The 486,734-nt window shown below is 44.2% G+C and overlaps 6 protein-coding genes, 1 non-coding gene and 1 pseudogene across 8 annotated transcripts in view; 7 read left to right on the top strand and 1 right to left on the bottom strand.

Annotated features, from left to right (window-relative positions):
• Positions 1-15,540: 15,540 nt before the first annotated feature.
• KCTD18 (potassium channel tetramerization domain containing 18) lies at positions 15,541-33,906 on the bottom strand. The gene is made up of 7 exons (XM_075529364.1): positions 33,779-33,906; positions 30,516-30,742; positions 27,751-27,962; positions 25,754-25,947; positions 24,373-24,467; positions 19,206-19,308; positions 15,541-17,183 (listed from the first exon to the last, which is right to left on the bottom strand). Exons 2-7 carry the CDS (start codon positions 30,673-30,675, stop codon positions 16,700-16,702), a joined length of 1,248 nt encoding a protein of 415 aa, XP_075385479.1. The 5' UTR covers positions 30,676-30,742; positions 33,779-33,906; the 3' UTR covers positions 15,541-16,699.
• A 16,318-nt stretch (positions 33,907-50,224) lies between these two features.
• SGO2 (shugoshin 2) lies at positions 50,225-78,866 on the top strand. Of its 2 annotated transcripts, none has more exons than XM_075529436.1 (9): positions 50,225-50,359; positions 56,691-56,828; positions 57,627-57,802; positions 59,783-59,860; positions 66,687-66,772; positions 69,488-69,702; positions 70,606-74,103; positions 75,907-76,057; positions 78,542-78,866. In XM_075529436.1, the coding sequence occupies exons 2-9, from the start codon at positions 56,693-56,695 to the stop codon at positions 78,555-78,557; spliced, it is 4,356 nt and encodes a 1,451-aa protein (XP_075385551.1). In that variant the 5' UTR covers positions 50,225-50,359; positions 56,691-56,692; the 3' UTR covers positions 78,558-78,866. The 2 variants fall into 2 exon arrangements, with proteins under 2 accessions (XP_075385551.1, XP_075385550.1); XM_075529435.1 differs by lacking the exon at positions 50,225-50,359 and adding an exon at positions 51,228-51,319.
• Positions 78,867-96,304: 17,438 nt separating this feature from the next.
• AOX1 (aldehyde oxidase 1) lies at positions 96,305-193,470 on the top strand. Its single transcript, XM_075529026.1, has 34 exons — positions 96,305-96,413; positions 98,173-98,269; positions 109,035-109,143; positions 110,084-110,210; positions 111,590-111,651; positions 114,551-114,640; positions 115,017-115,097; positions 115,789-115,933; positions 122,897-122,989; positions 124,679-124,830; positions 125,403-125,496; positions 126,775-126,884; positions 127,927-128,111; positions 129,195-129,357; positions 134,915-135,007; positions 144,945-145,114; positions 145,970-146,096; positions 148,787-148,909; positions 150,522-150,618; positions 153,344-153,468; positions 156,089-156,222; positions 156,743-156,830; positions 158,629-158,715; positions 159,699-159,890; positions 161,800-162,027; positions 168,019-168,114; positions 180,964-181,092; positions 182,394-182,468; positions 184,119-184,171; positions 186,129-186,243; positions 187,763-187,828; positions 190,891-191,079; positions 192,717-192,884; positions 193,420-193,470. The coding sequence occupies exons 1-34, from the start codon at positions 96,305-96,307 to the stop codon at positions 193,468-193,470; spliced, it is 4,023 nt and encodes a 1,340-aa protein (XP_075385141.1).
• Positions 193,471-200,424: 6,954 nt separating this feature from the next.
• On the top strand, positions 200,425-319,265 carry LOC142423839 (aldehyde oxidase 3-like). The gene is made up of 35 exons (XM_075528950.1): positions 200,425-200,586; positions 202,043-202,100; positions 207,098-207,194; positions 208,521-208,629; positions 209,816-209,942; positions 214,941-215,002; positions 217,083-217,163; positions 219,133-219,213; positions 226,086-226,230; positions 227,309-227,401; positions 231,298-231,449; positions 232,968-233,061; positions 234,671-234,780; positions 238,038-238,222; positions 238,542-238,704; positions 238,977-239,069; positions 253,819-253,988; positions 254,773-254,887; positions 255,625-255,747; positions 262,374-262,470; positions 264,485-264,609; positions 266,247-266,380; positions 268,808-268,895; positions 271,657-271,743; positions 274,953-275,144; positions 275,343-275,570; positions 282,832-282,927; positions 283,732-283,860; positions 287,581-287,655; positions 288,877-288,929; positions 300,320-300,434; positions 303,527-303,592; positions 304,224-304,412; positions 314,585-314,752; positions 318,689-319,265. Exons 1-35 carry the CDS (start codon positions 200,533-200,535, stop codon positions 318,740-318,742), a joined length of 4,008 nt encoding a protein of 1,335 aa, XP_075385065.1. The 5' UTR covers positions 200,425-200,532; the 3' UTR covers positions 318,743-319,265.
• Positions 319,266-338,343: 19,078 nt separating this feature from the next.
• LOC142423922 (aldehyde oxidase 4-like) lies at positions 338,344-429,778 on the top strand. The gene is made up of 35 exons (XM_075529070.1): positions 338,344-338,397; positions 346,558-346,615; positions 351,302-351,398; positions 353,025-353,133; positions 360,674-360,800; positions 362,850-362,911; positions 364,113-364,196; positions 364,753-364,833; positions 366,015-366,159; positions 366,460-366,552; positions 370,501-370,652; positions 372,138-372,231; positions 374,958-375,067; positions 378,783-378,967; positions 383,796-383,958; positions 387,006-387,098; positions 388,496-388,665; positions 390,292-390,406; positions 391,307-391,429; positions 393,455-393,551; positions 393,985-394,109; positions 394,895-395,028; positions 398,363-398,450; positions 398,759-398,845; positions 399,004-399,195; positions 401,390-401,617; positions 406,145-406,240; positions 408,842-408,970; positions 420,250-420,324; positions 421,994-422,046; positions 422,555-422,669; positions 422,850-422,915; positions 425,898-426,083; positions 428,259-428,426; positions 429,725-429,778. The coding sequence occupies exons 1-35, from the start codon at positions 338,344-338,346 to the stop codon at positions 429,776-429,778; spliced, it is 4,008 nt and encodes a 1,335-aa protein (XP_075385185.1).
• Positions 410,548-410,710, top strand: LOC142425062 (U4 spliceosomal RNA; annotated as a pseudogene).
• Positions 429,779-447,593: 17,815 nt separating the features above from the next.
• Positions 447,594-447,724, top strand: LOC142425250 (small nucleolar RNA SNORA18). The gene has a single exon (XR_012779599.1). It is a non-coding gene; the product is annotated as a small nucleolar RNA SNORA18 (small nucleolar RNA).
• Positions 447,725-448,332: 608 nt separating this feature from the next.
• Positions 448,333-486,734, top strand: part of LOC142423836 (aldehyde oxidase 2-like) — a 95,373-nt gene continuing 56,971 nt past the window's right edge. Inside the window, exons 1-13 of the mRNA XM_075528945.1 lie at positions 448,333-448,392; positions 450,671-450,725; positions 452,805-452,904; positions 457,537-457,645; positions 464,379-464,505; positions 467,029-467,090; positions 470,424-470,513; positions 472,187-472,267; positions 474,415-474,559; positions 478,076-478,168; positions 482,602-482,753; positions 484,346-484,439; positions 485,615-485,724. Of these exons, the coding sequence (XP_075385060.1) occupies positions 448,333-448,392; positions 450,671-450,725; positions 452,805-452,904; positions 457,537-457,645; positions 464,379-464,505; positions 467,029-467,090; positions 470,424-470,513; positions 472,187-472,267; positions 474,415-474,559; positions 478,076-478,168; positions 482,602-482,753; positions 484,346-484,439; positions 485,615-485,724 (1,278 nt within the window). The remainder of the gene's footprint in view (positions 448,393-450,670; positions 450,726-452,804; positions 452,905-457,536; positions 457,646-464,378; positions 464,506-467,028; positions 467,091-470,423; positions 470,514-472,186; positions 472,268-474,414; positions 474,560-478,075; positions 478,169-482,601; positions 482,754-484,345; positions 484,440-485,614; positions 485,725-486,734) is intronic.

Genomic DNA, 486,734 nt, shown 5'->3' with positions numbered 1-486,734 from the left:
AGAAAATCCTGGTGATTACTTCCCCCAGCTAGCCCAAGAGAGCCCTGTCCAGCACCATGCTCTAGTCGGCAGGGGAGTCTGGGCATGACCAGGACCAGATAGGGTTTGGTTTTGTTGATGAGTTATGGGTGGACAGGGCCAGGTATCAGTCAGTGCCCACCCTAAACAGGAGCTGTGGCCAGCTCCACAGACACAGATGGGCAGCATGGAGATGGGGCACTGTTGGCTCAGGAAAGGAGAATGGATGGTGACCCGAAAACTTGGATTTCTGGTTGTTGGACCATTCAGTTTGGACCCTGCGTCCACTGACCTTCAGATGTCCTTCAAATTTGTTAGGCTCTTTCAAATGCAAATACTTATCTTCAGCTCCACGTGAACATTTTTATTTTTTCTGGTTCCCAGGTCCCATTCCTTAGAGCAGCTGAGCCTGCACGCTTCCTGGATATCCCGTTTCTTCCTTTTTGCCCAGTGCCGGCTTGCTCTGGAGCGCTTCCTGGGGTCTCTGGGTGTACTGGGAGGTTTCGCAGGAATCCAAAACAGTAAGTTCTGTTCTGGGAAGGAAGAGTTGTTCATTCAAATGAGAAAGACAAACGTCCAGGCTGCGATCCCTGTGGCCAGGCCTGTGGTCCTGAGTTTATTAAAAAACAGAAGGGCTTGACCAAATCTTTGTGTTCCAAGGTTTGACTTGCCACTGAAAAAATATCAGGTTAAAGGTGACTGTTTAAAACACGGGCCCGAGAAGTCTGGAAATGGGACGTGTCACAAGTATGCCAGGTCTGGGGTACACCTGTCTTTGGCAGGGTTGGGCCCAGCTGTTAACCTTGACTCACTCCGGTGGCTCTTGGGCTCAAGGAAGCTCCAGCACATTCCTGAGCACATAGCAAACTCTATCAGGTCACTGAAAAGAAGGCCAAAGTATCTGCATTTTTTTTCCTCTAGATTTTGACCTTCTTTTAGTCTTTTTTTTTTTTTTTTAAGTAACTTCAACAGATTGGGGCAGTGGCATGTCAGTGGTGATGGTTCAGCCGACATATCTCAGCCACACCACCAGTCTGTCGGGGGCGGCATGTATGCGGCTGTGAGGTCGACCTGGTTTCCACAGAGCTTCTGGATGAAGATCAGGAGGTGTTGTAGGGGACAAAAGACATCCCAGAACTCAAAAATAATTATGGAGAACATGTATTAAGTTGTAAACAGGACAAAGATCATTCATCCAGCTGAAGGAGACCACCTGCCCAAGGCCATAATGGAGCCCAAGGATTTACAGAAAAGCAGCCTCTTAACGTGGACAGGCATCATAAAAGTGTAATTGGCAGCAGGGCAGTACCCCACAGTTTGGGGTGGAACTACAGAAGCAGGAACGGGACCGTGATTGTTAAGAGCTTACAAGATCGGTTCAGGGGCCTCTGACCAAAGCAGTCATGCAACCGGCGCTTGCTCACCACCATTCATTGAGTCCATTCAAACTTACAGGACCCTATCAGACAGGACAGAACTCTGAGGCTGTGAGTCTTCACCGGAGCAGAAAGCCTCTTCAGTCTCCCTCAGAGCAGCTGGTGGGTTCCAACAACTGAACTTGTGGCTATCAGACCAAAGTATACCCCACTCCTGCAACCCCAGTACCCCAAGCTCCATCAGTGCACACCCAGCTAAGTCCCCAAGGGCTAGGCTGCTCCCCGCTGGACTGGCCAGGGAGTGGTAGTAATCCACTTTGAAACACACTCAGTTGAGGGCAATGCCAGGCTGGCTACTGGTCGTAAAGAATTCAAGAGATTGAATCTATGTGAGACACAAAAATGGACTTAGGGCTTTCCCTGTAAACCACAGCCTTTGTTATAGTTAAGACCTTGGGGAGCAAGTGACTAGTTTTTCCTTTAGCTTTTTTTTTTTTTTTTTTTTTTTGTATCATGGGTTAGGCAATTTGGCATCAGGCTGAGTCAACCTCAGCTAACAACAATTTCAATATTCAGTGGCCATGTTACACCACTTAAACTACTATGTCCAGGCCTCTAAGCAAGATGAAATCCATAATCAATACTCATGGAAGCAGCAGTCAGTAAAGAGATCAAGCAACACTTTGCATTGTATAAATCGGCACAAGATCTCATTACAGTGTTGAAAAGGAAGGCTGTTATTTCAAGAACTAAAGTGTACCTGACCCAAGCCCCATTGGTATTGCCCATTACCTCATGGGCATGTGAAAGTTGGGACAAGGAATAAGGCAGAGCAAGGAATTAATGCATTTGAATTACAGTGATGGCGAGGAATATTGAAGGTACCACGGACTGCTAAAGAAAATTAAAATCTTCCCTGGAAGAAGTACAGCCAGTGCTCCTTAGAGGCCAGGGTGACAAGTCGTCATCTCACTTTCCAGGGATAAATCCCTCGAGAAGGTCGTCATGCTTGGTAAAGTAGACGACAGTGAAAAAGATGGCCCTCCGCGGAATGGAGCGACACAGTGGCTGCAGCAATGGACTCAAATAAAACAACTGGAATCATGGCACAGGATCAGGTTGCTATGGGTCAGGGCCTGCTGAAAACGACAGCATCCATGTCTCCCGTATGGGTAGAACTGTTGGTCCCGGAGATTCTGGGACATTTTCAACCTTTTAAATATTTTAGACTCCTTTGGAAAAAATATCTCAAGGCTATGAACAGCCTCATCTCTCTACTTAATACACCTTAGCCGGTTAAGAATGAATTCTTCGCTCTCAAGCATTTTTCTCGTAAAGGTGAAAATGTTTTCATGCTCCTGAAGACTGAGTCTATTCCAGACTCACCTACATGGTACTGCATAGGTCTTGCACCCAGGACTTCGTCTGTGGAACTCAAATGCCCCTGGGAGACGGCCAATTCAATTCCAAACGGATACTTAGAAAAGAAATGCTACATAACTCGACCTCCGTCTTGTTGAGCCTCTCCTAGGGGCCCTTCACCCAGTACAAACCAGTACAAAGTTCACCCTCAGCGACGATCATGTGATTGATAGCCTGAGGGAAGAAACTAGAAGCACATTATATCCAATTCAGAGCTCACATCACAAGCAGTTCAACTCAGTTGGCATCAGAAAGAGAGGTTCTAATTAAACATTCTCAAGGAAGCAACATCGAATGAGGTTAATGGGAAATGTTGCCAGGCCCAGAACTACCAACAGTTGTATGTGCCAAAGTAACAGACCTGGGGATTCTGACTCTGAACACCTCCAGTTGAACTTCAATCTGCATTTAACCGATTAGAAGTAGGATTTGAAACATGGATGATTCTTTCCTAGGCCAGTGGGGGTGGGGCAGCAACTAGATAGGAAGATTTCGGGGTGAGGGGGCGGATAGAGGGAGACTCAATACCACTTTCATGAAAGAACTGTCTCTTAACCACCTTCCTGGCCTTTGTGTTGTTGCTATAGCTGAGGAGCCCTTGTGGCACAGTGGCTAAGCATCTAGCTGCTAATGAGAAGGTGGGTGGTTCAAACCCACCAGCTGCACCTTGGGAGAAAGCTATGGCTGTTGGTTTCAAAAAGAGACCCTGTCCTACAGGGTTTCTATGAGCTGGCATCGACTCGATGGCTGTGATTTAGTGTTTGGTGAGAGCCTCTGGGCAGTTCTACTCTGACTTCTAGAGAGGGTTATCCAAGCTGTGTGTTTTAGTGCCCTCTTGTGATGAGAGATGGTAATGGTTCCATTTTTACACAGACACCTGGTGCACAGCATCCATGATGTATGTATACAAGGACAAGCGCTTCACATCAGGCAGTGACATTTCTCACCTCTCTTGCTTCAGAGGTCATCTTAGAATCCAGGTGCGGGTGAGCAAAACACTCCAGATAGCCTAACCCAAGACACCAAAAAAAAAAAAAAAAAGGAGTAGCTAAACAAGAAAAAAACAGACACTTGCTCCCAAAGTTCTTAAGCAGACTATCAACTAACAAAAGGTCAAACCGAATGCAAACAAAACAATGCTCCAGCATCATCTTAACTGTGTTCTAATGTTGTGAGAAAAAAAGTAAATCTGAAGAGGTGCTACACCCAGCAATGTCAAGCACAAGTTTAGCACTACGACTTAACAAACCAAACCACTACCGAGGTTCCTGTCTTGGTTTCCAAGGATGAGCTCACGACCTCCACCACCGCCTCAAAACCGAACCAAACTCAATGCTGACTCATAGCCACCCCCTGTGGGTTTCTGAGCCGGTAACTCTTCTCAGGAGTGGAAAGCCCAGTCTCTCTCCCTCGGAGGTGCTGGTGGTTTCTAGTGCCACGTGTAAGCCCTACAGCACCAGAGCCCCTCCCTCCACCAGCCCAAGGAGGAACTCCCGTGACAATAGACATCCCACCCCCATGCCCCCAGGCAAGGGTACAGGGTTGTAGATCCCACGCCCCCAGGCCAAGGTACCAGGTTCTAATTAAAAAGGCTTCACCTTTCTGGGCCCACAGTACAATTATCGCCAGGGGCTGAATCCATGATTAGGTACCCTTCGCAGTACTTCTTCCCACAGTCCTGAGGCGCTTCCAGTGATACCACCGAGTACATATGCCCCTGACTGCGCCCCGTTTCTGGGAATCACTAATGGCACCCGCTTCTGGGGAACAGTCAGTCCACATTCTCAAGCAAATGTGCTTATGTAAATCTCTGGACCACCCCCACCCCTACCAAATATGTATTTCTGAAGCATGAGTGGCACAATGACCAAATTGAGAACTTCTACAGAAAATAAGTGGGGAAAGTGCTTCTTGCCCAAAATAGAACACTACCCTATTTGTACTTCAGATATTTAAGTTTTTATTAAATGATTCCTCATCTTTTATGATGTAGTAAACAGCCCAGGGGTTGGGCATTTCCTCTGGCTTCCCTGTTGCTAGGAGACAGACAGGTCAGACATGCTCCCATGTTCCATCTTTTACCTGTTCTGAGAGTGTCCGTTCTCTCACGGCCCTCTGCTCCAATGCGGGACCCTATCATTCATTTCCGTAGCCACACAGAACTCTCCATACGCACAATTAGGAGGGTTATTAGGGGAGTTACTAGGTTAACACAAGGCAGGATCAGCCAGCAGGAAGGCTACCGTCACTGGTCCACAGCATCCCCTCACCTCAACCCGCAGCCAAGTCTCTCTCTGGTCCGCAGCCTCTCAGCCATGTGGTCCCTTGACTTTTGCTTCTGTGGGCCATGAAGGCAGCCTGTCACGTTGTCTCCTAGGCCCCTGGCCTCCTGCTGCTCACCTTGCTCTGGGGCCTCTGGCCTGGGCTCCGTCCACTTCAGACAAAGATCTGGAATGTGCTTCCTACTGGTCCAAGGCTGTCTTTCTCTCTCCTGATTCAAAGAGGGCTCATCCTTACAGCCAGGGTGTGGCCATAAAGAAAAGAGACCAATCGTCTCTTATCAGTGTCACCCATGCCCTGTTTGCATAGTTTCACCCAAACATTTGGTGAGAGTCAGAGATTTGGGTGTTTGGTTAGAGTCAGAGATTTGGGTCTCACCAGTTCACTGCCATCAGGTCAATTCAACTCCCAGTGACCCTATAGGACAGGGTAGCCCTGCCCCACGGGTGTGTGAGACTGCCAATGTTGACACGAGTAGAAAGCCTCCTCTCTCTCCTGCAGCCTAGCTAGTGGTTTAGAACTTCTGACCTTGCAATGAGCAGCCCAGGAAGTAACCCACTATGCCCCCAGGACTCCAGAGACTTGACTAGAAGCACCATATGAAGAAATTTCACTCCAGGGGGAGTTTGCTGGGAGACTGCTACTGCGCATGGTGTGGTTTTCTTTGTATGTGCTAGATCCACAGCTCAAAGGGGAAAATGAGCAAACATTTGAAAGACAGAGACAGAGAGAGAGAAACGTAGCAGCCTTACACACCAACTCCTCTCCCCAGACTCCTTACCCATCAGACGAAACACTGGCCAGGGTTGCTGCCAAGGGAAGTGAAGTAAGTTGGAAACTGGCTTGGGTTCTTGTGTAATATACAAGCTAGTTTCAAACAAAAGAAGAAGTAATTTTGCTCCACCACATACGAACATGCACTTAAAAAATCATTTTATTAGGGGCTCATATCACAATCCAAACATCATTTGTGTAAAGCACATTTGTACATTCGTTGCCCTCATCATTCTCAAAACATTTGCTCTCCACTTAAGCCCTTGGCATCTGCTCCTCATTCCCCCCCTCCCTTGTGGTTCCCCCTCCCTCATGAACCCTTGATAATTTGTAAATTATTATTTTGTCATATCTTACACTGTCCGACGTCTCCCTTCACCCACTATTCTGTTGTCCACCCCCAGGTAGGAGGTCATATGTAGATCCTTGTAATCGATGAACATGCACTTTTAAAAAATTGCCATTATCACATAACAAGTCAACCAATAACAATATTACCCAGCCGTCAATACCTGATACACAGTAAAGCTTTTTAAACAACAAAACTTGTTCTCACTGCGTCAGCGACCCCTGGGTGTCCCAGTAGGGCAGTGCTCCACAGGGTGTCCCTGCAGTAGGTCACCAGGCCTTCCAGTCAGGGTGCCTCTGCATGGATTCAATCTTCCAACCTTTGGGTTGGCAGGAGAGCAAAATAGCTATTTTTACCACCTATGGTATAGCGGTTATGCCTTGAGCTATGATCTGCAGGGTCGGCAGTTCGAAACCACCAGCAGCTCCTCGGGAGAACGAGTGGGGTTTCTACTCCGGTAAACAGTTACACAGGGAGCCACTGTGACGCAGCATCAACTCGCTGGCAGGGAGTTTGAGTTGAGGAGTGACCCAAGGAGCCCTGGTGGCATAGTGGGTTACGCCATGGGCTGCTAACCACCAGGTCAACAGTTTGAAACCACCCTCTGCTTGGCAGTTCTACCCCACCCTCTAGGGTCGTTATGAGTCCACGGCAACTTGATGGCAGCTGCTTTGGTTTGGGTGAGAAGTGACCCACCAAAAGAAAACACAAAGGCAAGCCTAGTGCTGTGGAATCGATCCTAACTCCTGCAGCCCCATAGGACAGACTAACACTACTCCTTGGGTCTCAAAGGCTCGCCATCCTTATGGGGACAGTCGTCTTTCTCCTGCAGAGTTGGCGACCTGACTGTTAGCCCATCACTTGACCGGCCACACGGCCCACAGACAATGAATACTGACTGGAAGAGACAAAAGAGTAGGCGACCTTACATACGCCCACCCCAACAACCGAAATCTGAAGTCTAAGTGACATGTAGAAACTAATCCGGGAAATTGCTTCTAGATCAAGCCGGAGGGCGGAACCTAGGAACTGAAGTGCAGACCCTTCTTTGGGGACAGACAGGCTGAATTCAATTTCTTGCTCCACCACTGTGTCAGTGTAGGCAAATTCCTAAACTCTCATTACCTCGGCTTCTCCATAGACAAATTAGGCTAGAAAAAGACCCACCTCACAGAACTGAGTGAATTCACATTTGCTAAGTGCTTAGAATAGCGTCTGGCACTTCGCATCAACCTGCTTCCCAGGAGCCAATAGCAACCACAGAGGAATCTGACTGGGACGCCCTAGAGAAAGAACGAACGGGGACAGGACTAGCTACCAAGGGGTAAGAACAGACGGAGACAATGACAGCTCTATGGAACAGTTCAACTAGAGTGGAGGCAGGGAACCCCGGGAAAGACAGTTTGGGGGAAAGCACCCCGGCCCAAGCCGGTGGCCCACTGGACCATAGAAACCACCCACTGGGGCACTGGTGGAACTGGCCAGGAAGCTGTCCTCAGAGGTGCTGCTGGCTGGGTCAGGCCCCCATGGCAGGGGTGCTGCTCAATTCACTAGGAATCCAGCTGGGGCGCCCACCACTGAAACTCCCCAGGAAGCTGCCCACGGGGGTGCTGTTGAATGATCTGGGAAGTCAGCCAGGGTGCCTACCGAACAGGGAGGCTACGTGGGGCAGCGGCGCTGAAATCCACCGTCACTGAGCATCAGGATCCAGCTGAATGCCACAGGAGAAGGAACAAAGACACACAGAGTGGGCGTGGGAGCCCCTGCCTCCTGCAGTGCCGCTCCCGCGACAAAGCCTAACTTCCTGCCCTAACCATAACCAGCTGGCAAAGGGAAGCAAAGCATTCACAGGGGCCAGCGCCGCTGTCACAAACAACGCAACGAAGAGTGGAATCGAAACTGTCATGCTCAGAGAACGTCATGTAAGCGTGTTTGATGAATGCGTACCCTAAATCGCTCTGCAGCCTACACGGGACTCTTGAGTCCCGCCTAGCTCATCTCTGGGGATGGGAGTGGCAAGTTCCCAATAAAAGGAGGCCTTCAGCACACGGACTTGGAAACAAACCTGATTTTGCCTAGTACGAGCTGCTGAGCAGCTAATCTGTGCTGCTCCTTCCCCCTCTAAAATGGATATCATGCATGAAGAGATTCTTGAAGCTACAGATGCTATCGTAAAGTATGTGGAGAAACCAGACGGTGCCAAGCTATCAGAAATGAATCATGTCTGCGGTCTTAAAGGCTCGTCTTAAAACAAGTAGCCATCTAAGTGAGGTGCCAACTAAGTCCACATGGAAGAAGCACACCAGCCCGTGTGATCCAAGGATTGTAAATAATAAAATCCAAATCCCAAGGAGGAAAGAGCTTAACTTCTGAGCACTCGGTTTGCAGAAGGCTGAGAATGAAAGTGGAATCCCAAAATCCATCTGCAAGGTCTCCACCTGCATTAAGCCTCGGTGACGGCCCTGTCATCACAGTGTAAGGATGTCAATAGACTTGCTAGCAGGGAGCATCGCAGGCGACTACAGCAGATGTAGCTAGGTGAAAATGTGATCGCATCATTTGATCTCCTTGTTGACTCATTATAAAGTTCAGTTTGTAATATTTTCTGCTTACTTTTTTGTTCAGGTTTCTGTTTTCTAGACATTGGTGTTGGGGTTTGTTTGCGTCCCCTCGAGTTTTGTATAGCCTGTCCTATACTGTCGCGAGGAGTCCATCGACCTCGACTTCACAGCAACAAACAGTAGAACAACAATGAGAAAAGAATTATTCTAAAATTGATTGTAGAAATCTTCTCAATATGATTGGATGATTAAATTGAAAGTGATGGGAAGTATATGCCAATCAAACATTTTTAAAGAAGAAAAAAATCATGAAATGGAGATAACAGTACACCTGTGCCTTCAGCTCACTGCCACGTAGTCCGTTCTGACTCACAGGGCCCCTAGCGGCCAGAGTAGAACTGTCCCTTTGGGTTTCCCGGCTGCAGATGCTACCAGAGCCCTCTGAACTGCTGACCTTTCAGTTAGTGCTCCAACCAGTGACGGAGTGGGGGGAGGGGAGCGGTTATTAAATAACTTCATAATGAAGTGCTTAGAAGAGTTATTTATATATTTTAGGGTTTTTTTTAAAAATTAGTTGTTTGTCAGATCAGCAGGTGAAAATGTTCCTAGCATTTCACCCAAACCAGAAGTGGAAATGCAAGCTAATAGGATAGAATCTTTTTTTCTCCTTTATTGACAGACCGGAGACAACCCTTCATCTCTTATCATTCTCCCGTCAACTCCCAAGGCTTCAGCTCGGCCTGGGGTTGTAAGAACCACGGTTCGCTCCCCAACCCACGGCCCCCAGTTAGAGAGGCAGCACCTCCCAGGGCAAGACACCCTACTAGATAAGCGCTCCTCAACTGAGACTGACCCAGGTTTCCCTGCAGAAGACGTTAGGGAACCAGAGAGGCATTTTGGATCCCACAGCTGGGAGGGATGGGGCTGCTCCTGGTCAAGGCCAGCTGACCAGCCTATAATGCACAGGGCAGGCTCCATATGAAAGAGCTGCCTGTCCAAGATATTCAGGAACTCCGATCTAGAGAGGACACGATATTTGGGGGAAGAACAGAGCGCAAGCAGACAAACAAGAGCATGCTGCCTTGATTCCTGGCTACCACGGTTGACGAGTCCAGCTTACATCACCAAATCTGGACAATCTGGCTTGCAACCCAAACCACCAAATGCACTGCCATCATGTTGATTCCAACTCATCGTGAGCCTGTACGACAGAGAACAACTGCCCCCGTGGCTTTCTGAGACTGTATGTTTGTCACAGGAGTAGACGGCTCCTCTTTCTCCCGTGGAGCAGCTGGTGGTTTCAAACCACTGACCTTATAGTTAGCACCTCACTGTGCAAGCCACATAGCACCCAAGCTCCTTACCTGATCTACAGCTGCGGTCTAAACGCCCGACTGTGGGTGTCCCTGAGCTGTTCCTACTGTCTACAAAGAAGTTGATTTCCCAAGTCTTCAAAACTGAGAAATGGGCCATCCCAATTCATGAAAGAGTTCCTAGAGGCAAAACATCCCCAAATTTAAGTCCTGCCAGAAGAAAGGGATATTCGCCTTTTACTGACTTTAGCGAATGCCCAGCCTCCTCCTGCTCTTCTGCCTTCCCCTCTATGAAAAGCTCTCTCCGTTTAAAGCAACCTTCTCTTCTGAGCCCCCGGTCCCCCAATTTATACCTGCAAAACAAGCAGAATTTTATTAAGGTAATGAGTAATGGAGGCAAGTGGAAAGTATGAGAAGCAACATTATGAAAGGACAAGTTGTTTACGTAAACAAGTAGAGCAGAAGGTTGAATGACGAGTTCCCATGAGAGTCCATTTGTCTCAACCCTACCCCATCGGAAACCAGCCAGGGTGCCACTATGCGATGTGCATGGCCTGTCTGAGGAGCACATGCGAACAAAGGGAAAGTAGGTTTCTTGGAACAGTGCAAACCATATGTCTTTCACGAGGCTGACAGGGCTCTCAGTGAAAATTGCCCCTTTGAGGCTGTACCACCACCAACTTCCATGAATAAGAAATTCTGGAAACAGCTGGAAACCAATTTTTTTCCCTTTTCCTTTTCTGTTAGCTATTCATGTTTCTTTTTTGGGCTTGAAATCCTGCATGGTAACTATAGCGCTCAACAAAGACTCACTCATCGCTATTCACTGGCTGAGGAACCGGCAACTTGTTGAGTTTTCAACAGAGAGTTTCAGCATGAGAAAATGACAGTATGGGCCTTAATTACAAAGTTCCTGGTTAACTTATGAATGCATGTATGCAAATTATCTGAGAGCACTTCTCATTTGCTACAGTAGGAGCTCTCTGCCTTCATGTTCTCAAGATCGCACTTGCTATGATAGTGTCTCACCATCACCCAACCAGAAGTAGATTGAAGCTGGCCAACTGGACTGCAGGTAGACTCCTTCATAAACCAGACAACCTCAGATTCATACGAAGGTGTGGCTTTTGCCCTCTGCATAACCTTATCTTAGTGTAGGCCTTGGTGCACCTCCTGTTTTAGGGTGCAAAGAGATCCCATCTGGAGTGTAAGGAAAACATTAGGTCTTAAAAGAGTCAAGACATTGACACCTCATGCAGGTGAGCGAGACTCCCAACACTAGGCTGAAACGGCGCCTGAGGGCTCACAATTGAAACTGGAGATAAAGAGGGTATTGGGGAGGAGGTGCAGCGGTGAGGAAACTCATAAAAGCGGGGTTGGTGTCAGATCAATACATCAGAGTTACATGTGGGGTGACAGGAGAAAGAACTGGACCATGTTTGGGACAGGTACACTGTTAGACAGAAGGGCTTACAAAATTGGTCCAGGGCTCTCACTGCCATTGAGTCGCTGCTGACCCAGAGTGACCCCCTGTGGGTTTACAGGACTGTAACTGTTTACGGGAGTAGAAAGTCCAGTCTTTCTCCCAAGGAACTGCTACTAGCTTTGAACTGCAGACCATTTGGATCAAAGCCCAATGCATAACCACTTCACCACAAGGGCTCACTCGGACTTAGGCAGGCAGGGCCAAACTGATAGGGCATGACTCAAGACTCAATTACCCCTTGTACCATCCCCAATACAGAGCCCTCCATCAGCGACACACCTAGACAAACCCCTAGTGACGGCCCCTCCCTGAGCTGGCCAGAGAGGGGTGGAAGCAATCCACTCTCCAATGCATTCTGCCCAAGGGCAAGATGAAAGTACATCCTTGGTTCATGATCAGAAAGCATCTACTGGGGGCTCTATCTATGTGTGGGCTCGGCAAATGGATTCCAGGCCGCCACTCTCATCCACACCCGTCTGCACACCAGGGTGCTCAGAATTTAATCAATCTGAAACACGATTTAAATGCAATTTCCTTCTATGAACATGTTTGTGGGTAAAGGCAAATATGCTTTATGCTTAATTCCTTCTTTAAAAAAATATCAAGATATAGCTGGGTAACAATTACACATTATTTAGCCATACACAGGGAATGGAGTCAACATTTTCAACGTTAGCACGCACTTGGACAGCAATTGGATTCAGTCTGTGAATGGAAAAGATATTGTATAGGAGGCGCACTAAAACATGGACGAGGCTAGACCTCTGCGTCCCTTCCCCGGAAGCCAGACCTCTTGGGGACCTGTGATTCGTGTCTAAGGACTAGATAACTTGAGGGACAACGAAAACAGCAAGCACGCTCCTTAGCGGCCATGACTGTAACGAGGAAGCCTCAAGCACCTCCTGTTCTCCCCACCAGAGACCAGCTTCTGCCTGCCCTCGTGATGATGGCAACAAGATACACTAATGGGGGCCAACTGTTCAGAAATCAACTAAAGGCCTACTATGTCCCAGGCACGCCGGGACAGAGGAGTCTGTTCCAGCCCAGCAAGAGACAGGCCCATGCTTTTTAAGTTTCCTCCTCAAACAACGTTAATAGTAAGCAAAATCTCAGACGTTGGTGACTGCTCCCTCCCTCCTTCAGTCAGAGTGGACTTGTCATGCTGCAGAAATCAGATTATGGAGGGGGGTGGGGCGGGGTGTATGACTACTGTGGTGTTAAATTTTCTGAACCGAGATGGTGAGACTTGGTCTCTTGTGCTCTGGACATGATCTCAGGAGGGACCAGTCCCTGAAGAAGGCCGTCATGTTTTGTCAAGTACAGGGTCAGTGAGAAACATGGAGGGACCCCCAACAAGACATAGCAACCATTGAGGATGGTGTAGGGCCAGGTGCTTTGAGGACGAAAGAAGACATCTTTATTGTGTTGTTTGTGGACGAAAAAGCAAAATGAGCACAATGGAACAAGATCCAGAAAAATATTTTGTAAAGTAAGACAATATTGAAATAAAAGCTTATAATTTAAAAATTTAAACAAAACAGATCCTTAGTGGGTCACCATCTCTACCTAGCTTTAGGCTGTCTTATAATCAGCCAGTTTCAACCAAGGCAAACCGGTTGTCCACACAGATATTACCTGGAAGGGCAGTCTTTTTATTTATTTTTTAACATGAATACCTACAAACACTATTCACCATTAAGGAATTTTACTATATCCTCTGATTTTAAAACCTATTTTAAAAAATAATGCTTACTCATTACTTATAAAGCATGCTTTTTTTTTTCTTTTTCAGGAAGAGCAATAGGCTATGTTAAGCTATCAACTTTTGTTTGTAGAGTGTCTGGGATTAGAAAAAAATTTTTCATGTAAACTTAACTCTTGGGGAACCACATCCATATAAAATAACATCTGGAACGTGACTTTACCTCCGGATACCTGAGACATGTGTCCCTTCCTTCAGTTCAGCTGTCCCACATTCCACACGTGATTCCAGACACACACTTGCTGTACACCTACCTGTGGCTAACGGACTTCCTTCCCATCAAATGTCTGATAAAAGAAACGGAGGCTGTTTGACTGAATCACCCTCATTCCTCAACAGATATCCTTTCCAGACACGTGTCTATGCATAAAGTATACCTTCTCCATGTTCACTAGTGTACCACTTTCTTGTACCTATTAGCGGTCCCCAAATACCCCATATCCAGCAATATCAATAGTAGCTTGGCTGCCGATCTGAACATTCATTACTTTGCTTTTTAAAATGTCTACAATCTCTCTACTAGTGTTTTTCATCAGCCACTGAATATTCACACCAGGTCTGTGGTTCACCAGCAACTCCACCGAAGAGAGAACTGCTTATCTGCTCACACAAAGATCGCCGCCTGGGAGCCCCAGTGAGCTAGTTGCACTCTGCACACTAGGTTGCTCGGAGCTGAAATCAGCTCAGTGGCATCTGACAACAACTGGTTATTTTGTAGATGAGGGATGTCAAACAGTATCGCTACTAGGGTCCCAGGTCACACAAGCAAACTACCTGCTTAAACTACCTGATCAGTGGATGGCTACAGGCAAGTTCTCTCCGAGCACTGTGCATAAATGAGTTACCTCATTAGAGTACTGTGCATAAAAAGATCCAATAGTCACGCGGGCTTTCAAGGTAGAGCTCCTGGGCCAGAGAAATTCCAGGCAGAGGGGTCAGCTCAGAAGGTTAATACAACTGTTTTCTTGGATGCCCAAGAGATAATCTTGAAAGATTTTTGTCAAAAGACAATGACAGGCGCTGATTAGAAGGAATGTTTTACAAAACTTGAACCCCGGCTTAATGAGAAAAGGTCAGGGAAGTTGTTGTGCTGAGGGACTTTTTCCATCGTGAAAATGCACCTGCTCATTCTTTGAGGGCCACAGGGCCTGTCCTATGAGAATGTCTTTAGGAGCCCTAACCCACCCATCCCACAGCCCTGCTTTTCTTCCTGGTCCCAGAAAACTCAACCAACAGTGTAAAGGAATGTACTCTGAGTCCCTCAGGAAGCCATAAGTGCCGCTGACGTGGGGTCCCTCAGACATGGTTCTTCAGGAGGATGAGCTGGAACCCTGCCTTTACAAGTGTGGAGTCCTACATGGAGGGAATGTCACCAAAAAATGGCTTCACGTTTTGTTGTCATGTAACAAAGGTCCATGAGATGGTATACTTTATTTTTAATTTACCCTTGTATTCCACAAGGAAAGCCATTCATTCATGCATCCCCAATGAAATCACCTCTCCCCCACCCCAATCCCCACCCAATAATCCACCCAATTTTAAATCTGCTCGTTATTTGGATTTCCTCCCCCACCCCCAAAAAAACAATTCACTGCCATCAAGTCGATGTCAGCTCACAACAACCCAACAGGACAGGGTGGAACTTCCCCTGGGGGTTTCTGAGACCAACCCTTTACAGGAGTAGCAAGCCTCAGCTGTCTCCCGAAGAGTGGCTGGTGGTTTCGAACTGCTGACCTGCGGTTAGTAGCCCAATGCATGTATACCACTTTACCACCAGGGCTCAGAATTTGGGTTATTTTTCAAAATTAGGTTAATTCTTCTATATATAATCTAAACAAGAAAGCAGTTTTGCAAGGAGAAAATAGATTTTGTAGCAACTGAATTAAAAACAGATGGCTCTTTAGGAGCAAGAATGGTGAGGTCAATCTTGCATGTCATCAGGAAAGAACTGGTCACTAGAAAAGGACATCCCATGTGGTAAAGCAGAGAGTGACCGAAAATAAGGGAAGTGCTCGTGAGGCGTGTCACCCACAAGGGGCTGGGACACGGGAGACGTGCTGGAGATGGTGCAGGATGGGGCCAGGCTTCCGTCTCGTGTCCACGACTCGGCAGCAGCCACTAGCAATGCCAGAGCATGGCACTGAAACACTCCCACCCAACGGAGCGGCGCCAAGTCAGTACATGCACAAGGAAGGCCACTTTTACGGAAGGTTTATTTTGTAAAAAGCAATGTTTTTGAGGTTCCTCTTTCAAAGTAATGCAAGGACAGTGAAACATTAGTGAAAAATACCCTGCTCTATAAGCTTCTTTCTAACACACTGAATGAAGGCCTACTGGTCACGGAAGGTAGAAATAAGCAGCCCACGTATAAAATGTAAAACATAAGCGTAAACACAATGAAACTGTCGTGAACAAAAAGACAGCGCATTACTCAAAATATCCTGCTTAAAAACCCTAAGTTCAAGTTAGGTGAAAACTGTACAAATACAAAACCATTTGTAGAATCAGAGTGCTCGTCCCCTGTTCACTTCTGAATAATGAATATTAACTTGGTTTTAAAAAGTTAAACATTTAACTTCTCTTTTTCAAAATACTTTCAAAATGCTTTGATGACTTACATGAAAATGTTTTTAACCAAAAAAAAGAGAAAATGTTTTTTAACAATTCATACTAAAGAAATTTTCTTGTAACATATAAATAAACCTACTAGCAGTAAATAGTATTAAAAAACAAATAAAGCGGCAAATCTAGAAAAGTCCAATCGTGAGTGCAAGAGTGATCTCAATTTACTGTCATTTCCCTCCTTATCATTCTTTTTCATACTGTCACTGGAGACTGAGCTAATCCGTGCATCTTGATCCCCACAGACCCTTCGGGCCCTTCCAGTGGCTGTGAGAGATACAGGGAGCGCTCAATCCCACAAGAGAGGAAAAGCGAAGCCCAACCTTCTCCCCTTCCTGGGACACAGCAATGACCTTATCACAGTGTCTAGGACCTCGTACTGTTATTTCAGCAGGCAAGTGGGCTGCTTCTCCAGGGATCAGCTCAACTGCACTGTAGGTTACCTTAAATTCAACCATTAAAAAGGAAAACATTCCTTAAAGACCTTAAAATTTCAACTGTCCCTTAACAGTTTAATAATTTAAACTTTGGGGGGATGGTTCGTAAATGCAGTCCCAGCTAGGTGCACTCCCCCTTCCTCCACTCCAACAGCCTGCACGTCATTTTCTCCACCAACCCCACCCCACTCCCACCCCATTCTCCCAAGTGGAAACCCAAGGTGCCCCTCGGCTGCATGGAGATACAGAGTCACGTCTTTGTTGTAAACTCATGTTAAAAGCTCCGGGAGCTCCGGCTGTCAATTACTTTCCTCTCTCCCATTTTCCGTCCACACCCTCTCCGTGCTGGAGGTCCCGGGGGTTGCAGGCTGCTCGGAGTGGGTTGGGTCCATGGCTGAGGAGGTGGGCTGAGGAGGCCCTGTAACGCACAGTGGAGTCCGCTTGAGTTTGATCACTCGGTTGGGTGTAGACTTCTTGTCAGAGAGTCCAGCCTGGGCTGGAGTGGGGTGTGTGGGCCCGTTTTCACTACTCCTGGTTCCCCAGGAAGTCGGGGGCACTCGACATACACTTGTGTCCAAGTTGGATGCAGCTTTCGAAGGGGCGCAGTGCTGGTTTGCAGTCACTCGCATCAAGGTCCGGGGAGCCTTGGCTGGAGACACCCTAACTGAAGCCGAGTTCTTCACTTTGATCTGGGTGCTAGTGGAAGGGCCCAAATACCTTACTGGCTTAGGACCAGCCTTCGAGCTCACACTTTCCTCCTCTTCGTTGAACGCCACCAGTCTCCTGTAAACATAACGCTTGTTATTTTCAGCATTCCAGCATGAGTGATAGAAACATCCACAGAGTTTCTCTCCAGAATTAACGAAAAGGGTTTTCTGGAGAATTGAAGAGTCAAAGGTGTCTAAATGTAGCCTACTTGATCTCCCCAACCATCATCCACACATACATTCATGTGTGCGAGAGGCTGTTTCAACTTGAACACATACTGATTAAGAGCCAATCTCCCATTTTAAACCACCTGCAACAATCATTCAGACAACAAGTTTGAATTTGGAGAAGATTGCGTAAGAATGATACAACCAAGAGCCCTAATGTAATCCACAGCATAGCCGGGGCCATCCCGTTATTCTTCCCAGAGCTGTGATTTCAAGAGACTTACCGAGGACAAAAAGGGCATTACAGGCACACACACACACGCACACACACACACGCGCACGCACACACACACACACACAAATTATAAAATGTTGTGGCCAAACCCTGTAACAAATGATAGGTTCTAAGAAGACCCATGTTTAAATTTGTTGGATCCATTACGTCCCAGTCATTCCGTAACTCAATTACCTTCCACAGCCAGTAAAAGCAGCATTCTGTAGAACGCATTTTAGAAACTGCTGGAATGACTAGACTCATGGTGTGGCCAGATGCCTTTAGGACAAACCTCAGCGTGTCCTGAACTGAGTTTACCATTCATCATGAGCCTAAAGGCGAACATTTACAACTTGAAACTGTCGAACTTGAGTGTTGAAAACCCCCTCGCTCCTTCTACTGTGTCTCCCAGTTTAACGTCAAGGAAAGCGCCTGCTGATGTGTGAACATAACGTCTGTCCTCCAGGTCTCCCTGCTCACACAGCATCGCTGCGTTTCAGAGGCAAATTATCTCCTGGCGTGAACTCTTGATTCTGGGCGATGGAGTCAAAATGGTCTCATTCTTTGAGGACTACAATAGGGGCAAAAGCAGGGACCTGGTGGCAATACTCTGGAGTAAGACTCTACTTGTTGCCACCTGGTTTGTTATTTTAAACTCTGCTGGTCAAAATGACATTTTCTCTGGTGAGTTAGAGGGGTCTTTGGCATCTCATAAGTGTTTCTGAGTCATGATAATCATTATCCTTTTGACACATCAAAAGTGATGAGAAACAGATTCCCAGAGAAAGGACAGCTAACACAGGTGTGAGTCTCCATGAAGCCACTTCTACTCGCGATCCGCCTCCCCCTTCCTCTGGACTTTAGGTCAGGTTTTCCATACTGGCACCAACACTGTTGGGGGCTGTCCTGTGCACTAAGCATGTTTGCCAGCATCTCGGGTCTCTACCCACTGGATCCTCTTGTCAGTTGTGATAACAAAAAACGTCTCCAGGCATCAGATATCTCCTGGGACACAAAACCACCACCAGTTGAGAATCACCAGTCTAGATCCAAATAACATTTGCTAAGTGTGGCTAGGAAAGGCAAAATGAATAATAAAATGATGGACTTTAAGTTAAAAGATATGTTTGCTAAGAGATGGCTAACTGAAAGCCTGGATACACCCTTTGTTTCTGTGACACAGTGATCTGAAATCCCACTGGGGCATTCGATGAATCACATTCGAGAGGAAGTGATCAAGAAATCCAAATATCTGAAGGCGACGACTACTCCTGGCACTAAAAACGAAATATTATTTTGAATGTACATGGAATTGGAGTAAATTTAATGTGAATAATTCCGAGTGGTAAATCTACACTGGTAAATGCTTTGACCAGTGCCAATAAAGGCACGAATGTCACCCTTTGGGTGAGAAAATTTCCTATCACAGAATAGCTAGTCTCCTGATAAGAACACTCCACAGCTTCGGAAAGCTACTCCACTCTTAATTTTGCAATTACCTAGATACGTATTTTGGTGCTAAGGCAGCATACTCATCGAGATGATTAAAAAGCTTAGGACCCATTAAAATGAGTACAAGGTCATTACTCATTTTCTCCTCATAAGGGGAGCCTTTAAGAACAAAAACCAAACACACAACCACAGAGCGCAGATAACCTTTTCCGAACTGGGGCCATGTGTGGCAGGCTTCCATGTAAAGGCTGCTCTTCCAGCGTCCAACATTCTATCAGCTCATGAGGCACCAGCCAGTAGCTCACACCTGAAGATAAAAAGGCCCAGTTTACTGACAGTGATGTAAAAAAAGCCCTTCATGTGATGTCAGTGTACTCCCTTTGAGACGACTGAACCAATTCTTCATCATAGCCACCTTCACTGGTTGCACATGCAGTTTTTAAACCATTGAAAAGGCTTCAAGTCTTCTTGCACTGAAACATAAACCAAAGCACACCAACTGCCATCCAGTTGATTGAGACTCTTAATGACCCTACAGGACAGAGCAGAACTACCCTTGCGGGTTTCCAAGGTTGTCACCCTTCATGGAAGCTGAAGGCCACCTCTTCCCGCCTCGGACCAGCTGGTGGGTTAAAGTGCTAACCTTCTGCTAACAGCCAGGGGCTGTAGCCATCAGGGCCCCTTTCTTACACTACGGTGAGAAGCTAAATAAGAACCACAGACACCCATCCCGCTGACCTAAAGCTCAACAAACGGAGCGTTAGGAACAGATCTGGTTTGTAACCCAGGTACTGCCTGTAGTTAAGAGCCATCACCAAAAATGTCATATTCAGGAAATCATGTAACAGGTAGCTTTTTATGTTTGGGTTCTTTAGCACCATGCTTTGGAAATGCATCCAAGTTTTATGCATCAAACACTCTTTTTCTTGGCTTGGTGGTTTGTAGTGAAGCCTTGTAGTAGGTTACCCACAGGTCAGTAGTTCGAAACCACCAGCCACTCCATGAGAGAAAGATGAGGCTTTCTATTCCTATAAAGAGTCTCAGAAAGCCACAGGGGCAGTTCGATCGTGCCCTGTAGGGTCAATATGAGTCAGAATCGACTTCATAGCAGTTAGTTAGGTTTCTGGAACATTTCATTTATGGATATATGACAATCTGCATCTAGAAACTTCATTTTCCCCTGCCCACAAGGTGCAAGTAGTCCCGTACGTATGAAAGGATCTGCTCCAATGACTCGGTCTTAGGTCAGTTCTGGGCTCAGTCTGATGGTGAGAATCGCCTCTCATTATCAGAAGCCTTCCAAATCCACAGTGTTTGATACAGGAAATCATGAAACTGAAGAACTGCAAATGAGTGTCTAAGAAGGACTGCCTCAGCAAATGACATGCTGTAACATATGCCGAGTTACAAATGGTCTAAGAAAACCCTCAAACGGGATAAGTGGAGCACCTCGTAGCTCAAAAACAGCATGAGTTGGGAAAGACCTGTATTTTATATTCATTTTGCAGTCTGTAGAACAGAGAAAAGGCTAATTAAGAAAATAAACCTCACTCCTAATCTTATCACCAAGAATCATGGTTTCATTCCAGTTGATTTTTCTTTTCTTCTCTTTTTCTATTTACACAATAAGCACAGAACGTAAGGTATGATGGAGCCCACACTGCATGGTGCTTCCTACTTTTAATCATAGCCACTCTTCTATGGACAAACTTATTTAAAAGTACTTTTGATGGCGATTCTATTCTATGTGTGGAATGTAGCAAATGTGTCTAATCTTAAATTAGATGGATTATTTTGGGGTTTTCCTATGAAGAATAGAATGGTATTGAACCTGTTAATAAGCCGCTGTCTGCATTTGACTATATCCTTGTAGTATTATTCTAAAAGTATAGTTAATTGGTTATTTGATGCTCCTGACAAGTTATTTTTCATAAAACATATATCAACTTTAACTTCTGCCAGGAATGCATAAGAAAACTTCATTAATTTGGCATGTAAAAAATAGTTCCCGCTTAATTTATATTTTCTTCATAAATAAGGTTGGATGTCCTGCCACATTCATTTCCTCTTCTCGGAATGTTCTGGACATAACTTTGCGCATTTTTTTGGTGCTTGATTTTCTAATCAAGTCAAATAAACTCATTCTATTAAGGATATTAATTTCTTATCCAGTTAGTGTTTTTTGTTACTCATAATTTGATTTATAGTTTTAAAAATCTCTTAAAGTTCTACACAGTATAAATATTATATAATCAAATTCACCAATTCATGTGATTTATTCTAGGCTTATTTATTTTCCATTTAAGCCATCTATTTGCTTGCTCAAATTTCTTTTTAGTTTATTAGCTTCTTTTTTCATTTCATAACTCCACCTGGAATCCTATTGATGAATGGGGTGTGGATAACACTGTTTTCCCCACATAGTTAGCATATTTCTCAATAATTTATTAAATGACTTACCCCCTTTACACTGATGTTTAAGTTTTATTACTTTGCATTTTTAGTCTCATGACTTTATTGTAGCCTACTCTTGGTCTTGTCACAGTAACAGTTTTTATTATTACATTAGTAAGTTTTACTATCAAGTAGCACTAGATTCATACTCTGAATTACTTTTATTTCCCAAAATGTTCTTTGCTATTTTATGTTTATTCTTTCAGAGGACTTTTAAAATTATTTGCTCAAGAATTTCAAAGAATCATCTATTTTAATATGCAGATTTCCTACTAAGAAGTCTTGGTGGCACTGCAGATTAGGCATTGAGTTGCTAACCACAAGGTCAATGGTTCAAACCCAGGAGCGACTGTGAATGCAAAAGATGAGACTATCATTTCCATAAAGATTTACCATCTCAAAAATCCTGTGTAGGTTGCTATGAGAAAGAATTGACTTGCTGGCAGTGGGTTTGGTTTGGGGAGTGTACTTAGGACTATGTCTCATCATTGTCTTCTTATACCCTTTCCTGAAAATGGACGGGTGGTTGCATGAATGGAAGGAAGAAAGAATTATGGACAAACATAAATGTAAAGGTAAGTCAAATAAGTATCGCTTCTATCCCAGTTCACACATACATGGATTTATTCCACACAAAACATGTTTAAGCTTGTCTCTGTGATCAGTGGACGGTGGCAGGAATGTGAGGTCTGTCTGAGAATCTGAAGACAAAAAACCTGGTCCGGTAAAAAACAGTGTCCTCACATGGAATGTTCTAGGTCAGTTAAATTCAAGGCAGAGAGGTCAGTAAGCTGAGGTAATGGTGCCTACTTTAGGGGGATTTCAAAAGGGTCACCTTGACAGACTTTCTGAAAAGAGCACAGGATGGTCGCAGGGGTTTGCCATGAGGAAAACTGCAGGGAAAGGCCAGGAAGGCTGTGCCAAGGAATTGTTTTCCATCACAGCAATCTACCTGCTCATGCTTCAAGGGCAGCACAGGGCTGTCCGCAGAGACTCGCAATGAGAAGCCTTACTGCTCCCCAAGCCCCATCCGGTCCACAGCCTTGTTCTGACCCCTTTAGAAGGATTTTTGTTCCCCAGACTCAAAGGACATTGAAAAGGAGCCCAATTTGTGTTCCTCAAGGGTACCGAAACTGCTCTTTGGGCCTGGTGCAAACCCACCAGCACACAGAATTCTTTGAGGAAACATTAGAGCGACGAAAACACATGAACCCAGATGAACCCAAGATAATAGCTTCACGTCATGTCTTTTGTTTGTTTGTTTAATACAGGTTTCTATGGTTTTGCAGAAATATTTTTTTTATTTAGAAAATACATTTTTCAGCTTTCTGCAAAAAAAGATCCTAACATTTTTTAGTAGGGCAGTCTAAGTTATTTTGCTATCACAAATGGGATTTTCATCTGTAATTTCTACTTGAATCACCCCGTGTGAGCTACTGATCTGTAAAAAGATATTGTATCCAGCTACTGCCCTGAACTCATCATTTTAAATCGCTTTAGGTGATCCGGAGGTTTCCTAAAGGACGGATTGTTCTGTAAGACAATGACTCCGTCTCCTCTCTTTTAAGAGTTCTTTCTCTTACTTCTGCTTCCCTGTAGGGCTTCCACAGACCTCCCAAAGCTCTGAGCAATGCCAACAGGGCTCTACTACATACAAAGTTAGGCCATTGTATGCTCTGCAAGCCGGTGATCCCACTTCTCCGTTTCAGCTTCTGAAGTCAGTGGAGGAAGAAGGCAAACGTGGGCCCTCCCAAGGGCACCTGGGCACCATGCCATCCAGAGGCACAAAAGGGGACACAGAAAACCACGCGGTTTGTTCCTCTCCTTAAGCGTAAGTATCTTAAAGTATTATATCCAAAACAACAAACTTAGAATACATTTCTTTATCATACTCCTTCCTGCCTGCTTGGGGGTTCGGCTTGGATAGGAAGAGATAGAGGAGGAAAAGTGAGGGGCAAGCTGAAGGAAGTCAGAAAAGCTGGTGCGGGCACCCCACCTGCAGAGGACCAGCCGGGGTAGCGTTTGTAAACTGCTTCTCCCTCTGAGCCCCGAGCTCCTCCTTTCTGTCATGCTGCTGTGGCGTGCGCTGTCTGTCTCTGTACGCTTGCCTTATAATCAGCTGTGAAGGTGGATGTGTCTCATTGTTTTAGGGCCCAATGCTGAGACACACAGAGCTTTCCAACTAACAGACACTCAAGAGACGCTGAGGAAGAGAGCTACTCGCTGAGGCTGACTTTCCATCTGTAAATGTGAACGGGAAGTCACGCAGGGTGTTTTAGGTCTAAGAGATACTGAATGTCAACTACTTGATCACATTGGCTATTAAAGGGCCTTATTCTCAACTCTGACACAAGCAGCTTGGTAGAAGAGGCCAGGTTTCAAAGAGGCATCTAAAGGCTATTTTAACTGCTTTATAAAGGCCTTTTAGGTATCTTCTCCAGCATGTTTGCATTTTCTCTCTCTTTTCCTGAGTATACATTTTATGCTTAATTTAAAAGTAACTTTCTAGAGCAATACTAAAGGTGCATTAGATGCTATGTTTGATTGAATTAAACTCAAGTTTAATTGTACCAAATACCTATCATTGACAGACATGTGAGGGGGCTTCAAAAATGCAATAGAAAATGGGATTTAAAAATAACGGATTTTTTTCCAAAAAAAATGTTTGACGCCACCTCATATTTCAGGTTATTGAATTGGAAACTACTAATAAACATCAGGCAACTCAGGGCATTTAAAGATCTGCAGGTAAAACTGCTTCAGGGCTCCTTACCATGAAGCCAAACATTTCTTGACCCATACACACATTCAAAATTACTTTTCCAAAAGAAGCAGCATAGCATTTGCACTTACCTGGTCTCGTTAAGAAAAAGGCTACCTGCACCTGTCTCCATGAAATAAAAGAGCCGCACCGTACCTTTTCCTTCCCAGGTGTCAAAGGCATCCATCATCTTCTTCAGTTCTGTCGCGGAATAATAGCTCCAGATGTACTGAACATTATTCCCAGCCTCTCTAGAAATATTGCAAAATAAAAATATGCTGGCTAGGTAAAAGTATGTAAGTACATGTATATGTACACAGCTAACAGACATGAAACAAATGCTTTTTAATTGAGAGAGAAAAAGATGGGCAGGCATTCAAGAGTTGCTCTTCCGTGACCCTTCAGCATATTTTACGTATTTATATATATATATATATATACATATGCATATGCATACATAGTATCTATAGTGCTCATTTACAAATCCACATGTTTTTACTGTTTCACACTAGTAAACTATGTTAATCCCACCTTGCAGAATGTGTAGACAAATCAATACATCTTCAAAATCAAGTTTTTAAAAAAAATCACCTAACTCCAGTCAAGCTTCAACTTTGACTCTACCTTTCTAACACGATGCCAGGCATTTACCTATCTTACCTATAGGATTCCTTGCCCATAAAGAATTCAGCAATTAATTTCATATTTAATCAACTAAAAGGTAGGATGAAGTGGCTATGAAGGAGCCCTGGTGGTACAGCTGTTAAAGCACTAGGCTACTAGTCAGAAAGTCAGTGGTTCAAATGCACCCACTGCTCTGTTGTAGAGCTGCAGCTGTCTGCTTCCATAAAGATTAATAGCCTTGAGGGTTCTACTCAGTCCTTTAAGGTCACTCTTCATCGGAACTGACCCAGTGGCAGCAAGGTTTTCTTAGGGGGAAGGCGGTGGTCCCGCATTGGTCACTAATATGTGACTCAATCCAACCTCCCAGACAATTGGAAATAAAAAAGTTCGCTCAATGAATTGACCAGTATAAATAAGAATAGAGGGAACACATTAAAAAGGTGACTCTCTAGAAGTTAACATGCTTTAAAGCGGGAAGGGACCAAGACAGTCCTGCATCTTCCCAGAAGTTCACGTCAGCCCGCTGGCTTTTAGGTCAGTGCTTCTGCCCCTGGCCTGAGGTCGCAGGAAGACACCCTCAGGTGGCTACCCTTTCCTTTCTTTTTCCCTCTCAAGTTGTGACCCACGACGTGCGACCCTGCAGATGACCTACAGCTCATGCACACGGGAGCTGCAGAAAGGTAGTGGGCAGGTTCCCTGATCTTTTCATTACAGTTCTCATGAGCTTCGTGAAGTGCCCTCCTAGATGGGAGAGGTCGTCATGAAACAGGACTCTCCCTCGCCGCCTAGGAACACAGTCTGCGGAAAGCAGGCGACGTCCTTTCTAGCCAGGTGCATATTCCATCCACCAACATCTCTCACACAAGACCAAGACTTGACCTGGTTCCTATTCCGTATTTCAAAGTGGACGTACCTTTTAAAAATGCTTTTACTATGAATTCTTCCTCCCAGCTGTTTATCAATCGCATCCATTCCATCCGTTTTCGTGGCGTACACACCAATAATTCTACTCTCACAGCTTGCCAGAGATGTGTTAAGATAGTGTAGAACCCACACTGTCGGCTTATTGCAAACCAGGCCATACGAATCACAGAAGTCTGTTAAAGCCTGGAGCAGAAAAACGCATAAAACTGGAATTTAATTCTAAAGTAAAAATGAATGTGCTGTTACTTTCACATATCGCTGAAATTTCAGCTGATCATAAGAGAAATAAAAAGATTATGAAATTCAGACTAATCCTATTGTCTTTAAAAGCTGAACAAGTATTTCTTGGATTTATGGACAGGGGGCGGGGTGGGGGCTGGTAATCACAAACCCCAAACCTTTTCACCTAGAGAATCCTATTCCACATGGAAATCTCACTTAACTTTCTCCACCTGTGGCCTCCCTGCCAATATCGTATTTTTTATAATGTTCATTTAATAATTAAAAGTTACACCTGTCTTCTCTCTCCACTAGAATATTGTCTCCAAATTTCCCCTTTGACTCACTCTTCTCTGGGCTCCTAGCACTGACAGCTACTAACACTGAGAGAGACTTTAAGTAAGGCATCACCACAGTGTGGTAAGTGCTACCAGGTGAGAGACTACCAGGGACAAACGGGCACAGGGCAGGCGTGCTTCCCCCAGTGGGAGACATGGCATTGCTCCATGCAGACAGCACTTGGTCTGCTTTGCTCACTAACGGATCCCAGGGGTCTGGTTTAACCAGGGAAGACACAAGAAAAATGCTTCACAATGACTAACTCAGTGCACATAAACAGCGCCGTAGTGTGCCTTGCATTTTCATTTTATCCAACTCCTGTATCGATTAGGTTGTTTACTTGCACAATGATCAATTGCTTAATGGCAAGGATCACATGTTGCTTTTCTTCGTTCCACAGAGTCCATAAGATAGTACAACCTGGGCACCAAGCACTTGAGCAAGTAAGTGTTGATGGAACAGAATGTGTGCATGCTACATCTTTTTTTTCCCATCCCCACTCGGGGAAAGAACGGAACAAGCTGGGACTCCCAGAGATGAAAGGTAACTTGTCTCAGCTTCCCAGTCAGGTTTGCTCTGCCCCGCCCCGCAGATACGGCAAGCCCTGCTGTAAGACTGTTGCTTAATAACCCGATTACAGATAACTGCAGTAGAAAAGCCACATGGACATGCAATTTGCCAACAGAGATTTTGACCCAAACTGACTTTCTCTTAAAGCCACACACCAAGGAGCCATACAGTCAGTTGGCTCTCCTGGACATCTACTTCAAAGTCATTCAAAGCAGATGCATATTATCACTATTAACAATTATATAGGAAGGAGATTTATTTATCTTAGAACCATAGATATTCACTAAGTTTAAAAAATAAACATTTACCAAAAAACAGGTAGTAAAGCTTTTTTAAGTTATGGAAAGGTCTGTGAAATGGGATTAAATAGAAGCATCTTTTTAATAAACAACTTAACTGATCTCAAAGAGAATTCATCTAAATCGCCTTTTAATGGAGTAACAAACAGTCACACTCGCTGAGTCAGGTAAGAGGTCGTATGCAATATTTTATGCCTCGGATCAATCCCCTCGATGAAGTCACTTTAGTAAACAAAGCAATACCCCAATATCCCCATATATTACAACCTTTCTCTTATTTTAAAAAGAACTTCAGGAGCAGAATGGTTCTATTTTTAAAAGCCAACACAAATGCTGAATTTTCAGTGAGGAATATAAACTCAAACCTTTGAGTAGACTCGAATTATGGCCTGGTATAACTAGCCAGTTATAATTAAGGAATGTGTCTACAAAAACCCTAACAAGTAAGACTTTCCTATTTGATTTAGGTGACATCACAGGCTAGGCAAAATAATATGCAATGCTTTGTGCATAATAAATATACATATCTATATTTTAAAACTTAAGAAAATGCCAAGACCTTTTTAAGTTCTATATTTGACCTTAAAGAATATGTCTCCATTTCATTGGCCAAGTGGTCGGACAGGCTGTATGGAAACGGGATGCCAAAGTAATCAGCTTCTTCCTGCAGGGCAACTCGGGTTTGCTCATCAGTGGGAATCTGAACTTCTCCATGAAGGTAATCCAAAAGGTATTTAAATAGATGCCCGTCACGGTCAATAACACATGCCCCTAGAAAACATTAGCATTTAAAAATGGTTGCACATAAACATTATGACTAACGATGAGAATTCAGTAAGTCTAAGTAAATCAGTCTGAGAACCTAAAGAATGCGATCGCTTTCCTCCTCCAACAGACCAACTGAACTGGACTGCGGAGTCTTCACTGGAGCTGCAAATAAGATGCACCTACAGCCCTCAACTTGCCAACAGGTGATATTCTGAAACTTAACTGGTGAATAGGTGTTGGCTGTTAGCTCTAAAACACGCTGGGTAAAATGGTAACACAAACATATGTGCCCAGGGTCGCCGTGTTTGGTTGTGCGGTGTTCTCTACACCATGGTGCCAAGGCATGGGAGGAAGTGGGGCTCACCAAGTTATGCACCCTGCCATGGGGCCATATCTTCCTGAACAGAGGTGTGACTTTTTCTCACTGCACATTGAGATATGTCTTCTCATTTCCCTTGAGCTGGTGGTGGCTCTCTGTATTCTTAACTACCAGAGAAGAAAATGGATTCAGGGGCCCATCTGAAATTTGGATGTAGGACCACATTCCTACACCCCCCAAAACTGAAGTCTTATTGGCAAGTCGAAACTTGACAGTAACCTGTACAACAGAGAACTGTCTCATAGGGTTTCTAAGGCTATAAACCTGTACAGAGGCAGACTCTTGCACCTTTCTCTGGCGGGTGGATTTGAACCGTTGGTCTTTCAGTTCACACGCAGAGTGCATAACAACTGCACCACCAGGGCCAAGAAGACCTCAGACTGTGGGCCCTAACCTCTGCCCGTCTGGGCAGGAAGGGCACAGAGAGCTCCTGTGTAAGGTGCTCTTCACGAGGTCAGGGTTTCCATGTTAGTAACACTAGCAGCCCGGTTTTGAGCTCCAGGCATACTGTGGGTTCAGAATGATTCGGTAGACAATTTTGTTAGGGCTGTTAGAATCTAAATTGTATAAAAAACAAAACAAACAAACAAAAACGATGCTGTGCTGACATCAATGCATGAAAAAGACTTTTCTTAGATAATGTAGCAAAAATAAAACTTACACTTACTGTGCAAGGCAATTTAGTGATTCCTTTCTTCCCTCAATTATCTTAGAAAACAAGAGATTAAGAAATCAAAACAGCAAAGAGGCGGAGAAGAACACTCAGTCCTGGCTTCCCATCTTTTAACCAGCAACCTGTCTGAAGCAGCTGGACATGATCAAGGTTTGCATACCAGTCAGTGATGACTTCTCCATTCTTTCAACTGTCATTCACCTGGCAACGTAATCTCCTAGGATCGTGGGCTACTACCATAGACCAGTACCTCAATCCTTTACCTCTGACACAGAACTAAGACTAGTAGGGATGGTGAAGTCATAGACCTTCACTCACTCTCATCCAGTCCATCCGTCTCATAGCAACCCTATCGGGCAGGATAGAACTCCCCTCCTTTGAGTTTCCGAGACTTTAAATCTTTACAGGAGTAGACGGTCTCACTTTTCTCCTTGGGAGTCACTGGTGAGTTCGAACTGCTGACCTACAGTTGACAGCTCAGTGGGTAGCCCACTACACCAGGGCTCCTTGCCTGACCCTAGAACTCCTTACATAGCACAGAAAGTCCCACTTGTGTTCAGGAAGTTTCTTTGGAATCCAGAGTATGCTTGGTGCACCCCATGGCACTCAAAGTGGTGACCAGTCCCAGAAATACCATGTGTTTTAAAGATTCTTTACAAACCCTCAATGTGCTGTCCTCTGCCACAGGGTGACTAAGGTAACCACCGTATTGTCACTTTCAGACACACACGGTCAGTTCATGTAATAAAACTAGAGCGCTAGACTCTGGGGCAAGCCCACATTAATTTTACAACAGAAAGAACGACTCTGTTGGCTCCAAGGACAACTGTTTTCCCATAGAGATAAGAACTCTAACTTGAAGAATCCAAGAAACTAAGGTAGTAACTCAATCTCACTATCTCTACCTATGAAGTTAGGTGAAAGTGCTAACTTTCAAGATATCACTAATCCCCATCATTGGGTCATGATTGGTCATTAGGGAAATCTTACTTTTTGACAACTTTTAGCAACAACACCTGATGTTTTAGCAACTGAAGTTTAATGTTTTCTACATGAACTTGATGAATTTCCACACCCTCTTAAAGATCTCTGTAATTTACATACTAACCTAATAGTATATCTATTTTTTAAACTCTACCTACCGTTGAGTCTATTCAGACTCACAGGACATAGTAGAACTGCCCCCGTGAGTTTCAGAGACTGTGTGTCTTTAAGGGAGCTCAGCCTCATCTTTCTCCCAAGTGGCTAGTGGCTTTGAATTCTGCCTTGACAGTTAGCAGCCCAATGCACAACCCACTACGCCAACCATCGGGGTTCCTTTTGTAATAAATTGCTACTATATGTTATAGTATATAATACATAATAACCTATGTACTAATCTGACATATACTCTCAGTTATATGCTAATCTAATATTTCCATTGTCATTAGGAAAAGCAAAGAAAGCTTAAAGTAGACTTCCAATTTAATAAATATTCATGCCCAGGCACAGAGACAGAACTTACCCAATTCATCCGTCTTTAGAGGGAAACGCCCACTGAACATGGAAGCCAGCATTGAGTCCTTAAAGCGGCACAAGGACTCCCGGCGGGCTGTGTAAATGCAGCCCCCCACATTCAGTCGTAGAATATCTAACACCTCTTCTTCTGCCTTCTGGCCTTCCATTGCTCCCAAGGGTGCCCCAAATCTCCTTCGGAAATTGCAAAACAATGGCCGTCCCAAGACTTCCCCTCTGAGAAAACCAAGGACAATCACAGGTGACATTTCAAATAATACAGGGAAACAAATGCTAAAATGAATACATCTTAATGTGATTTCAAAGAAATCCCCTGGTACTAGCAATATTGAAAAAAAATTACCACAAAATGCAAACTTTGAGATAGGTTGCACAGGTGGAAAACTTTGGCTCAGCGATCTGTAAAAGGTAACTACAACCCACCAAATCATAGCTGTTGTTAGAATTAAGAAATAAAGAAGATGATGTATGTGAAGGTGACCAGACATGATTTTCGGCAGTCACCCATCTTTTCAACTCTCACAAGTCTGAGGGGATTGTCTGGGTTACAGGGTGACCATGCTGCCACGTTCTATCACTCAGACTTTGAGCAAATACTTATGTTCTTGACCTTTCATTTCCTCACTGGAACACAGAGGCAGTGGTGGTGCCCACCTCCAAGCTGTCTGAGCAATAACTGATCTGACATAAAAAGCATCAGCCCAACCACTCAATACATGATCAAAAGTACTTGTGAGTAGTGCGATACGTGACAATGGTTTGAGGTGCATTGGTAGCCTAGTGGTTAAATATTTGGCTGCTAACTGCAAGGTCAAAGATTCAAATCCACCAGCTGCTCCCACAAAGACTACAGCCTTGGAAACCCTGTGGCGCGGTTCTGCTCTGTCGGATAGGGTTGCTGTGAGACTGAGTGAACTCAATGGCCATGGAGGGCTGGGTGGTTTTATTGGTTCTAGAGATATCAGAAAGCAGAAGAACAGATAGGATTAACAATAACCCCCCCCCACCCCCCTACCCCCCACCCCCCGTCATGGCATCAATGCCAACTTATTGTGGCTGTATAAGATTTCCAGGCTGTAAATCTTTATAGGAGCAGACCTCATCTTTTGTGGAGTGACTGGTGGGTTTGAACTTCCAATCCTGAGGTTAACAGTTCATTGATTACCAAACAGCACCACTAAAGCTTGTTATGCTTCAAGTTACATAAGCCATGAAGTTGAATCTGACTCAGCAACACTTTTGAGGCTGTAAAGCTTTATTAGAATCGATAGCCTCATCTTTTCCTAAGGAGAAGCTGCTGGTTTTGAACTGCAGACCTTGTGTTTAATAGTCCGGCCCTTACTCACAACGAATCCCACAACGAATCGATGCCAACCCATCGTGACCCTATAGGACAGGGAAGAACTGCCCCTGTGGGTTTCCAAGACTAACTCTTTAAGGGAGTAGAAAGCCCCATCTCTCTCCCTCAGACAACACCTAGGCATGTATATTTATCAAATGAGATTAGAATTTTATGTATACCAGAAGCCAGACTGGTCTAGAATAACAACAAAGTATGCCTTTAAGTCTTCTAGTTTCTACAGTCTAAAATGACTTAAAACTTGGGAGTTTAAGAGTTCAGTTTAACCCACTCTGGAAATAAACGGCCATGGATAACTGGGCCGAGTCAACAGAATCTCTGTGATGAAAAGGTATTTCTAAAATGGAGACTTGCGTTCTTTTCAGAGCAAGTTTCACACGGTCAGGAAGGGGTTCAAAGACAACGACCTGCCTTTCCTCTGTCAATAGCACTCATTTGTCTAAGTTAGTGGTTCTCAACCTTTCTCATGCTGCGGCCCTTTAATAGTTCCTCATGCTGTGGGGACCCCCAACCATAAAATTATTTTTGTTGCTCCTTCATAACTGTAATTTTGCTACTGTTATTAATTGGGTGACTCCTGTGAACACAGGTTGAGAACCACTGGTTTGGGGATCAAGTAAGATCCTTTCATAGATGGATGACCTGACCCTCAGAGCTGGGTAAGACCACTTCTGTTGAACACACCTACCAGACAACAGAAACCATTACGGATTGTGGTACAGATATCAAAAGCCAGTTGCCAATGTGATTTCTCATTCCGTCTAAAAGTCCTTGGAACAGCACCCCAATGATCTGTGTGAGAGAACCTGAGGCACGATGGGACAGTTCATGGAGCCTAAATTATATCCAACTCCCAGAATCCTGTGTGACACCCTAGGCCAGTCTCCCTCCCAAGCCTGGCCTGGTTGGAATCCTTACACAGTTCTCAGAATGTGCTTTGGCTGCGCCTTCATTGCACTTGTTTAATCCCCAGTCTTAAGGTCTATAGGGACCCAAAAGCTGGGACTGGGGTGCTCAACCAGGTCTCTGAATGTTTCCTATATACCAGCCACTCTAGCATTATCTGACAGGCATTACCTCACAGAAGTTCTGTCAGAAAGGGCCTACTGTCCCCACTGACAGATAAGGGATTGGGAGATAAACAGTGATGTGTGAGGGGTCCATACTGGCGCTGCCCTGCTTAGGAAGTAGTGGGGCCAACCCCAAGTTTCTCCTGCTGCACCCCGTGCTACTTTCCCCCTCCCTGGCCCCTACAGGGCCCTTCACTCACTAAACGGCCCACATATCTGAAGACTCTCGGCAGCAGGTCTAACTGAAGGGCTACCTCGGACCCCCACGTCTGTCCCTGAACACAGAGGGTTAGCAGGAGTCCAAGGCCCGGCCACCTAGGTCCAGTCCTTACTCGGGCTCCCCGCGGCGTTGGAAGGCCCAGTGTGTCCGAGCAGGGTCCCCACAGTGCAATCCTGACTGCCGCCATCAGCATCATCAGAGGCATTTGCTGGAAATGCAGATTCCCAGGCCACAGACCAGCCAGCGAGTCTAGTCCAGAAGCCCTGAGGAGAAGCCCGGCATCTGCATTGGTACCACCCCGGCGCCCTTATCCTTTGAGAAATATTGCTCAAGGCAGCCACGTTGCTTCCCTCAAGACAGTGGGATCGGGGTGTCCTAAAACAGTGAAAGAGCCCCGCCAGGGTCTCCCCGCGGCCCGGGCGCCCCAAACCGGCCCTCGCCCGGGTCTGCAGCGCCGGACGGCAGTAACAACAGCGCGGCCCGGCCCAGGCCCTCGCCCCGGGGGCGTCCCACCGCCTCCCGGGTCCACGCCCACCCGGCGCCCCGCTCCTGCGAACGGGCGGGGCCGGGCGGGCGGGCGGACGGCTGGCTCCCCGACTGACCTGCGGCCGACCCAACCCCTCAGCGCGGCCACCGGACACCGCGGGCCGGACGCGGAAGTGAGAGCCACCTTCGCTGCCGGCAACTTGTGGAACGGAGCGGCCCCAGCTGCGCCCCCTTGCGGCCCGGCGGCGGCGGCGGGAACGAAGCCCCGCCCCAGACCCGCCCCCGTCCTAGGCCCGCCCCCGTCGTAGGCCCGCCCCCGTCCTAGGCCCGCCCCCGTCCTAGGCCCGCCCCCGTCGTGGGCCCGCCCCCGTCGTAGGCCCGCCCCCGTCCGAGGCCCGCCCCGTCCGAGGCCCGCCCATCCGAGGCCCGCTCCAGGCGCCCGTCAGGGGGAGACACCGATGGAGGCCAGGGTGCTTCGTATCCCGCTGAAGGGACCCCTGTGGGGTGGCTTTGTACGTCCACAGGCTGGTTTCATAGAAAAAGAAAGGGGCCACGGGAAATCCTGGTGGTCCCCGCAAGGTCAGTTACAAAGCAGCGAGAGTTCCGAGGAGTCCCTCGCCTCACCCGGTTCTGAGCCTTTCCAGCGAAGGGGTTGCTCAGGGCCGGGAAATACTGAAGTCCTGATGTGGCCGCTTGGTCAGTGTTTATGGTCTACAAAGCTTTACTTGAAACTAGTATAACGTGATGCCATCCAATCCAAGTCCAATCCAAGGGTCCAATCCAAGTCCTGGCGACCCCAGGGGGTCCCCGGGGCCGAGCGGCAAACCTTGAGTAATCTCTGTGGGAGCACACGGCCAGGCCTTTCTTCAGCCGCACCGCTGAGCGAGCTCACCATGCCAACTTTTAGGTGACTAGTTAAGCTCTCCACTCTGACAACCCTGTAACCCAACACCCACTGCCGCCTTGGAGTCAATTCAGGCTCATTAACAATGCTATAGAACAGTTGGAACTGCCCCATTCAGGTAATTCGATGATATATAATATATTCTATATGATAATAGAATGTTATATAATTTCAACATTTTTATAATATTTTTTCCCTTTACTTTGAGTCTCTATTTTTCTTTCTTTTTTTTTTACATTTTATTAGGGGCTCATACAACTATTATCACAATCCACACATATACATACATCAATTGTATAAAGCACATTTGTACATTCTTTGCCCTAATCATTTTCAAAGCATTTGCTCTCCACTTAAGCCCTTTGCATCAGGTCCTCTTTTTTCCCCCTCCCTTCCCCCCCCCCCCCCCGCTCCCCCCTCCCTCCTGAGCCCTTGATAATTTATAGATTGTTATTTTGTCATATATTGCCCTATCCGGAGTCTCCCTTCCCCGCCTTCTCTGCCGTCCATCTCCCAGGGAGGAGGTCACATGTGGATCCTTGTAATCGGTTCCCCCTTTCCAACCCACTCACCCTCCACTCTCCCAGCATCGCCCCTCACACCCCTGGTCCTAAAGGTATCATCCACCCTGGATTCCCTGTGCCTCCAGCTCCCATATGCACCAGTGTACAACCTCTGCCCTATCCAGTCCTGCAAGGTAGAATTCGGATGATGGTAGTTGGGGGGAGGAAGCATCCAGGATCTGGGGGAAAGCTGTGTTCTTCATCGGTATGTTTTATAATATTAATGTTTATATATTATATAATATATCAAAAATTTTAACAAAGCATTATTTCATTCTTTAAAATGCTAATTTTATAAACAAATGCATGAATTGACAGAATTCTTTTTTTAAAAGAATTTAAACTTTTAATGATTGAAAAAGGAGAGAGAGCTGCCTCATAGGGTTTCCAAGACTAAATCTTTATGGAGAAATTACCGCATCTTTCTCCCACGGTGAGAGTAGTATATTCGAACCACCAGCCTTTTGGTTAGTAGTTGAGTACTTAACCACTGCCCCATCACAGCTCTGACTGCTTTAGGAAAGATTATATTGTTATTCCAATACAGCAAGGAAAATGGAGAGGCAGGACCTAACATTTACTGAATATCTGCTGTACGCCTGGCACTGTGTTAAGTTCTTTGCACGCAATATTTTCTCTTACAATAACCCCCAAAATAGTACTTTCTGTTTCCAGCTGCATCTTAACTTGTGCAATGGGGTGTGTTGGGCATTTGAAGATGAGCGAATACATTATTTTCAGTTACTTCCCCAGAGTCCCTAATTCCCCAGGCTGGGTTTCAGAAGGAAAGAAACCCAAGAAAGGTAAGCCCACCTACCCCTTCAGATATTACTACCCTGCGGAGGGAAGGGTGGATTATTCACCTATCATTACCTATAATCCTAGAGCAGTGGTTCTCAACCTTCCTAATGCCGCCCTTTAATACATTTCCTCATGTTGTAGTGACTCCCGAACCATAAAATTGGTTTTTTATTTTTATTTTTTTAGTTCAAGGACTGTTTGTTGGCCTTTAGGAGTGTTTTCTGGTTTTCTGGCCCCAAAGTTTATTTTTGGTATCGCCTGGGGACTTCGTTGCTCTGTTCCCCTTGCTGTTCTGTTGCACACCCTTGGTGTTTTTCCTCAGTGTGGTGGGGTCAGATCGGGTGGAATTCCCACACTGTGTATCCAGTGTTGTCCCATGTAGGGCTATAGGTCAGTGAGGGATGCATGTCTAGTAGTGGGGCCGGTCATGTGGTCTTCTCTGTGCGTTGGCTGCTCTGAGCAGGGATAGCATCCTCAAGGCTTGGTGGGCCAGGATGTCCTCCCTCTCTCTTCCTCCCCCTTCATTTGCTCCCGTGTGCTCTGATCAGACATGTCCCTCTCCCTGAGCTGCAGATTCAGTGCTGTCCTCTGCAGTAAATTATTTTTGTTGCTACTTCATAACTACTTTTGCTACTATTATAAATCAGACCACCCCTATGAAAGGGTCGTGTGACCCCCAAAGGGGTCGTGACTCACAGGTTGAGAACCGCTGTCCAGAGTATTAGCAATAGACCAGGCTCTGGGAGTGAACGAGTGTACAAGACAATGTCCCTGCTCCTATAGAGCTCACATTATGCTTCTGAAGTCAGAAAACTTTTTGCTGTCAGGAGCCTATAGTAAGTAAATGTATTCGGTTTCTCGGCTCTGCTGTTGTAACGTGGAAGCAGCTCTATAATACATAAGCCAATGAGCGTGGCTGTGCTCCAGCTTTACTTATAGATGCTGAAATTCAAATTCATAACCTAATCTTCACATGCCAGGAAATATTCTTGTTTTGCTTTTCCTGAGCATTTACAAGTGTTAAAAGCATTCTTAGATTGCAGACTGCGCAAAAGCCAAATGGCGGCCTGTAGTCCTTCGTTTGCCTATTCTTGTTCCAGTGTTTGAAACAGGCACTGAACAACATGGGACTACATAGTGGTGGTCAGCCGAGAGGAAATGGATAATGTGATAGATGACAGCCTGGGTGGGGGAAAGGCCACACCAACAAGGAGACATTTCAGTTGAGCGCTGAGAACAAGAAGGAGAAGAATATATTTTTTAATCATTTTGTTGGGGCTCGTCCAACTCATATCACAATCCATCCATCCAGCCATTGTGTCAAGCACATTTGTACATGTGTTGCCATCATCATTCTCAAAACATTTTATTTCTACTTGAGCCCTTGGTATCAGCTCCTCATTTTCCCCCTCCCTCCCTGCCCCTTGTAAACCCTTGATGATTTAACAATTATTATTTTGTCATGTCTTACACTGGCTAGTACAGGAGAAGAATACTTGAAGAAGAGGGTAGAGCAAGTGGAAAGGCCCAAAAATAGTAAAGGGTTTGGCAAGTTGTGAAAAGAGAAAGGACATTATCATGGGTGAAGGTTGATGGAGCATGGGACAAGGAAGAGAGTGATAAAAGATGAGGTTGGAGAAAGAGGCAGGCGCTAAATGGTAAGGCATCATGTGGTGTGTTAATGGTTGGGGGGTGAATTTTACTCTCAGCATAATAGGAAATCATTGGAAGGTTTTTTGGAAGCAATGTGATTGATCTGGCTCCAGTGAAGAGATTGGCTTGGAGAGGCATGCGATGTAACAGGCAGCCGTGGCAGCCATCCCAGAGAGAACTGTCAGTAGCTTCTACTAGAGTGGTGCTGGGATAGAGAGAATGGATGGATGCCAGAGAGAAGTCTAAGAGATAGGAATGGCAGGAAATGTGCTATTGAATCAATAATGATGTTTTCATCAGAAGTCTTCATCGTCAGAGAAGCAGACAACAAAATTGAATTAAATGTGCAAGAGACTTCTGACTTGCACTGAATACAAGCTTCATGGGACAGGGACATTGGAGGAAACATTTGTGTGGAATAAACAGGGTAGGATCAGAAGGAATCAGAGAGTAATTCGACTGATTGGGTGGAAAAAAGCCTTAGATATGATATGATTCTATGAAAGTGTTCGCAAAGCCAGTGAGTCTTCAAGGCAAAACTCCCCATCAGAAGATTCTTACATATCCCAGGAGAGGGCGTGCCTTCAAGCCAGTGTCTCTGTTCACTGTCGGGGAGCTGTCCATGGGCCCCCAGCCTGGAGCACAGTGATGGATTTCAGCACACAGCAGCAGGAGTCATTATGCTGCCTGCACTTGGAGATCTGGGAGTTGCCTTTTCAAGGTTACTCCGCAGGAAACGTAAGAGAAAAGGGGGATGTGGAAGTCCTCGTGAAATGTTGGCTTGAATCACTGGATGATATGCGATTTGCTGAGATGATTGACTATGGTAGAGAAACAAGTTTGAAAATAGAGATCAAACGCTGTAATAGCAGAAATCTGAGCTGTTAGAGTTGAAATGTTTTCCAGATATTCAAGTAAAGAAATCAGATAACAATTGAATCAGATGGAGCCGGAGAGTGAAGTGCTGTACTAGAGATATGAAACGGGAAAGCGTCAGCATTTGAAGTCATGGGACTAGATGAAACCTCCCACAGAAAGGGCAGATGGATAAGACAAAGCTTTGATCACTCCCATGCTTGGAGCTCAGCTATCATGGAAGCCAACAAAAGAAGCTAAGAAAGCGCCAAGGGCGGAGGGAAACAAGGAGAGTGTGGAATTACAGGAACCAAAGGAGGAAAGTGCACTTATGTCAAATGATCCTGAAACAGCAAAGCTCCCTTAGGTCCGGTGATGCGGAGGTTCTTGGGGACCTTGGCAAGAGCAGTATCCACACAGTGATAAGGATGGAAGCCCAGATAAAAGTGGGTTCAAGAATCAATGGGAAATGGAGAATTGGCTATAATCCTTTAGAAAAAAACTTATTTGTGCAGAAAAGTAGAGAGATGGGACCCTAGTTGCGTTGGGCTGAAGGGTCAACGAACGAATTTTAGGATGAGAGTTACTGAAGAAGGTTATGATGATGGAAACCGTCTAGTAAATAGCCCACATTGGAAAGTAGAAGCAACAAAGCAGAAGCAACGGAGCCTACATGGAAGAAGCACACCAGCTTATGCGATCATGAAGTGCTGACAGGATCAGGTATCAGGCATCAGAAGACCCCAAATAACCATATCGATGCAAATGAATGGGAGTGGAGTGGAGACCCAAATCTCATCTGTAGATAATTGGATATCCCCTCACAGAAGGGTCACAAGGAAGGGACAAGCTAGCCAGAGTGCAGTATAACACCAATTAAAATACAACATTCCTCTAGTTCTTAAATGCTTCTTTCCTCCCCCACTCCTCCCCCACTACCACAGCCCCAGTTCTACCTTACAAATCTGGCTGGACTAGAATATGTACACAGGTACATATAAGAGCTCTGAACACATGGAATCCAGGACAGAGAACCGCCTCAGGAACAATAATGGGAATAGCAAGGTGGGAACCAATCACAGTGATGAGCGACATTTAACCCCCACCCACCCAACTAGGGTGACGAACAGCAGAAATATGGGTGAAGGGAGACAGTGTATGGTGTAAAATATTAAAATGAGAATTTATAATTTATCACAGGTTCATGAGGGTGGGGGAGGGAAGAAAAAATGAGGCTCAAGTAGAAAGAAAATGTTTTCAAATGTTTTGAAAATAATGATGGTAACATTTGTATAATTTTACTTGACGTAATGTATTTATGGATTGTTATAAGAGCCCCCAATAAAATGATTTTAAAAAGAGTTAATGATACATACAGTATGAAGAAAATGTTCCACAACTGATTGTGGTAATGATTGTTCAACTCCTCTTGATGTGATTGAACTATTGAATTATTTTTTTTACCCCAGCCCCACCCTCTCGTTCCCCTGAATTATTTAATATGTGAATTATATCCCAATAAAACTATTGGAGAATAAAGAGAAAGGGAAAATTAAAAGAATTACAGTTGTGGTAGTTATATACATAATCTGGTGTCATTTTGGGACTTGAGAGGATTAAGAGTGAATGAGTGGAGTCTAGTCTGTCAATCAGATCATGGCCAATGAGGCCTATGTGTGACCATGACTTTCTCCTGAGAATTCTGAGAAATCTGGTTTTCCCTCCTTGGAGGTGGGAGAGACTCTCTGTTCACTCCCTTGGAGACATTGCCACTGACGAGACACATGGAGCTACTCTGGTGCCCTGAGCTGGAGAAGCCACGTGAACCTACCCTGATGCAGCCAGAATCCTGGACCTGGAGAAGCCACGTGGAGGCCCCTGCCAGCGCCGAGATGCTTACAATGCCACTGGATCTACAAGACTTCCACCCACTGGCCTGCGATCCTCCTGCATTCAGCATCATATTTCATGAGTCTGAAGAGGACTTTATAGATTAGTACCAGACATATGGGCTAATGTTGGACTGGACTGGGTTGGGATGCTTTCTTAATGTACTATTACCCTTTATATAAAACTCTCTCTTTCTCTCTTATACACATATGAGTTCCTATGGATTTGTTCCTCTAGTTTACCCGGACTAACACAGCAGTCTTGGAAACGCACTAGGGAAGTTCCACCCTGCTCTGTAGGGTCACTATGAGTTGGCATCAACTGATGGTAATGAGTTTGGTGTTTATCTGACTGTACACTTTATCACAGAAAGTACATGAAAGACAAAAGACAGTGTGCTTGTCTCTTACTCTCAAGCAGTTCAGAAAAAACATCATTCATCTCTGTAGCTATCTCTATTCATCCATCCATATCTATCCATCACTCTCTGAAAGTAGAACATACTTCTGAAAACTTTGCCAAGCCCAAATGATGTAAAGTGAAAAAGCAATTGCCATTAATTTATACAGGGAAAATGTTTGGGTGTTCCCAGGCCCCCCAAAAATAAATACATAGCATACCATAGAACATATGAAAGCAATTGTAAGACTGTCAGTCAGTGCTCACTGCACAGTTGAAAGCTGCGATGCTGAGAGCAGTTCCCAGGGAAGGAGCTTATAAGCCACGCCTGAAGTTTGGGGCTCATGCTACCTCTTTAACAGCTCACTGCAAAAGAAACGCTGAACTCTAGTTTCACTTTCTACTTGTTGGTTTTGTTGTTGTAAATAAAAATCATCGCGAGTTTCTTTCAGATAGCAAAGGCAGGTACGAGTGTAGTTCTTTCATAAAAGTGAAGTAGTATTAAGGATGTTTTTGAGAGCCAGGGAATCCGTATAGCGCTCGCTATGGAAAGAATTGATCCACGGGTTGCTGTACTGCCTGTAGGAGCTCTCCATGAAATGGAGGGAGGGGACTTAAAACAAAGAACTTTCTTCTAAATGTAACAAAATGGGGTTCTGGATAAGTGTAGAGGAGTTCTGTTCTTGTGACTTTTCTATAAGCATGGGACTGTCAAAATTAAAAAAGACAAGTGAATGAATGTCAAGATAAAAAGGTTAAAATTATAAATATGATCCTGTCAGGTAGCTAGCTAGAGTTTTCCACTCTCTGGGAATTATTCCAGCAAGAAAGACCAGAGCACGTTTCGCAAGCTGCACATTCTGCATAGCCCTGATTGTGCCCCTTTCTGCCTAAAGCACTTCCCTGTGTCCTCATTGCCGAACAGAATCCACATTGCTTTAACCTAGCATGTTACAGAATCCGCCTTTCCTAGCTCTCCATTATGAACATTTCCCAAGTTCATGTTTTATTGTCTTTATTCACATCTTTTTCTCAAAATAGGATGTTCCATATCAATTGGTCTCTTAATTCTTTGCCAACAAGGACTTTCCATCATTTTAGCCCCCATCAGTTACTACCGAGTAGCTGTTCATTGTTACTAAATACCGTCTACCCCTTCATATACAGTTCCTTACTTATACATTACAAATAGCTGCCTGATGGGATCTTTTGAAAACCATCCATGCCACCTGCCTTAATAAGATAATTATGATGGGGAAGATTAATAAGCTTTTGTGAATTAAAAAATAATTGCCCTGTTAGCAAGAAAATGACTACATATTTGCTTTAGGGTAAACAGCAGACTGTTCTGAAGCTGTCATGACAACTAGTTCACTCCTTCTGGTCTCTTGCCGTGGCTGAGAAAATTGGATTCGATGAGCCCATTTGTTTGAGTTTACTTATATTCATTGTCTAACTTTTGTTTTTCTTTAGGGGGAATCTGCACTCTAGTGTATTTATCTTTTCTCTCTCAAATCCTGCAGTGCTGTAGTCAGCGCACAAGCCACTCTGCCACCAGCTCCTGTGTCTTTCTATGTCTCTTGAGGTCCTGGCTGTGTGTAGGACTGAGGTAACAGCTGAGAGTTCAAACACGAATGACTCCCTTTCAGTTTGTTAGAGAAGAGGAAAATAGGAGATAAGGGAGTTTTGATCCATGTCTAAATAATGTCTCTCACCTGAAGTCCTATTCTAATATAAAATTCAAAATTGAGATGACTTTTTTTAAGGAAGAAATTTTACTGATAAAATAATTATAGCAACATAATGATAGTAAAGTAATGTTGTTAAGTACCATTGAGTCAGTTCTAACCCCTAGTGACCTTAAGTGCAACACAGCAAAACACACCATCTTTGCTTCAGCCCATTGTTGCAGCCACTGTGCCAATCCATCTCCTTAGGGGCCTCCTTCTTTTTCGATCCCCCTCCACTCTAGCAAACATGAAGCTCTCCAGGGCCTTCCATTGTCTGGATTTGAAGGCTCACTGAGCAGTGTTGTGTTCAGACTCATATCTGTCCACAAAATCTGGTCTTTTCTCTCTTTGCCCTGCCTCAGAGGACAAGGAGGCGTATGACCTATGGCTTAGCGCTTGTTCCAACCTTTGGATCCATTGGAGCCCTTCTCCATCACCACCTGCCTCCTCCAGATAGACCAAGTTTTCCCTGTTGACCCGCGACCTACTGCTCCCAGCCCACACAAACAGCACCCCTCCACTCTGGATCCTTCTGTTGTCATTGTCACTTCTCATTTTATCCTCAAAGAATGGTCTACATCCCTCTCCTCCTCCTCCTTTCTGTTGCCTTGGGAATGACTTCCTGTTAAACTCAAGAGCTTTCTCAGAGCCCCCCTGCCCTTTCTTCCACGTAAGATAATGTTGGTCATCTCTTTGCCTTCTTCTATCTCTGAATGTCTCTGTTGCTGCCTTTTTTTCTTTCCATCCTCTTTGTAGTTGGATATTTATCCAGGTTATCTACCCTTCCTGTGCTCCTACATGCTCTTCCTCTGTAACTTTAGTACCATTGGCTCCTGTAACTTCAGTACCATTGGCTGCTGCCTCAAATGCAGACATTGCTTTTGAGTGCCATATTCATATATCTGTCCCCTACTGGACATTTCCACCCAGATGTCCTAAAGATCCCTCACATAGAAGAATTCATTGTTTGCTGTGAGGAAAGGGAGGGAAGCAGGGTGCAGACATCCCTTGGGACTCTCCCACAGACAGGAGATTCTGGCTGCAGGGTCCTGGGCTGTTTGCCTGGTGCATGGATGTAGAAGCCCATTCACAAAGCTGTGAGCACAAGAGTAGACTTTTCAAGCTCTCTGTTCAAGGCTCCAATTTGTATGACTTATTTTATCACACAGATTATTGGGCAAGGAAATACTTGTGCCTTCTTGGAATTCTCTCTTGGGAAGAACAGAGATAGAAGTTGGGAAGGAAATCCCACCTCAACTCCCAGCATCTAAATCCTCCATAGTGTAGGTCACAGAACCACAATGAGAGCCACTGCTCAAGGTTGCTCAACCTCACAGTGGATGAGTCCCTTAATTGTTTTATTCTCCCCAGAGAAGATGCTCTAACCCACAACACACACTTAAGTCCTAGATTAGGTGGCTGGGGCTTGGTTACCTATTGTTTTCCATTGCTGAAACCAGAGGAACATTCTTGAATGACCTCAAACCTCATGACCCCCTCCTACCCATTCCCAACATTACTCCTGGATTTCACAGCTATGAGCTACATCTGATCATGTCACCTGAGCCTCTTCCCCTGAGCGTCTTCAGAGGTCTCCCAATGTCCCTACATGGTGGAATGGTTGCCAAGCACACAAGATCCTTCCATCGCCTGGCTTCTGTGTCCCATCATTGGAATACGAATTACATGCTTTCTGCCTCAAGTTTCTGCTGCACTTGGCTCCCTGCTGAGAATTTCTCTTCTCTTTCTTGAGAGCTGCTTCTTGTTCCATCAGTGTTTCTTGGTTTGTTGCTCTGTGCTGTCTAGTTAGTTTCAACTCACAGTGACGTTATGCACAACAGAGCAAGAGATTGCCTGCCCAGCACCATGCTCACAATCATGGTTGGGTTAGAGCCCATTGTTGGCAGCCACTGTGCCGATCCATTTCCTTAAAGCTCTTCCTCTTTCTGTGCTGACCCTCCACTTAGGAAGCTTCTTCGGCAAACCCCATTTGTGGCCTGTTTATCACAATGTCTGATAATGGCTTGCTTACTTGTCTGCCTTCACCATTAAGAAAAGAGAATTTACCTCCTCCAATAATAATGCCAGGTATAAAGTAAACTCCCAATAAATGTGTTGTGTAAAACTTTTTCCCCCTAAAGAGGAGGCTGGCAAATACAACTGGAAAATGCAAGCTGCCTGGCCAGCCTGCCTGGACCCACTGCTACATCACTTACGAAACATGTCCCTTCGCAGAAGTTATCTAGATGTTGTGTGCCTGTTTGCTCAACTGTGAAAAGGAATAATGGTACTGACTACACAGAATTGTTATGAGCATTAAAAGGTGTATCAAGGACTCAGCACAGTATGAGGAGATGGTAAACCCAAAGCCCCAATCACTGCCATTCAGTCAATATCGACTCATAGTAATCCTTCAGGACAGGGCAGGACTGACCTGTGAGCTTCTGAGACTGTGACTCTCTATGGGACTAGAAACCCTGACTCTCTCCCATGGAGGGGAGGGTGGTTAGCGCACAGTGCATGCCTCATGTGCTGCCAGGGCTCCCTGAAAATGGTAAGCACAGATAAATGTCTGTTGCTCTTACAGCTATCACCTGTCCATCCTTCAGCACAGCCTGGAGTCTTAAGAGAACTAGTAGAAACCACCACCACCAAACCCAGGGTAATTGAGTCAATTCCGACTCATAGTGAGCTGACATAGGGTTCCAAGTCTGTAAATCTTTACAGGAGCAGATAGATGGCCTCCTGTGTCTCTCACAAAGTGGCTGGTGGGTTTGAGTATTCCATCCCTTTCCCAAATAGTGCCACCAAGCAGAGGAATATAAAATACTGTCATGGAATTTTGCCATTCCTTTGGCTGCCCCATTCAAACAGCCCGTGCTAGATTTGGGCAAGATCTGATCTTGTGAGTCTATATGGGAAGCAGATACTGCCTCCCACTAAGAAGCCCAAAAGGATCCCTGGTGGTGCAACAGTTAAGCAATGGGCTGCTGATTGGGAGGTTAGTGGTTCAAACCCACCAGTTGCTCCATGGGAGAAAAGACTTGGCAGTCAACTCCTGTAAAGTCATAGAGGGGTCTCCACGCAGTGGAACGGACTCAGCAGCACACGGGACAATAAGCCACTCCATGATCCAGACAGCAGCTGGCCAGGATGCCCTGCAGCTTAGAGCATAAGACCTGTGTTCGACTGTCAGACATACCTGACCAGGTCTAGCAACGAGAGCTAGTGATGTCAGACAGCAGGGACAGGGGGGTTGCAGCCCAACCATGTCTCCTTTGTCCAGAAGCAGTGAGATCGGTGCTGTCAGTAGGGAGTGTCACTGCCGGTTATACACGATCTACTGTGTCCTCACAAAGCTCTTCTGGTAGCATGGCCGGATCTGTTACCAAGGGCCCCTCAGTCCTGCTTGTTTTTCAAGCCTGCATCCGGACATGTTTAAACCACCCCCCACTCCTTTTTGCCTCTCTCTGCCAGGGTCAATTTCTCTTAATTGCGATTCATAACCCTGTCTGGAACAGACAGCAGATCAGCCGGTTTAATAAAATGTTAAGTAGACTGTTCCTTTTATTGGTTTATTGATTTGCCTATGTATCTTTGACTTGGCTTCTGTTCAGAGATTGTTTTCTTGAGTGATTTTTGCTTTTGTAATGCTGGTGCATTAAAGGGGAATTTTATTTTTTGGCAATTGGCCTACCTCTCTTCCCTTCCCCCCTTCATCTTTTTCGGGTGTTGGTGGGTGGATTAACACAATTCAATTTTAATTGCCTGGGATGTAAGTAATGCACTTTAGGTAGAAATTAGGTAGCTGAGAATTGGAAGAGTGAAAGAAAGCAGAGAGAGGAGTGAAAGGGATGTTTTTGTGCTGAGAGTATTCCCAGAGAGCTGTGAGCTCGGTTAACTGTTTAGAGTTGAGGAACTTGCAACAAGGAATGCACAACTCATGGCTGAGCTATAACTAACTCCTACCTCCTGGGTTGTTAGCTGTTGTTCTGGCATTGGCCCCACATTCATGGCAAGCCCAAGCTCCCCAGAACAGAATGCTGCGCTCTTCTGAGTTCTCCCCGTGAACACTTAGGGGTCAGAGCATTGTGATGCAGATAGTTTACATTGGCTGGTTTTCAGAAATATGATTAGATTGCCTGACCTTTCTTCTTAGTCTTAGTCTACAAGCTCCACTGAAACCTCATAGCAACATATAAGCTTCCTCTGAAAGATGGGCAGTGGTTACACATGAGATGCACTGGTCAGGAATTGAACCAGTGCCGCCTACACAGAAGGTGAGAATTCTATCCCTGGACTACCAGTGCCTCCCAGTCTATGATACTGTGAGAACAATAACCAGAAATCAAGCTGAGATCGGGTTAAATTTAGCTCAGTTATTATACTTTCTAGAGGGAGTCCTGCTGGTGTAGTGGTTATGCATTGGGTTGCTATCAGGATGGTCAGCAGTTCAAAACCACTAGCAGTTCTGGGGGGAAGAAAAACTAGGCTTTCTACTCCCATAAACAGCTACAGTCTTGGAAACCCATGCCGGTCACTATGAGTCAGCACTGACTCAATGGCAGTGAGTTATTATACTTTTGAGGTTTATGGCTCTGTGTGATAAGGATTTATACTTTCAAGAGATTTTGTTTGTTTGTTTCTTTTTCTTTACAATTTACAAAGCACTCCATTCAAGTCTCTTAGCTGCCCCAAGAGATAAGCTCATCATCACCTAAGAGGAATAAAATACATGTGGAAATGTTCCCGTTCCTTAGCCCTCTGGGAAGTACAAGACAAACCAGCCAGGAGATACCACCTAACGCCCACAACTGTAGTCCAGATTTTAACAGATGGAGAACAACAAACACTGAAGGGAGTGCGGTGAGATCGGAGCTCTTATCCACTGCTGGTGGACTTGTAAATATGTACAGCCACTGTCAAAGGCAATATGGCAATGGAAATGCCTTATGATCCAGCAATATCATTACTGGGTATATATACCCAAAAGAAATAAAAAAACAGAGCATGGAGCTCGTTCCCCCATGTTCATTGCAGCAAAGTTCACAATGGCAAGAAGCTGGAAATAGAGCCTGAATCCCATCAGTAGAAGACTGAATAAAAAAATCTCCAATATATGCATCCCTATGAAAACATGAAACACCTCAAGATGTGGAGAGAGCTGGAAAACATTGTGCTGAGTGACGTTAGACAATCACACAAGGGCAAATACTGGGAGTCCCCTGCGGTACGAACGAGCAGCAGAACAGGCACACGCTCAGCCTTGTAAGGCATCCAGTGTGCTGTCTGGGGAGCGGACGGCCTGTTAGAGAACCTGACTGGTGTGAATGAACCATATACCATCCACTCTTGGTAAGTATTTTGAAGGTCACTTGGCTGGAGGGCACGTCATGACAGCTGGGATCAAAGGGTTAAGGGAGGAGACGGGATATTGTCTATAGAGTGATTGCCATTATAAATCTATGATGAGGTTCCCCCCGACAGGTAGGCAGCCCTATCAGAGGGATGAGGGATACTGATGGGAAAAACAACACAGGAGAGGATAAAGGGAGCAAACACGCCTGGGGGAAACACAAATGCGTGTCTCTTGGTAGGAAAACGGAGGACCGACCTTCAGTTGGGGGAAAGTGATTAAAAATGCTTTTGGGGATACTAAGGAGGAATGTTTTTGGTGGTATGCACTGAATGGGCCACATTGACCTGGGCTTCTGGGTGCATCCTGGGGACCCAGGCCGGGTGCCGTGGAATGCTGGGACACTGAATCCTGGATCTTCAAGGTGCACAGCATGCTCAGAGGCTGCATCAGTGAGATCCCATGCAGGAACTTCACTGCGTGAACGGGACTCTACCCCAGACACACTTGTCAGCTGAGGACTTAAGTTGGAACATACATGGTGTCTGAGGAAGCGGCAGACAGCTGTGCCAAGGCTGTTGAACTGTTGGTGGGCAGACAAGCATGGTCTCGCTACATCAGTGTCCTGTATACTGTATATGTTTGTTCAGGAAAACCCGTGACCGATGCTCTCTTTTATTTTGTTTTTCTTCATTCATATTAGGGTTTATCTCAGAAGTGTTATATCATTGGAGGTCACCTTCTTGAAGTTGTGTCATATATTTTTCTGTCTTCTGGTATATGAAACTCAGGATTGATGAACCTAGAAAGACAACTAGTAGGAAAAAGGTTTCAGGGTAGGGGTGGGGGTGGTAAAAGGGAGACCATGTCAAGGAGTACAGGAAGAAAAAATTTGGAAACTGACTATGGTCACAACTGTACAATTCTATTTGACATGATTGAGCTATAGAATTATATGTGTATTAACTCCCAATTAGTAATAATAATAAAAAAGATCACTTTAAAAAAAGCTGGTATTCACGTCTTGATAAATTTCTTAACATATCTCCTACTTCTGACTTGTCTAGTTTTTATATTTGCTTTGGTTTTGCAGTTATAGCCACAAAATGAGTCACTGGGAAGAAAGCAATATTAATATATTTTAACAAGATTATCAGTTGGTTTTGAGAACGATGAGGGCAACGGATGCATAACGGTGTTTTACTCAATTGATCTATGTATGGATTGTGATAAGAGTTGTATGAGCCCCAATAAAATGATTTATAAAAAAAGATTATCAGTTGGAGCCCTCCTAAAGCTTTATTGGATGTTGTTATTAATCTCCATTTTATAAAAGAAGGGAATGCTTACATAGATGAAGTGACTTAGTTAAGATAAAATGACTACTAAATATCAGAGCCACCATGTCTTGGTTAATTTTAAAATATATATATTAAATTACATATATGGAGTGTTCAATGTGTTAGGCTGAGTAAGCAAGAGTGTTAGTTCACCTATTAACTGCAAATTCTTGTAACCAGAGCTTTCCATTCTTAACCATTTTTATTGAAGTTTTTACTGTACTTTACCCAGTAATTTTAGTAGCTGGTAAACCAGTGAACAATTTTCTATTTTTCAGTAACCAGGTTTGAGACAGATTTTAAGACCTTGGGATGTATATCACATATGTCTTGCATACATTATTTTGTCTTTTCTCTGAAATAGAAAGCTGTCATCCTGGATGTCATCGTATGCATAAACATTTGACAAGATGAATTTGCATTATCAAAGATCGAGATCTAGAATTATTTTCATTATAATACTATACCAAGAGAACTTTTTCTGTTTTTTTCAAGTTATTTGTATAAATTATGAACATTATTTGTCGAAGGACGTTAAGCTAAAGACTCAACACAGTGACTTTTTTTCTAATTGGAAATAGAAAAATGTCATTTTCTGTGCATTCGGCTAAACCATTGTTAACAAAACCTAAATACTCATGTGATCTTGGCTTTTCAAATTCATTTGCCGTTGCTTTTTTCTCCAGAAAACTAAAAGGATGAAGGATTTTAACTAGAGAAAGGTGCTGGATCCATTTGGAATGCAAGGATGAAAGAGAAATAGACGTGGGCAGACATAAACCGCGCCACAAACCGCAAAAACCTTTCTACTGGCTTTAAGTGGCCGTTAAGCCTTTCTGACATTTGGCTGAAAAAGTATTTTTCTCACAGAAGCGTTTACTCTCGCCAAGGAACATTTCAGACAAAGCAGCCCCAGCCCGCTCGACTGCTCCGCCCCTCTGCGGCCGGCCCCGCCCCGACTACTCCGCGGCCGGCCCCGCCCCGACTTCCCCGCCCCCTCCGCGGCCGGCCCCGCCCCTACTGCTCCGCCCCCTCCGCGGCCGGCCCCGCCCCTTCCGGCTCTGCGCAATGGGCCGCCGGCGCCTCGGGCTCTGATTGGCTAATCTGACAACCGCCAACCGTTGCCCAGTTTAAACCGGAGCCCGAGCCGCGACCCGGGGTCGAACTCCGGGCCCCAGGTGGTGGTACCCCTACGCGGGAAGAGCGGTAAGTCAGTGACCTGTGGTTTGGACATTTTCCCTCCCTTTCTAAAAACTGGGAGTCGTTTTCTCCCCGAGTCAAACTTCCCACTGTCGGATCCCGGGCCGGCCTGCTTGGGGAAGTGCGGGATTGCGTCTGCGTCCGTGCCTCTGGCCCTGGCCTTCGAGCACCCGATTGACGGGCACCTGGCCGCCTCACAGAATGCCAGCTTTTAGAGGGAAGGGATTATTGTGTGTGTGTGTGTCTTTGTGACTGTCCTACTTCTAGAACGGTTTCTTGTGAGCGCCCCTTAGGTATCTGCTAATAAATGTTCAGGACAATTTACTCAAATTCGCAGCCCTTCTCCGACTCCTAGCGACCTGGTTGTGTGTACACGAGAAGCAAACACCGCCTCATGGTGGTCTGAAGCCACTGTATCAATCTGTCACATTGAGCATCTTCTTTCTCGCTGACCTATTGTGCCCATCACAGTGTCCTTCTCTAGGGACTGGTCCTTGCTGATAACATGTCCAAAGTTTGCGGGACAGGCACTCGCCATCCGTGCAGACCTTCCAAGACAGATTTTTCTGTTCTTCTGAGGGCTCATAGAACATTTAACATTCTTGGCCAACACTGTTATGCGAAGGCATCAGTTCTTCCTCCTTCTTGCATTGCCCAGCTGTGGCCCGTGCATGAGGTGAATGAAAATACCCTAGGCGGCAGGTGGCAAGTGGTGGCTTTGCTTTCTAATACTTTAAAAGAGGGATTTTGGAGGAGCTTTGCACAATGGAATAAGGCATCCTTTGATTTAGTCATCCCTGCTTCCGTGAATATTGTTTTTGGGATCCAAGTTAAATGCAAACCAGCCTACTTCAATCTTCTCTCCCATCTATCAGTTTGCCATCGGCCCAGTTGTGAGGATGTGTTTTTATCCTCAGGAAGAGGTGTAATCCATACTGAAGCCTGTGAAGTCTTGGATCTTCCGCAGTAAGTGCTTCAAATCCTCGCAGCTTTATTAAACAAATTGGGTTGTGTAATCTGCATGTCACAGATTATTAATGGTTTTCTTTATTCATATAATCCAATTCCTCAGATTATTTGCTGACACACTCCTTCTTGGTTATACACCACACAATATCCCTTCTGTTTGAACCACTGCCTCTTGCTCTATGTACAGGTTCTGCATGAGCACAATGAAGTATTCTGGGATTTCCATTCTTCATAGTATTATCCATAGATTGTTATGATCCATAAAACCTTTGCATAGTCAATGAAACACAGGAAACGTCTTTCTGATGTTTTCTGCTTTCATCTGATCTTAATCATATCTCTCGTTCCACGTCCTCTTCTCAGTGCCACTTGCATTTGTAGTAGTTCCTGTGGATGTACTGTTGGAGCCATTCAGAAATTATCTTTAGCAAAATTTACTTATGGGTGATATTACTAATATCATTTGATAATTTCTGAATTATTTCCTTTCATTTTTCTTTGGAATGGATTTTCAGTCCGCTGGTCGGTTAGCTATCTTCCAAATTTCTTGGTGCTTCCAGTCTTGCTTCTGTTGATTGAAGTACCTCTATTGGCACCCCATCATTTCCTGAAGCTGCATGTGTAGTACAGCTTGCTGCTGCTGTTGTTGTTGTTAGGAGCCATCTAGTAGGTCTGAATTATAGAGCCCTTAAGCACAACCCAACAAAACCCAGCCTTGTCATGCCCCGCTCGCACAATTGTCCCTGTGCCTGAACCCACGGCTATAGCCATTGTACCAGTCCATCTCATTGAGAGCCTTCTTTTCACTGCCCCATCCACATTAACAGGCCCGAGACCCTCCTGACAACCTGTCCAAATTATGTAAGATGAAGCCTTGCCATGCTTCTTCTAAGATATACTTGTTTGTCCTTTTAGCCGTCCATGGCACTTTGAATATGCTACTCCAGCAACCCAGTACAAGTGGATCGATTCTTATTTGGTCACCCTTATTCAATGTCTCACTTTCACACACCTATGAGGCAGTGGAAAATACTGTGGCTGGGTCAGGCACACCTTAGCCCTCAAAGTAACAGCCTTGCTTTCCAACATTCTAAAGAGGTCTTATGCAGCAGATTTACCTAATGCAACTTGTCTTTTGATCTTTTGACTGCTGCTTCCATGAGCACTGATTATAGATCCAAGCAAGACAAAAAAAGCCTTCAGAACTTCAACCTTTTCTCCGTTTATCATGGTGTTACCTATTGGTCAGGTTGTGGGAATGCTGGTCTTCTCTACATGGAGTGCTAATCCATACTGAAGGCATAGTCCTTGATCTTCACCAGCAAGGGCTCAAGTTCTCACTTTCAGTAAGCAAGGTTAGTACAGCTTAGCCTTCCTCTTTAATACCATCAATTCTTGATCATACACTGTCTTCTGAAATGGTTCACTTTTGACCCACTCTTTGTGGTACAGTGGCTGAACTCCTTCCATTTTCTTTTGATTTTTTTTCAATATTTTGACCATAGAATCCCTCATTGTAATTCGAAGCTTAATTTTTTTTCTTTACTTCTTTCAGGTAGAGAAATTCAAGTGTACTTCCCTTTGGTTTTCTAACTTACGGTCTTTACACATTTTATTATAATACTTTGTCTTTTTGTTTCACACTTTGAAATGTTCTGTTTAGCCCTTTTACTTCATCACTTTCAACTCATAGATACCCTATAGCAGTGGTTTCTCAACATTCCTAATGCTGTGATCCTTTCATGCAGTTTCTCATGTTGTGGTGACCGCTAAACCATAAAATTACTTTTGTTGCTACTTCATAACTATACTTTTGCTGCTGTTATGAATCAGGTGACCCCCTGTGAAAGGTTTGTTTGACCCCCAAAAGGGTCATAACCCACAGGTTGAGAACTGCTGCCCTATAGGTAAGGGGCCACTAAGTTCTAAGCCAGTAACTTTATGGGAATAGAAAGCCTCATCTTTGTCTTGCAAGGTCAGCACTTTGAGCCTAGCAATTGCTCCACGGGAGAAAGATGAGGCTCTTTACTCCCACACAGATTTATAGTCACAGAAACCCACAAGGACAGTTTTCTGTCTTATTAGGATTCTCTGTCTGTCCTTATTAGGACCCCAATGATTCAGAATTAACACCATGGTAGTGAGCTTGTTGTAATGGCAGTACTTTTTAAAATGAAATTACCTTTTAGTGCATGTATGTGTATATGTGTTTATCTGTGTGTATCTGTGTCTCTCTCAAATATGTATTTATTTGCTTGTTTTCAAACCCTACTTCACTTTTTTTACCCACTCTCTTTGACCTCCCCATAAACTTCAAAGTTTGTTTCTTTTGGTGTGAAATTAATTTTTTCTTGATGTTTATTTCTTGTATAATAGTGGTTTCATACAGTATTTGCCTTTATGAGTTCAGTTGTTGTTACCTTGTCCCTGGGCTGGTTGACCCTCCCCCTTCCTTTCTCCCACCGTCCCTTTTACTGTGTCCCCCTGGAACCATCAGTCCTGTTGCTTTCTTCCCTGAATTGTTTATCCCACCTATATTATCTAGATAGACATGCAGTGACATTAATAAGCGTAAAAACCAAGCAAAGCCAGCAAAACAAGAACAGCAACAACAAAAAACCCAAACAAAATAATAACAACAAAAAGAAAGCCAACGACAAAAAAGGAAAAGGCTTTTAAACAGTTCTAGGTCTGTTTTTGTTTTTACCTTTAGGAGTGTTTTCCAGTCGAGTCTGATGGGGTGCCACACTCTGTCTCCAAAGTCTATTTTTGCTATTCCCTGGGGACTGCATCGCTTTGCTCCCCTTGCTGCTCGGTTGCATGTCCTTAGTGTTTTGCCCCAGTGTGATAGGGTCAGATCGAACACTATTCCCGCACCGTGTCTCTAGTGTTGTCCCCCGTAGTGCTATGGTTCAGTGAGGGATGTCATGTCTGGTGGTGGGGCTGGCCCTATGGTCCTCTCTGCATTGTCTGCTCTGAGCAGGAATATTGTCCTCGGGGCTTGATGGGCCAGGATGTTCTCTCCTCCTGTCCATCCCTTATCGTTTCTCCTGTGTGCTCTAATCAGACAGGCCCCTCTCCCACACTGAGCTGTCCTCTGAAGCGAATTCTTCTGGGGGTGCTGAGGTGGGGTCCAGCTAGTTGAGATTGGGACTGCCCCTGCAGACCTCTCTATTGGCTCCCTGCTACATTCCGGTATGTTGTATTCACATCGTGGCTCATTGGGCTGAGGCCTGGTATTTCTTTGCCTCTCCTGTGGAGATATCAACAATAGCCTCCCCTTGGGTGAGTGGTTTCCATCTTTTTGCTGTTGTGGATAGTGCATATATCTGTTCGGGTTTTCCTGTTTGTTGTTTAGGGGGTAGATACCTCCTAAAAGAACGAATGCTTCTGATGGTTTTTAGGGTGGACTAGTTGTTTACATATAGGGCTCTATGGGAGAAAGAGTAGCTCTCTGCTCCCTTACAGATTTACAGCCTCCAAAACCCTAAGGCAGCGGTTCTCAACCTGTGGGTCCCAATTCCTCCGGTGGGGTTGAACGACCCTTTCACAGGGGTTGCTTAATTCATAACAGTAGCAAAATGACAGTGAAGAAATAGCAATGAAAATAATTTCATGGTGGGGGGAGGTCACCACCACATGAGGAACTGTCTGAAAGGGTTGTGGCTTGAGGAAGGCTGAGAACCACTGCCCTGAAGATAGCACTACTCTCCCCCAGCGTGCTGCTGTGCCTCAGGTTAGACTTGATGGCAGAGGGCTCAGTGACGAGGACAATCTCCTCATTAAAAGATTCGTAACATAATCACAACTGCAAAGCCCCTTTTTAAATAGATTCCAGAGATTAGGACCTGGTGTCTTGGGTGGGAGGGCCTCCACGGAGTGTGATGGGGGTGGGGGTGGGGTACTTGTCCAGGTAGCACAGCCTATCCTCTGCCTCCAAGATTAACATGTGCCCTACATGCAGTGGAAATTCCCTGCATCTCAACATCGCAAAAACATCTCAACAATGAGAAAGTCTCATTTTTCTGCCATGGAGCAGCGGGTAGTTTTGAACTGCTGTTCTTTTGGTTAACAGTCCAACCCAAAACCCACCACGCCACAAGTGCAAAGTATCATTTTAATATCATCAGCTCCATAATCCTAGATCTCATCATGTGTGCTAGTTATGTATGAGAACCGAGTATGATTTATCTTGGGGCAAACTTCTCTGTCTCTGTGTCTGGGAAACTAGAGAACAAGTTGTCTGTTCCCACAATGGGTCGTGGACCAGCAAAGGTACAGATCATCTCATTCCAGCAGGAGGTGGCACTCTCCTTTGTTCCGTGCATTATATCCACTGTTCTTGTCATACAGTAATTTAATGAGTTCTTCCTGTTTTCCCTATTAAATTGTAAGGGTCTAATAGACCATAAGTCTACAAAACAGTTAAAGCCTAAGATTTCTGCCTGCTTCCTTCACCCCACAGGGTTTAGTCACTGCCACAGTATCGATTCTGACTCATAGGACACTGTAGGACAGAGTCCAACTCCCAGGGCTTTCTGAGGCTATTAACCTTTATGAAAGCAGAGTGCCTTGCCTTTCTTCCTCAGAGAGACTGGGGGAATTGAACTGCTGACCTTGCAGTTAGTAGTCCAACACTTAACCCACAGTACCACCAAAGCTCCCCTCCTAACTCGCAGCCTTCAAGTAAGTGCCAACTCAGAGGGACCTTATAGGACAGTGTAGAACTGACCTGCTGTGTTTCTGAGACTAACTCTTCATGTGAGTAGAAAGCTTGTCTTTCTCCCACAGAGTAGCTGGTGGTTTTGAACTGATAACCCTATGGATCACAGCCCAGTGCATAACCTCTACACCACCAGGACTCCCCAAAGACCTTTCCATAGGGGTGGGCATATCTTTACTCTGCCTTCATTAAAGGGGTGCTTATCTCCACGGTTACACTTCGTAGTCATTATCATAACAGTGTGTCTTCTCACATCAGACTTCTCCATAAGAGCAAGGACCAGTGCCCATCCCTGGGCCAGGGCCTAGTCTCCTGCCAGCGTAGTCATTCTGTTTTCCTACTTGACTCTAAAACACTTTGATTACCTTTATACTTTCAGATTTCATATAAAGGGTTTTGAAAATGCTTATATATGCTGTATATACTTGATATAAGTATAAGCTGACCTGAATATCAGCCGAGGCACCTAATTTTACCACAAAAACTGCATTAAAATGTGCTGAAAAACTCGGCTTGTACATGAGTATATATGGTAAGTACATTATTTAAGCCACGATTGTTACTCTTTAGGTTACACTTATCGTTTTCTCTTTATCGGTATTATTAATCAATACTATGATTTCTTTTTGCTTTGTTTTATTTCAGTGATGGAGTCGTCCTCAGTTTTAGAAACTGGCCCACTCTTTACTTCAGGAATTAAGAGATATGTGAAAGACCGAAAAATTTCAAAAACTGCCAAGTTGAATGTTTCTCTGGCTTCAAAAATCAAAACAAAAATAATAAGTAAGTGCTATTAGCTTAGGTGTAAACTCACTTCTTTAGTTTTTCTTGCAGCGCATAGAGAGCACTGGGCTCCTGATTTTATCAAGTATAGAAATAGACAAAATGATTGCAGGTTGTCCCCGACTTAAGATCTTGTCCAGTCATGGGGAACCATGCTGAAAACAGTTTGTTTTCTAGTTTTTCAAGTACATCTTATCATTAGTAACATGTTACACACATTGTTGCAGTATATAACTTGGGGATGTTATCACTCTCGTGTCAACCACCAAAGATAAGGATCGGATGTATGAAGGTACAGATAATGGAAGGCAAGAATGAGAAGTGGGCAAGAACACGAAGTCCTAGGGTTGTATCAGAACGTAGTCACTGTGTAGTTGTTGGGAGGGAGCCCATCGTATTTGAGGACGACCCAGGTTTATTGTAGTCAAAGATATCTCGTTTACGTGATCTTTTCTGTGGTCGCCACCTCCTATTAGGTGGGGCGTTGACATGATTTATCCGCGTGGTGGAAGCTGAGTTGTCAGCAATGAATGTTGGCTGGCCCGAGTTCTCCCTCGGTTCATGGTCCTTCTGCACTCCTCAGGCCTATTCTTCGTCTTTCCTCACGCTTATTTTAATGTAGCTCCAGGCGCTGGAGGTTTAAAAAACTCAGCATGTCCCCACTTTTCTTTTTCAACCTTCAGCTGAAACACCAAGAGAGAGAAATATATTTTGTTTACAATAGTTTTAGTAATAAAGAATAAGACATTTTATTAAGATAAAAATTTAATATTAACTCTTTTAAAAATCTTTTTACAGACAATTCTTCTATTTTAAAGATCTCCTTAAAGCACAACAACAGGGCATTAGCTCAAGCTCTTAGTAGAGAGAAAGAGAATTCTCGAAGTCTTACCACCGAAAAGATGCTGTTGCAAAAAGAAGTGGAGAAACTGAATTTTGAGAACACATTTCTTCGCTTAAAGCTAAATAATTTGGTATGAAAGCTATACTGTGCTAACATTTTAAAGCATAACTAAAATCTCTTAACTACATTATTATAAAAGCTGTGCAAATGCTTTGCAAAGCTACAATTATTGTAAGAAACCTTGACAGTCTATGTGCCATGTCAACCTTATTACAAGGCAAACTGCTGCTAGAATAATAAAGTAGGGGTCAAATTTGCATTCCCGACGTGGGCTCTGTAAACCAATGTGTTACCTTGGTCATCATTTAATGGCATATGAGCAAAGCTAGGTGCATTAGTGGTTCTTTTTTTTTTAATTTATAGAAAATATCCTTTTTAACTTCTGATCAACATCTAATGAAAATTCCCTAAACCCTTGCAAATGTTTCTTAATCATATCCCAACCATGCAATGTTACATTATATAGGTAAGGAGTTACACAGAAATCAGTTACATTCTAATCACATTATAGCATTAATTAACAAATCCAAAATCTTGATCTTTCAGCACAACAGTCTGCAGTAATAGTTCAGTCACTATTGTATAAAATGTTCAGTTATGATAGAGTCCCAGAATTTCTCTTAGACAGTGCCAGCAATGGAAGAAATATCTCAGCAGTCAGCAATTGCCATTCTCAGGAATCTGTGAGGTCTTCGTGACGTTTTGGATAACTTCAGTAACAGGACAGCGGGGTCAGGTCACACACATCAGCTTCCCTGCTTTCTTCTGGGCCTTGCTGGCTGAAGAGAAATCCACCTATCTCCTTTGCCTGTGAAAATATAAACAAATAGCCCCTCTCTTCTGGGTGTCATTAACCTGAAAAAGGATTTATGATTAATATTAGGGTGGCATCTCCATCTCTTCCTTGTCCATCTTTCTCCAAACGTGGTTGCTTCCTTCTAAGGGGAGTCCATCAGCTTTATTCTGTAAAAACATAAATGCATAGCCCTTTCTCCAGGTGAATGGACCTGGGCATTAGTGGTTCTTCGTGAAAACTGTGTTAGTCCAGGTTGACTAGAGAACCAAATCTAGGGAGACTTATATGTGTCGAGAAAGAGGCTTATATACAAGAGCAATTGAATATTGAGAAAACATCCCAACCCAGCCCAGATCAAGTCCCTAAGTCCGATATTAGCCCATTTGCCCAATACCAATCCACAAATTCCTTTCAGACTCACGAAACACATGCAGTGATGCCAAATGCAGGGAGATCTCAGGCCAGTGAGTGGGAAGTCTTGTGGATCCAGTGGCAGTGGAAGCATCTCAGCGCCGGCAGGGGTCTCCACGTGGCTTCTCCAACTTCAGGGCTCTAGCTTTGCTCCATGTGTCTTGTTATCAGGAGTGTCTTGTAGGGAGAGAGTGTATCTGGCCTCCAGTGGGCTATTTATCTCTGCCAAGCCTCCAAATGAGGTCTTCAAGCTGTGACCTGATTGACAGGCTAGATCCTACCCCTTCGCAAGTTGACAGGAGATTATGTAACTACCACAAAACTTTAGCAAAAGTTCCCTGAGTGTTTCGATTGTCCCTTCATCCCAGCATTGCCTTGGCTGCAAGCAGACCAGAATAAAGGCTATGGCGGCCTTCCCTGCCAACTCCCAATCCCGCCCACAGACAGGACAGGAAGAGCCAGGGGTGAGCTGGGCTTTGGGATCGAACACAAGTTGAAATGAACTTAGAATGAGAAAATGACCATCATTCTTGAGGTTTGAGATCCTCCCTGTGACTGACAAACTATTTACTTGCCATGCAATATATTATTGTGTGTTATTGTGCAAAGATGGAGAAAATGTTCGCAGGAAAACTTATGGTTGATACATCGAAAGCATTCATAGTGTGCAGATAAGATAGCTATTTTGACTATTACAACGTAGAACCTTTTTAGCTTAATGTACACTAATTCCAAGTGTTACCTAAGTCTTCTTATACTGAGGGTATTCATAAATGTGTGACATGATAATAAACTCCAAATCTTAATTGACTAATAGGAGTCTTCTTTATTTTACGTATACAGAATAAGAAGCTTATAGAAATAGAAGCACTCATGAATAATAACTTGATAACTGCAATTGAAATGAGTAGTCTTTCTGAGGTAAGTAGAATTTATATGTAAGTAGTGTAATTTGTAAGCCTTACTGAAGATAATTGAATTGGCTAAATTGCATCAAAGTTAGAGATTCATAGTTTAAGCTTTTAGAAAAGAATGAAGATAATAACAATTTTAACTGACAGCACATTGTCATTTAGTATAATCGGTAATTGAAAATTATATAAATAGTAGGTTTTGAATAAAAGTAATAAATATTACCTTTAATCCCAACCTAATGTATATATATTCAATAATTAGATTGGGCAGCTTAGTGGAGCATAAACACATTGCCATTAAGTTGATTCTGATTCTTCTTGACCTTAAAGGACAGAGTTGGGGCTTCCATCATTGTAAGGGATCCCTGATGGCCTACTGTGCTATGTATTGGGCCACTAACCACAAGGTCAGTGGTTCAAAACCACCAGTGGCTCGTCAGGAGAAAAATAAGGCTATCTACTCCTAAAAAATTTAAAGTCTTAGAAACCCCAAAGGGCAGTTCTACTCTGCCCTCTAGGGACACAATGAGTAAGATGCGACTCAATGGCAGTGGGTTGGGTTTGGTTTGGTGTTTGAACCTTCATGGAAGCAGACTGCCTTACCTTCTCCAAAGCAGTTAGTGGGTTCACATTGTAAGCCTTTCTGTAGGCAGCCAGCTGCTTTAACCGTGCTGCCGGGGCTCTTATCGTGAAACAATGGTCTTGAACAGACTAAAGTTACATAAAAGAAATTAAGGATGGTAGCAGTCCAGCCAGCTGGGACTCACGGAAGAACTACTCAAGTCTCCAGATTGAGTCATGAGGGAAAGGAGAAGGACTCAAGAGGGAAGACCCTCCTGAGGTGCTCCGCTTGCCGGTTTTCACTTGCACGCCAAAGGAGAAAGTTTACAAAAGTCAAGCGCAGGGGCCATGCTAGGACACAGTGACTTCAGATAGAAGATGTTTCCTGATTCATAATTAGCAAACATTCTCATATAACTAACAGATATTCTCATATGAGGACCTTCTGTCTGACCTCCAGCAAGGAACCTCCTTATCACTCAGCGTTCGTGCCAAGTTCCTGGAACATGTAGTTACACGCTGAAGATTTATTCATAGTCTTTGCACCCAAACAATCTTCCCTGTTCCAAGGGGAACAGGACAGTGTTTCCTTACATCTCCCCCTTCTTTATTATTGAAAGCAGGTGGTAGTATTATCTCTGGGGCGACATACATGTCAATTATCTTTTGTGCCACAGAGAGCTGGACTGTACGGCTTATTAAACATTTCAGGATTAAGACTACAAGAAGAAACAAAAATATACAATTCCCCCACATTCGTAGATGAAGCCCATGAAACTAAGTGTTAAGATTTACCATTGAAAACTATCTTGCAAAGTTTAAAGGGTAGAAAGTAGAGTTCTTGCTGATTCATAAGTTGTTTTCTGAGGGCGGCCTCCAAGTGATTAATTTGGGAGCTGAACGTAGAAAAAAATTTTTTTAGATTTTTCGAGTGTAAAGTTGCTTTATAAGGCAAAGCATTAACACAAGCATGTTGATATTCCCAATCACACGTCCAGGTTTGTCTTCAAGCTTGTGTTCCTGGTTGGCCCAGTTTTTCAGTTTCCCCGGTGACCCCTGTTGCTTGTTGAGTTTGAGGACAGGAGCTTCAGCCTGTGTGTGTTTGAGAAATGTCTAACTCTTCAGTGTGCTCGTTTTACATAGGCCCGATTCTCACATAGTCTGTTTGTTCGTGACGTGTTTCACAGGGCTCTTTGTTCATTCTCTTAGCTAGCAGGACAGAAGCCCCTGTTCTGTCCCTGTTATTCCCCCCTGAAGACAGCCGCACCCCGAATTGTTTTGGGGAAATGGATGAAGCTCGGTCTGGCTGCTTCAAGCTGGGAGGGGTGTTGTTGCCGTATGAGTCTGCTCTCTTGCGTACCACCCCATTCTTTTCTCCTCTTGCTCCTGGGAGCAATGAGCCATCAAACAGTGGGCTGGTGTTCTTCCAGGACGGCAGTTGCAGCCCGATAGAGGCTTCCTTCCTCATGGAATCAGCTCATTCACTCATAACCATCATCTTTGTAAGGAACCATGGAAGCCTGGAAGAGACAAACTTTACTAGCGTGTCCCAGAGGCACGAGTTGAATGTTAGCAATGTGGATCTGTGTAGCCTGTTCCACTGACTGAATTGCCGAGACAGCTGCTTTTGTTCAGATTTGGGGACCTGAGAAAGTTGTAGGAAAGACTTTGATAAGCCGCCGTAACAGCTCATCTCGAGTGGTCAAGAATCGAAGAGGGGGTGAGGGTGGGGTGAACACGATGCGGGGCTGTGGTTACGTTTGGTGTAGGAGCAGAGCTGGGTTTCCCCTTGAAGTTCTTGAAGGTCTGTAATTGCACCCACTGGCACTTAGAAGTCATCTGGAAGGTCCAGGTGGTATGGCTTCACTAAGTTCATGAGAAAACGGCTTCCAGGATTTTTAGAGTCCACTGAGACTCTGAGGTTAATTTACTTCCCCCCTGGTCAGTTTTAAGAAAAGACAGGCTCTGGCAGTTCATGAGGATCAATTCTAATAGACATTCCGTATTTTCTTACAGTGTAATCTTTCCATCTAATGAACTCATTCACTGCTTATTAACTCTCTACAAGCAACTAACTTCGTACTTTCAAGTTTCTTTTATCATCGGCCACATTCTGGCACAGCCAGACACTTTAAGATGGAACTGCTGTCCAACAACTCTATCTGCAACTACTCTACCTTTCTGCCTCTTACTGTGTCCATCGAAATGGTTTTCTTTTGCTAACTATTACATCACAGACTAAGCACTTGCTGAATATGAACATTTTAATCACTTTTAACTAAGCATCAGCAGAGGCTTAGGTTGTCTCTCGAGGGAATTCATGCTTGTCTTTCTGGCTCAAGCAAGCACCAAGGTCCCAGGGTAAAGCAGTCACTTGTGAAGGAAGGGAGACAGATGCCTCCTTTAATGACAGGGGTCAAAGTCATTCAGCTTTTCTGTAGGTGTTTGCTTTTTTAAGAGGAGTTTTAAGCTTTAATTAGGGTTACTAAATAACCACTTGTTTAGGTCTTTCCTATATTGGTCGTAATTGCTTCAGTGGCCTTGCGTTTACCTTTGGGCATAGTCTAATAAGACTTGCTGCACTTTCCCAGGTTTATACTATGGTTTAGAAAATAGCTTTCCTCACTGGGTCTTTGGAAATGGTCTATGGAAACTTTGGTCTATGGAAAATGGGTGTGCTATACAGGAACTCAAATTGTTATACTTTTGAGATGGAATGAGGGGAGGCTTTATGTCTTATAAGAACAAGAGAAACAGGTGTGAAAGCCATCTGAACTCTTAATTTGAATTATAAAACCTCTTCCTAAAAGTGAAGCAGGGGACTTGGGAACAATTAAAACCTAATGTGAAAATAAACAGTCCTGCAAGGTACAGGACTGAAGAGGTGTGAGAAACTTCATGCTTGGCAGCCCGTTGATACCAACAACATGGAAACAGGTGGAAGTCAAAACACCACCAAAAATTTCTCATAACAAATATTCAGCTCCCGTGTCCAGCAAAAAACAGACGGACATCCTGGCAAGAACCCCACAGACCCATGGCTCCTTGAATTTAATGTTGATGGTGTTGCCAGCAGAGTTAGGGAGCAGGGCCCCTATCAGTCGACAGGTTCTGTTACCACCAACACTTGCTTACAGCACCCATGAGCTCAGTGTCGTGGAGTCTCACAAGAGAGAGCTTCCCTCCCACCCCCATGTCTTGGGGTGGTGGCAGGAGGAGACTTCTCTGTGACACCCATGCTGGACATGGCCAGCCTTCCCAGAGCCATAGCAGAGCACTCAGGGCCGGGCAGAGTCCTCATACTGTGGAGACTTACAGGCTGATAGAGACCGCAATAGCAGCTCGAATAATTTTAGCATTTTAATGTTCTTTGTTTACCTCCTTCAAATCCCAGTTGTTGTACATTAAGGTTGCTGCTATTAGGAGCTCATTTGGGTCAGTCTGGGTACGGAAGGGAACTAAAGCAGCTCAAATGGAACTCTTAAGTACTAAGAATTGGCACAAGAACCAATTCTTGATGTTTGCTCTAGACTTTACCAACGTGTTCCCAGAGTTCAACCTTTGCTGTTCCATCATCTTGGAACCACGCACAATGCTGCCAGTCAGAAGCAGCTGATAAAGTGCTTGGTCATCCATGAGTGTGTATCATGAGCAGCTTTAAGGAGCTGCTGGAGGGTCTTTAAATGAACCCATTGAGGCATTGTCATTCCTGCCCATGCTAGAAATCCCTTTGTGAACCTACCTACTAGCATGGACCTCTTTCCCAGCGAGTGGGGACTGTTCCTTACCGGGATTCTCGGGATGACTGGCCATTACTTTCGTTTTCTTCTCGGGGCTCATCACGTTGTAGCACTCCCGCCAGCTGGGAGCTGCTTGAAACCCACAAAGCACTACTCAAGACTCAAGATGGAGGCATGAGGGAAGAGGAAGGCGACTCAAGACCCTCCTGAGCTTCTCCACTTGCCGATTTTTATTTGCATGCCAAAGGAGGACATTCACAAAAGTTCAAATGCAGGGGCAATACTAGGGCACAATGACTTCAGGTGTAAGATGTTTTCATGATTCATAAGTACAAACATAATCATGCTAGCAGATATTCTCGTATGATAACAAAGATTCCTGTATGTGAGCCCATTTTGACCTGATGAAGTTCTTTAGTCCCCAGCAAGAATCTCCTTATCACCCAGTGTTTGTGTCAAGTTCCTGGCACATGCAAACTGTTACGCACTCAAAGTTAACTCATAGTTTTTGCACCCAGGCAATTCTCCCTGTACTAGGGGCAAAGGACAATGTTTCCCTCCAAGTGATTAAGTAGAAAGTAAAGATAACATTTCAAATTAGGAAATCTTTAAAAAATAGTTTTTAGGATAATCCTAACAAAGAAGACTTGGAGAAATAGAATCAAATTTAATTTTATGCCATCCTTGGAAATACATTTGAGATGGTAAAAATGCAAAGTGGAAATCGAGAACTGAATGTACATTAGGTAGCGTTTTCTATGCCTACATGTAAAGAAAGGTGGAAACCATAAGTAAAGCTACTGATGGATTGTTTTCAGAGGTAAAAAAAAATAAGTGGTTAAAACATTTTTTTAAAGTAGTAAACTGGGAAGTCATTTAAAAACACAGCCCCCCAAACTACTGCCATAGAGTTGATTCCACTCATGGTGACCCTGTTGTGTTTCTGAAATGATAACTCTTTACAGAAGCATCTTTCTCCTGAGGAGCGGCTGGTGGGCTTGAACCATGGACCTTGTAGATAGTAGTCCAACACTTACCTGATAGGTTATCTTTTTCAACACTATTATAAACTAGCACAAGGACAATCAGAAAAATCGGCTCGGAAGAGAAGGCCCGTCTTTCCCCCATGGAGTAGCTGGTGATTTGGAACCGCTGACCTCACAGTTAGCAGCCCAACACGGGCTCTTTAAAATCCAGTATGTAGGCCTGAATGCATTCCATCTAAGAGAGCTTTAAAAAGTTAATGGAACTATTTCATTATATTTTCATTCCATTTTCCATTAACTTTTTGAAGCCTCTTCATATATATGTAGAGATAGAGTAAGTATATGGGTATGCACATGTATATTTATTCCTAGGTACAGACTTAAAAAAAAAACTCTTCAAAAAAAGGTTGGAAGGTTATATTCCAAAATACTGATTATCACTGAGTTATATGATTAAGAATGGACTGTGTTGTAACCTTACCGGCCTATTAATTTTTTCACCTCTTAAAGTCTAATATAGTATTGGCGAAGGTACATATATTTATATGGCAGTACATTGAGGAAGTGGACAGACTTTGGGCCTCTGCTCAAGCCGTCCCTCAACGCAAGAGCACTTGGTTCTATCATGGTATTCTGTGATGCTCACCCTCCCTGCATGATCACTGAAGATATAATGGGTACACAAGCAAATGTGGTAAAGAAAGCTGGTGGTGCCTGGCTACTAAACGATATAGTGCCTGGGGTCTTGAAATTTAAAAAATGGCCATCTAGCAGAGAAGCAACAAGCCCACATGGAAGAAGCACACCAGTCTGCAATCATGAGGTATCAGGTAATAGGCATCAGAAAACCCAAAACAAACACACACAAAAACATTGTTGAGAACGAGGTGGGTCGGAGCAGAGACCCAAAATCCATCTGTAGACAGTGGGACCTCTCCTCACAAGGAAGGGATGAGTCAGCCAGGGTGAAGTATAGCTCTGATGAATCCTTGAGACTTCCTCACCCCCACCCTCATGACCACAATCCTACCTTTCACTGTGGTCTAGGCTGGAGCATTACACAGGTACAGATAAGAGCTCAGGACACATGGAATCCAGGTCAGATCACCCCCCTCAGGAACATAAATGGGAGTAGTAATGCCAGGAGGGTAAGGGGAGGGTGGGGAGAGGAGGATGGAAGAGACTGCGGGGGAAAGGAGACAGCAGTCAGTCAGTGTAAGATGAATATAATAATTTACAAATTATCAAGGGGTCACCAGGATGTGGGGGGAGGGGGGAAAAGGAGCTGATACCAAGGAGTCAAGTAGAATGTAAATGTTTAGAAGATGGCAACATATGTACAAATATGCTTGATAAAATTGATGTATGGATTGTTATAAAAGCTGTTAGAACCCCCAATAAAATGATCTTTAGAAGTAAAATAAAATATAAGAAGTGTTCTTTATTATTGCCATGCTTGCTTGACTTAGTACTTTAATAAAAGTGAATTAGTAGGATCGCAGTGTCATTTCTTTTCAGAAAGTATTCTTTTGTTCTTTCCAAACAGTTCCATCAGAGCCCCTTTGTGCTGCCAAGCAGCCAGAAGACACCAGTCAGTACGCAGCACAAGCTGGCACGCCTTCCATTTGCAAGGTAATGTCTTCAGAGGTTCGTGAAATATTGACTTGTAAACTTCTCTGTAAATTGAAGTTTGAGTAGTTTGATTTGGCCTGCTTCCTTGAAATATAGAAAACATTTAAAACTAAATAATGAACTACTTGTTAACAACAAGAACACTTTGTTCTAACAATCTGGCATTCTGTGATGCTCACCTTCCCAACACGATCGCTGAAGACTAAATGGGTGCATAAGCAAATGTGAAGAAAGCTGATGGTGCCCGGCTAACAAAAGAGATAGTGTCTGGGGTCTTAAAGGCTTAATGATAAACAAGCGGCCATGTAGCTGAGAAGCAACAAAGCCCACATGGAAGAAGCACACCAGCCTGTGTGATCAAAACCATGCCCAAGGTGAGTGGGGTGGAGATGAGCCAGGCAGGGTAAAATATAGCACCGATGAAACACACAAGTTATTTGATGCTTCCTCCCCCCACTATCATGACCTCAGTTCTACCTCACAAATCGGATTAGACCAGAGCATGCACACTGCCACAGATAAGAGCTCACAACACAGGAATCCAGGATAGATAAACCCCTCAGGGCCAACAATGAGAGTAGAGACACCAGGAGGATTAGGGGAGGGTGGGGGGAGAAACAGGGAAACGACCACAAGGAGCAACCTAGAGCCATCTCCCAGGAGGACGAATAAAGAAAAAGTGGGTGAGGAGCAACAGAGGGGGAATAAATGGGGAGCTGATGTCAAGGGCTTAAGTGGCAAGAGAATGCCAGATAGTAGCATCTGCAATGGGCTTGACATGCTGGATGAATGTATCGATTGTGATAAGAGATGTAAGAGCCCTCAATAGCAGTATTTAATAATAAGAAAAAGGAAAGACTTGTTAACATTGCACTGATAAAAGCAATTGCAGGCATAATCTAATAACATTTAGTTTTAAACTTTGAAATACTATTCAACTTTTCCATAAATAATAGAAAATGGGCATTTTTATGTTTTAATTTTCTTGTCTGTTAACATGTGGCAGAGTGATTACACATGGGGCTGCTAACCACCAGGGAAGCCTCTGGAAGCACCAGCTGCTGTGCAGCAGCACGCTCTCAGAGGCTTTGCTACTCTCTGAAAGGGCCACTCTGGGAGGCCCACTGGGCAGCGCTGCCTTGTCCTCTAGGGTCACTCGGAGTCCATATCGACTCGATGGCAGTGAGTTTGGTTTTGAGTTTATTAACTTGCTACCTTTTACTGTGCCTTTATTGTTCCCTTCACAATAGCAACATTCATCCTTGATTCATTACACTAATCCAAATGATCACATGCTACTCTTCAGTCATACGAAGGAATGCCTCTGGACAGTTTGAAAGCACCAGAGGCCCAGTCGTGCCTGGTTGTTAGGTCTTTTCGTTCTGCATGTGTTTTCATCGCATGGGCCATTACTTTGTTTTTGTGTAGCCTGTACTCTTTTGTGACGTACATATTTACCTTTCCTACTATTCACATCCGTTTCTGCACTTTCATATTCCTTTCTAAAAGAATTGTCCTTCTGCCTGAAGAAATCCTTTATTTCCTTTCTTGGAGATTGACAGGCTGTTGTTTCCTTCTGTTGTTTCTCAAGGCAACATCTTTGTTTCACCTTCCTTTTGAAGACTGGATTCAGAGTCGCTTTCTTTCAACAAATTAAAGATGACTACCAATTGGCTTCAGATTTTCATAAATATTTTTCAATGTTTTTTCATTATCAAGAATTTCTAAAAGTTTTTTTTTCTTTTTAGAGTATATAGAAAAATCTTTAGCATTGGGAAATGCTAAAGAATGTTTATACCAGAGTATTCCATAGAATTAAACGTTAGAAAAGTGTAAATATAGATGTTTGTTAAGTATGTTAGAATTTTGTTCGTATCTTTAGTATTGTTATCCTATATGTTAGACAGGGTTCTCTAGAGAGATAAAACCAGATTGCTGATAATTTTATATATATATATATTTATAAAGATAGATATATAACACAAGAAATGAACAGTTAAGTTATAAACAGATTGATATATAATATAAGAAATGAACAGTTAAATTATAAAGCAGTACATATGGCTCAGAGCGACTCACTCCCGTGAGAGAGTTGTGAGACACTGGCAGTCCTTTAAGTCTTGAGGGCCACCAGGTAGTCCTCTGTAGAGAGATTCAGGCTATCCCAGCACAGGCAGCAAACAGCAAAGCAGGTCACCAACTGTCAGTCCCCAGCTCCGGAGATGTAAATTTCATTCGTGTGATCTTAAAGGGACCTCAACTTACAGCGACAGTCCACAGGCTAGGCGTCCCACAAGTAGTGTGCCCTTTAAATTGAGGCACAGAACAAGCAAGGCAGCTGCCCACTGGCCCAATGATTAAAGAGCGAGAGACAAGAAAGGTGAGGCTCACCGAGCCATTTATCTCTCCACCCATCACTTAATCCCACTAGTGTTTATCGGCCAGGCTGGCACAATAAACTATCTCATCCTAATAGCCCAACTCACGCTTATGGGGATAGGAAGCATTCCTATTTCACTCCACGTTCTGTTTTACTAGCAGCTTCCCATTTTCCTACCAGTAATTGTGTTCAGTAAGCACGTAAAGATTCCTGGGGGTGGCTCTGAGGCCAGGTAGTAAATTGTTGGAACATAGAAAGCACTCTCCGTCCAATCTTAAAAATAATTTTTATGAGATATAAAATCCCTTATTCTAGAATTTCCCACTTGTCTCTAGGGTTCCATTAACGTCAAATGATGATGATGACAATGATGACGATCGAGAGAACATGCAGAAAGATAGCAACTTTATGTCACCGGCAACACCTGATCCTTACTCTTTGGTATCAACAAAGCAACCTTTATCAGCCCAATATCCCCTGGAAGTAACACTTCTTAAAGAAAAGAAGCAGAATTTGCAGGATTTAGAGGATGCAGATATACTTTCCAAAGGTAAAATTGTTTTGTTTTGTTTTTTTAAAAAACCTCTTTCTGAGTATCAGAATAAAATAGTTTTATCAGAATTTCTTTGAGGTCAGTGATGTACATTTAATAAGTTAGATCTCTTATAGATTTACTAACTTCTACCATTCTCACTGCTGATGAAAATTTTTTAAGTAAATTTCAGTAATTGTCAGATCTACAGTAGCCTTAAGAATGTTTTCTTGGAGTTCTGTTACATGAATCAAAAATATCCAAGGTACTCATTTAGTTTCCCCTTATTTTTGCGGTAAAAAACATTGGCTTCTACCTATGTGTAGTGACTTTTTCAAGATCATAACCTTTCCATGTTAAAACAAAAGCTTGAGTCGAGATAAAAGTTGAGCAGGAGAAAATGATGATGTTTTTACTCATATAGTGTTTCTAAATGATAATTCTAGCTTATAGATTCTCATGTTTATGTATTTTCAGATTGGAATAGGGAGTCATAATTATATTGACTTTGGAGTATGAGTTATTTTTTAACTTCTGCAAAGTTACATATATTCACATAAACTTTAGTGGCCGATTGGCAGGTTTTTGATAAGTATCTTTATTGGAGCGATTGCTACATTTTAGGTCCATTTGCTCTCCCCTTTAGAAATGTCTTAGTGCCCATACTGTTGACTATGCTCCGTCCTATATCGTTGAGGCTGGAACTCAGTGAATTTTCAGCATGTATTTTCCAGATATATGAATGTAATGTACCTTATGAATATTTTGATGACTTCGACTTTATCAGCATGAATTCTTAGTATAACCAGGATAACGGAACTCATGACAGAAATCCTATCTGTAAAAGTTTGCTTTCTAGTCTCATTTCTTTAACATCATAAATTCCTTTTCATGACTTCTTTGTTTCGCTTGTTTATCTAGAAAGCCATCCCCATTCAGAGCAAAGTTCTCAGAGTGCCCTGGCGAGTGAGGCACGCCCTGTGCAGTCTGTCAGCCACAGAAAGGGTCAGCGCTCTCCGAGTAAGGTGACGGAAAGAAAGAAGCCCGTGCCAGCGAGAGTGTCCAATGAGCCCACTGCAAACACCCCTTGTGTGGCAGCGTTAGATCCACAACTGCTTCCAAGTGCAGATGTCCCCTGGAGGGAGGAGATTCCTGACCAAACTCAGGAGGCCAATATGAAACTCCCAGGAGAGGTACAGTGCCTTCCTGCCTCGTCTTCCCAGTCTGCGGGTGAGCCTGCCACTGAGGGTGTTCACAGAGTCCAGGGGAACGATGACTTACAATTGCAGAAAACGGTGTATTACGATGCTGACATGGATTTAACTGCTGGTGAAGTAAGCAAGATTATTACAGTTTCAACACGCATCCAAACTAGAAGTAATAAAGACACAAATGGCTCTGAAATGAAAACTTTCAGAAGGGTGAAAGATTCAAACTCTAGAAAAAGGACAGAAAGATTAAAAGGACAAGTGAAGAGCGGTATAGATGTAGCGAGTGAGGAGAAGAATGAAAATAGGCCGGAAAGCTCTGTTGTTGCCAATGGCAACGGTGCTTCTGAAGATCCAGGTTTTATTTGCGATTCTGAACAGCTGACTCAAGTGACTGTGCTGCAGCAAGGAACCCTTCGTCATGACTTGGACGAAGATGACAGACAGAGCATACAGTATAACGAAAAGAAAAGAACACCGTTATTGAGTGAGCAGGAGGAGACATGTGCTTCCTCCCACAGCTCTGATAAATCCCAGCAGGAGACGCACCGTGATACAGGTCAGCTTTCCTCCACCTTCCCTAAAAGTAGAGCTTCAAGACAGACGTTTGTGATCAGTAAGTTTGAAAAGGGTAACTTACTCTTAAACCAAAAGGATAAAGAAACCATTTGTGAAAAACTAGAAATTCCGAATGAATTTCCAGCAGCTGATCTTTCCACCAAAGATCATGGAAATCTCCATGCGCATGAGACCCGGAATATGTGCGTTGTGAAAGAGCCTGTCGCCGACAAACCTTCTCAGCAAAATGCATCCAAAGCGAATAAGAAGCTTAGGCAGAAAGCAAATCGGAAAACAGAAATCATTTCTCACACAAAGCAGAGGTCTGAGAATTATGATGACAGTGGCCCCGAACTTGAACTAGAAGACGTTTTCTTCCAAACTCAGCAGACTAAAGAAACCGTCCCCGGCAATGTTGGCGTCTCAAGTGAGTTCCGTGCACCAGCGCCCTCCATCAGAGATGACCGAAACCTATGCCATTGGGGGGTGCAGAATGGGAACTTAGATGATTATGGGACCCAGAATATGTTGGGCTTGAAAAAGCGTGTCACCAATATGCAGCCTGATCAGCAAAACGAATTGAAAGTCAATAAGAAGGTTAGGCAGAAAACCAATCGGAAAACAGAAGTAATTTCTAAAATAAACCAAATACATAAGGGCAATGTTAATGGTACACATGACCCTGAAATAGAAGACTTTTTCTTCCACGCCCCAAAGAATAAAGAAACTATTGCTGGAAATACAAAGGTCTCAAGTGAGTTTCAAACACTGGCTCTCTCCCCCCAAGATAATGGGAACTTGTACAACTGGGAGATCCCAAATGTGCTGGGTTTGCAAAAGCAGATCATAGATATGTACCCTGTGGAGAAAAATGAGTCCAAAGTCAATAAGAAGCTTAGACAGAAAGTGAGTCGGAAGACAGAAATAATTTCTGAAACGAACCATGTAGATAACGACAAAGGTGTCCATTGCCCGGGAAATGACAGCTTTGTGTTCCTAAACCAAAAGGAGAAAGCGGCCCTCCTTGAAAACCTGGAGGACTCAAGTGGGTTTCACACACCTGCTCTTTCTACCAAAGACACTGGCAACCTCTGTGATGATGGGACTCAGACAGGTCTGGGGGTGGAAAAGCCTGCCCCTGATATGCAGACTGCTGGTCAGAATGAATCAAAAATACACAAGAAGCTTGGGAAGAAGGTAGGTAGGAAGACAGAAGTCATTTCTGAAATGAACCAAATAAATGAGAATAACCTAGAGAGGGGTAACTTATTTTCTGTAACCCAGAAGGAGGACAAAACCATCCCTGAAAAGCTGGAAGATGCAAATGAGTTTCAACGAGCTGATTCTGCCCCCAGCGGTAATCGGCCCATCTGCGAGTATGACACCCAGAGCGTGCTGGGCTTGAGAAAGCATGTCCCTGCTCAGCAAAAGGAACAAAAAGTCAGTAAGAAGCCCAGGCAGAAAGCAAACCGGAAAACAGAAGTCATTTCTGAAGTGAACCAAATAACTGACTATAATAACCAATACGCATGTGCCCCAGTAAAAGGCGACTCCTTCTCCCTTACCCCAAGAGAGAAAGAAGACTTTTTAGAAGACTTAGAAATCACAAACGAATTTCAAACAACTCATCTTGCCACCAAAGAGAATAGAAATGTATATGATTATGGAACCCAGAATATGTGGGGCTTGAAAAAGCGTGCCCCGGATAAGCAACCTGCTCAGCAACACGACTCAAAAGTAAATAAGAAATGTAGGCAGAGTCGGAAAACAGAAATAATTTCTGAAATAAACCAAATATATGAGGATAATGACAAAGACATGCATAGCCCAGACCGCCATACAAACCATCTCGATTTTAAAATAAGTAAGTCTAAACGGAGACGTGAAAGCCAGGACATTAACAATAGACCCTGTGTGGAAATCAACAGTAATGAAAAGGAAAACTGGGATCACATTTCAAATCCTTACCAACTAGTTAAAAAGCATAGAAAAGAGTCATGCAGCAAGGCAAAGACCATTGTAGCTAACTCTAAGCACAATCCCGCCTTGCCGATAACAGGTTCTTCACAGAATTCTCTCTCCGTAGAATTGGGCTTACAACAAGCTACCAGTGAGTCAGATTCTAATTCTAGAAAGGAACTTGAACTACCTAAGAACCCGAGGCAAAGCACTACAACTGTGAACAAGAAGAGAGAGTGCCCCTTTGTGGAAGTGAGAGAAGGAGGCTGCCAGGACCAAAAGGCAAATAAAATGACCTCCCGATCAAAGAAAAGGAAGACTGTGTGCAGCCCTTCTGGGAGTCTGGAGGTAATGGAGAGAAGGTCGTCCACTCTTCAGGGCAAGGCAGTCCAATTGGAACAAGTTGATAAGGACAAAAACTTGGACATTGAGAATATTATCAACACCAAGCTAGATTTTCACAGAAAGAAATCTAAGCCTTTGTCTCAGATACGTTTACCTCAAAGACAAGAGTCTTCCTTTAAAGCTGTTCTGGCGGATTCAGTACCATTGAGTTTTTCTCCTAGAAGATGTTCAATAACTGGAAGCTTTGACCTGGCAGACACATCAGTCCTTGAAGCCGGCAGTGATGTCCCTGTAAAGAAGGGAGAGGTGAGAGGGACCGTGAGCCGGAGGACACACCAGTCTGCAGCAGGTGGGTCCACACTCGCCGGGACCGGGCTTTAGAAGTTAGCTTTTAACCTTTTCCCTTGGCCAACAGGGCATTTCCTGCTTTCACTGATATATTTATGGAATTTAAAAACAGTATATACCTGTGTAAATTCAACTACTAAAACCACACAAAGGAAGGGATTTTCCTTTTTTTAAAGTTCAATTATTAGGGAAAATAGCAGCGAGTGGATTTGGGACATTTTCAGTCTACAAAGCAGACTTGTCCTGCATAAAAAATTTGCCTATTGATACCTTTACGCAGATAATTTCTTTTTTCATTTGTTGAAAGGAAATTGCACATTTTAAGTGAAAACAATGAATTGCACTTGTTTTATTATTTACCAAAGACAATGACATGTTTCCTAAGAGTGGGAACTTTTTCTCCATTCAGTAGCACTTCTATTTAATGTGATGAAAGGATTTGACTAAGTGTTTTAAAGGCTTAAAACAAATATCACTACCTTTCCTGTGCACACAGTTATGTAAATGTAATAAAGAGTGTGAAATGTGTCTGATGCTTTAATAAAGGCACAGACATGCTGAAAGATTAGGACGAAGAGTAGTTTGACCAGAGGGATTAACGAATACATCTTGAACCAAGTGCTATTTCAAGCCTTGAAGTAGGGTGGGTAGGAGTGTTTACCCTTAGTGTTCCCTTTTTGTTTCTCTATCGTTATTAAAATAATACTAACAGCAAAAAGTTGAAGACAAAGAATCAGGGGCTGGAGCTGGAAGTCACCAGCCACTAACTTTAACTTCCACTGATTGATCACTTAACATTTTGACATAAATTCAGACTTTAATGTGAAGATGTTAAAATAAATATTAGAGGTCATACTATATATAAATTTTGTGTCCTATTTATCCCCCCAACTTAAATTAGACATTTCCTTATCAAGACTTTCTACAGCAGTGGTTCTCAACTTTCCTAATGCCGTGACCCTTTAATACAGTTCCTCATGTTGTGGTGACCACCTAACACTTTTATTGCTACTTCATAACTGTAATATTGCTAGTTTTATGAATTGGGTGACCCTTGTGAAAGTCATTCAACCCCAAAAGGGTCGCGACCCGCAGGTTGAGAACTGTTGTTCTACAGGGAAGTTAACATTTCCATATATGTATATAGAACACTGGGATTTGGGATAGGACTGTTCCAGGTAAAAGATGCATTGAAGCAAAGGCAATACAGAGGACTGGGGTTGGAGGGGATGTTGGGGAGCTGAACCACCACCCCCTCCTCTCTCCGGGGCTCCTTTCCCAGAGTGAGCAGTCAGTGAACTCAGTGCAGAGTGACTGAGTGTCCAACTGTGTCACTCTTTGAATTGGACTGAATGATGATGAATTTTTGTCAGCCTATATGTGATATCAGAATAAATGTTGGAGGCCACTTTTGATGGCTTGATTTAAATTCTAAGTCTATTTTCCTCTCAAATTATTAGAAAACGATAAACTGATTTACAGCTATTTTTATGACTACCATTGTATATGAAGGAGCCCTGGTGGTGCTGGGGTTAGGCGTTGGACTGCTGACTGCAAGGTGGCGATTCAAATCCAGCAGCTGCTCCAAGGGTGGAAGGAGAAGCTCTCTGCTCCTACAAAGAGTGACTGTCCCAGAAGCCCGATAGAAGTTAGAATCAGGATTTGCGGGGTTTGTTTGTTGTAATATTTAAGATTCGGTCATTGTTAAGATAGAAATTGTGTTGCCTATGGTTTGGAGACTACTATATATTTCCATATCTTTAGGGTGTTTTACAAATATTAGTGAAAACATATTCTTTTTCAGGTTATAGGATGCTACAGGACTTGACCAACACCAGCTTTGTTTCAAATCACACTCCTACATCTGAACATGTAGCAGAAGATGTAGCTTCAGAACTTCCAGGCAGAAGAAGAAGATGTGTTCCTCTCTCTTTAAAAGAGCCAAGCCTCAAAGGGTCAGTATCGCTGTGACATCAAAGTGCTTTTCCTCTGTGATTATAAAATGCAGGAGCCCCGGTGGCACTGCCAGGTAAGTATGAGGTCACTAGTCGCAATGTCAGCAGTTCAAACTACCAGTCACTTCCCAGGGGAAAGACGAGGCTAGCTGCTCTCAGAAAGATTCACAGTCTTGGAAATCCTGTAAAGGGTTGCTATTATTTGACCCAAATGACTATCAGATTGTTCAATACACACCACTTTTTAAATCATCCAACCAGCATTAGTAGTTGACATTTCTGAATAGTAATGAACCATGCATTGCATGGTGACTGTTAAGTTGCTGTCTTTTCCTGTAGAATTTTGAACTGTGAGGAGAGATACTTGAGACTCCGCATCCTATTTCTCAGATTGTCGGCCACCGATTTTAATATCCACTGATAGGTCCTCCTGCAACAATTAGAATGATGCTTGCATAATATTTCCTCTTTTTCTTCTACAATTCAAATTCTTCTGTAAAGGAGAAGAGCCATTTTTTCTCATTTATTTATATCACTCCAGACTCGTGGGTATCTATTTGAAATTGAATTTATGTAAATCCAATTTACTCCAAGATTTACTATTTTGCCAAAATTATTCCTGTTTGACCATTAGGAATCCCATTTAGTTAGCTCTTCCGTCCTTTCAGCAAGACATCGTACTGTTTTGAACACTTCTCTATTTTATGATATAAAAGATGGTCCAGATGCATGTAACATTTTTACTCAGTAACCTGGGAGAATGAACTAATCTTCTTGAAGGAAAATGTAAGGTTACTGGGTAAAACAAACAAATCAACCAAGCTTGAATGCCCTTGCTAGCTAGTTAGTAGATAGAGAAGAAAGAAGCCTGATTGTGCTGTGGGCTCTCATTAGAATGCCAAGTAAGACCGGCAGTTCAAACCGCCATCTTGCTCCCTGGGAGAAGGATGAAGCTTTTCATCCACAGAAACCCTATCCAATGGCACTAAGTCGAAATAGACTCAATGGCAGTGGGCTGGGCTGGGTTAGGAACAGAAAAAACGCTCCTATCAGGAACCTAATGAGAGCAAGACCCAGAGAGGCAGGTGGAACCTGGGACTGGGTTTTTTAGCCTTAGGGAGCTGAGAAGCAAAATAAATCCACTGGAATGAAGAGCCTTTGTATTAGGTATCTTTTTAAAAAGCCGGGTCACTCCTTCAGTAGAAGCACAAACTAAAAATTATCTCCCCACCACCCTTCTCAGTCCAGGAAAGGAACCCTGGTGCTGAATGGAAGAAGAGAAGAAACTTCTCTGAGAATTCATAACCAGGACCCAGCTATCATGCAGACTGCAGCTGAGGGGAGTTAGTCTAGGTCTCCCTGACTGGTCCTGCGCATGGCAGTGGTTCTCAGCCTTCCTCATGCCACGACCCTTTAATACAGTTCATGTGGTGGTGACCCCCCAACCATAACATGATTTTTGTTGCTATTTCATAACTCATTTTGCTACTGTTATAAATCAGACGACCCCTGTGAAAGAGTCCTTCAACCCTCAAAGGGGTCATGACCCACAGGTTGAGAACCGCTTCTCCAGAGAAACCCCTTCATCTCAGGCCTCACCGTAGTTCCCTCCAATCAAGCCGCAGGGAAACGAGCAGCTCCCACAGAAAGACGAGTCAGCACACAGGCAGCAAGGCGCCAGCAGATAATAGACAGACAGGCTGCGTATGCTGACAAGGTTTCAAGAAGTAAATACAGAGAGGCTTTTTATTTTCTGTTAAATACTTTTATTGGGGGCTCTTACATCTCCCATCACAGTCCATACAGTCATCCATTGCATCAAGCACATATGCTGCCATCATCATTTTCAAAGTATTTTCTTTCTACTTGAGCCTTGATTTCAGCTCCTCATTTCCCCCCTACCCCACTCGTCCTCCCTTATGAACCCTCAATAAGTTATAGATTATTATCTTCATATCTGACATTGTCGTCAATTCAGTTTCGTAGATAAGAATGTTGAGTAAAGAAGCAGATTACAGATAAGCACATACAGTACGATTTCCAACAATATAAAAGTCTTAATAAGGAGTGCAATGCACAGGTAGGAAAAAAGTGTCCCGAAAAGCAAAGAAACAACACAATTGAGAGCGTTCCTTCCTCCAGAGGAGAAGGATGTACTGACTGCTGACAGGTGGTAGTGTATTTCTTGGCCTGACTAGTAGGTACGTGAGCATTCCATTTATTGTTTTTAAATTGTACGTGCTCATAGTTTCTGTATGCATGCTAAAAGTTCATAATAAAATGTGACATGTAATATAAAATTTAATATGTAAAATCCACGTTGACTAATTTTTCTGGTAAGGCCGATTTCTGTCTGAGTTTTTCAAACACATTGCCACGTTGGTGGTCTGGAGAACTGGTGTGACACAGCAGTGTTCTCTGTGCTCCCGGCAGAAGCGTTAGTTTAGGGTTGTTGTTATTGTTCATTCTTTTTCTGCTTCGCAGGAAGATGAGAAGATGAGGTGAATTTCGGGATACTGAATTCTTCAAGCATAAAGAGCCAAACAAATACAATTGAGATCCAGAGGATGAAACACATGCGCAGTCCTCCCCTCCATCATTTACCTTTCATTGGAATATTGGTTGGCTCATTCTTACGTTTAGACACATGTGTGTGTGTATATGTATATATATATATATATGTATATGGAATAGTTATTTTGTAATATTAATCTCTTAAAGTAGTTTTGGTTATCATATAGCTTATCTGTCTGTTCCTTTAAACCACTTTCTAACTAAGAGCTTTAAACCAAGTCATAACTGTGATCCTTTTAGCCAAATAAAATAAATCAATAAACATTACAGCTTTGGTTCCTTTGTCATGTACCGAACTATCTTTTCGGAACCATTCAATATATGATAAGATCCAGAAAGGTTTAAAAGTCTTCTCGTCATTTCCTCTGCTTGTAGGCGCCAGCTCCTTCCTGCTCTCATTCTATGATAGGGTACATGTGGTGATTTGGGTAGGGGCCGGGGAAAGGGGATGAACTCATCAGGCTTTAAAGATTGCTTACTATTTCCAGGCAAGAGCAACAAATCTTATTCATATCTGTGATCAGTGCATATACTATATTCACATTCTATTCTGCCTTAGAAGTAGAAGCTTTGGAAGTCTTTTTTTCAGCTGCAAGAACTCCTTTAGCCCCTGAGGGATTAATAGCTGATTTCACCTCCAAATTTCTGCTTTCTGATAATCCCAATCTCTTCCCCTCTCATCCCAGTTGGTTACTGTATACTGCTGGAGGGAATGCAAAATAATTGAACTCTTATAGATGTGATTTTGACAGTGTCTACCAAAATGGTGTCCTGACTTCTGTATGTTGAGAGCTCTTATCTGGACTAGCCAGATATGTAAGGTAGAACTGGGGTCATGATAGTGGGGAGAAAGAAGCATTAACTAGATGAATGTTATATGTTTTGTCACTCCTATAGTGCCCCCGGCTGCTCATCCCTTCCTTGTGATCCTCTGAGGGGATGTCCAATTGTCTACAAAGAGCTTTGGGTCTCCATTCTGACCCCCTCATTCACATCAAAATGGTTGGTTGGTTGGGGTCTTCTGATCCCTTATCCCGTCGACACCTTGTGATCACACAGGTTGGTGTCCTTCTTCTATGTGGGTTTTATTGCTTCCCTGATAGATGACCACTGTTTATCTTCAAGCCTTTAAGAGCCCAGATGCTATATGTGTTAGTCTGGGTACTTTGGAGAAATAAATCCACAGAAACTCATGTATCAGAGTTTTATATAAAGTATAAGTGCACATCAAGAAAACATCTCAACCCAGTGCTGCCCAAGTCCAACATTAACCCATATACCTTACACCAATCCACAAAGTCCTCTTCCATCTCATAATACACTTGCAATGATGCTGAATGCAAGAAGAAAGCTGAATCAGTGAACTTGTAAGCATCTCAGTGCTGGCAGGGGTCTCCACACAGCTGCTCCAGCACCCAGGGTTGCATTGGGGTAGGTCCATGCAGATTCTCCTTGGGGATGTCTTGCAGGAAGTGAGCCTTGCCAGCTGAAGCAGGGAACTGACTAAGGCAGCTGCACCCTGGTCTGACCATCACAAAGCAAGAGACCCGAGAATTAGAAAGGCGAGGCTCACTGAGCCATTTATCTCTCTGCCCTTCAATAAACCCCACGTGTTTATCGGCCAGGTTGGCACAATAAACTTTAACTATCTCACTATATCTTGCAATAGCCGGGCACCATCAGCTTTCTTCACATTTCCTTATGCACCCATTTGGTCTTCAGTGATCCGGTAAGGAAGGTGAGCTTCACAGAATGCCAGGTTATTAGAACAAAGTGTTCTTGTGTTGAGAAAGGACTTGAGTAGAGGCCCAATGTCCATCTGCTACCTTGATACTTAACCTATAAAGGTATGTATATAGACTTTTACCTCTATTGTTATATATTTATTTATATACATACTTGCCTATGTTGATACCTCTATAAATGTCTTTTGCCTCCTATTTCTTAGGAAATTAAGATTTTAGAAGCACGATTTCTGGCATAAATATAGAGTTAATTTCAAAACTCAAAATTTGGGAGAAAAATTTTTTTAGCCAAATTTGCCATCTTCGATTTTTAAAAAAATAATTGGAGGCTCTTACAGCTTTTATAACAATGCAAACATCATCTGTATCAAGTATATCTGTACATGTGTTGTCATAATTTCTAAACATTTACATTCTAATTGAGCTCTTGGTATTAACTCTTCTTTTTACCCTTCCTCCTTGCCTTGTGATCCCTTGATAAATTATAAATTATTATTTTAATATCTTATACCGATTGCTGCTCCCTTCCTCTGAAGTTTCTTCCCCTCTCCTCTCCCTACCTTCCCCTACCCCCCTGGTATTGCTACTCCCATTTCTGTTGCTGAGGTGTTTATATGACCTGGATTTTCTGTGTCCTGAGCTCTTATCTACCTGTGTAAATACTCCAGCCTAGCCCAAAGTGAGGCAGGATTAGGGTCATGATAGTAGGGGGTGAGGAAGCCTCAAGGAACCAAAGGAATATTGTGTGTTTCATCAGGGATATACTTCACTCTGGTTGACTCATCCCTTCCTTGAAACCCTTCTATAAGGTGATGTCCCATTGTCTACAGATAGATTGTGCTCTGACCTCCCTCCTTCTCAACAATATGGTTTTTTGTTTGTTTGTTTTGGGTCTTCTCATGCATGTTACCTGATCCCATCAACACCTCATGATGGCACAGGCTAGCATGCTTCTTCCATGCAGGCTTGTTGCTTCTCTGCTAGATGGGCGCTTGCTTAACTTCCAGCCTTTAAAACTCCAGGTGCTGTATCTTTTGATAGCCGGGCACCATCAGCTTTCTTCACATTTGCATGTGCACCCATTTTGCCTTCAGCGATCGTTCTGGGAGGGTGAGCATCACAGAATGCCAGGTTGTTAGATCAAAATGTTCTTGCATTGAAAGAAGGCTTGGGCAGAGTCCCAAAGTCTCTACTTCCTCAATGTATTGCCATATAAATATATGTACCTATGCCAATACCTCTATTTTTGAATTAATATACATAAGTGTACACCTATATTTATACCTCTATCCATAGCTTTGCTGCCTATATCTTTCCTCTGTTTCCTTTTACCGTCCTCCTTTCCCATCATCACACTTGCCATTCTTCTGCCTCTTAGTAATTCTCTCAGCTAGATTGCTGTTTCTCCAACAGCACCAGGATCTCTACGTCCTCCTCGTTGATTTTAATTCCCTAGTTGATGCCTTGTCTATGGCATTGTTTGCTCACCACCCCATGACCTGTCCTCCCCCTAAGACCCTCTGGAACCTTTGCTTTCTCTTTGGGCTTGCTTCCCATGCCTATCTTATATAGGTAGGCAAACCAACACTAATGTAGACAATACAAAAAGAAAATAAAAAATTGCATTAAAAGAGGGGAAAAGAAAGAAATAGAAATATATATGTGAAGAAAAATAATAACTAGCATAGATAACCTGAAAAAGCATATATAATTCCAGGTCTGTCCACTGACCTTTATGACTCTCCCCCACTGGTCCTGGGGGTTCTAAGAACTGCCCCTCCTAACCTGGAGTCTATTCTCAGACTCCTCGAGCTTTGTGGCTTGGTTTTGCTCCCGTTGCTGATCTGTTATGTTCCCTTTACATCTACTTCAAGTTAGGTATTTCCTAGCTGTGTCCATGGAAAATGTCTAGAAACAATATCAACTCATACCACTAAAGCATTCCCTCAATACTCTGAAAATATTTGACTTAAAGGAAAATATTAAGAATTTATCTTGCTTTTTTGTATGACTTTCTGTGTCTAAGTAATCTCTCAACAGGATTTCATTCCAATGATTAAGTGAAGTACCACCACCTTACCCCCATCCCCATTAATATGAGAGCTTTAAAACCTTTATGGAAAGATAGAATTAAAAGATAATGCAATTTCTCAAGGAACTTTTTCAAGCCCTCTATATTACTTTTCATGATCAATATTCAATCTTTGTCTTTGAGGGCTGGCATGAGAATGATAACATCAGCAAATCACATGCCGCAGCAATGTGTGCTGTACCTATAAGATGTACAAAAATAAAAATGAAATGCTTCTGTAACAGTAACTGGAACTTATCATAGATCAGGGAACCCCTGAGACAATATCTACTACAGGCAGCAGTCAACACTTAGGAGTACAACCATTTGATTAGATGTTCCTGGAGACAAAGGGATAGCTCACTGAACACCTCCAAGAGTGAGACAAGTAGACGTGGTCCTTCCTGGTACATGGCAATAGGAGGTACACACTACTATGAAATGTTCTCACCCTAACCTGCTCACTCCACCCCACCCCCATACCCACTCCAAAATCTTTTGAAGAGGAATTTAGCACCAGGAGGAGGCAACCACCATCAGCAATGACACATCAGACAAAGGCCTTATTACTAAAATCTGCAATACTCTTCAGGCTTCCAAAAAGAAAAAAAGCTAATTGCTCACTGAGGAGATGGGCAAAGGACCTGAAACAGAAGCTTCACAAGGACAGAAATCTAAATGGCCAATAAACATATGAGAAAATGTTCCTGATCATTAGCCATAGAGAAATGCAAATTCAAACAACTATGAGATACCACCTAACACCCTCAAAGATAGCCCAATTCAAAAAATCAAAAAGCACCAAGTGTTGGAGGGGCTGTGGAGAGATAGGAACTCTGGTCCACTGCTGGTGGACCTGTAGGTATGTACAGCCACTATGGAAATCGATTTGGCGATATCTAAAACAGTCAGACATCTGCTCCAATGTTCACAAATGTGCAGTTCACAATTACAAAGCATTGGAAACCACCCAAATTTCCATCAACGGGCAAATAGATTAAAAAACGGTAGTACATACAATGGAGTACTTCACATCCCTAAAAAGCAGTGATGGATGCATGAAACACATCCCCGCATGGGAAGAATTGGAAGAATTTATGCCAAGCCAAGCACAAAAGGACAAGTACAACATGAGTACACTGAGGTAAGCTTAAAAATGCAAAAGGGGCATAGGGGAAAAGCAACTATATACATACATTCCTGGGGTGCGGTCCAGGTACAATGGCAGGGGCCAAACCCAATCTAGGGATTCATATGACAGTGAACTAAAAAAGAGGGGGAAAGAAAGGGGGGGGGGAAGACATGGGTAGCAGAGGAACAGAACACTAACCCACCCAAGAGATGAGTATTGTTCACATCACAGGTGTGGGAGAGAGGGACCAGACTTCAACCCAGTGCGCCAAGACATCAGTGCAACATACCGGCATGAAGCAGGGAACCAATAGGTCTGCGGGGCTGGTTCCAATCCCAGCTACGTGGACACCCCCACCCCCAGCCCCCGCCCCAAAGAATGCACTTCAGAGGACAGCACTGAAACTACAGCTCAGGGAGAGGGGTGTATCTGATCAGAGCACACAGGAGCAAATGAAGAGGAAAGGAGAGAGAGTGGAACGCATCCTGGCCCACTAAGCTCCGATGACAATATTACTACTCAAAGCAGCCAATGCACAGAGAGGACCAGAGGGCAGGCCACACCAGGAGACATGATGTCCCACACTGAGCCATAGCATTATGTGGGACACCACTGGAGATAGGGCAGGAATTGTACCACACCACACTGGGTCAAAAGACAAAGGACATGCTGCGGAGCAGCAAGGGGTGCAAAGTAATGAAGTCCCCAGAGAATATCAGAAATAGACTTGGGGCCAGGGAATGTTACTCTACCAGACTTGACCAGAAAACACTCTTAAAGGTTAACTATTTATAGACCTTTCTTTTTTTGTCGTTGGTTTTTGTTGTTATTGTTTTATTTTTTGTTTTCTTTTGCTCTGTCCTGTTTTTGTGCTTATTGTCTCTGCATGTCTATCTACATAAGAAGGCAGGGTATACAATCCAGAGGAGAAAACAAAGGACTGACGGATTGGGGGAACATGGGAAAGGGGGAGGCGGGGGAAAAGAAGGGGGTTGTCAACAAACCCAGGCACAGGGAACAACAAGTGATCTGAAATTGATAGTATGCCTGGTGGGGCTTGTTCAAGGGCAATGTAGCCAAGAGGAATTACTGAAATCCGAATGAAGGCCGGACATGATAGTGGGACAAGAGGAAAGTGAGAGGAAATAGAGGAAAGAACTAGGAGGCAAAAGACATTTATAGAGGTCTAAATACAGGCCTGTACATATGTAAATAAGTTTATATATAACAATAGGGAAATAGATCTATGTGCATATACCTTTAAGTATAAGGCAGCACACAGACATTGGGTCTCTACTCAAGTACTCCCTCAACTCAAGAACACTTTGTTCTAATAACCTGACATTCTGTGATGCTCACCTTCCCTGACACAGTTCCTGAAGACAAAGTGGGTACACAGCAAATGTGGTGAAGAAAGCTGATGGTGCCCAGCTTTCAAAAGATATAGCATTTGGGGTCTTAAAGGCTTGAAGGTAAACAAGAGGCCATCTAGCTCAGAAGCAACAATGCCCACATGGAAGAAGCACACCAGCCTGTGTGATCATGAGGCGTCAATGGGATCAGGTATCAGGCATTAAAGACCCAGAACAAAAAAATCTTTGTGATTGAGGGGGAGGGTGGAGTGGAGACCCAAAGCTGATCTGTAGATAATTGGACATCCCCTTACAATGGGGTCACCAGGAGGAGACTAGTCAGTCAGGGTGCGTGGCAACGATGAAACATACAGCTTTCCTCTAGTTCTTTAATGTTTCCTCCCCCACCCCCACTATCATGACCCCACTTCTACCTTACAAATCCAGCTAGACCAGAGCATATACAATGGGTACAGATAAGAGCTAGAAACAGGGAATCCAGGACAGATAAACCCCTCAGGACCAATATTGTGAGTAGCAATACCAGGAGGAAGAGGGGAAGGTGGGGGGAGAAAGGAGGAACTGATCACAAAGATCAACATATAACCCCCCTCCAGTAGAAAGACACCATGTTTTGGAAATGTTGATGGCAACATCAGCACAAGTATGCTCAGTACTTACCACTGAATGAGGGATTGTTATAAGATTTGCTGGACCACCGCCCCCCCTCCCCATAAAATGATTAATTAAAAAAAAAGTACAGATTTAGAAGGACAGTTCACCATCAGGCATTGTGGAAGTTGGAACCCCGCAAATACCAGACCCGGGCCGCCCAGTCTCTTCTGCGTGTCCCCATAGGACAGAGTCGAACTGGGTCCATCCGAGCTGACTAGGGGTTCCGATCCCCGACCTATGGTTAGCGCAGCCCAGGGCTTTAAACGCTGCGCCACTGGAGCTTCTGGGAGCCGGAGGTCACTGGCACGATAGGCTAGATAGGCGGGTGGCACTGCGCGGCACGCAGCAGGCGTGGCGACCCAGGGGTCCTTGCCAAGTGAGGCCGCCCACAGGTGAAAAGCCCCGCGGCCAGCGGCGGGAGGGGCGCAGACCGGGGAGGCGGCACGGCACGGTCGGTGCGCTGGCACTCTGGGCTCCAGCGCGGCCTCTCTCGCGCACTCGCGGGGTCTGGTGGCCTGAGCCTCCGGGGCCCGGGATGGCGGCGAGCGGGGACGTGGCGGCGGAGCTGCTCTTCTACGTGAACGGCCGCAAGGTGAGCCACGGCGGGCCGCTGCTTGGAACTTTCTAGTTTGAACTCGGCGGGGAGGGGGTGGGGGTGGGGGGTTGGCGCCTAGACCCTCTGGGGCACAAAAAAGGGTGCGGTTTCAGGGATTGTGCAGGATGCTTGCCACCACCACCCCCCACTCCCCATTTTCCTCTCTTTACAAGATCCGCTACTCTTACCCGTGAAGTGGGCTGCCTTGTAATCAACCCACCTCCACTGGAGGCCACCCGGTCCATGCAGAATAGAAGTGCTTGATAGCATTTCCAGAAGGCAGCTCGCCAGGCCTGTCTTCCGAGGAACCTTGCGATCTGATGGTTAACCATTTACAGCCCGCAAGGACTCCCCCGCCCCTCCCCTTTAACTCCCCTCAAAGAAAGTCACTAATGCTGCCCCTCTGGTCAGCACCCTCAAATCCCCCACCCCACCGCAAACCTCGGCTGATAAAGGAACCCTTTCTTTGAACCCATAGAAGGCAACCTAAAGAGGGGCCAGGTCACCTCTCAGGGTGTGCGAGATGAGAGCTGAAGCCCTTTAAAGCCGGGACAGGACCCTTTAAAGCCGGGACAGGACCGCAGGGAGGAATGACTTCCACCTGCTCCATGGTCTCTGCAGGCAGAGCTGTGAGTTTCCAAAGCCAGAGCTAGTTCCTGGCAGAGCTGAGCCCAAACCAGCTCTGGCCACTCCAAGCCCACTGGGCACTGTCCTCAGCCCTCTGTGAAGCTGTGTTCACTGCCTGGTGTGCCTCAGGAACCCCCTAAGCCCTCCCATAGACAAAGCCTCTGTTGGGCGCACTGTGAGCCCTCAGTATATGGGAGTCACTTGGCACGAGGGAAACTGGGGCAGAAAGACTGAGACTTCCAAGCAAGGGCTATGACACCTGCCTTTACACAGAACTGGGGCCAGTGCCTTTGGAACTGCCACGCCCCCTGCTCCTGGGTGTGGGGCAGCCAGTGCGTTCTCTCTGAGGGACTTAGCTGGCCCACTAGGAAGCTAATGAAGTTCAAAGGTCGGTGCCCGCCCCCCCCCCACCCCCGCCCCCACCACCAGCCAGCCACAGTTACCATCCACTGGTACGGACCTGCAGTGAGTGACGACCTGAAGTAAAAGGATGGCCAGTGGGCTGATGATCCAAAGACAATTTTTATTTCCAAAGTGCAGCTTTCTATAAAATGAGGCAAGGGTACATAGCCCACATAATGTAACAGTAACATCGTGATAAAATTGCTGTAAGCACAAACAGTTCCTTGGGACTAATCTTAACAAGGGCAGCTGTGTTCTCGTTGTACTCAGGACTTCTCAGATATGGGAAAAGATATGACCATTGTCCCAGCGTTCTGGGTTACACAGTGTCTACAAGCACCCCTGAGAGTCCTAGTACCTTTAAAACTCAGCGACTCTCTGTCAACCCCAACCTCCCCAATCCCCACCCCATCACACTTAGAAAGTCTTGCACCTAATTTTGTATTTGGCGGGGGCAGGGGGGGTTACACTATTTTTCTCAAAGAACAGGTCTCCAAATTGTACATTTTCCAGGCTCCATAAAAACTCTGTGTGCCTCTGCTGACTGGGTTCCCCACCTGTAATGGGGACTCTGAGGATGGGGGTGCAGTGGTCAAGCTCTCTGCTGCTGAACCCAGGGGCAGCTCTGGGGAGAAAGGCCGGGCAGTGTGCCCAGCAGGCAGTTCTCCTCTGCAGACAGCAGAGACTGCAGGCCACCTAACAGCTGCAACAAGACCCCCTTCTGGGGCGGCGATGGAACAGGACAGTGGCATGCGTTAGCGTACACGGTCTCAGCTTTCTTTGTTGCTCTTCTGCAGAACCAAATGGCAAATCATCACCATTCTGGCTTTTTATTTCAACCAACCAAGCCCCTGACACGGAGTCAATTCAGACTCAGAGAGACTCAGAGGATGGAACAGAACTGCTCCCCAGGGTTTCTGGGGTTGTCATTCTTTACTGGAGCAGACAGCCATGTCCGTCTCCTGGGCTGGATTCAAACTTCTGACTTAGTGGTTAGCAGCCCGACGTGCAGGGCTCCTCATTTAGACAAGCAAGGCTTCAGCTCCAGGTGTCAGTCGTACGGAGAGCACCTAACCCAGCGGCTCTCAACCTGTGGGTCACGACCCCTTTGGGGGTCGAACGACCCTCTCACAGGGGTCGCTCGATTCATCACAGTAGCAAAGTGACAGTGATGAAGTAGCAACGAAAACAATGTTATGGTTGGTGTCACCACCACATGAGGAACTGTGTGAAAGGGTCGCGACATTAGGAAGGTTGAGAACCTAACCTCTCAGTTTCATGGACAGTCATTAGGAGCTTTCCCTCTCATAACCAGTGCCAGGCACTGGGGACGTGTGGAGCACAGACGTGACAGCAAGCATCTGGATCAAGATATAGTGTCAGGCAGTGCTACACACTAGGCTGGAAATGAAGCAGAGTGAGGGACAGAGTGACAGGATAGAGGCTTGGGCAAGGCCTCCCGGTGAGGGTGACCTTTAAATAGCACCTGGGATGAAGTGAGGAGTGACCTGTGTACGCCTCCCCTCCGGAATGGCAGGTACAAAGGTCCTGAGGCAGGAGGATTTCTTTGTTCTCAGAGGACAATAAGAGACTCAGTGGGGGGGGGCTGGTGAGGAGCCAGAAGACTAGGGCTTTGCTGGCCACAGGAAGGGTGTTGTTTGAGTCCAATTTCCCTCTCTGTCTCTACTTCCCCAACCTCATGCCAAATCTCAGCGCACTCCTTATGGTAAATGGCAGTTTGCGCACTATTGATGTTCCGAGTTTGATCATGTAAAACTAGACATGCCCTTTCTTAGCTATGGGCCTGTTTGATCCATGAGGCCAAGGTCGTGTGCTTGTCCAGAAGGCCCACCCTAGAGCAGTTGGTTTAGTTGGTGCAATTATATCCAATTAAAGGAACGCAGGTCCCCCTTTCTCTTCCCTGCCCCTCCCTTCTGATCGATGATTTGTGCTTCAATACTTCAATTCAGTGCATGGACAGTTGAAATAAAGCTTCTGGTGCAAGGGTGTGAGAAAAGTGAATGAGAGAACCCACCAAGGAAATGGGTTCTTGAAATCAAACGGGACTTCTGGAATCCAGAATCTGCTTTCAAACGCTGGGACACACCAGGCGACACGACTCACTTCTGGATGGTGCTTGTGGTAGCGTCCTCTCAGGTCACTGGCAGGTGTCATGGGCAGGACTAAGGTCCTCTGGAGGCAAGGCTGGGGAAGTTGGTGAGGGTCTTGGTTATCAAAAGATCTGTGGCATTTCTCTGAAGAACAGGCAAGCCTTTAGTGAGCAGATACACTACTCCCTGATGGGCAGAGAGGGACATTGCATGAGGCAGTGGCGGAGAGGCTAATGACGGGGTGGGCTCAGGGCCCATCAGGCAGGGTCCAAGCCCAGAGCTGCTTGCCCTGCCCCTCAGCATCTCTAGGGCCTTGGGAAAGCTTCTTTTTAAAATCTCTGAGCTTGTTTCCCCCTTCTGCAAAACGGAGCTAATCAACAATGCCATCTCTCATGGCTTTGGAGTGAAGATTACATTCCACCAGGAGTGCTTGGCAGGATAGGAATGCCCGGGAGGTACCTATGATGGCTGGTGAGTAGCAGGACTGGAAAACACTTGGCGGGGGGTCCGACCAAAGCCTACTTCCAAGGGAATGGGGCGGCTTGGAATCAGCCCCGAGGACCCCCTACTTAGCAGAAGCTACATGCTTCGTGTGAGTGCAGGAAGGTGGAAGAGGCCACTGGCTGGCATTTCCTGTGGCCCTGGGTTTACAGGGGAGAGACAGGAGGCTTCTGGGCTGCCGGAATGGCTCCAATGACTCAGGGGAAACAGGTTCGGCAGAAAGAATCAAAGATGAAAAAGGAGATGGGAGTCCTGGGAGGTCATCCGATGTGTTCTCATGGCTTCTCCTCCTGAGCCTCCTCTGCTGCGGGGCGGGCTCCAGTTCTTCTCTACTCGCCATTTCCCATGACAAGCACCTTTTCCTCCCTGCTCCCTTTACCTGTCTACCTCGCCCTTCATACCTCCCTCTCTCCTTTTATTTCTCTTCTTCCACTTCCTTGATCTCTCCTCCATTGCCACTCTGTGTCTCCTCTCTGCTCAGGCACAGCCACCCACACAGAGTGGTCTCTTAACTCGTACAACATGGGCTCGACAGCTCAAGGGCAGATGAGGGAAGGGATGGCAGTCCCTGGGGGCTACAAATGACTAGATGTTTGACTACTAACCCAAAGGTTGGCAGTTCAGGCATGCCTTGGAAGAAAGGCCTGACATGAAGTTGGCTACGCATCAGAATCAATAGAAATGTCAACAGGTTTGGTTTAGCTTTGATTCAAGGCTGGGGAGATACAGAGGGACGGCTTCTCTGCCCTTGCCCAAGGATGTCCCGTGACAGGTACCTGCAGTTTGAGAAATAGCATCAACTCTCTGAACTAGAGTCTGAGAGCATAACTCTGCTGCCCACCACAGTGCCCACCTTCGTCCTGACCTCTCGCTTTAACTCCTTCCACTATTCTCCCCCAAATGGGTCGCTCACCTGATCAAGAGAACCAGGCACATGCCCAACGGGGGGACTTTGAGCCAGATGCCAACCTCTTGAAGCACTTCCTGCAACAAAGAACCCTGCATCTTTCCATCGAGTTTTCTCAAAATGGGTCAATACCCCCGATGCCTACATGTTATCCTTTCCTGTGGAAGCCATCAGAGACTACATTTCCACTGAAGCGGAACTTCTCTGTTAATGAGGAGCAATTCCAGCTTCAAACGGAGAGTGGTCCAAATAAGATAAAAGTCATTGTCTCTTCTACATAGAGGATATTTGGGGATCGAATGGAAGTATCATGCATCATCTGGGACCCAGATTTCTCCCATCTTTTCCCTCTGCCTGGTGGCATAGTGGTTTAACCATTGCAATGCTAACTACAAGGTCTGCAGTTCAAACCCACGAACTAATCTGTGGAAGAAAGATGAGACTGTCTGCTTCTGTCCATATGTGTGAGTTTGTAACACCCACCGGGGAGTTCTACACTCGCTGCAAGTTGCTGTGAGGAAGAGCCACCCCGATGGCAGTGAACTTGGTTGGTTTGGGGCCATTCACATGTTGTCTCATGGTTGAAGATGACTACTGAGGCTCCTGGTGTTCTACCCACATTATAGGGTGGACAGCCTGCAGTTTCTATCCCTGATCACAGAGCAGATTTTCAGCCTTTTGCTCTGTTCAGCTGCCATCCTACCTGTGAGACACCACCCCTCCTCCCTCCTGGGTACTTTCTTAGTAAATTGTACAGAACCTGTACGAGCCATTCACTTAACGTACTGTTGTGTCCCAGTGATATTTCCCGAGTGCTTAGCTCAGTGCCTGACATACAACAGAATCCTAGACGGTGGCTTCTCTCAGGACCGGGAGAGGCTGGTGCACACAGCTTTGTTCTAAAAGCACTGTGGCAATGACCACGGGGAGCCCGAGCCATCACTGAGGGGCACTGGGGTTGTGTGAAACACACTTGTGAAATTGTCAAGAGTGAAGGCCAGATGATCTCATGGATGGTCACTGCAGGAGGGTGGGGCTGCCTGGGCAGTGGTCAGACCTGTCACTGAGTGTGGAAGCTCTCTCACACACTGCCCTACTTCCTCTCTCTTCCTCTCCCCTCCCCTCCCCACCAGTCACCCCTCAGTCAGGGAGAGGGCAGGCGAGTTGTGAATCCCTGTTTGGGAGAGGAGGGTCTATGTCTTGGCCACTGGGAGATTGGAGGAGCGACAGGGAGCCAGAGGGTGGTGGGGGGGCACTGGGAGGGGAGTGGGAATTCACCAGCCAGCCTGCTCATGGGGTGGAGGGTGGACAGGGGTGTGTGGCATCATGAGTTACCATACTGGGGTGGGGGGGCATGGTTTCTTGGTTCAGGGACCTGGGCAGGGAGCCGGCAGGGCAAATTAGAAGGCACATTCCCCAGAAGAGAGAACTTCTAAGATTAAGTTTGAAGGACAGACCAAATTCTGCCTCGTGGAGCAGAGGGGAGACTTCAGGGGCACATAGACCCTAGAAGGACATGTGGTTCATCTTGTGAGTTGTCAAGAATACCCATAGGGTATCCTAGGCCATGATCTTTAAGGGAGATCTCCACCCCTGCCCCCCACCCCGCTGCCCTGCCAACTTGTCAGCTGCATCCCCAGCGTGTGGGAAGTGAAGGCCGGTGAGCTGCCGGCACCTGCCAGGGTTCCCGTGTGGCTTCTGGGTGAGGGGCCAGGATATGGCTGAGCAGTTTGTTATAGAGGCTCTGCCACAAGTTGGCTCTGCTTCTCGGACTCCAGGCAACCTTGAACATGAATTTGCAGAAGGCTCACTCATGCATGACTCACATTTTCTGGCCCCTTTTCCTCCATATCCTGAGCCTACCAGGGCTTCATTTTAATGTGCTCTCCAGGTGACTCAGGGATTCCCAAGATGGCCGTTGGGATCCAAGAGCCGTGTTGAATATCCAGGCAGCTAGGTGAGGTGATCACACTTGGATTTTAGAGGTCACTCGGCAGTGGTGGGGAGCGTGTGACAGAGGTTCCTGAGAGTGGAGGGAGGGTGTTCAGACATTAGATCAGGCGTGAGGTGAGGAGCTGTCTTTCCAGGTAGTGGCAGTGGGAACAAAGGGCAGTTCCAGAAGCGTTTTGGAAGTGTAAGTGGCAGGACACGGTGACACCCTGATGGGTTGAAAGGAAAGTAAGTCAGGTGTGCACATTTGGATGACCTCACAGATGGGGAGGCTGGTCTACAGCTTAGTGAGAAGGGAAGGCATATGTTTGGGGCATAAAATAAAGGCTTACTTGTGAGGGCCAGTTGAGTTGGGGGACAACTGGAGGTCACTCCAGAGTTTTCCTTGTTTTCTAGTTCATATGTGTATGCACACACACACACAATCACAACTCTCTCCCCAACATCTAGCCTGCCCTGAGGCATAAGGTAAACCTTGGTAATTGGCATCTGCCTTCCTTTTCCTGGCAGGTGCCCACTTACAATTGAGCAAAGGGAGGGGAAATGATAATAACACCCTGAAATATGGATTCAGCTTTTGAAATTGTGAAGCAAACCATGCATCTATTTGTTCTAACTAAACAAAACCCCCACTCGTAACCCAAACCAAGAAGCACAATCCCTGGGGACAGTTCTGTCACGCCGCCCTCAGGGGCTGCTGTGCCACCGCTGTGCTGTGCTGCTCGAGCGACCTGGCATGAGTGTGTCGTGCGTGCACAGGGACCATGCAGTGTATATGGATGGTGCTTCCAATGTAAAGCCAGCCACACAAAGACACACTTTGGTTGATTTGAGGGCGATGGTTGGTTAGGACCCCTGGTGGCATAGTGGTTACATGCCGGGCTGCTAATTACAAAGTATGCAGTTTGAAACCACCAGCGGCTCCGTGGGAGAAAGACGAGGCTTTCGACTCATAAATAGTTAGCGTTTCTGAAACGCCCAAGGGCAGTTCGACCAGTGACCAGACATCCCACTTTGGGTGGGACAGTCCTGATTTTTAACAATTTTTCCTACATCCTGCGGCATTTTTAAAAAGTCTCGATATTTGGAAAGAATGCGCGACAAGCTAGGTATATGGTTTTTGGCTGCCATGTGGCTATTTTGCCAGGATATGAGTTTTCTCAATGGTGTCCCGCTTTACCAATGTTAACATCTGGTCGCCTATAGGATATAGGGCCCCTGTGATGGCAGGGTAGAATGCTGGTGGTTTCACAGTCCGGACCTTTGAGTTAGCAGCCCAATGCGTAGCTGGCATGCCACCAGGGCACATCCTCCAAGGGCGGTTCTACCCTGTCCCACAGGGTCCCTGCGAGTGCACGTGACTTGATGGCAGTGCGCTTCTTTTGAGTGTCTGTTCTTGGGAACTGATTATTTGAACATTGTAAACAAGTCTTTTTAAAAATCTATATCATTTTTCAGAGGTTTCCCCCCCCCACACACCTCCCTCCTCTCAGTTCCATGAATGCCTCCTCCTTCACCTGATCCAGTATTTCTAGAAGCTGGACAGGCTCACCAGTGTCCCCACTGCCTGGAGAACAGCGATGATTCAGGACCAAGGAGAGTGGCAAAGCGGTGGTGAGACTCAGGATCTTGACTTACACGGAATCCAGGAACAGGAGCGGGAGTGGCAATACCAGAAGGGTAGGGGGAAGGTGGAGAGAGGACAGTGCAGTGATCGACACATAACCACACACACCCCTCCAGGGGGACGAACAATAGCAACCACCGGGGAAGGGAGACAGCGGTCACTGTAAGATATGAAAATAATAATAATTTATCAAGGGGTCACAAGGGAGGGGAATAAAGAGGAGCTGAGATCAAGGGCTCAATAGAAAGTAAGTATCTAGAAAATAATGATGACAACATATGTACAAATATACGTGATTCAATTGATGTATGGATTGTTATAAGAGCTGTAAGAGCCCCCCAATAAAATGATCTTTTCATTAGAAATAAATAAAATATGCCCCCCCCCCCCAAATAAAATCCCAAAAAACAAAGGTCGGCAGACAGACTGGAATTTTGTATGTTTTTTGTTTTTAACTAGTTTTTTTTACCTCTTTTTATTCAATCTTTTGTTTTCTTTTTGCTTTGTCTCCATTATTGTTGTTTTTGTCTACCTATATGAGATAGGCATGGGAAGCAAGCCCAAGGAGAAAGCAACAGGTCCAATGGTTCCAGGGGGACTTGGGGAGAGGAGGAGGCGAAGGGAGGGAGCAGTGAGCAAACAATGGCATAGACAGGGCAACAACTAGGGAACTAAAAACAACAATGTGGAGGACGTAGAGATCCCAGGGGTGTTGGAGCAACAGCAATCTAGCTGAGAGGAATTACTAAGAGGCAAAAGAAGGGCCAGTGTGATGGCAGGGCAGGAAGAAGTAAAAGGAAACAGGAAAGATCTAGGCAGCAAAGCTGTGGACAGAGGTATAAATGTAGGTGTGTATTTATGTAAATATATTAATTAATAAAAGAGGAATTGGCATAGGTGCAAATGTTTATATGGCACTACATTGAGGAAGTAGGTGGACTTTGGGCCTCTGCTCGAGCCTTCCCTTAACACAGAATGCTTTGTTCTAACAACTTCGCCTTCTGTGAGCTCACCCTACTGACACAATATCTAAAGACAAAGTGAGTGTATAGGCAAATGTGGTGAAGAAAGCTGATGGTGCCCAGCTATCAAAAGATGTAGCATTTGGGTCTTAAACAAGCGGTTATCTAGCAGAGAAGCAATAAGTCCACATGGAATAAGCACACCAGCCTGTGTGATCATGAGGTGTCCATGGGATCAGGTAACAGGCATTAGAAGACCCCAAACAAGAAAATTCATATTGTTGAGAATGAAGAGGGTCAGAACAGAGACCCACAACCCTCTGTAGACAATAGGACAGCCCCTCACAGAAGGGTCACAAGAAAGGGATAAGTCAACCAGGGCGCAGTATAGCACGGATGAAACACACAATATCCCTCTGGTTCCTTGAGGCTTCCTCATTCCCCACTATCATGACCCCAGTCATGCCTTTCAGTTCTGGGTGAGATGGAGCATGCAAACTGGTACAGATCTCACAACACATGGAATTCAGGTCATATAAACCCCTCAGGAGTCAAAATGGGAGTAACGATATCATGAAGGGAGGGGCACGGTGGGGGTAGGATAGAGGAACTGATCCCAGTGATTGACACATGACCTCCCACCCCATCCCAGGGGGGTGAACAACAGAAACTGTGGGGGAAAGGAGACAGCAACAGTATAAGATATGAAAATAATAATTTATCACTCATAAAGAGGAGAGAGGGAGGGGAAAAAAGAAGAGCTGATACCAAGGCCTTAAATAGAAAATAAATGTTTAGAAAATGATAATGGCAACATATATACTAATATGCTTGATACAATTGATGTATGGATTGTTATAAGAGCTGTCAGATCCCCCAGTAAAATTATTTATACAAAAAGTGGAGATTTTTTAAAATTATAAGTCTTATGTAAATGCTAAGTCAAATTGCAAATATGAGTAGAAGAATCAGTTCATGTGCCCTTGTCTCACATTGGCACTCACCTATCAATGTGGATGTCACTTGCTCTCTCTCAACTTGGTCTTTTATTTTTCCTTTTTGAAAAGGTGGTAGAAAAGAATGCGGACCCTGAAACCATGCTGTTACCATATCTGAGGAAGAGCCGTATCCTTCTCTGTGCTCAGAGTGTGTAAGTTGTGTGTGTGTGTGTGTGTGTGTGTGTGTGTGTGTGTGTGTGTGTGTGGCTATAATGTGCAGATTTTACAGCTGGTACTTCAAAGATCTTTGTAGAGCCACATGACACACAGTCCCCACTATTAGAGAGTTTGGAGTGTGTCCTCCAGCTTAGTTTTGCAGGCAGGGTACCATCGTGGCTGTCGGAAGCAGCATATTTATAATCTCTGGCTTGGCACTAAATCGATTTTAATTATCAATGGGAATTAAAGCAATTGCTTCTAAAGGGGCTTAATTAAGCCTCTCTCAGAATAAAGAGTCACAATATGGCATTCCGCCTTCAAAGAACCATCATTGTGTCCATTTTACAAAAAGAGAGTAAAAATATCTCCTGGAATGAAAGAAAATGAAAAATGGAGAAATTAGCTCCAAAATGCTTTTCGTAGAAAAACTTTCAAAATAAATGTTATCTGAGAAATGGATTCTTAACCTGTTCTGCATGAACTCAGTGGGATTTCAGAGATTTGTTCATCCTATTAAGTCACATGTAAACAAATTTAACAACGGAAGTTTGTACATTATTTTTCTGCAAAGAGTGTAATTCCCCAAAGAGTACACAACTCTGAAATCATGAATAGCTACTTTTCTGGCATACGCATATGTTCTAGAAAGTCACTTAATATCTTTGGGTTTTAAACCAGTGAAGACTGACTTCTGGTCATCCATGTGTGATATTGAAGATTTGGTTCCCTTGTGGGTGAAGCATCCTAGGCTGCCGTCCAAAGTCGTTAGGGACAGGAGCAAACGTCTCCACAGCCTGGAGTTGTTGAGGGCAGAGCCGATGGGAGATGGGTCTTGAATGCAGACCCAGAAGATGGTTTTCACAGTGTCACAACTGAGTCGCTTGGGCAGTTTCCCTTCGTGTGCTAAGAGGTGTGTCCAACACATTCTCAAGCTGCCACTCTCATGGAAAGGAAGCCAGAGGTAGGTAGATCCGGGGGGCAATGCCAAGTTTATCAGAGAACCAAGCTCCTTGTGTCTTGCTGCTTCACCTGCCTCGGCATGTAGCTGCCTCCTGTAGTCAGAGGCGACTGATGGAACTAAACCATCACATCTGGATTCCAGGAAATAAGAAGAAGTAAGGAATGGAAAAGGGACATCATCCTGCTTTCTTAGGATGTGTTCTTTCTCGAAGCCAGATGAGGAACTCTCATGCCATTGGCCAGCCTGGCTGATGACACCCACCTACCTGTCGAGGAGTCTGAAAAATGTCTTTCTGATCCATGTGTGTGGATACGAAGTGGGGGAAGACTGAGCAAAACGATCCTGAGGACAACTAGCCGTTGTCGCCACTGAAAGGTAGAGAAATGATACCCTTTGATAGTCACTTGGTAGCGATGACATTTAACTTTGTGTATTGTCAAAGGCACCCAGAGAACTGAAAACAAATGGACAACATACTAGACCTTCAAGCACTTAAGCCTTCTTACTATCGATTTAGTTTTTGTTTGTTTGGCACTATGTCTTGGCAATCTGAAGTCTGGTTTTTGCAAAGGAAGAATCTGATGGAAATCAAGAATTCACAAGATTCTAAATAGTCACAGACATACAAATACAATTCGATAAATACATGTAGAACTCAAGGTGTGCAGCTTTGAGCCTCAGAATGTTCTCTTGCCTAAGGTCAGCGCTGTGCAAGAAGAGAACCAAATCACGAGAAACACATGGTCTTTAACTGTGCGCCTTGCAGTCCGATTCACAGGCACGAAGGACAGCTGTGGAGGAGGAGGCTGTGGCGCCTGCACGGTGATGATCTCACGGTACAACCCCATCACCAAGAAGATAAGGTACTTTGCAGCAAACGCTATCGTCTTAGGCTTCGCTTGAATCTTTGTAGTCTTAAACTTTGATTCAGTAACTATGTATCGGGCACATACAATATGGCAGGCACTGGGTTAGGTACTGAGAGTCCAAGATAAATTAGGCCCCAGGAATATTACTGGTGTAGGAAAAGCTGTTCTTTTGCAGGGGATGACATAGAATCAAAGTAGCCCCTGTTGAATGTTGGGAAACTGGTGTTGCTGCTGTCTGGGGAGGAAAGGTATGGCTGAAGGGATAGAAGGATAATGCCATGACCCCCTCTGTTAGCATTGCAGCCAACGAACTGAACTCCTTGCCCCATTCTCCAGACATACTTGCTCCAAGTGTAAGTTGGGGCACATCATTCTCCTTCATTAAAACCACCAGTGGCTTCTTCTGCATTTAAGATCTTTTCTGTATGTTTAGTTGATATGCCTCTTCGAGTTTGTTGAGCTCCTTGGTTCTAGGGAGAGTTGTCTTTTTATCAGCTTTGGAAGCTTCTCAAACCATTATTTCCTGAAATATGAATGCGTTGTCACATACTCTCTCTTTCATTTTCTGAAGGCACTCCAGGTATGCTCATGTTAGACCGCTTAACATAATCCCACAGATCGGAGGTGAGAGTTCAGGATCTGAGCACAGCAAAGCTACCTGCTTTCCGAACGTGGAGAGATCCCTTCCCACGCTGCACCGTGCCTTCCAGGTTTTCTCGCCAGTCTCCGGTCTCTCCCCTGTCTTCCTTATTAGAAAGGAAAAGTGTCAGGGAGCATTTCTTCTTGCCTTCTTCAGGCAATATGGGTAGGACAGCGTTTCATCTGATCTGTAGTCTAATCTGTCACACCAGCACACAGCTCACAGAAAGCAATAAAAACACGTGTCGTAAATTAATCTGTTTTTCCTGCCCTGAACACAGTTTTCCCCGCTCCCTCTGTTTAACTCAGGGGTGAGAGCAGTGGCATAGTTGTCCTCACTTAGGAAGACCTGTCACTTAAGGGAGGTTAATTGATTTAGGTTTCATTAGGTCCCCAATGTCTGATGGTCTTTTCTGAAACTATGAGCATGTAATGTATGGGACGATGTTAGAGTCAAATCTAGAATCAGACATGGGATTACAGGGTGAATGTGGAGAACATTTTAAAGACGTTTTTTTATCCTTTCATTGAAATCATGCCCAGAAGAGCTCTTTGCTGTTTTCTGAGACCTCTCTGCCCCTGCCTGTCTCTCTGACTGGAACCACCCCACTCGCTTGCTGCATCCACTGGGCTTCAGCTCTACAGGCCTGCGTTCTTTTCTTTTCTTTTATTATTGGGGGCTCATGCAGCTCGTATCAGAGTCCATACATACATCAATTGTGTAAAGCACATTTATACATTCATTGCCCTCATCATTCTCAAACATTTGCTCTCCACTTAAGCCCCTGGCATCAGGTCCTCATTTTTCCCCATGAACCCTTGATAATTTGTAAATTATTATTTTGTTATATCTTGCCCTGTCCGACGTCTCCCTTTACCCACATTTCTGTTGTCCATCCCCTAGGGAGGAGGTCACATGTAGATCCTTGTAATCAGTTCCCCCTCTCTATCCCACTCTCCCCCACCCTCCTGGTATCACTACTCACACCACTGGTCCTGCAGGGATCATCCTCCCTGGTTTACCTGTGTTTCCAGTTCCTATCTGTACCAGCGTACATCCTCTAGTCTAGCTGGATTTGTAAGGTAGAATTGGGACGACAGTGGGTGGGGAGCGGGTGGGGGAAGTATTTAAGAACTAGAGGGAAGTTGTGTGTTTCATCGTTGCTACACTGCACTCTGACTGGCTCATCTCCTCCCTATGACCCTTCTATAAGGGGATGTCCAGTTGCCTATAGAAGGGCTTTGGGTCTCCACTCTGCACCCTTCCTCATTCCCAATGATATGATTTTTTTGTTCTTTGATGCCTGATAACTGATCCAACAACACCTTGTGATCACACAGGCTGGTGTGCTTCTTCCATGTGGGCTTTGGTGCTTCTGAGCTAGATGGCCTCTTGTTTATCTTCAAGCCTTTAAGACCCCAGATGCTATATCTTTTGATAGCCGGGCACCATCAGCTTTCTTCACCACATTTGCTTATGTACCTGCTTTGTCTTCAGCGGTTGTTTCGGTAAGGTGAGCATCATGGAATGCCAGTTTAAAAGAACAAAGTGTTCTCGAGTTGAGGGAGTACTTGAGCCGAGGCCCAATGTCCATCTACTACCTTAATACTAAACTATAAATGTATGCACATAGATCTATTTCCCTATCATCCTATTTAAATATATTTACGTATGACCATGTCTGTATTTACACCTCTATAAATGCTCTTTGCTCTATTACCTTTTACTTTCCTCTTGTTCCACTGTAATGCTCAGCCTTCACTTTGAGTTTCAGTAATTCTTCTCAGTTACACTACCTTTGATCAAACCTTATCGTCCTCTTACAACCTCCTTGCCACTGATTTTGGATCACTTGTTGTTCCCTTGTCCCTAAGTTTGTAAACACCTCTTCCTTTCTGTCATCTCCCCCTCTCCCATGTCCTCCCAGAACCACCGGTCCAGTTGTTTTCTCCTCCAGATTGTTTATCCCGCCTATCTTATCTAGGTAGACCTGCAGAGATAATAATATGCACAAAAACAAAACAGAGCCAAACAAAGCAACAAAGAAAACAAGACAACAACACACACAAAAAACAAAACCCCAATGATATAAAAAAGAAAAGCCTGTAAATAGTTCAAGGTCTGTTTGTAGACCTTTAGGAGTGTTTTCCGATTGAGTCTGATGGGGTGCCACGCCCTGGCCCCAAAGTCTATTTTTGGTATTCTTTGGGGACTTCATTGCTCTTTTCCCCTTGCTGTTCTGTTGCACGCTCTTAGTGTTTTGCCTCAGTGTGGTGGCAATTCCCATACTGTGTCACCAGTCTTGTTCCCTGTAGGGCTTTGGGTCAGTGAAGGATGTTGTGTCTCATAGTGCAGCCAGCCATATGGTCCTCTCTGTGCATTGGCTGCTCTGAGCAGGGATAATGTCCTCAGGGCTTGGTGGGTCAGGATGTGCTCTACAATCTCTTCCTCTCCTTTCATTTGCTCCTGTGTGCTCTGATCAGACATGTCCATCTCCCTGAGCTATAGCTTCAGTGCTGTCCTCTGAATTAAATTCTTTTGAGGGGAGGGGCGGCTGTCCACATAGTTAGGATTGGGGCTGGCCCCTCAGACCTCTCTACTGGTTCCCTGCTTCATGCCAATATGTTGCATTCACATCTTGGAGCACTGGGCTGAACTCATGTCCCTCTTTCCCTGTGGAGATATAAACAATACCCTCCCCTTGGGTGGGTTAGTGCCCTGTTCCCCTGCCACCCATTTCTTTCTTTTTTTCTTTCATTTATTCCCCTCCTTCTTAGTTGGCTACCATATGTATCCCTGGATTTGGTCTGGCCCCTGCCATACTACCTGAACTTCACCCCAGGAATGTTTGTATACAGTAGCTTTTACCTTATGTCCCTTTTACATTTTTTTAAAGGTTACCTCAGCAGACTCATATTGTACTTGTCCTTTTGTGCTTGGCTTACTTCACTTAGCATAATTTCCTCCAGTTCATCCTATGCAGTGATATGCTTCATGCATTCATTACTACTTTTTCGTGATGTTTAGTACTCCACTGTATGCATGTACCACAGTTTTTTAATCCATTCGTCTGTTGATGGAAATTTGAGTGGTTTCCAACTCCTTGCAATTCTGAACTGTGCCACAATGAACACTGGAGCACAGATATCTGACCGTGGTTTCTTTCTCACCTCTTCTGGGTATATGCCCAGTAGGGGGATTGCTGGGTCATATGGTAGCTCAATTTCCATCTATTTTAGATCTCGCCAGATCGATTTCCATAGTGGCTGTACATACCCACAGGTCCACCAGCAGTGGATGAGAGTTCCTGTCTTCCCACAGCCCCTCCAACACTTGGTGCTTTCTGATTTTTTGAATTGAGCTACCTTTGAGGGTGTTAAGTGGTATCTCATAGTTGTTTGAATTTGCATTTCTATTATGGCTAATGATTGGAAATATTTTCTCATATGTTTATTGGCCATTTGGATTTCTGCCCTTGTGAAGCTTCTGTTCAGGTCTTTTGCCCAGTCCTCAGTGGTCAATTTTCTTTTTGGGTGGTAGCATATTATTGCAGATTTTAGTAATAAGGCCTTTGTCTGATGTGTCATTGCTAAAGGTGTTTTCTTGGTGAATTCTTTCTATGTACACAGGTGTTATATCTTCAGTATATCCCACGTGTCAATTTATGACTCATCTGTATTTGCATATTTGTGTCTTTCCCTATTTCTGATAGCCTATGTATTCCCTAGGCCAAAGTTATCAGGCTGATCCCAATTCTCTCATTGATGACCCTAATAGTTTGGAGTTTTACCTCAAGGTCTGTGATCCAACTTCTTTTAATTATTGTGCATGGAGTGAGATAAGGGTCTTGGCTTCATTTTTCTGCAGGTAGATATCCATTTTTTTCCAGCACCACTTGTTGAAGAGGGCATCTGCTTCCCATTTGATATTTTTGGGGCCCATTTTAAAGATCAGTTGTGTGTATTCTGATGATTTTACTTCTGGGCTTTCAGTTCTTTTCCTTTCCATTGGTCTGAGTATCTGTCATTATACCAATACCATGCGGTTTTGACTACTGTAACTGTATCATATGTGCTAAAGTCAGGTAAAGCAAGCCCTCCCACTGTGCCCGTCTTCTCGAGGAGTTCTCTGACAATTTGGGGTTTCTTACTTTTCCATATGAACTTGGTAATCAGTTTTTCCATGTCTTTGAAGAAAAATTAGGGTAATTGTATCGGGATTGCATTAAACTTATATAGTGCCTTGGGCAGAACTGCCATCTTTACTATATTGAGTCTTCCAATCCATGAGCATGGGGTATTCTTCCATTTGTTGAGGCCGCTCTTGGTTTCTTGTAATAGTGTTCAGTAGTTTTCCCCATATAGATATTTGTTCTTTTAGTCAGGTATATCCCTAGATATTTCAATTTGTGTTTGGCTATTGTGAAGGGTACCACCTTTTTGATCTCCTCATCTGTGATCTTATCTGATGTGTATAGCAGCCTGATAGACTTCTTTTTGTTGATCTTGTATCCTGCCACTCCAACATATTCCTCTATTGCTTCCAGTACTCCCCTCATGGAGCCTTTGGGATTTTCCATTTATGAAATCATATCATTTGCAAATAATGATAGTTTTACTTCTTGCTTCCCCAGGCAATTACCTTTGATGTCTTTTCTTTGCCTTGTGCTGTTAGCTAAAACCTCCATTATGATGATAAATTCGAGTGGGGACAAGGGGCATCCTTGTCTGGGGGCCCTTTTCTGTAGTATTGGTTTCATCTTTCCTCCACTGACTACCACATTGGCTGTTGGTTTTTCATATATGGCTTGTATTATACTGAGGAATTTTCCTTCCATTCATTTCTTCTTGAATGCCTTAAACAGGAATTGATTTTGGATGTTGTTGAATGCTTTTTCTGCATCTATCAATGTTATCATGTGCATCTCATCATTTTTCATGTCAGTGTGGCAAATGATACTAATGGTCGTTCTTATGTTGGACCATCCCTGCATCCCTGGTATGCATCCCATTTGGTCTTGGTGAATTATTTGTTTTATGTACTTTTGTATTCTATTGGCCTATATTTTGTTAAGAATTTTTGCATTGATGTTCATTAGGGATATTGGCCTGTAGTCCTCGATTCTTGCTGGATCCCTGCTCAGTTTCAGTATCAAAGTTATATTAGCTTCATAGAGGGACTTTGGAAGTTTACCGTCTTTTTCTATGTTCTGGAAGAGTTTGTGTAGGCTTGGTGTCATTTCTTCCCTAAATGCTTGGTAGAATTCTCTTGTGAAGTCATCTGGTCTGGGGGATTTCTTGTTGGTAATCCCTTGATAACTTTGTCTAGTTGTTCTATTGCTATGGAACTGTTGAGATCTTTGATGCTCATCAGGGATAGTCTAGGGAGGGATTGTTTTTCCAAGAATTTTTCCATGTCTTCCAAGTTGTTGAATTCATTGGAGTACAGTCCTTTGTAGTACTGTATAATTATTCTTTTGATTTCATTAGAGTCTGTTGTAATGTCCCCTCTTTCATCCCTCATCCTTGCTATTGAAATGTGTTCCCTCCTTTCTTTGATTAGATTTGCCAACAGTCTGTCAATTCTGTTTATCCTTTCAAAGAACCAACTTTTAGCTGCATTAATTTTTCCCAGAGTTTTCTTATTTTCCCTCTCTTGAATCTCAGCTCTGATTTTTACTATTTATTTTCTTTTGCTGTTAGTAGGATTGTCTTGTTGACTCTTCTCTAGTTGCTGTAAAATTTGTGCCAGCTTATCAATCATAAGTCTCACTTCACTTTTCCTGTGTGCATGTATTGCTATGAAACTTCCTTTATAACTTACCTTTGCTGTGTTCCTTAAGTTTTGATATATCTTGTTCTCATTCACATTGGTTTCTAGAAACTTTCTAATTTCATCTCTGATCTGGGCCAGTACACATTCCTTTTGCAACAGAGAGGTATTCATCCTCCAATTGTTTGTCTTTGTTTTCTTCATCTTCCTTTGGTTAATTTCCAGCCTTATGGCACAGTGGTCAGAGTGAGAGGTCTGTATGATATACATGTGCTTAAATTTATGCAGATTCGCCTTATGCCCAACATGTAGTCTATCTTTGAATATGTGCCACGTGGGCTTGAAAAAATTGTGAATAATTTTGTATTTGGATGAAAATCTCTGTAAAAACTTATCAGGTAATGTTGTCTAATTGTGGTGTTTAGATCTCTAGCCTCTTTGTTGAGTTTCTTTCCCTGTAATATATTTTTCTCAGAGAGCAACGTATTGAGGTCACCTACTATAATTGTTGAGGCTGTGATTTTTTTTTTTTCATCTTTTGGAGTATTTGGTTGACATTCAGTGGGTCTCTTGTTTGGGAATATATGTTTAAAATGCTTAGTGGTTCTTTGTCTATTATTCACTTGAGCATTATATAGTGTCCCTCCTTATCTTTTTTTTTTTTTATGGTTTGCACTTTGAGGTCAATTTTATCTGAGATTAGGATTGCAACCCCTGTTTTTTTTTTTTTTGAATTGCTGTTTTCTTGGTATGATTTTCTCCAGCCTTTAATTCTCAGCTTATTTTTGTCTATAGTCCTGAGATGTGTCTCCTGTAGGCAGCGGATTGGTGGGTTGTGTTTTCTAAGCCAGTCTGCTAGTCTCAGTCTTTTAATGCCTGAGTTCAGTCCACCGATATTCAGGGTTATTATTGCCATCTGTGGACTCTGTGATTTCAACATATACATTTTGTGTTGGGTGTTTTCTTACCTCCGTTTCTTATCAGTGTGCTTTGCATGTGTGTGGTTCATTCTTGACTTCTTTCCACCCTTAAGCAAATGCTATCTTGGGGTTTTTTTTTTGTTGCCCTCTGGGTGAGGTTGTTCTATGCCGTGGTCTCTTTTTTATGCATGGCGACTGCTGTTCTTCTGTCCATAGTGGGTTGGCAATGATATTTTATAGGGCTGTTTTCTTCTAACATATTCTTTGTTTTTCCGCGTCTGGGAAGACTCTTACTTCTCCATCTGTCTTGATAGATAATTTGACTGGGTAGAGTATTTTGGGGTTTGCATTATTTTCCTTCAATTTTTGGAATATGTTACTCCACTCTCTTGTCTTCTTCATTGTGTCCACTGAACGTTTTGATCATATTCTTATTTGAGAATCTTTATATGTGATTGCTTGTTTTTCCCTAGCTGCTCTCATAATTTTCTCCTTTTCCTCAAAGTTGGATAGTTTAACTATTATGTGCCATGGTGATTTCTTGGGATTTATTATAGCTGGTGTTCTTCCAGCCTCCTGAATGGTTGCCTGGTTTTCATTCATTACGCTGGGGAAGTTTTCATCCAATAATTCTCTCATTATTGTTGCAGATGACTTCTTTGTTGTATCTTCTTCCAGTAATCCAATTATTCTGATGTTGTTCCAGTTCACAGCATCAGACATAGCCCTTAGATTTTCTTTAGCTTCTCTGATAATCTTATTAGATTTTGTTCTCACTTGCTAACATCTGCTTGGCCATTCTCTAGGTCACTGGTGCGGTTCTCTGTATCCTCCAGTCAATTGGCAAAGTCCGAGTCTGCTATTGGATTTTGTTATCTTGTCCCTAAGCTCTTGTATTTCCCTTTGGTGCATGAACTTTATTTCCTCTATCATTTCATCCTTTTTCTGTTTGTTTTCCTCATGTCCTGTATGACTCCAAGCAGCATTCTGAAAATTTCTTTCTGTGCCAGATCAATGTCTGCTTCTTGTATGCACGTTTTTAGGTTCAGGGCATCTGTCAATGCCTTTTGTTTCTCCTGTATTTTTGTTGAGGTCTTTGGGGCTGATTGCTGTTTGCATTGCATTGTTTTAGAGGAGCCGGGTGCCATTTCCAGGGAGTCAGAGAGCACTGGCTCTGTCTGGGAGACTCATAGGAATAATTCTTCAAACAGCTAATTTCACTATGGAATTGGTCTACCACTTTATCCTCCTGTGGCTTCACTCTTTCCCTAGTCAACCAGAATTAAGTTATTTGGAGGGAAAGTTGGATGGTTCTCTCAGGGGACACTGGTTGGGTTGTTGTGGACCCACTAGGATGATGCTATACTGGGTGATCTCACAAAATACAATGATGGTGTGACCCATGGCAGTGTGGGGCACCACAAAGGGCATGCAGGGGTGCTTGCTGCAATAGGAGTGCCACAGAAGTCTAGTGGGTTGCTCACTTTGGTGTAGAGCACCGCAAATGGTGGGCAGAATTTCCCAGGTCAGTTAGATCACTGCAGAGGTTGAGCAGAGGTTCCCACAGCAGTATCAATTGTTGGCCAAGCTACCTTAGGCCATGTGAGGCACTACAATGGGGAGGAGGAAGTTCCCTAAGTTATGTGGGGCAACAGAGGATTAATAGGAACTCCTCCACCTATGCAGGCAAGATTTCCTGCAAAGAAGGTGGGTGGGATTTCCCAGCTAAGTGTTAAGCACTGCAGAAGGTATGTGGGTGGAATTTCCCTGTGAAGAAGCTGGACAGGACATCCCCTATTGGAGGGTGGGCGGGCTTTCCCTAGCTTCAGGTTACACTGCAGAGGCTGGAGCTCTCCCAGGTGGGTGGAGGGAAGGTATAAATGCCCTAGGTTAAGGGGAGTGGTCTGGAGGTTGGCAGTGGTGTGTGAGGGAAAAGAGAGGAGAACAAGAAAAAAAAAACTAGCCTGCTGAGACTGTGGGGGGATAGAGAGCGAAACAAAGTAACAATATAGCTGAGCTTCCATCCCTGATTGTGGGGCTGGAGGGGTTTAATCCCTGCTCTGAGGTGGCGGCAAACTGTGGCTGTGTTGAGATAAAGCCATTGTGCGGACTCCAAATGATCCTAGTTCTGGCTGAGACAGTGGCGGGCTAAGGTCAAATCTTAGCCAGCCTTCACTGTGGTAAGGCCAAAGCCCCCAGCTCCTCAAACCTAGTGGATCTGTGCCTACTTATTTTTATGATGCTGCAACCCGGCAGTGTGAAATTTCCCTCTTAGTAACTCTCCTACACTGATTTCTGTAGAGTCCCTCTGGTATGTGCTATTCAGTCGCCATCTTTCTGGAAGTCGCTATTTACATTCTTACCAGTAGCATAAATCTCATTTCTCTTGGGTGTCAAATGGCCCTTTCACAGGGGTTGCCTAATACATCCAGCATATCAGATATTTTCAGTTTGATTCATAACAGTAGCAAACTTACAGTTTATGAAGTAGCAAAGAAAAAATGTGTGGTTTGGAGTCACCACAACATGAGGAACTGTATTAAAGGATCGTGGCATTAGGAAGGTTGAGAACTGCTGCTCTAGGCTTTTTTTGGGGGGAGGGGTTGGTGGAGCTTATAATTGATATTACTATTTTAAAAATTCTTATATATTTTCCTTGATACTAGTAGTTGTTTTCATTGCTTGAGTTGAATCTCACTTGAGATGTACATGTGTTTTATGTATGCATTGGCCGTGGGCCTGGTGGATGAGAATGTTTTAGGAATATGTATAAGTTGAGCATTCTCTAGCAATGGGCTTGTGACATTGAGATGCCTTATTTCCCATACCCCATTTCGTACTCACAGGCACACTTCAAATTTGCTTCACTGTTCAGCCAACCCCTAGTCTTGCACCGACCTGCCTGGTCAAATATAACTAGGGAATGTTAGCCCTTCATTCCAAGGGAAAAACTGATTTGAGTTGAAGACTCTCTGGAATTAGAATTAAGGGACATAATTTGAATGACAGGAGCTCTGCTGGTGGAGTGGTTATGTGTTAGGCTGCGATCTGCAAGGTGGGAAGTTCAAAATAATCGCGCCCTTTGGGGTTTATACTCACCCAAACAATGACAGTCTCAGAAACTCACAGGGGCAGTTCTGCTCCATCCTATAGGGTTTGTATGGGTCTGCATTGACTCGATGGTGGTGAGTTTTGAATTTTAATCTGGCCTCTGTTACTCACCTACCTATAACTCTGAGCATGATGCTCTGACCATCAGATTCCCTTACTATGTTGGGTTTGGCAGGAGGATGAAATGCAAATGCAAATTCTAGAGTCATTATATAACACCTGCTGCATTGCAAGAGCTCAACCAGTGCTTGTTCTTAGGGCCAACTCAATGCAATTGTGTACAATATAATGTGTGCTTCTATTTTGTATCCTGAAGACATTATCCAGCCAATGCCTGCTTGACTCCCATCTGCTCTCTGTACGGAGCTGCTGTCACCACAGTAGAAGGCATAGGAAGCACCAGCACCAGGATTCATCCTGTTCAGGTAAGGTCTGTCTCTTCCTCAAAGGGTTTCTGGGCTTCAAAAACTACTAATGACCTTGAGAGTCCCTGAAGTCGGAATGCAGTAGTCTGGGCCCTGCAACTTGCTGAGTGAGCTGGGGCTGGGAGGGAAACCCAAGACTTGTGGATGTTTGTACCTGACTTCCTGGAAAGATGCTCTCGGGAGCCTGCTACTGTTCCCTGCTGTTGAGTTGACTCCTCATCGTGAACCCACGTGTACAGAGTGGAACTGCTCTATAGGATTTTTAAGGCCGATTGGCTGCCCTGTCTTCTGAGTGCCCCTGGGTGGATTTGCACTGCCAACTTTTCAACTAGTACTTAGTGCTTAATTGTTTACACCACCCAAGAGGGTTGAAGACTTTGTTTTTAATTTTTATTTTTTAAAGAAAACACTAGTAAAATAAAATGGAATAGTGTACATTTGTGGCTAGCATTTGTTTTTAAAAGGGAAAATAATATGATTTTTATGCTGAGTAAAAATCTCAGCACCCAGAAACATCTGTTACATTCATGACTTGTTCAGAAAACAGATGCTAGGAACTGGGGATGACATTTAAGACTCTTCTCGTAGGACGGCATCTTGTTAGAGCTTTTGTTTCAGTGAAAAGGCATCTCCAGATTTCTGTCTATTTATACAATGCCTATAAAGATGCAGTGTGGTCCTTGAACATTTTAAAGTTCCCCAGGTGATTCTAAAGACTGAGAACCACTGCCTTTGAAGGGGCCCCGAAGCTGATGAAGCCCACTTATCATGGCATCTAGTCTAACCATGGGGAGACCCTTTGGATGAGTTTTCCAAAGTTTCTTCTCAGATTGAAGCACTGTATAGATCACCTGGGGGTCTTCTTGAAATCCAGGCTTTGAAGCAGTAAGTCTGGGAAGAGACCCAGTATTGCACATTTTCAATGTTTCTATATTTCCAGGAGAGGATCGCCAAGTGTCATGGCACCCAATGTGGATTCTGCACCCCTGGCATGGTGATGTCTATCTATGCGCTGCTGAGAAACCACCCGGAGCCCTCCCTGGCTCAATGTATTGATGCTCTCAGCGGTAGGTTCTATGTGTGCTTTTACTTTGAAGTAATGATGATGATAGCAGCTAACATCAGACACCTACCACATATCACAGGGTCCCGGGTGGTATAAATTGTTCACGTGCCCAGCTGTCCATCCAGTGGCATCATGAAAGAAGAGCCTTGGGTTCTGTTTCAGGGGTGGTGGTGGTAATCAGTCATTGAAAGCCCCATGGACAACATTTAGAACTATGAATTGGAGTAAACCTGATTGCAAGCCCCTCCCACGCCCCCGACCCCAGTATTTAGTTTTGCTACTATTTCATGTCTTTGTTCTTTCTGTCAATTGAAACTAGTCTTTGAAGAACAGTTTCATTAACTTATAATTAACATATTATATAATGAAATGGTTTAAGCATATTAAGATTTGTGGAATCATTACCCCAATCAATTTTAGAACATTTTCTTCTTTCTTGTATTCATTATTCTTAACTCCTCATTTCTCCCCAACATCCCTGCCATAACCCTAAAAAAATTACAAATCCAGTATTGCTTCTATATATTTATCTATCCTGGATTTCATATGCAGAAAAATATACAAAGAACAAAACAAACATACAACAAGAACAAAGAAAACAGAGAAAATCCTCTATATAAAAGAAAGCAGAAAATAATGAAACTTGAACAGATTTAAAATGGGTGGAAACGGTGAAAAAATGATTAAGATGTTAAATTTTAACCTAACTGCATGCACATGGTTCACTTTCCAATACACGGTATCTGACAAGAGCAAGGTTATTCATGTCACGGGTCCTAGGGGATTCACCAGAGGCTTAATCCACATGGCAACGCTGCAGATAGGTTTGGGGCTTTCATTTTCATCCATAGCCTTCAGAGTTTAATCCCTAAACCCATTCGCTCTCTGATCTTGGGTTTTATTACTTACAATCCTTGAATAACACAGGCTGGTGGGATTCTTCTGTGTGGACTTAGTGAAGCTTTAACTCTTAAATATGACTATCGACAAAGAATGTCTTGAAATCATGTGTTTTTGAACATCTGTCACACACATAGGGCATAAAAGTTGTTCACATAGCAAAAGGGCAAATAGTTGAGTTGTTAGAACCAGTCCAAGACTTTTAACAAATAACCTAAGCACTGATGGAAAAATATGAATGTGGAGTTAAGGCGGACTGAAGCATCCAGCATGGCTGCCACCCAGGAGGACTCCATCTTCCCCTTCTGCCAGACTGCGCCTCTCTCAAGGTCAATGGAACTGGGTTTTCCTCCTCCAGGTAACTTGCACCATTGAACATCGAACAGGGCTCCCACCCAGGAGGGCTCCTTCTTCCCCTCCTGCCAGATTGTGCCTCTCTCTAGGTTACATGGTTAATGGAGTTGGGTTTTCCTCCCCCAGGTAACTTGTGTCGTTGCAATGGATACAGGCCCATTATCGATGCATGCAAGACCTTCTGTAAAGTAAGTAGCAAGGAATTCAGAAGGTTGTCAGGTGTGATTAGGGGAGCAGCTACTGGTACTAATACAGGTCTGCCATTGCTGTTTGTTCTCTGACCTCAGGTAGGGCACTTAGCCTCAGTCACTGAATTTACCCCTGTAGTCACAAAATAGTGCCCCTCAGCACATTGCCCTTGGTTAAAGTCATTGCTGTGAAGGGGATTTTCCCTGACCTGCCCACCTGGCTGGGCATCTTCCTTGGAGCTCTGGTGGCAACTCAATAGATATGCGTAAGATGAATGAACAAACAAACGACCTGGGAAATGAGAGACAGGATGGCCCTTTGGACCTTAGACTATGAGATCAGTACACGATGAATCAGAATAAGTCAGAGTATGCATAAGACTTGTTAATATCTATTTAAAATATGTTATACACAAAACATTAACTATCAATGCTGGAGATTAATAATTTTTCAATTTAAGTTTTCTTATAAGATTTTTAAATATTTGTCTTATTTAATAATTCTTGCAATTCTAAAATGAACCCTAGTGGCATAGTAGAAAGCTCAAGGTCATCCGTTTGAATCTGCCATTTGCTCTGGCAGGAAAAGATGGTTTGGGAAAAATTTACCGGCTCAGAGACAGAAAGGGCCCATTCTACTTTGCTCTAGAGCAGGGGTCCTCAAACTAAGGCCTGCGGGCCACGTGTGGCCCAACGAGGACATTTATCCGGCCCGCCGGGTGGTTTTGCCCACCCCATTTTTTACTTTAAAATAAGATATGTGCAGTATGCAGAGAAATTTGTTCATAGTTTTTTTGCGGGGAGCGGTGTTTGTTTGATTTCTTTTGCTTCTCCTACACCTCCCAACACTCGGACTATGGCCAGCGCTTCCAGCAGGGCACACAGACTCACGTGTAGAGCCTATGCGGGCTGGGCGTCTCCGCGGGGCAGAGAAGAAGGCTCCAGGGGCATTGCTGGCTTGTTGCTCCCGCCTCGGGTCAGCCTTCCACCTCCCGCTGTGGCAGGTGGGGAGCAGGTCTCCCAGAAACACCCTGTCCCGAGGATGGTGCTCTGAGCATGAGCCGCCTCCTGGGCCTGCCAACCCCTCTTCTTCTGGCGCTTGTCTCTCCCCTGACCAGCTCGCTTGCCTGGCCCCACCATGGGGACAGGGAAAATGGAGCTTGAGGAGAGTAGAGGGGGCACTTTCTACAACCCCTTTCTGTTCCACGCCCCTGGTCTTCCATAAGTGGAGTGGGTTAGGCCCCAGGGACAAGAAGTATGGGGTAGGTGACTGTGCCTCAGATAGAGAACAACAGGCTAGTCCAGCCAGCCCCTCGCTTCTCTTGCGTTCTTGCACGGGGCGCATCTCTCCCACGTCGGGAGATTGCAGAAGGCACTTGTTTTAGCTCTGTCTAAAAATCAGCTCTGGGACTGAGTTCAAATGCAGCCTTCATTCCGCTGGGATCAAAATGCCAGCCATGCTGGCTGCCCAGTGGGCATCGGCCTGCCATCCTGCAGAGGGATTCCAGTGTCCCCTAGAACAGGAAACCCACTGCCCTCCTCCTCCGGGCTGAGCCAGGCAGATCAGCGTGACTGATCTGGGGTGGAGAGGGGAAAGGTCAGGAACCCAATCCTGAGTCACCAGCAAGACTGCTGTGTGCCACAGAGCAGTTCCTAAAACCAGCACTAGAGGGAGTCCTCCCAGGCAGGCGCCCTGCGCGTCCATCTGCCCCATTTCGTGGCTTTCACCTTCTGAGCCAGCTGTCGGGTGCTATAGGCCATTTTTCAAAGATCGCTCCGCGCGAGCTCTCAATCACACACACGCACACAGCAATGGAAACCTCATTCGGAAAGAAAAGCTGCAGGGATTTTCCCACCTAAATCCAAGTCCCAGGAAAGAAAAGGGGCGGCACCCGTTCTCCTTTCCTCTCAGTCTCCAAGCACTTTGAGTCCATTGGTGTACATCCAGGCGGTGAGACCTGTCTTGAGGGAGGGAGCCCGGCTGCCGGAGCTGCCGGCCTCCTCTCCAGAGAGATCCTCCAGGACTGCAGCAAGGGCCCACGAGAGAACTCTCTTTCGGCAGGCAGGTTCTGTTCATTTGACGTGTCTCCCTCTCCCTGCTTCCTTTCTTGGACCAATCAGATTTCGTCTTCCACTTCCAGTGCCTTGAGTGTCCAGCTTTGGCTGACTGGCCAGAGCATTGGTTGACCTGTGTCGGAAGCGTGGACTTGGGAGCCCCTGACCCACCGTCTGGTTTCCAGGTGTTGGGTGAGGGGCCTGGAACTGGCCTCTGCTAGAGAGCTTGTGCTGACTTTGAGACACAGATGGCGCAGAAGGGCACTGCAGGCACCACCACACCCCCCTCCCCCCCCATGCTTTCTTCCCGCTCCAGCTTATGTCCATAGATTTTTTTAAAACTATAGTCCGGCCCTCCAATGGGTCTGAGGGACAGTGAACTGGCCCCCTGTTTAAAAAGTTTGAGGACCTCTGCTCTAGAGTGTTACTACGAGTCAGAATTGACTTGATGGCAGTGGGTGGGGTATTCAAACCTTCTTAAAAGTTCTTTTACTAGGGGTTAGTTTGGCTGTTTTTAAGTACAAATGCCTTTCTTTTATGATATCGAACAACATTGAGTCTATATTATTTTTCAATGGACAGTCATTCTATTTAGTACTTCCTAGAGTCAACAGGGAGTGCTGTTGGCTTAGTGGGCTATGCATTGTGCTGCTAACCACAAAGTCAGCAGTTCGAAACCTCCAGCAGTTCTGCAGGAGAAAGATCAGGCTTTCTACTTTGTAAAGAGCTGCAGTCTCAGAAACACATAGGGTTGCTGTGAGCTGGAGTCAGCTCACTGGCAGTGAGTTTGATGTCACAGTAAATGCTTGTTCATACCCCCCTCCACCTCTCTCCCCTCCCCTAGAATACTGGCTGCTGTCAACGTCAAGAAAACGCAGTCTGCTGTTTGGATCAAGCAATAAATGGGCTGCCAGGTTTTGAGGAAGGAAGGAAGGTCAGTGAAATGACACCCTTTGATCATGGTTTTTTAGGCCCCAAACAGCAGTCAGCTGACTCTCGGGAAGAGTAAGTGGTTGCTCAGTTTGACTCATTGGCGGGGTGTCAAGCGGTCCCAGCTTTCGTTTTCACACTTGCTCTGGGAGAGAATGGCGGTCGCGTTCTCTCCTGACAGCAAGCTCTTCATTCCTGTTTCACTGCAGCCAGACGCCAAAGAGAATGTGTGGGGAGTTAGTATAGGCTTTGGAGGCCCCCTGACGTCTTCACTGACCGGATCTGTGTCAGAGCCCTGGACTTAGAGCCTGGGGTGGCTGGATGGCTGAGTGTTTGATTGCTTATTTATTTATCTGTTTGGGATACTTTCTCTTTATAAGACACATCTAAAACTCTTCTCAGAAGAGGAGTTTCTGCCATTGGATCCATCCCAGGAACTGATATTTCCCCCTGAGCTCATGGTAAGTAAGGCTCCATTAGACTTTTCCCAGAGGGATCCATGGTGTTAGTTTGTGGGCACTTCCCTAAGCAATTTGGGAAACTAGGTCCTATCCATCCATCTTTTTAGTCCAAGGTCTAAAGAGTGTGGAATTGGGGTACCTGTGGAGGATAAGCGTGGGAGTACCACAAAGAGATGGTTGGTTGACAGTAAAAAGCAGATAGTATTTATTTTAAAAGTCATGAAATGACATCACAACATACATAGATGTAGACAAGTTTTCCAGCCCCAGTTTTGCTGAAATTTATTCTTCCATAGAATGATTCAACAAAATTAAGTGGAAATAAGTGAATTCTTTTGAAATCTAAAAGTTCCAAAGGGAGATTGATGGGAAGATTCCCTGAACTCTCTATTTTGGTAGATCATTTCCTTCCTTCCTCTGGTGGCTCAATGGTGAAAGGCTCGATTTCTGACTGAAAGGTTGGAGGTTCGAACTCACCAGCTGCTTTGCAGGAGAAAAGATTTGGTAATTTATGTCTGTAAAGATTATAGCCTAGGAAATTCCCTGGGGTCAGTTGCATAGAGTCACTAAGAGTTGTCAAGAGTTGGAGTCAACTCAATGGTACACAATAACACCAACAACAGCCTCTACCCAAGAGTTCAATAAATGAAAATGTCAGAGTGGTTGCGGGTCTCTATTTCTATTCCAATAGCTCTTAGCTGAGAAACAACCACAAAGGACCCGGGTTTATGGTGGAGAGCGAATGACATGGATTTCCCCAATGACTCTGAAGGAACTTCTGGAAGCCAAGGTCAAGAATCCTCAGGCTCCTATAGTGATGGGGAACACCTCTGTGGGTATGTAGGACCCCTAAATCTTCTATCGGGAAAATGAAACAGGTGTTCTCAGGAAAAGCAACCTAAAATAGCATTTTAATCTATGAGATACTTTCTAAGTCAAAGAACGAAATGAAACTTTTTTGTTTGTTTTTAATCATTTTATTAGGGACTCATACACCACCCATCTCGATCCATACACACATCAATTGTGTAAAGCACATTTGTATATTCGTTGCCCTCATCATTATCAAAATATTTGCTCTCCACCCAAGCCCCTGGCATCAGGTCCTCATTTTCCCCCTCTCTCCCCATTTCGCCCTCCCTCATGAACCCCTGATAATTTATAAATTATTATTTTGTCATATCTTGCTCTGTCCCACATCTCCCTTCCCCCACTTTTCTGTTGTATGTCCCTCAGAGAGGTCAAATGCAGGTCCCTGAAATAGGTTCCCCGTTTCCAACCCACCTTCCCTATGCCCTCCCAGTATCGCCACTCACTCCACTGGTCCTGAGGGTATCATCCGCCCTGGCTTCCCTGTGTTTCCAGTTCCTATCAGTACCAGTGTACCTCTTCTGGTTTAGTCAGACTTGCAAGGTAGGATTCGGATCATGACAGTGGGGGTGGGGGGAAGGAAGCATTTAGGAACTAGAGTAAAGTTGTATTTTTGATCGTTGCTACGTTGCACCCTGACTGTCTCGTCTCCTCCCCAAGACTCTTCTGTAAGGGGATGTCCAGTGGCCTACAAATGGGTTTTAGGTCTCTACTCCACACTCCCCCGCTCATTCACTATGGTAAGATTTTTGTTCTGATGATGCCTGATACCCGAGCCCTTGGCATCTTGTGATCACACAGGCTGGTGTGCTTCTTCCCTGTGGGCTTTGTTGCTTCTTATCTAGATGGCCGCTTGTTTACCTTCAAGCCTTTAAGACCCCAGATGCTATATCTTTTGATAGCCGGGCACCATCAGCTGTCTTCACCACATTTGCTTATGTACCCATTTGTCTTCAGCGATCATATCAGGGAGGTGAGCACAAAATGATACGATTTTTTTGTTCTTTGATACCTGATAACTGATCCCTTTAGCATCTCTTGGTCACACAGGCTGGTGTGCTTCTTCCATGTGGGCTATATTGCTTCTGAGCCAGATGGCCACTTGCTTACCTTCAAGTCTTTAAGACCCCAGATGCTATCTCTTTTGATAGCTGGACACCAGCAGCTTTCTTCACCACATTTAGTTGTTCACCCACTTTTTCTTCAGCAGTTGTGTTGGGAAGGTGAGCATAATAGAATGCCAATTGAATAGAAGAAAGTATTCTTGCATTGAGGGAGTACTTGAGTAGAGGTCCAATGTCCCTCTGCTGCCTTAATACTAACCTTATAAACATTTGCACATAGATCTATTTCCCCAGCCTCATGTATAAATATATTTGCATATGTATATGTCTTTATCTAGACCTCTATAAATGCCCTCTGCCTCCCATCTCTTTGCTCTATTTCCTTTGACTTCCCTCCTGTCCCACTATCATGCTCAGTCCCCACCAGGGTTTCAGCAATTCCTCTTAGTTACGTTACCCCTGATCATGCCCAACCAGGCCTCCCACACCCTTCTCACCACCGATTTGGATCACTTGTTGTTCCCTTGTCCCTGGGTTTATTAACACCACTACCTTTCCCCCCACCTCCCCATCTCCCATGTCCCCACGGAACTATCGGTCCTGTTGTTTTCTCCTCCAATTGTTCATCCAGCCTATCTTATTTAGACAGACCTGCGGAAATAGTAACATGCACAGAAACAAGACAGAGCACAACCAAGCAACAATATACAACAAAACAACAACAAACCAATGACAAAAACAGAACAAAACACATCAAGAAAGAAAAGCTTGTAGTTAATTCAAGGATTGTTTGTTGGCTTTTAGGAGTGTTTTCCAATCCGTCTGTTGGGGTACCATGCCCTGGCTCCAAAGTCCACCTTCAGCTTTCCCTGGGGACCTCGCTGCTCCATTCCCTTGCTGTTCTGTTGTACCCCCTTAATGTTTTGCCTCGGTGTGACGGATCCGATCGGGTGCAATTCCCTCACTGTGTCTCCAGTGTTGTCGCCAGTAGGGCTAGGGGTCTGTGAGGGACATCATGGGAGCAGTGTACAGATCTGCCCAGCTGCAATGAAAGGTCTCTTGTCTCTGCATTTGGGACTTGATCTTTGGCTTGTACTGCACATGACATGTGTTTCTTCTCTATGGTGTCCCGTGGGTATTAGATGTTTTCTGAACCAGTAGCCACAAAGTCTACCTGTTGTAACTAGTGTAGGCTGTTTGACTGGTCACCTCTTTGAAGAGCACCCCAAGTCTTCCCAAGAAGAATCTTGACTGTCCCATGTGGCCTGTGTTTTGAGGCTGACAGTTCCATAGAATCTTTAAAGCTTAGTGAAAATCCATCTAGTCATTCTGTGTGTGTATGTTTTGGCAACAAACAGAGATACATAAATGTCATGCATTTAAAAACATCAGTTTGAACCACATTTCCAAAAGGCAACAAGATAACAGAATGAAAAGACAAGTCCACAGGTTGAGAGAAAATATTTGGAAACCTCATATCTGATAAAGGATTTATATCCAAGATATTTGAAGACTTTTAAGATTCACCCATAAGAAAAGCAATCCAATTTTAAATGGCTAAAAAATCTGAATGGACATCTCACCAAAAAGATATGTAGATGCTGATAAGCAGCAGTCAAGAAATCTAATAACATTGGGTAAATCTGATGACATAGTGGGTAGATCTGGTGTAATATTGGGTAAATTCACCTTAAAGTCCTCTCTAAAGTGCTAATGAGTTAAGATGTCACTTTGAGGACTAAGGTGCGCCTGACCCAAGCAGTGGAACGTTCAGTTGCCTTATATGCATATGAGAGTTCATTAGTTGTGGGGAAAAGGCCAGCCCCCCACAACTAATCGCCGGTTCAATAAGAGCAACTATATGGTTAAGATATGTAAAGATTATAGTAAATTCATAGATAATAAGGAGAGATAGAAGAGAGATGGAAATAATGGAGTCAGACACATGTCATGGTAACATGCTCACCTTAGCCCCGCTTGGTGGCCCACATGAGATAGGAGACCAGAGGGCAGGAGACAGAGAGAGGGGAAGGAGGATAAGGGAAAAGGGAACAGGGAAGTGAGGAAGGGTGAGAAGACAGGGAGAGAGAGAGCTTGGGGAGAGGAAGGGGGAACAAGCAAGACTTTGTTGCTAATCAAGGTTTATATATCTTTGGGGGGGTGCAAGCCCCCTAATTACAAGTAAGGACATATGCCAGGAAGGGGTTATGCTAAAGATAATACAGTAATGGGACGGGACAATCTAGAGGTAAACATGCAATAGGAAGGGGAGGGATTGGGAGTACACATGTGACAAGATGGGCAGATCCTAGATTCAGGATGGCATCCTAACTTTGGATGTCATTGAGCAGGTTTGACCTGTTCTCTGGATCTCCATGGAAACCACTATCAGTAGGGTGTGAACCCCATGTACAGTGGACCAGATCCCTTCAGGGAGAATATCTCTTAAACATCTGACCTCCCACTATGTGCTGGCAAATAACCTCTAATGTTTGGCATAACTTTGGGGGAGACAAAGCTGGGGAAAGCCTTTTGTATCCCACAAATAGTGAATAAGGAAGATCACATCATTTATGCATTGGAACTATGGTGTTGGTGAAGAAGATTGAAAGTACCAGGATTGCCAGAACAACAACAAAAATCTGTCTTGGAAGGAGAATAGCCGGAATGCTTTTTGTAATCATGGACTGCAAGGCTTTGTCTCAAGTACTTTGGATATCCTATTAGAAGAAACCAAGGAAAACTTAGAAAAAGACATCCTGCTAGGTAAGGTAAAAGGTCAGAGAGAGGATAGGAAGACTCCCAACAAGATGGAGTTATGCAGTGACTGGAACAATGGGCTCAAATACAAGAGCCATGGTGAGGATGACACAGGGTTTCATCCTGTTGGACTCCCGCTTGTTATGACTTGGAACCAACTCAACAGCACCTAACAACAACATGAAATATATTAAAAGATGCTCAGCATCATATGCCATTAGAGAATGAAAAATGAAAACAATAATGAGATACCATTAAACTAAAACCCACTGCCATCCAGTAGGGGTTCTGAGACAGTAAATCTCATCTTTCTCCCTCAGAGCAGTTAGTGGGCTTGAACTGCCATCCTATCTGACCCACAGCACCACCAGCCTCCTTGAGATACCAGAAATTAATTTAATAACTAAAGTCCAAAACCCTGACAACACCAAGTGCTGACAAAGATTTGGAGCAATGGGAACTCTTATTCACTGTTGTTGGTAATGCAAAATGCTACGGTCATGTTGGAAATACTCTAATCATTTCTTACAAAGTTAAAATATAGACTTACTATGTGGTCCAGAAATTTCATTCCTCGATATTTACTCATTTGATTTGAGAGGCGATATCTGCACTGTAACCTCACATAAATGTTTATAGCAACTTCATCCACATTTACCAAAAGTTGGAGGCCGCCATGATGTTATTCAATAGATGACAGGCTAGAAGAAATGAGCACATTACAGAAAGTCACAGAGGAGCCGTAAATACATACTGCTCAGGGGAAGAAGCCAGTCTGAGAATTCTACCTGCGCACGATTCAGGGAGGTAAGGAAAGGATGACTGGGTCAAGCACACGGCGTTTAAAAAGCAGTGAAACTATTCTGTATGATACTATCTAGATACGACACATGACGTTTTTGTCAAAAGCCATGGGACGGTAGAGCACAAAGGGTGAAGTCTAATGTAAACTAAGGACTTTTTTAATACTATCAATATGAACTCATCAATTGTAACAAATGTACCTCACTGAAGCAAGATATTAACTATAGAAGAAACCGTTTTCAGAGGAAGAGAGAGTATACAAGAATGCTGTATTTCCTATGCAATTTTCTCCCCCTATAAGCCTAAGACCACTTTGGAGCCTGCTGGTGTAATGGTTATGGGTTGGGTGACTAACTGCAAAGGTCAAGAGTTTGAAACTCCCAGCCACACTGCAGGAGAAAAAGGAGGGTTTCTTCTCCAGGAAAGAGTTAATAATTTCAGACACCAAAGGGACAGTTTGACCTTGCCTGTAGGGTCGCTATGGGTCAGCACTGACTAGATGGCAATGAGAGAAGACCACTTTAAAATAAAAATTCCATCGAGGCAAAACACTAAGGGCCTGCAGCAGAGCAGCGGGGGAGCAGAGCAGGGAGACCCCAGGGAGTGCAAGGGATAGACTTTGGGGCCAGAGCATGGCACCCCATCGACCTCGACAGGAGGACACCCCTAGAGGTCAACAAGCAGACCTTGAACTATTTACAGGTTTTTTCTTTTCTTTATTATTTTTTTGATCATTGGTTTTCTTTGTTGCTATCATCTTTGTGTTCTCTTTGGTCACTTTGTCTTGCTATGCCTTGTCTTCTGTGCATATTATTATCTCTGCAGATCTGTCTAGATAAAATAGGCTGGATTATTATCTCTGCAGATCTGTCTAGATAAGATAGGCTGGGACTGATGGTTCCAGGGGACATTGGAGAGGGGAAGGCGGGGGAAATGAGGTGGTGTTGACCAACCCAGGAACAAGGGAACAACAAGTGATCCAAAATTAGTGGCAAGGAGGGTGTGAGAGGCCTGGTAGGGATTCAGCAAGGGCAATGCAACTGAGAGAAATTACTGAAACCCAAATGAAGGCTGAGCATGATAGTGGACAAGAGGAAAGTCAAAGGAAATAGAGGAAAGAATTAGGAGGCAAAGGGAATTTATAGAGGTCTAAATACAGGCATGTACATATATTTTTATAGGATGATGGGGAAATAGATCTACGTGCATATATTTATAGGTTTGGTATTAAGGCAGCACACAGATACTGGGTCTCTACTCAAGTACTCCCTTAACTCAATAAAACTTTGTTCTAATATCCTGGCATTCTATGATGCTCTCCTTCCCTGACACAATCGCTGAAGACAAAGTGGGTGCACAAGCAAATGTGGTGAAAAAAGCTGATGGTGCCCACCTATCAAAAGATATAGTGTTTGGGGTCTTAAAGGCTTGAAGGTAAAAAAGCAGCCATCTAGCTGAGAAGCAACAAAGCCCACATATAAGAAGCACAACAGCCTGTGTGACCACGAGGTGTCAAAGGGATCAGGTATCAGCCATGAAAGAACAAAAATATCATATAATTATAAATGAGGGAGAATGCAGAGTGGAGACCCAAAGTCCACCACAGGTAATGGTACACCACCTTATAGAAGGGTAACGGGGAGGAGACAAGCCAGTCAGCATGCAGTTTAGCAACAATGAAACACAACTTTCCTCTAATTCTTAATGCTTCTTCCCCACCACTATCATGATCCCAGTTCTACTTTACAAATCCTGCTATACCAGAGGATGTACACTGGTACAGATAGGAACCAGAAACACGGGGAATCCAGGGCAGATGATCCCTTTAGGACCAGTGGTGAGAGTGACGATACCGGGAGGGTGGAGGGAAGGTGGGGTAGAAAGGGGGAACTGATTATAAGGATCTACATGTGACCTCCTCCTTGGGAGACCGACAACAGAAAATTGGGTGAAGGGAGACGTTGGACAGTGTAAGACATGACAAAATAATAATAATTTATAAATTATCAAGGGTTCATGAAGGAAGGGGGAGTGGGGAGGGAGGGGGAAAATGAGGAGCTGATACTAAGGGTTTAAGTGGAGAGCAAATGTTTTGAGAATGATGAGGGCAACAAATGTACAAATGTGCTTTACACAATTGATGTATGTATGGATTGTGATAAGAGTTGTATGAGCCCCCAATAAAATGATTTTAAAAATTCACTGATTTTTAAGGCAATAAATCCTTCTTTATCCTAGCTTCCTTATTTATTTTTGAATCTTTTACTTTACCTTTATTCCCCTATTTTTTAAATCTTTCAGGACCAGAGATGAAATTTAAGGGCATCGTTCACCCCGTTATTATTTCTCCTGATAGAATTGAAGAGCTGAGTGTTGTAAAGCACACACATAATGGTGAGTTCTTTTTATTTATTTATTTTTTATTAAAAGATCTTTTTTTTAGGAGGGGGAGGCTCTTACAGCTCTTATAACAATCCTTACATCTAGCATATTTGTACATATGTCTCCAGCATATTTGTACATATGTTGCCATCATTATTTTCTAAACATTTACTTTCTATTGAGCCCTTGGTATCAGCTCCTCTCCCCTGCCCTTGTGACCCTTTGATAAATTATAAATTATTATTATTTTCATATCTTACACTGACTACTGTCTCCTTTCCCCCGTGGTTTGTTGTTCGTCCCCCTGGGGCGGGGGGGTGTGGTTATGTGTCAGTCATTGTATGCTCTTCCTCCCCCCTCTCCCCACCTTCCTACGGTCGCTGTTTTCTTAGTTTAAATACATGAATCTATTTGTTCCCCTTGCCCAGCTGACAAGCAGAAACACCATCATTCCTGGTCATTGCAGACGGTGTCTTTAAAGAATGATAACATTCTGGAAGGAGACTTGAGGGGAAGGTCTCTATCGGCATGCTAGTCACTAATTGTCGGAATAGTGGAATTGTTACTGAAGAATGCCTGGTGGCAGCGGTGACAGAGAAGTGTATCAGTTATTGATTGCTACTTTGCTAGAAGTCCAAATGGGCTCTGGCAGTGGGTGGGTGCTTGATGCTACATGGAAGATGAACGAGAGCAGAAGGTTGACTGTTCTGCAGAAACCCAGCAGTTAGCAAAGCAAGTGCAGCTGGTCAGCAGCGGACAGACTAGCTTTGCCCTTCATCGGGGAAACGGATTTCATGGTAATGAGAGGCAATATAACTGTGGGTGAGGAGTGTAGGTCTCAGTCTATTCATTTTATTTGGTGGTGGTGGTTAAGAAAAGACACAGCAAAGTGTACACTAACGCTACAGTTCCAATATATGCCATCTAGTGACATTGACAAGGAGCCCAGGTGGCATAGAGGTGATGAGTTAGGCTCTCTACTCCAGTTAAGAGTGACAGCTTCAGAAACCCACGGGGCCGGGTCTACCCTTCCCTAGACGGTCACTCTGAGTTGGTACTGTCTTGATGACAGTGAATTTGTTTTGTTTTGTTTGAGTTTCAGGCTCCTTTGAGTTCTTTTGTATTGGCGTTCAGTTTGATGCACCGTAGAGGCTAATTCTTGATTATGCCGTAACATTAAAAACAAAACACAAAAAAGAAGCAAATAAACTCACCAAACTCACTTCCATCAAATCAATTCTGACTCATGGTGACCTGACAGGACAGGGTTTCTGAGACTGTAACTCTTTATGAGAATGGGAAGCCTCACCTTTCTCCCGCCGATCGGCTAGTGGTTTCAAACTGCCTACCTTCAGTTAGCAGCCAAGCTCAAAAGGAGTACGCCACCAGGGGCCCACATGCCCTCTCTTAGCTCTAAGAAATTAAGCATGTTACTTATCTCAGTTTCATCATCTGTGAAAGATGCCTATCAATACCCTCAGGCTTGTTAGAATTCAAGGAGCTTCTGTAAAGAATTTAGCAGCATGTTTGCCACAGTGAGTGACACAGAGCTCGGCCTCCGTCCCCCCCATCAGCCCATCATCACCATCCAATACGCAGGCAGCGTGGTATCTAGTATGAAGATGCCATGTTTGCAGTCCCGCTGGAACCACATTTCCAGGTCAGTAGTGACTGTAGGCTGTTGCGTCCAAATCATTTCAGGGCTGACCTTAGGTGCCGGCCTCAGCCTGGCTCAGGTGAAGGACATCCTGGCCGACATCATACAGAAACTTCCCGAGGAGAAGACACGGACTTACCAGGCTCTCGGGAAGCACTTGGGAACTCTGGCTGGGTCGCAGATCAGGAACATGGCTGTATGTAATTGGTGACAGTAAACTCTGGTGGGGGTCCCGCTCTCTAGGTTAAAATGGCATTTCCATTCTTTTGCAACAGACTCCCGAAGGACCACTGGCTGAAAGATTGTTTAATACGTGTGCTAACACTTTAGGGAATAGCATAGTTGTTGGTGCTACTAACAGGTTGACTCATAGTGACCCTGTGCGACAGAGTAGAACTGCCCCTAAAAGCTTTCCGTGACTGGAATCTTCATGGAAGTAGAGAGCCAGGTCTTTTCTCCCAAGGAGTCACTGGTAGGTCTGAACCACTGATCTTTCAGTTAGCAGATAAAACCATTTTACCACCAGGGCAGGGAATTACAGTCCCACTGACTGCCCTCAGGTTGTTTCCGACCCACCGTGACCCTACAGGACAGGGCAGAACTTCCCCGAGACTGTACCTCTTTATGGGAGTAGAAAGCCTTCCTTCTCCCATAGAGCAGCCGGTGGTTTTGAACCATCCACCTTGCAGTTAGCAGTCCAACGATGAACCACTAGGCCACCAGGGCTCCAGTGGTGAGTATATTACTGATATGATACTTTTTTGAAAGTCTTTAGGAGGCCACATCGTAAGCAGACATCTAGATTCAGATCTGAACCCCCTCCTGGCTGTGGGCAATTGTACCCTCAACTTGCTATCAAAAGGTAAGGGGCAGCTTCCTGACCCTTCTCTCTGTGGTGGTTGCAGGCAGTCCAGTATTGAACAGCAATTCCCTGGGAGTCTAATAATACTCTCTGCCTCGCTGGATGCTGTCAAACTGGTCTGTCTGGTCCTGAGTCTACATACTCCTAGTCTCATCATGCTTTCCTTGTGGGTACCTTGTGTTAGCTGTTTTCTGGCCCTCCTACACTGACCAGGCTCGGAAGTCAGTCAGGAGCCAGATGCGGCCCAATTCGTGGAGAGACTATGCGCCATTGAGAACTCCTGCCCCCCTTTGTTCAAGACCTTCTCTAGATAATGTTCTGATAGTCAGAACATGCTGTGGTCTCATAGTCAAGGTCCAGTTCATGGAAGCCCATAGGCATTGGTGGGTGCTTGTTTTTTGTCTGTTGAACAATAGCGAATTTCATTCTCTATTTATTTACTTGCTTTTATTTACTTTGTGAAACTTAGTCCAGGACATTAACATGTTGCTCTCTCTGTTTACAACTCATTCAACAATTATTAGTCATCCTAATTTTGTTTTTTTCCATTTAAGCAGATGGGCTAGTTTTCTATGTCCTGCTTTGGTAAATACCACTCCTACCATGATCTCAATCACAAAATTATCTTAGGGAGGAAGATTTGCATTCAGTGCTTTAATTTTAAGTAACATCGCTTAAAAAGTTCAAGCCATATAAAACCGGTTTTGCAATGTGACTACAGACATTAAAAGCCTCTTACTTTTCATCCAAAATTACATTTTGTAATAACTTTAAACTGTTCCTCCCCCCATATACTGCTTAGAGAAGCAATGTTATTGAGAAGCTGGAAGAAAGGGTTACCAAGTAAGACAGTGTCTTAATAGGATACACGCTCGACTAGGCGATTCTTCTCTTTGCTTTTGTATCTGTTTTTGGTGAAGGACTTGATCAATTATCAAAAGAAATATTAACATCGACTCTCAGATTATAAAACTCACAGGGAACCATGTTGTCCAGGAGGGCATGATGAAAGCCCTGTTCTGCCTGAAACTCCAGGATACTCTCTCAAATATTTTTATTATACGTGAGCAAAGGAACAAAGAAGTATGATCTAGATTGGGGAGCCCCTCCCCCCCAAACCCAGCAAGCATCAAGCATGGGAGTTGCCATTAAGGTACTTCCTCCACACGACCAGTTTTCTTGGGTGTTTGATGGATTATTTCCCAAGTTTAGGGAATTTGGTTTTTCAGTAAAGAAACCTGATCTCAGGGAAAGTGTGTGTGTTTTTTCCCCCCACAGGAGGAGAGCGGCAGATCCCTTTAAATGAGCAGTTTCTCCAAAAGTGCCCGAAGGCAGATCTTAGGCCTGAAGAAATCTTGGTCTCAGTGAACATCCCTTACTCTCGGAAGGTGAGACTGTCCTGCTTTGAATTTGTTGGCTTTACCAAGAGTCTCCAGCTTGTTTAATCTAACCCAAGAGAATTAAGAAAGGGTGTCGAGTATCTGCAGAGAAGATGGAAGTCCACCTTCGGGAAATGGTGGTGGGGGTTGCTGTCGGTTCCCACCTATCTTGACACCATCTACAACACCAGAGAACACTGCCCGATCCCACACCATCGCACAGCGTAACTATTGTGAGCCCTTTGTTGTAGCCACTGTGTAAATCCAATTGCAGGTCTGCTCTCTTGCTGGCCCTCTACTAAGCATGACATCCTTCTCCAGGACTTGGTCTCTGCTAATAACATGTCCAAAGATGGTGACACATAATCTTGCCATCCGTGCTGCTAAGTAGTACGCTGACTGTACTTCTTCCTGGACACATGTATTTGTTCTTCATGAACAATTCATGATGCAATCAGTATTCTTCACGGACATTTCATTCGAAGGCATCACTTCATGGTCTCCCTTATTCACTATCCAGCTTCCACATGTGTATGAGGAATTGTGAATACTTTCCCTCTACTTTTATTCTGCCTCTCCTATTATTTCTAGAATCAAGAGCCTATCTCCACCACTTTGTCTCTCTTTTGATCTCCCTCTGCCTCTCATTTAAGGTTTCTTTCTAAGAGATTTAAAATTTTTCTTTGTCTAATAAATCTTTTCCCCGTGCAAGACTTGGAAAAAATCTCTACGTGTATCCTGAGGTTTGACAGTAGGCTGAAGAGCACACACCAACAAGCAAACAGCATTTGCAGAACAGAGTGGAAAGAAGAGTGGCGTTAACGAGTCAGACTGATGCACGTGTGAATCTTGATTTCAAGAGCTCCCATGGCTTTGAACTACTGATGGAATGAACCATGCTGAACTTGAGGTTCTTCCTCTGTAAAATGGGGACAGTCTGGCGTGCCCTGGAGGCTGTGAGGAGCATCACTGACACAGCATGCGTACCCTGCCTGCTGCATAGGGGGTACTTACTGTGTTTCTGCATGTTGAGATTCACTTTTTCTTTCAGTGGGAGTTTGTGTCCGCTTTCCGACAAGCTCAGCGGCAACAGAACGCGGTAGCCATCGTCAATTCCGGGATGAGAGTCTTTTTTGGAGAAGGGGAAGGCCTTATCAGAGAGCTGTGCATTTCTTATGGGGGCGTTGGCCCCACCACCATCTGTGCCACGGATTCCTGCCAGCAACTCCTCGGAAGGTAGGGCATCGTGCCCTTGGGCATCAGACGGTGGAGAGATGTGACTACAAGAAGAGGGACACCTAGCTCCTTTCTGCATTTGATCTTGGCAAAAGGCTGAGAAGCGATTCACTTAGCTCCTTTCTGTGTAATGGTATGAATCTCCAGAAAGATGTCACGATGACAGACATTTCTATTTCCACCTGTCTGGATAGCGATGCTCTAGAGTGCATTGTAAACAGTGCCTTCCCTCTTGTGGGATAAGCCGTCATTTACCACGATGGAGCTTGTTCCTTTAATAAATTACTAGATGCAGTGATTAACGCTTCTTTTACCTCTTGGTAAGACTAATAGCTCCTACTTCTCGGGCACTCACTGGCTGTTGGACGCCCTTTCCAGAGAACTGCTATTGAGCAGTGGTATAAACTGGAGTCAGAAAGTAAACTTGAGTCACAGTGCGTGTGTTCCACTCTCAGCCTGACCTTTATTAACTACGGGATCTCAGTCAGTTGACAGTGCCTCCGTTTCTCTGCCTGTTAAAGGGTCATAGGCACCCCTACCTCATAGGGCAGATGGAAGGAATCAATGAATGAGTACACAGAAGTCTAAAACAGAGCCCAGTAAGCTGTCAATGCTCTGGTGATGGACGAGTCCCTTCCTGCTGAGGACTTGACACACTTGGCATTGCTTTGTCTTGACTGCCCGTGATGGGCTCTGCTAGGCTTCCCCCTCTTACAGAGGATGAAGTGCTAAGGCCCAGACGCTGATTTTGACTCAAGTTGCCTGGCTCCGAGCTTGTACTCTTATTTCCTGGGTTACGCTGTAGCTATTTGCCTTCGGAGAGGTCTCTGGTTACACAGTGGTTAAGCATTCCGCTGCCCACTAAAAGGTCAGTGATTTGACCCCACCAACGACTCTGCAGGAAAAAGACCGTGGCAGCCTCTTACCGTAAAGACTCACAGCCATGGAAACACCATAGGACAGTCTGCTCTGGCCCGCAGAGTCTCCAAGTCGGACAGAGGGCGGGTTTGCCTTACACAGCAGCTGGACCTGCGGAGTGAGGACTTCTGGGAGGCTAAGGGGCTTCTCTGTTGACTCTCCCAGGCCCTGGAATGAAGAGATGCTGGATGCAGCTTGCAGGCTGATTCTGAGGGAAGTCTCTATCCCTGGCTCGGCCCCAGGAGGGAAGGTGGAATTCAGGCGGACTCTCATCATCAGCTTCCTCTTCAAGTTTTACCTGGAAGTGTCACAGATTTTGAAGCGGATGGTAAAGGGAACTGACTGTGTGTTAGCTTTTCCAGTGCTAGGGGCTAGAGAAGCGCCCGGCTACATAGCTGCAGCATGTAAAGGAGAAACGCGTTCACTGGCTGGGCAGACACTCAGGTTGTCTCTGATGGGGTGGGAGTTTCAGGGGGAGGGGGAAGAAAGGAGAGCTCAGAGATAAACACTCAGTTGCTTTGTTTCTGATCTGTTGTTTTCTAGAGACTGTGTAGAACATGTGTTGGTGATTTGCACATGGCTTTCCTTAGTACAGCCCTTACCCCACTATTTTGAGGTTTATTCATGCGTTTGACTCTAGTCTTTCGATGCAGCTTCATTTCTTCCTCTTACACCATCATAGCAGCCACTCCACATGTTTGCTGCAAAATTACTCACTATAGAAAAGGTCTTAATAGGATTTATGGCTGATATAGTTAAAGCTTATTGTACCAACCTGGCCAATAAACACACGTGGGGTTAATTGAAGGGCGGAGAGATAAATGGCTCAGTGAGACTTGCCTTTCTAGTTCTTGGATCTCTTGCTTTCTGATGATTGGACCAGGGTGCAGCTGCCTTGGCCAGTTCCCTGCTTCAGCTGGCAAAGCTCATTTCCTGTAAGACATCCCCAAGGAGAAGCCACATGGACTCACCCCCATGCAGCCCTGGGTGCTGGAGCAGCCGTGTGAAGACCCCTGCCAGTGCTGAGATGCTTACATGTTCACTGATTTGGCTTTCCTCCTGCCGTCGGCATCATTGTGTGTGTTTTGTGAGATGGAGGAAGACTTTGTGGATTGGTGTCAGACATATGGGCTAATGTTGGACTTGCGGGCTTGGACAGCACTGGGTTGGGATGTTTTCTTGATGTGCCCTTAACCTTTATAAAAAACTCTCTCTCATACATCAGTTTATATGGATTTGTTTCTCTAAAGTACCCAGACTAACACACTGGTACTTCAGAGAGATATCATGAAGCCAGCTTAATAATGTCCACTATAGCAGTAGTAAGATTCCAGGCATTCTCTTGCTTGGTCTCCCATATGACAAACAGTAGAGTTATGAGATGGTTGTTGCAAGAGGTGCATGACTAACAGAACTTCTCTTAGTAATTCTAAGGTGACCAGATTTTAACATAGGTTAAGCGTGACACCATTGATAAAACTCATATCCTGGTGAAATAGCCACATGGCAGCCGAAAACCGTATACTCTAGCTTGTGCATTCTTTCCAAAAATCAGGACTTTTTTAAAACGCCGTGGGACAAAGGAAAAATTGTTAAAAATTGGGACTGTCCTGCCAAAAGTGGGATGTCTGGTCACCTTAGCCTTGACCTAGCAAAAATGGAACCACATTGACCCTGTTGACCCCATGTTATGGACCTAGACTACAAGTCAATCACACGCTCAATGTGGCTCAGAAATTTAGGATGATCACTCTTTATTTATTTTATAAATCATTTTATTGGGGCTCTTACAACTCTTATAATAATCCACACATCAAATATAATTTGTACATATGTTGCCATCATAATTTTCAAAATATTTTCTTTCTACTCAAGCCCTTGTTATCAGCTCCTCATTTTTTAGCTCCCTCCCCCACCCTCTATCCTTCATAAACACTTGATAATTTATAAATCATTATTGGTTTTCTTTTTGTGTCTTAACACCAACCGCTATCTTCCTTCACCTTTCTGTTGTTCGTTCCCTTGGGGAGGTGTTATATGTCAATCATTTTGATCAGTTCCCCCTCCCCACCCCCATCATCCCCCTCCCCTCCTGGTATCACTACTCTCATTCAATAATCCTGAGCCAGATTTCTAAGGTAGAATTGGGGTTATGATAGTGAAATCTGATGGTGCCTGGAGGAAGCATTAAAGGGTCCGGCCCCCAACAAACAATCCTTGAACTAACTACAAGCTTTTCTTCCTTTTTGTTTTTTTTGTCATTGGTTTGTTGTTGTTGTGTTGTATATTGTTGCTTGTTTTTTCTCTGTCTTGTTTTTGTGCATGTTATCATCTCCCCAGGTCTGTCTAAATAAGATAGGCTGGATGAACAATCTGGAGGAGAAAACAATGGGAATGACAATTCTGGGGGGATATGGGAGAGGGGGAGGTGGGGGAAAGGAAGTGGTGTTAACAAACCCAGGGACAAGGGAACAACAAGTGACCCAAGTCGGTGGTGAGGAGAGTATAGGAAGCCTGGTAGGGCGTGATCAAGGGTAATGTAACCAAAAGGAATTACTGAAACCCAAATGAAGACTGAGCATGATAATGGGACAAGAGGAAAGTCAAAGGAAATAGAGGAAAGAGCTAGGAGGCAAAGGGCATTTATAGAGATCTGAATAAAGGCATGTACATATGCAAATATATTTATATATGAGGACGGGGAAATAGATCTATGTGCATATATTTATAGGTTTAGTATTAAGGTAGCAGAAGGACATTGGGTCTCTACTCAAGTACTCCCTCAATGCAAGAATACTTTCTTCTATTAAATTGGCATTCTATGATGCTCACCTTCCCGACACAACCACTGAGAACAAAGCAAGTGAATAAGCAAATGTGGTAAAGAAAGCTGATGGTGCCCAGCTATCAAAAGATATAGCGTCTGGGTATAAAGGCTTAAAGGTAAACAAGCGGCCATCTAGCTCAGAAGCACCAAAGCCCACATGGAAGAAGCACACCAGCCTGTGCAATCATGAGGTGTGGAAGGGATCAGGTATCAGGCATCATCAGAACAAAAAAATCATATCATAGTGAATGAGGGGGGATAGTGCGGAGTGGAAACCCAAAGCCCATTTGTAGGTCACTGGACATTCCCTTATAGAAGGGTCTCGGGGAGGAGACCAGCCAGCCAGGGTTTGATGTAGCAATGATGAAACATACAACTTTCCTCTAGTTCCTAAATACTTCCTTCACTATCATGATCCCAATTCTACCTTACAAATTTGGCTAGACCAGAGGATGGACACTGGTACAGATAGGAACTGGAAACACAGGGAATTCAGGGAGGATGATCCCTTCAGGACTAGTGGTGTGAGTGACCATACTGGGAGGGTGGAGGGAGGGTAGATTGGAAAGGGGGAACTGAATTAAAGGATCTACATGTGACCACCTCCCTGGGGGACGGACAACAGAAAAGTGAGTGAAGGGAGACATCAGACAGGGCAAGATATGACAAAAAATAATTTATAAATTATCAAGGGTTCGTGAGTGAGGGGGGAGTAGGGAAGGAGGGGAAAAATGTGGAGCTGATGCCAGGGGATTAGGTGGAGAGCAAATGTTTTGAGAATGATGAGGGCAATGAATGTACAAATGTGCTTTACACAATTGATGTATTATATGGATTACAATAAGAGTTGTATGAGCCCCTAATAAAATGATAAAAAAAGGGTTGGCCCCACCACAAGATATGAAGTCCCTCACTGACCTATAGCACTTTGGGGAACAACACTGGAGGCACAATGAAGGAATCTCGCCTGCTCTGGCCCCACCACACCAGGGGGAAACAATAAGGACATGCAACAGAGCAGCAAGGGGAGCAAAACAATGAAGTCTCTGAGGAATCTCCAAATAGACTTTTGGGGCAGGGTGTGATACCCCATCACTCTCTACTGGAAAACAGTCATAATGGTCAACAAACAGACCTGGAACTATTTATAGACTTTTCTTTTTGTTGTTGTTGTTATTTTGTTTTGATTTGTTATTGTACTTATAGTTTTTGAGTGTCTATCTAGATAGAAAGGTGGGATAAACAATTCAGAGGGGAAAACAGGACCAATGGTTGGGGATGGGGTGTGGCATGGGAGAAGGGGAGGCAGGGGAAAGAAAGGGGGGACCCAACAACCCCAGGGACAAGGGGACAAGTGATCTAAAATTGATGGGGAGAAGGGTGTAGGATGCTTGGTGGGGCTTGATCAATGTAGTGCAATGTAGCCAAGAGGAATTACTGAAAGCTGAATGAAGACTGAACATGCTAATGGGACAAGAGGAAAGTAAAAGGAAATAGAGGAAAGAACTAGGAGGCAAAAGACATTTATAGATGTCTAAATATTGGCATGCATATAAAATATATTTTTATATAATGATAGGGAAATAGATCTATGTGCATATATTTATATGTTAAATATTAACATATAATACTCCCTCCTTCATGTGTCCTTGATAACTTATAGATTATTAATTTCATATCTTACATCATCCTCCATCATTCCTCACCCACTTTTCCGTTATTTGTCCCCCTAGGTGGGGCTGTAGATTGTTCCTTGTGATCGATTCCCCCTTATTCCCCAAACCTTCCCCTAATCCTCCTGATATCTCTACCCTCATTGTTAGCCCCGAGGTGTTTATCTATCCTGGATTCCCTGTGTTGACGGCTCTTATCTATAGCAGTGTGCATTCTCTGGTTGAATCTGATTTGTAAGGTAGAATTGAGGTTATGATAGTGGGGTGAAGGAAGCACCAAAGAACTAGAGGAAGGTTGTGTGTTTCATCAGTGCTATACTGCACCCTGACTGACTCATCTCTTCCCTGTGATCCCTTTGTGAGGGGATGTCTAATTGTCTGCAGATGGGCATTGTGTCTCCACTCCATGCTCCTCCCCATTCACCTTAGGTTTGTTCTGGGTCTTAAATGCCTGATACCTGATCCTCTCGACACCTCATGATCACACAGGCTGGTGTGCTTCTTCCATGTGGACTTTATTGCTTCTCAGCTAGATGGCCATTTGTTTATCTTCAAGTCCTTAAGATTCCAGACACGATATCTTTTGATAGCTAGGCACCATCAGCGTTCTTCACCACATTTGCTTATGCACCCATTTTGTCTTCAGTGATTGTGTTGGGAAGGTGAGTGTCACAGAATGCGGAATTGTTAGAACAAAGTGTTCTTGAATAGAGGGAGTACTTGAGTCAGGCCCAATGTCCATCTGCAACCTTAATTCTTAATATATAGACATTTGCTTCCTATTGAGCCCTTGGTGCCAGTTCCTCATTTTTCTCTCCCTTCCCTCCGCCCTCATAACCCCCTGAAAGATTGGACAATATTATTATTATTTTCATCTCTATACGACTGATGACTGATTTCCTTTAAGGACTAAGAAGTGTGCTTCTTGGATCCTTTAATGTGTCCTCTTATGGAAGTGGGTCGCCTGGGGAGGGATGTTGCTGGGCGGTGCAGAGCAGAGCTGTGTGCGCTCGTTTACAACGGCGTCCTTTTGCTGATATTTTCTTGAATTATGTATTCTCTTCCCTCTCGTTTTATTTACTTGGCTTTTGTCGTCCTATGTTATTGATTTGTAAACCCTCAAATCATTTGAGAAATGATCTTGGAAGTCCCTGATATGCTATCCTCTGTGGGCTCTTCACAGTGGGGGAAGTATATATGTGCCCTTCAGAGTATATGTCCTTGAGACCTGGGAGCTGCTAGTTATCTGTCCCCAGAGTGGTGCATGTGGGGAATACATCATATTGTTGGACTTCAAAGTAGACATGTTTGCTAAGAATCGCATTAACCTCCCTTTCAAAGTCATCCCAGCACAATTGAAATATTCACAGTGGTTTCTTTTTCAGGACCCCGCTCACCATCCCAGCATTGCAGACACTGATAGAAGTGCTTTAGAAGAATGTCACTCCCCGCTGCCCTGGAGCACGCTACAGTACCAGGTTAGTCACCTTTGTAAAAGATCCCAGGAGCCTGGGCTGTAACTCCTTCACCTGCACTGTCCCACCTGTCTCGTAAGCTTTCAGTGTGAAGGGAAACGTGAAAGCCTCTGGAGAAGTGTAACAAAACCAAACCAGCAAACGCAGCGGTGATTTTAAAGAAAAATGCCTGTTTTGTTCTCAAAGGTCATGTGCCTTGTACTGTGACTGTCCACTGATGGCACCAGCTGCTGAGCTTTCTGTTGCTTTGCTGCTGTTGGCATTGTGATGCAGGTGCACAACCTAGGTCGCATTCTGTGTCAGGAGGGGCATTGGGCTGCTTTGATTTCCTCTCCCGGGAGCAAGAGAAATAGTCCCTGTAGGCTGACAACGTGCAGTAATGTGTTGGGAACCAGACTCGTTTTGTTAGAAGGTGGAGTTGTTTAGTCTTCCCAACCGTTGTTCAAGGCGGTAGAGTGGGGGAGGGGTTGGGCTGCTAACCAGAAAGCCAACCGTTGAGAGGGAGAAAGGAGAGGCTCTGTTCCCAGCCAGCTTTGCAGCCCTGGAAGCTCGAGAGAGAGTTCTGCTCTGCCGTGTCGGGGTGCTAGGGGTCCCAATCGAGTCTCCATCTGTGGGTGTCGTTTGCTTTCCTAACCTCTGTTCTTCAGGTGATTTTTATGTCAGGTATGGCTTAGAGTTGGATCCGACATGAGAACCTAGGAGCTATTTTGCGCCCTCCTCATCAAGCCCGAATATTGGAGAGAACAGGAGCTTTCATAGCTCACAGATGGAAAGCATTTGTCACAACTTTGGAAAAAATAGCAGCTGAAGTCATCCTGTTGATAAACTGGATAAGATTCAAGAATGTTTTCCCTTGAAGTCATTATGAAACAAAACAAAACATGCAGCTTGACCTCCGCCTTCAAAGCAGAAGCCCATTGCATCTGTTGTTGGATTCTGTCATAAAAGCTTACAGTGTGTGCAATGAGCATCAAAGTTCGCATGTTTACACCTTTAGACTTTAAGTCCAGTATGCTAAAATGTGGAAATGTCCAAAATTCCATCAAAAGTGATCCCCTTTTTTACATTGTCCAAAATATGGCAGTTGCAACGTTCTGCTCACATATCACCAGCTGCCATTGGGTAAATTCCAACTCACAATGACCCTATATAACAGCAGTGTGTCCCCAAATGGGCAGTACCGCTCCCTGGGTTGCTGGAATATCCAGAGGGCTGCAAAAGCAGATACCTATACTTTATCCTGAATCATGGTCTGGAGTACACACATTTTTAGTTGCCAGGGGGATACTGAGTAATTCTTTTCTGAAAAGGGGTTGGTAGGTCAAGTAAGTTTGGGAACCTATGCTAGGTAGAATTTTTGAGGCTACATATCTTTATGGGAGCAGGCAGCCTCATCTTCTTCTTGGGTGGTTTTGAACAGCTGATCTTGAGGTTAGCACTGTAATACTCACCCAATGGCACCACCAGAGCTCTCAGAGGCTCATAATATACAACCAAGTAAATATTGCCTGTACAAGAAATGCAGTTCAGAGAGGAACAGCAGCAGCAACAACAATAAATTATCGTGCATTCAAGTTCTCACAAAGAAAATTGATCATCTATCACTTAGTTAATCATTTCCCACATAATTGGTTATCTAACCCACTGCCATGGGATCCGTTCTGACTCATAGAAATCCTATAGGGCAAGGTAAAAATGCCTGTGTGAGTTTCCAAGACTGTGATCTGTGTAGGGGCATAGAAAACCTTGCCTTTCCCTCTTAGTGACTGGTGGTTTCAAGTTGCTGATCTTCTGGTTAGCAACCCAACCCCTGGCCACAATGCCCCCAGGGCTCTGAACTTATTTTCCCAGTGGCAAGCTAAAGTTTTGGGAGCAGAAACTCTTCCCCACAGACAATATTCCCTCTTTTGTCTTGTCTCTGTGTGTTGTGTTTATTTACACATACGCACGCATGCAGCACATGAGTGAGGCTCTCTCATTTGTCAGAGCAACATCAGCTCTTGGGACGACGATTTCCCCACTCCTCGGGAGCATTCGGTCACTGTTCAAGAAATCACTGTTTGGAGGGGACAACATTCTTTCTTACCTAATGTTCTTAGCCACAGTGAGCCCTGGCGTGGTTACACATTGAGCCGCTAATCAGGAGAGTAGTTCAAAACTACCAGCAGCTCCTCAGGACAAAGACGAGGCTTTCTACTCCCCTGAAGATTACAGTCTTCCAGACTATTCATCCAGTCTATCTTACCTGGATAGTTCTGTAGAGATAATAATATGCACCAAAAATCAAGCCAAAACAAGATAGGCGATGGGTGAGAATACAGCGATGACAACAAAAGGAAACCAATTACCCATAGAAGAATAAATTAATTAAAAGAAAAAAATTAGAAAGAAAGAAAACCCTGTAAATAGATCAAACAATGGGACCAATGGTTCCAGGGACACGGGAGAGAGGGAGGAGTGGGTAAGGAGGTGGTGCTGACCAACCCAGGGACAGAGGAGTAACAAGTGATCCAAAATCAGTGGCAAGGAGGGTGTGAGGGGCCTGGTAGGGATTCAGCAAGGGCAACGCAACCTAGAGAAAATACTGAAACCCAAATGAAGGCTGAGCATGATAGTGGGACAACAGGAAAGTGTAAAGAAATAGAGGAAAGAACTAGGTGACAACAGTATTTACAGGGGTCTAAAGACTGGAATGTACATATGTAAATATATTTATATAAGACTGTGGGGAAACAGATCTATGTGCATATATTTATAGGTTTAGTATTAGGGCAGCAGATGGACATTGGGCCTCCACTCAAGCACTTACTCAATGCAAGAACACGTTGTTGTATTTAATTGGCATTCCAGGACGCACACCTTCCCGACACAACTGCTGAAGAAAAATGTGTGCATAAGCAAATGTGGTGAAGACAGCTGATGGTGCCCGGCTATCAAAAGATATAGCATCTAAAGTCTAAAAGGCTTGAAGATAAATAAGCGGCCACCTAGCTGAGAAGCATCAAAGCCCACATGGAAGAAGCACACCAGCCTGTCTGACCACGAGGTGTAGAAGGGACCAGTTATCAGACATCAAAGAACTAAGAATCATATCAGTGGGTACCCACCTTCCTGATATGATCACTAAAGACAAACATGTGCATAAGCAAATGTGGTGAAGAAAGCTGATGGTTCCCGGCTACCAAAAGATAAAGCGTTTGAAGTCTTGGAGGCTCGAAGATAAACAAGCGGCCATCTAGCTCAGAAGCAACAAAGCCCACATGGAAGAAACACACCGGCCTGTGTGACCACGAGCTGTCAAAGGGACCAGGTATCAAGCATCAAGAAACAAAAAAAATCATATTATTGTAAATATGTGAGTGCAGAATGGAGACTCAAAGCCCATTGGCAGCCAACCGGACACCCCCTTACTCAAGGGTTGTGGGGAGGAGATGAGCCAGTCATCTTTCCTCTAGTGCTTAAATACTTCCTCTCCCCCACTATCACGATCCCAATTCTACCTTACAAATCTGGCTAGACCAAAGGATGTACATTGGTACAGATAGCAACTGGAAACACAGGGAATCCAGGACAGATGACTCCTCCAGGACCAGTGGTGAGAGTGGCGATGCCTGGAGGGTGGAGGGAACGTGGGATAGAAAGGGGGAACTGATTACAAGAATCTACGTATAGCCTCCTTCCTGGGGGATGGATAGCAGAGAGGAGGGCAGAGCAAGACTTTGGACAAAATAATACTAATTTATGAATGATGAAAGGTTCATGAGGTAGGGGGAGTGGGGAGGGAGAGGGGAAAAGAGCAGCTGATATTAAGGGCTCAAGTGGAAGACAAATATTTTGAGAATGTTGGCAACAAATGTACATATGTTCTTGACACAATGTATGTATGTATGGATAGTGATAAGAATTGTACGAGCCCCCAGTAAAATGATTTTTATAAAAAAGATTTACAGTCTTGGAAACCTGTAGGGGCTGTTCCACCCTGATCTATCGGGTCGTTGTAAGTCAGGGTTGACTCGAAGGCCAAATACAGAGCACCTTGAAGGAGCCAAGGACAACTCCTTTCTTTAGGAGCTTTGTCCCAGTGACTGCAAAAAGTAAGTGTTGGATCTTCAGATAAAAGAACCCATTTTGTATTTGTGCAGACTAGAACAGAGCTAAATTTGGGGAATTCATCTCAGACATTTGGCAGGTCTCACACAAGGTTTCACAAGACTTTTCTCAGCCCCCCTCCACTGTTTACAATTAAAAGTGGTATGTCATTGAACTCTCCCACTATCTCTACATCTGTCTAACCGATGTGTTTCCTTAGCTTAGGAATGACCCAGACTTTTACGTTTTAGGAAGGAGACACCTTTTCGAGGACATGGGCAATTTTTTTTTTTCATACAAATGTTCGAGCTGAGAGACCAGCTTACCACTTTTGAGGGGGTCTTTTCCAGCAGTCATTGATCCCCACCATTTGTGGCATATATTAAAACAACAAACAAACAACATGATCTCTGTTGTGGGTTGAACGGCAACCTTCCCTTCAACATATTTCTTTTTAAAAAATCATCTTATTGGGGGCTTGTACAGCTCTTATCACAGTCCATACACACATGTGTCAATCATATTTTTACATTTGTTGCCATCATCATTTTCAAAATAATTTCTTTCTACTTGAGCTCTTGGTATCAGTGTCTCATTTTTCCCTTCCTACCCCACCCTCCTTCCCTCATGAACCCTTGATAATTTTTTTTTCATATTTTACACTGACTGATGTCTCCCTTCACCCACTTTCTGTTGTCCATCTCCCTGAGAGGGGGTTATATGTAGATCATTGTGATCAGTTCCCTCTTTCTACCCCCACCTTCTCTTTCCCCTCCTAGTATCGCTACTCTCATTATTGGTCTTGAGGGGGTTATCTGTTCTGGATTCCCTGTTTCCAGATCTTATCTGTACCATTGTACATCCTCTGGTCTAACTGCATATGTAAGGTAGAATTTAAGTCATGATACTGGGGGGCGAAGGTAGGGGGGGAAGCATTAAAGAACTAGAGGAAAGTTGTATGTTTTATCGGTGCTATACTGCACCCTGACTGGCTTGTTTCTTCCTTGTGACCCTTCTGTAAGAGAATGTCCAAATATTTACAGATGGGTTTGGGTCTCCAGTCCACAACCCCCTTCATTCATATTGATATGTTTTTTTTTTTGTTCTGGGTCTTTGATGCCTGATACCTGATTCCATCAACACTTCATGATCACACAGGCTGGTGTGCTTCTTCCATGTGGACTTTGTTGCTTCTCAGCTAGATGGCCAATTGTTTATCTTCAAACCTTTAAGACCCTAAATGCTACATCTTTTGATAGATGGGCACCATCAGTTTTCTTCACCACATGTGTGTATGCACACATTTTATCTTCAGTGACCATGTTGGGAAGCTGAGCATCATGGAATGCCATGTTATTAGAACAAAGTGTTCTTGAGTTGAGGGAGTACTTGAATAGAGGCTCAATATCTGTCTGCTACCTTAATATTTAACATATAAATGTACATACATAGATCTATTTTCCTATCATTATATAAAAATATATTGACATATGTACATGCCTGTAATTAGGCCTCTATAAATATCCTTTGCCTTCTAGTTCCCTCTTCTATTTCCTTTTACTGTCTTCTTGTCCCACTATCATGTTCGGCCTTCATTCTGGTTTCAGTAATTCCTCTCAGTTACATTACCCTTGATCAAGCCCTATCAGGCCTCCTACAACTTCTTCACCATTGATTTTGATCACTTGTTGTTCCCTTGTTTCTGGGTTTGTTAACACCCACTTCCTTTCCCCCGCCCCCTCCTTATCTTGTTCCCCCCCTAAACTGTGTCCTGTTGTTTTCTCATCCGGATTGTTTATGCCACCAATCTTATCTAGATAGACAATAATAAGCACAGAAACAAGGGAGAAAAACAAAACAACAAGAGAAAACCAAAAAACAAAACAACAAAAATCAATGACCAAAAAAAATGTCTATTAATAGTTTTAGGTCTGTTTGTTGACCTTTAGGAGTGTTTTCTGGTCGAGTCTGAGAGGGGTACCATGCCCTGTCCCAAAGTCTATTTTTGGTATTCCCAGGGGACTTCATTGCTTTGCTCCCCTCGCTGCTCTGTTGTATGCCCCTAGCGTTTCACCTGGTGTGGTGGGGTCAGATCAGGCACAATTCTCACACGGTGCCTCCAGTGTTGTCCCTCATAGTGCTATGGGTCAGTGAGGGGGCGTCGTGTCTTGTGATGGGGCCGACGCTATGGTCCTCTCTGTACATTGGCTGCTCTGAGCAGGAATATCATCCTTGGGACTTGGTGGGACTTTCTGTCCTGGTCCCAACCCCTAGTATCTGTGAATGTGAACTTAGTTGGAAAAAAACGTCTTTGCAGATGCAACGAAGGTCAGGGTCTCGAGAGGAGGTTCTCTCGGGTTTGGAGTCAGCCCTAAGCCCAAGGGTTGGCGCTCTGAGAAGAGAATGGAGGGAGAGTTTTGAGACCCAGAGAGCATGTGGGGCTTCTCTTTGGGGAAGGAGGACGTGTGCAGAAAATGGCAGGGATTGGAAATATGCTGCCACAAACTGAGGAATCCTGGAATCCTCGAGAGGAATCTCTAGGAGAATCCTCAAGGAGGACTCCAGGAGGGTTCTCTCCTAGAGCCTTCAGAGGAAGCGTGGCCCAGCTGAGACCTGTCGTTCAAATTCCTAGCCTCCATAACAGTGAGGGCGTACATTCTGTAGACTACCGCACGTGTGTTCATTGGACACGGCATTTCTAAGGGACTACTGTCATCTCTAGCTTAGCTCATCTACGAAGGCACAGAGAACTATTGAGAGCATTTGTCGACATAGACAGAACAAGGAGGGATGTCAGTGGAGCCCGTGTATGCTGGCATGGTTCAAATGCCTCATTATGCCAGAATCCTCGTACATAGACGTCTCTCTCATCTTCTGATCCCCCAACCTCCATAGCTAATGTCTATGTTTATCAAATGGGGCTTGGGTCAAGTTCTAGATGGTTTTTCTTGATATTCTTCTGGTTTTGGGAATTTGCAGTCAGGATAGACTCAACAACCAAAAAAAAAAAAAAAAGAAGAAGAAGAAAAGAAAAACTCAAAATCATAGTCCATACCCTATTTTTGTATTATATTATAGCGAAAGAAGTATAGATATTAAAACAAACACACAAACACACTCCTGCCATCAAGTCTATTCTGACTCTTAGCAGCCCGATAGGACAGAATAGAGTTGCCCCCGAGTTTCAGAGGTTGTAAATCTTTATGAGAGTAGAAAACCTCACCTTTCAAGAAGATATTAAAACAGCCAATGTTTAAACCCAGAGAACCTTAACTGACTAACGCAGGAGGGAGAGAGCATGCAGTGGGGAAACAGGAAAGTGTGTAGTAGTATATGTCTGATTACCAGGTGATTGCAGAAATCACTCTACTTTTAGTTTCTGCAAATAATCCACACAGTTTGGTTGACACTTGACTTCTTGTCCCTTTTACTATGGAGACAATAATATTTTTCTTTTCATTTCCCAAATAATCAACATCTGCTATTAATGCGGACCGTGTTTTACAATTAAGCATACCAGACTCCCCTCCCCTGACATTCCAGGCCTTCCCCAGGTCCTCTGATGGCTCTCAAGCTGCAGGCTTCTTGCTTGATTGATTAGTTAGTTGGTCAAGTAGCTGGCAGTGAATAAGAGGCACTGTCCTCAATGTCCCTGGACAGCAGAGTACACTGGAGGCCTGCCTTTTTTCACAGCCGTTGTCATTATAAGTTCTTTAGAACCGGGGCCTCCACCACGCAGGTGGTTTGATACATTGCATTTAAATCTCAGAAGGAGAAAGCCAGCAAGCCCTGGGCATGAAAAGATAATATGCTGCAGCATCCATAGGCTCCCCTTTGAGCCCACAGCGCAGCAGCTGTAGCACCTTGTTAGTTGATTAGGAAGCACTGAAACTGGAAAATCCGCAGCCATGATTGAAAAATTGAAATAAGACACAAGTTTAGATGGATTAACATGTCTCATTTGTTGTCAGTCTGTTCTGATCCTCCCCTTGTGGACTGCACATTTTGTTGTTCAGACACATAAGGCGTTAGCTTTTCTTTGTTGAGACACCTTGCAGAATGCTGTTTTAGAAATAAGTTGTCGTCTGTTAGTTTTTACTAGTTAGCATTCAGTATTGGTGTTTAAGTTGCTTTCTCTTTATCTTGCTGCAAGGTGTAACCCAGCGCTGGGAAGCTCGGGCCAGTGAAGGCACCCTGGCGAATCCAGGAGCAGGGGGTGCTGCAGGGAGCGGTGCAAGGAGGGGCAGGAAAGGGAGGCTTCTGTAGCTTTCTCTGGGCCTCCCATCATACAGTTGAGCACACATGGGACCTCCTAGCTGTCCCTCTCATCCGCTGTCTGTCTGCTATTCGTGCTCTGGCTGGCCTGGCGGTATGCTTCTCCCCTCTGATCTTCCAAAGAAATCTGGTGTCGGCCTTCAGAACAAACACATGCTGACTGGCTGTGGCTGGGGTTGCCTGCTCTCAGGCAGAGCTCCTGGTCTGCCAGCTGCTGTGTCTTTTTAGAGAGAAGCCACGTGCCTGCTATCCTCCCATCAGCAACCCCTTTGCCGCTACAGACTTCACCTTGGACTCTGAGCTTCAGCTACATCCTGTAACCCTTTCTCCTTCTTTTCTCCTATCTTAAAATTCTTCTCCCAACATCTGCTGTATTAGTTTCACATGGCTGCTGTATCAAACTGTCACAAACTAGCTGACTTCTCAGAACAGACATATATTGTCTCACAGTTCCAGAGGCTGGGAGCCCAAGATCAGGATGTTGGCCATGTTCATGCCTTTTACTCATTAAGGGAGAGTGTGGTCTATGCCTCTTTCCTACCTGCTGGTCAGCTCGGGCATTGCGTGGTGTGCAGCTTCTGTAGAACTGTGTATTATATGGTCACGCATCATATCTTCAGTCCCTCTGTTTCTTTTCTTCTCCTATAGGGCACCACTCAGATGTGACCTCTGATAAGACTTTATAGTAACTGATAACATTTTCTAAGATTCTTATTTACACAATCAATAGATCCTACTTAACAATTCAATTTATAGCACCCACTCAACTAGGAGACCTAACAACTTTCATATTTGAAATCTAAAGGGGGACAGTATGATTATTCTTCTCTGATTTAATTAATGGAATATATTTGCTTTTGAACCAGGACTTCCTATAAGAACAGAAAGCAGTGATTTATTGCTCAAATTGTACCTACTTGTGTCTTCATTGTTTTCCTCTTCCATTTCTTTTTTTTAACAGTTTTATTGGCATATAATTCACATATCCTACATCTCAATAGTTTAATCATATTAAGGTTTGTCTAAACTACAAATCTTGCCAGTTACCTCTTAGATGTCCCTACTCAAAATAAGAAAAAAAGAAATATGCTGTTCTGGTTGTCCTCAATATTTCCTATAAACATAGTTACAATGCCATCATACTCTTTGGAAAACATTATATGTATGTATACACCTACACATATGTATATACAAACATATATCTCATGACAATTGTGATTAAAAGATTTCTGTAAATACATCAACTTTAGCAAGAGGACATAATTGTGTATTATTAGAGATTTATATTTGTTTATGTACATACCATAAATTTCCATAAGGGATATTGCAATTAATACTTAAATGTACCAAAATATGTATGTTTAGCATGGCTATGCATTCCAGTTTGCTTGGGATTTCAGTTGAAGCTTATTGTCCTGATGTGTAATAATTCATAGGGACTTCTTTCATTCTCAAAAGTACTCTGGTTTAGGTGTAAATTGTATAGTCGCCCTTTTACAGGCAGTTTGTATAATATGATTACTTCCACTCTCCTTATAGAAATATAAAAATTATATTTTGGATATTTATTAAATAGGGTGTGGACCCAAGACAACTTCCCCAAGACCCAGTTGGCCATCCCATCATGCATTTGTCTGGTATTAAACATGCTACTGGTGAATCCATCTACTGTGATGACATGCCTGCGGTGGACCAGGAACTGTTCTTGACTTTCGTAACCAGTTCAAGAGCTCATGCTAAGATTATGTAAGTGTGTTAGTCTGGGTAGACTGTATACCCAGACTATACACTAGCTTTATGTACAAGAGCAATTCAATACTGAGAAAACATTCCAGCCCAATCTAGATCAAGTCCACACATCCAATATTAGCCCATGTGTCCAATTCTAGTCCATAAATTCCTCTTTAGATTCACACAGCCATGCATGCAATAATGCTGAATGCAGGAAGATCACAGGCTAGAGGGTGGAAAGTCTTGTGAATCTAGTGGCAGTACAAGCATCCCAGCACTGGCCTGGGTCTCCATGTGGCTCCTCCAGCTCCCAGGGCTCTGGCTGCATTAGTGTAACGCCATCAGGCTCCTGGTCAGTAACGTCTCACAGGGACTGAGTATGTGTCCCACCTCCAGGGAGCTACTTATCCTTTTAACACCTACAAATGAGGTTATCAAGCTGAGACCTGATTGACAGGTTAAACTCCACCCCTTCCCTCTTAAGTCTCAAATTGACAACAGATTATGTAACTACCACAGAAAGTGGTAACATTCTTACCCAACAGAAGTGAATGATTGCTTTTTTCATTTAACTCCCAGTTACACCATTAACCACAGGCACCTATCTCTTGTTTTCCCTCTACTAAAAAGTAATGTTTTGTAGGCAAGCTGTTTATTGGAGATTTCCAACACAGACTAGAAGTGAAAAGGTACTGACATGTAAGAGTTACTCCAGTGTGTACCCCTGTATGATAACTTCACTATCCCAGAGATCTATCGGAGCACCACCTTGACATATTTCCCCTCTCTCATGTCTCATACTCTAAATGTGTCAGTGTCAGTGGTCATCGGGCAGGGTGGAGGCCCCCAACTCTTTGTGTTCTCACCTAGGTGCATGGACCTCTCAGAAGCACTCAGCATGCCAGGTGTGGTGGACATTATGACCGCGGAAGACCTTCATGACATAAACTCCTTTTGCTTCTGGGATGAAGCTGATAAACTCCTGGCCAAAGATGAAGTACTTCATTTTTGTTTGTTTGCTTTAGAACCATTACCTTGGTTAATGATGCTTCGATTTTTTTTAAAAGGTAGCATTTAGCATTGACAGACACATCATAAAACATTCCAAGATTCTTTCCATGATACTATATTCTAACATTGAACAAACTCAAATATATTCATTTTCAGCACAAGTGCAGAAGTTGACTATATTAAAAATAACTTTGGTGTCTCATATTTCTGGTTAGTAAGAGTACACTCCTAACAAGTATGAAAGAAACAGGAAGAGAGAATACAGGTAACTTTGATTGGCTCATCCCTCCAGAGCATCTCTTCCCAATACTCTGGTTTCAGTGTATCCAAAGTCCAACCCTAAATTCAAGTCATATATCTTCATCTTGAAGTTCCCCCTATCCTTTCATCCAGAAGGCCTCTTTACTGCGTTTGTGCTCACTCAGATATATCCATTCATCATGCTACTCTTTCAACAGGCATTCCAGAAAAGGAGGACCTCATGGGGCAGGCCACTGTATGTCGATGTGGTCACTGCCCTCATGGAGCTTCGAGTTTAGAAGAGAATACAAAGTAGACAATTTCTGTGCTTTCTACCTTGTATCCAGCTTTTTTTCCTGTATCTCATACATCCATGCCCCCTCCTTTGTAAAATTCCTTGAGTCCGTGTCTGACTTCTCAGGAGCCTGCTTCCCACAACCCAGGGCAAATGAGTAGATAACAGATGATAGCATTTTTGTCAGATAAGTGTTTGAAATCATCAAGACTTTGCTTAATGTTTCTTAAGTTGTCAGAAAATTCAACATGGGCAGTATAGTATTCAAGAGGTTTCCTGAGTAACTCAGGTTTCTCAGCTCGGTGTTTTGTCTCTATGAATTACCTATCCTGAATTTTATATAAAGAAAAGCATACACAAAGATCCCAACTACAAAATAAAACACAGAACAACTCAATCCAGGAGAAAACAGAAATTAATACAAAGTGGAACAAATGAAACGTGGGTTGGAAGGGGAAAGAAATGGTAAGATGTTACATTTTAACTCTATCTCCATCTCTGGTGGTGGTGCGGGTGGTGGTGGTGGTGGTGCGGGTGGTGGTGGTTATGTGTTGGGCTGCTAACTACAACGTCAGCAGTTCTAAACCACCAGCTGCTCAGAGGGAGAACGACAAGGTTTCCTACTCCCACAAAGAATTCTGGTCTCAGAACCCCCCAGGAGGCAGTTCTGGCCGGTCTGATAGGGCCACTATGACTCCATGGCAGGGAGTTTGTTTGTGTTCCATTTTATTGGGCAGGGGTGGTGGTGGCGGCGGCAAGTGGTTATATCTGCAATAATCAACTTTCCAATGCACCGAGGACAAGACTAATCACATCTGTGGTCAATTAACTGAGGGAATGGAGGCTTAACACATGCAGGGGCTCAATAAAAAATTTTTCTCCTGATTATAAAACTGCCATCTGTTCATGTTGAATAGTTCGAAGAAAACGTTTGGACCTAACTTGTTACATCTGGTTACAGTGTGATCAGGGAGTAGGGAGGAGAGACAATCAAACAGTGGCAGTGCTGTCTTCTGTCTAGGCCATTTGGCCTCTCTCAACTCTGGTTCAGGGGCAGCGGCGGTTAAAGGGTAGAAGCCTCACCTTCCATGTTACAGGACTGGATTTGCTAGCCAGTCAATGTCCATCTCATGCACAGCTGCCACTGTCTGGCAGTAGAGGCTTATAGGTTGCTGGGATGCAACCAGGTTTCAGTGGAACTTCCAGATCAAGACAGACTAGAAAGAAAGGCCACTCAATTGACTTCCAAAAAGCAGTCAGTGAAAGCTTTATGGATCATGACTTTCCGAGTTCTGATCCACCTTGAGCACAGTGCAGGGGCAGGGGATCCTCCATTCCTTTGTATGTCTGGCCACCGAGTCGGCAGCTAACACAACGGCAGCTCACACAACCCTTAAAATCCACTTTCTGGCCTAGCATTCTGCCTGGTCCCCGGTGAATTCCGTGGGCAGCTGCTGCACCTGCAGGTGCAGTGATGTGGCTGCCAGACCTTTCCCTCTGGGAAAGGATGCTTTACTATTTCCTGCTGTGTGTCTTCACAAAACCCATGCTCTGCCCTATTTTGTGGTGAGACCCACTCCTATTTATAGCCGATCATGAGCATAGTGCAGGAATAGGGGACCTTTTATTTCCTTGTGTCTAGGGTCACTCTGAGCTGGCAGTCACCTCAGCAGCTGCTCACTAGCAGTCTGTGTTAACATGCAAGAACTCCCTCTCAAAAGACATGCCTGCTCTTCCTCCCTCCGCTGCAGATCAGATGGACTGTGACATCCCGGTCCTCCTATCTACAGAGAACACTGACTCTCTTACAATGATGTGGCCGTGTGATGGGCCCTCCCAGAGCAGCTGGCCATTCAGCAGCCCTGCTAACTTGACCTGCAGGCTGAGCCTGCGGTCTCGAGGCAATACCATCATTACCAATAGTAAAGTTCAAATAGCTGCATCTCCTGCAGGACCTGGAGTCAGCCTGCCACCTCTGACAAACGCCTGAGCCGGACCAACACCTGTGTTACTTGGGCTCTGTGCAATACAGATGGGCAGGAATGTGGGTCCATCTGCCGTGTGTCCAGCTCTGTGCTGGGAGGGAGGAAGAAACGGAATCTAAGGAGAGGACCTACTGCCTGCCTGCCTCTGTGTTGCAGGTATTTTGTGTGGGTCAGCTGGTCTGCGCTGTGATCGCTGATTCCAAGGTCCATGCACAGCAAGCCGCTAAGCGAGTGAAGATTGTTTACCAAGATTTGGAGCCACTGATCGTAACCATTGAGGTAACCAGGTCTATGGTGGTGCCAATTCAGGGGCCAGAGGAGCAAACAGAAGCAGAGTTATCAGCTTACCCTTTAAAGACCAAATTATTCTCTTCTTTGAATATTTTGTTGAAGTCACATATTTTCCGTAATGGAGGGCATTTTGAGTGACATGGAAAGCAAGTTTTTCTTTGAGGTAATGTGGGTGTTGATAAAATCAGTGAGACACATGTTTTGAGAAGTCACTGGTGCTGAGGTTGGTGGGATGAGCCCATTTCCTCAGATTCACATAGTTGGGTAGAACCCCATCAGATTGAAGAACAACCTAAAGGTTCAGCTTTGCATTGAACCCCAAAGGCGGGAACATGTACATTGGCATTAGCAGTCGCTATCCCATGGGTCATGAAAGAGTTGAAATACTTGACTACAGAAACATGAACATCCGGTGGTTCAAACTGGTTTCTGAATGATTGGCCTCCCTGGTGGTGCAGTGGGTTGTGTGCTGGGCTGCTGACAGCAAGGTCAGCAGTTTAAAAGAGCCATGGGAGAAAGATGGGGCTCTCCACTTCCACAAAGGATCACAGTCTTGGAAACCCAAGGGCACTTCTACCCTGTCCATTGGGGTCACTGTGGGTCTGAATCGACTTGACGGCAGTAAGTTTTATTGTCCCCAAACTATGTTACCATCAGCCATGGCACCAAAGACCTGGTTGCCCTTAGCCTGGCTTCTTTGCTGCCTACAATCGAAGCTTTATTCTCAGTTAATTTCCTGGGGTCGCAGATGGCAGCCAGTCATTTGTTACATGTGTCAGGGCAGGAGAGCACACCGCTGTCCCAACATTCAAGCTCTAAATCTTGGAAGACAGTCTTCAGCCTAATCCAGGCCACTCACGTGTCTACTTGTGGATGACTGGCTGTCCAGAGTAGTGGAGGGGGTGTTGGTTATTGCTGAAGGGTCAGATGTCTTGGTGCTGGGGAGCGGTCAGGACCTAAACAGAACCCTGGCATCGTTTAGAAGGCAAAGGTAGATGGATGCTCGATGTGCAATCTACAATGTCCAGGACAGGTGGACACATGCTGTCAGTCTCTGTGCTGACCTGCTTCTTCCTCCCAGAATCTCTCGGGTATACAAGGTTACACATGATACTCTCTATGAAGTCACTATTGGAGAGAAGATTTTTATATTCTTTAATGCAGATCTTGAATGACTAGGAGAGACAGACCACATAGAGGTCGCTTGTTGACTTAAACCAATTGAGAAATGCATTTTCCATTCTATTTTCTAAAAAAAAGCCAGGAACATACAAAGGTTATCAGAATCATCACCATGTTAGTGTGGCAGGATGTTCTTTTGCATGAATTTCTTCCATTCTTGTAATTTACCATATAAAGTCTCAGAGTGAATGTTGGGAAAGCAGCAAGAGTTGACGAGATTCCAGTATGCTGAGCACCCTGCTTTGGGACTTAAATGGACCTCTGTTTGTTCCTTGCGGGCATGGGGGGTGGGGTTCTGCCTGGCATCTGGGTCTGGTGTCGGGTCGGGAGAGCATGGGATTCCAGGGTGGCAAGGGAAATGTTGCCCCAGCTCAGGGGTCTCTTGTCACTATTACCTGCTTCCTGGCTCTCTTTCCAGGATGCTATAAAACACAACTCCTTCTCTGAATCAGAAAGAAAATTGGAATGCGGAAATGTGGATGAAGCGTTTAAAATGGTTGATCAAATTCTCGAAGGTAAAGTTATCTGAGGTGAGACTGGGACAGGCAACAACCTTGTAAGCCTTGTAAGCATGTCGTTTAATGTTACTTAAGCATGCCTATCTTAATGCTACCTGTGTATTTGAGAAATCATCTAGCAGCCTGGGGAGGGGAGAGTATTGCTCTTTAGAGACAAGCCTCTCTCATTCACAAAAGCTCTTTCCAGAAAGACAGGGTAGAAGGATGAGGATGCACCTTGCCCATGGCAACCCCAGGCACTGGCTACCTGTCTGGTCCAGACCCTGGCTGCCTGGTTGTTATAGATGTAGTCTTCTACATATCACATGCACACAACACACACACACACACACACACACACACACACCTGTATTTCCTACTCTATACAACCCTACAGCCTTGCAGGGGGATGTGTTATTATCTCACTCTGAAATTGAGGCCCAGGTAGTTAAGGAACATGTTTGAGATCATTTGCAGCTACCAGATGACTAAGATAACTGCCAAATTGATGGCCTTTGAGGAGTCTAAAACCTGTCTTTTCTCCTTTGACTCCTTTCTCTATTCCCACCCCCTTCCTCCTCCTCTCCTTTCCTTCTTCCAGGTGTTTTTCCTTCATTAATTAAAATTAAATTATGTCTTAGAAAATAGTTGATTCTTATAAGTTTTAATTTGGAACTCATTTTAAACTTGCCAAAACAAACAAACAAACAGTTCTAGAAACAGAACAAAACAAAAAATTCCTGTAATTCCCTTCCCCCAGATTCCCCAATTGTGAACATTTTTTTACACTTGCTTTATTATTCTCTTTTTCCCTGGCCCATTTGAGAGTAACTTGTAGACTAAATGCTTCTTTACCTGGATAGGGCCATGTTTATTTCCTAAGAGCAAGAATATTCTCTCGCATAAATATATACTTACTAAAATCAGATCAGTAACATTGAAATGCTGTTACCTAATCTACAGATATTTTCAAGTTTTGCCAAGTGCCTCAATAATATGCTTTATAGCAAAAAGACATTATCCTTCTCAGAATCTAATCCAGGATCACACATCCTGCCTTTGTCTTCATGACCTTGACTTCGGAAAAGTACAGCCCACTGGTTTTGTCAAAGGCCCTTTAATTTGAGCTTGTTTGACATTTTCTCATTCTTCAATTCAAACTCTTATTGAACAGAACTAGGAAACACACAGTGCCTATGTTTCTATATCTGTCTACCTATTTATTAATATAAAATAATAATATAATTTTTAGAATAATAAACATGTAACTCTCCTACAGTAAAATTCACCCCTTTTAATTTGTACTTCTATCAGTTCTGACAAATTCAGAGTCGGGTGATGTGTTAGTTATCGAGTGGTGCTATAACAAAAATGCCACGAGTGAGTGACTTTCACGAAAAGAAATTCTTTCTCTCATAAGAAGCTAGAAATCTGGATTCAGGGCCCGTACTAGGGGAAGGCTTCCTGACTCTGGTGGCTTGGGTGAGGTGGAGGTGGGGGGGTGGTATGAAAGTGCTTGTCTCTGCAATTTCTATTCCTTGGAGAACATGGTTATCTTCATATGACCTGGCAGCTGAATTTCCCCAACTTTGCTCGTTTCATCTGCTCTTCGAGAGAGATTGATTCAAGACACTCCCTGTGCTGATATTATCACATTAACCTGACAAAAACTTATTCTCAAAGGGGATTCTAACCACAAGTACTGGGGTTAGGTTGACAACTTCCATTCAATCCATGGGGCGAGGGGAGCACAAATCCATGGCAGATGAACACCATCACAGTCAAAATGCAGTTATGTTAATGTCCACGTATATAAGCCAGTCTTAACCCCTGCTTTCCCCCATAGTTTTCTACTGTCATCTATATCATCAGTGCTGTGCAGACTGTCCTGTCATGCCTGCTACGCAAGGTCTTATGTAGCTATGTTGCTGGTGAGGACGGAGATGCCTGAGACCGCCCTCTCAAGACTCAGAGTAGTGTCTAGGACTCTCTGTCTTTTAAGGAAAATCTCAGAATGTTAGTTTCTTGTGCATACTAGAAACTACCACCCCTCGCCCTAACCTTTATTTCCCATCCTGATACCAAGCATAGGAAGATCTCTAGGACACAGCACCCCCGAACACGCACACACACAGCCCATTTGTGCAATATGTAACCAGTCCCTCCGACTACTAGAGTGTCATGTATCTTTAACACCAGGTCTGTGTTAAAATGGAAACTGATCATGGCCAACTGGGATGTTATCTGGAAACTGTAGCAAAGACATCTTGGACGTTCAACCTCCAGTATGTGTTGGTATCATGCCCTATTGGTTGTGTGACTTTGACATGGTACCTCTCAGTGTTCAGTTTCCATGCATTAAAACGCTAGGGATAAAATAATGTTGATCTCGAAGCTCTACCATGAAGATAATATGGGGAGGCCTTCAAAAAGTTCTTGGGAAAATGGAGTTACAAAATAATGGCTTGAGTGTAGAACCCTTCCTTTACTGCTGTATGATCCTTTTACTCTCTCTCTCCAGCTTTAATATAATTTTCCAAGACACTGCTCACAAACTATTTGAAGCCACCCCCACCCCCACACATACGTATCTACCAGAGAGCCTGGTAGAGAGCGCGCAGTAAATGCCCAAATTGCTAGGTGCAACCATCAGCCTACAGTTGACAGGCGAACAGCTGGTGAGGTGGGCACAACCTTTCCCCGCTCACTACTTCTGGGTCTCCGGCGTATTCTCCTTTGACAGGTGAGATACGTGTGGGAGGTCAAGAACACTTCTACATGGAAACTCAAAGCATGCTTGTGGTTCCCAAAGGAGAGGATCAGGAAGTGGACGTGTACATCTCCACACAGTTTCCCACGTGCGTACAGGTAATGTGGAGTCGTTACAGAGGAGATCCAGAGGAATGGCTTCTGCCAGCGAAACCTGCCACGAGCAAGTGGAGACAAAAGTCATTTCAGGAAGGGCACTGACCGCCATATTCATGTCCACTTTGGTACTAGTAACCGCACGGTTCCAAACATGAAGTAGAGTGTGACATTAAAATGATTGTGGTGTCAGTGGGTCTGCATGTCTTTGGCTCTGCTCTTAAAAAGCAGGGAAGCCTGCCCTCTACAGCCTGCAGGGACTCATGCCCATGAAGCAGCTAGGAGACAGTAGCAGACAGGAAGCAACTAGGGGGTGAATCTGCAAAGCCCAGGTCTACATGGGTGTAAAAATAAGAGAAAGTAGATTTTCTGAGGGCTAGCATCACCCAGGAAGGCCTATGAAGAAGTCAGGGGTTTGGATTTATCGTGAGAGTAAGACCATTTTTAGGCAAAATCAAACACCATTCATTTCCTCATTCATTCTGCAACTCTGACATATGGACACCTGGAAGAGTGGGTGCCTATGTCTTGTATACTAAGCAACATGCATTTCAAAAACCAGCAACAGCAGTAGGATTGCCTGGATGGGAATAAGATGCTTGGAGGGGAGGCTAGGGAGTCCAGGGTGGATGATACCTTCAGGACCAGGGGTGGGAGGGGTGATACTGGGAGAGTAGAGGGTGAGTGGGTTGGAAAGGGCGAACTGATTACAAGGATCCACATGTGACCTCCTCCCTGGGAGACGGACGGCAGAGAAGGGGAGGAAGGGAGACTCTGGATAGGGCAAGATATGACAAAATAACAATCTATAAATTATCAAGGGCTCATGAGGGAGTAGGGAGCAGGGAGGGAGGGGGAAAAAAAGAGGACCTGATGCAAAGGGCTTGAGTGGAGAGCAAATGCTTTGAGAATGATTGGGGCAGGGAATGTACGGATGTGCTTTATACAATTGATGTATGTATATGCATGGATTGTGAAAAGAGTTGTAGGAACCCCTAATAAAATGTTAAAACAAAAGAAAAAGAAAGAAAAGGGCTGAGGATTCAGTGGGTCATAAGAGCCAGCATACTTACCGAACAATGTGGATGTGAGGGTGTGAATGGGGCCTTTCAATAGGTGGAGCAGGAAGGAGAATTGAGTGGACGCCATTCCATTCCTGTTCTGCTCCTTGCTCCCTGTGTGACCGTGGGTCCAGTATATCATCTTTCTGGAACTCCTCGTCTGTAACAATGTATTTAATTAAATGATCTCTAAACCTCAGGCTGACAAAGAAGAGAAAGACTATCTTCAGAGAAGACCACTTGGTCAACTTGAACAGAAATCAAGCGGGAAATGAGAATTGGTCATTCTCTGGGGGAACCAGTAGAAAACAGGGGGAAGGAGAGGTATGGGAGGCCATGAGATCTTCCAGCATCAAGAACGAGATCCCTAGGGTTTAGTGGGCCCTGGTCATGACAATGGTATGTCCTTGGCTGCTAACTGAACAGCTGGTGCCTATAAGCCACCCAAAGATTCTGTGGGCGAAAGACCCACCAGTCTGCTCCACTAAAGATGGGAGCCCCCCACATTTGTTGGGACAGTTCTATGCTGTCTCTGGCTCAGCAGATCACCATGAGCCGAAAGCTACTCAGCAGCGCACGGCCATCCCTGCAACAGCAGAACGCTTTTGGTGGGATTGATGGGGAAAATAAAACTATTAGCACCAGCATATCTTGTTGGTATTGAGAAGTTTGGGGGTTTTGTACCATCAAGTTGACTCTGTCTTCCAGAAATCCTACGGGAGAGTAGAACTACCCCGTAGAGTTCTCAAGGCTGTAATCTGTGTGGGAGCGGTTCATTGGATCTTTTGTCGCACGTGGTGGATTCAATATTTTGGTTGGTTTGGCGTGGAGAACTTGTTTCTGCCAAGGGCCAGTCAGATATTTTACAACATCATTTATGGGTCAAGCATTGAATTGACTCCTCCCTAAGGTGACTGGAATGGCTTCTCTTCAGTGGGGTGTGTGGTGTGAACTGGTATTGATGATTCCAAGACTCCACGTCCTGGACGGTCCCCACCCCTGGGCTAGCAGCCAAGTCCATAACCATTATAGCACCAGGACGCCTTACATTCATCGAAAGGTCTGATTAATATTAACAGTAGGTTGAGTGATATCATTGTAACCAAATGCTGCTGAGGTCAGTATATTGAGGTTTATGGAAATGTGCTCCTTGATCTAACAACTCATGTGTCATCTACAACTGGGGCTGCCCACTGGGGTGCTTGAGCCCCATGTGGCTCTTTTGGTACATACACGTGGCTCTGAAGTAAAATTGAAAATGAAAATAAAATTATGATAGTTTCATTTAAAGGCTATTACTCAGGTCATGGTGATTTCATTTGTTTGTGAAAATATATGTATGGCTCTCGATTCATCTTGAAATCACTGTGAGGACAGGGTTGTCTCTTCCACCTCAAAAGCTTGCCGCGCCCTGGCCCGCAGCATTAAAGATTCAAACAGGACTGTGCTACCGCTCTCCCTTTTCAGGAGATGTTTTTTTTTTTTTGTCAAGGACCATGGTTATCTAAATTAAGTCCTTGCTGAAGATGGGTCAGATTAATGAGAACTCTTCACATTCACAGGCCATAGTTGCCGCAACCCTGAAGGTGCCAGCTCACAAAGTCATGTGCCATGTGAGGCGTGTTGGGGGTGCGTTTGGGGGGAAGACAGTGAAAACCGGCACGTTGGCAGCCATCACAGCATTTGTCGCAAACAAGTAAGTGGAGCAAACCTATTAAGCAGCCTCAAAAGAAAGCCAGGCCATGGGAAAATTCTCAACATTAGGACCAATGAGGATGAGCATGGGCCAAGATTAGCTGAAGTCAAATACAATATATTAATATACATATCAGTTACTAGCTTATTATAGTATCTTTCTCTTATGTCATCCAACTACATACGATAGGAACCCAAATGAGAATGGATTGCTAGAAAGAACAAAAGGCACAATAAAAACATAGGATCTACCTGAAGATCAGGCACATCGCGGGGCATTTGCTCTTGGGAAGGAGGCTCTTGGGTTCCCTGACTCCTCCAAAAGAGGGGAAACCCAGTGTCTGCCTGAGATCAGCACAGTGGCAGGGTGGGGTGGTGGGGGGGCATCGGGCGCACGGGGTTCCGTTTGGTGATGTGTAGACTCTCCTTCGGCTCAGTGGAAGTTAGATAAATCCTGGGGACTCCCAGCAGACGGTGAAAGAGGTGACTTCTCTTGTCCCCCCCTCCCCCCGCCATTTTAGATTTGGTCGTGCAGTCCGTTGCATCCTGGAGCGAGGGGAAGACATGTTAATAACTGGAGGTCGCCATCCTTACCTTGGAAAGTACAAAGTGAGTAAGAGAAGAAGAGGGGAAGTGGTTGGCCTGGAAAACATAATGTTCCATAAATCCAGAACAGCTTGAAGCAAAAGCATTCGGATGACCCTCACGTATTGAATCCAGCTGATCATATCAACACAGTGTGCTTCTGCTCAACTTCGTATTCCGTCCAAGTGCAGGTCCATTACTGATGAGCTCCGTGAAGTGGTTGTGCTTCGCTTCAAGATGTCAGCTTGGGCAACAGCACTAACCGGTGTTAGCTGCTAGGGTATGAATCACTGGACACTTTGTATGCGTATGTTATGACAGTAGACCTGGTAACCAACCATCCTTATTCCCACATGTGAAAGAAGTAGGCGAAAGTATAATGTGGACAACAAGAATGTTAAGTGAAATGGAAATTAGTTGCAGTGTAACTGTGAGGACAGAGAGGAGTCGGGAATCTGCCCCTCAAGGCCATTCAAGGCATGACACATGTCTGTGCCATCCAGGGGCACCGCCCCCCTCATGCTGCACTGCCTGGCGCGATAGCCACGGGGCTGTTTACATTTAAAGTAACCGGACTATGTGAAATTTTAGGTTTCAGATCCTCACTTGCAGGAACTGCATTTTAAGGGCTCGGTAGCCGTGTGTGGCTAGTGGACAGTAGAGACAGACAGCCTTGCTGGTACCCCATCCGGTTCTGTTGCACAGCACTGCCCTAAGGCCTCTGAGCCTTCTCTCCCCTGGGTCCTCTGCAGAGGGCAGCAAGCAGGGGCAGGGAGGAAGCTTGGCAGATTGATCCTTGGGGAGATGGTATAAGCACCAGGCCTGGAAGTGTGACCTTCCTTCTCTCCGAACCTCATTGGCGCAAACTGTGCCACCTAACTGCAAGCAGGTCAAGAAAGGCAGCCGCTTTGCTGGGCACTCACCAGGAAAGAAAACTGTTTGTGGAATGCATAGCGCCGCCTCTGCCACAGGTGGGCGCACCTGCACATAGGTTTTCAGAAGAGAAAGGAAGCATCTGTGTCAAATGGCACTTACACTAAGCTGTGCTTTGAGTTTGGTTTGGTTCAACAATGATCCATTAAAGGGGACTTTGTCCAGAAGGAGATTTCCGTTTGACTGGGAAAAAGACACATGTTGGAATTCATTAAGAAACCAATACAAGCATCATGATGTCAGATTGAAAAATGAAGGGCAGGTAGTGAAACACTATGCAGAGAGATGACTACGAGTTGAACTTCATGCCTTTGACCTCTGCTCTGGCTGCTGTGGGAGAGCTCCAGGTTGTTGGAAACATCTTCCAAACAAAGACTAGGTTCCTTCTGAAGACCTCCAGCAGCACCAGAGGCTGCTGGGAGTTTGGGCTGAATTGGATCCTTGGAAAGAAGTGTGCAGAATGTATCATGAGGGACCCAGGGCTGCTAGGTATCACGATTAGGAAATGATTGGTGACGTTAAGGAAGACGTCAGGAAGAATACAAGGATGAGAGCCAGCCTCCAAGGAGTCACAGGAGGAATGGAATTCCGCGTTTGAGTTGCTGTAAGGGAAAAGAAAGGGTTGACGGAGCAGCGGCGGAACAAGAGGATTGCTCGATTGGCTTTCTCTCTCTCCTCCTTTAAAGAATCAGAGGACTCTCGGTGTTTGAAAGGAGACCGTCTTGGAGAGAGTGGACGGAGAATAAAAGAAAAACCGACTAGTTTTGAAGCGAACAAAGGCTCTTTCTGAATGGGGCCAGAAGTGGCTTGGGGAGGGCTCACTTGTGACAAGTAAAGCTGAGAGACTTGACCCCAGTGCCCTTACCACAGGCCGATTCTCTCCCCGCAGGTTGGCTTCATGACTGATGGCAGGATCGTGGCCCTGGATGTGGAGCATTATAGCAACGGAGGCACCTCCCTGGACAAGTCGATCTTGGTCAGTATTTACGTTAAGGAACAAGTGCACGCCGGGAAGGAGCGCCATATGAAATGACTCACTTTGAGAAAGAGTCAGGTTAACGGACAGCTAATTATAAAGGCATCGAGACAATCACTGAAGAGGTAGTCACATGTTAATAATTGATGCTTACCATGTGAGCCCAGAAATCCCGACCAAGACTCTGTCTGTGTGTGAGTTCCACACATCCCATACTGATAGTACCTGCTCTGGAGGCAAGTGTTGGACCGACTGCCCCCACCTCCACCTGGTTGATACTTTGGATGATTAGCAGCATCCTTGGCTTTTTTCCCAGTAGATGGTCCAGTCCCCTTGCCCGACAGCAGTGTGAACAATCCCAGATGTCTCTAGACATTGCTCAAGGTCCCTCAGGAGGCAAAAATCATCTCAGGTTGAGAACCATTGAATTAGGCCCCAAACCAAACGTTTGGTTTTGGGGTTTCCTCTTCTTTCCCTTTGCAGAATAACTTGTTATCTTCTATAGTGCTCTGGTGGTGGTGTAGTGGTTATGCATTAGATTGCGATCCACAAGGTCAGCAGTTCAAAACCACTAGCTGCTCTAGGCTAGAAAGTCCGAGCGTTCTCCTCCTGTAAAGGGTTAGGGTCTCAGAAACTCACAGGCCAGTTCTAGCCTGTTCTATATGGTCTCTATGAGTCGGCATTGACTCAATGGCAGGGCAAGGGAGACGGAGGGACAAATCCCAGTCCTTAGATCCATGAACTTTTCAAAAAGCTTTGGACATGTTTGAAACCTCAATAAGAAAGTATTGGCTCTAAAATATGAGAAGAAAAAATAATACTTTCAAAAGATAAATTACTCAATTCTTTAAAATGATTTATAAATAAAACATGTTTAATTTGGGACCTGGGTATATTTTAGCCATTTTGGTCTGAGGTCTCAGGATGGTCCAACAAGAATGAGAAGGTGTGGGTCTCATCACATCCGTTCTGGATCTCTCTAGGTGATAGAAATGGGAATTCTGAAACTGGACAATGCTTACAAGTTCCCCAACTTGAGATGCCGGGGTCGGGTGTGCAAAACCAACCTTCCATCCAACACGTCTTTGCGTGGGTTTGGCTTTCCTCAGACAGGACTGATCACTGAAGCCTGCATTACAGAAGTGGCAGCCAAATGTGGCTTGTCCCCTGAGAAGGTAATATTAAATTAGCCTGACACCCAAAGACATCAAATTTCAGGGTTGGGGAGGACTTTGGAAGGTCATTGAAGTTGAGGAATTTACTCTTACGGGAGGCTAATGATTTACCCAAGGTAACAAGCTAACTGCTTAATACAGAGCCAGGTTTCCAATGTTCAGTGATCTTTGTCTTCCTTAAAAATATCTCAAGTTGGCTAGTAATTATAAACTGTTTGTCTTTTCAGTTAATGGTCTTCTTCCAGTTCTTGGAATCTCAAATTCTTTCTTTTCCTCCTCCTGTACTCCTTCCATCCCAGGATCCTGGGGAGGAGCTGCAGCGGTGAGGCCTGGGGTGGCCTTTCTCACCCACTTCTCCTCTGGGCATTCCCCGGTGGTGGTGGTGCTCAGAGGAAGAGCAGGGGGGGGGGGGCAGGAGCCATTTTAAAGTGTCCAAACCAGAATTCATGCTCAACCTGTTGGATGTCCTATGTTAGATGTAGCCACTCTTAGAGCAGATTGTCTGTAGACCCCATTTCTGGCAACTCTTCCTGAAACGGATAGTCTGCTATGAAGGTCGCTTCCATCTCCAGCTGAGCCTCAGCTGGCATCTCATGCAAATCCCTCTGATGCCCACGTAGCTCTGTGCCACAGCCATCCCTCACAACCCTTAACCCCAGCCCAGCAACGTCTCCCCTGCCCCCAGCTGTGGATTCCATGGCCATCTTTTTCAATGTCTCTTGAACTTGAGGAGCCCTTACCTTCCTCCCTGACCAGCCCGTCACAACCCATCTTCCAGTAGCATATTTTGTAGCGTCACGGAGGAGAAAGTGGCTGGAAACCAGCCTTCATCCCTAGGAAGGCTAGGGAGAGAAAAAACTACCTACCCTCATTGCCGTAGAACCCATTCCAACTCATAGCAGCCCTGTAGAATAGAGCAGAACCATAGGGTTTCCAAGATGGCAATCTCTATGGAACCAGAATGCCACACTCCCCCCGCCTTCCGCCCCCATGAAGGAGCTGGTGGGTTCAAACTGCTGACTTTTCAGTTGGCAGCAGAGCACTTAACCACTGTGCCACCAGGCCTCCTGGGGAGAGAATGGACATCATGAAACACTGCTGTCCCCCAAGTGGTTACAGAGCACGCATTCTCAGCCTTCCTTTACATGGACCTAACATTTCTTAGGTGGTGAGAGGGGGACGGGGGCTGCTATTTGTAATGATCTTATCGGCAAGCCTGGGAAGGTAACTAACTCAAAGTGCTGAATTTTCCCGTCTGACCATGTGAAGCACGTGGCACCTTTGGATCTCTGCTGGGGCCCTGGGTCATCAATTCTAGGAGTAAGAGGGGACAAGTCCATTTACGCAGAAACATTCCATTCTGTGCTTCAGACATCTTGGAGTGGGATCTCTTCATTTGTTCTTTATCCTTGATATTGATTATAATTAAACAAACTGGCATGCGTTCTTGCTTTGAAAGTGAGTGGCATTATTTTATGACAGCATTGGAATACACCAAGTCCTGTAATCTGGAAGTTAGATCAGGATTAGCTTTTCACAGATATTCACAGTAGTGACTAGAATTAAGAGTCCATATGTACTCGCCCTGGGCTGAGGTACACGAGAAGCACGAGGAAAGGGCTCCTTTCTTTGCATTTATGCAGCACAGAGCGCATATAAGTATGTGGTCACATAGTCAATAGATGCACTGGATTTTCTGGTTTGGGTCTTCTGGCATATAGAAGGGAAATATAAGAATATGGTGTAGTGAGCACAGACAAAGCCTTCAACAAGGAGTAAGGAGAATGAATTTTGTGTCTTATAGGATGGGCAGAATTTGAATCAATACAGGAGGACAATGGATGGAAGAGCCTATGCTGATCACACACCCCTGCACCCCTATCTTTAATTTTGTTTTTTCCTTTTCAAGGTCCGAATGATAAATATGTATAAGGGGCTTGATCAAACACCCTACAATCAGCAGATTGATGCCAAGAACCTGAACTGGTGTTGGAGAGAATGCATGGCCCTGTCTTCTTACTCGGCGAGGAAAGCAGCTGTGGAAAAATTCAATGCCAAGAATTTCTGGAAGAAGAGGGGACTGGCCATGGTCCCTTTAAAATATCCTGTGGGCTTGGGCTCTGTTGCTGCTGGTCAGGTCAGTTTGCCCAACCCGTGGAGGGGTGCCGTTAGGAAGAGGCCCAGATAGAACCAGTGGTGCTGAGGAAGGCTCCTCTTCCCTGGGGTTAGCCACACAGTCACACAGCCAAGTTGTTACAATTCAATGACATTGTGTTGCATCAAGCCATCTTTATACCCCACAGCAGACAAGAACCCCTTTCCCCGCATGCTCGGGGTTGGTAAAAATGTTCTTTCTGAACATCAGGAGACCTGGAGTCTACTTCTGGTCCTGGCACTTGTCAGCTGAATAAACTTACTCTGGGCCTCTGGGACCCAAAATGCCCATTTGCAAAGAGGATGGGACCAGGTGACCTCCTGGACTCCTGTCCCCCTTATCCTCTGATTCTGTGTCTCCGGACCACGGAACAGAAATGAGAAGCTGCGGGCATTTGAGTGCCCCTCCCTGTTTTGATAGGCTGGAATAGAATAAATCCAGAAGAGCAAAAGTTCAAGATAATTTTAAGGAAAAAACAATTTTAGGAATGTGTTTATCACATCGCTATTCAAGGTATGACAGAGGATGAGTTTGATTTCCTTAATTGGCTGAATGAGTCTCTTTGCTTGGTTGCTGACCTCTGCTTGTTCCACTCGCTATTTCAGCCTCTTCATTTCCAAATGAAAGGGCCCAATAGCAACAGGTGCAGAACCTCTAGAGTCATTTGCAGTGATGGGGACTCTGTTGTCTAGGTTCTTATCTAGGTAAGCTGTCATCACATCCTTTGCAGAATTCACACCTGTGACTGGGCCCCAGGGAGAAGCAGAGCGAGTGTGTGGAGTGGTGTCAGAATAGAAAAAAGTACAGGGTAGAGTGTGCATATGTACATTAGGGAGGCAACACAGGTGCCAAGAAAAGGAGAAGGGTGGGCTTTATCCCCATCCAGTGGTCTAAGGAGCCAGGTTAGCTTTGGCATAAGGGCACTTGGTTAGAACATTTGCATGCAGCTGTGTCCTAGCTCAGAGGTTTATAACCACACAAATGTCAGCTTCCTCCCTGTGTGCCTGCTTATGATGGCTGAGAGAAACAGCCAGTTAGATACCTGCTCATGTACTCAGAAGAGAGAGGCGGTCAAGAGCCTGTGGTGGAGGAACAAAGGCAAGTGCAGGAAGGGAGAGACAAACGCTACTGCTGGAATGTGGGTTTTCAATTTTGGGGTACACGGATTAGCTGGACGCTAGCACGAGTCAGTCTGGTCCATTTGTCCTTGAGTAGACTGGGCAGGACAACAGGAAAATGGCCTAGATTACTCTTGCACCCTTTAGAAGTCCTTGAGCCTCAGCAGCAGTAACTTAATACCTGGCCTCCATCTCAGGGCAGGTTGGCCTCCGGCAGGTGTCTCATCAGACTTTCTCAGTAAGTATGTTGACCGTTGTTGAGCACCTGCTAGGTTATAAACCCCATCTACAGTTTATTCAATCTTAAGTTCATTCAACCCTCAGAGCAACTTAAATAGGATTCATATGCTCATCCCAGCCTTGAGAAAACGGAGACTCACAGAGCTTCGTGTGTCTAAGACTCCCCTCTGGTGAGGGCCTGGACCACGGGCAGGACTCCGGTCTGACCGGCTCCAGAATGGTCCTCTCTCGGTGGCATCAAGCTGCCTCCCCAGAGCACCTGAGTCGGGAACGGAGGTGGCACTCAGCTCCGCAGGGAAAATGCCAGGCACGGAGTTGCACTCAGCCAAATTGTTTCCTGGTAGACATGTGTTGAACACTTCCCATCCCGCAGCAAATCAAATAGGGAAGGCAGGCGTTATAATCTCTGTTCTATAGCTGAAAAAGTGAAGGCATTTGCTTTCCATACACGAGAGCTGGGCCCAGCTCCTTGTTGAGGCCTGTCATGCACAGCAACGAGCTAGCTACCTGGGAGCCCTTTGGTTGCTATGCTGCTGAACAGATTTCAGTAGAGGGGATAGACTAAGATAGACCCATGAAAAAGTCCTGGCAATCAACTTCCTAAAATCAGCCAGAGAAAGTCCTGTGGCTTCCAGTGGTCCAGTCTACAACAAGTCCTGGGGAAGGCACAGACAGGACTGGACAGGGCTCCATCCTGTGGCCCATGGGTCACCATGACTTGCTGAGTCCGCAGCAGCTAACAGCAATGTAGAAGAACTGGTAGAAGCCCACAGATGTCTGTGGTCTCGTCCAAGGACATCTGACCGTTGATTGCCAGAGTTAGGGCTTCCCCTCAAGACTGTGGAGCCATAGATGCCACATGGCTGCATCACCGCACACTGCTCCCAGAGCAGAAGCAGCCAGGCGCTTCCCACAGCCAAGGGCGCCAACTGGACCTTCCCGACTTATCCTGCAGTCTTGGACTATGAACAATCAAGAATGAGAAGCGTTAATTTAACTCACCTCTTTGCTCCTGGTGCCTGACACAGAACGGACGCTCGACTGTTTGAATGACTGGGACTTTCGGAGACGACGTGGAGTATAGCAAACTTGTCAGCAACACCAGCAGGCATTACTTGGAGAATTGAATTTCTCAGACTAAGACCACTCTTGATATCGGAGAACCATCTGTTCCAACGCAGCAGAGTGGTCCCAGCTCTGTAGATGAAGTTTTGTGGAATTGTCTTTTGTAGCTGACAGTGAACTGTCCGGTGGTGCCACTTAATTGAACAAAATTTGACATTTTAAATGGCCCGAAGAGAGTGCTCCACTACATGGAACACACACTCAGCAGTCTTTCACACATATGCTGCTCTGGACATGCAGACAGAGTACTGTGAGTCGGGTAGCGTGGGGGTCATGTGCTGTAGGCCGCAGTAACCATATCCCTGTCACATCATGTGCCAAGTCCAACCACAAATCACACCTAACCTCTGCTTGCAGAGCAGAGGAGGCCAAGTACAGAGTCTACAAGCTTAAGAAAAGGAGCAGATAGGCAGGCTTGTGGAAACTTACTCCTCAGATGTTTATTGAACACCGACTCTCCGTCAGGATCCAGCCCTTCCCTGCAGAGACTCACATCTAGAAGAATACGATGAAGTGCAATTGGATGCAGCCCAGGGACTTCTGCTCCTGCCGCTGTCACCTGGCATCTAATACAATGCAACTAGCTCTGGGCTCCCTATGGCAGATGCTGCTTCTTATTTTTATTGCTTTGAAAATAAATTACCAGAAACACAGGGTAGTGTTTCCAGGGGTGATGGGTCAGGAGACAGTAAAACATCTTCTGCGGTATCCTCCCATGGCCCCGGGCACGATGATCATGGCAACCGGGACTGCTTCAGAATTCCAAAGCCCTTCCTTGCATGGCGAAGAAGCCTTTGTTCCCAGAGAAAGGGTTCCCCACCATCCAAGTTGTGGCAGGATTCTCGACTTCTACACAAGAGCTCTGGTTTCAATGACTGGCCTCAGTGGAGGACCACATGTTGCAATGATGCTGAACAGGTGACAACAGAGCTGCCCGATTAAGATGTCCTAGGAATCAAGGCCCGGCAATTGACTTCTGAAAACCAGCTCATGAAAAGCCAATGGCTCACAAAGGCATAGCCAGTAACCAATCTGGAGGCGGGCCCAGGTCCGTGCAGCAATTTTTCCCATTGCGCCTGGGACTACCAGGTGTCTAGGGCCGATTCAAGGACAGCGAATAACAAGAATGCCCTGTGCCTCCACGACCATCCTAATACATACCTGCTTGCTCCTGCTGGCAACTAGAACCTGCTTTTATTCTTAAAAGTTTCCTTATTTGGAATGGTGTGAGCGTTAACTTTTCATTCACTGGGGTTCTGTGAACCTTTGGATACCAATAAAGAGGCAGTTCTCCAACTGTGGTTCCCAGGCCATGGTGGCTGGGAAGAGCCTGAGAAGCAGACACTTGACCTAGGAATACAGGCCCCTCCGTAGGTTATATGTTGACTTACATGCAATGCCATCAGCCTCTGCTTATGACCAGGCTTAGTGCTGGTCACTAAGCCAACTGAGGGTCACTTTAGGCTAGCCATCTGTTAGCTTATCTTATTAATATCTACATTCCTATTCAAAGTGGCTTCACAATCTAGACTTGGTAACATCAGTGTGCTTAAGACACTGGCAACAAGCTAATCTCACTTGATCACATGCATTTGTACTTCCTGCCATGGAGTTGATGCCGACTTACAGGGTTGCATCCACTTGATGGCAGTAAGAAACATTTATGCAATCCACTCAAATTAGTTGGTTACCAGAGTTTTCTGAAAATAGTGATGTTACAAATTCTAGTTTATGATACCACTTAGAATAGGGAGTTAGATATTAAGAAACCAACTAACCTAGATGGTTAGCTTAAAGTGACCTTCGGGTGGCCCCCAACCCTTCCAGCTGCACAACTGCAAACGCAGGAGCTTCTGGGCCACCATGGCGCCATTAGAAACATGTTCTCTGGGACATGCGCTGGTGCTGTGCCTCTTATCCTGGACGCTCAAAGCAAAGACGGTATCTTTGCTTTCTGCACGGCTTCATACTGGTCCTTTCTGGGTCCATTGTGGCTGAAAAAATGAAACTGGAATGGACCCAAATTTGTAGAGTGTGTATACTGGAAAACCAACCAAAATTGGGAAAATGCTAGGTCCATACCCTACGAAACCCTAGGAAAATCTCCTTAAAGGGGGTGAGGCAACATGCATGTTGCACCGCGACCAAATCTTTTTTTTGGAACAGTTTTATTGACACTTCACCCACACATCAATAGTTCAACCATCTCAAGGAGAGCTTTACAATCTCGACCACAGTCAATTTTAGAACATAGTCTTTTCTCCGTACTCATTGTTATCCATGTGATTTTTGGGGTCAATTTTGGCAAAATATATGCAACCAATCAGTCACCCTTGTAAGGACTTCTCCGTGTGCAGTTCACGGGCTGCACTCTTCATGTTTTACAGCCATTATTGTTGTGCGACAACACCTCTTAACTGGCAGAGCCAGAAAGCAGCAAGGAGCAAGGGGGTGTGCTTTAAGATGGGCACCAGCCTCCTGCTTTACATGCGTGTGGTTCACTGGTGTCCTGGCAATAACCCAGTCTCCCAAACCAGTCTCCTGGGAAGGCTCACAGCACCTCTTCTGCATCTTCTATGCCAAGGCTTAAGCTCACCGTGATTTCCCAAGCTCCCGTTATTGGTTCAGTACACCCACAATTTACAGGTTTGGGTCGGTTTCGATTGTGCTACAGTAGCCTTGACTGAATTCATTTAAACTGATTGAAAGCCATGTTTTTCTGCTGTCCCTTGGGATATTTTCATAACCCATATTCGAGCGGGCTGATTTATGAGAAGGCACCTCTGTGTTCATTATAAGACATGTTTAGCTCGGTCGAGTGTTTCTGACCAAGCGAGTTGAGTCTGTGTTAGTCCTCAGCTTCACTCAGGATCGCTGTGGGAGCTACCATTAGATAAGATTGCTTCCGAGTCCCCTCTGATTCCAAAACGCAGCAATTCTGTGCCAGGATGTTTCACCACGGGCTTATCTCATTTTGCAGCAAAATAATAATAACTGTCTTATTGAAGGTCTCTCATGCTTATTTGGACTTTTATTTGAACTTTTATGCCTCTCAACTCTGGGAATAGGTGAACATACAGTAAACCCCCCTCTTCCCCAACCTATGTTCCCTTCTCTCGGCATTTTAAAACTGACTACCCTCAAAGGAAAAGGAGGCCAGAATATGGCTGAGGCCCGGGGTGATGGAGTCACCGGAGGCACCAGTGTCCTCAGTGTTGTACTTAAGAAATAGTCACACAGGCAACATCCTCAAAGGCACCCAGGGACAACTTGGCATTGGGGTGCAACCCCAAGGCAGCATTCTCCTGGCCTTGCCCTGGCTCTGCCCGGTGCTCTCAGGACAGTGGGTAAAGAATCTCTGTATGTTTGTAGCAGGGGTGAGGGAGGACAAGGAAAGAATCATCTCCAAAGAAATTGTTATCACGGTTGTGATGTTTGATCGTGCCAGTTGAAAAGACCATGGAAACGGCTCCCCTTCTTTTCGGCTTAGGCTGCTGCTCTGGTTCACATTTACCGGGATGGATCTGTGCTTGTGACTCACGGTGGAGTTGAAATGGGGCAGGGGGTCCACACCAAAATAATTCAGGTAAGGCTGCAAATGATGAGATGAAGCTGGGTGTGTCTCTGTAGATGAGTGTGAGTGAGAGCAACTGTGAATGTGTTTTTTACTAAGTAGAGAGAGAGAAGACAGGAACTTAGCTCAGCTGCTACAATGTTAGCAGAAACTGGAAGATAAGCCAGTTTTGTAACTGAATCTCCCAAAAGAATACAGCCTTAGGCCTTGGCTTGTTTCCTTTTAAAGAAAATTGTGCTTTTATTAGCTCTTTTCATTGCATCAATTAATAAGGGAGGTTTTCTACTAATAAGGGGGCTCTTCTTTTGAACCTTTGTTGGGCGACAAAAAGATGTACATTTTGATGAATCATGCTATTTCTTGCTTGTTAATGTTCAGGACATGGAACAATCAGTGATATAAATCACATTGGATATTTTGAGCCAAATGTTACCATTTTTCTCTTAGCTTACTTGTTGGAAGTGAAATTTATGCTATAGTTTGTAGTTTTTCTAATCATCACTGTAATGTCATAGGTTACAAAAACCTTTGAAGAGGCAAAAAAATTTAAAGGACAAAAAAAAACCAAACCCAATTCCACATCTTAGCAATAATCACTCTTTTGGAGTATTAATCACTATATTTTCATTATGTCTTCTTTCCTGTCTTAAAAAGTCACTAGCAGGATGTTTATATAACTTTAAAAGATCATTTTATTGGGAGCTCTTACAGGTCTTATCACAATCTGTACATACGTCCATTGTGTCAAGCACATTTGTACACATGTTGCCATCATCATTTTCAAAACATTTTTTTGGTGTCAGCTCCTCATTTTTTCCTTTCCTTCCCCAACCCTCCCTCTTTCATGAACTGTTGATAATTTATTTATTTATTTTTTTCATGTCTTACACTGGCCAAGGTTTCCCTTCACCTACTTTTCTGTTGTCGGTCCTCCTGGGAAGGGTACATGTAGATCATTGTAATCAGTCCCCCCCCACCCCCCTCCCCCCACCCTCCTGGTATCACTATGCTCATTATTGGCCCATATAGGGGTTTGTCTGTCCTGGATTCCTGTGTTGCGAGCTCTATCTGTACCAGTGTACATGCTCTGGTCCAGTCGGATTTTTAAGGTAGAATTGGGGTCATGATAGTGGAGGGGGGTGGGGGGAAGCATTAAATAACTAGAGGACAGTTATATGTTTCATCAGTACTGTACTGCACCCAGGCTGGCCCATCTCTTCCTTGTGACCCTTCTGTAAGGGGGTGTCCAGTTGTCTACAGATTGGCTTTGGGTCTTCACTATACCCTCCCCCTCATTCACATCAATATGATTTTTTTGTTTTGGGTCTTTGATGCCTGATACCTGATCCCATCAGTACCTCATGATAACACAAGCTGATGTGTTTCTTTCATGTGGGCTTTGTTGCTTCTCAGCTATATGGCTGCTTACTTATCTGCAAACCTTTAAGACCTCAGATGCTATATCTTTTGATAGCCAGGCACCATCAGCTTTCTTCATCACATTTGCTTATGCACCCATTTTGTCTTCCGTGATGGTGTTGGGAAGGTGAGTATCATGGAATACCAGGTTATTAGAACAAAGTGTTCTTGAGTTGAGGGAGTACTTGAGTAGAGGCCCAATGTCTGCCTTAATATTTAACCTATAAATATATGCACATAGATTTACTTCCCCATCGTATATAAATATATTTACATATGCACATGCCTATTTTTAGACCTCTATAAATGTCTTTTGCTTCCTAGTTCTTTCCTCTATTTCCTTTTACTTTCCTATCATGTTTGAACTTCTTTTGGCTTTTGTTAAATCCTCTTGGCTACATTGCTCTTGATCAATGATGCTCCCATCAGCCATCCTATGCCTTCCTCACCATCGATTCTAGATAACTTATTGTTCCCTTGTCCCTGGGTGTATTGGCTCCCCTGTTCCATTTCTTCAACTTCCCCTCTCCCATGTCCCCAACCCCGGAACCGTAAGTCCTGTTGTTTTCTCCTCAGGATTGTTTATCCCACCTATCTTATCTAGACAATCATATAAAAATAATAATAAGCACAAACAAAACAACAACAACAATAAGAAAAGTCTATAAATAGTAATTAGTTCCAGGTCTGTTTGTTGACCTTTATGGGTATTCTCCAGTCAAGTCTGATGAGTGCCACGCCTGCCCCCAGAGTCTATTTTTGGGATTCCTTGGGGAATTCATTGCTTTGCTCCCCTTGCTGCTCTGATACACACCCTTTGTGTTTCTCTGCGGTGTGGTGAGATCAGATCAAGCACAATTCCCACAATGTGTCTCCAGTGTTGTCCTGCATAGCGCAATGGGTCAGTGATGGATGTTGTGTCTCCTGGTGAGGCCAGCCCTCTGGTCCTTTCCATGCATTGGCTGCTCTGAGCAGGAATATTGTCCTAGGGCCTTGGTGGGCCAAGATGTGCTCCACTCTTTCCTCTTCCCTCTTAGTTTGCTCCCTGGTGCTCAGATCAGACGTGCCTCATGCCTCTCTCCTCAAGCTGTAGCTTCAGCTTGAGGAGAGAAGTGCATTCTTCTAGGGGTGGGGATCCAGGTAGCTGGGATTGGGGCCTGCCCCATACACCTCTCTATTGTTTTGCTGCTTCTTGCTGGTATGTTGCATTCACATCTTGGTTGAAGTCTGTTCCCTCTCTCCTTCTCCTATAGAGATATATATATATTTTAAAATCCCTCCCCTCTGGTGGGTTAGTACCCTGTTCCCTGGCTACCCCTGTCTTCCTTCCTTCCTTCCTTCCTTCCTTCCTTCCTTCCTTCCTTCCTTCCTTCCTTGTTTCCTTGTTTCCTTCCTTCCTTCCTTCCTTCCTTCCTTCCTTCCTTCCTTCCTTCCTTCCTTCCTTTTCCCCTCCATTTTAGTTGGCTGCTATATGTATCCCTGGACTGGGTCTGGATCCTGCCATACTAGCTGGACCTCATCCCAGGAATATCTACATAGAGTCACCTTTCCACTATGCCCCTTTTGCTTTTTAAGCTTCCTCAGTGGACTCGTATTGTACTTGACATTTTGTGCTTGGCTTACTTTGCTTAGCATAATTTCCTCCAACTCTTCCCATGTGGCGATGTGCATTTCATGCATTCATCACTGCTCTTTAGCAATGTGTTGTACTCCATTGTAGGTATGTACCATGGTTTTTAAATCCATTCTCCACTTAGAAATAAATAAATAAAACAATGAATCTATTATCCCGTTGATGAAAATTTAGGTTGTTTCCAACTCCTTGTGATTGTGAACTCTACCACAATGAACATTGGAGCACAGATGTCTGGTCTTGGTTTGTTTTTTTCCTCTTCTGGGTATATGCCCAGTAGGGGGATTGCTGAGTCCTATGGTACCTTGATTTCCATCTGTTTTAGATTTTGCCAAATTGGTTTCCATAATTGTTGTGCATACCTACGGGTCCACTAGCAGTGGACACGAGTTCCTGTCTCACCAAAGTCCCTCCAACATTTGTTACTTTCTGAGTTTTTGAATTGGGCTATCTTTGAGGGTGTTAGGTGGTATCTCATAGCTGTTTGAATTTGCATTTCTCTTATGGTTAATAATCAGGAACACTTTCTCATATATTTATTGGCCATTTGGATTTCTGCCCTTTTGAAACTTCTGTTCAGTTCTTTGCCCAACTTCTCAATGGGCATTTAGTTTTTTCCTATTAGCAGAGTATTATAGATTTTAGTAATTAGGCCATTGTCTGATGTGTCATTGTTAAAGATGTTTTCCCAGTATGTGTACTCTCTTATTACTCTGTTGGTAAATTCTTTCTATGTACACAGGTGTTTTATCTTCAGTATCTCCCAGTTGTTAATTTGTGCTTCCTCTGTGTGTTTCTCTATTTCTGATAGCATATGTATTTCCTGTACCAAAGTTCTCAGATTTGTTCCAATTCCTTCTTTGATGGCCCCAATAATTTGGGGTTTTACCTTGAGGTCTGTGATCTACCTTGAGTTTATTCTTTTGCATGGAGTGAGGTAAGGATCTTGTTTCATTTGTCTGCAAGTAGATATCCATTTTCCAGCACCATTTGTTGAAAAGGGCATCTGTTTCCCATTTGATATTTTTAGGCCTTTATCAAAGATCAGTTATCTGTATGCAGATGATTTTATTTCTGGGTTTTCCATTCTTTTCCATTATTCTGAGTATCTCTCATTAGACCAACACCACCCTGTTTTGACCACTGTGGCTATATAATAAGTGCTAACGTCAGGAAAAGCATGACCTTCAACTTTGTCCTTGAGGAGTTCTCTGCTAATTCTGGGTTTCTTCTGTCTCCATGTGAAGTTGGTGATCTGTTTTTCCAATTCTTTAAAGAAACTTGATGGTATTTTTATCAAGATGCATTAAACTTAGATAGTGCCTTGGGCAGAATTGACATCTTTACTATATTGAGTCTTATGAGCATGGGATATTCTTCCATCTGTTGAGGTCACATTTGGTTTCTTGTAATAGTGTTCTGTAGCTTTCCCCATTCAAATCTTTGGGTTTTTGGTCAGGTATATCTCTAGATATTTCAATTTGTGCTTCGCTATTATGAAGGGAAGATCTCTTCCGTGGTCTTGTCCAATGTGTATAGCAGCCCAATAGACTTCTATTTGTTGAACTTGTATCCTGCCACTCTGCCATACTCCTCTATTGCTTCCAGCACTCCCCTTGTGGAGCCTTTGGGATTTTCCATCTATAAAATCATATCATCTGCAAATAACGATAGTTTCACCTCTTCCTTCCCCCGGTGAACACCTTTGATGTCGTTTCTTTGCCTTATGCCGTTTGCTAAACATCCAGTACAATGTTAAATAAGAGTAGGGACAAGGGGCATCCTTGTCTGGTTCACTTTTTCAGTGGGGTTGTTTTCATCTTTTCTCCACTAACTACTACATTGGCTGTTGATTTTTTATATATAACTTTCATTATATTGAGGGATTTTCCTTCCATTTCCTATCTTCTTGGTTTTTTATAGAGGAATTGTTGTTCAGTGTTGTCAAATGCTTTTTATGCATCTATCGCTATTATCATGTGCATCTTATAATTTTTCATGTCAATGTGGTGAATGATACTAATGGTCTTTCATATATTGAACCATCCCTGTATCCCTGGTATTGATGCTACTTGGTCATGGTGAATTATTTGTTTGATTTGTGTTATATACTGTTATATTCTATTGGCCAATATTTTGTTAAAGGGTTTTTGCATTGATGTTCATTAAGGATATTGGTCTGTAGTTCTCAATTCTTTGGGACTTTGCCTGCTTTAGGTACCAGAGTTATACTAGCTTCATAGAAAGAGATAAAGAATTTGCTGTCTTTTTTTGTGTTCTGAAAGAGTTTGTGTAGGATTGGTGTCAGTTCTTCCCTGTGAATGCTTGGTAGAATTCTCCTGTGAAACCATCTGGTCACAGGGGATTTTTGTTGGTAATTTCTTGATAACCTTGTTTATTTCTTCTATTGCTATGGGTCTGTTGAGATTCTTGACATCCTTTGGGGATAGTCTAGGGAGGGATTGTCTCCAAGTATTTGTCCATGTCTTCCAAGTTGTTGAATTCATTTGGAGTGCAGCCCTTCATAGTACTGTGTAATTATACTTTTGATTTCATTAAGGTCCATTGTAATGTTCCCTGTTTCATCCCTCATTCTTGCTATTGAAATTTGTTCCTTCCTTTCTTTGGTCAGGTTTGCCAGCAACCTGTTGATTCTGTTAATCCTTTCAAAGAACCATCTTTTAACTGCATTAATTTTTTCCCAAAGTTTTCTTGTTTTATCTCTCTTGAATCTCAGCCCTGATTTTTATTTCTTTTCTTTTGCTATTGTCCTGTTGATTCTGCTCAAATTTCTGTAAGTTTTGTTTCATCATATAAATCATAAGTCTCTCTTCCTTTTTTATGTGTCCTTGTATTGTTATCAAACTTCCTCTGATAACTGCCTTTGCTGTATCCCAAAAGTTTTGGTATGTTGTATTCTCATTCTCGTTGGTTTCTGGAAACTTCCTAATTTCATCTCTGATCTGGGCCAGTACCCACTCCTTTTGAAATAGAGAGTTAGTCATTTTCCAATTATTTTCCCTTGTTTACTTAATCATCATTTTGTTGATTTCCAGCCTTATGGCATAGTGGCCAGAGAGAGAGAGAGAGAAGTCTGTATAATTTCTATGTGCCTGAATTTATACAGATGTGACTTGTATACTGGCATGTGGTCTATCTTTGGTATGTGAAATGTGGCCTTGAAAAGAATGTGCTTTTTTGCATTTGTGTGGAGAGTTCTGAAATTATCAGGTCAAGTCGTCTAATTGTAATGTTTAGATCTGTAGCCTCCTTGTTAAGCTTCTTTCCCTGTGATTTATCTTTCTCAGATAGTGGGATATTAAAGTCACCTACTATAATTGTTGAGCCTATAATTTCTTTTTTCATCTTTTGGATTGTTTAATTGATTAATTTTGAGGGTCTCTCATTGGGTGCTTATATATTTATTATGCTCACTGGTTCTTTGTCTACTGTTTCCTTGAACGTTATATGGTGCTTCTCCTTATCTCTTCTTATGGCTTGCACCTTGAGAACAATTTTGTCTGAGATTAGGATTGCAACTCCTGCTTTTTTTAAATTGTCATTTTCTTGTTATATTTTCCTCCATCCTTTGATTCTCAGCCTGTTTTTGTCTGTTATCTTGAGATGTATCTCCTGTACGCAGCAAATCGGTGGGTTGTGTTTTCTAAGCCAGTCTGCTAGCTTCTGTCCTTTAATGCTTGAGTTCAGTCCATTGATATTCAGGGTTATTACATCCATCTGTGGGCTCTGTGATGTCATCTTGTACCTTTTGTGTTGGGACTTTTCCTACCTCCCTTTCTTATCAATGTGTTGTACATGTGTACTTCATTCTTGCCTTTATCTACCATTGAGTCAATGCTACCTTGGAGCTGTTTTTACTCTGGGTGGAATTGTTCTGTGTGGTGGTCTTTTATTTGCACTTGGTGAGTGTTGTTCTTCTGCCCATATTGGGTTGGCAAGGATCTTTTATAAGTCTGGGTCTCTTTTAATGTATTCTTTGAGTTTTTGCTTGTTTGGGAAGACTCTTACTTCTCCATCTATCTTGATAAATAATTTGGCTCGATAGCTTATACTTGAGTTTGTGTTATTTTCCTTCAGTTTTCAAATTTCCTTCAAGTCTGTTGGTAAAGTCTGTGAATTTGCTACTAGATTTTGTTACTTCATCCCTTAACTCTTGTATTTCCCTTTGGTGTGTGGCCTTTATCTCCTCTATCATTTCATTCTTTTTCTGTATTGCATCCTTCATATACTGTGTAACTAATCAGAATTCTGAAGATTTCTTCCTGTGGCAGGTCAATGTTTGCCTCTTCTATGACTGCTGTTAGGTTCAGGTCATCCTCTGACGTTGGATTTTGTTTCTCTTGTTTTCCTGTTGAGCAGCTTGCTGTTTATGTGTCATTTTGCAGGAACTTGATGCCATTTTCCCAGGAGTCAGAGGGTTCTTGGCTCTCTCTTTAGGAGGTTGGTATGAATGCATTTGCAGGCTGCCTATAGCCAACTTCTCTGGGGTGTTGCGAGAGGGTTTCCCCTCTCACCCTAGCCTATTAGGACTCTTCTTTGGAGGTCAGGCTGGATGGCCCTCTCAGTTGTCAAGCTCTGAGATCAGCCTCTGTTGTGCTCTAGTAACTCTCAGGCTTCCGTAGGGGCCCATTCACAGGTGTGCAGGTCACAGTCCAGACGCAGGAGCACATAGCTTCATGCGTGAGGATTGGGTGGGGGTGGTGATGGTCTGTTCATGGCTAGGGGCACTGCGGACAGGAAGGAAGGTGGGAAATAGGGTCTAGACATGTCTGTTAGCATGCAGCTCTGCCGCTTAGAGCACAGAGGGCAGGGGAGCGCCAGGGGCAGAGCAGGGAAAGGTACGAAAAAAGAGTGCTGGTCTTGGAGGAGGGATCCGCCAATGCCCAGCAGGAGGGCCCATGCTATTTGGGGTATCGAACCACTGCTGCGCAAGCTTCTGCTGGGTGGCTGGCCTGGGGCACTGCAGTTCTGGTGAACAACTGCAGTAGAGTCCACAGCAGCGAGGGCAGCTCATGCAGCAGGCCCAGGTCCTTGGAACTCTGAAGAGGGTGCAGGAGATGGGCTGGGAGCCAGTTCTTGGTTCAGGGAAGTGCCCTGGGTTATCTCAGGAATTAAACGACAGCCTTGGAAGCCTTACTTGGCCTCTAGACCTCCCCACTCACCAATTTCCATGGAGCTCCCAGTGTGAGCTGCCTACCTAGTCACCATCTTGCCCTGGGACCCTTCCTCTTTTTAATTGCTACTTACTTTACCAAACATGGTGCCCTTCTCCAGAGGCTAGCTTCTCCAAAGTATATGACACAAAGTCTCCCCATCCTTTCTTCTATGGAGCATTCTGGTGTGGTACCTCTTCCAAGATGGATTTGTTTGTTCTTTTGGCCATCTGTGGCACTTTGAATATTCTTTGCTAGCATCTTAATTCAAATGCCTCAAATCTTTGATTTTCCTCCCTCAATGTCCAACTTTCACATTCATATGATGCAGTTGAAAATACCATGGCTTGAGTCAGGCACATGTTAGTCCTTAAAGTAGCATTCTTGTTCTTCAACATTTTAAAGAGATCTTGTGTAGCACATTTACCAAATGCAATGTGCCATTTGATCTCTTAACTGCTGCTTTCATGAGCATTGATTGTGGATCTGAGCAAGATGAGATCTGTACATGAACAGATTTATGTACACCTATTTTTACTCAGCAATTTCCACAATAGAAAAAACATGGAAACAACAAAAACCTTTACTATAGATGACTGGATAAACAAGCTCTGGTACATTCATTCTATGGAATTTTATGCATCAATAAAATTCAGTTGTTTAATCTGGCTAGACCAGAGGATATAGACTAGTACAGATAGGAATTGGAAACACAGGGAATCCAGGACAGATGATCACTTCAGGACCAGTGGTGAGAGTGGAGATCCTGGATGATTGGAGAGAGGGTAGGGTGGAAAGGCAGAACTGATACAAGGATCTACGTATAACCTCCCCCCTTGGGGATGGACAAAAGAAAAGTGGCTGAAGGGAGATACCAGACAGTGTAAGATATGACAAAATAATAATAATAATGTATAGATACCAAGGGTTCATGAGGGAGGGGGAATCAGGAAGGGAGGGGGAAAATGAGGAACTGATACCAAGGGCTCAAGTAGAAAGCAAATGTTTTGAGAATGATGATAGCAACAAATGTACAAATGCGCTTGACACAATGGATATATGTATGGATTGTGATAAGAATTGTATGAGTCCCCAATAAAATAGATTTTTAAAAATTCAGTTGTTTAAGATAGCTCTCTTAAATACCACAAGACATGGACAAAACTAGATAATATTGTTGTGTTAGCCCAGGTTGACTAGAGAAGCAAATTCATGGAAACTCATATGTGTATAAGAAAGAGCTTTATATACAAGAGCAATTGAATATTAAGAAAACATCTCAGCCAGACAAAATCCATAAGTTTGATATTAGCCCTTATGTCTGCTACCAATCTACAAAGTCCTCTTCAGGTTCATGAAACACATGCAATGATGCCAAATGCAGGAAGATCACAGGCTAGTGGGTGGGAAGTCTTGTGGATCTAGTGGTATTGTAAGCAACTTAGTGCTGGCACGGTTCTCCACGTGGCTTCTCTGGCTCCAGAGGTCTGGCTCCTTCAGCCTCTCTCCATGTGTCTTCTTCATCGGTATGTCTTGTGGGGAGTGAGCTAAGAGAGAGAGTTTCGCCCGCCTCCAAGGAGTAATACCGGAACCTTCAGGAGAAGGCCATACCCACCCAGAGGCCTTGTTGGCTATATCCTGATTGACAGGCTAGACTCCACCCTTACTCTCTTAATCCTCAAACTGACACCAAATTATGTAATTACCACAATTGTGCTTGGAAAACTAAGTCAATCTTACCAAGATATATACCGTATATACTCAAGTATAAGCCGACCTGAATATCAGCCGAGGCACCTAATTTTTCCACAAAAACTGCATTAAGAATGTGCTGACCCTGGAGTATAAGGCAATTTCATTGATAACATCAATAATGTATCCAATGACATAGAATTTAAGATACTGTTGATACAAGTTTATTCGAATGTAGTTCAACTGCGAGCTGCAAAAAAAGTGCTGAAAAACTTGGCTTCTACACAAGTATATACAGTAATTAACATCACCACTGTAATAAGGAAAAACACAGAAGAGGAAATATGGTTTCTACACTAATAGACAAGACTTTGATGACCACAAGGAGGCCAGGGATGGGAGCAGGAACAGGGAGAGTGGAGGGATCAACAGTGAGCAGAGACAGAAAAATATAAAAGAGAGTTTAACAGGAAGAGACAGATGAAATCCTGGACAACTTCAATCTGTTCTTCATTTATCACGATGTTGTCTATTGGTCCAGTAGTAAGGATTTTTGTCTTCTTTACACTGAATTGTAATCCACATGGAAGGTTGTAATCCTTGATCTTCATCAAATGCTTCGTGTTCTCTTCACTTTCAGCAAGCAAGCTTGTGTCATTTTCAAATCAAAATTTGTTTACAAGCCTTCCTCCAATCCTTCTTCGTGTAGTCCAGCTTCTCTGATTATTTGCTTAGCAAACAGACTGAACAAGTTTGGTGAGAGGATGCAACCCTGATGTGCACGTTCTTGATTTTAAGCAGTGGTATATTCCCGTGTCCTGTTAGAATAACTGACATGTGCACGTTCCACATGAGCACAGTTAGGCATTCTCAAATGTTCTGCACAGTCCAAAGCCTCGGCATAGTCAATCAAACACAAGGAAACATCTCTCTGGTATTCTGTGCTTTCAGCCAAGATATCCCTTATTCTTTGTCCATTACTGAATATGGCTTGAATTTCTGGCAGTTCCCTGTTGATATTCTGCTACAACTATTGTTGAATGATCTTCAGCAAAATTTTACTTACAGATGGTCTTAATGATATTGTTCTATAATTTTCATATTCTGTTGCGTATATTGGGTCACCCTTCTTTGGAATGGAAACGCATATGTTGGTCTTCCTAATTTCTTAGCATAGGCAACTGAGTGCTTCCAGTGCTTCTTCAGCCTGCTGAAACATTTCAGTTGGTGTCCCGCCAATTCCTGGAGTCTTGAGTTTTGCTAATGCTTTTCGTCCAGCTTAGATTTCTTTCTTCACACAACCAGTTCTTGACCATATACTGCCTCTTGAGATGATTAAATATCGACTAGTTCCTTTTGATGTTGTGACTCTGTGTATTCATCTTTTCTTGATGTTTCATGCATCGTTTAATATTGTTAGTATTTAATTATTTCTCTAATTTGCATCTTTCTGATTATAAAGATGCTGAGTATATATATATATATATTTTCATATTATCAGTCACTTGAGAACTGTCTATAATTTCCCCCACTTAAAAAATGCTATTGGTGTACTTCATCTATCATACACTTTAATTGTTCAATCATATTGAGAAGAGTTGTACAGTCATTACCGTCATCAATTTAGAACACTTTCTTCTCATACTCATGTTGTTAGCTGCTCACTTTTCCTCGTTCTCCCATGTCATGACCCTCTAAAGTCACTGCCATTGAGGTGATGCCAATCGCTATTGGACAGGGTAGAATTGCCCTGTGAGTTTCCAAGACTGTAACTTTTTAGGGGAGTAGAAAGCCCTGCCTTTCTCCTGAGGAGCAGCTGGTGGTTTCCAACTGCTGACCTTCCAGATCACATCCAAACTCATAACCACTATGCCATGAGGGTTGCTACCACACCCCTGGGTAATTATTAAACCAGTTATTGTCTCTATAGATTTACCTATCCTGGATTTTTTTATACAGAAAATCATAGAAAACATAAATAGGAAGCAAATAAACTAAAACCAAGCCCAACAATAACCAGACAAAACATAGAAAAACCTCAATTAAAAAAAACAAAATACTAAAAATTTAAGCAACTTTAAAATGGGTCAAAAGGGAGGTCAAATGATCAAGTATTACATTTTAGCCTAAGTACATCTGCCATAATCGCCTTTACAGTGCCGTGTGGCTAATCATCAGGCTATTCACATCCCTGGGTTATTTCCAGAGGAGACTCATCAGACGCTGAATTCAACCCCACTTCTAGCATGATTTTTCTGTAAGGAGCTACAGGAGACCTCCATGTTCTAGGTCTATGCCTGCTCACAGGTGATCTTCTGGAGGCTGGGTGTTTGGGAATGCCTGTATGCCAGTGTCCTTATCTCATTTATGATAAAATTTTATTAAACCCTACTGATAAGGAGATAGAGAATGATGTCAGCTCAAGGCAGCGATATGATTTTGCTCTTGACCACTAGGAACAAAGGGATAAAATGACAGCAGGTTAAGTCCTGGTGTGACTATGTAGCCCAAGCGCCAACTCCTTCCCTCCATGATCTTGCTGCTGCTGCTGCAAGCCCCGTGTCCTTTCGTGGCTATAGAAATGCACCTTCGGTGGTAGATACAGTCAGTGGGCTACTTTGTCCTTGAGTGGTGGTAACAGCAACCTCAAAAATGTTGATGGCATGATTTTAAAAACACGTAGTGTTTCTTCCTGCCTGATTCTGTGGCCTGGCCTTCTCTTCCTGAAGAAGAAAAGGAAGTGTACTCAAGGATTGGGGTGTAAGCCAGCAAGAGATTTTAGAAGAGGCACTCTCTGTGGCTAAGTGCACAGAGTAATCCATATGTCTGTCCCCTGGCTCTCACTGTGCAGAAGAGAGCTTCTCATCGATGCAGGGCATGTGTTAATGGTCTGTGACTAACCTGAATTCTGCATGACAAAAGAAACTCTCTTCTGCAATCCAGGTGGTCAGCCGTGAGTTAAGGATGCCAATGTCCAATGTTCACCTGCGTGGAACCAGCACAGAAACTGTCCCTAATGCAAGTTTCTCAGGAGCGTCGCTGGTGGCAGATGTCAACGGGTTGGCAGTGCAGGTAAGAATCATTGTGGTAGCCTCCAGATCACTAACCTCATCAGGGTTAGTGGAGCTCAGAAGACACGGAGCATTAACTGGCCTCTGAGGCCTTTCCCCGAGCCCAATGCTGCTGCTCCCCCGGTCTCTTATGTGTAGCAGTCAGTGCTACCACACTCATCAGGTCTCCCGACTAAGAATACCACCTGTTTTTTTCTCTCCCTCCCTCCTGACATCTTACCGGTCAGCCAGTCCTATGCATTCCACTCCCACAGTATCTGTGTCTCCCATGTCTGTGTTACCTTAATATCACCATTCTATTCAGACTCCCACATTTCCCACGTCTTTAGCGTCCTGTCTTGCCACCACCAGCTCCACTGATTTTTCACTGTCTTCCACACCCCAGCTAAAATGACGTTGTCCACAAAGCAAAGCTGACCGCGTCAAGTTCAAAAACTGACCTCTAGACCAATGGATTATTTTTTAGCCTTTGAATTCTTAAAACAAAACCCAAGCTCACTGCTATCAGGTCAATCCTGACCCAAAGTAACCCAAAAGGACAGAGGAGAACTGTTCCTATGGGTTTCTGAGACTGTAACTCCATATGGGAGTAGAAATCCCCACCTTTCTCCCACAGAATGGCAGTGGCTTCAAACTGCTGACTTTTCGGATCCCAGCCCAACATGTAACCACTATGCCAACACACCCTTACAATCCAGCCCTCATCTTAGGTGGTATGTCTAGAAAACTAGCTCATATTTTAGTAACACACATACCCTATGTGAAACTGTTCACATCCACTTCTTCCTTCTCTGTGTTCTCCTGGCCCTCCTAAATAGCCTTCCATCATGGCTTGTGTCATGTTGTCTTGAAACTGTCATCTGCATGTCTGTCTCTCCACTACACCAGGGTTTCTTAATCAGGACGTCATTGACATGAGGAGTGGAGTAACTCTCTACTGCAGGGGAGCTGTTCTGTGTATTGTAGGATATATTGCAGCACCCCTGAATGCTACTCAGTAGATACTGATAGCACACGCTCCCCAACAGTAGCGCCCCAAAGTATCTCCAGACATTGAAAGATATCCCCAGCTTGAGAACCACTGCCTTAGACTATTAGCGCAGAGCAGACACCAGTCCATTGCAGTGAATTAGAACTAAGAAGAGCGTCTGGCACTAGACTGCCAGGGTTAAGTCCTAGCCCTGCTGTTTATTAGCTATCTGCACGTAGACACGGCCTTGATTTATTTAGTAAATGTAATGCTGCTCTGTATGTTTTCTCTCCCATTTTATAATCTTATTAATTACAAAAAATAATCCCTAGAATGCTTGTCAAACTCTTTGGAAACGCCTTGAACCCATCATCAGCAAGAATCCCCGAGGAACTTGGAAGGATTGGGTGAGAATCGCTGTTTCTCTGTTTTCACTCACTGCCAGCTATCCAGTCGATGCTGACTCATAGCAACCCTATAGGGCAGGACTCAACTTCCCCTGTGGGTTTCTGAGACAGTAACTGTTACAAGGAGTAGAAAGCCCGCCCTTTCCCAAGGAGCAGCTGGTGGTTTTGAACTGGGCAACTTGTAAATCGCAGCCCAACACATAACCAGTACATTACCAGGACTCCTCTCTCTGCTTTATGTTAGGACAGAAAGGAAGGTGAAGAGTCAGAGAGATGTGGGATTAGGATACATGTGAGCTAAGGGCGTTTTTAAAGGTTCTATAGTTGTAGCGTGATAAACAAGAGACCTGCTGGTTCTCAGCAGGTAGAAATCCTACTATCATTACCTGCTGTACGAATTCTTGCAGCAGGATAACTTGTATGGATTCTTTAGCTGTTCAAGAAAAAGTTAGTCCTTCTGTCCAGAACTCCATATTATGCAAGAATTTCATCTTTCTTCCTGCGGAACAGTTATTTTCTAACAATAGCTGTCGATCTACTTATTCTCCACCTCTGTGCTTCCACCGTTCCTCCAATGGAGAAACAAGAGTAGAATCATTCTATCAAAGTGAAACCTGGGAAGCATCAGGTAGACCTAGGAAACTGAGCAATCAGATGGTCCCCAAGGGTCCGCAGTAGAGCAGAAAGATCCTTGACCCCTGCCTTTGATCTGTATGAACTTGAGTTTGAAGAGAAGACACACATTCTGAAATCAGTCAGCAAACTTTTCAAAGTAATGGGCTGTAAAGTATCCGGGCTGTGGAACATTGCTCAAGAAAGGCTGAGCGTATGTTGAGCTGACTCTTCCCGAGTATCTTTCTTTGCAACATTAAAAAAAGCATTGCCCTGGGGCAAGTAACCCTTGAGAAGTTCGACTTAGAAATGGTTCCAGCTGTCCCATTGTGTTAGGGCTATAACTCATATTTATGGAAGATCTTGATATTCTCTGGGCATATTTATCTCTGTCCTTGGCCCTCTGCTGTCTGTATCGCCTGAGCCCTGAGGTGCAGAAAGTTGGGGAGAGGCAGAGTGTGAGGAAACTGGTTGTCCACCATCTTGGCATGCTGCCCCTCAGCCCAGGTTCTTCCTGCATGCTTCCATCCACCACTCTCACATCAGGGGCTTGGACACACACCTCAGTCATGTTAGCTGGTAGTCAACTGTGTACACCACTGTCAGACTTTTGGTATAAATGGCACAACTCAGCGACACGATTCCCCTTTTCTAAGACTTCTGGATGTGTTATATTAAAATTAAACACCCAACCAACCATTATTTCTGGAAATGCTTCTTGTTAATCAGTTAACTTGTTCTAGATGACTGAGTGGAATTCTTCATAAGCAGAGCACTGTAGCCTAGGTAACAGATCAAGACAGTCATTTATCACAATCACATGCACTGTGCCAAAGCTGTTACTACAAGCCAGGTGCCACTACTGTCTGCAGAGATGGAGCCTGTGGAACTGAATACATTCACCTTGACCCTTATCACTTATTTCTGCTGATGGCTTTACTTACCACAGAGTAAACTTCGAGTATAAGTCTGAAGTGGTTGCCTTTTTTTTTTTTTTGACACAACCTTGATTCAGCATGTTATGCTCTTTGCTCATAGGCACAGACTGCTTTCCGTGAAAGCATTAGTCTTTCAGCTACTGGATACTTCAGGTAGGTGGTACTTTCAATTGCATATTATATATCTGTATTTTAGAATATATATTTTAGAGACTTGAGGAAGTATTTTAAGCATTTTAAAAATCATGGCAAAATTGTTTCATACCTTCTACTAGCCCAGCAGCTCTCAACCTGTGGGTTGCGACCCATTTGGAGATCCAACAACGCTTGTACAGGGGTTGCCTGATTCATAACAGTAGCAAAATTACAGTGATGAAGTAGCAATGAAAATAATGTTATGGTTGGAGGTCACCACAACATGAGGAACTGTATTAAAGGGTTGCAGCATTAGGAAGATTGAGAAACACTGTACTAGCCAGTGTTATAAAGAACATTACACTGCTGGTTAACCCAAGAGTTTAGAAAGACTTTTCTGAGGTACAATAGGTATTTTCAGGTCAAATTCGACTTATTTAATAATTCAAATCCTATGAGACATTAGGTGGTTCTCTGGGGATTATACTTGGAATCCAGAGCAGTGATGGACAGTTCTTGCTATTCTATTAGGAGCTAATCCAGACAGCATGCCATTCCATAGTTCAGTTATACAATGCGTATTGTAGTGTTGTTCAACTGCGACCACAATCTGAGTTGGTCCCTCAAGCTAAGGAACAAAGCTAAGGGAAAACTAACTTCCATGACGTCAATACCAACTCATAGTGACCCTATGGGACAGGGTAGAGCTGCCCCTGTGAACTTCTGAGACTGTAACTCTTGATGGGAGTAGAAAGCCCTATCTTTTCCTCCCACATTGCTGCTGGTGGTTTTGAACTGGTGATCTTGCAGACTGAAGTCCAGTACATAGACACTGTACCACCAGGGCTCAAGGGGAAAGAAAGTCAAGCCCGTAATAAGATAGAAACGATCTTACATCTTCTAGATTGACCAAAAATGAGACATGTGATGATAACCTGTTGGCTAAGTACGGGCCAACTAGAACTCACGTACTTTGGAAAAGAATTTATCTGGTTATTTTCATGGAAGGTGGAAGGTGTTAGAGAGCAGAATGGTACAGAGAGCCTTCCCAGGTTTGCCACTTTGCCAATTGTGAAGGGAGTTGTGACACTGGCTGGTTGTCAGGACTAAGCTCTGGTATAAATGGCACAAGGCGTTTTCAGTGGCCACTTCTAGGCTGGGAAGCAGAGGAGAGAGGGGCAGCGAGTTCTGGTGCATTGCTGGCCTCTACTTTTCTCTACCGTCGATATTCATTTGGTGCCATTAGACAAGTGTTAGGGTCATAGCTGGCCTGCGGGGCTAATGCTGAGACGCCAGTCGTGTTGAGAAATGAGGACCATAGGATCTGATCCCTGACATAGAAGATTGAATCTTAAACCAGAAAGGTGGACAAAGTAGACAACTGTGCATCTTTGAAATTGCGTGGTGTAAAAATGCAGGCTGAATTGCCCAAGTCTGAGGACACCACCCCGAGACTCTAGGGACAATAGCATCCCGTGCTTCAATATTAGCCAACAGGATGGATAATCATAAAGCTATCAGCCAGCTCCAGGGATATGATACATTGGTTTGTAGTGATGGACTTTCTTATCTCCAATAAGACAAGTTAAATAAGACTCATTGCCATTGACTCAATGCTGACTCGTAGCAACCCTCTGTGAGTTTCTGAGACGAGAACAGTTTACCAGAGTAGAAGTCCAGTCTTTCTCCCAAGGTACTGCTGGTGGTTTCGAACTGCCGACCTTGCATATCAAAGCTCAACACATACCCACTGCGCTACCAGGACTCCTGAGTTAAGAAGGAAGTAAGCATTGATTTATGTAGCAGACTTTATGAGCAATCATTTTGTGTTGGTACTGGCAATGCGAAGTGTCTCTCTGGTGATCTGTGAATACAGCTGAAACACGGGTCTTGTGAGTCTGTTTAATTATCGTGGTCTGTGCTTGTGTGACTTGATCACTTCACCACACTCCTCAAGAATTCTTGTATCCTCCAGGGGTTATGAGTTATATATGGACTGGGAGAAAGGCATAGGTCATCCCTTCGAATATTTTGTGTATGGAGCTGCCTGTTCCGAGGTTGAAATTGACTGCCTGACAGGTGATCATAAGGTCAGTATCCATTGGGAAAGTCTTCAAATTACACTTAAGATGGGGTTCAAACCACCAACCTTGAAGGTTAGTGGTACAAATCCCAGCCACAACTGACCCACAAATTGTCCCTTACATTTGGAAGCCACGGGCTTCTGCAACCCACTCTCAGAAATTACATATCATCCTTTCTGCTATAGACTATTGATCACACAGACCAGTCCCAGGACAATACCCAAGGGTGTGAATACATGGAGATAAGATGGGCGAGGGCAGCCTTGGAGACAGGCCACCACAATCCAGGACCATGACCAAGAAGGCCATGGGCATTGACAGTGTGCCCTCATTGACACGGCAGACTTTATGGAGCAAGCCCCCTTACCTCTGACCTGAGGTCCAGTGTCTCCTGGTGGACCAGCCTCACCAACTGCTGTCAAAGAGAATGTTACCTTTCATTGTGTCTTGATAGAAGACAGAGAAATCCTTTTTATTATGGTAAAATATTCTAGGCCAGGGGTCCTCAATCTTTTTAAACAGGGGGCCAGTTCACTGTCCCTCAGACCATTGGAGGGCTGGACTATAGTATTAAAAAAAACTATGAACAAATTCCTAAGCACAGTGGACGAGTCAGCTTCTAAGCTGGATAGGCAGCGGCAGCAAAAACACCCAGCAGGCCGGATGAATGTACTCGGTGGGCTGCAGGTGGCCCGCGGACCATAGTTTGAGGACTCCTGTTCTAGGCAGTGATACTCTATCAGTATATATCTATTTACATCTTTATATATTTGTATGTACGTTTACTATTACAATGGTCTAGGAAAGTTCCAGATCCAATAGCGAAACTTTTGGGCCTCTTATGGGCTATTAATAATTATAAACAGAATGCACATGTCATGCAGAGACCACATGAAGCATAAAAGAAGGTACCAAACGGCGTTAGTAGCAAAGGTATGACTGACAGCCTGTCTGGGCCTGCTGTCTTGCCTCCTGAGAACTTTTGGTTACCAAGCTGTGATGTCAGATTAATCTCCTCTCTGCCCCCAAAGTGAAAATGTTAGAACAGCAGATGGCAGTTCAAAGCCCTTTTGTTCCTGGCGCACAATGAGTTCTGTGGCTTGGTAAACAAGCCTCCCCCATCAGTCCATGGATGCTGGGCCCAGGGCAGCACAGCCCCAGAGTTTGCAAGGCGGAGAGTGAAGGCGTTCGTGGGCATTTTCCGTTTGCTGTGCCCTCTGTTAGGTCAGTTGCGGTGGATTAAACTCAACCTGTTGCATCATTCCGCTTAAGGGCAAGTAAATATTGATCTCCTATTGTGTCTCAGGGGGGAAGTAAACCTAGCCGTGCTTAAACTGATGAAGACTATTTATGTAACTTTGAAAGCCTGTCTTTCTCACACAATCAAATCTTTGTTGCTTCTTTTTCCTGAAACAATCCGGCCTTCCAACAAAGGTTCTATAGCAATGCCAGCCTATTTCTTAGCTTCTTCTCTCTAAGTTGTTTTCATTAAAATAAAATGTTGACGTATCTTGTTTATTACTAGAACATCAGAACTGACATTGTCATGGATGCTGGCTGCAGTATCAATCCCGCCCTTGACCTAGGCCAGGTACGTGGGACTCATGTGCTCTCTTCCCATTTATAAAACCCCAAACTGCTTCGGGGATCTACAGGCAAAACATGCCGCCTGACTTACTCATCGTTTTATTTTGATACCCCTTCAGTCGCGACCCTTCAGCACAGGCCAATCCAGAGTTCAAATCCCTTACTGTTTTCATAGAGAGGTGATTTTGAAGAAACATTCAGCCCGTGATTGTGGTGCTTGCATGAGGCAAGTCTAGAGTTGACAAAATGATCCCCCAAATCTCTAGCTGGAAGCAGAGGACTGAGGTCTGAGTCTTGGGCGTATGGCAGGCTCTGTCTTAAGGGAATTTCACATTGGGGTAGGATAACAACCATCAAAAGATTAGAAGGGCAGTGGGATTTTCCCCAAAGATATATTTTTAATTCAAATTTGAAATACGTGGTTAAGATTTAAAATCACAAGCTGCTTGTCATAAAAAAAATCCAATGCCTAGTTTTTCTTGATGAAACCATCCATTTTCCAAGAGTGGACGCACATTTCTTGTATGACCAAAGTCGGTTGGAAGTGGGTAGTGGTTGAGACACTCAGAGAGCTGGAGGCATCTTCAGAGTCCCTTCTACTCCACTTCTAGGATGACAGAGCTGCTTAGAAACCTCACGCATGTTCTTTACCTGCTTTTCTCTATCTGAACTTTAGAACCGAATCTAATTGACCCTCCGATCATGAACGCTATCATTTGAGAATGGGCAGAGGCAGGAGTTGGGGCCATCAAGGGAGGCCTCAGGACTCTGGATGTAGATCAGCTGGTCAAGGAAAACAACCAACAGTCTGGGTCAGGGCAGAGTGGAGAAAATCACCTGAGAAAAGCATGGCATTCAGCCAGGCCTTCACAGCAGGCAACGAAAGAGCGCTGATGACAGTGGTGGGCACATGTGTCAGAGGAGTGGCACAGGAGGCCAGGACGAGAGCATGGAAGAGGTCTGTGTTCTGGAAGATTCTCCAAGGATGGGCACCTAAGTTGTTTGGCAGAAGTGACTTGACTTGCTGTTTTAGTAAGAGTTCATCTAATACTTCTGATAGAAAACAAGATAGCAAGCGTCCCAGTTAACGCAAGCAAACAAGGGAATGGCGTGGAGAAAATGTGGTCATAGGAAAGAAATCACCTAAGGAGAAATCTAGGAATAAAAAATTTCTGTGGAAAGAGAATTTTGACCACATGACATGAAACTAAGACTTCAAACATGTCAAAGCTTAGAGCGTCCATTCAAACTCTCATGGCACAAGGGAAGAAACTGAGTCCACAGACGTGAGGCTGGCCTGCTCACGAGCCAGTGTGGTGGGATGAGAGGATGGGATTCTCCACACATGATAGCCTCACTAGTATGCTGGTGTCTGTAAACAAAGCACTTAGCTACTGTGGCAGTTACGTAATCTCTAGTCAACTTGAGCGAAGGGGTGGAGTCTAGCCTGCCAATCAGGTCATAGCCAATAATGCCTCTGTGTGGGTATGACCGTCTGAGGATTCTGGGAACTCCTGTCTTCCTCCCTGGAGGCAGGACACACACTCTGCCTTCCCTTTCCTGTGGTTGAGACAGAAAGCTGGAGGAAACTCTTGTATGCCCACGCCTGCGTTGAGATGCTTCCACTGTGACTTGATCCACAAGACTTTCTACCAACTGATCTTCCTGCATCCGGCATTATTGAATGTGGTGCATGAGTCTAAAGAGGAATTTATGGACTAGTATCGGTCATAAGGGCTAATATCGGACTTATGGATTTGATCTGGTCTGGGCTGGGATGTTTTCTCAATATACAATTGCTCTTTGATATGAAACTCTTTCTTATGCATATATGAGTATCTATGAATTTGTTTGTCTAGTTAGCCCAGACTAACACAGCTACCTTATTAAGTTTTGAAGAGCAGGTGTTACTTTGAAGACTAAGGTGCACCTGACATAAGCCAGGGTATTTTCATTCGCCTCATTTGCATGTGAAAGTTGGACATTGACAAAGGAAGACCAAAGGAGAATCAATGTATTTGACTATGGTGCTGGCAAAGAATATTAAAAGCACCGTGGATGCCAAAAGAACAAACAGATCTGTCTTCGAGGAAGTACAGTTAAAATGCTTCTTAGAGGCAAGGGTGGCTAGGCTTCGTCTCAGGCATTTTGAACATGTGATCAGGAGAGACCAGACCCTGAAGAAGGACGTCATGCTTGCTAAAGTGGAGGGGCAGCCAGAGAGAGCAAGGCCCTCCGGGAGATAGATTGATGCAGTAGCTACAACAGAGGGCTCAAACATTACGGTTGTGAGGACGAGGCAGGACCAGGTGGTGCTTCGTTCTGTTGTACATTGGATGGTTTAGAGTCGGAACTGACTCGACGTCTAGCACCTAGCGACAATAATAACAGCACCTTATACAGCCCTAAACCAACCTGTTGCTACTGAGTCAATTCCAACTCACGCAATCCTGTGCGTTACACAGTAGAATTGCAGTAGATAGAGGTTCAAGGTTATGACCTTTTAGAAGCAAATTGCTAGGGCTTTCTTCCAAAGTATCTCTGGGTTTGCTCAAACTGCCAACCTTTTGGTTAGTAGTCGAGAACTTAATCTTAACTGCCTCATAAACAAAAAGTTAAGACAAAATAAAAGAGGCACCGTGGCCATCAAATGGATTCTGACTCATGGAGACCCTATTTGGGGTTTCTGAGGCTGTAGCTCTTCAAGAGAGCAGGTAATCTCATTTTCCTCTGAGGAGTGGTGTTGGGGTGGGGGGGGGTTGAGCCACTGACCTTGCAGTTAGCAGAAGCAAATGAGGGAATGTGGTCTACCGACTGTTTGAAGGCCTTTTCTAGGGCTATCGATTTAGCAGCAGAATCAAGATTAGAACCCAAGACCCTTGACTTTGAATTTGATGTTGAACAAAATGTTTTGAAATCTTCTTGGGGAGATGTTCAGAGACGTGCTCCACTACATCCAGAAAACCCTCTTAAGTTGTGTTTTAACATTTGTATCAGCATGATGCTTAAATGCCATTACTGTCGAGCATATTTTCTCATATGTGGAAATTCTCTTTTTTGTCTCAGATTGAAGGAGCTTTTATTCAAGGCATGGGCCTTTATACACTAGAGGAACTGAATTATTCTCCCCAGGGTGTCCTACATACACGTGGTCCGGACCAATATAAAATCCCCGCTGTCTGTGATATCCCTACTGCCTTGCACATTTCTCTGTTGCCTTCATCTGAAAACTCAAGCACCCTGTATTCATCGAAGGTAAGCGTCTTTCTGTGGATCAAGGCAGGCTTCCATGGTGTCTGTGTGTGTGTTGCAGGTGGTGCAGCTATTTTTAATCTCTTGCTTGTTAGGTTTGCTTTAATGAGATTATTGAAGAAAATTCCCTGTTACATGATTTAACTACAAGCAATTTAACATTAGACACTAAAAGAAAAAAAATACTGCAAATCCTACTACTTAACATGAACTGCTATGGCTGCCAGTCAGATTGCATCTGATTTTTCATCTTTCAGTAATCATCACCATGCCTCTATCTGCTGTCTCCATTTGAGTTTATGTCCTTAGGCCAACAATACTGAGAAGGGGAACACTGGGCCCCAAACCAAACTTGTTCTAATGAAATGTTACATATATGTGGGGGCTTCAACATGTTCATGGAAAATAGAATTTAAAGATCATGGGATTTTCCCAGGAATTTGTTGCAGACCCCTTGGTATCTAATAGTATGTGATCTATGCATTATGTATAGTATATGGGTGCATGTGTAGGATCATATACCATGTACAAGGCCACAAACACGCACGCGCATACAAAGTAAGTTCAGAGATACTGTTGTACTGTTGTCAGGGTTTATCCCAAACAGAATGAGTGCAAACAATCTTGTAATTAGTGAATAGCTGCAGATAAGTTCTATCATGTGCCATCCAAAAAGAAAAACACCCAACTATTTTAAGGTTAAAAATTTTAACAAGAGGAGTTTTCAAGTGACTATCTTCCCAACTCACTGAAGCTTTGCAGCACGTTTACAAGTGTTGCTCCATGTGCAAGCGATTTTAGGTAAATCCAGCATTTTCAGGGAGGCTGAGAAGACGTCAAAGACAAATCCAAGAGAGAGAAGACAGCTCGGAAGGGTACACAGTGTTTGGGGCAAACTAGGAAAAAAAAGGTTGATAGTTTTTCTCAAAGGACTCAGGACGATCGCAGGGGCTTTTTAGGAAGACATTTTAAGAAAACTGAAATTTGCACTGGTGAGAAATAGGCCAGGTAATCTCCATGGTGCAATATTGTTTTTCCCATCATGACAAGGCTCATTCTTTGAGAGCAGCCAGGCTGTCCTGTGAGAAGATCTTTGGGAAACTTGTCCCCTCCGTCTGTCCGACCACCCTGATATTCAGCCTTCTTTTGGTCCCCCAAATGGACAGAACATCTCAAAGGACCACAGACTGAGTGCCTCCAGGATGCCAAAAGTTCCACTGGCAGAATTATTCAGGGAAGGGTGAGAGAGATGAAAGTGAGGTCTTCAGAATGTATAGACTGAATGTTGTGTGCATTTTTGCCAAAATTGAAAAAAAAATTACACAAATCACAATGAGTAAAAGGAAGAGGAAAATGTTCTAAGATTGATTGTGGTAAAGGTTGAACACCTAACTCATCTTGATGTGGTTGAATTATTATATTACGTGTAGACGAAGTGCCAATAAAACTGATTAAGACAAAAGAAATGTATAGACCTAGATGGAGGCTATGTTAAGAAACAACAAGGTCCCCTTTTTAAATCTTGCTTAATAAAGATTTCTATGATTTTGTGGCAGTACTTTTTCCTTCCCACATTTGTGTATGTGTATATATTTTTTCTTTTTAAGTCATAATCTCGTTGGGTTTTTTTCCCCTTCAAGGGTCTGGGGGAGTCTGGACTATTCCTGGGATGTTCTGTGTTTTTTGCAATCCATGATGCAATAAGGGCAGCTCGGCAGGAGAGAGGCCAGTTTGGACCACTGAAGCTTCATAGCCCACTGACCGCGGAGAAAATTCGAATGGCCTGTGAAGACAGGTTCACAAAAATGGTATGGGTTGGCCCAGGAGGAACAGCACTGATGACGTTCTGGGGTGGGGGCCACTGTCCTTGCATTCAAATGTCATTAACTTACCAACAGACAGCTCCTTCCTCCTCGGGTGTGTTTAGTGATGGGCACTCCCATGGTGGGATGCAGTTATGGTTCACAGTGACTCTCCTGGCTACATGATTTCTCACAGTTGAGAGGAACGCACCATACCTCTTTACGCACTGGCCTTGTGGCATCGTTGGTTACTTTCCCCAAATCCCTGCTATGATAATCACCCGCACACCTTTCAAAGCACAGAGAGCGCCTCCAGTTCTCGTCTGTCTCTCTTCAAGTGTGAGACAAGTCTCGTGGATCCCCGCCCTGACACGGATGCCCTCTGGACCCTCACATGCCCTCTGACTGCCCTTCACATGCAGTCAGTCGTTCCCAGGCTCCTCGGGGCCCCCGTCACCCTCCAGGTGGTTTTCAGCCGATTTTGTATTCTGCTATGTTTACCTAAGCAGTCAAAAGCATCCTATGTGTTCTTTGCTTCTAGATTCCAAAAGATGAACCTGGATCTTATATTCCTTGGAATGTCCCTGTGTGAATCTGGAGAAGACGGGGAACCTCTTCTGACCTCGCAGCCTGTCCAGTGCCTGCTCTGCCACTCCCAGCCCAATAGACAGGTTTCCACAGCCTACCAATGACTCTACAATGTTGCTTTTATGTGAAGCTGATTTGAAATGCGCCTTTTAGACTTTGAAAGATACACGTGAGCAATTTAGAGATCATTTAAAAAGGTATTCTCCATTTCTCTGTCTCTCAAATCCATCCAGTGGAATGGGATAGATGATGATGCCTTGCATGTGATACCTGGTTGGCTTGTATCCCCAAACAGAAATTATACTGCTGAGGGAAAGGCAATCCAGACACCATAATTAAAGAGTCTATTCAGCAGATGGTGTAAGATATGAAAATAAGAAATAATTTCTAAATGATCAAGGGTTCACAAGGGGGGGGGGGAGGACAAAGAGGAGTTGATACCAAAGAAAATGTTTGGGAAATGATGATGGCAACATATGTACAAAAGAGCTTGATACGATTGGCGTATGGATTGTTATAAGAGCCCCCACTAAAATGACTAAGAAAGAAAGAGTCTATTGACCAAAAAGGAGTCTTGGTGGCACAGTGGGTTAAGCAGCCACCTGAAGGAAAAGATGAGGCAGTCTCTTTCTGGCAAGATTTACAACCTTAGGGGCTTAAGTGGAGAGCAAATGATTTGAGAATGCTGAAGGCAACAAATGTACAAATGTGCTTTACACAATTGATGTATGTATGGATGTGATAAGAGTTGTATGAGTCCCCAATAAAGTGGTTTTAAAAAAAGATTTACAACCTTGGGAACGCTATGAAGCAGTTCTTCTGTGTTCTATAGGGTTGCTATGAGTTGGAATCAACTCTACAGCAGTGAGATTTTGGCTTATGGACCAGAGAGGTGCACTGGTGGCACAATGGTTAAAAACACTCATTTTCTAACCAAAAAGTCAGTAGTTCAAACCCCCACCCACTCCACAGGAGAAAGATGTGTCAGTCTGCCTCCATAATGATGTATAGCCTTGAAAACCCTATGGGACAGTTTTGTTCTGTCTGATAGGGTTGCTATCAATCACAGTTCTACCACAAAGAGTTAGGGTTGGGTTCTTGGGTTGCTTGGTGTCCCGGATATATAAAGATCACTTCTAACCCAACAATAAAAGACAACCTACTTTTAAAATGAATAAAGGCATTGAACAGGCATTTCTCTAGAGAAAATTAGTAAATGGTCAGCAATCTCATAAAAATATGTTCAACATCATTAGTCATTATGAAAATGAAAGTCAAAATCCAAATGAGTGCTGCTTCAAACTCACTGTAACAAATCTGTAGTAAAGAAAATATGAGTGTTGGCATGGAAAAGGAGGAATTGGAACCTTCAAACACTGTTGATAGAAATGTGAAATGATGAAGATACTGTGGAAAACTCTGCCCGTTCTTCCAAAATTGTACATAGAGTAGTCATATGGCCAGCAATTCCAGCTAGATATGTACCAAAGAGAATCGAAAATCTATGTTTCCACCAAAATTGGGACACAGATGTTCACAGAGTAATACTTATAGTAACCAACAAGTAGAAACAGCCTAAACCAACTACTCCACTCATCAACTCATGAATGGATAAGCATAATGTGATATAGCCATCCAAGGAAAGATTGTTATTCAGCCAGGCAAAGGAACAAAATCTTGATAAATGTTATAACATGAATGAGCTCTGAAACTGAGATCCTGAGTCAAAGAAACCTAAAACCAAAGACCACATCTGAATAATCAATTTCTATGAAATACTCAAAATAGGCAAATTCAGAGAGATAGAAAATAGGGAATGGTGGCTACAGGCTGGGAGGAGAGCGCCGCGAGTGTTGATAAGTCTGAGATTTATTTCAGGGGTGATTAAGCTGGTCTACGATTGGGTTGTGATTATTGTTCAACCTTATTAATTTGCCAAAAATGGTAATTGGCTACTTTGAGAGAGTGGTTTGTATAGTATGTGAACTATGAGTTGTAGCTCAATGCTTTGAAAGAGCCTATGTGAGGGGGAAACTTGGGAAAGCTGGGAAGTTGTGAGAATCATAAGAAATCTATCCTAGTGGTCTTCAGTGACACCCCAATCTCAAAGAGGGCTGGCCGGCAAGGCATAACCCACGGACAGCTTCGGGTCTATTAATCATGGGAAGTACCTGCCCTGCACTGAGATAAAGCGCTGGAGACTTAGTGCACATAGCTGCTCCCTGCCACTCTCCACTCAGGAACTCTTAGCCCGCGGCCAGCTTGGAATTGGAGCAAATCTTCAATGGTCGCAGAGTAATGACTAAGGTCTTTCTTGTTATGGTCACATGGGCATCTATCTCTCTTCAAAGAGCAGATTTTTCTGAACAATTCCACATATGTTTCTTGAGGCCCTATTAGGTGCTGGGCCCTGTTTTAGGCCTTTGGGATACACGAGTTAACAAAATAGGCAGAGATCCTTGTTCTTGTACTGTTGCTATTCTGGTCAAAAAGGCAGACAATTAAAAAAATCATAATCAATAAGGTTGAGAGTATGACTGATAGCAAAGCAGACTATGGAACATGTTCAAGTAGAGCAAGATGAGGCGGAGGGCACACGAGAGGTGCAGGAGGCAGGTAGGGATGAAGAAATAAAGACAGTAAGGACGTGAGCCCAGGACACCCCTTGGATGTGCATTTCCTAGAGAGAACAGCTAAAGCAAAGGCCCTGGCCCTGCGAGGACCATCAATGAGACCTGTATGGTTGAGAGGAGTTGATGAGAGTTGAGTCAGAACCTTGAGATCATTGAAAGATGTTGGGCTTTTGAGACAAATGAAATGCAAAGCAGAAGGGTAACAAGAACTCATATTTTAAAGGCTCACTCTGGCTGCTGTGATTTTTCGTTGTTGTCTGAAAGAAGAGTGCATCCTTTGAACCCAGGGTTCCTGTGTTAAGACTCTCCTAGACCCAAGGGAAGATTGATGTTGATGCCAAGTCACATGGAGTTCCCCAAGGGACTCTGAGCTCACAGGTGTGGAACAATGACAAGGACCTTTCCCCAAACCTGAGAGGGAAAGCCTTCTGTGTTAGACAGGGTTCTCTAGAGAAGCAAAACCAGGGCAGTTGTGATTTTAGATAGATAAATAGATAGATAGATAGATAGATAGATAGATAGATAGATAGATAGATAGAACACGAAGAAATAAACAGCTAATCAGTCCACAGAGCAGTACAGAGGGATTGTTCAATTCATTTCCGTGAGACAGTATACTGGCAGTCCTTTAATTCAAGAAGGCTGCTGGGTGCAAGCCAAGGAAGCAGACAGCTAGTCTTCTGTAGAGCAATTCAAGCAGTCGAGCCACAGGCAGCAAACCGCCGGGCGTTCATCAACAGTCCTCCAGATGACAGAATCTGACAGTCCCCAGCTCAAGTTATGTATACACCAGCAGTGTGGCGAAGCAGGTCTCGAAGGAACCTCAAACTATAATGACATGATTCACGGGTTTGGCATCTCACAGGTGTGTAGCTCGCAAGTTGAGGCAGAGAACTAGCTAAGGCAGCCGCACACTGGTCCGATAATCAGAGATCAAGAGAAAGAAAGGTGAGGCTCGCCAAGCCATTTATCTCTTTGCCCTTCAATTAAACTGCAACCTTATTAACCCCACATGTGTTTATTGACCAGATTGGCACAATAAACCTACCTATCACACTTTCCCCTAGAGCTGGCATCCTGAATTCTAGCTACTAACTTCCTAACCTGAGAGCAATAAAATCCATGTTAGTCATCTACTTGGTATTTCTGTCCTAGGCGCACTAGAGAACTAAGACAGTAGATTGAACCTCCAACTTTTTGGTTGGCAGCCAGTGCTTACTTATTTGCACCACCCAAGCAGTCCGGCTGAAACTTCCCACGCTTAGCAGACCTCCTTCTCTTTGCAGCTATCCACTGGTTGATAAGCAGAAATGGGGGAGTGAACTAAGATGCTTTATTTTCTGACTGCATCTATGTAGAAACGAAGTCCTTTCGATCCCACCTTAGAGAGTTCTGAATCTGCTTCTCTTTATTTCCATGGCTACTATGTTATTTTAAACCACCAACAGCCCTCCCCTGACAATTGTAATTGTCTCCTCCTGACCTCCCTGCACTCGTTTTGCCTCCTTCCCAAGCCATTCTCCACTTAAAGTCAATGTTACGTACACACGCCATCAGACTACTCTCCTGCTTAAAACCCTCCCACGACTTCCTCTTCATTCCTCCAGAATACTGTCCCCGGGTGCTAAGGTGGCATATGCGCCCCATAGGACCTCGCCCCTGCCTACTACCCCAGTTGCCTCTCATGCCCCCTCCCTTTTATCCCCAAGACTGCCCTTTCTCGTTCTCATTTTGAAGCCTTTGCTTGTGTACTCTCTGATTGGAGTAGGTTATCACTCCACCCCCCACAGGAGTCTGCTACGATGGAGTGCTTCTCAAAGTGTACGATGTAGACCAATAACCGGCAGATCCGGTTAACATGCAGGCCGAGCAGCAGGGTGGCAAGATGGAAGTGGAACTTTCAGAATCAAGCAGAAGCAGGAACGAAGATGCAACGGAGTTGGAAACCCAGACCCATTTTCTGCGACAGCTGCATGCATGCCTTTCCTTCATCTCAGCCTGTGCTCTGTGGCAGTGGTGGCAGCAGGGTGGGGGTGGCGGGTTCCTTATGATGAGCTTACGGAGGAGAGTAAAGCCTGATCTTGGCTCACAGCTGAGTTGACCCAGCATGTGAGTGTGGAACAGATGCATGTAGAACTGGTCAATTAGAACAATGAGCCAAACAGAAAAGTTGTTTTTTTTACCTCTGGGTTTCCCAGACTGTAACTGTTTACAGGAGTAGAAAGTCCATTCTTTCTCCCACAGAGCTGCTGATGGTGTTGAACAGCAGACCATGAGCATCGCGGAGCACGAGTATCGTAGCCCAATGAGTAACTGATACACCACCAGGGCTCCTAATGCAGTTGCTTATAGTTGGGCCTAAAAAAGACAATCCTACAGAGGATTGTTACTGAAAGCTAAATTCCGAACTCGGTGAAGGCCAGCTGTAATAACTGGCTCCAGCTCCTCACTCACGCAGCAATGAGGGCCAAGCCTCTCACGGACGCAGGGCTTTGAAGACTGCACTGGGTTGTCTAGTTGGTGTGGAAAATAGAAGTGGTCCAAAGTTTCACTGTACCTAGAATCATGGGTAGTAATGAATGGTGTAGCCATCTGGCCAGCGGTCTGAGAAGAGGAAGGGACAGAGGCACATGGATGGCTATATGATAGAGGGTAGGATTGATGACGATCTTTATACCGAATCTTAGCACCCACTAGATAACCCTCCAGATATGAGAGAGGCCATAAACAACCATTAGAGAAAACAATATGGCCACTGGACATTAGCCAGCCTGTGCCTGTGGTCACCCTGTGCTGCTGACCCAGACACGAAGGGTGTAAGAAGAGTTGTGATGGTGGGCTCCCCCTTGCCGTGGCTGATGGAGCTACCACTGCTGCTAAATGTTCAATTTCCCCTGAACACAGACCAGAGCCGGGCACCATCTCTCCAGGAGGTCAGTTGCCCACTGGTGGCAAGCCAACGGTGTTGAATGAGCAGTGACTCATTTTAGCAGAAATCAATACATATTTCAGGTAAAGGTTTGCTCATTCCCTCAGCTCATCCTTAGCTATCAACAGTCTCTAAGGACTTACCCAGTGTGAAGTCCACTGGCATAGGTCCAATGTCATATTCAGGGACGGTGGAGCCGAAGGGAAATAAGTACTCTCTGGTACATAATTAGTTGTACAATCATGTGCAAAGACACTTCAGTTGGGTCTGGCAGTGCCAGGCCAGGTTTTGGTTCTGCTGGACATGGGGCCACTGAGTCACAGCCATTCTGACACCACGTAACAGCCATAACGAGGCAACGTGCATGCCCTTCAACTCAGAAGACCCAATTCTAGGAATGTATCTCACAGAAATAGCTACTCAAATGTGCAGAGATAAAGTCCAAGGACTCCTACCAGAGGGATAGTTGTCATTGTGGTGGTTAGGTATTGAGACTCAGAGCGGCACTATCCACGGACAACAGAACAAGCCTCTGCCTGGCCCTGCACCGTCCTCGCAGCTCTGAGTGTGAGCCCATCGTGGCCGCCACTGTGCCAGTCCGTCCCCTTGAGGAGCTGCGTCATTTTCACTCCCCGTTTGTAGTCATCACAGCGGAAGGACTGCGCTCCTAGTCTCCTCTTGGCCTGGCCCACATTTATGGAGGGTGGACTTTATACACATCCGCTGATGTAAGTGGCGCTCACAACAACTCTGAGCGTGAAGCTATTGGTGTGTCCGTTTCACGGGTAAGACAACGGATGCACAGAAAGCTGAAGGCACTTCAGTGTAAAACGAAAAAGGAAAGGCACATGTTGACAGCATGGCTGCATGGGTTTCCTTTTTTGAAATGAACACGTGCATTATGTAGATTGACACGTCCATGGGAAAAATTCAGCGTGGTTACATGAGACTCTGACAACAGTGAACTCTGAAAGCAAACATGGGAAGGGGGTGGATGGGACTTTGGACTTTTATTTGTGTTTTGAAAACAACCAACAGTAGTTTTCTCATTTAAACCAATGAATAAACACGTCCACTGAGCACCTAGGAATGCAGGACACTTGCTTGATTCTCGTCCATTTTCCCTGCTTCACACACCGTACATCATCTTTGTAAGAAAGGCTTTCATCCAGGTGGGTTGCCTCCAGGGCAGGCTCAAGTGTACCTTACCTTGTGGGAGAACTAAATGGGGAGTGGAGTTCCAAACTGGCTTCAGGGAAGAGGAAAGTGGGGGAAGTACAGGAAGGTGAGGAAATAGGAGGGCTGGAAGCCAAGGATTGGATAGGAGGGACACGCCCAGAAAGCAGGCCCCAATCTCCTCTTGGGCCTGCCCTCCTCCTTGCAGCTGGTCCACCAGCAGGGAGTGTCCTTAGCAAATCGCTCAGTAGGACCCAGCAGCCAGGGTGAAGCCACCCGGGCTTTCCACAGCGTTCCACCACAGCCGCCAGCCAATTATCCGGGTACAATGTCGCATTCCAAGGAGTCAGATGAGCTTGTTTTCTTTGTGAATGGGAGAAAGGTAAGTGGTCAACAATGCCACTACTACATTCATATGGAGGATGGAGCCGTGACAGAAGCATTCTTTTAAATCTTTTATTAGTGTTTGCTTAAAAGATATTAGGTTCAAGCGACTAGCTTCCGGTGGGTGAGCTGCGAGTTTGCTCGGTGACCAGGGAATCCTTACATCACTCTGACATTTGCAGTTCTCTGAAGAGAGTAAAATAAGGGGGAGGAGGGAGGAGGGAGGGCCAGAGGAAGAGAATGAGAGAACATGTACTTGTGAAAGGAACTGAGATGATCAGAAGAAGGGTACGGGGACATGGATGTCCTCAGCCTCATTCTGTAGTTGCAGTAAGAATCGGGCATCGACTTCTCTTGATCTGGAACTCCTGCTTCTCTGCTTCCTCCCCGCCCCTCCCCTCTTCAGCTCTGTGTCCTCCAGCTTTTACCCTGCCACCACTTCCACATTCAGATTGACAAAATCAGAGCCTTCAACCATTGGATCCTTTGGAAAGCATTATAAATCTTTTGATCTTTAAATCATAAAACTCTCGCAGGAATGCAAGGGAGGCGGTACTGGAAAGCCAGGATCACTTTCACAGTCGGCTGACATGTTAATGCTTTTCTCCTTCAGGCAGCGACTCTTAAATCACTTAAAGGGAAGACCCAAGTTATTTTGCAGTCTGATGTTTGGCTTGAGTTCTTGTGATTTTAGCGAAGGCAAGCATCACACGTGGAATGTTCTCTGGGCTTTCCACCGCCCTGGACACCGCACTTGAAGTGCCTCCCAAGCTCCAGTCTCCAGCCCCACTGGCAGAGAGCAGGCAGTCAGAGCGGAGACAGAGCATAGGACTGACCGTGTGCTACACAGCCCACACAGAGCCTCGGTGCACTTATGTAACATGGCCACCCAGCAGGGTAGTGATTTTCTTCTTGGTTTTCTCCTGCCGCCTCCCCGAGTTTGTACTCTTTCTCCTGTGCCATCTTCCCTCTCTCAAGAAGCTGACAAATCCAGTAGAATCCCATCACTAAAGGGAATGACGTGTGCTCAGTATGAAGGCTTCACCCCGGGTGCAGATGGATCTAACGCTGTCAAGGCCTTGTTTACACAACGTTTCCAATTTAAGCAAGGAACAAAGAGTCTGTTTTGAGGGTCAACTCTCCCTTCCTCTCTGTCAAGGATGTTCACTCGTAATAGAAACTGTTTACAGTCATTCAATATTTTGTAACCTTTTCATATTTCCCCTCAAGCCAATCTTGGGTTAGAATGCAAATTCTTGTTGGTTAGCTTCGGAAGCAACGCCAAAGATTTGTGCTCCTGAAGTACAGCCAAATGCAACAGGGTGCTAAGCCAAGAGAGATGTCTGATAGGGCTAGGCAAACAAGGTCAATCTCATTCTAGACGATTGTTATTGCTCAGAAACAAGGGGCGGAAGAATGTGGCCTTGATCTACACAATAATTTCTTCTACACAGGTCATCGAGCGGAATCCAGACCCTGAAATGAACTTACTGTTCTACCTGAGGAAAAAACATATCCTTTTGTTCATCTGGGAAAGGAAATCAGACCAGAAGATAGAAACTTGGCGATGTGGGGGGTGGGGGGGGGCGGGGTAGGGAGGATTTTTGCTTGAAAAGAGTGAAGTCGGTGGCTTATCTTGCAAGTGGAGTGGGATATGGCATTTGTTCCTGAATTTAAGCCAGGAAAGTGCTCATCCCTGGTGCCCTGGTAATGCAGCGGGTTAAGTCTCAGGCTGCTAACTGCAAGGTCAGTGGTTCAAACCCACCAAATGTTCTGCGTAAAGATTTACAGTCTCAAAAACCTTAAGGAACTGTTCTACTCTGTCCGCTGGGGTCACCGTGAGCAACTCTTGATGGCAGTGGGTGTGGCTGTTTGGGGTTTTAACAATTGTCCCAAGTCTTATTTAAAATCTGGGTTTCCCATGCCCCATTCCTGGAGATCTTGATTTGCTCCAAGAAGCATTCATTTGCAAGGAGCCTCAACCTCTAAATCAGTATCCTGTGTAGCTGAGGCTCCTACCTTGGTCTCCAGAATCAGCTGCCCAGACAGCTGTGACCACATGGTCATGACCTGCTCAGCCCTTCCATGGAACTCATCAGTGGAATCTCTGGAGAGCCTGAGTTGTCCTCACTTGGTCAAGGTTGACCCCTAACGTGGGCAGGCCAGCCTGCCTCCTACAAGTCATTGGATTTTACTTCAAAACTTCAACCCCAGGGCAAAGATGGGCCTCTCTGAGAGGTGTCGCCAGTCACCACAGGGCCGACTCTGACCGACGGTGCCTCCAGGTGTGTCAGTGTAGGACCGCATTCCATAGACTCGTCATTTTGGTTTGTCTTCCCTCCGGCATTACTCTCATTTTATATTCTGACTTTCCCATTCCTCATTATTAACTTGTTTTCCTATCTACTTAATAGTCCCTCACCCAATGCTCCTATCTGGTGACCATGACATCTCTTTCTGGACTGTCAACCTTTTCTTCTTTGTTTTATTTTAACAAGAATGGCCTTATGTAATACTTGTCCTTTTGTGATGGACTAAATTCATTTAGCATAACGTCCTCCAAATTCATTCATGTTATGAGATGTCTTGCGTCTCATCGTTATTTTTGAAGAGAGTCTAACATTGTGTGTGTGTGTGTGTCCCACAGTTTAAGTGTCCATTCATCTGCTGGTAGGCGCTTAGGTCTACTCATGTCATGGCTCATATTGCTTGAAATAATTGCAAGATGGGAATAAAGCAAACCACAAAGTCCCTGAGCAGCCTCCCAGATAAACTTCAGGCAGGAGGGGCAGTTCCCAGAACCCCCGGGACTGGTGAGGAGATAGTCATAAAAGTCAATGGATAGACCTAGAATTATGTATGATTTTTCTTTTATTTTTGCTAGGTTTTTTTAACCTTTTTTATTCAATCTTTTGTTTTCTTTTTGTTTTGTCTCCATTGTTGTTTTGCCTAACTGTATGATAGGCATGGGAAGCAAGCTGAAAGAGAAAACAATGGGATTGATGATTCTGGAGGGACTTGGGGGAGGAGGTAGTGGGGGGAAAAATGGTGAGCAAACAATGCCATAGACAGGGGAACAACTAGGGAATTAAAAGCATCAACAAGGAGGATATAGAGATCCTGGTGGTGTTGGAGCAACAGCAATCTAGCTGACAGGAATTACTAAGGGCAAAAGAAAGAAAGGCATGATGGTGGGGCAGGAGGAAGGTAAAAGGAAACAGAAGAAAGATGTAGGAAGTAAAGCTATGGATAGAGGTATAAAGATAGGTGTGCACTTATGTAAATGTATTAATTCACAAACAGAGGTATTGGCCCATGTACATATACTTATATGGCAATACATTGAGGAAGTGGAGAGATTTTCAGTCTCTCCTCAAAACCCCCCTCAACTCAAGAACGCTGTTCTAACAACCTGGCATTCTGTGATGCTCACCCTCCCGGCACGATCACTGAAGACAAAATGGGTGAATAAGCAAATGTGGTGAAGAAAGCTGATGGTGCCCGCCTATCAAAAGACATAGCATCTGGGGACTTAAAGGCTTGAAGTTAAATAAGCAGCCAGTCAGCAAGGAAGCCACAAGCCCACATGGAAGAAGCACACCAACCTGTGCAATCATGCGGTGTTGATGGAATCAGGTAACAGGCATCAGAAGACCCAAAACAAAATGAGAAACCATATTATTGAAAATGAGGGAGGGTCAGAGCAGAGACCCAAAACCCATCTGTAGACAATAAGACATCCCCTCACAGAAGGATCACAAGGAAGGGATGAGTCAGCCACAGTGCAGTATAGCACTGATGAAACACACAATATTCCTCTGGTTCCTTGAGGCTTCCTCACTCCCCACTATCATGACCCCAGTCCTGCCTTTTAGTTCTGGCTAGACTGGAGCATGTGCACTGATACAGATAAGAGCTTACAACACACGGAATCCAGGTCAGATATATCCCTCAGACACAGAAATGGTAGTAGTAATACCAGGAGGAGATGGAGAAGGTAGAGGGGAGAAGACGGGAGGAAGGGGGAACGGATAGCAATAATCCATGCATAACCCTCCCCCCAGGGGGATGAACAACAGAAACATGGGGGAAGGGAGACAGTGGTCAGTGTAAGATATGAAAATAATAATAATTTATAATTTATCAAGGAGTCATGGGGGGTTGAAGAGGAGCTACCAAGGGCTCAAATAGAAAGTAAATGTTTAGGAAATGATGATGGCCACATAGGTACAAATAGGCTTGATATAGTTCATGTATGGATTGTTGTAAGAGCTGTAAGAGCGTGCAATAAAATTATCTTTAAAAAACAGAAAGAAAGAGTAGCTGAGCCATGTTGTCTTTAAATTTCTAATTTTTAAAGCAAATTTAGCCCCATTTTCCACTGTGGTCCTGCCATTGTCCATTCTCACTCGCACGGGATGTAAGTGCCCAGCCTCCAGAGGACTTCACCAAGAGGCATCATTTTCTCTTTTTCGATTAAGATCATTATTGTCAGGGTGAGATGGTACCTCAGGTGCTTTTGACTTGCATCTCTCTGGTGGCTAATGGTCACAAGCATCTCTTCATGTTTGTTAGCTGCTTGTCTACTTTGGTGACGTATCTCTTTGTCAATTTTCAGTGAGACTGCCTTTTTGTTGCTGAAGTGTTGATGTTTTCTGTCTGGTTGAGAAAGCAGACTCTCCTCCGTCTGATATGTCCTCATCCAACACTGGGTCCTCATCTGAAAGCTTTCTTTTACTTTCCAGAGGGGTGGAAGGATGTAATTTAAGAAGGTCCCATTTATCGAATTCATCTTCTGCTATTTATGTATTCTGTTTTGTATCTCTTCCTATCAACGCTGTATATTAGGGTCCCGAGCACAGTCTCTCTCTCTCTCTCTCTCTCTTTCTCTCTCTGTCTGTCTTTCATGATCTTTTGGAGTTTTACATTTAGTCCTGGGTCCATCTCGAGCTAGGTTTTGGGTGTGCTCCAATGGTTGGTTTTTCAGAAGTTGGTCACCAGGTCTTTTTCAAAAGTGTCTAGACCCAAATCAAACTCACTGTCACCCATTGATTCTGGCAACCCTATAGGACAGGGGAGTCTTGGCCTTGTGGGTTTCTGAGACTGTAACTCTTTACAAGAGTAGCAAGCCATGTCTATCGCCCAAGGATCAACGGGTGGTTTTGAACTGCTGACCTTACAGGTGTCAGCCCAACACATAATCCTTATACCACGAGAGCTCCTTAAGGTGTCTATAGAGATACTCCAATCTTCAACCTTTCAGTTAGCAAGCCAACATCCTAACCATTTGCACTAACAGGGCAGGTTAGGGACCAAAGAACACACCTACCCCTCATCCACCTGGCATCAAGAAAAGGACTCTGAGAGTCATGAATGTTTGCTTTGCTTTAATACACACTCCCCCGACATGTGTCAAAATAGCCCTTAGGAGCTACATGGACAATACCCTACTTGTGGACTTTTCCACTTTGGCATTTTCACATTCATACAACTGGACAAATTAGTCACAACAGCATTGGGGTATATCCCACAACCACCCAGACCACCAGTTGCAACTCACCAACTCTCTTGCACCCATCAGTAATTTAAGAATGAGTCCAGGCATCCTGAGTCAAGTCACTGTAGATTTCATCTTTAAGACAAACATTCAAAGGTGTATTATCATTTTTCCTAATCCTTCTGCATTTTCTAGTTTAAAGAGTTGGAATTGTGGCAGCTCCATTAGGTTGGAAATTTCACCTTCTTAATGACGTGGCGGCTTGTGCATGCTTCCCTCTTCTCCGGCGTCGTGATGGCTACTTGGAGGCCAGGGATACTGTGGGAAGACAGAGAGGGGAGGGACAGGACACTGAGGAGGGGCGGAGGCAAGATGGGTGTGGCCAAAAAAAGAGAACCACATTTGTGGAGGGTCTAATGAGATATTGTTGATTTCATTTGTTGACATGGCCTATATAAGCGTGTACGGTAATGATGGCAACAAATGTACAAATGGATGCTTGACATAATGGATGGATATATGGATTGTGGTAAGAGTTGTATGAGCCCCCAATAAAATGATTAAAAAAAAACAAAGACAAGAAATGAAACAAAAATTAGAACACCACCCACCCCCCCGATTCCTTTCCCTTTGGATCTAAACATTGGTCTGAGTGGCTTAAAATAGAGAAAGAAGAAGAAGGAAAGGCAATGGACTGGAGTCTTCAGCAACAACCGAGTTTATTTCAAACATGTAGGGGTCGGGGTGGGGCGGGAAGAGTTGCAGCTTGGGAACCCCCAGATGAGATCCCCAGTGGGTGGAGTTGACTCCAGGCAATGGGTTTGTTTTATTTTGTCGGGGGTGGGGGTGGGGTGAGGAGGACACGGAAGCAGCATTCAACCTCACTACGTATCCCAGGTGTCTCAAGAAGGATGGCACCTCTCCTGAAAATGAACTCACTCTCCCCATGTGTGAACAGTTAAGGATGAGCAGGTTCAAGTTCCTCTATTCTCCTTAACTGTGGCCCCTCCAGTTGGACTCACAGGGACCAAGGATGGCTGTGGAGGAGGAGACTGTGGCGCCTGCACAGTGATGATCTCAAGATATGATGCCATCGCTAAAAAAATCCGGTATCCTTCCTCCAAGCCCAGCATCTGTAACTCCATCCTTCATCTCCCACGAGATTGTACTTTTGCTGGTACCCCACTCAGCAAAGGAAGCTGAGCTGAGACAACAATAAACAATTCTCTAGATTGACAAGGAAGAAAATGCACCAGTGGTAGTAATAGTACACTAACGGGTGTTTTTAAAACGGAATCTTTGTAAGTCAACTAGTTCAGGAGAGGTTTGCTGTGCAGGTTTTGGTTGGCAGATACATAATTGCTCTTAGTATCTGTGGCTCCAGGGGAGTTTTGTCATTTAACTAAGTCCCTAGGGCCTGAGCCCCAGGTCCCTCTTTAAAGCCCAGATTCTCCCTGGTAGGCAATCTCCCAGGGACACATCTAAAAGCCTGCTACCCTACCCTTCCTAAGAATTCTCCCGACAGATGGTCACATTCCCAACCAAAGTCAACTTCTCCCCCACCCCTCTTGAGAGATCCCCATCCCCTCTTGAGAGATACACTAAGGGCATTCAGTAGGCTGAATATTGGAGGAAACATCCAATTGTCCTGACTTGTCATCAAACCAGTCAACTCTTCCTGCCACTTGTTAGCTGCCCTTGAGTAGGCTGCTACTCCTGGAGACCCCATGCTTACCAGGAGGAAATGCTGCCAGGCCCTGCCATCCACTGTTGAGATCTGTACGGTTTTGGCTGAGCGATTTTCATAAGTGGATACTTGAGCCAAACTACTTCCAGGTCATCTTCGTCTGAAAGCTCCCCTGGAGCCTGTCCACATCATAGCAATATGTAGGTCTCCACTGAGAGATTGAGTGGCTGGGCATGAAGGGCATTGGTTGGAAATGGAACCCAATCAAAGCTAGAATTGTACCACTGAGTTATCCAAACATGGATCTTACACACTGGTGACATTATTGACTGACTTGCCTTTCAGGCAGTGTCATTTAACTTCTTCCCCCTGTCTGCCCGGCTTCTTATCAGATCACAGGTGATAAGGATACTAACCTTATTATTGGACCAGCCATCCCAACTGACAAGCTGGAAAAAGGAACAAGTGAAGAGAGACTAAACAGAAGACTTTGTTATTCCTGGCATATTTTCATAAAAATGATTTTCTTAATTCCAAGTAACAGAACGTTCATTTTTAGAAAGCCAGCTTAAATTCAAATTAATTGATGTGATGGTCTAGCTATAATGTGCATGCAATTAATTATATTCACGTCAAAGTAATTATGACACTAATCATCTAAATACTATGTTTTCCCTTTTCTGTTTCTGCAAAACACTCCTGTTGCTGTTCCAATCTTTTTCCGCTTCATTTTGTACAAACTCTGAAGTCATTTCTCCGTCACTGCCTGCCTGGTGCCCATCTGCTCTCTCTACGGGGCCGCCATCACCACCGTGGAGGGTGTTGGAAGCACCAAAACCAAGATTCACCCCGTACAGGTGAGAGCACGTCCTAACAAGTTTTGGACAAACACATCCTTAGGTGACTTGGGCAGCGGTCCAGGCCAGAGCTTAGCAGAGTGTTCCAAAACAAAGCTGGATGGCATCGCTGCTAGGAATGGTATCCTTGTCCAATTTTCCTTTGACTTCTGTGGTTTTCTTTCTGGTTATTCGAAGCTTCTGTTTCCATAAAAAATGGGGGTGGAGTGCTGAGGAAGAAGTGGCCCACAGCGTGGGGCACTTCAGACCCTCTCATTGTTTCATGGAGGTCTCTGTCCAGGGAGGGAACATTCACTGGTACCTTGATTTCCATGGAAAATGGAGGGAAACAAGCTCGCATATTCTGTATCTGGTTTGTGTGAATAACCATGTGACTAATTCTAGCTTGAAGAATCCATGTATTTTCATTTGTTATTTGTTGCCCATCAAGTCTTCATTCAAGTTCATGGCTGTTTCCTCTCTTTCTTTTAGCTGATTAACTCACAGCTAATTTATAAACTTGTTGAGGGTGATATGATTATGTCTTACTTACTTTAAAAATATCTCCCCACCCTGCCACGAGTTGATGCTCCGTAAACGTTGCTGGCAGATCACTGAGCCAAAAGGCAGAGGGGAACGAGCAGCACCACCTGCTTGTCCTCTGTCCCCAGCCGGCCCCCTGGTTCCCCCAGAGGACGCCAGCTGCCTCTGTGGGTCTGGGGACCAAGTAAGTGTGTGCTGGCTTATAAAAAATGCATGTGCTAAAGCATCTTTAGTGAAATGCCCCAAAGAAACAGAACACCCCGTACCCTCAAAGATCAGATTAAGACATGAAAGGTGGAAACGCTGACGCTTTCTCCATGGACTGGGGTCCTTATAAGAAATCCTCTATACATCTTTGCTCCCTTCTTTTTTGCCGACTGAAGGCAAACTGAGGGAAATGACAAAATGAAACTAAGTCATGTCCATTTCTGTGGTCTCAATTATATCCAAATTGTGCCCTTGGAGTGATGTGATGGACGGACACAGAGGATTCCTTCTCCCAGTGACCTCCATGGAACCTCTGTCCAGAACATGTACCTTGCCACCTGGAACCTGCATCCACCATTCGGTGCGCCCATCAGAAGCTTCCGTTTGGTGTGAGAGCCTCTGACTGCTCAGCCCATTAGCTTCCACTCTGTCAGACGCCTGTGTTCTCTTCTTCCAGGAGAGGATTGCTAAAGGCCACGGCACCCAGTGTGGGTTCTGCACCCCAGGAATGGTGATGAGCATCTATACTCTCCTGAGGAACCACCCAGAGCCCTCCCCAGAGCAGTTAATGGAAACTCTAGGTGGTAAGTCCCCAATCCACCCCCTAGTGCTCTAGTAAAGGGCATGTAAACTTCACTCCATCTTCAGCCTTGACCTAGAAAGAAGAGCAGAGATGCTAGAGAATGTCCCTCCAGAGGGCTTGCCACTTGAAGGCCACCCTCTGCGTGACATGAGCAAGCAGTGCACACCCCTCTTTAGCAGGGAAAAGGAGCCCTGGTGGCGAAGTGGGTTATACACTGACCTGCTAACCAGAGGTCAGTGGTTCAAACTCCCCTACACTCCACAAGCAGAAAGAGGAGGCTGTCTGCTTCCGTAACGATTTAAAAGTCTAGGGGACCCAAAGAGGCCATCCTGCTCTGTCCTGTAAGGTCCCTGTGAGTCAGAATGGACTCAAGGACAGTGGATTTCATTAGTCAGAAGGGAAACTAAGGCAGTCAGCCTGAAAATACAGACTTTTCATGTGATTATTACATTCTTGGCATCATTTCAAGTGTTGAAAGTACTTTTTGAGTAATATCTATTTAGAAGCAGCCCCTGGGTGGGCATCTGATGCAATTGCAGGGCTATTGGAATGATGTTTGGAAACAGGGCTTAAAGATTAAAGCTCTAAGCTTTAATCATGTGCTCAGAGCTAGTCAAAAGAAAGAATGACCTTTGGGTGTTGTTGGTTTTTTTTTTTGGTTGTTGTTGTTTGTGGCCTGTTGCCATCACTCTTTTTAAAAGTAGAATTAGTACTTATGAAATCATAGACTCAAGAACGAAGAGAAAAATCACCTCTGACTCATCAGTTTGCACTCCACTGAAACACCCGGGCATTGTTGGAAAGCTCATTCCCCATGCGTCCTTTTTGAAGCTTATTATCCTTATGAAATTTCATATCTACACTCGACCCTGTGAAGATACTTTCTCCTCTCAACTCGATTATCTGCAAACATGATAAGCATTGCCTTCTGCCGCTACACAAATCGTTAATTAAAATATCGAACAAAATAAGCGAAGGGGAGCACTATAAATCATTAAAAGACAATCAACTCTGGATTCCTCCGTTCAGTCAAGTGTAAGGGCACATCCTTCTTCAGCCTCACAGAGCCACGTCGCTGCAGAGGGAGCTTACGCCAGAACAGGCACCATCGAGTCATTTTCCACTCAGGGAGACCCAATCACCAGGACTTTCTTCTGAGGGGTTCCTGGGTAGAGAGATTGAAGCAGCCAACCTTTCAGTCAGTAGCAGGGTACTTCTGTGCTAATCCAACCCAGGCCTCAGAAAGAAGAAACCGCAAAAAACCTTTCGAAATCTCCACATAGTGTGTCTCTGACACGGATCGAATCCTCGGTCTAGAAATCGTATGTCAAAAGGAACTGAGTCTAGTTTTCTTGGGCCCCAAACTCCTCTTAGGAAGCACGTCTCCAGACTCTCTAGTCAATCATTCACTCTGATATGGATCCTGAAATCTACCCCCAAGCGAAGTCGCTTTCGCCCAGAGTCACCTTGTTGGAAACTAGGATCAGTAGTTGTCTGCATTCAGTGTTCTTATCCAGTGATCCTCATACGTTACTGACAAGGGTTTCATGGCATCACCTACAATTCATCTCAAGATCGCTCGGCATCATCCACCTTGACCTGACACACTTGGACACATTGAAAGAGCCTACAGGGACGTATAAAATCACTGCAGATCTTGGACATCGAGTCTTTATATCAGTGCTTTTCTGATACATTTAGTTCAGCGAGCAGTCTCTTTGGTGAGAAATATGGATGTAGGAATCAGAACCTGGGAACCTGCCTTCTCTTTGATGTTGCTGCAACCGCTCCATCTCCACCGAGGAGTGTGTCTGTCTTTCCCTAATACCTTTGGTTGCTGGTGATGTTTTCCATAAAATACGCCTCAGGCGAGTGTGTCTGTGGAGTGGTTTGCACACTTCTTGCTCTCGTCTTCAGTTGGGTCTCATCATTTTCATCAGATGCTCAAGTAAGTCCCTTCTTTGAGCTCAGCAGAGCGTGCTCTCATTACCGTGCCAGTGCCCCTCCACCCTCGCCCCGCCCCTCATCACCTTCTCGTCTCCCAGGATCATTTCTGAGCACGGCCTGTGCCTCTCGATGCTGGCTTTCTTTGTCACAGTTTCTGCTCACTAGGAGAAGGCCCCCATAGCTCTGGACATTCTGAGACTGGCATTCAATCAGCCATGGAGAACAATGGTCAGCATTCTCCTCTCCATGTCATGAACCCAAAATATTCTCGCCAATATTCTATCACCTTTATATCACCACCTTTGTGGTTCACCTGACAGCCATGTCCTTCACCAATGGCCCCAATGGGTAATGTGATGAACACCCTCAGTTGCTAACTCAAAGGGTGAAGATTTGAGCCCACCCGAGGTGCCTTGGAACAAAGGCCTGGTTATCAGCTTCTGACAACTCAGCCAGTGAGACCCCTTGGAGCAGAGTTCTACTCTGACATCCGGGATCACCAGGGGTTAGAATTGACTTCACAACAACTTTTTCTCCCTCTTCACCCTTTTCTTCTTCTTTCCACGAATCTGGGTAATTGAAGAATCTCTTCTAAGCTATGGGAGAAAGATGGGCTTTTATAAAACTCCTCCAAACAGTCACCACCTCAGAAACTGACAGGTGCAGTCTACCCTGTCTTGCAGGGTCAAGTTGGCATGGACTTGATGGCAGGGAGTTTGGTTTGATTTTTTCCAAGCGATAGCCACCCTTTGCCCTGAGTTTAGAATTGGCTTCAGAGAGGCCCCTTGTTCTCTGTTTGGACCAAAGACTTGTCCAACAACACCCTCCCCTGACAGTGAGGAGGATTTGGGTTCAACTGCTAGGTGAGGCGAGAGTGCGAGAGGGTCCCACACTAGTGGCTGCAGGTGATGCCGACAGGAGACATCAGAGGAAGCCGGGAGCCAAATCAGACTCCGTGTTCAAAAAGCCAGAAGCCGGCGTCTCCCTTTCAGTCCCACATTGAGGGGACTAAGGCAGATATCACAAGTCTAAAAGAACCAAGTGTCTGCTCACCCTCGGATGCTCTCTCCACATGCCCTTCCTGGGAGCAGTATGGGTTTCCATCCCACAAAGCACACCGTGCCGGGTAGAACAGCGGGTCGATGAAAAGGAGGACTCTCAACGCGATGGGTTGACACAGTGGGCTTCCACAAGGGCTTCGTAGCAACAGCAATTGTGAGGCTGACTCGGGCCCTGCAGTGTTCGGTTCTGTTTTACATGGTCACTATGAGTTGGGGACAACTTGATGGCACTTAATGACATAGCAGTAACAACATATATTTGATCATCTGTGGCCTCCTACCTCCTCTGTGAGATATGTATACATATGTGTATATATGTATTTTACACTGCCGGGTTCCTTCTAGGTTTTGATATTACCTGTTGGACAGTGAAGATGAGGTGCATCTTTCATCTTTATTGTCTACAGATACCCAAGTCATGGTATTTCCCATTATGTCACATGCACATGAAAGTTGGACATTAAATAAAGAAGACGGAAGAAGAATCAATGCATTTGAATTGTGGTGCTGGAGAAGAATATTGAAAGTGCCATGAACTGCTATAAGGACAAATAAATCTGTCTTGAAAAAAGGACGGCCAAGCATGCTTCTTAGAGGCCAGGATGGCAAGACGTCATCTCACATACTTTGAACATGTTGTCAGGATAGACCAGTCCCTGCACTTTACGTCATGCTTGTAAAGTGGAGGGGCAGTGAAAACGTGGAAGGTTCTAGATGAGATGGACTGACACACTGGCCGCCTCGATGGACACAAACTTCAGAACGATTGTGAGGCTGGCACAGGACCATGCAGTATCGTGTTTAGTTGTACGTTGGGTTGCTATGGGTCAGAACCAACTCAATGACACCTAACAACATTAGACAACGTGGGCATCATTGTCCCAGCATAGCAACTACTCCTTCCCTAGCACCCCCACTCTGTGCAGGGCTATCTGGACACCCCGCCACACAGACACACACTCCAATAACCACTTTTGTTGAGTACTTTGTATGTCGCAGGCTTTGTTCCATAGTAGGCATGACAAGTGCCAAGGTCAGTTCAATGATGACATCACTGTCCTGATGAAAGCACTGAGGTACAAAGTAGTTGAGTATCTTGCCCACGTTTACATAGGGAGGAGCTGGCTGGCTCGGGATTGGAACCCGGGTCATCTGTTTGAAAAGGAGCCCTGGCAGAACGGTGGCTACGCCCTTGGCTGCTAGTCAGCAAGCCAGTGGGTCAACCTCCCTGGAGATTCTGGGGTAAAAAGATGTGGTAGCGCTGCCATGAACTATGATATGCTGAAGTAGCTGCCAAGTCTTCCTCCCTCGTCCACCTTAGTCTGGAAGCTCCGCCGAAACCTCTCCAGCATCATGGCAACACATCAGTCTTCATGGACAGAAAGAGTTGAAAACAAAGCTGGGTCTTGCATGTGGAAAATGAGAATACCATGAGTGGACCATGGAAGACTTGGCGCACCAGCGTTTGCACCAGTTCCCTGAGCCCTGTTTGCCATAGAGCAGTGCAGAGAGGACCTTACGGGAAGCGAATGCTGAGTTTAGGGAACTCAAATCTGCACCCCGGTCGGTCAGTAATCCCTCCTGACCTGTGCTCTGGGCAGTCGTGTGTGGAGGGAGCCATAGCTTCTATCTTGCAAGGCTGCCCACTACATAAGGCCTTGCAGGAAATAGCGTCTACCGCCAAGGCAGCCAGTGACTCTGCTCACCAAATGTCCACCTCTTGGACCTGTCACTTGTACCCACTGTCTGAGTTTCCTCCGCGCCTCGTCCTTTCTGTTCATTGCTTCCTGCTCTGTCCCCTTCTCCAGAAAGCAGCCCCAGAACTATGTCTTTGGACGCATTAGCTCAATCTAGAAAGCACTACTGGTTCGGAACATGATGGTGGGAGGCACGTGAAGGAATGAGGTCTTGGCTTGAACAGAGGAGATGTGTCAAGCACAGGGAAACGGAGTGGCCTTCGTGTTGAGTCGCTGTTTGTGTCTCCCATCCAGGTAACTTGTGCCGCTGTACTGGCTACAGACCCATAGCGGAGAGCGCGAGCAGCTTCAGTCCTGTGAGTCTGAGAAATCCCGCGGGCCCGCTTCTCCCGGACTCAACTGCAAGGCCTGGCACCCGTCACCAGGAATTGCTTTTCAAGGAAAACACAATATTGTGCTTCCGAGGCACAGCGGTTTGCCAGTTCGCCCATCTCAGGAGGGTGACTAGATATTTTCCTTAGAAATGCAGACAGGAAGCCCCTTAGCGGCTCTTTCGGAGGCGATGGCTATCAAGGAGCATATTCTACGTGGAAACAGATGAGGCCATTTGCCTCACATCTAGCGTTGGGAGAGATGAGTCCATTTCTCACACTGCATCGCAGCAGTGCGTCAGGCTGAGTCATAGCCAGAGTGAGGCATTCTGTGAGACTGCTGGTCACTTTGTCTCCAGATATGGTTCCATCTCTGATTAGTACTAATAGGACCCGAGGCAGACAGGAGAGCTGTGTTCATGCTTCACGGTCTCTACAAACCCTAGCAGACACACACACACACACACACACACACACACACACGCGCGCACACACACACACCAGGGAAGCCTCGATAACTTGAAAGCCAGTTGTTTTCTGGAGAACTAACTTCCGACTCACCGTCACCCGTGAGAGAGTCCCCTTTTGTCAGCTTTCATCTTTAGCGGGCAGACTGTCCGCTCTTTTGTCCTCAGAGCTGTTGGGTGGGTTTGAGTTGCCAGCCTTCCTTCCATCCAGGCATTTATGTTATTGAATCTAGGCAACGTCCATCATTGACAGTATTTCATTTTCAGTTGCCTCCTGGATTTAAAGAGTCTTGAATCAATTTAATTAGCGGGAGCCCTGAGTTCAGGAGAAAGAGCAGGTTTTCTACTCCCGTAAAGAGTGAACAGTGGCAGAGACATGTAAGGGCCACTCTGCTCCATCCTACCGGGTCACTGTGCGTAAGAATTGACTCGATGACGGTGTGTCTGGGTTTTGGTGAGAGGAATGGGTCAATGAAACAAAGTATGTGCACCAGACTCCCCGATTGAAGCGGTTGGTAAATTCAAAGGAACCCCTCAGTGGAACTCAGGCCAGAAGGACATGTTTCTAATTTAGGAGACTCTAGGGCTGCCAGGGAAGAGAAAGATGAGGCTTTCTGCTCCTGTGGAGATGCTAGCCTCAGAAACGCCACGGGGTCGTGCTACTCTGACACTGTGGTTCTGGTTGGAATCAGCTCCATGGCGGTGAGTTTAGGGATGCCAGGGAACTCTGGTGGCACGATGGTTAAACCACTTACCTTCTACCAGCAATGCCAGTGGCTCGAACCGGGCATCACTCCGAGGGAGAATGATGTAGTGTCTGTATAGAACACACCCATGGAAACCCATGGGGCAGGTATGCTCAGCTCTGGAAGGTGTGTGTCAGTTGGAGTCCACTGGGAAGTCAAAGATCAGTTTGGTTTGGTTTGAAAGGGGTGCCAGGCCTCCCTTGGGCGCCTGCTTCTCACCCCTCCCTGTGGGGGGCCTTGATTCTTCTTCGGTTGATTCTCTTAATACATATGTAGCTCTCGGAACAATGTCAGGAGAGTGATGGACAATCCAGAAATTATGGTTATTATTAATAACCACAGAATTCCATTGTCAGACTGCCTAGCTTCAATTTCTGAGCCTGTTCCTTTCTAAATAATTTAGAAAAATGTCTTAAACTTTCTAAACCTCTGTTTTCTTAACTCTAGAGGTTGTGATGGCAAGAACATGCCTGTAAGTTACAAAAATCAGACCAAGCACATATCAAGTCCACTACAAAATTTCTATTGCAGTTACTTTGATAAGAATTGTATGAGCCCCCAATCAAATTATTAAAAAGAAAGAAAGAACCACAAGCAACATTACATTTCCTTAATTTCATGTTTAATTGACAAATAATTATTTTTACAGTTCAATTATTCATTCATTCATTCACTCTGAGTCTTGTTCAAAGATAAAGCACAAATTGTTATTAGGAAACTCTAGTAATAAATAGTATGTTTTGGAACTCCAAAAAGAAAAGAAAGAAAGAAAGAAAGACTACTACTGTTAGTATTGGTGTACGCAAAAGCTACCAGATTTTTGGACCTTTACGTCCCTGCTTTCTTCTTTAGAGCTCATCTTGCTGCCAAATGAACAGGGACGGGAAATGTTGTTTGAATCAAAAAGAACGTGAACATGAGAACAAAGCTAATGTAAGTCTCTGGGGCTCCTTCACAGCTTCCTGTCCGGTTTCAGTGTAGCCCACTGCACTGACCAGGCTTGGGTGGGATGCAGAGGGGCTTTTGAAAGTTTTCAGAACAATTATTCCTTTCCGTTTCCTTCCATGGACTCTCAACCACTGCAAACGCAAGCTTTCCTGAAAAGAAGGGATCCTGTGTGCTTGGGCTGCAAGTCGTGAGTCAAAGATGGCCCCAGCATGGTGCCATCAGCTTTGGCCGGAGAAGACCCAGCTCAAGCCGCAGTCCTGTCACGTCCAGCCCAACCACAACTTCTTCTAGGACACAAATATTACTTCAAGAGGTTGTTGGAAAGATTAATTATACGTGCAGATGAAGCCCTGAACGCAGTGACTAGCACATAACAGTTGCTTAGTAAACACTAGTTGTTGGGCTATTGTGCCCCCTCTAGTAACTGATATTTGGAATTTCCCTTAAAACTGATCTGGGTAAAAGATAGCTCACAAAGGGAATAGGAATGATAGTGTTCTATCGCCTACAAGTCTCTAGTCAAGAGGATCTACTTGGTTTCTTTCTAAGGCCCCATGAATAACGTCCTTCTAAGTCTGTGCTTGAAGGTCAAGGATGGCTGCCTTCAGTGCGGAGTGTTTCTCAATGTAGAGAGCACTAAAATCCTCAGAACTAGACTGACAGATTGCATCATGACAAACGGAGAGAAGATTGAAGTTGTCAAGTATTCACTTTACTCGGATCCACAATAAACACTCATGGAAGCAGCAGTCAAAAATGAAATATCTTGCATTGGCCAAGATCTCTTTAAAGTCTTGAAGCTCAAGGACGTCGCTTTGAGGACTAAGGTGCGCCAGCCACAAGCCATGGTATTTTCAATCTCCTCATACACGGGTGAAAGTTGGACATGAAACAAGGAAGACTGAAGAACTGATGCATTTAAATGACAGCACCAGCGAAGAATATGGCAATGACCCTGAACTTCTGGAAGAACACACTCCCGTCTGTCTTGGAAGATGCACAAATAGAAGGCTCATTGGAAATGAGGATGTAGAGACTGCATCTGCCATACTTTGGACATGTTGTCAGGAGAGGCGAGTCCCTGACAAAGTACATCATGCTTGGTTCAGCAGAAGGGCAGCCAAAAGAGGGAGACCCTGGAAGGGGTGGATTGACCCAGTGGCTACACCAATCGGTTCAAACCAAACAGCTGTGAGGATGGCGGGGGACCAGGTAGTGTTTTATTCTGTCATGTGCAGGGCCGTTATGAACTGGAATCAACTCGACGCCACATAAGCGACAAACAAAATCTGTCTCTGCGGGCTATCTCCTCTCTTCTCCCCTTTCAAGAAGCTTCTGCAACCACGTGCTCTCTGATCTCCTGTGGAGCTTACCATTTGTATCGCTCTTTAAAAAAAAAAACCAACATTTAACTTCACCAGTGATAGCATTCTTGCCTTCCACGTATGAGACCTGGGTTCGATTCCATGTCAGTGCACCTCCTGCAAAGCGACTTCCTGTCTGGCAGGGGAGCCGTGTGCGTTACGATGATGCTGAACAGGTTTCAGCAACTTTCAAACCGAGACAGATAAGTGAGGAAGGCCTACTGCGCCCCTTCTGAAAATCAGCCAGTGAGAATGCGACGGATCGCCACGCTCTGGTCCACAACCAACCAATCACGGGATGGCGCAGGACTGAGCACCATTTCATTCCATCACAAGTGGAGTCACCCACAACTAGGGGGGTGTTCTAAGCAGCTGCGTCAGAACTTCCTTCTGGATCAGGCCCAGCTTTCTTCAGCCAGAGTGAAATTGAAGGGCTGGCCCACTTCTCGGTCCCTTGTCCCCCAGCACCTAGGCCAGGATCTTCCAACAGGAGAGACTCAATACTTGGTTAATGGGAGGGCAGTCATCCCCCTTTGACTTTGTGCTTACCAAAAATAGACTAAAATATGGACACATCTTTTTTTCTCAAGGTTTGTACCAAATTGTATGAAAAAGAAGAATTTCAACCCTTGGACCCAACTCAGGAATTTATATTTCCACCTGAACTGATGGTATGGTATCCTCTTTTCCTCCTGATTTATTTCTGTTTCTTTAATGCCATTGTGCATTCTTCTCCAGTTGTTTGTCCCTTGCTGTGTGGCCCTAGAGTATGTTTAAACACCTGTCACCTGGGGGAACTTGGGAGCCCCTTGACTTTGGTCTTTCATAGAAAGGAACTCCCCACCCAGTGAGTGCAGGCAGTGCCAGCAAGCACCCATTCTGGCAGACAAATGTATTTGTGGGAGTCCAAGGAAAATGCAGGGTGCAAGTCAAAACAGGAAAGGTAAATTACAAGTTCACCATCTAGTACAGCGGTTCTCTACCTGTGGGTTGCAACCCATGGTGGGTTGAATGACCCTTTCACAGGGGACACCTGATTCATAACAATAGCAAAATTACAGTTATGAAGTAACAACGAAAATAATGTTATGGTTGGGGGTCACCACAACATGAGGAACTGTATGAAAGGGTCATGACATTAGGAAGGTTGAGAATCACTGATATTACCTAAGAGCATGGCAGAAGCATAAAGCATTTCTCTGACTCCTTTGCTTTATTTTTAAAACTCGCTGTCCTAGACATCCCTTTCACTCACTTGTATTGTTTCACAAAACTTGGGTTGGGAACCCCTGGCGCTGAACTAGATACTGGAACACAGAGATGGCTAAACACTTACCTCTGAGGAACTTTAAGTCAAGTGGAGGAGACAGATGGATAAAATTAACAATAGACTGTGAAGATGGGTCTACGGACTAGAGACCTAAGAATGGGTTCTGGGAGTCTAGCAGAGAATAGAGAAGTGGGCTGATGGTGACATTCAGAAAGACTTCTCCACAGAGCACTCTTGGGCTAAAACTTGAGTTCTAAATAGGCCTCATCAGGGAGTGGGCAAAGGTAAGGAACGGCACCTGGAGCAGCACTTTTCGGCAAGGGGAACATCATATACATAAGCAGGTAGTTTTGTAGAACATGGGATTTTCAAGGGGGAAAAAAAATTCCAAATCCCTAGAACATGGACGATTGGAAGTTTATCGCAACTCTAGCCTCATGCCAAAGTATGAGTCTGAAAAGGGAGGTGAAGGCCAAAGATTGATGGATCTTTACTATAGATCTTTTTACCCAGATGATGGGGACCCATTAAAGCATTTTCAGCCGGGGAAAATAATAATCATATTTGAAATTTTGAAAGATCGCTTTGGCTGTTGTATGGGGAAAGCAGTCGAAGAAGTCTCAGGTAAGTAAAGGTGCGTGCTGACAGCGGTATCCTGGTGTGTAGATGGGGAAAAGGACAAATGGGAGAGTGATGTAACCGGTAACATCAATTGGGCAGAGTGAGTATAAGTGGTGGAGAGAGATGGTTCATCGGTGATCCCTATACTTTCCGTGGGCAACATGAGATGCTGGGCAAGAGTTTCTAACATAGAATCATTTGGAAAGGGCAGCTCAGGAGTTCAGATTTGTACACACTAGTTTGACATCCTTGTACAAACTTCAAAGGGAAGTGTGAAATAGAACACCAGAGAGGGCAGAGTGGGGGTGTACATTTATAAGTCATTTGGATCAAAACCGTGGGTTCGGATGAGAGCATCTCTGGGAAGAATCTCTGTATCCAAACCTTTGGGAATCACAACTAACAAGTGGGTGCAAGAGGAAGAATGGGATCAAAAGATTGGGGGAGACTAGTGAGGTGGCACGAACATCAGCAGACTGGGTGTTCCAGAGCAATCGAAGAAAATGTTTCAGGTGGACGGCCCTGACCAAATGTAGTAAATGTCGGTAGGAAATCAAGCCGTCCTTTTTAATGTGAATGAATGATTGAATTGAATATGTGCGTCCTACAAGTGTGTCGTTTACTGTGTAAAAAAGAGAGACATCGCCAGACAAATGCAGTGTGCCGGCAAGGCGTGGGGAGCCAGTGGAGGGGCCTGAGGGCCCGGCCTCCATACCAGCTATGTGGACAACTGCCCCTCCCCCCAGAAGAATTTACTTGAGAGGACAGCACTGAAGCTGCAGCTAGGGGAGAGGGGCATGTTTGATCAGAGCAAATGGGAGCAAATGAAGGGGGAGGAAGAGGGAGTGGAGCACATCCTGGCCCATCAGGCCTGGAGGACGATATCCCTCCTCTGAACAGCCAATGGACAGAGTGGACAATATGGCTGATCCCACTACGAGACACACTGTCCCTTGATGGCCCAGGGCCCTAAGGGGGGCAACACTGGAGACTCAGGGTCGGGACTGGCCCAGACTGACCCTGTGACACCAAGGCAAACCACTAAAAGCGTGCGGCAGAGCAACCATGGGAGCAGAGCAGGGAGCCCCCGAGGGAGTACAAAGGATAGACTCTGGGGCCAGAGCATGGTACCCCATTGGACCTGACTGAAGGACACACCTAGAGGTCAAAAATCAGACCTTGATCTATTTACAGGTTTTTCTTTATAAAAAAATTTTTTTCTTTTAATTAATTTATTATTCTCTGGGTAATTGGTTTCTTTTTTTGTTGTCATCGCTGTGTTCTCATGCATTGCCTATCTTGCTACAGCTTGATTTTTTATGTATATTATTATCTCTACAGATCTATCTAGATAAGATAGACTAGATGAATAATCTGGAGGAGAAAACAATAGGACCAATGGTTCCGGGAGGATACAGGAGAGGGGCAGGAGGGGCCAAGGAGGTGGTTGGTATTGACCAGCCCAGGGACAGGGGAGCAATAAGTGATCCAAAATCAGTAGCAAGGAGGGTGTGAGAGGCCTGGTAGGGATTCAGCAAGGGCAAAGTAACCGAGAGAAATTACTGAAACCCAAATGAAGGCTGAGCATGATAGTGGGACAAGAGGAAAGTAAAAGGAAATAGAGGAAAGAACTAGGTGACAAAGGATATTTATAGAGGTCCAAAAACTGGAATGTACTTATGTAAATATATTTACATGAGTGTACAGAAACAGATCTATGTACATATATTTATAGGTTTAGTACTAAGGCAGCAGATGGGCATTGGGCCTCCACTTGAGCACTTACTCAATGCAAGAACACGTTGTTTTATGAAATTGGCATTCTAGAATGCACACCTTCCAGACATGATTGTTGAAGAAAAATGTGTGCCTTTTTATAATCACTGAAGACAAATGTGTGCATAAGCAAATGTGGTGAAGAAAGCTAATGGTGCCCAGCTATCAAAAGATATAGTGTCTGGGGTCTTAAAGGCTCGAAGATAAACAAGCAGCCATCTAGCTGAGAAGTATCAATGCCCACATGGAGGAAGCACACCAGCCTGTCTGACCACAAGGTGCAGAAGGGACCAGGTATCAGACATCAAGGAACAAAAAATCATATCATTGAAAACGTGGGTGAGTACAGAGTGGAGACTCAAAGTCCATTGGTAGCCAACGGGACACCCCTTACTGAAGGGTTATGGGGAGGAGATGAGTCAGTCAGGGTGCAGGGAAGCAACGATGAAACATATAACTTTCCTATAGTTCTTAAATGCTTCTTCTCCCCCCCCCCCCCCACTATCATGATCCCAATTCTGACTTACAAATCTGGCTAGACCAGAGGATGTACATAGGTACAGATAGCAACTGGAAACACAGGGAATCGAGGACAGATGACTCCTTCGGGACCAGTGGTGAGAGTGGCGATGCCTGGAGGGTGGAGGGAATGTGGGATAGAAAGGGGGGGGGGCTGATTACAAGAATCTACATATAGCCTCCTCCCTGGGGGATGGACAGCAGAGAAGAAAGCGGGGGGAGACGTGGGACAGTGTAACTTATGACAAAATAATCATAATTTATGAATGACAAAGGGTTCATGAGGTAGCGTGCGTGGGGAGGGAGGGAGAAAATGAGCAGCTGATAGTAAGGGCTCAATGTTTGGAGAATGATGATGGCAGCAAATGTACATCTGTTCTTGACACAATGGATGGATGGATGGATTGTGATAAGAATTGTACAAGCCCCCAGTAAAATGATTTTTTAAGAGAGAGAGATCAAGTCGTATAAAAACAGTAAGTAGTGACAGAAACTCCACTATTAATTTTAACAAAAGCAATAATGAGTGGGTTGAAGAGAGCAGAAAAAGGGAAAAAATGGAGATAGCGAAGTGAAAAAAGTGCTTTAAATAATTAGCTGGCTGGAGGGAAAAATAGAAGGGAGTAGCTGGAAGGGGATTGGGGTTGAAGACTTTGGAGTTCTGTCCTTCATTCACGGAAGACACTTCCCCAAACTCCAAACTCGCTGTCATAGAGTTGAGTTTAGATGTGTGTAAATGCTGGTAAGGAAGCATCCAATCAGAAGCAAGATAAGGAACTCAGAGGTGGGAGACCGAATGAATAGTGGGAGGCTGCTACGAGTGAGGCCTAAAGAACTGATGAAGGGACAGCCTTTCTTTTCTTTCTGAAACCTCTCCTGGAAACCCTCCTTCCAAACCTGGGGCTGAGGCTCCCTGTGCTCTGAGAACTCTGTCATTCCCCAGTGGGTCTTTTCCTGCTGAGATCATGGCTGCCATGTGGTCCACAACAGCTTGGCGGGAGAAGGGCTGAGCGTCATGTTCCCCACCGCAGCCCCAGCGTGTAGCCAGGCATTCTCTGCTCCGAAAAATCAGTAAGGACCCAAAAGTGCTTTTGTTTATGTGAGTCACTGCTACTCGTATTTACAGCCTTTCAAATTAAAACTAGAAAATGCATGTTTTTCATTTCAAAGTAATAATAGGCCCCTTATGATGTAGCACAAACAGCCTATAGCTGGAATCTGCTATCTGCTTCTGCATTCCTTTGTGCGACCATGCACCCTCCTAAGAGATTGAGAATGAAGAAGGCAAATAACATCATTCATTGAAAGATAGGTTGATCTCAGGTTGTCCTGGAGAGTACTGGAGACTCCCAGGGATCTTTCTACTACGTCCAGTCTGACAGCCATTGGCCTACCCTCCACGAAAGGAACATCGGGCTATTTCATGACCTTGAGCTTCCACGACATTCCCAGGCCTCTCAACTCCCTGACATCCTTTCCAACAAAAGACCAAAGTAAAGGCAACATTTACAGAGTCCCTGTGCTTCAAAAAGCCCTTAGTTAACCAACCTGCCTTTGATTACCCTTCCTTTTCCATGGCCTCTGTCACCCTCCACCACAATTTTTGCTCATTGTTGAAATTATTCAGACTGAGAGAACTTCTCAAAACCTAGCAATTCTACCGAACGATTGACCCTTTTGATGGCTCTCACAAAGAACAAAATTGTGCTGCACACAATATTTTTTCAAAGGTGACTTTAGCTTCACATTTAGTTTGAAATACACTAAATGATTCAGGTCCCACTTGGGGAATGATTTCCTTGTTTATGATTAACCAGCAGAAAGTATCAAAACCATGTGTCTCCCAGATGCATGAAACGATGTCTGTTTCAGAGGACTCTGGGGCAGGAGCCTGGGACTCTAGATGCCTGGTCCTGTTCCTCTTAGCCAGGGCTGTTGTCTTAACTAGGTCACTTCCTCTCTCTGGGCCCCACAATTTTTCCTCCTTCAGACTAGATTAGTGGTTCTCATACTTACTCATGTGAACACGCAATTGTAGATCCAGAGCATTTTTTTGAATGCCGTATGTATATATATATATATATTGCTGAATACCATAAAAATAGTGGCGTGTTTGATTACCCTGATAGGGATTATGAACAATTTTAGCCTTCGAAAATATAACTATATCATAGGATCCATACACAGAGTCAAAATTAGAAGTTCATTAAGAAAAAAATAAAGAAGTCAGGAGAAAGGCCACAGAGCTAAGCATGGTCAACTATTTGCAAATTACTCTCATGAATATTTATTTCCTATCAGTCCATTTGGGTCTCTATGTCCTGGTGGCATAGTGAGTTACAGATTGAGCTGCTAACTTCAAGGTCAGCAGTTCAAAACCATCAACTGCTCCACCAGAGAAGTTGAGGCTTTCTACTCCTGTAAAGAGTTATAGTCTCCGAGACTTAAAGGGGCAGTTATACGGTCTCCTATAGAGTCCCTATGAGTCAGAATTGACTCAGCGACAGGGAGGGTTTTAGCTCCCCCCCCCCACAGCTTATCAGTCTACTTATCCAGTTTCACCTGCAGGGCCATTGTCTTTAGAGAGTTAGATGGGGCGGGGGCGGGGGGCAGGGGTTTAATCTGTTCATGAGCTACTTCTGCTAAATGAGGAAAGCCCTGTTTGTCATTGTGAATCCTTTCAGCTTTGCTCAAAGGAAGGTCCCCATTGCCTTTAAAAACTCTGGCTTTCACCAAACTTCTGCTCATCAGCAAAACACTCTGCCTTAGCCCATACAAGTCTGGCCTCTGAGAGCCCAAAGAGTTCCCTGCATCACCGTGCCTAGCCGTCTCTAATTAGTAGATAGAGCCAAGCCAAACCCAGAGCCCTCATGGTTTGCTTGAATTCACCCAGCTACTTAGAGGCAAGGCTGGGCTTACAACCTGGCGCCCCATCCCCCGGTGTGCTCCTGGTGTACTCTTCTCTCCTGGTTTCCCTACTTTCTCAGTGCTCCCGATAAGAAAGAGCGCAGACACTTCAGTGCACACAGAGTTAATTCTTGGTTGACACTCTTATCGTGATTTGAAACTTAGTCAACGATTTTCTCTGCCCTTGGGTATTGGCTGTTAGAAAATTCATCCTAGTACATAAGATTCGTGCTTATTTGTTAATTCAGATTTAATTAAAATTCACTTAGTTCCTTTTAAGTTCTAAGAGATGGGAAAATAATATGCAAAACAGTGAGTTTAATTATTAATTGATTAGGTCTGCGTTCCAAATGTGTGTTCCATTCCTTTTTGTCTCTGCTTATGAGCTGTAATAAATTCTAGGGGGTTCTTCTCTGTCATCAACATGAAACGTGCCATTTTCCACCGCAGAGAATGGCAGACGAGCCCCAAAAGAAAGTCCTGACTTTCCATGGGGAAAGGACGACCTGGATCTCCCCGGGAACTCTAAATGACCTGCTGGGGCTGAAAAGGAAGTTTCCCAAAGCCCCGCTCGTGCTGGGGAACACGTGTGTCGGTGAGTAGTGAAGAGGCCACACTGCCCACCTCTTAGGGAGAAAAGCCAAGTCAGGGCAAGGAGCCCAGCGCTGTGGGCCTGCTCGTCAGTCAAAGTGTACGTCGGGGGATTCAAACTCACCCGCTCGCCCACTTGAGAGGACCTTGCTATGCAATTAATCTCTCTGGTCCCTAAAGAACAATTTGGCCTCCCCCTAAACAACTCTTGATGGCACCCTGGTGGCTGGGTTACTCATCAGGCTGCTGACCATAAGGTCAGCAGTTCGAACCCACAAGCCACTCCTCAGGAGGAAACTGGAGCTTTCTGGTCCCACAAAGATGTACAGTCTCAGAAACCCACAGCAGGCACTTCTACTATGGCTGACAGGCGCCCTGTCCAGAGTCCGCTCAGTGGCAGCGGATTGCACAACTCTTGAATACAACTGGGTATTTCTGGCTTAGAGCTTCCATTCTTGTAGGCACCAGTATACAGTAAAACAGAGATGTCTCGCCTTCGATTTTCTCATAACAAAGGTCAAACTCATTTCAAATATCAGGGAAATTACAGAGGAGAAAAACAAACCTCTCTGTCCAAGCCTCTGCTTTTTCCCCTGTTCGTTTATTAGGCTCATGAGGAGCCCAGGTGGCACAGTGTTAAAGCGCTCAGCTGCACCCAAAGGTCCACTACGTGGGGCTATCTGCTTCCGTAAAGATTTATAGCCTCCGAAACCACAATTCTACCTGTCCTGTAGGGCGACCCAACACCATTGGGTTCGTTTAGTTTAATTTATTAGCCTTAACAGCCTCTCCTAAGTCATTGTGATATTTGTAAACAGCAACCTAGATAGCTTCTTTCTCTCCAGGAGCCCTGGTGCTTATCTATCAGGCTGCTAACTGCAAGGTCAGCCCTTTGAAACCACCCGCCAGCTCTGAGGGAGCAAGGTGAGGTTTTGTACTCCTGCAACGAGTCACAGCTTTGGAAACCCACAGGGGCAGTTCCTCCCTGTCTTCTAGGGTCGCTGTGAGCCACCATTGACTTGATGGCAGTGAGTTTGGTTTGAGTTTTCGTTCTGACTAATGATGATATTTCTACTGTTTAGGGCTTGATATGAAGTTCAAAGAAGTTGTCCATCCAGTGATCCTCTCTCCGTCAAGGACTCTGGAACTGTTTGTCGTGACAAACACTGAAGAAGGTGGGTTCTCCTATATGATAAGGGGGTCCTGGGGTTGGAGGGGGTTCTGCTAGTGAAAACCAAGGCTACTTGACCTAAACCAAGCCACAGGTTCAGGGACAGGGGGCGGGGAGCATATGATCCCTGCTTCCACTGCAATATGGGTTGTCTGCGATCTTTTGAAAGGATATTCTCCTAAATTCAGAAAGTTCGGGTAAAGATGAACGCCCATTCTCTGGAGGATTGATTTTCAACACACACCTAGAGCTCAGCAAATGTTTGTGGATTCACCCAGAAACTCAATTAGACATCTAACTACTTTACCTTTGAACTTGGAACAGCTTGTAGTAAGCCTCCTTTGAAGTCTGAATAAATGTTTATTTTAAAACTTCAAAGGGCAGAGAGATCCCTGTTTACAAATGTCCAAAGTTAGGCCACAGACATATGGTGTAACAGGTCAAATACACTTAAGTCCTGAGTTCCTGAGCTGTTCTAACTTAGCTTATGCTAACCAAGTACGACATACAAAGCACAGAAGTCTGTCCAAGCTGAATTCATCTTGTTGCACTTCCTTACACACATGAAAATCCAGCTCCCTTAACCAAAACGGTCTCAGCTCCAAGACGTACTGCAGGGAAACTTTATTTAATGAGAAAGAACTACAAGATTGCTTCAAGCTTACTGTGTTTGTGTGGAACCAAATTTTACTTTCTATTGGGAGAAAGATGAGGCTTCCTACTCCCGTAAAGTCTTACCATCTCAGAAACCCACTGGGCAGTTTCATCCTGTCCCACAGGCTCCCTGGGAGGCAGAATCCGGTCCATGGCAGGGGCGGGGGGGGGGGGGGGGGGGGAAGGGGGGGGCTGGGTTTTTCAGTTGGTTTGCTTTCTAGCCGACTTCCCAACGTTAGAGCAAGTGCTCCCTCTGCTGAGCGCGTGAAGGCGCAACAAACTAAACAATTTGTGGACCGCCAACCACACTGTGAGGTTCTTCATAACAGCAGAAATTGTGAATTAAATATATTTTAAATGCTTTTTAAAAAACATGTGACTTTAAGGTAAGGGTAAAAAGAGAGGTAGTTGGAAATGTTTAATTTCCTGAAAAGATTCCCTAAACACTGTCTTAGGCACTTTAGACACTGCACTGCTTTGTAGCCACGGAGCTGGCTCTGGAATTACTGGGAAGCTCTACTGCCTCTGACATCACCACGTGATGAACTTACTCATTGATCCCGGTACAGTTGTCCTCTCCTGCTAGACCACTGGCTTCCTGGGAGAGACTGTCTGCACTTTCTGCCTTAGAACCTTGTCCGGCACACAGTGGTCTTGGCATCTACTTGGAGGGCCCCTTAGGGGGTTGTGTTCAGTGCTGATCACGAGGAATTGCATACACAAACCAGACGTGTCGTTACTGAGTCAATTCTAACTCCTTGCATAGGAGAGCTGCCTCATACGTTTCCAAAGATGATATTTAAAAACAATTGCAGGGGCAGGGGTGATTGTACAACTCATCACAATCCATACATACATCCAATGTGTCAAGTACATGTGTACATTTGTTGACATCATCAATTTCAAAACATTTGCTTTCTGCTTGAGCCCTTGGTATCAGCTCCTCAATTCCCCCCTCCCTCCCCGCTCTCCCTTCCCTCATGAACTCTTGATAATTTATAAATTATTATTTTTTCATATCTCACACTGCCCGACATCTCCTTTCACCCACTTTTCTGTTGTCTGTCCCCAGGGAGGAGGTTATATGTAGACCCTTGTAATCGGTTTCCCCTTTCCACCCCACCCTCCTATCACCACTCTAAGCACTGGTCCTGAAGGGATCATCTGTCCTGGATTCCCTGTGTTTCCATTTCCTATCTGTACCAGTGTACATCCTCTGGTCTAGCCAGATTTGTAAGGTAGAATTGGGATCATGCTAGTGGAGGTGGGGTAGGAAGCTATTAGGAACTAAAAGAAAGTTGTATGTTTCATCGTTGCTACACTGCACACTGACTGACTCATCTCCTCCCCACGACCCTTCTGTAAGGGGATGGATGACATTTAAAAAAAACAAAACAACAGCAACAACAAAAAGTTTTTATTGTGAATTAGGTGAAGGAGTAGATCGTTGGTTTTATATCATTTTACTTTAATAATTCATACACATGTTGTTTCTCCCCAATCGTGGCAATCCCTTAATGCACCTTGCTCACCCCACCTCCCTGCCCCTTTCCCTAATGCTCTCCACTTCATCCTTGGAGGAACGCTGCCCTTTTGGTCCTAAGTGGCTGAAATCCTAACATGGGCCTGAGTTCGGTTTTGGACCTGAAGGATGACTGAGAGCAACAGTCTTTGGAGTTCTACTAGTCTCAACCCAACCAATAAGGTCATTTTCATAATTTGGGGTTCCCCCTATATTTTTCTCTCTTTCTATTTTAAACCTTCTATTGTGATCCCTGTGAGAGCAGTTGGTAACCAAGCGGCAGCGAGTTCTTCCGGCCTCAGCATCTTCTGGTCTTCTGATGTTTTAAGGACCCACTAGTCCACTGGGTCTTTCCAATTCCACAACTCTCCTCTCCTCCGAATAGGGAGACACTTGGGACATGGGTGAATTGGTTTGTCTGGAAAAAGGGGAGCTTTGTGAACGGGGACAATGGCTTTCCAGCCCACGAATCGTTTTCGCTGATGTGAGAAAGAACCGAAGTGCCAGGTGGGATGGGATGCGGGATGAGAGGAAGGCTCATTCACAACCTGTGACCCGCACTCGACTCCACCTTCTTTCTCCCTGGGGAAGATCAGACTTCAGTGTGGATTAGGACTCAACAGGAAGAAAACACACAGCCTCGCAACTGGTCCAACGGGCAGCATCCTTCTACACAGAGAAGACAGAGTGGTTTTTAAGGATTCGTTTTACTTGGATCCACAGTCCATGCACATTCAAGGGGGTCGTTGTTGGTTCTGAATCCTTGTGGCTCCATGCGGAACAGAATGAAATGCTTCCCGGTTATGCGCTCTCCTCACAATGGCTTATGTTTGAGCCCCTCGCCATTGTGACAGCCCCTGGTCCCACCACCTCCCCAGGGGCCTTCCTCTTCTGCGCTGCTCCTCTACTGCACCAAGCATCGTGGAAGCAGCAGTCAAGAAATCAACTTACTGCACTGGGCGAATGCTGAAAAAAGACCTCTTTGAGGTGTGAAAGAGCACTCTGTGGACTAAGGTACAGCTAACCCACTGTGGCATGTTCAATCCCCTCCTATGCTTATGAACGCTGGCCAAGAATAAGAAAGACCAGAGGTGACTGGATGCGTTTGGTTTAGTGCCTTAGCAAAGAATCTTGAAAGGACCATGGACTGTCAGAAGAACAAGCAAATCTGTCTTTAAAGAAGTTCAGCTAGAATGTTCCTTAGAATGGAAGATACATTGGACATATTATCAGGACAGACAAATCCCTGGAAAAGGACATCATGTTTGGTAAAGGGGAGGGCCATAGAGAGAAAGGAAAACCCTTGTCCAGATGGACCGATACACAGGCCGCAGCAGGGAGCTCAAAACATAGCAAGGTGAGCATGGCCCTGGTCCAGGTAGTGTCTCGTTCTGTTGTGCATAGGGTCACTGTGAGTCAGAACCGAGTGGACTGTACCTATCGACAGCATAAACATTCTAAGGAGCCCTGGTGGCCCACCAACGAATCATTCAGCTGCTAAGCCAAAGGTTGGTGATGCTCACCCCACAGCACTGCATGGAGAAGGATGTGCAGCCCGGTGCGCACACGAAGAGCTTAGCCTCGGAGCCCTACGGGGGCAGTTCTCCTCTATGGTGGCCCTGAGTTGGAACCAACTCACTGGCAATTCGTTTGCTTTGTTTCTTACTTCAGTGTCTTCTTTCTTTCCAGTTTACAGAATATTAACCAAGATGCCTTATTTTTAGGGCTTACCTTAGGGGCTGGCCTCAGCCTGGCCCAAGTGAAGGACATCTTGGATGATGTGGTGTGGAAGCTCCCAGAGGAGAGGACCCAGACCTACCGTGCTCTTCTGAAACACCTGAGAACCCTGGCGGGACAACAGATCCGAAACATGGCAGTAAGCTCTCTCCTCCGCCTGCTCTCTGGATGCAGGGCTCGCTTCAGAGAGGAACGCTGTACCGTCCCATGTCGGTGTTGTTTGCTCACACATGCTCTGCATGGTCCTGGGCCTGGATGGAGTGGGTTGCCTCATTTCAGATCCTGGAAGCATACACCATGTGTGTCAGCATGGAGAGGACTTGAAGGGGAGATGCTGCATGGTGTGTCCACCAGCGATCCCAGGATTCCCATTGTAATTGTCCATCAAAGATCTCCCCAGGCCAATCCAATGGGCTCAAACATAACAACCATGAGGAGGTCTGAGATCAGGCAGTGTTCTCTTGTGTGTCGATTCATGAGTTGCAATCTGTCTTCAACAGGACCCAGATTAAAATTAACTAATTTTATTTATTCCTTTAATTTATCAAATTAATTCATAAATTAAAGTCCTTGAATTTATTACCTTCTAAAGATAAAAATTGTGTTCATGGGAGAATCACTGACCTTGTAATACGTAGGAATGAATACCACCCAATTTACTCAGCCCACTAAAATAGCTGATAGCTTAACAGCTATCCTAGAATAACAAAGGTCTCTAAGCGATAACAAGCTTGTAAATAACTGTAAATGATGACATGAAGCAGAGGGATCCTTGTTAGCGCTCGGCCCCTCTGTGTGAAAGAATTGTTGGGATTCTCTGTCGGGAGGGTCCTTTTGTGGTCAGTGTGACTCGGTGTTCCGGCTGGCCTCCTTTGGGCCCTGTGAAGTTCACATGGCATGACTGCATTTGTAGAGGAGGGCTTTGAACCGGTGAAGGTGATAGCAGGCATGCTGTCTACAATTCCATCCTCTAAGGCAGCCCGTCAGATAAGGAACCTACCGCCGCTGCCTTTGTGTCTTGTCCACAGGACATCTCTCCTCTGCCTGCCTCCCTTGAGAATTTTGGTTTGCCTGTCAGCTCTGTGTGCAGCCAATGGATGCTATTTAAAACATAAAATAGCCATGCCACCCCCCCCCTCCACCTCTCACCCCCACTGTTCAAGCTGCACATACCCAAAGTTATTCCCTTTAACTTAATTCCAGACCCTGCTAACTCAGAAACTGGAAGTAGTGGCATTGAACTATTTTTCACTTCTGGTCTTCATAGTTCCTGCTTTGTAAATCAGTAAAGGAAATAAAACCAAACTCACTACCATCAAGTCGATGCCGACTCCGAGCAAAGCCTATCGGAGCGGGTAGAACTGCCCCTCGGTGAGTTTCTGAGACGGTGACTGTTTACAGGAGTAGAAGGGCCGTTTTTTTCCCACAGAGCTGACTGGTGGTTTTGAACTGCTGACCCTATGGGTCACAGCCCAGAGTGTCACCACTCTTTCCAAATGCCTCTAAAATATTCTAGAATATGCACAAAAATTTCACATCTATGCCCACATTTTAGAATTCTAATTGCCTAGTTAGACTGCGTGGGAGCATCAGTGTCTACGTAATTCAGCACTCCCCGTGGGGAAAGCCCTATGGTGCTCATGTCTCTTTCCTTTAGTCCTTAGGAGGCCATATTGTGAGCAGACTTCCAACTTCTGATCTCAACCCCATTTTGGGTGTAGGCAATTGCATCCTCAACGTTGCTTCCATAGGTGAGTTGCTGAATTCCTTCGTAACTACCAACGTCAATTGTGTAAACACAACACAGAGAGAATTGGGGGACCACATGAACCCCACATGTAAGTTCCTGGATAGAGCGCTAACTGTATCCACAGACCATGAGACTAGCAGGTAGAAAGGAAACACGCCAGGTGATGAGGAAACAAAGGTGAGAGTTCCTCAACTTGTCTTTCTTCTGATCTAGTCAGCATCAGTAGATACAACACTTGTAATTGAAATAAACGTATGATTAGTGTTCTATGTCAAGGCTACAGTGGACTAGAGTGTAGAGTTTATGTTAGAGGCAGGATGTATCCTAAGAGCGTCATGAATTATTTTTGCCATGGATTTATAGATTTTGAACCTGAAGAGATCATTTACATTTTGAATAGACATACCAATACCAGCACCAGTTACCGTCAGTCAATTCTGACCCTTAGAGACCTCAGGTTGTCAGAGTAGAACTGTGCTGCATAGGATTTGCGAAGGTTGCGTTTTGGGAAGTAGAATGGCCAGCCTTTCTCCCACGGTGCCTCCAGGGGGAGCTGGACCATCACCCTTCCTGTTAGCAGCCATTCAGAGTGCACTGCAGTACATTTTACGGGAGCTTTTATAAGTCACATGGAATCTCTAAGAGACCTATTAAGGCTCATAATGTATCTTACGTGGCCTTCTTTCTATAAAGCAGCTCCCTTCATCCTGACCTTGTCGGGCAAATTTACTTGAAAGGGAAGGCCTAGCAGGCCTAGGCTTGGAAAGTGGCCCTTGCGTGTTGAAATGAAAACCAAGCAGAACATCTCTGGGTTTGCAAAATACAGAGAAAAATCAGTCTCCTTTGCACTTGACATCTGACTCAAAACAGCCCCCAATCCATTCAATCCGTGCCTTATCCTCCTCGCCGGCTTCTGAATGCTTCTGACCTTGCACCACAGATCACGCCCACCTTCCAGGGATCAGGGTTTGCACCACGGAGGCCATGGGCTCTGTAAGGACCACCCCCGTGGAGAGTCCCTAACATGTCTTGAGGAGGACAGCATTACTGACATGAATGTAGAATCTCTCCCAAGGGGACCACTTCAAGGGGACACCACTTATTTGTCCGTCTGTATTTCAGGAATCTTGTTCAAAGGAATCACATGGCTTTATAGCTGTGTTTCACTTACTGGTGTTGTTGTTGTCATGCGTATTTCTTTCATCGATGTCGTTGTTCTCATGTGAACTCTGTCCATGTTTACTACCCTCCCACTCCCAACCTTTCAGCTCTCCCAACTCACCCACATGCACCCGTCTGTTCTTGTCAGGTTCAGATCGTTGGGCCCCAGACGTGCCACTCTGCAGCCTTGGTGCACTGTCTCCTCCAAGCCGGAGGAAGCCTTCTGTGGTAGTACAGGCAGAAGATAGGTTTGCCCCGAAACCCCAGGCAGGGGCCAACATGTCTTTGTGGCGTCTTTACATCTGGAGTCTCTTCTTTCCAGCTCTTGGTTCACTTTCACTTTGGAATGCGTTTTCATCATCAGAGGACTTCTGGGTGTTGTCACACAGAAAGCCATTTCAGTAGTCCCGCTTGCCGAGTCAAATGAAATGATTTTTCTTTCCTTCCAGAGGGAGCACAGCAAATTCCTTTAAATAATCATTTTCTTGCTGGAAAAACAGATGCAAACCTTAAACCGGAGCAAGTCTTAATTTCTGTCTTTATTCCTGTCTCAGAAAAGGTACGAGATGATCAGCTGCAGGGTATCTACTTTTACCTGTCTAATAGTTGTGTTATTGCTTTATTGTGGTGAAAATATACACACGCAAATATTCACCAATTCAATAATCTCTACAGAGCAGAGCTTTCACAGTAAGCCTCTAGGCGAGCACTGAGCAACTCGCTCTGAGTTAGTACCCCAGTGGCGTCCCCTGGAAACGTTCTCGCTGGGTAGAGTCAACAATTTTTTCATAAAAGCAATGTCACTCAAATCTCTCTCTCTCTCTTTTTTTTGCGATGGCCAATTTAAGAGGATAGCGTGCAGGTGTTAAATTTTGATTCCAGATCAGGAAAAATGCCGCAGAAACTGTTGTGATGTTGAACACAACAAGGACAAGGCTTACAAGGACAGTCCTATGGGAAAAACTCAAGTGTACGAGTGCTTTTCTTATGTCAAAAAAGGTGAAATGTTGATTGATGACAAATCTCATTCTGGACCCCCGTCAACTTCCGAACAGATGAAAATGTTCACTTGTAGTGAGTGCCTTTGGAGTTCGTTCCACCAGGGCAGACTATTAATTAAGTTTTCTCTTTAGAGGTTCTGAAAAGATTGCATAATGGTGTGCAACAAAAAAGACCAGATTTGTGGCAGACGGGAGGCTGGTTTTGCCATCACGACAATGCATCTGCTCATGCAGCCACTACAGTGCACCAGTTTTTGAAAAAAAGCAACATGCCTCTCTTGCCCCACACACCTTGCTCACCTGACCTCACTCCGTGCAATTTCTTTTTGTTTTCTTGATTGAAAAGATGGGATGAAAGGACAGCAACTTGTCAATGAAGAAGAGGGGAAGAAAAAAAAAAAGAAGGGAGGTCCTGTCAGCCATGCAAACAGATGAATTTGAAAAATGTTTCCAAGGACTGAGTCACAGATTTGACAAATGTATAAAGTGTAATGGAGAGTACTTTGAAGATGATAAGGTTGTTTTGTAAAAAAAGAAGAAGAAGTACATAGCTTTGGGAAAATATCCCAGGTTTTGTTGGGTACCCCCTCGTATAAGAAAGTAGAGGTTTCAGCCAGCATTTTGTACATGCCTGAGTGTAAACAATATCAGGTTAGATATCCATCTGCTTCATTAGAAAGCATGAAGACATTGATTTATATGGATATATTTCTTGGAAAACAAAAAGCCTAGGATCCTTGGATTCACACACATAATTGAAAATGGCCAATAACCTTATTGTATGGGGGAAGAGAGGTCCAAAAACACTGAATTGGCTTGCTTTATGTTTAACAGTAATCTCCATAAGCCAAATAGAGAAGCAAAAACAAGTGTGGCTGTTACTATGGCAACTCAGTTCTGGAGCCTCAGACCAGTTCCACCAACAAAACCAGTCACCATTGCTGGAACGCAGAAGAGCAGTACTCTCATTTCATTCAAACTTTCCTGTGATGTAATATACCCCCTCACCCATGGCCATCGGCTTGATTCTGGCTCATAGCAACCCTGTAAAGGGTATCCAAGACTGTGACTCTTCATGGGAGCAGCCAGCCTCATTGTTCTGTCACAGAGCAGCTGCTGGGTCTGAACTACCAACCCTGTGGTTAGCACTTCAGTGCCTACCTCACAGTGCCATCAGGGCACCTTACATACTTACATACTCAATATTTATGAAATTCTACTAAGTACCATAGGACTACAAATACATGACCACCATCATTTACCAAAAATATTTCTAGATGTCTTCCAAAACAAAAAGCCATTGCTGTGGCTGACAGTGGCCCCACCTGCGATAACCACTGACAGTGGCCCCACCTGTGATAACCACTGACAGTGGCCCCACCTGTGATAACCACTGACAGTGGCCCCACCTGCATCTGCGGATGACTCTGCTCCGTAGGGCGTTCAGGCACTGGTGATTTTGGAAGTAGATCACCACGCACTTTTTCTGAAGTGCTTCTGGATAGATCTTAAACCACCGGCCCAGGTTAGCGGCGCAGAGGTAACCATATGTGCCTCCCAGGGAGTCCCGGGTGCCCTCTAGTGTTGATAGTCTAAATGTTATGCTAAAACTCATATCAACCTTTCAGAGATTATGGGAAGAATAACATTAATTGAAGACGCCTATTGTTAACTTACTCTTGATCAGCAGGCGCCAGCATGCACTATCTCCACTGGTTAGTTCAGGGGTGCTATGACTTGGTCTAGGGGTATGATTCTCACTTTGGGTATGAGATGGGCTGGGTTCAAATGAGCCGTCTTTATTCAGGGACCCCTGGTCACATCCTGAGTTAGCTATGCATTGAAGCGCAGTTCAAACCCACCAGCTGCTCTTTGGGAGAAAGATCAGCTTTCTGCTCCTTTCAAGATGTACAGCCTCCGAAACCCAAGGAGGGGAGTTGTACTGGACCTGTAGGATTGCTCTGAGTCTGAGTCTACTCATAGGCTTTCATGACTCCACGGAAGTGCTGTCGGAGGAGATGGGAAAAGGCATCCATGAGGATGTCTGGAATAGTTTGAGGGAAATAAAGCAGCTGGTCCAAGACAACATCATCTGTGTTGTATTCTTTCTAGCCCCAAAGTGTATGCTTGACCAGAATCAACTCACACAAAATGATCAGATGAGCCAGTGAGGGACAATCTGCAAAATAACTGATCTATGAATCGCCACAAATGTCAACCTCAAGAAGAAAAATAAAGCGGGAGAGAGAGGGCTGAGAGGCTCTTCTAGAATAAAGGAGACCAAGAACTGTGAGGATGACACCTCAGTGCAGTCTCTTTCTTCCTCAACTGGCGCTCGCTCAGCAGGAGAGGGCATGTGGGCGATAAACGAAACGCCCTGCCGTCATGCCAGTGCCAACTCACAGCGACCCTCAAGGAGAGAGTGGGGCTGCTGCTGTGTGCAGCTCTGCGATGATCTGGTATAGAGCACCTCATCCTTCTGAACTTGACCTGCTTCTTAAAATAATAGCATTGTCTCCAAGTTGAGCCTCGTGAGCTTGAAAATGATGCTGTGGTTATACAGGAGAAATGTTATGAGGCATGCAGATATATTTAGGTATGCAAAGCATAATGTCTCTGCCCGAGTCTACACTATTTAGCTAGAACCGTGTGTGTGTGTGTGTGTGTGCGCGCGCGCGTGTGTGTGCGCGTGGCTAACTACAGAGTGAGCAACTGTGGTCCTGTTGTAACCACCAGAGTACAGGAATTCATTGCACCACCCTTGCAATAGTTCCACGGGTGTGCTCGTTTTAAACATGTCCTTGTTACATTCCAGTGGGCGTTTGTGTCAGCGTTCAGGCAGGCCCCACGTCAACAAAATGCCCTTGCCACTGTGAATGCTGGCATGCGGGTCCTCTTCCAAGAGGGCACACACACCATTGCAGACCTCAGCATCTTCTACGGAGGAGTTGGACCGACAACCCTCAGTGCAACTAAGTCCTGCCGGCAGCTCATTGGAAGGTGAATTATAGGAGTGGGACAGTGTACCACATTGTGTGTATGTGCTGCTTGAATAATGACAGTTGTCCTTGCCATCAAAGGAAGGGCACTATAGCTGTTCTCTATAAGACCAGAGCATTCTATAAGTGTGCATGATTATCAATAGCAAGATTTCAAGTAAAGCTGTGTATATAATGATATTGTGTGATGATATTGCTGTGTAAGAAAGGGAATGTTATGAACCTTCATTCTTCGGTTTAAAATTACTTTTCTACGAGAGAACGCAAACCTCTTTATACCTGGCTGTACCAACCTGGTTGGGTTTCTGCTTCCTGTCTAGGTGCTGGGATGAGAGAATGCTAAGTGATGCCTGCAGGCTTGTTCTAGATGAAGTCACCCTTCCAGACTCTGCCCCAGGAGGAATGGTGGAATTCCGAAGAACACTCATGATCAGTTTCCTCTTCAAATTCTATTTAGATGTCTTGCAGCAGTTAAAGATGAGGGTAAGGAGGAGCTGGTCTTTAGGATTCCTGGGCAAGGGGGGGTTGTCTCAAGTGCTGACCACAGTGCTGTTTTTCAAGTAAATCTTTGAGATCATTTATGGTCTAGAACCCAAAGAGCCCTCCTAATGCATGGAGACATCCCCAAAGCAATGGAAATTAAGGTGCGAATTCCACACCGAAATATAGATTTTTAAATGTGTTTTTTATGTCAGTCAAATATCTCTTCACAACTAAAAGCGAGCATGAAAATAATAGAGGCATTTTTACTTCAGGACCCCAATGGATATCCTGACACCTCCAAGAAATTCCTAAATGCCCTAGAAGACTTTCCATTGACCATACCTCATGGGATACAGTCATATGAGGTTAGTATCTTTTATGAAAAGTAGAAGAGCTTGGGAGGATGATAACTGTCTTTGCATTGGCTTTGCTTTTTTTTAAAAGATCAATTTATTGGGGGTTCTTAAAGCTCTTATTACAATCCATACATCAATTGAATCAAGCTTTTTTTTTACATTTTATTAGGGGCTCATACAACTCATCACAATCCATACATATACATACATCAATTGTATAAAGCACATCTGTACATTCTTTGCCCTAATCATTTTCAAAGCATTTGCTCTCCACTTAAGCCCTTTGCATCAGGTCCTCTTTTTCCCCCTCCCTCCCCGCTGCCCCCTCCCTCATGAGCCCTTGATAATTTATAGATTGTTATTTTGTCATATCTTGCCCCTTCCGGAGTCTCCCTTCCTCCCCTTCTCTGCCGTCCATCTCCCAGGGAGGAGGTCACATGTGGATCCTTGTAATCAGTTCCCCCTTTCCAACCCACTTACCCTCCTCTCTCCCAGCATCTCCCCTCACACCCCTGATCCTGAAGGTATCATCCACCCTGGATTCCCTGTGCCTCCAGCTCCCATATGCACCAGTGTACAACCTCTGCCCTATCCAGTCCTGCAAGGTAGAATTCAGATCATGGTAGTTGTAGGGAGGAAGCATCCAGGATCTGGGGGAAAGCTGTGTTCTTCATCGGTACTACCTCGCACCCTGACTGACCCATCTCCTCTCCTAAACCCCTCTGTGAGGGGATCTTCAGTGGCCAACAAATGGGCTTAGGGTCTCCACTCTGCACTTCCCCCTTCATTCACTATGGTATATATATATTTTGAATCAAGCATATTTGTACATAAGTTTCCATCATTATTTTCTGAACATTTACATTCTATTTGAACCCTTGGTATCAGCTCCTCTTTTGTCCTTATGACCCCTTGATAAATTATAAATTATTATTATTTTCATATCTTGTGTCAACTGCTGTCTCTTTTCCCCCAAGGTTTCTTCCCTCCATCTCTTGCCACCTTCCCCCTAACTCTCCTGGCATCGCTACTCCCATTTCTGTTTCCAAGGGGTTTATTTGCCCTGGATTCAGTGTGTCCTGAGCTCTTGAATTTGCTTTTTGATGTCAAATTGCTAATGTAGGATCAGCTTCTTTAGGAAATGGTCAGCTATGTAAATGCTTCAAAGGAAGGGATCTGTGTTCATTTTACAAAGTATCAAAGTCAGGTGGCTTAAAAAGGAGTGACATGTATTCTGTCATAGTCCTGGGAGTTAGAAATCCAAAATCAAGATGTCAGCAAGGCTGTTTTCTTCTGAAGGATGCCAAATGAGAGACCGGTTCATGTCTCTCTTCTAGCATCTAGTTTCCCACAATTCTTGGCATTCTTCAGCTTGTAGATGCAGCCCTCCAATTTCTGCCTCCATTGTCACATCTTTGTGTGTCTGGGTTCAAATTTCCTCTTATAAGAATGCCAATCATTGACTTAGGACTCACCCTCATCCGGTATGACCTTACCTGAGCATGAATACATTAGCAAAGACCTATTTTCATAGAGGTCACCTTCACAGATACAGGGATCAGGGCGCAGTTCAACTCAATGCTATGCAAATGTTGTATACAAACAGTAATCAGTTACAATGCCAAATCAAAAACAACAACAACAAAAACCAATGGCTACTTAGAGTAACTCTACTGGGCGAAGTAGAACTGCTCACTAGAGTTTCCAAGGCTGAAATCTTGAATGGAGTCGATTGTTACATCTTTCTTTCACGGAGCCGCTGGTGGGTTTAAAGCACTTTCTATTAGCAGCCAGGTGCTTAACCACTGCGCCACCAAGTTTCTTCCTGTTAACAATCAACCAGAAAACCAAATTCACTGCCGTGCTCTTTGAAGTGCTGGGAAGGGGCTATGCAGGCCGGACTGGGAAGGTAAATAACTTCCTGGGGTTCTGGGGCAGGAGTTTGTATAGTTCAATAGGTCATCCATCTTCCTGAGAGGCTGGGAATGGGGGCTGTGAAGTTTCATCTTCCTGAGCAGCCAGAGAGGAAGTGGGTGCTGTCCGGTCCGGACCCAGTCCAAACATTCAAAACTTCTTAATAGTGGTAGTGGGGCTACGTGTTCTGTCTTAACAACTTTCTGCCGAGATAAGGTGAAGAAGGCGGGGATTAAGAGTTGAAGGTTCAGGTCCTGGCCAGTTGGCAGCAGACTGCAAGGGTGGAGAAGAAACTGATTGAAGGTCAGGTTGGAGATATCTTTCATTTGTTCTGCAAAAATTTAAACACACAAGGAGCTAAAAGCAACAGTACACAGATCATTATCAGAGGCCTGATGAGGGGCATAATCCAGGCCGTGACAGGATTTTGAAACCATGAGAAGCTGTTGGTGCCCCACTGACGTTTCCTGATCTCATTGGCCATGGTGCGGAGTGCTTTAATATTTGTTCAGCTATACCTGATTCATTAACATAATAACATTTTCCATTTAGAAAGAGGCATTTTCCTCCCTTATCTGCTGTTAGTAAGTCATGAGCTCGGCGATTTTGTAGGGTGATTTGTGCTAAGGATGTTAACTGCCTTTGGAGGGAGACAGGAGAGTTAGAGGTGGAATCCATAGCAAGTTGTATTTTGTCATTGAAGGTCTGAACTTGAACAATAGCTTGTCCTATTGCTCCTCCTGACATCCGGCTGCAGCTAATGAGGAAGCAAAACTGAGTCCTCCTAATACTGGCAGGAATATCACTCGTTCATTCGAGGGTTAGAGCAAGTGTGTAGTTCCCACAGCCACTGGAGTTCAGCCTGTCCATCTCCAAAAGGAAGAAGAACGAGAGGTGGCTCGAATCCAAGTTAAGGCAAGGCGAAGTAAATTTACCTATGAGCGGCGAAGTTCCAGGGGCAGCTTAGACAGATGGATTTTTATAATCCCATTCATCTTTCAACCTCTCCAAAGATTACGGCCTGTATGGAATAGGTATATGCCATTTAATGTTGAGGGAGACTTGTGTGCTTTGGGATAAAAGCAGGGACTGTTATCTGATTGTATGGAGTCGGGGAGGCCAAACCTGGGGATGATGTGTTAGTAGGATGTCTGTGACTGTCTGCTGTTTCTTGCTTGCTGGGGAAGGCGTTGACCCAACCTGTCAATGTATCCACTAATGTGAGGAGGAATCTAAAATTTTTTGTGCTTAGACATCTGAGTGAAGTTAACTTGCCAGTCCTGGCTGGGCAGGTGACCATGTAGCTGACATGTGGAGATTTTTGGTTTAAGGGCTCCTTAGGTATTTATGACTTTGCAGATGGAACAGGAGGAACATTTTGGATGATGTGGGTTAGTTTAGGGTGATAGAATATTGGTTTGAGGAACTGGGCTAGGGCACGAGGCCCTATGAGTAAGGAGGAATGTACTTGGTGTCGGAGACCTTGGCTTGCTGTGTGGATAATGCTATTTGACTGTGGCAAACTGTCCACCCTTCAGGAGTTTGGTTTTTTTCCCTCCCTTTTGGGTGAGGGTGGCTTTCTCTTGAGGTGTGGGAAAGGGTTGTACTTCAGGGATAGTGAAGTGGAGAATTGGAGCTGGGCTGGCAGAGTTGGCAGTGAGGTTCCTGGCAGTAACATCTGCCTATTGTTGCCCTGTGTGACAAGAGAGTTATCAGTTTGATGCCCTTTGCAATGGATGATGGCCACTTTTGCTGGCAGTTGAATAGCCTGTAAAAGATTAGCTATTAATTTACTGTTTATAGTGGGGGACCCTTTGGTAGAAAGAAATCCCCGCTCCTTCCAGATGGTGGCATGACAGTGAGCTATACGGAACACATATTTAGAATCAGAATATATATTAGCTGTTTTTCCTTTGGCTAGATGGAGCCCTAGTGAGAGCAACAAGCTCCACCCTTTGAGAAGTAGTCCCCACTGGGAGGCATGCAGCTCCCAGACTCGGTCAGATCAAGTGAGATGACAATGTATGCAGCCTGCCGTTGCCCCCGGGCATTTACAACAGAACTGCCATCAACACACAAAGTTAGATCTGGGTTAGGATACGGTTGATCAGAGAGTTTGGGTCAGGGCAGTGTTAGTTCCTCAACTGCTTGGGGGCAGGTGTGACTGCTAACTTCCCATGAGTCTAAGAGCTGAGGGGAGAGGGTTGCTGGGTTTAAAGAGGGAGCCTGGCGCAGTTATGTTAGGGTTTTCGATAAACATGAGATGGATTTCCTGCAAGCGGCTTGGAGACAGTAAAGACAGGACTCGGTGTGAGAGGAGGTCTTGCAGCCTGTGCGTGAACGTCTCTCTCGCAGCATTAACTTTAGGGCTGATTTGGTGAGGGTGGCGGCTGCCACCAGGGCCCCGAGACATGGTTGCCAACCTCTGACTGTCATATCTAGTTGTTTGGAGAGATAAGCTACAGGAGATAGAGCGGGCCCCAGGGGCTGAGTCAGGGCTCCGACTACTATACCTTGTTTTTCGTCCCTGTAAAGTAAAAAGGGTTTGGCAGGATTTGGTAGATGCAGGTGTGGGGAGTGAAGGAGGGCATGTCGGAGTTTGGGAGTTTGTTAAAGGCAGCTTTGACTAACTGGGGAAAGTCTAGGGGGCCAACCAGAGTGGTCTTAGTGGCTTCCTTGTGGTTAACAGCCCAATATGAAACCCAATATGCCATGGATCCATTACCCTTGTGAGAAGTTGGAGACAGAGGCACAGAACAGAGAATTTAGCCAGGAATGTGAAGTTGAGAAAGATTTTATTGAAGCAGGGAAAGAACTCCCGGGAGGGAAAGGAGAGCAGAGAAAGGGACCGGGGGGCACCAGCCCCCGGGTGGTTCTGAGACCCAATGAGTTAGGTCAGGGAAATTGCAGCTTGTTGGTGAGGCGGTGGGAGATATATAGGGTTCGCGCTAAGGGAATATATGTTGACAGAGGGAGAATTTTTATTGCTTGCAGCTGCAGGGCCTTGAATCAGGAGGTGACCCATGGGAGAGCATCCTGTTGTTTGCAGACCTGCTCTCTGAAGTGCTGGGAAAGGGGCTATACAGACCAGCCTGGGGAGGTAAATAGCTTCCTGGAGTGCTGGGGCAGGAGTTGCATAGTTCAATAGGCCATCCATCTTCGGGAGAAGCTGGAAACGGGGGCTGTGAAGTTTCATCTTCACGAGGAGGAGCCAGAGAAGAAGTGGGGGCTGTGTGGTCTGGACCTGGTCCAAACACCTTGAATATATATATTTAGAGTCAGAGATCTCTTATGATCGTTATGAACCTTTCTTATCAACTAATACCTCAAATGACCCAACTCAATGTCAAGGAAGAATTCTTGGATTACAGTAAATTCTTGTATTTAGTGGTCCTGTGAAGATAAGCAGATGATTTGATTGTTTTCATCTTTGTGTTTTTCATCTGTGTGGAGAAAATGAAAAACCTTGTCCACAAAGCTGTTTTAAAGCAGTTCGTCCTCCATATGGCCCACGATGAACCTGAAGTCACTTAACAAATATCTATTGAGTGTCTGCAGGTGCCGAAGACTGCTATTGTCTCATAGCAAGGGGGATAGAGGAGAGCAAGACACATGGAGCTTTCTTTCAAAAGGGGAATGTGTGACAAAGTAGAACTGTGCTCAATGGCTGATTTTACAGATGTAGCTCAATAGTTCTTTCCTCCAGGATGCCTCTGGGGTGTTGGGGGTGGAGCCTTGAACTTCCAAACTCAGTTAGCAGCTGAGTACAAAGAGTGCCTGGGAAAGTAGAGGTAGATAACTTCAGGTAAGCTCAAGGGCCTTTCTGTGAATATGGCATTGATTCTGAAAGCTGAATGACCATAAATACCCAGACATATAAAAATCAGTCAAAAGAACATTCTAGATAGAGGGGATGCAAGGGGAAAGGCTTGGTAGTAGCAAGGGAGTGTGAGGACAAAGGTCAGGAGAGATAATTATCAGCTGTATGGTGCTCAGCACCTTCCCAAAGCTCACAGTTGTTCTAGATCACTATTCCACATTGTGGATACTCCTGGTGAATTAAACAGGTATAAATGACAATGATCAAGAAGTCAGCCTTCCTCAAGATCACAGTCTCAAAGAGCAACTAGATCAATGAACCAAACCACAGTTTATAAGCATAATATTCTGCATCCTGGTTTGGTGAGTAGCATCTAGGGTTTTGGGAGCATGCAGGCAGCCGTCTAGGATGCCGTTGGTCTGTACTTGCCCATAGCAAAAGGGAAAGAAGAAACGAAGGAATCAAAGAAGAAACTGGTCTACAGGAGTGACCGCCTGCATGAGCCAGAGCCTCACACAGAGCCTCAGGTCAAAGGAACTAGAGGGCGCTCAGCTACCCCTGCTAACTTCTGTGATCAGGGACACAGCAGACGATCTAGGACAGACTAGGAGAAAAAACATAGACCAAAGCTTAAATCCCTACCAAAGGGCAGACTTACTGGACTGTTATAGCCTACTAGAACCACCAGAGGCTATTGAAACAAACAAACACATCCAGTTGATTCTGCCTCATAGTGGCCCTATACAGAGCCTCTGGGTTTCTGAGACTGTAACTCCTTAAGTTACAAGATGAAGGAGAAAGCGTCATCTTTCGCCCAAGGAGTTGCTGGTGGTTTTGAGCTGCTGACCTTGCTCTTAGCAGCCCAAATCGTAACCACTATGCCATTGGAGACTACAGTCCTGAGCTATTCTTTCAACTTGGAATTAAACTACTCCCAGAGGTTGCCTTTTATCCAATACTGGCTCATAAAATAAGCAAAATTCCCCATGACTATTGTGCTACTCTAAATAATCATCAATTCCAAATCAAATGGTGAACATTTACCCTGAAGCAAAGATCATAAGGTAAGAGGAGGGCAGGGAAGCTAGATTAGTAGAAAGAGAACAACCAGAATGACAATAATGGGAGTGGAGACACATTGTGAAAAATGTAACCAGTGCAACTGAACAATATAGAGAGGAATTGTTAAATGGAAACCTAATTAATTTACTGTGTAACTTTTACAAAATCATAACAAAATGTTAGTTTTTGAAAAAGATGAAGAAAAAAATGTGCAGGGCCTCCAAAAAAGTTTTAAACTTGACATGTGAACTTTACAAAAAGACAACTAGGACTGCACAATATGTAAAGATTTCAAATTATTCTCCTAAATTATTCTCTAATATAAATAAATGCATTTCCAATCAAACTACCGATAGTACCTTTGGGGAATTGAGTTTTAAGTTTATCTGTTGTTGCTGTTAGTTGCTATTGAGTAGATGCTGACTCATGATGACCCTAAGTACAACAAAGTAAAACGTTGCTGAGTCGCATGCCATCTTCACGACATGTCATGTGTTTAAATCCATGAGTGTGGTCACTGTGTCAATCCCCTGAGGGTTTCCCTCACAAATGTTGACCAACTGTGTTACTTAAGGTAGACTAGAGAAGCAAATCCATAGAAATTCATATGTGTATAAGAGAGAGTTTATATAAAGGATAATTGTACATTAAGAAAGCAGCCCAACCCAGTCCAGTCCAATCCAAGCCCATAAGTCAAATATTAGCCCATATGTGTGATACCAATCTATAAAGTCCTCTTCAGACTCATAAAACATATGTAATGATGCCGAATGTAGGATGATCACAGGCCAGTGGGTAGAAAGTCTTTGAATCCAGTGGCGTTGTAAGCATCTCAGTGCTGGCAGTGGTCTCCACGTGGCTTCTCCAGTTCCCAGGCATGGGAGTCTATCAGCACAGTGCCATGTGTCTTGTCAGTAGAGCGTCTCCAAGGGAGTGAGTTGAGCAGTGAGGGATAGTGTCTCTGCCTCCAAGAAGGAATACAGGATTTCCCAGAATTCTCAGGAGATGGCCATGCCTACACAGAGGTCTCCCTCATTGGCTATGATCTGATTGACAGACTAGACTCCACCCCTTCACTCTTAATCCTCTCAAGTCCCAAATTGTCATCAGATTACGTAGCTACCACACCAACCTAGGGGGCTCATCTTCCAGCCCTGTATCAGACAGCATTGTATTGTGATCCAGAGAGTTCTCATTGACTAATTTTTGGAAGTAGGTTGCCAGGCCTATCTTCCTAATCCTAGTCTGAAATTCCAGTGAAACCCATCCACCACAAGCGACACTACTGATATTTGAGATACTGGTAACATAGCTTCCAGCATCATAGCAACATGCAAACCAACACTGCACAACAAACTGACAGTGGGGCTTTGAAACCTTATCTAGAAAGATAAAAATAGGCATACTTTTAAGAAATAAAAATAGTTTTGAAAGGAAACTAACAGTCCTCTGTAGTATTTAAATTCACTATATAAGCTCTAGTAGTTAAAACTCATAGGTACTAGTATAGGCAGGGACAAATATATCTATGAAACAATGCAGAGTCTGAAATAAATTGGAAGTGGAAATTTGAACTATTTAGAAATAAAGCTACATTTCAAGGAAGTAAAATTATTTAATAAAGAATATTGGTAAAAGTAGGACATCATTTTCAAAACAAAGATACAAATATAACATTGTATTTTTATTGTTCACCATGGAATGAAAATAAATTCCAGATTGATTAAAGATTAAAACATTAAAAACTAAAGCCATGATATTACTAAGTCCTTTATTTTTAGATTCTATAATTTAGGGGAGACATCTCTAAATACAGCATGAAACCCAGCAGCATAAAGGGAAAGATTACCCCATATACTTCAGTATAAGCAAACTAGAAATTTTCAAAATTTTAGTTTGAAAATTTCAGTTTGGCTTATACTGGAGTATATACAGTAATCTATTTGAGGATTTAAAGCAAACAGACAAACAACTTTATTGATGTTGCTAGGTCCCATCAATTTTGGCCCAACACACAGGGACTCACGTATAACAATAGAACATTGCCCTGTCCTGCGCGCCAATCTTTGCTATGTTTGAGCCAAGTGCTGCAGCCGTTGTGTCAGTTCATCTCATTGAGGATCTCTGCTTTTCACTGCCCCTCTCCTTGATCTTTCTCCAGGGACTAGTTCTCCGATTATTTGTTCATAGTGCCGGAGATAAAGTCTCACCAAACATGTTTCTCAGGCGCATTGTGGCTATCCTACTTCCAACACATATTTTTCTTATTCTTCTGTTAGTCCGCGATGTGTTCAACACACTTTGCCACTGTAATTCAAGTGCAGTAGTTCTTCTTTGGTCTTCCTAATTCACTAGCCAGTTTCACCTGCATATGAGGCGATTGAAATACCATGTGACCTGGCTCAGGCACAACACAGCTTGCGAAGTAACACCTCTGCATTTAAACACTTTAATGAGACAGTTTCCTGCAGATTTCCTTCATGTCATACATCATTTGACCTCTTGACTGCTGCTTCCAGATTTACTAGACTGTGGATTGTAGTAAAATGAAATCCTTGACCATTTTAATATTTTCTCTTTTTGTCATGATGCTGCTTATTGACCCAGTTATGAGGATTTTTAATTTCTGTATATTGATGTGTAATACATACAAAAGGCTGTATTCTTTGATCTTCATCAGTAAGTGCTTCAAACATCTTCACTCTAGCAGGTTGGGCTCTGTCATCTGTGTATCAAAGGTTCTTAATAACCTTTCTTAATAACCAAGCTGGATGCCATGATCTGCAGAAGAGTCCTGCTTCCAGGACGGTTAAACAGGGATGGTGAGAGAATGGAGTCCTGACACGGACCTCTCCTGACTTTAAACTATGCAGTATCTCTTTGTGCTAGCTGAACCCTGGCTCTCGGTCTATATACAAGTCCCCGATGTGCACGACCTAAGAAAAACTTAGTATGAAGATAAATAGATAGATAGATAGATAGATAGATAGATAGATAGATAGATAGATAGATAAGAAACACATTTTCCACAACTACTTTTAAAAATAAATAAATCATCCCAAATGGCAAAAAATATTAAAGTAGATCCACTGGAAGATTACTGGGAAGTGGGGGATAGAGTATTAATCTCTATTGACGCTCACTTAGATATTTTAGAAAGCAAATTAATATGACAATAAAATATGGTTGTTTTTTCCCTCCCAAACTATTTCATTAGGTGCTAATCCAGATGTCATATCATTCCATTGTTCAATCACATCCAACAGTTTTGTACAATTGCTACCACAATCAGTTTCAAAACCTTTTGTTCCATCTTGAACCCCTGGTATCAGCTCCCCTCCTTCCACTGAACATGTAGGGAGCTGTATTCTGTTGTTTTCTCTACAGGTTCATCAATCCTGAGTTTCATATACTGACAAACAGACAAACACATAACAGTGATTCAAGAAGGCCACCCACAATGACAAGATACATCAGAGATACACCTCATTCTGAAAGAAAAAAAATTCCCCACACAGAAAATATTAAAAACCATATCTATCCCCCAAAGATACAGTTCTTAACATAACAGATGGACAACCATTGACATATTTTAAATGCTTGCCTCTGATTAAGTTTGACATCTTTTCTCAGTGAATAATAAAAATAAAGGAAACCTAAATGTTTGTTCTTTATTAAATTTAAAAGCAAAACGTTTGGGATTACTGGATCCCAGCAGCAGGGGGCAGAAGAGCTTCCTCTGCAGCCTTCCTATAGCCTTCTGTAACTGTAACATTTAGTACGCTTCAGGTGGAAGAGTATATGGAAAAGTAGCTTCCCCATCAACAGTTCATTCCTAAACTCTCTGGTGACATGGGTGACAGTCTCTGCACTGTCCCTGCACGCTCCCTGTTCCCTCCTTGGTTTCAGTTCTTCCTCTCTCGTCTTCCGCTTTTCCTGTGCTTCTGTCGGCTCATCTTGGGGGAGAATGCTGGTCTTCAGTTGATGCTTGTGAGGAGCACAGTCTTCGAGCTGCTTGCTTGTGCCCCGTCTATTATTTGCTTGGAAGGGGCCTTGAACGTGTCTTCAGTTTTAAGGATTTTTCAGAACCCTAGTTTCAAGGGGTCCTCTAGTCTCTTTCCATTCAGTGCATTTTTGTTTTGTTTCCCCTACTTTGAGTCTTGTTCTTTTTAACATTTTTATTGTAAATCCATGCTATCTAGGACCTCCTACGGTGGTTTTGGTCCGAGGAGTGTGCAGTATTAGCCAGATCAAAAGAATTCACTGCCAAAGGCCATTGGCCGGGTCCACGGGTGGACTAAGACTCCAGTGAATCCCCTCTGATCGGATCAGGGATGTAAATAGACCTTTTATCAGAAAGCAAAGCCCACGATGGCAGATGTAATTACCGTATATACTCGAGTGTAAGTCAACCCGAATAGCAACCGAGGCACCCAATTTTACCACAAATCTGCATCGAAAATGTGCTGAAAAACTTAGGCTATACACAAGTATATGTGGTAGGTTAAAATGTAATATCTTTAATTTGATCTTCCTTCTGACCCATTTAAAAACTGTTTTGGTTTTTTGTTTTGTTAAGTGAAGAGGAAATATATTTGAATTAAGCCTCTGGTGAATCCCCTCTGACCACGGCACAGGGCTGTGGATGCCTCGCTAGCGCATGCAGAATGCACTGGAAAGTGGATTGTTGCAGATGCAGTAAAGCTCGAATTTTGTACCTATCATTTGCTCTCCCTTATGATCCATTTGTTCTAGCTTTTAATATTGTTTTCTTTTTAATTGGGCTTTTTATTGATTTTTCTTTGCTATCCTGGTTAGGGTTTTGTTTGGTTGTTTGATGTTTTTCTGTCTATGAAATCCAGGATAGATAAATCTATGGAGATCGTAACTGGATTAATGGTCCCTGGGGGTGTGACAGGGGAAATGAAGAGCTAACAACAATGAGCACAGGAATAAAGAAAAGGCTCTAACACGGATTGTGGTGATGAGTGTATAGCTCTTCTTGATGGGATTGAACTATTGAGTCGTATGATATGTGAATGATATGCAAACAAAACTGTTGGAAAAAAATCACTGTCATCAAGTTGATTCACTCTTATAGAGACCCAATAGGACAGGGTTTCTGAGACTCTGTGGGAGAATAGGAAGTTTTGTCTTTCTCCCAAATAACCAGGTACCTTCCAGGTTTTCTGGTCTCAGATTAGAAGAGGTTATGATCCGTATGGGCCACCAGACGCCCTTGAGTCTCTGCAGGCAGGAAAACATGGAGAGTTGACCCTTAGATGCTGCCTCTCAGGCTTTTAAGACCCGGGTATTATCATTCGCCTAGGATGTAGAATATTTTATTTGTCAACTGTGTTTTAGCCATTGACCTCTGACTACCCCAAGGTTCATGTTCAGGCCACCACATATTTTTTCCAGTTTTAACACAGGTTCTGAGGTGACAATGTGCAGCAAGAACAGAAGCCTATTATTACTTCTTATCTTCCCCTTAGCAACAGTAAGTTAGCTTGGCAGATGGCTAGATGGTATCTTTGAGAGGTTCTGTTCCAACGGGATGTATGTGCCCCACACTCTAAAGACTTGAATCTGTGCCATCGACCAGAGGTACCTTTGTGTCTGAGTTCTTACTGAGTCTGGCCAGTCTGCCTCTTCAGGAAGTTGGCATTGAATTAACGGGTGGAGCTCAGAATGTGGTTTTAGTCACTGAGAACCCTTCTCAGTCATTGAAGTAAGCAAAAGGCAGCAGAAACCAGGAAACTGCCAGAAACCCTCATTTGCATTTTCCAGCAGACACCAGCAACCACAGTCTAATTGATTGCATGCCTCTGGGATTGGAACTGTCTTGAGACTGGGAGGGGAAGATGAGAGGTAAAATCGGAATGTGGGTGGACATGACTGGGCCAGATCCCTTCATTTTCCTACACCTGGGTACTTGGGTGAGAACTGTGCTGTGTCGGCTCTTTTAAACTGTGTATGGACCCCCTTACCCCCTGTCGTTCTCTGTGCCCTGCCCTGGTCTAGCAGGTTCCTAGGCTTCTCTCTCACACAGGATGTCCCATTGCTTGACCAGGGAGAGAGAAGCCTTTATTCCCAGCACAATGGCAAATTCCTGGAGTCCCAGATCAGTTAAAATTTATCTTCATAATGGTTTGTTCTAATAATGTGGCATTGTATGTTACTCATCTTCCTGACATGATCGCTGAAGACAAAATGGGTGCGTAATCAATATGGTAAAGAAAGCTGATGGTGCCTGGCTATTAAAAGAGATAGCACCTGGGGTCTTCAAGGCTTGTGGCTAAACAAGTGTCTATCTAGCAGGGAAGCAACAAAACCCATATGGAAGAAGCACACCAGCATGTGTGATTATGAGGCATCAATGGGAAAAGGTAACAGAAGTTCAAAAACAAGCAGCCCAATCCATGTGAAGGGGCGTAGATGCAGTGGAGATGTGAAACCCACCTGTAAGATAATTGGGCAGTCCCTCTCAGAAGGGCCACGTGGAAGGGATGATAAATCCAGGGCACAGTATAGCACTGATGAACCACATGACTAGCCTCTAGTTCTTTTTTATTTCCTCCCCTTACTATTATGGTTTTTGTTTTACCACATTAATCATGTCAGCTTTGCATAAGTTCACCTGTATCTTTAAGATTGTTGGATACATGAAAGCCAAGATAAATAACCCATCAGAAACGGTAATGGAGTAATGGTTCCCTGAGGGGGTGGGAAGAGGGGGTGGTGAGGGGAGAGGGGAATAGGGAGCTGACAGCATTGATGACGGTATAACCCCACTTGATGGAATCAAACAACAGAATTGTATGTGGATGGATATATAGGATGTGTAAGATATGGCAAAAATAAAAATAAGGGTTCCTGGGGATGTGGTGGAGGAGGGAAGGAATAAAGGGGAGCAGATATCAAGGAGTTTAAGAAAAAAGAAAATGTTTTGAAATGGATTGTGGTAGCAATTGTACAACACTGTTTGAACTGCAGAATGTTATATTTGTAAGAGCTCCCAATAAAATGATTTTTAAATGTGTCTTCGCTTAGTTAAAAATGTTGCTTCAGCTGAGAAGTATGAATTTGGATCCTGAGTGGGGTGATGGGTGACACACTGAGCTGCTAGCGGCGAGGTCAGCCATCCGAACCTGCCTGTTGCACCTGGAAGAATGATGGAGTTTCTGGTCCATGAAGAGTTAGCCTTGGAAATGCAAGCGCGCCATTCTACTCTGGCCTAGGGGGTCTCTATGAACCCTGCTGCAGTCACAGTTGCATACTGGGTCGCTGACCCTAAGGTCAGCAGTTCAGGAGTTGGGCTTGACCCGATGGCATGGGTAGTCTCACACGTTCTTTACGCAGCTTCAGAAATAGAACCCAAATTGCTTCCAACAGACAAAAGCTCCTCTTTGAAACCTCTTGTTGCTAGGACCCACCCACATCTCCTGTTTTCCGGTCTGATGCTCATTTCTTCAACACTGCTTCCTGGCTGCCTGTTGGGAGATGACACTAAACAGAGCGCATGCGCTTCCACTTGCCCCAACTGGACATTTTTACGCAGGTGGCCTTTCATAACATCTGTTTGATAACACAGACACGATGGACCACAGGGTTCAATCTGTAATCTATCAGGGGGTGGTGCAGGGCCAGCTGGGTCTCCTTCCCTTGTGCATGGCATCTCCCTGAGTCTACAGGAGACTCGATGGCAGGTAGCAGCAAGAGCGGTGCCACGACAGTGCTCAGTCCCAGTGAGTCCCCCCACCCTGCCTCAGCCTCCTCACACTTACCTCTTTACCTTCACATACACCAACAATGAGCGAGAAGAAAAACAATTTAGGCTCAACATAGACTTGTTTGGAAAGCCTGGCCTTGGGTTGAGTAGAGAAGCCCCCACCAGTTTTCTGGTAGACGTTTCTGTCTCACAATTTTACTGAATGTGTTTTCCTTTGCTTTAAAACTCAGTGCGTAGATCCACAGCAGCTCCCACAAGACCCAGTTGGTCGGCCCGTCATGCATCAGTCAGGGGTCAAACATGCCACCGGAGAAGCTGTCTTTTGTGACGACATGCCTGCCTTCTCGGGAGAACTCTTCCTGGCAGTGGTGACCAGCACCAGGCCACATGCTAAACTCATGTAAGTAAAAAGCATTGTAAAGCGAGTGATGTCCAACAGACACTTCAGGGAGTGCTTATTGAGAATCCAACACATGGAAGTAGCAACTGGAAAAGGCAACCTCAGCATATATCTTGATAAAAGAAAATTGAAAGGCATAAAGAATAGCATGGCTTTGGAACTAGCTAAAGCAGTGCACCGCCGTTAAGACGAAGAGTTGGTATCCAAATGATCTGGGAATCTATCTAAAGGAGCGAAAAGCACTACTTCAGCTCACGAGAGTCCCCTGAAGAGCTGTCATCCTCCGTACCTTTTCCCCTCACTTTTTATATCCAGCCTGAACTTATTAGTTTTTGAAAATGCAAGGCTGTATCTTCACAGAAGGTGAGAATCACAAAATGCTCTCTCTGAAAGATGCCCTTGGTTTGTCAACCCTGCATCCGATAAAACCAGCATTTTCCAGTGGCCCTGGTGTTCACATAGTCTGACCACACTTCCCATTGTGGACTTGCCTGGTGGAATCACGTGACCTCCAGCAGCATTCCTGGGACTTACCATCACCACCTCCCCTAGCTGCTGGGGAGTCAATTCCGACTATCAGGGTTGAACTAGGGTTTTCAATGGCTGATTTCTTTTTTTTCCAGAAGTAGATACCCAGATCTTTCTCTCAGAACCTCTAGGGAGTTTTGAACCTTCCACCTTTCAGTTAGCAGTCAAGTATGTTAACAGCTTGCACCAGCCAATTTACCTATCAGAAGGCCACATGTCTCATGTCACTTTGCACCTTTGCCATTTTCTTTCCCAGTTCCATTGATGCTTCTGAAGCCCTGGCGTCGCCTGGGGTGGTGGATGTGATAACAGCTCAGGATGTGCCAGGTGACAATGGCAGTGCAGAAGAAAGGCTGTATGCGCAGGACAAGGTAGGCTGTCCACCGCGCCTGGGATTCCTTCAGGCCATTGGTAACAGTGGCACGGCTCATCCCCGGTGCTGGCTATTTTCTAGTTGGCTTTGTCCACATGATCACTTGCCATTCTGCCAACAACTCTGGAATATTTATTTGTAGTAATTTTGGCTGGAAAGGCATTGGTGATTCCGTGGTAGAATTCACATCGCCTATGGAGGAGACCAGGGTTCAAGTCCATGACAATGCATTTCACACACAGCCATCACCCGTCTCTGTCAGTGGAAGCTTATGTAGTTCTATGATGTCAAACATGTTTCAGTGGGGCTTCCAGATTAAGATGGACTAGGAAGAAAGGTTTGCTCGATCTACTTGATAACTGAATGTGCCAGTGAAAACCTGTGGGTCATACGGTCAGATCCTATTGGTCATGGGATTGTACAGGACCAGGCAGTATTTTGTTCCTCTGTGTATGGAGTTTGCCATGAGTCAGGAGCCAATACAACAGCAGGCAGCAACAACAACAACATTGTTTCAGGATAGGTCTAATATGAACACCTCCATTGAAGGTAGAAGACATGGAGATGTAGAGCTTTTAGTTCATTGCTGAGAGGCTAATAGTGGTGGCCAAGCTAACATACATCCCCAACTCCACACACATCCTCTCAGGATGTGTCAGCCCCACACTGGAAATTGGTGTATATTGAACATTCTGGACCCATTCAAGCATGTTTCTGGACCTGGTTTTTCTGCAGGTGGCTTGTGTGGGTCAGGTTGTCTGCACGGTGGCTGCCGATTCATATGCTCATGCCAAGCAGGCCACCCAAAAGGTGAAGATTGAATATGAAGATGTGGAGCCTGTGATTGTAAGCATTCAGGTATGGATAACCTTCTCAATGTTGTGGTCATTTGGCAAGTGTTTCCAGAAAGTTCTAAAGCATGTTGTTACCATGGTACTTGTAAAACTCCATGTTGCGTGGCATTACCCAGCTGATGAGGCAATAAGACAGTGTGAACAGTATGTTTTATCCTAAAAGGTCCAGCCATTCCAAAACGTTGGTCCCCCTAATCCTTCCTCGTATTCTGGAAGGGCTGTGTGTTAGGCAGGGTTCTCTAGAGAAACAAAACCAGGATATTTATGATTACATAGATATAAAAGGATAGGTTTATATAGCGAGAAGAAATACAAGAGATAACTAGTTCACACAGCAGGACTAGTTCACACAGAAGGGTCTTCAACTCACGCCGCTGCTGGTCCAAAGTCAAAGAAGCAGACAGTGGAATTTTCCTGCAGGTAACATGAGCAGAGTCAGCCTGCAGGCAGCAGGTATGGCAAGGTAGGACAGCAACAGGAGGCAGATGACAAGTCAAGGTGTAGCTGAGACCAGTAGCTCAGCAGTGTACGTAGCTAAGCAGGTTCCAGTGGAACCTCAAGCTCTAGTGGTGCACAGCATTGCAACCCAATCCTTGGGTTGGCTCACCCCACAGGTATCGCAGCACACAGTTGAGGCAAAGGACTAGCTCAGGCAGCAGTGCACTGATCCAATCACCAGGGAGAGAGAGGGAAGGATTCCGACCTCAGAAAGCCATTTATCTCAGTAGCCAGCAAATCAAGCTGTGATTTGATTGACAGGTTAAATCTGATCCACATATTCATTCCTATGGGAGCCAAAAAAATCTAACTACCACAGACTGCCTTTCTTTCTGTCACCCCCCAGATGCTCCTGGTTAGGAATGGGTTCCTCCCTGTTCATGGGGTAACCATTCTAGTACAAGTGAAATGCCCTTGCTCCCCTAAAGGGACCTGAGCCCTGATGGCATCCAGGGTTGCATTTTAGGGCTACTAACTGCAAGGGCAGTGATTTGAAACCACTAGCCACTCTGACAGGAAGGTGAGACTTTCTACTCCCACAAAGAGTTATCTTTTCAGAAACCCACAGGAGCAGTTCTATTCTGTCCCATAAGGTCACTGTGAGTCAGAATTGCCTTGATGGTAGTGAGCTTGGTTTGGTTCACTAAAGAGAGAAACCACTGGGGAAAGCTCCAATTCCAAACTTGGCATTTGAATCCTAGAAAATTAGGTGGATTTTAGTACTTACAAGTGCAAAATGTGTTTCATTTATCTCCTGTCTCATTTTCCAACTGTCCTGGGTTCTTCAGTTCCATTGAGATTTCTCTTGCCCCAGTTGAAACCAGCTCATTCCCCAAAAAAATGAATTGTTCTTTTTCTGCACTTTCTGCCACTTTCCAAGGTAATATTGTAGTGATTCCTTTCACACATTCCCAAGAGCTCCAGCAGAGAGGGAGGTATACTCTTGCTTAGAGGAAAGACCGTGAGAGGCTTCTTAGCATTGCACTGGCCAGGTTGGACATCCTACAGCCCCCCTCTGCTCCCTGACCCACGGACAGAAACTGGAGGTGTGTTCTCAAATGAATACCATGGAGTCCTACCTGAGAGTCAGCTGCAAAGTGAAAATCAGGAATTAACTTTAACCTAGTTTACACTGGACCAAGATGAGTCAGGATAAAGTTGAATCAAAAATTAAATGTCAATAATGAAACAATACAATCCAAAGAAGAAACCCTGGGAGAATTATTTTATAGTACTCATCTGTCTATGACTCAAACTCTAAATTCCATAAAAGGAATGATGGATAAATTCAATTACATAACAAGTCGCAAAACAAGAATTTAATATGCAATAGTCAAAAGACAAACATTGAATTGGGGGGTGGGGGGGGTGTCACTGCAAAGACAATGACCTGATCTCTTTAAGAAGTAATGATGCCTAGAAACAAGGAGTATTGCTGATGGGAGGATAACTTGTAACGACCCTTTGAAAGGGAATTTAACAGTACCTATAAAAATTCCTAACTTATATACTTGTATTCTTTGATCTAACAACTCCACTCTGATAATTCATTTCTCATGTTAGCTTGTGCATGTGCAAAATAATATGTCTTCCAAGTTATTCATTGCAGTATTGTTCATAGCAGTTAACAACAGGAAACCACACAATTGTCTATCTAGGTATTTATAAAATGTAATTCTAGAAAGTTGTGTATATAAAAAGGTAAAGATGTTCTGTAAGAATTGGTACATAGCAATACGTTCTATTGATAAATAAAATAAAAGGGTACAAAAAGGTAGATTAAAATAGGAGTCATAGTACATAGTCATATTTGCTTGCATAGCTAAGGGGAAGGGGAAGACAATATTCTGCAGAAAGAGAAGAGATTAGAGAGAGGTAGGACAAGCTTTTGGGAGGTTTGATAAGTTGTTTAAATTGTTGAATACAAAAAATGATGCTATAAAATATAAATCCCTACCTAATTCACAATAAAAAGCTTTTTAAAGAGAGAGTGAGGAAAAGAGAGAGACTGAGGGAGAGTAACCGTAGTCACCACGGCAGGTATGGGTGAAAAATGGACAGAAGGATGGGGTGGGAACAAGACTCATCATTAAATGTATTTGTATTGTTTCTGTTTTAAACCATTATGTGTTAGTTAATTTTGAAAATATTTGGAAGTAACCTTTAAAATTATCCCTTAAAATGTACATAAAGTAATGTCCCCTCTAATATAGGCTTTACCCATAGACTCCGATTCAGTCAAGTTTTGAAGACTGAAGTTCCATTAAGGTAGTGGACAGACTTTGGGCCGTCCCTCATGCTCAAGCCCTCTCTCAATGCAAGAGCACTTTGTTCTAACAACCTGGCATTCTGGGATGCTCACCCTCCTGGCACAATCACTCAATACAAAATAGGTGCATAGGCAAATGTGAAAAAAGCTGATGGTGCCCAGCCATCAAAACATATCGTATATACTCGAGTATAAGCTAACCCGAGTATAAGCCGAGGTAACTAATTATTACCTGGGAAACCAGAAAAACTGATTGACTCGAATATAAGCCTAGGGTGGGAAATGCAGGGTGTGAATTAACACAGAGACCAGAGGGGAGAGACAGAGCACAACCACAGGCACATCCTTACCAGTTCAGCTGCCGGGGTAAGTGAATCACTACGGGTGCTTCTGTGAATTGGAACCATCCACATCATAGGATGGCTCTGATTGGTTAGATGTGAGTAAACAAACATTCAAAGCCCTGCAGTGTCAGCGGGGCTTTGAATGAACAGCGGAGGAACGACAATCACCCACGAGATGTTGCACCTCACTGGGGTACCACTGATCCATGTATAAGCCGAACCCCAGTTTTTCAGCACATTTTTAAAAAACATTTTATTAGGGGCTTGTACCACTCTTATCACAAGCCATACATACACATACATCAATTGTATAAAGCACATCTGTACATTCTTTACCCTAATCATTTTCTTCCCCCCCCCTTTTCTTTTTTTACATTTTATTAGGGGCTCATACAACTCTTATCACAATCCATACATACACATACATCAATTGTATAAAGCACATCCGCACATTCCCTGCCCCAATCATTCTCAAAGCTTTTGCTCTCCACTTAAGCCCTTTGCATCAGGTTCTCTTTTTTCGCCCCCTCCCTCCCTGCTCCTCCCTCCCCCCTCCCTCATGTGCCCTGGGTAATTTATACATTGTTATTTTGTCATATCTTGCCCCTTCCGGAGTCTTCCTTCCCACCCCCCCTTCTCTGCCGTCCATCTCCCAGGGAGGAGGTCACATGTGGATCCCTGTAATCAGTTCCCCCTTCCCAACCCACACACCCTACACTCTCCCAGCATTGCCGCACACACTCTTGGTCCTGAAGGTATCATCCACCCTGGATTCCCTGTGCCTCCAGCTCCCATATGCACCAGTGTACAACCTCTGCCCTATCCAGTCCTGCAAGGTAGAATTCGGATCATGGTAGTTGTGGGGAGGAAGCATCCAGGATCTGGGGGAAAGCTGCGTTCTTCATCGGTTCTACCTCGCACCCTGACTGACCCATCTCCTCTCCTAAACCCCTCTGTGAGGGAATCTCCAGTGGCCGACACTTGGGCCTTGGGTCTCCACTCTGCACTTCCCCCTTCATTCAATATGGTATATATATACATACATATATCTTTTTTTTTTTTTTGCATGATGCCTTATACCTGGTCCCTTTGGCACCTCGTGATCGCACTGGCCGGTGTGCTTCTTCCATGTGGGCTTATTTGCTTCTGAGCTAGATGGCCGCTTGTTCACCTTCAAGCCTTTAAGACCCCAGACACTATCTCTTTTGATAGCCGGGCACCATCAGCTTTCTTCGCCACATTTGCTTATGCACCCATTTGTCTTCAGCGATCCTATCATGGAGGTGTGCAGTCGATGATATGATTTTTTGTTCTTTCATGCCTGATAACTGATCCCTTCGGGACCACTCGATCACACAGGCTGGTGTGTTCTTCCATGTGGGCTTTGTTGCTTCTGAGCTAGATGGCTGCTTGTTTATCTTCAAGCCTTTAAGACCCCAGTCACTATCTCTTTTGATAGCCGGGCACCATCAGCTTTCCTCACCACATTTACTTGTTCACCCACTTTGGCTTCAGCAGTTGTGTCGGGAGAGTGAGCATCATAGAGTTCCAATTTAATAAAAGAAAGTATTCATGCATTGAGGGAGTGTTTGAGTAGAGGCCCAAGGTCCTTCCGCCACCTTAATACTTAACCTATAAATATAGACACATAGATCTATTTCCCCATCCATATATATATATATATATATATATATTTGCATGTACATGTCTTTGTCTAGACCTCCATAAATGCCCTTTGACTCCTAGCTCTTTCCTCCATCTCCCTTGACTTTCCTCCTGCCCCACTACCATGCTCTGTCACAACCTGGGCTACAGCTATACCTCTTCTCTACGCAACCTTACCCTTGATCATTCCCCACCAGGCCCGCCACTCCCCCCTCTCTACCATTTTGGGTCCCATGTTGTTCCCTTGTCCCTGTGTTTGTTGACACCCCTTCCTTACCCCCTTACCCACACCCACCCCAAATCCCCCCCGGAACTGTCGGTCCCATTGTTTTTCCTCCAGATAGTTCATCCAGCCTGTCCTATTCAGACAGGAGACACTAACATGTACGAAAACAAGACAGAGGAAGACAAAGCAACAGTATACAACCAGACAACAAAGCAACAAAAACAAATCACTGACAAAGAACAAAACAAAACACTTCACAAGAGAAAAGCTTGTAGTTAGTTCAGGGATCGTTTGCTGGCCCTTAGGAGCATTTTCCAGTCCAGTCTGTTGGGGCACCACGCCCTGGCCCCAAAGTCCACTTTCAGCATTCCCTGGGGACCTTGCCACTCCATTCCCTTGCTGTTCCGCTGCACTCCCCCAGTGCTTTGCCTCGGTGTGGTGGGATCAGGTCAGTGCAATTCCCACACTGTTTCTCCGGTGCTGTCCCCTGTATCGCCCTTAGTCTTTCAGCACATTTTTTTGTGCTGAAAAAATTGGATTATACACGAGTATATATGGTATATCATCTGGGGCTTAAAGGATTGAAGTTAAACAAGCGGCCATTTAGCAGAGAAGCAACAAGCCCACCTGGAAGAAGCACACCAGTCTGTGCGATCATGGGGCATTGACGGAATTGGTAACAGGCAACAGAAGACCCCAAACAAACAAAAAAAATTGCTAAGAATGAGGGGGATCCAAGAAGAGACCCCAAACCCATCTCTAGACAATAGGACATCCCCTCACAGAATTCAGGAACCGGAATGGGAGTAGCAATATTCGGAAGGTAGGGGGAAGGCGGGAAGAGAATGGAAGGAAGGAGGAACCAATCATAATGAACAACACATAACCACCACCACCACCCCAGGGACAAACAATAGAAGGGAGAGAGCAGTCTGTGTAGGATGTGAAAATAATAATAATTTATAATTTATCAAGCGGTCACAAGGGTGGAGGTGCAGGGAGAGGAAAAAAGAGAAGCTGATACCAAGGGCTCAATAGAAAGTAGATGTCTAGAAAAGAATGATGGCAACATATGTACGAATAAGCTTGATACAAATGATGTGTGGATTGTTATGTTACAGCTGTAAGAGCCCCGAATAAAAGGATCTTAAAAAAAAAAAAGACTGAACTTTAAAAGTCACTTGACAAAAATAAAAAACAAAGGTTTAGTGTCTTTACAGGTCTCTGTATATACAATCCTAAAGCATTCTTCTCTAAGATGCCCGTCTAATTCCTGGCCAGGAATGGAAGGCAGGAGGAGAATTCTAAAGTATACATGGTTGCCCACAGTGTTTAGTCTAACCTCATTTCCATAATAGATCTGTTTGGCCTTAAAGAAATGAGAGGAGTCCCAGCCAAGGGTAAATTAACAATACATATCATGGGACTCCAGTATATGGTGGTTGCATTTTCTGAACTTTCCCTGGTCATGATAACTTCGCTGAGAAATGCAACAATATTATTGAAAATGGGCCAGTCTAAGAAATTCTGAGAGTGATGGTGCACATCAAGTGTCACAGGGGCACTGCTGGAAACCTTGGGGTGAGCTGCTACATTGGTAACACCATTTTATGTGCTGTTGCTCACAGGATGCAATAAAACACAGATCATTCATTGGACCTGAGGAAAAATTAGAACAAGGAAACGTTGAGGCGGCATTTCAATCTGTTGATCAAATCATCGAAGGTAAATGTTTAAGTCATGTTCATGGGGGGGGTCTGTGGACATTAATGCAATGTTAGTCAATGATGCTTGTTCTATAGCATTTGGATGCAGTGATCTCATCTTCGTTCTTCTGGAAATAAGTAGAGAGGTCGACAATCCATAGCACTGTGCTCGGAGAGGAGGAGTCATCCTTGGGCAAAGAATTTTTACTGGTTTCCTAGACTCTGCAAGGCAGAGAGGAGGCCAGGATCAAAGTCGCCCTTTAGTGCACTTGGAAGTCCATTCTGTGTGACATGGGAAGAGTCCATCCTCCATAGGGGGGTCCAAAGGTCTTTACAGTGTGCCAAGTGGAAGATCGTCCGTGCTGCCATGGGGTAGAAGTGAGAGCAAAAGTCTAAGACGTATTTAATTGGTTATTTGCATGTAGTTACATTAGAGATTGGTTGGCTGAAGAACAGATGTCACTAACAACTTGGGGTCATCATGACTTCTTTGGACACTGGCAGGAGAGGAGTTTGAGGGGCTAGTAGACCACTCCCAGGGAAATGCCCACAAGCTATCAGAAGGGTATCCAGGAACCTAGAAAAGCTGGTCTAGAGATGTGGATCTGGAAGAGACTGTGGCGGTGTGGTTTACATTGTAGTTTAAGTATTTAAACATGGTAACAGTTCAAAACCACTCGCTGCTCCATGGGAGACAGGTGAGGTTTCTACTCTCATAAAGATTTACATTCTTGGAAACCCACGGGGCGGTTCATCTCTGTCCTGTGGAGTCACACGGAGACAGAATCCATGCAATAGCAGGGGTTCTGTTGTTTGTTTTGTTTTTGCATGAAGACACTAAATGAGAAAATAACATCTGAAACACTATTTTTCAAAGACATTTCTCTCACCTACTTCCACAGAGATTTGGAGGTGGTTTCCAAATAAAACGATTAGGAAAGGGGAGTGAGAGAAGAGGACTCGGTGATACGACTGATTAATGAGAAACAGCCAGCAAACTCAGGACAGAGGGAAGAGAGAGGCAGAGGCAAAGCATGAGAGAGGAGCCTAAGGGAAGGGTCTCAATGATAGTTCCCTTTGTAGTTATTTTCAAATTCTCCAACTTCTATCATCTAGAGAATGAAAACTGAATGAATCTAATAATTCCAGGATGCCTTTTCTACAGACGTCGGGTTGTTTACAGTTAGAGCTATGCTCAGAACTCCTTTTTAACGATCTTGTCCATCTAATCCAAAACAGAGTTATGCATTGTTCACTCAATGCTAAACCAAGCCTTTCCAATACTCTGATACTTTTCTGTGCCATCTCCAACTTCTTGAAGACAGCAAATGAAGTAGGCTTTGAAGGCTGCACAGAGGCTAGAAAGAGGGGGGAAAGGGTGGGGGGGAGGAGGATATAGGGGGAAATATTGTCATTTCAAAATATGATTAAATTTTTATAAAATCATTTGAAAAAATGTTTTGATTCTCTCCTTTTCTCCCTCCTTCCACCACACACACCCATTCATTCTTTGTAGCCGTGGTCCCTGTGGGTTTCAATGAGGGCTCTCAATAGATATCGATGTTGTCGTGCGGGGGTTAATCTGTCTAGGGAACATGAGGAGCACATATGACTGACGGGGCAGGTGCTGTTGAAGCGCAAGTTTCCATCTGCTCTATAGGTAAAGCTGGTCCCCCAGGCACTTTTGTGATAGACATGCCTCCTGAGCTCAACATCCCATACTTTATCCTTATCTGACGATTGAGTTGTTGCTCAAGTTAATAATAATTGGTTTCTATTTATGATCACCACTGATGTCGGCATGTAGAAAAATGAAGCCAAGTATGTGGGAGATTTTTCACCTGCACATAACTGTTCAGTGATTAATGGTTAATAAGACCTGCCTGCAAAGTCTTGCCATACAACATAGACATCTCCATGTTATCTCTATGGTAGTGGTCCCATGTAGCAAAACACTTTGAATTCTGTTTTGAATATATTTTCATTAAATATCTCTTAAAAAAAAGAACTCATCTGCTTGTTGTGTTTAACAGGGGAAGTGCACTTTGGAGGACAGGAACATTTTTATATGGAAACTCAGAGTGTTCTTGTGGTCCCAAAGGCAGAAGATAAGGAAGTGGACATATATGTGTCAAGCCAGGATGCAGCGTTAGCACAGGTGGGTCCTTCCCAATGATTGTTTCTGGTGTCGCAGTCAGTGAGCTTCCGAATGAGGGGTCACTTTCTGGATTGATAACCTGGGAAGCCAGGTCTTGGGTTGTGTTAGCCAAATGCTTGACATTGAGCGTGATACAAAGTCTCTCTCTAATTTTTCTCAGACCGCGTGATTAGGGATGCATTTCTAAATCTTGAAAGACATTTCCCCACACACGCTTTATTGGCATGTAATTAACATATCATACAATTCAATTGTTCGTTCGCATCAAGAAGAGTTGTACAATCATCACTACAATCAGGTTGAGAACATTCTCTTCTTTCTTGTCCTCATCGCTATCAGCTCGCCATTCCCCTTCCCCGCCAGCGCCCCCTGCCGTACCCCAAGGTACTATTAATCCAGTTACGGTTGACAGACATTTTAAACATTTTAGAAAATAAAAAAGAAGCTACATGTAGTGGTGCTCTGATAATCATTTTTTAATTCATCTCAGATCCACAGTTGATATCCGCAATCAGTTGCAGCTAAAAGACTGGTCTCACGCCTTATTTTATCTCTCTGCCCCAACACTATGTGATTCGTGTGTGTTTCCATTGTTTTCCTTGGAGTCCCCCCGGAGATAGAACCAGGTTTCATCTTCTATTGCTAACAGAAATGTTGGGAGTTCAAGTCTACTAGAGATGTTTCAGAAGAAAGTCCCAGAGATTTGCTTCCAAGGAAAATATAAAAAGCATCTATTGACAAGCCTATTCACACGAGGTCACCAAAAATGTAGAAATCCACTCATGGGCAACTGCGTTTTGTTGTGATTCTTATCCTCCTGAGCCCACACCGCTCTGTGGACAGCGTGTATCTGATTCACGACATTTCCGCACTGCAGCCATTCTTCTCAGTTCTCACAGACTGCAAGTCCCCCATGGATTTTCCTCAGAAGCTTGGCCCCCATCACTCACTACAAAGACTGCCTCCTGCTGCGTCCAGGGCCTCGGACCCAGGGGCCCTCCAGCTCCGCTCTCCAGCTCTCGCTCCACGTGTGAACTGGCGGCAGCTTTTGTGCAGATTCTGCCCAGCAAAGCAGGAGCAAGTCTCTCGGGATGGATATCTGAGTTGACCTTGGGGGACACCTTCCTTTAAATTTCCTCTCCCTGTGCTGCTGCAAGGCTTCTGCAACTGCCCACTGGCTGGGCACCAGACGCAGCTGGCCCTGCCTATCACATCCCCTGCTGACTGGCCTTGCCCACCCGATATAGCAGTTTTAAGACTTTCCTCCAGGTGGTGCAGAGCTCCCTCTGACTGTCTACACACGACCACGCTAATGTTCAAGAAGCCGGAGCGTCAGGTGACCCCTTGAGGGACTCCCGAGGTAGCCAAGCCAAGGGGAGGGAGAACGAGCTCATTGTGCTTCCCTTGGCGCCCCTCGCAATGGGATAAACACGATAGCAATGGATTTCCTCAACTTAGGTTTTGCACTCATTTATAGATAGCAGTCTCTCCAGTACCCCTCTCCCCCGCCAATTGACAATTATTTTTTAATGCTGGGTAATAGGGAAAAAATAGGATTTCCTATTTTGATAAATAAGATCCTGGTTTATCATGCACATTCTGAGTCACTTACTAACCAACCCCTGATTCATTTACAGGAAATGGTGGCTCATACCTTGGGTGTGCCAAAGAACAGGATCAATTGCCATGTGAAAAGAGTTGGGGGGGCCTTTGGCGGAAAAGTGAGCAAGCCTGCATCCTTCGCAGCAATGGCAGCTGTTGCGGCAAACAAGTAAGTGTGCCTAGGACGTGCGGTTCTCCGCCTTTCTCTCGCAGCCCTCCACCCCCATCAGGCGAACACCCGGGAGGCCTCTCCAGAGGCTCTCAAGGCTCCAGGCCGAGGAGGAAGGGACTGACAAGCAGTGGTAGCCATTACCGTCCAGGGCTAATAAACTTGAAGCACTACCATGTGTCACAAAGTTGGGCACTCTTCTCTTCATGCCTTCTACCTACCGAAGAGTGTCAGAACGTTGCGTTCTACTTCAATGATCACACTGCTTTTACCGACCCGAAAGGTCTTCTGGTTTCTCGGAAAGCAAAGGAATTAAGCGTATGAGATGGGCACATTTGTTTCATCAGCAGTATTTACTAAGACGTGGGCAGAACCCTATATGATTTAGAAATTAGGGGGAGGGGTAAGAATATTTAGACCTGGTTCTCAGGCAATTTAATATCTTCTGAGTGAGAGGATATCTGATAACATCTCAAAAATTAAATGTACTTAGCATTTAATTTTACTCAAGAACGTACTGACAGTGGCACTTCCAGAAACGCCTATATGGTTGGGGAACAGGGCAGGGAGTGGCATTCCTTATTGAATTCCTCTTTTAGCTTTTTGAGCTTTGTGATGTATGTATACATTATCTATTGCACAAAATTAATTATGCTTTTTGAACTGTAACCATCACTGATTTACACAACTAGTAACAGAAGACCAATACGATGCTGGAAGGACCATATTCCAAATTCTGTCTTTCCAAAAGAGGCCAGATCTGTTCTCATGAAACCAAGCTTCTGGTTGCATATCCAGGGGTTATGAGCACACACCACTTTCCAGAAAAGAACAAAATTACAAAGACAATCAGGCAAGTGTCCAGTTTCAGTAGTCCAACCCCAATTGGGTGGACTGTGACCTTAAGTGCTTATAAAAGAAAGTAATCCTCAGGGAAATATTAAAGGAAGAGAAGTGTGGGTCTCATTATACCCAAGGAACCACCACCGGTTTCTAAGTGTGGGAGGCACAGTCGAAGAGATGCTTCTGCCATGCAAGGTAGCCTCTACTGCTCTTATGTGAATGGATTAAAGAAGAGAGTGTCCAAAGACGATTCCTTGAACAATTGCAGTAGTCTGGATGTGACCTATGCAAACCTCAGGCACATAGCCCTGAGATGAGAAGAACCAGATACCACTACCAACCACTGCAAAGGGGGCCATATTTGCAGGCCCTGCATAGAGTACATGAGAAATGTGAAGCAAAACTCATCAAAAAGAGCAGGCTTATGGTTAAAACAGAGGTTTGTAGAACCTCCAAGACCATGGCCCTCAGATACCTGCAAGTTTGCACTTGAACTCACCCCAGTGGCTCAACTTTCAGGCAAACAAGTGACCTTTAGGGAGAACAAGAACTCATTAGAACAATCAGCCTCTGCCCTGGAGAAAGCTCGGAAAGCTGGGAGGATCAGAAAGAGAGGGGGGTGGTAAACAGGGGTGTGTGGGCTTTTCCCAGAAGTCGTTGCTATTATGGTGCAACGACTGCAAACAATGCGAAAACAAACCGTGTGTGCGTTGTTGATGGAGAACCAATTTACTCTATAAACTCTCACCCAAATCACAATAAAAAATAAAGTAAAAAATTAACTTGGAGGTCAGCTGACAATAAATAAATGTCATTAAGAATAATGAAGAATGAGGTCCTTAGAAGCATAATAAATGAATCACAGAAACCTCAGACATCAGAGGGTTTAAATTACCAACTTACTGGTGGTTCAGTCAGTACAAAACAAGCGCCTCAGAGCATAGTCTATCACGACTCCTAAGAGCGAGCAAGATAAAAGGAACTTCTTAGACATAAAAATAGCTTCATAAAAGCAAGAAATGTATAGCTCCCTAGAAGTCCAGGAGGCGTAGTTACAAGTTGAGCTGCTAACTATGAGATCAGAAGGTTGAAGCCACCGGCCACTCCATAGGAGTAAGACAAGGCTTTCTACTCCCAAGAGTTACTGTCTAGGAAACCCACAGGAGCAGTTTTACTCTGTCCTACAGGTTGCTGTAAAGTGAACTCCATTTGATGGCAGTGAGTTGGGTTTTGGCTTTGTTTTCCTTCAGGAGGAAAGGCACCTTGTTGGTATAGTGTGTTAAGTACTGGGCTGCTAGCCATAAAAGTGGCAGTTCAAACCCACCCCGCTGCTCTAAAGAAGAACGATGAAGGTGTTTGCTCCCATAAAGATTTACAGAACTGAAAGCCCTATGGGGCAGGTCTGCTGTGACAGAGATGCTGTGAGTTAGAATCGACTTGATGACAGAGGGTGATCCTTCCTGGGACAATCTCTTCTTGTATCTTCACTGAGCGGTCAGGGGCTCCTGAAATATTCCACACACTTGACCACTCAATCGCAAATCTCTGAAAATGATGGGGCTCTTTTTGTTTTTTTCTCTTCAGAACTGGTCACCCAATCCGTTTTATTCTAGAGCGTGGGGATGACATGTTAATTACAGGAGGACGCCACCCACTTCTTGGGAAATACAAGGTAAGTAGATATGAAGGTCATTACAAATAAGATAGACAAATTAAGGGATCAACTAACTTTCAGTTTCAAATATCTGTACCCCCGAAATCAGATTGCTGTATCTTTTACATCACAAATACCAGGACACTTCATTCTGTCAAAGAGAGCGATTGATTCTCACCCAGAGATTTATCAACTCAAATATACAAACTTTGGAGTGATTTCCACAGCCTTATGGATTAGAACTATATCTGTGGGAAGAGACGATGAAGAAACTCAATATCAACAATTAAAATTAGGTCAGTGGCTGACTGTGGAATTTCTCATCAGTAAGTTCAAGTTGAAGCTGAAGAAAATTAAAGTAAGTTCATAAGAGCAAAAATATGACCTTGAGTCCATCCCACCTGAATTTTGAGAACATTCAAGAATATATTTGAACAGTAATGATGGAAGACCTGATGAGCTGTGGGGGGGCATCCACAATATCATTCAGAAACCAAAAGGTCATGAAAAAGAGTGGAAAGGAAGAATATGTCAAAGAGGGTGTCAGAAGAGACTCTGAAACTTGCTCTAAATCATAGATTAGCTAAGGCAAATGGAAGAAGCAATGAAGTCAAAGAGCTGAACAGAAAATTTCAAAGGGCAGCTCAAAAAGACAAAATAAAATATTATACTGAAGCATGCAAAGACCTAAAGGAAGAACAAGCTCAGCATATCTGAAACGGAAAGAAGTCAAGAAAAAAATTCAAGCCTCAAGTTGCAATATTGAAGGATTCTACGGACAGAATCGTGAATAGTGCCAGAAACATTAAAAGAAGTTGAAAGGAATACATGGGCTCGCTGTCCCCGAAAGAAGTGGCCAACATTCTGCCATGTCCAAGCATAAAAATCTTGAAGAAGAATCCTTGGTGCTTAAGGAAAAAGTTGAAGCTATACTTAAAGCATTAGCCAAACATAAGTTTCCAAAATAGATAGGATACCAAGTGAAGTGTTTCAACAGACTGAGGATGCATTGGAAGCACTTACTGGACTCCTCTGCCAGGAAGCTAGGAAGATAGCTACTTGGGCAACTGATTGATAGAAATCCATGTTTGTATACATTCCACAGAAAGATGACCCAACTGAATGCCCATATTATAGAACAAGATCACTGATGGCACATGCAAGTATAATTTTGTGGAGATAATCCAACAGCGGTTGCAGCAGTACTTTGACAGTCAGGAGCGGCCAGACATTCAGACTGACTTCAGAGGAGGACGTGAAACAAGGGATCTTATTGCTGATGTCCGATGGATCTTGACTCAAAGCAGAGAATCCTAGAAAGATGTTTATTTGTCTTTTACTGGCTATGCCAAAGCATTTGACTGTGTAGATCATAACAAACGATGGATAACTTCGAGAAGAATGGGAATTCCAGAACACTTAGTTGTGTTCTTATCGAACTTACGCATAGATCAAGAGGCAGTTGTGTGAGCAGAACAAGGGAGTACTGCGTGGTTTGAGACTGGGGCAGGTCTGTGGTGGGGTTATACCCTCTCACCATACTTGTTCAATCTGTATGCTGAGTAAATCATCAAATAAGCCGGTGAATACGAAGAAGAGTGTGGCACCAGGATTGGAGGAAGGCTTATTAACGAGCTGCCATGTGTAGATGACACAACCTTGCTTACTAAAAGTGAGGAGGACTGGAAGCACTTGCTGATGAAGATCAAGGATTGCCGCCTCCGGTCTGGATTCAACTCCACGTAAAGAAGACCAAAGTCTTCTGCAGGGATAAAGAGGTAAAATCATAATAAATGGAGAAAAGATGGAAGTTTTTTTTCTTGTTTGGATCCACAGTTAATTCTCATAGGAGCAGCAGTCACGAGATCAAATGGCATATTACATTCAGTAAATCTGCTGTACCAGATCTCTTCAGAATATTTCAAAGCAAATTTTGAGGAGTAAGGTGTGCCTGACACAGCCATGGTATTTTCAGTGGCCTCGTATGTATGTTTATGTGTGTGAAAGTAGCCATTGAATAAGGAAGACTGAAGAAAAATTGATGCTTTTGAATTGTGGTGCTGGTGGAGAACATTGAAAGGACTGTGGACTGCTAAGGGGACAAGCAAGTCTCTTGGAGGAAGGACAGACATAGTGCTCCTTAGAGTCAAGGATGGCGAGACTTCATCTTACACACATTAGACAGGTGGTCGGGAGAAGGGCATTTTGTCTGGTAAAGTAGAAGGGCATCAAAAGAGGGGAAGGCTCTCAATGTGAAGGACAGCCACCATGGCTGCAGCAATGGGATCAAGCTTCGGAGAACTTGTCAGGCTGCCACAGGACCGAACAGCATTGGTTCTGCTTGTTGTCCACATGGTTTGGAACTGACTCAATAGCACCGAACAACAACAGAGATAGAAACAAATCTTTGTTCTAATATCACCTGTCTAAGAAACTTCCCTGACCGAGCCGCCATTTCCTGCGATCTGTTCATTCATTGAGCTGGGTGGGGCCCAGCCATGTGTTGGTTAATGTCCAAGTGATTGAGATGCATGTTAAAAATTGAAGGTTAGGAAAGAATTTCATCCCATTTTCACACAGGGGATTACTGGGGCCCAGAAAGGTCGCATGGCCTGCCCAAAGTTGTTCAGCTAGTAAATGGTGAAACCAGACTTTAAACCCAGGCATTCTGACTCATCAGCCCACGCTCTTAATAGAACTAAAAGAGCCCTGCTTGTATTCTTCAAATGCATTTGAACTTCACAGGCTCACTGACATAAATATCATTTATACTTCATAGGTTGGCTTTATGAACAATGGGAAAATAGAGGCAGCAGACATTGAATATCACATCAATGGAGGCTGCACACCAGATGAATCCGAAATGGTATGTGGGCTACCAACCCAGCCAGGGTTCCAGTTATGTGTGATGATGGAGTAAATGTGAGCTCAGTTTCTAAGAGCATTGCTTTACCAGGTCTGTTGTCTATACTGACTCATGCTCATCTTGTATGTAATTCCGGTTGTGAACAAAGATGATTTGAGGACCTTCAGAACACCACCTCTCTGCCTCTGAGGTCGCCAGGGAGCTGCTGGGTTTCTCTGGTGCTTTTGGGCATGTTGTCACAGAGCATACTAAGCCCTCATTTTCTACTCTAGTCTTAATGTGCCACCCCCAAACAAACAAACAAAGAAACACTTGGGGACCGCTCATTTCTATCCCTCTACTTTTCCCACCTCCTCACCCTAGATAAGGCCAGTAGGGATCAAGAAATATAGTAAGTTAGTAAATCAAACATTTTTTAAAAAGAAAGTTGGTGTTGAGTCGATTTCAAACCTTGAGGTCACCACTGAGTAGAGTTTTCCAGGCTGTGACCATTCTCCCACCCAAAGGCAAACCAGGCCCGATCCTGCTTAGCTTCCAAGATTAGACAAGATCAGGTACATTAAAGGTGGTATGACCATAGACAAGGCTGTGTGAACTTTCAGAAGCAGATTCCCAGATATGTCTTCCAAGACAATTCTTAAGGGACTTAAATTTAATGACCTTTTGTTTATATTATCCAGGGACTCCTTAGTGAGCTGAATAGTGTCCTCCCAAAAGTTATCTCTAACTCCTAATCCCTGGTACCTGTGGATGTGATCATATTTGGAAATAGGGTCTTTGCAGATGTACCTAAGTTAAGAATCTTGGAATGAGATCATCCTGGATTTAGGATAGTTCCTCTATCTAATAACTGGTGTCCTTTTAAGAGAGGATAGAGGGACATTTGAGACACAAAGAGCACAGAGGAAAATCCAGGTGAAGATGAAGGTAGAGTTTGAAGAATTGTCTACAAACCAAAGAAAAGTAGCAGAAGCTCAGGGAGAGGCATAAAACAGATTTTCCCTGTCTCCAGAAGGAACTAATCATGCTTACACCTTGATTTCCAGAGCACCCCAGAGAAATGTGTTTAAACTAGGGAAGGATACACTTGGCATCTGGAAGGAGAACAAAGGTTAAGTAGGACCTCTCCCATGCAAATCCCTCTTCTGTTTATGCCACAGGTAACTTAACTATGCACACACTTCCCAGCGTTTCCTCGCTCCCTGGAGCCGCAGCCTCATCTACAAAGCCTCCTGTTTCAAAGTTACAGGAGTCCCACACAAGGCCCCTTTCATTCACAGTCTAATCCCCTTGACAATAGATGACGACATCACTGGCCTACTTGGCTCTAATCCACCTCCACCACATGTTTCTGCCTACTTAGAAGCTTCTGAACTAGTTTTCCGATGGGTCACCTCACTGGGAGATGCACCTTTGCTCTCTAGCAAGCCCTAGAACAGAAAATATATAAAAAAATAAATAAAGTAAAAAAAACAAACTGCTTCATGGGAGGGGGAAACCCCAAACCTCCAGATCCCTTACCCTTCTAGTCAAAATATTGGCTAAAAAAAGGAGGAAAAGTAAATCTGAAGTGGACTTGGCATCTTTAATGACACACAAGTTCATTTTAAACATAAAAAGAGAGGGAAAAAAGCCACAGTCCACTTCACTTACCGATGAAATAGATGGAAATATCATGACTCACCCAGCCATGGCTTTACAACACCCAGACCTGTGGTTTTGATGCTCAAAGTAAACATTTTCTAATCTGAGGAGCCAGCGTGTGTTGCAGTGCATGGGAAGAGGGCAGGCGTTGTTCTGCCCCCAGAAAGCACTCATGTGCCCGATCGCCAAAACCAGGTTGGGCGGTTGGGCATGGTTGTACCCATTGGGTACAGTGGGGTTTTCTCCTCTTTTTTGCACCGAAGTCAGACTCAGGGATTTAGGAGCGAGTAGCTGGTTCTGCTAAGTCATTGGCACAACGTATACTTTTTATTTGTTGGTTTTTAAACTTTTTATTTTTAATTGGGTAAAGGTTTTACAGAGCAAATCAGTTTTCTATTCAACGATTCATACGTGTTTGGCTGCGTGTCATTGTCTCATTTCTTCTCTGTGTTTCCCACTTCCACTCTCCTGTGTTCCTAATCCTTCCTGCTTCCTGAAGTTTGTCCCTGGATAAATGCTGCCCCTTTGATCTGAGAAAAACGGTTGAGTTTTAGAAGGAGCGTACACCTCACTAGTGTTGTCGTTCCCTTAACAGGCTTGTCTATTGTCTCGCTGAAAGTCAGATAATGAGCGTGAGTCTGTCCAGGCCTGAAGGGTGACTGAGGGCCAGTCTCAGGGATTCCAGTAAGCCTGATCTGGATTTATGGCACTGCGTTCGGTTCCGAGTTTCTCTTCCCGTCTCCCGGAACCTTCTCATGTGATCACTTTAAAAGCAATTGGCAGGGGTGGCCGGGCAATATCCAGTTCTCCAGGTCTCGGAATCATGAAAGTGGAGGGGCACGGAGCAGTTGGACCTTTCTGATCAGGCCATTATCGGAAATTTTGGACTTTTCTTAAAACTTCAGGACTTGTGTATGGAAAAGAAAGGGAAAACATCACAGGAAATATTTAATGGTTGGAAGTCTGTAGCTTAAGGGAAAGTAAAAAGCCGGAGTGCTCGTGATAACATTTATTTTAGGGTGTTAGATTTGTTTAATGCTAATATGAAGTTGTTTGCATGTTAAATACCGAGCATTGATTGGTGTGCATTACAGTAACATTTCTCATCTCATATTTCTCATATATAAACACAGATACAGAAATAAAATGCCTATAACTTCAAATGAACAGTTGGTCACTCAAGTAGTTAGTCAGGAAACGTGGGAGGCCCCTCGCTGTAGTTGCCTGTGAGAAGTGAATAGAGGAACACCTCTCCGAAGGGCTGCAAGGTCTCCTGGCTGGAAGGGGAATTTGGTGAGTGGCCCATCAAAGCCATTCTGACTCATCGTGACAGAGTGAAATGATGCCATCGGTTTCCTTTGACGAGGCCGTTCACCAGGCCGGTCCTTCTCGGGGGCTTGCAAGACCTTTGTGTGGGTGTGAACCACCCACCTTTACGTTAACAGCTGAGGGCTGACCTGGTGCACCACGAGGACGCTTTAGAGAATTTCATTAGTGCTTGCTGAAGATGATATCAACCCAGAGTTCCTTATTTTAATTCACTTTCACCTTGGAATTTTTTTCAGGTAATAAAATACGCTTTGCTCAAACTGGAAAACGCTTATAAAATTCCCAATCTACGTGTCCGAGGACGTGCCTGCAAGACCAATTTGCCATCCAATACAGCCTTCCGGGGCTTTGGGTTCCCTCAGGGAGCATTTGTAACCGAAGCCTGGATGACCGCCGTGGCGACCAAGTGCAGCCTGCCGCCAGAAAGGGTAACTTGAAAGAGCTTGGTAATCAAGAAAGGGTTAATTCACAGACAAAAATCCAGTCTTTCCGTTCTCAAAACAGGTCTGATTTGCTTTCAGTAAAATTCTTAACTGGTGAATTCCAGAATTATCAAAAGATTCATCTCCGTCGCAGATTTGCTCTTCGTGGACCTTGTTGTGAAGTTTGGTCTTTTCTTCCCCCAGGTTAGGGAGCTAAACATGTACAAAGAAATTGATAAGACCATTCACAAGCAAGAATTTGATCCGAAGAATTTGAGAAGTTGCTGGGAGAAATGTCTGGAGAACTCATCCTACTATATCCGGAGAAAGGCTGTTGAGGAATTTAACCAGCAGCATTATTGGAAGAAAAGAGGAATTGCCATTATCCCTATGAAATTCTCCGTTGGGTTTCCGAAGTCATTTTATTATCAGGTAATTTTCAGAATGACTCTGCCAAGTTTGCAACAACAAAAAAATTCTTTCTACCCAAGGACTTTCACAAAAGATAAAGTGACATTCATTTTTAGAAAACCTCTTAGCAACAAAGACCTGTTTCTTTTGCGATGGCAGGTGTGGTGCTATGCATTGAGAAATAATTACAGGTAAGGAGAGGCCAACAAGGAAAACTGACATTTCTAAGTCCTTTTGGGGACTGCCTTATTGTGTTGCTTTGTGTAACCCTCAAATACTGCTTCTGGAGTGTGTATCAGTTCTTGCTCCACCTTCCATACAGGCCAGCTCTGTTGAATTTGTCCGTGTCCCTCTCGGCCTCTTCACTCTAGGCTATAAGCTACAACCTAGCTTTAGTCAACTCTCCATCCCTCTGCTAGGACAGGGCATCAATGGCCGCTATGCGGGTTAATGAATGGTTGCGTAATGGAGAACGTGAAGCCATTTGGGAGGGTATTGGGTCATCCTTTGTAATTTCCTCAAAACTCTTCTATGGATTCTAGAGGGGGCTAAAATCCACTATCAGTTGCATGATCTTTTCTGCAAAGACACAACGGAGTCTTGAAAGTTGGGGAAATGATGAGGGCTTCAAAAAATTCATGGGGGAAAAATGTGGTTCTCTTTTCAGTCTATTTTTCCATGAATTTTCTGAGCACCTTCAGATGAAGAACAGTCCGGCATTTCTGTCAGTGGTGCATGGCTATTGGTGTCTGTAGATTTCCCGGAGAATGTATTTCCCTTCACCAGTGTAGAAGTATCCAGAGTACTGACTCTTTTGAAAGGACAAAACCCAAACCAAAAACCTCACCCCTGTAGGACAGTCGAGCTGCCTGTAAGGCATTGGGGTTGTGACTGTCGGCTGGTGCAGGTCTCCCGCAGAGCAGCGAGGCGCCTGGGCTCACAGTGCAGCCCTTCCAGCTAGGCGCCCAGCACTTAAAATGATGCCACCAGGAGCTCCTTTAGCAGTGCCTTCCAAGTCAAGCAAAAACAGGTCTCTGAAAGGCAGGATTAGTGGGATTTTAGAAAAGAGTTTGTTTGTTTTAAATAATGGATCCTATAAAACTTGGTGATCTGGAATGTAAACCCCAGCCTAGTTTACAATTAAAAAGCTGTTTAAGGAAAAAAATGTGTCTTATAGACTATTTTAGAAGAGTCTTGGAAAGGAGATGAATATATCTGAACATATCCCACGCTGAGTGTCCAAGGGGCCCTTACCTATGAGCTGAGACTCTGGACAAGGCAGGCCGCCTGCTTCGAGCACCCATGTTCTCATGGGTGGATCCCAGGAGGGGAAGCAACACAGTGCACTCAGTTGCTCCAGACTGGGTCATGTGTCCCTTTTAACAACTCCATCTCTCAATTTGTATTTTGCTACTGGATGGCTTGTAAACCAAATCCTTACTTTGCAAACAATGATTCAATTAACTAAGCCCCAAATCATGACCGAAAGCAGTTATTAAGCTCAGAAAAACACAGTACTTTAGCTTTGCTTTTTCTTATTAATATATATGTATATCTTTTACATGCCTCAAGTTGCCTAACTCTGATCTGTCCTTACTTTACGCCCTATATCCCAGAATGACTGTACCTTCCTATTGGCAAAAGAGTATACTTACTCAAGATTAAGTACCACTCCCCAGTTGAGAGATACTAATCTGGGATCAGAGATTCAGAAACCACACCTAGCAGAGCCTGTATCTTTGAATGGTATTCCTAAGAAAGTACTGAAATTTCCATGCTTCTAAGAAACTGGATAGCCACCCCTCAGAGCCCCATAGAAGACATTTTTAGATGCCTGCCATCTTAATACAAAACAGATAGATGGCTGCTTAGAGTGCTTTCTTTCAAAGAACATTTGCTTTAAAAAAGGCCAATACTCTTTTCCTTATAAAAACAACCTTCCTGTGATTATAGTTAAGGTGGCACGTTGGTGGCACAACAGTTAAGCATTTGGCTGCTCTCCGGCCCTCCGGAGAAAGATGCAGCCACCAGCTCCTGTAGCCATTTCAGCTTGGAAAACCCTGACCTCGTTCTGCTCTCTGGTGGGGTCACTGGGAGTGGGGAAAATGGCTTGGAGCACCCAACGACAATGTATAAGTTGTAAGTTTATAGTTATCCAGAAAAGTTTAGAACAATACAGAAAGTCCGAGGGAGAAAAATTAAAACCACCTGAAGACCACCGTCCAGAGAGACTGCCATCGATACTCTGCTTCTCTCCCTTCAGACACTTCTGTGCGCACATACACACACGCCACGTTAAATTGATGTCAGTGGGAATCGTGTTACAAGTAGTTTAGTTCAGTTATATGTTATACATTAACAGGTGTATCTTTATTTCCTTTTGTTGGGGAGAGGGGAGGGAATGTGACCTTCTCCTCCCTGTGCACCTTACCATCACCGCCCCCCACCCCTCAGGTATCCCAGAAACAGCCTGGTTTCCACCCTTCTGTTTCTTTCTTCGTGTTCATGTGGTCATAAGTACACATGCAGACACAGCTACGGGGGCTTAGTGGGTGACTCGTGTGCTACCTTGTAGAAGAGTGTTCCTCTCGTCTCCCACCTACCAGTGAATACCTCTTCTTCACCTGGTGAATGCCAGGGGCTGTTGAGTGAGTGCTGACTGGTGGCAATCCTGTGGGAGTCCGAGTAGCACTAGGTCACCAGTCTTCCCGTCCTCAGGGCCTCTGGCATCTTTTGATTTAGCAACCAATCCCTTAACCACCTGCACCTCCCAGAGGCCCGCAACAACTGCATTGAAATAGTGCTCACGTGCCCCAGGAGAGGCCCACTGGGAGTATTCCACTGGGCGGGCTGCAGTATATTCATTGTCTGCAGCCATGATTGCAATCTACTTTTAGAACATTTTCATCACTCCAAAAAGAAATCCCAACCTGTTATCACTGCCAGGAAATGTGTCCAATGGAACATGCGCACACACAAGGAAACCTTGCCAAAATATAGGTAGAGTTTTTCATTGTTAGATGATGTTCATTTTAAGAGTGAAGAAATGTGAAAAATGATGTTAAGAAACATCCTTTCTTAAACAAATGATGATACATGCCTATGGTGGAAAATCTGTATATAAAATGAATAAGATCAGTTTACATATGCTGATGTATGCATCCAGCTGTCAGTATGGATTACAACTCAATGTAAAGAGAACCAAAAGCCGCACAACCTGACCGGTAGACAACATCATGATAAATGGAGAAAAGACTGAAGCTGTCAAGGATTTCAGTTTGATTGGAGCCAGTCTCATTGCTCATGGCAACAGCAGTGAAGAAATCAAACAGCGTATCACACTGAATGGACATAGTGGACTTCTTTAAGACTCTGAGGAACGAGGTTGTCACTCTAAGGACTAAGGTGTGCCTGATTGAAGCCCAGGTGTTTTAAATTGCCTGATGAGTGTGTGAAAGCTGGATAATGAATAAGGATTGATGCATCTGAATTATGATATTGGTGGAAAACAGAGAAAGTATGATGGCCGTCCAGAAGGACAAACAACCTGTCATGGAAGAGGTACAGCCAGGAGGCTCCTTAGAAGCGAGAGTGTTGAGACTTCATCTCATGAATTGAAGACGTGTTGTCAGGAGAGACCAGTCCCTGGAGAAGGATGTCACGCTTGGGAAAGTCGAGGGGCCGTGAAAAAGAAGAAGCCCCTTAAGCAGATAGGCTGCCACAGTGGCCGCCACAGTAAGCACAAACATAACAATTGTGAGGATGTCGCAGGACCGGGGAGCGCATTGTTCTGTTGTTACTGTGAGTCAGCTCTGACTTGACAGCACCTGACAACACGTATACTGATATTTAACACAACAGAAGATAAATTAATAAGGGGCGGGGGGGAGGCGTCAATAGTGTTACAAACTCCAAAGAGCAAAGACTATGGTTGCTTGATTTCCCAACAAGGTGCGTCTGCATACCCCTTTGTCTGCTTTTGATGCCATATATACTTGGGGAGTGCAAATTTCTCTCATTTTAAAAGATCTTCTGATTGACAATCTATATTACAAAACCTCATCGGTGGAGTCTAGGGACACATACCATATTCAAGCATGTAAATCTTTCTGCAGTGAAGCCTGATTAGTTATATTGAGATTTTTAAAAAGGAAAAAAATAAGACTACGCATCTTAGCTCATCGGGTAAGCTCAGGCCTGGGTTTTTTACACCAAATTCGTTTTCAGAACTTTTTGGAATTCAGTATTGCAGGTAAAGGATTATGCACCTAATTTAGTACCATTCATGTTTTTCCTTATAATAACAGAACGGATGTGACCCGTACTATGTGGACCGTCACGTGTCACCGTTCATCTGCCAATCTGTTGTACTATGGTGGCTTGCGTGTTTTTGAGATGCTCAAAACTTTGCCACCATTGTGCCAAATGCCAGCAAGGTCACCCAAGGTAGATAGGTCTCAGTGGAGCTTCTAGACTAAGACAGACCAGGAAGAAGGACGTGACAATCTGCTTCTGAAAACAGCAGCCGGTGAAAACCGAGGCACAGCAGTGGAACTTTGTCCCATGGCACGCTGGGAGAGGAGCCTCTCAGGTCGGCAGGCTCTGAGACTATGACTGAGGAAAAGCTTTGTGGTAAAGTGAAAGTTCTTAACGTGACTTCCATCCATTTCTCTTCCATTCAAGGGGTTGGGTGGAACCATGCAAATAGGGTGTGTGAAAAAGTAGAAGCTGATGGTCAGTTTTCGTTGCCATTCTTCTGCAAATAAGAGAGCCACCTTCGAAGCAAGAACAGAGCGAAGTCTCAGGACCATCAAGGTAGAAGACCCACCTGTGGAGCGCTTTCAAAGTCTCTACCTGAAATGGCAGAGGCAGCAGATTCCATGCCACTTGGAGACCAAGGGCCCAGGCAAGGAGACCATGAGACAGCGCGGAGAAGCAGTGCCGAGACTGTGAGATTGCGAGGCAGAGCAGGGGGCTGGCCTCTTGGCCCACAGAGGCAGAGGCCAATGGACCATGGAGCGAAGAGGCTGAGGACCAGAGAGTCTTGGATGCTGGCTGAGGAGTGGGCTTGCTGTGGACCGATGACTATGTCCTTAATGTTTCCTGATCCCGGCTGTGGTAATCTGTTCATTCCCCTAATAAGCCCCCATAAGTTTGATTGTTGTCTGTGCATTCTGTGTGGTCACTGCCACATATTACTGAGCACAGCTTAAAGAAATAAAAGGAGTATGTGAGAGGAACCTACTGGCATCCGATGGAGTAAACAAAGAAGAGGGGCCTTGGGCCATCAGCCTGGGGCTGCTGTGGAGCTGGACTCTCCTGTCCCCTCAGTAGCCAGAGGAGGCCAGATGTGGCCGCCACGCCCTTTCCAGAAACTTCCTCCGCAAAGCAGAGTCAGCCTTCATGATGGGGAGGAAGTACACAGCTTCGGGGGACTTTCATTTGCTCACAATGAGAATGAGCTGCAAACATCCATGAATAGCCAATAATGTGAAGTGTATAAAATGTATTGTTAGGAAAATTAGAAGGTATTAAATACGCAATGGAATGTTTGAAAATAAACATCCTCAGTGAACTGCAATCAACTGGTCAGGGCCATTTGGAAGTGATCTCTTATGGCAGAAAACACAAATTGTCCAAATGAATTTTCACGATCCGTACTGAAATATAGAAGTCCCCGTGGCATTGTGGGTATGCATGGGGTTGCAATCCACCAGCAGCTCTGTGGGAGAAACGTGGGCTTTCTCCTCCCACAAACCATTACGGTGTCAGAAACCCACAGCAGGTCGCTGTGAGTTAGCATGGACTCGATGGCAATGAGTTCGGTTGGGGGTTTTATCTCAAAATACAATGTTGACAGAGATAGGATGAGATCCACGCACCTACCAGGAACACCAGCTATAAATGACGATTATTCGTATTTACACACCAAACCATGCGTGTCAAAGATGAAGAAACTGGAGAGTTTTATCAGCTTTTGCAATTTGCAATTGATCAAAGATGAAATCAAGTGGTGTTGATGTTTGCAATGTAAAATTTGAAAACAAAGGAGGAGCTCACAGTCATTGAGTCTATCCCAACTCATATTACCTCTACGTCAGGGTAGAGCCGCCCCTGTGAATTGCTGAGGCTGTAAGTCCTCATGGGAGTAGGAAGTCTCATCTTCCTCTCTAGGAGCTGCTGATGGCTTCAAACTGCTGACCCTGCAATTAGCAGCGCAATGCTTAACCACGACTCCGCCACGGATCTAAAGAAGCATTAGTGAGTGGAAAAGCAGGCCTTGGGGATGGAAACCATGATGGAGATTGCATGATAAACTCGTGGCAAGACCAACCATGGGCTCAAACACAGCACTGGCTGTGAATATGGCCCAGAATCAGGACCAGCTGTGTTCTGATCGGTCGCTATAAACCAAAACTGAATACAGATGAAGACATGTCCTTAAACGTTGCTGTATTTTTTTGGCGCTATAAAAAAATAAACATTTGCCAATTCAATATTTTTCATTTGTAAATTCCAGAAAGCTAAGTAGGTTATCACCAATTTCTGTCGCTGAATGTTCTAGCCTCATAAATAAAAGTTCAATGTTACTTACTTATATGATGGTTGCCCCCTGGATACTACCCGTTGGCATGTGTGTATAGATAGCTCATCTCTGCTTACTTTGGACTTCCGAGAGGCAATTGAGGGGAATGTGCTTAGCGTATTTGGATAAAGGTGAATGAACTCCTTTGTTTTTATCAGTCCTCTAATGGGAACTAAGAGCAAAGAAAGTCGGGATTCAGAAAAGCAATGAGTTCTCAATGCAACAGGGTTGTCACTGATGTGGGTCAATGTGTATTGCTTCCCAGAGGAGGAGACACAGGGTGAGGAGCTCCCCTCCTCGAATGTCCCCTCAAGCTAGGAACGATACAGAAACCAGGACAAGGGCCAGCATGCATTCATAATGTAGCTGAATTCAGCTGTTGTTGGGTACTATGAAGTTGGTTTTGACTCACAGCCACCAGGTTAATACCACTAGGTAATGCTGCAAAAAACAAACAGTGAAATAACTGCAGCTAAATGCTAACAATAAAATGTGCATAAAGCTTGAACCCAGTTTTCGTGAAATGCCACTTTTATCATTTCTGGGTGACCTAACTCTTTTGATGAAATGAGTCCTCCTTTTTCTGTTTTAATGGTAAATGGTGGCTTTTGGAATTTCATTTGTCACTTCCTCTTCCACTGTCACTGTTGTTATGATAAACAACAACATCAAAAACATTTCTAATTTTATTTCCAGGCAGCTGCTCTGGTTCACATCTACACGGATGGGTCTGTGCTGGTTGCTCATGGTGGAGTTGAATTGGGACAAGGTATTAACACCAAAATGATACAGGTGAGAAAGGTTGCTTCAGCTTGGCTGTTGCCCAGCATTGGACTACAGAGAGGAGTCCCAGACCTTGTATTCTTCTGGTAATCTTTAGGCATTGGGACCCAATGACCAAAATTGCCCACCCGTGTCCCTAGAGGTCACTCTGGATTACCCAGAAATGAGCTGGGACACGGGGTGCGGGGAGGCTCACCTCCCCGTCTAGAGATAGGCACTACAGCAAAAATCAATTTCCCAGGGTGCCAGGGCCGTTTCCTGCCCTTTTCCTCTACCAGCGAGGCTCTAGCTTCCCTGGAGTCCAAAATGCAAGTTCTCTCAGTATTCCCGGGAAACTCCTGACTATAGTTCAGACTTCCTAGTTCCACATAGCCTGTTGATTCCACACTCAACAAATCCACATTCTCAAGCGCACCCTATAAAAAGGTGTGCCCCTCTAGCATGGGGCTCCACGTTGCTGTCCGGCAGAGTGTGCTGCCCCAGCAGGTAATAAAGGATGGAAGCTGTCCTTTCTCGTCCCTTCCTACCATGCGGCTTGGTGAGAGTCCTCACTCCCCAGGAAAGCCTGTTCTCACCCTATGCCGTGCGGCAATGGGAGATTTCCCCAGAGCCCTCCTATGAGAACTTTTATTTTAAAGAAGGTGAAAACTCTTAGAACGTTTCGGTTTGCTTGTGGAAGTCTACCTCAACAATAGATTAGGAATCTCCTTATCACTTTGTAAAAGAGGGGAGGAAAGTCTTTGCTAATAGCTCGACAGTGTTGTTCCATTTTCACTTTGACCGACACGTTCTGTCTGCTTGTTTTGGGCACAGGTGGCCAGCCGTGAATTAAAGATACCCATGTCTTACATACACCTTGGTGAGATGAACACTGTGACAGTGCCCAACACAATAGGCACAGGAGGATCCACAGGTGCAGATGTCAATGGAAAAGCCGTGCAGGTGATGACTTTACTGGCTTCCCTGGCGTGGTGGTTATGCACTGGGCTGTGGTCTATAAGGTCAGCAGTTTGAAACCACCAGCCACTTTTTAAAAAATGTCATTTTATTGGGGGCTCTTACAGCTCTTATCACAATCCATACATCAATTGTGTCGATCACATTTGTGCATATGTTGCCATCATCATTTTCAAAACATTCTCTTTTCACCAGAACCCCAGAATCAGCTCTTCTTTTTGTCCTCCCTCCCCCACTTTCTACCCTTGTGACCCCTTGATAAATTATAAATAATTATTATTTTTATATCTTACACCATCCACTATCTCTTCACCCATGTTTCTGTTGTTCATCCCCCTCAGTGTGTGTGTGTGGGGGGTGTTATATGTTGATCATTGCAATTGGTCCCCCCCTTTCTCCCCCTTCTTCCTTCACCTTCTCCTTACCCTCATGGTATCACTACTCCCATTACTGTTCTTGAGGGGCTTATCTGTCCTGGATTCCAGTTGTCAAGAGCTCTTATCTATACCAATATACATGCTTCAGCCTAGCCAGATTTGTAAGGTAGAACCGGGTCATGATAGTGGTGGGGAGGAAGCATTAAAAAACTAGAATGCTGTGTGTTTCATTAGTGCTACACTACACCCTGGCTGACTCATTCCTTCCTTGTAAACCTTCCGTAAGGGGATGTCCAATTGTCTACAGATGGGCTTTGGGTCTCCATTCTGACCCTCCTCATTCACCCCAATGTGATTGTTTTGTGTCTTCTGATGCCTGATACCTGATGCCATCCATATGTGGTGATGATCACACAGGCTGGTGTGCTTCATCCATGTGGGCTTTATTACCACAAGCCACTCTTTTTTATTTTTTAATCATTTTATTGGGGGCTCATACAACTCATCACAATCCATACATACATCAATTGTATAAAGTACATTTGTACATTCATTACCCTCATCATTCTCAAGACATTTGCTCTCCATTTAAACCCCTGGCATCAGCTCCTCAATGACCCCCCTCACTCCTTCCCCTCCCTCATGAACCCTCGATAATTTATAAATTATTATTTTGTCATATGTTACACTGTCCAACATCTCCCTTCACCCACTTTTCTGTTTCCAACCCCCTAAGGATGATGTTATATGTAAATCCTTGTAATCAGTTCCCCCTCTGTACCCCACCCTCCTGGTATTGCCACTCTCATCACTGGTCCTGAAGGGATCATCCGTCCTGGATTCCCTGTGCTTCCAGTTCCTAGCTGTACCAGTGTACATCCTCTGGTCTAGCCGGATTTGTAAGGTAGAATTGGGATCATGATAGTGGAGGGAGGAATCATTTCAGAACTAGAGGAAAGTTGTATGTTTCATTGTTGCTACACTGCGCCCTGACTGACTCATCTTCTCCCCATGACCCTTCTGTAAGGCGATGTCCAGTTACCTCAGATTGGCTTTGGGTCCCCACTCTACACTCCCCCTCATTGACAATGATGTGATTTTTTTTGTTCTTTGATGCCTGATATCTGATCCCTTTGACACCTTGCGATCCCACAGGCTGGTGTGCTTCTTCCATGTGGGTTATTTTGCTTCCAAGCTAGGTGGCCACTTGTTTACCTTCAAGTCTTTAAGATCCCACACGCTATATCTTTTGATAGCCGGGCACCATCAGCTTCCTTCACCACATTTGCTTATGCACCCATTTGTCTTCAGTTAACGTATTGGGGAGGTGAGCACACAATGATATGATTTTTTGTTCTTTGAAGCCTGATAACTGATCCCTTTGGCACCTCGTAATCACACAGGCTGGTGTGCTTCTTCCATGTGGACTTTGTTGCTTCTCAGCTAAATGGCCGCTTGTTTACCTTTAAACTCTTGAGACCCCAGATGCTATATCCTTTGATAGTTGGGCACCATCAGCTTTCTTCACCACATTTGCTATGTACACATTTGTCTTCAGCAATCATATCTGAGAGGTGAGCACACAATGATATGTTTTTTTTCTTCTTTGATGCCTGATAACTGATCCCTTTGGCACCTCGTGATCACACAGGCTACCACCAGCCACTCTTGTGGAAGAAAGATGGGACTTTCTACTCTCACAGTTATAGTTTCAGATTCCCACATGGACAGTTCTACCCTGTCTGGTAGGGTCACTAAGAGTTATCATTGACTCAATGGCAGTGAGAAACTTCTTTTAAATCCCAGCCTCCTTTTCCTCTGCTCTAGTCTAGAAAATTCTTCCTGTTTTTTTTTTCACATGGGCATTGAGCATAATAGAGTAAAATACCATCTCTTTGTGTTTCTCTGTTCCACCTGAAAGAGTAGGCCTCGGGTATTATTTAGCAGCATAAATCTGTTTTGCCTTAAAAAAAATAGAGGTGTTTTAAGAACATATTATCAAAACCATAACTTCCCAAAAGCAAAAAACACTACTTCTCTCCTGAAAGATTATTTGCAGTACTGTCCATTCGTCCCTAGCCTGACCATGGAATCCCACAGGAGGAAGGCAACACCGGGAAAATCCTCAGAGGGAGCATGTCTCTTGAACTCTGTATTGAAAGCTTGCTTGTCAAAGCAAGGGAGTTATCTCTTTGAAGCTTTCGAATGTACATTGGCACAACTTCTCTATCTTTATCATATCACTCTCTGAGGCCAAGCAGAGCAGTTTTAACAAACCCTCCGTAAAAGACCTCCTCAGATGAGAAGAAAGATGACCCACCAGCTCTTTCAATGGAATAGAGAGAAATTATATTGAGTGTCTGGGGATGGGAAGAGGGCAAGTGCAGTGTGGGAGAGATCTCTCTGGTTCAGGCAATGGAACTTCAGTATCAATGCCAAGAGTCAATTATTTAATATCTGGTAACTTTGTGAACATTTGTATTGTGAGCATTTCTTAACAACGCACCATGGGTGCACCTAGAATGACAGAAAATCACGAGCTCTCTAATTTTATATTTCATATTGGAAACGGCCGCCAAGGTAGATTTTAGGGTGACAGCATCACCCACAGCAGAGTACTTCTGTGACTAAAAGAAGCTACTGATGTTAACGCAAACACTGCCAGTGTCGACGGGGATGGCTCTGAGCAAAGTCCTACATTTGTCCTATAGTTGGTGTCTCCAAATCATGGGAGAGGGCACCACAATGTGGGGAGTGCCAGTCACTCCTGTCCGGGCAAAGCAGCAGAGCCGTCCTCCAACCTGACGTGCCTGGTCTAGGAAGAGCTCGGGTGCTCACTGGCCTGCAGCGTGGTTCTCCTAGTCTGGCTAAGGAGGCCGCATTCTGTAAGGGAGCCTTCAACAGTTCCAGTCTCAGAAACTCACGGGGGGGCATTTAACCCTCTCCTGTAGGGTTGTTGTGAGTCAGCGTCAACCCAATGGCCGTGTGTTTGGTTGGTTTTTATGGTTTACACGCCGAGCATGTAAATCCAAAGCTGGTTAGGTCGAACGAAGCGAATGAGAATTGCACTCTGTCTTCACCCTCGGGGCATCTCACCAGACCTTCCGAAGTCGCTCTCACTGTCCCAGCTCAGCTCCCGACTGCAGGGAACACCAAGACTGTGACTAGATATGGCACAGACCAAACGATGGCGGTGGTGTTGTTAGGTGCTGTGGTGTACAACAGCAGGAAGCGCTGCTCGGAGTGAGTGGGGAGGAATGGTTAGTATAAGGTGACAAACGTGATTGCACTTGAATTGGCAGACATTGCTGTCCTTTTCCACCTGCAGAATGCTTGTCAGACTCTGCTGAGACGCCTGGAACCCATCATCAGCCAAAGTCCTCAAGGTTCCTGGGAGGAGTGGGTGAGTACCAAGTGTCCGTGATGCCTGCACAGCCCATTGGTAGAGACACATGGCCAGCCATATCTTAGTCCCCAACTGCTTCCCCTCTCCCCTGAACAGCACAGGTCAGTGATTCTCAGTCTTTAATTAACAGATGAATCACCTGGCATCTTGTTAGAGTACAGATTCTGATTTACTGTCATCGGTGCGGGAAGTAGCCTGGGAGTCTATATTTCTATCAAGCTCCTCCTATGCAATGCTCGAGCCTAGAGGCTGGGCCGTACTTTGAGTAGCAAATATATACTCACATCAACTATACATCTCACAACCAGGTATGACTGAGCAGAAATGCCCAGTTCAGCTAGACATCTATAGCCTACCTGGAACAGTGGATCAGAGGTGTTAACAGCTATTCTCATTTAAATGCACACACCCTGTGTGTGTGTGTGTGTGTGTGTGTGTGTGTGTGTGTGAGAGAGAGAGAGAGAGAGAGAGAGAGAGAGAGAGAGAGAGAGAGAGAGAGAGAGAACCTATACCATTTAGTCCACATTGAAAATGTAAAGGAAAATGAAACAATACATTGAAAGGGAGTTCTTGCATGAGAAGCTGCTCTTAGATAAGGTTTTGAAAAATTCCTTCTGTAAAGGCTATTTTCCACGCACACATTTTGGGCATGCATGGGGGGACTGAATGGGTATTTTCTGGGTGCTAATTCTTGCTCTTTCCAAAATAAAACAGGATGTTGAGGTAAGTCTGGGGGAGTGGAAGTTATGAAAGTACTCAGGATGCAGTAATGGGCAGACCCACTGTCAGAACATGCATTACCTACCAAAGTAACTTCTGAAACCTGTATATCCGTTCCAGCCATAGCTGTAGCTCCAACTGAGGCCCAATACCCCATATATGGGACAGGAATATGGAGAACTTTTATGAGACGTTGTTTGAGGGTTTGTATCTATATTGCTACAGATTTTGTCCTTTCCACGTTTTCATTTATTCTTTAGACAGAACTACCCAGACCGAACTTTGCTCTCTAGGGAATTACACAATGCCAATTGTGCATCTTGAGTTTGTGTCAAATCCCACGTGGGCATCAGATGTGTTATTCTTTCAGCAAGATAATATTCCCAATACTAATTTGTTTCTTAAAAAGCATGGCATCCACAAAATGGTTATTTCCCGTATTTCTTTTTGTTTGTCCCATTTTATATCTGTCCTTTGAAAACAATTCCTCTTTTTCAGGTCAATGAAGCTTTTACTCAAAGCATTAGTCTCTCAGCCACTGGATATTTTAGGTAAGGGGCACTGAATAATTTCCTCAAATTATTCCCTTTTGGTATTTGGAAGGTAAGTTTGGAAATATTGCACTCAATTGCTTATATCTTTAATAGTGTCCATTATTAATTTTTAAATTTCATTTCCCCTAAAGAGTTTTCATTTTAGAAAGAAATGTGATTTTTTTGCAGCTATATTATTATGAATAGAAGGAAGACAGATTTTAGATGAGTCCCACACTGGCCTACATGTGATTCCTTGTTCCACATAAGCCCACCACAGGTTTATGAGTTTAATGTTAATGGTGTGGACTGTTGAGAAGGATCTTGCAAAACTTTTAATGCTGCCCAGAATGCTTTTAGCACGTATACATTCTAGTCATTGATACTTCTCCTCGCAATTATTTAGTAGTGGGAGTGTGTGTGTGTGTGTGTGTGTGTGTGTGTGTGTGTGTGTGTAGTAGCAGTAGTCATTTTGGGTGCTTTTTATTATTTCTTGCTTTCTAGAAATTTTGCCCCAAACCTTGTCTTCCGGGGCCTGCTTTTCTTCCAAATGAGTCTTAGTTACAGAAGGTGTGAGATGAACAAGAGCAGACACAAACAGCTGCAGACAAACCATGAGGGGCTGATCAGAGTCCTACCTCAGACTAGTGTTTGTCCAAGCTGGTGGCAGGTAGCTTCCACAATCAGAAACTTAACGTGCTCTTAACCGTATGGGCATGGATGGCCCAGCTCTCGGGTTCATTGGGAAGACGCGGTGGCTCTTCCGGTGACATTTCTAAGGTCTTGCAGGGTCTCCATTCCCAGGGCCAATGGCCATCACAATTATAAGCTTGCATCGTTTACTTCCTTCCTTTCCCAAAGATTCTGCATTGCCATCTTGTTGTTCCTTCCTTCTTTCTTGCCTCATTGAAGAATCATTTCTTCCTTCCAAGACTGATCCTTGGCCTTTGCGATGGTCCTTTCCCAATCCCGTTTCCTTCAGAGACTTTGTTTCAGCAATTACCTCCTTTGGTTGCATCTTTCCGGTGACTCATTAACTCTCTCTTACAACTATGTTCAAGTTGCCCTGACCCATTCAAAATCAAAAAGCAAATTCACACAGCAAAAGTAAGCAAAGACTGTCACTCACTCTACCTGCCTTGAACTCAGTTATGGTTTCACTTCACCTTTCCTTTGCCCACCAATTTTTTAAAAAATCATTTGTATTGGGGGCTCTTACAGCTCTTATCACAATCTATATATCCATTGTGTCAAGCACATTGGTACATATGTTGTCATCATCCTTTTCGAAACATTTTCTTTCTACTTCAGCCCTTGGTATCAGCTTCCTCATTTTTTCCTTCTCCCCACCGCTACCCTCCCTACCTCATGAACCCTGATAATTTATAAATTATTATTATTTTGCCATATCTTACACTGACCGCTATCTCCTTTCACCCACGTTTCTGTTGTTCATCCATCTTGTGAGGGGGGTGGTTGTCCATCGATCATTGTTATAATTATCTCTTTCTCCCCCACCTTAACCCTACCCTCATGGTATCGTTACTCCCATTACTATTCCTGAGGGGGTTATCTGTCCTGGACTCTGTATGTCCAGAGCTCTTATCTATACCAGTGTACATGCTCTGATCATGCTGGATTTGTAAGGTAGAACTGGGGTCATGAGAGTCATGGCAGGGGAGGTGGGGAGGAAGCATTATAGAATGAGAGGAAAGCTTCATTAAAGAACTAGAGGAAATTTGTATGTTTGTCAGTGCTATACTGCACCCTGGCTGGCTCATCCCTTCCTTGTGACCTTCTGTGAGGGGATGTCCAATTGTCTACAGAAGGGTTTGGGGTCTCTACTCCACCCACCCCACCCCATCTCATTTGCAGCAATATGATTGCGTGTTCTAGGTCTTCTGATGTCTAATACCTGATCCCATCACCACCTCATGATCACACAGGCCTCCCACCCAATTCTAAAGGTAATTCTAATTCAGCTGCCTCAAATTACCCTGCATTCTCACTTCTTAATCCATGAAAAACGCTACCTTGACACGACTCTACGGCAACTAGCCTCTTTAACATCACAAAGTATTTTCCACTCAACTGTTTGTTTTTCTATGTCCTGTAACTAAACTTACTTTAGACTTACAAGCGAGGTGGTTCCGTGGTAGAATTCTCACCTTCCATTCAGAATACCAGAGTTGAATTCCTGGCAAGTGCATCTCACACATCCATCTATCAGTGGAATGCTGCATGTTGCCATTGTACTGAAGAGATATCATGGAGCTTCTAGACTAAGACAGACTAGAAGGAAGACGTGGCCATCTACTTCCAAAATCAACCAATGAAAACCCTCTGGATTGGGGTTGGCCCCAATCCCAACTACGTATACACCTCCCCCCCCAACCCCTAGAAGAATTTATTTCAGAGGACAGCACTGAAGCTGCAGCTCAGGGAGAGGAACATGTCTGATCAGAGCACACAGGAGAAAATGAAGGGGGAGGAAGAGAGAGTGGAGCACATCCTGGCCCACCAAGCCTTGAAAAAAATATTCCCACTCAGAGCAGCCAACCTACAGAGAAGACCATATGGCCAGCCCCACTGTGTGACACAACATAACTCACTGACCCATAGCCATACAAGGGACAATACTGGAGACACAGTGTGGGAATTGCACCCGATCTGATCCCACCATACCAAGGCAAAACACTAAGGGCGTGGAACAGAACATCAAGGGGAGCAGAGCAACAAAGTCCCCAGGGAATACAAAAAATAGATATGGGACCAGGGTGTGGCACCCCATCAGACTCAACTGGAAAACACTCCTAAAGGCCAAGAAACAGGCCTTGAAATAATTACAGCCTTTTCTTTGTTGTTGTTGTTTTAGTTTTTTGTCATAGGCTTTTTGGCGTTGTTGATGTTTTGTTTCCTTTTGTTGCTTTGTTTTGCTCTGTCTTGTTTTTGTGCGTGTTATTACTCTGCAGGTCTGTCTAAATAAGATAGGCTGGATGAACAATATGGAGGAGAAAACAACAGGACCAATGGTTCCAGGAGGAGATAGGAGAGGGGAAGGTTGGGAAAAAGGAAGTGGTGTTAACCAACCCAGGGACAAGGGAACAAGTGATCAAAATCAGTGGTGATGAGGGTGTAGGAGGCCTGGTAGGGCGTGATCAAGGGTAATGTAACTGAGAGGCATTACTGAAACCCAAATGAAGGCTGAGCATGATAGTGGGACAAGAGGAAAGTAAAAGGAAATAGAGGAAAGAACTAGGAGGCAAAGAGTATTTATAGAGGTCTAAATAAAGGCATGTACATATGTAAATATATTTATATATGAGGGTGGCAAAATAGATCTATGTCCATATATTTGTAGGTTTAGTATTAAGGTAGCAGAAGGGCATTGGGCCTCAACTCAAGTACTCCCTCAATGAAAGAACACTTTTAAATTCCAGTTCTATTAAACTGGAATTTCATGATGCTCACCTTCCTGACACGATCGCAGAAGACAAAGCGGGTGCATAAGCAAATGTGGTGAAGAAAGCTGATGGTGCCCAGCTATCAAAAGATATAGCATCTAGGGTCTTAAAGACTTGAAGATAAACAGGCAGCCATGTAACTCAGAAGCAACAAAGCCCACATGGAAGAAACACACTAGCCTGTGTGATCATGAGGGGGAGAAGGGATCAGCTATCAGGCATCCAAGAACAAAAAATCAAATCACTGTGAATGAGGGGGAGTACAGATTGGGGACCCAAGATCCATCTGTAGGCAACTGGACTTCTTCCCTTTACAGAAGGGTCGTGGGGAGGAGACGAGCCAATCAGGGTGTAGTGTAGCAACAATGAAACATACAACTTTCCTTTAGTTCCTAAATGCTCCCCACCCACTATCATGATCCCAATTTTAACTTACAAATCTGGCTAGACCAGAGGATGTACACTGGTGCAGATAGGAACTGGAAACCCAGGGAACCCAGGACAGATGATCCCTTCAGGACCAGTGCTGAGAGTAGCAATACCGGGAGGATGGTGGGAGGGTGGGGTAGAAAGGAGGAACCCTTGGGGACAGACAACAGAAAAGTGGGTGAAGGTAGACATTGGACAGTATAAGATATGACAAAATAATAATAATAAATGATCAAGGGTTCATGAGGGAGGGAGGAGTGGGGAAGGAGGGAAAAATGAGGAGCTGATATCAAGGGCTCAAGCAGAAAACAAATGTTTTGACAATGATGATGGAAACAAATGTACAAAAGTGCTTGACACAATAGATGGATGGATGGATTGTGATAAGAGTTGTACGAGTCCCCAGTAAAATGATTAAAAAGAAGAAGAAAAGAAACCCCCCGGATCACAGGAATCTGTTGTACAGCCAATTGTGGGGATGGCACAGGCCCAGACAGTATTTGACACCAGATTCTCGGACTGCCTATACAGCTGCTAATAAAAACAAACTTCCAGCTAAATCAAGGGGCTTCTGAGTCCCAATTAGATTTCGATCTGATTGATTGGTGACAAGTGCCTAAAAGACTCTTGAGAAGCATTTTAGGGCCCGATCAGAGTCCAGCTGGAAAGAGTGACGAAGTAGATTAGCAATGTGTTCCCCTACGTGTCAAAGAGCCCTCGTGTCGTAGTAGCTATGCATTGGGCTGTTAACCACATAGTTGGAAGTTTGAAACTACCAGCCACTGCTCGAGAGAAAGATGAGGCTTTCTACTCCCGTAAAGAGTTAGTGTCAGAACCCCACAGGGGCAGTTCTACCCTGTCCTCTCCAGCAGTGAGTTTAGTTTGGGTCTATATGTGTCATTTAATCTTCCCCAAACCCTGCAAGAGGAAGATGTGTAAACGCCATCCCTCTTTGTAAATGAAGAAACGGCGACTCCATCAGATTGGGTAGCCTGATATGGATGATGCAAGAATCCCTTTTTTTCCCACTTCCCCACCCTTATACCTACTCTCGTTGTTTACTGCTGATGGAAAACCAGGGCTGTGAGATCAAGCTCTAGAAGCAGAACAGGATCATTAAGACCACTGCCTCTTGTTTACCCTTGTCTTTTTTGATATTATCATGAAAGGCTTGGCCGAGTTTTGAAATACAGGATTTCATTATCTTCTGTGAAATATGGAAATTATATTAATGGGTAGCTTTCATTGAATTCTTTCAATGTGCCAAATTCGGTCCTCTAATTAAGTCCCAATAACCCATGAGGAGCCAATGTGATTTTCCCATTTCAGAAACTCAAAACTTCAGTCTCAGGACAGTTAAAGCACCTGGCCTAAGGTCACACAGCTAGCCAGAGGGAAAGCAGAACCCCAGGTCTGGGCGTCAACTCTTCTGCAGAGCACATCACCTGCATCATTGTGGTAAGCTGCCACTTCCCGGTGACTAGGGAACGTTCTAAGGAGCTGTAGTGGTGCCATCAGGTAATTCAAAACTGCTAACTTGCAAGCCGACTATTCAAAGACACCAGCAACTCTGGGGAAAAGCTGTGTGCTCTTTACAGATTTCCTGTTGGAGTCAGAACTGACTTTCGTCCTGGAATTTGCTACTAGAATTCTCCCATCGTCTGAGATTGTTACTGGGGGTTGGGTAATACATAACTCTGTGGGAATCTCATTGTACTTCCCGTAAGTATAATGTTAAGGATGCGGTGCATTTATTTTTCAATGACCCTTGACATTTCTGCATCAAAATTGCTCTGAAAGTTCACAGCTGCTCCCCTGATTTCTGGGATGCTTCCTTACCATGCATAATAAACACTCTGGAACTTTTATTCCTTTGCTTGGGCAATGAGGACACCCCAAGTTAGTTTTTAGGTTTCACTGCCTACAACCCCCTATTCTTCTGTTATCCATCTCATCTCACTTTTACTATTCATGATTTAATTATTTATCTTCCTTGGGTCTACCATGGCTCTGCAAAGGGACTCATTAAGAAATAAAGACTTGAAGTTAAAGACCTGAATCTCTGACATAACTCTCCCATGAATTCATTTTCAACCAATTAAAAAGGCTCTCCTCATATTAATAATAATCTTCACCATACCCGAAAAAGATCATCTTTAAGTTAGTTCTTATAAACAACATTTTTTACCTTTTTAAAAATTCCAGCCTATGTCCAAGTGCAATGCAAAAGACTGTATTTTGCCTGAGTAAATTGTCCCGCTGAACTCTTTCACTTTCACCTTTAATTCTATGTAACCATAATACCATCAGCAAAATCCAAAAATCAACACTGCAGTGTAATAATGCTTGGCCCCCATTCATGATTTTGCACTGCTCCCAGAATCTCTGTGGGGTCATTCATTCTGGGGCGGGCCTTTCATCTCTTCTAGACATCCATGACCTTGACCTGATGGAACATCTGTCCACTTAAGTTTGCCTGGTGTTTCTTCACAGAGGAAAGTGATGCTTCTTTGTCAGAATAACATAGAAGTGATTCTGTGTTTCCTTATTCTCACTCAGATAAAACACAATTTCAGTGTGTCCTTGGATCAGAAAGAGCCCAAACAGTTCCTATACTGTGAAGTGTTTTTGTTTCTCTATTGCGCTGCCCCCCTCCCCATTTGTAATTAATCTGTATTCTGTGGGGGAGATACATTGAAGCTCTGTTATATTGATACTCATAAAGACATCTACTGATATACTGATTAGTAGCAGTATAGCAGCAGAGCAGGGTGTCTTAATTTTTCAGTGGATAAAATTAATTTATTACTGTCACAATTTATTTGTGATTACTTATTTTGATGCTTGCATAATCCCAATGGCAGGTTCCAGGTCTGGGGCAGGGAAAGTCAGCCATGAACAGAGTACCTATTGTGCCAGTCAGCAAGGACCTGCTGAATGAAGGATAGGAGCAAATCAAAGGACACAAATGGCACTTAAAGAGACTCCCACTGCCCAAACCTACCTTTCACTCTGTTTCTAAGACCCAGTTTCGTATAGTGAAATTGTTTTCAATACCCTTCTCTAAACTTCATTTTCTCTTGCTATATTTCGCTAAATTTTAATTTTTCAAAGCCTTTAGGAGTCCCAAGATGCCACCAATAATCAAACTGCTTCCTGATTTGGGCTATTCATAGCCCTCTATAAACTCATATCATTTCTTGATATGTCCTCTCTACTCAGTGGTTGGCTGTGGCTTTATTTTATTTATTTTTGCTTTTTCTTTGAAAATTAGCTTAGATATGAAGACAAAATTATCAGAAAGCCCTCTTACCCCCCTTTTTTGTTCTCCTCAGTTGAAGAACAAAAACAAACAAAAAGCCAACTGAGAGATTAGACTGCCCAGAATCCACATGAACCTCACATCTTCTCTCCCATAGGCAAGACTACCAAGGAAACCAAATAAAAAAAACAGCAATTTCCCTGTAGGCACAGAACCAGAAAGGAGGTGGATGGCCTGACTCTTTCATGTAGTTGTATTGAGCCAGTCTTACATACCCACCTACTGCCAACAGAGTCAGACTTACCAGGGGCTCACTGCCCACTGCCAGTATTTGCCTCTGTATCTTTCTTTTCCCCAAGAATCTTCTGATGAATGTGTTAATATAAGTTATTTCCAAGCACACCATCTTGTATAATTCTTTTAAGGTATGTGTTAATAGCAGTTTCTCTACATGAAAAATGGTGACACTGGGTTGACACTTTCAGGACAAGATTATAACCCGCACTGTCCGTCCTTCTAGTTATACAAAATACTAATACCATAGGATGAATGATAAGAGTTGGCAGAAGAGAAGTTGGAGTGCTTATGGGAGAAAAGAAAAGGAAGAAAAATTTTTTAAATCATATCAGAAATTATTGGCCAGCTCCCCAAATGGAAATATCAGCTCTTCAGTATGATCCTCATGTATCAGATAATATACCAAACCAAAAATTAAGAACTAAACTCACTGCCAGTGTGTCAATTCCAACTCATAGCCACCCTGTAGGATGCAGGAGACTTGCTCTGTGGGTTTCCAAGACTAGCTTTTTATGGGAGTTGAAAGCCTCATCTCCTCCCGGGAAAAGGCTGGGGGTTCAAACTGCTAACCTCTTGCTTAGCAGCCCAACACATAACCATGATGCCACCAGCGCTCTTAGATAAACCACAGGAGGGTCAAAAACAACATTGCAAAAGTAAACTCCTTATTCTGCTTGTTCATCCAAGTTCGTGGCAGTCCAGTGGATGGTCAAGGGGAGCCTCAGCTGCCATCCCCAGTGCTTCCTCTCAGAGAAGGACACAGCTTATAGGCATGCCCATTCCAGGTGGCACTGCCCACACTTACCCAGCTGTAATTGACTAGAAAGCAGTGGAACTTTCCAAACAAGTTTGCTTAATCAAATGCTTTATTAACAAACACAAAATCACCGTGTGTCCTACTTTCCACCATAATGAGCTCAGCAATAATATAAAAGCACTGATGAGCCTGAGCTTCACGATTGCGGTGTCATTTGCCACTATGTATTAGCGCAATGGTCTCGGTTATACTTTCACATAGAAAGGAGGTCTGGTTGGAGGCACATGTGTACATCAATGCAAGTGCACAGATGATGGGATGGATGAAGGCATCGAGTCCCTGTAGCTGTGGCAGATGTGAAGGCCTCAGGCCGAGGCTCCCCACACTCAAGGCTAAGTCGGCAACTGTATTACTGAAACGATGCTGGACAAGTCCCTGCTGCAGCAATGACTAGACAGTATTTTGATCATTTTATTGAGCTCTTATACCATTCCACACACCCATTGTAGCAAGCATCTTTGTACATATGTTGCCATCATCATTTTCTAAACATTTACTTTCCATTTGAGCCCTTGGTATCAGCTCCTCAATTTTCCCTCCCTCCCTGCTCCCACCCACATGACCCCTTGATAAAGTATAAATTATTATTATTTTCATATCTTATGCCAACTGCTGTCAACCTTTACCACGTTTCTGTTAATGAGTTTTACAGTAGAGATAAAAATGAGATATACTTTGGTGTTAATAGATAGCAGCTGTTCAAAACTGCCTGTCAGACAGGGAGAGAGATGACACCTTCTACTCCCATAAACATTTATAGTACAAGAACGCATATGGGCCCTTCTCTTCTGTCCTATACGGCCCTGGGGAGTTGGGACTGACTCAGTGGCAATGAGTCTTGAGTTTTGGATGTTACTGTTGCCAAAGGAGGAGGAGGAGGAGGAAGGACCCTCAAGGAAATAACTTGGAGCTGTATCTCACTTAAAACTAGTTTAAAAATGAGTCATTACCATTTTGAGGGGAACATCCCCAGAATTTTTGCCAACTAATAAAAATGTTGGCCAAGGGCAGCAAAACAAAAGAAAATTGCTCCAAAGTGAGAGTTCATTTCCAAATTACCTAGGAATGTGAAGCTCACATAATAGGGGAGCTTTTTTTAAAAAAATCATTTTATTGGGGCTCTTACAGCTCTTATAACAATCCATATATCAATTGTATCAAGCATATGTGTACATATGTTGCCATCATCATTTTCAAAATATTTTCTTTCTACTTGAAAACTTATATCAGCTCCCGTTTTTCCCTCCCTCCCCCACCCTTGTTGCCCCTTGATAAATTATAAATTATTATTGTTTTCATATCTTACACCACTGCTGTCTCCCTTCACCCATTTTTCTGTTGTTGGTTCCCCCTTGGGGAATGGGGGTTTTATATCAATCATTGGGATTCATTCTCCCTTTCTCCCCTTTTTACTCCACCTACCCCATATGCTTATGCTATTGCTACTCCCACTACTGTTCCTGAGGGGTTTATCTGTCTTGGATTCCATCTGTCAAGAGCTCAAATTTGTACCCATGTACATGCTCTGGTCTAGCCAGATTTTTAAGGGAAAATTGGAGTCATGATAGTCAGCAGGGGAGGAAGCATTAAAGAACTAGAAGGAAGTTGTATGTTTCTCAGTACTATACTGCACCCTGACTGGCTCGTCTCTTCCTTGTGACCCTTTTCTGAGCGGATGTCCAATTGCCTACAGATGGCTTTGGGTCTCCACTCTGCCTTCCCCTCATTCATATCAATATGATTTTTTGTTCTGGGTCATTGATGCCTGATACCTCATCCCATCAATACCCCATGATCACACAGACTGGTGTGCTTCTTCCATGTGGGCTTTGTTGCTTCTGAGCTAGATGGCCACTTGTTTATCTTCAAGGCTTTAAGACCCCAGATGCTATATCTTTTGATAGCCGGGTACCATCAGCTTTCTTCACCATATATGCTTATGCACCCACTTTGTCTTCAGCCATCATGTCACGAAGGCAAGCATCATAGAATACCAGTTTAATAGAAGAAAGTATTCTTGCATTGAGGGAGTTGGAGGCCCAAGTCCATCTACTACCTTAAAACTAAACCTATAAATATATGCACATAGATTATTTCCCTGTCATCATATATAAATATATTTACATATGTACATACCTGTATTTAGACCTCTGTGAATGCCCTTTATCTCCTAGTTCTTTCTTCTTACTTCCTTTTACTTTCTTCTGGTCCCACTATCATCCTCAGCCTTCATTTGGGTTTCAGTAATTCCTTTCGGTTACATTGCCCTTAATCAAGCCCTACCAGTCCTTTTATATCCTTATCACCACCAATTTTGGATCATGTGTTCCCTTGTCCCTGTGTTTGTTAACACTGCTTCCTTTCCCCTACCTCCCCCTCTCCCATGCCCCCTGGGACCATTGGTCCAATCATTTTGTCCTCCAGATTGTTTATCCTGCCTATCTTATCTAGATAGACCTGCAGAGATAATAATATGCACAAAAGCAAGCGGGGAGCAAAACAAAGCAACAAAAGAAAACAAAACAAAACAATAACAACAAACCAATGACAGAAAAGGAAAAATCTGTAAATAATTCAAGGTCTGTTTGTTGACCTTTAGGAGTGTTTTCCAGTCAAGTCTGATGGGGTGCCACGCCCTGGCCCCAAAGTCTATTTTTGGTATACCCTCAGGACCCCCTTGCTCCCCTTGCTGTTCTGTTGCAGACCCTTAGTGTTTTACCTCTAAGGTAGGGTAGGGTCAGATCAGGCACAATTCCCCCACTGTGTCTCCAGCAACAAATAGTTTTAAAACAGAAAATATTATGGACGTTTTCTTTTTTTCCCCAATTGCGTGAATTTAAAATGTTACTTTAGATTGAAAAATGAGGATATGTTGTGAACTTTTAACTTTTTAGATCTTCTTAAAGTTGAAAGTAGATTTTTCAATACTGATCTTTCCCAGCTGAGGCTGCTCAGCCTCCTCATGATGGGTCTCTGCCCCTTCTCTGCTCTGAACTCTGAGTGAGACTTTGAGAAATGTTGCATTTTGTGTTTGTTGCATAGTTGAACTCTCTCAAGACAATTTTATTTATTTCCAACCTTAAATAAAGCCCCACTGCTACCCCATGAGCTGACCTCAGACTGTATTCCTTCTTGTCAGGGGCTATCAATCTGACATGGACTGGGAGAAGGGAGAGGGGAACATGCCACCTTACTTTGTTTTTGGAGCCGCCTGCTCGGAGGTTGAAATTGACTGTCTGACAGGAGCTCACAAGGTAAGCAGCAAATACTGTGTGAAACACTTTTAATAGAAATGCTGAGACATACTAGGTTTTTGCCTATCACATCAACAAATATGTAAAAAAACTATAATTTTGTTTCAGCAATAGTATGCAAAAAATGATTTCTTTCACATAGTGCTGGACTTCATTTATTGCAATTGCTGTAACCATTCTTGAAAGATGTGTCAAATGTCTATATGATGTCCATACAATTTGATTAGGGAATACTGTTACTGGATTTTTTTTGTAACTCATCCCAGAATTATGGAAGAAGTGGAAAAATCTTTCAGAAAGGTAGGGAAAACTTTCAGAGAAAAGAATCTGAAAGGTGAGTTTGATAGAATTAACTAAGGCAGAGGAGGTAGCAGAATGGTGTTCACTATACAGGAAAACACACACAGCAAAACCAGCAGGCTAAGTCTAAGGCACACAAATAGGAGTAAACTAATGCAAAAAGAGAAAAGCATAGAATTCTGGGAGATGAGGCTCGGGTGAGTTAAACATCATAGAGACCATCCACGGACCCCACTGACACATTTGGAATTTATCTTGTAGGGTGCACATCCAAAGGAGAGGTTTTCAGCAGTAGAAAGGCATGTGACGAAGTTCAATTAGGTGAGCATGTGGAGAAAGGATTTGGGGGAAAAGCAGAACAAGAAGATGTAGACCACATGAGAGGTCTCCAATACAGTAAATAAGACAGAACGAGGGCCTGAACTAGAGGAATAGCAATAGAAATGGAAAGGAAGGGATAGATTCAGGACGTATTTCAGATGGAAAGCTAGTGGGACCTGGTGATATAATGGCAAAGACGTGCAAAGGATCTATCAATGGTCATCCCATGTTCCACCCAGTGTCATTTTCCCAGGGGCTAGCCCAGTACCTGATACATTGCACCTAAAAAACAAACAAACAAACAAAAACACTGCTGTTGAATTAATGTTGACTCTTGGTAACCCAATAGGGCAAAGCACAGCTGGGCCCTTGGGGTTCTGAGGCTGTAATGCTTTACTGGAACAGACAATCTCTTCTTTTCCAAGGACCCAGTGGTAATTTTGAGCTGCTGACCAAGCAGTTAGCAGTCCAAAGCATAATCCACTATACCACCAGGGTTCCTTAAAGGTGTTCCCTACAAGGTTGTTGAAGTCATGAATTTAACTTAATTAGTAGTACAGCATCACTATATCCAAAAGAACCTGTCAACATTCCACCATTCGAGGAGGTAGCATATGAGCAAGAACCAACAGTGCTAAAGGTCAAACTGAACGGCAAGCATTAGTCAAAAGCAAGGCTCCAGGAATTGATGTCATATAAACAAAATGTTTCAACAAGTTGATGAAGCACTGGAAGCTCTCACTTGTCTATGCAAGGAAATTTGGAAGACAGCTACTTGGCCAACTGACTAGAAGAGATCTACATGTGCACCCATTCCAAAGAAAGGTGACCCCACAGAATGCTCAAATGATACAACAGTATCATTGATATCTCCTGCAAGTAAAATGTTGCTGAGGTCATCCAACAATACATACAACAGCAATACATTAAAGGGAGCTGCCAGAGGTTCAGGCTGGATTCAGAAGAGGACATGGAGCAAGGGATCTCATTGCTGAACTCAGATGGATCCTGGCTGAAAGCAGATATGAGAAAGATGTTTGCTTGTATTTTCTTGCTTATACCAAGGCATTTGATTATGTGGATAATAATAAACTACGGATAACCAATTGGTCCTGCAATTTATGTGTCCCAGATGGCTCTTATATACTGAGGAATGGTTTTGATGGAAGTTTGGTTTGTCTTTTAGCCAACCATATCCCCAAAGAGAACAAAGAATGGTGTCTTTAGTCCCATCCTCTACTAAAGCAGTCTTAAAGATGCCCCCAAGGAAGCAAAGTGTCCGATTTGGTTCACACCTTCTACTAAGGCCAGGACGCAACCGCACCTTAATCCTGTCACAGAGAGCTCTCTCCAAAATGGGACCATATGCATAACATCCAGAAGTGTACACCACCTATGGAATTATGGCCAGATGAGCCATATTAAATATGGCTACATCACACAACCCAAGGACAGTATCCTTACAGGCCAAGAACCCAGAAATACCAAAAGAATATTTGTTCTCATCCAAGGAGCTTGGGATTAGAGTCAGGTTACCCCCAAACCACCCTAACTCAGTGATAGAAGAGCAAGAAGCCACACCACAAAGGGGAACTTGGGATTCAAAGTTTCAAGCACACAAACTAATGCTGTGAAATACAACAACTGAGAGACTATCTCTTACCAATGGATGACTATAATAGAGAAACTTAACGTAACTTGAAGACAGTTATGTTTAAGATTTCAAAAAAAGAAATACACCTATTTAAAAAAAACACAAGAGGATATGGGGTGGGGGAACCAGTGACTATGAATCAAGAATAAATATATATATAAAGAATCAATAAAAATATCTTAATGGTGAAAAGTATACTGATTGAACTTACAAAATTCTAGATTAGACCCTGTCAAAAACAGAATTCATGACTTTGAAAAATTATATTGAGGAATTTTCTTAGGCCAGAAAAATACAAAGATGAAAAATATGCAAAAAAAATAAAAGACTAATAAATATTCCTTAGCATACATCTGATAGGACTTTGAGAAGTAACAAATAAGGGAATGACAAAGAAATTAAAACTGAGAATTTTCTAAGATTGAACGAAATATTGGGCCACTAATTTAAAGTGTACACCATGCACTGAGCAAGAGCCTGAAAAATATATTCCTATCTAGACATATTATTTTGATATATAAAAAAAGATAAAAGGGACTTTTGAAAGTCCTTTTCCAAGAGTAAAGTTTTTCTGTGGTATTTTCTGATCATCTTTTTAACTCCGGAAAAAGAAAACAATCTTGTTGCTTGTAAAATGGAAGGGAGCTGACATCAAGGAGTTCAAGAAGAAAGAAAATGTTTATAAACTGACTGTGGCAGCAATTGTACAGTGCTACTTGATGTGATTGAATTATGGAATGTTAGAGCTCCCGATAAAATAATTAGAAAAAGATGGACCATGGACCATAACCACCTGTTGGTTTTCAATCCTCTGCAGAATACAAGAACAGACATTGTCATGGATGCTTGTTTCAGTATAAATCCAGCTGTGGACATAGGACAGGTACGTACATTCTTTCTTCTCTGGTATCAGTGAATTAGTATGTGAATATGCTATCCAGAAAGCATTTAATATTTTACCCATTCTGGAGATTTGTTGAGAGAAGTGATCTTCTTTCTCTGGTTCCCTTTGTGTCACTAGTTTGTTCTATTAGCTAAAATCACTTCCTCATCCTGCTTCTTCTTTGACCCATCATCATAAAACAACAATAAAAACAACCAAACCCACTGCCATCAAGTTGATTCCAACTCGTAGCAACCAGTTATATTATGGGTAAACTGGAAAGAGAGCTAAGAGTTATCCTCTCATTGCCCTAATGGGAGGCAGGAATGGGATGAATGAGTATTGTCCTGAGGTTGCACCCTGGGAGAGCTGTTTCTATAATCACTACTATGCAAGTGATTTTTGTAGGGCCAGTGAAATAATAGCACTGGCTGTTTTCACAAGTAAGTCCAGGCATTTTTCCCTAAAATCTACCCAAGAATATCAGAAAGATATTATTTGCATTTGCAACTAGAATGTGGAGAACTAGAACTCCTGAGCCAAACAGTCACAGAAATTACATTTTCAGGTGATACTTGGAAATCCACACTACGTCATGCAAAAGTGAGTTCCCATTCTTTCTTTACCTCAGATTGAAGGAGCATTTACTCAAGGCCTTGGACTGTACACCATAGAGGAGCTGAAATATTCACCGGAAGGAGTCTTATACACCCGTGGTCCAAACCAGTACAAAATCCCTTCAATGACTGACATTCCTGAGGAACTTCATGTGTCACTGCTGGCACCAACCCCCAATCCAATAGCAATCTACTCCTCCAAGGTAAGCAGCTATGGCCAGATGTTTGTTTACTTCTCACCTGTAAATCTCTTTTAATGAATGAATTAAACCCATATAGGTATTGAGACAAAAATCACCTTGAGCAATTCACTGAGAAGATAGCCAGAAAGATACAGAAATGACACGTATGAAAGGGGAAAACTTCCTGAAGATGATGCCACTGTCTGACAGGATAGTTCACAGCTGATAACTAACTACAAGAATGGTCCTGCAGGAGCTATTTATAGCTTCAGGACACCTATTTCAGTGTCTGGGCAGCCTTCAGTCCTTTGATAAAACATTGAAGCTATCGTGGTGCCTTTGGCAGAATTTGGAGAGGTTTTGCGTCTTTGTGATGCCTTCCAGCACCAGAGAAATCAGCCTTATACTTTTCAAGCCTGACTCAGAAGGATGTGTCTGAGCCAATGTTAAAAAAAAGCAAAAGATAAATTTGAATCATTTCAGAGCCCCTCACAGTTCAATTCCCCTACCCGCTTGTGTGGCTGAAGGAGAAATGTAGTCCTACGTCCTTGTTAGGTCTTGCTCCATTCTCCCACAAACCCTGTGGAATGCATAAAGGCAGCTCAGATTCTCAAGGAAGCCCAGCTCAGAGATGCAAACCAAAACCCACTGCTGTGGGTGAATGATTTGATTCCTCACCACATCTGAAGACAAATGTGTGTATAAGCAAAAGTGGTGAAGAAAGCTGATGGTGCCCGGCTATCAAAAGATATAGCGTCTGGTGTCTTAATGGCTTGAAGGTAAACAACTTTCCATATAGCTCAGCTCAGAAGCAACAAAGCCCACATGGAAGAAGCACACCAGCCTGTGTGATCACGAGGTGTCGAAGGGATCAGGTGTCAGGCATCAAAGAACAAAAACTCAAATCATTGAGAATGAGGGGTAGTATAGATTGGGGACCCAAGACCCATCTGTAGGCAACTGAACATCCCCTTACAGAAGGGTTATGGGGAGGAGATGAGCCAGTCAGGGTGCAGTGTAGCAACAATGAAACATACAACTTTCCTCTAGTTCTGAAATGCTTCCTCCCCACCCACTATCATGATCCCAATTCTACCTTACAAATCCGGCTAGACCAGAGGATGTACATTGGTACAGATAGGAACCAGAAACACAGGGAATCCAGGACAGGTGATCCCTTCGTGACCAGTGCTGAGAGTGGCAATACTGGAAGGGCAGAGGGAGGGTAGGATGAAAAGGGAGAACCGATTGCAAGGATCTACACATAACCTCCTCCCTGTGGGGTGGACAACAGAAAAGTGGGTGAAGGGAGATGTCAGACAGTGTAGATATGACAAAATAATAATAATTTATAAATGATCAAGGGTTCATGAGGGATGTGGGAGTGGGAAGGGAGGGGAAAAAAGAGGAATTGACACCAAGAGTTCAAGTAGAAAGTAAATGTTTTGAGAATGAGGATGGTAATAAATGTACAAGTGTGCTTGACACAATGGATGGATGTATGGATTGTGATAAGAGTTGTACAAGCCCCCAATAAAATGATTAAATAATAATAATAAAGAAACAGAGTTCTATGCAATAACTTATATGGAACGAGTCTTGTTGTCAGTTGCCATCAATTCATGGTGACCCATATCAGGCGGGCAAGAGAGAACTGATTGTTTCATAGGGTTGTCAAGAAGCAAGACACACCTGGGTCGTTTTGAATGGCCAGCCTTTCAACCAGTAATCATAGTAGTGACCTTTTGTGCCACCCAGAGACTAGAAGAGCCTAGTCTTCTATGTTCCATATGGTTTTGGTTTTGCTTTTAAATTTTAAAGGATGGCATAAGCAGGTAAGCCTGCTTATCTTGACCTCTTCTGTAAGTTGAATATGCTGCTACAATGAGGTTGGATTTAATGTAGCTTTTCAATAACATCTACAGAACTGGTCATTGTTACGATGTGACAACATACCCACCTACACACTAAAAGGGTATGTTGAAATGGGACATGTTACCTCTGTACAGGATCATTATGCGAAGGAATCAGCTTGGTGGCAATAGATATAGCATAGTGCCTCTGGACAGTGTTTCATTTAAATTGATTGCTACCTCTTAATATTGACATGGCTTATCACACACTCACTCCTCCTCACTTTAATCTGGACTCTGCTCTCAACAAGCCACAAAAATGGCTGCCTACAAGGTTTCTAAGGATCTCTTTGTGGCAAGCCCTATCAGACCTTCTTTAGTCCTTAACCTTCTGGATATTTCACCAGAGATCCCGGCTGACCATTCCCTCCTTCAGTGTTATCATTCCAAGTACCTGAAACGTCTCCGCCTCCTAAATTTTTCCCTCTCTCTTGACCTTCTCTTTTGTTTTGATTTTTTAAATCATTTTATTGGGGGCTCATCCAATTCTTATCACAATCCATACATACATCCATTATGTCAAGAACATATGTACATTTGTTGCCATCATCATTCTCAAAATATTTGCCTTCTACTTGAGCCCTTTATATCTGCTGCTCATTTCCTCCCTCTCTCCCCACTCCCCCTACCTCATGAACCCTTCATAATTCATAAATTATTATTTTGTCATGTTACACTGTCTGATGTCTCACCCCACCTTCTTCTCTGCTGTTCCTCCCCCATGAAGGAGGCTATATGTAGATTCTTATAATCAGTTCCCCCTTTCTACCCCACATTCTCTCCACCCTCCAGGCATTGCCACTCTCACCATTGGTCCTGAAGGAGTCATCTGTCCTGGATTCCCTGTGTTTCCAGGTGCTATCTGTACATCCTCTGGTCTAGCCAGATTTGTAAGGTAGAATTGAGATCATGATAGTAGGGGGAGGAAGCATTTAAGAACTAGAGGAAAGTTATATGCTTTATTGTTGCTACCCTGCACCCTGACTGGTTCATCTCCTCCCCACAACCCTTCAGTAGGGTGTCCTGTTGGCTACCAATGGGCTTTGAGTCTCCACTCTGCACTCACCCACATTTTCAATGATATGATTTTTTGTTCCTTGATGCTTGATACCTGATCCCTTTGACACTTGTGGTCACACAGGCTGGTGTGTTTCTTCCATGTGGGCTTTGTTGCTTCTGAGCTAGACGGCCACTTGTTTATCTTCGAGTCTTTAAGACTCCAGACGCTGTATCTTTTGATAGCTTGGCACCATCAGCTTTCTTCACCACATTTGCTTATGCACACGTTTGTCTTCATCGATTGTATCAGGGAGGTGGGCACCCATTGATATGATTTTTAGTTCTTTGATGTCTGATAACTAGTCCCTTCTGCACCTTGTGGTCAGACAGGCTGGTTTGCTTCTCCCATGTGGGCTTTGATGCTTCTCAGCTAGATGGCCACTTGTTTATCTTCAAGCTTTTAAGACCCCAGATGCTGTATCTTTTGATATCCGGGCACCATTAGCTTTCTTCACCGCATTTGTTTATGTACACGTTTGTCTTCAGTGATCGTATCAGGAAGGTGGGCACCCACTGATATGATTTTTAGTTCTTTGATGTCTGATAACTGGTCCCTTCTATACCTCATGGTCAGCCAAGCTGGTGTGCTTCTTTGTTTTGATTTTTTTAGTGGTGATTCATTCTTTGGTGATTTTTGCAGGCACTTATTTATTTCTCTATCTCTAAATGTTAATGACTCACAGGACTTTATACCTCTGTGGCTTTTATTCTGAAGCATTCCTTGGCTAATTCACTGTATACATAGTGAGAGGGCTTTCTCTTAAGCTATATGTATATATCTCTATGTATGTATATGTGTATATATATTCCTTGAGATACCTTGAGAGCAAACCCTATGTGATTCATCCTGTAGTCTCCGTGCAAGAGCTAAATACAGCATGCACTTAATAAATATTTAAGAGGTTGATGGGGTTTTTGTCTCTAACAGGATCAAATCTAGGGCTGGCCCCCAAGTCTGCTCCATTAGTTCCCGAACTTCTCCATTTTCAACAAAACTATAAAAGCTCAACATTCTGTACTTTTTGGAGAAAGAGAGTGATCATGTGTGCCTTTGCCTTTGTCCTTTCCTGTGGGAAACATTTCTCAGCCAGAGCGCTGTCACCTGCACTTCACTCTACTGTGTGGTTGTTAGGGGCCCTGGAGTCAGCTCAGACCCCAGCTACTCTGGACACAGACTCTATACTCTATACAAAGCACGCTTGGTCCTGCACCATCCTCACAATCATTGTTACGTTTGAGCCCCTTGTTGCAGGCACCGTGTCAATCCTTCTCCTTGGGTCTTTCTCTTTACCACCAACCTTCTATTTTACCAAGAGACCTACCTACTCCAGGCACTGGTCCCTGCTGAGGAGCTATACAAAGCACAGGACACAAGATCTCGCCATCCTCGCTTCTGAGGAGCAACCTGAGGATCCTTCCTCCAAGACAGATTTCTTTGTTCTTCTAATAATCTATGGTACTTCCCAACTCAATTCTAAGGCACCAGTTCTCCTGCGGTCTTCCTGATAAGCCGTCCAGCTTTCACTTGCATATAAGGCAATTGAAAATACCCTAGCTTGACTCAGGCCCATCTTAGTCCTCAAAGTGACAGCTATGATTTTCAACACTTCAAGGAGGTCATGTGCAGTGGAACTTCCCAGTGCAATCGTCATTTGAGTTCTTGACTTCTGCGTCCATAAGCATTGATTGCGGATCTAAGTAAGATGAAATCCTTAAACGTCAGTCTCTTCTCCATTTATCACGATGTTGTCTAGCGATCCAGTTTTCTTGGCATTGAGTTGTAGTCCTTCATGAGTAAATGCTTCACACCTCTTGAATTGAGCAAGCCAGGGTGTTCCATCTGCATATCATGGGTTAAGGAGCCCTATGCCAATCCTGATGCGACATTTTTCTTCATATGGTTCTTTTTTTAACCTGCTCAGCACACAGATGGAATGAGTATGATGAAAGGCTATAACCTTGCACACCCTTTTCCTGATTTTAAACTATGCAGGATTCCCTTGCTCTACTGCAATGGCTGCCTCTGGGTATGTGTAGATGCTCTATATAAGAACAATTGAGTGATTTGGAGTTCCCAGCCATCTCTGTTATCCAGAGTTTGTTATGATCCACTCAGTGGAATGTCTCTGCGTGGTCTATAAAATGCAACCATGTTTCCCATGGGCTCTAAGGTCAAGCTGAGGACAATGGTGTCCCTCAAGCCACAGCCTCTTCTGACTCTGGCCTGGTTTGCTGGCCGCTCCCTGTTGGTGTGCTACTACAGTCAAGTTTCATTCATTACCTTCAACAGAGTTCTAATTGTACGGGGTGTTGGTGATAATGTTTGCTAATTTCTGCATTCTGCTGGCTAGCCTTTCTTTGAAATGGGTATAAATGTTGATCTCTCCCAGTCAGTTGGCCAATTGTCTTGGAATAAAAGAGCAAGTATTTCCCGTACTGCATTAGTTTCTGTTTTGGGTTTTTGTTGGTGGTGGTGGTGGTGGTTTTTTATTTGTTTCTTTTTACTTTTTAATGTGAATAAGATGAAGATTTACAGATAAGATCACAACTTTTGTATTTAACAATTTATCAACCTTCCCATAGATTGCCCTGTAGCCCCCACCCCCATCTTTTCTTTCATCTCTCCTTTTGAACATCGGTTTTTCCCTTCACCCAAGTTAACACCTATCTGTCTTCTAGCCTATGACTTCCCCTCCCTCCTTTTCCTCTGATCTTTGGCAAACATCAAAGTTTATTTTTTATGCTGTGAAAACACGTTCTTTCAGACCAGTGTTCTCATACAATAATTGTCTTTTTGTGATTGAGTAGCTTCACTCAGTAGAATATCCTCCACATCCATCCATGGCGTGGGATGTTGCACAACTTCATCATTCTTCTCTAGAGATGTGCAATAGTCACAGCCCACCGCTGGCCGTGCAGGTGGTCTGCGGCTTCCTGCTATCGGGGAGAGCACTGTGATGAACAGCGGTGTGCGCATGTCCGTTCTTGCTGTGTTCCTTATTTCTGTAGAAGGATTGCTGAGATGTATGACATTTCTCGCCCCAATTGTTTGAGAAAAAGCCATGCTACTTTCCACGGTGGTTGGACTGTTTTATATCACAGTGCCAGCAGCAGTGTATGAGAGTTTCAACCTCTCCACACCCCCTCCAGCATTTGTCTTTTTCTGCTTTGGGGGCTATGCCAACAAGCTCGTGTGAAGTAGTACCCCATGAGTATTTTGATTTGCAGCTCTTGCATGGCTCGTACTCGGGAGCATTTCTTCATATAATTGGTGGCCTCCTGGATGTGGTCTTTGGTGAACTCTGTTCATGTCTTCTGCCCATTTTTAAATTGAGTTGTTCCTTTTTTTCTTATTGAGGTGTTGCCGTTTCCTGTAGATTTTAGCGAGGAGTCTGTTGCCTGATATGTTACTGTTGTTGCTAAGAGCCATCGAGTCTGTTCTGACCCAGGGCAGCCCTGCACACCACAGAAGGAAACACTGCCCGCTCCTGCGCCATCCTTAAAATTGTTCTTGGTTTGAGCCCATTGTTGCAGCCACTGTGCCAGTCCAGCTTTTCTAGCTCCATGTCTTTGCCACTTCATGTTAATAACTTGCTTTGTCTTTTCAAGCAAAGGGTCGGAGCTACGCTCTGAGCTGTTCTGTTCAGCTCTTATTTGTCATCATGTCTTCTATTTGCTTAGCTGCTCTCCTTTCAGTGTCTCTTCTGACATACACGTGGATCTTTTCTTTGTTTTCTTACTTTTCAAATGACCTTTTGCTTTCGTCATGTGTAGTGTTCTTTCTGTCGTCCCAGACTTGTCAGGTCATTCATGTCAAAGCATCAAATCGGTTCTTGAAATTCTGTTGGAATATACTCAGTCACGTTTTCACTCTCGTGGACTAGTTTTCATTTTTTTCAGCTTCAACCTGAACGCAGGGGATGGGCTGTTCCACACTCGGCCCCTGGCCTGGTTTTACCTGATGATATTGACCTTCTCCATAATCTCTTCCCATAGTTATAGCCCATTAGAATATTCAATCTGGTGATGCTGTTGAATTGTCATGTTTGCGATGAAGAAGCTGTTGACCTGGAAAAATGCTCTCATGTGATCTACAGCTTTATTTCTACCAACGAGGTCATGTTTTCCAACAACTGCTCCTTTCTCTTTGTTTCCATCGTCCACATTCCAATTGCCAATAATTATCAATGCATCATGATTACATGTGTGATCACTTTTGGACTAACAAAGTTGGTAGAATTCTTCCATTTCTTCAGCACCAGCTTTAGTGGTTGGTGAGTAATCTGAATAATAGTCGTATTAACTGGATTTCCTTGTGTGCCTATTGAGATTATCCTGTCACAGCACTGATTTTCAAGATCTTGAAATAGTCTTTTTGATGATGAGGTGATGCCATTCCTCTGGAGTTGTCCTTCCAGCATAGTAAACCATCAAAATGGACAACACCAGTCCATTTCACTTCACTAATGCCAAGACTATATCTATCTTTATATGCCTAATATGACACTTAACAACAACAATGTATTTTATGCATGATATTTCTTATTTGACAACTTGCAAGTTTCCTAAATTTGTATTTCATACATTCAATACTTCAGTTATTAATCGATGTTTACAGGTGTTTTTTTTCTCATTTTGAGTTGGCCCCATCAACAAATGAAGATCCTGAAAGCTTTACTCCATCCACATCTTTATGGTCGACTCACTTGGAGAAAGCTGCTCTTCTTCCATTGTCTTTGGAGTGCCTCCCCCCCCCCCCCAGGGACTTATCTTCTGGCTGGACATCTGGCAGTGTCGCATCGCTATCCCCAAGTTTCTCAGGGACTGAGACCGCAGATATGCACAGCCTGTTCCTTCTTTGTAGTCTGTGCTTAATCCGGGAATCTGTTCACCTGGGGTGTTGGCATCTGTTCACCTGGGGTGACCCTGCTGGCTCGGAGTCCTGGAGGCCTAGTGTGCAGCACCTCAGCAACACGCCAGCCACCACAGGATGACAGACAGACAAGTGGCGGCACTGGACAATTTCCCACTGCTCATGCATATTGTTTTCCCGGAAGCAAACCACTCGGTCTTTGTCCGTGTCTGTTTTACTCTGGAAACTCCAGTGAGACCTAAACCCCACGGGTGACCCTGCTGGTATTTGAAATCTGGGTACCACCACAGCACAGCAAACTGACAGCTGAGTGGAAGGAGACATAAACTCCAAACCCCCAATCCCCTGCTATCAAGTCACGAGTTTGACTCATGTGACCCTAGCGCAGGGGTCCTCAAACTTTTTAAACAAGGGGCCAGTTCACTGTCCCTCAGACCCATTGGAGGGCTAGACTATAGTTTAAAAAAATGAACAAATTCCTGTGCCCACTGCACATATCTTATTTCCATAGTTCAATCACATCAAGCAGCACTGTACAATTGCTACCACGAGCATCTTTCCTTTAAGGACTGCCTTGTGCTTTCGAAGCTGCAGACCCGGCCATCAGCAGCCCAACTCAGAACCCACTACGCCGTCGGGGTGTAGACACATACGGGGAGCGGAAACCTCTGGAGCCAGCACAACATGCTATTGTGTCACGGGCGCCTCCTCCTCCTCCTTCTCCCCCTCTTCCTCTTCCTCCTCCTCCTCCTCCTCCTCCTCCCCGCCAACTTACGCTATTGATGCTGGGATGTGGAGGAGCCTCACTGGAGAGAGAGATGGTTGTCAACTTGTCATGTCGCTCTTGTCCTTTCGCCCTGGCAGGTGTTTGCATCTTCTCTCAGACAGTTCCTGGCACCTTGGGACTCTTTGTTCCTATGAGCAGAGGGACTGGGCTTTACCACCTGCCTTAAATGCTAGGCTTCTCCTCAGACCCCGACTACATAAATATGAAGGCCCAAATTACATCCCTGCTACAGAACAACGGGAGGAAAGGAAGAAAGCCACTAACCTATTAGGGAGTGTCCTGTGTGTTAGGCTCTCCGTCGTGAGAAAGCAGCTCGATGTCAACATACAAGTCCAGGGTATCAGCAAATATCACCACCAACAGAGAATATTGCATTTTCCTCCCTGAACAAGAGTGTGGAGAGACAGGACAAGTCATCATCACAAGATTAAAAATGGGTTTCCCAGAGAGATGATTGGCCTGGGAGCAGAGTGTGAGCTAGACTTCACCTCTCTACTGGCAGCCCTTGTGTGGCAGACACCTTGTCACGCAGGGCTGCACCGGGCCAGCTGGTACATGGTCCCCACTGCCATGGGGTTGATGCTGATTCGGAGCCACCTGCCAGGACTGGGTAGAACTGCTCTTTTGGGTTGCCAAGGCTGGAAATCTTCATGAGAGCAGACAGCCTAGCCTCATCCTCCCTCAGAGTGGCCGGCAGGTTCCATCTTCCAAATCTCCCGTTCGCAGCCCAACACTTCACCCACTGTGCTACCAGATCTCTTTGTACACGACGCTCCCCTGGATACGTGAAAGGATGAGTGAATGTCCTTGACATAGTTTAGCAGGGCGCAGGTTCTGAGTAGCTTGGGCTTCAATTTGAGAGGACTATGTTTAAAGAGAGGAGGAGCTTGGGGTGGGAGGGCAGGACTCAGGAGGAAGGGGTGCAGCAGAGGGCCTTGGCAAGATGGAGTGATTGCAGAGAGGAGCACTAAAGGATAAGAGAAGGCTATCCAAGAGGAACATCCAAGAGGAACATCCCTTGAGCAGGAAAGGCAGGGTGGGGTCTGTGGCAGTTGGCAGTGGTAAGGACAGAGACGCACACACGCCATCAGAACTGGGATAGGCCCCTGGGGACATCTAACAGCAGGAGCTGCCCACCCCGCCCCCGCCCCCACCCTCCAGGAAGAGCCATGTGTGCTTCCAAAAAGTGCTGGCTCGTAGGATTGAAATTTAGGATTATAGTACCTAATTTGGGGAAAGCTGTTGAGAGCCTGTTATTATCTTAGATTAAAGTACTGAGGATAAAGCTTGTCGAGGTCCTGACTGGCAGCATCAGCCAAAAAAGCAAGTTGCTGCTACTCCCTAGCCAGCCTCGAAAGGCCCAGCTGGTGCCTCTGGTAATGCAGGTAATGGGGGAGCTTCCCAGTCACCAGCCGCACCCTGCGTGGTTCCCTGGGGCCCTGACCTGCCCACCTCCTTAACGGAATTTCTTTGGGGTCCCAGGAGGTTTCCCAACATCTCATGGGCTGGGCCCCCGAGAGTACGCTTACTAATGAACCTCCCTTTTCTGCTCCTCCCACAGGGCCTGGGCGAGGCAGGAATGTTTCTGGGTTCTTCTGTGTTCTTCGCCATAGCTGATGCTGTGGCTGCTGCTCGGAAGGAAAGAGGCCTGGCCCCGACCTTGACAATGAACAGCCCACTGACAGCGGAGTCGATTCGGATGGCCTGTGAGGATCAGTTTACAGACCTGGTATGGATGGGCCTCCTCCTTCCTGCCTGTGAATTCCCTGCCCCCCTCCCGAGATGCTCAGTGCATATCATAATGGGTGGAGGGGGAAACTTGGAGCAGATGCCCATTTAAAAGTAAATTTACCGTTTCAACATATATATTGCTTTCATTTGGGACATGGAGGTAACCTGACTCTAATTTTCGAAGAGCCAGCTGTAAGGTTTGTATCATAATTTATCCAAAGGGGAAATGGGTTTTGAAGAATTGGAGCTTCCCAACTGGGATCCAAATGGGTTGCAGGTGGATTATTGATATTTTTCTAACTCGAAGCAACCTTCAGTCACAATCCATTTACCCCAGGTGTGCTGCAAAACTATTATCACTTCCTAAGAGTGCCTGACCTAAAAGGGCCAGAAGTCCTGGCTATGGATGCAGGCCAATGCTATCCAATCAAGTGCCGCCAAGCCACACGTGCTCAGGAAGCCCTTGAAGGGAGGCCAGTCCAAACTGAGATGTGCTCTAGCTGAGCAACGGAGCCCTGGTAGCGTTGTGCCTATGCGTTTGACTGGTAACTGCAAAGTCAGCAGTTTGAAACCATCAGCCACTCCATAAAGAAAAAACCCAAAGCCTTCTACTCCTGTAAAGAGTTACAGTCTTGGAAACTCCCACAGGCAGTTCGCTCCTGTCCTGTAGGCTCATTATGAGTTGGGTGACAGGGAGTTTGATTTTTTTTTTACCTGTAAAATGCACGTTGAAGACTTGCTACCATAACAAAATTATACAATATCTTACTAGTAATTGATTGCATAATGGAAAATGGTCTAAATCTATTGAGTTAAATAAAACATTAAATTATTTCACCTTTTATAAAATGCAGCTATTAGAAAAAGTGCATTACATATGTGCCTCCCATTTGTGGCTCCTACTCTATGTCTAGGAGACGGTGCAGCTCTGGACAGACCTAAGAGATCAAAGAAAGTAATTGGACTCTAAGTCTCCCTGCCTTTCAAATTGACTGGCTAAGGGGTACTGGGAAAGCTCAGCCTTTTATTATCAGTACTTTGAAAACAAGACCTTCACAAGGCCCAGGATTAACAAGCACAGTGGGAGGAAGGGAAGGCCTATGGATGGGAAGGGGAAACGAAAGAAGGAAGGAAGGATCAAGCAGAAACAACACACACGGAGGGGCAGCAGAATACTAGGTGTCCACCAAACTGTAGATAGTTTGACTAGACCTCGCAGTTAGCAGGCCCACGTGTAACCACTACACTACTAGGCTAGAAACAAAATGGAGGGGCCAGTTTAGACTCATTCCTAGATACATGCATAAGCCCAAGGCTGCTGTAGACCGCACAGGGCTTGGGAGGTTTTTGGTCAGAGAAATGGCATCATTAGACAGATTCTTCTGAAGACTGTCACATGAATTGGTGAGAGAATAAGGGAGCTACTGGCATAGTCCATGCAAAGGTGACAGAGGCTGGAGAGGGATCGGTAGAGGTGATAATGGAGAGGCAGGACAGTCGAAGAGGCACTTCCCACCTGACTGAATGGAGTGGGCAGGGGAGGAGCAGTCAGAGGTAAGTCCCTGGTTTTGCTCTGGTGAAATAGGTAATGTGGGGAAAGGAAAAATCTGAGTTCACAGGAAATGTGGGTTAATACCTGATAGTCAGCCCTGATGGCACAATGGATAAGAACTCATTTGCTAACTGAAAGGTTGACAGTTCACACCTATCCAGAGAGTCCTGCAGGAGAAAGATCCGATCATCTGCTTCCTTAAAGAGTATAGTCGAGAAAACCGGATGGAAGAGCTCTACCCTTTCACGTCAGCTTGCTCCAGAGCACCTGGCACCACCAGCCAGCCAAGAAAAGAATCCCCAGACCAACTCCACTGCCAGATTCAAGCCTTGACTCTTAGCAACCCTCTAGCACCCAACACGACTGCTCCATACCATTCCCAAATCTGTAAATCCTTATGGAAGCAGACGGCTACATCTTTCTCCATGGGAACACCCAATGGGAAGGCAGATCTGAGAGCAGGAGGCACCAGGATGGGATCCCAAGGCCCGCCCTGTACACTCAGTGGGAGCAAACTTGAACTCTGTCACGTAGGCTTGCTAGGAGTTGGAACTGGCTCCATAGCATAGAGTCCCCGGGTGGCACGGCCAGGCTGAACAGCAGTCAGTGCTCAATCTATGTACGTTCAATGCCTTGATGACCAGTGATCGCGGGGTAAACGTGCTGTGCAATGACTAGGGCTTGGAAGCAAAGAGGGGAATCTAAGCAACATAAAGAGTTACAGTCTCCGAAACCCACAGGGGCAGTTCTGCCCTGTCCTCTAGGGTTGCTATTGGTCCGCATCGACTAGATCACAGTGAGTTTGGAGTGTGGGGATGTTCAAGTCAGCCTGTTTTCTCTAGTAGATTCAGTGGTTCTTGGAAAGAATGTGCCTGATACTTTCTAAAATCAGACCTTCCTGACCTGAAGAGGTGACTCTCGATGACTTGATGGTTGTGTTGTCAGGAAAGCAACCTGCAAACTTGTTTTGCCTGCTCACATTAAGTGATCCCACTGAACTAAGCCACCGTGCCTAATACTGGAAGAAGCTACTATGTCAATAACTGGTCTTTATCATCCTTCTTTGGATACATAAAGAAATGATACGAAGCCAAGAAAATGTCTTCCAAACTAATTATGCTGTGAAGATGGCAACTGGCATTTTGAGTTTATCGTGAACAGACAAGTTCAGAGAATTTGGTCGGGGAGTGGGGGACGTGGGATGGTGGGAGGGAGAAGGGAGTGCAATTCTGTTCTGTGTATTAAATACAAATGAATTTTAAGATAAATTTTAACCCTACCAAATATGAGTTGAGTCCTGGTGATCCATCTCTAAAGATTCTCACGTTTCCATGCATAGCTGCTAATGGAAGGATTTGATCAATATAAATTCTATTTTACTAGTGGCTTTATCCTTTTTCTCATGGTATTTGGGATTATGCTGCAGTTACCAGACCCCTCCAGTGAGTATTTGTTTTTTAAAAATATGTACCTTTCTCTTTTTTTTAATTTTGAAGAACAAATTTTTTTTAATTTTTAAAAAATTTAAGATAATTTAGCTTATTATTTTTAATTTTTTACTAATTTCACTTTGCTTTTACTATATTGTAGCTTTCCTTAACCAAAACAAAGAACTAAAAAGAAAACAGATTCAGTTTTATACTTCCAAAAAGCTCACATGGGAAAAACCAATTCACACCTCAAAATTTTCAGATGATTCTTATTGTTCTGCTGGCATTGTCTGGTAACAGACTGCTAACCACAAGATGGGCAGTTCAAACCCACCAGCCCATCCTTGGGAAAAAGACTAAGCTTTCTGCTCCTATAAAAATGAATAGCCTCAGAAACCCTATTTGGGATTTTTTTTTTGTTTATGTACTATATTTTCAAGTTGCTGCAAATGTTTATTACTCACCATGCATAAATGTGATATACCTGAAGAACATTCTCTGTCCTTCATCAATTTTGATAGAACTTTACTTTCCACTTAAACTAAAATAATTCACTGGTTGTGATTTCCTTACACAAATATTTCACAGAAAATATTAATAATACCAAGGATTCAAAATGGTATGAATGTAACACAGAAGAAAATTTCTAAGTAGAGCTATAATTGCCATGATTTGAACATTTCTCTATCTCTTGCTATATTGACAGCACTTCGAGTTGATTTATTTCAGCTGGAGTTAAGTTTAATCTCTGCTTTGTTATGTCAAAGAATTAGAGATCCTTTCTATGTAGCCACAAAAATAATGAATATTTATTTGGAAAGAATAAAAACAGCTTATATAAGTTAACTATATTTTGAGGAATAAAAAGAGTTCATGTTTGCTGCTAATTATAGTGAACTCTGAATGTTCTTACTATTTTTAAATCATACATCTTCTAAATTTTGTCTTTCAGATTCCAAAAATTGACTCTAAGTGCTGTAAGCCATGGTCCATTGCTGTTGCCTAACGTTTGGGATTCAAGAATACTAAGAACAAGAGTTCCTGTTCTGATGGATTTAAAGAATCGAGAAGTCACTAATATAAACATCTTTAAAATATATACAAAAGTGGGTTCAATTATTAAATAATTTTGTATTTACAAAATATCTTATTCTTGTTAATAAATACAAGCAACTATGTTCTTGGGGCTTCACAAAAGTATGACATTTAATTCTGTCAATTTAACACTTTTTAATTATGTGCATAACGTCTAGGCTCAGTTTAGAAAGAAATTGTATACTTATTATGTTCGTATTCTGAGAAAAGTATAATTTGTAGATGGGAGACCAGAATGGATTTTGTTGTATCCTTTTCTGTGAAGTTTTTTTTTTTTTAATTTAGGGTGCTATGCCTAAGAATTGTCTTGATTGATTTTATTACTAATACATTCTGAACATATATACTAATTCAGAATACATATTACATAATACATACATTCTGAATACATACTAATACATTCTGAAGTATAATGAGTGATAACCCAAAGTGACTATAAATATTCACATTGTTTACTAATTGTTTAGTCATTTGATTGTTTAGAGTTCTTTATTATTGGGGACTCAATTGATTCACTCAATAAAACTTTGGAAAAATCAACTCCTACGGTGATTTATTGAAGGGGAATTAAGCAATGAATTGTTTTATGAGTCTGGACTCCAACTAGAGGAATCTATCAGCCACTCACATTGTTTCCACATTCAACAGGCACGTGTGAGTTCCTACTGTGATCATTAATGATATGATAAAAAACATCAAGAACCTCTAACTTATGTATGTCACATAAATAAAAAGTTGATGGGAAAAAGCCCATAAAGTTCATGGAAAATGGAATTAAAAGATAAAGGTATAAACTTTATTGGTCAATATACTCTTGTAAGCAATGAGTTCGGCCATTTTGTCCTCCCTAAAGAACTGAGAGCCCTCGACTCAAGTACTCCCTCAACACAAGAACACTTTGTTCTAATAACCCGACATTCTGTGATGCTCACCTTCCCGACATGATTGCTGAAGACAAAATGGGTACAGAAGCCAATGTGGTGAAGAAAGCTGATGGTGCCTGGCTATCAAAAGATATAGTGTCTGGGGTCTTAAAGGCTTAAAGATAACTATCTAGCTGAAAAGCAATAAAGCCCATATGGAAGAAGCACATCAGCCTGTATGATCATGAGGTATCGATGGGATCAGGCATCAAGCATCTAAGTCCCAGAACTAAATCATACCCAATGTGAATGGGGGGAGGGGAAGAAGGATGTGGGGTGGATACCAAAAGCCCATCTGTAGAAAGTTGGACATCCCCTCACAGAAGGGTCACAAGGAAGGGATGATGGGGTGGTCCAGAGACTGGAAGAGGGACTGTGATGGGAGCCTGGAAAGGAGGGAAGGCCGGACCCCCAGATTATCTGCTACTGGGACCAGGTGACCATTTTGATTCTCTTCCAAATATAGAACAATTTACTGAAAGCTTTTAAGGACCTGAGTGATATATTCTGATTTTTTAAAAATTATTTTATTGGGAGCTCTTACAGATTTTATAACAATCCATAATTCAATTAGATCAAACATAATTGTACAATTACTGTCACCATTATTTTCAAAACATTTTCTTTCTTCTTGATCTCTTTGATATCAGCTCCCCTTTATCCCTCCCTCTCTCACCCTAGCCCCCCAGGAACCCTTAGATGATAGATAGATAGATGATAGATAGATAGATAGATAGATAGATAGATAGATAGATAGATAGATAGATAGATAGACAGATGATAGATAGATATTTGCTGTATCTTACACCAGCCAATGTATCGATAAACCTACTATTTTGTTATCCATTCCCCTGGAATGAAGCTATATCTTCATCGCTATAGGCTTCCCCTTCCCCCCTCCATCCCATACCCTCAGGGAATCATTACTCCCATTGCTATTTCTAAAAGTTTCATCTATCTTGGATTTCAGCATCGAATGAACATACACAGGTCTCACAAGATTAATGAGGTAAAACTAAGATCATAATAGTAAGGGGAGAAAATATTAAAGAACTAGGGGGTATTTATGTGTTTCATCAGTGCTATACTGCATCCTGGATATATCATCCATTCTATATGGCCCTTCTGTGAGGGACTGTCCAACTATCTTACAGGTGGATTTTGGGTCTCCAAATTGTGCTCCTTTATGCCAATTTGAGGAGGGCAGGGCGAGAGGAGCGATGAACAAATAACGACAGGGACAGGGGACTAGCAAGGTATCTAAACTTGACAGTGAGGAGGAGGTAGTGTTCCTGGTCATGTTCCATCAATTGAATGTATCTGAGAGGAATTTGAGGGGTGAACAGTGAGTAAAATGAAGTGGGGCAGGAGGAAAGAAAACAGGTTTGTATTTTTAAGGGATTGTTCTGGTTGCAATGTTGAAAAACAAGTTTGAAGGGATTAAAATGAAAAGAAAAATGTATGTAAGCATAGGTTTCAACTTGGCTAACAATGCCAAGATTAAGGTGAGCCTTTTGCCAAATTTGGTCCTGAAAGCCTCCTATCTGCCTGGGTATGCCCTATACTATGAAATGGCAGCCCATACGAGTGCGGATTGAAGTGCCCAAGCAGTTAGAAGAATGAGCACTTTTGTTTGGATTGCTTGATGCAAAGGCTCTTAAGAATACCTAAACCTTGGCAATTTAGAGATTTATGAAAAGAATGTACATGTGTTAGTCCGAGTTGACTAGAGATACAAATCCAGAGACACTCATATGGGTGTACTGGAGAACCTTATATCAAAGATTAATTGTATATTAAGAAAACATCCCAGCCCAGTCCAGATCAAGTCCATAAGTCCGATATTAGCCCATGTTCGATACCAGTCTGTAAATTCCTCTTCAGACTCAACACATGCAATGACGCCGAATACAGAAAGAGCACAGGCCAGTGAGTGGAAAATCTTGTGGATCCAGTGGCAGTGGAAGCTCCTTAGCACTGGCCTAGGTCTCCATGTGGCTCCCCCAGCTACAAGGCTCTGGCTGCCATCAGCATAGCTCCATATGGACTGTCAACAGGAATGCCTCCAGGGAGACAAAGCATATATATATATATATATATGCCTTCAAATGAGGTCATCAAGCTGCGACCTGATTGACAGGCTAGACTCCACCCCTTCGCAAGTTGACAGGAGATTATGTAACTGCCACAGTACAGGTTTGTGCTACTGAAATAAGTGGCTGGGTGGTGAAACAATCAGTGATGCTGATGCCCCAGGCTTCCAAGGGACCACCAGAATTTAGAACAATTGAATGAAGGATAGAGGAATTAGGCAGATGAAGATCAAATTACTGTATTCATTTATTAAAAACTGATTGAGGAATTTGACTTGGATCTGCAGGCAAGTAATTTTGCAACTATTTCAATCCTTAATTAAATTTACCCTCAAAATTGTAATAGGGAGCCCTGGTAGCATAGTGGGTTATTCTTTGGACTGCTAACCAAAAGGTCACCAGCCACTCCACAGGAGAAAGACAAGGCTTTCTACTTCCCTAAGTATTTGCAGTCTTGGAAACTCCCAGAGGCAATTCTAACCTGTCCTATAGAGTAGCAATGAGTCAGAAACACCTCCCGTGAGTTTTAGAAAATAGTAGTCATGCTGTAATCTGGAGGCAGTGCAGGAGCTGTTTAGAGTACAATAATAACCACAGAATTACTTTTGGGGGCCTTGGTGACACTGCATTCAGCTGTGGGCGGCCCTCTACAAGATCAGTGGTTCTAACTTAGAAGCTGCTTTGAAGGAGAAAAAATAAGGCTGTTTGTTCCCATGAATATATACAGTCTTAGAAATCCAATGGAACAATTCTACTCTGTCCTACAGGGTCTGTAGGAGTTATAACTGACTCAACCAACAGTAGTGGGTTGGATTGTATTGGGTTGGGTTGGGTTGGGTTGGCTTGAATGGGCTGGGTTTAGGCACTCATGCTTTTGTGAACTCCTTCATGATATATTTTCCTTAGCACTGTATTTTGCAAATTCATTGAAAAATCAAATTCATGTTCAAATTTTCAAATTTCAAAGAAATGAAATTATTTTCATAGACCCCCTAAAAATGTTGTGGGCCTTAGCTGCTGTGCCTACAATGTATTGGTCATCAGAGGGCAGAATCCAGAAATCACAGGCAGGCAGGTCTCAAGAAAAGGATGGGGTGGAGACTGACACTGAAAATGCCAGTAAGAGGAAGGGCTTTCCCGAAGGGGTCCCTCTCCAGGAAACCATGACTAGTTGAGCGCCCAACAAAGCACACGAGGCTCTCCAACACATGTGCTAGTCCGACATGTCTGGATTCAGGTACCACCTTCTGTTCCCACGGGCCCACACACTGAGGGAAGAATCTTCTCTCCCTTTGAGGGCAGACAGAGGAGCAAGGAGAACTGAGAACACACCTACCTCATCAGTCTCTTCCCTGTCACAAATGGAAGAGCTAAGAATCTTTTTACTATATCGGTTGTAATGACAAGACAGAATATACCAGCAGAACAGCCCTTGCCTCCAGCGCTGCAGGAGAGGGGATGAGCTCACACTGAAGGAGAAGTCTGCACTGACTCGCAGGCTCCGCCTCCCCTAGAGAATGCTGGTGGGATTAACCCATTCCTGACTAAGGAATTAACTGTGCAATTTGCTCCTGCTAGCCAGGGAGAATGCTATGCAAGTCTTCGCCAGCCACGGGTGGCCTGGGTCTATGGAACTGAAGGCATTATTCTTTCCCCTTTTAGAAATCATTTTATTGGGGGCTCATACAATTTCCTTTTGTTTTTTTCCTTCATACTTTGTTAGCTCAGCACTTGTAGCACGCTCTCTCTTTTCTAAAAAGAAATCATTTATTTATCATAATCCATCCATACATCCATTGTGTCAAGCACATTTTAAAAATTTTATTGGACTTCAACCCAGTGTCGCAAGGTGTGAATGCAATATCCCGGCGTGGAGGAGGGAACTGGTGGAGAGGTCTGGGAGGCTGGCCCCAGCACCATAAATTAAGTGGATTCCTGCCCCTCCCCCGAAAAGAATTTGTTCCAAAGGACGACATTGACTCTGCAGCTTCAGGAGATGGACATATCTGATCAGAGCACACGGGAGCAGATGAAGGGGCAGGAGGAGAGAGTGGAGCACAGCCTGGCCCACCAGGCCGTGAGGATGATGTTCCTGAGTAGAGCAGCCAGTCCACAGAGAGAACAACATGGCTGGCCCCACTATGAGAAATGATGCCAATCAGTGACTAAGGGCGATACAGGTGACTGCACCGGAGACACAGAGTGGGAATTGCACCTGGCCTGATCCCACCACACCGAGGCAAATCACTGGGGGAGTGCAGCGGAACAGCAAGGGAATGGAGTGGCAAGGTCCCCAGGGAATGCTGAAAGTGGACTTTGGGGCCAGGGCGTGGTGCCCCAACAGACTGGACTGGAAAACACTCCTAAGGGCCAGCAAACAATCCCTGAACTAACTACAAGCTTTTCTCTTGTGAACTGTTTTGTTCTGTTCTTTGTCAGTGGTTTGTTTTTGTTGTTTTGTTGTCTGGTTATACTGTTGCTTTGTTTTCCTCTGTCTTATTTTAGTGCATGTTATTGTCTCCACAGGTCTGTCTAAATAAGACAGACAGGCTGGATGAACTATCTGGAGGAAAAACAACGGGACCAACAGTTCCGGGGGGACTTGGGGTGGGGGGTAAGGGGGTAAGGAAGTGGTGTTAACAAACACAGGGACAAGGGAAAAACATGGGACCCCAAATGGTAGAGAAGGGGAAGTGGCAGGCCTGGTGGGAAATGATCAAGGCTAAGGTTGCTTAGAGAAGAGGTATACTCTAGCCCAGGTGGCGACGAAGCATGGTAGTAGGGCAGGAGGAAAGTCAAGGGAGATGGAGGAAAGAGCTAGGAGTCAAAGGGCATTTACGGAGGTCTAGACAAAGACATGTACATGCAAATATATATAGGAGGATGGGGAAATAGATCTATGTGTCTATATTTATAGGTCAAGTATTAAGGTGGCGGAAGGACCTTGGGCCTCTACTCAAACACTCCCTCAATGCATGAATACCTTCTTTTATTAAATTGGAACTCTATGATGCTCACTCTCCTGACACAACTGCTGGAGCCAAAGTGGGTGAACAAGTAAATGTGGTGAAGAAAGCTGATGGTGCCCGGCTATCAAAAGAGATAGTGACTGGGGTCTTAAAGGCTTGAAGATAAACAAGCGGCCATCTAGCTCAGAAGCAACAAAGTCCACATGGAAGAACACACCAGCCTGTGTGATCGAGTGGTCCCAAAGGGATCAGTTACCAGGCATCAAAGAACAAAAAATCATATCATCGACTGCACACCTCCATGATAGGATCGCTGAAGACAAATGGGTGCATAAGCAAATGTGGTGAAGAAAGCTGATGGTGCCCGGCTATCAAAAGAGATAGTGTCTGGGGTCTTAAAGGCTTGAAGGTGAACAAGTGGCCATCTAGCTCAGAAACAAAAAAGCCCACATGGAAGAAGCACACCGGCCAGTGCGATCACGAGGTGCCAAGGGACCAGGTATAAGGCATCATGCAAAAAAAAAAAAAGATATAAGTGTGTGTATGTATGTGTATATGTGTGTATATGTATATATATACTATATTAAATGAAGGGGGAAGTGCAGAGTGGAGACCCAAGGCCCAAGTGTCGGCCAATGGAGATCCCCTCATAGAGAGGTTTAGGAGAGGAGATGGGTTAATTAGGGTGCGAGGTAGTACCGATGAAGAACACAGCTTTCCCCCAGATCCTGGATGCTTCCTCCCCCCAACTACCATGATCCAAATTCTACCTTGCAGTGCTGGACAGGGCAGAGGCTGTACACTGGTACATATGAGGGCTGGAGGTACAGGGAATCCAGGGTGGATGATACCTTCAGGACCAAGGGTGTGAGGGACGATGCTGGGATAGTGGAGTGTGAGTGGGTTGGAAAGGGGGAACTGATTAAAAAGATCCACATGTGACCTCTTCCCTGGGAGAGGGACAGCAGAGAAGGGGGGAAGGGAGACTCCGGATAGGGTAAGATATGACAAAATAACGATGTATAAATTACCAAGGGCACATGAGGGAGGGGGGAAAGGGGAGGGAGGGGAAAAAAAGAGGATCTGATGCAAGGGGCTTAAGTGGAGAGCAAATGCTTTGAGAATGATTGGGGCAGGGAATGTATGGATGTGCTTTATACAATTGATGTATGTATATGTATGGATTGTGATAAGAGTTGTATGAGTTCCTAATAAAATGTAAAAAAAGAAAAGAGGAGAAAAAAATGATTAGGGCAAAGACTGTACAGATGTGCTTTATACAATTGATGTATGTATATGTATGAACTGTGATAAGAATTGTATGAGCCCCAATAAATTGTTAAAAAAATAAAATAAATAAAAAGATTTTTAAAACATTTTATTGGAGGCTCATACAACTCTTATCACAATCCATACATCTATCCATGTGCCAAGCACATTTGTACATTTGTTGCCATCATCATTGTCAAAACATTTGCTTTCTACTTGAGCCCTTGGTATCAGTTCTCATTTTTTACAACTCCCTCCCCGCTCCCCGCTCCCTCATGAACCCTTGATAATTTATAAATTATTATTATTTTGTCATATCTTACACTGTCTGACATCTCCCTTCATCCCCTTTTCTGTTGTCCATCCCCCAGGGAGGGGGTTATATGTAGATCCTTGTTATCGGTTCCCCCTTTCTACCCTACCTTCCCTTCACCCTCCCAGTATTGCCACTCTCACCACTGGTCCTGAAGGGATCATCTCTCTTGGATACCCTGTGTTTCCAGTTCCTATCTGTACCAGTGTACATCCTCTGGTCAACCAGATTTGTAAGGTAGAATTGGGATCATGATAGTGGTGGGGAGGAAACATTTAAGAACTAGAGGAAGTTGTATTTTCATCATTGCTACACTGCACCCTGACTGGCTCCTCTCCTCCCTGAGGAGAGGGGATGTCCAGTTGCCTACAGATGGGCTTTGGGTCCCCACTCCACACTCCCCCATCATTCCCAATGATACGATATTTTGTTCTTTGATGTCTGATATCAAGGCATTATTCTTTTGTTTGTTTTGCTTGATTTCTTATTTTTTTAAAAAGTTTTATTGGGATATAATCCACATATCATACAAGAAGAATTGTGTAGTCATTAATACAATTTTAGAACATTTTCTTTTTCCTTGTACCCCTTGTTATTAGTTCTTCATTTCCCCGCAACTCCCCCTGCCATTCCCCCAAGAAGCCATTAATCCAGTTACTGTGTCTATAGATTCACCTGTCCTGGATGTCATGTACTGAAAAACATACAAGAACAAAGAAACAAAAACCTGACAACAGTAACAAGATAAAATAGAAAGCAGAAAATATTAAAAACTAGAACAACTTAAAAATGGGTCAAAAGGAGATTGAATGATAAGATGCTAAATGTTAACCTCATGAGGAGCTCAAGTAGAAAGGGCTCAAGACTCAAGTAGAAAGAAAGTGCTTTGAGAATGATGATGGCAGCATACGTACAAATGTGCTTGACACATGAATGAATGTATGGATTGTGATGGGAGATATGAGAGCCCCCAACAAAAGCATTTAATTTAAAAAGTTTTAACCTCACTACATCTGCCCTATCCCACTTCCCAATGCTCTCTGCATGATGGGAAGGCTACTCACATCCCTGATCTATGTTCAGAGGGGATTCACTGGAGGATTAATCCACCTGTATTTCCCTTTCCCTTAAAAAAAAACTAATACAAGTTTTAAATGGATCAAAAGGGGGATCTAATACGATGTTACCTTTTAACCTAACTATATGTACTCTAATCATCTCTAAAATACTCTGTCTGGATGATAAAGCTATTCAAATTCTGGCTACAGTCAGAAAAGAGTCATAGGACGTGTAATCTACATGGGGCCCTGCAAATGGAATTAGTCTTCCACTGCCATCCATAGCCTTCTGCAAACTGGGTGTTCACAATTCAAACTCTGATACCGTTCCCTCCTTCAGTTCTGGATTATGTTATTTGTAATCCTTGGATCACACAGGCTGGTGTGCTTCTTCCTTGCAGGCTTACTTGATACCTCACTTAGATGGCTGCTTGTTTGAAGACAAGCCTTTGAGACCCTGGATACTAGTCTTTTAGATAGCCAGGCACAATCGTGTCTTTGCCACACTTTGCTATAGCACCCATGTGTACTCCATGATCTCTCCATGAAGTTGTGTATCACGTACGAACAAGGCATCATAGGTAAACCAGAATTCAGTTACTCTGAAGGTTAGTACAAATTGTAAATAATGTATAAAAGCTACGAAAATGTCTGAAGACCCCAGTTTACTCTTAGGTGATTCTTCTCAAGGAGCCTGATTTCTGTCAGGGGGTTAGAAGTGGAGATCTAAGGCACTGGCACCTTGACATTCAATCCCACAAGGAGGATTCCAGATCTTTGAGGCAGCCGAGCTCTGGCCAGGACCTGCTATCCCAAAGCAGATGAGGCTTCCCCATACAGACAATGGGATCTAAAGTCTTACATCTTAGGACAAACAACATTCAAGGTCAGAGCTCAACAAATACTCAAGGCCAAGATAGACTTGCTCACCTTCACATGCTCAGAGAGATCCCATTGTTACAAACATGAAGTTAGACCCCTACGACTCTGAGAGGGGATCTCTCCTATTAAATCTTTGAAGCACATTTTGAATTCTATGTTACATCTAGTGTTTGAAGGCCTGATAGATCATAGATACATTTTTGCCCCCTCCAGGAAACCAGAGGCCCAAATTCAGGACAGGGCTGCAGGAGGAGGGCCTTCTTTGTCTCTTTTAACTTCTTGTGGATACATCTGTTTCTCTGAAATGAACCCGCCAGGTATAACACAGGTGTAACCAATGAGCAAAGGATGTTTTATTTCCAAACAGGATTGTGTTTCCCTGTACTGGGGCCACGATTTCCAGACAGATTGGTAGGGAGGGATGGGGCCAGAGGGAGGAGGGTAAAACTTAATCCATCACAAAGATAAACATATTTCTATCCACCAGCAAAGCACCACCGCTCCATCTGCTTTAAATAAAAGTCAAAATAGACGGGATATGCAATTGCCAACATGTTCTAGGAGGATTGTGCTCGGTCCTCTTTGAAGGCCCATCAGTGACAAAACCAAACCAACCCATCTGGGAGCGAAACAGAAAGCATTCAGGTCCTATTATTTTTGAAAACTTGGTGAATAAAAACTAGAGGATAAATTGCCTTCATATTAAAAAAATGGAGTTGGCAAATCAAAGCCACATTGAAATACCATTTCACTCTCACTAAAAACCAAACAAACCCACCTCACTGCCGTTGAATTGATACCGATTCTTAGTGACTTGAATTGTCATGGTTATGACGAGCTGAGCTGCTAACTGCAAGGTCAGCAGTTTGAAACCACCAGCTTCTCTTGGGGAGAAAGATCCACTCTCTGCATCTGTACAGGGTCTCAGCGACTCACAAGGGCAGTGCTACCCTGTCCTAGAGCATTGCTGTGAGCTGGAATTGACTCCCTAACAGTCAACTTGATGTTTTGGTTTCATTTACCCCAGACAGCAGAGGAAGGAGGGTCAGGAACAGGAATAGGAGGAAGCTATGGGATATGTGAGAAATTACCTCAAAGAACAACTGTCTCCATTGCCACAAGACCACAAGTGGATGGGGTCTTACCTACTGGAGCCATGGAGACGGCATGAACCCCTGAAAGCATTGTCTTGAGATAACCTTTCAATCTTAAGCCAGAAAGTGTGGTCTAAAGTCATCTTAGTGCTGAATACTAGTTTAGCTTAACTAGTGAAAAAAGCAGAGAGGTCTGCCTCGAGCATGATCCTCTCTTAAGAGCTATTTATCTGTGATCAAATTGACAACAGGGAGTTTATGTTGATGAAGGAGAAACAGTAAGAAAAGGAAGGTAAAACTATATTGTCAATGTCATACGAAATCAAGAAATTTGGAAGAAGAAAGAAACGCTACAGGAGTTTCTGTTTCCCAGGACCCTGAAGAAGTGGACTATGCTCTAGCTCATCAGACAGTTGAGGAAACAATTCATGTGAAATTCCCATAGGAATTTCATAGAACTCAAATGCAGGGGCCCCAAACTCTAGATGCCTCAGATTCCGAGTGTGGAAAATAATAATCATATTTCCATCCCAAAGATTTCCATAAAGATACAGTGAGCTCATCCAGGGACACATGTATCCTGACAAATAGCTGAGCGTTGAGTAAAGATTGGCTATTATACAAAACCATTTTTTTCCAACCCTCCATCTGTCCATTTTTGGGACTGTGGTAGCTTGTATGCTACTATGATGCTGGATAGTACCTCTCTTACAAGCATAATTCAAATGCCAGCAGGTCACCCAAGTTGGGCAGGGCTCAACTGAGCTCCAGACAATGATCGAGTCAGAAGAAATGCTTGACCCTCAACTTCCCCCAATGGAAGCTTTGTGGACCCTCACAGGGAGTGAGAGCCCCTCACTCTGATGACTTGGCCCTCTGGTGGGAACAATGGACTTAGGCATGCTGGAAGTTGTGAGGATAATGCAGGACAGGGTAACAGTGCTTGTGTTGTACACAGATCACTGAGCCAGAGTCAGCTTGATGGCAGCTATCTAGCATTCTAGAGCAGCCCTGGTGGCATAGTGGTTAGGAGTTGGGCTGCTATCCACAAAGTCAGCAGTTCAAAACTCTCAGCAGTTTTTCAGGAGAAAGATGGCTTTCTACTCCTATAAGGGTTTCTGTCTTGGAAAACCACTGGGGCAGTTCAACCTGTCCTTTAAGGTTGCTATGAGTCAGAATCAACTGGATGGCAGTGAGTCTGAGTTTTGGGTTCTCTATCTACAACAAAAATTTTAAAAAGACACAAAGATGTAAAGAAAGGGAGAGCGGGTAGTACTGCATTGTTGGTTGACTGTTAGAATTCTTGCCTTCTGTGCCAGGGACCGGAGTTCAATTCCCAGCCAATGCAGTCCCACCTGCGAAGTCCCCACATGCCTGTCAGGGGAGGTTTCATGTTGCTAAGGTACTAAACAGGTTTCAAAGGACTTCCAGACACAGGCAGGCTAAGACAAAAGACCACCAATCCACTTCTGAAAACCAGCCAGTGAAAACCCATGGGTGGCAATAGTCTAGGAACTGACAACTACACACACAAGGATTTTCAAAAAGCTGAGGGAAATGAAATTGAGAAACGTGTAACCTTCCACAAACTTTCTGCAGATCTCTCATATAGACAAACACACCAGGATGAGTCCAAACGTCTTATTACAAAATCATAAAACTCTTCCTGAAACAACACTATGTGAAGCTATTGTCTCTCAACAAGTCCTCCATCTAGGTCCACACACTGCTGACGATGGTGTCCCTTTCTCTCTGATCCTTCCCCAAAGACTGCTGCACGCTTCAATTGACACCATGTCGAAACTGCAGTTTGAGCGCCTTCACGTTGGTGTTCCTTTTGAAAATTCTTTGAGTTTGGGGCAACAAAAACATGTCTAAAGGGGTAATAGCATCAAGGACCAAAGATCACATCACTGTAAATGGGGCTGAGTGCAGAGTGGACACTCAAAGCCCATCGGTAGGCAACCGGACACCCCTTACTGAGGGGTTGTGGGGAGGAGATGAGTCAGTCAGGGTGCAGGGTAGCAACGATGAAACATATGTTTCCTCTAGTTCTTAAATGCTTCCTCCCCCCACTATCATGATCCCAATTCTGCCTTACAAATCCGGCTAGACCGAAGGATGTATATTGATACAGATAGCAACTAGAAACACAGGGAATTCAGATGACCCCTTCAGGACCAGTGGTGACAGTGGAAATGCCTGGAGGATGGAGGGTATGTGGGGTAGAAAGGGGGAACCGACTACAAGAATCTACGTACAGCCTCCTCCCTGGGAATGGACAGCAGAGAAAAGGGTGGGGGGAGACGTCGAACAGTGTAACATACGACAAAATGATAATTATGAATTATGAAGGGTTAATGAGGAAGGGGGGAGGGGGAGGGAGGGGAAAAATGAGCAGCCGATATTAAGGCCTCAAGTAGGAGGCAAATGTTTTGAGAATGATGATGGCAACAAATGTACATATGTGCATGACACAATGGATGTATGTGTGGATTGTAATAAGAATTGTACGAGCCCCCAATAAAATGATTTTTAAAGGGGGGGGGTTAATAGCAAGCTGTTGGGTGAGTGGGGCAAGGTTTCCCAGAGAACTTCACTTTGGACGGTGCTTGCTACTCAAAGAATGAGCAGAGGCTTTGTTATAGAGGGGGTGGGGGAGCGGAATCCCTTGGTGAAACTTTACTGGCTTTTTTTCACACCAATAAAGTGTTCGATTTTCTGACTATTTCTTTTTAAAAGGCCCATAATTATCTGTCCTTCAAGAAAACCTATCAATATTACAAATCCAGAATCTGAAAAAAGAAGCCACAACGTTGTGATCTGCCTTCTGTGCCTTGAATATAACTGGCCAGGACGCTTTCCTTGATTGAAATGTGCGCATGTCCCCTAAGGCGATTAAGGAAAGGGTATCACTGAGAACACCTGTCTGCAGCCTGCCGCTTACTGGAGAAACAGACTTAAACATGTTTTATTCGGGGGGGAACTGGTTCTGTACAAACTAGAACCCCAGAACTCTCGCAATGAGACTTTTGTTCTTACTCTCACTGAGCAATAGAGATAGAGATTTAAATTCTGTCTTTAGCCCCATTCCAACTGGCAGCAGAAACTCAGTCCTACGCAACAGAGAGGAAACCCAGCCAGATAAAGTTTTCTAGTAGATTCAGGACAGCTGTGTTAGGAAGAAGTATTTGGTGTTAGGCATCCTTGGGTGCCCCTCTTTTTGCCTGCTGCCTCCGCCATCAGGCAGTCAGACTGAGCTGTGACTGGATCTTTCCTTCTGGCCCTGAGCACCCGCCTGACTGTGCAGGCAGGGGTGTGGAATGGCCTCTCTGGTGCCTGAAGAGTTGAAACCCAAGTTCAGGATCAGGCAGAGGGCAAGGCAGGTCGCAGATCAGTGTTTCCAAATTGGATCCTGTCACAGTAGGAATGTGTGGACTCCCCCCTCCCTGCCCCAACATCAACAGAATTGTGTGCTTATTTTGATCAGTTACATTGATGCCTCTAGATTTCATCAGACACATGCTCTTAACTCAAACAGGAGCCTTGAACTCTACAGCCTCAGGTGCTGTTGGTTCTCAACCTTCCGAATGCCATGACCCTTTCAGAAAGTTCCTCATGTTGTGGTGACCTCCCATCCATAACATTATTTTCGTTGCCACTTCATCACTGTCATTTTGCTAGTGCTATGAATTGGGGGACCCCTGTGAAAGGGTCGTTTGACACACAGGTTGAGAACTGCTGCTCTAGAGAATACTTCTGAGTCCCTTGCCTTCAAGTCCAAGCTTTTACCTCTGAGTCTTCCCACCTCAGCAAAGGACATCGTAGTTCACCCAATTGCTCAAGCCAAAAGCCTATGATTTGAGTTTCTTTGTTTCAAATCAACTGCTCCAGTTTGGTCTACCTGTAATTTATACCAAGTAGGTCCCCCTCCCTTTCTCTCTGACACCGCTGCTATACACTCTAGTCCACGTCACTACCACTTCCGGCCCTCAGGATACAGCAATGGCGTTAGATCTGGTCTTCTCTTACAATAACTCATGCCAGAGGACTCCTATCACATACATCACATTTTGTTACATCCCACTGTAAGACTTCGCCATGACCTTCCTCCCCACACAGAGACCTCCAAACTCCTTTGCATGAGCCCTGCCATCTCTCCGACCTTGCCCCACAGCATCTTCCCCTGCTCTCAACTCTCAGTCAACTTGCCTTCTTTCTGCTGCTCTTTGCCCCGCGCCTGCTGCCCATCCTCCACGCCTTCTCTTGTCTACTCAGGATGCCGTCCAAGGACATGCTGACGATGACTGTCTGGAACTAGACCTGACTCTTTTTTATTTGTTTGTTTAATAATTGAATCATTGTATTGGGGGCTTGTACAACTCTTATCACAATCCATACATACATCCATTGTGTCAAGCACATTTGTACATTGGTTTCCATCATCATTGTCAAAACATTTGCTTTCTACTTGAGCCCTGAGTATCAGATCCTCATTTTCCCCCTCCTTCCCTGTTCCCCCTCCCCCATGAACCCTTGACAACTTATAAATTACGGTTGTTTTGTCATATCCTACACTGTCTAACACCTCCCTTCACCCACTTCTCCCCTGTCCATCCCCCAGGGAGGAGGTTATATGTAGATCCTTGTAATCGGTTCCCCCTCTCTCCCTTACCCTCTCTCCACCCTCCCAGTAACACCACTCTCGCCACTGGTCCTGAGGGGTTCATCTGTCCTGGATTCCCTGTGTTTCCAGTTCCTATCTGTACCAGTGGACATCCTGCAGTCCAGTCAGATTTGTAAAGCAGAATCGGGATCATGATAGTTGGGGTGGGAGCTGAAGGTGAAGCATTCAAGGACTAGAGGGAAATTGTATGTTTCATCATTGCTACACTGTACCCTTTCTGGCTCATCCCCTCCCCACGACCCTTCTGCAAGGGGATGTCCAATTGCCCACAGATGGGCCCTGGGTCCCCACTCTGCACTCCTCCTCATTCACAATTATATGATTTTTTTTTTGTCTTTGATACCTGATCTCTTCAACGCCTCATGATCTCACAGGCTGGTGTGCTTCTTCCATGTGGGCCTTGTTGTTTCTCAGTTAGATGGCTGCTTGTTTATCTTCAAGGCTATTGGATCCCAGACTCTGTATCTTTTGATAGCCAGGCACCATCAGTTTTCTTCACCACATTTGCTTATGCACCCGCTTTGTCTTCAGCGATCTTGTAGGGACAGGCTGATGTGCTTCTTCCATGTGGGTTTTGTTGTTTCTCAGCTAGATGGCCACTTAAGTCGCTCCATCTCAACTTGCCCTATGTATTGCATCCCTTTCTATTTCCCAGAGTGCCTATTGTCTTGTTTCTTTAGCTGTTTATTATCCTGCCACAACAGAAACACACGATGTCTTATCTAGTACATTGCAGTTTTCATAGGCTCACGGACACGCACGTGAATGTGCATACACAGCCACACACATTTAAAATCCACGAGGACAGGGATCTTGTCAGGCACACAATAAATATTTTTTAAATGAACTCATTATCACAGTGGACACTCGCAGTCCTCTCACACATTCCTTACGATTCATAGGCAAGAATAGAATCCACTGACTGCTACTCTCTGAGACATGAGGCACAATTCCAACATTGGCAACTTTACGTGATTAAGTCCCCTAGCTGGAAACATGTTTTCTTTGTACATCCAGTGAACTCCTAATCATCCTTCAAAATTGTGTTTGGGCAAGAAGCCCTCAGACAAGATGCAGCTGGCGATTGTGGGAGTAGCAAGCCACAGGAATGTGCAGCCACGTGGCCCAGTTGGCGAGGTTAGAACCAGAGGCCTGAGGTCTGTACCGTGAAATCATGCCCTAGACCCAGAACCCTCCTGTTCTCCAGACAGAAAGCAAAGAGGGCAGCCTTGAGTATCCAAGAGCCCCACACCAGCTCCATCTGCATGTGGTTAGGCACTGCAAACTTATCCCCCAGAAAGGGCTCGTGTCCAAGAGAAATCCAACCATCAGCTGCTCAGCAACAAAGCTTTAGAGACCTCTTTGGCTTCCTCTTTCTTCCTCCCACTCCACTCCACACCCTCCCTCACCCCCTGTCCAGTCTGCCAGAAAGTGTCTCATCACCTTCCCCGGCCTCCAGCGCCATCATCCTTTGACTGGCTGCCATGACATCGAGCTCCTTTCTCTTGACCTGCCTGCCACCCTTCATTCTCTGCACAGCAGTGAAAGCAATCTCCAAAGCTCGCCCCACAGCCTGTCACTCCCTTCTCAGGACCTCCCGGCCAGGGCCTTCCTTACACACTGGCACCTCGTTTCTTACCGCACGCACCCTGCAGCCCAGCTAGGAGCTAAAGGACACAGACGCTGAGCAACCCTGGCATCGCTACCTATGTGCATGAGTTCGTGAGCATCTCCGTGCCTCTGTTTCCTCATCTGTGAAAAGACAATAGGGAGATCTGCTTACCAGGCTGTGGGGATTATAGGCATCCCCAGAACAGCCTTGGCACCTATAGGGAACTCCATGCACGTTGTTATTTCTGCTGCTCACGGCACTCCTTCATGCTTGTCTTTGACCCACCCCACCCCACCTCGGAAGGAGTCTCTGCACTCAGTGCCTCCACCTGAAGCATTCTTCCTCCAGATGGGAACCCGCCGGCCTTTCACTTCTTTCTGGTTCCTACTCAAGAGGCATTTCCTTCCGAGGGCTCTCCGAGTGGTTGATGGGAAAGAACAGCTTCCAGTGCTTCTTCTAGGTACCGTGTCTGCTTCATTTGTTTTCCTTCCTTCTTACACCACCAGGCCTCCCTGCATTCTATATCTTGATGGGTTTCTCGTTTGTCAAAGGTGACCTCGTGTACAACAGAATGACCCACCGCCCAAACCGGCACCATCCTCACAATTGTTGCTGTGCTCGGGTCCCATGCTGCAGCCGCCGTGTCCATCCGTCTCACGCAGGGCCTTCCTCTTCTTCCCTGCCCTCTACTCTATCAAGTATGACATCCTTCTCCAGGGGCTGTCTCTGCTGACAAAGTATGGGAGTCTCACCACCTGTACCTCTCAGGAGCATTCTGGCTGCACTTCTCCCAAGAAAGATTTAGGTGTTCTTTTTCGCAGCCCATGGTACTTTCGAGATTTTTCACCAAAACCACAATTCGAATGCATTCATTCTTCTTCAGTCAACACCAGAAGGTCGGCGGTTTGAACCCACAATTTACTCTGCACAAGTAAAGACCTGGAGCTCTGCTCCCCTACAGATGGCTGCCTAGGAAGCCCCATGGGGAAGTTGTCCTCAGTCCTAAAAAGAGCACGCTGAGTTGGAATAGACCCAACAGTATCAAACAAATAAACAACATATGCCCACTTAATTTTGTTCCTGCTATGCATGTGTAGTATCCAGAAGAAAGAGCTGGTGGTGTGCTTGATGTTGTTAGATGCTTTGGGAATGACTCCTACTCAGGAAGACCTGGAGTAGGCAGAGTAGAACTGGTCTACAGCGTTTTCTAGACTTTGACCTTGAAGAAACAGAACTCCATGCCTTACTTCCAAGGCATCTCCGTGCGGGCTTGAACTGCCAACCTCTTGGTTAATAGTTCACTGTTCAACCATTTATACCACCCAATGACGACTGTGATGGGAACACAGCCCCCACACTCTATGGAACAGTTCTACTTCGTAACCAGGATTCAGAATTAAGCTCATGACAATACGTTTGGTTTTTTGGTTGGTTTAGAGTAACTAGTACACAACTATCACTCAATGAGGGCAAGAAGTGGGGGGAGGGAAGTAGCCTTAGGGATGAATCAAGCTCCACACAAAAAAAGTAGTCAAAGAGTAAGTTATGTCGGGGAGGTGAAGGTAAAGGGGTAGGGATGAAGATCCACCCCCCACCCTTCCACTTCCTGCTTGCCACCCCCCACCCTTCCACTTCCTGCTTGGTCTGTGCTTTCTTCCCAATTGGGCTGAACTGGATCATCTAAGTTTAGTGGCCAGTTCCTACTGATAAGTCAAAAAAGAGATTTCGGTCTCCATTTAAAATTTGAAACATCTGACAACAGTTTGGCCCATATTGTGTTAATTAAATGTTAATTTTTGAAGAAGAAACAAGTGAGGATTATTGTAAAGCTTTCAGTTACGTACATGGTGAAGTCTCCCTTTGCAGGTAAGACAAGAAAAGCTGAGAAAGAATTAAAGTCTTAAGGACTTTAATAGCATTTAAATGGCTTGGTGAGTAAAAATAATTGCTAGTCAAAGTTCTCATAATTTTTTCATATTCATATATGACCATTTCTAGAGCCTGTTTGAAATCCCTTAGAAAGCAATTGCATCATGGATGACCTTTAAAAGCCTATGCTCTTTCTTTGTGTATAAAGGACCATAGAGGCAGGTCTCAACTTTTCAATGCACTTTCAATTCTTTTCTGCGTGGTCAAGGTCATTACAGACCTTATGCAGCAGAAATACTAAATGCTGCTGATGTGGTTTTTAAAATCTACTCCAATGTGTGTGTGTTCTCTTATATGTAATATTTTAATAGATACTTGGGATGGGGGTGTGGTGCTAAAAAGAAAGGCAAATGCCTGTTTAAAGCTCACTTTTTCTTTCCTTGCCTCTGGCTGAGACACACCTCCTGGGGAAGCCAGTCTGGTACTCGTCAGGGACAAGGGAAGATACTGTCTTGCCTCACATTGGAAAGAGAGAGCCAGGGCATTGCCAAGAGCGCTCTGTTTGCATTGTGGGTGGGAAGGAGGCAGGTGGACGGGCGGGCCTGGGTTGGTGCCCTGCATCTGGCTCCCGGACTATAAGCTGTCAGTCTGGAGCTGCCAGCCAGCGTTTGCAAAAGCTCTGAGCGACTGCTCTAGCACATCTGTCCGCTCTGCCCGCGTGCAAGCTCTTGTTTCCTGGGACGATGCCTTCCCTCCCTCATTCTGACGAACTGATTTTTTTTGTGAATGGGAAAAAGGTAAGTTTATGACATGACTCGTGGTAACTTTCTGATATCAGGGTTCAAGGCCAAGCTGATTTTTTAAAACTATAATTTCTTATTTCTTTAGTCTTTCTCTTCTGTCTTTTTCCAAGTCATATATGGTGTGGTATAAACGTGAACATAGATTTTCACTTCAAAGTCCAATGCAAAATTATTGAAGGACAGGGACATTTGCTAACAACTTTTCTTTGGGAACCGGCAATAAACTCTTACTTTTATTTATTAATCATGGGCATGAATTCAGAGTGCAGAAGTGAAAAACGGTGGTATCCCCCACCCCTTTTTTTTGGCTGTTAGCTTTATTTCAGGTCATCATTGGTTTTTAATAGATGGCATATATGACAGTGAGGATGATAATGGCAAAGAGCTCTTACATTTGTTTGCCTCAATGAATTCCCTCAAGCAGACTAGTTAACTGAGTGACTGGAGCATTTGCCTGAGCAATGCATTAAGCAGGCTACAGACTCCATGGCAGGTAAGATTTGGCAAGTCTTAATGCCTAAACCTGTCCTAATGGTAGCCCTGGTGGAGCGGTGGTTAAGAGCTCACTTCTACCTGAAAAGTCAGTGCTCCTCTCTGGGAGAAACGCTGGCAGTCTGCTTCCATCAGATGCCACATTGGAAACTCTAGTGGGTCCTACCCTGTCCTATCCAGACACTAGGCGCTGGAGTCAGTCCATGGTAATGGAGTTGGTCAGTCCATGGTAATGGAGTTGGTCAGTCCATGGTAATAGAGTTGGTTAGTCCATGGTAATGGAGTTGGTCAGTCCATGGTAATGGAGTTGGTCAGTCCATGGTAATGGAGTTGGGTTTTTTGTTTGTTTGTCTAGGGATGGGGAGCATTTATTTTTCATTTTAGATATACAGATGTATATATATATATATATATATATATATATATATATATATATATATATATATATATATATAAACTTACACAAGTAGTGTTTTACTTTAAGTCTCTTTTTGTTTCTCATTTTCTGTTTGTGTTTTCTAGATGTTACTTGTTTTTTCGTGTTAGGGATGTATAAAGCAGAACATATTCAATAGCACACGTGTGTACAATTTACTGACTTTGACAGCATTCTTTGAGTTTCGAAACCATCCTCCCCTTGTTTTCTGAGATATTTCTCTCACATTAGCATAACCTCCTACACCCTAAATTTCCTAGCTAATCTTTTTTCAGGGGGGCTCTTACAGCTCTTATTCCAATCCATACATCTATCCATTTTGTCAACCACATCTGTACGTATGCTGTCATCATCTTTTTCAAAACATTTTCTGTCTACTTGAGCCCCTGGCTCCTCATTTTTCCCCTTCTCTCCCTCCCTCTCCCTCCCTCATGTCCTCTTGATAATTTTTTAATTCTTCTTTTCTTTTTTTTTCATGTTTTACACCAACCACTGTCTCATTTCACCCGTTTTGCTGCTGTCCATCTCCCTGGGATGGATGGCCATATGTCGATCATTGTGATCTGTTCTCCCATTACCACCCACACCTTACCCTCCTAGTATCGATGCTCCCCTTACTGTTCCTGGGGGGTTATCTGTTCTGGGTTCCTTTGTTGAGAGCTCTTATCTGTACCAGTGTACATGTTCTGGACTAGCCAGATTTGTAAGATACAATTGAGGTCATGGTAGTGGAGTTGGGGGGGAGCATTAAAGAACTAGAGGAAGGTTGTCTGTTTGACCAGTGCTCTACTGCACCCTGACTGGCTCTTCTCTTCCTTGTGGCCATTCTGACAGGGGGTGTCCAATTGACTACTGATGGGCTTTAGGTCTCCACTCTGCCCTCCCCTTCATTCTCACTGATATGTTTTTTGTTTCTTTCTTTGTTTGTTTTTTTCTGTTTTGCTTTGGGTCTTTGATGCCTGACACCTGAGCCCATCAACACCTCATGATCACAACAGGCTGATGTGCTTCTCCCATGTGGGCTTTGTTGCTAGATGGCTGCTTGTTTATCTTGAAGCCCTTAAGACCCCCAGATGCTATATCTTTTGATAGCCAGGCACCATCAGCTTTAGTTGCTGTTGTCAATTTGGTTCCATAGAGATAGTTCTTAAAAGAGCAAAATGCTCAAGGCAGGCCTGTCTTACTAGTTAAGCTAAACTATTGTTCAGTTTTAAGATGACTTCAAAATGTTTGACTTGAGGTTTAAAGATTATCTCAGAATAATAATTTCAGTAATTCATCCAGTCTCTATGGCTCCAGAAATTCTAGAGTCCATGAGGGTTTAAATGGAGAGCAATTAATAATGGAATTGTAATCACCTATCATGTGACTGCTATCACCATTAAACCCCTCAATCCATCTTATCTAGGATCTCTCTCAGTCCCACTGCTCCTCTACTTTAGCAAGCATGATATCCTTTCCCAGGGACTAGTCTCTTTTGACAACATGTCCAAAGTACATGAGCAAACTCTCACCATCCTGACTTCTAAGGAGTATTCTGTCTACACTCCTTCCAAGATAGATTTGTTTGTTCTTTTGGAAATTCATGTATTTTCAATATTCTTCACTAACATCATAAATCGCATACATTAATTCTTCTTTGATCTTCATTATTCAATGTCAAACTTTCACCAGCGTACGAGGTGGTCAAAAACACTATGGCTTGGGTCATATGCACCTTAGTCCTCAAAGTAACATCCCTGCCTTTCAGCTCTTTAAAGAGGTCTTGTGCAGCAGATTTACCCAATACAGTGCATCATTTGTTCTCTTAACTACTTCTTCCATGAGCATTAATTATAGATCCAAGCAAAATGGAACCCTTGAGAATCTCAATCTTTTTTTTCTGTTTATTATGATGCTACCTATTGGCTCAGGTGTGAGGACTTTGATTTTCTTTACATCGAACTATAACTCAGACTGAAGGCTGCAGTCCTTCCTTGATCTTCATCAGCAAGTGCTTCAAGGCCTCTTCACTTTCATCCAGCAAGGTTGTGTCATCTGCATATCACAGGTTGCTGAAACGCCTTCCTCCAGTCCTGATGCCACATTCTTCTTCACATGGTCCAGCTTCTCTGATGATTTACTCAGCATCTACATTGAACAAATATGGTGAGAGGATACAACCGTGACACACACCTTTCCTGTTTTTAAACTATGTAGTATTCCTTTGTTCTGTTCACACAACTGTCTCTTGAAGTGTCCTGGAATTCCCAGTCTTCTCAAGGATATCCATAATTTGTATGTCCACGCAGTCAGATACCATGACATAGTCAACAAAACACAAATAAACATCTTCCTGGTAAGTCTTCTTTCAGCTAAGATCCATCTGACAACAACAATTATATTACTCCTTCGTGTCCACTTCTGAATCCAAACCTGAGTCTGGCAGCTACCATTCTACCGCAACTGTTATTGGATGATCTTCAGTAAAAAATTTACTTACATGTGACGTCAATGATATTCTATAATCTGAGCATTCTGTTGAGTCACCTTTCTTTGGAAAAGGTATAAATATTGATCTCTTTTAATCAGGTGGACAATAGTTGTCTTCCAAATTTCCTGGCAGACTACTGAGTACTTCGAGTGCCTGCTGAAACACTGATGGAATATCAATGGAAATATTTCAACAAACTGATAAAGCTTAGACTTCTTCAGTACCATTGGTTCTTAATCATATGCTACTTCTTGAAATGGTTTAATGTTCTGACCTTGGTATACATTGGCCTTTTCTTGATTTTTTATAGGTATGTAAAGTCATATAGTATTTGTCCCTTGTGATTGATTTGTCCCATGTAATGAAATGTCTTCAAGCTCCATCCATAAGGTAGCATGTATTAAGACTTCATTTTTATCTGTTGCCTGATTAGTGTTCCATTGTATGTATGAACCACATTTATTTATCCATCCACCCACTGATGGGCATGTAGCTTGTTTCCACCTTTAGCTATTGTGAATAGTGCTGCAATGGACATTGATGTACAAGTCTGGTTTTCAAATCTCTTGGGTACATAATTAAAACAGAATTATTGGATCATATGATTGCTCTCTAAGAACTATGGTGGCGTAGTTGGTTATGTGTTGGGCTACTACTTGTGAGGTCAGCAGTTGAAAACCATGGGAGAAAGATCAGGTTTTCTACTCCCATAAAGAGTTACCATCCCAGAAACCCTCAAGGGGCAATTCTCACCTCTCATATAAGGTCTCTATGAGTCAGAATTGACTCATAGGCGGTGAAGTTGAGGGTTTGTTTGTTTGTTTGTTTGTTTTTGAGGTTGAGGTTTTTTGGCAGTTTTGTTTAGTATTTTTAGGAACTCGCACACTGTTTTCCACAAGGGCTATCCCATCATGCATTACCACCAGCACTTGATAAACCAAAAGCACACTGCTATTGAGTCATTCCAATTCACAGTAACCTTCTAGGGCAGAATATAATTATCCCTGTGAGTTGACAAGACTGTAAATCGTCGCAGGAACAGAGAGCGTCATCTCTCTCCTGTAGAGTGACCGGTAGGTCCAAATAGCTGACCTTGCGGTTTGCAGCCCAACATGTAACCCACTATGCTGCCAGGATCCTTTAGCCATTCCAGATTCCCCACATCCAGATTCCCCACATCCTTCCAGATTCCCCACATCCTTACCAACATTTGTTATTTTCTGAGTTTGCTCCCCAAGCCCCCAGCCCTGTTTTCCATTGTCTGTGGCCATCTTAGTGGGGAGGAGCCGGACGGTGCTGTGCATTAGGTATTAGGTTGCTAACCTCAAGGTGGGCAATTCAAACCCACAGGCCACTCCTTAGAAGAAAGGTAAGGCTGTTCACTTAAGTGTCTTTTTATGTGTTTTGGTAACCATGCAAGTATTCCCTCTGATGAAATGCCAGTTCAAGTTCTTTGTTTATATTATGATTGGGTTAGTTTTCAAGGTTACATGTAGTTTGGTTTTTGGAATCTTATCAGATATATGGTTTCTGAAGACAGTCTCTGGTTAGTAGTTTGTCGTCTTAATATTTTGACTTCGCTTCCTGCCCCCAACTACCATGATCCGAATTCTACCTTGCAGGGCTGGATGGGACAGAGGCTGTACACTGGTACATATGAGGGTTGGAGGCACAGGGAATCCAGGGTGGATGATACCTTCAGGACCAGGGGTGTGAGGGGCGATGCTGGGAGAGTGGAGGGTGAGTGGGTTGGAAAGGGGGAACTGATTACAAGGATCCACATGTGACCTCTTCCCTGGGAGAGGGACAGCAGAGAAGGGGGGGAAGGGAGACTCCGGATAGGGCAAGATATGACAAAATAACGATGTATAAATTACCAAGGGCACATGAGGGAGGGGGGAGAGGGGAGGGAGGGAAACAAAAAAGAGGACCTGATGCAAGGGGCTTAAGTGGAGAGCAAATGCCTTGAGAATGATTGGGGCAGGGAATGTATGGATGTGCTTTATACAATTGATGTATGTATATGTATGGATTGTGATAAGAGTTGTATGAGTCCCTAATAAAATGTAAAAAAAGAAAAGAGGAGAAAAGAAAAATAAAATTATTAGGGCAAAGAATGTACAGATGTGCTTTATACAATTGATGTATGTATAAGTGTGGACTGTGATAAGAGTTGTATGAGCCCCTAATAAATTGTTAAAAAAATATTTTGACTTCTCATTTTTTTTACATTTGTCTTTAATTGTTTGTGCTTTTGTTATTATACTAGACAAAATATTGTGGGAAGCTAGGTCTATTTAGGTCTATTTGTTCTAAGAATTTTATGATTTTAGTTTTCAGGTTTAGATGTTTAACCCATTTTGAATTTGTTTTTGCATTTGGTATAAGGTATGGGTCCTGTTTTATACTTCTGAATGTGGAAATCTATATTTCCCAGCACTATTTATTGAAGGAACTCTTCTCTGCTGAATGGATTTGGCACTCTTGTCAGAGCATGGATGGGTCAGAGTTGTGTGAGTTTATTGGACTCTCACCCTATACCATTGGTCTACTATGTGTCTGCTCTCATACCAGTATCAGGCTGGTTCGTTTACGGCAGCTGTGTGTCACTTTTTAATATCAGAAAATATTACTCCTCCTGCTCTGTTCTCCTCTTTCAGCATTATTTTGGCTATTTAGGGCCCTTGCCTTTCCATATAAAGTTGAGTATTGGTTTTGCTATTTCCATAGAAAGGCTAAAAAATTTTCACTCAGATGATGGTGAACCAATAAATTTCTTTGAGTCCTGACGTCTTAATAATATTAAGTCCTTGAACATGAAACATCTTTCTATTTATTTAAGTATTTTTAATCTCGTGTAGCAATCACTTTCCTTGTAGAAGTCCTTCACATCTCTGGCTTATTCCTAGAAATTTTATTTTCTTAGATAAGATTCTAAATGTAACTCTTTCCTTAATTCATCTTTCAGATTCCTCGTTGCTGGTGTTTAGAAAACCAGCGGGTTTTTGTCCGTTGGCTTTGTGCTCTGCCACTTTGCTCCAGCTGCCCTCTGGTTCTAGGAGTGCTCTGGCGGGCACTTTGAGATGTTCTACATATGACGGTGATACCACTGAGTAAAAAATAATGATTTTATTTCTTCTTTTCCAATTTGAACACTTTTATTATTTTTCTTGCCTAATGGCTCTGACTAGAACTTCTATCAGAATATTGACTAGAAGAGGTGAGATTGTCACCTTTCTTTGTTCCTCAGTCTCCAGGAAGCATGATGTTGGGGTAGCTTTTTCATATGGGTCTTGAATAAATTGAGGAATTCTCTTTTGACTTCAATGTCTTTTAAGGTTTTAATGGGGAAACACTACTGGGTTTTATGAAAAGCTTTTTTTTTACATTTATAGAGATGATCATGATGTTCTTTTTATTCATTCTCTGAATGCATCTTTCGTTGATTAATTTTCTAATGTTGAACCACCCCTGCATTCCTTTACTAAATTCTGCTTGGTTTTTGTGTATGACTATTTAAATATGTTGTTATAGTTTTTTTTATTAGTGTTTTGTTTAAAATCTTTGCTCTTAGCTTGTAGTTTTCTTCTGTGTAGTATCTTTGTCTCGTTTGGGTATCAGAGTTATGTTTGCTTGTAAATATTGTTAAGAACTGAATTATTTCTGTACTTTGTTATTTTTTAATCATTTAATTGGGGGCTCATACAATTCTTATCACAGTCTACACATACATCCATTGTGTCAAGAACATATGTACATTTGTTGCCATCATCATTCTCAAAGCATTTACCTTCTACTTGAGCCCTTAATATCTGCTGCTCATTTTCCCCCTCCCTGCCCACTCCCCCACCCTGTGAACCCTTCATCATTCATAAATTATTATTATTTTGTCATATGTTACACTGTCCGGCGTTTGTGTGAATGTCTTAAACTTTCCTAGTCTGTGTCCTATGCTACTGCTTGATTTTGTGTTTTGTTTTATTTTTTGAGTGAGTTTTTTTTTGGGGGGGGGGTTCATTTCTCCTTTTCTTTTTTTTAAATTTCTCCTTTTCTTTTGAGTAATTTAAAAACATATATTTTAGTGTTTAACATGACTATTGGCTATGAGCTTGTATGTATAACATCATAGGGTAAGTTGGTAGAACTAAACTTCAGTGATGTACAAGACATTCTGTCTCTACACCATTTCTCTCTCACACCTTTGTTATTGTTATCACTAATTGCATCCATATATTTTGTGTGTCCTGTAACCTAATTTTGTCCTTGAATTTTATATATTTATTACTAAAAACATGAAATACAAAGCAATTAGAATTATTGAGAAGATATTGCTAGCTCTATGCTTGTCCATGTAGTTCTCTTTATTAGAGATATTTCTTTTAATGCATTTTCTTCTTGAGAATAGTTTCACTGGGTATAGTATAATTGATAATTGGTCAGTTTTTTCCTTTAGCCCTTGAAATATATCATTTCATTGTCTATGTATCTGTTATGCCATCTGAGTCTTTTCTAGGTAACTCTGACTGGAGGGAAAGTCCAGAATTTGCATACGTATTAGAATATTCAGAGATATTGAAATAATGATCCAAAATTTCTTCAGAATTTCTGATTCCAAATGTTAGAAGGTTTTTCTGTGCTATTTTATTCACTTGTGAAACCACTGCCTATAAAAACGCGTTTCCAAAACAATGGATAGAATTGCCAAAAGGCATTGGTGTAATCCTTCTGGAATCCTTCTCGTTTCACAATGCAGGTAATTGAGAAGAATGCTGATCCTGAGGAAAATCTACTGCTGTATGTGAGGAAATCCCGTATCCTTATCTCGCACTTCCATTGATCTGGATTGGAAAGTAAAGGGTAAACATGCTCAAGACGAATCAAGAAAATACCTGTTTTCTCTGTGTGAACGACCATGTGCTGGAGGCGTAGAATCCAAACGGATTTCAGAGACTATGTCTAAATGTGGTTGATTTTTTCTCCTTTATTGTATTTCTTTTCTAAGAAAGATCAAAAGACCCATCCAGTGAATTATGGGTGTGCTACCTTTGGAAATAACTTTGTGATTTTCATCATCTTTATCGTGGCCTTATATTCAAGAGCATTGATGTAAAAATGTCTAGACAAATTTCGTCCAGCCAATGTTCAGGCTGCACATCACCAACACTAGCTTCTCACAAGGCCATCCTTCTGAAAGAACACAAAGCTTTACAAACATATCTCTTCACAGGCCACGGTATGACTAATGCATTCATGACTTTCTGCCTCTGCCCTTGGCCTTTATTCATTCCCTAGTCCTTTGAGGTCTTCCATGGGTGTTCAAGAAATACTTATCCAGAAAACATTTCTTGACAATAGCTGTGACTATAAAGAGAAAGTGACTATAATGAGGGTGTGATTGTGGTAGTGGTAACATGAAACCAAACATGGGATAAAGTAGTACAAAATAACGAACAAACACAGATGAGGGCATTGGGAAGCAGACGAAATCTGAGTCAGGTCTGTCGTCTGAATGAGTTGCTGTCAAGCTGAGTGTAAGTCAGGGGAAGCTGTGGGTCAGAATAGAACTGTGCTCCGTAGAATTCTCCGTGGCTGAATTTCTGAAGTAGATTGTTTCCTTCCAAAGTGCCTGCAGATGGACGTAAGCCTTCAACCCTTTGATAGCCAGGCAAGAGCATCCACCACTCGGTAATAGTGTTGTGCGTATGGGGATCTTTGGGTTTTAATGTGGGGTGCCATGGCTGAGGAGAGCCAGGCAAAGGGTACTCAATATTCTTAGCACTGTTTTGCCACTGCCTATGATTCTAGAATTATTTGAAGAGAATAATTTAAACTATGTACTTAGTAAGCTTCTACTGTGTTGGGCACGGTGTTAGGTTCTGGAGATCAGTGATGAATGAGATCATCCTATCCTCTCTCTCTCCGCATTTCTGTTCTCCCAACACACATACCTAAAGTGCCACTTCATTTCTCCCTGCCTTCCTTATCAAATTGATTTAAAGACGGTTTGTCTCTGATGCCTCATTTTCTCTCCAGATTCCACCTCCCATTACTTTAACCTCTCACCATCTGGTTTCCTACCTGTCATTTTACTGCCAGTTTATAGCCAGTCTTTGTTGTAAGCATTGGACTTTTAGGCTATGTCTTCCCCCACGGGCACCATCATATCCCCATTCACCCAGCTTTCTCAAAACTCCCTGCCATCGAGTCGATTCCAACCCATAGTGACCCTTTAGACACAATGTGGGTTTCTAAGACTGTAACTCTTTAGGGGAGTACAAAGCCTGGTTCCCAGTGAGCAGCCCAACATGCCACTGGCACCAGGGCTCTGAGGTTTCACCATTGTCAGCTAATCTGATCACTCTCCTTTTCTCAACCCCCAGGACAGTTGACCATGTTTTCTAGAGGTATCCTAAGTGAAGGAATGCATGTACATGAAGTTCAAGCAGAAAATTCACTGACTCCCAAGAAACCTATTGAGAACTGTCTCCCTCTCCCATTTTCCTAACTCCACCCTCTGAATATTCCTTCCTTGTGCCTCATATCATCAATAGGGAGCCCTGGTGGAGCAAGCAAGAGCCCCGGTGGTGTATTGCTTACCCATTGGGCTGCTAACTGCAAGGTCATCGGTTTGAAATCCTAAACCAGCTCTGTGGAAGAAAGGCAAGACTGTCTACCCCCTTTCAGCTTTGCAGTCTTGGAAAATTGCAGAAGCGGTTCTGCTCTGCCCTGTAGGGGCTCTGTGAGTCAGAATTGACTTGATGGCAGTGAATGTGTTTTGTGTTTGGTGGTGCAACACTTGATAGTTAACCAAAAGGTTGAACTCACTCAGCGGCTCTGCCAGAGAAAGATCTGGTGATCTGCCCCCAACAAGACTGTTGTTGTTGTTATATGCCATCGAGTTGGTTCCTACCCATAGGGACCTTATGCACAACAGCACAAACACTGCCAGGTCCTGCACCCTCCTCATCATTGTTTCCTGGCTTGAGCTCACGGCGGCAGCAGCCATGGCATCAATCCACCTCTCTGAGGGTCTTCCCCTTTTTCATTGCCCCTCAACTCTACCAAACATGATGGCTCTTGGCAGGGACTGGTCTCTCCCTGACGACACGTCCAAAGCAGGTCAGAGGAAATCTCAACACTCTTGCCTCTAAGGAGCACTCCAGCTGTACTCTGGGCTGAAGCACAGCCATGAAGATGGCCGTCTAGAGAACCTCATGGGAAGTTCTCTTCTGGCACATGCTGGAGTTGCTAGGAATCTAAATCAACTTGGCAGCATCTCACAACAAACCATAACCCAAACTCCCTGCCACCAAGTCGATTCCAACTCAGAGCGACCATGAAGGACAGAGGGGAACCATACCTGTGGGTTTCCGAGACTAAGTCTTTCCAGGGTAGACAGCCTCATCTGCCTTGGAGTGACTGGTATGTTTGGATCACTAACCTTGTGCTTAGAAGCTCAATGTGCAGCCCACGATGCCACCAGATTCCTGCTGAACAACAGCAATATCATAAACAACTCATTCTAGGTACAATAAGACTCACCAGAGACTTCTAAACCTCAACCTTGGACTACAGAGTCAACAGTGTAGTAGGACTACCTGTTCTTCAAGGGCATCATGCTGATGGAGAGCCAAACAAGGAGTGACTCTTTATGGAGAACCACAGAATTTCTACCAGGGTTACCACCCAACACAGGCACGCCAGCATTGACTTACTTCACGGGCACAGCATTCCCATGTCCCCTTCCAAAGCCCTGTAACTAAATTTGTATTCAAAGCTTTTATTAGCATCCTTAGAGTAGATCCCCAGATTATTTTTTTAACTGCAGATTCCCACAAAGCCCTGAAATTATACTGAGGTGGAGCCTGACGGATGTGTCGCCCCAGAGGGGACATAGTCCGACTCAGAGCAGAATGTATTTTGGAGTCTTCTCATCTGCTGGACCTTCTACTCCCCTCTTTGCATGGTTGCGGGTGACAGCTCCATCAGAGGCCCCCACACCAAAGCCAAACCCATGCCATCGAGTCAACTCTGACTCATGGTGACCCAAAAGGACAGGGCCGAAGTGTCCGTGTGGGTTTCAGAGACTGCACGTCTTTACTGGAGTAGAAATCCTCAGCTTTCTTCCTCAGAGCAAGTGGTGGTTCTGAACTGCTGACCTGACAGCAGCCCAACTCATAAACACTGTGTCACCAGGGGCCCACAGCCCCTGTCAATAACCCGCCCAGCCAAGCCTAGGCTTGCTTGGGCATAGTCACCTATCCCTTGCCCCTCAACACCTGTAAGCCTGATTTTAAGCAACTTGATCTCCAGAATCAGATAATGCATCACAAAAAGTGAGTGGCTCTCAGCCACTTGAGCAAAGGAGGGTGTGGCATGTTAAAGCTGCCTAATCCCTGTGAGAACTGAGTTTCCAAATCAAACTGATGAAATGGAATGCCCCCCCGTGGCAAGCCCTGCTTTCCCACTTCTCTCTATGCCTTTCACTGCACTCCTGATACTTTGTGAAGTTCTCAACATGTCGCACCCTCAGTTCCACTAATAAAGAGTGCCAAGGGTCCGGGAGTGCAGAGATGAGCTGCAAGGACGTAGCCTGTGCCAGTCAGTGGACACGCACCCACAGCCAGGGCGACGAGTGCGTGTTGGTGGGACACAGAGGAAGGGCACTCAAGAGACGAGCACAGGAGTTTCCCTAGAAGGGATAGCTTGTGGGCAAGGGCGTTCCTCCAAAGCCGATTCTGACCTCCACCCAGGTAAGTCCTTTTGAGTCTCACTGAGGTGAGGTCTCCAGTAAATCCTGTAGATTCTTGTAGAACCTCAAGCAGGAGGATTATGTGCTTTGCTTATTCTCCCTTTGTGAAGGTAAGCAGACACCGGCAAGAAAAAGGAGGTACGGAGGGATTGTTGACCTTCTGGGTTCAGGAATCATGGTGAGTAAATTAGTATTCTCAAATCCAAAAAATGGCAAAAGTATCATTGCATTGCTCAGTCCTACAGGGGGATTGTTCTCAGTTCTACACATTCACCGTCTCCATGGCAGTCACATTACCCGGCTCCAGAATCTGCTATTCGCAACTTTGAAAATTCAACAAGGGTCTTCTGAACCCATCAGGGTGTAATACCTGGGCTCGGTGGCATGGGGCTCTTCATGGTCTTCCTGTACCCCACTTTGCATGACTATCCATATGGCTCACTGGAAAATGTTTGTGTCCAATTCCAAGTTTCTACTCTAGCTCCCACTGCAAATCCGATGTCATTACCTTTATAAAACCTGAAAATATTTAAATTCAGAACAGCATCGAGTCTTCACCGTCTTAGATGCAGGAGTATGACACTGTTGAGAATGGAAGAATCTCTCAAAACAAGAGATCTTCCCAGGCTTGTTATACAAGTAAATCACTGTAAACTTAATCTTGGTTGCTAGTACCAGAGAGAAGAAAAGATAGAGAAATAAATGTAGGCCGGGCTCCGATTTTCCTTGACTCCCTTCCTTCAAGTTCACCTCACCGGAACTAAATATGGCTGTGGAGGCGGCGGCTGTGGTGCCTGCACAGTGATGATATCGAGATACAACCCCAAGACCAAGAAGATCCTGTATCCTTTGTGCTGACCCGTGGCCCTGCTTGGGGTATACCTGTCTGTGGAGGATGTCGCTCCTAGGACTTTCCTTATCCAAATGTGCTGCTTCCCTCCTCTCTCCAGGAGCTCTCTCATCTGCACTGCCTCCAGGCCTCTTCTCCTGCAGTGCCCCTAACACCAGATCTTTCTCACAAACTTCCTTCCGTGGTGAATAGATTTGCCCTTCGTGCCAAGCTCTCTGGGCTCTGCTCTCTACTTCTGCACACCTTCTCGATGTTTTCGTGGGGGGTTCAGGAGAGGGACTGGATGTGACTACCTTCGCACAAAGAAGCAATGATAGTCCTGGGAGAATAGGTAGGTTTTCCAGGGACTTGGAGAAGAGTTCTGGTCCTGGCAGGGCTAAAAGAGACCTCAAATCATATCATTGCTCTGCTTACCTATGAACTGAGCCGGTGTCAACTTCATCTAAAACGTGAAATTTGTTCAGTGATTGAATGTAGTCAGGAAGGAGGAGTCTGGGATGACGTCTGCGTGTTTTTGTTTGGGGTGCCTGGGTGACTAGTGTGTAGTTCACAAACTAAGGAACCTGGACAAGGAGCAGCAGGGAAGGAATCCTAGTAAGTTTGACTTTAGATACGTTGCATTTGGGACAACTCCTAGGCATCAAAGAGGAATGGCTCAGTGGGCGTCTTGATTGGCAGTGCAGTCAACAGAAGAGAGATCTCATCTGGTGCTATAATTTATTAGAAGTCATCAACATAGAAAAATAAAACAATGATAATATGAATAACTAACATGCATTGAGTGCTTTTTGTTATCAGGCACTGTTCAAATTTGCTTAGGTGTATTGCTGCGTTTATTCTTCAAAACAATTGGAAATAGGCATTGCTCTCACTCCCATTTCACAGAAAAGGAAACAGAGGCAACGAGAGTGTCAGGAACTTGCGCAAGATCCTATGGGCCAGTCAGCGGCAAAGCCAGGACGTACTAAGTGATCTGAAAGGTAGCAGAAAGGACAGGAGAGCTAGAAACACAGGAGACTGTTGAAGACCAAGAGAAAGGACAAAGAACGCAGCATTTTAAAAGAGAACAACTGGGAGGAGCCAGACTAGTGGGAGGAAAACCAGAGAGCAGGAAGTCCAAGAAGATGGACAGAGTCAACGTAGATAGACGGAGTCAACCGTATGAGACACAAGGTGGTAACCCGGTGCCACTAGACTGCTCCAAAGTCCCACCCACAGTGAAGCAAACTGGGAGGGGAAGTACAGGAGGGGGGGGGGGGGAGCCAGTAAGTGCAGGCAGCAAGTTGTGGGCAGCACTTTAACCAGACTCCAGTGTTAAGGAAACACAAGATGAGCCAGCAGCTGGAGTGACACGAGTTAGAGGTTTGTTTGTTTGTTCGTTTGGATTCCTATACAGATGGCTTCATTAGTCTTGGTTTCCCATTTTCCTCTACCATTTTGCACCATACCTGTGTAAATTCTTTCTTGGGCATTTCCAAAAATCGATGGTTCAATATCTCATCTGTTCTGTCTTCTCAGGGAGATGGAGTCTCTTATTCTCCCGGACTATAACTGACTGCTAAATTATATAACTCACTTCCCATGATCCACGTGCTTTCTTTACATAATTCCATCACAGCCATTATCCAGCAACGGCCTGCCTGGTGCCTATCTGCTCTCTGCACGGAGCTGCTGTTACCACAGTCGAAGGTGTAGGGAGCATCAAGACGAGGATTCACCCTGTGCAAGTAAGACCATGATATGCATGCCGATTTATGGATCTCATGAATTCTAACGTGCTCCAATTAAGTAACCAACTTTGAAATCCCGTTGTGCTTTTGAAAATAGTCCAGTATGACAAGGGAAGCAAATAAGAGAGGAAACCACAACTTCAGAGATTACATGTTGTCTACCACATTTCAAAATCATGGATTTTGATAGAGAGTAATTTTGTGTATACATGCTCCCCAAATGTCTGACAAGCAACTGTACACAAGGCTACACTAAAGCACAATTTAAATGGCCAAGGGTTTACTAAACTTTAGAGAACTGTTTTTTTATGATGGTTGTTGAGTCAGCTCTGACTCAGAGTGACCCTACAGAATCAGCAGAAAGAAACAACGCCCGATTCTTCACCATCCTCACAATTGCTGTTAAGTTTGAGCCCATTGTTAGAGCCAATGTGTCAATCCATCTTACCCGAGGTATCCCTCTTTATCACTGGCCTTCTACTTGACTAAACATGGTGTCCTTCTCCAGAGCTCTGTCTCTTGTGCTAACATGTCCAAAGCATGTGAGGTGAAGCCACATGATCCACACTTTTAAGGAGCTTGCTGGCTGTACTTCTTTCCAGACAGATTGATTTGTTCTTCTGCCTAGCCGTTATACTTTTAACACTTTCCCGACACCATAATTCAAATGCATCAGATCTTCTGCAAGATTTCTTTATTGATTGCCCAGCTTTCATATGGACAAGAGGCAATTGAAAACACCATACTTGGGATTCAGCAAGGGCAATGTGACCAAAAGAAATTACTGAAACCCAAAGAAGGCTGAGCATGATAGTGGAACAAGAGGAAAATAAAAGGAAATAGAGGAAAGAAATAGGAGACAAAGAGTATTTATAGATGTCTAAATACAGGCACATACATATGTAAATATATTTACATAGGATGGTGGGGAAATAGATCTACATGCATATATTTACAGGTTTAGTATTAAGGCAGCAGATGGACATCGGACCTCCACTCAAGTACTTACTCAATGCAAGAACACTTTGTTCTATTAAATTGGCATTCCATGATGCACACCTTACCGACAGAATCACTGAAGACAAAGTGGGTGCGTAAGCAAATGCTGATGGTGGCCAGCTATCAAAAGATATAGTGTCTGGGGTCTTAAAGGCTTGCAGGTAAACAAGCAGCCATCTAGCTGAGAAGCAACAAAGTCCACATGGAAGAAGCACACCAGCCTGTGTGATCACGAGATGTCAAAGGGATCAGATATTAGGCATCAAAGAACAAAAAATCATATCATTGTAAATGAGCGTGAGTGCAGAGTGGAGACCCAAAGCCCATCTATAGGATGCCCCCTTACTGAAGGATAGCTGGGAGGAGACGAGCCAGTCAGGGTGCAGGGCAGCAATGATGAAACATACAACTTTCCTCTAGTTCTTAATTGCTTCCTCCCCCCACTATCATGATCCCAATTCTACCTTGCAAGTCTGGCTAGACCAGAGGATGTACACTGATACAGATAGGAACTAGAAACACAGGGAATCCAGGACAGATGACCCCTTCAGGACCAGTGGTGAAAGTGGTGATATCTGGAGGGTGGAGGAGGAAAGGGGAATCGATTACAAGGATCTATATATAACCTCCTCCCTGGGGGGTGGACAACAGAAAAGTGGGTGAAGGAAGATATCAGACAGTGTAAGACATGACAAAATAATAATAATTTATAAATTATCAAGGGTTCATGAGGGAAGGAGATCAGAGAGAGAGGGGGAAAATGAGTAGCTGATATTAAAGGCTCAAGTAGAAAGCAAATGTTTTAAGAATGATGATGACAACAAATGTATAAATGCGCTTGACGCAATGGATGGATGTATGGATTGTGCTAAGAATTGTACAAGCCCCCAGTAAAATGATTTTTTAAAGATACATTTTAAAAAGAAAAGAAAATACCATACTTGGCTCATGCACACCATAATCCACAAAGCACCATCTTAGTTCTTTAATACTTTTAAAAGTCTTACGCAGCATATTTGTCCAATGCTGGGTGTCATTTGATTTCTTGACTGCTGCTTCCATGAGCATTGATCTAGAATTCAGGGGTCCTCACACTTTTTAAACAGGGGGCCAGTTCACTGTCCCTCAGACCATTGGAGGGCCAGACTATAGTTTAAAAAAAAACTATGAGCAAATTTTTTTGCACTCTGCATGAGTCGGCCGCTAAGCAAGACAGGCAGTGGCAGCAAAAACACCCGGCGGGCTGGATAAATGTCCTCCCCTGATTCTAGATCTAAGTAAAGTGAAATCCTTCGCAGCTTCCGTCTTTCTCCATTTACCACTATGTTGCCTATTGATCCAGTTGTATTTTTGTTTTCTTTACATTGGATTCCAATCCATTCTTAAGTTTTAGTCTGATTTTTATCAGTAAGGTTGTGTCATCTGTATATCACCAGTTGTTAATCCTTCCTCCAATTCTTGTTTTTTTCCCTTCCAGTTCTGATATTGTGTTCTTCTTCCTGTAGTCTGGCTTCTTGGATTACTTGCTCAGCATAAAACTCAAAAAACTCACTCAAGTCAATTCTGACTCATACAACCCTATAGGACAGAATAGAACTGTCTCTATGGGTTTCCGAGGTTGTAAATCTTTATGGAAGCAGAAATGCTCATTTTTCTCCGGAAAAGCAATTCCTAGTTTCGAACTACTGACCTTGAGACTAGCCAACAGCCCTCCTTTTTCTCAGCATACAGTTTGAATGGGTATGATGAAAGTGTCGAACACTGGCACGTCTTTCCTGATTTTAAACCATGTAATAGTCCCATGTTCTGTTCAAATAACTGCCTCTTGATCTATCTATAGTTCCCCTGTGAGTGTAATCAAGTATTCTGTAGTCCCCATTCTTCCCAATTTTATCTACATTTTGTTATGATCCACACAGCCGAATGTCACTGCATAGTCAATCAAGCACAAATAAGCATCTTTACTCATCTCTGCTTTCAGTCAAGATCCACCTGATGTCTGCAAAGATATTCCTCGTACCATGTCTTCTTCTGAACCTGGATTGAATATCTGACAACTCCTTGTCAAGCTGTTTTTTAACCGTTTTTGACAAAATACTACTTGCATGTAACACTAATGCTATTGTTCAATAATTTCCACATTCTATTAGTCACCTTCCTTTACTGTGGCCACAAATATGAGTCTTTGCCAGTCAGCGTCCTGGTAGCTGTCTTCCAAATTATTGGCATAGACTAGTGGGAGATTCCAAGGCTGCATTAGCTTATGGACACATTTCAATTGGTAGACCACCCATTTCTGGGTCTAGTTTTGGCTAATGCCTTCAATACAGCTTGGACCTCTTCCTTCCTTGATTACATACTAGCTCTTGAAATGATGGCTCAGCGTTGACTAATTCTCTTAGTTATTCTACCTCCCTTTGGGGGTCTCTGGCGATTTCAATATTTTTTCCATAGAATCTTTCGATATGAAAACTATAGTGCTGGATTTTTCTTCATTTTTTTTCACCTCGAGATATACCAAACGTGTTTTTCCTTTCTGACTTTCTAATACTGGGTCTTTTCATATCTCATTCTAATATTTTGCTTCATCTTTTTGAGCTGCCCTTTGAAATTTGCTTTTTCTCCTCTTTTTAGATAAATAAGTAAGTTTGTTATATTAAAATGATCTGAAGTTCTATGAAATCGCAGAAGAAAGTGCAATGGCATGAATTCCAGCCCCGGTGTGTGCTTTAGAATTTATTTTAAGTTGATAAATTAAGTCTAGGATCTTTCAGACCTAAGTCTAACATAAAGTGCTTTGAACTGGAGACCTATTGCAAAATGGATCATGTAAGAATAAGAGGGTAGTTATTTTGGATGCTAAGAGAGACAATACAGATTATGAATAGAGGCATTGTTGGATTTCATCAACATAAGTGAACCCTTAGTCACGCTCAGTAGAAACTCGATCCACAGGTTGGTTGTAACAAGAAGACTGGCAGGTTCCAGAGGTCAAGTAGTTTGGGCAGCAGAATCCAGATCCAGAACCCTGAGAAGGGAAACCTTGGGTTCCATAACTCAGAGGTCTGAAGTGATTAGAGTCACAGCCTTGTGAACAGGAGCGTGTAGATCCAAAGCCCAGTGAGCAGTCACTGCTGCAGGCAAAGCCCTGAGACCCAGCAAAAGTTGGCCGGCAAGGAATACAGAGCGTGGAGGTGCTTCGCGCATAGCAGGAGGTCTGACAGGGATCGGGCACCACACAGGAGCTCTGGCAGCTGCTGGGCTCATAGTAGGTCTCCTGACAACCACCGTGGAGAGAGGAGCCCAACTGCAAGTTGCCTGAAGGGCAGTACTGCAGGGCAGGTGGCTGGATTAGAAGAAGACTAGGAGGAACCTGGGTAGCATTGGCATCTTCCCAGAAAGCAGGAGAGGTTTCCAGAGCAGCGGTTGAAAGACATGGTGACTGAAGCAGGGACTGAAGAAGTGGGTTCAGCTGAGTGACTGTGAGGAGATTCTGAGTAGTGACGTCCCCTCCAGAACTAGAGCACTCTCATACGTGCAGCAATGGGTGTGGCCCAGTCACATGGTTTCCTATCTTTGATTCCTCCAATTGCACATGTGCAACTCAGTGTTCTTTTTTGTAAATGCAATGAACAGTTTCCCTTCTCCTTACACTTACGGGTGAGCTCATTGTGTGGTCATCGTTCTAAGCCATTGGGATAGATTTATGTGATAAATGCTATGACTGTGTGTAATCGACACCTTTGTCATCATGGCCAGGAAAGCCCCTTCTATGTCACCTGTCATGAATGCTTGTGTGTCTGCTCTTGTAGGGGATGCTTTCCTCTAAGGATGGTGACTGAAGTGCTGTCCTCTTCCTTTTGTGTCAAATGACAGCGCTTTGGTCTTAATGAAGAAACATGTAAAGAGAGTGTTGATATCAAACCATTCATTGCATTCTCCAAAATCTTGCTCCAGCCATTACATACTGATATAAATTTAAGTCAAAGGATTAAAAGATAGCTAGGAGCAGATGTGATCAAATGTATAGGATATTTGATGGTTAGGTAGATAGAATCAGATCAGAATGCAGAAGAGACTAGTATGGACCTATGTGGGAAGCAAAGCAGCCAAGTGAAGACGTGCTGAGGAGATAAGTGAAATGGTTAGAGCGAGGCACACGGTGTCTCTTCTACTCCACTGGAATGGGAACTCTTATCTGAATTTTATCAAGTAAAATTTTTTCCCAAAATTAACTTAATCGTGTTTGTTTGTTTTAAGGGAGGAAAAACCTAAACTCACTGTCATCAAGTCAACTTTAAGTCAAGGTGGCCCTCAAGGACATGGTGAAATTGTCTATTCGGTTCTTGTGCTTCATCATTTTGCCATTTGCTTTAGCCACTCTATGTTCAAGAGCAAGGTCTCTTCTGATATCTACTTTGGTCTATTTCTCTTTCCTATCTTTTTAATGGCCCTTTGTTTCTTCCCATCGGATATTCTTGATGTCCTCCCACAGCTCATCAGATCTTTGATCATTAGTGGTCAACGAATCAAATCTATTCTTGAAACATTCTCTCAATTTGGGTGGGATATACTTATGGACTTGTTTTTTTTTCTTAAACTTTAGCCTGAACTTACATATGATATTTTTCCATAGTCTTCCCCTGTCCTTGTTTTGGCTGATAATATCAAGCTTTTCTGTCAATATCAAGCTTTTCCATCAACTCTTCCCATCGGTGTAGTCAATTGGGTTCATGTGTATTCTATCTGGTGAAGCCCATGTGTATGATCACTGTCGATGCTGTTGGGAAAAGTACTTGCAATGAAGTCATTGATAATGCAAAATTCTATCAGATCTACAGCTTCATTTCTATCACCCAGGCCATATTTCCCAACTAGTGAGCTTTCTTCTTTGATTCCAACTTTCAAATTCCAGTCACCAGTAATTATGAATGCATCTTGATTGCACTTTTGACCCTTTTAGACAAAAGTCTTCAATTGCTTCATCACTAGCTTCCATAGCTGTGGTGTGTAAATTTAAATAGTTGTATTAACTGAGCTTCCCTATAGGCATCTAGCTATTTCCCTATATGCCTATATTGTATTTCAAGAGCTTCAACTGTTAAACATTTACTAGAACATTTGCAGCCATGTGCATGTACAACATCTGAGATGATTTGCCAACTAGCAATAAGTCCATCAAAGCTATCTTCTCTTTTAGCATTAAGACAGACGTCTGCCCCTTTAGTTGAGTCACAGTAAAGTATTTGGTTTTCATTTGGGATGCCATGTGGCATAAAAGATATTTATTCAAAGCCACTTGAGATGGAAAAAAGAAAATAGAATAAATAGAAATATTTGAATCACACTCAAGCCACTCAGATGAGAACCGCTAAGACTGTACAAAATGGTGCACAGAGTCTTGTGTCTTATCTCTATCTTTATGGCCTACTATCTTTGTATAGGATGGACAGAGTAAAAAGTAAATTGTCATTTCTCATGCTCTATGTCCGTTTGGCCATTGTATTTGAGAGCATAAAGTTGAAAGTGCATAAATAGTACAACACTACTAAATAGAATTTTACCATTTTCAAAAATTATGTCATTTAGTACATACAAAAATTCACAATTGACATCAATGTTTCCCATAGTGGGTCCTGGGGGTGCTAGAAGGATGCATTCACTCACTCACTGCCATGAAGTCAATGCTGACTCATAGGACCCTATAGGGCAGGGTAGACCTGCTCCTGTGTGATGTGGAGATTCTTGGATATGGTACAAAAGCTTTTCATTGCCAGGGAGACATTGAGAAATTTTACTTTTCTAGAAAGGGAGCGGTAGGCCAAATTGATTGGGGAACCTGTGATCTAGACCAGCGGTTCTCAACCTTCCTAATGTCACGACCCTTTCATACAGTTCCTCATGTTGTGGTGACCCCCCCAGTCATAAAATTATTTTCATTGCTACTTCGTAACTATGATATTGCTACTGTTATGAATCAGGCAACCCCTGTGAAAGGGTCATTTGCACCAAAAGGGGTTGAAACCCACAGGTTGGAAACTGCTGATCTAGATGGAGAAGGGACTAAAAGTGAAGGTCACTCAGAAAGTCACCCAGGACATGCCAGAGACTATGCTCGATGATTTGCTCACACTCAGTCTTTTAATCTCAGCAATCCTGGAGAGGCCGTTATCAGTCCGATTTTACAGATGGAGAAAAATCAAGAAAATTGCCCCAGATCATATAATTAATGAGGAAGGATTCAAATTCACATGAACATGAATCCAATGCCCTTTGTTCTTCAAAATTCAATCCCAAGGTCTTTTGTTCTTTGAAATTCTATCTCCTATTTCACCGATTAAAAAATAGCAGGGTCAAATGAGTAAAATGGCTTTATTTGGGATGGGCAGAGGTGGGGGGGTGCAAAAAATACATGATTTCAAGAAGTAAAAACATTTTTTTGTCTAGGGTAACACAGACTATCCTGCAGTAAGTTTTCCTGTATTCAATGTGCAAAACAAGAGGTTTGGGATATAATCAATGTTCCACTTTCTGCCAGGAAAGACTTGCCAAGTGCCATGGGACACAGTGTGGATTCTGCAGTCCAGGCATGGTGATGTCCATCTACACGCTGTTAAGAAACCACCCAGAACCCACTCAGGACCAAATAATGACAGCCCTTGGAGGTAAGCCTTCCCAGGAGGGGACACGTTGGAAAGATCTCAGGAGCCAGAAGGAAGGTTCCAGCCCCTGGAGAAAAGTTGATGGCATAGCTTTTTGACTTCGCGACATCAGAGTTCACGGTCAATTTCCGTAGGCCTCCTGGGTCCTTTTCATGAAGACCTTCTTCATTTTGTCAGCAGTGAGGCTAAAAGTTCACCAATGTTTGTTTTATTACAAACCTGCCTTCCTTCATAAAAATCAATTGGTTAGAATCACTTATTAACTTTACTTACTAAAATTCCTTCAGAAAGACTTTGAGATACTTCTTGTATTTGTATAATCTGGCTGATCATAACAATTGATTATCACAAATGAACTTAGGGAGCCATTCAATCTCCTCTGACAAAATAGCAATTGGATTTACGTGAACGAACACAATCTTCTAAACCTCAAAAATAAAAAGTTAATAGATGTAGTTAGTCACAAAAATACACAGTTTCAAGTAACAGCTCAGTAGGGCTTCTAGCAGAGTAATTAAATAAACCTCGGAATATTACAATAAAGTTGGTTGCCCCTTCCCATAACTAGACCGAGAGAAAGACAGCTTTATGGTGCAGTAACACAGAATTACAAACATTTGACTTAAATTTTAGGTTATTAGGATAGAAATATTTTCTAATGTTCTTGTTATTTCTCAATCATTTCTTCACTGAAAATTTTTCATTTTCTCATAAAGTATTATTAAAACTTTTGCCTATGGTTCTGGTTAGGACTGAATCAAAGTATTCTTGGCTTTTAACTTTTAACACAGCATGTTAAACAGTTGTTAGGATTACTTTGATAAGTGACTCTATATTATTCATCTCACAGATTTGAAAACTAGATTATCATTGTTCAATGACAAAATCTATACTAATGAGGTATTTCAAACTCTGAAAAGTAGAGATCTTGTGACTTTTCCATGTTTGATTTTTTTAATGCATAGGAAACTTTATAGATATTATAATAAAAAGAGAACACTTTAAATTGTCATTATGTTTTTCTTAGAATCCTAAGAGTTTCTGTGTTAAATACTATTAGTTTTCCCTTGGTAGACCTGCAGTATCTCCTCCAGACTTAATACTGCTATGTGACCAAAAGTGCAGACAAAATGAAGCTTTGACAGAGGCTCCCTTCAGCCTTTCATGTTTGCTTAAAGTTTATCAGACAGAGAATCATCCATTGCCTAATTATTTCTTTTTCGCCCTACACAATCCTCTTCTGAACATTTAAGCTCCTCCCTCTATTGAAAGGAGAGATTCCAAATCCACGCCTCCCACGTTCCTTCTTCTTTATTAGCAAAAATAGAAACCAATGACAGTGTCTTCCGCCGTTCTTGCGCACGCAGTCGCTCCCTGAAGAGTCTTCTAAGGGAAGGAGCTTCCCCTGACTCGCTGGCATTCAGCTCCCACACACTTGACTCAGGTGTTTCAGCCTGCCAAGGCACCCAGCTGCTCTCTTAACATGCTTAGGCTTAGTTGAAAGTAATGCTTTTAAATAAACTTACTTTTAGTTTAAGAATAATATATCTCCATTGTGGAAAATGCTCAACATTTTAAAAAGAGGTTTATTTATTTAGTTAATTTGTTATATTTGTGCTACCATGGAATCCCTGCCTAGGGATGTTGGAGCAACCTCATGGCGAAGGGGGATGGAATCTTGAAGACAGCACACTTTCCTTCGGAGGGAGGGCGAACAGACGATGGGAGAAAGGCTTGCTGGAGGCCACACACGAGACGTTAGGAGGGGCCAGGCACACCAGGTCAGGGAAGAAACGCAAATCAATCAGGAAGAGTTGGGTGGGAACACCGTGGAGGTGTTTGCTGCATTTCAGAAATATATTAATCACAAGATCTGTTTTGGACCAACATCCCCTCCAAAGAGGGGCTCAACAGTTGGCTCAAAGGGCCATTTTACTGGATTTAGGGAACAAATAGGAATCTAATCGCTTATTTCTAGTCCGCTGAACATGTGAAGTATAGATATGCAAACTATTTTTGTACTTTCCTTAAATATTTACCCCTCTTAATCAGGTAATCTGTGCCGCTGTACTGGATATCGACCAATTATAGAAAGTGGAAAAACTTTCTGTGTGGTAAGTAAGAAAAATGTTTTTACCTTTTTGAGTTAGTATATTAATATTGACCTTTGAATAATATTAAATTTGGCCTTTCCAAAAGACAAGGAGGCTTGATAGAGCAATGGTTAAATCACTCAGTTTTTAAGTAGAAGTTCTGCAGTTTGAACCCACCATGGACTCCACAAGGGAGAAACGAGATCGTTTGCTCCCATAAAGACTGGCAGCCTAGGAAACCCTACAGGGCAGTTCCACTCCATCCTGGAGCATCACCAGGCGTTGGGATGAACTTCTCAGCAATCAGTTTGGACTGTTTTTTCCTGTTGTTGTTTTTTAATGAAAATCTGCTGCATTCAATAATCTCTAAAATAATTTCATGTTGACCTGTCTGACCCCTGAAAGTTGTTAAATGCCCACTGACTTGTAGCCATTCAATAAATTTGTCTTTATTCAATTAAGCACATTCCTAAGAAATTAAATGTATGGTCCATGACTTCAAGAAATCCATACTTCATTGAGGAAAATGAAACATAAACAAAGAAACAATAAAGGCAGGACTGGAAATCAAGATTATTTTTAAGCTCGAGGTACCTTTGAAAGCACATATGCACATTTCAAAGGACCGTGGACTAAAGACAGTCAATGAGCGGGAGAGGAAGAATAGAGACTTATTAGAAAAGGGAAAGGTTTACACGGGCTTTAAAAGGCGAGTGAAGAGAATCCAGTAGAAAATTCTAAGCAAGAAGATACATGGAAATGGGAAAAAGAGAGCTGTCCAAGGTTCATAAAGGAACTGAAGTGGCTGGGGCAGTATGCAGCGAAAGGGCAGCGTTTCCAGCTGAAGGATTTGTGTGCAAAGATAATCATCAACACGCAGTCATTGTGTTCTCAAGCGATAGGATCACTATGAGTCAGAATCAGCTCAGTGCCAGGAGAATGATCCCATCCTCCTCTAACCCTGTGGTCTTCATCTTCCCCTGAGTCTTGGGCGGCACTGTTTGCAAGGTGGAGCCTGGGTGCAGCAGCACACCCCTGGTGATTTTCCTAATTGTTCAGTTATCACATATCTGATCCCACGCCCACCAGATTATGGAGTCACTGAGGGCAAGAGCCCCCTACATCATTTCTTCCACAGCTCCTGTGAGGCTCTGCTGGATACTCAGGCAGAGATTTATAGAGTCAACCAATAAATTTGTTTTCAACTGGATCTCTTCCTAAGGAATCAACTGTTTGTCAAATGAAAGGGTCCGGGAAATGCTGCATGGATCAAGAAGCAAGCTCTTCTGTGAATAACCCAGAAAAGGCAAGTGTATGGTTTCCTGCTTGGGGATTGGGATTGACTAAAACACATCCATATCAATCCACATTTCTCCCAGTTCCCTTACTTCTCAGTGAATGGAGTGTGCAGTCAGGGAAAAGACAGCCTTAAAGAGTTTTGAACCCTAGACGGTCCCTAACTTTCATGAGGCCAGTCAGTCCAGAAGGATCTGATCCTTCTGGAAATATTCTAACTGCCCAGGCCTAGTTCTGACCCGCACACATCCTTCCCGCAGTAAGCAGGAAGAGACACTCAAACAGTCACGTGCCTTCGTGCTCAGAGTGAATAAATATCCACACGTGATAACTGAGTCCCAGCCCAGAAAGTTTCTGACACCCAATGGGGAAACCAATAGACCAACTCTACAGGGGCCCCATCCTGTGGTCGGTCCTGTGAGGATTGAAAGCACTCCATCAGAAGTGCCCCCATTTGTCAGAGGAGCCAGAAGACAAATCCTGACTCTGAAGGCTCTCCTTCACAGACTCCCACCCAGCGCTCTGGAACTGTGAAGGTCATGTTTAATGTGTTTCATTTTGTCCAGGTATGTACAAAACTGTATAATGAAGATGAATTCCAGCCATACGATCCATCCCAGGAGCCTATATTCCCTCCTGAACTAATAGTAAGATATTTTTTGTTTGTTGTTTGCTCACCATTTACACATAACATCTCGTGATACGTTTCCTATTGTGTTGTGTAATCATACCATGCGATTGTTTAAAATAGCAAGTGTTGGAAAAATACCCTGCACAACATGGGGTCAACAGCCCACTTTTAGGAACTTTTTCAGCTTCGTTCTAAATCATGTAAAGCTGACCGCCTAGGAGAGTGGTAGCGGCCCAAGCTCCGTGTCAAGTTGGTCCAGCTCCCTCAGTTCAAGAACCGGAGGGGAGAGCGTAGGTAGCTGGCCTGAGGTCACACACAGCTCACTAGGCGATAAGTATTTTGTTAAGCTAGTAATACAAACTCCAAATTACGGTTATTAGAATGGAATTGCATTATTCTTCCAATGAAACCTCTGCGATTTCAACCTGGGGAAAGGGAAGAGAGTAATTTAAATAAGGCGTGGTATTGGCCATTTGTTCCATGACCATATGCACTAGAGTAGCGCTTCTCAACCTGCAGGTCGTGACCCTTTGGGGGTCGAATGAGCCTTTCACAGGGGTCGCCCGATTCATAACAGCAGCAAGATGACAGTGATGAAGTAGCAATGGAAATAATGTTATGGTTGGGGTCACCACCACATGAGGAACTGTATGAAAGGGTCGGGGCATTAGGAAGGCTGAGAACCGCTGCCCTAGAGGGAATGTTTAATACTGAGATAAGAGCCATGAGTCTACCAACTCATTTACAAGCAGATAACTATGCATAATAGAGTTGTACCTAATAGAAGAGATTTTTATCAAGGATAGTTTGGCTTCTAAGAAAATTTCTATGCTGCAAGTAAACCTAATTCCAAAAATTTAGGCTCCATTGAGTCATGGGTAGGGCAGAACTAAAATAAGATGCTGAACACTTTAATTCGACACTTTCACTAGTCCATGCTGCCTCCTCTTTACACCCTCACCCTCCAAATATAGTAGTCTTTACTACACTCTGCTTCCACTGTTGGTGAGCAGCCACCTACAAGGATATTCGTTCAATGGTGGCCGCATGAGTCATATCAATCTGAGTAGTTTCCTGGTCCTAGAAATTGGATGTGCTTTGAAAATTCAGCGAAATGTTTGAGCAGCAGGACACTTAGATGCCCAGAACTTGTTCAAAAGCCTTATTTGAGAGCTCATTGCCTTGGTTTCTCTGCAGAGAATGGCAGAAGATCCGAACAAGAAAAGACTGACATTCCACGGGGAAAGGACCACCTGGATCTTGCCCGTGACCCTGGATGACATTCTGGAGCTGAAAGCCAATTTTCCGGAAGCCCCCCTCATCATGGGGAACACTGCAGTAGGTGGGTGGCTTCTACTTATGTGCTTTAGTCTAGATTAGGTAACCCAAACATCTGTGCCTTTCTTTAAACCCTTCATAAACGCAATCCATCTTTGTTGGTGGATATGTATAGGGTCACTGTGAGGTCACAGGAACTGGAGGGCAGTGGGTTGGGTTGGTTTATGGTCCTATAGAATGTCTTGTTATTTTCTTTTGCTAATGAGTCACTAAAGTCACAATTTTTACTCTGGATTAGTCAGCAAGCAACATCTGCTAGCCCCCGTTATCTTTTCTAACGGTCTTAAATCTTGTTTTCCTAAAGGGCCCAGCATAAAATTCAAAAACGCATTCTATCCGATTTTCATATCTCCATGTTGGATTCCGGAACTACATTTTGTCGACACCACAGACAATGGTAAACATTTTCTTTTTCAAAGATGTTCCATAAGCTAATGTTATGATGCTGGTAATCAAATAAATTCAGTAGGTTAATTTGAGTACCAATAGAGTATCTGGTATTGTTTATTCCCTATTTATTTGACAGGTATTTATTGAGCCTCTACTATATGTCATCTATGAGTTTGTTTGCTTCCAAACTGTTTCATGGAGTTGCATCACTAAGCACCACATTATCATGGGAGCATGATAGCATGCCAGGTAGCTCTGCCAGTATAGAGTGATTAGTTAAATATGAACTAATATTAGTAGGAGCTGCTCTAGCCAGATCTCATTCAGGATTTACAGTAGGAGCTGCTCTAGCCAGATGTCATTCAGGATTTACAGATTTGCTCCAGGAGCACAGCACACATACACTCACAAGTTCACACACATGCAAAACATCTGGGCCACACAATTGAAATTTTCACTATAAGTAATCTTATTTATTTTCATACACTTTTCACACTTTGCCAAGTTCTTTCCCATCTCTTGACTCTTGATCCTATTGCAATTCTGGGGAATACGGATGGCAAGGAGCCTTGCTATTTCCATTATACTAAAGAAGATGCAGACTCAAAGAGATGAATTAACACAGCTAACAAATGGCTAAGTCAGATCTAGATCTTAGGTTTTCTTCCTTCTAGTCCAGTGGTTTTTCCACAGAGAGCCCTAAATGACATTATCTCTCTTTTTTAAAACATTTTATTAAGGGCTTATACAACTCTTATCATAATCCATACATATACATACATCAATTGTATTAAGCACATCTGTACATTCTTTGCCCTCATCATTTTCAAAGCATTTGCTCTCCACTTAAGCCCTTTGCATCAGGTCCTCTTTTTTTCCCCTCACTCCCTGCTCCCCCCTCCTTCATGAATCCTCAATAATTTATAAATTATTATTTTGTCCTATCTTGCCCTATCCGGAGTCTTCCTTCACCCACTTCTCTGTTGTCCGTCCCCCAGGGAGGAGGTCACATGTAGATCCTTGTAATCGGTTCCCCATTTCCAACCCACTCACCCTCTACTCTCCCAGTATCGCCCCTCACACCCCTGGTCCTGAAGGTATCACCCACCCTGGATTCCCTGTGCCTCCAGCTCCTATCTGCACCAGTGTACAACCTCTGCTCTATCCAGTCCTGCAAGGTAGAATTCAGATCATGGTAGTTGGCAGGGAGGAAGCATTTAGGAACTAGAGGAAAGCTGTATTCTTCATCGGTGCTACATCGCACCCTGACTGACTCATCTCCTCCCCTAGACCCCTCTGTGAGGGGATCTCCAGTGGCCAACAAATGGGCTTTGGGTCTCCACTCTGCACTTCCCCCTTCATTCACTATGGTTTTTTGTTTGTTTTTGTTTTTTTTTTTTTTGATGATGCCTTATACCTGATCCCTTTGGCACCTCGTGATCACACAGGCTGGTGTGTTCTTCCATGTGGGCTTTGTTGCTTCTGAGCTAGATGGCTGCTTGTTTATCTTCAAGCCTTTAAGACCTCAGACACTATCTCTTTTGATAGCCGGGCACCATCAGCTTTCTTCACCACATTTACTTGTTCACCTGCTTTGGCTTCAGCAGTTGTGTCGGGAGATGGAGCATCACAGAATGCCAATTTAATAGAAGAAAGTATTCTTGCATTGAGGGAGTGCTTGAGTAGAGGCCCAAGGTCCTTCCGCCTCCTTAATACTAAACCTATAAATATAGACACATAGATCTATTTCCCCATCCTCATATATATATTTGCATGTACATGTCTTTGTCTAGACCTCTATAAATGCCCTTTGCCTCCTAGCTCTTTCCTCCATCTCCCTTGACTTTCCTCCTGCCCCACTACCATGCTCCGTCCCCACCTGGGTTACAGCTATACCTCTTCTTTACGTAACCTTACCCTTGATCATTCCCTACCAGACCCGCCACTCCCCACTCACCACCAATTTGGGTTCCATGTTGTTCCCTTGTCCCTGGGTTTGTTAACACCACTTCCTTATTCCCCCACCTCCCCCTATCCCAAGTCCCCCCAGAACTGTCGGTCCCATTGTTGTTCCCCCAGATAGTTCATCAGCCTGTCTTATTTAGACAGACCTGTGGAGATAATAACATGCACAAAAACAGACAGAGGAACCCAAAGCAACAGTATACAACCAGACAACAAAGCAACAACAACAAACCACTGACAAAGGACAAAACAAAACACATCAAGAAAGAAAAGCTTATAGTTAGTTCAAGGATCATTTGTTGGCCCTTAGGACTGTTTTCCAGCCCAGTCTGTTGGGGCACCACGCCCTGGCACCAAAGTCCACTTCCTAAATGACATTATCTGAAAACCATTTCCTGCCACCGACTATCCAAACTAAGCATTTCAATAGCTAAGAGTCTAGAAAAATTTTAAAACCTTACAAAGAAGAGGGTTCTTTCCAATTAGTAAAAACAAAACACATGGAAAAACATCTGCTTTCCCCTCTAGTCTGCCATTCTTAAGTCAGTCAACCCATTCATTTTTATGTACTAGAACATTCCTATCATTGGGCTCTCAAGAAGAAATGCAGCAAGGGGAGGCCAACCAGGTAGAGGAGAGGCTTGAGAGTGAAGTTGGGAGGTATCTGATTGGGGTGAAATGGGGAATACCACAGTGCAACTGAGACAAGGAGCAGTTATCTATATCTATGTCATTATGGGGTGTTGTCAAGTCAACTCTGATGCCCGACGATCCTCTATGTCACAGGAGAACTACCCAGTGGACTTCTCGGGCTATACTCTCTCTGAGAGCTGACCTTCAGATCTTTTCTGCACCGAGGTGTGTCAGTTTGAACCACTGTCCCACCCAGGCTTTATACTTCCATCTACATCTTCATTTACAGCGGCAGCTGCCTCTGGATGTCTCCCTCCATTATAATTAGGCTGAGGAGGACAAGGGAGGTAGATTTTTTAGAACTAGGTCAGTTTTTCTTAACCTTGTCTTTATTATTGATGGTCTAAGTAGCCTTTTTAGATATATGTCCTTAATTGCCACCCACCCTGCCGTGAAATTTTAATGCCACAGATGTACTATATATCCATTTATATGCACTTTAGGGGGTTTGCTTCAAATAGTTCATTGAGAAATTGAATTAAGAAATCATGAAATTTGTCCATTCACTTTTTGGAGTCCTTTACTATATCTGTGTTTTATACAGAAAAAAAGAGTAAGGTTTTTGTTGTTTTTTGTTTTTTTTTTACCCTTTGGAGCAGTATTGCCCCCACTGAGAGCACGTAGGCTTAAGGACAGTCCTATTTACATCACTCTCAGTGAGCACACCTGCAACTAAGTCTGACTCAAGTAATAGGCAGGTGTCTATTGCTGCCTTCTTTATAAAAGAGCAAGAGGAAGAGAGGGGCAAAAGGACAGTGCAAAGGTTGCAGGTCAAATCTCATTTCAGCTGAAGAGCCTTTTAAAAGTCTCATAGGACCTGCGAACGAAAATACTCAGAGCCATGGAGTCAATGCCAACTTATCCTGGATGAAAGAGTAGAACTGGCCCCCGGCGGTTGCCAAGACCGTAACTGGTTACGGGAGTAGAAAGCCTCGTCTTCTCCCTCGGAGCAGCTGGTGCTTCTAAACGGCTGACCCTTCAGATCGCGGCTGAATGTGTAACCGCTACACTTCACAGGACTGGGATAGGATTGTGTTTGATCCGTTTACTCAGGAAAACACTAAGTGGGGAATACATGAAATAACTTTTTACTGCACCGCACATGTGACTGTACATATGCTCAAGAGAAAGGATTTGGTACTTAACATTTAGGAATAAAGCAACCTCACAGCTTTATCGTTGATGTTTTTATTCTAAGAAAATTTGAAAAAGGAAGATACAGCCTAAAGATGATTTCCATGCCAGCCTTTCTTGTCCCTGTTCACACTAAGCTCATAGTCTCACTTCTCATCTTCAGGGGTGACAATAGGCGCAGGACACAGCCTGGCCCAGTTGAATGATGACTTACTCTTAATTGTCTCGGAGCAACCAAAGGAGAAGACTAAGACCTACTGTGCTCTCCTGAAGCATCTAAGGACACTTGCAGGAGCCCAGATTAGAAACATGGCGGTATGTCCCCTATTGTCACGTAAAGTCACAGTTACAGGCGTTCATGTGGTTCTGCTCCGTTTTATAAAAAAGGTGCTGTGAAGAGGAATCTAAGCCAATGTTGAACAACTGTACAAAATGTGACTCAGTGTGCGTGTGTGTGTGTGGTGTGAGAAGTGGCGTATCACATATGCAATGATGGGATCGAGCCTGGCCATGCCTGTGAGGAGGGTGCCAGACCAGGCAGTGGTTCATTTGGCTGTGAGTGGGATTGCCGTGAGTTGGGACCAACCCAATACAACTTGACAACAATCTATATATGGGAACTCCAAAAGTTCTTGGAATGATGAAATTTTTCCATGAACTTTTTGAAGCCTCCTTGTGTATAAAATATATGTGTGTGTAGTGTATATACGTATGTGGACTCTAGTGTGTACGTATGTGTACATATATACACATACTCTGAAGTATGTAGCCTCTACTGTATATCCAAAGGTTTTCAAGTTCTAATCCTTCCCTATCATCGCTGAATGTTATCATCCTGGAAAAGCCATTTGACCTCTTCATTTTAAAATTTAGGGTTGAACCAAACGAGATTTCTCTAAAGTATTGTCTAGTTCTATGAAATAATTTTATCCAAGGCTGAATATAAAGCTTATGATTCTTTGGGGTAGTTCTCCTGCTAGGCCTTTACGCAGTGGTCAGTACCCCCCGCATGTCCATTCTTGAATTTCCCCCACCTAGCTCGCTTATTAGAGTTCCTTTTTTATTTGGAAAAATTTATTTAAACGACTTTCCCTTCCATGCATGATAGGGAATTCAGCAGGATTTGGGGCGGGAGCTATAAAATTCAGCAGAATTTTTAAATCCACCATGTAGTCTTTACTTTCTACATTTTTATGAAAGAATTCTATTGCATAGAAGCAGGAGACAACAAAAATGTAAGTACTATACGTTCCTGCTCCTGGGATTTTGTTCAGGCTCCACCTCATTCTCACACACGTTGGGCTTCAGTCTGAAAAATCAGCAGTTGGAGCTCACCGAGGTAAAGCGGTCCAGGCTGAGAAGCCCTCAGGGCAGGTCTACCTTGCCCTTGAGGGTCAACAGGGGTTAGCGCCAACACCATGACAGTCCGTGTAGAGCTGTCTCACCCCTTTAGCAACTCCTCTCTTCTCCTTAATCTCCTGACCCCAGCCCCAATTCCCCTTCATTTCCCCCTTTTTATCTTCACAACAAATCAACATGCATATAAGGAACCTTCTAAATAAGGACACATGCCTGCCCTCCTTGTTGCACACAGAGAACAATAGTCTCTCAGGTACCACGTTTGGACTGGGATCAGGGATGGGAATCTTGCACAATATTTTATCTAGTTCCATTCAGATTTCTCAAGACTCTTCCAAATCTTTCTATGAGACCAAAAAAATGAATGAAAAACGTGTACATCACTCGTTGTTTGTCAAGTAATTAAGTGTGGCTAGACTCTCTGTCACCTTTTTGTTTTAGACTCTAGGCGGACATGTGGTGGCTAGGCCTGATTACTCTGACCTCAATCCCATTTTAGCCGCAGGAAATGCTCACATCAATCTGAAGTCCAGAGGTGAGTTTTAAGCACTTTATAATCAATAAATGGACTCAAATGAACCACCCATCCTGACTATGGTGCAGAATTGAACATACTACACTCTATTATGTATACAAGGTCACCTTGAACCAGAGATACCTGCGCAGCTACTAACAGCAAAGTTCTATAATTATCACTTAGGTAGCTCCATCCATAAACCATGAACCAGCGACCCACGTGTACTTGATTCAAATCCAGCAAATAAGCATAAGCTCTATTTATACTACCCCAAACATAAGGCTGGAAGTGGGATCTGTTACCCTGCTGTCATATATAGATTATTACTCTGTATCCTACAGAGCAGATCACATAGTCTACTGACAATGTTTGTTAACTGTGTGGACACAGTTAACGTTGTAGTACCACAATGAAAAGAACAAAACAAACACCTCACACTTATTGCCTTTGAGTCAATGCCATCCATAGTGACCCAATAGGACAGGGTCGAGCTGACTGCCTCTCTGAATTTCCGAGAGAGTACCTGTTTGCTGAAGTAGAACCCCCCACCTGTCTTCCTCCTGAGGAGTTGCTGGTGGTTTCAAACTTCTGACCTTGAGGATCACTGGCCAATGCATAGGCAAGGCAAAGCCATTAAAAATGTAATGGCAGGTATCACTGTGATGTTGAATTTTTGTGGCCTATTTCATTTCATGGTTTCATGAAGATGGTCACTTTTCTTTTGTTGTTGATGGTGATCGGTTGTCCTCGTGTAGCTGATCCTTTAAAGAAGGATCATTTAAAGGAAGTGCATTCCCTATGGATGCTATTGTTAGTTTATAAGCCATTCTATTATGAAAGGTGACCTCTGGGAATGGCTTCATTTCCAAGGGAGAAGGGTATCTTAGCACGACAGTCCCCTAGTTTCTACCAGACCTTTGTGGAAATTTGTGTGCTGTCCTCCATTTTTGCCCCATTCTAATTGGGGCTTTCTATTGTGTCCCCTGGCCAGAACAGTCAGTCAGGCACCATCTAATTCTTCTGGTCTTCAATTAGAAGAGACTGGTTTGTGTAGACTATTACACGTATGGTCTCGTTTCTTCTTTGGGTCTCTGGTTAGCTTCATTCTCTTTTGCTCCAGTTGGGAACAGGCCAATAGTGGTCTGCTTGCTTGCTTGTTTGTTTGTTTGTTTGGGGGGAGTGTTTGACAGTTTTAAAACCTTTACTAGATAATCAGCTACTAGTTTTCATCCACATTGACTGTCTGTAGGTTTTTGAAAGTGGTGGCAGGCACGTAGGTAACCAATGTGTAGAGCTTGTTTGGGGAATCTCCATCCTCCTTACGTTTCCTGGACAACCGCACACGGATACAGTATGGGGCTCCAGATTCCTTTGGCCCCAACAGCTTTGCTGAGCCTGGTATCGATCCATCCATCTGGTGGACCCATCTCCTTTGACATCTCGTGATCACACAGGCTAGTGTACTTCTTCCATGTGGACTTTGTTGCTTCTGAGCTAGATGGCCACTTGTTTACCTTCAAGCTTTTAAGATCCAAGATGCTATATCTTTTGATAGCCAGGCACCATCAGCTTTCTTCACCACATTTGCTTATGCACCTGCTTTGTCTTCAGCTGGTGTGTTGGGCAGGTGAGCATCATAGAATGCCAATTTAATAGAAGAAAGCATTCTTGCATTGAGGGAGTACTTAAGTGGAGGTCCAATGCCCATCTGCTACCTTAATAGTAAACCTATAAATATATATGCACATAGATCTATTTCCCCATCCTCATATATAAATATATTTGCATATGTGCATGCCTTTATTTAGACTTCTATAAATGCCCTTTGTCTCCTAGCTCTCTACTCTGTTTCTTTTGACTTTTCTCTTGTCCCACTGCATGCTGTCTTCATTTGGGTTTCTGTAATTCCTCTTGGTTACATTACCCTGGATCACATCCTACCATGGCTCCTACACCCTCCTCACCACCGATTTGGATCACTTGTTTTTCCCTTGTCCCTGGGTTTGTTAACACCACTACGTTTCCCCCCACCTCCCCCTCTCCTATGTCCCCCTGAAACCGTCAGTCCCATTGCTTTCTCCTCCAGAGAAATCATAGATTTTAATGTCATAGATGAACTCATTGAATATGGTCAGCTATTTAATAAATAAATCTATATACCCACAATGCCGCCTCTGCTACCAGAGCCATCTCTGAGACTTTTGACAAGTCCCTTCACCTCTTTGGCTGTCTAGACCAGTTTTCCCATGGGTGAACGTCATGTCGTGCAAGGTTCTTGGCCAAACAATTTGAGAGATCCTCAAGGTTAAGATTTGTGAGTGGCATAACCTGGCCTGGACGAGACAGTATAGACATCCAAGACTATTGACTCTGACGCTGTCCCTTTTGAGATGAGGAAGCAAAAGAGAGTGGGAAATAGCACCCCTGTCTTTGGGCGCCCAGCCTGCACTCTCTTTAGAACAGACACATCACACCTGTCAGGGGCAGCTCATTCTCTAATGTGCTCAAAACCAACCCAAGCCAGCAGCTGTGGGTCAAGTCCATCTCATGGCAACTCCATGTGTGTCAGGTTAGACCTGTGCTCCATAGGGCTCCCAATGGCAATGATTCTTTAGAAGTCAATCACCACGTCTCTCTTCCAAAGCACTTCTGGGTGGATTCACACTGCCAACCTTTCAGGCAAGAGTCAAGTTATCCAGCAACCATGAGAAATTTATCCTAACCAAGGTCATTTTCTCTAACAGAAGGAGAACGGCAGATTCCTTTAAATGGCTCTTTCCTTGAGAGAGATCCTAAAGCCAACCTCAAACCAGAAGAGATTGTGTTATCTGTTTATATTCCCTCCACTACGCAGGTAAGGGTCTCCAGCTCCCTACCCACCCAGCGAAACCCAGCCCTGAAGCAAACCTGCATAGGGGCTGCAGGGGAGAAAGATGCTTTCTCCAGTTGCACTAACTGCTTCAGGGAAATTCTTGTTCACATAAAAAAATGTTAAAATCCGTGGAGAAGAAGGCGGGGTGGGGGGTGGGGGGTGTTGTAGCAGGGACCCCAAGCCCATCTGTAGACAATGGAACATTCCCTCACAGAAAGGTCACAAGGAAGGGATGAGTCAACCAGGGCACACTAGAGCACTGATGAAACACACAGTATTCCTCTGGTTCCTTGAGGTTTCCTCACCCCCCACCATCATGACCCCAGCCCTGCCTTTCACTGCAGGCTAGACCAGAGCAAGCATACAGGTAGAGATAAGAGGTAAGAGCTGATGACTCATGGAATCCAGGAACAGGAATGGGAGTAGGGGGAATTCAGGAATACCAGAAGGGTAGGGAGAAGGTGGAGAGAGGAGGGGACACAGAGGGAATCGATTGCCATGATCAACACATAACCACACCCGCCCTTCCAGGAGGACAAACAACAGAAGCCATGGGGGAAGGGAGACAGCGGTCAGTGTAAACAACTTTTTTAAAAGAAAATAATAATTTATAATTTATCAAGGGGTCACAAAGGTGGGGGGTGGAATTAAGAGGAGCTGACACCAAGGGCTCAATAGAAAGTAAATGTCTAGGAAATAATGATGGCAACATATGTACATATTTGATACAATTGATGTATGGGTTGTTACAAGAGCTGTAAGAGCCCCCAATTAAATGATCTATCAATAAATAAATCAATAAAAACTCCTGTGTGTTAGGTGTACAAAACATGGTTAGCACCGAAATTATAGACCCTTGCAGACACCGCCCCTTCCCCCAAAAAAGGAACAGTAGTAAAACTAATGATAAGAAATGAGTATGGGGGAGACTCATTATCGGTCAACTTACAGAGCTGGTAATACACATACAGAAAGACAGTGATGATAAAGAAGGTTCATAGATGAAGGGCATGGAAAATATGTTGGAAATTATAAAGCAGCAACACATCTTTATACCAAGTCACTAGAAACTTGGGAAAGCATTTAATTAGCATTGAATAAAGCAATAGAAAAAAAAACACTGCCATTAACTTATTCCAACTCACAGGGCCCTTTAGGACAGAGTAGAACTGTCTCCCAAGGTTCCTTAGACCGTAAGCCTTTATGGGAACAGACAGTCTCATCTTTTCCCAGCAGAGCAGCTGGAGGTTTGAACCACTGACCTTATGATTAGTAGTGCAATGCTTAATACATTATCCAACCAAAACTATTTCTTCTTCTCTCTTTGCTCACAGGGAGAAACCTTCTATATCAGAGCCCCATTACAGCTTTCATGGGCCCTACGTACTTCTGCTTTCATAGATCCCTTCTCCCATTAAGAAAATAATTTTCAAAATTCTATTTCATGTTTGTGTCAGTATATAGACAATCTAGGCTGGGTTCAATATTATATGATCATTAATATTCACATTTCTAAAAGGAGTTAAAAGATTTTCATGGATTCCTGAAAGCTTGGGTTCTAGGCATTGTGGCCTTCCATGCCTACTGAGACGTCATGTCAGTCTTACAAGAAGAAAGCCTTTCATTATGACGAATCACATTTCTGGTTTCAGATAAATACATGTCTTGGCTCAGACTGAGTAAATCTATAGCCAACACCACTCACAGCAAGTTTCTGATAAATGGGAAACTCATCGTCATAAAGATATGCCCAAGTCAACTGATTTTTATTAATCACGTGCCACTCTAAGTGCCAGGCACAGTGCTAAACCAGGAAGACCCTACGGAAATTAACCTGGAAAAGATTACAAAAGTTTATAAGTCCTAGGATTCTGTCGTAGATGGTCTCTAAATCTACAAGAAGAGGTTTGAACTTGGAGATAACTAATAACCACAGAGCTCCAGGGTGATGCAAATACTGGATCAAAATGAGTCACGGTGGTTTCCATGGCAACTGATTTCTTAAATAATCTCAAGTCACAGTTGAGTAGAACGGGCGTGGGAAGTTCTGATTGTGGAGATAGCCTTCTACTCAAGTTGTTCAAAGAGGAAGGAAGGCTGGAAGGATGAGCATTCGGGTCAGTGGAGAGAAGGCAGTAGTCAGTCCAGGTGGGAGAACAACAGGGGAAGGGTGACAGAACATGGGAAGCAGAGAACAGGGCAGGGCAGTCAGAGTGGTTAGGAGGGAAACTGGGGCTCCATCACCAGCAGATCGATTGCTTTGCCAAGGATAGTTCAGGAATATAATAAACAGGATACATTGGTTGGGGAGAGTAAAGTTGAATGACCCTTGACCAAGCTACTTGCTGCCAGAAAGTCAATTCCAACTCATAGTGACAAGGAAGAACTGCCCCAGTGGGTTTCTGAAAGTGTGTTTCTTTACAGGAGTAGAAAACCTCATCTTTCTCTAGCCAAGAGGCTGCTGGTTTTGAACTGCTGACCTTGTGGTTAGCAGCTCAACATGTATAAATGAAGAAACAGAAAAGAAAGGCCCACCAAGCATCCAAGTTAGCACTACCACCAGTTTGATAGAACATCTCGAACATTTCCTTATCAACTTTGCATTCTCTATCAAAATGGGTGTGATTATTGATGGGACCAGGATGGGAGAATGCAGACTTCATCCCTCCTCCTTCTCCCCAAGATGCTGACCACACAATTCTTTCCTAGTTTTAATGTTCCACATCAGTAAGGGCTCACCCACCCAGAAAAAATGTTCACTGTCATGAGATTTAGCCTAGAACGACACATTGTGGCCTCTAAAGGAAATTCGAGAACATTTGGTTCCATGGTTTTGAAATGTGTTGGGGGTGGGGGGCAGATTTCCACCGTAGAATTCTATATTAAATAAGAATATTCATACAACACTAAACTCTGAAACAGATAAAAGTTGAGGTGTGATAGTTCGATCTGGAAGGTGCCCTATTCATTAGCTCCTGATCAACATTACCCTTCTTATTTTACAGGAAAAGAAAATTAAGACCTAAAACTCATGCATTAATTCAGAGTTGAGAAGCAGTAATGCTTAACAAGGGATCCCCGGTGGCATAGTGATTACAGGTTGACCTGCTAACCCTAGTTCGAAACCACCAGCAATTCAGCAGTTCAAAACCACCAGCCACTTCTCAGAGAGAGCTGAGACTTTCTACTCCTATGGGTCACTATAAGTTAGAATTGACTCGATGGCACTGAGTGATTGGAGTGCTTAGCAGATAAGCGTCAACTCTGAAATCACATTGCTTGGGTCTAAACTCCAGCCCTGTCATTTACTGTGTGACCTTGTGCACATTACTTAAGCCTATCCATTTCCTCATCAGTAAATTGAGAATGAGTAGTGGTTATGCCTTGGACTGGGATCCGAATGGTCAGCAGTTTGGAACCACCAGCAGCACTGAGGGAGAAAGGCTGGTCTTTCTACTCCCATAAACAATTACAGTCTCAGAAACCCACAGGGGCTTGCTATGAGCCAGCACCAACTGGATGGCAGTGAGAGAGCACATGTGGGAAGTACCTGGGACAGTACCCCACATATAGCCAGTACTCTAACTCATGTCACTTACTTGGGACATTCCTCATGGGAAATAGTCACCAAAGTCATCGATGTACATGAATAAGGGAGATAAGCAATAACTTACATCACAAATATTTTCTATCTCAGTGGAATTTTGTGGCAGGATTCCGGCAGGCCCAACGTCAGGAGAATAGCTTTGCCATTATTAATGCCGGGATGAGTGTGGAGTTTGAAGAAGGAACAAATACTATCAAGGATCTTAAGATGTTATACGGCGGCGTGGCCCCCACTATCATCTCTGCAACTCAGAGCTGTGAGCAGCTCATTGGAAGGTAAGTCTGAACATGTCTGTGACAGGGAACGCAGGCCCTTTTCTTGTGGTTTTCTTTCTTTCTTTTAAATAAAAATAGTGCTTGAAGAATGTTCTTCTGATCATAAAAATGGATATGTTCATTTAAAAATGTTAAGCCCTACCAAAAATGGATCAAGAACGTGAAAGTCACCTGAAAGCACACGCCATTGAGACCACGGTTCTTCATTGCCGGATTCTAAGATTAATGCACAGATCACATGATCCAAATGAAGCTTATCTTGAAATTTTCACTTTCATGAACCTACAAAATAAGTAAATGTTTCAAAGACCGTGTGCTGAGATCCTGAAGTCACACTGAATGTGATTAATTAGTTTACGATGTTAAAGGGTGCTCTTCCTGGGAGTCTCAATTGTTCTAATATTTGGAAAGTAAGTTCTTTTTCATTCTTCTAACCGGCGCTTGTGCAATCATTTTTATCTACTCATTATATTCATTGTCAACAAGTAAAACTCAAGCCATCGTTTCCCTTAGGTAACTAAAACAACTTGACGTCTCCAAAGCATTTATGTCGAAATGTTCCTTTGTGAAATATTGCACAACTCTCTTCTTTGTTTGTATGACGGACTATTTCCTTTGCCTTTTTCTTGTTGCCTGTGTATGTCTATAGGAGTGTCTCAGTGTGTCTTTCTTTTTTATTTAATTTTCTCCTCTCTCACTTTTCTTCCTTCTCCCCAGCCTCACTGTGACCTTCAAAGTTGATTTCTTTTGTTTGTTTGTTTATAATAGTGGTGTCGCACATTATTTGTCTTTACAAAATGCACTAACTTTGCTGAGCATAATGTCTTCCAAATTTGTCCTTGTTATGAGGAGTTTGACAGTTTCATCCTCGCTTTTGAGGGACACATGATATTTCCTTGGATGTGTGTACCAGAATCTGTGTGTCCATTCCTCCACTGACAGGCATTTGGGTGGTCTCCATCTTTTTGCGATTGTGGAAAGCACCGCGATAAACATGGGAGTGCATATCTCTCTTTGTGTTTTATTCTTTGTTTCTTTGAGGTATGTACTGGGTAGAGAGATTGCTGGGTGTGTTAGTCTAGGTAAACTACAGAAACAAATCCACACAAACTCATTTATGTATAAGACAGAGCTTTATATAAAGGGTAAGTATACATTCAGAAAGCATCCCAACCCAGTCCAGTCCAAGCCCATAAGTCCAACTTAGCCCATATGTCTGACACCGATCTACAAAGTCCTCCTCACTCTCACAAACACACATAATGACACCAAATGCAGGAGGATCACAGGCCAGTAGGTAGAAAGTTTTTTGAATCCAGTGAAGGCGTAAGCATCTCAGCGCTGGCAGGGGTCTCCACGCGGCTGCTCCAGCACCCAGGGCTGCATCAGGGAAAGTCCATGTGGCTTCTCCTCAGGGATGTCTCACAGGAAGTGAGCCTTGCGAGCTGAAACAGGGAACTGGCTAAGGCAGCTGCATCCTAGTCCGACCATCAGAGAGCAAGAAACCCAAGAACTAGAAGGCGAGGCTCACTGAGCCATTTAGCTCTCTTTAATTAACCCCACATGTGTTTATTGGCCAGGTTGGCACAATAAACCTTAACTATCTCACTGGGCCATATGGTATTTCTATTTGCATGTATTTAAGGAAATGAATGAGGAAAATACTATTTTCCATCATGACTGTACAATTCTGCAACCCCCTCAGCAGTGTATGAGGGTTCCACTCTCTCCACAACCTTTCCAGCATTTGCTATTGTCTGTTTCTTTGAATTTTGCCATCATCACTGGTGTGAGGTGGTAGCTTGTCATTGTCTTACTTTGCACTTCTCTTGTGTCTAGTAATCACGAGCGTTTTCTTCATGTGATAGCTGACCACCAGGAGGTCATCTTTGGTGAATTGTCTATGCCCATTTTTAAATAGGGTTGTTCACTTTTCTTTCTTTTTAAAAATTATTTATTTTTAATTATTTTATTGGGGGGTCATACAACTCTTACCATAATACTTATATACATCCATTGTGTCAAGCACATCTGTACATTTGTTTGGGGTTTTTTAAATCATTTTATTGAGGGTTCATATAACTCTTATCACAATTCATATATGCATCCATTGTATCAAGCACATTTGTATATTTGTTGCCATCATCATTCTCAAAACATTTGCTTTCTACTTGAGCCCTTGGTATCAGCTCCTCAGTTGTTGTTTTTTTTGTTCCTCCCCCACACTCCCACCCTCACAAATCATTTATAATTTATAAATTTTTTTTTCATGTTTTACATTGTCCAATGTCTCCCTTTACCTACTTTCTGTGGTCTGTCCCCCAGGGAGGGGGTAATATGTAGATCATTGTTATCAGTTACCCCTTTCTCCCCCACCTTCCTCTTACCCGCCTGGTATCGCTACTCTCATTATTGGTCCTCAGGGGTTTATCTGTCCTGGATTCCCTGTGTTTCCAGCTCTGATCTATAACAGTGTACATCCTCTGGTCTAGCAGATTTGTAAGGTAAAATTGGGGTCATGGTAGTGGGGGGAGGAAGCATTTAAGAACTAGAGGGAAGTTGTATGTTTCATTGTTGCTGCACTGCACCCTGACTGGCTCATCTCCTCCCCACAACCCTTCTGTAAGGGGATGTCCAGTTGCCCTCAGACTGGGTTTAGGTCCCCACTCCACCCTCCCCCTCATTTGCATATATATGATTTTTAGTTCTCTGATACCTGATCCTATTGACACCTCATGATCACACAGGCTGACGTGCTTCTTCCTGTGGGCTTTGTTGCTTCTCAGCTAGATGGCCACATGTTTATCTTCAAACTTTTAAGACCCCAGATGCTATATCTTTTGATAGCTGGGTACCATCAGCTTTCTTCACCACATTTGTTAATGCACCCACTTTGTCTTCAGTGGTCATGTCAGGAAGGTAAGCATCATGGAATGACAGGTTAATAGAAAAAAGTGTTCTTGCATTGAGGGAGTACTTGAATAGAGGTCCAATGTCCATCTGCTACCTTAATACTAAACCTATAAATATATGTACATAGATCTATTTCTCCATCATCATGTAAAATATACTTAGATATGTACATGCCTGTATTTAGACCTTTATAAATGTCCTTTGCCTCCTAGTTCTTTCTTCTATTTCCTTTTACTTTCCTCTTGTCCCACTACCATGCTCAGCCTTCAGTTGTGTTTCATATTCCTCTTGATTACATTGCCCTAGATCAAGCCCTTCCAGGCCTCCTACACCCTCCTCGCCACTGATTTTGGATCATTTGCTCTTCCCTTTTCCCTGGGTGTGTTAACACTCACTTACTTTTCCCTGCCTCCCCCTCTCCTATGTGCCCCCGGAGCCATCGGTCCATTGTTTTCTCCTCCGGATTGTTTATCCCACCTATCATATCTAGACAGACCTGCAGAGATGGTACCATGCACAAAAAACAAGACAGAGCAAAACAAAGCAACAAAAGAAAACAAAACAACAACAACCAAAAATAAAGACCAAGGACATAAATGAAAAGCCTGTAAATAGCTCAAGGTCTGTTTCTTGACCCTTAGGAGTGCTTTCTGGTCAAGTCTGATGGGGGGCCACACACTGGCCCCCAAATCTGCTTTTGGTATTCCCTCACTTTTCTTTCTTAAGTGTCACAGTTTTCTAAGATTTTAGAGATTAGCCCTTTACCTAATATATCATTGCCAAATTCCCCCCCCCCCCCGATCTGTGGATTTTCCTTGTACTCTTTAGATAAAATCTTTTGATGTGCATAAATGTGTATTTAGAAGGTCTCAGTCCTCTATTTTGTCCTGTGTTTTTCATTAAGTTTGATAATGTCTTTATGCTGTGTATTAGGGCTGTATATTTGTCCCTATTTTTCATTGATAATCTTTATAGTTCTAGGGTTTATACTGAAATCTTTAACCCATATTGAGTTTATTTTTCTACATGGTGTAAGGTTATGTGTCCTGCTCCATTCTTTGGCAGAGGAGATATAATTTTTTCCAGGACTATTTGTTGAAAATAAAAAGCTCTCTTCCCTATTTAACATGCCTTAGCCCTTTATGAAAAATCAGGTGTCTATATGTACTTGGTTGTATTTCTGGGTCCTCCTTTTTGATTCTCTTGTCTATCATTGTACCAATACCAAACTTCAATGTCTACGTTGACTATGTAATACATATATTTTAAAATCAGGGCACAAAAAGGCTTCCTCCTTGTTTCTGTGTTTTGGTAGTGTTTAGTTTATCCTGGGTTTCTTTCCATTAGTTTAGCTTTTATTTCTTTGAAAAATTATCCTGGGATTTGTGGTTAAAATTGCATTATATTTATAGATTACCTCAAGTAATGTTGACATTTTCACAGTAGTAAGTCTTCCTATCCATGAACATGGTACATTCTCCCATTTATGTTTTGTTTTGTTTTGTTTTTGTTTCTTTTGTGTGTGTGCAAGTTTTGGGTTTACAGCTATCTTCAGTAATTCAGTTTTTACCTATTTAATATAGTGCATGTTCTAACACAGTTGCTGGAGATCCAGCAATAAGCAAGACAAAGCTCCAGATCTCAGGAAACTTCCACTTATAGTACCTTTTAACCCAAGCTATTTGAGGCAAACCAACACAACCAGCCCACAAAATTCAAAATTATATTAAAGAAGGATTTGGCATAGAAAAATTGGGAGCAACTGTATTAGATACTAAAAGAGAGCCAGTGGAATATTTTGAAGATGTTTTGTTTAAATCTCAAAAGTGAAAATAGGTTGCTTTCCTTCTTTCCTTGCCCAATGTAGTGTTTGTTTTCGCCTCTTCTGTGAAACATCTCCATTCCTTCCTTCCAGACAATGGGATGACCACATGCTGAGCGACGCCTGCAGACTGGTCTTAAATGAAATTTACATTCCCCCAGATGCCAAGGGCGGCATGGTGGAATATAGGCGAACCCTGATCATCAGCTTACTCTTCAAATTCTACCTCAAGGTGAAGCGAGGACTGAACAAAATAGTAAGTGACTTCCCTGGGAGCCTGGGCGCCTTGACATGCTGAGCGTTAGTGTTCGTGTGAATGAGAATGAGACTCTGCCTGGTTTTATAATACAACATGGGCATGTGGTGGTATGAAGGATTAAGTGCGTGGCTGCAATAACAAATAGTGGTTGGCACCTACCCAGCAGCTTCTTTGAAGGAAAGCATGGCAGTCCACTCTCACAAAGAATACACCCAGGCAACATTGTGGGACGTGTCTACTCTACTGAATTCACATGAATTCTCTATGAATCGGAACTAGCTCAAAGGCACCTAACAATAACAGAAAGAGACCAAAGCATGTGCACAGGTACAGGTAAGAGATAAGAGCTCACGACACACAGAATCCAGGAACAGGAATGGAGTAGTGATACTAGGAGGGTAGGTGGAAGTTGGGGAGCAGTGGGGAGGAAGGGGTAACCGATCGCAATGATCAACAAATAACCACACAAACCCATTTCCTGGGTAACAAACAACAGAAACTATGGGGGAAGGGAGACAGCAGTTGGTGTAAGATATGAAAATCATAATAATTTTTAATTGATCAAATGGTCACGAGGGTGGGGGGTGTGGAAGGAAAAAAGAGGAGCTGATACCAAGAGCTCAATAGAAAGTAAATGTCTAGAAAATAATGATGGCAACATATGTACAAATATGCTTGTTACTTGGGGTATAGCTCAGGGGTAGAGCATTTGACTGCAAATATGCTTGCTACAATTGATGTGTGGATTGCTATAAGAGCTTTAAGAGCCCCCAATAAAATGATAAATAAAAATAATTTTAATAAAATAAAATAAATAATATAGTTTTATTAAAAATAAATTTAAAACTAACAGCAAGAGGAGCCTCAGAAGTCAAGTTTGGCTGTCTACTTCTGCAAGGCCCTAGCCTTGAAAACTCGATGGAGCAGCTCAACTGTGCACACGTTATTCCTCTGCATCCACTGGAATCTCCACAACGCGGCAGCACTCGGAGTGCTTTCTCCCTGCGTCTTCCATTTCTATCCGTCCTTCTTTCCCCTTCCCACCTGTGACTTTTGTCCCTGGGCAGCTGCTGCCCTTTTGGTCGTACATGGTTAATTGTTCTGAGACACACATGCCTCCCTGGTATTCTTGATCTACTTTATTGCCCTGTCTGTTTTGGTGAATGTTCAACCATGAAAGTTGCAGGCCTGAAAGATGTCAGAGGACCGACCGTATCTTGGGGATTTCACCAATCCCTATCCAATAAGCCTGGGCTTTTTAAAGTTCAGTTTTTGTTTTGTCCAGAATTCCTCTTCCACTCTATCCAAGACCTCCTATGAAGTTCACATGATCTCTTAGGCCTTTGGGCCATTGTTTACATGCCTCTTTCTTTTATTTCACTCTTGTTTGCTCCAGACAGGGAGAGACCGATAGTTGCACCTTAGATGGCTACTGCTCATAAGCTTTGAAGATTCCAGTCAACTCTCACCAAAGTGGGATCTAGAACATTTTCTTTGTTTTGTCAAAAAGCATTGATGTCCCCTGAAACTACGTTCCTGAACCCCCAAGAACACTTTGTTTCTTCAAGGTGTTTGGTTGTGGCTAAGAAGTTTTCATAAGTTTTACACCTGTATGCTCTATTAGGTTCTTAAATATGTTTGCAGCACATCTAATTAAATATATGAAAATATCTTCTGTCAAACATACATATTCATGGGTAAAGTCTAATTTACGAAGGCTGTAAATCTTTACAAAAACAGACTGCCATGTATTTCTCCCATGGAGGGCCCGATGTTCAAACTGTCCATCTGTCAGTTAGTAGCTTAGTGCTTTAACCACTGTGACACCAGGATTCTCACCAATAGATTACCACTCTTAAGGAGGCCCTCGACAGAGGGATTGACAGAGTGGCTGCGCCCAGCAGCTCAAGGGTGAGAACAATGCCAAGAACGCTGCAGGACCTGGCAGTGTTTCATTCCCTTGTATTAAGGGTTGCTAAGAGTCAGGGCCGAGTGGAGGGCACCAAACAACAAAAACAACTAATATTTGGTGTGTATACTCTGAATATTTCTCTAAAGGTGCTTATGTACATACGTCATCCAGACACAGTGTGCGTATACTTAGTAGAGCTTGCTTACTTCACTTCTAAGCCCCGTTCAATGCCATTAAATACTTCTCAATGAAATAATATTTAATGCTTGATCAAGCATGCAATGAAAATGTATTGATAGTTAGTAGTGATTGAAATACAAAAATTAGAAACAAGAATAAAGCATCAGTTTTTGAAAAATGGGACCTTAGTGATAGAAATGAAGCTGGAGATTGCATAACAGACTTTTGCAAGACCCATGATGTCTTCACTGCAAATACCTTCTTCAACTACATGAATGATGAGTTTGCACATCAATAAATAGATACTTCTATAAAACTCCTTCTACTGACTGCAGAGTATTATACATTTTGGATGTAGCATGATATGGCTAACCATTTCCTGTTGTTGGCTATTAAGATTTATTCTATTATTTTTCATTATGAAAATGAATCTCCAGTTGAACATCTTTGTAGGTCAAGCTTTGCCCAGTCGCTCAATTGCTTCCTTAAGATCTGTATCAAAAACTTTGGCCCAATTCAAACCCCAGCTTCCATTTACAAGTATATACTTGTGTGTGTGTGTGTGTGTGTGTGTGTGTATGTGTGTGTGTGTGTGTGTGTGTTTATGTCAGGGGGGGTTTCAAAAAGTTAATGGGAAAAGAATGAAAAACTAAGTATATATGTATATGTAACTATTAAATATATAATATGTACTTAAATTCCCCTTAGTCAAAAGGAGGCAGTGCCATGAAGATAAATTTTCACTTCTTCACATCCTATAAATGATGTTCATATTTCTGTGTGCATATAAAAATATAGTTGGTTTTTTTAAATTCCTGTTAGGCAAAGGATCTAGAAGCCCAGGCTTTATGGCAACAGAATTGGTGTCTGAGACGTGGGACACTCAATTGGATGATGTCTCTTAGACATGTTTTTCCAACCCAATCACTCAATCTGTACAATTTTTTTTCAGAACCCCCAGAAGTTCCCCGATATCCCAGAAGAGTTCCTGAGCGCTCTCAAAGAGTTTCCCATAGAGACACCACAAGGCCTTCAGATGTTTGAGGTTGGTGGGAAGGACTTTGGGGGAGTCAATCTGTTTGTGCATTCAAAATACATTCTCAACGACAACCAAATTCATTTGTTTTCTTAATTTCCAGTTTTCAAAAAGTGACTAGTTTGGTAGAAATAGAAGAGCGCTATAAGTCTTTTTGAGCACTACCTGAATTTCAAAACTATGTGTGTACACTCTCAACAATGGTAGCAACACTTTTTAAGATTGCACCTCCTTTGATTCCGCAACTTTATTTTGTATTCCTCCAAAGATGAAGTGCACGAAGTTTAGCTAGTGCTCCCTGCTGTCTGCCACACCCCACTTCCTTGGTTTGGCTTCTCTGTTTCCACTCAAGGGTGCACAAGAATGAGATTCTGAATCTCCTTGTTCCGCTAGTCTCGGTCTTGCTGCCTGAAATGCCTTGCTCTTCCTAACCAATGTCTCTGTCCTTCTTTTAACACCTATCTCCAACGTGTATTTTAACTTGACACGTGTTAGTCATGGTGGAGAGATGATGAAATGAGGAAAGCCCGAACATTTCACGTGTAGTATCCTCACCATCCTTGGTGTTCCCAGGCAGGGCCATGTGAGGAAAAGTTGGGGGTGCAGGATCCCAGGCACAATGATGGGGCAGATCCCCACTTTATTGTGGGTTTTCCAGAAATGTGACAGGAAGAGGCCACAGCACATGAGGATTTTATTGATCAACTCTATTTGAAACTCATGCTGGGGGTTTAGGTGTTTATCAAAGGTGAAAACATCTTATCTATGTGAGCAGACATAGGTAGAGAAGGGATAGTGTATGTGGATTTTAAAACACTGCTCATCATCATAGCTAGAAAATAGGGTTACCTCAATGGATCGCCTCCATAAAACTCCCCCCGGTTTGTAACAAGCCTGGATCTTTTCATTGTACAAATTCCCACCATTGCCTCTGAGACGATTTGCACTTGTAGCAACTCACAGATTTCGGACAGCGCCGATCTTTACGAGAGCAGTCTCATCTTTCTCTTACGGAGCACCTGTGGGTTTTCACCCCCAACCTGGTAGCTAGTGGCCTAGCACTGAAGTCACAGTGCCCCAGAGCAAATTCTTGCCATTGCTCTATGAATTTGACCTCAGCATTTCAATGCATGCTTGGGTGGATTCTGATTACCGGGCAAAATTGGAGAATGCTTGAGAAAACAGGAACAACGTCTTCTCTTGGTGTTTCGCTTTGCTTTTGAGGGGGAAGATAAGCAGCATATCCCAGACCCCAGTTCTCAATGGATATTCGTGAACTTTGACTTCCTCATATGAATACTCAATTGCCTGTAGTGTTCCTTTGTGAGTTAACCCGATGTATCAGACTCACCGTTCAGTGCACAAGGTTTTCTAGTGGTCGGTTAACTTGCTTTGTTCATTAACAGTGTGTGGATCCCCGCCAACCCCCACAAGATCCCATTGGCCACCCTGTCATGCACCAGTCGGCCATTAAACACACCACAGGAGAAGCTGTGTATTGTGATGACATGCCCCCCATCGCCCAGGAACTCTTCCTGGCTCCAGTCACCAGCACCAGAGCACATGCAAAAATCCTGTAAGGGGGGTACATGGAAAGGGGAAGGTGGGGGGAAAGGAAGTGCTGTTAACAAACCCAGGGACAAGGAAACAACAAGTGGTTCAAATTGGTGGTGAGGGGGGAGTGGCAGGCCAGGTAAGGAATGATCAAGGGTAAGGTTATGTAAAGAAGAGATATAGCTGAAACCCAGGTGGGGACAGAGCATGATAGTGGGGCAGGAGGAAAGTCAAGGGAAATAGAGGAAAGAGCTAGGAGTCAAAGGGCATTTATAGAGGTCTAGACAAAGACATGTACATATGCAAATATATGTATGAGGATGGGGAAATAGATCTATGTGCCTATATTTATAGGTTTAGTATTAAGGTGGCGGAAGGACATTGGGCCTCTACTCAAGTATTCCCTCAATGCATGAATACCTTCTTCTATTAAATTGGCATTCTGTGATGCTCACTCTCCCGACACAACCGCTGAAGCCAAAGAGGGTGAACAAACAAATGGGTGAAGAAAGCTGATGGTGCCCAGCTATCAAAAGAGATAGTGTCTGGGGTCTTAAAGGCTTGAAGGTAAACAAGCGGCCATCTTGCTCAGAAGCAACAAGGCCCACATGGAAGAACACACCAGTCTGTGCAATCACGAGGTGTCGAAGGGATCGGGTATAAGGAATCATCAGAAAAAAAATATCTTACCATAGTGAATGAAGGGGGAAGTGCAGAGTGGAGACCCAAAGCCCATTTGTCGGCCACTGGAGATCCCCTTGCAGAGGAGTCTAGGGGAGGAGATGAGTCAGTCAGGGTGAGATGTAGCACCAATGAAGAATGCAGTTTTCCTCCAGTTCCTAAATGCTTCCTTCCCACCAACTACCATGATCCGAATTCTACCTTGCAAGTCTGGATAGAGCAGAGGATGTACACTGGTGCAGATAGGAGCTGGAGGCACAGGGAATCCAGGGCATATGATACCTCCAGGACCAGGGGTGTGAGGGGCGATACTGGGAGGGTAGAGAGAGAGTGGGTTGGAAAGAGGGAACCAATTACAAGGATCTACATGTGACCTCCTCCCTGGGGGACGGACAACAGAGAAGGGGGTGAAAGGAGACATTGGACAGGGCAAGATATGACAAAATAATAATTTATAAATTATCCAGGGCTCATGAGGGAGGGAGGACCGGGGAGGGAGGGGGGAAAAAAGAGGACCTGATGCAAAGGAATTAAGTGGAGAGCAAATGCTTTGAAAATGATGAGGGCAAAGAATGTACAGATGTACTTTACACAATTGATGTATGCATATGTATGGATTGTGATAAGAGCTGTATGAGCCCCTAATAAAACGTTTTTAAAAAAAGAAAGCAAGAAACACAATGAGAACTAAAAGAAGAAAATCCTGTAAGAAAGACAAGATGTCCTTGTATCCCAGTGAATGTTACTGAACTGAACTCAAAGCTTCCTCTTGGGGAGTTTATTCAACATTTAAATTAAGAATACTCAGTCCCTCTTGGGAAGCAATGTCTTTTTTAAGCTGGAATACCTGCTACACCAAGACTCTTGCAGGTTCAGTCATGAGGCCCGTGGTGGTTTCTCTGTGTTTGAACCACTGTCCCTCCTGCACTGTGAGCCACCCCCTGCAACTTTCAAATTTCCCTCCTAGGTTAATAGATCCTTCCGAAGCCCTGGCGCTTCCCGGTGTGGTTGATGTGATCACGGCGGAGGATGTCCCGGGAGAGAATCACTATCTGGGAGAGATTTTCTATGCACAGAACGAGGTGTGTGGTTTGGGTGTGGCTTATTATTCACATGCTTTGCTGGCAAATGCCAAAATGATGATATTTTGTGAAGACACCAAAACCTGTCATAAAGACTGGGATAATCCAGTCACTCTACCTCAGTGGTTTTCCACCTCTCTCTTGAACTGTGTATCTCTCTGCGATTCCGATCAAAACTGAGAGGCCCTCTCCGAAACAACTCCTAAAACGTTATGAAACTCCGGCGTGATTGCGTCCGTGATGAATCACAGAACTGCCCCACCAGATTTCCAAGAGTGTAGATTTTTTAAAAAGGAAACAGACTGCCTCATCTTTCTCCTGCAGGGCAGCTGGGGTGGTCCAACCACTGACAGTTTTAGGCAACAACTAAGTACTCAACCATTGGGCCAGACCAGAGCTCCTTACTATAAGAAAACCAAAATCTTTGCCATTGAGTCGATTCCAGCGTACAGTGATCCTGTAGGATAGAGTAGAAATGTTTCTGGGGCCGTCTGAAGCTATAAATCTTGGCAGGAGTCGAAAGCCTCACCTTGCTCCCTCAGTGCCACTGGTGGCTGCCTATTGCTGACCTTGTAGGTAGGAGCCCACCTTGTAACCCACTGTGCCACCAGGGCTCCGCCGTCACATAGAGCACAGAATGTTAAAGAGCCAACCGAATGTCAAGATGGCTGGGTCAGGGTGTATGGTATGGGAACGGCAAGGAATACAATGGATCGTTTGACGACAGATAACTATAGGCAGATAATTCTAGATCCTCCTCCCCCATTCCACTCAAGCTACTGTTTTTATATTCTCATCATCTTTGTTTTAGACCAAAAGGGACTTACTTTAAGAATGTGGTAACAGTGTTTGCTTTACATTCACGTCTGCTTTACCTTATTACATGTGGTTTTTCTGCAGGTCATTTGTGTGGGTCAGATCATCTGCACGGTGGCTGCCGATACCTACGCTCATGCAAGAGAGGCAGCCAAAAAAGTGAAGATTGCTTACGAAGACATAGACCCAAGGATCATAACGATAGAGGTAGTGGGGCCTCTGTGTGTCCTCCGGCATGACTCGGAGGAGGAGAGTGCTTTGGCCAGAATTCAGCCCATCGAGTCAGAGAGCAGATGATTTGGGCTCCGCCTATTCCTTGTGTTAGCATTATAGTTTTCCAGGGAAGGTTCCAGCAATCCGAGCCTTCAGACAGGAGGAGACGTTTCCTATCTAGTGCCTCTGTCCTTCCTGAAGTGCTTCTACAGGGACCTGAGAAAGGAAACACCATGTCCACGTCTCTTCTCCTGGCCACTTGCCAAGTCATGGCCTCTGATTACAGATTAGCAACACCAGAGGATGGTTCACGTGAACTCATATTTAAAACTAGCCCCTGGGGAAATCCAGGCCATGATGAAAATCATAAGAGCCATGAACATTTACTGCCTTACAACCATCTGTCCCTCCTCCCAATTATCCAGGCCCAGCTCTGGAACCAAAGCTTAGATTTATTGTCTGACTCCACCACTTCATCTCTTCAAAACAAAACGCAAACATAAACCCACTGCTCTCTGGTCCATTTCTACTCATTATGACCTTAGGTAGGGTTTCAGAGGCCATGTTCTTTCTGGAAGCTCATCTTTCTCCCTCAGCACAGCTGATGAACTTGAACCACAGATCTTGTAGTAATAATACAACCCTTATCTAACCACACCTCTGGGGCACGTTCACTTCACCTCTTAATAGCTATTACAACGTTATTAAAGTTACTTAAACTCTGTGTCCACATCTTTAAAATGGTAATATAAAAGTCCATCCAAAAGATATGATGAGATTTACATGAGAAAACCACAATGCTTAGAAAGAATAGCATCTGGGGCATGTAATGTGTTCAATAGATGTTAACTGTTATGTTTTCTCCTGTTGTTGTTAAGGAGGGAAAGGATGTGTGTATTGGGCTCTCCATTCCCAGTTCCTTTCCAAGTACTGCTCCCATAGTCCGCTTTCAATAAATGTGTGCTGGACCCGGTTCCCTCTCTGAGCTTCCCCTGTCCTTCTCAGCAGAGCTAAGTTCACGTCTTATGTAGTTATCCTTTGAAGTGCCCTTTCAGCCTGGCATTTTCTTTTCCATCTTCCTTTCACCTCTCTTCCACGAGCCCTTACTATCTTATTATTGAATTTACTCAAGAACTACTAGACAGGCTCTAGTTATTTCATTTAATCGACCTACCTATGGTGGCACAATGGTTAAATGCTCGCCTGTTAACTGTAAAGGCAGAGACTTCAACACCCACACCCCCATCCACCCCCACACACTATGAGAAAGACCAGGCCATCTGTTCTCATGAAGATTGACTCACCTGCACCTAACGAACACCTAATTTTTCTAACCCAAGTTCATCAGACCATTTCCCCAATAACATCCCCTTTCGATAAGGCCCTGACTCCTTAATGTGGAGGTCTTTCAACATCCAGCTTCATTCCACCCAACCAAGTGTACTTCCCACTACTACTTGAAGAAAACATGCATGCCAGCGAGCCTGGTCTTGTCTAGCTTGTTGTCAGTTTCAGTTTGGGAAGTGCTCTTGACTTCAAATGATTTCCCCTCTCTTATCTATCCTAGTCCTAGTCCTGTCCAGTTCAGGTCACCTACACACAGCCCACCCCACTGGCTTCCTCCTTTCCCCATTACTTGTGTTGTTTCCCCTGCACCGTCCTAGCCCTGAAACTAACACCTAAAGAGCAAATGATCTTCTGTCACCATCAATTAGATCTCCACAGAATGGGGATCATGTTTATATGTCTTCATATCCCTCTCTGCTCCTCCCCAGAGCCCTGAACAAATCGCTGGGTCACCAATACCTGGCATCCATTTGCATAGACTTCTGCTGACTCTTCACACATCTGATTGTCTCACTGTGAAGATCTGGTAGAGTAGGACTTTGAGATTGATAGGAGACCATTGACTTATTTGTCATTGCTATTATTCATTGTTATACATTCTGGTTCATGACTTGCTCGAATGACCTTGGTTCACCTTTTTTGTGTTGTTTTGTTGTTTGTTTTCCACCACAGCAAGCCCTAGAGCACAATTCATTTCTTTCTGTTGAGAAAAAAATTGAACAAGGAAATGTAGAGCAAGCCTTTAAATATGTTGATCAAATCATTGAAGGTAAGTGATTGTGTTAGACCGGGTTGATTAGAGAAACAGGGATACCCATATGTGTATAAGAAAGAGCTTTACATCAAAGAGTAATCGTATATTGAGAACACATCCCAGTCCAGTCCAGATCAAGTCCATAAGACTGACATTAGCCCATAAGTCCAATACTAGCCCATAAATTTCTTTTCAGACCCACACAGCCACATGCAATGATGCAGAATGCAGGAAAATCATAGGTCGGTGGGTGAAAAGTTTTGTGGATTCAGTGGGGATGGAAGCATCTCAAGGCTGGCACAGGTCTCCGCTGTAAGGCTTGCTTAGGTCTCAGAATGGCTTTGGAATTTTTACCCCCAAGGGGTGACTGGTGGTTGAACCACTGACCTTGCAGTTCCACCAAATAGGAACTTTCAGTTCAATGTTTTTGTATGTTTTTGCCTCACAGGTGAGGTCCATGTCGAAGGACAGGAACATTTTTACATGGAAACACAGACCATTCTGGCTATCCCAAAAGAAGGCGATAAAGAAATGGAGTTGCATCTCGGAACGCAGTATACAACCCACGTGCAGGTCAGAGGACAGTGTTGGAAAACGAGACTCCAGTTGGTTGTAGGCTGTGAGGCCCTCGCACTCAGCACTCCACTAAGTGCCTTTTGATGCCTCTGCTCCCAAGCCTCAGACTCTCTGCACGTTTCCATTAGCTGAAGTTCAGAATGAAGAAAATGGGCAAATATTTCCTTACTCTTTCAGGGCAATCTGAAAATTGTGCTAACTTCCAAAACCTAGGACAAAATTCATCTTCTCTTTATCGTAATTGCTAGCGTAAAGCTTAATCTCAGAAGGTCAGTAGCCTTAGTCCTAGTTTTGCATTTTCTTTGGGGAATCATGTGTATTGCATTAGGATGTCTTCATGTATCCATGGTACACAGACAAAGAAGTCTGTTTCTGAGGCATTTTTATCTTCGTGTGTTAACCACACCACCCAGGAACTCAATGACCTCAGCTGCGAACTGAAAGGTAGAGGTTTATGTCCACCCAGAGGATCCTCAGAAGAAAGGCCTGGTGATCCGCTACCCCAAAAGCTCAGCCATTGAAAACACAGCTCTAGTCTGGCACACATGGGGCTACTAGTCTACTAACTAGTGGTGCTGGGAGGGTTGGGGAGTGTTGCTAATGAATAGAGGGTTTCTTGGGGTGGGTGGTGGTGGAAATGTTCTAAACTTAGATGATGGGGATGTTTGTATAACTCTGTAAATGATGAAGTATTGAATTAGTACATTTCTTTTACTAGGCAGAGGGAAGGCATGAGTAGAGACATCATTAAACTGTAACTTCAGAGACTTAACCTTTTGCAGGAATTCGTGGCTGCTGGGCTAAAAATCCCAAGGAACAGAGTTACCTGCCACATGAAACGAACTGGTGGGGCATTTGGAGGGAAAGTGACCAAACCTGCAGTGCTGGGAGCTGTTTGTGCCGTGGCTGCCAAAAAGTAAGAATGACACTATCTCTGTTCATGCCGCTCCTCCCAGCCCTGTGGAGGCCACCGGTGCCTTCAAATCTGGCACCCAGTGTTCATCCATTGGTCACAGTCCTTGTTGTCTCCCATTTTATATCCTAAAGGATATAACTTAGATGCTGAAGAAGGAACACTGAATATAGGACCTGTGTTGAAGTCCTGGCTCAGCCCATCCACTCACTTGCCCTAGCATGTCTGCCTCACCCCTCACCCACAGTGTGGGCAAAATGGTAACTGCCTGGCTCCCAGGATAGTTGTACAAGATAAATGCCAACCTCTTTTTAAAAAGTTATTAACTTTGTGAGATTTAACTCGGTGCATAGGCCTTTTTAAAAAATGATTGACATTGACTTTCTCATGATTGACATTGACTTTCACTTTTTTAAATGGTTATGATTTAAGTCATTAAAGTAAATCAAAATGTCATTGGATGAATGGAAGAAGGGTCAAAACCTCACCCATGAGAAAGACCTACCTTATCAAGAAGTGAGCCACTGGGGTCTGCAGCTCCCTGGGAATGTTTGCTCTGGCTCTACATCATCTGGATAGACTGATAAGACACCAGAATTATCATGACTTTTGTGAACCTTCTAATTACCTGGTGGTATAGTGGGCCACACACTCAACTGCTAACCACAAGGTGGAGTTCAAACCCACCAGCCACTCCATAGGAGAAAGATGAGGTTTTCTAATATCTCTGAGAGACACCTCTTTTAGGGGGATGGGGGTGGGGGAAGGAAATGGAAGTTAACAAACCCAGGGACAAGGGAACAACAAGTGATCTAAAATCAATGGCGAGGAGGGCAAGGAGGCTTGATTAAGGGCAATGTAACCGAGAGGAATTCCTGAAACCTGAATGAAGGCCAAACATGATAGTGGGATAAGAGGAAAGTAAAAGGAAATAGTGGAAAGAAATAGAAGGCAATGGGCATTTATAGAGGTCTAAATACAGACATGTACATATGTAAATATATTTATATGGAATGATAGGGAAATAGAGCTATGTACATATATTTATATGTTAACTATCACGGTAGCAGACAGACAATGGGCTTCTACTCAAGTACTCCCTCAATGCAAGAACACTTTGTTCTAATAACCTGGCATTCTGTAATGCCCACCTTCCCAACACGATCACTGAAGACAAAATAAGTGCATAGTAAATGTGGTAAAGAAAGCTGATGGTGCCCAGCTATCAAAAGATATAGCTTGAAGATAAACAAGTGGCCATCTAGCTGAGAAGCAACAATGTTTACATGGATGAAGCACACCAGCCTGTGTGATCATGAGGTGTCGATGGGATCAAAAACCCAGAACAAAAAAATATATCATTGTGAATGAGGGGAAGGTAGAGTGGAGACCCAAAGCCCATCTGTAGGCAATTGGACATCACAAGGAAGGGTCACAAGGAAGAGACAAGCCAGTCAAGGTGCAGTATAGCACCAAGGAAACATACAACTTTCGTCTAGTCCTTTAAGGCTTTTGCCTCCCCACTATCATGATCCCAATTCTACTTTACAGATCCAGCTAGACCAGAGCATGTACACAGGTACAGATAAGAGCCCACAACACAGGGAATCCAGGACAGTTAAACCCCTCAGGACCAATAATGAGAGTAGCGATACCAGTAGAGGAAGAGGAAGGTGCAGGAAGAAAGAGGGAATCTATCACAATTATCTACATATAACTCACTCCCTGGGGGATAGACTACAGAAAAGTGAGTGAAAGGAGACATTGATCAGTATAAGACATGAAAAAGTAATAACAATTCACAAATTATCAAGGGTTCCTGAGGGAGGGAGGGAGGGAGGGAGGGAGGGAGGGAGGGAGGGAGGGAGGGAGGGAGGGAAAAAATGAGGAGCTGATACCAAGGGCTCAAGTAGAAAAGAAATGTTTTGAAAATGATGATGGCAACAAATGTACAAGCGTGCTTGACACAATTGATGGATGTGTGGCTTGGGATAATAGCTGTGTCAACCCCAGTAAAATGATTTAAAAAATAAAAAGAGTGAATATCTCAGAAACGCAGAGGGCCAGTTGTACACTATCCTAGAGGGTCACTGTGGGTTGGAACGAACTCGATGGAGTTAGAGAAGCTCATTTACCATAGATGTAGTGCCAAACTGAATAACGAAGCTCAGCCTTCCACTGCCAAAAGGTAAGTTGTGACTGTCTGAGCTCATTGGTGCTTTCCAATAATAGAAAATCCTGCCTTGTACATAGCAATGTTTTAGGCATGGGGGACATTCCACCAAAACCCAGACACCTCTAGGATAGAAAGGTTATGAAAGAGAAGCTTGAAGTAAGGAGGACTGAGTTAGACTGAGATTAGGTTCTCAACACGTTGGCTTCAACAACCCCTTTAGCAAGTTTTAATGGCCTTTTTACTATCTCAAAGTGAAATCTATAGTAGTATTAGCTGACTCACAGTGAATCTGTCTACAGGACAGAGGAGAACTGCCTCATAGGCTCTCCAAGCTGTAGGTGTTCACAGAGCAGAGTGCCTCCAGGGTAGCTGTTGAGTTTGAGTCACCAACCTATGGGTCCATCCCTGAGTGCTTTAACCATTGCACTACCAGAGCTCCTTATATAGCCTGCTTGTCTGTATTCATAATGAAGGAGCCCTGATGGGGTAGTCAGTTATGAGTTGGGTTGCTAACTGAAAGGTCGGCAGCTTGAAACAAGCAGCCACTCCTTGGGAGAAAGATGAGGCTTTCTGCTCCCATGAAGATTTAAGCCTTTCTAACCACAGAGAAGTAGTTCAACCCTGCCCTGTAGAGTCACTATAAGTTGGAATTGTCTTGATAACCATGAATTTGGTTTTTGTATTCATATAAATCAGAAGCCCTGATAACTTGATGGGTTAAGCTTTGGGCCACCGACCACAAGGTAGGTAGTTCAAGTCCACCAGCTGCTCCTTGAGAGAAAGGGGTTATCTGCTTCCATAGAGTTTAATCTTGAAACTCCAAGGGGCAGTTTAGTTCTACCCTGTCTTATGAAGTTACTTACTATGAGTCAGAACTGACTCTCTGGCAGGGGAGGGGTTTTAAATTATTATTATTCATATAATTACAAAGTGATAATATCTTCATGTAATATAAAAAGGGAACTACTCTATAACCAGATAATATGACTTCAACATATAAGACGCAGGTGTGTCCAAACCAGAAAAATAATTAGCATGTTTTGAAATGTCCCCACCAATTTCCAGAATGTAATTAAGGCATGTTACTACTGTCAAATCCCCAGTCTCTAAGTTGCCACAATTTTGCAAGGCTTCCAGCATATTAACAGTTATATCTTGTAGGACTTCCCGTCCGATCCGGTTTGTTCTAGAGCGTGGCGATGACATGTTGATAACTGCTGGCCGCCATCCACTCCTTGGGAAATACAAAGTAAGTGAGACCCAACCTTCCAGCACACTTCCTATGCTACTGTCCCTACTAAGCAAGCACTATAAAGATCATTACTAAATCCCTTACATTTGAAAGGCATGCTTGAACACTGCCTAGAATGGGTCAGAAATTTCTGGTAGGACCATGTTCAGCTTGGTCATCACCCTCACTGTCCCTCTGGTCTCTGGTGTTACCTCAAATCACAGGCTGGGTAGATTGGTTACTGTGATCAGATATGTTTGTGTCCTGCATGGTTTGCTTGTGAAGGAGGACCACTGAGAAAACTGTCATACCATTATCATTGGTAGGTTGGATTCATGAACAATGGTGTGATCAAAGCTGCGGACGTTGAATATTACGTCAATGGTGGATGCACTCCTGATGAGTCTGAGATGGTAAATATGAAATGTGCCTTCCCTTAGATTACTGCTTGATTTGTGTGAACATTTGTCTTACAAATTAAATCAATTCCATGAGGAGCTCAGGGTAGAGGTCAATTTCAGATACATGGCCGTGAATGTTCGACGAATGTTTTTGCTTTGTTTCCGTTCAGGTGGTGGAATTCATTGTGCTGAAATCTGAAAATGCATACTACATCCCTAATTTCCGGTGCCGGGGCAGACCTTGCAAAACAAATTTACCGTCCAACACTGCCTTTCGAGGATTTGGCTTCCCCCAGGCCACGGTGGTTGTTGAAACTTACATAAGTGCAGTGGCAGCGCAGTGTAACTTACTTCCTGAAGAGGTAACCAGTGAGAACCCCACTGAACAAAACCCTGACATCACTAGCATGCACCTGATGTTTCAACCTGATGCCTGACAGCTCAGGCATCTGACATTCAACTAGATCTCAAGCACCTACATATGGACTATAGAAGCCACAGTGGATTCAAAAATAAGGGCATCCCCCATGAATCAGTTAGCTTTTGCGACATAAAACTTAGTGGCTTAATGACAACAAATCCTATTTTCTTTTATGACTCAGAGGGTCAACTGACCTAGGGCAACTCAACTGGAGCTTCGTGATCTCAGATGGCTTCATTTCTATGATTGATTGTCAACTGTGCAGTCTAGAAAGCACCTCAGCTGGGAAGGCTCATCTCTGTTCTGGAAAGTCTCTCCTCCTTCAGTTGGCTAGTCTAGACTTGACATCATGATGGAGGGAACAGCATCCCAAGAGTAGCAAGAACATAAGTCCTGATGCACAAATGTTCAAGCCTGTGCTGCCATCAGATACTCATATACATTGTGCTGTTGGCCAAAGCAAGTCACCTGGGCAAACCCAGCATCCATGGGATATTCCACCCACGAGTCTGCAAGTGGGGAGCGCAGTCATTTCAGCCAGTTAAGGCCTTTGTGGAGCTCACTGGAGAACAATTAAGTTCAGGGTTCTCTGTGTTGAAGTAAAATATTTGTTTTTTATTTTAACAATTTAATATTCTTTTTGTGTTAACAATTCTTTTACCTAAGAGTTTATTGACATATACGTTACATATCATATTATTAAATCGTTTGATTACATTAAGACTGTGCAATCGTCATCACTATCAGTTTCAGAACATTTTCTTCTCCTGATCAATGTAGCGAGATCCCCATTTCCCCATCCTCCCCCGCCATGCTCCTAGGCAATAATCAATCCAATTACTCTGTCCATAGATCTACCTATCTAGGGTTTTATATACATTAAATCATTCAAAACAAACAAGTCAAATAAACAAACAAAAATCAACAACAATAAATAGAAAAAACAGGAAAGCTTCATAAAGAAAGCAGAAAATATTAAAAACTGAAACAACTTTAAAATAGGTCATGAGGGAGATCACATGACAAGGTATATTATATTTTAATGTCACTACACCTGCCATAATTGACTTTATATTGCTCTCTGCCTGATAACAGGGCTATTCCCGTCCCTGGACTCTGGCCAGAGGGAATTCTTTCACTGCCGCTGTGTCAATGCCGACTCTTAGTGACCCTAGAATAGAATGGCCCCTGTGGGTTCCCAAGACTATAACTTAATTTTGTTTAGACTATAACTTTTTCCAACAATTTTATTGACAAGTAACTTACACATCATGCTGTTCAATAGTTCAATCATATCACAGAGAATTGTGTAATCAGCCCCACATCAATTTTAGAACATGCCCTTCCCCCTCCCATCTTCATGGGGATTACTCCCGAAATCCCCATTCCCTCGATATCTTCCCTCACACACACCGCTGTGTGCCTAGATCCCCTTGTACCCATTATTATCCTTATGCGTCCACTTCACAGCTGATAAACCCACAGAAAACAACAAAAAATAAAATCCCGCTAACGTGGTAAGGGTAAATGCATGATAGTAGACAGATAAACACACTAACAATGTGTAAGAAGGAAAAGAGCAACAATCAAAAAGCCAGGGAAGACATTTCTGTCATGGGATATATATTTTAAGATAAGAGCATTTGGTCTCGCCATGAGCAAAGCTCACGACAGCACCAATAACGACACCCCTAATATTCCTCTGAGGTGTGGCAACGTTTAATTGAGATAATAACCTAGAGCCTGGGACACTGTAGTGTACCATTAATTGATACGCATACACTTGCCCTTGAATACTGATGCTGCTGTTGGGTGAGGTCAAGTGAATTCCAACTCATAGAGAACCCAGGAAACAGAACAGAAGTGTTCCCGGGGGGGTTCCTAACTGTAGTCTCTGGGGGGGGGGCGGGGCAGCTCTCTAGGTCTTTGTCCTATCGAGTTGCTGAGTGGATTTGAACCACTGATTTTTTGGTTGGCAACTAGGCACTTACCCAATTTCACAACCAGGCTTTTTGGCCTGCCTGCTTACAGCCATTTAAAGACTTTCTTCATACCTGGTATCTAACAAAATGAATGCTCCACACATAAAGCACACATCTGTCTTTCAAATACATCTGATGTTTTTCCTCTTTCAGGTTAAAGAAATTAACATGTATAAGAGAATTAGCAAAACAGCCCATAAGCAGACATTTGATCCAGAGCTCTTGCGAAGATGCTGGAAAGACTGTCTGGAGAAGTCTTCATTCTATGCTAGGAAACAGGCTGCAGAGGAATTTAACAAGAAGAATTCCTGGAAGAAGAGAGGGCTGGCTGTAGTCCCCATGAAATTTACCATTGGGGTGCCCATGACCTTCTACAATCAGGTGAGGTTGGGTGAGATGTCTTCTCAGCAAAAACCCTCTCCAAAAGACTAGAGGCTCCGGGGCAGCTTTCTGCCACAGGAAACAAATTGTTTGGGCAAGAACTGGGGTCCGTAGGAATAAGAAAATCTAGTGAGACTCGGTGTGAAGAACCTCAGATCCAGTCAACAAAGTCCAGTGCAGATGGGGTCTGTCTTTGCTTAGCAGAGCTCCAAATGGAGTCTGGAGTCAGATTTCAAATTCATGAGCGAACTCTTCACTCCCAATTTCTTAGTGACCTAAGTAGGGTCACTTGAAAGCAGAGCTTTCAAAATCACACGAGGCCAGAGAGTGGCCCCTCCTTTTACAGAAGTTCCGAGTTGACTGTAACGAGGCTGGATGGCTATCCTGCCCCCTTTTTAGTTTGACCACCAGTGGTTCTCAGGAGGTTCTGTTCTGACTCTTCCTTTTCCCGTGAGTCTCTGAAATGTTCCCATAGCTAATCCTACACACAGGCTTCCTATATTGTGTGAAAGAGGTGTGCCCCAGGTCTCTTCCCAACACTTACCAACACTTCCTCTGCTACCCTCCCTCCAAGGCCACTAGCAAGTTAGAAAGGAAAATAAGAGAAGGGGGCGTCAAAAGTGCTGCACCAATTAAAGGAAATGTTCAGTTCCCTACCCCTAGCCCCCACTGTTTTTGTCAGGTACCACAGTGTCTGTTCCAACCCATAGTGACCACATGCCCAACGGAACAAAACGCTGCCCAGTCCTGAGCCATCATCCTAATCGACCCTATGTTTGAGCCCGTGGCTCCAGCCCCATGCCATGCCAACTCCTTGAGGGCCTTCCTCTGTTTCACTGCCCCTCCAATTGACGAGTCAGGGTGTCCTTCTCCAGGGACGGGGGGCTCCTGATAACATGGCCAAAGTTCGTAAAAATGAAGTCTTACCACTCTTGCCTCTAAAGAGCATTCTAGCCATGCTTCCTCCAAGAAAGACCTGTCGGTTCTTTTGGCAGCCGTGGCATTTCAATATTCTTTGCCAGCACCACAATTCACACACATTGATTCTGCTTTGGTCTTCCTTATTCAATGTCCAACTTTCACATGCACATGAAGCAATGGAAAATAGCCATGGCTTAGGCCAGACACACCTTAGTCCCCAAAGTAATACCCTTGCTTTTCAATCCTCTGAAGAGGTCCCATGCAGCAGATTCACCCAATGCAATTTGTCACTTGATCTTGGCTGTTGCTTCCATGAGCCTTAACTGTGGACCCAAGCAGAATGAAATCCTTTGACAACCTCACTTTTTTCTCCATTTATCATATTACTTGTTGGTCCAGTTGTGAGGATTTTGGTATTGGTGACATCGAGTTGCAACGCCACCCCAAGGGTGATTCTCCATCCTAAATGACAAACCAGCTAAAATCAAGTACCATCAAGTCGATTCCAAGTCTTGTCCCTGTTCCACAGGGTTTTCGATGGCTGATTTTTTCCAGAGGTGCCTTTCTTCTGAGGCACCTCTGGACAGACTCACAGCATCAACGTTTGGATTAGCAGCCAAACACAGTAACTGTTTGTACTAGCCAGAAAATGCCCAATAACACCCAGGCCCCTTCCAAAACAAAATTTCTTGTGATGTTCAATCACTGCTTAAATGATTTTAATATTATTTAAGTTTGTGTGAGGTGGCTTCAACAAGTTTGTGGGGAAAGATGGGATTAAAAGATAATGGAAGTTTTCCATGAACTTTTTGAATCTTTCTCATACAGCCAGCCATAGAACATATAGTTCTTCGGCCGAGGTAAAATGCCAACCAATTGACAAATGACATAAAAATACTGTCATGAGGGTCAGTAACATTGAAAGGAGCAAGATGAATGTAATACAATCCTCATGAACAAAATGGTGGCAGTCTGGCTGCATGCCAGGGCCTTTGGAAGCCTTCCTCCCACATGCCTATGTATGGTGTGCTGGTTCTCGGTCCTAGCTCTTGACTCTACTCCGTCAATAACAGTCTTTCTGTGTAGTACATAGACAAGCATCAACATAGCATCTTACTCAGGCTATAAAAGTTTGTGGCAATACTTTGGGCATTGTCCACCATTACTCTTGTTAGATTATCATGGAGATGAAAATTTAGAAAATCTTGTTGAGAAGTTCATGTGCCAGAGAATACAATCTCAGATCAGACTCAGGAGACTGACCCAGATGAGCTAGTTGGTCCTTTATATGCTTCGTGGAAGCCCTGGTGGCATTGTTATTACGAGTTGGGCTGCTAAGCATAAGGTCAGTGGTTTCAAACCCACAGCGGTTCCACAGGAGAAAGATAAGGCTTTCTAATCCCATGAAGAGTTCCAGTCTCAGAAACCCACCATTCTACCCTGTCCTAGAGGGTTGCTATGGGTCAGTACAGACTCGGCGGCAGTGAGTCTTGAGAGTAGCAGAAAGCACAGGCATCAACTTGGGGCACAAGTCCCAAGAGGACAGGTGCAGGCCACACGCAGGAGCACCTCACCAGGCTGCTGTCAAGGAAACTTCAGCTCCTAGAAGCACCCCTCACCTGCCCCAGCTCCATCTGCCTGTGATCTGGTTCCTAGGACCACGGGTGCTTCCTGTGGGCTCTTCATTAGAACAAGCCCCAAAGATGGACAATAGGACAGATGGACAGCTACAGGATGGCTGTAGAGGACACTGGACTAGGGTCGGTCCCAGTGCTCACTTGGTCACAGTGGAGACCCTTGGGTCTCCACATATAAAGTGACCAATTTGTGCTAAATCCATGGATCCCAAACCTGGCCAATCATCAAAATCACCTGGAAATTTGAAAACAGGCAGCACAGGATCCACCTCCAACCTGACACTAAATTGGAATTTCCAGAGAAGGACTCTACTCTTCCCCTGCCATCATCCTGAAGATCAACAGCATTTGGAAAGATCCTAGTTTCCTAGTTCCTTCGTCTGGGTAGACTAGAGAAACAGATTCATAAACATGCATATGTATAAGACAGAGGTTTATATACAAGAGGAATTGGACATTGAGAAAGCATCCCAACCCAGTCCAATCCAAATCCATAAGTCTGATATTAGCCCATATATCCGATACCAATCTATAAAGTCCTCTTCAGACTCACGAAACACATGCAATGATACCGAATGCAGGACGATCACAGGCCAGTGGGTAGAAAACCAGTGGTGTTATAAGCATCTCAGCGCTGGTAGAGGTCTCTACGTGGCTTCTCCGGCTCCAGAGGTCTGGTTGCATCAGGATAGGTCCATGTGGCTTCTCCAACTTAGGGCACTAGTGTTGTTCCTTGTCAGCTGCAATGTCTCCCAGGGAGTGGCAGAGAGAGGTGTCGAGAGAGGTGTCTCCTGCCTCCAAGGAGGAAGTATTAGATTTCCCAGAATTCTCAGGAGACGGCCATGTGCACACAGAGGCCTCATTGGCAATGATCTATCTACCACACTCTGCTGTAGCACAAACACCAAGAACCAAAAGTTATTTTCTCACAACTCAGGATAGAAGTACCAATTTTCAGCACCTGATGGAGAAGTTTATCCACTATGTCAACTCTGGAGAAAGGTCCTGTGTCTTGTTAGCTCCATCCTCAGTCTGCGAGGCATTTCATTCGAAGCTCCAAGAAATTTGCCAGGAAGGGGGCAGGTGGGGTGAGGAAAAGAAAAGATAATGGAATTTTTCCACAAACGTGTTGCAGTCCTGGCACGTTCCCCGTGTGCCATCTCCTTGTGCCGTCTTCTCTGTTTTATCTCTCAAAGGTGGTTGCCTTAAAACATACCTGACACTGGGTATTGTTAGGTTTCTGGGGTAGCTTACCTCGGTTCTTGCCTAGGTGTCTTTCCCGAGGCGTCTGATGGTGCCTCCCTTCCCTGCAACCCCTTCCTGGCGGCCCTGCCAGCAGACCTCCGCTAGCGCAGGCATTTGGGGAAGACAATCCCCCTTTACCCCTAATCCAGCTAGCCGTCCATACGATGTCATTAGCACAGCAAAGAAAGCCCTGCTCCCAAATGGGATTACAGCAACTAAAGATTTGGGATTGACAAGAAACACTCAGGGGACACAATTAAATCCATAGCCAAATGCCAAACCCAGTTCCACGCTGTCAGTGCCTCAAGACATTAAAATACCTCAAGGGTCTTCAGCTCTACTGGTACCAGGAGTAATGATGCCTGGACATTTGCTTATATAGGCTCCATGTGCTTTAACAAGAATCCTCCTGTGCAGGGAGAACACGGACTTGCAGGGCAGGTTGGGTCTTTGGAGAAGCAGCCCCAAGGCAGCCACAGTGAGACCTCCAGGAGGCAGCCAGCTCTGATGGGAGGGGAGATGGGCCTCATTCGCAGATCTGCTTTGGTCCAAGCCAAGCCAAGGATTTACAGCAAGGGGTTCTCTCCAATAGCCATAGCTAAGCTCTTTCTTCTCCAGCACACACAATGAGAGCCTGGCTCAATGAAACAAAACCATTTCTCTAAACTCACTAAAATATTTGGCTGATAAACTAACATTCTAATTATTCCTCCCAAACCGGCAGGCTGCTGCTCTGGTCCACATCTATCTAGATGGCTCTGTCTTGGTGATTCATGGTGGCTGTGAACTGGGACAAGGCCTTTACACCAAAATGATACAGGTGAGATAAGTATCCATCTTCTCCGCTGTAGAAGAAGATAGTCTCTAACAGTCCACTTGACCGTTTTGTTTTGTTTTGTCCTCGTTACACAGGAGAAAGACCATCACAGTAGATTCTCTTGATTTCAGAAGTGCAGAAATAAAAGGGGTTTAAAAAAAGGAGGCAGATAGTGATAAGAATTGTAGAAGCCCACAATAAAATGATTTAAAATAAAAAAGGGGACGAGGTGTTAGAATTGAGAAAATGCCTTATTCCTCACACATGCAGAGGAAGAACCAACCCTATCACAACAGGACAGCCACTGTGTGGCCCCACTTATGTAAAATAGGCAAAGGCAGGTAGCCCAACCCTGCTTCCAGGCGATGGCTCCAGTGAGTAGGAGGGAGAGCTGGGGTGTGGGGGGTGGGGGGGTCACTGCTGAGCTTCTGTGGATGGTGGTAATGGTGACAGGGCATGATGAAGACAGTTAAAGCCATTGAACCCTACAGGTGAAAAGGGTCGGCTTGTCAAATGTTTTGTTATGTATATGTTCACCACGATTAAGAAAAAGAATCCATCCCAAAACTCTTCGGTAAAACCTGACTCCCTTCTCCAAAGATAAAGTGTTTCCAAGCAATGTGGGAATCGTCCAGATCCTAAAATAGAAGAAATGAGTGCACTTATGGGATAGGAAATTCTGTTCTGAGAATTCACCACCTCCATTAGACACTCCCTAGGACTTGCCATTGTGTGAGCTGACTCAAGGCAGTGTCTTCAAACTGCTGGCAGAGCAAGAGATAGGACTGTTCCCTCCCAGTACCTTAATGTGAAATAAAACAGGCTGACTGTGGCATTCGAATGGAAAATATGTGAGAAAGGAAGAATTGTGTTTAATAGTGTAGTTGGACATCACAAACATCCACAGGCCCTTTTCAGAACACATTTTACTTACTTTCCAACAAAACCCTTATGCTTGCGAAATGTCACACAAGGGAAACCACAGACAGACAAGCACGCCGCATAATCTGCTAAAAAAAAAAAATTGCCATCGAGTTGATCCCAACTCATAGCGACCCTGTAGGATAGGTTAGAACTGCCCCTGTGAAACTGGAAGTCTTTACAGAAGTAGAAAACTCCATATTTCTCCTTGTGAGTAGCAGCTGGTGGTTTTGAACTACTGATGTTGTAGTTAACAGCCCAACGTGTAACCTCTTTGCCAGTGAGTTTGGTATAATCTGCTAAACTGCCTACACCACGGAGAGAAGATGAAGGTGCAATAGTAAGACCGAGGTCTTGAGGCTGCCTCAAGACAGAAGGGCCGTCCTGCTGCATGGCTTCTAGAAGCAGGTACACAAGAGAGCATGCCTCTAAGAGAGAGTGCATCTTTTGCAATGCCATTTAGATGTTCAAATACATCCATTTACATGCACAACCCAAAGGTGCTATCTTAAATGTGACAGCTATTAACTGTGAGGACCAAAATCCCAAACTCACGCCATCGAGTCAATGCCAACTCGCAGCATACAACTGCCCCTGTGAATTTCTGAGACTGTAACTCTTCACGGGAGTAGAAAGCCTCATCTTTCTCTCCAAGAGGATTGGTGGTTTTGAACTGCTGACCTTGCAGTTAGTAGCACAACTCGGAAGCACTATGCCATCAGGGCTCCTCAACTATCAGGAAATCAGTCCCAACTCATGGCAACCACATTCACAACAGGAGCAGATCATTGTGATCGAGCAGGTTTTCATTGACTGATGTTGAAAAGTTGATCACCAGGTCTTTTTGGAGGGTCCACGGAACACTGTTCAGTTTCATAGCAACACACAAGCCTCTACTAATAGATAGGTGGAAGCTGCAAATGAGGTGCACTGGCTAAGAGTGGTATCTCCCACATGGAAGGCAAGATTGTATCCCAGTCCCCAGTAAGAGGATAGTGGATTTTTATACTCAGCTCTCAAAAGAATGTAAGGGCAGTCTGTGTTAGTCTGGGTGGACTAGAGAAACAAATTCATAGACACACTCATATATGTGTAAGAAAGAGGTTTATATGCAAGAGCAATTGAATATTGGGAAAACATCCCAGTCCAGTCCAGATCAGATCATAAGTCCGATATTAGCCCATATGTCCGATACCAATCTATAAAGTCCTCTTCAGACTCACGAAACACATGCAATGATGCTGAATGCAGGAAGATCACAGGCCAGTGGGTTGGAAGTCTTTGGGATCCAGTGACATTGTAAGCATCTCAGCACTGGCAGGGGTCTCTACATAGCCTCTCTGGCTCCAGAGGTCTGATTGCATCGGGGTTGGTCCATGTGGCTTCTCCAGCTCCCAGGGCATAGCGCCATGTGTCTTGTCAGTAGAGCGTCTCCAAAGGAGTGAGCAGAGAGAGAGAAGTGTCTCTCACCTCCAATAAGGAAAATATAGGAGCTCCCAGAATTCTCAGGCAAAAGCCATACCCACACGGAGGCCTCATTGGTTATATCTTGATTGACAGGCCAGGTTCCACCACTTCATGCATAATCCTCTCAAATGGACATCAGAGTATGTAACCACAACACAGTCTGTTTGGGGGCTTATGGTGAATGAAATCATGTGATTTCTCTTCTGCTTCTTGCAGGTGGCTAGTCGAGAACTGAACATCCCCCAATCATACATATACACTTCTGAAACCAGCACGGAGACGGTGCCCAATGCTGTCTTCACAGCAGGGTCGATGGGGACAGACATTAATGGGAAGGCTGTGCAGGTAACTTGTCTTTCCGTCTCTCACAGTCACCCAATGACCATGCTGGAAAAGACCACCTTGTCCCATCCCTTCGTATCACCTGTCTTGGAAGATAGAGGTTACTTGTTGAAGCTAAATAATAGGCAGTGAGGTGGAGGGGAGGGGCCAGAGTTATCCAATTCTCTCAGATTTGAAAATATCTGTAATGGAGGAGAAGCTAGGGAAAAGAATGCCTGGTGTTTCACTAGGGGGAGACAGCCCTACCAAGAAATATAAGTGGAAGAACACAGCTTTCCCCCAGATCCTGGATGCTTCCTCCCCCCAACTACCATGATCCGAATTCTACCTTGCAGGGCTGGATAGGACAGAGGCTGTACACTGGTACATATGAGGGCTGGAGGTACAGGGAATCCAGGGTGGATGATACCTTCAGGACCAAGGGTGTGAGGGACGATGCTGGGAGAGTGGAGGGTGAGTGGGTTGGAAAGGGGGAACTGATTACAAGGATCCACATGTGACCTCTTCCCTGGGAGAGGGACAGCAGAGAAGGGGGGAAGGGAGACTCCGGATAGGGCAAGATATGACAAAATAACGAGGTATGGATTACCAAGGGCACATGAGGGAGGGGGGAAAGGGGAGGGAGGGGGGGGAAAAAAGAGGAACTGATGCAGGGGGCTTGGGTGGGGAGCAAATGCCTTGAGAATGATTGGGGCAGGGAATGTATGGATGTGCTTTATACAATTGATGTATGTATATGTATGGATGGTGATGGGAGTTGTGTGAGTCCCTAATAAAATGTAAAAAAAGAAAAGAGGAGAAAAAAATGATTAGGGCAAAGACTGTACAGATGTGCTTTATACAATTGATGTATGTATATGTATGAACTGTGATAAGAATTGTATGAGCCCCAATAAATTGTTAAAATAAAAAATATATAAATAAATAAATAAAGTCTCCTTAAGATATCAGTCATTAGGGTTACCCGTGTGGAGCTCTGGGGTCCATTCTAAACCACAGGTTCTCACCTTTTCAGGAAAAAAATTACTCAGCACTCCAGCAAGTAAAAATGTCTGCATGCTACCCCGTGCTACAGGATGACGTGTAGGTATCTGCTTGTGTAGGCCCATGCATCGTTCCAACCCCCACCTCCAGGAGGCAGTGTCACTCACTTTGGGAAACACTGACCTCAACCTCATTTGATGAGATGTTTTTTGTAAATCATTTTGTTGGGGGCTCGTACAACTCTTACCACCATCCATGCGTACATCCATTGTGTCAAGCACAGTTGTACAGTTGTTGTTGCCATCATCATTCTCGGGGCATTTGCTTTCTACTTGAGCCCTTGGTACCCGGTCCTCAATTTTCCCCTCCCTCGCCACTCCCCCATCCCCCATGAACCCTTGATAATTTATAAAATTATTATTTTGTGATGAAATTTGTTAAGGTAAGAAATAGAGTCATCCTGCTAGACCTAAGCTGACTCCAGTAACTCGTGGTTTCCCTTGCTTCAGTCATCTCTACCACCGGCACGACGGGTGCCACACCCCTGGCTTTCTCAACTATCGCTGACCGAATACTTTCATTGAAATCAACTGCTTAGCTTTGCACGGTGGCAATATCGTAGCCAGTGAAGTTTACCCGAGGCGCGCTTATTGCTAGAAAAAGAAAATAGAAATCAACTACTTTACTTCAAAGGAGCTTATAGACTGTCACGGAATTCACTAGTTTTGTGGGCTAGTTATTTTTTTCAACTAACTTTAAAATAAATGAATAACTATTTAAATCTTAAAAGCCGCCCACATACAGGAAGAGAGGGGAGCGGGAAGCTGATTGCGTTGATGACTGTGTAACCCCACTCAAAGTTACGCAACAGAATTGCATGTGAATGGATGTACTGGACAGTGTACGATGTGGCAAAATAAATAAACAAGGGTTCCCCGGGTGGGAGGGTGAAGGAGGGAGGGGATAGGGGGAGCTGAGAGCAAGGAGTTCAAAAAGAAAGAAAATGTTTTGAAATTGATTGTGGTAGCAATTGTACAATAATGCTTGATGTGACTGAACTATGGGATGTTACGATAGCTGTAAGAGCGCCTAATAAAATGATTTTAAACACAAAAAAAAAAAAAAAAAAAGAAATATAAGTGGACCTGAAAGTGATTGTGGTGATGATTACGCAACTCTTCTTGATATGACTGAGCTATTAACTTGTATGATATGTGAAATATATGCCAAAAAACTAGGTGTTTTTTTTTTGAGAAATGTAGGTGAGAGAAGTTTCTCAAAAAGGTAACAGAAGAGTGACGAGTGTTCACTGCAGTGGGGTATTGTCTTAAGGGGCAAATGTATCGCCCTGTCAAGGGCAGAGTACTAGAAAGGGCAAAGTGCTTGGGGCACGGACGGCAGCTCCAGGACTTCGTTTGCACGCTTCTGGAAGCCACCCATTTGTGATGAGGTCAGTGACAGAGAGTCGAAGGACCCAGCACAGATGGGCCTCGTAAACGCAAGTGTCTCCGTAGTGCATGAGAAGCTACGGACCATTTGCAAAGTAGAGACCATAGAAAAGAAGCGACGGGGGCCAAAAAGTGAGAATACGGAGCGTTCTAAGGCTGAGGCAATAGAAGGGAGGGCAAAGGTGTAAGTGGATTTGTATTTAAATCAGAGTGGAAGCCACGCTGGAGCCCCCTGACACCCAGCGATCAAGGGTCCTTGAACTGACCACAGTAATTTGCTTTCCTTTTTGGTTGTTTGAAATGTACTTACCGTATATACCCGTGTATAAGCCAAGTTTTTCAGCACATTTTTTAAAACGTTTTATTAGGGGCTCATACAACTCTTATCACAATGTATACATACATCAATTGTGTAAAGCACATCTGTATTTCAGCACATTTTTAATGCAGTTTTTGTGGTAAAATTAGGTGCCTCGGCTGATATTCAGGTTGGCTTGCACTTGAGTATATGGTATTCATCACAAAAGTATCCAAGTCCATTTCTGTTTTACTTTGCCCCTTTTATCGCCACTCAGGCCAATGTTTACATTGGATGAGTGAAGAACCTGCGGGGTTTGATAGGGCTGGGACTCCTCTCGCTCTCTTTTTAGTTATATTTTTTCCATTTGCATGTGGAATATACTACTTACAAGGAAAGATATATCCTATGTGGTTACCAGCCATCTCATCAAATCAGTCATGATAACCCACTAAACATCCCCCTAGATGGTTCCTTTTGGTTGGTTTTTCCCTTTTCCTCCCCTCTCTCCCTCCATGGTTTCCTGTCCCTTCCCTCTCTCCCACATTCCCCTCCACCAACCCTGGATGCCTCATAGTCTTTAAAGCCTTATCTTTGGGTGTGAAAACCATCTTTCCTTTTATTTATTTTCATTTATAATGATAGTGTCATAAAATATTTTTCTTTATAAGATTGACTAACTTTTCTAAACAATGTTCTCTAATTTTGTTCATGTCTTAAGGGGTTTGACAGAAACATCATTGTTTGTTAAGGATGCATAATAATGCACTGTATGAATACACCATTTCTCTATAGTCAGAAGTTTGGATTTGTGCCACCTTTCTGCTATCATAGAAATTGCTGCAATAAACACAGATGTGCATGTGTCTGTTAGTGCTTTCTTCTTTAAATCTTTAGGGTACATACCAAGTAGAGAGATTGCAAGATCATAAGGTATTCGTATTTGTTAAAGAGACACCATGTTGTTTTTCACGGTGATATTACAATTCTACAATCCCACCAGCAATATATTAGCATTTCAATTTCTCCAAGTCTTCTCTAACCTCCCCTCCCCCACTTTGTTTTTAGTTAAGAATGTTTGTTGGTTTGAGATGGTACCTCATTATTGTTTTAATTTGTGTTTCACTTATGGGTAGTGGATTTGAGAATTTCTTCAAATGCTTGTTGGTCACTGGATGTCATCTTTAGTAATTTCCTATTCATGGAGTAGGCCTATGTTTTAATTAGGTTATTTGTATTTTCTTCTTAGAATGTTGCAGTTTTCTATAGGCTTTTGAAATGATTCCTTTAACTGATATGTCATTGTTAAATATTTTTCCCTAATCTGTGGGTTCTCCTTTAACTCTTCTGATGAAGTCTTTTGATGTGCAAAAATGTCATGGTTCTAGAAGGTTTTGTATTTTGCCTTCTATGGCGTGGATACTCTACAATATGTTCAGTGTTATATTGATGCCTTCTATTAGGACTCCTAAGTTTATGCCTAATTTTTCACTGATGATCTTTATGGTTCTAGGGCTAATTTTTAGGTGTTTAATTCATCTTGAATTCATTTTTGTACCTGGTGTGAGTTATGCATCATCTCGTTTCATTCTCTTAAAGTAGAGAGCCAATTTTTCCAGCATCATTTATTCCCCTCTTAATGTTTTTTAGTCACTTATTAAAAATCAGGGGTCTGTAGGTCCTTAGTTGTATTTCTGGGTTCTCAGTTTTTTATTAGTAAGTAATTTTATTGGGGGGTTTACAGTAATCCATACACTAATTGTATCACGCACACTTATACATATGCTGCCATCATCATTTTCTTTCCACTTGAAAAGAAATGGTGGTATCTGCTCCTCTTTTTTCTCCCACCCCCCACTCTCGTGAACTCTTGATTAATTATAAGTTATTATTTGCATATCTTACACCATCTGCTATCTCCCTTCACCCATGTTTCTGTTGCCCCCCCCCCGGGGGGGTTATATATCGATCATTGCAGTTGGTTCCTCCTTCTTCCCTTCCTCCCCCTTCTCCCTCCACCTTCCCCCTACCATCATGATATCGCTACTCCCGTTATTGTTGCTGAGGGGGTTATCTGTCCTGGATTCCTTATTTTTACCCATGTAAATACTCTGGTCTAGCCAGACTTGTAAGGTAGAACTGGGCTCATGATAGTGGTGGTGGGGGAGAAGCATTAAAGAACTAGAGGAATGTTGTGTGTTTCATCAGTGCTATACTGCAGCCTGGCTGGCATGCCTCTTCCTTGTGACCCTTCTGTGAGGGAATGTCCAGTTGTCTACAGATGGGCTTTGGGTCTCTACTCCAACCCCCCCCCCATTCGCATCAATATGATTGTTTGTTTTGGGTCTTCTGATACCTAATACCTGTTCCAGTTGACATCTCATAATCACACAGGCTGGTGTGCTTCTTCCATGTAGGCTTTATTGCTTACCTGCTAGATGGCCGCTTGCTGGGTTCTCAGTTCTAATCCGTTGGTCTTGATGTCTATTACTGTACCAGTGCTATTGTGCCAAAGCGATTTTGAGTACCATACCTATATAGCAGATTTTAAAGCCTTCATGTGAAAAGCCTTCTACTTTGTTTTTGTTTCTTAATAGTGTTTTGTTTATCCTGGGTTTCTTTTCTTTCCCACATAAAGTTCATCATTAGTTTTTCCATTTCTTTGAAGAATTATGTTGGGATTTGGATTGGAATGGCATTGAATTTATAAAGTGTCCTCTCTGCGTGGACCTGGCTGCTAAGATCATGGCCGTCCGGGAGATCAAAGGGTGAAGGTGCTTGGAAAGGAGAGATGGGGGACTGGCCTCATTCCATTTAGAAGAGCAGCTAAAGAAGCAGACGCTAAGACAGGCTCTGTTGCAACAACAAAAATGCTGCCATGCCATTTGTCAAGGGAAATGGCAAATTCCGAAGTGTCACCTTTTCCTAAAGACACCAGCGTAAGAGCTTCAGCGCTCAATAGTCTGGTGTGTGTGTGTTTCCTTCAGTGAGGTGCTTCCATGTGAATGGACCAGGTTTGCCTCCAATGCTTCCATGTGCTCCAAGAGAGGGGAGGCTGGGCCCAGGTGCAAAGTGCCAGCGATGGGCAGGAGTGGGGGCTTCGGCACCCACGAGAGAGCCCGGGGCCCTCCACCTGCACTGAGAAAGATTCAAGCCAGCAGCTGCGTCTTGAGCCTAAGTGAGTATGCAAGCCGAAACTAGGTCAGACATTCCTTAAGATTTCCTCCCAACCGTCCAAGCGTGGGTGTCAAGGAACCCCTAGAGGGTTGGCACCCATCAGACACAGCAATCTATTCTGGGTGTGTGTGTGTGTGTGTGTGTGTGTGTGTGTGTGTGCAGCCCTCAGCAAACAGCAAAGGCATCCCCAAGGCAGACTAGACTCCAGGGTGGGGGTCACACTTGGGATGGGGGGTGCTGCGTGGCCAGAACTCAGGAGGTAAACTCACAGACTTTCATCAGACATGCCAGGCTGGGCCTCTGCTCCAGGGATTGTCCCCTGTGGTGTCCCTGGGGGACCACTTGCCTCCTGGAGGCAAGGGTGGGGGAATGTTCTAGCAAGAGCCAGCCACAAGGAGTGATAGGAATCCACGCAGTCTAAGCAATATGTGTGCAGTGGGCTAGGGTCTGGTGATTCTCGGGCAGCAGCCTGTCGCAGGAGAAAGATATCAGGCCCTGTAAAGGTTTACAGTCCTGGAAGCTGGGAGCTGAAGTCACTGAGAGTTGAAGTTGACTCAATGGTCAATGGCAATGAGTCTGGTTTGGGCTTGTTCACTGAAGGCTTGGGGTTTGAAGCCACCCAGCAGTTCCTTGAGAGAAAGGGCCGAGATGGCGGTTTCCTACAGTTCCTCCTACAAGGAGTTCTGGTGGCCTGGTGGGTTAACTACAAGATCAGCAGTTCTAAACCACTAGTTGCTCTGTGGGAAAAAGATGAGGCCTTTCTATCCCTCATAAAGCTGTAAAGTCTTGGGAACCCACAGGGGTGAGGGCAGTTCCACTCCATCCTACAGGGTCCTTGTGAGTCAGCATCGACTCCAAGGCAGTGAGTTTGGCTTGGGTTTGGGTTAAGATCAAAGCCTAGAAACATGGGGGGTAGGATGGGTAGCATCATACCAGGGTCCAGCTCAACCGCAGATGACAACAAAGCACGAGCATTGGCTGTGTTTGTCCTTGTCCCAGTTTTTGGGGGGAAGGAAATGTTCTTGTATGCTCATAGTAGAATACCCATAGTAGGACTGGCGGAAGGCTTATTAACAACCTGTGATGTGCAGATGACACAGCCTTGCTGGCTGAAAGTGAGACGGACGTGAAGCACTTGCTGATGAAGATCAAGGATTGCAGCCTTCGGGATAGGTTACAACTCAAGGTAAAGACCCAAATCCTCACAACTGGACCAACAGATAACATCGTGATCAATGGGGGAAAGGTTGAAGTTGCCAAGGACTGTGTTTTTCTTGGATTCACACTCAAGGCTCATGGAAGCAGCAGTCAAGAGCTCAAGACCTCTCTAAAATATTGAAGAGCCAGGATGTTACCTTGAGGGCTCAGGTGTGCCTGACCCAAGCCATGGTATTTTCCATCGCCTCATAAGGATATGATTGTTGAACATTGACCAAGGAAGACTGAAGAAGAATCGCTGCATTGGTTTGTGCTGCTGCAGACTACGGAAAGCCCCATGCGCCGCTAACAGGACAAATCGATCTGTGTTGGAAAAAGAATGAGCAGCGTACTCTCCTTGGATACAGGGATGCGAGACTTTGTCTTACATCGTTGGCACATGTTACCAGGAGAGACCGGTCCCTGGAGAAGGACCCCATCATGTGAGGTAAATGGAAGGCCAGTGAAGAAGAGGAAGGCCCTCAAGGAAGCGTGGCTGCCCCGTGGGCTCAAGCTCGGGAACAATTGTGAAGAAGGCGCAACACCGGGCAGTGTTCACTTCTGCTGTGCCCAAGGCCGCTGTGGGCGGAAATTAACTCTACGGCACCTAGCACCACCGCCACCACCTCCACCTCCTCCACCTCCAAAGAGCAGCTGATGCACCTATTTGTCTCTTGTAGTCAGAGACGTGTGTTCTGGGGAAAGCCTGGCCTCAAGAGGAGTTCAGTAGGCAAATGGTAGGTTCGGGCATAGTCCTAGCCCTGTGATGTGTTGGGACTGCGCACTTCAGCCTCGGAAAACCAGTGAGGAACGTTCGCCTGTTCCAGACACTTTTTCTGCAGGCATTCCATGGGCACTGGGCGTTTTCTGATCGTTCATCAAAAATGCTAGGATACATACGTAATCCACTCTTTTCCTCAGCACACTCAGGACAGCCTGTGTGGCCCCTGTACCCAGCCACTCCTGGAGGTCTCACTTCATGCTTCAGAGTTGGGGCTAGGGAGAAGGGAAGAGAACTTCTTAGATTTCCTATGTGTTTATAACAAGTCAAAGCCCATTCAAACCAACGTGATGGAAAACAGGCCTGGAGCCAAGTTGCTGCCCCGCCCGCCAGTACCCCTAATCCTGACCTGGGGGGCAGTGTGGAGGGTGGGCCTTCCTCAGCCCTAGGGGGCTGCCAATCATTCTATCCAACACCACAGAGAGGCCCCCAGGCAATACCAGGGTTCACAGGAGATGAGGCCAAACTCGCCCTTCCTTGGTCCTTAACAGCAAGTCCCACTCTTTATTTTTAACATGCCGATGCATTTCCGAGGGGGCCTGGTCTTCTCTGCTCCCTGCCGATCTGTACACCTAGCTTTAAAGAACCTGATCGCATTCTCCTGCCACATCTTCATCATTTCCATCACCTCCCCACCCAGTCCCCACACCCTACTCTACTCCAGAAATACCCATTGTTTTAAAATTACATGTTTTACTGCTGAGAAAAGACACAGCAAAACATAACCCAGCTCAACAGTTCCCCCATGTCCATGCAGTGACCGGGGTGATATTCTGGGAGCTTTCCTGAAAAAGAGTACACTGCTCAAGCAGACCTTCCTTAACAGTTACCTTATTGTGCGGATCCCAGGAGACTTCAGGTCATACATAGTCTTTAAGATGTAAAAACAATCTCAGGGTGGTAGTGTCATGGATTGCTCCAGCTTTTATGACTCTGGAATGTCCGGAGCCTATGAAATGATAAAATTCTGTCCTACAATTTCTCCCTTTTGATGAAGATTCTTCTTCAGATGCTTTGAACAAAGCGCTCGATAACGGAAGCAGGGTACCATCCATTTCTTCTCAGAACCTGGGAGGCAGTTGGTGGTGGAGGCAGGCAGCCTGCTCCCATGTTTGACCCTACTCCTTCCTCTGTTGCTCCTGGTACATCTAAATGAATTCTTGTGCCTTGGATGGCTACTTGCACACTGCCGCGGTCCAGCCGCAGCGGGTTCGGGTCCCCCACTAGATGGGTCACGGCGTGAGCGAGTGGGAGACAGAAATCACACAACTCAAAGGTTGTGGTGACTGTTCCAATTTTATTCATGCAAAGCTTCAACTTATATATTCTTTTTCTTGGCTTAAAGCTTATGGCCTGAGATCATACATTAGGAAATTCTCAGGCCACAAGACCGTAACAAGTTACATCAAGCACATCATGATTCTTGGTTAAAAATTAGTACATCTGGAAACTAAAACTTTCTCATACAAGGGTGATAGACATAAACCTTCTAACAATAACTGAGCACACTTCATCCAACTAGGGCGCATTGTTCTAACTATGAAATCAATAAAGCATTAATACATTTCATTATCAAACATTACTTGACAGGCTTTGGCTGTTCTTTCTGTTCTTTCTTAGGCTGTTCCTCTAGGGCTTTCATTTCTTGTTCTTACTCTTCCACTAAGTTCCCATAAATTAAACTCCCAAAAGTCTTTCTGTACCAAGGTATGAGTTGCCTCACAATAGGTAGCATAGCTTCAGTGGACTTCAAGTTGCCTCACAATAGGTAGCTTAGCTTCAGTGGACTTCAAACACCACGGAGGCCCTCTTCTTGCTAACCGTTCCATAAAACTTAAACTACTAAAAGGAACTTGTACACCTTCTTTGTTAACTATTCTTATGCCATTTTCAATGTAAGCCCTCGTATAAGGTAAATCAGGGCCAGGAACTCTATTTCTCTTTGGGTTATTTCCTGGAGGGGATGCCGTATTCTGCCCCCTATGCGGTAACCAAGATAAAGAAAGGGAAAACCCGTGGGAAGAGGATGATAAACTTTTTTAGAATCTTGCACAAAAGCACTCCAAATAATTATGGCAAGGCCAATCAAACAAGTCCAAATACATGTCGAGAGCAGGTTTGGGCAGCCAACTCCCACCGTCCAGCTTCTTTGAAGCCGGGCCAGGCGTCATTCGACTCTGTCTTTGACGTCACGTGGCAGGACTGGTCCCCTCAGCACACTTCTAAGATCCCAGCCAGCTACCGTGCCACCAACTCGGAGGAAGAACACAGCCTTCAATATGTTCTTAGGTCAGTCCATGGGATGCTTCCTGAAACCATGACCCTAAAACTCTGAATCAAGGAACCAAATCCCGTGAGGAGCTCAATTGTACAAAGCAGCCCCAGCAACTTAATAAACCTGTCACACCGCTTTGGGCAATTCCGCTTCGTGCAGGTGTACAACTTATTGGCAGCACTTAAAATAATTTTCTGTGGAACTGTACTTTAATCAATGTGAAACTTCCATTACCGTCCCCCCCCTCCTCCCTCCTCCCTGTGAACCACCAATAAATTTTAGTCCCTCTGCCTTTTTTATATAAATGAGGTCATATAAGAAAGGAATTTATAAAGTGTTTTTGGTAATATGGACATTTCACTATGTTTAATCTTCCTATCTAGGAGCATGTGACATTCTTCCATTTGTGTAACCACAATTATTTTCTATTTTAATTTCCTTTTCTTAAATGAAAATAAGCACAATTTATTGAATGCTTATTATAAATAATGGACACTTTATAAGAGGCAATGACCACAAGATCTCTATCCACATTTGAGACCAAGAATGGTACTTTGTGACAAGATGAGAACAAAGCAGGGATAGACTTCACACATCCATGATGGATTTTTATCTGTGTATGAGGCAGATGGTGGCCAGTAATTAAGTGAAAATGAAGACCTCATAGCAGGTTAGATGAGAATGATGGGAGATGATCCACAAGCTGGAAAGTAATAGGAATGCTGAACTCTGTGCCAATCATCACATTTCCAACTGCTGTTTGGCTTCAGGCAAACATCATCAATTAAATTAATTTTATTTTGAATTCTGCGTGTATAGATTGGTCCATATGCTTTGTCACTTTGTTTTTTGTCGACAAAGAGAGTTATAACTCTAAGGAGACTCTATCTAGCTTTATGTTAGTATATATTTAAATAACATAATAAAAATAATTTTAAGTAAACACTGCTGGAGGTGTGTGTGTTCTTTCCCTTCAATATGTTTCCACATGCTAGTCATCCAACCTAGAGAAGTAGGAAATAGATTCATAAAATTGATATGAAGCCCATTTCATTTCCATAGATTTAAATATTTAATGCCATGTCTTTCTTTCTGATGTCATTGCAAACACTTATTTTTTAGAATGCCTGCCAAATTCTGATGGCCCGTCTTCAGCCCATCATCAGGAAAAACCCTAAGGGGAAATGGGAAGACTGGGTGAGTGTTCTCTGAATCATTTCTGCCAGGAAAAGCAAATACACCCAGACAGACAGGAGTCCCCTATGTTGGTGGTCCTAGTGCTAGGTGATGTTGATTCTAGAAACAAGGCATTTATTAACATTCCCTTCTACACATCCTATAGAATAAGAGAGAGGTGCGCGTTCACGGGAACTTGACTTGATTCTGGAACCTAATTTCTCACAGACTACGATAATGGCAGCAACCCTGGAGTAAAATGCCCCTGGAGTTGCCCCCTATTGCTACTACCTCTGAGGTTCGGGGCTTCAGGGCTTGGTTTCCTCATCTGTACAATGGAAACAATGTTGTTGTTGTTGTTAGGTGCCATCAAGTTCGTTCCAACTCGGAGTGCCCCTATGTACGTACAACAGAACCACACTGCCCAGTCCTGTGCATCCTCATAATTGCTCTTATGCTTGAGCCCATTGTTGCAGCCATTGTGTCAGTCCAGCTTGTCAAGGGTCTTCCTCTCTTTTGCTCCCCTCTGCCAAACATGATGTGGTTTTCCAGTGACTGGTCTCTCCTAATACATGTCCAAAGTCCATGAGGCAAAGTCCCACCATCCTTGCTTCTAAGGACCATTCTAGCTGGACTTCTTCCAAAAAGTACATTGTTAGTTCTTTTGGCAGTCCATAATACTTTCAACATTCCTTGTCAGCATCAAATTCAAAGGCGTTAATTCTTCTTCAGTCTTCCTTATTCAATCTCCTATTATCTGGGGTGGATTATCTGACGGTTGGAATTCCTGGGTGGTACAAATGATTAACACACTTGGCTGCTCAGCAAAAGCTTACAGGTTCAAGTTCACTCAGTGACACCTTAGAAGAAAGGCTTGTTGATCTAATGCAAAAAATCAGCCACAGGAATAAACCCCATGAAGTACCGTTCTGCGTGGCTGTACCTAGCATTGCCATGAACCTGTACAGCATCAATTCAGGATTTTTGCTCTATGAGTCTTCACTACCCACTGCCGTTGAGCTGATTCCGACTCAGAGCAACCCTGTAGGACAGCCTAGAACTGCCCGTAGGTCTTCCAAAGCTGTGAATCTTTATAGAAGCCAACTGCCATGTCTTTCTCTCAAAGAGTTGCTTGTGGATTCAAACAACTGATCTGCAGGTTTGCAGACAAGCCCTTTACCCTTTGTGCAGCCAGGCCTCCTCCTGCACTATGATTAGTATTGATATTAAGTTACTGTTACAATTGCCCTTATATTTATTATTATTATTCCCTATACCTATGTGCTTTTTTTTTTTTTTTGCTTCAGCGGGGAAACTGACATCGTCGTAAAGTAAGCTAGCTACTCAAATGCTTAGAGAACAAAGCAGGGCAGAGGTACCACACACACACCCCTATGTTCATAAGTACATAAATATACCATAGCACACCCCCCCAAAACGTCAAAGATCGAAAGGGGTGACAGTTAATGAAGTTCATAGTATGAACACTCTCCCGCACAAAAAAAAGAGGGTCTCTGAACACAATTTGCAGCTGCCTCAACAGCCCCTCTTTTGAAAAGCCTGACTTAGGACTTTGACGCAGGTAGATTTGCCCTTGGATATGGGTGCAGAGCTTGGTGCAAAGGAGAAAAGGCACTTTTCATTACTTTCCTCAAATGTGCATTGCTTTGTAACCCTTCATCTTTTCCAGATTGAGCAAGCCTTCAAAGAATCCATCAGCCTCTCAGCGACCGGATATTTCAAGTAAAGGGCATTTTCTCTTTGACTTAAATCACACTTGACTCAAAAGGGTGACACCTAAAATATGTAACATGCGGTACAGGGAGAGCACTGATTGATTGAGCCAGCGTGAGCTCTTGGGGGCAGGAAAGGAGTTCTGAGACGGGCGGGGCACTGAGAGGCAAGGCAGAGGTTCCCTGGGACAGTCTTTACTCGCGGGGGTAGCACCCTAAGCACCCACACACTCTGACTGTCTCGAACCCGAGCTCTGGAGGGTAGGGGTCAGAGCAATGAAGTGTTTTCTGTGTCTGTGTGCTTCTCTCAAAATCGCGATCAAACGCCCCCTGGCAGAAGAGGGAGGGAGGAAGAGTGGCAGGGTCTCCGGCCCCTGGGTGTGGATGCTGCCCAAAGCCACCATGTGGCGGGCAGCCTGGCTTCTCTGTCCATCTCCAGGACCTGGGGCGAAGAGGGGTGATCGGATTCCCTCATGAGGACTGCAGCTTTTCTTTTACCTCCTGATTTTCCTTCTCAGAGGCTACCAGACAAATATGGACTGGGAGAAGGAGGAGGGCCATGCATTCCCATATTACGTCTATGGAGCAACCTGCTCCGAGGTGGAAATCGACTGCCTGACAGGAGCTCATAAGGTAACGAGCAGCATTTCTGGTGCCCATCTTCGTGCCCTAAACAGAAACTTTAAATGTCTGTTCTCTGCCGTTTGTCATAACCCGTTTGATGGAAGAAGTGTGGGAGAAGAACTGCCACGCTCGTGACAAAGTTATTTTAAGTAACTAACCGTCGTTGTCTCTTACTTTCTCTGGGTACAGCTGCGGAGGACTGACATCTTCATGGACGCTGCTTTCAGCATCAACCCCGCCCTTGACATTGGACAGGTGGGTGATTCCAGAGCCATGCTGCCAGGGGCAGTTGGTCAATTCCACTTAGCAGCCATTCTTTCTGGACATTAAAGTCCATCAAGCGCAGGGAATTATTCAGCAGGTCAGTTCACACATGTGTGTCTGTCATGCAAAGACAGCCCTTCTCAACTTTTCCACGGATTTTCTTCCAGCAGTCTCTCTCCCTCGCTTTCTATGTGGAGAAGATACGATATTGACTAAAGAACCCTTACACTCAATATTCAAATTTTCCATGTGTTCAGAATTAGGAAATATTTTAGAGATACATCCTAATAAAGTCACATTTAAAAATCAGTTGGTGGGGAGGGGGGAGTGAGGAAATAAAGAGGAGGGGATGTCAAGGGCTCAAGTAGAAAGAGAATGTTTTGAAAATGATCCTGGCAACATGTACAAATGTGCTTGATACAATTGATGCATGGACTGTTATAAATGCTGTAAGAGCCCCCAATAAAGTGATTTATTTAAAAATTAAAATTAGCTGTCAAATCGAAAAACGTGTGTCAGAGAAGAATGGTATTTTGTAAGGATTTCAATGACTGATTTTTTTTTAATAAATCATTTTATTGGGGGCTCTTACATCTCTTATAACAATCCATACATCCATTGTATCAAGCACATTTGTACGTATGTTGCCATCATCATTCTCAAAACATTTTGAACCCTTGATATCAGCTTCTCTTTTTACTCTCCCACCCTCGTGAATCCCTGGTCAATTATAAATTATTATTGTTTTCATATTTACACCATCCGCTGTCTCCTTTCACCCACATTTCTGTTGTTTGTCCCCCTGGTGGGGGGGTGAAGGGATTATATGTTGATCATTGTGATTGGTTCCGCCTTTCTCCCCGCACCCCAACTTTCCCCTCATGGTATTGCCACTCCCATTATTGGTCCTGAGGGGTTTATCTGTCCTGGATTCTGTGTGTTGAGAGCTCTTATCTGTACCAGAGTACAGGCTCTGTCTAACCTTATTTGTAAGATAGAACTGAGGTCATGATAGTTGGGGAGAGAAAGCATTAAAGAACTAGAGCAATGTTATGTGTTTCATCAGTGCTATACTGCACCCTGGCTGACTTGTCCCTTCCTTGTGACCCTGTAGTAAGGGGATGTCCAATTTTCTACAGATGGGCTTTGGATCTCCATTCCTACCCCACTTGTTTGAATCAGTTTGGGGTCTTCTGATGTCTGATACCTGAACCTGTTGACACCTCATGATCACACAGGCTGGTGTGCTTCTTCCATGTGGGCTTTGTTGCTTCTCAGCTAGATGGCTGCTTATTTAACTTCAAGCCTTTAAGACCCCAGGTGCTATATCTTTTAATAGCCAGGTACCATCAGCTTTCTTCACCACATTTGCTTGTGCACCTACAATGTCTTCAGCAATCATGTTCGGAAGGTGAGATCAGAGAATTCCAGGTAATTAGAATAAAGTGTTCTTGCATTGAAGGAGTACTTGAGTAGAAGCCCAATGTCGATTGATTTTACAAAAGTAGATCGCCAAGCCTTTCTTCCATGGAACACTTACATTAGCAGCCAAGTGTGTTAACAGTTCACACCACCTTGGGACTCCAAAGGGCCGTTAGAATTCACATATATGTTGAGTTTGAACCACTGCACCTTTTAGAGGAATGGAAAGAGAATATGGCTGCTTAAACTAAATGCTTGCCCTCTTACTGAATTTAATTATTATTCTTTATCTCACAAGTAAATAAAATTAACTCTGCCCATATGAGCAGTGGGTCTTGTCTGGGTTTCTTCCTACATTTGTTCCTTGGTGTGGCCAACATCAGCCCAGACTTGCTGAGCAGCTGCCAAGGGGGCAGTGAAAGCCGTGGGGCTGCAGCTGGCACTTGAGGATCAAGGATCTGGAGAGGTGGAGTAGCTTGGCACCAAAACCCTTTCATCTGCCAACAGTTCCAGCCAACGTAAACTTTACTGTTACCAATATCTGCCAGGCTGTCTCATGGCAACTCTCTGCATGTCAGAATAACACTGTGCTCCGTGAAGGTTTCAGTGGCCGGTTTTTCAGAAGTAGAGTGCCAGGCCTCTCTTCTGTGGCATCTCTGGGTAGATTTAAACCAGCAGCCTTTCCATTCAACCCTCAGTTTCCCCCAAAATGTCGTTCTCTAACTCCCTCCAAGGGAGAACTGTACTGTGCATTAAAAATGTGATTGCTGGCCCCTGTAGGTTTCTGAGACTGACTGTAGAAAGCCCATCGTTCTCCAGCAGAGCAGCGCATGCTTTCACACTGCTGAACTTGTGCGACCCATTGAGAGCCACGCTGCACCACAGCTCTCCAAGTCTGGGGGAAGCAGTCCCTACAGGGGCCTGGGTGGAGGGAGAGTAGACTCCAGGAGACTCCAGGGAAGTCGCTCCTCACCTGGCACTGGGAGACAGGGAGGAGTTTGCCAAGTGGACAAGGTGGGGTGGAGAGGGGCGGAGAGAATCACAAGTCGTATTGATGAAAGCTCAGATGGGAGAAAGAATCTAGTGGATTTGGAAAATCTCCAGGAACTTGCAAGGCGTTCCTGAGTGGTGCCAACAGTTTATGCTTGACCGCCTGCTGAAAAGCTGACCGTTTGAACCCATCCAGAGCCTGGTGACTCACATCCCTCAAGGTGACAGCCTGGGCAATGGCAGAGTAGAGCTCATGTCTACCCTGTAACACACAGTGACCACTAGAGTGGAGCTCGCGTCTACCCTGTAACACACAGTCACCACTCGATGCTAATGAGCTGGGTGTGGTTTGTTGGTTGGTTGGTTTGGTTTGGTGTTTTGGTGAGTGGGGAGCATCTGGAGCATGGGAGGGCTGGCAGGGGGAAAGGGCGAGGGGGAAGCCAGGAGGATGGCAGATACCCATCCAGGGGCCTCCAGAAGACCTTCCTATGGTCAGAGCTCTGTTTCCATTCCTGCTGGAACATGTATCCAACCAAAATGATGTGACTCTTGTGGCTGCAGGTTGAGGGAGCATTTATCCAAGGCATGGGGTTGTATACCATAGAAGAACTGAAGTACTCCCCAGAAGGAGTGCTTTATTCTCGGGGTCCAGACGACTACAAAATCCCTACAGTCACTGAGATTCCAGAAGAGATCTACGTCACGTTGGTGCGCTCCCGAAACCCCATAGCCATCTACTCATCCAAGGTAAGAACTCCAGACTTCCTCTTTCAAAATTAAGGAACTCATCTGCCAAACTTGTTTATCCTTCCAAAAACAACTTCCCAAGGGAGAAGGACAGAAGAAAAGAAATCTCCCAGCCGAATGACCTTCCGTGATGTTGGAAAATATACATCTTCCCTCTTCAGGGAGGTCACAAGACAGATATAAGCCAAGCAGGCAGGGTGGACCGGGAGTAAAACCTCTTGGTAAATGAGACTGAGGGCCTCCTGAGAGCAAACGGAAGGAGGCACATTCCATCGCTGTTTCCTGCACCTTCCGGCCTTCCCGGCGCATCTTCTTGCTCATACTATCCTTTCCACCCTTTCCCCAAAGTCCAGCCTGCTTTCAAGTGAGCTTCTTGCTGTTATTTGCTCTGAGTTAATAGTCCACACGGATGCCACACCTAAGGTATGGACCTCATGCTCCCAGGAGCTGGTGAGTTCCACGGGGCCTCAAAAGACCTACGTCAAGAGTTCTCGTACACACCTATGCAAAAATACTGGTTCCAGGATTTAGGTTTTATTTTGAGGCTACATCTAGCCAGACAGGTGGGCAACATTAACCTTAGGTTTTGGGGGGCTTTCTTCAGAGTGGGTCAAGGTAGGGGAGGAAGGTGAGACTTCCTGTCTGAGTGACTTCTGTCTCTACTTGTGCAGCAGACTCTTCGGGGGGGGGTGTCTGTAAAGAAACAATCCTTCCTCTGTGGGTCTAGCCACCCCCCTAGCAGCCTGCTCCCCTCCTCTTCTCCTCAGCTCCCAGCTTCCCAGTGCCACCGTAACAGAAATACCACAGATGTGGCTTGTTGTTCGGTGCCATCGAATCTGTGCCAGCCCACAGGGACCCTGTGTACAACAGAACAAGCACGATCCATCGTACAGCATCCTCACAATTGTCCCTTGTGCTGAGGTCACTGTCGCAGCCACCGTGTCCGTCCATCTCCTTGAGGGCCTTCCTCTCTTTTACTGCCCCTCCTCTCTGCCAAGCACGACGTCCTCCTCCAGGGACTGGTCTCTCCTGACGACATGTCCAAAGTACGTGAGACAAAGCCCAACTATCCTTGCCTCTAAGGAGCACTGATAGGTGGCTTTGAAGAATATATATTTTTTTATTTTCTCATTGTTTTGAAAGCTAAAAGTTCCCAATCAATGAATTTCTCTTTCTCCCTCTCCCTCTCCCTCTCCTTCTCTCCCACAAACTCTAGGGGAAGATTCATATCTCTCAGTTTCTGTAGCTTGAGCATTTCTTGACATTTGTTGTCATTCTTATATGGGGTCTTCCCTCTGTCTGTGGCTCTCCATGCCTCTTCTCTTTTTAAATCACACCACTCAGAAGAAATTAGATTTAGGACCCACCACGCTCCAATATGGTCTCATTGACATAAATAAAGGAGCCCTGGATCCAAACAAAGTCATAGTCACAAGACAAGCGCTAGAACTTCAGTCTGTCTTTGGAGGGAGCACAGTTCAATTCATAACAAAGACTGCAGAACTATCTCTTCATTGCCTCAAGGCACCACCACTCTCTCCCAATCTGCCTCAGAATAAACTAGGCTTTCAAAAGTGAAATCCTGAGAAAGCCTTGATCTGCTTGGGGCCCTTCACAGATTGAAGGCCTTGAAAGAAAAGGTTAGAAAAGTCAGTACAAAAACGTCTTAGTCAAATTCTAAAACACAATGCCTCCACACTGTTAATACAAACACATTCAACATGGCCCAAGGAAGCCAACACGGAAGGAAATTTTAATAAACACCCTGTCTGGAGGAAGCAGCCCTGTGTTTTACAACTACAATGATGATGGTTGTTTTGATTGGGTTTTGAGTTAAACCCAAATGGTCTAGAGCCCGTGTGGTAGTATTGCTGAGGGCACTGAGGGCTTTGGCCTTTAGGATTTTACCTGGGTGTAGGGAAGGAGTTTTCCACTTCCCGACTGTCCTGAAGCCCTGGTGCATTCTCCATGAGCTTCTGTAGAGAGGGCCCCACATCCAACTGGACATGAGGGGGATGTGATTCTGTCAATTCAGACTCACTCCCCTCTGAAGGCTAAAAAGCCAGAAGAGAGAGAGAGAGAGAGAGAGAGAGAGAGAGAGAGAGAGTGTGTGTGTGTGTGTGTGTGTGTGTTTACACAAGGCCTAAAAGAACTGTGCTTTCTCCTTTCTCCCAGGGCTTGGGTGAGGCTGGGATGTTCATGGGAAGCTCTGTGCTGTTCGCCATAAATGATGCCGTGAGTGCCGCGCGCAAAGCCAAGGGGCTGACCAAGACCTTCACCCTGAATAGCCCAGTAACTCCTGAGGTGATTCGGATGAACTGTGCGGATCAGTTTACAGACATGGTAAATGAGGTTCTTGTTATAAGTGTCACTGACAGGGACATTTTGGGGTTCTTGGTATTGATTTCATAGCCATGAAGAAATTACAGAGCAGAGAGGGTTTTTCCGGGAACATTCATGTTTTACCTCTACCTTTCACTTCCTGTATCTTTCAAAGCAACTGAAAAGTGAGTGAGTGACTGACTGTCACTTTGAGTCAGAATTGACTTGAAGGTAATGAATGGGGGTGTGGCTGTGAGGGTGTCATTGAGTGAGGGTTTCATTGTTTTAAGTCACAAAGAAAAACATGCTTAACCAGAGTCAGTGTTAATCATCTTATTTAATGGCCTAATGCCAAGAGGAAATGGTAAGTTACCTATATCCTTTATCACAATGCAATTGGCGTGATATTTTAAGTTCCTCAATAAGCAAATTATATTCACTGGAAATCTGCCTACTCACTTTTATGTTCCTCAATAAGCAAATTATATTCACTGGAAATCTGCCTAGTCAATAGTGTGGGAAAGTATTTATCACATAAAATAATAGTTTACTGCTTTGTATCTAATAACAATAAAGTCAATACATCTTGGATGGCTTGTGAGTCACACTTTAATTGAATAAAGTTTCAAAGAGTTTTGCTAAGAGGACTTTGAGTTCATTTTAATGGTGGTGGAACAATTTGGAGCGGGACAACAATAATAGTTGTACAATACGAAGAGTAAAATCAATGGCACTGAATTACTCAGATACATGTCGAAGTTGTAGAATTGAAGAATGTTTTGTTGTGTGTATTTTTGCTGACATTGAAAAAATAATTACACAAATAATGTGGGTACAAGGAAGAAGAAAATGTTCTAAAATTGATTGCGGTCAAGATTTTACAATTCTTCTTCATATGACTGAACTATTGAATTACATTATATGTGGATAAAGTGCCAATGAAACTATTAGAAAAATAAAATAAATCAACACCACCACCACCCCCCCAAGAAAAGAAGTTTTCCTTAGTTAAATGTTGAACCATTTTGGCTTCCCTAAATGAATATTTGATACAAAAATGAAATTGTGTTTTAAACCTTTGAAATTACAAGGCTTTTGGCTAAGATGCATCTCATCCCAAATATAAGACCCTCTGGAGATAAGGAAATGTTTAACTCAAATACTGAAAAAAATATTAAAATTATATAACTTTAATAAGAATAAAATAGACACTGATATGTTCTTTTTAAAACACTATAATTTAACTTCTGAGTTATAATAACTTTTCCTATGGCAATATTTCATTAACAACTTTCTTCCTTTTTTAAAATCTCTTTTAGATTCCCAGAGATGACCCTTCAACATTTGTACCTTGGTCAATCCGTGTGTCTTAATCCTATGGTTTTCAAAAAATCAATATGTAAAATGATGGATCTTTTATGTTTCAAATTGGAATAAAATACAGGTTGGCTCCAATTGTCAAGGGTGATCTTAGCATCTTTTCATTGTATTCTGTGGGCTAAGTCATTGCATCGTTATGTTTTAGGATGTACAGTCTCACCAAAAGGTAAAATGAAGTTTATAATCAAAATTTCTTAGTCTGATTTGCCTTATCCTGAAAAATCTACATCATCATGATTTTGAAGCATGATTGGCATTTCCATTCACCTGGGACAACTTTCAAGAAACTGCTATGCTTCTTTTTCAAAAATCCATCCAATAAAATCATCCTGTGAAACACTTCATGGCATGAACCTGGAAGATGAACCTGAGTGAAATAAGTTAGTCACAAAAGGACAAATATGGGATCATCCCACTATTATAAAAATGCAATCATAAAAAAGGTCCCACAAAAAGAAACATTCTTCAATGATTACCAGGGCCTGAAGGGGATGGGAGGGTAAACCACTAACTAGAGGGAAGAGACATGAACTTGCGTGAAAGGGAAATCAGTAACAATGTCAGAGGCAGGAGAAGCCACTGGGAGTACGGAAGTCAAAGCCAACAAAGGCAGACACTGCGGTGTCCACAGCCCTGCAACAGCAGTCGCCTGCCAGTAAATGCGTGGCTGGACACACAAGCTAAACAGGGCACTTGTACATGTGTCTTGACCTTTGCTGATAATACGTCCATGAATTTGGTGGAGCATGGAGGGAGCAAGCTATGACAGCTTCTTAGACAGAGCCAAACACCTTAAGGGAATGAGTGGCTAGGCCAGGCAACAAGATAAATTGGCATAACATAGTCCGCAAGGATGGTGTTCTACATCCTGCTTTGAGTAAAAACTCGTGAGCTCTGAAATGGAAACACCCACCTCATTCACAATTTTTAAAAAATGTTTAAAGTTCATGAAAGCCTATTTAAGGTGCAATTATTGTCTCTCCCTGGCCACAGGAAAGCGAAGTGGTAAAAATAAAGAACTTTCAGGGGTATGGCAGGCGTGGTTGCGGGAAATGGAGAGCTCACAACAGTGAGAACAAGAAAGAGGACATTCTAAACTTGGTTGTGATGATGGCACAACTCATTTTAATATGATCGAACTGTTGATTTGTATGCTATGTGAATTGTATGTCAGTAAAACTTTTAAAAAATCAAAGGCCTATGTAAATGAATAATCACATCAACATCAGTCTCCATGACCCTGAAAACCAGAACTCGATGGCACCCAGCTACCACTCTCAATTGCTCTGAAAAGGATCCCATGAGAAGGATAAATGGAAATACACTGCCAGAGTCAATTCCGACTCATAGCGACTCTGTGCGACAGTGTAGCACTGCCCCTGTGGGTTTCCAAAAGTGTGACTTTCTGGGAGGAGAAGGGCTGGTCTTTCTCTGGCAGAGTGCCTGGTGGTTTCACACTGCTGACCTGTGGTTAGCAGACCCGTGTCTAACTACTACACCACCAGGCCCCTATGGTCCTGGAGAGCATGGGAGAAAAGGTTGAATGGAATCCCAATTCTTTAAAGGATCACTGGCCGAATAGAGACTGGTAGAATCTCTTTTGTCACCTTCAGATCTGAAACTGAACTCACCCACGTGACCAATTTTCAGCCAAATAATAGTTGGGTCTGTAAAGATAAGCACTTGTGAGAATAACCAACCATTTGTGATCAAAAGTGTAGCATGGTACCCAGGGACCAATTTCAGAAAGGCTAGGAATGCAGGAGAAAGAGAAACTTAGAGCACAGAGAGGAAGTGATATTACGTTGTAGGGATTGCAATCAATGACTTGAAACAAAATGTGTATGAATTGTTTAATGGAAAACTGACCTGCTCTGTAAGCCTCCACTTAATTCACAATAAAAAAATTAATTTTAAAAATAGGATTTTCTAGCAGTAAAATAGGAAACCATGCTTGCCACAATTGCAAATTAGTTAGCAGAGTAATTAATAAACAGAGTAATCTATTTCTTAGGTCATATGGGTATCTTTACAGTAAATTCTCCCTTTTTTAATCTTTAGGTCTCTAATAGCATAGACATTGCATTTTGACAAAATAAATCTGATCATATCAGTAATATTTATTTGACATGAAGAATTAGAGATAGAAGTATATAATAAAGAATAGCTGGTTCCAAATATAGGAATAGCATCCTGATGCTTTTAAATTTTAAATCAATAATTTATAATGTCCATTACATAACAAACTTAAGCCATATTACCAATGAGGTGAATATTTGCCACTTTAGAAATGTCAGTTTGCCTGATTTGTGTGTTATTACAGTGATAGTTGTGCTAAAAATCAACAGTGTTTTTAGCCGAGGGACTCAGTAAATGGGTAAATAAGCTCGAGGATAGAAGCCTAGATGGATTGAAGCGCCTCTGTAGACATTTGTTAGAAGAGAAATAATGAATGGCAGCTGCAACCTTTGATGTGTGGCTTCTTTAGATGAAAATTACCCACGAGGTCAAGAATATCTTAGGACAGAACATTTGTAATGAAACAGTTGTTGGGATATCACTATACAAAAGCACGAGAAAAGCAGAGTTGAACGAGTAGGAGTAGGAACAGGGTGGACATTTGCACGGTGTCTTGAGCCTGCATACACTCACACGGACTCGAGTTTGGGGAAGAGGAGAGAATGCGCATCAAAGGGGGGGAAATGTGAAACCATTTCAAATTTGCAAGGAATCCACAGCGTCAGGAGCCACGGAGGCTGGACGAACCCCTTATACTATTGCCTTGAGATGATCTTTCACTTAAACCAAAAAATATTCCGTGCAGTCTCTGTAAACCGTACGATAGTTCAAGTCAACTATCATTTAGGTAAAGAACGTGTACCTTGGGCAGTGTGCTCTTTCAATCTATCTGGAATCAAATTGACAGCTGCCAAGACCTACACAGCAACAGCAAGAGAACCTGAAAGTAGGGGGAGGGTGCAAGAAAGAGAAACAGAGACAAGATGAGGCTGGGAGGTCTGATCAGAGATCAGCCTCAACTTTATTACAAGCTTTGCATTCAATCTGTATGGGAAACTTGGCAGGCAAAACATTACTTTGTACCTTGTTCCTAGGACTTTATGGTGCATTGAATCTAAATCGGTACATTGTATTAGCTGATTGGTTTGCTTGTCACACAGACAATGACTATTGTGAAGGGTAATACAAAGCCTTGGACCGCGCCCAATCCCTGACTTCTGGGCAAGACCCCCAGAGACCCTGGTCATCATGGCAGCTGGTCCTCGACCAAGCAGCATCTATAGGGTATAGGAAATAGGTAAATATACAAATACAGAGGAATCACAAATTGACAGGTGGGATATACTGAAGATAAATCACCTGTGTACATTGCAAGAATTTACCAAGAGAGTAATAAGAGAGCTCACAGATTGGGAAAACATCTTTAGCAATGACACGTCAGACAAAGGCCTTATTACTAAAATCTATAATACTTTGCAAGCTTACATTAAGAAAAAAAAAACCTCCCCACTAAGGAGGTAGGCAAAGGATCTGAACAGAAGTTTCACAGGGACAGAAATCCAAATGGCCAGTAAACATATGAGAAAATGTTCCCAATCATTAGCCATAAGAGAATGCAAATTAAAACGACTATGAGATACCACCGAACACCCTCAAAAATAGCCCAATTAAAAAAATCAGAAAGTAACAAGTATTGGAGGGGCTGTGGAGAGGTAAGAACTCTCATCCACTGCTGGTGGACCTGTAGGTATGTACATCCATTATGGAAATCGAATTGGCGATATCTAAAACAGATGGAGATTGAGCTACCATATGACCCAGCAATCCCCCTACTGGGTATATACCCAGAAGAGGCAAGAAATAAACCCCAGCCAGACCCCTGTGTTCCAATGTTCATCACAACACAGTTCACAATTACAAGGAGATGGAAACAACCAAATTTCCATCAACAGACAAATGGATCAAAAAAATCTGGTACATCCATACAATGGAGTATTATGCATCCCTAAAAAGCAATGATGAACACATGAAGCACATTGCCACATGGGAAGAACTGGAGGAAATCATGCTCAGCGAAGTAAGCCAAGCACAAAAGGACAATTACAACCTGAGTCCACTGAGGTAAGCTTTAAAAAAAAAAACCAGGGCATAGGGGAAAAGCTACTATATACATACATCCCTGGGGTGAGGTCCAGCAACAATAGCAGGGCCAAACCCAATCCAGGGATACATACAGCAGCTAACTAAATAGGAGGGGGGGAAAAGACATGCGTAGGGGGGAGCAGAGCACGAACCCACCCAAGGGAGAGTATTGCTTATATCTCCACAGAAGAGGGAGAGAGATAGCAGGTTTTGTCCCAATGTGCCAAGACATGAATACAACATACTGGCATGTACCAGGAAACCAATAGAGAGGTCTGAGGGGCTGACCCCAATCCCAACTATGTGGATAACCCTTCCCCTCAGAAGAATGCACTTCAGAGAACAGCACTGGGGCTACAGCTTGGGGAGAGGGGTGCGTCAGATTAGAGCACATGGGAGAAATGAAAAGGAATGGAGAGACAGGAAAGGCCATCCTGGTCCCCCAATCCCCAAGGACGATAATCCTGCTGAGAGCAGACAACGAACGCACAGAGAAGACCATAGGGCCAGTCCCACCATGAGCCACGATGTCCCTCACTGAACCATAGTGCTGCGGGGGGACAAGACTGGAGACAGTGCGGGAATAATGCACAATCTGACCCCATCATGCTGGGGCAAAACACTGAGGGCATGCAGCAGAGCAGCAAAGGGGGCAAAGGGAGGAAATCCCCGGGGTATACCAAAAACAGACTTTGGAGGCAGAGTGTGGCACCCCATGAGACTCAACTGGAAATACTTATAAAGGCCAACAAACAGACCTTGAACTATTTATAGGCTTTTCCATTTTTGTCAGTGGCTTTCTTTGTGTTATTTTTATTTTGTTTGGGGGGTTTTTGGGTTGTTATTTTTTTGTTGGTTTTGACTTAATTTGTTGTTTTATTTGGTGTTGCCTGGTTTTTGCACTTATTAATATATCTGCATGTCCAGCTGGATAAGATAGGCAGGATGAATAATTTGGAGATGAAAGAACGGAACCAATGGTTCTGGGGGGGGTACAGGAAAAGGGAAGGTGGAAAAAAAGAAAGCGGGTCGGTGGGGGGACCAACCCAGGGACAAGGGAACAACAAATTATCTAAAATCAATAGAAAGAAGGGCATAGGATGCCTACTGGGGCTTAATCAAGGTAAATGTAGCAGCAAGGAATTTCTAAACCCAAATGAAGGCCAAACATGATGGTGGGACAAAAGGAAAGTAAAAGGAAATCAAAGAAAGAACCAGGAAGCAAAGGATATTTATAGAGGCCTAAATATAGGCATGTTCATATGTAAATATATATATAATGAGAGGGGAATAGATCTATGTACTCATATCTATATGTTAAGAATTAATGTTGCAGATGGACATTGGGCGTCAACTCAAGTACTCTCTCCATACAAAAACACTTTGTTCTAACAATCCAGCATTCTGTGGTGCTCACCTTCCCGACACAATCGCTGAAGACAAAATGGGTGCATGAGATAGTTAAGGTATATTGTGCCAACCTGGCTGATAAACACATGTGGAATTAATTGGAGCTGAAGAAATAAATGGCCCGGTGAGCCTCTCCTTTCTAGTTATCAGGTCTCTTGCTTTCTGATGGTTGGACCAGGGTGCAGCTGCCTTAGCCAGTTCCCTGCTTCAGCTGGCAAGGTTCACTTCCTAAAAGACATCCCTGAAGAGAAGCCACATGGACCTACCCCAATGCAGCCCTGGGTTGGGTGCTGGAGCAGCCGTGTGGAGACCCCTGCCAGCACTGAGATGCTTACACACTCGATTCAGCTTTCCTCCTGCAGTTGGCATCATTGCATGTGTTTGTGAGACTGAGGAGGACTTTGTAGATCGGTGTCAGACATATCGTGTAATGTTGGACTTATGAGCTTGGACAACACTGGTTGGGATGCTTTCTTAACGTACACTTACCCTTTATATAAAACTCTCTCTTATACATATGAATTTCTGTGAATGTTTCCCTCATTTACCCAGACTAACAGTGCATAAGCAAATGTAATAAAGAAAGCTGATGGTGCCTGGCTATCAGAGGATATAGTGTCTTCTTAAAGGCTTGAAGAGCAACAAGCAGCCATCTAGCTGAGAAGCAACGAAGCCCACATGGAAAAAGCACACCAGCCTGTGTGATCACAAAGTGTCGATGGGATCAGGTATCAGGTATCTAAGACCCAGAACAAAATCATACCCAATGTGAATGGAGGGTGGGTGGGGGAGAATAGAATGGAGACCCAATGCCCACCTGTAGATAATTGGACATCCCCTCACAAAGGGGTCACAGGGAGGAGATGAGTCAGTCAGGGTGCAGTATAGCACTGATGAAACACACAACTTTCCTCTAGTTCTTTGGTGCTTCCTTCCCCCCGTTATAATGACCTCAGTTCTGCCTTACAAATCAGATTAGACCAGAACACACACACTGATAGAGACAAGAGCCCGCAACACAGGGAATCCAGGATAGATAAACCCCTCAGGGCCAACAATGAGAGTAGAGATACCTAGAGGAGTAGGGGAGAGTAGGGTGGGGAGGGGGAATCGACCACAAGGATCAATCTAGAATGCCCCTCCCAGGGAGACAAATAACGGAAAAGTGGGTGAGGGGTGATAGAGGATGATGTAAGATATGAAAATAATAATCTATAACTTATCAAGTGTTTGTGAGGGAGGGCAGGGGGGAGGGGGGGAAATGTGGAGCTGATATCAGAGGCTCAAGTGGGAAGAAAATGCTTTGAAAATGATGATGGCAGCATATGTACAAATGTTCTTGACACACTGGATGAATGTATGGTTGTGATAAGAGATATAAGAGCCCCCAATAAAAGTAAGAAAAAAAAGAAAAGACCTTTAATTGCATAATAAGAAAAGCATTGGACCAAATGTTATTTTTTAAAATTTCAAATACTTTAAACAAGTAACAGTGCAGAAAATACCATTAAAATGTTCATTAAAGAACACACATTTGAACATTTCCATGTGCTTTTTGAAAACTGAATTTTAGATTTTGAGCCCATGTTCATTTCAAAGCAAAGATTAGATTCTACAGAGTTATAACCTTGAAAACAGAACTGAACTATTTCTTTATAGTTTTATTACCAGCTAGCAGTGATTTTTAAAAATCCAAACAATCTGAATAATTGTTTTTGAAATAAGCATGGAGAATATACTAGAAAGATGTGTGCATATTTAGATTACATGCTATCCCATAATCTCTGGCCTGTGGAACGATATATTTACTAACCTAGCTTCCATTAACGATGTGTCAGGTATTCTGCTGAGGTTCAAGAACATACAGGGTGTATCTTATTTTTTCTAACAGTTTTATTGACACATAATTCACATCACACAATTGAACAGTTCAATCGTTCAATCACATCAGAGTTATACAATCACCACCACATTTATCTTAGAGCCTTCCCCTGGCCCACCCACTGCCATGGTCATATGGCCTTCAACCTGAGCAGAGTAATCACTATCGGTTCTAGTGCTCCCTGCCCACACCCACCCTCACTGTTCACTCCTGAAATCCCACTTCCCTCCCCATCGCCCACCCCCACCCCTGCATTCCCTACAACGCCTGTATCAGTTATCATCATACATCCATCCTTCCTGTGCTTCACAGCTGGGAAACCCAGAAGAAAACAGAGCGAGACAAACTGCGCTAAGTGGTAAGGATGCGAGCATATTAGCGTGGGAAACTCACACGGAGGGAAATATGACCGGGACTTATTCCCTGATTAGGACAGAGGGAGTCTGGAAAGCTAGTATTTCACAGGAGGAAAGTCGCCACTTCAGAAAATTAGAGATATAGTCCAAGTACATTTTCCTGCATTAACTATCTATCTGTGGCTCTCTTTAATTTAATATATAAAACAAAAGGGAGAATTACTTGGACTATATCTCTTAGCTTTCCAAAGTGGTGCGCTTTCCTATCGTGGAATACTAGCTTTCCAGACTCCCTCTGTACTAGTCATGGACTAAGTCCCGGTCATATTTCCCTCAGTGTGAGTTTCCCAAATATCAGTATAAAGGCAGAAATAGAAAAGATGTGTAAGAAGGAGGAGACCCTCATCAATGTTCAAAAAGTTGGGGAAGAAATCTCTGTCATGGGACTTCTAAGAGATACTCACATCCGGGACTAATTCAGGTCATGTCTACAGAGAGGACAACTGGCCGGGCACCAAGTCTGATCCCGCAAAAGCAGGATTGCAATGGTCTCTGCCTGATAGTAAGGCTGTTCGGGACTCTTGCCTTGGCTACAGCGGATCTGCCAGCAGCTTGATCTGACTAGACACTCTGCAGATGGGGTTTGGGCTCTGTCTTCCAGAGCCTTCTCCAAATTGGGTGTTCCTAATTTTAGCTCTGATTCTTTTCACCATAAGATTTGTGAGTTGTAACATGCAAATCCTGTGGAGGTATAAGGAATAGGTCTTTCCATTTGTGTGGGTTATGTTTCATGTACACATACCATCCTTTGCCAGGTTAAATGTATTCCTAAGTGTTCTACATTTTAGAACTACGATAAAGGGACCATCTTTCCACTTCCATTTCTAAATGCTTGTTTCCACAGTAGCAAGAGCTACTGATTTTTCATGATCTATATTGACAGCCCTCATGGCATAGTGGGTTACACACTGAGCTGGTAGCCTCGAGGTCAGCAGCTTGAAACCACCAGTGACTCCACCAGAGAAAAATGATGCCTTCTACTCCTGTAAAGAGTTTTAGTCTTGAAACCCCACAGACTGTCCGCCCACGGGAACAGTTCTGCTCTGTCCTACAGACTCGCTCTGAGTCAGAACCTACTGCAGGGCAATGAGTTTGGTTTGATTTTTTTACAATTTATTTTTTTAATTAATTTGGATTAATATCAAATCATTCCATAGTTCAATTACGTCCAACAGAATTGTACATTTGCTACCACAATTTCTAAATACATAATTCACAGATGTGGGCTGCATTCTTCAGGTGTGACACCCCCCACCTCCTTTCTGGAGTTGCTCCTCCCCCTGAGCACAAACTCATTCCCCCTAAGGTTAGTGAGTTTGGTTTTTGAGGGCTGTATTAAAATCCAGCCACTAGATGAAGTTTTCTTTGCTTCTAACACATCTATTAGTCAATACCAATTGTTTCACTTTTATCATCTTCTTACATCTATTATAACCTGAGATGATGTTACAAAATAAAGGCAATAAAAAGTAACCCTAATTAATTCCTGATCTTAATTGAAAATTTTTTATATTTGCCTCTAAAGATCATCGCAACTGTTGGGTTTTTTTGTTGGGTTTTTTTGTGGTCTTACATCATTCATTTCTTTCCATTCTGACTTCATGTTCTTCTTAGGAATGGCTGTTAGAGTGTATCGAATAATAGCATCTATTGACATGATATCTTAGTCTTCCTGCCTTTTTAGTGCAGTGGGCTAAATCAGATTTAGTATCAATCCAATGCTAGATTTCCTGATATTAAGCCAGCCTTGTACTCCAGGACTGAGCCTTACTTGGTTCACTATGCATTCATGCATTGCCTAACTCTGTTCACTAGCAGTTTATTTATGATTTTTGCATCTGTATGAAGGTAAGTCAAAAATTATTGCTAATGGGGTTCTAGTGCATACTTGCATGGATTTATTCCAAACAAAATGTGCTTAAGCATGTCTCAGTGATCAGTGGATGGCTGCAGACAAGTTCTCTTGGGAATACATTTTCTTAGTCTCAATGGCATACCTTCAAAAAAGAGATACTTTTCTGCCATGAGAATAATTATTTTGAGAATAGGACTAGTATTACAACTTTTAACAAATCTCAAGTGGACATTTTCCCTAATCAATAAAGGTTTGCGATAAGTTTACAGAAATGCTCACGGCTCACATAAAGCAATAGTTTTTAGATAGACAAAGTCTTTTAGGAAAGGTTGGGCAAGGAGGCTCCAGGAAAGATGCCTACCTGGACAGACCCATGGAGTGTTCTCTCTACAACTAAGATGCCGGAAAGAGTGTGTGGGGATCTGAAGCCCGAGGTCTGAGGAAAGAGTAAGAAACAAGGGGCACAATCCTCACACCGACATGGAGCAGAAGGGCAAATTCTCTACGGCCCCTCAGCACCCCAAACTGCTGTCCCTGCAGCGCAGGGCAGGATTCTTGGTTGTTCCCAGTTCCTGACAACCAGAAAGGGGAACAGCAAAGGACATTGAGAACAAATAAATCTGTCTTGGAAGAAAGAAAGACAGCCAGAAGGCAAGACTTCCTCTCCTGTACTTTGGGCATGTCGTTCAAAATGAGACCATTCCCTAGAGAAGGGCATCATTCTTGGTCATTAGGACGTCAGCGAGGACCTTCAAGAAGACGGACTGACACAGTGGCTGTAACATTGGGCTCAAACATAACAATTGTGAGGAAGTCACACAGGCAGCCAGTGTTACGTGCTATTGTACATAGGGCCGCAAACAACATTTGAAAACAAGATACCAAATATGTCCCCAATGAAAAATTACTCTTTCCTGGCCTCTTGCTCTATGCATCCCACATATTTACACCCCTCTTCCCAATTAAATAAGACGTTGGTAACTTTTATCTCTCCCCTCCCCAAAGACCTCCAACCTCTATGCTATATTGTAATTCTGAATCACTAATTGAATTTCTTTTATAGTAGGACTCTTCTTGGCATTTATAGTGAAACATTCCCAAGTAGCCTGCACTCATCATTTAGATTTCCCATCCATCTTTCTTTCCTCAGTCATTTGTCTACTTTTTTCTCAAAGGGTGGTCTTCTGCCTGGTAAGAGGGCATTTTGAGGGGCTGTAGGATCTCAGGTTGCTTTGTGGTCTCTCAGCAACCAGCATGTGCTAGTCTAGTGCCCTCTAGTGCCTAGCATGCCAGCCAAGAAGTTTGATGCCAGGGTGAGTTTCTTTCAGAGAAAACTTGTTCTTTTCACCTACATAAGATTTATACACTATTCCAATTATCCTTGCACTTCTGAAACATTACTGGGTGGTGCTAGATGGGTGAGATAGTTAGTTTATTGTGCCAGCTTGGTCAATAAACACAAGTGGGATTAATTGAAGGGCGGAGAGATAAATGGCTCGGTGAGCCTCGCCTTTCTTGTCTCTCGTTCTTTGATCATCGGAACAGTGTGCAGCTGCCTTGCTTGTTCTGTTCCTCAATTTGCACACAACACTGCCTGTGGGACACCTGACCTATGGACTGTTTCTCTGTAATTTGAGGCCCCTTTAAGACCTGCCTCGCCAGAGAATTGGAATATACATCTCTGGAGTTGGGGACTGACTGTTGGTTGGTGACCTGTCTTACTGTTTGCTGCCTGTGCTAGGATAGCCTGAATCTCTCTACCTGGTGGCCCTCAAGACTTGAAGGGCTTCACTGAGCCATTTGGACTGCTTTATAATTTAACTATTCATTTCTTGTATTATCTATCTGTATATAATCTAACAGTTCATTTCCTGTGTTATATATCTATCTATCTTAATAAATACATATATATAAACTTATCAGCAATCTGGTTTTGTCTCTCTAGAGGACCCCGTCTAATATAGTGGGTGTCCTTTCTCTTCCACCCAACCTGGAATTTTAGGAGCATTTCTAATTTTTCCGTTCAGAGAGAGATTCTTCTAGTAATTAAGGATCCTTTGTTCTCACTTTTCTCTAGTCCTCTTCCTTCCTTGAGGGTTCTGTTATTCATGTGCTAGGTTTTCTGCATCTAATCTCCAAGTCTCTCATCCTGCTTGCCCTGATTTCTACTTCTATATCATTGTGCCCTATGCTTGTTGTCATTGTTGTCAGATGCTGCCGAGCCGGTTCTGACCCATGGAGACCCGATACACAGTAGGAGGAAGCTCTGCCAGGTCCTGGGCCATCCTCACAATGGTGAGGTTTAAGCGTGTTGTTGGGGCCATTGACTGTGGCGATCCATCTTGGCGAGGGACCCGTTGTCATCGGTCTGTTCTAGCTCATAGCAGCCCCACAGGCCGAGGAGAAGTGGCCCCCGGGTTTCCAAGGCTGTCCATCTTTGCAGAAGCAGACTGCCACGGCTGCTTCCCGAGGAGCCGGTGGGTCCAAACCTCAGGCCTTTCGATTAGCCACTGAGCACTTAACCACTGCACCACCAGGGCTCCCGTGCTTAGGTATTTAGGTTTATTGGTTGCACTTTGCTTTCTTTCTTCTTTTGAACAATGTTTTATTGTAAATTAGGTGGGATTTACATTCCAGATCATCAACTGTGATCCACAGTTCAAACTAGAAATCGAACTCCCCAGTAAGTTGACCCCTTCCTCCACTCCTTGATTTCTCTTCTCCTTCCGGGGAACCACTGTCTTCCACTTCACCCAAGTTAATACCCCTCAATAGACTAGCCTATGGTTTGTTTCCCACCTGTCCTACCCTTCTGGGTGATCTCCAAAGTCTGTTCCCTTTGGGGTGAAGGCCATTGTTTGTTTGTTTGTTTGCTTGTTTGTTTCTCTTTTACCAGAGGTCTCGTATAATATTTGTCCTTTTGTGGTTAGCTCAATTCATTCTGGACCTTCCATGCCATGAGATACTTTGTGATTTCATCACTGTTTTTTTAGCAGTGTATAGTATTCCATTGTGTGCGGTTACCAAAGTTGCTTTATCCAGTCTTCTACTGACGGGCATTGGGAGTGTTTGCATCTTCTTGCTGTAGCATGGGTGTACAGTGTCTGTTTTTGTTGTGATTCTTACTTCTTCAGGATATATGCTCCGCAGAGCAATTGCTGGATCAAATGGAATTTCTATTCCCAGTTGTTTGAGGTGGTGTTACATTACCTTTTCATAGTGGCTGTACATATTTGCAGTCCCACCAGCCATATATGAGGGTTCTAATCTCTCAGAAACCTCTCCAGCTTTTGCTATTATTGTGTTGTGTTGTTGTAGGTTTTTTTCACTTGGTCAGCACTGTTAATGTAAAGTGGTATCTCATCATTCTTTTGATTTGCACCTCCCAGGTGGCTAGTGATTGTGAACATTTCTTCAAATGTTTGTTGGCTATTTGCAAGTATTTCGGTTGAACTGTCTGTCCAGATCCTTTGTCCACTTCTTCATTGGGTTATTTGTCTTTTTCTTATTTTTTTAATTTTAATAAATCATTTTACTGGGGGCTCTTACAGCTCTTATAACAATCCATGCATCGATTTGTCTTGTCCTTATTGAGGTGTTGCAGTTTTCCTATGGACTTTAGACATTACTCCCCTGCCCACGTGTCCTTGTCAAAGATGTTTTGCCATTCCATGGGTTCTGTTTTTGTTTTGTTTTTTTTGATGCACTATTTTACTTTAAGTAGGTTGCACTTGCTTACAAGGTCAGTAATTTACATTTCAACAGTGACTATCTTCACCTTCTTCCTAAATTAATTGGTTGCTTGATTGGTAGGTCAATTGGTTGGGTGGGTTTTTTGCTCCAGAAAATCTTTGGGGGCCGAGGAAGGTGGATGCTGAAACGGAATGTCCTTTGTTTTCATAATTATTCAAATTCCCCTCTGTTGCTGTCACTCTTGAACTCCTTTCAATGTCTTCCTTGGCCTTCATCATTTTTTGCTGGCTTCTCTCTTATTGTCCATGGCCCTCCCCTTCGCCCAACGCTTCCTGAAGGAACTTACACTCAGGCCAGCACTAGGATTCTCCCAACAGAAAGCAAAGCTCCAAGTGTCACCCAGGGAGAGATCCCTGTACCACAGAGATGATTGAGTGTTCACATACTGAATCATCTAATGCTCACATGTAACACCAGGGTGTCCAAACAATGATTAAAACCATTGCTACGGAGTTGATTCCGACTCATCTTGAGCCTACATCAGGTCCCTGGGACTGTCCAGCTTGATGGCAGCAGAGGGTCTCATGTTTTTCCTGAAGAAGGGCTGGCAGGTTTGACCATCCCCCTTCCAGTTCGCAGTGTCACGCTCATCCCAGGGTCCCCAGGGCTCCCTTGTATGATCTGTGAGTCCAGAGAACGTGGCAGAGACTGCAGGTTACCCTGATACGGTGGGCAACTTTGTGATCACTGTGGAATGAGTGATCCCCAGAGTAAACTGTCCAAGGTCGTGGGAGTTCCCGAAGGGTGGGAAGGAAGCCTGGGGAGTTGAGGCCCTGGCCCGCCTCTGTGGACACAGCACAAAAACCCACGCTGACAAGTGGCCCAGGCACAAACAAGCTTGAAAAGTACTCCTCTCACATAATTCGGGTTCGGTTTTCAGTTTCCCAGCAATTAATGAATTGGGTTTCCTAACCCAAAGTACTTTTATATCTGCCAAATCTAATACCATAATCCGATTTAACACTCTAAAACTACTTTTACAATATTAAATGCTTGTGCTTTATGTTGAAAGGGAAGGATTCGTTCTCATAAACAAGTTGAAGCATCACCATTCGTGCATCTTACTGTCACTAGCAGGGTCCGTGAAAGTGGGTTTTGGGCTCCCTGGAATCTCTGGGTGAGGCAAGTCGGTAACAGGCTAGGCTGTTAACTAAAGAGTTGGCGGTTCTAGTCCACCCATGGGACATCTTAGAAGAAAGGCTTGGAGAGCCATCTCCCAAAAAATCAGGCCTGGAAACCCCTGTGGAACAGTTTGCCTGTGAGACACATGGGGTGGCCATGAGTCAGAATTCACTTGACAGCAATTGGCTTACTGGTCGTTGTGTTCCCGGATGCCCTTGTCTGTGTGAAGAATGGCCCAGTGAGATTGTGGGTCTTCGTGGGTTTCCCTTTAGAAGAAAGCAGCGTGGAAGGGCCTGTGTCTCCACAGACAGCTTTCTCTATCGCCCAGCCTGCCTCTGCCTGCTTCCCCCTCTCCTCCAAACTCTTGGGGAATCGAAGCCTCTTCAACCCTCAGGTTAAATGCTGCTGCTTCTTCAGAGAGGTCTTGTCTGGCCCCTCTGCCCAAAGCAAGGCTAACCCCTGTTCTCTGTTGCGCTCCAGCCGCACTGGTCACAAAGGCACATGCTAACGGTAGGCTTTCTCCCTGGCTAAAGTATAAAGTCCTCAGAGAAAGAAAACATGTAGGTCTTCTTCTCCACTGGCCCCCAGCGGCACTAGCAGAGTGCAAGACAGACAGGCAGACATTCAGTAACTATTGGAAGAATGAATGCACATCCATGTGATAACCCACCAAACATTTATTAATGAACAAGTTGCCATTGGTGCTGAATACTGTGAGGGACACAGTGAGCTAGGCTAACCTCCCTTGAGCTTGCTCCCTACTTAGGAAAGGGAGATGCACAGACAATCAACTGTTAGTGACAGATTAGCGACTAGCTTCCTAGTTCCTGGTTTATTAAGTGGAAAGTACACAAACAATTGCTTTGGCTTGGCCGGTGCCTTCAGAATTCAAAGAAAAGCGGGTTTAAAACTGCTTCTTGTTGTGTAGAATGTACATATAATGAAAAGTTTGCCTTTTGAATCATTTTTAAGTTAACAATGAAGAGACCTGAATCCATTCACTGTGTTGTACAACCATCACCACTGTCTGCTTCCAAAGACTCTTCCTCACCCTGCACATAAACCCAATACTCTGAAAGCAATAACTTTCCTTCTCTCTCCCTCCAGCCCCTCCAAAACCCCAACTCCCCGCAATCCAGCCCACGGTGACTCCATGCTACCCTACAGGAGAGGGTACAACTGCTCGGAGTTTCCAACCCTGTAACTCTCTCTTTAATCATTTTACTGGGGGTTCTTACAGCTCTTGTAACATTCCATACATCAATTGTATCAAGCACATATGTACATATGTTGCCATCATCATTTCGAAAACATTTTCTACTTGAGCCCTTGGTATAAGCTCCTCTTTTTTCCCCTCCCTCCCTACCCCTCCCACTCTCTGGAATCCTTGATCAATTGCATATTATTGTTATTATTTCATATCTTATACTGTCCATTGTCTCCCTTCACCCACATTTCTGTTATTCAGGGAAAGCTATGTATCCAACCTGTGATGGGCTCCCCTTTCTCCCCCTCCCCTACCCCTGACCATCCCCCTACCCTCATGATATTGCTACTCCCAATACTGTTCCTGAGGGGTTCAATCTGTCCTGAATTCCATGTGTTGAAAGCCCTTATCTGTACCAATGTGTGTTCTCTGGTCCAGCTGGATTTGTAAGGTAGAACTGGATCATGGTGGAGCTGGAGAGGAAGCATTCAGGAACTGGAGGAATGATTTATCAGTGCTGTACTACACCTTGGTTGAATCATCCCTTCCTTAAAACCCTTTTGTGGGGGGAGATCCAGTTGTCTACACATAGGCTTTGGGTCTTCATTACACATACACAAACGTTCGCATTGATATACTTGTTTGTTTGGGATCTTTTGATACCTGATGCGTGATCCTATCAGCACAAGACTGTAACTCTTTATGAAAGTAATTAGCCCATCTTTCTCCCAAAGCTGGTGGTTTTGAAGTGCTGACTTTCAGTTAGCTGTCCAATGCATAACCACTACGCCACCAGGGCTCCACCAGCCTCTAGGAGCAGTGAATAAACTTGGTCTGTCTGCATTTGTCTTCTCTGGATAGTTTCTATAAATGAGATCATTCGTGTTTGTCTCTTTGTATCTAGTGAAACATTCTCGAGGTTCACCCTTGTGGTTGTGTGTATGGAGCTGCATTTGGTGGCGGGTAAAGGGATGGGGAGGGGATTGCGGCAAGACAGGGACACTGTTGTCATTGTTACAGGCATGGGCAAAACTTGGACCATTCAGCAAACACTTTGGGGGCATTTCCTCTGTGGTAGGCACCATGCTGGCCTTGGGGCACAGTGGTGAATCAAAAGTAATGGCCCTGCCCACATGGAGCTTACATTCTAGTAGAGAAAGCAGACAACACCAACGTGAGCCATAGCCATGCCAGGGAGTGACTGATGTGTAGTATGGGGGGAATGAATCATGGTGAGATGGGTGCTACTTTAGACTGGGTGAAAGCTCACACCCCAAAACCAAGAAGGCATGACCATGCTGAAAGTCTGAGAGGAGAGGCGTCAAGTCCAAGGGAATAGCATGCATCAGGGCCTGAAGACAGGAGGGAAATCAGCAAATTCAAGGAGCAGGGAAAGAGCAGTCTGGCAGAGATTATGAGCAAGAGACAGGGTACTTTAAAATGTGTTCAAAAGCAATGAAACTGTGAAGCAGTTCGTGACAAGGATGGATATGGAGGACATAATGCTCCATAAAGTTAGTCCATCACCAAGGCAGAAATATTGTAGGAGACCATCGTTATAAAACAGAGGTAGGGAACATCCGGTCCACAGGTCATGCAAGACCCACTAAATCATCAATTCCAGCTAACATCACAGACCTCACCAAAGAGAAGCAGGTCCAGTCTTCCATTGGGGGTGATTTCACGCAATGTTTGACCAGTGTGGCACCAGAATGGTGTCATAAATAGCCAAATGTTCCTTGACAAGAAAAAACATTCCCCAGCCCTGTTATGAAAGCAAAAATCAAGGTGAAAGTTTCTCAGACCGAAAGAAGCAGACTTTGATGGCCGCCAGGGACTGGAGAAGAAAGGAGGTAAGAGGGAGCAGTAGACTAGAAGAGAGGTGGCGTTAACCAGGCAGAAGGGGAAGATCCTAGTCTACAAGGGGGTAAAGAGTAAACAGCCAAAAGGAGTCTGGGCAAGTTATTGGGAGGATTGAGATGTTGTTTAAATCGTGATGGTTGTTGAGGCCTACCCGATGGGGCTTTCTCTGTGGACCCACACCAAACAAACGCCTCCCAGAGTTACTATGTGGGTTGCTTTACTCGCAGGACTGCTATTGGTTGGATCTGTGAGGAAGACTACAAGACAAATTTTTAGTAAAAAAAAAATCGTGATGGTCCCAAATGGAAACCCCAGCCTAATTCACAATAAAAAGTTGAAAAAGAAAGAAAAAAGGAAAGTTCAGATCTGAAAAGAGAAAGAGAGAGAGAGAGATATGTCTTCAAGAGGTGGGCAGGACCAACCCATGGTCCCTCTGAAGCAAGGATGTGGGGTCTTGTGTGATGGGAGGTCATGGAAAGGTTCTAAATAGACAAACGTTAGGTTTAAGCAAAATGTGGTTCTCTGTTAGGATACTAAGATCCCTCCGGGGTGTGCGCCTGGACTGAGGCCATTTGGGAGGTAGGTTTAAGCTTAGCTTGTTGTTTGTGATCTCACACCGTGAACTGGGTGGGAAGCAGGAAGAGATGTGGGTTGAATGCAGAGTGGGCTCCCAAGCCAAGATAGGTGGTTGGCAGAGGAGGCGGGAGGAAAGGGCGGGGCCTCACTGTTGCCCTCCACTTAAAAGACCAAGAAGCAAGGGAACTTAACCTCCTGCCTCCCCTCTGAGGCTCAGGCCACCGAAATCCTTTCTGCTCATTGGAGACACCGGTGCCAAAGAGCACTTCCACCTAGAGTTGAAAGGAGAAACTTACGGTGCAATGCCTTGCTCGACAAGATCGGATGAGTTGGTTTTCTTTGTGAACGGGCGAAAGTTAAGTGTTGCGTGTTACGGCTGTGGCCTGCCGGGCCCACAGGAAACCACTAGATTGGGGGCAGCCCCTGTGGTTCCTTCAGGCTGAAACTTTCTATTGTTCAAGGGCCAGGTGTCAGAAACTAGAGTTGCTGGGTGGTACAAATGGTTAACTCACTCCAAAAGGTTGGAGATGTGCCTCAGAAGAAAGGCCTGGCTATCTCCTTAAAACCCATCCTATGAGAACTCTATACAGTTCAACTCTGACATGCCCGGAGTCACTCAAGAGCACTGTCTCTTCCATTATCACTTTTCCCTGGAAACACTGTGAGAGCCATCGCCCCACTGGTTCTTGCCAACAATTCACCCAAGCTATTGGTTAATTCTGTTCTGATCATGAGTCTCTCAGAGGAACAATTCTGTTGCTCCCCAGGCATGTGCCCTCTCTGTGGCTTGCTGCCTCCTCTTCAAAGCTCTCCAGTTCTCTGATTCCACCAGCCTAAGTGGGATCTCGCCATCCTCATCCTTGTCCCCACTCCCAGGTTTTGGTGTAAAACAAGAAACAAATAGAGCACAGAGTCCCTGCACTTTCCTTTCTCCCCTCCTCACCTTCTCTGCAGGGTCCAGTCTCCACCATCAGCAATCACCATACCAAAAACTCACTGCCACTGAGTCAATCCTGACTCATATCTACCCGTTTCTTTACAGGAGTAGAAAGCCCCATCTTTCTCCCACAGAGTGGCTGGTAGTTTCAAACTGCTGACCTGTTTCAGATCACAGCCCAATATGCAAACACTACACCGCAGTCTACCATTTGTTTTCCGTGTCCTTACTTACTGACCCCACTGGCTGAAGCTTCTGAGACACAAAAACCAGAGATGGTTCCTTCCACTAGATTCTGTTCCACGTCCTTTCCTGAGTCATGAAGCCAGAACAAGGAGGCAATAGTGAGAAAGGGGTATCATTCTAGGGTTAGAGAAAAGACAGAGGTGTGTGGTGGTGGCAGAAGTCAACAACTGCTTCAAAAATAGCATCCAGCCACAGCCACAGTCTCAAGAAACATGTTTTAAATGCCTAGTTCAGGGTTGGCAGGGAAGGCTTCTTCTTTTGTTAATTAAGGGCCCCCTAGAGACCCAGAAAAGAGCCCTGATGGGTTAGCAGTGGATTAGGAATTGGGCTGCTAACCACAAGATCACAAGTTTGAAACTACCAGCCAGTTCTCTGAAGAATGATAAGGCTGTTTGTCCTCATAAGGATTTACAGTCTCAGAAGTCCCATATAAGGTCAGTGTGTGTTCGAATCCACTCAATGGCAGTGGTTAAAGATCCAGGGAGGGGGTGTTGGTGGTGCAGTGGTAAAGGCCCTCCACTGCTAACCAAAAGGTCAGTAGTTCAAACCCACCAGCTGCTTCAGGAAAAAAAGATGTGGCAGTTGGTGTGGGGAAAACTAATCCCCCACTTCCCAGGGTGAGGGGTTAGGAATTCTGGAAGTCCCCTGCATCTGGAGCTAGGGCGTCATGACTCACCATCGAGTTGGTTTGGGGCCCTCTCTTGGGTAACAGCAACTCCCCCAACTTCTCTTTCTGCCAGCTGTCTGACGGCCTCCAAACCAAAAACAAACCCACTGCCACCTAGTGGATCTCAACTCATCATGACTCGGGACAGCGGGAAGCTGCTCCACAGGCCCTCCTAGGCGACAAGCTTTTCAGAAGCTGTCGGCCTCCTCTTCCTCCCATGTAGCAGCTGGTGAATTTGAACGGCAGCTCAAAGCCTAACCCGCTGTGCCAACAAGGGACTTTGCTTAAGTCCCCAGGTGTTATTAAATGTCTTCCCATTAGAGCTGCTTCCTGGCCACCAGGGTAAAAAAATCTCCCCACCCCCACCCCCAGCCAGCTTTCCTCCCACCAAGACCTTGCATTGCAAATACGTATATGCACAGACACACTTAAATATTTCATCCAATTTTAAAGATTTCAAAAGTCCAAGAGATTGGGTCACAAGATTTCACAGCGATGGCTAGTGGAACAAAAGTGAAGACTCCGTATGACTGCCAGGCACTTGCTTTTCCACAGCAGTGGTTTCTACCCCGAATCCCAGAGAGGAGCACTGTCGCCCCATTTCCTTTCCCGGTCCCCTGCTCTGCGCATTTGTGTGAAAGCTGTTTGCTCTCAGAGCATAAAATCACAAAGGCTGCTGGCACTGAACCTAACATCATACCCCAATCCCTAAAGCAAACAGACCACAGCTGATATTCCACTGGGCCACGGATCCAATTCAAAACTAATCTCTTTTCTGTTGCCAACACAGGTGATAGAGAGAAATGTGGACCCAGAGGTGACTCTGCTGACCTTCCTGAGAAAGAACTGGATCCTTTTGTCAAACTCTTGGCTTCCACTCTGTCTGTTTAAAAACTTACACCCGCTGCAATTATGGGAAGCAATCAACCCCTTTCATTCCCCAAACAGCCCACACCCTTGGTCCTTGCTCCCTATTTGTTTGGGGAGTGGTGTTAAGGTTATTGGATTAATTGGACTCAGTTTCTGCTTTCTCGGTTGACCAGCAGTGAAAATGAGCTAAGCCCTTTACTTCCGCACTAGTTTTCCTTCAGGGCTGGCCAGCTGCCCCCCTGAAAGGTTAGGTAACAGAGGCTTGGGTTGCGCACGCTGCCCTTGAGCGAAACCAAATTCTCCAGGTCCCGTGGGAACACTGGTCCTCAAAAAGATTTCACTTCATCATGTTTGTTTCCTCACACCATGTCTTCCCTGCCCGCCCCCTTATGTTCTGAAACGCAGAGCTACATCCTCATACAATGAACGGGGAGGAGCTACTAGATCTCCCAGAGAAGTCAAAAGAAACAGATAATGGAAATGACAAGAGTAGACAGAGTTGGCCAGACAGAAAGGTTTTGTTTAAAAGCCCCCATAGATTCATTGTTGTTGTTGTTGTTGTCGGTTTTTACATTTTTCAATATGTAAGCATTAGGAAATTTTATGTTGTAAAAATCTCTATTCCCAGTGCCTCGTGAAAAATGGGAAGACGATCGATCCCTCCTGGGAAGCAACCGTCTTAAGGTGTGAATGGGACCTGTCCTCCTCTTCAGTCTAACGCAGGACGGGCGGGCGCTAGTTACACCCAGCCCGCTCTTCCCAGTTACCAGTAGTACTCTGATAGCCATGGAGGCCGACATTCCTCATTTTGATGGACAAGGCCTGTGGGTTAAAAAATAATCTTTTTTTTTTTTTAAGTAAGAGCAACAGAGTTCCCCACCCTGAAGTCTTCCCAGAGGGCTCAGTTAACTGCATCCAATTCCACCAATGGTGTGGAGACAAGCCACGAGTAGGGAAGGCATGGATTTCTATAAAGAAAATGGGCTGGGCCGAGAGGTGGCATTAGGACCTGACCCAAGCAGGAGCAGCAGAGGGTGCAAGGCTGGATCTGAAACAAGGACAGGGATTTCTCCGTAACTTGCTTTGAAATGGAGTAGAAATGACTGGACAAAACGAGTCTGCTATGAAATAAAGTTCTCTCTTCTAATTACATGATTAGACCCCGGAAGAAGACATAGGATGAGTGTCGGGGTGTTAAACACTTAACTACCAGCTGAAAGGTTAGCAATTCAAATCCACCAAGGGGCACCTTAGAAACAGGCCTGATGATTTGCTTCCAAACGCTTTGAGATTCTGATGGAGCATCCTGGTCTGCACACTCAGGGTGCAGACTAGCTGGGATTAACTCGATGGCAACTAGCAGCAACAGAGGATGTAGAATTTTTCAAAGGGCTTTTACAAGCATTGCCTTTAAAAATGCATTGATTAAGCCTCAGAAAGTGAGGTAAGTACCGGCTTTCCCCCTTTTGCAAGTGAGAAAAGAGACAGGGGGCAGGTAAATATGTCTGATGTCCCATAGCATTTAATAAAATATGGAGTGGCCTTTACTGAGACCTACATGTAGATGAATGACTTCTTAGACCTGCCTGTCTCCCCGCCACCCACCAAGAGACCTTCCTTGCAGGGACGCCCTGTGCTATTAGGTGCCAACCCATAGTGACCCTGTGCACAAGAGAACCAAACACTGCTGGTCCTGGGCCATCCTCACACTGTCGCTGTGTCTGAGCCCATTGTGACAGTCAGTCCCTGTGTCAGTCTACCTCTTTGAGGGGCTTCCTCTTTCTCACTGTCCCTCGATTTTACCAGCATGACGTCCTCCTCCAGAGGCTGGTCTCTCCTGACAACATGTCCAAAGCACATGAGACAAAGTCACGCCATCCTGGCCTCTCAGGCACTGCGGCCATGCGTCTTCCGAGACAGATTGGTTTGTCCTCTTAGCAGCCCTGGTACTTTCAATCTTCTTCACCAGCATCACAATTCAAATGCATCGATTCTGCCAGTAACACCCTAGAGGGAACTACCTATTGGCATCTTTTCCTTGACCATCCCCTTTCTAGTACGTCTCACAGGGACCAAGCATGGCTGTGGACGAGGAGGCTGCGGGGCCTGCACCGTGATGGTATCCACGTATGACTCCACATCTAAGAAGATCAGGTATCCTTCTCAGAAAACGGGAAACCCAAAGGGTCCCTATGTTTTTGTCAGGCTTCTTTGCTCATCTCGGGGCTGAAAGAGATCTCCCGTGGCCTTCTAGACCCGTAGTTTTGCCATCTCTGGGTCTTAGATAGCCTTGCAAAAGCTGATCAAAGTAATGAGCCCCATCGGGGATCATAGCACCATAGTTTCAGGGAACACGAAGGTCATTTGGTATAACATAGTCCACAAAAACAATGTCCTACATCTTACTTTGACGAACAATGACTAGGCTCTTTTTTCAATTATTAAATACTTTTATTGGGGGCTCTTACATCTCTTTTCACAATTCATACATTCATCCATTGTGTCAAGCACATTGCACATATGTTGCCATCATCATTTTCAAAGAATTTTCTTTCTACTTGAGCCCTTGGTATTAGCTCCTCATTTTCCCCCTTCCTCCCCCACCAGGCCTCCCTAATGAACCCTTGATAAGTTATAGATTATTATTTTCATTTCTTACATCATCCTCTGTTACCCTTTACTCACTTTTCTGTTGTTCATCCCCCTGGGAAGGGGTTATATGTTTATCCTTATGATTGATTCCCCCTTTCTCTCCCCCACCTTCCCCTTATCCTCTCCCTGTATCTCTACTCTCATTGTTGGCCCTGAGGGGTGTATCTGTCCTGGATTCCCTGTGCTATGGGCTCATGTCTGTAGCAGTGTGCATGTTCTGCTTTAATCTGATTTGTCAGGTAGAATTGAGGTCATGATAATGTGGGGGGAGGAAGCATTAGAGAACTAGAGGAAAGTTGTGTGTTTCATCAATGTTATACTGCACCTTGACTGGCTCATCTCTTCTTTGTGACCCTTCCATGAGGGGATGTCCAATTGTCTACAGATGGACTTTGGGTCTCCACTCCTCGTGTCCACTTGAGATTCAGTCTCCACAACCCTGAGACCAGAAGAACTAGATGATACCCAGCTACCTCTACCAATTGCTCAGAAAGGGATCACATTAGAAGGTCCCAGATAGAGTAGGAAAAAGGGTGAAACAAAACTCAAAATGATAAAATGGACCAGGCTTACTCTATCCAGTCTGGATAGAGACTGGTGGAGCGCCCTTAGTCACCCTTCAGGTCTGGAACTGACCTCACCCTCCTGGCTCAATTTTCAGCCGAACAATAGGCCTATAAAATGAACAGTAGCACCAGGGAGGTGCACCTACCTTAGAATAATCAACCGCTTGAGATCAAGGAGGCAACTTTTTCCCAAAGCAAAATTCAGAAGGACGAGGAGAGGAGGTTGGATCAGTAGTGGTGCATTGAAGGGGTAACAATTAATAAGATGAAGCTGAATGCAAAAAGGATGATCCACTCTCTAAACCCCTAACCCAATTCACAATAAAAAGGTTAAAATAAATTAAAAGTACAGCATAAAATTGAGTTAAATTTATAAGCTATGAGCCATCCACTTAGAAAACTCATAAACTAGTTACACTTTGCATACGGTTTCAGTAGATCATAGACCTCCTGAATCTAATTTATGCATGTCAGATTAAGAAACCTCAACTTAGCTCAACCTTTTATTTTACAAATTAGGAAACTGAGACTTGAAGCGATGAAGTGACTCACTCAAGATCATGCACTCCTAAGCAGTAACACAAGGACGCGTGTTCTGTGACTCTGACTCTAATGCGCTCTCTATAGCGAGCAGGAGCCTGGGCCGTGATTTCACCCTTTAATCAAGAACCAGAGACCAACATTTGCACTTCTCCCAAATCTATTGGTCCAAGAAATCAAAAGATGGGCTAACACTCAGATCATCCAACACTGGTTGTCTTTGTTTGTTTGGGGGTGGGGGGAGCCACTTTGCTTTTAAAATAGTTTTATTGATATATATTTCACCTATCACACAGTTGAATTATTTGATCATATTCAGAGCAGTTGGGCAATCATCATCACAACCAATTTCAGAAGATTTACTCTTCGTTCTCGCTATTGTTAACTCCCATTTCCTCCCATCCCCCTGCCATGCTCGTTATTAGTCCAGTGACTGTCTCTGTAGATTTACCTATCCAGGATGTCATACACAGAAAACCATGCAGAACACAAACCGGAAGTAGACAAAAAAACAATGACCAGACAAAGCACAGAACAATCTGAAAAGAAAGCAGAAAATAGTAAAAACTGCAACAACGTTAACAAGAGTCAAAAAGGACATCAATGTTCTCTGTCTGGTGGCAAGGTTATGCACATCCCTTGAGTATGTTGAGAAAGGATTCACGGAAGGCTTAATCTGTGTGAGAACTCTGCAAATGGACTTTAGACCTACACTGTCATTCAAAGCCTTCTAATACTATTCTAATACTAAGCTCTAATACTATTCCATCCTTCAGATCGAGATTTTATTATTTGCGATCCTTAGATCATACAGGCTGGTGCGCTTCTCCCATGTAGACTTAGTGGACGCCTCACATAGAGGAATGCTTGGTTGAAGACAAGCTTGTAAGAGCCCAGACGCTGTTCTTTCTGACAGTTGGCCATCATCTGGATTCTTCACTACACCTCACTTTAGGATTTAAATCTTCAGTGATTGTTTCAGGAAGGCAAACATCAAGCAGGATGATGTCGCAACAACTCATTGTTCTTAGACTGGGGCTAAAATTAAGTGCAAGGCCAACATCTATTCATATATCTATGGTTTATATATGTCTGGATCACTTTAGAGACATCATGATCATTTTATGATAGAGGGCATTATAAATCATCCCCCTGGGGCATCAGGTAATTCTATTGATAGCATCATTCATTTAGCCAAAGGTATAGAATTTTAAAACATTGTTGAGAGAAAGCAGTTATACAAGTGTAGGCCAGCTCCAGGCAATAATACTTGAATCTTTGACTTGTAGAGATTAAACACGTAAGTGACTGAACATTGGTTGCATGAATAGTTGGGGTTGGTGATAGGGCAAACTTTCAGTAGCACTCATTCACAAAGGCAAAACCATGCCTACTAGACTAATACATGTCATAAGAAAACAAGGATAGCATTAAAATAGTAAATATATGGTAGTCCCAGGCCACCATTCATTGACATTCTCAAAGCAAGATAGGCGAACCAAAGTCAAAGGTATTCCACAACCTTAGGATAGCACTCATCTGCTTCTCACACTAGAGTGTCCCAGCCTACACATAGCCCAATGGACTATGATGGCTCCTTAAATCTGTTCCGGTGAATCTGAGGTCAAACCCAGTTTCCTTAGTGGGGGTTCCACATGAAATCCTTCCATTGTGGCCTATGACGGATATTGTGCTCCTCGAATAGATAAGAGTTAAAAGTCCCACTTGGTCATGCTGAATTATGTTTTGATATGTTGTTGGATTCTTTTGGCCAGAAGTTTTCTGAGAATTTTTACATCTGTTTATGAAGGATATTGTTCTGTAGTTTTCTGTCTTGGTGGAGTCTTTGCCTGGTTTTGATATCAGGGTTATACTCGCTTCACAGAACGAGTTTGGGAGTTTACGACCTCTTTCATTATTCTTGAATAGTCCGTGTAGACTTGTTGACCACTCGTCCCTGGATACTTGCAGGAATTCCCCTGGAAAGCCATCTGGTCCTGGGCTTTTCTTGGTCGGAAGTTTCTTGATGGCCTTCTCTATTTCCTCTTTGGTTACGGGTCTGTTCAGATTATCAACATCTGTCTGTGTCTATTTGAGTATTTGTCTGTTTCTAGATTATTAAATTTGTTGGAGTAGTTTTTTTCATAGTAATATATTATTATTTCCTTTGGGTCTGTTGTGATATTTACATCTTCTTTTTCTTTTCCTGTGTTAAGTTTGCCAGAGGTTTGTCAATTTTGTTAATCCTTTCCAAAAAACCGAATTCTTGTCATGGATCCCTTCCATTGTTTTCTGTTTACCAGTTCATTTACTTCAGCTCTAATCTTTGTGATTTTTCTTCTGGTGTTGAAAGACTTATATTGTTGCCTTTGTTCCAGTTGTTGGGGTGTTGTTTTAAATTTCTATTTCATGTGTGTGTGCGTGTGTGCGCGTGTGCGTATGTGCATGTGCGTGTGTGTGTGTGTGTGTGTTGATTGCTACAAATTGCCCTCTGGGAAGTGTTTTTGCTGTGTCCCAAAGGCTTTACGGATGACTCAGGGTCATTTTAGTTTGTTTAAGGAATATCATGACTAGTGGGGCCCTTTCATTGTCCCGAGGGCCTCTGCTCTAGACTTGGAGAGTTCTTCCGATATTCAGAATGCCCAGATTTACCTGACCAAAAACAAAGTCAATATCACCTCATAGTGACCCCATAAGGGACATAGCAGAGCTGTTCCTTCAGATGACCAAGACTATACACCTTCAAGGGAGCAGACAGACTCATCTTCCTCCTGCGCAGTTCAAACCACCAGCTTCGTGGTTAGCAGCCCAATACTTAGCCCACGGAGCCTCCAGAGCTCCAGAGTCACCCTAAGGATCTCCAGTCCTTAGAGAGAGTATGGAGTCCGCAGACAGATCTCCACACTCTTCCTCCCTGCTCCTCCCTGGCTGAGTGATAGCTGCTAGGGGTGTGCAACACTCTTGGTCCCCAGTCTCCCACAAGACAGAACCACATTGCTCACCTTGATGTTTCTGTTTCTCATGCTAGACACTTCTCCGTCACTGCCTGCCTGGTGCCCATCTGCTCTCTGTACGGAGCTGCTGTCACCACTGTGGAAGGTGTTGGAAGCATCAAAACCAGGATTCACCCTGTGCAAGTAAGTCCACATCTTAAGTTTCTCACTTCCTTTCAATTTTTTTCATTAATTTTCTGTATTATTTTCTCTTTTTTCATATTTTAGATTGTTTTATTTTATTTATTAAATACTTTCATTGGGGTCTCTTACATCTCTTATCACAATCCATGCATTCATCCAATGTGTAAAGCACATTCGTACATATGCCGCCATCATTTTCAAAGCATTCTCTTCCCACTTGAGCCCCTGATGCCAGCTCCCCATTTCTTCCCCCTCCCTTCCTCACAAACCCTTGATAAGTTATAGATTATTACTTTCATATCTTACATCATCCTCCAACACCCCTCACCCACTTTTCCATTATTCATCTCCTTGGGAGGGGTTTATAGTTTGATCCTTGTGATCCATTCCCCTTTTCTCCCCCCACCCTCCCCTAATCCTCTTGGTATCTCTACTCTCATAGCTGGCCCTGAGGGGTTTATCTATCCTGGATTCCATGTGTTTCAAGCTCTTATCTGTAGCAGCGTGCATGCTCTGGTCTAATCTGATTTGTAAGGCAGAATTGAAGTCATGATAGTGAGGGGATAGAAGCACCAAAGAACTAGAGGAAGTTGTGCATTTCATCGGTGCTATACTCCACCCTTACTGGCTCATTATTTCCCTGTGGCACCTCTGTAGGGAGATGTCCAATTGTCTATATATAGGCATTGGGTCTCCATTCCATTGCCCCCCCACCATTAACCTTGGGTATGATTTTGTTCTGGGTCGTAGATGCCTGGTACCTGATCCATCGACACCTCGTGATCACACAGGTGTGCTTCTTCCATGTGGGCTTTTTTGCTTATCAACTAGATGGACACTTGTTTATCTTCAAACCTTTAAGACCCCAGATGCTATATCTTTCAATAGCCAGGTGCCATCAGCTTTCTTCACCACATTTACTTATGTACCCATTTTGTCTGCAGCTATCCTGTCAGGTAGGTGAGCATCACAGAATGCCGGGTTGTTAGAAGAAAGTGCTCTTGCATTGATGGAGTACTTGAGTCGAGACCCAATGTCAATCTGCAACCTTAATTCTTAACATATAGATATGAGCTTATTGACATATAATTCATATATAAATCAATGGTTCAAATACATCAAAAATTGTGCAATCATTGCCACAGTCAATTTGGGGGCATTTTCTTCATTCTTCTTTCTATCCATTGTTATTAGCAGCTCCTGTCCCCCAACCTCCCTGTCATAATCTCAAGGAACCATTGATCTAGTTACTGACTATATAGGCTTCTCTATCCTGGATTTCATATAAGGAAAAATCATACTATAAGAAAAAGGAAACAGCAAACAATAAAATAAAACAGAAAAACCTTATTCCAAAAGAAAGTAGAACATAATAAAAATTAGATAAAAATGGGTCAAAACTTCTTTTTTTAATCATTTTATTGGGAGTTCTTACAGATCTTACAATATTCCATACATCAATTATTTCAAGCATATTTGTACATATGTTTCCATCATGATTTGCTAAACATTTACTTTCTATTTGAGCCCTTGTCATCAGTTCCTCTTTATTCCCTCTCTTACCCGCTCCCACTCTCGTGACCCATTGATAACTTATAAGTTATTATTGCTTTCATGTCTTACACTGACCGCTGTCTCACTGCATCCACATTTCTGTTGGTTCTAAACATCATCTTTTGAACAAGTGCTGAGTGACAGTGTTTTTTGAGACTTTTAAGTTTTTCAATAGGCAAGTATACCTTTTAGATGAACCTTGGTGGAAGTAATGGTATCTATTAAGAGATTTCAGAAAGCTGGGAATCTGTCCAAATTTTACTTGGTTTTGTTTGAATTTTATTGTGGATAAAATGGAGGTTTGTATATCAGATCATCATTTTTGCATTCAACAACTTGAACACCTTATCACACCTCCCAATGGCTTGCCTATTCCCCTACTCCGTTTTCCCCACCTCCCTTCCCCCAAGTCCCTCTAGCCTACTACTTCCTCTCCCCTCCTTTCCTTCCACCTCTGTTAACCACCAAAGTTTGTTTCTTTAGGTTTGAAAACCTTTTCCATGATTTTTTATTTTATAGCATTGGTCTAATACTCTATTTGTTGTTTTGTAATTGACTAATTTTACTGGGCATAATGTGCTCCAAATCCATCCATGTCATGAAGTGCTTCACACCTTAATCATTATTCTTTTTTTTTTTCAATCATTTTACTGGGGGCTCGTATAATTCTTATCACAATCCATACATAAATACATCCATTGTGTCAAGCACACATATACATTTGTTGCCATTCTCAAAACATTTGCTTTCTGCTTGAGCCCTTAATATCGGCTCCTCATTTTCCCCCTCTCTCCCCACTCCCCCCTCCCTCATGAACCCTTCATAATTCATAAATTAATATTATTTTGTCATATGTTACACTGTCCAACATCTCCCCCTCCCTCTTCACTGCTGTCTATCCCCCAGGGAGGAGGCTATATGTGGATTCTTGTAGTCTGTTCCCCCTTCCCACCCCACATTCCCTCCACCCTCCAGGTATCACCACTCTCACCACTGGTCCTGAAGGGGTCATCTGTCCTGGATTCCCTGTGTTTCCAGTTGCTATCTGTACCAATGTACATCCTCTGGTCTAGCCAGATTTGTAAGGTAGAATTAGGATCATGATAGTGATGGGGAGGAAGCATTTAAGAACTAGAGGAAAGTTATGTTTCAACGTTGCTACACTGAACCCTGACTGGCTCATCTCCTCCCCACAACCCTTCAGTAAGGGTGTGTCCAGTTGCCTACTAATGGGCTTTGAGTCTCCACTCTGCACTCATCCTCATTTACAATGACATGATTTTTTGTTCTTTGATGCTTGATACCTGATCTCTTCGACAGCTCATAGTCACACAGGCTGTTGTGCTTCTTCCATGTGGGCTTTGTTGTTTCTGAGCTAGATGGCCACTTGTTTGTCTTCAAGCCTTTAAGATCCCAGGTGCTATATCTTTTGATAGCCGGGCACCATCAGTTTTCTTCACCACATTTGCTTATGCACACGTTTACCTTCAGTGATTATATTGGGAAGGTGGGAACCCACTGATATGATTTTTTTTGCTCTTTGATGTCTGATGATTGGTCCCTTCTACACCTCATAGTCATACAGGCTGGTGTGCTTCTTCCATGTGGGCTTTGATGCTTCTCAGTTAGATGGTTGCTTGTTTATTTTCAAGCCTTTAAGACCTCAGATGCTATGTCTTTTCATAGCCGTGCACCATCAACTTTTTTCACCACATTTGCTTAGTCACCCATTTTTCTTCAGCAATCGTGTTGGGAAGGTGTGCATCATGGAATGCCAATTAAATAGAACAACATGTTCTTGCATTGAGTAAGTACTTGAGTGGAGACCCAATGTCCATCTGCTGCCTTAATACTAAGCCTATAAATATATGCATGTAGATCTAGTTTTCCATCCTCCTATATAAATATATTTACATATGTACATGCCAGTATTAGACCTCTATAAATACCCTTTGTCACCTAGTTCTTTCCTCTATTTCCTTTTACTTTCTCTTGTCCTACTATCATGCTCAGCCTTCTTTTGGGTTTCAGTAATTTCTCTCAGTTACATTGCCCTTGATGAATTCCTACCAGGCCTCTCACACCCTCCTTGTTACTAATTTTGGATCACTTATTGCTCTCCTGTCCCTGGGTTAGTCAGCACCACCTCCTTACCCCTGCCTTCCCCTCTCCCATGTCCCCCCGGAACCTTTGGTCCCATTGTTTCTCTTCCAGACTATTCATCCAGTCTATCTTATCTAGATAGATCTGTAGAGATAATAGTATGCACCAAAAATCAAGTCATAGCAAGATAGGCAATGAATGAGAACACAGCGATGACAACAAAAAAGGAAACCAATGACCCATAAAAGAATAAATTAATTAAACAGGAAAAAATTTTAAAGAAAGAAAAACTGTAAATAGATCAAGGTCTGATTTTTTTATCTCTAGGTGTGTCCTTCAGTCAGGTCCGATGGGGTGCTATGCTCTGGCCCCAGAGTCTGTCCTTTGTACTCCCTTGGGGGCTCCCTGCTCTGCTCCCACGGTTGCTCTGCCACACACCTTTATTGGTTTGCCTCAGTGTCGCAGGGTCAGTCCGCGCCAGTCCCGACACTGAGTCTCCAATGTCATCGTTATTCTTTAAGGGTGCAACCTATTTCAACGTCTATCTATCCATTCCTCCAATGGGCATTTAGGTTTTCCATTTCCCTGCTATTGTGAATAGTACCACGGTGAACATGCGTGTGCACATATCTGTGTATGCAGTGTTCACTTCTTTAAGGGCTACACCAAGTAAAGGGATGGCTGGATCATACAGGCTTTCGATCTCCAATTATTTGAGGAAATGCTGTATTGCTTTCCAGTGCTTTCAATGGTGTCTCGTTGTTGTTTTTATTTGCACCTCTCACATGGTTAGTCATCACAAGCATTTCTTCATGTTCGTTGGCCACCTGGATTTCTTCTTTGGTGAACTATCTGTCATGTCTCCTGCCCATTTTTTAAATTGTATTATTTGTGTTTTTCTTACTGAGATGTTGAAATTTTCTATAGATTTTAAAGTTTAGTCCTTTGCTGGATGCATCATTGCTAACACTTTCCCCCCACTCTGTGGGTTCTCTTGTTACTCTTTTGGTGAAGTAATTTGATACACATACGTGTCTTATTTTTAAGAAGTCCCAATCATCTGCTTCATCTTCCACTGTGTGGGTGTTTTCTATTATGCTTGATAGTGTGTTTATGTCATGTATGTCCAAATTTTATTTGATAAGCATCTTTGTTTCTTACTTTCTCTCCTTGAATGATAACAAAATTACCAAAATATTAATTGATGCCTTTCAAACTATAGTTCAGCATAAATATTATACAGAATACATTACACCTAGAATAAACTCTCTCCCAGGCCAACAGAATAAAATTCAGCATTATCCTCCATGGCATGGAGCTTGGGAGAATAAAATCAAAATTGTGGATGGGGTGGACTGTGAGCGGAATCTAAACTAAAACTAGCTTTAGCAGAACAATCATTTCTTGAAATCCCACCGGAAGCCAGAAGGCAGAATCTGCTTCTCTGAGACTGCATTGGCAGGGAGTGCGTCAATTTCCCTGTCGTTGCCGTGCAGGCTGGGGAGTTGCAGGACAAGAAAGACCAACATTGCAAGTCGTTCTAAGCAGTAGCAGCCCAGAGGATCTAAACTCAGCAGTCTAGAGGGCAGAAAGTCAAAGAGGATGTTCACAAGGCAGGCTGATGAAACTAGATTCTAGGCGTATACTGCCTTGCATTCTGATCTCTAAATCAGGGTTGCTCAAACTTTAGCAGAAGCTTGTTTCAAATGCAGATTTTGAGTCAGAAGGTTCTGCGTTTTCTATAAGCTCCCAGGTAGAATCAATACTGCTAGTCCATGAGCCACACTGTAAATCTCAAAGATCAAGGTAATGAGCCTTTGCAAGCCAACACAGAAGAATTTAAAGAATAAAGGGAGATCAGTAGGAGGTAGTCCCTAAGCTAACCAAGAATGTGGCCTAAACTGTTCAAGACTTGGAGTTGTTCAAGAAAAATGCTTTCGAACGTAGGTTGTTGTTGTGAGGTGCCATTAAGTTGGCTCTGGCTCATAGCGAGTCATCATACAAGAGAATGAGATGGTGCCTGGTCCTGTGCCTATTGTTATTATATTTGAGCTCACTGTTGGAGCCGCGGTGTCAATCCATCTCATTGAGGGGCTTTCTCTTTTTCACTACCCCTCTACTTTACCAGATGGGTTACTCTGGGGAGGCTAGAGAAAAAAAATTATAGACACATGTATATAAGAAAGAGCTTTATATACAAGAGCAATTAAATATTGAGAAAACATCTCAATCCAGTCCAGATCGAGTCTGTAAGTCAAATATTAGCCCATATGTCCAATACCAATCTATAAAGTCCTCTTCAGATTCATGAAACACATGCAATGACGCCAAATGCAGGAAGATCACAGGCCAGTGGGTGGGAAATCTTGTGGATCCAGTGGTGTTTGAAAGCATCTCAGTGCTGGCAGGGGTCTCCACATGGCTCCTCCAGCTGAAGGCACTAGGGTAGCTCCAGGTATCCTGTCAGCTACAATGTCTCCCAGGGAGTAAGTGTGTGTCCCACCTCCAATGAGCTACTTATCTCCTTAGCGCCTCCAAATGAGGTCATCAAGCACGACCTGATTGACAAGCTAAGCTTCACCCCTTCACTCTTAATCCTCTCAAATTAACAACAGCTTATATAACTACCATACCAGACATGATGCCCTCTTTCAGGCACTGGTCTTCCGTGATAACATGTCCAAAGTACATGAGACGGTGTCTCACCATCCTCAATACTAAGGACCATTCTAGCTGTACTTCTCCAAACACAGACTTGTTTATTATTCTCCACATCCATACTCTCTTTATATTTATTGATTTCTGAATAATTCTTCCTGTCTGAGATTGACACTCTGTTAATCCCCAGGTAGAAGGGTTTGGGCATTTGACCTTCAGGAGTCCTTCTAATGATGGAATATGACTTCAAAGCCACCTGCTGCAAACCAATCTAAGCAAGAAGAAGACGGTCGACTCTCGTCAAGGGATGGGTACATTTAGTCGGGGAGTGAGTTCCAGCATCACTAAGCAATGACTCTCATTGGGAATTGGTGGCAGCAGGAGGGCGAGACCTGTGGCCATACATGTTTTCTTCCAGGAGAGGATTGCGAAGAGCCACGGCACCCAGTGCGGGTTCTGTACCCCTGGAATGGTTATGTCCATGTACACTCTCCTGAGGAACCACCTGGATCCTTCAGAGGAGCAGCTCCTGGAAGCCCTCGGGGGTAAGTCTGCGATGAAGAAAGCCCACCACTCGTCCAAGGTCAGAGACAAACCATGCTAAAGGCTGCTCCACCACACTCTCGACATCCTACCCAAACCACTGGACTCTCCCTTCCACTGTTTGTGAAGTTGCCACGGTTCACCCAGGAGCAGAAAAGAATGCCAAGCTCCACTCACCTGAGGCCACACATTTGCCACAGTGCATGCTTAGAACAGCCTCCGCAAGACTGACAACACTCCAGAGGGAACACACCCACCACCTTGGCTCCCACTTCGCTAGCCAGTAACTTGCTTGGCTTTCCCCATAAAGGCCCTTCAAGAACAAGAGGATTCTTTATACTTTGTAATATGTTTAAGTTACGAAAAGAGAGATCATCACCTATCCGTTCTGTAGCACCAGCTAACATTTTCACATGCCAATAATCCCTAAATAAGTCTTTCATTATGTGCAGAAATTCCTAGGTGACTCATTCTCATAGGGACCTTCTAGGACCATCTAGAAAACCATATGCTTTTCAAAGCTGTAGATCTTTATAGAAGCAGACTGCTACATTTTCCTCCTGTGGAGCAGCGAGTGGGTTCAAACCACCAACCTTTCAGTTAGCAGCCTAGCATTTAATCTCTGTGAGTGGAAATTAATCAACTCAACAGCAGCAGGTTTGGTTTGGTTTCTGAGACTGAGTACTGATGGGTGAACACAGACTGCTCAGTTCTTTCAGACCCTTGACTCCCTCTTTGCTCCAGTGCATAAAACCAGATGAACTTGCCTAAAATACCCCAGCTTCCCTAGAGCTCTCCCCATTCGAGGTTTTTGGTGGCCCCTTGTCTGTAAAGCATGGCCAGGTCTAACCTCCTTAACCAGGCATTCGTTGAAGCCCCACAGCTGACCCCACTAACCTACGCTTCTTGCCCTTCACTCTGCGGGGCTCCCTGCCTGCCCTCTCACCAACTCGTGGGCATGTTTCATGTCTGCACTTCTGCTCGTACTGTTCTGCAGGCCCAATATCACCCTTCCCTCCTGTCCACCAGCCATTAATTACTCATCCTTCCGTCTTCCTCCGAGAAGCCTTTCCTGGTAAGCTCTATTCAGTACTGATCCTTGACAAGCCTTCCTCGCTAGAAGCCCGTGGTTCTCAAACCCTAACAAAGACTTACCTGAAGCTCTATGAAACATAAGTTCTAGCACTCACCTCAGGTGTTAGAATTCAGTAAGATTGAGTAGGATGAGAGATCTGCATTTTTAATAGATACACCTCCCTTCCTGGGAAGTTTGATACAGTCCTAAAAGCCACTGAGAAATACAGCTGATAAATCATCCATGAAATACTTAAGAACTAGTTGCTATTGAGTATGACTAATGTAACCTACATCATGTGTCAGAATAGAACTATGCTCCATAGGTGTTCTCTCTCTCTCTCTCTCTCTCTCTCTCTCTCTCTCTCTCTCTCTCTCTCTCTCTCTCTCTCTCTCTCTCTCTCTCCACACACACACACACACACACACACACACACACACCCCAATTATGGAGTTTACTAGTAAAGTTAGCAGGTTACAATTCAATTCAGGATCAGAAATACTTAGGATACAGTTCTTCAGCCAAGATAGCCTCATCTCAGCCATGCCCACAACCACACCGTGGCTCTCTGGTCTTATAGCTTGTCAGTCATGCAAGTCCTTTGTCGTTGTCCAGTTCAGAAAATGATACAAAGCTCTTGTAATGCAGCCATTAAATGCACCAAATGCAGGCCACCCACCATACACCTCCACCCAAGGGCTCTCTAGCTCTGCGGGCCAGCAAAATGCAGGCCACCCAACATACGCCTCCACCCAAGAGCTCTCTAGCTCTGCGGGCCAGCAGGCCAACTCCTCACTCCACAAGTGAGCTTCCTGCTAGAAGGCCTTTAACCTTTTCTTCCCATGAGCCAGAAAAGTCCACTCCACTGTCTAGCACGGTCAGTGCTGCTATCGCCAAGCCTGTGCCACTCTTCTAGTGCAGGGGCTCTGTCTCAGGGATTGGAGCGGTTCGGCATGAAGGAATCTCGGGGAGCTAAAGGATACACTCCACTCCTGGCTCTTCTTTTCGATCAAAGGCTGATTTTTCAGAAGTAAATCTCCAGCCTGCCTTCCTTCCAAGGAGGCTCCAAGTAAACTCAAATCTCATCCCTTTTGTTTAGCACTTATGTGTTCACCATTCACACCACATTACAGCCTTAGAAATTACCAATATTCTCTGTGTTTGAGGGCCCCCAGAATCTTCAGTGACGTCTGAGATATAGTTGTTGTCAATAAGTACTGGTTGCATGAATGTATAAATTAATGGATGAAAGTCATCTCACTGCCTAGAGTGTCTTTTCCTCAAGGACAGAGACTGAAACTAGAATTGAGGTGATGGGAAGGGGGAAATCATTGAAGAGCTTAGCAGATATTAAAACTCTTATACAAAGGAAAAGTTGAGTCTGTTTCAGCTTTCAAAATAAACCAGCAACAACAAAGCCTGCTGACTGCTGCGCTTCTTCTTCGGTCAGGCAACCTATGTCGCTGTACTGGATATCGACCAATCCTAGAAAGTGGAAGAACCTTCTGCGCGGTGAGTAGGCGACGACTGTGTAGACTCTGCAGAGCATGCAAACATGACCGGCATAGCCGGTCAGCACTAAAAAACCAGGGATCGATTCTTTCAGAAAGCCTTAGGAAGGATGTAAGGGAAACCATGAACCTTAACTCCAACTTCCTTCTGGAAGTTTCAGCTTTTTGCTGAAGAGAGGTGATGTTGCCAAATCAAAATCACAAAGGAAAGTCTTGTGACCTATCCGGCCACTCACACATTCTGCAGAGAGGAGACAAGCAGGGCGTGGAGTCTAAGTTTGGTGAGGCAAGGTTAGTACCAATTATCCCAGCTTGCTGGAAAGGTGTGAGCCAATAAAAATCTGAATATGCAGAGTAGACTCCAAAATTCTCCCCCAAATTACCTCACTGGGCTGTTGTGAAGATCACGTGAGAGATCACAGGTAAAGCACCTAGCAAAGCTGTGTTTGGCACTTAGTAAGAACTCAATCAAAAGTTGCTCGCTGCTGTTGTTGAGAATGTTGTTGATGCTGTGCCTAGTGTCTGACAGGGAGGCCAGGAGCAGAGAGGAGTTTCTGATCATCCTCTGCTGAGGAAAGGATTGAGGAAGGCAAGATGGATAAGGGTACACGCACGATAGATGCCCTGAGATACAAGCAAGGCAGTGCCCACACTTTAATAGGCCCCTCTCTGGCATTCCTCCAAGTAGGCCCAGGAGCTCCTAGACTTGCCTGCCTGGAGTCTTCACCTCGCTTCTAACTACACGCCCCATCAGTAGTTCTCAACCTGTGGGTCGCCCAAGACCGTCGGAAAACACGTATTTCCTATGGTTGGGGTCACCACAACCTGAGGAACTGAATCAAAGGGTCACGACGGCACTAGGAAGGTTGAGAACCACTGCTCTAGACATACAGAACCTCAGACCCCCCCCACTTCCAGGGACTACACGAGCTTTTCCTGAGTCCATCTGCCTGGCTGGAGCATAACAGTCAGGGCCCGTGCCCCAACCAAGGAGTGGCCATGGAGTCGTTCTTTGTGGGAGGAGTTGGCTAAGGTTGGACAAGCGGCCTGGGGCTCACAGTCTTTGAACTCCCTTGCTGGATAGAATTGCACCAGCTAGAGAAGAGCGTCACAAGTGGGGGAAGGGGGAGGGAGGGGTTCCATTTCCTCTCGACCGGGAACAGATTAGTCAATAAATAAAGCACGCATGGGCCTGCTTATGCTTATTTACTCCTCCGCATAGGGAATACTGTGGGATCCAGCCCCACAGTTGAATGGGGTCCAGCCCCACAGTTGAAGGGGTCCAGCCCCACAGTTGAAGGGGTCCAGCCCCACAGTTGAAGGGGTCCTTAGGAGCGGCATGTGCAATTAAGGACTATAGAAAAGGCAGCAGGACACAGGAACTCGGCCCTGGTGTGCCTGGTCCTGCTGCTTCTGCCTCTTGGACAGAGTTAGGGAGATGGCAGGGAACTGCATCCCTGGTGGAAATGATCTGGAGATACTTAGAAGGGCTGTATTTGAGGAAGGAGGTATAAGAGGCAAATTTGGAGGAAATAAGAAATGTAAAGGTAGGAAATAGCAAGCTACTTTACAATCCCTGGTTGGTGGTCTACGCAACCCCAGTCAACGGCAGGTTACAAAAGTCTGGGAGAGATAAGCACCATCTTGTTGGTAGCTTCCATTTTTCCAAAATGCCCTTACATGAAGTCGGGATCGACTCAACAGCTACTGATTGTAGGTTCTTTGTTTTACATCTGTTAGTAAATTGTCATCTCCCCGAAGCACATTTTATCAATTAATTCTACCACTAGGACCTAAACTGAGGGGTGGCGGGGGAGGAACATGTACACAAAGCTGTATAAACAGAAATGTTTATTACAATGTTGTTTTTAATTATAGCACATAGGGAGGAAATATACATCAAAAGTACACCTTACAGGCACATTATGGACTAGCCATGAAGTAGAATATCTAGCAGGGGTCCTCAAACTGCGATCCACGCGGGCCCCATGCAGCCCACTGAGGACATTTATCGGGCCCGCTGGGTGTTTTTGCCCCGTTTGTTTTTTTATTTCAAAATAAGATATGTGCAGTGTGCATAGGAATTTGTTCATAGTTTAAAAAAAAAACTATAGTCCAGCCCTCCAACAGGTCTGAGGGACAGTGAACTGGCCCCCTGTTTTAAAAGTTTGAGGACCCCCGAATTCTGAAGGCCTTTTGATGACCCAGGAGTCCTGGTGGCACAGTGATTAAGTAAGGGACTGCTAACCACCAGGTCAGCATTGCATGCCACCTGCTGCTCCGTGGGAGGAAGATGAGGCTTTTCGGTCCTGGAAAGGACCACAGTCTTAGAAACCCGCAGGGGAAGCTCTACCCTGTCCTAGAGGGTCTCAATGAGTCAGAATCAGCTGGATGGCAGTGAGTTTGGTTTTTGGTTTTTTTTTTTTTCACACCAACAGCCTTACATCATTTATTGTTAAACTTGATTAGGAAGCAAAAAACCAAGGAATAAACCAGATTATTTGCCAATAGAAGTTCAAGTCATCAGATGGGGACAAAAATCTCAATCCATGATTTGAGCCTGGGAAATGCGGCCATGCATGCCACCCTTCAGGGGGCTCCTTACAGACCCAGCTTGGTTCTTCTCCAATGTCTTCTCTTGGAGTTGTACCTGATTTTATTACCGGTTTTCATTTGAATCCATTGGGGAATGGGCCGATTCTGCTTCTGTTTCTTGGCCAGGAATCTCTTGATCCTGAAAGTCTTATGAGACGACATGGTGAAGTCGGAGCACCACCGCACTCGGGGTGGCAGAGAAACGGAGAGAGCGAGTTTGGTTTTGATGACATAGAGAAATGACCACAACATAGAAAAGCAAGTAGGAAAATAAGTCAGAAAATAGGCAAATAAGTGATCAAAAAGGCAAAAATTTAAAAGTATATTTATGGTATAAGTCCAAATCTATAGTATGTCAAAATATTACCAGTAGAATGGTATCTTTGGGTTTTGTTTCTTGGGGGTGTTTAATAATTCTCTATTTCCTATAGAAATTGGTTCACTGGCAGTGAGCTTAGTTTTTTGGACACCGTCTATATTTATTACTTAATATATTTATGTATATATTATATGAGCATCATTTGTGTATTATGTATTCTACATGTGTAACTTCAGAAAGAAAAATAAGGCACATGAAAAGACTGTGTTATTAGCCTTGGCCAATGTTCAAGCCCAACAGAAACAACCCAAAGTGCTTTTATTAAGGCTGAAACTTCATTTACACTGCCAAACCTTTCAAGGTATCCACCCATTTGCCCATAAAAAGGGTTCATAACCATCGGCCATCTCACTGTTGTAGGAGGCGAATGGCTGTCAGCAGAAAGGAACAGGAAAATGCTGCTTGGATCAGGGAGAAAACGATTCTTCCTCTCTTGGCAGGGAAAGCGGGGTGAGTCCCTTTCATTGCTGTGTCTTTTTCCTGAGAGTATTGCTTCATGGTCTCCTGGTGGTTGGCCCTGGACCAGTGTTGAAACTGCGCTTGCTGCTTCTTTCTCTGCACCTGCAGGTGCATGCACGAGCAAACAAAAGCAACACTCTTCACTGGGGAGCTGCATAAACTAGTGCTAGAGGTCCCGCGTTCTGAATTTCCCTTCCCGGTCCTAAAGCCTGCAGCAACAGGAAATCCAAACCCAGTGCAGGCAAGAGAAGAAAGAATCACCCCAAAGACATCACTGTCTCTTCATTCCAACCGATGTGGACACGGATCACCTAGATCCTGGCCTGTAACACTTCTGTCTGGGGATCACTTCCAAGTTTCCTTGGTAACCGGGCAAGACTTTTGTCAGGCCGTGTCCCCTCGGGATCACAATGGTGCTTCAAAAGAGGTGCTCGTTTCCAGCTAATCTGGAGAAAGTTGCATGCTTTTCCCTTGGAATGGCCAGAGAACAAGCTGGGAAAGACTGGCTGCCGCCAGCGTCTCCCTCTGGTCCTCTCCATCACACCCACCTCCACCCTCATTCCCACAGTTCTTTCCCAATCTTGCTCCCTTCTGCAGGAATTTGGGAGGAAGCCACTTGTTCACCTAAAACAGATCTGATCCAGACCAAATTCAAGTTTAAGTAACTTCCCAGGGTGCTTGGGTTTCCTAACCAGTAAAAGGGCAATAATAATGTTACTGTCTTTTATCATTGCTGTGAAGACTAAAAGAATTATTAACACATGTAACTGGCACTTGGAATGTAAGCATGCCAAGGTCAACCAGAAGACACTGTGGATTTCACTGGTGCGACCACATCCAGTGGGAAAGGCAGAGGACCGGGAAGCCATTCATTTGTTGAGCCTGGGGCTGCTCCCACGAGCTGGGAGTCAACTCAACTACAGCTACAAACCACACCGCCTTATTAATGTGAAAGTGGGTGTAGCATACAGAATTTAAGGTCATTGGGTTGTACTTGTCAAAATTGTTGAATTGGCCAAGGATTTAGTGCTATTTCTACCACAAAAGTCTTCGTGTGTGTGTGTGTGTGTGTGTGTGTGTGTGTGTGTGTGTGTGTGTGTGTGTGTGTGTGTGTGGTGCATAGAAGCCTGTTTTAACTGTAGAACTTCATGGGTGGTTAGCACTTGGAACCCTGCTCTGGCAGGAGAGGAGCCAGGGGTTGAGTCTCAGCGCAGAGTATTTCCAACCTTATGGACCTCTGACCACTGTTTTCATGGATCGTCTGGGTGTTCCTTGGCATAGTTCTCTCAGCGTTTCACCAAATACTTGTTATTTTGTATCATCATCTGGGTGGGATTTTTTTAATTTCCTAATTTAAAACTTGCATGGATTTAAACCAGGGGCCCTCAAACTTTTTAAACAGGGGCCCAGTTCACTGTCCCTCAGACCGTTGGAAGGCCAGACTATAGTTTTTATAAAAACTATGAACAAACACTGGACGAGTCGGCTGCTAAGCAGGACAGGCCCGTGGCCGTAGTTTGAGGGCCCCTGATTTAAACTATCGCCTCCCCCATCCCCAACGAGAAGAGTTCTTATGATGTTCATCTTGTCTGATTCATGTCAATAACCACAATGATGCTTCCGATTGAGCGGGGTTAACGCGCCCTCTTCTTCCTTCGTCGAAGCTCTGCACCGAATTGTTTGTGAAAGAGGAGTTCCAGCCTTTGGACCCCACTCAGGAGCTCATATTTCCCCCAGAGCTCTTGGTAAGATGCCGGCTACTTCTGCACTTGCTTAAATAGCACTCATGATAAACTCCCTTTTTCGGTTGATCAAGCTGTCTCCTCACCTGAGCTGGCTGACCCCCTGGACACACTTCCTGCAGCCTCAGCGGGGCTGTTTGTAAATGATTTCCTCCTTACTCTTCCTTCCCCTCTAACGTGGCGACTCTACTGACTGCCCCCGGCTTCCCTGAAGGGCTCGCTCCATCGCTCCAGCCGTCAAGCTCAGGACCCCTCCCTGCTCCTCGCCCTTCTCTCCCCCCAGCAGCTCTTCTCAGTGGCCCATTCTATACAACACCTACTTCTGAAGAGCTTCCGATGTGCTTATTCGTTCATTCCACGAATAGGGGTGCGTTCAGCAAAATGCAAAGCATTGCCCTAAGTACTGAGTATACGGTGCTGATAAGTAACCTGGGGGCGACTTCTACCCCCAGCGACCACATGAAGAGGGGTTTTTTCTGGAGGTGGCGCCGTGGTTAGGCACTTGGCCACTGATCACAAGATCCGAGGGCACCAGATAGAGGCCACCGGTTGCTCCATATGAGAGCCACCTTGTGCAGGTTCACTCCATGGAACCCCTCGGAGGCAGTTCTACTCCGACCTATTGGGTGGCTGCTGGTAATGGGTTTTGTTTTGTTTTTTTGGAAGGGGACACGGGGGGAGCTTAATCTTTATGGGAGCAGCTCTCCAGGTCTCTTCTCCAGGGGAGAAGCTGATGGATTGGAACCACTGACCTTTTGGTTTAGAGCTGAGCATGTCATCATTGCAATGCCAAGGCTCTTTATATAGCAGGGAACGAGACAGGCCAAAAGATTTGCCCTCAGAGAGTTTGGTGAGGCAAGCCATTAGCAAGGAAATAGATAAAACGAAAGGGTGCGTGAGCAAGGGAGATGAGGGGAGTGAGCCAGGGAAGAGCGCAGTGGCATCTCCTCTGGAAAGGTCAATTTGGATGAAGTCCTGGAGCCGTGAAGGCACCTGCCCTCGGGCTCTCAGGGGGAAGAGCAGTCCAGGCCATGGGAACAACATGTGTAAAGTCCTGAGGGTGGAAGTACACCTGGAAACTGCGAAGGCAGCCTGGCTGGAATGGAGGCGCAGAGCAGGCCAGCCCCACTGCTGCTTGGCTTTTACCCTGAGTGAAGCTACAGGGGAGCAGGCAGAGGCCAGGGATGCTCTTACCGGCATTGCCATGGCACCATCTGGCGGCTCTGTTGAGAATGGCATGCAGAAGCACCAGGAAAAACTCACTGAGCCCAGTAGGCCCGTGATGGCTGTCAGGTTGAGCCGATGAGAAATGAAGAGGTTCTGGATATACAAGGGGCCTTCAAATAGTTCATTGGGAAATTTCATTATCTTTCAATTCCATTCTTCCATAAACTTTTTTAATCCCCCTAGTATTCTGGGAAAGAAACCAACAAGATTAGCTGGTGGATGTGTTAGGGATTGCGAGAGGGAGACTTGGGGACAAAACTAGGTCTGGGGCTTTGAGTCTTTGCAACAGGAAAGTGGACTGGCCATTTTCCGAGAAGGAGGAGACTCCGCCTCCCCCCAGAAAATCAGTGTATTTTTTCCTTTGATGTATCCCTTTGGGGTTGGGGCAGGGGCGTGGGGGTGAGGGGCTTGCAAGGGAACTTGGACATAGGGAGCTCTGTTTGGAACATGTTAAATTAGGCATGCCTGTGACACAGGGTCACCATGAGTCAGACCCAACGCGACAGCACCTACCGACAGCGCCCGCTTAGGGGAAGATGCAACGTACTCATTCAGACATGACTTTGGCTTTCAGAGGGAAAGTTCAGCCGAGAAATACGATTTCAGGAGCATTAGTATAATTATGATTTTGAAAGGCATGAGACTAAATTATGTTAAATGAATCCATCCTGAAGGGTTGATGACAGAGGTCATCTTATATTGTTATAAGTGAGCACGTGGGCACACCTGTCTTCTTGGGTTATGTACAGTCTAGGGGTTTCAGGGTTCTGGGTCTACTTGCACCACCCCCCCACCCCAAAAAAAAAGATGTCAGGTACACTAACTGGTCAATGTGCACATGTCCATAGTTAGATAGTCACTCCTGGGACTTAGGATTTATTAAAGTGTAGCACACGTGCCCACATATTGTCATTTCCCTTCAGAGAATGGCAACGAACCCAGAAAAATGCACTCTTACTTTTCATGGAGAGAGGGTCACCTGGATCTCTCCTGGGAGCTTCAAAGATCTCCTGGAGCTGAAAGCGAAGCACCCCGAAGCGCCCCTGGTCCTGGGCAACACCTCACTGGGTAAGTGATCACAGGGTTCGCCTTCCACCACACATGCCACGCGGGGCTTCCTGCCCTGCCCCTTCCTCGGCTGTAGATCTACGAACTCTTTGTGTAGAAGTCAGCGGTCTCCAAGATGGAATGCAGGGTGGGATTCAGCCGGTCTGCACCGGTTGGACAGAGCCCATGACCTAGATTCTTGTTGAGTTCGGCCAACCGGTTGTTCAAATGGCACTCATGTAATCAGGGCTTGCTCACAAATTTACCTCCCTGATTCTTCTCTAACGTTCATGTGCCCAATTCTTTCTGCTGACATAATCTAGTTTTGTCTGACTCTTTTACTGTTTTTGCTTGAGTATTAACTGTAAGAAAAACTCTGGCTTTCCATATATCTTTTTTTATACTGAAACGGTCATATGGCAGCCTGCCGTGTGGTAACTTGGTGGGATGTGTAGCTGCTTTGGCAAGTTTGCATGGAAGCCTGAGAGGTACGAATGGTTTGGGTTTATTTTTGTCTTCAATCATTAGTCTCCTTTTTTATTTTGTTTCCGTTAAATATTTTAGCAGTTTTGGTGGCACTTCGTCCACATACCATACAATTCAATATTTCAGTCATATCAAGAAGACTAGTACCATCTTGCCCACAATCAATTTTAGAACATTTTCTTCTTTGTGCTCATTGCAATTCCTGTAATTTCCCCCCACCCCAGTTTTGGCAGAATTATGCACAGCAAAATATTCTCCAATTCAATCGTTTCTACATATATATGGTAATTCCGTGCCCATTGATTATGCCCTTTGTGTTGTACAACCATTATTGATATCTCTGTTAAGGATGGAGTAGATGGAATCTATTGTAAAATATATGTCAGATATATTTAAAATACAACACAGACTCAGTTATCATTTCTAACTCTGTTTAAGATCAAAACTTTGAAGGCCCCCACGCCTCCTCCTTCACCAACCCCTCTCCTCCCAAAGGTATTCACGAGCTTGTGTTCTGGTGGGCCTGTCTCTTCCGTGGTTTTATAGGGATATTAACACTGAACAACACCTCGTTCCTTTCTGCGTGCTGTTGGAGTTTATACAAACAGACGGACAGTATTTATTAATCTTCGGCAGATTGCTTGGTTCATTCAGCATTCGTTTTCATCATCGTATTGGAGCTCTTACAGACATCAGACCATTCCATAGTTCACTCACACTCATCCAACATTCTTGACCTGAGAACAACTCAAATTGTTGCATTTACCAATGTTGTATGAATATAGAAAAACTTATTCATCCATTCTGTCGTTGAAGGAAATTGATTTTCTGTATTTTGGCTATTACAAATAATTCTACATGCCTGTGTGCAACAGCCTCTCACCCTTTTTATTTTCTATCTTGATATAAATATAGTGAGCTTATGAAGGAGTACATATACAAATACTGGGGAATCATGCTCTATAAATTTACTTTATATGGAATACATAGCCACTGCCTTCATGTCTATACTCATTTACTGTTTGTTTATTTTAAATTTTCTATCCCGAAAATTTTATTGCAAATGCACAACCTGACCAAGGTAAATGTTGTCCCTGGGAAGTGGACAAGAATAATGGCTATTCTGGTAAACACTGTAGCATACAGGATCTTGAAACTAGACATAGAGGTACATAAGTAGGCAGGTGTGCCTATGTCTGTATAAATATCTACCTGTGTATACATAAGTACCTTTATGTGTTTACATAGACTATGTAGATATATCTTTAGGCATGTGCATGTTCATGTATGTGCATGCTACATATATATTCATGTATCTAATAAAGCACTCAAAGGATACAGCCACAGAGTCTTCTTAGACAATCAAACACCTCATGAAATTGGCTTTCTGAGTTTGAAAGCTTAAGACTATGGTCTCGTGGGCTAACTCAATCAATTGGCATAATACAGTTTATAAATATTGTATTTGATAGTCTACAATACAAATATTGCCCTCTACTCATGAGGTAAAACAGTAAGAAGGGTGTGCGCACCTCCCCGATAGGATCGCTAAAGACAAATGGGTGCATAAGTGAATGTGGTGAAGAAAGCTGATGGTGCTCAGCTATCAAAAGAGATAACATCTGGGGTCTTAAAGGCTTGAAGATAAACAAGTGGCCATCTAGCTCAGAAGCAACAAGGCCCACATGGAAGCAGCACACCAGCCTGTGTGATCACGAGGTGTTGAAGAGATCAAAGAACAAAAAATCAAATCATTGTGAATGAGGGGAAGTTCAAATTGGGGACCCAAGACCCATCTGTAGGCAACTGGACATCCCCTTACAGAAGGGTCGTGGGCAGGAGACAAGCCAGTCAAGGTGCCAGTGTAGCAACGATGAAACCTACAACTTTCCTCTAGTTCCTAAATACTTCCTCCCCCAACCCACTATCATGATCCCAATTCTACCTTACAAATCTAGCTAGACCAGAGGATGTACACTGGGACAGATAGGAACTGGAAACACAGGGAATCCAGGATGGATGATCCCTTCAGGACCAGTGCTGAGAGTGGCGATAAAGGGAGGGTGGAGGGAAGGTGGGGTGGAAAAGGGTAACTGATTATAAGGATCTACATAGAACCTCTTCCCTGTGGGACAGACAACAGAAAAGTGAGTGAAGGGAGACGTTGAACAGTGTAATATATGACAAAATAATAATTGATAAATTATCAAGGGTTCATGAGTGAGGGGGCATGGGGAGGAAGAGGAGGGAATGAGGAGCTAATGCCAGGGGCTTACATGGAGAGCAAATGTTTTGAGAATGATGAGGGCAATGAATGTACAAATGTGCTTTACACAATTTATGTATATATGGATTGTAATAAGAGTTGTACGAGGCCCCAATAAAATGATTTTTTTTTTAAAGAGAGAAAGAAGGAAACCAAAAACTCAAAGGAGACACTAGTCTACAGGGCTGACTGCCTATGGGAACATAGCGTCATCTAGCCTGAGACCAGAACTAGCTGGTGCCAGATACCATTCCCAATCACTCTGAAAGGGGCACAGTAGATGAACCCTGATAGAGTCAGAGAAATATGTAGGACAATGTCAAAGTTATTTAAAAGTCAGACTTGTTGGACTAGAGGATTAGAGGAGCCCCTGAAATATCGCCCTAAAATAGCCTCTCAACCCTGAGCTGAAACTACTCCCAAAGGTCACCTTTCAGGAAAAAAAAGGTTTTTAATTGGCAAATCAAATAAATGATATTTCCTGTGAGTACTTTTGTTATTTTTTTAAATCTATATGAGACCAAACTGTCAGCAAAGATGAGAAGATGTGGGGAACAGAGGAGCTAGCGCAAAGGAAATACGACATCCAGGATGGAAATCATGAGCATGTTGGTGTACTGTGAAAAATGTAACCCATGTCAAGAGATACAGAAATGTTCCATGGGAACCCAATTTGTTATGTTGATTTTTACCAAATGCACAATAAAATATAAGTCAATTTTCATTGCCAAAAAGTATAAAAGAGACTCTTTCCTAATTCTCTCTAAAATATGTTCACTTTTCAGGGCCTGCCATGAAACCTCAAGAGCGTTTTCACCCAGTTCTCCTCTCTCCTGTCAGAATCCCTGAGCTACACGTGGTATCACAGAAAAGTAATGGTGAGCCCCTGATGTCCTTCGTAATGACATTATACCTGGCCTGCACTTAGACTTGCCTTGCACTGCAGAGCCTCTTCTTACATTTGTCTTACGTGGCTGTGTTCCACCTTCCCGATTTTCCTGATGTGATATAACATCCCCACCGTGAAACTTTACTTTGCAAGGAACATGAGGCCTTCATGTGATACCACACAAGACCTTGCAATCATCTGCAGGAGTCATGCCCATAAAAGTGCCTGGTGACCCAGAGAAGATAAAGTCTCAGAGTCACTTTTACCTGGACACTGAAGAGAGAGAGCAGGTCAATTCCTTGGAGGGAGAAATGTTTGGAAGAGAAGTTCTGTCTGACACTCCAATACTACCTGGGCAAGCCTCCCGAGGCTGTTAATAGCCCACAGTGTGCAGAGAACGGCATCAAGCAAGCAGGGAAGCACACCCTTAGGAAAGAAGATACCCTGAGGACCTTCCCTTCAAAATACATGTGGAAAAAATGGAACAGTTGCTGTCAAATTCACTCCAACTCATGGCAACCGTGCGTGCATCAGTGTAAACTCTGCTCCATAGAGTGGTCCACTACCCCCGGGTCCCCAGCCCCAGAAGTAGCTCAACAAGCTTTTCTTCCCTGGTGTCTCTGGGTGGACCTGAACTTCCAACCTTTCGGTTAGCATATTAATGACATGCTCTACTCAAAACTCTTTTTCATGAAAGGAACCCTGTTTTACTCCTTTCTTCATCTCCTAGCATGGTGTATACCGGTCAGAAGTGCTCAGTCAATGGCTGGTCAATGAATGGAAAAATGAATGAATGAATGGTCCAGGAACTTGAACATCTTGATATGCAGTGATAACACTGAGTTCCTTCATGTAGCCAAAGTATGATCAACTGAGCAAAAAGTTTTCATGAAGACTGATTTGTAGACACTGGTTTGTTTGTGGGAGTCAGTGGTGGGCACCATAAGAACCCATCGTGGCCAAAACACTGCCATCCAAGAGCCCCACCTTCCTGGCTACTAACCAGCATCAACCAAACTTACAGTGTGCTTGTGTTAGTCTGGGTAGACTAAAGAAACAAATCCAGAGATATTCCTAGGTGTGTATAGGAAAGGGTTTTATACACAAGAGCAATTGAATATTGAGAAAACAGTCCAGTCCAGATCAAAAATCTGATATTAGCCCATATGTCCGATACCAATCTATAAATAAATTCCTCTTCAGACTCACACAACACATGCAATGATGCCAAATACAGGAAGGTCACAGGCCAGTGGGTGGAAAGTCTTGTGGATCCCGTGGCAATAGAAGCATCTCAGCGCTGGCAGGGGGCTCCAGGTGGCTCCAGCAGGTCCGGAGCTCTGGCGTAGCTCCAGTGTCCCGTCTGCAGGAATGCCTCACAGAGAGTGAGTGTGTATCTGGCCTCCAAATCTCTTCACGCCTCCAAATGAGGTCATCAAGCTGCGACCTGATTGACAGGCTAAAGCCCACCCCTTCACTCTTAATCCTCTCAGTGCTGCATAAAGCAAGCCTGCTAGTTCCTGGCTCAACCTCACCCATAAGCAAGGATTTTTGCCCAGCATGGTTGATTCGTAGCTTTAGCCTGGGGACATTCAGATCGCACCCCTGAATGCCTTGGGACCCAATAGAGGAAATCTTGTATCGAGGAGAAAGGAGAGAAGGGGGTTGAGGAGGATAGACAACTAGTTGGTCAGGGATTTCTTTCAGAGTCCTCTGGGTAGATTCACACCTCCAACTTTTCTGTCAGCACACCCAGGAGCTCCTCTGCTACCGGGAGCCCTCTTCAAGCTAATGTCTGACTACTGCAGGTGGCTTCCAGGAAAGTCCCCCACGATCTCCGACTTGATCCAAAGTCCTCAAGTGTACATAGCAACTGGTGTGGGGAGGAACACCCTGGGGCCAGGTGGGCCTCCCACCCAAACTTCCAAGACAACTGTAATTTTAACTTCAATGCTTAGTGCCATGTGCATGTCAGTCCACGCCCCTCCATGGCTAGCTTGGGGTTTGTTTCCCTGAAATCCTGAGGACAGTAAGTGCTCCAGAAAACCACCGCAGGCTTCGCCCCGGAACCCAGTGACTGAGGGAAACATGTCGCCAAAGCAAAAGAATCTTTGTTTCTTTTTAAGAATCCAACAGTTGGAGCCTTTTAAACTGCATTGGAATACAAGCTGGGTCCTGTGACTCAATGTGGACAGAACTGCAGTCAGTGGGGTTTCCTCCATACAGCTGTGCCCTGCTTAGTTCTTAGTACCAAGTGAAATACTCATGGAACAATAGCCAGACCAGATGCTCAAAACTGACTTTGACATCTATACTTCCTTAAAAACAAAGCAGAACAAAGAACCCAGATCAGTGGCGGCCCTCTCCTTCGTTGTATCCATCTTTAAGGATTCACATTTTTAAAAGAAAAAGTATTCGAGTTTTAACATACTTGGACTCTTGTTCCTTTGTTTTTAATACATCATCCTCAAAAATGAGAGGATAGATGCTAGGTTTTGATTTTTCAGAGTGCATAACTTTATCAGAAAGAATGTTTACATACGTGGTCATATTACACAGTTAGCTGGAAATGCAGGGACAGTTCTGTCCCTCTCACGGAAAGTGGACCCCTTGGTGAGATGGGGGACCCTCGGGAGTGGAAAACATGCAGCACAGTACACCTCTACAGATCAGGCCTTCAGGAGCGAGCTCTGTAAAGTGAATAAATAAAATAAAATGAAGGAATTCATTACCCCGCTAAAGGAAATCAGGAAAACAAATGGCTTGAGAGCGTCAGACCAGTGCTCATGGCTAATCTGCTCATCGCCCATTGACGGGTCAGGTTAAGTCGTTGCTCGGCGACCCCAGTGAACAATCAAATTCCGCCACAGCGTAATCTCTCAGCTCCATGCGTATTGGAAAGATATAGATGGGAGGGAAAATGTGTTGCAAAGCTCTGTTTGAGTCTCAGAAAGAGGCTTTTGTTTTAACGACATGCTTCTCAGACCAACTATTTTTACAAATATGGTGTTCCCAGTTTTTCCTCCTTAGCTGGCTGTTGACTAAAAACCAAACTCACTGCCATCGAGCCAATGCTGACTCATATTGACCCCCCACCCTCTGGGTTTCTGAGCCTGCTTACCGGAGTAGAAAGCCCGGTCTTACTCCTGAGGAGCTGCTGGTGGTTTCAAACTGCCAACCATGTGGATCACAGCCTAATGCATAAAATCACCGGGGCTTCTGTGAACAAAAAAGAGCCTAATGAACCACCTACAAGCTGCCATCTAGGAGTCCTGGTGGTATTGTGGTTAGGTGTTGGGCTGATAACCGCAAGGCCAGCCGTTCAAATCCACCCGCCTCTCCTCGGGAGAAAGGTGCAGTGTGGGTGGGCTGGTAGGCAGTGGGGATGCACTGTGCCAAGTCCGAGTCAGGAAAATAAGGCTACCTGGGAGAACAATAGCTTCTGGAAGAGCCATCAACAGTAGAAAATTCCAAACCCAGCCTGAAACAGGCGGAAAACAGAGTCCCCGGGCAAACAGCCTGTTGGAGATGTCAACTTGAACGCTCCGTGTGCGCACTGCAGTCTGCAAACCTCTGAAAGAGTAAAAGACAAACTGAAAAGTCCTCTCCTGATGGTCAGGGTGACAACTTCTCCCTTCGAAGGTTGATTTGGACCCAGGGCATCTCTCCTGGAGAGGACTAAAGCTAGTGGTGACATCCTGCCAGAGCACACGAGCACTATGGTCGTTGGCTACTTTCTTACCAATGAGCCGAGAGCACTGTCCCATCCCCTGGGGGCTGACCCCACTGCCCAGCTTCCTAGGGCCTTCCCTATGGACCCTCAAATCCCCCACCCTCCCAACAACTAAAAGGGTCATGTCTGGGGCAGCTTCTTGCACAAGCCGCATTTGTTCAGCTCAGCAGGTGCCCCTCCGGAACATCTTGTTGAAGATTTTGAGGATGGGCACTACCTGTGAAAACACAAAACTTGGCAGTCGAGGCCGTGCTGATTTTAGGCAATGGCCTAGGGCACCGAGTGAGCTCTGCCATTGTGCTGACGCCATTGTCATCATTTTAACGCCCGGTCACAGAACAGCTTGGCATCGATTCACCTTCATCCATCCTTCAGGAGGGGGTCACGGGACATTCTAATAGGCTCCGTCACTTGCTAGTTGTTACTACCATGCCTTCTCCTGGGGCTTCTGTTTTCTCACTTGTCTAAAGAAAATATGGACTAATTCACGGGGTTCCAGCCCTGGCTGCACAGGAGTGTCACCGGGGGAGCGTTTTATAATGTCCCAGGCTCCCAGGTCCTGATTTAATTGATCGGGAAGTATGGTGTCTGTGCCGTGTTTGAATCTTAGCTGGCCACTGAGAACCTGGATCTATGATTACAGTAAACAGTTCTTCCCACGTCACCAATAAAAAACATTTGCCTTCCAGGACTGACTCTAGGTGCTGGCTGCAGCCTGGCCGAGGTGAGGGACGTCTTGGCTGAGATCATTTCTGAGCTCCCAGAGGAGAAGACGCAGACCTACCGGGCCCTGCTGAAACATCTGAAAAGTCTGGCCGGCCAGCAGATCCGGAATATGGCAGTATGTTCCCTGGCGGGGGTCCCTGGGCACACAGTGCCTATTCATACTGTCATGTTGGAAGGTGCATTGGTAGAACCAGTAGGCAGATGGGTCTCAGCAGATTGAAATACCAGGCAGAACGGATATTTACTCAGTTAAAAGAGACCTGTAAGTTCAGTTCCATCGAGGGGGTAAGTAAGCCACACAGGCAGAAAAGGCCCCGGTTCGGCAGATTTCCGAGAACCTACGGGAGCCTGAGGTTGCATTCATCAACAGGTACTCTACTCGATACGGTTAGTTGCGGGGTCTCTACTTTACTCACAGGTGTTTTCGGTGAACACATCTGTCCAAAACCGATGAGAACTCATTACAGAATTTTCTCGCCAAGGCTGGAGAAAACAGATCAGGGAGGTCCCTTCTGAGGTGTGGTTGCTTACAACTGCAGAAGAAAGAAGAGAGGCGGGCTACACAGACCCCTCCCCACTACAGACGCCAAGGCACACGTTAGAAATCCTGGCACACGCAGGACAGGGAGAGGGCAGGTCTGTATGAAAGTCCTCAGCCTGTTGAGAACCTGACTGGATTCCTGGAGCAGGTCAAGGAGTCGGTGGCCGGAGGGTGAGGGACTGGGAACCACATCAAAAGAGGAGAGGCTGGAGGAGAGGCGGGGACATAGTCAGAGGGAATGTGAGAACCCCCTTCTTATGTTTGAAGATTCCTAAGGACCGATCACAAAGGATAGAAATACAATGGACGGATAGGTGGCATCCGAGGAGGTAGGTTTCGGCGCAGTAGAAACGGGAACTCGATATTCCAGCTGCCCCTAGTGCGGGGGGAGGAGGGGGAGGTGTCCCTGTCTTCTCTGATGTCACAACCGAGACCACAGAAACCTCATGGTCACTGTCCAATCCATCACTCTGTGGGGAGAGGAGTATTGAGCGGAATGGCCACTCATTTCCTCTCTGTGTTCTGAGAAGCTGTAAATCCAATCAGATCCAAATGAGCCCTCCGAAGGAGCAGACAAACAGGTGGATGCCTGCTCGCCTACACCGGCCGCCCTTATTAAGCCTGGTGACTCAGACCGTCAGAGGCTCGAGCTAAATGAAGCCGGAGAACCTGTGTGTCCATGGCAGGAGGACATGTCTGTAGCCAGCACCGCCACCTCCCATGAGGGGGTGCCTTTCAGAACTGGCTGGTTAGGCTTAAACCCCAGCCCGGCCACTGCCTAAATGGCAGAATTTGCCAAGTGTCCTCACCTCTCAGTCCATCCGTCCGTATCTTCCTCTGTAAAATCGGGCAATGGCAGCCATCCCATTGGGTTTCTGTGAGGGTTGAATAAACATGTGTAAAGGAGTTTGATAATACAACATGGAACATACCACGTGCCATGTCACTGTTAGTGATCACGGAGTCCTCTCTCTGCCTGTCCCAAGGAGGAGGTGGCAAGGCCTCCTGGACACTCTGAACTGAGTCCCCTCTGGGAGGGTAGAAAGGACTGAGCCAACCAAGGCTTCTCTAGCCCCTTTCGCGGGCCACTAGGAGAACTAGCAGCAGGTGTTTATGGGGCGCAGGAGTCTGGGGCAGGATGATGAGCTGTAACGTTTTCTCTTTAGTCCCTAGGGGGACATGTTATAAGCAGGCATCACTACTCGGATCTCAATCCAATTCTGGCCGTGGGCAATGCCACGCTCAATCTGATCTCCACAGGTAAGCTTTCCTAGACCCTCTAAACAACAACTTAAGGCTCTTGTGTTAGGGAGCACTGAACCCTGGTTTCCATTCAGTGTGGGGAACGCAGCCTCAGGGAGGAAGGGGGTGTCTGGTGCCATCTGAGGAGGAGACCAGCCTCAGCCCTGTGTGGACATACCGTGCCTGTCCCCGTGCCCGGCACCTCTGAGCAGCTCAACCGCACGGCTGGAGCTCTTGCAGAGGCGGCAGGGGGTGTGCACTCCTGACAAGCCTGGGTGCTTGCCGCTTCCTCCCCCAGGCTTGTGGGCCTCTCCCCACAGGGCCTCGGATTCTCAAGTGCCCCTTCTGCTTCTCCCTCTTTCTCACCTACAGCCCCTCGTGGACCCCTCCCTGTCTCCGCCTCACTCAGCCAGTCACTTACACTCTGATGCGTCCTGTGTGCTGACCGGGACCCCAGCCCTGGGCTCTAAGGAGACAATCCAAACCCTGCCCCACAGGGACTTCTGGGAAAGGCCTCCCAAACATCGAACCTTCCCTGAGGTGTTTGCTGGCTAGCACATCAAAACCCTAAATCAAACTCACGCCCGTGAGTCAACTCCGACGCCTAATGACCCTGCAGGACAGAGTAGAAGAACCTGTGGGTTCCTGAGACTGTATTTCTTCATGGGAGGAGAAAGCCTCCTCTTTCTCCCTGAGTCGGTGGTCTCCAAATGCTGACCTTGTGGCTAGCAGTCCAGCCCATAGCCAGTATGCCACCAGGGCATCCCCAGTTCCAACCAGCGCCACCGCGTGCATCTGGGACTTGAGGTATTGATGATTGGCTGATTGGTTGGTTGGCTGAAGAGGCCTGGGCAGTTAGTTACCTCAATTCTGCACCTTAAATAGATGGGCTTTAATTAGCCAGTCACCAATCTGAGAGAAGGACAGTCACACGGGTCTGGCGGGCTTTGAGGTGGGTGGAGACCAGGGTTCACACTCAGTTACACCAAGAAGAAAAGAGCAATTCCCTCAGGCTACAGCCCGCGCCTCCCCTCCGGGACAGGGATGGAATGGGCCCTGTATCTGTCACAGACGCAAACCTCTGCACCCCTGCTTGCAAGGATGGCAGCTCCTTTGCCACTGTTGACATTTAAAAGCACAGAAGGCTCGTGCTTCCCTGTTTGACTGGGCAGACATGTCATTTCCTTCAACAGAAGGAGTGCGCCAGATCCCTCTGAACCAACATTTTCTCGCGGGGTTGGCAAGTGCAGACCTGAAGCCAGAGGAAATTTTGGAATCTGTGCATATCCCTCACTCTCGCAAGGTAAGAATTCTGATGTTGGCATTTTTTAGGGGGGGGGGGCCCTTCTCCTAACTGTTGCAGGCATCTTTGGAAATCTGACAGCGGATGGAAGGAAAGGAAAGACTCTACCAAGCTGTTCCTTGTTGCCGTGGGCTGGCCCAGGACCAGGCCCTCAGGCACAGGCCTTCAAACAGGTTTTCCCTGTTCAGTTTTGGTGAAGAAGCAAAACTGGACCAGACCCCAAAGCTTTACAGGTTGGGTGAACTAGAATGACATCTGCAATCAGAAAAATGACATGTCGAAGCCCTGCTAGAAACTTCATTTCTCGCTTAGAAAACTAGAGTTGAGTGTGGAAATCTCTTGCCCGTTGAATTCCGAGCAGAATGGGAACCGGTGTGTCTGCTGCAAGTGGGCAGCTAACTGCCCTGCTTTGAAGTGGGTCACTCTCCACAGGCCCTCCAATCACTCCACCTCACGCACCAGGCTCACCACACAGCTCCCAAATCTCTGCTCCAAGGCGTCTACCCATCATTTTCCCCGTTCCTATGCTTATTTAGGACAACTCGATTGTTCTTACTTTAGCTCAGTTACAGTTTTGTTCCATCAGCTCTGACTAAACCAGTTCAAACCGGTTTAAGTCCCTAACCAGTCATCAGTAATGAGGTGCTGCTTCCATGCCCGGTGTCCAAAGGGCTTCTGGGAGGCACAAGTGAAAGCTGTCTGGCCATGAACTAAAGCTTCTCTGTGTAACACGGACATGGAGGCTGGGGCCAACCCCCTAGTGTCCCCTCTCGCCACACCATCAGTTATTAGGAACAGGAGGGCTTCCTGGCTTTTGTGCTGACACAGGATCAATGGGGCTGCTTGGGCCACCCAAGTGGCACCCAACTTTGTCCTCCCTCTTTGTTCCCTGTTCTCACCCACAAAGCTGTACCTGAATTCAAGTTGACAGTCTTTTCAGAGTGAGACACATACACTCACACATACACATATGCATATACTCACACATATACATACACTCACACGTACAT

This window comes from Tenrec ecaudatus, chromosome 13 (genome assembly GCF_050624435.1).
Source record: "Tenrec ecaudatus isolate mTenEca1 chromosome 13, mTenEca1.hap1, whole genome shotgun sequence".
NCBI lineage: Eukaryota > Metazoa > Chordata > Mammalia > Afrosoricida > Tenrecidae > Tenrec > Tenrec ecaudatus.
The sequence above is the reverse complement of the archived record's forward strand: the minus strand, read 5'-3'. Positions and strand labels throughout refer to the sequence as shown.

What these genes read in the sequence shown, in the direction of transcription:
- KCTD18 (XM_075529364.1), bottom strand. Translation starts at nt 30,675, where the DNA reads ATGGAAGGCCAGAAGGCAGAAGAAGAGGTGTTAGATATTCTACGACTG. An exon ending in CAAATATAGAACTTAAAAAG is followed by an intron (nt 25,948 to 27,750) that starts GTCTTGGCATTT and finishes TTTCTGCTCCAG; the next exon opens with GCTTTAACAGACTTCTGTGA. An exon ending in TGACACCTGGGAAGGAAAAG is followed by an intron (nt 19,309 to 24,372) that starts GTACGGTGCGGC and finishes TTTTATCTTCAG; the next exon opens with GTGTGAGCTACTGGCTGGTG.
- SGO2 (XM_075529435.1), top strand. An exon ending in GCACGCCTTCCATTTGCAAG is followed by an intron (nt 66,773 to 69,487) that starts GTAATGTCTTCA and finishes ACTTGTCTCTAG; the next exon opens with GGTTCCATTAACGTCAAATG. An exon ending in TGCAGATATACTTTCCAAAG is followed by an intron (nt 69,703 to 70,605) that starts GTAAAATTGTTT and finishes TTGTTTATCTAG; the next exon opens with AAAGCCATCCCCATTCAGAG.
- LOC142423839 (XM_075528950.1), top strand. Translation starts at nt 200,533, where the DNA reads ATGTCGCATTCCAAGGAGTCAGATGAGCTTGTTTTCTTTGTGAATGGG. An exon ending in TGCAGCAGTTAAAGATGAGG is followed by an intron (nt 238,705 to 238,976) that starts GTAAGGAGGAGC and finishes TTTTTACTTCAG; the next exon opens with GACCCCAATGGATATCCTGA. An exon ending in GTCTGACAGGAGCTCACAAG is followed by an intron (nt 300,435 to 303,526) that starts GTAAGCAGCAAA and finishes AATCCTCTGCAG; the next exon opens with AATACAAGAACAGACATTGT.
- LOC142423922 (XM_075529070.1), top strand. Translation starts at nt 338,344, where the DNA reads ATGCCTTCCCTCCCTCATTCTGACGAACTGATTTTTTTTGTGAATGGG. An exon ending in CTGTGAATAACCCAGAAAAG is followed by an intron (nt 364,197 to 364,752) that starts GCAAGTGTATGG and finishes CATTTTGTCCAG; the next exon opens with GTATGTACAAAACTGTATAA. An exon ending in TGTGCCGTGGCTGCCAAAAA is followed by an intron (nt 395,029 to 398,362) that starts GTAAGAATGACA and finishes TATATCTTGTAG; the next exon opens with GACTTCCCGTCCGATCCGGT.
- AOX1 (XM_075529026.1), top strand. Translation starts at nt 96,305, where the DNA reads ATGTCACTTGCTCTCTCTCAACTTGGTCTTTTATTTTTCCTTTTTGAA. An exon ending in CCCATCACCAAGAAGATAAG is followed by an intron (nt 98,270 to 109,034) that starts GTACTTTGCAGC and finishes TGTATCCTGAAG; the next exon opens with ACATTATCCAGCCAATGCCT. An exon ending in GATGGGGAACACCTCTGTGG is followed by an intron (nt 115,934 to 122,896) that starts GTATGTAGGACC and finishes TAAATCTTTCAG; the next exon opens with GACCAGAGATGAAATTTAAG.